This window comes from Muntiacus reevesi, chromosome 19 (assembly GCF_963930625.1).
Source record: "Muntiacus reevesi chromosome 19, mMunRee1.1, whole genome shotgun sequence".
In the NCBI taxonomy this organism is placed as follows: domain Eukaryota; kingdom Metazoa; phylum Chordata; class Mammalia; order Artiodactyla; family Cervidae; genus Muntiacus; species Muntiacus reevesi.
In genome coordinates this window covers 24,367,594-24,944,309 of record NC_089267.1, presented here as the reverse complement: position 1 = coordinate 24,944,309, position 576,716 = coordinate 24,367,594, and the positions used below count along the sequence as shown (strand labels likewise).

Below are 576,716 nucleotides of genomic sequence, written 5' to 3'. Positions count from 1 at the left end.
ACAAAGGAACAAAGGTTACTAGTAGAACATAAACTGCAAAAAATAGTTCCAGCACTTGTGCTTGAATTTTCTCAGTGGTTTGTATATGTTTGTCCATATATACATGCATAAAATATACAGTCACAAACATGTCAGTGAAACCTCATATGATGATTTTATAGTGACATGCATGTTTAATGTATGAGAAAAATATTTACCAATGTATCATCCTTTGATTCTTAAAATATAAATACTACACATGCCAGAAATTATTCTAATGTGACTATCAACATGAGGTTTCACTGTACATTCACGCTGTGATGAGATTCCACCCTTCTAAGACATGTATATGGATAGAGATTTAAATGCACAGAGAACAAAACCCTCATATTCCTGCTTTACGTTGCAGCCAAGTTACCATCTAATCACTACGATCATCACCACCAAAATTTTCAAAACCAGTTGTTGACTACTAAACAGGAATCAGTGAACAGGGAGCACAGTAGTGTGATTCTATCTGGAGAAACATCTAAGGTGTACAGCTGTATCCTCCTCAAAATCCGGTGAAGAATGCTATTTTTCTAGGCTGAGCTTTTGTTATAAACCTAATATTCAGAAGGCAAGAGTTACAATCCTGATGTGTCTTTCTTTCTTTTGCATTTGTTAATTATGAATGTATTTTTAACAGAGTGATTTTTTTGACTTACTAGTGTAATTTGCATTTTAAAAATAAATGGAAAAACCACCAAGTTTCTGGGCCATCCCTGAAAGTCCATGTTCCTTCTCAAAGTGTATCTGATGATGTCACAGACAGGGAAACCCTATTGCAGTGACATGGAGGCAGGGCTGATGTTCCACACCGTGCGGCAGTAAGAAGGGATTGCCAGGTCTTGGCACCATTTCAGCTCAGTCACAGGTAACATGCAAACCTTTTATCTCCTGACACTAAGGGTTCTTTTACAAGCCCTTCTGGAACAGACTTGCTGTTATTTGGAGAGCTTTTTTTTTGTCCCTCCTCTATTTGGAATTTAGAGTTAGCATCCAGCTAACAGCTGGATTAGAGAGCACTATATTTAAAAACCCTTACCTTAACATAGGTAGGGTTTTTCATTTTTGCATGTCAAATTATTTAAAATAAAATAAAGTACCCATTTCCTGCCCCTCTGATGGTGAAGATTTGATGACAATTTTAATGCACATGTTGAAACAGGACGGGCAAGGTGAGAAGACTAACCCCTAGCACTCTGACAGCAGAGTCCAGTTTCAGCTGGAGGTTTACCACACGGACTCGAGGGGCTGAGTGCTTGGGCTGCCCCAGGCTGCTGGGGTTATATCCTTCCTCTCACAGCGCACAGACACACAGCAGCCCCCAGAGGCCGAAATGCCAGAGCTGATTGAAAACAAGGAAGGCTTTGAGGCAGCATTCCAAGAAGCTGAAGATCAGCTTGTAGTACTTCGCTTCTGGGCCACATGGTGAGAGCCTTGTAAATGATCAAGCCTGCTCTCACTTATGTTCGCTATGTGGAAGCATGCTGATGCGTGTTCATTGAAGTAAGGTGGATGATTGTTAGGATGTTGCTTCCCACCGTGACGGCACATGCACACCAGACCTCGGTTGCATAAAAAGAGTTAATAGATTAAGTTAATAGACCAACCCTAAGTAAAGATCACATATGTACATATGATGTAAAGAGAAGATTCGATAGTCTAGAGTTTTCCATTAAATAAGATGTGCATTTGGTAAATAACAGGGGGTACCAAGATCTTCTTCGTCTGGTAGCTACTATAAAGCATAATCTCTGAAATAGTGAAGCAAAAATCCAGCATTCCACTGTACCATAACAAGTGGACAATCTGAACTCATGTAAAAACCTTTTAAATGGACCACATTGTAGGACAAACCTTGGAGATACATAAACGCAGGCATTATAAAAACAGTTAAACTAAGGTTAAGAGACTATTTGAGATTACCATTTATTCTGCAAATGCAAATATGCCGCCATTCCACCACAAATTCCAGTTGGTGCACTCTGGTCAAAACAGAATAAACTACACCCAGACAATGAGGATTTGTCAAGTGACTTCAGACTGTGTAAACCACAATGAACGCTGATAAGGAAGACTTTCTAAGGTAATATAAGATCAGAACATGCTTCTGAATTATTGCATATTAAATTCAGTATAGTTTCATGTTAAATATGCCTTTATATTTTGTATACTGAAGAAAATGCACAACCTAAAAGTTGAGAATTATGTTTTACTTGGCAGACAGCTGAGACTGTCAGCCTGGAAGACAGCCTCTCAGACAGCTCTGAGAGACTGCTCCCAAGAGGTAATGGAAGAGCCAGGGGATTTAGGAGTTTTGGGACAACAATCAGGTAATCAGAACATCAAAAGATTACTACAAAAGAAAACCAGACATCTCAAGTTAATAAATTTAGTATTTTCTACATATGGGAAGATGGAAGGGTCTGAGTTCTTTGTAATAGTTCCTTTGATATGCACCCCAGCTATCTAGGGCCATTATCCGACTTTTCTCCACCCTGAATTCCCCTCCAGGTGCAGTCAGGGGCAGCTGGTTTGATGGCCGTAGCATCCCTTGTTTACCGATATGGCAGGCAACGCTTTTCATCGGCATGTTAGAGTTCTCTTAAATATCAATAACATGAACCCATATGTTAACATGTATGTATGATATGCTCTTATATATAGTCAACCAATTACATTCAGTTTCAGGATTAGAAGTTTTTCAACTTCTTTTATAATACATTAATGAGTAGCTAATATTAGAGAGATTAAGATTACTCAAACTTTCATTTTTGAATACTTCCTATGGTTGTCAAGATAAATCTTCCTTCAGACATTTTATAAATCTTGGATAAAATTATGGCACCTAATGCTTGTATTCAGGAAGCTTTGATATCAAAATCCTTATATTATAAAAATGAAGCCCAAATTATTCTCCTCACATGTCAGTCTTTGCTTAGGACCCATGATCAATGCCCTTTTCATTGTATTACATCCACCTTTCACACACTCCCAAGAAAGGGAAGGTCAGAATTTGTGATTGATATGTTATGTCCAATTTAAAACATGCTAGTGTCTTGAAACAATCACTTTTACTAGATGTGACAGCAAAATCTCCAAGACATGTATATACTCTATTCCTTTTAATTCAATGAAAGCTCGAACTGCAGAATACATTCACGGGTCTCATTAACCACTGAAATCTACACAAATATCACAACCTGTGGTTGCCAATGACCACAAAGAAAACAAAAGTGAGTTCCTCTTGAAAAGGATAAAGATAGATCTTTGTACAGTACCCCCCCCCAAAAAAAGATTGTTCTTCAAAAATTCTTAAACATTATGCAGTTTAGAAGCAAATAAATGAGTTTAAAATTTTGATGGGTATTAAAAGCTGATTTCTCTAAGATAATTCAGAGAGGAAAAATCCTTGTATAAGACACATGTTGGTGTTCTGACATTTAAACCATTATTAAAATCAATGTAAGTCATTTCTACAATGAGAGCACAGAATTGAAGTAGCCTAATAATAAAACGGGTATATTTTTTAACCTCTCATTTTACCCTCACATGAATTTAAGCTATAACAGCAATGAGAGAAAACAACTCCCAAAAAAGATTGCAAATTGATGCTGTCACCCAAAGGATGATGGATTGATTCAATTAATCAGTAAGTCTTTTCTAAGAGTCCTTCAGGGAGTTATTTACCAGAGGCATACCCTGTTTGTTCCCCTTCCACGTGCCTGTCATTTTTCTTCATTATTCTTCTAGTTTTACTCATTATATCCTTTGGGGATATGTGGATCTCCATGTGCAGAGGGGTTTTGCACACAGCTGTCTAGACATAAATCTTTTCAGCTTCACAGTGGAGGCCACCAGAACAGGTGAACCTCTTGTCACTATAACGTCAGGCTGACCAAGACTCTCAGGATGAAGTCAAACAAATGGACACTGAGTTATGACTGGTAAGTCAATGGGGAAATGTCAGACTGAGTTAAAACTATAAAAAATTTTCCATTGCTAAGGATTTAACAACATCGTGCTCCACACACCACAGAACTAGCCTTCCCATCTTCAAAAGCAGGTAGGAGAGAAGAGCCAGATGGCTGAGAGGCTGAGGCTGAGGCTGAGGCTAATAATTCATGGAAAAATAAAGCACACTCATTAAGTATGCTGTTTTGAGTGCTGAAAGACAAATATTTTTAAACATGAAGCATTTCTACTCCTAATGGACAAAAACTTCTATCAGTTCAAGCTGTAAAGAATAAGAACATAAGCAGAAGATGTCTGGAAGAGAGCATGAGTGCTAAACCTTGCGATCAGGGTTGACTGCATGGTTTGTGGGGCTCAGCGCAAAATGAGTCTGTGTGGCCTCCTTTACAAAGAACAGGAAAAAAGTGTTGTCAAAAGGGGCTTTTCCTTAAAATACTTTACTACTTACAAAACATTACTATTACCCATAAGGGTAGTAGTAACATAAATAACAATATAAAAATTATAAAACATAATATTTTTATATTATAATTTTAAATACAATAAATGTAGTAATCTATTAAGTGGGATATTTTGACTGATCCTAAGATGTGGGTCTTATGATCAAAATCACTGCAGATGGTGACTGTAGCCATGAAATTAAAAGACGCTTGCTCCTTGGAAGAAAAGCTATGACCAACCTAGACAGCATATTAAAAAGCAGAGATATTACTTTGCCAACAAAGGCCCATCTAGTCAAAGCTATGGCTTTTCCAGTAGTCATGTATGGATGTGAGAGTTGGACTACAAAGAAAACTGAGTGCCAAAGAATTGATGCTTTTGAACTGTGGTGTTGGAGAAGACTCTTGAGAGTCCCTTGGACTGCAAGGAGATCCAACCAGTCAATCCTCAAGGAAATCAGTCCTGAATATTCATTGGAAGGACTGATGCTGAAGCTGAAACTCCAATACTTTGGCCACCTGATGCAAAGAACTGACTCACTGGAAAAGACCCTGATGCTGGGAAAGATTGCAGGCGGGAAGAGAAGGGAACGACAGAGGATGAGATGGTTGGATGGCATCACTGACTCAATGGACATGAGTTTGAGCAAGCTCTAGGAGTTGTTGATGGACAGGGAAGCCTGGCATGCTGCAGTCCATGGGGTCGCAAAGAGTCAGACATGACTGAGTAACTGAACTAAACTGAAGATGTGAGTCACTTTTCCACAATTTATTAAGTCATTAAAATCTATATTCTTAGCCAATTCATTTTCAATCAATATAAATGAATATGAAAATTTGCAAATTTGCATCAATGGCTTTTTTATAATTTTTAAGTTTGAGAAGAATCTTTCTGATATAACTATGACTGGAGCTGTGAAGGATATTTTATAAGCAGTGACAACATTGGATACATTTCTGATAAATTATTTTGAAATACAAATTTTAGTCATTTGAGCGTATGGTTCACAGAACAATTTTTCTTAAAAGATTTAACTCTTCATAAATATGTTTCATGTAATCTGAATTGAATTTTAATAAAAAATGAACCATGGCATTTTAATATTTTCTGATATTTCCTATAACTTGAAGAGGTTATTTAAGAAACTGAAAATGGCTTTATGATTTCTATATAATTGAAAACACCTATTCACGTATTTGGGTCTTCCCTGGTTGCTCAGATGGTAAAAAATCTGCCTGCAATAGGTTAGATCCCTGGGTTGGGAAGATCCCCTGGAGAAGAGAACAGAAACCCACTCCAATTGCCTGGAAAATTCCATGGACAGAGGAGTCTGGCAGGCTACTGTCCATGGGGTCACAAAGAGTTGGACACAACACAGCAACTTTCACTTCACTTTTCATTCACGAATTTCACTGTTCAGCCTTCAACAACTAGAAAGACAATAAAAAAAAACTGTCTTCCTAGTTAGTAATCTGCTCATCTGAGGTTCATAGGAAAAGAGCCCCTTTATATCTACTGCTAACTACATTTAATTTCTAAGGTAAGCCTGCAGATATTTGTTTACAATGCTGCAGCAGTTTTCACAACCAGAGACTCTAAACTCCGAATAATTTGAATAACTCTCTGACATTCTTTTTTGCAATATTGTACACTTTTACCTTGTAATAATTTATTGACAAAAGTTTTAACTGCCGGAGAACCAGCAATTCCTGTCCCAGTGTAAACCACAGTTAAGTATTTGTGCGGGAGCTGCAGGGACCAGCTCTCCTGGTGAATGAATAGGCCAGCTGGCCCCCCAGGTCCCAGGGTTGCCTGGGGCCTCTGCTTTCCCCAGGCACACAGCAGTCATTTCTTCTGCTGCTGACACTGTCACCACTGCCAATCTGGCCCCAGGTCCCTTCTCAATCACCCACTCAGTCCAGGGGCTCCCTGAATTGCCCTGGGGACTGGCCAGGCCAATTGTTCCGTCTGCTGCACTCGCTGCCCAGGGGCCTGAGTCAGAGCCTTCAGGTACTGCTGTGAGATCACAAACAATGGAGGGGCTGTCCCCCCAGGGCATCTCCCCTGCTCACCACCTGCTCTCAAATAATCTAGTATGAATTTCCTGAAGAGGACAGTAGAGCACTAAGCCAGGCAACAGATTCCTCTGAGCAAGGGGATCATGTGTGATAAACACCCCCATGCCCATAAAGCTGGCCCTGCTCGCTAGAGAAGCCAAGAGCAAAAATTCTTCTGCCTCTACCGCCTTCAAATTTACCCCCATTTTGTTACTGGAACAGACAGAATTAGGATATATTTCATTTATTATGAAAAATACTCCTGGGATTTTTTTATCTAAATGAAAAAAAAAAAAAAAGATGTTTCAAAAAAGAATTAAAACAATAAATTGATATGAAGCCTTGGATACTGAGGCTGGTATTTTTCAAAACTTCTAGTGAATTGGATCAAATACTGGTTATATGTATGATTAGTCAGGTTTTTATTGCACTTCTATTAGAGAAAGATTTTGAATGGATAACTAAAATCCATTACGGTGTAGGGACACTAACATTTCATGACTGTAAGTCAATCTAGTAACAACTTGAATAAATTTCAGCGCCAACAAGGGTTATTTCTCAATCCCTGCCACTAAAATTCTAAGGTACTAATTGTTGAGGTTGGTCATAGTACATATCTAATACTTTTGGGCGGCGGGGAGGTGCAGATGAAAGCAAGGACTTGGGTTACAACAGAGTTCAGGCTGTTGACTAAAATATATAGTCACAACCTGAAAGTAGAGAGTGATTTTATTTAGTGGGAATGTTTAGGACTCCGAGCCTAGGAGACAGCATCTCAGTAGCTCTGAGAAGAAACTGCTGCAAGGAGGCAGGAGCAGAGGAGTCAGGCCATATACAACTTTGCAACAAAGGGAGCAGGCTGTCTGAACAGCAAAGATCAGGTGTCAAGTTAAGGAATTAAGCATTCTTTGCATGGGAAGATGCAAGCCTCTGGGCCCACTGAATTCATTCCTTTCATATGCACCTCAGCTGTCTGGGACCAAATCCTGTTTCCTTGTTCACCTTAAGGAGTGCCAGATGGCTGCTTCCTGCAACCCCCCAGCTCCTCAGCAATCACCAGGGAGGGTGGCAGCAGCTGTTGGATCACAGTTTGGGGAGCCCTCATTCACATCTGGAGGCCAGAAATCGCTGATGGCTGTGACATTTCTTGTTTATTGATATGGCAGGAGATATTTTCATTTTACAACGTCATTCCCAGCATCAAGGAATAGAAGCCAGCTGACTGGGTGGGACTGGGCCTAAATCTTTTCTCCACCAAAAACTGGTTATGCTGCTTTGAGAAAGACCCAACCCACAAGACACTGCCTAAAATGGGATTATGTGTCTTGTAGGAGAGAATAAGGCAAGTGTGGATGCGTGTCACCACACTAGAACTGGGCTCAGGCTCATTTCCTCTTGGTGACATGAGTGCCTACCTGAGAAGTGTTGGGATCGATAAGCGGTGTTGAATCCCTGCCAGGTTAAGGAAAGAGATGACTGGGTTCAATTAAGCTAAGTTCACAATGTGCTGAGCTTTAGAGGAGTGATGTTTAAACCCACACAAACAGCCAAGCTCTGCAGCTCATAACGTGCTGACAGTCTGGTACCCATGGAGCACTCTGATGGCAGGAGGCAGCATGCCCTGTACTTTGTAAGCTAGAGAGACATGGTCCTAAGAGGTTTCTAGTGGTCAGCTATGCCATAACCTCCTGCTACTTCTCAGCTCTCTTGATCCACATTCAGTCTGATCTAATTACTAAAGAGGTCTTGGCCTCCAACTAATAAAATAATATTTAAAAAAAAAAAAAAAAAAAATAAAGAGGTCTAATAGAGAACAGGCTTGTGATTTCCAAGGTCGGGTGGGGTGGGGAAGGGAGGGACTGGGGAGACTGGGCCAGCAGGTGCAAACCATGAAGTGTAATGGATAAACAACAAGGTCCCACTGTCCAGCACAAGGAACAACACTCAGGATCCTGTGATAGACAATGGAAGAGAATATGAATATATATCCATATAACCAAATCCACCCGATGTAAGCAGAAACCAAACAGCACTGTAGATCAACTATACACCAATAAAATAAATTTTTAAAAGTTATTAAAAGGGGTCTAAGGACAAGACCCTCCATTTCAGTCGCCCACTGCCGAGAGCAGGGACTAGCCTCCTGAACTTCGGGCAGAGCCATGGGTAGATCTGCCCATCTTGGCTCTGCAAAGTACTTTCTTCCTGAGGCTGAGGAAGCTGGACGGCAGCTCAGAGAGGGATTAAGTCGGGAGTCCTTGGTTATCAGTTCAGGTCTGGGGAGCCACTCAGCCCTCCAAACCCCCAAAAGGGGCAAGTGAGGTGGCACCTGGGAGACAATGCCTGGTGCTCAGGGGTGCTGGAACGAAAGCTGTTAGCACCTGTTTCAGGGCAGGGACCCAGCCTGGGCAAGGCCCATAGCTCAGTGTAGGGTCTCAAGTTCATCCATTTACACCCACCCACCATGTTTCCCTTGACCTGACTTTTCTAACAGGGTTAGGCTGGCCCACTTCTCATGGAAGGCTGAGATGACAGCCCCAGTCCCTCAAAGTTTCCCATTTTTCAACTCACTAGCTCAACCGAGGCCCTGCCCAGGGCTCTCAGCCAGCACCGGTTTTCATGGTGCTGTCAGGAGCCAGGGGGCAGGGAGGGAGGGAGCTTTCAACACCCTGCTTCACTATTCTCTTTGAGGTTGGGCTATAAGGCCCTAGCCAACTCCTCCTGTCCTGTTCTCCCGGATAAACTAGCCAAGCTTCGCCTCAGCACCCTGGACCAAGGATGTGCAGTTCCTAGTCCTCTTCTGAGGATGAAGCAAAGGCCTAGAGACAAAGAAGGTTCTCGGTACAAAGAGGCAGCCAGAAGGTGCCAGTGGAGAAGCACCAAGGAGGCTTTTAGTGGTTGCCACTTCTTTATGCTTTAGCTAGAGAAAGAAAGAAAGGCAGGCAGAAGCATCTTCAAGACAGAAAGAGCCAAACTTGCAAGTTTGAAAAATGAATGCTGAGCAACCCCACCACCACACCTGTCAAGGAGCAGCCAGAACCCCAGGGCAGCCTCTAGAAGAGTGAAGCAACCCTCCTCTTTATAGCCTGCTTTCTTCCAGCCCTCCCAGTTCATAGGAACTCCAGCACCAGTGCCTGCAACACCTCACCTGCCTCACCCCCATCAGCCTCTCTGGGGTTAGGCTTGGGGGGCTGAGGAGAGATAGCTGGGGTCTTCAGGGGTGGAGTCTGTGAACATGGCCACGTAGGGTAGAGGCAAGAAGCTTGGAAACTGCACTCTGAGGCTCAGCAGCTTCCTCTGAACAAGAAAACCACTCATAGGAGATCTTCCCAGCCTTGGCAACAGCCATTTGGGAAGGATCCTTCTAGGAGAGGAACAAGGGTTCTGGTGGGTAAGAGATTGGCCCTGCTGCCTGGGACTGTCTCTGTTTTAGCACTGAGAGTTCTCCGTCCTGGAAGACCCCTCAGACCTGGGCAAACCAGAGGCTGGTCATCCAAGCACGGGAAGATGTGGCCACTTTCTTCCCAACCCCAATGCCCAGGATTTAAGGAGAAACTCCACAGTGAACGGGTGCCTAGACTGGCCCCCCCACAACTGGCAGGGGTTGGACTGGGAGCTGTAAGGAAGCATTTCGCTTTAATTAATTGCTTCTGAGTTTTTCCAAACCACTCAGATCATGAGTGGTTTAAACTAAGATCATGGCACCCAGTCCCATCGCTTCACGGCAAATAGCAAAACAATGAAAATAGTGACAGACTTTATTTTCTTGGGCTCCAAAATCACTGCAGATGGTAACTGCAGCCATGAAGTTAAAAGATGCTTGCTCCTTTGAATAAAAGCTATAACCAACCTAGACAGCATATCAAAAAGCAGAAATATTACTTGGACAGCAAAGTAATCTAGTCAAACCTATGCTTTTTCCAGTAGTCATGTATGGATGTGAGAGTTGGATAGTAAAGAAAGCTGAGCACTGATGAGTTAATGCTTTTGAGCTGTGGTGTTGGAGAAGACTCTTGAGAGTCCCTTGGACTGCAAGGAGATCAAACCAGTCAATCCTCAAGGAAATCAGTCCTGAATATTCACTGGAAAGACTGATGCTGAAGCTGAAGCTCCAATATTTTGGCCACCTGATGAGAAGAACTGACTCACTGGAAAAGACACTGATGCTGGGAAAGACTGAAGGTAGGAGGAGAAGGGGATGGTAGAGGATGAGATGATTGGATGGCATCACCAACTCGATGGACATGAGTTTGAGCAAGCTCCACGAGTTGGTGATGGACAGGGAGGCCTGGCATGTTCCAGTCCATGGGATTACAGAAAGTCAGACACAACTGAGCAACTGAACTGAACTGAAACCACTCAGATTTATAAATTACATTAGACATCTCTCAGCTCTGCCTAAGGACAGGAAGCTTTCTCTGTTTCTCACAATTCAAATTGTTTTAAAGTTTGGTAGAAAGGCTGAGAGCTTTGTGAGATTGGTTCAACAGGTATAAATTGTGAACGAACTTACCAACTGTGTCTCAGGAGGTATTTTAAAGAAGTGTGATTATTCCCTATTTGACGCATTCAGTGTCAAGTGTTCAGTGTTAGGGTTCAGTTCACATGAAAGATGATAGGAATTTCCAAAGGTGAAGACCCTACAAACGGAATGTAAATGGTTATGTCAGGAGAGTGTATGTCCTCGGTTCTGTCTCGTCGCAACAAAGATTTGGAGTGACGGACATTAAACCCCTCAGCGTGTCACAGCTCTCGGGTTTCAGACAGACCGTGTTATAGGTCTTGGACAAATCAGTGTTACAGCTCCGTGTTACAGCTCTATTTTATTTAGAAAATAGCAGGAAAATTCATCCTCGATGCATGAGGGCATGTCGACCCAAAGAGGCGAAGAGAAGAGCGCCCCAGCGTGCGGGAGAGACAGAGACCCCTGGCCCTTTGGCTCCTCCTTTTACATGTTTTTTTTTTTTCCTCCCCCGGGTCTGCCCTGTGTAAATTGGGCTAGACAGGAGTGTTGTTTGTTCTACCTAAGGTCCTCACTCCGGTCCTCAGACCTTCCTTTGTTCTATTTTCGCCGGCTTTTCCCTTCCTTATCTTTTAGCCACCACCATTCTGGACTCCTGTTTCCTATTCTAACTACTTAACAGTTAAGACACAGGAATTTGGAATTTTAACTCTGCAATAGCTGTAGGTTTCTTTATTTCATTTGTCCTTAGGATTGGGAAATCCAGTGAGTTCAATGAATTAAATAGCTTTTGTTTTCACTGCTAGCTTTGGTGTTAAAGCAAAGTATCTTGAAAATAATTCACTTGTGAAGTTTTACTTTAATTGATATGCACATATTAAAAATCACTGATTATGTTGTTTATGGGTAGTTTAGATAAAAATATTTCAGTGTAGTTTAAGGTGTTGAATACCTTTAGTCCAGGGGTCCCCAACCTCTGGGGCACAGATTGGTACCTCCTGTCTGATTGTTGTTGCTGTTCCGGCATTCAGTTGTGTCTGACAGTTTGCAGCCCCATGAACTGCACCCACACCAGGCTTCCTTGTCCATCACTATATCCCTGAGTCAGTGATGCCATCTGACCATCTCATCCTCTTTTGGCCCCTTCTCCTCCCACCTTGAATCTTTCCCAGCATCATGGTCTTTTCCAAAGAGTCAGCTCTTCATATCAGGTGGCCAAAGTATTGAAGTTTCAGCTTCAGCATCAGTCCTTCCAATGAATATTCAGGGTTGATTTCCTTTAGCATTGACTGGTTTGATCTCCTTACTGGCCAAGGGAATCTCAAAAGTCTTCTCCAGCACCACAGTTTGAAAGTGTCAATTCTTTGGCACTCAGCCTTCTTTATAGTCTGACTCTCACATCCATATATGACTATTGGAAAAACCATAGCTTTGACTATCAGACTGTTGTTGGCAAAAGATGTCTCTGCTTTTTAATATGCTGTCTAGGTTTGCCATACCTTTTCTTCCAAGGAGCAAGTGTCTTTTGATTTCATGGCTGTAGTCACAGTCTGCACTGATTTTGGAGTCCAAGAAAATGAAATCTGAGACTGTTTACACATTTACCCCATCTATCTGCCATGAAGTGATAAGATCAGATGTCATGATCTTAGTTTTCTGAATGTTGAGCTTTAAGCCAACTTTTTCACTCTCCTCTTTCACCTTCATCAAGAGGCTCTTTAGTTCCTCTTCACTTTCTGCCATTAAAGTGGTATCATATGCATATCTGAGGTTGTTGATATTTCTCCCAGAAATCTTGATTCCAGCTTGTGATTCATTTAGCCTGGCATTTCACATGATGTACTCTGCTCAGAAGTTAAATACACAGGGTGACAATATACAGACTTGACGTACTCCTTTCCCAATTGGAAACAATCCAATGTTGCATGGTCAGTTCCAGCTGTTGCTTCTTGACCTGCACACACGTTTCTCAGAAGGCAGGTAAGGTGGTCTGGTATTCCCACCACTTTAAGAATATTCCACAGTTTATTGTGATCCACACAGTCAAAGGCTTTAGCACAGTCAACAAAACAGAAGTAGATGTTTCTCTGGAATTCCCTTGCTTTTTCTATGATCCAGTGGATGTTGGCAATTTGATCTCTGGTTCCTCTGCCTTTTCTAAATGCAGCTTGTACATCTGAAAGTTCTCAGTTCACATATTGCAGAGGCCTAACCTTGAAGGATTTTGAGCGTAATCTTGCTGGCATGTGAAATGAGTGCAATTGTACAATAATTTGAACATCCTTTGTCATTACCTTTCATTGGGACTGGAATGAAAACTGACCTTTTCCAGTCCTATGGACACTGCTGAGTTTCCCAAATTTGTTGGTATAATGAGTGCAGCACTTTCGCAGCATCACATTTTAGGATTTGAAATAGCTCAGCTGGAATTCCATCACCTCCACTAGCTTTGTTTGTAGTGGTGCTTCCTAAGGTCTACTTGGCTTCACACTCCACAATGTCTGGCTCTAGGTGAGTGACCACATCATCATGGTTAACTCAGTCATTAAGAGCCTTTTTGTACAGTTCTGTTTATTCTTGCTACCTCTTCTTAATCTCTTTTGCTTCTGTTAGGTCCTTGCTGTTTCTGTCCTTTCTTGTGCCTTTCTTTGTATGAAATGCTTCCTTGGTATCTACAATTTTCTTAAAGAGATCTCTAGTCTTTCCCATTCTATTGTTTTCCTGTATTTCTTTGCATTAGTCACTTAAGAAGGCTTTCTTACCTCTCTTTGCTATTCTCTGGAACTCTGCACTCAGTTGGGTATATTTTTCCCTTTCTCCTCTGCCTTTCACTTCTTTTCTCAGCTATTTGTAAGGCCTCCTTAGACAACCACTTGGCCTGTCTTCTTGCATTTCTTTTTCTTTCTGTATGATTAGCAGCGGCATTAGATTAGAAATAAAGTGCACACTAAATATACTGTTCTTGAATCATCCCCAAACCATCTGCCTCCTCTCATTCTGTGGGAAATTGTCTTCCACAAAACTGGTCTGTGGTTGGGGACTGCTGCTTTAGTCTATATCCTGCGGGGCCTTCAGTTAACTTTGAAATAACTTAAATATGAATCTGTATCTAGAGAAGACTACCAAGTATTTTAAATACCTTCCCCTGCTTCTAGAACATTAGAAGTAATTTCTCTTTGGCACAATGAGCAATGGCCAAGTCATTTTCAATTACAACCTTGAAAACTGCACAGATGCCATCACCCTTGGGAGGACAGGATGTAGGGACCGGGCAGCCCGTCAGCCCAGCAACTTCCCCTGTATCCTGTACTGAGAGCCCCTTGTGGGGCTGGGTTCCCCCTCTGGCGCTCTGCCTTCACGGATGTCTCAAATCCCTGAAGAGATGAAAGGTTTGACTGGTTCTGCATTTTGGGTATCAGTGCATTTGCCCCCAGAGTGAAATTTTCACCCTATTTTTGGAATGCTTGAGGACAGTGTAGGGGACTCTCTGAACTTACATATAGAGAGAATATGTGACAATTTGGTGCTTGATTGCTAATGATGCTTGTATGTTTATCAGAATAGGCTGTAAGCCTCCTCTTGGTTGTGATGCACTCTCTGGTTACAGGGTTGTGGAGGGAGTTTATACTTTCCACCTGCCTCTATTGCCTGACAGACTGCTGTTGTTCAGTCGCTCAGTTATGTCCAACTCTTTGTGACCCCATGGACTGCAGCACGCCAGGCTTCCCTGCCCTTCACCATCTCCCGGGGCTTGCTCAAACTCATGTCCATTGAGTTGGTAATGCCATCCAACTATCTCATCCTCTGTCATCCCCTTCTCCTCCTGTCTTCAATCTTTTCCAGCATCAGGGTCTTCTCTAATGAGTCGGCTCTTCATATCAGGTGGCCAAAGTATTGGACTTTCAGCTTCAGCATCAGTCCTTCCAATGAATATTCAGAGTTGATTAATTTCTTTTAGGACTGATTGGTTTGATCTCCTTTCAGTCCAAGAGACTCTCAAGAGTCTTCTCCAACACCACAGTTCAAAAGCATCAACACTTCGGCACTTAGCCTTCTCCATGGTCCAACTCTCACATCAATACAAGGCTACTAGAAAAACCATAGCTTTGACTAGATGGACCTTTGTTGGCATAGTAATGTGTCTGCTTTTTACCATGCTGTCTAGGTTGGTCATAACTTTTCTTCAAAGGAGCAAGCATCTTTTAATTTCATGGCTGCAGTTACCAATTGCAGTGATTCTGAAGCCCAAGAAAATAAAGTCTGTCAAGGTTTCCATTGTCTCCCCATCTATTTGCCATGAAGTGATGGGACCAGACGCCAAGATCTTCATTTTCTGAATGTTGAGTTTTAAGCCAGCTTTTTCACTCTTCCCTTTCACTTTCATCAAGAGGCTCTTTAGTTCCTCTTCACTTTCTGCCATAAGGGTGGTGTCATCTGCATATCTGAGGTTATTGATATTTCTTCCAGCAATCTTGATTCCAACTTGTGCTTCATCCAGCCTGGCATTTCTGCATAGAACCTAAATAAGCAAGGTGATATTATATAACCTTGATGTACTCCTTTCCCAATTTGGAAAGAGTCTGTTGTTCCATATCCAGTTCTAACTGTTGCTTCTTGACCTGCATACAGGATTCTCAGGAGGCAGGTAAGGTGGTCTGGTTTTCCGATCTCTTGAAGAATTTTCCACAGTTCATTGTCCACACAGTTAAAGGTTTCAGCTTAGTCAATCCAGTAGAAGTAGATGTTTTTTCTGGAATTCTCTTGCTTCTTCAATGATCCAACAAATGTTGGCAATTTGATCTCTGGTTCCTCTGCCTTTTCTAAATGCAGTTTGTACATCTGAAAGCTCTCAGTTCATGTACCGTTGAAGCCTTGCTTAGAGAATTTGAGGCATTACTTTGCTAGCGTGTGAGATGAGTGCAATTGTGCGGTCATTTGAACATCCTTTGGCATTACCTTTCTTTGGGATTAGAATAAAAACTGACCTTTTCCAGTCCTGTGGCCACTGCTGAGTTTTCCAAATTTCCTGGCATATTGAGTGCAGTACTTTCACAGCATCATATTTTAGGATTTGAAATAGCTCAGCTAGAATTCCATCACCTCCACTAGCTTTGTTCGTAGTAATGCTTCCTAAGGCCCACTTGACTTCACACTGTAGGATGTCTGGCTCTAGGTGAGTGATCACACCATTGTGGTTATCTGGGTCATCAAGACATCTTTTGTATAGTTCTTCTGTGTATTCTTGCCACCTCTTCTTAATATCTTCTGTTTCTGTTGGGTCCATATTGTTTCTGTCCTTTACTGTGTCTATCTTTGCATGAAATGTTCCCTTGGTATCTCTAATTTTCTTAAAGAGATCTCTAATCTTTCCCATTCTATTGTTTTCCTCTATTTCTTTGCATTGATCATTTAGGAAGGATTTCTAATCTCTCCTTGCTATTCTTTGGACCTCTACATTTAGATGGATATATCTTTGCCTTTCTCCTTTGCCTTTCACTTCTCTTCTTTTCTCTGCTATTTGTGAGGTCTTGTCAGACAACCATTTGGCCTTTTCACATTTCTTTTTCTTAGGGGTGGTTTTTTATCATTGCCTCCTGTACAACTTTACAAACCTCTATCTATAGTTCTTCAGGCACTCTATCTATCAGATCTAATCCCTTGAATCTGTTTGTTACTTCCACTGTATAATCATAAGGGACTTGATTTAGGTTGTATCTAAATGGCTTAGTGGTTTTCCATACTTTCTTCTACTTAAGTCTAAATTTTGCAATCAGGAGTTCATGATCTGAGCCACAGTCAATTCCTGGTCTTGTTTTTGCTGACTGTATAGAGCTTCTCTGTCTTTGGCTGCAAAGAATATAATCAATCTGATTTCGGTGTTGACCATCTGGTGATGTCCATGTGTAGAGTCTTCTCTTGTGCTGCTGGAAGAGGGTGTCCGCTATGACCAGTGCGTTCTCTTGGCAAAACTCTGTTAGCCTTTGCCTGCTTCATTCTGTACTCCAAGGCCAAACTGGCCTGTTAGTACGCCAGGTATCTCTTGACTTCCTACTTTTGCATTCCAGTCCCCTATGATGAAAAGGGCATCTTTTTTTGGTCTTAGTTCTAGAGAATGTCAATGTTCACACTTGCCATCTCTATTATTCTTTTTAATGCCTGAGTAATACCCCATTGTGTACATGTACCACATCGTCTTTATCCATGCATCTGTTGATGGACATTTAGTTTGTTTCCATGTCTTGACTATTGTAAAAAGTGCTGCAATGAACCTCCGGATACATGTATCTTTTTGAATTATAGTTTTCTCCAGATATAAGAATGGGATTACTGAATCATATGGTACCTCTACTTTTAGTTTTTTAAGAAATCTCCAGACTGGTCTCCATAGTGGCTGTACCAATTTACTTTCCCACCAACAGTGTTGGAAGATTCGCTTTTCTCCAAATCCTCTCTAGCATTTATTGTTAGGCTTTCTGGTGATAGCCATTCCAGTAAGAGGTAACACGTCATTGTAGTTTTGATTTGCATTTCTCTAATACTTAGAGATGTTGAGCATCTTTTCTTGTGTTTTTTTGCCATCTGTGTGTATTCTTTGGAGAAATGTCTACTTAGATCTTCTTCTCATTTTTTGATTGGGTTTTTATTATATTGATCTGCATGAGCTATCTATTTTAGAGATTAATCTCTTGAGATTAATCTCTAGAGATTAATACATCCATTGCAAGTATTTTCTCTGATTCTGTGGGTTGTCTTTTCATTTGTTTATGGTTTCCTTTGTCATCAAAAGCATTTAAGCTTAATTAGGTCACATTTATTTATATTATACCAGGAGATGAATCAAAAAAGATATTGCTGCTATTTATGTCTAAGTGTTCTGCCTATGTCTTCCTCTAAGAATTTTATATTATCTGGTCTTACCTTGAGGTCTTTAATCCATGTTGTGTTTATTTTTGTGTGTGGTATTAGAGAACATTCTAATTTCATTCTTTTATATGTAGCTGTCCAGTTTTCCCAGCACCACTTACTGAAGACTGTGCTTTCTCCAGTGTATATTCTTGCCTCCTTTGTTATATATTAATTTACCATAAATTTGTGGGTTTATTTCTGAGCTTTCCATCCTGTTCCATTAATCTGTCTTTCTGTTTTTTGTGTTACTACTATACTGTTTTGATTACTGTAGCTTTATAATATAGTCTGAAGTCAAGAAGCCTGATTCCTCCATGCCCATTTTTCTTTGTCAAGATTGCTTTGGCCATTTGAGGTCTTTTGTGTTTCCATAAAGATTCTTTTTTCCTAGATCTGCAAAAATTGCCTTTGGTAATTCAATAGGGATTGCACTGAATCCCAAGACTGCCTTGGGCAGTACAGATATTTTGATAAAATTGAGTCTTCCAATCCAAGACCATGGTATATCTTTCCGTTTGTTTGTGTCACCTTTGATTTTTTTCATCAGTGCCTTACAATTTTCAGATTACAGGTCTTTTAGCTCCTTATTGTTGTACACTCACTAAGTTACAACACTCTTTACAACCCCATGGAGTGCAACACACCAGGCTTCCCTGTTCTTCACTATCTCCTGGAGTTTTCTCAAACTCAAGTCCATTGAGTTGATGATGCCATACAACCATATCATTCTCTGTTGCCCTCTTCTCATCCTGCACTCAATACTTCCCAGCATCAGGGTCTTTTCCAATAAGTCTACCTAACTACTCCTTAGGTAGATTTATTCCTAGGTATTTTATTATTTTCAATGCAATGACAAATAAGATTGTCTCCTTAATTTCTCTTTCTGATCTCTTGCTGTTAGTGTATAGAAATGCAATGGACTTCTGTGTATTACTTTTGTATCCTACAACTTTACCAAATTTATCGATGAGCTCTAGTGACTTTCTGGTAATATCTTAGAATTTTCTATGTAGAGTATCATGTCATCTGCAAGAGTGACAGTTTTACTTCTTCTTTTCCAATTTGGATTCCTTTTATTTCTTTTTCTCTTCTGATTGCTGTGGCCAGGACCTCCAAAACAATGTTGAATAAAAATGGTCAGAGTAGACATTCTTGTCTTGTTCCTGATCCTAGAGTAAAGGCTTTCAGCTTTTTACCACTGAGTATGATGTTAGCTGTGGGTTTGTCACACATGGTCGTTATTCTGTTGAGGTATATTCCCTCTATGCCCACTTTCAGGACAATTTTTTTTATCATAAATGGATGCTGGATATTGTTAAAAGTTCTTTCTGCATCTATTGAGATGATCACATGGTTTTTATTTTTCCTTTTCTTGATGTGGTGTATCACACTGATTGATTTGCAGACATTGAAATATCTTTGCATCCCTTGGAAATATCCTACTTGATCATGGTATGTGATCTTTTGAATGTATTGTTGGATTCAGTTTGCTACTATTTTGTTGAAGATTTTTGCATCTCTGCTCATCAGTGATATTGGTTTGTAATTTTCTTTGTGATATCTTTGGTTTTGGTATCAGGGTGGTGGTGGCCTCATAGAATAAGCTTGGGAGTTCTTCCTCAGCAATTTTTTGGAAGGACAAGTGTTAACTCATCTCTAAATGTTTGATAGAATTCGCCTGTGAAGCTATCTGGTACTGAACTTTTATTTGTTGGGAAGCTTTTTAATCACAGTTTCAATTCCAGTACTTGTGATTGATTTTTTCATATTTCCTATTTCCTCCCAGTCAATCTTGGGAAATTGTACCTTTCTAAGAATTTGTCCATTTCTTCCAGGTTGTCCATTTTATTGGCATATAGTTATTTGTAATAGTCTCTTGTGAGCCTTTGTATTGCTGTGGTGTCAACTGTAACTTCTGCTTTTTCATTTCTAATTTTATTGATTTGAGTCTTCTTTTTCTTGATGAGTCTGACTAAAGGTTTGTCAATTTTGTTTATCTTTTGAGAGAACCAGCTTTTAGTTTTATTGATCCTTGCCACTATTTTCTTCTTCTGTTTCATTTATTTCTGCTCTGATCTTTATGATTTTTTTTTTCTTTTCTACTAACTTTAGGTTTTTTTATTCTTCTTTCTCTAGTTGCTTTAGGTATAAGGTTAGGTTGTTTATTTGAGATGTTTCCTGAAGTAAGATTATATTGCTGTAAAATTCCCTCTTAGAAGTGCTTTTGCTGCATCCCATGGGTTTTGGATCATCATGTTTTTGCTTTCAGTGGTCTCTAGGTACTTTTTTTTTGTTTCCTCTTTCATCTCTTCAGTGATCCACTGGCTGTTTAGCATATTGCTTAGCCTCCATGTGTTTATGTTGCTGGGTTTTGTTGCTTTTTTTTTCAGTTTTTTCTTGTACTTGACTTCTAATCTCACAGTACTGTTAGTACAAAAGATGCTTCATGTGATTTCAATTGTCTTAAATTTATCAAGCCATGCTTTGCAGCCCAGCATGTGATCCTGGAGAACGTTCCATGTGCACTTGAAAAGAATGTGTATTCTGCTGCTTTCAGATGGAACATTCTACAAGTATCAATTAAGTCCATCTGATTTGATGTGTCATTTATGGCCTATGTTTCCTAATTGATTTCTGTCTCTGGCTGATCTATCCATTGATATAGATAGGGTGTCTTTATAACAGAGAAGTCTCCATTATTATTGTGTTAACTGTCTTTCTCCTTTTATGGCTATTAGCATTTGACTTATATATTGAGGTGCTCTTATGTTGGATGCATTATATATTTACAACTGTTCTATCTTCTTCCTGGATTGATCCCTTGATCATTATGTAGTGTCCCTCTCTGTCTCTTGTAAAAGTCTTTATTTTAAAGTCTATTTTGCCTGATATGAGTATTGCTACTCCAGGTTTCTTTTGAATTCCATCTGCATGGAACACCTTTTTCCATCCCATAACTTTCAGTCTGCATGTGTCCCCAGATCTGAAGTAGGTCTGCTGTGTACAGCATATACATAGGTCTTGATTTTGTATTCGTTCAGCCAATATATGTCTTTTGTATGAAGCATTTAATCTGTTTGTATTTTAAGGTAATTATAGATGTGTATGTTCTTATTTCCATTTTGTGAACTGTTCTGGATTTGCTTTTGTCTGTCTTTTTCCTTCCCTTCCTCTTTTGTTCCATTCTCTGGTGATTTGATGGCTATTTTTAGTGTTGTATTTGTATTCCTTTTCCTTGTATTTGATTATCTATTGTAGATTTTCAGTTTTGACATAGCAGTCACAGACATACACACACACACACATACACACACAACTGTTTTAACTGCTGGCCTCTTAATTTCAAATATCCTGCATTTGTACTCTCCTCTTCTCATGATTGCTAGTTTTTATATCATATTTGTTTGTGGATGATTTCCTAACCTTAACTGTATGTTTGTCTTTACTGCTGAGCTTTCCAATTCATTATTTTCTTGTTTCTAGTTGTTGCCTCTTCTTTTCCACCTAGAGAAGTCCCTTTAGCATTTGTTTAATGCTGAATTTGGAATTTGGTGTGTTGAGTTCTCTTAACTTTTGCTTGTCTGTAAAACTTTTTGATCTATCCATCAAATCTGAGAGTCTTGCTGCGTAGAGTATTTTTGGTTGTAGGTTTTCCCCGTCATCACTTTAAATATAGCATGCCATGCCCTTCTGGCCTGCAGAATTTCTGCTGAAAAACCAGCTGATAACCTTTCCTTTCTCTGTTACTTGCTGCTTTTAATATTTTCCCTCATTGTCTTTACTTCTTGTCAATTTGGTTAATATGTGTCTCAGCATGTTAAGACACATATGTTGAGTTTAACCTGTACATGACTGTGCTTCCTGAGCTTGGGTCACTAGTTCCTTTTAATTTCAGATATTATCTCTTTGCATATTTTCTTCAAGCATATAATACATTTAAAATAAGATAGATTTCTTGCTAAAATACTTTAGAAAGGGAAAATATACCTAATTATAATGCATCATGAAACAAGACACTGTGTCAAAAGAGACAATTGAGATGATATATTTTATGTAATTGAGAGATACTATATTTTCTTCTCTCACAGTTCTCTACATGGGCATATATCAAAGCATTAGAATAGCAAAGTTACCTCTCTATAATTATTATAAACAGTCTGAAATGGAAGATAATATTAAGGATAATATTAATAATAATAATACAGTAATACAGTATTATTATACAGTAATAATAAGAAGAATACAGTATTCTATATGGCCAGTGAAATTTGACAAATTCAAATTTCAAACCCAGAATCTGTCAACAGAGCCCACAGTTCTAATAAAGTTTCTAGACCACAGAAGTAAATAGCTTGCTATGTTCCTCTATGACATCAAAGAAAACATGTCTCTCTGACTATAGTAGATTCTTACTCATTCACTCACCAAATTTGCAGTTCTGTCCCTAATCAAGGAATTCACTTCTTTCCACCCACCCCTCCTCCCGAAGCACATTTCACTGAATGCTAAATAAAACAGGATTTCCTGATAATAAAGGCCATCAGGCAGAGGATGAACTTCAAGGGAAAATCCTGAAATTAGCCTTCCCTAAAGGTCACCAGGGCTTCCAAGTGATCTATCACTGCCACAGGACGTATCTCATCAACATTCTCTCTCTCTCTCTGTAAGGTAGGAGGAAAATCACAGTGAGAAAAAAAAAAAAAAAAACCACAGTAAATCTTGGTAAACATGGTCCATTCTTCAGGAAAATAAGACACTTGTAATACATTATGTTTACAAATTCCCTTCTCTGTAAGTCCCACTTGAGTTGTGCTTGACATTTAAAATTGTACCTGACAGAGAAGTGCTGAGCTAGAGTGAAATGGATGCAGATGGACAGTGAACCAGGACTTCAGTATTTGTTGCCACTGTTAATCATTCTTACAGGCAGGACTTGATACCACTACAAAAATGTCACCTTTTCCTATAGAGCTATTTACGTTAGAAGGCTAGGAAAAAACTGAAACAGTCCCATACAGTTTTCCACCATCCATGCCAAGCACAGCAGTATTCCTTCATCCTTAGTCTCATCGAATGACTACTGGCAACTTATCCTTCTGAAATAGTGTACATTTACAACTAAAAGTCAGGGAAGTTCCTTAAACTTACCTATTGGTTTATCTTTTCCTATATTTTGTCTATAAAAGTCAACAACATTTTATGTGTATTATTGATTGGTAGTGAGTGGTCACAAGTTTTCTTCAGTCTTGCTTCGGTTGACAATTTCTATTTGTATTAAAGAAGATGGAAACACGTACAACAATTGATATGACCTCTAAGCTTTAATTCTACATGTATATCACAGCATTAGTTTCCTATTGCTGCTGTCACAAATTATCATGACTTAGCGACTTAAAGCAATATAAACTTATTAAGATACTAAGATACCATTCTGGAGATCAGAAGTACAAAATGGGTTTCATTGGGCTAACATCAAGGTGTCAGAAGGATTTTGTTTCTTCTGGAGTTTCAAGAGAAAAATCTATTCCTTTGCTTCTTCCAGCTTCTGGAGATTTCCTGTGTTCCTTGGCCTAGGTCCTTCCAAGTCAGAAGTATGCCATCCTTAAATCTCTTTCTGATTCTATGACCTCTAATGTCATCTGTACCCCTCCCAGCCCTGATACTGACCCTCCTGCCTCCCTCTTACAAAGATTATGATATTATGATATTTCAGGATAATCTTCCTATCTCATAAATCATTAAATTAATCACAACTACAAAAGGGACTCTGGTCCCATGGCATCTGATCGCATCACTTCATGGCAAACAGATGGGGAAACAATGGAAACAGTGAGAGACTATTTTCTTGGCCTCCAAAATCACTGCAGATGATGACTGCAGCCATGAAATCAAAAGACACTTGGTCCTTGGAAGACAATCTATGACCAACCTAGACAGCATATTAAAAAGCAGAGATATTACTGTGCCAACAGAAGTCCATCTAGTCAAACCTATGGTTTTACCAATAGTCAGGTATGGATGTGAAATTTGGACTATAAAGAAAGTTGAGTATCAAAGAATTGACGCTTTTGAACTATGGTGTTAGAGAAGACTCTTGAGAGTCCCTTGGACAGCAGAGAGATCAAACCAGTCAATCCTCAAGGAAATCAGGCCTGAATATTCGTTGGAAGGACTGATGCTGAAGCTGAAGCTCCAATACTTTGGCCACCTGATGCAAAGAACTGACTCACTGGGAAAGACCCTGATGCTGGGAAAGATTGAAGATGGGAGGAGAAGGGGATGACAGAGGATGAGATGGTTGGATGGCATCACTGACTCAATGGACAAGAGTTTGAGCAAGCTCTGGGAGTTGGTGATGGAAAGGGAAGCCTGGCGTGCTGCAGTCTACGGGGTCACAAAGAGTCAGACACGACTGAGCAACCAAACTGAGCTGAACAAAAGGGACTACAAAAATCCCTTTGTTACTTTAGGCAACATGTACATACAGCACGCACAGGTTTGAGGGGTTAAAGCATAGCCATCTTTGAAGGGTCATTATTATACCAACCATAATCACCTCTACCAAGGTACTAACCTACACACACTGGTGTAAAAGCCAGCATTCTTAATTGCTGATACATAATATCACATAGGATGCTAAAAATCTTTAAATCACAGATTAAATCTTTAAATTCAACGTTACTAAAATCAGCATTTAATTCTTTGCTTTCTAGCAGTAAGAGAATCCTGGGATTCTAACGTGGGACAGAATCTTAAAGATGAACTAGTCACCTCTTTCTTTGAACACAGAAATTTGCTGGGTCTTAGGCTGAAGGGGTCCAAGTGGAAGTCCTAGTGAGACTCTCAGGCTACCACTATTTCCATTGCATCATATTGTTGCTAATAATTTGGAAAATCCAACCATTTTTAATAAATCACTTCTAAAGAAAGAGTGTGACTGCAAAAAAGAAAAGAAAAAGAAAATGTCTAGAATGGATTAGCTGCTATCTCCTTGTGAAATTTTTACAGGTGTTTTCTATAATATTATATAACTTATCTACTTGGATTCACATCAGTTTAGGAAAATATGGAATGTGACACTGAACTTTTCCACAAAGCCATAATATAATTTTTAAGCATTCATTAAAGTAACATACACATATATTATAAACACTCAGAAATGTATGACAAATAAAACCATCCTCTCCATTCGTTCACCCTCTATTCTCTTCCCATGGGAAAACCCTATTCATCCTTCCACATGTGTCCTTCCAGAAAACAACACTGGCACATAGAAGAGTTTATGTATACAAAGCTCTTCGAGTGACCTTTAAAAATGTATAGAAATGAAAAAAAAAAAATGTATAGAAATGAAACTTTGTACATACTGCATTTTGCTTTTGTTCACTTACTATGTTCTCTATGCCTACCTCATTTTTTTTAACAGGTACAGTTTATTCCATTAGATGGAGCATAGTGATTTGTCTAACTACATCCCTATTGGTCAACATTAAATGAATTCAGGGTGTTATTGCTTTTGTTGTTCATGAATTAAGAGTTTTTTTAATTTTAGTATTTTATTTGTTTCAGAATAGGCAATATATGCACTTGAAAAAGTGAAAAATCACTCAGTCATCTCTGACTCTTTGAGACCCCACGGACTGGACCCCACCAGGCTCCTCTGTCCATGGGATTCTCTAGGCAAGAATACTGGGGTCGGTTGCCATGCCCTCCTCCAGGGTATCTTCCCAACCCAGGGATCAAATCCAGGTCTCCTGCATTGCAGGCAGATTCTTTACAGTCTAAGCCACCACGGAAGCCCAAGAATACTGGACTGGGTAACCTACCCCTTTCTCCAGGAGTTCTTCCCAACCCAGGAATCAAATCAGGGACTCCAGCATTGCAGGTGGATTCTTTACCAGCTGAGCTACCAAGGCTGGTTCACTACAAAAACAATCCCTCTCAACTCGTATTTTCTAACACCATGCTTGCCTTTTTTGAAGGCAGCCATAGTTATACATGCCATAAGAGCAGCTTGCTTTTTCACACTTAATAAAACTCCTCAAATGCCTTTTCTATAGCAGCACTCACAGTCTTCAGTGAAATCTTCCATATTCTACCCATTATCAGTAGCTCTAGGAAGAACTGAGGCCTTAAAGAAAGGACATTTTGGTGGGAATTTTTGGTTTTGCTTATTTCCAAAGTAAAAGAAAGGTACTAGAATTCAAAATTCAAGAATTCAGATCTTAGTAAGACACCGAAGAGTTATTAATAAAAATCAAAGTGATCTACCTCCTATGTCACCCATTCAAGGACCTAACAACACTCCCTACAGAGAACCTTCCTTGTGTCTATTCTCAGTACACTTTCCAGCAATTTAAGCATATTGACAATTACTTTGTCCTCAGTGAAGACAGAATAGCTTCCTTATCACTCCCCAAATGGTGATAAATATGTCTTTAAAAAAACATCTCTGCCATATGGGTTTCCATTTGTTTCTTAATATTTCAAAATAGCCCCAACCTTTGATATAACAAATTGGAAAGAGAAACATTTACACCTAGAAATGAAGCAAAGAGTATCACATGTGGGTACTTTCTAGGATGGGGCACACCAAAGATGAAGAGTGTTCCTGACAGAGGCAGTATGTGGACAAGGTGTGGTCAGCAAGGGACGGAAAACCTGCTCCGTCTTTATCAAAAAGAAGAAACTGATAACCAAGGATCTCCGGAGAGTACCTATGTATGCAAATTGCAGTAACGATTCCAAAAAGGATTTAATAATATCTTTTTCTCTAATTTTGGAAAATGCTTAAAGGTGCAAATCTTATAGACAAGTTTTGCAATACATCACTATTCTTTTGTAAATTTCTCAGTGCATCAAGAATTGCCCACCTTTCACAAATAATGCTTGCTAGAGTATTTTCACATTATCCACCATACATTTCACTTATAAACGTTCATCCATGTGCAGTTGTACAGATCGCAAATTTTCCAACTGGCGTTATCAATGACTTTGAACCTATCCTCTTTCCCAGCTGTATAAATCAACTCATATGTATTGAGGATTTACTATGTACCATAAATCTGAGGGAATACAAAGGAACTTTAAGACTGAGAGATGCCTTAGTGAACATAAAGAATTAATAATCCATGGTAAATATGCAGTGAGTGACATAGATATGAATGCTGATCAGAACCATTTATGGCTAAAAATAAATAGTCCAAATTTCAGTGATTTGTGTCTTTTGCACGTTCCTGTGATTTCACTATGCAAATAAGAGTAAATGGTCTTAGTGAGGAAAAAATACCCCTGACGAAGATAGGCACTTACATTATGAAAAAACTTAACAAACTGCTCATACTCTGGTGCCATTAAGTAATACAAAGAACAAAGCAGTCAAATTTAGAAAATGTAAAATTCATTTTGCTCTCATTTTTTTCTATCCCATCTTGTATCTTTCCTCTGAGACTACAGGAGGGGGGCAGGAGGAGGAAAGGGGGCATAGACCAATATAAGTTGAACTAATTATGCAAATTATTTTATCTTTTTGTATTGTCTTACTTTCAAAATAGTTGAAGAATCAGAAACCCCTACCCTGGTTCTAGCTGGATCATGCAAAAGGACACAAGCATGTGTTAAGTAGTCATAGAAGATTTTGACCAAAAGGGGGCTGAAAAGTCAAAATTTGTTTTTAAATTGTCTATTTCAAGTAGTAGAAAAAAATACATTTGCGTTCATGTTAGACACACTTGAAAGATAAGACTCTGAGAAGTTAAGTTGAGTGCTCCTCAAATAGTAAAAGCAGTAACTTCCATTTTGGTGCTACTGCAATGAGACCTGGGTGGGAACTAGTAGATCTAAAATTATGACTGGATCTTGAATAAATTGCACAGCTAAGTGCAATTTTCTTCTCTTTTCAATTATTTCAGACACCTCACCTCTAACAGTTTCTGAGATTCTTCCTAAGCACCGCAGGCCCAAGTCTACCCTCCCAGAGCCGGTCAGAGTCCAGATGCCAAATATCTGATGCTTCGCCCATCACACAGCCCAAGCTCAAATCCCCATTCCGTGAGCACATCCCTGAACCTGCCCAGTGTGTGCTTTGGAAGCTGCAAGTCTATCATAAGCAAGTTTTCATATACGTTTATACACTTTTTTTCCATTTATTTTTATTAGTTGGAGGCTAATTACAATATTGTAGTGGTTTTTGCCATACATTGACATGAATCAGCCATGGATTTACATGTATTCCCCATCCCGATCCCCGCTCCCACCTCCCTCCCCATCCCACCCCTCTGCGTCTTCCCAGTGCACCAGCCCTGAGCACTTGTCTCATGCATCCAACCTGGGCTGGTGATCTGTTTCACCCTTGATAACATACATGTTTCGATGCTGTTCTCTCGAAAAAAATGGGCCAAAGAACTAAACAGACATTTCTCCAAAGAAGACATACAGATGGCTAACAAACACATGAAAAGATGCTCAACATCACTCATTATCAGAGAAATGCAAATCAAAACCACAATGAGCTTATACACTTTTTTAAAGCTGCTCCTCACTCTCTTGGTATATCTAAGTCATGATTCTCAAATGCTGGTGTCATAAGCATCACCTGAGGTTGGAGAGCAGCTGCAGCAGTCTCTTCACCCACCTTTTTGCCTCTGGACTCTCAGGGGGCAGCAACTGCCTAATCAGGTGCTCAGCTGACCACCATGGTCTCCAGGTCAGGCCAGCAGTTTGCAGGTGGCTGCGCCAAGGTGCCAGAGCGCACAGCCCGGATGGCAGAGCTGCAGCTGCAGCACCATGCCAGCTCCTGTACGTGGGTCCCAGCAGGAATATAGGTCAGGCCTGCTGTTCACAAACAGCAGCATCAAGCTTGTGCCACGCTCTGTGCCCCAGAGTGAACGACGCACGGAGGGTTTCCAGGGCCTGAAGGAGGAAGGGGCACTGGACTTCACCTTTGAGAAGCCCCCTTAGGGGCTGGAATCTCTGTGTCACTGGCCCTGCTGCGTGTTCTGTACTGGGAGTGAGAGGTGGCCAAAGGGAACCACACGCAGAAGAAAGATGAAAGGGAGACAGATGCTGTAACTGTGAAGATTTAGACCAACCAGCCAAGAGTGCAAACGGCCACCCCAGGTCCAGACACGCTGCATCTGCTAGAGCATCCGCTACACGTGGCTTCCTGTCCACTGAAAGTCCCCAGCTCACCGGGAAAGCCAGACTCCAGGGAGGTCGATGAGACCCAGGGCCCTGCCCTGCTTCAGAGATGGAGAATTGAGCCCCAGTGTGGGGACTAGACTTTTGCCATCAGGAGAGTTCCCAAGTGCAGGCATCAATCTGCAGAGTGGGAAAGTGGGGACAGGGTGGGTAGGGGCAGCTGGTACTGCTGTGCACCTCAGGCCGGTCCTCACCGTTGGCCCCTCGTCCCCGTGCATTGAGGCGGTGGTGAGGAAAGGAACTCCATCCGTGCTCTGCTCACATGCTCAGGAGGGCTCTGGAAGAAATTCCCTCTGGGACCTGCACGCTTTATCCAAATCTCTGACCCCAGAATCTCTAGCTTTTGAAAGTGGCCGGAGTAGAGAAGGTGTTTTCCTTTTAAAGAGGAGTATGTAGTAATAACATTTGCCATGCCAGAATGAAAAGATAAGGCATGAGATCAGGTTGATGGGTTCAACCCACCGGTCACTGTATTTCGTAGGATGGAATCTCTCCCAGTTAAGATCAGATTTTTTCCACGTTGTCTCCACTCCTGAAATAGGGTGCCAGGAACTGTCCCAAGAAATGTGTTGTGATGACAGGCAAAAGGGCTGCTCAGAGGAACAGCTGCCCACTCCCACCCACACAGCCTTCTGAGCCAATATACTCGTTACATATTTGCTCCCTTAGAAAACCACACCTTGGGTCCTGCTGTCTCAGGATGCCAACTGGGCGAGTTGTGTGCAGGTGGTGTATCTTGAGTATTTTAACTTTTGCCTTAATATAAATATCCGGGCTTTGTGTTTTCATCTAAGGCGCTCATTCCCACCCGGCAGCCTCAGGGATAAGAAGGCAGTGGCCCTGGGTCTGCTCAGCGGGACCCTCTGCTGCTCTCACCACAGAGAACAACTTTTTGGCATATACAGCCTGTTGAACCACCTCATTTTTGCCAAGCAGAGCTGGCTTTTCTGCAATGGTGTCCTCTTTTTTTTTCTTTATTTAATTGATGTATTTATTTTTGGCCATGCTGGGTTTTTGTTGTTGTGTGGACTTTTCTCTAGTTGCTTCGAGTAGTGGGGGCTACTCTCTAGTTGCAGTGTGCGGGCTTCTCGTTACAGCAGCTTCTATTATTCCGGAGGACAGGCTCTAGGCGCCTGGGGCTCTGTGGTGCGCCCCCAACTCTAGAGCCCAGGCTCCACAGCTGCGGTGCACAGGCTGGGCCACTCCATGCAGCGTGGGATCTCCCCATATCAAGGACAGAACCACCTGAGCAGGCGGATTCTTTACCACAAAGCCCCCAGGGAAGCCCCTCAAGTGCCCTCTTTAAATCTCTCCACCTTCAATGTTTCAGGGGAGGCGAGGTTTTAACTCGGTTGCCCCGACTTGATCTTCTACTCTTGGAAGAATGGAAATTGGTCTGAACAGGAAAAGGTAGGGCAGAGAGGCTAGGAGAAGCCGAGGCAGGTGAAAGGCACCGAGAAAAAGCAGAGAACGGATGCCAGTTGCCTATGTGATAAAGGTCTCCTGTTCCAGGGCCTCCCATCTCAGGACACAGCCCTCACTCTGCATACCAGATCCATCCTTCACTGGATGCAGCCAGGCCTACTGTGCACAATAGGGAGTGTGAGTGTGAGTGTGTGTGTGTTTATTTTAATGTGAGCTGGGAAGGGCAGATGCTAAGAATTATACCTTTGTACCCATTCTGTGCTACCCAGGGATGGATATACAAAGTAAGGACTAAAATCCTTAACCTTTAAAAATTCTAGGCTTTTTCTCCTTGGCTTCCAGAAAGACCACAGCAACGGCTTCTTTGTGATGACAGTAACCAGTGTCCTGCTCTGCAACAACACTGATTAACTGTTGTGGGAATTCAAAAAAAAAGAACCTCCCCTACACACTGAGATGACCGCAGACCTACCTCACTGTGCCGAAACCAGCGAATGCCATGGAGGGCTCTGGCATTCTTGTCTCCCCCAAATGCCACCCCCACTGCCAGTTAATGCATTTGTCAGGGCCTTGTAGGACCGACACCACCTTTAAGGCAGAAAGCAAAGAATTAAAGAACCTCTTGATGAAAGTGAAACAGGAGAGTGAAAAAGTTGGCTTAAACCTCAATATTCAGAAAATTAAGATCATGGCATTCAGTCCCATCACTTCATGGCAAACAGATGGGGAAACAATGGAAACAGGAGCAGATTTTATTTGGGGGGGAGGTGCTCTAAAATCACTGCAGATGGTGACCACAGCCATGAAATTAAAAGACACTTGCTCCTTGGAAGAAAAGCTATGACCAACCTAGACAGCATATTAAAAAGCAGAGATATTACTTTGCCAACAAAGGTCCATCCAGTCAAACCTATGGTTTTTTCAGTAGTCATGTATGGATGTGAGAGTTGGACTATAAAGAAAGCTGAGTGCCAAAGAATTGAGGCTTTTGAACTGCAGTGTTGGAGAAGATTCTTGAGAGTCCCTTGGACTGCAAGGAGTTCCAACTAGTTCATCCTAAATGAGATCAGTCCTGAATATTCACTGGAAGGACTGATGCTGAAGCTGAAACTCCAATACTATGGCCACCTGATGCAAAGAACTGACTCATTGAAAAAGACATTTATGCTGGGAAAGATTGAAGACGGGAGGAGAAGGGGATGACAGAGGATGAGATGGTTGGATGGCATCATCGACTCAATGGACAAGAGTTTGAGCAAGCTCCACAAGTTGGTGATGGACAGGGAAGCCCAGCATGCTGCAGTCCATGGGGTGGCAAAGAGTTGGACAAGAGTGACTGAACTGAACTGAACGGTAGGACTTCAAAAGTCTCTGATTCGGTGACTATTGGTTGGCCTACTTAGTGCGGAACTAAAATGTATGGGTCTTTCTCCACTGTTTGCAAATTTCTATGAAGTCGCTCCTACTACCCAATGGGGTGTATATGCACCAAGAGAAAACTAACCTTTCAAAAACTGAAAAAGTGATAACTCCAAAGCTAAAATTTTAGTAGTTCTCTTATTCCCAACTCATTTTTTAAAAGAAAAGCTTTGCATTCTCCTATATGGTCATCTGACTACCTAACTACCAACAAGATTCATATCAGAGGTCAGCAAAACTTTCTTGTTAAAGGATCAGATGGTAAAGATTTTAGACTCTGTTCACTATAACAGTCTGTCAAAACAACTCAAATGTGCTTTTGTGACTTGAAAACAACCACAGACATGATAAAAATGAATCAGCTGTGTTTCAGTAAAACATTATTTACAAAAGTAGGCAGCTGACTGGAGTTAGCCCATGGGCTATAGTTTGCTGCCTTCTGATATAGACTAAATATATGCTTGAAGAGGTGTCTGTGGTCTTGTAATGTTGCCGATATCAAGATAGAGCCATGACTTCTTGTAAACGTAGAATACCCTCCTTTATTTTCTCCAAGATTCTGGTTGTTGCATATTTTATTTTAAATACAAGCATACACCTAAGACCAAAATATCCAGAGTTCAAATAAATAGGCATAGAAAAACATTATGCTGTGACCCTCAGATCAAACAATGTTCACACCTTCATTATTTTACACATATTTGGGGGATACCTATGATATAAATTACTATGCTAAGTATTACACAGGATGCATATGGGTAAGATTTAGACTCTTTCATTAGAAAGTTAAGAACCCAACAGGGAAAAATAACACATTCATAAGTATATGTAATATAAGATATACAAAGTAACATGTCACAAAAGAAATAAAAATACATTTCTCTAGATGATGGAGAAATTATTCTTGATTGACTTGAGGAAATGTAGAGTTTTGAGAGACAGATCAAAGCCCTTTTCATGAAGGAAATATGATATATGTACCAGGTCTTATGGTCCTAGGCAAGTAGAAATTAGAAAGACAATATTGAGAGAAAGGACATAAAAACAAAGAAAACAACATAAACAAAAGTCCAATAGTGAAAAAAAAAGCAGAGACTGTATGGGCTAAAAATGAATAATTTGTGCAATCTGAAGCTTATACCGTTTTTGAACCCCATTTAAGAAAAAAATACAACATTACATACAAAAATGAATAACATGTTTGTAATGAGAAGTCACAACAAACGAGATATATATAAAGCAGACAAATACTACAAATATCACAAGATCCAGACTCTATGGAACACTTGAATTACGTTACCACCTAACACACCTCTCCCTGGTGACTGGCTATCCTCATCAATCCTGTCTCCACAGGACAAAGAAGATAACTCGGGCTTTCCTCCAGCGTACTTGATCTTACTGTGTTTTCTTGCAATAGTATGTAAAAGTTTCTTTCAGCTTCACAAGCTATCTACTAATAATGGGTAAAATTTTAGGACAGCTGTCAAATTTAGGAAACTCTTTATGTGATATTTTGGGTCATTTCAAAGCTCTCTGTGCAGTGACTAATTGGAAATATTCCTTGAACTGATGATAAATCTATCATAAGTCACTGATGTCCTCATGTAGTGGCAATAACTAGTTTTATGTTATTTTTGCTGGAGGAAGTTTTACATGTCAAGAATTTAAATCTTTTATCAATGTGCTCATATGTCATGCTACATCATCAATCAGATTATTAAACAGTTCAAGAACCTATTCACTGGGGACTTTGCTGGTGGTCCAGTGGCTAAGACTCTGCACTCCCAATACAGGGGGTCCCAGTTCAATTCCTGGTCGGGGAACTAGATCCCACATGCCAAAATATAGAGTTCACATGCCACCACAATGAAGTTCAAAGATACCAACTGCCACAATTAAGATCTAGTGCAGCCAAACAAATAAAAAGGACCTATCCATTAAGTTCATTTGCAAAGTAGTTCTTTCCCTTAGTGAATTTAGAGAGCAAACACATATGGTGAAAAAGCCTTCAGAAAGGTAATATCTGTTGTCCACTGAACACTGAATAGCTTTAATTACAAATTTTGTATTTCTCCAGTTTGGTGATTTTATTACCTCTTTCAACAATCAACTGCACTAGTAGCACTTCAGTTGTTTTAAATGTTTAAAAAATTTAAACAAAGTATGTACCAACTTACAAGGTCATAAAATTAATACTACATCTGCTTGATGAATAAAAAAATTTATCATGATATATTTTTAGTGCCATCTAGTGTTTAAAGGGCTTCATAGAGTAAAGTGAAAGTTGCTCAACTCTTTGCGAGCATGGATTTATACAGTCCATGGAATTCTCCAGGCCAGAATACTGGAGTGGGTAGCCTTTCCCTTCTCCAGGGGATCTTCCCAACCCAGGGATCAAACCCAGGTCTCCTGCATTGCAGGCGGATTCTTTACCAGCTGAGCTACGAGGAAAGCCCTCACAGAGTAAATATTTATTTATTTATCATAGAGTAAATAAACATGCAAACAATTTAGTTTTTAAAATTGTGTCAACATATATTCTTTGGTTGTATAACCCAGTCATTCCATCTAAGATTTTATATTAAATCTGACAATAAAAGAATTGTAAGATTATGTGAGTTTACAGAAATTAACTGTCATGAAATAAAAGGAATTAAGTCATCCCTTCACTAATTTTATAGGAGATGTCAGTCAAGACATCAGCTATGTAAGACAAATAGACAGGCAAGAAAAGAAAACCTCTTCAATAAATGGTGTTGGAAGATCTGGACAGCTACATGTAAAAAAAAAATGAAATTAGAACGTTCCCTAACACCATACACAAAAATAAACTCAAATGGATTAAAGACCTAAATGTAAGGCCAGAAGCTATAAAACTCCTAGAGAAAAACATAGGAAAACACTCTTTGACATAAATTACAGCAAAGGCCTCTTTGACCCACCTCCTAGAGTAATGGAAATAAAAACAAAAGGGACCTAATTAAAATTAAAAGCTTTCACACAGCAAAGGAAACTATTAATGAGGTTAAAAGCCAATCCTCAGAATAGGAGTTGCAAGCAAAGCAACTGACAAAAGATTAAACTCCAAAATATATAAGCGACTCATGCAGCTCAATATCAGAAAAACAAACAACCCAATCAAAAAATGGGCAGAAGATCTAAACAGACATTTCTCCAAAGACATACAGATGGCTAACAAACACACAAAAAGACGCTCTACATCACTAATTATTAGAGAAATGCAAATCAAAACTACAATGAGGTACCACTTCACACCAGTCAGAATGGCCATTGCCAAAAAATCTACAAACAATAAATGTTGGAGAGGATGTGGAGAAAAGGGAACCCTCTAGCATATGTTGGCAAGAGTGCAAATCGATACAACCACTATGGAAAATAACATGGAGATTTCTTTAAAAACTAGGAATAAAACTATGACCCAGCATTCCCATTACTGGGCATATACCCTGATAAAACCATAATTCAAAAAGACACTTATACCAAAATGTTCATTGCAGTACTATTCACAATTGCCAGGATATGGAAGCACCCTACACATCCATCGACAGATGAATGGACAGATGTTGTACAAATGTACAATGGAATATTACTCAACTGTTAAAAGAAAGGCAATTGAGTCAGTGAACTGAGGTGGATGAACCTAGATCATGTTATATAGAGTGAAGTAAGTCAGAAAGAGAAAAACAAATACCCTATATTAACACATATAGGGTGTGTTAGAATCTAGAAAAATGGTACTGATGAACCTATCTGCAGGGAAGGAATGAACCCAAAGGTAGAGGACAGTCTTGTGCACACAGGAGAGGAAGGAGGGTGGGACACATCCAGAGAGTAGCACTAACAGATACACACTACCGTGTGTAAACTAGCTAGCTAGTGAGAAGCAGCTCTGTAGCACTGGGAGTTTAACCAGGTGCTCTTGTGATGACCAAGAGAAGTGAGACGGAGAAGGCAATGGCAGCCCACTCCAGTACTCTTGCCTGGGAACTCCCAAGGACGGAGGAGCCTGGTGGGCTGCAGTCCATGGGGTCGCGAGGAGTCAGACACGACTGAGCGACTTCACTTTCACTTTTCACTTTCATGCATTGAAGAAGGAAATGGCAACCCACTCCAGTGTTCTTGCCTAGAGAATCCCAGGGACGGAGGAGCCTGGTGGGCTGCCGTCTATGGGGTCGCACAGAGTCGGACACGACTGACGTGACTTAGCAGCAGCAGCAGCAGAGAGGTCAGACGGGGGAAGGTGGGAGGAAGTCTCAAGAGGGAGGGGATTTATGTATCAGTTCAGTTCAGTTCAGTCACTCAGTCATATCCGACTCTGCGACTCCATGAATCGCAGTACGCCAGGCCTCCCTGTCCATCACCAACTCCCGGGATATATGTATACTTAGGGCTAAATTCGCATTTTTGTGAAGCAGAAACCAACATAACATTGTAAAGCAATTATCCTCCAATTTAAACACACACACACACACCCACCCACCCACACACACACACACACAAAAAGGGACTCGTTTTCAGTGAAATGCCCAGATAAAATGTTTCATACAGTCTTAGGTCGAGAAGGATATGTTTGAATCAAACCAAGTTGAACTTAAACTGTTATGTGTTATTTCTTTAAATAAAAATATATATATATGATTAACTTTATAGCTCTATTAAAAGTTTTATAAAAGGTTTTACTTAGCCACCTGCTGCTGTCCCCGCCGACTCCGCACCATTCCTTGTGATGGACGAAAGCCGTGTTCAAGGTTGAGAGCCCGCTGCGGTCTACAGCCGGACGCCAAGGACTTACAATAAGTACTGGATCACATTTGTCAACCGCGAAGCCAGGTCCACGTGCTTCACCCTGCAGGCCGCCCCGCAGGTGCCGCAGCTCGGGGTCCTGCTCGGCTGGGACAGGAACAACCGCTCCAGGCTGAGCCCTGCCATGCTGGACTGCACCTGTCCTGGGCCACCGCCGCAAGGAGGCCAGCTACAACCACTGGCTGACGCCCGCGGCCCTCGTTAGCCTGAGTCTGGACAACGAGGGCCAGGAGCTATTCGTGACCTTCGGCTCACTGCCCCTGGTGGTGCTCGACGACCGCCTGTTCTCCGACTCGAGCATGATCATCTCTGAACCTGCAGGAGGTGTCACAGCACTCACAGGCTCTGCAGGAGCCACTGTGGCCGCTCTTGGAGACTCAGAGCTCTCTCGGCTCTGTCTGTATCCCCCGGGTTCCTCGCAGCTAACTAACCAGAGCGCGCACGCCGACGACGTCCTCCCGGGCACGCGCGCGCACGCAGCAGCCGGAGGAGACGTCCTCACGGCGTGGACCGCGAACCCTGAGCGCTTCTGCAAAGTGCTCCTGGGTCTCAGTGACACCGCTGAGAGCCTGCTGCACGCCGTCCAGCTGGGCCTGGAAGTGTTGCCCTCCACGCTCTCCAGCCTCTTGAAGGGCTGCGCTTGCCTTGGTGGGTACCCACGGACCACACCGCTGCCTGGAGCCCTGGAGCTCACGTGGCAGCGCCGTGTTTCTGTGGGTGGAGACGACTATCAGTCGGGCCAGACCAAGGTCAGGTTTGTGCTCGCGGACTTCCTTATTGTCTCTGGCCTCAAGACCTTGTCCCTCGTGAGCTACAGCCACCTGGCAACAATGACGGGCAGAACCCGTCGGCGCCAACACAGTTCCGCTCCAAGGAGGTGTCCAAGAGCAGCATGGTTTACGATGTGCTGGTGCCCGGCGACGCTGCTCTCTACTTGCAGGGCGAGGAGCCGGATCGCTGCGTGGTCATCAAGCACGTGCTACACGTGGGCGACAGCAAGCGTGTCCTGGATGAGTACACAGCAGAGCGGATGCTGGGCGGTACCAATAGGCTGGAACTGCACAACACGTTCGAGGACTCGCTCCTGGCCAGCCCCTCACGCCGGACCCAGAGCCGCTGCCAAAGCATGCTGGCACGTGATCTCCTGCACAGATGTCAACCCAGAGCTACAGAGCTTCAAACCAGTGCTGTCGCTGCTCGGCTTGGCTTCCTCTTGCAAGCACAGCTTGGGCGATGGCGCAGCCCGGTGGCCAACCCACTCTTCCGCCAGCACCAACTGCATTGAGAGAACCCTCAGAGTCTGCGTGGGGCTCCCACTGCAGAACCACGTGCTTCTGGAGCGCGAGATGAAACGCCTTGTCCTCGAGCGAGTTGGTCTTGTAGCCACTGCCTGCCCTGTGCCTTGCAAGAAAAGAGCAGCGCCCACCTCCCCCAATGGCTTTACTGGTGACACCAATGGGCACTCCAAGCTGAGGCACCCCAGATGCCCACCGCCTAAGCCCATGACCTCACAGCTACCCCGTAACTGCTCCTATCCCCAGTGCTCCTCAGGAGCCCCGAAGAATAAAGTTAGTGCCGTCCCAGGGACAGAGGAGCCTGGCAGGGTTACAGTCCATGGGGTCATAAAGAGTCGGGCATGATTGAACTGACTTAGCACCTATTATCAAAAAAAAAAAAAAAGTAATAAAAAGTTTTACTTAGTAAATCAGTAGGTTTATGATAACCAAAACCAAATGTTTAAGTTATTTAATCAAAACACAACTTGCTTGATATTCAGTATTTTATCCATAACAAATAATGCCAGGTTAACAAAACAGAAATTTATTTAAGCTATGTTGTGATGTGTGTGTGAAACATAAAACTAAAAAAGAAATTTCTGCAGTCACCACGAGAAACAGCAAGGGATACCGGTAACAAATTTGTTCTTTCTCTTTTTTTTTACTATTAATTCATTGACTATCTAAAACAGCTGAATTAAAAAAATAAAACAGCTGAGTTTACATGCTATTAAATTCATCTTGCTCTTAGAGTCAGAGGATAAGACTGAGACAGTGAAAACAAGTTACAGATTTTGAAAAGTGATACATACTACAGATACCACAAGATCCAGAAAATATCATTATCATTTTACCCTCAGCTAAAAAAAAAAAATCAGAGTAGGAAACTGCACTCCCTTAGGCTCACACCAGCCTTTGTAAGGATGCAGCAATGCCGCGAAACATGGATTCTCCCTGGACTGAAGTTAGTGCTTTTAAGTTGAAGTCATGCTCCCACTTGGGTCCTAGGAGACACAGGTAACCCACGTCTCAATTTGCTTGTGTTTGCAGAGGCAGTCACTCCCAGAATGCTCAATCGAGGCCAAGCCTGCAACAGGCCAGGAGCCACTCTACCATGTATGATAAGAGTATGTCTTTACAGTCCCCCAGGAAGTTATGGAAACAAAGGATAAGTTACTGCAAGAAGTTAACAATCCACAGTGTGACATATTGAACGCCAGTCAATCCAAAGGGAGGAAAAAGAAATGTGGTAAAAGGCAAGAGTGTCTGGCTGGAAATTCCCTTTTTTGACACTGACTCTTGGAGAGCACCAGTAGCAGTAGGTGTGTGTGGGTGTATGTGCAAATCTGTGTGTATTAACTGCCAAGCAGCACAGATAAGCCACTTTGACTGGGAGCCCAATAGAGTACATTTTGCTGTGAATTCCTCTCTGATCCAAAAGCATATATATGTTTTCTCTCCTGTGAGAGGCTCTCAGCTAACTTGCTATACCTTCCAGGTACTCAAAAAAATATATTCTGAATGATTTTTCCCTTTACAAATTTCTAGTGCAAAGGAGAAATTTTTTTGATGGGTAGAGAGGAAGCAATGTTTACCTCGTTGGTTTCTGCTTAATCCAGGTGCTATTAAATTCTACCTACTGATTAGAGTTTCAATGTGAAAAGAGCTCCCCCAAAATATTTCTTAAATTATTTATCCTTAACCCTAATAGCAATGTGTATTCTGGTTTTAGTGAGTGGTTGAATCAGGTCTGGCAATTCTAACCTACAGTCAATTAGAGTGCTAGATCTCAAACTGACTATAGAAGCACAAACAAGAAAAAATATCACAAATTCAATCTGCTGTTGTGTTTTGCCCATAAGTCATCATTTTCTCCTCTAATTAGCTCATTTAAAATTGTTTCAAATGTGATACAGTGCATTGTAAAACCAAAAGTTTTCATTAAAATATCTTAAAACCACATGCTATTTTAAAATTTTTTCCAAAAATAAGTTACATATTGTATTTTTTTACTTGTAAGAATTACTTTTTATTTAACCCATCTATTCTATCTTCTTTTTCATGTAGAACTTCTCAAGCAGAAGAAAACACTTTTTTAAAGAATCATCTAAAAAGCGTCAATCATAACTACTTTCATTAATTCTTCCCAATATATCACAATTTTCTTTGGGCGGAAATTCTTCCTAGTAAACACATATTCTGTTTTTGAGTATTTATGATATATTCTGGAGAAGGAAATGGCAGCCCACTCCAGTATTCTTGCCTGGAGAATCCCGTGGACGGAGGAGCCTGGTGGACTGCTGTCCATGGGGTCACACAGAGTCAGACACGACTGAAGCGACTTAGCATGCATGCATGCATTGGAGAAGGAAATGGCAGCCCACTCCAGTGTTCTTGCCTGGAGAATCCCGTGGACGGAGGAGCCTGGTGGACTGCTGTCCATGGGGCCGCACAGAGTCAGACACGACTGAAGCGACTTAGCATGCATGCATGCATTGGAGAAGAAAATGGCAACCCACTCAAGTGTTCTTGCCTGGAGAATCCCAGGGACGGAGGAGCCTCATTGGCTGGCGTCTATGGGGTCGCACAGAGTCGGACCACGACTGAAGCGAGTTAGCAGCATGATATATTCTCAAGATCATACAGGTGCTAATTGTCACTTCTAGGGCAATCACAGGGCTTCCCAGGTGGCACGAGTGGTAAAGAACCCACCTGCCAATGCAGGAGACATAAGAGACACAGGTTCAATCCCTGGGTTAGGAAGATGCCTAGAGAAGGAATTGGCAACCCACTCCAGTATTCTTGACTGGGGAAATCTCATAGACAGGAGCCTGACAGACTGCAGCTCATGGGGTCACAAGAAGTCAGACACGACTGAAGTGACAGCACAGCACGAGGCAATCACATTACAATACCTGAATGTATCAAATCAACGTGTTAAAGTGGTTCATTTTAAATGTCCAGTGGAAAGGAAAATTGTGAGTTGTTTAGTGTTTGGATTTTTACCAGTTTACAAAATGGTTACACCAATATATTCAACACATTAGAAAGGATTATCTCAAGCCTTCCTAGGTGGCTCAGAATCTGTGGTAAAGAATCTGCCTGCTAATGGAGGGGACACAGGAGATGCGGGTTTGATCCCTGGGTCAGGAAGATCCCCTAGAGAAGGGAATGACAACCTACTCCAGTATTCTTGCCTGGAAAATCCCATGGACAGAGGAACCTGGCGGGCTACAGTCCATAGGGTCGCAAAGAGTCGGACATGACTGAGTGACACAACATGCACATGCTTTAAATTTACACAGTGTTATATGCAAATATATTGCAATTTGAAAAGATACCTGAGATCACTTTCTAAAGTCCTATACTCAAAGAAATTCAATCTTAGTTCATCATTGCCTTTCATACATGTGCAAAATAAGCTTTAAGATACCTTGTGAAGCTTTTCTCTATTTGGTAAATAGTTTTTCTTTTTTCCAGGTCTTCACCGTAAGCTCTCTAAGACAACGTATTTTATTTACTTAAATATTCATTCATTTGTTCATTTATTTAACATAGAAATCCTTTCTTGGTTCCAGAAAAGCTTAAAAGCTTATCCCTCCAATTACAGATTCAAGGGATAATTTTCAGGATAAAGCACAAAGGAAATCAAAGGTAAGAAAACATTTAAAAATTAAATAAATGAGTGGCATTATAAGAGGAAGAACAAGTGCTTTCAAATATAAGAGTGAATGCTATTGTCCAATTCACCATAAGTTGGTTTCATCATTTAAAGTTCTAAGATCCCTACAATGGTGAAAATCATTAACTGATATACTGGAGCTTAAAGGTGACTGCACCACACAATCTTAACGTTCTCCTGCCCACGGTACTTCAGAGCCTCTTGAGGAGGCTGTCATTGGGTAGTGCCTCGATAGGACACACCCAGTACTGCCTGGAGAGCCGAGGAATGTGATCAACAGGGCCTCTTTGCTTGAGAGATCAAGAAGCATCATGCGGGGGAAGGTCGCTCTGGAGGAACAGACAAGGCATGCACGCTGTAATCAAGCACCGTGAGTCACATCAGAGGGGCAGGGAGCGTGCTCTCCCCACTCAGGTGAGGCAACAGGTGATGTGACTGGAAAGGACACTTCATGGACCAGGTGAGCGACAGGAGTACAAGAGTCTGGAAAATGAACCAAACCAGCTCATATGGGCTGGTGAATGGAAACCGCATTGCTACAGGAAACCGCATTGCAGGAGAGAGCGTATTTTATAGGCTTCGCCTTTAAACTTACCCCAAACCTGATTGCTCTCCGTTCCTCTGCCTCCATCTCCCTGGTCTAAGCCACTGTTTTCTCTTTCTGGATCACTGCAATAACCTCCTACCCGACTTCCTGCTCCCACTCTTAAACCCTTCTTGATTGTTTTCACACTGCAGCCAGACAGATCTATTTAAAATATAATTAAGGTCATGCCACTCTTCTACCTAAAATTATCGACAGCTTCCTATTACATTTAGAATAAAGCCAACCTTCCTTACGTTGACGTAAGCAGCCCTCCATGCGCTTACGTTCCTGGATACATAAGCAACCTCATCTACCACTTTCTCTCCAGTCAAACTGGCCACCCTGCTCTTAAATATATCAGGATGTATAAATAAACCTCACTCAGGCTTTTACAGTTGCCTTACCCTTTGCCTCAACCATTCTTCTCACTGATGCCTGCTTGCTGGAACTCCACTTGAATTGACTCATCAGATAGTTAGTGTATCTGACTGAGGAACTGAGGAAACAATAGGATGAAGCTCTTACTGTGGAATCATGACTGAACACTTGAAAGTCTGAATTCTGTTCAGATGGATCTATACAGCAGCTCAGCTGGTCTCAGGTAATCATTTCCCTGCCATCCCCACCAGCAGGCCACCATTATAGATCACCTTATACCTTATTAATGTCTTCTTTTTAATGTCTGATATGACTGCCACCTATCACTGTCTTCTACCATACATGCCTCATCTTTGTCCTTCGTAGCACTTACAGTTATAATTTATACAGTCAGCTCTCCTAATCTGTAAGTTCTACATCCAAGGATCCAACCAATGTGGATCAAAAATGTTTGAAAAATATTAAAGCTCCAAAGAGAAAAACTTGAATTTGTAGCATGCTGGCAATTATTTATATAGCATTTACATTCTATTGTGTATTCTAAGTAATCTAGAGATGATTTAAAATATCCAAGAAGATGTGCACAGGTTATATGCAAATACTGTATCATCTTATGGGCTTCACTGGTGGCTTGGATGGTAAAGAATCGCCCCACAATGCAGGAGACCTGGGTTTGATCCTTGGGTCGAGAAGATGCCCTGGAAGAGGGCATGGCAACCCACTCCAGTATTCTTGCCTGGAGAATCCCCATGGACAGAGGAGCCTGGCGGGCTATAGTCCATGGGGTCACAAAGAGTTGGACATGACTGAACGGCTAAGTACAACAATACCATCTTATATAAGGGGCTTGAGCATCTGAGGATACAGGTATTTGGGGTAGGGGATGTTGGAATCAATACCCTGCAGATGCCAAGGGATGGCTGTACTTATCTGTCTGTGGGTTGTCTATCTGTGATGGAACTTACATCACTGAAATGTAGGTTCTATGTGCACAGAAACTTTGATTTCTTCCCAGCAGCACCACCACTTGTGCTTAGAACAGTAATTGGTACTTAGGGTGCTCAATATATATTTATTGGTTAAAGGGATGACTAAATGAGAAGCTCTTGATATGACAGAGCAATTTCAGGAAGGCTAGAGTTTCCAGTTCGTAAACGGAGACTGAACCGTGGGAAAATCTATTTGATATAGTCTGATGAAATACTTTGAGTTCCTGGCACTGCGAACTGACATTTGAATTTGAATGTTTAAAAGTATCTCAAAGCAAAAATCTACACTTGATCTTCCTCCAGGGCTAGTGTTTCCTGTCTCATTAAATAGTACCACTCCTCTCTCCAGGCATGCAGGTTCTCTGTGGTCCTCTTTGCTTCCATTAGAATGCTCTTCCTCTTCATCCTGTCTCACACCCACTCCTTAGCTCACTTAATTTCTACTCATTTCTCAGATCTGTGATAGGTTATCTTTTACAGAAACGTGAATACTTCCTGTCCGCTGTAACCTTCCCCAGAACCTTGCCTCTCTCTGTGAAGAGGCAGAGCCGCTTTCCCCTTCCTTTGAATCTGGGCTGGCCTTTGTGGCTGCCTTGAGAACAGAATGGAGGACAAGCAACACCACGCTGCATCTTCTGACTGGCTCTGTCCCTCTCACCATGCCTGGACTGGGAACCCACCCACTCACTGTTAGTGGGGAAGTCCTGGCTGTATGGGGAGACCTGGGTGGGTGCTCTGGTCAGAAGTCCCTGCCTACAGGCAGCCAAGTGATGAGCACTCAGCAGACTCTGATTCCGATCTTAGAGTCCACCTCCCCACGCTCCTCCAACACACACACAGGGCCTTTGGATCATCCATTGGAGCCCCCAGACACCATGGAGCAGAAGCAATAGAATACATTTGCTATGTCCTGACCACATTCATCACCTGCACACAGACCTTATGACAAAAATAAATGCTTGTTTCATGCCACCAAATTGGGCCAGTTTTTTACTAACTCAAAGAGATCTCATTCAAAGTTCCAACCCATAGGACACCACCTCTAACTGGGGCAGTACCTTCTTTCAGAACTCGACATCCCTCTGTCTCAAAGTAAAGTTTTATGTTTATTTTTGTGATTATCTGACTCTAAATTCTTAAGTATGGTAAGTCTATCTTGCTCGCTGATTTCCATCTTTTAACTTGATTCCCTAAGTCAAATACAATCAGAAAGCATACTGTTGAATTGCTATTATTTTAATGTGAGTGCCAAGTCCAGATGACCAATGCTCTAGATCTATGACTTTCTTTGGGTGAAAGTCTACCATTCATTAACCATTTCTCTTAATTACCATATTTGCAGTATTCTTTTATCTCACTAAGTGACTCCATGTAAAATTTTAAAATACTACTTAACATGTTAATATATACTTTTATTAGTTAATCTCTGGATATTAATATTTTAATGCCTTCAATTACCTGATAGAGATTAAATTATTTAATGATCTCTTATTTCTTATTCATATCCCAAGTTTTGTTTCTGTAATTGCTCTGATTTTGTTAGAAAATACAGGATCTGATTATACATATTCCAGGCATTATGAGCATTCATCTCGGGGTTTCCTGATAACCTCTTTTAAGATATGATAGCAAGAACATGGACATCAGAGGCAAAAATTCCTAGGTTTAAATGCTTTTTGAGCCATTCAGCAGTTGTGCGATCTTGGGAAAGAAACTTACAGCAATTTTATTGCCTTGTGAAAGAGGGCAGATTGATTATCCTTGCCAGTATAGTATTCCTTTATATGCCCCCTCATCCCTTGGCATGAGAACTGCTAAGTGACCAGGTGGCATTTTATAGCTGCAGGTTCAATGGATCACTTCCTGTATCCTTTGTAGCGACCCCCCCCTCCCCGCCTCCCTCCATCCCCCAGGAACCAGGATCTCCATCCAGCCTAGCAGAGCCTACAGGAATGAGAACCATGAGGTCTGTAAGTGAGTCACTGGAAGTGGTCGCGAGAGCATCACTTGGCAAGTCAGGAAAACAAAAAGAAAAAGTTTTTCTTAGCTTATCTTGACCTGCAAGAGTCCTAAAATTCTTATTTTGAATTGCCAATGAAAAGTCACGTTAGTGACTATAACTATAAAGATAGTGAAAGTGTTAGTCGCTAACACTATAAAGTGTTATACTTTACACTATAAAGTTTTTCACTATAAAGATAGTGTTGTATCCAACACTATAAAGATAGTTGTATCCAACTCTTTGTGACCCCATGGACTGTAGCTCGCCAGGCTCCTCTGTCCATGGGATTCTACAGGCAAGAAGAGTGGAGTGGATAGCCATGCCCTCCTCCAGGGGAGCTTCCCCACCCAGGGATCGAACCTGCTTCTCTTACGTATCCTGTATTGACAGGTGGATTCTTTACCACTAGCACACCTAGGAAGCCCAGAAATCTACCTACTACATTGTTAAAAGCCTTGCTGAATGCTTAACATACATTATGATATCTAATTATACTAAAATAATATAACCAGAGGACAGATACTATTATCGCTTACAACAACAACAATTTTGTTGTTTCCAGATTCGCCAACAATGGCTATCAGGGTTCTTTAAAATATCTATAACAGTATATTTTTAAGTTATGAAAAATAAATTCTTTAAAGGACATATCTGTTGCACAAGCAAAGGATGAATATAACTGAGGTTATTTTGAATTCTTTTAAAGGAAATCTCAACTTGTCTTCTCTCTATGCTTATTTCTACAATGTGGCCAAAAATCCTAATGCCGAATCAGTGCTTGTGGAATTTCCATGGCAACACATCAGGGTACCTTCAGCGTAAGGCTGTCTTCACTTAATAGCATCATAAACAATTCACCTGATTATGGGCTATTAAGAGGCTAGACACAAGCATATGAGAGTGGAAAAAAGAAAGGGAAGCTTCTTTAATGTTCTTTGGAATACATTTTGGCAATCCCTAATAAGCCAAGATAAGAAAGAAGATGCTGTAAAATGCTAAATTATTCTTCCAGTTGGATTTTGCAAACCTTCAAGAGCATCCCAGCTCACTGACTTTGCAGAAGTTCTTTTGCAAAATCCAGGGTGGTTTTTCTCTGTACAAAGTAGGTTTTGAATTATTTTTCTTTCCTACTCCCTCATTATCCACCAAAATTTTTTTTTTCTCCCCACATTAAACACAAAGTGTTTCTCACACAAAAGTGAGAAAGTTTATGACACACTTGTATTATGTATATGTTATTTTAAGCCGAAAGAGAGAAAAATAGAGTATATAATTGGGAATTTTATGTCAGGGACAGAGCCCAGAAAGGGAATAGCTTTTTAAAATCATCATTCACAATTTTTCTTTAAGTCCACCTAAACACATGCCTCCTGAGAGGCACCCTAGCAACTGCCAGAGTAGATTGACTTCACCTCTGCACTGAGACTTTCCAAGTAGACCCCTCACTGAAGTGTGTCTCGGCTGTCAGTCGATGTTGAAATTTCTGTCTATATTCTCATTTTTTAAATTTCTAGGAGGAAAAAAAAGCACTCCTGGGAGAAGAAATGTGTTAAGTCACATTAAAGTTAATGAGTTTTATCAAACATGGTATTTTACTGTCTAGCTGTTTAGATCACCCACCCTCAACTATCTTTAAGCAAAGGGGGGTAAAACCACTTCCCTTTGTATATGCCTGCAAGCTGACTTTTTGTCCCCCACAGGCCTCCTTGCTGTGCATTTCACATTTTGATTGCAACTTACTCCCCACCCTCCAGCTCTACCCCAGTGTTCATACAGTATGTTTCACCCATGGACAGCTTTCCGGAGGATAAATTTCAAGGATCTGGTTTAACTGACATTTGAAAGTTTTCATCCAAAGCATTCTCTCTTCTCTGACAATGACACAATTTTACCAGGAACTCATTAGCAAAATGATCATTCAACAAGGTTAACACTTTGATCTGATAGAGTACCACAGAAAGGGCAGAATATTAAATAAAGATAATACAGCCTTTCAGTATCACAAGAACCTTTTGATATGACTGAGTTAAGCACTGTATGGCGATCAGTTGACAAAGCAACCGGAGACTGCAGTTAAGAAGGCTGTTAGCATTCATGAGTGGTTCTATCAGCAAGATCTCTGTTTCCTTTTGAAAATGAAAATATATTTTACATGGAGAGTTTAATCGCAGTTATGACTTAGCCTATAAAGCCTGCAAGATAAGCAATAAATCACATTACCTCAAGAGGCAAGGGAGAGTCAAAAAGGCTCCGAAGAAATTCTGAAGGTGTGTCAGATACAACCTTGGCACTTCTAGAAGGGTCTGGGCTTAGGGTTAGGCAGAGTTTTCTCCCAGTCCTCACCGGGCAGCTCGCAAACTGATCACCTTGGGCAAGTTGCTTAACTTGTCTGGGCCTTGGTTTGTACTTGGTATAAGTACAAAACATAGATCGTTAGAAGGACATGTAACACATTGTCCAAATTAGGATATTTTGGTGGCTCAGGTGGTAAAGAATCTCCTGCAATGCAGGAGACCAGAGTTCAATACCCGGGCCAGGAAGATGCCCTGGAGAAGGGAATGGCAACCCACTCCAGTATTCTTGTCTGGAGAATTCCATGGATAGAGGAGCCTGGTGGGCTACAGTCCATGGGGTGGCAAAGAGTTGGACACGACTAAGTCACACACACACACACACACACACACACACACACACACCCCAAATTAGGATATTTTGAAGAGTGAAAGAAGGTGCTATTAATAATTATCCCAGGACAGCGGAAGTAAACCAGGACAATCTGGCAAGCCAGGACATATCTTATAATTAAAAATCAATGCCTCACATCACAGGTGTGTTGAGACAATTAATAAAAACAAAATATATAAAACACTTATGTGTAGCCAGTACTAGGTAAAAATCACTGTCCTTCTATCCTGTCTCTTTTTTTCCCTTTCTCTCTACAGGATAAGAAAAACACAGTTTTTGTGTGTTTGTTAAAATAAAGAATAAGAAAAAATAATAATAAAGAATAAGAAGAATGCAATTTGTTCTCACTTGCTCTTATTCATTACTCATTACTTCATGTTATCACTACATAATGAACAGATTATCTGACATCTGACAATATTTATAGGTCAGTCTGTCCACTAAAATACTGTAAATTAAAATGGATTTAAATTATTTTAACAGTATGTACTTTACAATCCACAAATCAAGTCATGCTTGTTAAATGAGCAATTGAATGAATAAATCACAAACTTTTCTGTGCTGTACATTACTTTTTTCCTGCCTCTCTGCCTTTTATTATGTATTAATGAAGATAGCAGAGTGTTAGTTGCTCAGTCGTGTCTGACTCTTTATGACCCCATGGGTTGTAGTGGGCTCCTCTGTCCATGGAATTCTCTGGGCAAGAATACTGGATTCAGTAGCCATTCCGTTCTCCAGGGGATCTTCCGAACGCAGGGATCGAACCCAAGTCTCTCTCATTGCAGGCAGATTCTTTACCATCTGAGCCACCAGTGAAGCCCATTAATGAAGAGAGAACAGGACTTAAGTCAAGAAGGTGTCAGATGTCTGGCTTTATCAGTCATGTAATCTTGGGAAAATCACTTAAGCTTTTTGTGCCTCAATTTCCTTCTTGTCAAAACAGCAACTATTGATCTCTTTGAGACGATGGCTCGAAAATACCTAGGACTTCACTTTACATATAACAACTGCTTCATTACATCTGTTTTCTCCCTTATTTCTTCCTCTTCCCATATGGTGTTCCCATTTGACCCCTGAGATTCAAAGCATCTTGGCTCCCAGAAGTAAGCCTCTTAGAGGTCCCTTGGGCATACAGATCGTTTCTGATCATCGTACACTATATTTAAGGTCAACTGGTCAATCACCAACTATCAGAAGTGGTGATTTACTATCACAGTTCAGAAATTTAAATATAAGAATATAGAAATGTTGATACAAATCTCTGAATCCTTTGATAAAATTCAGAATTTTTTATACTTGTCAGTAACCAGAAGAGGGCGTACAGAGATTGGAATACAAACTTCAGCCTTAGAGCTAAAGCTATCAAAATTTCAATATGGAAATATTTAAATATCAATATTTTAAATATACAATATCAAATTTTCAATATGAAACTTTCGACATGAAATAGCACATTTTTAACATGCAAATGCAGAACCCAAAATACATAAATTATATAATAAATCCAGAAAAATATCAAAAACTCTGCCTTCACCCAAAGATTTAAATATTGAATGACTTATTTTTTCAAATGCAATATAAACTCTAATTTATTAACATGAAATGCTTTCTTTCGATGCATGTTTATAAAACAGCATGTTCACTCATATTTAAAAAACAAATGCTTAAAAGATTTCAGTATATTATGATATGTCATTTTTGATGTTTAAAAACGTTTGAGAATTGTGGATAAGGGGATCATTTTCCCCTCTGTTTCATCCTTCTGCTAGTTTCACTTCTCCTGGTTGCTAAAGTTTAGGGGCACTTTCCTGAGGCTTTATAAATGCCCAGGTTCCTTGATTCTTAGCAAAATGAGTCTTTTATCCATTTATGATAAAGTCAGACTGCCTCTTACTTTTCCTAGTAGCTGTATGTACCTATCTATCCATCTATCATATAATTTAATCGGTCAGACCTTGTAACCTATATATTGATAATTTATCACAAATCAGCTAAAAACTATGAATAATTATTTTATGACATTTTATGACAATAATTATTTTATGACATTTCCAGCACAGTCATACACATACATAACAGCAGGAGTAGAAGATTGTGTCATGACCTGCTTCAATCTGTTAAACAAGCAGAAGTATCAAAGTTAATCTCCATTCAATCAGTCTTATGGCTTAATCATGTTCCTACAAGACAGTAAAAATAGGGACTTAGGATATTTGAAAATGATTCTGCAGCTATGTATCTGTGACTCTCGAAACAGAAATTTTCTTATCTCAATTCTAAAATGAAAAGAATATTGCTATCCTACATGGCTCTTCTGCACACAAAGTGAGATAATACATGTGAAATATGAAATAAAATATGTGAAAGTTCTTCACCAGTGCCTGTAACACAGCAACTCAATATAAATGGCTGTTTTATTTTCTAATTTTACAACAACTTCATCATTAAAGTCTTATATACACATACATATAGAAAACTCTATTAATCAGATTTCCATGTCAAAGCTTTCTCATATGTAGAATCAATAGTTGACAGCATTATGATAGTACCGAGGCAATGATAAATTCTAGTAAAACCTAACATTGTTTGAGCAGTTTATCAGGCACTGTATATCACAAGCTGGACTTAATTTAATTATCAGAATTTTTTGAGACAAAGACCTCCTTCTGTCATCTTTGAACCCAGGAAGGTGTGAAAAGTCTACTTTGACTCAAAACCACACAACTAGTGATCACAGAGCAGATATGTTTGACCACAAAAGCCAGAATTCTTAACCATTGCCCTTTACTGCTCAAATATGTTCCAAAGCAGAAAGTTTGCTTAAACATTTTTTGCAGTAGAATTCCAACTCTTAATACATTTTAACAAATTGGTAAATGAATTGACTTTACATATGTGCCAACTCTGTTAATTTGAGTAATATCTAAGCATCGCAATTTTTTTTTTTTAAGATTAGTCGAATTACTGCAGTGGGGTTTCCCTGGTGGTTCAGTGGTAGAGAATCTGTCCGCCAATGCAGGAGATGTGGGTTCCATCCCTGGGCTGGGAAGATCCCCTGGAGAAGGGAATGGCAACCCACTCCAGTATTCTTGCCTAGAAAATCCCATGGACAGAAGAGCCTGGTGGGTTACAGTTCATGAGATCACAAAAGAGTCAGACATGACTTAGCAACAAAAACAAGTATCATAATTTCCAATTCTATTATTTCAGACAGGTTTCTATATTATCATTACAATTTTGTCCTAGAAAATAGAAAATCTGGTAAATAGTAAACTAATAGTGAAGTTATAAGTTTATCAACACTGACATGGTATATTAATGTATAAATAAGTGAGGACATCTCCTTCATTCATTACTGGTTAAAATTCAGTAGAATTTTTGCAAAAATAACCCATTTTGTTTCAGCAAAACTGAAAAGGAAAATAAACTGAGCAGTGAATGCTTCCTTACCATCAACCATCATGAACTCTAGTAATGTGCTCTATCGAGAATAAGTTAGTAGCTACCCAAAAGAAACTAACTTATTTCATCTATTCTCTAAAAATAATTTCTTTCTAAGATCTACTTGTCAGGATAAAATACTCACTTGTTGCAGTGTAATCAAGAGCTTTTCTGTGACTAAACCATTATGCCACAGTTTATCATATGATCTTATAGGAATTTGGACAAAAAAACTTTTAACTCTTAATATTGGTCTTCATCTACTCCACACTAAATTCAAGCTAGGCAGATTCTTTACCACTGATCCACCAGGGAAGCCTGCTAGAGGTTTATTCATTTTATTTTTATTTGTCTGTTTGTTTGTTTTGAACAAGCAACTTTTTGTTTCACTAATTTTTTCTATCGTTTTCGTATTTTCAATTTATTTATGCTCTGTATTATCTTACTTCTGCTGCTGCTTTGGATTTAATTTGGTCTTCTTTGTCTAGTTTCTTGATGTAGAAACTTAAATTACCAATTTGAAGACTTTCTTCATTTCTCATGCAAGCATTTAATGCTATAAATTCCCTTCTCAGAACTTCTTTCATGACATTTCATACAGCATTTTGATATGCTGTATTTTCATTGTCATTCTGTTCTTTTCGTTGTTGTTTCTGTCGAGACTTCCTCTTTGATCCATGAACTTTTTTTTTTTTTTGATCCATGACCTTTTAAAAGTGTGTTGTTTAATTTCTGTTTGAAGGTATTTCTATTGTCTTTCTGTTTTTGATCTCTAGTTTGATTTCATTATGGTCAGAAAATATACTCTATATGATTTCAGTTTGGTGTTTTATACCCCAAGATATAGTCTGTCTTAGCTACTTTTCCACGGAGGCTTGATTTTAAAAAATATATACTCTGCTATTGCTGAGTTAAATGCTCTATATATGTCAATTAGATTTGCTGGTTTGATTATATTGTTCAGCTATCTATTAACAAATTTTGGATTTGTCTACTTTTCAGTCTTTTTTTGTTTCAAGATTTTTTTTCTTCATATGTATTGTTTGGTATGTACACAATTCAATTTATTATGTCTTCCTGGTGAATTTATCCTTTTATCATTACATAATGTCCCTCATTTTCTCTAGCAATTTTTATTGTTCTGAAATACACTTTATCAGATATGAATAGAACCACTCTTTTTAAATAACCACTCTTTTGGAATATTGGTGTGGAATTTATCTATCTTTTTACTTTCAAACTACCCATGGCATTGAATTTGAAGTGTGTTTCTTATATAGTACATAGTTGGTTTGTTCATAAACATTTTTATGTCCATTTCATTAGAATAAAATCTCTATACATTGTAGGCAATATTCATTAATACCTCACAGCTGGTTTGCATACCTATTTGTTTCACATGTGGCACTTTTTTCCATCTATAGAACTATATAGAATAAGAATATTTTTGTCACATCCTCCAGGCCACAGATAGATTTTTCTGGCCCTATTTTCACATTAATATCTTAAACCTCTCTTCAATGCTTCTAGCTTTTTATCGATAGCTTAAATTCAGCTCTCTGTGCACTTATGTTTGCTTCTCCACCTCATTCTGGTCCCAGTCCCCTAGAGGGACTAGTCCCCTAAAGGACCCCAAGAGGACCTAGATCAAGTTGGAAAATTACCACGGGTTTTTGTGTATTAGCCCCCAATCGATGGTTTCAAGTTCACCTTTGTTTTAAGAAATATTGTTGTTTTATTCAAATTTCTCTATGTTTTGGATCAGACAAATTTTCTTCAGCTCTATGCAGTTCCCTAAAATGAATGAGTCTGAGAGCTGATCCTCACCAGCGTCCTGCCTGGGTTTCATTCATTCATTCACTGCTTTCATTCTCTCTATTTTATGTTATTGTTTAAACAGCAGTTATTTATAATGCTTATTACATGCCAGGCACTAGTCTAATCATAGCTTAACTCATACCTCAGAATAACTTTGTAAAGCATGTATTTTTACTATCCCCATGTTATAGCCAGGGAAACTGAGGCACATAGAGTTGCTATAACTTGCTCTAAAGTCATGAACTAGTAAAGAGTAGAGGCAAGATTTTAATCCAAGCCATCTAGCTCTCGATTGGGCTTCCCTGGTGGCTCAGATGGTTAAGAATCTGCCTGCAATGCAGGTGACCCAAGTTTGATCCCTGGGTCAGGACGATCCCCTGGAGGAGGGCAGGGCAACCCACTCCAGCATTCTTGCCTGGAGAATCCCATGGACAGAGGAGCCTGGTGGGTTATAGTCCATGGGGTCACAAAGAGTCCAACAGGACTGAGTGACGGCCTTCCTCTTCATCTAACTCTAGATTCTGTCCTTTTTTCTTTTTTAGCTTATAAACAACAGAAATTTATTTCTCACAGTTTTGGGACCTGGAAGTCCTAGATGAGGGTACCACTATGGTAGAGGGGGCTTCCCTGATGACTCAGATGGTAACCACTGTGCTACCATTCATACTATCTCTTGAGTTAGTTTTCTAAAATATAGATCTAATTACAGAAAATTAAATCAAATTCCTCCCTTACCATACAAGTTTGTTCACATCTGTCTTCAACAAGTTTTTCTCACTTTTTCGACCACCTCTCTCCAAATTCCACTTTGATGGAATCATCATTGAAGATTCTGGTCATTCTGAACTTCTATTTCATGAATATTCACTGCCTAAAATGATGCCCTTTTCTTTGCCTGATACATTTATGCCCATTCTGCAAGTCTGAAATAAAATTCCATTCTGTAGGAAGTCTTCCTGGTGTATCCTAGGATGAAGTCAATCACTATATTCCTGAGCACTTTATTCATTTATTATTATCACAGGTTTGCATTATGATTCATTTATTTAGGTGCTGGGACTGTTTCTACTTGAGAGCAAAGTCAATGTATTATTCATTTGCAGTGTTTCTGTCATTTACACCCCATATAAATGCATGCGTGCTAAGTCACTTCAGTCGTGTCCAACTCTTTGCGACCCCATGGACTATAGCCTGCCAAGCTCCATCTGTCCATGGGATTCTCCAGGCAAGAATACTGGAGTGGGTTTGCCATGCCCTGATCCAGGGGATCTTCCTGACCCAGGGATCGAACCCTCATTTGATTATTAAAATCAAATACAAAAAACAAACAAACAAAAAAATCAAATACAATACTAAAAATTGGCAGCTTTGGCCAGAGTACTTACAATGTACAGAAATTTTCAGTGTTTTTATATGGGTTCTCTTAAAATTACTAACTCTTCAAAAGGTAAATATCTCCATTTTCTACATGAGAAAACTGAGGGTCAGTAAAAGACACACCACAACTAAGCTTGAGAGTCAAAATAAATATACAGTTGGGACACATTATTAATGTCCACGTAAAAGAGTTCAGTGATAAGGAACTTTCTGGAATGCTCTAAGCATCCTTTTTTTAGCAAAAAGTAATGAAAAAGCTATTAATCATCTAGAAAGAATACTGAAACTGTCTTTAAAACTATGCCTTTGAAATTTAATAATTCAATTCAACAACAATAATAATAGAACACCATGTAGGTAGAAAGAATTGGAGCTGAAGGAAACGCCAAATAAAAAATGATGATGTAGGTGCAAAGTTCATGTTTTCTGAACCTTGAGAACAGCATACAAGAATATTTACTAAGGAATAGTGGTATATCTCTGACATTAGGACTGAGGACCTAAAGCCAGTTGTTTTACCAGAATCAGTAACTGTTACGAAAATGGCTTGAGAGCAGAGACCTTATCTTAACCCCTCTATTGCAGACAATATACATTGATGTTAATAAAACAGAGGAAAAATGCAATCACTGAGTTTGCCCAGTCTTCTTTTTTCTTCCCAGAATAACATCAAAAACTCCTCTTGAAAGTCTGCAATGTATTCATCTGTTTATTCATTCATTCATGCTTTCCTTTGATAAATATATAATAAATTTTATTATTATTTAGGCCCTACTTCAGGCCAGGCATTGTTCCATGTGCCAGAGACACAGGGAAAATGGAAAACAGCATCCTTGCTTACGCAACAGGCCCATGTTCTCTTCCTTAAAGTGGAAATTCTCTCCTGTAGGGGAAGTTCATCAAATTAGGTCTTCAATTTCTCCTGCTTGTGCTTTTGCTTAATGAGAATCCTTAATGATCAAAGAATGCAACAAAATTCCCAAAGGATCAAATATCATTTAGGTTGAGAATCAATTAGGTTGATAATCAACCAGTCAATAGAGCAAAGAAGAAAAATGGCTCTTAAAGCTGTGAACTCTGTGATATAATCTTAAATTGTCATGCTCACACTTTCTAAAGTGACAAAAAAAAAAAAAAAACAGCAAATTTGGGGAAACGGCTATAGGAAGAGAAAATCTCATCAGGAAAGTGCAAAGTCTGCCTTCTTTACAAAGAAAGGGAATTTGGGAGTGTGTGCCATTTGATTACCCGATATCGACCACAGAAAAATACGTGTAATATAAAAGGTGTGGTTTTGTCTCTGAATTGCGATAATAGTGCTTCCTTCCAAACAAAATGTGCTTATAGCAAGTGATTTAACTTGCTAATTCTTCATTCCCAGGTGGTAACAAATGGCCCCCATCCCTCCCGGGATAGAATATGTTACACAGAGAATGCAAACGGCTGAAAGTTACAGGAGGATCCATGTGCTGCCAGATGACCATTTATAGAACTGAGTCACCATGTGTCCCTAGCAATGCTGGGGAGTTTCCCTATTTATAACATGGGGTTCACAGAACTTGTCAGGAAGAATGTGTGAACTCTCAAGTAAAATTTAGTGCCTGGCACCCAGTGCTCAGAGTTATCACATTATTACCCAAATTGGAATTGGCTTTGTGACAGATTTCAAATACTAGAACCCCGCAAAACAACTGCAACAAGTCTGTACATTCCTAGCAAACCTGACAGCACGTTCAAAATAGTGGTGCATCTGGTTTTCCCGCAGGCGGCAGCTGCAGGCGCTCAAGCTGCTGTGGAATCTGGAGTGACAGCCCCTCCTGGCTGGCAGCGTCGCCGTCACTCAGGAGAGAGATCACAGAGCCGGGAGCTCTCGGCCTTTGACGCACATCTCACAGACGTCAGCGGGAGACCTGATGGCCTGTCAGGAGGGAGATTAGAAACCTGCAGAGCTGGAATGCCTTCTGCTGCCCTCCGACGCTCAGCCACCCCTGCTGAGACTGGACAGGTCTAGAAATGAGGGGAAGTTGCATCTGAAACCTCTGCCTTCCTAGCTTTTCAACACCAAGAGACAAGCAAAACCAGAAATGTGAACTTTGGTGCTGACATCTATGGTTCAAAAAAAAAAAAAAAGTGAGACTGTATTTGTTTATTTATTTTATTTGTTTATTTATTTTATTTGTTTATTTATTTTATTTTATTTATTTATTTTTTAACACCAAAAGTATTTTGTATTGGGGTGTATCGGATTAACAGTGTTGTGATGGTTTCAGGCGAACAGTGAAGAGGCTCAGTCATACATACACATGTGACCATTCTTGTATTTTCAATGGCTCCAGGGGTGGGGCAGGAGAAGTTTAAGAAAACATAAGCAGACTACATTTTTTTCCTTCATTTTTCTGCGACTTTTTTTCTACAACAGGATTTCCTGATCACATCATGAGGAACTATGTAAATACACCTCCTTTGACTTTACTGGTAAGAATCATTTCCTGTCAGGTTCTTTCAAAGAAGAAAAAAAGACCAGACCCCCCCCTCCCAGCCTCAAACAGCCAGAAATAGAAAGGTAGAAATTGTCATATGAAATTGGATCAGGAGAATTTTTTAAGAGAAACGAGCATTATTGTATAATTTGTTCTTGGTTGCTTTTGTTTTGATGTGTGTTGTTTTGTATCATCCTTTTGGTCAAACACACAACTTACAGTGTGATACACAGGTATTTCCATCTTACAAGCTTTGTTCAAAATAAACTTCACTCCTGAAAAGATTTAGGGTTTATATCAAGCCCAGGATGATTTATTGTGAAAAACACTTTCTCTCTCCATTCTCATTCCCACCTTGTTTTTGTTCATAGTCAAAGTAGGAAATCTTCAGTTGGCGCAGATGTGGGCGTTTAGTGTAAGACAGAAAAATGTTCCCAATTGTTTTTCCACATAATAACAGAAAAAAATAAATAAATAAACTCATGGAACCAAATGGATCATTTGCCTTCTTGTCTACATGATTCTCTCTCTCTCTCTCCCTCTATCTTGAACTTGCAACATTTAATACTTCCACATTAGTACCATCCAGTCCTTTAAGCAGTAGCCTGAAGGTCTCATCCATTTCTGCCTACTTGAGGTGTTGCTGGTATTTACATAGCTCAAAAATTCCTTACAATTGTTGAGTTGTTCCCTCCCTCCCCTGCTTTCTCCTACCCTTTTTCTCTCTCAATATATCTAGGGAGTCCTACTGTTAAATGAAACACTCATTGGGAAAAGTAGTGGTGACCAGTGGTTACCAGTTTGGAGATATGGGTGGAGGGAGGAGCTAGATCAGGGCAGGAGATAAAGAAGCACAAGCTACAACATAGAAAACAAATAATGTACAAGAATATATTGAGCAAGAATAAAGCCATTATTTTATAGTAACTTTAAGTGGACTATAACTTATAAAAATTATATTACATATTATGTGTTCAGTCAGTAAGTCATGTCCAACTCTTTGTGATCCCATGGACTGCAACATGCCAGGCTTCCCCTGTCCTTCATTATCTCCCAGAGTTTGCTCAAACTCATGTCCATTGAATTGGTGATGCCATCCAACTATCTCATCCTCTTTCATCCCCTTCTCCTCATGCCCTCAGGAAAAAGACCTTTTTTAATGAATTAGTACTTCGAATTAGGTGGCCAAAGTATTGGAGCTTCAACTTCAGCATCAGTCCTTCCAATGAATATTCAGGATTGATTTCTTTTAGGAATGACTGGTTAGATCTCCTTGCAGTCCAAGGGACTCTCAAGAGTCTTCTCTATCACCACAGTTCAAAAGCATCAATTATAACATTTTAAATCAGCTACACCGTAATAAAAAGAAGAAATATACTTTTCTCAAATGTTTTTATGTGGGAACTACCTGTAAAGTGTAGCTTCATCTATGTGTAAGTTTCCATTATTACTCCAAAGTCTGCTGCTATCAAGTCCAAAATCTTCCTTTCCTTCTGTGACAAAACAGCCTCTTTAAGATTAGAGAAACACAAAATCTACACTAGGAGTAAGGCATAAGGTTTGACCCAGAAAATAATTTTCTGACTTGGGAACATAGTCAGGAAAGCACGTTTGAAAACTCTTTTCTTTCTCTTCTTTTCTGGTCAATGGTGAACTTTTAAAGCATCGCATACTCCTAGGGCAAATTAGATTCACTTCAACAAAATTTGATAGTGGGTTAAAAAAAAAAAAAAAAAAGCATATGGAACCTGGTTATAACTGGAAGGGGAATAGAGGGCAAAGCCTGGCATGCAGCCTTAGGATTGTGAGGAAAATTAGTAGTAGGGCCACAATAGATGGAGCTGATAGTCCCAAACAATCATCTTATTTCAGTTACTTCATTATCAATGAATGAAATGAAAGAGCAGCGTCGCCTTCACATGACACACACCAGAGCTTAAATGAGTTCGTGGGCTTCCCAGGTGACACTAGTAGTAAAGAACCCACCTGACAATGTGGAGGCATAAGAGACACGGGTTTCATCCAGGGCTCAAGAAGGTCTCCTGGAGGAGGAAATGGCAGCCCCCTGCAGTATTTTCGCCTGGAGAATCCCAAGGACAGAGGAGCCTGGGAGCCTGGCAGGCTGCAGTCCATGGGGTTGCAAAGAGTCAGGTGCAACTGAAACTACAAGATCCTTAGGCTCAAGAGGTATGCTCTGGAAACAAAACTGTGTTCTACAGGTCTTAGTTGTTCTTACTGTTAATATATGCCTCTGCCTTTTAAACACTGGCTTCCAGAATAATGTCCCCTCTGCTACCACCCCAAAAATCAGTGTGCACACCCTTTTTTGCAATGAAAAGTCCTAATTCTAGAATTCTGTATGTGGTTCATCACGCCCTTGGGTTAAGACACTTTCTTGCACTCATACTCAAGCACTATAAGATGGGTGTTCAGTGATAGATGTCTAAGTCTATTCGTTTTCATTCTAATCTCAAAGTTTTTCCTACCTGTGTTTCTCTGTGTCATTCCTTTTCCCTAAGATCTCCCTACTGGCCTTTAAAACTGTTCCTCTTCTTTACTGTTACCTTTACTGACTGTTTATTACACATTCCTTTTGGCATGACTTTTCCTTCCTTTTACTGAGCTGAGTACCCTCCAAACAAGGATTACTGGTTTCACTTTTTTTTTTTTCCTTCTTCCTTCCTTGAGAAAGCCCATCTGCTTCAGGTCTGCAACCATAGTTTTTTTTTCATCAATGATTTACCCACTGACCCCTGGCCCCATCAAGTCCCACATTTCTTCCTGTTTTCTGATGGTGACACCTTCTGCCTACCCTCTCAGTTGAAAATAATAAACACTAAAGTCTCCATTTCCTCCCAAGGGTTGTCCAGTCTCACAGACAGGACCCTTCTCAATTGCACTAACTCTGTCAAATCATCTCTCCATTCTCTTCTGTCTCCTAGAAGCCTTTTTTTCCCCTCTATCACACTTAACCAGTTGCCAGATTCTACTGTTGTTTCCTCTGCATTATCTTGGAGAGATCTGCTCCTTCCTCTCAGTACAGCAGACAGATACCTGAATTAGGGTTTCTAGTCTTTGACTAAATTGGCTCTCATTTTCCTACATGCCACAGGTTCTCAAAGTTCTGTTTGTTTTTTTAATTGGTTAGTATCACCATTTCTACTCACTTTTTCTTTACATTTTCTTCCAGCCTTGCTTTCACTTTGCACTCAATTCTGTTTCATTTGTATTTGGTTTGGAGACCTTCCTCCAAGACAGTCTGCAAGCATTTTCTATCTCCTTCACACTCCTTTCCTTTACAACCCAGTTGAGAGAATTTCCAACCCTTTATAACTAACTTGACTTATAGTCTGAAGATGGATCAGTGTCTGCACTTCCAGGACTATGACTGACCTGGCTCAGCATCATCCTAGAAACCTGAAATATGGCTAGGGCATCTGAGGACTTGAATTTTCCATTTTACTTTTAATTTAAAAAACACATGTGTCTAGTGACTACTGTAATGAACAACACAGTCTAATTCTAGGACCTCAGCTATCGAATAATGCTATGAGAGTTCAAACTGTTAAACACAATAAGTTTTCCCAAGGACCTGAGAAAATACTTCAAACATGGAAATAGTTTTAGGAAATAACAGCAAACATCAAATTCAAAATTAATAAATGTTCAAATATTGCAAAACATATGGTGTCAGTTTTTTAAAAATCTTATTTAAAGAATCAAAGAAAATTGCATTATATTTCCACATAATTTGTTTATTTTTCCTCTTCACAAGAATTCCAAGTATACATAATAATTGCCAAGAAATCAAATCATAGCCAATTGCAAATTAAGTGAGTTTCTCATGGTCAAATTCTATGATAAACAAAACTGTAAAACCTCTAAAAATACTTTTAAAATTTTTCTTGCTGCGTCAGATCTTAATTGCAACATGCCAGATCTTTGTTGTGCACAGGCTCTCTAGTTGGGGTACACGGACTTTGTTGCTCTGGGGCATGTGGTATCTCAGTTCCCTGACCTGGGATTGAACCTGTATCCCCTACACTACAAGGCAGATTCTTAACCACTGGACCAACAGGGAAGTACCTAAAGACCTCTAAAAATTTTAAAGAAAAAATTAATATTTAATGTGTAGTCTCTGTTTGGTATGATGTGAGATAGGGCCTCTACAAGTGTGTCTTATGTTCAGAAGTAACCTACCAACCTACCTGACTACAAGTAGGTTCCAAACCATGCACCCAGGCTCTTCTATCCCTTTATTCAGGCCCATCCTTAACATTCACAGGACAAAGCAGAGCTTAATGGAATCTCTTGCCACATGCCCACCTTCCTCCCCATTCTACTTCATCCTGCACCAAGATCTCATGCTCTGATGGACAGCCAAGTACAGCCTCCTTGCTTCCAGAAATCATCCCAGGAATGTTCACAGCTGTGGCCAGGGATTGAGCCTGCATCTCGTGTCTCCTCCACTGGCAGGTAGGCTCCTTACCGCTAGTACCACCAGAGATATGGCTAAAGAGCCTTGACTTTAAAGTGAAGTCCTTTCAAGCATGGGCTCTGGATAGTACTGTTCTTACTTTTCCACACTCCCATCATAGACTTCAAAACTTCCTAAAATATTTTATTGTTTGTATTTTATCTATTAAAAAATAAAATAAAAAATAAAAAAAATATTTATCGCTACCACTGGACTCTCTTCTCCTAGGTAGCACAGTAATAAAGAATTCGCCTAGCAGTGCAGGAAACGCAGAAGACTCGGGTTCGATCCCTGACTCAGGAAGTTCCCCCAGAGGAGGAACCCACTCCAGTATTCTTGCCTGGAGAATTCCAGACAAAGGAACCTTGTGGGATATAGTCCATGGGGTCACAAAGAGTCGGACACGACTAGAACACAGCACACCAGTGGACTAATAGCAGATTTTTCCTGCTATGATACCTAGAATAAGAAGAATTCCAATAATAAAATAGCTTCTGGCTTATAGCAGATACTAAATAAATATTTGTTGAAAAAAATGATTATTTCCACAACAATTTCCTGTAAAAGGATGGCATTTACATTAGAAAACACATGGTCTTTGAAACTGGATAAACTTAAATCGAATTCCCTCTCATCCAATTATTAGCCATGACCTTGGTTGGTGGGGATAAAACTACAATCTAGTTTAATGATATTTCCTTCATTTCCTTCGGATTTCTTGCTTTTTAAATTTTTCCTGCTTTCGCATGCTCTCTGTGTAAAACTGTGGTTTCCTACCTGTTAGTGGGTTGCCAAACCAACTTAGCATTGTAGTTCCCAAGTGTTAACTGTGGAACCCTGGCAGAGGAGGGGTCCCAAGATATTTTCAGGAGATTCACAAGGTCAGCACCACTTTTCTGATGAAATAGATGGTGATATTAACAAGTACAATTTTCAGATATTATATAATGAAATGTATAAACCATCTGGAAAATCTTTATAACTCGGTGAACCAGTATTTTCCAAATGACTAATGCATGACATTCCAAAATCAAGCATGGGTAAAAGATCCATTTAAAGTGCAAGACAAGCCAGTGGATTTAAATTAAAATGTGCTAAAAGTTCATTGACACAGTTTCAGATTTCGTGATGCAAGCGACCTTTAAGAAACTATTAATACCTATCATTGAATTTTGGTGTAGTAACAAAACATACACATGATTACTTTTAAAAGGCTGTTAAAACACTCCTCCCTTTTCTACCTACATATCTGTATAAGGCCACACTTTTGAACTTCGAGGATCCAATTATATACATATTTTTCAATAGTGAAGACAATACTACTACATGGTCCATGGATGACTGAATCCATGGATGCAGGAGAACTGCAGATAAGGAGGGCTGACTATAAGCTAAGTGCAGATTAACCTCTGCGTTGTCCAAGGGCCACCTGTAATTTGATTTAAACAACACATCTCAACCAGTTGAACACAGAAACAGATATGAAAATCTAGCTGTCTTATACATTAAAGGGATTTTCAAAAACATAAGACAATGTCTCTTTTCACTAATTTTTGCATGTTTCCTTAAGAATATTTTTCATTAAAAATAAACTATGTCGGCCTATATTAGGCTTATTATTGTCATTTTAGATCAAGTAAATATTTTTTAGTTATCCATTTTAATTTACAGTATAGCAAATCAATAGATGTAGCCATGTAAACAAAAGCTTTTTAGGATGCTGTTAATGTTTAAGAGTGTAAAGAGTTCCTGAGACCAAAGTGTTTGAGAACCGTTGATTTAATGGATTGTGACCAGTATTTTTTTAAATGAAATAGAATATAAAAGAATGCTATTTTTATATTATTAAAATTATTTTTTACATTAATTTTAAGTTTTTCATTACATGGATAAGCATAGTTTATTAAAACCTCATTTCAGTTATGTTGATGTGTATATATGCATACTAGATCACAAGATGAAATTTATTTTTTACTGTTGCAATCAAAATGTTTGGGGGAAAAAATGTACTAGGTCATCTTCTCCTTAAGAGCAGGAACTGTGCTTTTTTGTATTTCTAGGCCAAGCTGCTTAGCACAATGTCTGACACGTATACTGACTCAATAAATATAGAATGGATTCTCTATTTCTTTCCATTTCCACACCTTATGTATCAGCAAATCCTGTTGGCTCTACCTTGAAACTCTGCTCAGTATCTGACCACTTACGCCAAATTCATGCCACTCTCTTGTTTCTGCCCTGCATTATTGCAATGTACTGTTTATCCTTGATTCAGCTTTTTTGCCAATAGCCTATTTTTCATACAGACGCTAGAATGATCCTGTTGCCTGTCTCTGGTGTCAACCCTTATTATTCCTCTCCTTTGCTCTCTCCCCTCAAGCTACCCTGGCCTCCTCCTTGTTCTTAGAACATGCTGGCCTCTCACTAACAGATTTCATCATCATAAATTCTCCATTTGCATCTCCAAGGACAATCAATTAGCACCCCTCCACAGTCGCCTTTTGCCACCTGCTTCCCTACATCACATTTTCCACATCTTTGGATGAATTTCTCCACTCTCCCCTTGAATTGCCTACATTGCCAATTGCACTCATCTTCTTAGTGCTGTGTAAAAATGGTAATGGCCATGCATTACCTTAACTAAATGCTAATGAGAACTTGGAAGAAAGCAGCTGAGAAATTAGCAGCACTTGCATCTAGCTATTGCCCATAAATCAGATGTGAACATAAACCAAAGGGGAACTTGACTGAGGTAATGTGAAATTCAGTAATAACCAAATAGTGTTTTCTGGAATAAAAAGTAAAATTCTTTAAATGAACCAAATCTAAATTAGACAATTGGAAATTTAGAAAACAGAAATATAAATAGATATTTTAAAGAAGTAATTTCAGTAAACTAATCCACGTCTTAAGAGAAAGCTATGAGTTTATCTATGAAGCGGTATTGGAGAAAGACACGTGACTAGGGTCACAGAGGTGCTGACTCTCTACCTTTTCCTGAATATCAAACAAATTCTTAAAGTTCTTGTTTTAAAAATGATGTGCGTCTTGCAGTCCATGGGATCGCAAAGAGTCGGACACGACTGAGCAACTGAAATGAACTGAACTGAACTGAAAAGTTTAGACGTTCAATTGTTTGAGCAACTAGGCTTTTAGAAATTTTCTATTTCACTATGCTTCTATGTTTTCTGAACATACACAGAACCTCCTGTCAAATGGAGGTAATAAATTATTTTTTTCTAGAAGTAATATAAGACCATACACTCAATTTCTTAGTAATTCTAATCCCTTTCTTGAAAAAGGCTTGCCTTGATAGCTCAGTTGGTAAAGAATCCGCCTGCAATGCAGGAGACCTGGGTTTGATCCCTGGGTTGGGAAGATCCCCTGGAGAAGGGAAAGGCTACGCACTCCAATATTCTGGCCTGGAGAATTCCATGGGCTGCATAGTCCATGGGGTTACAAAGAGTCGTACACGACTGAGTGACTTTCACTCACTTTTCTTGGAAAAATTACAGGAAACAGTAGACTTAGTAGTTATTTCTCAGATAGCAGCAAATAAACTTTTTTTCTATACATGACTAACTCTTGCTCCTACTCCAGCTCCAAAATGATTGTAAACCTCATCTGATTTTTGCAACATTTCTTTCACAAAGTGCTTTGTGAATTCACAAAGTAATTGTACTTTGTGAATATTCTTAAGGGCTTTAAGGGACAGAAAACAAAGCTGGAAGAAACTTTTATCACGTGTTTGATAAAGGAAAAGACCAAAAACAGAAAGTGGGGGGCAAAAAGAAAAACAATGAATATTCAGACAAATATAATGTTTAAAAGTGCATTATTTAAGATGGCTAAGGATAAAAAGAAACCAAATTCACAATTAGAAAGAAAACCAATTGGCAGCTTTTTTAGACCAGTCCACACTGGAGTCTGACACTCACTGATGTCATCCCAAGCCTGAGACCTAGTCCTACATACTTTGCAAGTTTATTGTTTCAGCTCACTCTGGGATGTTCCTAATCTGCTTTTTTCCCAACTCCAATGCCCGGGATGACCCATGCTCTTAATCAAGACAGGATGTGGGACTGTGGCCAGCATAAATCTATTCTGGTAGAACAGAGATATTGAGTTCAGGGATTAAGAATGTCCAGCATTGTAGCATTATTGCCTTAACTAATTTTTTTAGTGAAAGAAGTGAACCAAAACGATAGCACATAGAAGATGAATGGAAAATATATACTAGAAAAAAATAAGACTACATCAATATTAATGAGTAATAAACAGGTAGTTAATTATTTCTCTATTCATTCTATTACTTATTCAACGATCATCTATTACATGCCTCCTGCTACTGTGAGAAACGCATAGAAGGAATAATATTCTTTTCCTTAAAGATTTTACAGTCTACCATCTGATTGTACCTGCAAACCTCAAGTTACAAAAGCTAATAAGTTTAATAAGTTACTAATAAGCATAAATAATTATGAACAAGTTTACTATTTAATACCTCTTAAATCTTTCAAATACTGCAGTGAACATGTAAGACTAATGTCTTATCAGAACTTTCCAGACACAGAAGTCAGCAAATGGGTGAACAAAATTCATGAATAAGGGGGATAAAAGGATAAGATTAGAGCACAAGAATTTTACAGTTTGGGGGTTGTGAAATCATAGCTGGTCTATGAATTTGGGTTGCTGCATTTTTAGAATAAAAGAATCAGAAGCAACAGGAATAGAATGTAGAAACAACAGAAACAGCGAATTCCGTAGAGCCATCTAAAAGTACAATCTCATCTAAAAGCATGATCTCGTTTAATCTTACAGGAGCTCTATGGTGGCTTCCCTGCAATTAAGCTCAATTTGCAGCAGAGCGAAGTGAGCAGTTGAGTGCCCTTGGTCATGCAACGGCTGAGTAGGCGGCTGGGGATCAAAGACTCTAACATCCTCTCCCATCATAAAATGTACTGCTCCTAGGCTTCTTTGAGCCCTGTCCTAATCCTGTTTTCCTAATGGCTGTTTTGTTTACTGAATTTGTCAGTGCTTTGTTTTCCCGGCTAATATGATTTGCACCACAAGAAGCACACAGCCTATAAACCTGGCTTCTGTCAGAGCCATAATGCCAGTGGACCCACAGCATCAGAGAGCAGCTGTGTTATCTCCCCAAGTCACGAAATCCCCCCAGGTCTCAGCATCCTTGTCTGTAAAACTCAGGGGTTAGATTAGATTATCTTTGAGCTCAAGGGTTCTGTTGTTGATTTTCCATTCTGGGAAAAAATTATAAAAGTCACAGATGCTTCCAGAATATAATTGATTAAATCTCACTAGATCACTTTTATTCAAGAACAAGCTCCAGAAAGATGCTAATAAACATAAAAAGAAGAAGAAAAAAAAATTCTCTTTGTTTCTTATCATCTAAAAGTACTATCTGCGTTTAGACAGCTAGAAAAAGAAAACATGCAAGTCTGAACAGCAGAAATTAGAATTTGTGGTAAAATATAGATAACATAAAATTTAAATTTTGACCATTTTAATGTGTACAGTCCTGTGGCATTCATTACATTCACATTCTTGTGCAATCACCGTCACCACCCATTTTCTTCCCCAACTGAAGCTCTTTAAACATTAACTCCACATTCCTCTTTTCCCCAGGCCCTGGCAGCGATCATTCTACTTTCTGTCTCTATGAATCTGACTACCCTAGGAACTTCATTGAAGTGAACCATACAGCACTTGTCTTTTGGTTATTGGCTTTATCATGTATAATGTTTTCAATGTTCATTCATGTTATGAGATGAGTCACATTTTCCTTCCATTTTAAGACTGAATAATATTCTATTGTATGTAGGTACCACATTTTGTTTATCCATCCATTTGTTGATGAACACAGTTGCTTCCAACTTTGCGCTGTTGTGAATAATGCTGTACTGAATAGGAGTGTACTCAGTTTGAGACCTTGCTTTTATTTCTTTGAGGTATAAACCCAGAAGTGGAATATCTGGATCGTATGGTGATTCTATGATTAATTTCTTAAGGAAATGTCAGTAGTTGCACCAATTTATATTCCCACTAGCAACACACGAAGATTCTAATTACTCCGTATCCTCCCCAAAACTTGTCATTTTTCTGTTTTTTTTTTTTTTTCAAAATAGCTATCCTAATGGATGTGAAGTGGTATCTCATCGTGGTTTTGATTTGCATGTCCCTAATGACTAGTAATGTTGAGCATCTTTGCATGCGCTTGTTGGCTGTTTGTATATCTCCTTTGAAGGAATATTTATTCAAATCCTTTGCCCATTTTTAAAATCAGATTGATTGGGTTTTTTGTTGTTGTTGTTGAGTTATTAGAGTTCTTTATATATACTCTAGTATCAATCCCTTATCAGTTATAGGATTTGCAAATCTTTTCTCCTACTCTGTAGGCTGTCTTTGTACTCTGTTGCTATGGTCCTTTGACCCACAAAAATTCTTAATTTTAATGAGATCCAATGTATCTTTTTTCTTTGATTTCCTAGGCTTTTAATGTCATGTTCAAGAAATCATTGCAAATTCAATGTCATGAAGGTTTTCTGAAACCGCTAGGTGTGATTTCCAGGGTTCCGAAGAGCTCTGGTACCACAGTCCTTTATGTCTCAGAAAGGAATTCAGCAAGAGGCAAAATGATAGATAAGTGATTTATTACAATAGGACAGTTACAAGGTTCACAGGCTGGCAGACAAACGTTGCACTGCCCTGAGTGCTCAGTGGGATACATTTTTTTATAATCAAAGGAAGAGCGGGGAGGGGAAGGAGACCTCCTTCGTCTTTCTTGAGTAGACATTATGCTTCCATCATGAGTTCCTCCCCTAGGTTGGACAGGGGAGTTTTCTTGTTCCTATATGGTCAGGCCAGCATTGTCATAGCACTTTGGAAAAATTATTTTTCCAAATAAATGATCTCAGTACAATGAAAAAACTGAACTGAAACTTCTGAGCACTTGAATTTAACACTTTCTAGGATCATATAAATATTCTATTAATATGTGTTCATGCTCGGTTGCTCAGTTGGGTTCATCTCTTTGTGACCCCATGGACTATAGCCCACCAGGCTCCTCTGTCCACAGGATTTTTCCAGCAAGAATATTGGAGTGGGTTGCCATTTCCTCTCCCAGGGAATCTTCCTGACCCAGGGATTGAACCTGAGTCTCCTGTATATCCTGCACTGTAGGCGGATTCTTTATCGCTGAACCTCTGGGGAAGCCTTCCGTACAATAAGCATCTTTCATTTTGAAAAAGTCACCTTTCCACAAATGATTGTTTTTTGTATGAACAGAGCATGTCTTGAGGTCATTAACTTGATGATACCACTGGGCAGGTTATAGGCCTTATTCTCTACTATTGTTTTATTGTTTGAGGGACATTGTGCAAAGAGCATATCTTATGGGTCAAAGAGTATGTTTTGGGGTTCATTAACTCACTGAGCTCACTGGAAGGATATAGGTCTCATGCCACCATTGTTTCATTGTTTTGGGGCATGTCTCATGTTTCTGTTTTATGGTTTTGTCGCTAAGCAAGTTAGCTTGATTTTTATTGTTAGGCAAGCCAATCTGGCTTTGATGCTAAGTGATTTGTGCTGCTTTATGAATTAAGCAAGCCCACATTGTTTCAGAATTTTCCCTTTACTTTCTTGAGTGATTATTAATCTTACTGTGGTCTCCCAAAGCCCCTTAAAGTTCCTCTTTATCTCCAGTTCCCTAGTGAGGTTTCTAAGCTAACTATTTGATTATCCTACTCTATCCCTATCATTTGTCTTCTAAGAAACTTGTGATTGTAGCCGTTATGTTTATGTCTTTGATCTATGTTAATTTTTGTATATGGTATAATGTGGCTCAGAAGGTAAAGAATCTACATAAAATGCAGGAGACACGTGTTCAATCCCTGGGTCAAGAAGATTCTCCTGGAAGAGGGCGTGCCAACTTACCTGGAGAATCCCACAGACAGAGGAGCCTGGTGGGCTATAGTTCATAGGGTCGAAAAGAGTCGGACATAACTGAAGCAACTGAGTATGCACATAAGGTAAAAATACAACTTCATCTTTTTGCATGTGTATATTCAATTTTCCTAATATCATTTGTTGAAAAGGTTAACCTTTCTCCATTAAGTAATCTTGGCACTTTTGTATATAGCCCTTTGACTCGGGCATTTCTTTCTAGGCTCTTTATTCTATTTATTGATCTATATGTCTGTCTTTATGCCACTACCACACTGCTTTGATTTCTGTGCCTTTGTAATAAATTTTGAAATCAGGAAGTATGACACCTCTAACTTGTTTCTTTTTTAGAAGACTATTTTGGCTATTTTGGGAAAAACTAATTTTTAATGAGGAAGTAACGTCACTTAAAAGTAAGATTAAAATAATGATTTTTATCATACACATACCATAAAATATTCTATTCATGAATGAATGGGAACTTGTTCTCAAGGAGCTAGTTTTCTGCTGGAAGAATGTCTTCTAAATAAGATACAAAGTAGAAATTCAGTGAAACAAACTAATAGCTAAGAAATGAGGGAAAATTGAAAGAAATGAGAAACTATTTCTGGTGAAGATTAAAGAAGACTTCCTTGAGGAAGTACAATTTGAACTAGTTCTAAAAAAATAGGAAACCAAGATGAAGCAAGGCATTTTTGTTGATTAATTGGTTCTTCTACTGCTGTTTCTACCTTGCTTCTACAGGCAACAAAGGGTGTTTTCAACTTGTTTTTACATTACTTTAAAAGCTGTGATTAAAAAGTAAACACACATAACTGCTTAGATAATATCCTATATATTGTCTCCTCATATTCTTTCCCAATTTTGAGGAAAAATTGCATGAGTTTTTTCAAATGCTTTCTAAATTAATGATTTTTAAAAAAAGCTTATTTAAAAAGTCTGTCATAACACATCATCAAAGAAAATCTATAGATGGCACATAAACTCCAAATCATATGTTATCAGGGAAATGCGAATTTAAACAAAAAAATTCAACTATACATCTATTAGAATGGCCCACATCTCAAATTGTGGCAAGGATATGAAACAGCAGAAACTCTCATTCATTGCCAATAGGAATGCAAACTAGTACTGCCATTTTGGAAGACAGTTTGATGGTTTTTAAAAATCTCATATTCTTTCCATATGACTCAGCAATCATGTTCCTTGGTATTTACCCAAAGGAGGTAAAACCTCTGTCTACACAAAAAACTACACGTGGATGTTTGTAGAAATTTTATTCATAATTACCAAAACTTGGAAGCAATCAAGATGTCCTTCAGTAGGTGAATAGATAAATAATTTGTAGTATAGCCAGACAATGGAATATAATTCAGCACTAAAAAGAAATAAATCTGAGAAGCTAATCTGAAAAAACTGCATAGTTGGAATCATATAACACTCTGGAAAAGGCAAACCTATGGAGACAGTAAAAAGATCAGTGTTTGCCAGGTATTGAGGGAGTGGGGGAAATGAATAGATCAAGCACAGAGAATTTTCAGAGTAGTGAAAATACTCTGCATGATATCATAATGATAGGCACATGTTATTACATTTTATCCAAACCTGTACAATATACAGGACCAAGAGTGAACCCTAATGTAAACTCTGGACTTTGGGTGGTTATGATGTACCAATGTCGGTTCATCAGTTGTAAAAAATGTACCTCTCTGGTAGGAAATATTTATCACTGGGGAGGCTACGCATATGTGGGAGTATATGTAGGTAGACGGGAAATCTCTGTACTTTCCACACAATTTTGCTGTGAACTTAAAACTATACACACAAAATAAAGTCTTTTAATGCCTATTTTAAGTTTTTGTTTAAGATGACAAAACCTTTCTGAACATAGTGGTGATGGTTATATAACATTATGAGTATACTTAATGCCACTGTATTGTACATTTAAAGATGGTTAAAATGTTAAAATTTATGTTATGTATATTTATCACTAATTTTTAAATCCTGTTTATTGTCTCAAATACAAAATTTTGCTAAATGGAAGCGTCCTACAAATGCACAGAATAAAAAATACTACATGCAATTGAAGACCTGTGGGAAATATGAAGGATATGATAGCAGACCTAGAAATATTGGAAATTGCTGCTTGTACAAGTGACTTTATGTTCTAGGGCAGTAAACTGATAATGTGTCATTCAAAGAAGCAGAAGGGCTTCCAGGAAATTCAGGGAAGGTTACTAGATTTTAATTTAAATGATATGTTTAAAATCAATTAAAGAAAAAGATAATTATCTAATTCCTCAGGATAAATCCCAGGGGATACATACCCAGACTGGAAAGTCACATCGGTGAAACAATTTTTGACGTGAAAATAAAGAGATAGAACCTGTGCTTAGTTAAGATTTTGTTCTCCAAGAACCCAGAGAACTAGAAGAGAGGACGCAGTTCAGGCCTGGGGATCACCAGAAAGGACCCCAGAGACTTTTGGCCGTCTCTTAACCGTGAATGAATTCTCCCTCCCTTGTGACTTCTCTCAAAGATGAGTCACGAGTCCAGTCTTCAGCTCTCCCTGTCCTAAAAGTCCTCAAACAAACATTCTCAGTCCAAAAGAAAGGATCATTTTGTATTTATAATGATGACCACGGACCGGGGAAGAACAGGGCTGTAAGGCTCTCAGTTCAACCATAGTAGGCGTCCAGTATTTGCAAGCGCCAGGGCCAGGAGGGGAGGAGGGCAAATATTACAATGGGTCAAAAAAGAAAGGTGGATCATGACGGCTATATTCACTAATCTGATTGAGGGGATGGTTTCAATGATATATACATACGTCAGTTTCATCAAATTGTTCTACTTAAGTATGTGAGGTTTAATGTATGCCAAAAATTCTTCAATGAACCTCTAAAAATAAATGTAAATAAAATGAAAGCATTTCAATGAAATATTTTTTTAAAAGAAGTTGCTCTTTCAGATTCCTTCCCACTGAAGTAAAGATTAGCTTGATTAGGCTTGATTGGGCTTGACTAGATTAGGAGCACGCTTACACATTTACCAAGTATCAACTAAGACCCACTTTGTGTAGCGAAGAAAATGAATAGGACCATGTCTTTGAAGAGCTTTTAGCATAAAAAAACTTGACACACTTGGTCATTGCAAAACAGTTCAATAAGTATTAGAGTTGCAGTGTTTTCATTCACTGGGTAACCACAGATGAAGCAACTTCCATAAACCCATTCTAGGATTTGGAAGGGTATAAATGAGTAACATGCTTTATGCCACTGTGGAACCCCAGAAGGGAAGTGCAATGAGGTGAGAGAAAGTGAGCAAATATGTGTATAACACTCAGCATTACTGAGCCCGTTCCATATTTCAGTCTCTGTCTAAAGCACTAGGCTTCTGTGAGCTCTCTGAATCCTCATCAAATTTCTTTGAAACAGGAATCAACATTTTCATTTTAAAATGGAGGACTCTTAAGGCAAGAGGTTAAGTAATTCACCCATCTAGTTACATCATTTTCAGTAGAAGTATTTCTGTCAGATAAATAAAATCCTTTTTTGTTGTTGCTTAAAAAAATAGCATCCACATGACAGAGAAAGTTTATGTACAGAAAGAGATCCCTGTGGACATACTACAAATATGATTTCCTCTGGGCGACCAGAGTAAAAGAGAAAAAGAAATGATTGATTTTTATCCTGCATTTGGTAGATATAGTTTGAATATTTTGATTACAGCGGCCGTGCATTATTTTGCAGCAAAAACAAAGGCATTTTCTAGGGTCACGCAGCAAGAATCATTCAAACTCTTGAGTCTTCTTACTGCAAATGTTATACTCTTAAGCATCATATTGCTTTCTGTCCCAACTCCAGTATAACATATGTAGAAGACAAGTCTTTGCCCCCTTTTAGGTCTCAACCCCCTTTTAAGTAATTCATCAGAAAACATTCTTGAGCCCCTGTTGAACATAATGAAATCCTGTTTACTGAAAGAAATGTGGGAAGTGCTAGTGGTATTAAAACATGCTCCAGCACTCCTCCCGAGCCTTCTGAGAATGATGCTAGCAGTCCCTCAGGAGCTGTGGGTTGCATGGGAAGATCTTGCCTCCTGACTAGACTCACTGGGGAAATTGAGCTCTGACTGCACTCAAGCAGAAGATCTACATTGTTCTTTGCTTTGTAGTTTGCTTTTGGATTTATTTCCTTGATAGTTGGAAGCAGCTTATCTATACAACTCTCCAAGATTTATTTACCACTGTTTCAGTAATAAAAGAGACCGAGAAGAAAAGGAAACAAATACAGCAAGTCTACATTTGCAGAATTCGTTTTCTCTGCAAGGAAACAGAAGGCTCTTTCTGTAGTCTCCTCCGTCTAACCTGGGTTAGAATTGTCTTCCCTTATAAAACAAAATACTGGAAAGAAAATATAAACAATGCACAAATAATTAAAGAGAACAGTAAATACATCAATATAAAATTTGGAAAGCCCATTTGACGGTTCCAGCCATAAAGTCATTCTCTTTCTATATTTAGTTATCAGAACAGGGATTTTCATTGCATACACATAAAAAAGACTTCTGAACAGAAAAGGTCAAACTGGAAGTGTCAGGGAATTAAGATATGACTTTAAAACACCAGTAATAATAGTCTTTAAATGGTAAACTTTGTAATGCATGAATGAGCTTGGAAGTAAGAGTATTGTAGTCTAACTTCCCTTGAGTGTCCTTGCTCTGCTTAAGTAAAAGCAAGCAGCACCAGATCCATTTTCTTTTTCCCATGAGTTCGCCTTCTCTAATTAAGGGAGATAGTAATGGCACTTAGATTTCATCTGATCTGACTTTAGGTAATTATGGTTCATTGCAGCAATTACAAGTTACATTTATAATGAACAATAAAGGGAGAAAACCTTTCAAATTCAGTTTATTAAGCTTTGGAAACCTTCAACAGAATGGTCAAGATATATTTACTGGACCATCAAATATTCAGTGAGAATGTCAAATTAAGTCTAAGAAATTTATGCCAAAGGCTCTCTTTATACTGTAACTCTAAACCCATTTTCTCTACAATCCTCCCCTAATTTAGCCCAGAATAGTCCTGCCATTCTAATGCTTCCTCAGCATTGTATATAGTTCACAATATTAGTTTGAATTGTCCATAAAATATGGCTCTTTTAAATAATTTCATGGGATTTCTTTTCTGTGTGAAGAGTCATGTATATGTACATTCTATGAAGGCAGAAATCACCATCTCTATTTCTTGTGTTTCTTTTTGTAGTTTCCATGCAAAGCCTTCTCTTGTCCACAAGTCTCAGTTAAATTCCTTCTCTATGAGGCCTCTCCATCATCTCAAGATGCAGCTGGGACCCTAGTTCATTTCAGAAGTTTTTCCTGTTTTTGAGTTCATTCTAAAACTCGATCCTTCCTTCTATGCAACCCCACAACATTTCCAGTGTCTACCACTTACTTCCCTCCTATAGCATAATGTCTCACATTTTTAAGAACTGTTAGTTCCTTAGAAACAAATAAACAAACAAAAAAAATTGGCCCATCTGCCTGCCACATATTATCAAAATTCACCCATGCAGCCAAAGAGTATTTATCAACTTCACTTTAAAAAATGACTACACAGAACAATAGCTCTTACAAGTTCAATCTTCTAAACATTGTCACTTCTTGAAGAATTAATGTACATCTTCAAATCTTCTATCTATAGATGGAAGACTGATTGCTCATGGGATGATTTTTTGCTAAGTTTTCTCTAAATCCTGATATTTTAAACAAATTTTTGAGTCATACTTGTTAACTCCAAGTGAGGCACACATGAATAGAAATTCATTTGAATTTTTTCTCCTATTATTTTTTCAGATGCTGTTTATAACTGATGTGGTAAATTTTAAAACTTTTTGACTAAAGTTTTTGTTCAATATTTAATATTTAGATCATTGTGCTATCATGAGAAAGTATAATTTAATAAGTTCTGCCTCTGATATAGGTTCTTTTGCTAAGAAATTCTATTTTTAAAGTTATGTAACCTTTAAGGAATAGTGTTTTAGGCCCTATTTTTTGGGGGGGAGGGGGGGAATCTGGTTAGATTTTAGAACTTGAAAATAAGATAAATTATTATATTTTATACCCTCACATGCCAAGAACTCACCAAAGTCTTCTCTTGGTATAAAGGCTTTCACCACTTTTCAAAGATGTTAAATTAATACTTAAGATACAGTCTTACTATGGCAGCTGGCTATAGAGCTTAAACTGTAAACTCCCAAATAATAAAGCAAAACAGTGGGCTTGTAATTGTGCTGACCTTTAAATCTTTGCAACATGCCTCCCTTTTGAGAGAAATCACTTAAAAACCAAATTAATCTCTTTGATACGTCTACAGAGTACTTTCTTGGATAAGGCCCAATATTGATTGGAGTGAAACCAAAGTCTATTCTGTAAGGAGGAAGAGTCATCAAGAGGTCCTGAAGTCTCCTTTAGAAATACAATGCTTAGTTCAGGACAGTCCCCCATGTCAGTGATGCTCCTGGCCCTGCTAAGGGCTGCTATCAGCCCTTACTGTTAAAGCAGCCCATGGCCAATCATGCTTTTATTATGTTTGGTCACCCTCCAGACACAGTTTCCAATGTTCTATGTTTACTCTCAACTACATATATTCCTTTACATGTTTTGGCACCTGTAGACACAATCCCAGAAACTCAATACATGAAACACAGCCTTCATACATGTTTAATTTTTGACTCATGTAGGCTCTAAAGCAAGTTAATAGTGTGAAGGATTTTACAAACGGATCAGGTAAAACTGCTTTCTTTCCAGTTCCAAGTAAAGTTTCCCATTCTATTCCTGTCTGAAAGGGAAAATCCGTAGCAATAAATCAAGTTAGCCATTGTCCTTGTCCCTTAGGTCTTTCTTAGTCTTTGAAATTAGTGTTTTAAACACTAAGTATTTCAGTTTGGAAAGAGCTGGATCGTTCTGGTTCAAGATAGCAGTCTGGAAAGAACCAGAACTCACCACCTTGCAGAGAAACACTGAATCAACAGCTATAAATAGAACAATTTCCTATGGGAAAAAAAAGCTACAAACTGGCAGAGCCACACCTTCACATTGGGCAAACGAGGGAAGCCACAAAAAGCAGCCGCTGTCAGGACCACCGCTACATCGTGGGGCTACATAAGCCAGCAGGGCTTATGTTCACGGGTCCTAAGGGGCTGCACCCAATGAAGAAAGTGATCTTAAACAGTTACCACCCCTAGTGCACTAGAGATGATTGTAGATTAGGAGAGAGATTAAGGAGCTCAGTCTTCCTGCGGAAGACGTCTATTAGCTTATTATCATAACTGCAGCCCGAGGGGCAGGCTTCTAATTAAACACATATCTAAGGACTGACTGTAAAGCTTTTCTGAGACCTGGGAGGATGGGCACTCTCTTAACACTCATCCTCGGCCACACTCTAGAGCACCAGTCTCTCTCATTTGCCTCACTTCATTTCATCATATAGGCATCTTCTCATCTCTCATTACTGCCAGAAGAGTGAGTATAGTACAGTGGAATATTCTGAGAGAGAGAACCACATTCACACAACTGATATTACAATAGATTGTTACATTTGTCCTGTTTTATTTTTAGTTATAGTCATTAATTCTTACAGTGCTTAAATGTATAAATTAAACTTTATCATTGGTATGTATTAAGGGAAAAATGGGCCTCCCTTGTGGCTCAGCTGGTAAAGAATCTTCCTGCAGTGTGGGAGACCTGGGTTCGATCCCTGGATTGGGAAGACTCCCTGGAGAAGGGAAAGGCTACCCACTCCAGTATTCTGGCCTGGAGAATCCCATGGACTGTATAGTCCATGGGGTCGCAAAGAGTCGGACACGACTGAGCGACTTTCACTCACTCCATGGCAAGGGAAAAACATAGTATATCCCGGGTTCAGTACAATCTGCAGTTCCAGGCGTCCACTGAGGGTCGTAGAATGTATGCTCTGTGGATAAGGGAGGACTACTGAACTCTATCAAGCAAAACTATCAATCAGAGTTGAAGGAGAGGTTTAAAGTTTTCCAGACAAGTGAAAACTAAAGCAGTTCAGCACCAGTAAATTGATCTAGCAAGAAGTGGTACAGGAAATTGTTTTAAGTTGAAAAGGAAAGCTGTTAATTAGTAACAAGAAAGCATATGAAAGTCTAAGTCTCACTGGTAAAGGTAAATATATAGTAAAACAGTAGTAGGTTAATTACTTATAAAGCTAGGCTGAAGGTGGTTAAAAGACAAAAGCAGTAAAAATAGCTGTCCGCATGTGCGCTAAGTTGTGTCCAACTCTTTGCAACCCCATGGACTGTAGTCAACCAGGCTCCTCTGTCCATGGGATTTTCCAGGCAAGAATACTAAAGTGGGTTGCCATTTCCTACTCCAGGGGATCTTCCCAAACCAGGAATGCAACCCGTGTCTCCTTCGTTGCAGACGGATTCTTTACCACTGAGCCACCAGGGAAACACAAATGACAGGAAAAATGGACCAGACGGAAAAGTAGCTTAATTTGTAATATTAAAGGAGCAGAAAAAAAACTGTGTGAGTTGTTATCGAACAGCTCCTAAAGAGCGACGAGGACTTCTTATTCCATTAAATTCCAACAGTACAGTGATCGTGGTGATGCTTTGAAACTGCAGTTGTGGTATGAGTCCAATAGGACTCAACTGATAAGCAAATTATGTTAAAGAATGCATGCACACACATGGCTTTAATAAATGGTGCATTCTTTAAACCTTTTCATTGCTTGTTTAATTTGTCTCTAAGCAGCAAAATTATAACCAAAATTACACGGCAGTTTTGCTCACCCTTCTGTTACTCATCTTTCAACCTAAAGTCCTTCAGTTTCAGGATTACAAGCAATTATTTCAAAAGAAGCTATTTCTCCAATCACCATCATTTTACTTACAGTTGAGCTAGTAGTGTTAAGAATCACTCCTTATGGGCCTGACTCCAGTCCTACACAGAGGGTCATTCAGTTGAATGGTATGCTCACCCATCCCTTGTTTCATCCCCAGCACTGCCCATGAATCAAGGTCCCCAGGAAGAGTCATTAGTCGTCCTAGACTCTCACATGCATTTTGCTGGACACGCTGATGCACACTCCATTCTGGAAAACATTCCAGCTTCTGCAAAACAGCGTCTTATCTAACATTTACATAATCTACCTACACATGCCTTTAAATCCACTGGCTTATATAGTTCCACTTAAACGCCACAGAATTGAGATCTTTTAAATAAAGTGTGTCTGAAGTAAATGCTGTAGCAATAAAATAAACAGGTCACACACGTGACGGCCACCATGCTATCATGAAGAGCAATGAAGGCGGGCATTCCTGGCAGAGCTGAGGAATAGCCAAGCTCACAACGGCGTTTCTTTTGAAAATGTGTGGGCTGCTTCTTGCTCTGCACTCTAACTACCCTGCAGAAGGTCAGGATTTAATTTGCCAGCCTTCCATTTCAGGGTAATTTGAAGCGTGCTTCTTCTGCTCCTCCCCTCCCCCAGCGTGATGAAATGAAGTCCATAGAGCATATTTCCACGAGAAAGAGACATCTGTAGTTGTGCCATTACACAGGCGTCACCTCAGCATTCCTTTCTACCTACCAAAACCTTTTCGAAAAAGGGATTCATTTAATCTCCTTTTTTTAATGTGACCCAATGTGTTTTCACAAATGGGAGGTTTTCTCAAATGTGGCATTCATAACAGTCTGCGTGGGTTTGTGGGGCGTGAGTAAATCAAAGAGGGAACCTCACCGTTTTGACAGTCTGATTTAACTGGACCATTTTAAATCACTGTGAGCAGCAAAAGCAAATACAGAGAAGCCGACCAAGGAATTTTTAAGCAGGTCCAATTGAACCGCATGTTTATTCACACAGACAACCTCAATCACCTGAAAAACTCTGAATTTAATAATATTTCATGCTTTTAGGGATTTCATTGGCCATGTGAAAGACAAAAATTATACTGTGCCTCACAAAAAGAAATATTTGTGGTTAGCACAGATATGCCTGCATGGGGTCTAGCTCCATCACTCCCAACCTTAATCACCATATCATCTATCCAAAAATCCCTGAGAGTATGTTTGGGCCACGACTAGATTCAGTCATTTGATTAACTCCATAGGAAGCTCGATTCACTGAAGTTCATTTGAGTCAGTCTACACTACTGATTTTCTATTTAAGCATCAAAAGGCAAATGAGTCGATTGTGTTTTGTGTAGAATAATTAGCTTGTAATCTGTGCATTTTGGCTTCCCTAGTGGCTCAGATGGTAAAGAATCTGCCTGCGATGCAGGAGACCCAGGTTCGATCCCTGAGTCAGGAAGATCTCCTGGACAAGGGAATGGCTGCCCACTCCAATATTCTTGCCTGGAGATGCAAGATGCCTGGAGACTCTTCATGGGGTCGTGAAGAGTCAGACATGACTGAGTGACTTTCACAGCCACATTCAATCTGTGCATTTAAGTAGAAGGCTGACTTGGAGGAACTAGCTTTGATCAGGCTTATTCAACCAAAACAGATTCAATTTCCTCCCTAGTCCTATAATCTGGTGATGTCGTTAGTTGATACTTCAGTCTTGTGTTGCCAGGACTTAGTCTTCTGAAGATGTATTCCAGAATACCTGAGGATCCCAAAGGAATAACCCAGCAAATGTGCTTACTCCAAAAATCGGTTAGTAATTTCCCAACTGCTCCAGAGAAACACAAACATTTTGTCACATTTTGTAGCCATCTCTTAAGACTTAATGGTTCATGTAAAGAGAGGAATTGGTTACCAAGTAATCAAAGAGACTCTGTACTGTCAATAGAAAGAGTTAGAAGGACATCTATAACCAATATGACATGTGATGAGAAAACACAGATCTATTTTCTCCCAATTCCACAAAAACACCAAAAGGAAAAAACCTTGTTGAGAAAAAGTAAGTACAGGTACAAAGAGAGAAGAATCTATGTGATAGAAAGAAAAGAAAAAATCCACTTCAGGAATCTTTAATATATAATGAGAATGTCTCTAATGTTTTAGCAACTAGATTCAATGAGGCAGGAAGCCCAGGCACGAGGAGATATTAAAACATTGTCCATGTCTAAGAATTCATAATTTTATATTCAGATATTGTACTGTAACAGATTTCATAATAGCATGAATAATTCTCGCATCAAGTTAGCAAATATTTTTAAAAGCTTACTGTGTTGGGTTCGATAAAGGACTGAAATAGTATGGACCTAATAGAAGCAGAAGATATTAAGAAGAGGTGGCAAGAACACACAGAAGAACTGTACAAAAAAAGATCTTCATGATCCAGATAATCACAATGGTGTGATCACTGACCTAGAGTCAGACATCCTGGAATGTGAAGTCAAGTGGGCCTTAGAAAGCATCACTATGAACAAAGCTAGTGGATGTGATGGAATTCCAGTTGAGCTATTTCAAATCCTGAAAGATGATGCTATGAAAGTGCTGCACTCAATATGCCAGCAAATTTGGAAAACTCAGCAGTGGCCACAGAACTGGAAAAGGTCAGTTTTCATTCCAATCCCTAAGAAAGACAATCCCAAAGAATGCTCAAACTACCGCACAATTGCGCTCATCTCACACGCTAGTAAAGTAATGCTCAAAATTCTGCAAGCCAGGATTCAGCAAAACGTGAACCGAGAACTTCCAGATGTTCAAGCTGGTTTTGAAAAGGTCGAGGACCCAGAGATCAAATTGCCAATATCCACTGGATCATCGAAAAAGCAAGAGAGTTCCAGAAAAACATCTATTTCTGCTTTATTGACTATGCCAAAGCCTTCGACTGTGTGGATCACAATAAACTGTGGAAAATTCTAAAAGAGATGGGAATACCAGACCACCTGACCTGCCTCTTGAGAAACCTGTATGCAGGTCAGGAAACAACAGTTAGGACTGGACACGGAACAACAGACTGGTTCCAAATAGTAAAAGGAGTACGTCAAGGTTGTATATTGTCACCCTGCTTATTTAACTTATATGCAGGGTACATCATGAGAAACTCTGGGCTGGAAAAAGCACAGCTGGAATCAGGATTGCCGGGAGAAATATCAATAACCTCAGATATGCAGATGACACCACCCTTATGGCAGAAAGTGAAGAAGAACTAAAGAGCTTCTTGATGAAAGTGAAAGAGGAGAGTGAAAAAGTTGGCTTAAAGCTCAACATTCAGAAAACTAAGATCATGGCATCTGGTCCCATCAGCTCATGGGAAATAGATGGGGAAACAGTGGAAACAGTGTCAGACTTTATTTTTGGGGGCTCTGAAATCACTGCAGATGGTGATTGCAGCCATGAAATTAAAAGACACTTACTCCTTAGAAGGAAAGTTATGACCAACCTAGATAGCATATTAAAAAGCAGACACATTACTTTGCCAACAAAGGTCCGTCTAATCATGGCTATGGTTTTTCCAGTGGTCATGTATGGATGTGAGAGTTGGACTGTGAAGAAAGCTGAGTACTGAAAAATTGATGCTTTTGAACTGTGGTGTTGGAGAAGACTCTTGAGAGTCCCTTGGACTGCAAGGAGATCCAACCAGTCCATCCTGAAGGAGATCAGTCCTGGATGTTCATTGGAAGGACTGATACTGAAGCTGAAACTCTAATACTTTGGCCACCTGATGCGAAGAGTTGACTCATTGGAAAAGACCCTGATGCTGGGAGGGATTGGGGGCAGGAGGAGAAGGGGACGACAGAGGATGAGATGGTTGGATGGCATCACCGACTCGATGGGCATGGGTTTGAGTAAACTGCGGGAGTTGGTGATGCACAGGGAGGCCTGGCGTGCTGCGATTCATGGGGTCGCAAAGAGTCGGACACGACTGAGCGACTGAACTGAACTGAACTGAACTGTGTTTTCAGCTTTATCTTAGAGCATGTAATATTTTTTCTTCATGGTCTATGTAAGTTTCTCTTGGTGATTCTATTTCCTGAGAGTCACGCTGCCTATGTCCTGCTTTAGCTCTATCACTTTGTATATACAAGAGTGATTATGTCACTTACCTGCCTTGAAACTCCCTTTCTCTCATCGTTTCAGGTCAGAATTCAAAGCCAAAAAGACCGAAGTTTGAAGGCTGTCCCAAATATTTAATACTCACGTGACTTAAAGTTTTTGATGTCTGCAAACTTTGACTTCCCTACCTGCAAATGATGACAACAATATTTTTCTAGTAAGGTTACTAGTAAGATAAAATGAGAAAACTAATGTAAACCACTTGGAAGGCATGAATGACAATAAATGCAAAAGAAACCCTACTATTCTTACACAAACAGAAACATATTATGTTCTTATAAAGTGTCTATTTCTGTCTTTATGGAGGTTATATTCTCACGCGAGAAATAGGCAATAGATAACTTAATTCTAGATAGTGATAAGAGCTGAGTAGGGTATAAAACAGGGTAAAGATAATCAGAGTTGTGAGGGAGGTTGTTTTAGATAGTAGGGAAGTCTTCTGCAAGCTTGACATCTGTCAAGAGATCTAAATGGTGTGAAGTCAGCCATGCTGTTATCTGGGTACAAGAAAGGCAACAGGAAGAGAAGGAAAAAGGCCCAGAGGAGGAAATGACTTTGGGGGAAAAGAGCCAAGGTATCCATCATGGAGGAGCGGGAGAGAAGGGTTATCTTAGAGGGGGCAGGCTGATTTTTGTTTACTTACCTTAGAAAAGCCAATGAACGGTCATGAGCAAAAGCAAGACTTCATCAGATTTGTTTTTAAAAATCAGTCCAGTAACTTCCTTAAACTATTCAATTACCAAGAATAACAACACTTTTCTGTTTTCTTTGTATCCTTCCTGTGCCTTTATGAGCCTTTTTCCCAAGCACCTATTTTACTTCCTTTCAAAAGACTCCTGTTTCTGTTTCAAAACAACTTCGAGAGAAAATAGACTCATATTTTGGATGGGGAAATAGTGGTAGCTCAGTATGTCTTGGGAAGAAATGGTATTTTTTTGCAATCGAATATGCTATATTAACATTTTAAAATGAAACTGCTATTTTAGTTATCCTAATAAAGTGTTTAGTGTGTTTCTTTGTTCAAATACTCATATGAATGTATTGATTAGGATGTTATTGGAAACTAATTACTATAATCGTAGCCATGAAAAATATGTTCTCTCATCAAAATGTTGCAAACTTATAACTCTTATAGCTGTTTTTTTTTAATTATTAAAGATTTTTTTTTATGCATAACTTTTTATTAGCTACTCTACTTAGCATTAGATCAGGGGCCAAGAAATCAGTTCAAGCATTCAACCATACCAGATGTGTGAAAGCAAGTGAAGCTTACCACTTACTACCTGGATTTCCTCATTTTCAAAACGAAGATGCTAGATAGACAAGTTGCAAACATTCAACTTAGCATATGCAACATGTCATTTATTATCTAATCTTTTCATTCAGTCTGACATTTCAATGAGTCCCTTAACTTAATTTTTTTGACTTTTTATATAAGATCTTCTTTCTTAGGTAACACCTGACTAGTTCCATGTAGAGTAAAAATGAATTTTTAATATTAATGTTATTTGTTTAATGATTTTTGTGACATTCCCCATAAATTAACCTTTCTTGATTTTTCTATGTGACAATATGTTGCTTTTAAGTTCTCAATGGAAAATTATACTTTGAACAAGACCATGGGAACTGAGGTAATGGTATTTTATGAATATTAACTAAACAAACTTCTCCTGAACCTAAAATTTTCTTTATACTCCAACCTAGTGTTCCTTATATCAAACTGCAAAATAGCTTATATTTTTAAAAGTTGAAACTTACTTTAACTCCTCATATTGTAAGCACATATTGAACATCCAAATCATGTCTTGAAAACTTGAGCTTGGAAAATTCTTCCTGCTGAATTTCTTCTGGAAATCTGGCCTTAATTTGCATTGAATTTCAATGACTTCCTTAAGCAAACACCTGGAGGGCCTCCAGTCTAATGGAAATGTGGGTCCACAGACACAATTCTGCAAAAACAGTGAGCTCCTTGGCAGTTTTAGAAAGGTTGAAAGCTGGCCATCATTCAGACCTCAAGCTGTTCACACTGTTTTTTTCCAGACAGTCAATGCAAACAAAGTACACTACGGCCCTTGCTTGAGCAAGAGGATTAAAGCTCAGACGCTGCTGGTATTTTCGCAGAGGAGCAGTTTCATTGTCTCAAGATGAGTCATACCTTGACTGAAGATGCTCCCAAACCTGTGGGTTTGGATGCTTGCCAAGTCTCCCAGCCCCAAAATGGCACTCACTCCAGAGTCACTCCAATGGTCTAGATTTTAGACTGTAACTAGAACGGGGGAGAGGAGCATAACCCAAACATTGCTATGTTTCTCTGCCACTACCCTAGAAGCCTAGTCTCACCCCTTTGTTGATTTCCCCTCTACCTCTTTTATAAACTACAACAGTTGGAGTTAGGCCAAAGAAAAGCAACCATTGGTAGTAGGTTTAGAAAAATGAGAATTAAAAAGGCAACTGTTCAACAGCAAAAGAAAAGAGGAAATGAAACAAAGTTCACTACATGCCTGGAAAATATTAAATGATGCAGAACAATAGAAAATTTAGATAGAGTATGAAAGCATAAATCAGGAGAAAAGGAAATGGATGCATAAGCAGACAAGATTCTAGCAGGGTGTCTCTCAACCATACATGGTGTTACTGGGAACTTCCAAGTGCTTTCCAAAGCACTGTGAAATTTTTTACAATGTGGAAAATCATTTCTATTAAAAGTGAAACTACATAATATTACAATGTGAACACTTAGATAAATAAGTTTGACAAAATGAAATCAAGCTGGCTCTAAAGAAGAAAGCATATCATAATATCCAACTGGTTTTAAGGAAAAATCACATATTTACAAGGATGGTCATGAAATATGCTTTGTGAGTATATGACAGAGCTTAGAGCAGTAATTTTTCTCAAAGGCATATTTCAGGAAGCTATCAAAGACGTAATGTAGTTCTATCCATGCCTTTTCTAAAGCCTGTAGGATCTTGTTACATACAGGATACTTTAATGTAAAGTTTGCTGATTTGTTTTGAGAATTTTAACTGTTCCAAATTTTCAACAAGTTTGTATTCAAAAGGGTGTCTCAAATACAAAAACTTTGTGACCCAATGACCAACAAGAGGCTATTTTGAGGTGAAGGAGATGAATATCACCCTTAGCCAGTTCCTGACACTTTCCCCAGCACACCAGGCCACCAAGTCCCTACCAGAACTGATTACATGTGCTGGAGAAAAAAAATTGTTTGAGAAAAATCTTAACTAAAAGTTACTCCTAACATTTAAATTAATCTGACTGCAATTACCTGGTCAGTTTTAAAGATATCATTGGATTACTTTAAAAGAAATGTAAATGATATGTTGACAGTATGTCCTGACAGCTCTCCATAAGAAATAGAAGTGAGTCCATAAGTTACAATTATTTTATTTTTCAAAGTTAATTTCTTTGGATTTGTATTACATGAGGTATTAACTTCAAATTTATTGAAGTTTAGCTATACCTCATTTGAATATTTGTACTATAATTATCAGTAACTCTTTCTGAATAAAATGAATTTCTTTTAAGAAACAAGTAGATTATATGAAGTCAGGCACTAAAGGAAATTTTATTTCATCTATTCTTATAAGTATAAAGACTTAAAAAAAAGCATGTAATTCTCAAATTTTTCCCCAAAAGATAAATGTAATTACATGGCAAATTTGTGGCATGTCATGTATCCATACAGATTGATCAAATTCGATTGCTTAATTTTATTATCTTCTAAAATATTTTAAAATTATTAATATTGTGAAACTCATATTCTGAATGGAATTTTGTGATATGACCACTCTAAATTAATTTCTTACCAATGCTCAATGCTAAATAAGGTTTCAAGTAAGAAAAAAAGAAATAAAAGAGGGAAATGATAAGCTGTTCTGTTGAGAATTATACATAATCTAATTGGGTAATACAATGACTTAGTCTTAATTTATTCCAACATTCACTTGTATATTAGAATGAACAGCTGTTTAATTTAATAATTTCTGCTATAATTCATTTGCTTCCTGGTTATAGTTTTCATCTGCCCCTTATTTGTCATATAATACTATGAAAATATTTCTTAATTTCAATATAGCATAGAAGACTATTGCCCAAAGTTTCTTTATGAAATAAAAAATTGCTCTTGGTATGCCTATTCTTCTCATGTGATTGCAACTCTCAGTAAATTAGATTTTCAATTTAGATTTCTCCAAAACTTTCCCAAAGAACATAAGACTAAGCAAGTCTCTTCATTCTGATTTTACAATTCGAGTTCTAAAATTATGCTCTCATTTTATTGGACTATTTTAGAGGGGACATAAAGTCAAGACAATGCATCTGTATAAATGTCTTCAATTTCTTTGCTCTCATTGCCAATAATGGTTCCTCTCTTTCATTTACTTTTCTCAGGTCCTTGTTGAAATTCTGGCACTTTTACTATTTCTAATCTCTTGAAGGATAAAGTTATACATGCTGGAGAGTTTTCACAGAGTAAATATAACACATTAAGTGTCATTATTTAGAAAGAGGCCATGAGGTATACAGAGGCAGAAGAATGAAAATACTGTGCTGTAATCCTACTGATTCAAGTTAGTAACAGGAGGTTTTGAAAACTAACTTAACAGACAATGCCTATGAGACCTTTAGAGATTTCGTATGACTCCTGACCTATAAGTGGCTTCTCTCCTGTCTCAGATGGTAAAGAATCCACCCCCCCCCAAAAAAAAAAAAGAATCCACCTGCAATGCTGGAGACCTGGGTTCGATCCCTGGGTTGGGAAGATCCCCGGGCAAAGGGAGGGGCTACTCACTGCAGTATTCTGGCCTGGAGAAATCCATCCTGGCAGGCTACAGTCCATGGGGTCGCAGAGTCAGACACGACTGAGTGACTTTCACTTTCAGTGACTTATAGACTGACATCTGATTTGTTGCACCAATGAAATCATGGGTGCCTACAGGAAATATTTGCTTTTTAAAATATTTTTTAAATTTACTTAGCTATTTATTTTTGGCTGCACTGAGCCTTCATTGCTTCACGGGCTTTTCTCTAGTTGCAGAGAGCGGGGTCTACTCTGTAGTTGCAGCAGGAGGGATTCTCACTATGGCAGCTTCCCTTGTTGCAGAGGACGGGCTCTCGGGTGTGTGGGTTCAGTATTTGTAGTTCCTGGGCTCTAGAGCACAGGCTCAATAATTGTAGTGCACAGGCTTATTCGCTCCACAGTTTGTGGGATCTTCCTAGATCAGGGCTTGAACCTGAGTCTTCTGCATTGGCAGGTGGATTCTTTACTACTGAGACAAGTGGGAAACCTGGAAACAATTGTTGAATAAAATAAAATGTGATTAGCTATCATTACATTGCCAACCAACAGGGCAACTTAATATATTTATAGTAAACAACAGTTTGATATCTTTGAAATACATAAATAGAAAATAGACAAAATGTTATGATAGGAGAACTAAAAATAGTGAAAAAAGATATGTTAAGATGTTCAGTGTTACCAGTAATCAAAGAATTACAAACTACTTAGGGAAGGAAGGTGGGGTTTAGTAAATTAAAAAGGCAGGCAGGTCATTCTCTCAGAGTTTATTCAGTTCAGTTCAGTTCAGTCGCTCAGTCATGTCAGACTCTTTGCGACCCCAAGAATCGCAGCACGCCAGGACTCCCTGTCCATCACCAACTCCCGCAGTTTACTCAAATCCATGCCCATCGAGTCAGTGATGCCATCCAACCATCTCATCCTCTGTTGTCCCCTTCTCCTCCTGCCCCCAATCCCTCCCAGCATCAGGGTCTTTTCCAATGAGTCAACTCTTCGCATGAGGTGGCCAAAGTATTGGAGTTTCAGCTTCAACATCAGTCCTTGCAATGAACACCCAGGACTGATCTCTTTTAGGATGGACAGGTTGGATCTCCTTGCAGTCCAAGGGACTCTCAAGAGTCTTCTCCAACACCACAGTTCAAAGGCATCAATTTTTCAGTACTCAGCTTTCTTCACAGTTCAACTGTCACATCCATACATGACCACTGGGAAAACCATAGCCTTGACCAGACGGACCTTTGTTGGCAAAGTAATGTGTCTGCTTTTTAATACGCTATCTAGGTTGGTCATTAACTTTCCTTCCAAGGAGTAAGCGTCTTTTAATTTCATGGCTGCAATCACCATCTGCAGTGATTTGGGAGCCTAAAAAAATAAAGTCTGACACTGTTTCCACTGTCTCCCCATCTATTTCCCATGAAGTGATGGGACCAGATGCCATGATCTTAGTTTTCTGAATGTTGAGCTTTAAGCCAACTTTTTCACTCTCCTCTTTCACTTTCATCAGGAGGCTTTTTATTTCCTCTTCACTTTCTGCCATAAGGGTGGTGTCGTCTGCATATCAGAGTTTGTGGGCCTAGACAAAAGAAGCATGTATCTCTTTATACTATGTCACATCAGTTGTGGAATTTTTTTTCTTCTTATCCTTATAAGAATTCAAATCAGTTCTTGCCTCAATTCTCCCTTTTGTTTTGACTATGAAGTTTTGGCCTTAAACAATATAACTTACAAGTAAACTTGGAAAATTTTATTCAGCATTTATCATCTCCTTGTGTTTTTGAGGTTTCTTTTTAGCATGTTATGAGTTTTATTAATCTGACAGAAAAAAGGAGAAATATCAAATTTCTCCATGAAAATAATTGAGAAATTAAGAACTTATTAAGGGTTATAGAAATCTGGAAATTAAATTAAAAAAAGATTGTCACTGGGCTCTTTATCTGTTAACAGGCTGATTTTCCCACACATTTATTATTTATTTTGGCATATTCCAACTTTCTTCTCCAAGGAATCACCCAATGTTAGATCTCAATGAGACCTTAGAGGTCACCTTGTCTAACCTCTCTCCACTCAAATATGAGAGCTGAAGATGTAAAAGTTTAAGGATAGGTCTAAATCATCTAACCAGTCCATGATGGATTTGGCACTAGAACTCCAAACTTGACTGGACTGATAAATTAATTGCTTTGAAGAGAGGTACAAAATTTTTTCACTCTAATTGCAAGAATCCAATGCTCCTGGAAAGCTTTCAGTCACTTTCTCAAGGACATTGCAACATACCTTGGGTAACTCTTCAATACACACATCCCTCTTTCCTTCTTAAGGTTAGAGAGGAGCTATGTTACCTGCTATATCTTATCCCCTTCTCTATGCACGTTAAGTATCTTCTTTGTGATCTCTTCAGTATTCCCCAAGGAACCATCAACCCTTGATAGGATATTTATTTATTTTTACTGAAGTATAGTTGATTTACAATGTGTTAGTTTCAGGTGCACAACAAAGAGATTATATATATTATATATAATAAAAATATATATATACTTTTTCACATTCTTTTCCTTTAAAGGTTATTACAAAATATTGAGTATAGTTCCCTGTGCTATACAATGGGTCCTATAGCTTTGACTGACATTTCTCTAGTAATTAACTATGTTGAGCATATTTTCATATGCATTTTGGTCATCAGTATTTCTTCTTTGGAGAAATGCCTATTTAGATCTACTGTTCATTTTTTATTTTATTTTATTTATTTATTATTATTATTTTTTGGAACTCTATGAGCTGTTTGTGTGTTTGGGGGACTAATCCCTTGTCACTTGCATCATTTGCAAATATTTTCTCTCATTCTGTAGATTGTCCCCACTTGGCATTTTAAAATGACTTCAGGAATTATCTAGAGGCAAAAAGAAAGGCAGTAAAAAGTAAGGCTATCAAGAAAGGAAATGAATAAAGCACAGATAAATGGAGAACATCCAGATACAATTACAGTTGGAACCAATAAATCTAAGGCAATAGAAATACACTTGTGTGGATGTTCCTTCTGCAAAAGCAGGTCAGACAACTTAGTCCATTAAATTACAATAATTTATTCAATATTTTGTTTGCTAAGGAACTAAAGAAGGAATTTTTAAGGCCAAATATGTGGCTAAACACTCTCCTTGTTCCAGAACTCTTTGTAATCATGTTTGATCCCACAGCTTTAGTGAAACTATTTCTTCTGGCCAAGTCACTGTTAATTACTCTGTTAAAATTCTAGCTTCCTTTATATACTACCTCCCCACTCTCAACTTTTCTTTTCTAAAAGGTGAGTTTTCCTCTATTTTACTTCTTACTTCTACTTTACCTCCACAGAGTTCCTCTCTAGGATTCTCTGCTCTTTTCCCTCTGCATTCAACTGTTTATGAGAGTTTTGCCCCATGGCTTCATCTGTGTGTTGATAATCCCAATCTGAATGCCCTGTTCCCTACTGCAGAGCACTTCCATATGTCCAGCTAGAGGGCATCTCTCCTTGCGTGGACCACCATCAAATAATCGCCATGCATTCATTACTGAGGGGGCAATACAGGCATACTTCAAGACAACTGAACATTTCCACTTGAGTTCCAGACCACAACAATAAAGCAGTAGCACAATAAAGTGAATCTACTAATTTTTTGATTTCTCAGTACATTTAAAAGTATGTGTATTAGACTATCCTGTAATCTATAATATGCTACGGTGTTATGTCTTTAAAAAAATGTATGTGCCCAAATTTAAAAATACTGTATTGCTAAAAAATTGCTAATCATCATCTCAGTCTTTAGTGAGTCATAATCTTTTTGCTGTGAAAGTAAATATTAATACAATCCAAGAATAATTTCAAGTCAGAGAGGGCAGGAAAAATAGGAGGACTCTTTGTGTTGTTAAAAGCACTATTAATCCAACCCATTAAAGTTTTCTTTCCCTAGAGCCAGAACAGGATACTATTGATAAATAATAAAATGCAATGTGATACAATTAAAAAATTTCTAGGAAATATACATTTGGAGGGCAAAAATGCATATAAAGTCAGTAACAGCATTATGGTGATTGTCCGTATGATTCCTGAAGATGCTCCGTGAAAAAGGCTGTACATCGTGTGACTGCTCAGGATTTGGAGATACGTTATGAGCCTGTGCCATCTGTTTAGTAGATCATTTACTGTCTTCTGGTTCAAGGCTAATTGTAAGATCATTTAGTAATAGCTGGAAGTTTTCTTTTTCTTGAGAGTGGTCAAAGGAGCTGCACAGATGCAATTACTAACATTTGTATTTTTTAAAAAAGAATATATTCCATGCTTTCATGTCTAAATTCCTGTAGATGGCCAAATGCAGCAAGAATACATTTGGTATTGGGCAATGTCTTTTAGGGGCTCTGTGCTTTCTTTTCTAAGGGGACTCTATCTGACCACGTTTCTGCCAGAGCTTATGTTTTCAAGTTTTCTTAATTCCTGGATTAAAGCTAAATTTCTGTACAAGGCAATTAAGCCTAGTGTCTTAGTCCTTTCAGACCATTATAGCAGAATATCATAGATTATAAACAATGGAAATTGTTTCTCACATTTGCAGAGATGGAGACGTCCAAGATCAAGGCACTAGCAGATTCTGTGTCTGGTGAGAGCCTGCTTCCTGGTTGACAGACGACTGCCTTCTGACTACAGAGGTGGTGGAAGGGGCCAGGCAGCTCTCTAGAGTCCCTTTCATGAGGGCACTCATCCCATTCATGAGGGCTCCTGGAGGGACACCTCCTAATCCCACCTCACTAGGAGAACAGATTTCAGCATAGGAATTTGGGGGAGACATAAACAGTGTATAGCACCTTATTTCTACTTTCCCTTTTACAAAGCATTCATTCTGTTTTGACTGGTACATTATTAAGGAGTTTGTTGATAATTTAAAAAACAAAATACCATTAGAATCAACTTCAAGTTTCTGTAGCTTAATGTGGAATTTTCCTCAAGTGCTCAAGTAGGTGCCAGGGATACAAGGAGACTTTCCAAAATGCCTTTAAGTAAACTCAAGAACTTTAAATAAATTGAACTTTTAGTCATTGCCACAATATAACTCCTGGTTATGATTTTTTCTAAATTTTGTTATGAAAAATTTCTGATGTACAGAAAATTTGAAAGACTATTATAGTGAACACTCACATACCCACCACCTGGATTCTACCATTAATATTTACTGTGCTTTTTTTTATCACAAAACTGTAATTTTCAATGTAATGTCTTTGACATATTTTGTTAAATTTACTGCCATGTATTCTATGTTGAGACTATCTTAAATGATTTTTAAAAATCTTTTAAATTTCACTTTCTAATTCCTGCTAATACAGAAAAATACAATAACATTTTTTTATTTTTAGAAAAATACAATAACATTTTATATAGTAACTGTATTCGATGGCATTGCTACCTAAGTTCATTAACTCTAAAACCTTTTTTCACATCTTGTAGAAGTTTCTTTGTAAACAATTGTGTCATGTGTGAGTAAAGGCAAACTGACTTCTTCTATCCCCATAATATCCCTTCTTTTCTTCTTGAACTAGCTAGGACTTCCAATATTGGACAAGGCAATGGCACCCCACTCCAGTACTCTTGCCTGGAAAATCCCACGGACGGAGGAACCTGGTAGGCTGCAGTCCATGGGGTCGCTAAGAGTCGGACACGACTGAGCGACTTCACTTTCACTTTTCACTTTCATGCACTGGAGAAGGAAATGGCAACCCACTCCAGTGTTCTTGCCTGGAGAATCCCAGGGACGGGGGAGCCTGGTGGGCTGCCGTATGGGGTCACACAGAGTCGGACATGACTGAAGTGACTTAGCAGCAGCAAGACTTCCAAAATAATGAGTAGAAATGGTAAAGGTGGATACTCTTGCCTCACAAGGCATATTAAAACTAAAAATGAAAAAGAGCTCAGAATAAAAATTATTTCCCAGAAAGCAGTGTCATATTTTTTGCCTTCAATATTCAAATGCCGCTTAAAGAAATTAAAAAGAAAAATATTGTATACTTAAATCACATAATGCTTCACATTTTTTGATGCTCTTAATTTCATCATTAGTACAAATTTTGTTCTAGCATAACTTCCCTTCCCTTTCCCTACAAGCCTTTACCACTGCTTGTATTACAGAAAGTTTTGCTGGTAAGTATTTCTGTGTTTCTTTTATCTGAAATGTCTGTTTCACCTTTATTCTCAAAGGATCTTTTTTTTCATTGGCTATACAATTCTAGGCTGGCAGTTTTATTGTTGTTATTGTTGTTTTAACACTTTCAGAAGGTCCTTCCAGTACCTCCATAGTTTCAGAAAAGTCAGTGATCATTTAAAGCCATGTTTTTCTGTATGTAAAGTGTCATTTTTCTCTGGTTGCTTGGAAATTTTCCTCTTATAATTGGCTTTCAGCAATTTGACTATGATGAGCAGATGTTCTTATTTACCCTGTTTGAGAAATGTTGAAATATTGAGTACTAAATCAGGGACATTTTTGGATCCAATTTCCTCAAGTATTTTTCATCCTCAAATCTCTCTCTTCTTCTGAGACTTAAGTTACCTATAAATTAGATATTTTTCTATTGTCTCATAGGTACCTGATGCTCTTGCTATTTAAACAATGCTTTCCCTCTTTTTCAGATTAAATAATTGTATTCATTTACCTTCAAGTTTTACTGACTCTTTCCTCTATCATCTCCATTTTGTAATTGTGCCAATTAAATGGATTTTAAAATTTCACATATTGTATTTTTCAGCTAGAATTTTCATTTGGTTCTATTTTATAGTTTCCATACTTTTGCAGAGATTTAAAATTCATTGTGAGAAGATTTTCCTTTACCTCATTGAGCAGAATTATAATGTCCACTTTAAATATCCTTGTCTGCTAATTCCAACATCTGGGTTATTTTATGATTGCTCTTTGTTGATGTTTTGTGTTCTGAAAATGGGTCCCATTTTCCTTGTCATTCAAGTCAAATAATTTTGGATTGTATCCTGGACATTGGAATTGATACAATGTACAATTCTCAGTTCTCTATATTTCTTCAAATTGTTGCTATGTAAAGATATTTGGATTTAGCTATTTATTAATTCCCCTTCATGGATTGAAGGGGCTTGAGTAACTCAATGAACTTTGAGCCATGCAGTGTAGGGCGACCCAAGACAGACGGGTCATAGTGAAGACTTCTGACAAAACGTGGTCCACTGGAGGAGGAAATGGTAAACCACTCCAGTTTTCTTGCCAGGAGAACCCCATGAACAGTATGAAAAGGTAAAGAGATATGACACCTGAAGATGAGCCCCCCAGGTCAGAAGGTGACCGGTATGTTACTGGGGAAGAGTGGAGGGCCATTACTAACAGCTCCAGAAAGAATGAGGTGTCTGGGTCAAAGTGGAAATGATACTCAGCTGTGGATGTGTCTGGTGGTGAAAGTAAATTCCAGTGCAGTAAAGAACAATATTGCATAGGAACCTGGAAGCAGTGACAGATTTTATTTTCGTGGGCTCCAAAATCACTGCAGACAGTGACTGCAGCCATGAAATTAAAAGATGCTTGGTCCTTGGAAGGAACTTCGTCCTTGAAAGGAAAGCTGTGACAAACCTAGACAGCATATTAAAAAGTAGAAACATCACTTTGCTGACAAAAGTCCATATTGTCAAAGCTTTGCTTTTTCCAGTAGTCATATACAGATGTGGGGCTTCCCTCATAGCTCAGTTGGTAAAGAATCCGCCTGTGATGCAGGAAATCCCAGTTCAGTTTCTGGGTTGGGAAGATCTGCTGGAGAGGGGTTAGGCTACCCACTCCAGTATTCTTGGGCTTCCCTTGTGGCTCAGCTGGTAAAGAATCCACCTGCAATGTGGGATACCTGGGTTTGACCCCTGGTTTGGGAAGATCCCCTGGAGAAAGGAAAGGCTACCCACTCCAATATTCTGGCCCAGAGAATTCCATGGACTGTATAGTCCATGGACTCTCAACAAGTCAGACACAACTGAGCGACTTTCACTTTCATGAATGGATGTGATAACGACCATAAAGAATGTTCAGTGCTGAAGAACTGATGCTTTCAAGTTGTGGTGCTAGAGAGGACTCTTGAGAGTCTCTTGGATTGCAAGGAGATAAAAATTAGGCAATCTTAAAGGAAATCAGTCCTGAATATTCATTGGAAGGACTGATGCTGAAGCTGAAGCTCCAATACTTAGACCACCTGATACAAAGAGTCGACTCATTAGAAAAGACCTGATGTTGGGAAAGATGAAAGGCAAAATGAGAAGTGGGTGGCAGAGATTGAGATAGTTAGATAGCATTACTGACTCAAAGGACATGAGTTTGACCAAACTCCAGGTGATAGGGAAGGACAGGAGCCTGGTGTACTGCAGTCCATGGGGTTGCAGAGTCAGACATGACTTAAAGACTGAACAAGAGCAAAAATTAATTAATTGCTTATTGATTTTCTTTAAATAAGGAATTAGCTTGGCTGGATTTAAACTATAAGCATTGTCTCTGGGTACCAGCTTTCATTTCATTTCATCTATTTTATCCTTAGCTGGATGCTTACAGTCTGCCCCACGCATGTGTGTTTCAGGGTCAGCCAGGGATTTTGGCAGAATTAATGTTTAGTGTTCGCAGCTTAGCCTTCTGGCTCTCTCTTTATGAGATTCACCCTCACTTTCTGGTAGCTGATGTTGCCCAAACTGTCTTTCATTCACTCACAGTTCTGAGTTTCATTCAAATTTTGAGTTTTCTATTTTCTGCCATCCTGTGCAGCACAAACCACAGCGGGTCCCAGGGGTCAAGCTATACAAACAGGAGACTTGTCCCGAGCCAATTACTTCTTTAGAGGTAGACTCTTCCAGAATCTGCTGCTTTTACTCACTCTCCAGAGCTTTCAGTAGTTGTTTTTTTGGTCTGTGTATTTGTTTTATTTTTGGTTTTGATTCAGAGTTTATAGCTGTTACATGAAGAAGGATCATTTCCCTAAGAATTTATATGACGTAGAAGCATAACCTGAGTGTCAGTTTTTGAAATTTTAAAATCCTACAGAACTGTTGAGTTTCTAGGAGAAAAGGTCCAGTAATAGTGTCTAAAGGGTCAAAGAAAGTAGGTAAGTATTTCCAAAAGTTATATTTTCTACTGAATTCAATATATTTATTTTCAGCTTTCTAGTTGGTTCAGTGGTCAAGAATCTGCCTGCCAATGCAGGAGATGCAAAAGACATGGACTCAATCCTGGGTCTGGAAGATCCCCTGGGAAAAGAAATGGCAACCAATTTCAGTATTCTTGTCTAGGAAATCCGACAGACAGAAGAGCCTGGTGGGTTAGAGTCCATGGGGTCACGAAAGAGTTGGACAGGTGGTTGAACCTGGAACCTATTATACAGAGTGAAGTAAGTCAGAAAGAGAAAGATAAATATCGTACTCTAATGCATATATACAGAATCTAGAAAAATGGTACTGAAAAATTTATTTACAGGGCAGCAGTGGAGAAATAGACATAGAGAATAGACTTATGGACATGGGGAGAGGGGAGAAGAGGGTGAGATGGAAAGAGTAACATGGAAACTTACATTACCACATGTAAAATAGAGAGATAACGCGAATTTGCTGTGTGGCTCAGGAAACTCAAACAGGGGCTCTGTATCAACCTAGAAGGGTGGGGTGGGGAGGGAGTTGGGAGGGAGTTTCAAAAGGGAGGGGATATATGTATACCTATGTCTGATTCATCTTGAGGTTTGACAGAAAACAACAAAATTCTGTAAAGCAATTATCCTTCAATGAAAAAACAAATTTTTTAAAAAGAAAAAAAAAAAAAAAAAAGAGAGAGAGTCAGACAGGAATTAGCAACAAAACAACAATAAGAGAATCAAAGTCATGATACAATTTCTTTTCGACATTTAATTGTTTTAATTGTTGGTATATTTTTGACTTAGAAGGATGTAATTCTCTACAGTTTAATTGGTGGAGGCATTTCAGACTTACAGTGCTTAGAGATGGAACAGATTCAAGTATCCAGATAAACCCTCTAATTTTGCAGATGAGAAATTGAAGACCAAATGATTATGTGATTTAAACATTAGCGCAAATGGTCATGAGACAAAGTTTCCTGATGTTGTATGTCCAATAAGAGCTATTTGTAGCATACCCTAGGGATTTTATTTCTGTGGTATGTTACTACATATTATTAACTCTATGTACTCTATCCTTCTGCTGGCTATCTTTAGGGATGTATTATTTCCTGAGCTGCTAAGAATCAGAGAGAGTTCTTGAGTAGTTGTTATACATAGGATAATACTGGATACATTAAGAATTAATTTAGATGATGTTTTAAAAAGCATGCCCTAAAGTTCTTGGTACAAAATAAGTGTCAGTGAGTACCTATTCTTCATCTACCTACTTCTCCTCTTTCCTATTATTAATTGCCCATGATTTCAGGAGAAAGCATTTCAATTTAAGGAGAGCAAGGGAAAGCAGCACTCCTGTTTGGAATTTTTATTTCATTCCTGTTCTAAAATAATACAAGTCTTCCATAGACACAGTCTTTCTTCGATCTTCATCTTGTTTATCCCTACTCTTTCATTGCCTTCACAAGACTACAGGTTCAAAGAGACAGTAAGCAGGATGAGGTCAGCAAGGTCTCAGGCTGTGATTAGTGAGAAATGGGTAATTTTTCTCACTCTTTTGTAAGCAAAAGAAATTGAGAGAGAGAGAGAGAGACAGAGCACACTAATTTTTTGGCATTGTTAAAAATAAAGCCAAAGGCTTCTAGCTCTTAACCTGTCTGTAGCTTTGCCTCTGTTTGGTCATCTCTTATTGAACTTTAAAAGACTGATCCAGAGATAAGGAAACTTTGTCTGTAAAGTGACTGTAGACATTGCATACTTTGCGGGCAACTTTTTGTTTCATGGTTCCTTTTATTTATTTATTTATTTTTTTAATAGCTCCTTAAAAATGTAAAAACCATTCTTAGCTGGAAGGCAGTACAAATGAACTGTACTTTGCTGATCTATGTGTATTAGACACTCCTATTGCACAATGTTGAAGAATCAGATGAGATAAGGCACATGAAAATATGTTGTGAACCATGCTATGAAAGTGTCTGACTCTTTGTGACCCCACAGACTGACTATAGCCTACCAGACTCCTCCGTCCATGGGATTTTCCAGGCAAGAATACTGGAGTGGGTTGCCATTTCCTTCTCCAGGAGATCTTTCCGACCCAGGGATTGAACCCAGGTCTCCAGCATTGTAGGCGGACGCTTTACCGTCTGAGTCACCAGGGAAGTTGCTCATAGATATGTGCTAGTATTATTAATGATAATAATTACCTGCTGTCATTTTGAGTGCAGCACAAAGGTCTGAGGGAATTGGACATACGTAAGGGAAGTTTTGATGAAAGAAATGATAAAGGAATATTTCGAGTCTTACCAGTATGAATTTGAGAGGCAACATTACTATCTAGGTATTGCCAGCATAAGATCCTACCACTTACATCACGGGCAAGGCAAGGTAGAGGGAACACCAATGCACACATTGTTTACTTCACAATATTTTTCCAAGTCTAACCTCAGCAAAAATAATCTGGCTGCTTTGGAATTAGACAAAAATGGCATTTAATCAACAGTCATGGTCTTCCCTAGTAGCTCAGCTGGTAAAGAATCCACCTGCAATGCAGGACACCCTGGTTTGATTCCTGGGTTGGGAAGATCTGCTGGAGAAGGGATAGGCTACCCATTCCAGTATCCTTCGGCTTCCCTGGTGGCTTAGCTGGTAAAGTGCGGGAGACCTGGGTTCGACCCCTGGGTTGGGAAGATCCCCTGGCGAAGGGAGTCAGACATGACTGAGTGACTTTCACTTTCAATCAACAGTCATAACCCTCTGTAGCCAGGAAGGCAATACACTTTGATGTTTTCATAATTTGATTTTAACTTAGGTGTTCAGTAAACAATTGAACTAAACTTGAATTTCCAAGCTCAAATGAATATTATATATTAAAAAATGAATGATCATATGCTCTGAGTTTTCACTGCTCCATTTTCATAGACGTGAAAAGCTACTTTATTAATCTTAATATTTTATAGGGGAAGAAAAGAAGGTCTTTCGCTGACTCAAGCCTTGTTGGATTCAAGTGCATTGAGAATTATTTATCACTGATAATATTTAAATTTACCCTAATTTTATTACTTCATATTCCCTATGAATTTAAAAGTATTATTCTTAAAATAATAGCATAAATAGTCTTTAGAGCCCAGGACCTGAGGGGTTTTGCAGATTCATGACTCAGCAGGACAGTTGGAGGTCAACAGATCTTGTCTCCCTCTGCCTACAGAATTTTATCCACAGACGCCATTTTGAGAAGGGCTCGCTCAAGGCTGGACAGTTTCTTAGGTGTGGGAACGCCTGTCTCATAAAGCAATGTTGAGTTGTAGTTTCACAATATCTCTTAGTCATCCCTAAAGCTGGAAGCAAGAAGTTAAGTAACAAATATCATGCATCACAGAACAAGTGGGATAATCATGTTAAACACACTGACTTATTTTTTAACCTAACTATTTGATGTAAAGAGGAAAGTATTGAGTCAGTTGGTGAAGCATAGATGTAATGACTGTTACGTGAAGTTGAATGAGGGGAAAGTGCTAGACTTCCTACCAAAACCCACAGACCGAATTATATCAATAGAATCTGATAATAGTGCTCGCTTCGGCAGCACATATACTAGAATCTGATAATAGAATAACAGCATGCAAATCGGAAGCACAATCTTGAAAATGTATTTTATGAGTCACAACCTACTCACATTTCTCATAGGAATTACTTATTTCTATGACTAACATTAGAACTTTAAAAGGACATTGAGCGTAAAAGAAATGTTTTTGTGAAATGTAAAATGAAAAAAGTAACTAAACCGGGTTGCCACACACACAAAAATATGTATTAAAATCATATTTACCTAAGAGGAAAAAAATCCTTTAGTTTTTTTCCCTCCTTTTATCACCTTTCCCACCATGTTACATCTATTACCATATCCCACAGATTCTATTTCTAATGGTGGTGGTGGTGTTTAGTTGGTCAATCACGTCTGACTCTTTGAGAGCCCATGAACTGTAGCCCACCAGACTCCTCTGCCCATGGGATTTTCCAGGCAAGATTACTGGAGTGGGTTGCCTACCATTTAATGAATGCTTGTTGAACATTTTCTTTGTATCAGGTACAGTTATATTCACTGGGACAGAATAGCAGATAAACAAAATATCCCTGTTCTCATGGATCTTAAATTCTAAGGAAAGTGAAAGTGAAGTCACTTAGTCATGTCTGACTCTTTGTGTCCCCATGGACTGTAGCCCACCAGGCTCCTCCGTCCATGGGATTTTCTAGGCAAGAATACTGGAGTGGGTTGCCATTTCCTTCTCCAGGAAATCTTCCCAACCCAGAGATTGAACCCGGGTCTCCTGTATCGTAGGCAGATGCTTTACTGTCTGAGCCACCAGGGAAGTCTCAATTCTAAGGAGGGGGAAGACAATTAACAAATAAAGAAATAAATTCTATCTCACTTGATGATCACTGAGGACAAACAAACAAAATGTAAAGGGCTGGAGATGATGATGGGGGATGAGGTATATAAAGGTGATATTTTATTGAAGCTGGTTAAGAAAGGCCCCTATGGAAGAGGAACACTTTGAGCAGAGACCAGAAGGAAGTGAAGGGGACCATGGGTATGCCCGGGAGCACTTCTGGAAGAGGGAAAATGGATCAAGGCCCTGGGGTAAGAATATGAGCAAGTGCAAAGGGCCAGTGAGAGTCTGTGTGGTAAGGGAGGGGGAGATGAGGGTCAGGTGTGAGGAAAAGGGAGACCGTATGAAAAGCCTTCAGGAAGGCTTCGGATTTTACTCTGGGATACAAGGAATCATTGGTACCCCTTCCCACTTCACACCACATCGAGTCCCAACATGACAAAGTAGCACAACAATAGACTGTGGTGGCGGTTTAGACGCTAAGCTGTGTCCGACTCTTATGACCCCATGGACTGTAGCCCACCAGATTCTTCTGTCCATGGGATTCTCCAGGCAAGAATACTGAAGTGGGCTGCCGTTTCCTTCTCCAGAGGGTCTTCCTGACCCAGGAATTGAACCCGGGTCTTCTGCATTGCAGGCAGATTCTTTACCGAGTGCGCTATGAGAGTAGATTTCTACCTCATATCTAGCCTTCCACCCTGTCTTCTTCCTCTATTACATATTTACTTTGCTACGGTATCTATTTTTCTTAAATCCAGAACTTAAACTATTAAATATATCCCACTATCAAAAGCAAAACAAAATGCCTGGTCCAATCATTGTGAAGAAAATCAAATCTATATAATCAGAATCTCTGAATGAAACAGACAGCAAAAACAAACTAGATAACATAGTGTGTGTGTGTGTGTGTGTGTGAGTCACTCAGTCATGTCCAACTCTTTGCAACCCCATGGACTATAACCCACCTGGCTCCTCTGTCCATGGGGATTCTTCAGGCAAGAAATACTGGAGCGGGTTGCTGTCCCCTTCTCTAGGGGTCTTCCTGATCCAGGGATGTGACCTGGGCCTTCTGCATTGCAGGCAGATTCTTTACCACTGAGTCAGCAGAGAAGCCCAAGTAACATAGCAGAGCTTAGTAATTATGTATTACAAAAGTGTGGATAGGGTTTAGGTCTTGCATAAGAGATAGCACAGTACCTGGGGATTAGCAGCTGTGGGGAGCCTTACCTCCCGTCCTGAGGTTAACTGTATCCCTCAAACAGATCTGTAAAGTCCTAACCCAGAGTATTTCAGAATGCTATCTTATGATAGATGTGAACGATGCTCCTACAAACCAAGGGATGCCAAGGATTGCTAGCAAACTCAACAAGGGGAGTCTCCCCTACAGATTTCAGAGGGAGCATAGCCCTGCTGACACCTTTATTTCAGACTTCTAGCCACCACAGCTAGGAGACAATACATTTTATTTTTTTTAAGTCTTCCTGTTTGCAGTATTTTGTTAGACCAGCACTGGGAAACTAACATACCTCCCTTTTCCCTGAAGGGAGAAATTCTTAGAACCCAGAGATGATAGCATTTATGGCCTTCAATAGAGGGGCACAGACAGCATAGAGGGGCCTGGCAGATTGAGATCCAGAAAAATAAACACACCAACCCTCTGATCACCTGTCCGTGCCTTCCTTTGGCTGACCTGCTTTGGAAGCAGAAGGTAATTGAAGCCATTGATGTGTGGCCCTGTGAGTCAGCTTCCAGAGGCAAAGAAAAGCAACGAGTGGATCTAAAAGGACAAATAGAACTATCCAGTACAAAGTCCCTAAACAATATTGCATCAATTTAATCTTTCCTGCCTCTTCTCCGGTCCTTTCTCCATATGTCCCATAGAACCAGACACCCAGGGGCCACAAGCTGCCAATCAAGGTACCATGTGTTTGCTCATCTAGTCCCCCGACGGGAATATTTACTATCCTCACCACCTTCCCCATCTGTAAAAATCTAATTTGCCTTCTAGGCTCTCCATGAAACTTTCTATGATCCCCCTAGGCAGAAGTCCCCCCTGAATTGCAACTCCCATATTCCTGAGGTTATGACTCTACACCATCCACGAAAAGCTGTCTGCTATTACAGCTAGGAATCAATCTTCTTATTTAATTGCAAGATTCTTCAGGGCATAAATTGAATTATATTCACCATTTATATGCCCTATAATTTCACAACAATGTGCACAAAATAGGGATTAATGTCTATTGATTAAATTGAAAATAACAGTTTTAATATTGCAATGAATTTAGGGTCATACAGTTAAATCTGCTCATTTTACAGAAGTAAATACTGAAGCCTGTAAATAGACAATTAGTGGCAAAATTAAGACTAGGATACAGATGTTAATTTATCCAGGCTTGTGCGTTTTCTATTGTATAATTATGGAATAAAGCATCATTCTCATAAAGTTTATAATAACGACTCCAAAATTCAATAAAGATAAGAAAAAAAATGTAAGTGAGTTAGGAATTTGTGAATAAAAAGCTTTTTAAGATACTTGCATACTGAGAAATTTCAAAGAGATATTTGAGAAAATATTTTGAGCTTTATTGATTTCACAGTGTTTGAGAAACAGCTTGTGGTATTTAATATCCTCCAAAGGCATCTGGGTGCTCCCATTCCAACTTCGTAGCAAATGTGTTGAGATAAATAGATAAAATTATTTGCCATAATTTAAAAATAAATATAACCGAATGACAAAGTATCAGCTGAGAAAATTTCAGCATCATTTAATCCTTTGCTAGATTATGTCAAGGAAAATGTCATAACCAATTTCAAACAGTTCGTAAATTAGAAGGGTCAGTTACTTATCTATATTATCTGAGAAAATCAACTTTCTTGAGTGATAAGAACAAAATAATGCATTTTGTCCTTTTTTTATATTAAACTTGTCATATTCTTGCATTAGTGGATACCATATCTTCTTAATGACATCTTTCTGCTTGGGAAAATAAAGAAAATGAAAACCCATAAAAGTTTATCAATTTCCATTTTTGCAGTGACATAGTTTAGTAAGTTCTCAAGACCACCCTCAGATCCAATAATTCCCTAGAAGGACTTTCAGAGTTCAGCAAAAATGTCTACTCACAGTGATGGTTTATTACAATGAGCAGACACAAATCCAAATCGGCCGCAGGCAGTAGTACCTAGAGCAAGGTACAGGAGAGACCCAGCAGTTGGCTCCTTCCAGTGCCATGTGCTTAGTTGCTCAGTCGTGTCCGACTCTTTGCGACCCAGTGAACTGTAGCCTACCAGGCTCCTCGGTCCATGGGATTCTTCAGGCAAGAACACTGGAATGGGTTGCCAGTGTGGACAGTTCTTATTTCTCCCAGCAGTGATGTGTGACAACAGGCATGGAATACTGCCAACCACAGAAGCTCATCAAGCCTTGGTGTCCAGGGTTTTTAAGGGAAGTCAGTGATAGAGACACGGCAGACCACACCAGTGACTCAGGTTAGTTCCCTGCCCCTCCAGAGGTCAAGCTGACACCATGTGACCCAAAGACCACCTCCCTCACTGCATCCATGATGTTGTTAGCACAGATTGTGTATGGTTTAAGGTCCTCATACAAACAGAAAGACCCATTTCTGTAGTCAGGCCCTATACTTACCTTCCAGGAGCTGGTAGCAAGGACCAGACCTTTTGTTCAGTTCAGTTTAGTCGCTCAGTCGTGTCCGACTCTTTGCGACCTCATGAATCGCAGCACACCAGGCCTCCCTGTCTATCACCACCTCCCGGAGATTATTCAAATCCATGCCCATCGAGTCGGTGATGCCATCCAACCATCTCATCCTCTGTCCTCCCCTTCTCCTCCTGCCCCCAGTCCCTCCCAGCATCAGGGTCTTTTCCAATGAGTCAACTCTTCGCATCAGGTGGCCAAAGTATTGGAGTTTCAGCTTCAGCATCAGTCCTTCCAATGAACACCCAGGACTGATCTCCTTTAGGATGGACTGGTTGGATCTCCTTGCAGTCCAAGGGACTCTCAAGAGTTTTCTTTAAGGTTAATTCTTTATGACAGAGGTACGTTTAAAATACATTTAAAATATAAAGCTCTAAGGTTAGGCTCCTGATCGTGTTGCTTCTGCTCTATCTATACCTGTGGTTTCCAACCTAAAGGTCCAGACTTCCTCAGAGTATGGCACCCTGGAGTCTCACGTTGCCTTTGTGAGTGTGAACACAGTTGCTTCAGTCGTGTCTGACCGCAGCCCACCAGGCTCCTCTGTCCACGGGATTCTCCAGGCAAGAATACTGGAGTAGCTTGCCATGCCCTCTTCTGGGGAGTCTTCCTGACTCAGGGATCGAACCGAATCTCCTGTGGCTCCTGCACTGCAGGTGAATTCCTTACTGATTAGTCAATGGGGAAGCTCTGCCCTTTAACTGAGGCCAAAAGAAATTTCTAATAGTAACGAGGTCCGAACAACTCAATAGCAGTAGTTTACGTGGTATCCAACAGGTGATTAATTGTGATTCCCTGAAGAGTTTTCAATATACCGAGTTTTAAAAAGAAAAAAATTATTTATTTTTAATAGGAAGATAATTGCTTTACAATATTGTGTTAGTTTCTGCCATATATCAACATGAATCAATTATAGGGGTACACATGTCCCTTCCTTCTTGTGGGAGGGAGATCCAAGAGTTTTAATCAATTAGAAATTGGGAGTTTACTGTTATGCCTCAGGGCCCCTTGGCACACAATTTAAGAACCATAGTTCTGTATAATGATTGTCACTACAGAAGATCATTCCTTCGTCGTTTCTTTCCTTTAAAATGTTTTGTCGAAAACTAATTATGTGCAGAATGCTGAGCACTGGATTTCTGTATATAGCTAAGATATGTTCTTGCTCAGGACAGCTTAAAGTGTATCATAGATGTCAGGAAGTTAAAAATACAGGAATATTTAGGGAACAAATTAGCAAATTGAGTTTGCCAAAGTATGCCACAGGATATAATAGGCTTTCAGGAAATGATTGTTGAATTGAATTGTAACACAAACAGGAGGACTTGCATACTTTAACTTTCACGAGTGTGCAGGCAAATAACTTCTATTAACACCAATTTTATTTCCCTATTCATTAGGATGAAACTGTTTCATTCTTTAAAAAAAAAAAATCTTGTTTTCTGTCTTGTTCATTTTTAAAATGATATAAAATTTTAGAAATCTTCAGAAATGAGGGAAAAAATCATCACCCTTATACAATAACTTCTATTACTTTTGTCCTTATTTTATCACATACATGCCTACCCAGTTGTAATCATAACCATTAGATTCTCCTGTCTTTTTTTATTTAACCCTGTTTTGTAAGCACTTCTCCATGGTTCTAAATAAACCTTCTTTAAATTACCTTTACTTCTTCTGTAATTTGGAAGAGATCTGCTTTTCCTTTTGCTAAGAAAATCTCTGTGCTTTTCAGCAAAGCGTTGGTTGTACAAATGCATCTTTAGCTCTGTTGCACTGATGCCTGATTATGCCTAGGTTTGGACAAAATGATTTCCTTAACTGTGAATTACCCAGCAATGAGGCAGTGGGTACTGAGAACTGTATAAGAAGAGATGTATCTCGCTCTTTGCTTACCAAACCAATGAGGCATTCCGGTCTCAGGGCCAGGGAGGGGCCAGGCTGTAAATTTTTCTGACTCCTGCTATAAATAAAGCCTGTCAGGAGGAGGCTGTGACTTGACACCCTTTTCACAAAGGGAAGCTGGGGAACAGAAAGACAGAGCATCTCTCTCTCTTTATGTCATTCTATGCCTTAGGAAGAGGAGATCAGGGATTTCAGAGAGCCAGGGTTGACATCTTTATGGTAAACCAAAGTCGCCAGAGTAGAGTTGAGTTGCTTTGAGTTGGTGTTAAAACTCCAAGGCGACTTTTTCTGTGAGGGCAGAACTGGCTTCTCTCAGGTCGAGAAGAGTTGATCTTGTACTATGTCCCATCTCAGTTCCAAGAGCTTCCACAGTGTAGGCTGAAAGATGAGGTTTTCTTGGCATGGCATTCATCTGAGAATGAATTTAGGCACTCAAATAGGTGCGCCTGTATTTAGGAAATGAGGAATTACTGTCACAGACTTAAAAGTATTACCTATGTCTGAGGTTATCTCCAAGCATTTTTAGAGTGTTAGGAGCAGGTGATGAAGAAATTTTAAAAAGATGAGGAAGGGAAGCCACAACCTCAGGAACAGAGAACATACAGGCCATGCTAAATTATATATATCCAAAGAGAATTGACAATTAATATTTGATTTTTCCCTTTTAATTTAAAAGAATGTGCTCATTAATTAAAAACAAAATGTTATTTATAATATCTTTAATTTTTAAAAATCTCCTCAGAAATATTAAAGATGTAGACTCTCTCATGGGAGAAGGAAATGGCAACCCACTCCAGTATTCTTGCCTGAAAAATCCTACAGTGAAGCCTAGCAGGCTGTAGTCCAAAGGGTCATAAAGAGTCGGACACGACTGAGTGACTGAACAGAACAGAGAGGCTCTCTCAATACCCTGTTAAAAGGGTTATGAATTGGTGCTAAATTTCTCTGATAATGTGTGCCAAAAGCCTCAAAATTACATCTACTCTTGTTACAACAGCAATTTAATTTCTAGGACCTTATGATATGGTTAGAAATGTACACAAAAATTATACTACATATTCATATATATTAAATTTTATACATTTTCTTAAATTCATTTTTAAAAACTAATTTTTAAAATAAAATGGAATTAGTTCAATAAATTGTGATGCATCTATAAAGTAAAATTCTATATGGTCATCAATTGTGATGATGTATAGATGTCTTGTGTGAAAAATGGTCAGGATATATGATTAAATTTTTAAGAAAAAAAGCAGAAAAAAGAGCATATGCCATTTGATATTTTTTATACACACAAACGTAAACACTAGAATAAAATTTATCAAGGTGTTAAAGTAGTTTATGTGGTTATTTTGGGTAGTGGATAAAAAAGTTCTTCCCCTCCTTCCCTTTTTCTCTCTCTTCCCCTCTCCTTTCATTTTCCCCCCCCCTTTCTCCCTTCTATTCATCTTCTTTTTCCCTGCTCATCTTCCTTGTTATTCTGTTTCCTCTGATTTCCAAGCATTTGGGCTCTACTTTTATAATTTGAAGGAATACACTGTTTTGCTTTATTTTTAACTTTGTCTCATAAAGTCTGCTATTTGGATTTTCCTCAGGGAATTTAGGTAGAAAAACAAAATGTTCCTCTCTGGTATACTAAATACCTCTTTTCCTTAATGATTCCAAGTTCTCTTTCTCTATGGGTGAAGAAGAGAGAAAATTGGAGTATGAGGAACAACATTCCACTGTGCCTTTCAGAAGCAGACCTAGAAAATCATCCCACCGTGTTCATTCCTCTTCAGGAAATGAATTATTTATATATGTATATACTAAGTTGCTTTAGTCGTTTTGGACTCTGTGACCCTATGGACTGTAGCCAGCCCAAATCTCTCTGCCCATGGAATTCTCCAGGCAAGAATAGTGGAGTGGATTGCCATGCCCTCCTCCAGAGAATCTTCCTGATCCAGGGATCAAACCCATGTCTCTTACGTCTCCTGAATTGGCAGGTAGATTCTTTATCACTAGTGCCACCTGGGAAGCCCATATATGCATGTGTGCATGCGAAGTCACTTCAGTTGTGTCCCGCTCTTTGCGACCCTGTGGACTGTATCTCGCCAGGCTTCTCTGTCCATGGGATTCTCCAGGCAAGAATATTGGAGTGGGTTGCTATGCCAACCTCCAGGGGATCTTCCCAACCCATGTCTGTCTCTTACCTCTCCTATGTTGGCAAGCAATTTCCTTACCACTAGCAGCCTCTATAAAGTCCACATATATAATATATATACATACACATATGAAAGTGAAAGTCTCTCAGTCATGTCTGACTCTGTGACCTTATAGACTACACAGTCCATGGAATATAGATGTATATGTATGTATGTGTATATATATATATATATATATACATGTATCAGGTGGTGCTATATATATATATAATATATACATGTATCAGGTAAGGAACTCTCTTGCCAATGCTGGAGACATAAGAAGTGTAGGTTCGATCCCTTCTGGAAGATCCCCTGGAGGAGGGCATGGCAACCCACTCCAGTATTCTTGCCTGGACAATCTCAGGGACAGAGGAGCCTGTTGGGCTATAATCCATAGGGTCGAAAAGAGTCAGACATGACTGACGTGACTTAGCATGTATGCATGTATATATAAAATATATACATACACATATTAGTTGAAGGACTGATAGAAAAACAAGTCAGATACTCGCTGTATAATTATTTAATGGTATTTAAACATTATGTTTTTTCCCACAACAGTTACAAAGAAATTAATTTTCCCTTTATTGTGTAAAATTTAAATGATTCACGGCTTTTCTGACTTTTCATAACATTTTCTAATAAATTAACAAAATTAGCTCTTTAATTATCAAACTATAGCCTGAAAAAAATTTTCCAAGGAAGCAGAAGCAAGTCATGTTTAAAAGCCAGGACAGGAAAGGTGGTTATAGAAAAAAATAATGCTCAGTAATTATCAAAAGCAGTTGACTATGTCAGTACTGTATCCCAATAATCAAGCGCTGGTTTTAGGGAAGGTGCACAGCTCACTGCAAATTACAAAACATTGAAAGTTGAACCTGTTAGTGGCAGAATACTGGTGATAGTGCTCCTATTGTGCTAACAACTGTATATAGCCTGATATGGAGCAGGTGGTCTGAGTCTGAGAATACTAAGTTTGCCTTGGACAAGTGAAATTTTCACAATGGTAACTATATTTTCAACCTATATGTGTGTGTGTATAAATATATATATAAAATATATTTATATATACATATTTATATTTATATAATATATTATATATATATATATTTAATGAATCCTATCAGCACAATCATCATAGCTGCTTCATGTGCTTTATTTCAGGGGAAATTGAGAATAGGATCATCATATTAACTTTGCATTTTAACTCCAAGCTGCTGGTGTCCCATGGGTCCCAGATTGAAGACCAGGGGTGCTGGGCCCAGGTCTGATTCAAGTCTGAGTCTGTCTAGAGGCTGGTATGCAGTGGTTCTATTTTCACAAAACACCAGATGAATCCCATGGGAGGAAGTCATGGTAAGCAGAAGGGCAGCAGAGATGCCAGGCAGCCTTCAAGAATCCCAGCAGTGACTTGATTCAGTGTCAAGGAAAGCCACTTTCAGTGAATCAAATCTGAGGAATAAGGAACAGAATGATGGACAGGGCAGGAACATGTTTCTGGAATACCTATGACAAGTATCTGTAGGAGAGGGGGTCCCAAAGTTATGGGAAGATTGTGAGGGGTTTGATTCCTGTGGACACTGTAGAGATACACTTTTTTTGTATCCGTCACTGTTACTTCAGTCTTACCCTCAGACAACTGTCATCTAGAAAACATGGATTACTCTTATATCCATTTAGAAAGAACAGATAAGTAGTTATCAGATGGCATACAGAAAAGACACATACATGCAGGCTTCTTGTCCTTGCCTTTAAAGCAATAAACACAAGGATCATTTGGAAAAAACAGCAGTTATCAGGAAATCAGTGAGCCATGATGAAAAAAAAAACCCTAAATAACATTTAATCTTTCAAATAAGAATTCTTCATTCCTTTTTAAAACAATATTTATTTTTATTTATTTATGTGTCTGCGCAGGGTCTTAGTTGTGACATGTTGTAACTAGTTCCCCAACCAGGGATCAAACCGAGGGCCCCAGCATTGAGAGCTCAGTCTTAGCCACTGGACCACCAGGGGAGTCCCAAATTCTTCATTCTTGAGTTGAACTGACAAATGAGGTGGCGTTTAGACCGACTGATTAGACTTATACCTTTGTGGTGCTGCTGAACATCAGACACATGTGATAGAGATGTTCTTTGGTGTTACTCTGCTTTCTTAGTCCTGCATGTTTATGTTTGCTCAATTATGGCTGAGTTGCACTAGTTTTGCAAAGAATTAGCTTCTTCCAAACTGTAAAATTTATGAGCATATTATTGTCTGCAGTACTTCATTATCCTTTTAATGACTGCTGCATAAGGAGTGATGTCACCTATCTCATTCTTGATGTTACTGATGGTTGTTTTTCACTTCCTATTTTTATCACTCTTGCCAGAGTTTTGTTGTTGCTGTTGTTTAATGACTAACTCATGTCCAGCTCTTTTGAGACTCTATGGACTATACCCACCAGGCTCCTCTGTCCATGGCATTTCCCAGGCAAGAATACTGGAGCAGGCTGTCTTTCTTCTCCACCCAGGAACTGAACCTGCCTCTCTTGTGTCTCCTGCATTGGCGGGGTGGATTCTTTACCACTGAGCCACCTGGGAAACCCTTAGTCCTGTACCTAATCACTTTTCTATCATTTATATCTGATTTGGAAAATATTTTAGAACAATCCAAAAACAATTTCAAGACAAAAAATTCTACACACTTCATAGCTCCTTTCTATTACATGAATGTGTAAATTGAATTCCCTCTCAAGATGAAAAAAAACAAAGGTTGGCTTCCCAAAAATGTTTTCATTGGCTTTAGGGAACTAAAACGCACCAGTCTGGGTGACTAATACTTCCTGGAAAACAAAGATAGATCAACACATAATTAAGTTCTGGCTCAAATATAATTGTTGTCTTGGAAACAGTTTTGGGGATAAATATGGTTATGCTAATAAAACTTTTCATGATTTCCACCAATGATCCGGTTTATTAATTAGGCCAGACCATCTTATTATCTTAATTAAGGCTACTCGTTTTGGACTATTCAAAGGGTTATAAAAAAGTTCCTACGAGGACATTGAAAAGGAGGAAAAGGGGATAAACGTGAACTTCGTTATTTACCAGCGCTCAAGGTTAAACGTACTTTTTGGCACACGTGTGGGCTTCAAACATCTTTCCTACTTCATTAAGCAGAAAGCAGAGTCCTATATACAACATTTTAAACCAAGAATTCCTAGCGTTGTTTTTCTGAACCCCATCTTCGGAGGATTTCAAATGGGACGAACTCAAGAGAAACAAGCGAAAGCAAAATCCTAAGTAGGCAGGATTTTTCTGGTTCCCGCTTTCAGTAAAGAGAGTTTTGTAGGAAGTTCTCCTCGGAGTGTAGCCCGAGGGGCAGCCTGCGGGCTCCGGAGGGTGTCTGGTGGAGGCCGAGTGTGAACTCCGGGCGCGGGAGCGCATCCCGGTCTGAGATCACACCCACTCGGGGTGTGCGTGAGTGAGCGCGCGGTGGCCGCGCGCGTGTGTACGTGTGGGGAGGTGTGCGCCAAAGGGGTGGGGTGAGGGGCGGCGAGGAGGGCTCTAGGTGAAGCACGAGGCGCGGGAGCGGGAGGTCGCGCGCTCCGGCCTCTCCCCCAGGGGCCGCGGCGGCTGGCTCGCGCTCGGGCTGCCCCTCCCGGTGCGCGCCGCGGCGGCGTCACAGGCCCCTCGACCCTGTGACCACCGCCCTCCGGCCGCCTGGCCCACAGCGGGGAGCGGCGATGGCGCGGGACTGACGGTCTCCTCCCTCCGGACCCTTCTGTCCCGCCCGGGGGCTCCCGGGGGCCGCGGCGCCGCCCCGATCTGCATGTGGGGCGCGCGCGCCGGCGGCCGGAGCGAGCGGCCCTCGGTGCCCCCGAGGCGGTGCCCGGCCGCGCGGGCGGACCGGGAGGAGGAGCAGTAGCAGGCCGGGCCGGGCTCCCCGCGCGCCGCCGCCCGGGAGCACGGGCTCCCTGGAGGGAGCTCGGGGCGTCCCAGACTCGGAGGAGGGACCCGGAAGCAGAAGCGGAGCCCCGAGTCGAGCCGAGCCGCTGCCCCCGCTGCCCGCCGGCGCCGGGTGGGGGTCCCGGCGGCTGGATGGGCAGCGGCGGCTCGGGCCGCGGGCGGCGATGGGCGAGGAGCAGAGCACGGTGAGCGGCGGCGGCGGGCCCCTGGAGGCGCGGACCCCCGCTGGCGGCGCCGCGGGCCCCCCGGAGCCCCCGAGGCCGCCGGGGCACAGCGCCGGGGCGCCCGGGCCGCGCGCCGCCTCCTCCGAGCCGAGCGGCGGCGGCTGCGGAAGCGACTCCGGCTGCGCGGACTCCGGCTGCGCGGACGCCGGAGCCCCGGAACCCGCGGGGAGCCGGGGGGCCCCGAGCTGGAGCAAGAGCCGGGCACCCGGGCAGCCCGCGGGACTGGCCCTCCCCGGGCCCCTCAACGCCCAGGCTTTGCAAAAGCAGCTGGCCGAGGAGGAGGAGGAAACGGGGGAGCGAAAAGAGAGCGGGGATGAACAGCAGGAGGCGCCCCCCGGCGAGGAGCTTGAGCCCCCGACCCGCGTCCGCGTCGGGGCCCCTGACGGACTGGTCTTGGACGTGCTGGGCCCGCGGCGCCCGCCCCCGGCCAAGAGACAAGTGTTCTGCTCCGTGTTCTGCGTGGAGAACGACCTGCCCGAGGTGCCCTCGGCGGAGCGGCTGGCGCTGCCCGCGTCGCCACCTCGGGCGCCGCCGGTGACCAACCCTCCCGGCACCCCCTCCTCCTTCCCCAGCCCCCAGCTGTCGCTGCCAGCGGACCCCTTGTCCCCCGACGGCGGCAGCATCGAGCTGGAGTTCTACCTGGCGCCCGAGCCGTTCTCCGTGCCCAGCCTGCTGGGAGCCCCACCCTACTCCGACCTGGGTGGGGTCGGGGATCCCTACGCGCCCCTTATGGTGCTCATGTGCCGGGTGTGCCTGGAAGACAAGCCCATCAAGCCCCTGCCCTGCTGCAAGAAGGCCGTGTGCGAGGAGTGCCTCAAAGTCTACCTGAGCTCCCAGGTAACCTCAGCCCCTCCGAGCCTCCTCTGTTCCCCATTCAGCTTTCCAAACCCCTGGCCAGGAAATCCCGCTCGCCCGCTCCCTGCTCCCAGGAAGAGCTGATGAGCACCCTTCCCGAGGACCTCTATCAATGTCTTACATCTCGGTTGTTGCCCTTAGAATATTTAAGTGTGTTTGTCTTCGTGGGTTAGCTCGACTGGAATTTAACTCTGGGTGAGCTTTGGGCTTTGATTGGCCGCCATAGAAGGAACAGGGTATGAATGCATTGCCCTCTGCTATTTCTTTTATTAGATTGCGAGCAAGGAGCTTGCTCAAAGAGGAGGGCAGCTGAGCATGCTTCAGAGACCTGGTATTCCAGAAACTGACAAATAGTGGGCAGAAAGGAAATACGTATTGAGTTCGTGGAGAGAAGGGTTGCAATGAGTGATTCCTGACTTTGAAATTTTGCTACTTTCAGATAATCCAGAGAAAAGTGTTATTAATTATGTATTCCTTGCCCCTGGGTCACTTTTCAGTTTCTTTTTCCTCAGTAAAGTTGAAGTACTTTTACTCACTGAAGTTTTAAGCCGGCAGAACGTTTTATTTCTTTAAGAGGGAACAAAACAGAAAAAGCCAAACAAAGCGAGGCAAGGCTAAGAGGCTTGACAAAACAAGCACTGGTGAAACTTTCCTCCTCCGTTGCTTGTTTGAAAGCTTGTTTTTCTTCTTGGAAAGTTGGAAGAGTGCAGTTGACCCGCTCTCCTTCCCTGGTGGTGAATGCGTCCTTCTAGCAGTTTTCAGTCTGTTATGTTTCTGCCAGTGTTTTACACAATCCGGAATGCCCTTTGATCCCATGTCTGATTGTCCTGGGCCTATTCATCTTTCAAAACCCTGGGCTGTTCAGGTGCCAACCTCTCTGTGACGCCTTCCCTCACCCTCCAGGCCATGGCTTATATACTTGCAAACACTCCTGCGTGTCTTGCATGCACTGAAGTTGTTCCACACGTCTGTTTGTCTGCCTAGACAGCGTCTTAGAGCCTCTGTTGTCTGATAGATTCATGTTGGTATCCTTCCTCGTAACAGTGTTTAATAACTTTGGCCGAAGGGAAACTAAACAGGATTTCACACCGAGCAGTTCCTCTGTGTTTTGTGGCTAATCTGTGCTTGTGTCTGGACTGAAAGTGTGTACCCTGCCCAATGGAAAACGCAAAGGGGAATTTAGACAGAATGGAATGTTACACAAGCAGTGACTTGGCCAAGATGGTTGAGATTATCCAAGCGCCTGTGAGAGACTGTGATGTCTCTTTCGGGCTTTATCTGCAAACAGATACTTCAAACGGGGAAAGCCCGCTTCTCACTGTGGCAGTTTCTAGGATGTCACTGTCAGACTGGCAAGCAGATAGCCATGGGCAAAGCCCTGTGGTGGGATTCAGACATTCCCAAGCTATGGGCTCTACTCCAGGGAAGCTCCCTTGTATGTATACAAGATGTATACACGTGAACAATACAAGGTGGCATATGATGAGGTATAAACAGAGTGGCAATATCATGTAGCTCTTAAGCACTGAATATAAATACAGTGTGGGTTTAGAGGTTCAAGGGAGGTAGTCATTAGAAGTTGGGGTACTCTGCTTTGTGCTTTGATTTCCTTAAGCATGTCCCTTTCCTGAAAGCAAAATTTTTTTTACCTCCAAAATCTGATCTGTGTTAATTCTAAGATCCCTTCTACAAAAAGACTGTTTCCACGTCATTTAACTTTTCTGTGTCTTAATTTCCTCGTCAATGAAATGGAATTACAGACCATGCTCTGTAATGACATACCAGTTCTAAAGCAAAACAAAATCAAACTGCAGAGCTGTTTTGTTGCCTCACTCAACCAGATCAAAAGGGCATAAAGAGTGCCCTCTTTCTCATTTCCTAAGGTTTCTTGGTTTTGACAGTAGTAAATCTGTCAAGCTTGAACTTGCAGGCGTCTTAAGCCTTCTTAAACGAAAGTGGTATATTTGAAATAAAAAGTTAATAGTCACTTTTGTCATCATCTTTTGGATTTATGCCAAATACTTAGTGTATTAGTTAATATCATTTAAGAAAATAAAGCAGAGTCCCTATTAAGCATTTTATGCAGTCATTAAAAATGCATACTAAATGTGAGCTGGAATATTGCCTGGTTAAATAATATTCTTCTAAAAGGAGCTGATGAATTCTTTGGAAGAAGGTACAAAGTTGGAAGACAGGAATGCAAATTTTTAGATGATCAGTCTTATTTCCGTTAGTGCCATGGACTGAATTTGTGGCAAAGGCCAGCGGGTAGGTGTACTCATAGGAGATTGGGTGGTGACTTAAATACCTTTGTGCGTGCTCAGTTCATCAGTTGTGTCTGACTCTTTGTGACCTCGTGGACTGTAGCCTCCCAGAGTCCTCTGCCCCTGGATTCTTCAAGCAAGAATACTGGAGTGGGTTGCCATGCCCTCTCCAGGGGATCTTCCCACCCCAAGAATTGAACCCATCTTGCATGTGTTTCCTGCATTGGCAGATGGATTCTTTATCCCTGAGCCACCTGGGAAACCCACACCTCTATGTGCAAGCATGCATGCTCAATCTTTTAAGTCATGTCTGACTCTTTGTAACTCTATGGACCATAGCCCACCAGAGTCCTCTGTCCCTGGGATTCTCCAGGCAAGAATATTGGAATGGGTTGCCATGGCCTCCCCCAGGGGATCTTCTGGACCAAGGGGTTGAACCAGTGTCTCTTATATCTCCTGCATTGGCAGGTGGGTTGTTTACCACTAGCATCACCTGGGAAGCCCAAATTCCTCTATATTGTGGTTTAAAAATAATAGTTTTAGTTTTTCAAAACAGTGACTTGAAAAACTAAAAGTAGTTTTTCTTTAGTGATAAGAATTCTTCTCCAGTTATCACTGTGGCTGGGGACTATGCAGAATCCTTCTTAGTGGAATGACTTTACTGGCCAACAGGTATCATTTGCTGTGGTAAAGGGGTGAACTGGTACATTATAATCCTTGGCAGACATACCTAGGGGTCGATTTAGAGGCCCTAGAGCACCATGACACAGACAGTGGGAGTTTGGTTTGTGTTGCATGAGTACTTAAATCTTTGGTGCATAAACTTCAGAGCTCCATTTCCAATGGCCTGTGTGCACGTAGGCCGTGGCTTAGAGCATGCAGTCCCAGCGATGTCTGCAGTCTCCTTCAGGGCTCTGAGCCATTCTGAGAACTGACCTTCTCAGCTGGTTTGGCCTTCACCCCATTTTCCTAGGAGGAAGGATTGTTACTTTCCTTGTTTCATAGAATGATACCACACTCAGTTCAAAAATTCTCCGCAGGTATCTTTCCTTTATGATTTTGATTGGGGACAGTAAAATCTGGTAGGATATGAAATACTAATATTTAGCATTTTATATAAAGAGAAGAGAGAATTGGGCATGCTAAGGGCTTTCTAGAGGTAACAGCTGTTGTGACTTTCATCACTCTACTTCAAAGTGCTTGTGATGGCCCATGCATATGAATTGGAATGTATACACCTGTCAGATGAGTATTAATAGAGACAAGCAAGGTTTCTTCGGCAGTTTGTGAACAAAGCAGCTGCTAGATGATAATGTCCTGAAATGACTGTCTACTATAGTCATCCTAGAACCGGTGACCTAGGGGTGAAAGATTCTAGATCCTTTTATTAAACTCTGAGTCATCCAGACCTTTATGGGTAAAAGTGTAGCCTGCGTTTTCCCTTTAAACCTGAAAGCAACCTGTATATTTTTAGAAACTGGCCTGTTGAAGATGGAGTTTGCCAGCAGCCGCCTTCACAGGTGAATTTACAGATCCTCTCACGCCAGGTGTGATTTTGGTAGTCTTGAAAATGTGAAGATTAAGAGAGACTGAACTCTTGTTACATCACTCTGCAAATTTAAAAAGCGAGAATTCCGGCATATGTAAACTTCTGGGTACAGTGTGTGTGTGTGTGTGTGTGTGTGTGTGTGTGTGTGTGTGGTGTGTATTTTGGAGCTGTGGTTCTCCTGGGTACAGTGTGTGTGTGTGTGTGTGTGTGTGTGTGTGTGTGTGGTGTGTATTTTGGAGCTGTGGTTCTCCTGGGTACAGTGTGTGTGTGTGTGTGTGTGTGTGTGTGTGTGTGTGTGTGGTGTGTATTTTGGAGCTGTGGTTCTCCTGGGTACAGTGTGTGTGTGTGTGTGTGTGTGTGTGTGGTGTGTATTTTGGAGCTGTGGTTCTCCTGGGTACAGTGTGTGTGTGTGTGTGTGTGTGTGTGTGGTGTGTATTTTGGAGCTGTGGTTCTCCTGGGTACAGTGTGTGTGTGTGTGTGTGTGTGTGTGTGTGGTGTGTATTTTGGAGCTGTGGTTCTCCTGGGTACAGTGTGTGTGTGTGTGTGTGTGTGTGTGTGTGTGTGTGTGTGGTGTGTATTTTGGAGCTGTGGTTCTCCTGGGTACAGTGTGTGTGTGTGTGTGTGTGTGTGTGTGTGTGTGTGTGTGGTGTGTATTTTGGAGCTGTGGTTCTCCTGGGTACAGTGTGTGTGTGTGTGTGTGTGTGTGTGTGTGTGTGTGTGTGGTGTGTATTTTGGAGCTGTGGTTCTCCTGGGTACAGTGTGTGTGTGTGTGTGTGTGTGTGTGTGTGTGTGTGTGTGGTGTGTATTTTGGAGCTGTGGTTCTCCTGGGTACAGTGTGTGTGTGTGTGTGTGTGTGTGTGTGTGTGTGTGTGTGTGTGGTGTGTATTTTGGAGCTGTGGTTCTCCTGGGTACAGTGTGTGTGTGTGTGTGTGTGTGTGTGTGTGTGTGTGTGTGGTGTGTATTTTGGAGCTGTGGTTCTCCTGGGTACAGTGTGTGTGTGTGTGTGTGTGTGTGTGTGTGTGTGTGTGGTGTGTATTTTGGAGCTGTGGTTCTCCTGGGTACAGTGTGTGTGTGTGTGTGTGTGTGTGTGTGTGTGTGTGTGTGTGGTGTGTATTTTGGAGCTGTGGTTCTCCTGGGTACAGTGTGTGTGTGTGTGTGTGTGTGTGTGTGTGTGTGTGGTGTGTATTTTGGAGCTGTGGTTCTCCTGGGTACAGTGTGTGTGTGTGTGTGTGTGTGTGTGTGTGTGTGTGTGTGTGTGGTGTGTATTTTGGAGCTGTGGTTCTCCTGGGTACAGTGTGTGTGTGTGTGTGTGTGTGTGTGTGTGTGTGTGTGTGTGGGGTATGTATTTTGGAGCTGTGGTTCTCCTGGGTACAGTTGTGTGTGTGTGTGTGTGTGTGTGTGTGTGTGTGTGGTGTGTATTTTGGAGCTGTGGTTCTCCTGGGTACAGTGTGTGTGTGTGTGTGTGTGTGTGTGTGTGTGTGTGTGTGGTGTGTATTTTGGAGCTGTGGTTCTCCTGGGTACAGTGTGTGTGTGTGTGTGTGTGTGTGTGTGTGTGTGTGTGTGGTGTGTATTTTGGAGCTGTGGTTCTCCTGGGTACAGTGTGTGTGTGTGTGTGTGTGTGTGTGTGTGTGGTGTGTATTTTGGAGCTGTGGTTAACATTCACTTTCACACCTTCCTGACTCATGCACTTCTTTTCCTCTTCTGACTCTCTAATACTGTCTCTTTTAATAATTTTTTCTTTCCCCTTAATAATGTCTTTCTTTTTCCTCTTACTTTTCAAAATTTGATTTTAAATAGCACTTGAGTCCTGCGGAGGAGTCAGGGCTGGTGCAGACGGTGTCTGGGCGTCTTCCTTCTTGCATCTTCACTGCCTGCGGGTCTCAGATAACTTGACCAGGACTGCTTCCCTCAGGTGTCACCTTTGGAGTGGTGATTTTTTTTTTTCTTCTCCTAGCTCAGCTTTTTATACTTGAAGGCTGTTCCTTACTCCTCATGTGAGAGACAGAAAAAGAACATGAGACTTGAGCTCCCAGCTTTTCCTTAAGCGTTGGTGATGGGGATGTGGACAGATACCTGAGTCATAATTTGTTATAATTAGCATTTTCATTTGTTAATGTACCATTTACACATAGAACAAATATTTATTGGCTACCTGTATGTCAGGGACCTTGAGAGATTTTTTAAATGTGTTAAATGCCCCCAAGGAACTGGCTCAGAGCCTTCTTGGCAGTGTTTCCTCCAAGCTTTATCTGGTGACATAAATAAGCTTTCCTTTAAGTTCTCAGACAAGTGTGGCTCTCCTCTTCTTTTTCCTTTCTGGGAGGATTTTATTAAGCCAGTTCTGGAACACCAGCTAACTTTTTAGTAAACATATTACTATTCCTCCTCTTATGTTTATTTCAAAGTAATAAGAAACATTATTGTAATAAATTATTATTATAATTAAATTTTCTTAACATATTTCTTAGAGCTCTTTGTAATTGTTGTAAATAGAATATTAGTTAATGCTCTGCTTCTTTCAAAATTTTTATTACTTTTGTGCTTTTGCAAAAAAATATTCAAAAGAAAACATTTTGCTGACTGTGTTTGAATCATTCATAAAAATATGGCCAATCTTTAAAGGGTGACACTTTCAAGGAATTCTTTGTTCAACTTCACTTTGTCAGCAGAGTTTTATGTGATAAACTCATTGAACCTTCCCACATCAAGTTCTATTTTAAAAGAAAAATTCAGTGTCTTCAGGACAGTAATTCCTAGAATAACATTCTCTTTCAAAGTGATCACTACTATTTGCCCCATCAGTTTTCAGCAATTACACTTGAGCTTTGAAGTTTCCATAAATAACAACAACCATTAATTGAACACCTATATTTCAAGCATTTTTTATATTTATTGTGTTTTAGTTTCTGTTAATATGTTATTATGTTTCCATTTAGTGTATTTTATTATTTAATTTTAATTCCTTTGTGTATTAAATACTTATTACATACCAGGCACTGTTGTTGGTGTTGGAAACACAGAGAACTGAAACAGATAAAACCTCTTCCTCTATGGAGTTTATTTATTAGGCTGGCGGGAGATTGATAATAAAATAAGTAAATTATTTAGTACACTAGATATTATTTAGTATAATATAGTATACTATAAAGAAAGAAAAACAGGGAAGGGTGATAAGAAATATTGGGAAGGAGATTTTTCTTTATGTATTTGTAGTGTTTTTAGGAATTGTCAGGGAGGTGACTTTTGAGCAGAGATCTTCATGATGGCAGTGAGAGATCAAAACAAGAGGATATCTGAGGAAACAGTAAGTATAAAGTTCCAGAGACAGAAGCCTGCTTGGTGGGGGAGCTCCAGGAATGACAGAAAGATTCATATGGGTGAAGCATGTGGAATGAGGTGGCAAGCACTAAGAAGAAACCAGAAGGAGAAGTGGGAAAAGCTGATGTAAAGAGCTTTAAGGCCATAGAGAACTTGCATTTCCTCCGAAGGAGCTGGAAAGCGGTAAGGTGGTTTTGGGTTAATCAGATGTGACTTTACCTTTAAGAGAGAGAACTCTGACTCTCTGTGGAGAATACATCAAGGGAGTCAAGAGTGGAAGTAAGGGGGACTTCCTTGGCTGTTCAGGGGTTAAGACTTTGTGCTTCCAACGCAGGGGGCACAGGTTCGATTCCTGGTCAGGGACCGAAGATTCCACATGCTGTCTAGCCAAATAAAAGCCATTAAAAAAAAAAAAAAAACTTGGGGGAAAAAAAAGAATGGAAGTGATCAGTTAGAAGAATTTGGCAATAAGCCAGAGAGGAGATGTGCCAGCTCAGACCAGGGTGATTAGAGGTAGATACGGTTTGAACTGGTGGCATTTTGAATGTATTGTGACAATCAAGCTGAATGTGCTGATGACGAGGTGTGGGATAAGAGGAGAAGAGTCCAGACTGACTCAGGTTTTGAGCCCAAGCAATTAGAAGAATGGGTTTGCCATTTAATAAGGTGAGGAATACTGTAGGAGGACTTATTTTAAGGAGAATCAGGAGTTCGTGCGAAGTTCAAAAAGCTTGTTTAGACATTCATGAAAGGTTGGCAGTTGGCGTGTGGCATTCAGCAAAGAGACCTTAATAGGAGATGTAAATTTGAATCTTTCTGATACAGAGAAGATGTTTAAAGCCATGAGACCAGAGGAGGATTGAGTACTCGGTCTGGGCATCTCAGTGCTTGCAGATCCGGACCCTGGGACGTATGAAGGAGTAGGAAGGAGTCTGAAAGAGAGAGAGCAAGAAGGAAACCAAGGTAGTAGAGTGGTTAACGAGAGCCAAACAAAGATGGTGTTTTATAAAGGAAGGAAAAATCATTTTTGTCTAATATTTCTGATAGTTTCAGCAGGATAAGAGTTTACATTGACCATTGGATTTCCCAACAAGGAGATTATTTGTAAGTGTGAGTAGTGCTGTTTTCATTGGCACTGGTGGAGTTGACTTTCTGATTATAATGGGTTCAAGAAAACAGGAACAGCTCAATTTCTGTACTAAAGGTAGTAGAATGTGACATGAGGAAACTCAAGGTTAGCAAGGTTAAAGAACTTGTCCTAAATCACATAGCTCGGAAATGGCAACGGTGGGATTTCGGTTCCGTTTGGCTCTAAAACCCAAGGTCTTTGCATTTATTATCTTATTTATAAGTTAAATATGTTGATTTTACTTTAAAGTTGCTATCTGTATTGTACAAAGTCACAAGGCTTCCAGTCCAAGAAGAAACTTAATTACATGTTTTGAGGAAGTGGAAGTCTCTTGCCCAGATTTAGATCCAGAGAAAGATTTCAACCAAAGTCAGCTGCATCTTCATGTAAGAAAATCAAGAGGAATTGAGTTGAGAAGAGCTATGATTTAACTTACTATTAAGTTTTAATGGCAGCACACTCTCCTGTTTTCTTCCTAAGTCTTGACTGTGCCTCTTGTTTGCATTTGAACTTTTTCTTAAGTTACCATCTCTTAATGTTGGTATCTGCATGGTCATATGTTAAACCCTCCCTCTTCTCACATTGAAGTCCAAAAGAGAAAGGGGCAGCAGAGGATGAGATGATTAGACAGCATCACCGACTCAATGGACACAAATTTTTGCAAACTCCGGGAGATAGGGCAGGACAGAGGAACCTCACCTACTGTAGTCCTTGGGATTGCAAAGAGTCAGACACAACCTAGTGAGTGAACAACTCCTCACATTGTGAATTAGGCCTGGGACTATGTATTTCACTCCCATGGTTTCAGGTAACACCTATATGCTCTTGACTTCTAAATCTTTGCTTCTAGCCCGAATGACTTTTTCTCACCTACAGTACCATATTGCTGACTCTGTCTTTGTCATTTCCACCTGTATGTTCCATTCACAGCCACCTTAAACCTCCCAGAACTAACCTCCCTTTCCTCCTCTTCCTTCCTGCATCCCTAAAGCTTTGCTCTTCCTTTGGGGTTCCATGTTTCTCCATCAGTTATACCCAGGCCATCTTCGAGTTCTTTTCTTCCCTCACCTCCCACATCTCATTAATCACCAGTCACTAATCACTTCAGTCCTACCTCCTAAAATTATTTCTATCATCTTCTCTACTTTTCTCCATTTCCACTGGCACTTCCCTTACTCAGGCCTCTACCATTTCTCTCCTGGATTCCAACCACAGCTTCCTCCTTTGTTCAGGTGTTCCGATCTTGGCAATTTCCAATCTGTTCTTCACACTGCCGCCAAAGTTGTCTTGTAAGATACAAGACTGGTCTTGGCATTTCCCCTTTTTTGTCTTCCAGTCTGCTGCTTGCCTTTAGAATAGACTTTGAACATGGTTTGCATGTGCCTGGGTGAGCTAACTCCTATTTACCACTCTTGTTTCTCATCAACCCCCCTCAACCCCACCCCCATCTGTCCCTATAGATGTATTAAACTTATTTTTGTTCATTGAGTACTCTGTGACTCTCTTAATTATGAACCTTTAGTTTAGTGACGTGATTCTGTGTTAGCGGGATCTACTTTTTTCCCTTAATCCCCATCTCTGCCTCTTTCACACTGATTCATTCTAGTCTCAACTTAGACATTTCTTCCTTTGAGAATTCTTCTTGACCCCCTCTTATCTGGATTAAACATCCTTCCTGTGGTCTTTGACAACCCTTTGACTCACTGTAAGATTCTTCATATTTCACTGTATTTAAATTGCCTGTTTCCTGTTCCATGCTCCCATTAGACTACAAAGCTTGATGCATGTAGAGACCTTTTTCATTTTTTTTTTTCTGATTGATTTCTTAGCTCTTGGCATACTGTCCATGTGAAATGAGTATTTGTATAGTGGATTTATGTAGTTAGATTATAAATAACTAATTCATCAGAAGCTAGTTGTCAACATACAAAGTATTAGGATAGATAGCCAAGATGGTTTTTAACAGGAATATCTCAGCATTTCATTATCTTGCCTAAAATCCTGCAAACCCTTTCCTGTTGCTGTGATGAAAAGATTCTGGTTCATAACACTGCTGATGAGGTTTGGTCCCTGCTGCTCTCCTCAATCTCTTCTCCATCCCTCCAGCTCCAGTACTTTCCAGGCAAGTATCCTTTCCTTTGTTAATTTCTCCTCATCCTTCAGCTCTCAGCCTTCCTTGTTCTCCAGACTGAATCTGTCTCACCGTTTATGCTTTTAGAGTCCTTTTTACCCTGTAGTCATTTTTTTAATCCCCTTTTGTAATTATATGTTTGTGAGATGATTTGATATTTGATTAATTCTCTCTCCCTCCCCATATTATTTGAATTGCTTTTATAACTAGCAGTTAGCCCAGAGCCCAGTGTATAATAGTTACTCAACATATGTTTGTTAAAAGACTGAATGAATGATTGAGAGTAAATTATAGTATGTTCAGGTTGGTAGAAAAATTAAGGTAGATTTTGAACCTAGGATGTTTAGGTTGGTAGAGAAATTAAGATAGATTTTGAACCTGAATTTTTGATATGTTATTCCAGAGTAAATTTACATTTTTAATGCAATGGAGTGCTATGACCTGAGTCTTTATCTTGGCAACCAGTTTATCACTGAGATGCTTCTTTAATTGTGAAACCTATCCTGGTTTCGTGTCTTCTGCTTAACAGATTCCTCCAGAACCTGGGAACTTAGGAACAACCGTTTTATTTTGATCATGGCATGTAGGTCAGGAATTTGGGAAGGGCTCAGCTGGTAGTTCACACTTGGGGCTTCTGCTGTGGTGGTGGTCAGATGTCAGCTCACTTGTTTGGCTGGCAGCTGATGCTGGCTGGTGACAGGATGCTTGGCTGTGGCTGTTCACAGCAGTGCCAGCATGTAGCCTTGGTAAACCGTAGTCTCAGGGCAGTGGGCTTCTTACATGAAGGCTGGCCTCCCCAGGGCCAGAGTCTCAAGAAAGCCAGGTGGAGGCTGTCTTAACTCGGGAAGTCATTCAGCATCACTTGCCCTGGTGGCTCAGACGGTAAAGAATCTGCCTGCAATGCAGGAGACCCAGGTTCTGTCCCTGGGTGGGGAGGATCCCCTGGAGGAGGAAATGACAATCCACTCCATTATTCTTGCCTGGAGAATTCCATGGACAGAGGAGCCTGGTGGGCTACAGTCTATGGGGTCACGAAGAGTTGGACACGACTGAGCAACTAACACTTTCACTTTTTTACTTTCAACAGAAAGACACTTAGACCCACACCTTCATTATTTTGTGAATATGTATAAGAGTTCGGGGCCATATTTTTAAACCACCACACTACTTCAGACAAAAAAATCAGGAATGTTGTAATTTTAGGTAGTAAAGCTTTTGAGCCTGGATTTTAATTTGTTTTTAAAGTTTCATGTCTTATCAGTTATTTAATTACATATTTCCTATTCACATCATTGGGAGAAGGGCTTGGCAACCCACCGCAGTATCCTTGCCTGGAGAATCCCGTGGACAGAGAAGCCTGGTGGGCTACAGTCCATGGGGTTGCAAAGAGTCGGACACGACTGAGCGACTGACACATTCATATCATTATATTGATTAATGTACTTTGGTATTGTGGGAGTCTTGTGCTTTATCTTTGAATAATAATAAAGCTTTAAGCGAAGCTTATATGAAAGTCGTTGCCTTTTATTAATATTTATTTTTAATTATTTATTTGGCTGTGCTGGATCCTAGCTACTGTGCGCTTGGCTTTCTCTGTTTGCAGAGAGTGGGGCTCCTCTCTAGTTGGGGCGCTCAGTCTCCTCATTGTGGGGGCTTCTCTTGTTGCAGAGCACAGGCTCTGGGGCACTCGGGCTTCGGTAGTTGTGGCATGAGGGCTTAGTTGCTCCACGGCGTGTGGCATCCCCCAGGACCAGATCAAACTCCTGTCCCCTGCATTGGCAGGCAAATTCCTACCCACTGTCCACCAGGGAAGTCCAAACATTGTTTCCTTTTAAGCTTAAGTATTTTAGATAATTTCATTGTAACTGAATATTTTGAGATCAGGGTCAGCTTCTAATTATATCTGATTATTAACACCATTTATGTTCATTATTATTAACATAATATTATGTTAATTATCAGTAACTGATTATTAACACCCCTTATTCTACATAATATAATTTCTATCGTATCAAAATTTTAGCTTCACTAGTGATTAAAATATCATTTGAAAAGATTGAATACCTTGCTGGATAAAAAGAATTGATGTAACGGAAAGTTTTTGTGGTGCAGGGATATTCTGTACAGAAATTGTTATTTTTAATGATACCTGAGAATTAACCACTCTAGTTCATGTTTGTTAAATTGACTCGCTGTTGGATTTTTATTGTTTATGATATTCTAGTTTGGCTGATTTTATCATGCAGGTAGTGTCCTCTCACAGAGGTAGCCCTTACATCTGCAGAAGCAAGTATGTTGTGCTCAGAAATGTCCTGGTTGAGGATCTGTGCTCCCTGAAAAGGAGGAGGTGTATTGCTTTCATGGTGTGCCTTTTTTCATTTTCCCCAGCTCAGGTAACTAAATTCTGCACTTATTCATTCATGTGAGTGACTAATCCCTTTTTAAATCTTCCAAAGCTGTTTGCCTCAATGGTATTCTCTACTGTAAGGTTCAGAGGCTAATTATAGGCTACCTAGCAAATTACTTCCCCTTTTGTGGTGTTGATTCTTGCCTTATTTCCTCACTCAATTATTGGCCATACTCAGCGTTCCTGAAGCTCTGAGATGTAAGGACCAGTCAAATCACCAGGGCTTTTCCCTCTGGTTGCTTAACCAGCTTAATTTTAAACAGCAGGTAAAATAAAACAGTTATAGTGTTTCCCTAGCGTTTTGTTTCCTTTGACAATGCCATTTTCCCTAATGTTTAGAGTTTAGTTTATTACTAGTTTATGTCTAATTAGAGCCGTTGAATCAAATCCGAAATGACTTTGCTATGGCTTGATCTTAGTACACCATGTTTGTATGAACATGTGACTTTGGTGGGGAAAGTGAATTTCCTTCATTAGTTCTACAGAGAGTAGGACTTTTTTTTTTTTTTTTTTTTCTGCTTGAGATGTCCATGGTGGGAAATGATTGGTGCAATTCCAAGGGTTCTAATTTAATCCTGCTTAAGAATTGATGCTTTTGAACTGTGGTGTTGGAGAAGATTCTTGAGAGTCCCTTGGACTGCAAGGAGATCCAACCAGTCCATCCTAAAGGAGATCAGTCCTGGGTGTTCATTGGAAGGACTGATGCTGAAGCTGAAACTCCAACACTTTGGCCACCTGCTTCGAAGAGCTGACTCATTTGAAAAGACCCTGATGCTGGGAGGGATTGGGGGCGGGAGGAGAAGGGGATGACAGAGGATGAGATGGTTGGATGGCATCACCTACTCAATGGACATGAGTTTAAATAAACTCCGGGAGTTTGTGATGGACAGGGAGGCCTGGCGTGCTGCGGTTCATGGGGTCGCAAAGAGTCAGACACGACTGAGCAACTGAACTGAACTTAACTGAACCATTAACTTCATGTTTTTTTCCCCCTTATGTTACCATTTTCCTCAGGATTGTTTGTGAAACACTTCGAAAATAACGGGCTCCTGAAAATAAAAGAAATATTCTCTTTGTTCAATGTTCTGGTGCTTTATGCCAGGAGTGTGTGTGTGTGTGTGTGTGTGTGTGTGTAGGTCTCAAGTTTGTGTGCTACAAGAAGATTGTGTGCTCATTTTGATTTATAAAAATCTAAGTATAGTCATTTCCAGGTGAATTCTCATATTTCGGGTTTAGTTTGAGTCAATCTTAGTCCCTGGTGTTTACCTTTTTCCTGCTGTTAGGTTTTAATATGTCTCACTGTGAGTCACTGAGGGCTTTACTCTTAAGATAAAGGGAGAGTTTAGAGGAATGCTTGAAAAGAAAACATGTGAAACAATAGTAAGTCTTTTCCCAAGAGTTTGAGTTTGCTTCTTTTTTTTTTTTTTTCTGAAAAATACTGTTTGTCCAGATATGCTCTTCTCTTTAAAACTCGCTACAGACTTAGAAAACTTGAAAACAGAATTTTCAATCTTGCTTAAAAATCATCCAAATGAATTGCTTTCAGAGAGTTTTGACCCATTGGTTTAAAAAATAGCACTTTATGATTAGCTCCAAGAATAGTTGATTGACGCTATAGTTAGGAAAGATATACCTCACTAACTGAATTTCATCAGCAATCTTTGAATGCTTGGTAGATGAAACATGAAAAGAAGTGTAATGACTTAGTAAACATAGGGAGCGGGGTATTTTTTTTGCCTGTCTGTGTCTCTGTGTGGTGCTTATTCAGTTAACACCATCATTAAAACAGTGTATCAAAATAGACTGAACATAGAGCTTAGAGACCCAGTGTCACTGAATGTCAGAGATTTCTAAAATTACGAATACTGTTTCTAACTCACTGTTTTCACAATTACTAATGATTCTATTAGTGATGATAAGACATTTTGCATCATTAATTAATAAAGTAAAATTGAGACTCAGTTGTTTAAAAAAATCACTGGAACTTTTGGATTCTTTTTACAATCTAGATGGGTTGGCCAAAACCCTGTTGATTTGCTCAGGGTGCGAATAAAGAAAGGTCAAGCGGGCAGTCCTGTCTCGGGCTGGCTAATGACATAACACTGATCTGGGGCCATAAATTACCCTTCACCCCACGTGGTCATGTTGTAAAGTGTCTGCTTCTGATCAGAAGACACGATGGAAGAATTACTATTAATCTCACCACCACTTCTGGAAAAACAAATGGAAACACATATACTGCTAGATATTTAGTGAGCTGCAGAGACTTTTACACAGAGAAATCTTTTCCAGTGCATAAGACTTTCCTTTCTTCTACTGTAGTCACACTGCAGAAGGTCAGTTCTCTAATAACTCAACTGATTGAAGGCAATCAAAAGCGAGGGGAAGCTAGAACTTTCTTATTAAAAACATTCTCTGAGCGCAGAATATTTGTTTAGCAGCCTGCTGATCACTTGAGAAGATGTAGTCTATGATCCATCCTCTTACCAAGTGTAGAAATTCAGAAAGTGAAAAGTAAGGTGTCCAAGCAAAAGGTTAGGGAAAGTTTATAACTACATTGTGTGATGCTGGTTGTTGACTTAAGTGGTTCTAGGAAGAAGCTGTGTTGATGGGAGTAGAAAAAGTTGAAGCTCGGCTAGTTTATACAAAGTACTAGTTGATACTCATGAAACGTAGGAGAAGGGAGTTCGAGGTGGGATGTGTCTTCAAGTGAGATGGAGTGAGCAGGTGAATGTTTACAGGCTCAGTCGCTCGGTTGTGTCTGACTCTGTGATCCTATGAACTGTAGCCCGCCAGGCTTCTCTGTCCATGGAATTCTCCAGGCAAGAGTACTGGAGTAGGTTGCTATTTCCTTCTCCAAAATAAAGTGAAGTCGCTTAGTTGTGTCCGACTCTTTGCGACCCCATGGACTGTAGCCTACCAGGCTCCTCAGTCGATGGAATTTTCCAGGCAAGAATACTGGAGTGGGTTGCCATTTCCTTCTCCAGGGGATCTTCCCCACCCAGGGATCGAACCTGGGTCTCCCGCATTGCAGACAGATGCTTTTACTGGCTGAGCCACAAGGGAAGTCTCAAAATAAAGAGGAAGGGTGAAAGTGACCGTGGCTAGAGAGAGGGGCTTAGAAGGGCAGTAGGGCAAATAGGAGTGGAGAGGTGCAGCTGGATGGTGAGCAGGAGTCCGGGGCACGGAGGTCTCGGTGCCAGGCAGAGCACACGGTGTGTGCGCTGAGCAGACCCCCAGGGGTGCTCTGTCTCAGGGCAGGGGCAGCGGGAGCCCACGGGTCATGGCTCATGAGCGAGATGAGATCGCAGAGAGCTCTGAGGCCCCTCTGTGGAATGGGTACTTTCTCCTGTGATACGAAGTCATCGGAAAGTTGAGTGACGCTGTCAAATGATAGTTAGTGCTTCAAAAAGAGCCTGGCTTCCCTGTGGAGAATAAACTGTATTTGAGGGTGGGGTGTGGCAGAAGAGAACCAGGGCAATGGATTAGGCGGCTGCTGCAGCAGTCCAGGGCAGAGATGAGCGGTCTGGGTTACTGTGGAAATGGTTCCATCTCTTGTCCCATCACTCACCTGGCCTTTGGTTTTCAAAGGTGTAGGGAGTTCTTCGCCTTTGGTCCAGCAGAATGTCCTGCCAGTCTTTGTAGCCTTTGATGTTCAGAGGTCCATGTTGTATTGGGTTGACCAAAAAGTTCATTTGGGTGGTTTTCCCCTAAGATCTTATAGGAAAACTCCAATGACCTTTTTGGCCAACCCAGTATAACTGCAGCTGCCATCTTTATCTTTTCAAGCCACGTGTGATTAAGTGCTGTTCAGCTTGATCCCCTCTCATGTCTTGCCTGCCTGAATGTGTTTTTTGTTTAATTATTTGGTCCAGAGACACCATGGAGAAAAATCACTGGCAGAAAAATATGAATTTGGAAACCTCATTACTGATTGTCAGAATTGGTTTATTAAAGAAGTTGAGCTTTCCTCTGCTACCAAAGTGAAAGTGAAGTCGCTCGGTCATGTCCAACTCTGTGCAACTCCATGGACTGTGGCCTACCAAGATCCTCAGTCCATGGGATTTTCCAGGCAAGAATACTGGAGTGGGTTGCCATTTCCTTCTCCTGGGGATCTTCCCAACCCAGGGATCGAACCCGGGTCTCCTGCATTGGAGGCAGACGCTTTACCATCTGAGCTACCAGGGAAGCCCAAGTCTTTTGCAATTTGCTGTTCTTAGTCTTTGCTCACTTGATACTCAACAGTTTGCCTACATCACTTTTTAAAACAAATAGAAACTCCCACCCTCTCCTTCCCACAAATAACAGAGGTCTTATGGGTCCACCTTCAGTGTTGAGAGGAAGTTAGAATTATTTTGTAATTCTACTTAGTTCTTGTCCTTACGGTTTTGAATTGTTTTGAATGACCGTCCTTTCCTTCAATGAATTCCTATGTAATCACACACGTTCATCTCTTACTCCTAATTCTTGTCTTTGTTACTGTAACAGAGTTCCCTTTAGGTGTCAGTTCCATTGCCTCTACCTTTAACGGCAGAGGCCCTGGGGTCATAACTTCACTGTACAGTGATTGTTTTATTTTGATTGTGGTTGTTCTTTTCTTTGTTTTAATAAGGGCACTTTGATAAAGTAATTACTTAAACAGAGATTTACTTCGCTGATTTTATGCTGAGTAACTGAGTTTCCCCTCCCTTCTGTATGAACCTTCATTTGTTTATTTCAGAGTTCTAAAGTGTTTCTTCTCATTACATTCTATTATTCATCATGGAACCAGTATTGTTTCAGTTGGAGGCAATAAAATATTGATGTGGTTTTTAAATTATTTTTGAGAAAGCCTCAAGTACTTATCTTTAAAATAGATTTGTCCCGTGTGTGGGTTGTATACATTTTAGAAGATTATAAACCATATGCATTGGTATCATGACAGATTTTTTAGTTATCTTGCTGTATAACAATTAGCCCTGGGTGAAAGTTTACTCAATTTAAAATATTTTCAACTAGATAGTGTGAACAATTACAGGTATCAGGTAGCATCTTGGAGTACTTTAATGTTTATAAAACAATTTGAGAAAAATTTAAGTAGTTAGAAACGTTGGACTTTATATTTTATGTTTAGAACATCCATTAAGTGTCTAATACCCAATTTCTATTTGTTGTGAGGAATTTAGCTCTTTTTTTCTCTAGATTAATCTTCTTGTCAAGAAGAACTCATTTCAAGGTGGATTCATTGTTTTTCCTCTATAAATATGAATGAGTTTTAATTTTGGATCTCAGCACTTTAACGTTTTTCCTTAGAAGTACCTATTTTATTGAAAAATGAAAGCTAGTTCATAAAGTGATACATGATAAACTTTAATATTTATCTCACTTTATAGATACTTCTATAGCAAAAATGTGGTTGATACCTCAAAAATTCCATAGTCAAAACCCTATCCCCAACCACACGCTCAAAAAATTCCTGCATTGCATTTTGTATATATTGATTACACAGTATCTCGTTATATATTTCACGTAATAGTTTCTAACCATTGCCATCTTGTAGACTTAATAATCTATTAATATTTACATAAGATGTTATGGTAGATTCTGCTTGAAAAACAAATTAAAAATTATTTTACCTACTTACCTATTCTCTCAAGGCTTTAAAAATTTCAATATGACATGTAAACACATGTTTACCAAGTCGTCTTGGGTAGACCATTGATAAAGTTGTAAAGAAAACAATATCAAAAGTTGATGACATTATAGTATGTGAAAGTTATTTACTTAGTTTCTGATGAGCAGAATGAAAATGGGTTTGTATTACTCAAATGTTTTCTTTGAATAAGATTTAAGAACTGTGAAGGGAAGTCATTCATCCTTCCTTGGCTTGCAGGTTTATTGTCTGGTGAGGAAAGGGAAGAAACATATAACTGTCAGAGTGGAAGGACCATTTTAGAAAGACTTTGTTTCGAAGGAAAAGACAAGCTTTCTATATAATATCTGTTCATCATCACTTCAGCATCCCCTGTTTCCAAATAGAGTGTCCTAAGTTGGTAGACTTGATAGTTCATGGATTATCTTCAGAAGGGTTATAAGTGCCATTCATTAAAATGAAAAGGAAGAAGTTCCTTAAGCTTATAAGGATGCATCAAAAACTTAAAGTAAATATCAACTTAGCAGTGAGACCTTAGAAGCATTTTCACTAAATTAGAAAAATGCACTGATTCTTGCTGTCACTGTTACTGTTTAGCTTTACTGTATAGGTCCTAACAGGTGTAATATGAAACAGACAAATATATAATCTGAAAAAAATAATGTTATTGTCTAAAAATGATCATTATTTTTAGACAATAAGATTACCTACATAAAATGTCCAGGAGAATCTGGAGATAAAATGTTAGAACCAATGAGAGTATTATTTTTGCTGGATATAGGAGTAGACCATGGAAGTCTTGGTGTACTATTTACCAGCCAGAACCAGTGAGAAAAAGAAATTATCTTCAAATAGATACCTAGAAGTAAATCTGAAGACATGCATGATCTTGACAGAGAAAATTATTAATCCTTGAGGGAAATAAAAGAACAAGTGAATTAAGACGGAGATATGTCCCACTGAATGGAAAGATAGAATGTCATAAAGATGTCAGTTTTCCTGAATTAATCTATAAATTTAATGCATATCAAGAGATTTATTTAGTATGTGTAGAAGAATAAATGTCCAAGATGAACAAAGAAAATTTTGAATAAGTAAGAAGGGCACATTTGACCCAGTAAATAGCAAGGTGTATTTTAAAGAAAAGTTGATTAAGACAGTGGGGTGTTTTTATAGATATAGTCAAACCCATGAAACAGAAAAAAGAGTTTAGAATGAAACCTAGTTGTATACGGCGACTTGGGACATAATGAGATTGCCCTATGAGTCAATGAGGACAGAATAGATATTTTAGTAAATGTGCAAGGATGATTGGCTTTCCACCTAAAAATTAAGTAAGATTCTTTTTCTCAACACATGAAGAAATGAAGTCTGATATGTTAAAGCTCTACATGTGTAAATAAAATTTAAAGTCTATTTTAGTAGAATAGATTTACAGATGTCTCTATAACCTTATACGGAAAGATTTTTCAGGCAGCATCTGAAAAACACAACTCTAAATGAAAATTGCTGTTTGATTCCATCTATATGAAGAATCTCTGAGGGAGGAAAATGTTACTCTAAATTAGGGTAAAGGTCAGTTCACACCCTGGGAAAATTATTTTCTAAAATACAGAACTCAAGAATTATTATCCATTCTATATCCATTATGTAGAAAAACTCTTACAAATCAATTTAAAAAAGACTAATTACTCATTGGAAAAATACAAAATTTAATGACATAAGTGGCCAATAAATGTATACAAAAATTCATTTTCATCATTAGGATACATTATGATTCATACTAATGGGGAAAGCACAGATTAGCAACAACAAAACAAGGTAACATTTGGGTCTTAAAAGTGGCAAGATCAAAAAATCTGATGGAAACCAAGTGCTGGTTAGTATGTGGGGTAATGGGATGTTTGTGTTCATCCCAAAAGCTGATTCATTTCAGTTGCGTCTGACTCTTTGTGATGCCATGGACTGGAGCCCGCCAGGCTCCTCTGTCCATGGGATTCTCCAGGCAAGAACACTGGAATCGGCTGCCATTTCCTTCTCCAGGGGATCTTCCCAATCCAGGGATTGAATCCACATCTCCTGCATTGACCGGTGGGTTCTTTACCACTAGTACCACCTGGAAATTTAGACACTACTTGTTCCCATAAGACTCTTGTCTCTACATCGCGAATTGATTGCTTCCAATTGAAGGTTAGGTGGAAGCTCCTCAGTGCACAGTTAAATTGATTTTTAACAACATTTTTATTAAAATATGCTCCACATATCATACAATTTAAAGTATATAATGAAATGTTATTTAGTATATTCACCGAGTGGTAAAGCCATTACCAGTCTAATTTTAAAACGTTTTATTTAGTTCTCTGTTAAAGAAATCCCATACCCATTAGCAGTCACTTCTTGCCCCCTCCAAATCCTTCCCAGGCCTGAGAAACCATTGATAAAAAACTTTCTCTCTGTACAGATTTGCATATTCTGGATATTTCATGTAAATGGAATTCTGTAATATGTGGTGTTTTGTGACTGACAGATGAATTTTGAAATACAAAATTTCTATTGCACTGCAATCAGGATCCACAAAATGCTGATAGTTTGAGCTTAGAAAGAATGTCAGCTGAAGAATTGTGTGGAAATGGACATTTTGCTTCTAGTTTTAATTTTTAGCAATATAAGACTATAGAGCAGCTTGACATGACTTGTTATTCCAATGGTAATTGTCAAAATGATTTTACTGTAGAGTAACTCTTGAATACAGGTACTGTGGTTAAGTGTGATTTTAGGTTGAATTCATTAGTAAACGCTAAGCTTTGTCCAACTCTTTGCGACCCCATGTACTGTAGCCCACCAGCCTCCTCTGTCCATGGGATTTCCCAGGCAAGCGTACTGGAGTGAGTTGACATTTCCTCCTCCAGGGGATCTTCCCCACCCAGGGATCGAAACTGGGTCTCCTGCATTGCAGGCAAATTCTTTACCTCTGACACACCAGGGAAGCACTTAGTAAACATCAGGTTTTCAGCAAAATCTAATTTCCGATGGTGGTTGAAGGTGGTTCTTGTCATTCAAAAAAAAAAAAAAAAAAATTCAGCCCTAATCAGAGCTAAAAAAAATTGCAATTAAATTTTACCACTGTTAGTGTGGTAACATCACACTACTGTGTGGTAAGTCAGGATATTCAGCTTCTTTATCTGACAAAATGCACAGAGCTAACCATAGTTAACTTCATGAAAGCAAATTAATTCCACCGTTAACACTGCTGGTTAATAACATAATGCTGTTGTTGTTTAATCACTAAGTCATATCTGACTCTTTGCGACCCCATGAACTACAGCACACCAGGCTTCCCTGTCCTTCACTATCTCCCTGAGTTTGCTCAAACTCATGTCCATTGAGTCAGTGATGCCATCCAACAATCTCATCCTCTGTCTCCCCCTTCTCTTGCCTTCAGTCTTTCCCAGCATCAGGGTCTTTTCCAGTGAGTCGGCTGTTGGCATCAAGTGGCTAAAGTATTTGAGCTTCAGTTTGAGCATCAGCCCTTCCCAATGAATATTCAGGACTGATTTCCGTTTTTTCACAAAGTACCTGCTAATGAATAAAACAGTGAGTAATCCTAGCCTTTAAATGCATTAAATTTTCACTAGCTTTGTAAATTTGACAAACTCAACCTTTTTTTATTTATGTTTATTTTGGGGACAAATCCATTGTATTACATATTAGCAGATTCCACTTCAGATGTTACTGAATTTATGTTTTCTCAACTTCTTTAAAAATATCCTTGCCTATGGTTTGTTTCATGCAGATTGTTCATACAAGGCTAATTTTCCTATCACTTCAAAGAGCATTGACTCCTCTGAAAACAATAAGTTGTATCTGTATACCTATTGGCATGTAAGGAGATAAGGAAAATGACAAATCATTTGGTTTTGTTTTTATTTTTTATTTTATTTTTTTGATTTTTAATACTTGTTTTTTTTTAAATCATTTGTTTTTAAATCGACTGTTAACATTGCATCCCGTTTCTTGAACTCTTGTGAATAGTGTTCTTACCAAAAGGCTTAGTTTTAAATGAGTTTATTTTCTCTAGAAACATATCTTTGACAGCTACCACATAATGTAATTTGTTTAATATGCAGTTGGTAAGCAGCTTTCTTTGCTTGTCTAACAAATATACCATTTGCCCACTTAACTTTGGTGGCAACCTCATTTTATTTTTATATTTTTTGAGGAAATTCTTCTGTAATAGGATATTCTGTTTAGAATTTTCTGATTTTTCTGAAGCTTTCATATGAGTTGGAGAAATTGTGATGAGTGCATAGGCTGGGGTAATGTTGACATATAGTGTATTCTTTTAGCATAGCTATGGTGTTGCTACATAACAAACAAAATGTGTTGCCATCTAATTCAGTAACAAAATAATCAACTCTATGCCTTCCGTTCCAAGTCCAATTAGTCTCCTTTTGCATTGATAATAAGAAAATAAAATGCATAGTATAGTGATACACGTGGCACTTGAAATATTGTCAAGTTATAACCCTATCATTGTGATCCATGGAGTTCTGTGCAACAGTGGGGAATCAATAAAATGTCACATATAATCTCTTACCACAACAACTCAACTCAGTCATTGTTGAGCAAAAGCAGTCATACACAGTGAGGATATGCTGAGTATGGCTAGATTCCAATAAAACTTTATTTGTGGACACTGAAATTTGAATTTGGCGTAATTTTCTTATATCATAAAATATTATTTTTCTTTTGATTTTTCTTTTCAACTATTTAGATATGTAGACATCACTGTTTGCTCATGGGCTATAAAAATAGCCAACAGTAAAAAAAAAAAAAAAGAAAGAAAGAAAAAAAGTAGTCAACAGGCCAGATCTGGCCCATGTATCAAATAGTTCTTTGAACTCTGTCCTACATCATTGATTTTTCCCTTTATTGAATCTTTCTCATCAGCATTCTCTATTATTGTTCTTTTCTTTAAAAACAACAACAGCAAAAAATAAATAAATAGAAAAGCCCTCATATGGCTTGCATTTTCCTTTGTAGCTAGTATTCCTTTCCTCCACTCTCCTTACAGTCAATTCTTTGCAAAAGTTGTCTATACTCCTCATCTCGTATTTCCTTTCTTTTCATTTTTTCTTGAACACACTTCAGTCAAGCTTTCCCTCTACCTCTCCACTGTAACTGCGCTTGTAAAGGTCACCATTGACCTTGATATTGCTTAATCTAATGGCCATTTTTTCGCTCTAACGTTACTTAATTTCCTAACGATATTTGACGTAATCGATCATTCCCTCCCTTTTGAAACATTTTCTTCACTTTACTTGAAGGACCCCAGTCTCTTGATTTTTTTTTTCCCCTTCTACTCTGGATATTTCTTTTATAATGCTTTCTTAATTCTTTCTCATCTGCAGTTAGTAGAAGCAGGAGACACAGTGGGTCTGCGAGGGGGGAGTCAGTCACAAAGAGCTCTGTCTGTAATCAAGGGCAGGGGACTTGAGCCTTTATCCTGCAGGCAGTGAATGTCATTTAAGCAACAGTGTTCTACATTTTAGAAAACGAATTACTCTGCTTGGCCTATAAAGAGTTGCAGAAGGGTAGGGGAGCCTGATGGGGGAGGAAGAAAAAGGGAGGCTAGAAGAAATGATAATTTTTAAGTGTTACCTAGAAAACAATTATGTAAGGAATATGTGTGTGTTATAAATATGTATATGCATCTTTTTATTATGAAAAAATTCATACATAAAATATGGACAGAGTCATGTAGTCCCCATGTGCCCATCACCCAACTTCAATAGTTAGTGACTCGTTACCAATCTTTTTCTCTCTCCATTCCCACTAACTTCCCCTCCTTTTGTTATTTTGAAACAAATTCCAGACATAATTTCATCTTCAGATATCTCAGTATGTATCTCTATAAAGACTTTCTTTTAAGCATAACCAGAATATATTATTATACCTAAACAATGAACAATACTTTCTTAATATCACCATGTATCTAGTCCATGTTCAAATTTCCATTTGTCTCGAAATTGCCATAATTCACAAGCTTGTAAGTGAAATAACCAAGATTGCCCAGGCTTCTGGCCCCAAATTTCCCTCAGTTCCAATTGCTGCTTCCAATTTGGAGAAAGACTTCGTTACTAGCATGGCTTTAATAGGTACCAGAAATTTCTACAATCTACTTTTAAATTGTTTTGCAGCTAATGTATCCTGAGCTGCCTGGTGTTTTCATCAGTGTTCGCGATGCTATGGTAGGCAGTTGTGTGGCATTACATTTCTAATTACACTTTCAGCTTTTTAAGAATAAGAATTATACTTGAGAGTTTATACCTGTACTTGACTGTGAATTTTATAGCTCTGTGACTGACTGTTGGCAGCCTCAGGGATTTAGAGCTCACCGCCTGAAAGAAGTAGCATTGAGATAGTCAAGGATACAGTATGAGAATTTCTGATGGTCTAGGGGTGTAAAATGTCATTTGTAAATCCAGGCTGCTAGCGTTATGCAAAACTATTATATTAAGTACTCAGATATTACCTAAGGAAAACTCAATTTCCATTAAGAAATAATTGAAACAAGATTACTGCTAATTCTGAAGTGTATTTAGAACCTTGAGTAGGACGATGTTTGTGACTCGTTATTTGTACATTTATTTTCTTGACACAATTCTTTAAGTTAATGTGGTTTTATTGCCTTGTGGTACCCATCCAAAACATTCTGCACTCTTTCCTTGAGAGATACTAATTCTTGGATTTTATTGAATAGTTTATCAATATAGTTTCACCACAAATACATTTGAAAAAATTCACCTAAACAGTATTGCTTATTTTTGCCTAATTCACCTTTATATAAATGCAAACATTTATATAGTATTTTATGCTATGGTTTTTAAATTCAAAGTTAAATTCCTGAGGTTCATCCACATTGAAGTGTGTGACAGCAATTTGCTTGCTCTCATTGCTGTTTTGTAGTTCATTGTATGAATAAATCCCGGTTTACTCAGACACTTTACTATTGATAAACATCTGAACTGTTTTTGGTGTTGTGGTTTACTGTTTCTGTTACAGACAATACACTCATACAGGAATTTCTGCAGAGTTTATGTCCAGGAAAGGTATTGATGCTGCTTCATACGAATGGGCATCTTTATTTATATTTTATTTTTTTGAATTTTTCTGATTAGCTTTATTTGTGAAATGCAGTAATACAGTTCTTTTTTTTTTTTTTTCATACATTGATATGAATCAGCCATGGATTTACATGTGTTCCCCATCCTGAACCCCCCTCCCACCTCCCTCCCCATCCCATCCCTCTGGGTCATCCTAGTGCACCAGCCCTGAGCACTTGTCTCATGCATCAAATCTGGACTGGCGATCTGTTTCACAATTGATAATGTACAGGTTTCAATGCTATTCTCTCAGATCATCCCACCCTCGCCTTCTGCCGCAGAGTTCAAAAGTCTGTTCTATACATCTGTGTCTCTTTTTCTGTCTTGCATATAGGGTTATCGTTACCATCTTTCTAAATGAATGGATGGTAACTTGACTTGCTTGACTTGCTATTGCCAGATTGCCAAGGTCGTTGTGACAGTTTTTACTTACTCTCACAACTGATGAAGGTTCTTGTTGCTTCATAACCTCAACAGCACTTTGTAGCATCATACTTTAAGTTTTCAACCAATCTCATGGGTATGAAAAAAAAAAAAACTTCATAGTTTAATGTGTGCGTGACACTGAACTTTTTTTTTAACTTTATGGTTCATGTTTTCTTTGAGGTGCCTTTTTACATTTAGCACATTTTTCTTTGTCTCTTGGGTTACTTGTCTCTTCCTTATTGATTCATAGGAGTTCTATTTTTTTTTTTCCCCCAGTGGGTTTTGTCATACATTGATATGAATCAGCCATAGAGTTACACTTATTCCCCATCCCGATCCCCCCTCCCACCTCCCTCTCCACCCAACTCCTCTGGGTCTTCCCAGTGCACCGGGCCCGAGCACTTGACTCATGCATCCCACCTAGGCTGGTGATCTGTTTCACCCTAGATAATATACATGCTGTTCTTTCGAAAAGGAGTTCTATTTTTATACTCAGAGTACCAATCCTTTGTTAGTTATGTGTATGACCAATATCTTTCCCCAGTTCATCCATGGCTTTCCTTTTGTTATTTTTATTATTTTTTTTAATGAAGAATTTTAAAATTTTCTTTAATCTATTGCAATCTGATTTCTGTCCCCACCATTGTACTGATACTGCTCTGTTGAAAGTAAGCTCTGTTGTCAAGGGTAGATCCAGGTTTTTGGAATCTAAAGCTTATGGGTGTACTCTTCAAGACAAAGAACCATTAAGTTGTGAATACAAAATTAGATGCAAAAGAAAATGTTAGGAGAATCAGAACACATATACAGTACTATGTATAAAATAGATAACTAATGAGAACCTACTGTATGGCACCAGAAAAAAAAAAAAGAAGTTATAATCTGTTTGTAAGGACGTATATATGCATGCATGCTCAGTTGTGTCCGACTCCTTGGGCTGTAGTCCCCAAGGCTCCTCTGTCCATGGGATTATCCAGCAAGAATACTGGAGTAAGTTTCCATTTCCTTCTTCAGGGGATTTTCCTGACCCAGGGATCAAACCTAGGTCTCCTGAGGCTTTTGCATCATCAGTTAGATTCTTTACCGCTGAGCCACCTAGGGAGCCCCAGGGCATATATTAAGTTAAGCTTAAAAAATGCATTCCAGTATACAGTGAGTGAGTGAGTTCATTCAATTGTGTCCAACTCTTTGCGACCCCATGGACTGTAGCCCACCAGGCTCCTCTGTCCATGGGATTCTCCAGGCAAGAATACTGGAGTGGGTTGCCATTTCCTTCTCCACCAGTATACAGTCAGTTCAGTTCAGTCGCTCAGTCGTGTCTGACTCTTTGCGACCCCATGAATCGCAACACGCCAGGCCTCCCTGTCCATCACCAACTCCCGGAGTTTACTCAAACTCATGCCCATCGAATTGGTGATGCCATCCAGCCATTTATCCTCTGTCGTCCCCTTCTCCTCCTGCCCCCAATCCCTCCCAGCAGCAGGGTCTTTTCCAATGAGTCAACTCTTCGCATGAGGTGGCCAAAGTATTGGAGTTTCAGCTTCAACATCAGTCCTTCCAATGAACACCCAGGACTGATCTCCTTCAGGATCGACTGGTTGGATCTCCTTGCAGTCCAAGGGACTCTCAAGAGTCTTCTCCAACACCATAGTTCAAAAGCATCAATTCTTCGGTGCTCAGCCTTCTTCACAGTCCAGCTCTCACATCCATACATGACCACTGGAAAAACCATAGCCTTGACCAGATGGACCTTTGTTGGCAAAGTAATGTGTCTGCTTTTTAATATGCTGTCTAGGTTGGTCATAACTTTCCTTCCAAGGAGCAAGCGTCTTTTAATTTCATGGCTGCAATCACCATCTGCAGTGATTTTGGAGCCCCCAAAAATGAAGTCTGACATTGTTTCCACTGTTTCCCCATCCCCATTTCCCATGAAGTGATGGGACCGGATGCCATGATCTTAGTTTTCTGAATGTTGAGCTTTAAGCCAACTTTTTCACTCTCCTCTTTCACTTCCATCAAGAGGCTTTTTAGTTCCTCTTCACTTTCTGCCACAAGGGTGGTGTCATCTGCGTATCTGAAGTTATTGATATTTCTCCCGGCAGTCTTGATTCCAGCTTGTGCTTCTTCCAGTCCAGCATTTCTCATGATGTACTCTGCATATAAGTTAAATAAGCAGGGTGACAATATACAGCCTTGACATACTCCTTTTCCTATTTGGAACCAGTCTGTTGTTCCATGTCCAGTATTCAGTAGGTGCCAACAAATACTGTTTGATTCCACTGACGTGAGGAACCTAGAATAGTCAAATTCATAGTCAGAACGTACATTGGTAGGTGCCAGCGGTTATGGGGTAGAAGTGTGAGGAGGGAGAGTGGGGAGTTTGTATTTAGTGGGGACAGAGCTTCAGTTAAGAGGTGAGAACTCAGGAGAAGGATGGGGTGGGAGAGTTGCTCAACAGTGTGACTATACTTAGTAAGACTGAACTGTACAGTTAAATATGGTGAAAATACTTTGTTTTATATTCTGTGACTTTTACTACAGTAAAAATGTTAAAAAAGCAAATTTCAGATTTAAAAAGTTGAAAAATATGACAAAAGTCACACAGCTTTAAGATATAATATGGTTTTAACTGCTTCATACATCTGTCATATGCCTGTAGTATTGGTAGTTAGGATGCATGAAACATGCCTGTCCTCACACAGACTTGGTCTCGGTACTCCTACAAGTTTGTGTCCTATAGACACAGGTATGCTGATAAATTCTTCATCATAGTTCTGTAAAAAAAGAAGAAAAGATCTGATGTGTCTTAATTGTTAAACTGATTGGAGAGAAACTCTGTTTTGATCTAGGCATAGCACATAAGATCCCTGCTTCAAAGCTTTGTGTTCGGTAATGAGGAGTTTGCGGCAGATAAAGATCTGCTTCCCGGTATTTCAAACCTCTTTTCTCCTGCACACCCTGCGTATTTCTTGCCCTGAGCTCCGTAGGACACCGCAGTGTGTGATACAGTGCTGGTATCTCCAGGGAGTCATTACAGGAGGGAGTGAGACATTCCTACCCTGGGGCCCAACCGGTTAGTTAACTGTACTCATGAGTGGCTGCAAATCACGTAGGCATAGTCCCCAGGCTCAGACGTTTTGTGTCCAATCTCCTTGGGCAGATCTAAAAAATGTTCACTCATGGCTGCAGTAACAACAGGTCAGAGTAGAAGGGGACAAGAGTATTAACCAGTTGCAGGCAAAAGATCTTATTTCTGCAGAAACATGATCCCACGAGTACATTCCTAGGACCTTAAAGGGAGCCACTGCACATGAGAGACCCTGACACTGGTTTCAGAGTAATGCTCTATCTTCTGTCTGCAGCCCTGAACACTGTTTTCTTTCCTTTCTCTTCATCCTTGTCTGTATTGCCGTCCCGCCCCCACCCCTGCATCCCATGGCGTCTCTTGACCCTGTCTTCTCACTTACTGTATTTCTCCATGATCTGCCTTCAGACTTTCATTTTCCACCTTGTTCGTACTCCTTTGACCTCAATGTTTCTGTCCCTTCAGCTGCTCTTACGCAGGGGTGACTCCAGAAGTTCTGTGTTTAGCCCTGATCTCTTTTTGCAGGCTCCGGAGTCCCTTTTCTGATTGTGAGCTGAGGACATCTCCTAAGAGACATTCCTCCTGACACACCTCACATTAACTATGTCCAGAGAGAAAGTTTGTATGTTTTCTCCAGAACATTCACTACTTCACCTTCCAGGGTTCCTTTCTCAGTTACTGCCATCTCTATATTGGTCATCTCTGACAGTTACCTAGTGTTGGTTATACACTTCGTTTCCCTCTTTGCCCCGTTGGTTATCCCACCCTGTGGATGACATCTTATGTGTCACTTACATCTGCCTTTTCCACTCCACTCCTTTCCCCTGTTTCAGACTCTCTAAGAGCTACAGACTGCTGTGCGGTATGGACAAAGGCTAGTGAAGACTAATTTCACTGGAGGTTTCTTAAATGCTAATGTAAACACATAAGCTTACCTAGATCTTCAGTTTGCCCAACATCCCAAAATCCTAGATTCTCGAAATACCATTTTCTGTACACATTATGTTTAGATTGGGTATAACCATTATCAGATTTATAGTAATTATTTGTCAACATAAGATTATAAGCACCTATAAGATTATAAACTTGTAGTTGACAAGGAATCTGTTTTCTCATTTTGGTTAAGAACAATACCTTGCGTATAGTGGACTAAATAAGTCTAATGGGGCTTCCCTGGTAGCTCAGTGATAAAAAATCCATGTGCAAATGCAGAAACTGCAGGAGATTTGGGTTCGATCTCTGGGTCGGGAAGATTCCCTGGAGAAGGAAATGGCAACCCACTCTAGTATTCTTGCGTGGAGAATCCCACGGACAGAGAAGCCTGGCGGTCTACAGTTCATGATCAAAAAGAGTCAGACACGACTTTGTGGCTAAACCACCACCAAATACGTATAATACATGTTGAGTTGAGTCCTTCAAGAGTGCTTTTTGCGGCCACTTGTTGTTCTCAGGTATCAATATGTCTCCTTACACCTTTACCCGTGGTCTTGAACCTGCAGCTGACGTATAGTAGAACTTGACATCAAACACGCCTTCATGTTTGAAGGTGACTTAGGTCCTCTGATGAACATACAAGGAGGAACACATGACGGGGAGGGCAGGCAGGGCCTGCCGGCTCCTGTTAGCTCTGGTTCTGAGTCTCCTTGAGTCCTGTGAGCGGTTGGTCTGGGGGTATTTTATTTTAAATCTCCCCTTGTCGAAACGCCGTTCCATTTTTAGCCTGCTGGTGACATCAGTGGCTCACCGCAGGTGCACGGGGACGCTGGCGCTTGGAGCTGGCAGGATCCACCGCTTCCTCAGCTGACGGCCTGCGGAGCTCTTCTCCAGTTCCCCGGGCGGCTCTCTGCCGTGTGAATGCCCCTGGGTGTGTCTCTTCTCTCATCTCTCCCACTTCTCTTAGAGAAACAGCAAGTACAAATGGTCGCTCTCTTTTTTTTTTCCTTCTCCCAAGGTTTAAAATTATAGTGTAAACTCACGAATATGTGTGTGGCATTCCAGCCAGAGCCGAAAGCATAGCTGCAGGCAGGACAGATAACCCAGCTGTGCCACATTGCCTGGTGGTGAAAATGTCAAGCATAAGCCTGGTAGGGCGGCTGGAGGACCAGATGAAATGATAAAGGCTGCTCTGGAAAATGGGCAACAGTATCTCTTAAAATTGAGAAATATTCAGACCGCTTTTAAAAAGGGGGAAAAAAAAGGTCATGGACTCGCTGTTGACTTAACATTAACATATATGCAAACATCCAGTTACATTTTCCACATATTTTGTACTTCTCTCACACAGTCCTACAGCTATAAAATGGAAACAGATTTTAACGTAGGCCCTGACAGTTACACAACCAATAACTTAACTACAAATTTACAAGGTTGGTTTAATATAATAAATTTTTTCCTGAAACTAGATCAGTGTAGATGAATGTTATCCTTATTAGCCTGCCGCTGGTCATGTGATGACCAATTTCTCTGAAGCCTTTCTTCATTCAGCCTACTGAGATACCCTGGTCTATATAATGGAGTCTCACCATTTAATACCTACTTTCTGCGGTAACATCTCTGTTCCTTTTCCTTTAGTCCTTGGCGATTGGTGATACAAAACCTTGCTATGGTCTACCCTGAATTTATTTAAGAATCTAGAAGTTATAGACATATACTTTTTAAGTGGTGTAAGAGGGATAATCACTCAAAAACGAGTTTTCTTTAAAAAAAAAAAAAAAACCAGTATGGTGAGGATCACTGTATATTGAATTCCAGTTTGAGAAACACTAACACATAATGTTATAATATATGAAGTGTTATATCTAACACAGTGTACAAATTCAAGGAGTGACTATTAGAGGTGTCAGACAACAGTTACCATTTGTTTGCTCCCATTTTACATGAATATAAATGCTGTAAAGAAAACTTTTTATTATTTTTTAAAAAATAGCAACTTGATTCTTTCACCGGAAGTATATTCTTTCATGATTTCCTAAGAAAATTTTGGCTCTCATGTTAATCAAATATTCTAGGAAAAACATGATGCATTTCCGATTTGTAACCTTTTGAGAAATAGACATTCTGGAATATATTTTATCTGAATATATTGACTGAAATATGGGGGTAGCTGCATGAATGGAAATAACTTTCTGACCAATCCAGTTTGAGAAAGTTTTCCATATCTAAATTTGAATCATGCTCCAGTAATGGAAGGGTCCTGAATGGACTACTGTGTAAACAGATTTTTAAAACATAGAGTAAACTTAAATCTGAAATTTGAAAGGTAACATACTTTTATTAAGCAATTTTTTGTTCGTTTATTTTTAATGTTAGTGTGTTTCATATGTAAGAAAGTATACTATATAAGAACTATACTTCAGTTACACAGAATTTAAAAATTCCAAAAAGTCACTGGAAATTTTGTCAAAAAGTCTCAAATTTTCACTCATCGACTTACCTTTTACTTATTGATTACTAGAGATTACCTTTTACTTATTGATTTGGCATTTGGCAGAATATTATTTTTTAATTGTCCTTTGATTTCCTTATTGATTAATATGCACTTGTTGCTTATTTATGAGATTTTTCCCACATGGAAAATAAAATAAGGCAATAGTATTCAGAAGCTTAGAGTTCTCTTAGGGAGCACTGAGTCCAATATTTATGTAAAATTTTAAATAAATTTTCCGGTATTCTTACTGTGGTTTTTCTTATTATTGATCTTCGTATGTGTTTATTCTCCTCCTATACTCCCTTTTTGCTACCATCTGTTTTTGGGGGCTCTGTCTTTCAGGTCAGTAATAAGTAGCATTGTGCTTTTAGGCTTGTAGAACTTAATTTTGAGAACTATAGAATGAAGCATCTAGTGAAGGCTGAGCTATGTAGAATCCTATATTACTGTTACCACCCATTACTATCTTATGATAAAGGTGTACTAACACATTTTCAACTAGTAATTAAACATGACCATAGAAATAAACTGAAATAAGTTAGTTTCTTCCTAATTATGAATACACTCTTTTAGTGTTAAAGTGTTAGTGGCTCAGTGGTGTCTGACTCTTTACAAACCCAGGGACTGTAGCCCTCCAGGCTCCTCTGTCCATGGGGATTCTCCAGGCAAGAATACTGAAGTGGGTTGCCATTCCCTTCTCCAGGGGATCTTCCCAACCCAGAGATCGAACCTGGGTCTCCTGCATTGCAGGCAGATTCTTTACCATCTGAGCCACCAAGTGTTAAAACATGAAGTTAAAAATTGAATCACAGTTGTTAAATATAGGGATCATTTGCTTTCAAGTCCAGAATTCAGACACTTGCCTTGGTTTTCTCCTTTAATTTCATGGTTCTGAGTGGAGTATAGGATTTCTTCCTTGTGTGATAGGAGTACATTGTAATGGAATCCTGCATGCATCACTGCATGGATTCTGCATTATTTGCGCTGAGAGAGGAAAACAAAGTGATTATCTTTTAATCCTCCCTGGTGTGATCCAAAGCAATGATAAGTGAAAAAATGCACAACAGGTGAAGAACAAATGTCCAGGCCATCAATTATCCCTGACAGATGAGGGAGTGTTCTGAAGCAGGCCTTCTACAGCTCCTGTTTCCATCTGGGCCGGGCATACTAAAATAACTTATACAGGTATATTTTTAAAATTCTTTTGTATTCTAAATATGAGATAGGATCTTTAGTGACAGAAGTTGTTTTTTTTTTTTATAACCTCCAAACTAAGAGATGGTATACATCGAATTATTTCGGTATTGTTAGAGAGTAAAATACTGAAAAGAATAACAGTCCTCACAGTGGCCTACTTTGATTTTCCCAACTGCAGCATCTTTGTCTAGTCGTGAGCGTCTAAATGAAGTGTCTCTCTGTCTGGTCTGTTGCATCTGAGCACGAGGAAGCCTGCTTGGCTGCTGAGAAATGTAACTGCCACTTTCCAGGCACTGAAACAATGTGCTCGTTTGTGGATTGAGTAAACTGTGACTTTAAGTCTTCTAATCGTCCTCATCACCGGCTTCATGGTTTTGAACTGGCTCCGCTGGCTTAGTTAGAATCACCGTCCTACTTTTGCCTGCATCTCAGTGTCTAAAATGCTCCCCTGGCCACTCCTCAACTCCCTGGGGGAGGTCACTTGCTTCTCTGTGCTTTGTTTTGGCTTCATTTCCTCATTTACTTCCAATCTGGATCCCCTCCCTGACTTGCATCCCGCAAGTTATTATTTCTTTCAACCCTCTTATTATTATTATTATTAATGGTTATCAGCTTAACTCTGACCCTGTAGCTTTCCTGCCGGCAGTCCCTCATCTTCATCTTCTCTACTTCCTGACAGTGTCCATGTGACTTTTATGCTGGCTTATGAAACTTCATATCCCTCACTAGAGTAGAGTCTTCCCTTTGGTGTTATTTTGTAGCTAGGTATTTTGATGTATTTGTCATGGAATCTGTTTGGTTCTGTTATATGTAGTCGGAGGAATCTTGCTGACTCTGTCAGAGGCGGCTACTTGTATAGTCATCGTTCTGGAGTCATGGTGTAAGGCAGTTATATCAGATGAATAAGAGCAACCAGCGTGCCCTGGAGTCTGGAAACCTTTATAGTAGGATAAGGAGAAAGTGAAAAAACACGGTTGTATATTGGAAAGATTGATTTAGTACCAGCATTGGCCAAAGAGTGATTGGTCTACACACACACACACACACACACACACACACACACACATGCATTTTCAGACATGTACAGGTCGCTGAGAATCAGATGTGTGGAGCTGAGGTTTAAAGCCTTGACATGCATTGCTGAGAAGATAATGATTTTAGCTATTAGCATTGGCATTTAGTTTAAGATGCATTGGTTGGAAGGAAACAGAATTCTCATTTTTCATCTTTTCCTCTTGTTTGACTGTTTTTCTGTATTTGTTATCAAACTGTGGCATACATAGTGGTGAGTGGCAATCCAGGATTTATACTTTTAAAATCAAACTAAAATGCATTGTTACATCTGATAGGTTTATTCAAGGTCAGATCAGGAAGAAGCAGAAATGGAGAGACTGCACGTGTCTATAATGACTGATATGAAAAGGGACTAAAGTATTATAGTGGCAAACAGGACTGGCTCTGGAGTCAGGCAGGTATGTATTAATCTCCCTGCACTGCTGCTTGTGGGCTTGTGACCTTAAAAAGGGTATTTAACTTCCCCAGGTCTCCTGGTCCTCATGTTACAATGGAGATACAGTAACTAGCACAAAATGAACACCCAGAGATTAGTAGACAGTGACATCGTCATCATTATCATTATCAAAAGGTAATTGTAGCAAAGGAAAAGCTAAATGTTTATTGTCTGTGGAAATATGAATAACCTCAGATATGCAGATGACACCACCCTTATGGCAGAAAGTGAAGAAGAACTTAAGAGCCTCTTGATGAAAGTGAAAGAGGAGAGTGAGAAAGTTGGCTTAAAACTCAATCACCAGCCCAGGTGGGATGCATGAGACAAGTGCTCGGGCCTGGTGCACTGGGAAGACCCAGAGGAATCGGGTGGAGAGGGAGGTGGGAGGGGAGATCGGGATGGGGAATACGTGTAACTCTATGGCTGATTCATATCAATGTATGACAAAACCCACTGAAATGTTGTGAAGTAATTAGCCTCCAACTTAAAAAAAAAAACAAAAAAAAGCTCAATGTTCAGAAAACTAAGATCATGCCATCCGGTCCCATCACTTCATGGCAGATAGATGGGGAAACAGTGGAAACAGTGGCTGACTTTATTTTTCTGGACTCCAAAATCACTGCAGATGGTGACTGCAGCCATGAAATTAAAAGACGCTTACTCCTTGGAAGGAAAGTTATGACCAACCTAGACAGCATATTAAAAAGCAGAGATAGTACTTTGCCAGCAAAGGTCCTATAAAGAAAGCTGAGCGCCAAAGAATTGATGATTTTGAACTGTGGTGTTAGAGAAGACTCTTGAGAGTCCCTTGGACTGCAAGGAGATCCAACCAGTCCATCCTAAAGGAGATCAGTCTTGGGTGTTCATTGGAGGGACTGATGTTGAAGCTGAAACTCCAGTACTTCGGCCACCTGATGTGAAGAACTGACTCATTTGAAAAGACCCTGATGCTGGGAAAGATTGAAGGCAAGAGAAGAGGATGACAGAGGATGAGATGGTTGAATGGCATCACTGACTCAATGGGCATGAGTTTGGATAAACTCTGGGAGTTGGTGATCGGACAGGGAGGCCTGGCATGCTGCGGTTCATGGGGTCACAAAGAGTCGGACACGACTGAGCCGCTGAACTGAACTTGTTATTGAAGATCTCACACTGTGCCTCTTCATTTATGCTACCCCTTTTAGTGCTCAAAATCCCCTTGTGAGGTAAATGGTTTGGGGTGGGGAAGAAGTTGTGGTTCAGAGAAGTTACAGAAAGACTGTGGTGGAAACTTAGAACTAACTGATCCCAGCATCTATGTTTAATTTTGTTGTCCAGCAACCAAACTATATCAAACTCTGCAAAACTCTGCACTTGAAATGCATGTTTTGAAATTGTGTCTGATCTTTTTTCTTTAATGATGCTGTTTTTTTTTTTTTCTTTAAAATTCAGCAATCAAACAAGGTGGCCTCTCTCAGGTAGTTTTGAAAAAAAAAATCCAGTGGGAAAGTTTCAGAGAAATGTATAAGTAAGATCTAAAACCAAGTATTAAAAGAAACAAGCATAGCACTGATACTATTTTGCTTTTCCCTTAGGGTCCACATCCTATCTTACCCTTGTTACTGAGGTAAGGCCGGGTGTGGATCTCAGAGTAGGAAGCGGTTGGTGCAGGACTGCCTGTCATCCAACAGCAGTGCTAGCCTGCGTCCTGGTCTCTTCCTCTGCCCTCGGTCTCAATTCAGCATCCAGCTAGGATAGTCCTTCTGTGCTGGTGAATCACAGGTAACAGGTATGGGGGTGGACGTTGAGGGAGATAAGCGGGGCAGTCAAGGCCCTAGCCCTCGGGAGAGTAAATACCTGGCAGATTTAAGATAATGAGAATTGATTTTCTTGCCTGGCTAGGAAGTTGTCCCCAAAGGCAGGTACAGAAGTGTTCTGAGCCGTGATAGCTTCCGCTGGAGAAAGAACAAAGCTCTCACCAAGGTTCTGTGAGGGTCTGCATCTTTTTTAATGATCCTCTGTTGTGTTCATTACAAGTCTTTGGTGTGGATGGAAAGGTAAAATTATAAATGCAGAAGAGGACAAAGGCCACACTCATTTTGAAAGGTTATTCTGATTTGTTCCTTTGAAAGTTAGTCTCCTTTTATTTTTTTTTTAAATAAACTTGTATTTTAGGACAGTTGTAGATTTATAGAATCATTACGTAGATAGTACAGTTTCTTTATACTCCATACCCAGTACCCACTGTTAGTAGCACCTTTTATTAGTATAGTGCACTGGTCACATTACCAATATTGATACATCCTTATTTACCAAAGTATGTACTTTATTCAGATTTCCTCAGTTTTTCCCTTATGTCCCCTTTCTCTTCCAGGATGCTATCCAGGTTACCACCTAACACTTAGTCATCATGTCTCCGTAGGCTTCTTTTGTCTGTGAGGGTTTTCAGACTTTCCCTGTTTGCTTTTTAGTAAAACTTTGTTACGATTGTGTGTGTAGTATTGTATTTCAACTTCTGTATACACAACAGTGGTCTCACTACTCTACAGTCACATGTGTATTCAGGTTTTTTCAATAGTTGACAAGAGGAAGAAACATAAAAGTTATTTTCTAAGGGCCTGTATGTAGGATTTATAGCCACAACGGAAAGGATTGATTTTGTAAACTCAGCCTCAAGCGTGGTGCTTCAGGCCATTCAGGGAAGAATCTGAAGCTTTATGACTTTGAAATATCAGCATATTGAGACATCAAAGGCTAAAAAATTCCATGCAACAGTGTTGACTCTGCAACTTAAAGACAGATAGATCTTGCATAACATAAGGGTATAAGGTGAAACTTCTTAAAGATGATGACAAAGCAGAAAGACTTTCTGTTTTGCAGGCAAGATAATGAGAAACTTGATCTTTGCAAGAAAATCTTTGTTGATAAAAGCAGATATCCGGATAGGATTTTCAGTCATCACACGGTATTGCCTATGTTTCCAATAACAGATCTTCAAAGCTTCCTTTGGAAATCTTTTGAAAAGAGTTTTTTCCTTAAATCTGAATCTTTGAAATCTTTAGGAGACATTTAATCTTTCAGAATTTTCAGGATATGGTGGTTGAACTTCATGTATCATGTTAGTATCCTAAAAATATAAATTTATGCCATTCTTTTTGATTGAAGTGTATGAAGTAGAATACTTTCAAGTATAGAGTCCTAGGATAAGGAATTTGAGCATAACTAGCAATTATGGGAAATTATTTATGTAGCAAATTCAGGCTTGATTTATATCATAATTTCCAGAAGTAATATTTAAACTGCAGGTAAAGATTTATGGGGCTTGCCTAGTGGCTCAGTGGTAAAGAACCCACCTGCCAATGCAAGAGATGTGGGTTCAATCCCTGGAAGATTTCCTGAAGAAGGAAATGGCAACCCATTCCAGTATTCCCTGGAGAATCCCACGGACAGAGGAGCCTGGTGGGCTACAGTCCATGTGGTTGCAAAAACATCTGACATGACTTAGCAACTAAGCAACAACACCAACAACAAGGATGCTTTATGCTGTGTCTACAGCCTTGAAAAATCAGTAAGAAATGGTGTCCATTTCTAAGGACTTGGTAATGGGCTGTTGACTCAATAGATACTTTTTGAGGCACTCTGCCAGGCCCAAGAAAGAACTGTCAAAGTCTGCATCGTCTCTGGCAGTTCCTGCAAGGGACCAGAGGTCTGAGTAAAACTTCTCAGGGAGCTCTTGCTTTCTCAGAGAGGGTTTTTGTCCGTAAGGGTGTCATTTAAAGGGTGAATGAAGAATGGAATATAGAAGTAGAGCATCCCTTTTGTTGAAGATGTCAAGTTGTATTTAAGGAAGAGAAAAGAGGCCTGAACATTTTTCTCTAGATTCTAAAATTTACATTATAGCTGTGATGTGGGAGAAATTTTAGTTAGAGGACTTATCTAATACAGGTGATTAGTATTAGTCAGGTCCTAACTACAGGGCTACACGTGGTACTAAGGTGCTTTAGTTGTGTCTGACTCTTTGCAACCCTATAGGCTGTAGCCGGCCAGGCTCCTCTGTCTTGGGATTCTCGAATGCTGGAGTGGGTTGCCATGCCCTCCTCCAGGGGATCTTCCTGACCCAGGAATTAAACCTGACTCTACTGCTGCTCCTGCATTATGGGCAGATTCTCTGATTCTTTACCGCTGAGTCCCCGGGGAAGCCCACAGGGCTACAGAAGAGATAAAATATGTAGCCTCACTTCCCTTGTACAGTCGCTAAAGCAATGCTGTTTTACAATATATGTTATTTTTCTGTATATGTTGCATAGGTATAATTATTGCATAGAAATTGCCATCCATTTTTTCCACTTAGATTTCTTTCATATGAATTACCAATTAGCTCCATAGACTTTATAACTGATTTTAATGAAAGCATGTGATTCCACTAAATGAATTTATAACCACCTCATAGTCTCATCAGTGTATGTTAAAATTATTTTGCAGTTTTTATTACTGCAACTGAATTCCCTGATGAACATTTTTTTTTTTCTCTTCTCATCCACCCTTCCAAGTCAGTTCAAGAAAGAGATGAAGATAGGTACATAGACAAAGAGCACATTTATTTGTGCTGTCGGAGCCCTTGTGATTTCTATAAAATACCTCCTGTCAAGCCCAGTCACAGACATGGCACCTGGACAGTATTTTTTTCACTTTCTTAGAAGCAGAAGTGACTGTCTTTTAAATGATGCTTTGTCTTTCTAGGAAGAGGAAGAAGGAGGCAAGAGAGAGAGAGAAGGAATAATAATATATACCACGGAGAGCTATATACACAGCTCTATACTTATAGTAATTCCTATACATATAGTAATTATGTGTCATGTTGCCATAGGACTTTGGCAGCTGACTGTTGTACTGGCATAATCATTTGAGATAGACTCTTTTTCTTACTCTCTAAAGAATTTGTTTCTTCCCTCCTTCCTTCCTTCTTTCCCTTCCTGCCTCCCTCTCTTTCCTTCCTTTCTCTTCTATTGTATTATTTCTCTGAAAGATATAGACAAATATCAATGCCTTTGTTTTCCTAACTAGTACGCATAAACTCCTGACAAGCTGCATTCTCTCTCTGTGCACATTCTTTGGGAGAAAGTTCTGGAAAAAAACAAAAACAAAAACTGTTTATATCCTTGCAATTTTATTTCCATTTGATCTTACCCATGTTATATTACAGAATTTTAAAAAATGATTTCTTTATTGCTTCAGTTGTCTTAGACTAGTTTCAGTAAATAGTTTTTTTGGTTCATGCTTGTCTTCCTCCACTTCCCATTTGCTGATGCAAAAACAGCTCAGCATTTTTTAAAAACTCAATCTAAGAGTCAAACTGGAGAAGGAAATGGCAACCCACTGCAGTACTCTTGTCTGAAAAATTCCATGGGTGAAGGAGCCTGGTAGGCTACGGTCCATGGGATCACATGGGATCAGACACGGCTGAGCAACTTCACTGACTCACTCAAGAGTCAGACAGGTTTTCAGACTGGCAGGTATGGCTTTCATAGAGAACGGAAGAAATTCGGACAGCAGGTGCCCTCTGGGTATACTGTCTGTCTTCTTTACATCTCATACATTTCACATAATTGAAATGAGCAGCATTTTCTTAAATTATTTTTCTTGGGTATTTTCTCTAAAGGAATGAGGATGGTGTTCAAGTAACAGACCCAAAGCTGCTAGTGTGACTAGAAATTATTTTCTCTTAAGATGGAAATTGCCAGGACATAATGATTTACCATATTTTTGTTGATTTTGTTCTTGGTTTATTCGTGATCAGATATCTTTAACTTTAGTTTCAGCTGAGCTTCCTTGTCGTAGAGCGCTAATGAAGTATAATGTATGAACTGATTTGATATTTAATATTTAATTTAGTATCTGTATTTTTAACTGCCTTCTTAATAAGCAGTTGACAGAGTAGCTCAAGGTAGAATTGCATTTTGCATATTTGAATGCCTGTACCTCTTTCTGTTTTTCCTGACACAAGCTATTTCATGTTGAATCTCTAGGAAATGTTTAAAATTTCTTCAGTTGAGGTTTTTCAATAAAAAGTTGGTTGTATAAAAGATAGTGTACCTTTTCAAATGTAGGAAAAAATGCAACTGCTTTGTTTTAAGTATGTACTGCCTCTTAGACCCAGGTATTTAATACCTTAAGCAATGTATGCAGAAATAGTGCCTTTTTTTTTTTTTGCTTCTTTGCTCCTATCCACCACATGACTTCCCAGGTAAACCAGAGACTTCGGAGTCCACGTCCCTTTAGTAGTCTCCCCTAGCTACTATGTTTGGGTGCAGCAGACAGAGGTCTGAGGAATGACCTAAGGTCTGCCAGCTGCCACGTCCAACCCTCCCTGTTTGGCCATGGAACCTAAAATTCTGCTGTTAGATTTGTGATTTCAGTTCAGATGTATCTCTAGAAAGACTGGGAGTGAAATTCAGTAAAAACCTGGGAATGCTAACCTATTGAACTTTTGACATATCAGACACATTAGCACAGGTTCTTTAGACTTAAATCACTCTAGAAAGCAATAATTGTGAAGGTTTACTGGTGCTAGTGATGAAAAGGAACCAAGAATTCAAGAAATAACATGTAAAAGGTAAAAGGGAAGGAAGCAGAACATATAAGACAATTTTTTCTTATTTTAAAGTTTACCTAGGTTTTGTTTCACAAAAATTTTAATCTCCAGAGACAGTGGACAGCTAAAGTCTAATTAAAAGGGCTCTCACCTTTGATGATACAGGTAATAATAATAAAGCCACTGTTTATTAAGTAACTACTGGGTCAGTTTCTTGATCTGATTATCTTAGCCTTGTTAAAAGTTTTCTTCATGTGATTACTCAAAAATCACTTGGTTAGGTAATGTCTTAAAGCATCTGTCAACATTCATTAGCGTGAATGTATCTTCCATTGAATTAGATCCAAAAGTTTTACATGAGACAACAAGGAAATGTTAGATTCTGGAAAAGTCACTTTTAACTTAAAAATGAGAGCTTAATCGGAACTAGTATTCATGGTATTTTTCCATGTAGTTCTCTATTTGCCATTGCATCTTGTTTTTTCTTTCCTCTTCCTCTTCTGTATCTCCTTCCATCAGCTGTGGTGTTGCAAGAAATTCCTCCTAGTAGGATATTAACTGCCAGCTCTAGTTTTCTGGTGCTGTGTTTTCTTGCCTTTTTTCTTTGTCTTCATATGCATTTTAGTGGGAGTTGAAGGGGTCCCATCAGGAGGTGCTGGCCAGATATCAATTTTAAATCAAAAGTCATTTTCCTCTTTCAAAAGGACACTTATTGAACAAATATATATTGAATATGATGAAAGGCCTTGATTAAATAAAAAGATAATCAAAGGTAGTTTGGTGTCTAGTTCTTTGTAAGAGAAAATAGCCTTAAAAAGAAGCAATAAGAAATTTCCAAGGAATAAAATAAATCAGCCTTTCTAGATGTTTCTAAATATTTAAACTATATTGGAATATAGTTTAAATATATGTTATATTTTAAATATATAATACTAAAATAGAAAGCATTACAAAGACCTTTCCTATTAAGCATCACAGATTGGCGAGTATTGAGTAACTCACCTAACAGAATTTGGGAAATTTTTTAAAATTAACATTCATTGATAAATATAAGGTAGCTATAATGAATATAACATTTTAAATGTCTCTCATCATATCTGCATTGTATTTTTATATATTAATTGTACTAATAACCACATATATCCATTGTGTCTAGTGGTTCACAATTGTGTATACTGCTTTTGGGCTTCTATTCAAAATATATTTTGATAATTACTGAAATTTAACACGAGCTTTCCTGATAAAGGTGGATTTATAACTCAAGATTTTATATTTTCTTAGAAAGCATTAGTTTTGTATTTTACAGAAATGCTTTTCTATTTGAAATTTTCCAAGAATTTGTCCAGTGTGTTCCCTTAGTGTTCCTTAGCAAAATGATGGCAACAGGCAGCCTATGGGATTTAAAGTTATATTTTGCTTTTGTAGTGTGCTTGTGTTCTTTATGTTTGAGTAAATTAGAAATAATGATTTAGTTTTGGTTTTGGCTTAATCGGCAAATCTGTGATCATCTTGGAATTTCTTATTCATGTTCATTATATTTTGATGATTATATTCCATGTCCTTTAAAAATACCTATTTCATGCCTCAAATTGAAAGTATCTTTTCAGAGCGTAGAGTAACATATCTTTGTACAATGGATTCATTTGTCATGGTGGTTTTTTATATATAGAATATTGAATGTTTGTTTCCTGAAAGTTAGCATTTCTTAAAAATTATTCTTAAAGACCTGTTGGGGGAAAAAAGTATTTGAAAAACTGGTATTTAATTTTGATTTTTCATTGATGCAGCTTTATTGTATTATTGAGCACCTACTGTGTAGAAGATAGATTAGGGAAATAGTTCTAGGGATATGATAGTTTTTGAAGCTACATTCTACTGAGAAGAAAGATAATAAATACATATCCACAGCAGGACAGTGGTGATAATGGTTATTGCCAGAGGTACAGAACCAAAGTGAGAGGACAGGTAGATATAGGTAGGGTAGGGGTGTCTGTGCGCGCGTGTGTGTGTGAGCGCGCGCGAGCTCAAATGCTGGTTTTGGAAGGCTTCATGGATGATAGGATGGTTCAGAAGAGCCCTGAGTGAAGCAAGGAAATGAGGCATGTGAACACCCAGTGAAGGAGCCTTCCAGGGAGAAAGGTGAGCAGGCACAAAAGTGCTGAGGCCAGAGTATACTTGCACTAAAACCAAAGTCTGTAAGCTTTGACTGTGTTTAATGTCAATTTATTCATCGCACAGTTCTTATTCATCTACCATACCCAATTCATATTAAATACTGTAGTGAAAAAAGAAGTATGTGGATTCTGGAAGAAAGGACGTAACAAGAATACTCCATGTATACTTGCTGTATTTTATTTTATTTTTTATTTTTTTTACTTGCTGTATTTTAATAAGTCAGTGTGTCCTCTCACTGAGTGGCAACTGGAAGGAGCATAATATTTTTCCTCTAGCGGATCAAGGTCCAGATCACCGCTTGGCTATTATTTGCCTACTGGATAATGTTTATAACGTAAATGACATATGAGGGCACCAAGAAGTAAAAGCAGCAATTATTTGTTGCTCTAGGATAGGAAATTAACTTGTGAAATGTTAGTATAAATCCTAGAAATATAATGCCCTCTGAGCTATGTATACAGGTTGTACTAAATCAGTCAGCCCTTTTTACTCATCAGCTTGTTACTCTCTTAAATGGAAACTGTCTCTGGACCAGATTCAGGGCTAACATGTTACACAACTCCAGATGGCGCTGTTTAGGTAGACGGCCAGCCCCAGGTAGTACCATTCATATTGTATTAGCTGGTTTGGGGCAGAATGAATGGCCCTGACCAAGCTAGGTGATCCCAGGCTAGATTAGAATCTCTTCTGTGCTTTTAACAAAATAACGCTGTAGAGTAGATATGAAAAGATTTTGAATAATGATGGTAACCACTAACACTTACTGAGTTAAGACTGCATTCCAAGCTCTCCTATAAATGCCTGGCATGGATTAGCTCACTAAATCCTTGGAAAAACTCTAGGAGGTGTTATAGATGATAAAACTAAGGAACATATAGAAAAATTATAATTGCTATAAAGCTCTACTTTCCTCTAATTAATATTATGATTAAATTATTTTACATAGCTAATGAAAGGACTTCGCTGGGCGGCTCAGCTGGTAAAGAATCCGCCTGCAATGTGGGAGACTTGGGTTCGATCCCTGGGTTGGGAAGATCCCCTGGAGATGTAATTCAATTTCTGATGATGGAAATAGGATATGAATTCTTCTCTATAATTAGCCTCGAGAGATAACTGACTCTTTTAGCCAATTATTGTCAGAAACAGTTCAAAAATCAAACAAGCCAAAACCAAGCTTTTGGTATTGACTAAATGCTTGGTATTCTGATGGACAGTAATAAAGACTTCCATTCTTCCTATGACTCCTTCATTTATCTGGGGTACAATTTTCCGAAGACTCCATTTTTGTAATGAAGGGAAATTACTTTTAATTAAAAATGAATACTATTTCAGGTTAAGGTCATCTCTTGACGTACGTTATAGTATAGTATTAGTGAGAAATTATTAGTCATTTGCTTGATTGAGCAAATCCAATGCTGCTTCCAGCTGAATCATACTGACTCTGCTCATGATATTATTTAGGCCACCTGTGCCCTGAGATGAACTGGCTCTGGAACTGTATGTGTTTATTTTTAGATTGATGAAAAAGTAATTGTGGTTTCTGACCATGAATCTTAAATCATTATAACTAGGCTCAAACACATCTTCATTAAATCAAAATAGGAACCATTACAATTAACTCATTTTTGTCAACAAGAAGTAAGTTTGCTTATTCCTGTAGAGTAAAAATCCCTGCTTCACGATTTGACAAACTCTTGGAAAGCATTTTCTGCCTCCTGCTGGTTGTGAAAACATTTTCCCTGCAGAAAATTGTCGAGATGCTTGAAGAAATGGTAGTCGGTTGGCAGGAGGTCAAGTGAATATGGTGGATGAGGCCACACTTCGTAGCCCAATTTGTCTAACTTTTGAAGTGTTGGTTGTGTGACTTGCAGTCGGGTGGTGTTGTGGAGAATTGGGCCCATTCTGTTGACCAGTGACAGAGGCAGGCATGGCATTTTTTGGTGCATCTGATTGATTTGCTGAGCACACTTCTCAGATGTGATGGTTTTGCCAGTGTTTAGAAAGCAGTAGTGGATCAGATCAGTAGCAGACCACCAAACAGTGACCACGACACTATTTTTTGATGCAAGTTTGGCTTTGGGAAGTTCTTTGGAGCTTTTTCTCAGTCCAACCACTGAGCTGGTCATCACCATCGTATAAAATCCACTTTTCATCTCATGTCACAATCTAATTGAGAAATGGTGGTTGTTGTTGCATAGAATAAAAGAACATAATATTTCAAAACAATGATTTTTTTTTTATTTTCGGTCAGCTCATGAGGCCACCCACTTATCAAAAACCTTTCCAATTTGCTTCAAATGCCAAATGACCGTAGAATAGTCATTGTTGAGTTCTTGGGCAACTACTTCTGTAGTTTTAAGAGGATCAGCTTTGATGATGGCTCTCAATTGGTTGTTGTCAACTTCTGACATCCAGCCACTGTGCTCCTTATCTTCAAGGCTCTCGTCTCCTTTGCAAAACTTCTTGAACCACCACTGCATTGTATGTTCATTAGCAGTTCCTGGGTCAAATGCATTGTTGATGTTTTGAGTTGTCTCCACTGCTTTATGACTCATTTTGAACTTGAATTAAAAAACTGCTTAAATTTGCTTTTTGTCTATACCTTCTGTAGTATAAAATAAACAGCAAGTAATGTCATTAGGAATAAGCATAAAGCGAGAAATGCACATTAAAATGATGTGTAACGTAGATGCATTTATTTAAGTATGTATTCCCATATCAAATGGCAAAGTTCAGCAGTGCAAAACCACATTTCGTTTTACATCAACCTAATATAAATATGGATACTATAAAATTATAAAAATATAGATATGACTTTATGTAATTTTTTGTATTTTCAGTATTTTCACATTATTGTAAAGAAAATAGTAATGTAAAAAGAGACATACTTCCACCAAGACCCAAGAATTTTACTTTTGAAGATACTTATTCACACATAGATTAACATGTATAGGCATTTTTATTGCTATACTATTTCTAATAACTAACTTTGGAAACAACATCAAGTCCACCAAAAACATACTGGATTAATATAACATATTCATATGATAAAGTATTATATAATATTTCAAAGAATAATTTAAATCTTTATATACCAACATAAGTAGGTCTCAAAAAATGTGAGTGAAGAAAGGTACAATAGAGAACAATATATGCTGACTATATAGGCAAATGACATGCTTTTACATAAAGATATAAAGATGACTTGCAGGAAGCCTGCCAGTCTACTGACAGTTGATAAACTGGGAAAAGAAATAGAAAAATGGGGCTAGTTAAAAGTGATTTAAAAAAAGTGATTAAAAAGTATTTATACTATTTAATTTCTTTAAGTAGTTACATAAATCATACATGCACACATAAATGAAAGTCTAAGCAAATATAACACCTTAATAGTTATTACTAAATGATAGGAATATTTTACTTTCATTATTCTTTATACTTTTCTAGATTCTAAAAAACTTACCATGAAAGAAAGAAGAGAAAAAAATCAGAAGGTTTCAGGGAATGTGGTATCAAGAAAGGGATGTTTTTGTTTCTGTGTTTTAGATGTGAAGTATTGGTATTAAAGATGTGTTTTCAAACAGGCATGGCTCATTAATAGGTTATCAGTGCATTATTTTCATGGAATCTGTGTAGAAAGGAGTTAGCATAGCAGACTTGAGCCCACTCTCCTTAGAAAGTTCTACTTGCAAGCTGGACCACTGGTTGGGGACTTGAGTGGGAAACATTTTCCTACACTGATGGAAAACTTTCCCCCAAACGGTAAGAGTGGGTCACTGCCCCTCAATTGTTTGTACACAGAATACAGTTTATCCTGAAAAGCTACCCTTCTCCCCAGAGTCTGGAATTTGGGTGTGTGCTGGGCAGAGGGAGCTAACATGAGCCATCCCCCCTGGACCCTTGGGCCGTGGTCCCTAATGGACGGTGATTCTTCACACGCCTTATCTGTTGCTGGAGGGATTGCATACTCTCTATATGACTCCACTGGGAGAGAACTCTTGGAAACTTGCGCCTGCTTTCCTCTGGATTTCACCCTGTGTGCCTTTTCCCTTTGCTCATTTTTCCTTTTGCTGAAATATCTTAGCTGTGAATACAACTGAAAAGAAAAAATATATGGCCATATGAAAGCATCTTTCAAAAATATTTCTGGTGATTCTGCCTTTCATGGTATTCAGTGTTTATATGAAGAGTCACACAAATTTTCTTAGAATTTCATGTAGGAAGGAAAAAAAGTTTCTCTCTCAGTGAGTTGGTATGCTTTTCTTTATTGGTCACTATCAGGCATTCACTCCATCACTTGTCACATTTGTCTTTGCACTGGGAAACAGAGTTAAATTTGGGGATTAATGGGAGTTGTCCTTAGCAAGATTTTTGAGTCAACAATAGCAACTCTTTGATGAACAGGCAGGGGTTGTTTTCCCTTTATTTTATCTGTCTGTCTTATCACAAGCTATAAATTAAGTATAGAAAATATGTACATGGAGGCATAAAATGATAAAAATAGCCTACACAGAATAAAAAGGTTTCTGGGTAGGTAACGTTTTAGGGAGTATATGCATTTCTCTCCACTTGATATTAGGATCAGGTATTTCATAGGCCTTTAAGCTCAAGTGTATGTAATCCTATGATTAAAATAGGGATAGATTCTTTACTTAGTTATATAGATTTAAGTGCCATTGACTTTAGGGGAAGTTATTACTAAATTTCAGCTGAGTGGATATTTTTACAGTGTGGGCACCAACCAAGTTAATCTTTCTGTTCAAATTGTATCCAGTAGTTATTTTGGCAAAAGGAAACCATTATAAATAGATTAATACATTCAATGGTGAAAGATTTAGGTAAAACTTAGTGAATTGCAAAGCCAGTGATACAGAGAAGTATTTATTCACTTAAAAAAAAGAGGTTACCACATATTTCTTTTAATCAGATTTTCTGATGTTGCACTCAACTTGCTAGTAGTGCACAGCAGAATTAGACTTTGTGTAAGTATAAACACTAGTCATTTCTAATGCTGACTATTCAAGATTTGTGATAGAGCAACTTGTAAGTATTAAAAGCTTTATGTTCTTTATAGAATCATGGTAAGAGGGCTCCCTTCTTTGGCATTAGCATCAATTAATGAAGTACAGAACCAGAAAGTGCTACCACAATATATCTGTATTTTTTTTACAGTATTTTAAATAACTTCTTAGTTAAGCCTTTCATTTTATGTTTGAGGAAAGTTTATAATTAGTTTTATTTTCATAAGATCAAGTGACTTGCTGGAAATGCAGGGGTCACTGGTATTGTATAAAAAATTAGAATTATTTACCCTTTTTTTCCAAAGCTTGGTCTAATTCATACCTCATTTTGATACAACAGAATGAGCTCATTGTATTATTTCAAGGACACATCTCCTTGAGTACAGGAATTTTCATTGAAAACATAACATCTTGTTTGTTTTATTTGAAAGCATTCCAAACATATTAGCATTCACCAAACTTGGGTTTCAACTCAGGAGGACAATGAGAATGAGGGATAAGACAACCATGGACCAGAAATTCAGACCCATTTTTAGCAGGAGAAAGTGGATGGAGACATAACTGACTTGGAACTTGTTGAACCTTTTGATGGTTAAAAAAAAGGAAAAAGGTGAGTCTGCACCAGCTAATCTCAGAAAGTCTTTAGAATAGAAAGCCTCAGGATATTTTTGAGATGGTGGTGCGTTGTGGGGCTGAAGGTCGTAGGTCATAGGAGTAGCTGAGAATATAAGAGTAGGAATCCCACCCGCACCCCCCCCCCCCCACCTTTCTGAACCTTGCACAGAGAGGTGATTACCCGTCTGCCAGAGTGATCAGAGGTCTAACAGCGGTGCTGCCGACCCGGTGTGATAGGATAGAGGCGCTGCACTGAGAGCAGAGATCTGTAGACATGTCCAGATAAAGGGCATCAAATCCCCCACGCCTAGTTTGGCCACATGTTCCGGCTCTGGCTGTTGGACATACCCTTCCAGGCATAAAGCCAGAGAGTTTTCCTCTAAAGAAAGGACGTAGCTCCAGGGAAGATACCTAAGCCTACAGGTACATGATGATTTTCCAGCAGAAAGGCAGCTTGCCACCTGCTGTAATCAGTGAGGCCAGCTCACGGATGTCCCCATCAGCTTCTTCCTCTCCCACTCTGACATGTGGATGGCATGACTCCTCCATGGAGATGTTCTTCAATGAAACAGGGGAAAATGAAGCAAGAGAGTGGATAACATAGACTCCAGGAAGCTATAGTTCCAACATAAGGGGAAAGTAGCAGGCATAGCAAGAGTCCATATTGGAGCAGTACAAAGGGTTTCAGAAAGTATGCTCTGAGAAAGAAGAAATGGAACTTGATAAAGTGGCTCATCTGATGATCTGCAAAAGAATCTTCAAGGGAAGTTTGTAAGAGTGGAGAGTTTTCAGAAACTATTTAGCAATAGGGATATAAAAAGCTTAAAAATATAAATAAAGATGATAAGCCCTAGAAATGGAATAGTTATGTGAAAAATGAAATGACATTGTAATAAAATATTAGGGTCAGTTGTAAATGGCATCACATATAGTCACATATTTTAAAATGAATTTTTAATTAACAAAAACTTGTGTTATAACTTACAGAAAGGATGGAAATAAGTAAAATGATGAGAAAAGTAGGAGAGTTCTGAATTCTAATCTTTGAATATTAAGAGCATAAACATATTTTCTAGGAACAAAAAAGTAAATACGAAAGAAAGACTTATGTTAAAAACTGTATGCCTCCCAGGCATAAGGATTAGAGTTGGATTTCTGTTTTTATTTACTTTGCAGGAATTGTTTGTTTTTTTTTTTAAAAAAAACACACAAGTATAATGTGATGTAAAAAGAGTGGGCAGACACACACAAGTGACTTACCTAACTCTAATTTTTCAGTTGCATAGACAGTACTGTATTGCTCTCTGACCCTGGGAAAGCTACTTAACTTTTAAGAAGACTTAGTTTCATCATTTGCAAAATGGAGATGATTATAGCAACAAAATAACCTTCTATGAATGTTAGAGAACAAAATGGTGCATACAAAGCATTTGGTAGAGTGCTTGGGTACATATTATTGATGATGGGTTTTATTAATGCTACTTTAGTACAGGTGTATTTGGCTCTCTAATCCATTAAGTTTTTGATAAGCTATGGAAAAGCAGATTGCATCTGAATAACACTTTGGCTTTACTTAATTAAGCTTACTTAAATTAACCTTTAAAGCCAGAATTGATTGTGTCTGGATATTTAATCAATTTCCAGTTAAGGTCATGGCACTAATAATGTTCTTTACTTCTAAGGCCAGTTAGAGTTACTTATGAGAACTCTTGAAGTCTTCAATTTTGAAGTAAAAAATTAGCTTATATATTCTATTTTAAAATGAGCTGCTAGCATGTATGTGCTTAGTTGCATCTGACTCTTTGTGGCCCCATGGACTGTACCCTGCCAGGCTCCTCTGTCCATAATATTTTCCAAGCAAAAATACTGGAGTCAATTGTCATTTCCTACACCAAGGGATCTTCCCTACCCAGGGATTGAACCCACGTCTCTTGCATCTCCTGCATTGGCAGGTGGATTCTTTACCAATGCCTTACCTGAGAAACCTATGAGGGGAAAAAAAATTTTATACACACACACAGAGTCCAGTTCAGTCACTCAGTCATGTCCAACTCTTTGTGACCCATCGACTGCAGCACACCAGGCTTCTTTCTCTGTCCATCACCAACTCCTGGAGCTTACTCAAACTCATGTCCATTGAGTTGGTGATGTAATCCAACCATCTCATCCTCTGCCATCCCCTTCTCCTCCTGCCTTCAGTCTTTCCCAACATCAGTGTCTTTTCCAGTGAGTCAGCTAATGGAGTTTCAGCTTCAGCATCAGTCCTTCCAATGATTATTCAGGACTGATTTCCTTTAGAATTGACTGGTTGGATCTCCTTGCAGTCCAAGGGACTTTCAAGAATCTTCTCCAACACCACAGTTCAAAAGCATCAGTTCTTTGGCACTCAGCTTTCTTTGTAGTCCAGCTCTCACATCCGTACATGACCACTGGAAAAGCCATAGCTTTGACTAGATGAACCTTTGTTGGCAAAGTAATGTCTCTGCTTTATAATATGCTGTCTAGGTTGGTCATAGCTTTTCTTCCAAGGAGCAAGTGTCTTTTAATGTCATGGCTGCAGTCACCATCTGTGACATCATATGCCATGTGTATGTATACACACACACACATAAATATTTTATATACGGAGACGTGTGCTTGCTCAGTCGTTCAGTAGTATCTGCCTCTTTGCGTCCCCATGGATTGTAGCCTGCCAGGCTCCTCTGTCCATGAGATTTTCCAGGCAAGAATACTGGAGTGGGTTGCCATTTCCTATTCCAGAGAATTTTCCCACTCCAAGGATTGAACCCACATCTCTTGCTGTCTCCTGCTTTGGTAGGCAGGTTCTTTACCACTGATGCCATCTGGGAAGCCCCCTTAGCATGTATCTCCTTCTATTGCTAAATGTTAAAAATATTGTAAGGTGGATTTTCATGATTTCCCTTGTCTCTTGTATAATAACTGTTCCTTCTTGTCATGTGCACGACACATTGTTAGTGCTCATTTGATGATTAAGAATAAGTGCAAATAATGACAAAAACTTGATTTAGCTAATTTTGAAAATGTTTTTCTTACTGTGCTGTGTCTTTGGTGATACAAGGCTCCAGATGTTGATAGCTTTTTAAATACTTGCGTAAGTAAACTGATCTTTGAAATCTGCCCCTGAATACCTCTTAGAGGTGTACTAAAGAAAGCCATCAGAGCCTTTAGTACTAGTGCATGTATTTTCTGGGTTATTTTGCCACCACTATTCTGCCTTATATTGTTTAGTTAACTTTTTATGTGGGAATGTTCTATCTCCCCAACTAGACTGAAAATACTTTAGGGAAAATAAAAAAAAAAATGTGAACATGTGAATATATCTGCCTATTTTTGCAAACAGATACATAAGAAGGATACAGGAGACACAGTGAACTGGTTACCTGCAGAGCTGGGTGGGAATGGGGTGGAAGGTGGCAGAGTAGGAGCATGCCTTTCCGTGGAGCTTTGGCTTGTGAACCATGTTAATGTTTACTTATCAAAAATAAAATTAAATTTAAAAGAATGTTTTTTTTAAAAAGCAAGCTTGAAGATAGAATATGAACAGAAGCAAACGGGATAACTATCAAATAGCATAAAGACACAGAAGAAATAATTAATCCACTCAGTGCTCTGAGTGTGTGGTTAGTAGCATATATTATGAGTAGAAAGAATTTCACATAAATCCTGATCTTTCTGTAGTGGTTTGTTGTTGCTAGTTTGTTGATATTGTAATTGTGCATGTTAAGTCGCTTCAGTTGTATCTCTTTGCGACCCTATGGACTGTAGCCCGCCAGACTCCTCTGTCCATGGGATTCTGTAGGCAAGAATACTGGAGTGGGTTGATACTGTAATTAGGAAATTCTTATTTATGTATTGGAAGATAAAGCACGTAAGTAAATATTATATCAGTGTTCTAACCAGAAAAGAGTTACAAGGATGGAATGAGAGAAAGTGAGAAAGACCCCTTGTAGCATTGGGTTAGAAGTGGAGACGTCGGTATGAAATGCTGATTTAAAATAAAGAAAAATTCAATAATATATATTTTAAGATATATTAAGTATATAATATATAAATATATAAAATTATATTTATATATTTAACAACTGATGGCTGAAAGAGTCTGGAGACAGTGATACCTTAGGAGAAATGAGAGTATCTGAAGCTTGGATCTTGATCTCAAAATAAACATTTCCCACTAAAAGAACAGGGTTCTGTGGAGAGTTATCTCATTCCAGCTCTAAAACAAGGAATTATTCAAGACTAATTGTTCAAGACTTCTCAAAAGGACACTGACTTAAAGAGGTCCCCAGTGGCCAAATTTGAAGCTATTTGAATGATGGTAATCCCCTGGTGGTTCAGATGCTAAAGAATCCGCCTGCAGTGCTTGAGACCTGGGTCTGATCCCTGTGTTGGGGAGATTCCCTGGAGGAGGGCATGGCAGCCCACTCCAGTATTCTTGCCTGCAGAATCCCCATGTACAGAGGAGCCTGGCGGGCTACAGTCCATGGGGTTGCAAAGAGTTGGATACCACTTGAGTGTCTAAGCACAGCACATTGGATTATAACACAATGGATTAAAAAAATCTATAATTTATAAATCTATAGGTCTATAATATTATTTTTTAACTAATGTGAAAAAAATGCTTTTTAAGAAAAGTGCCAGCTAATAAGTGTAGGAGGAATCATAGAAAAATCACCATTTTGCAGTACCCAAGACAATATTGATTCAGTACAATCAATGGATGGTAAAACTATTGAGTAAACTGCTTGAGGAGGAATAAAATATAGTCTCATGGTCAGGTACCGATCAGAGGATTGATTAATTACAAGGGGGAAAAGTACTTTTAAAATAAGAAAGCTGGCACAGGCATCACCATAACCAAGTGATTAAACATGTCACCACCAATAATGGTGTAAGCTGAAAGTCCGTGGTCCTCACCTGACACCATGGGAAGGACACATCACCCACAATGTTTAAGTCACATTTGCCTATGGATTGTGAGACGTTCTACAAAACAATTGGCCTGAATTTCTCAACATGTTAATAACAAATTGTCTTGTTTTTAAAAACGGGGAGATTAAAACAGAAATAGAGATGACAACAAAATGGACTGTGTAATCTTCGCCTGGATCCTGAGTGACTTTTTTAAAATCACATTTGGGGGACAATTAGGGAAATATGAATATAGAATGTGTGTTGGGTAGGAATATTTTATCTGTGCTGTTTCCCTATGAAATGATTATATTTTGATCAAGTAAAAATAATGTCCCTATTCTCTTAGGTGGTTAAGCAAAAAAAAAGATGAAAAGTGTAAGAGGCGTGTGTGTGTGTGTGAGAGAGAGAGAGAAAGAGAGGAAGCAAAAGAGAGAGAGACTTGAAATGTTTCATACTTGAAAGCTGGAAAGAAACCGTTCGAAGGACAGATGATGCCATGCATTCTTTTTTTAACAAGTGCTTTAGCAAACTCTTCACCAGTACAGATTGAGTGAAGATTTTGATTTTGCAAGAGAAATGGTGTGGATTGGAGGCAGTTAGCATGTTTCCTAAAATGTGGGATAGATGTTAGTTAAATGTTTTGGAAAATACGTGATCAAAGAATATTGAGATACTAAAATGAAAATCTGTCTAGGTTGCTGACTCAGCTGGACACCTGTCTCTCTTTCCCTTTGAGAATTGCCTGTCACCATTGCTTTATTGAGAAAATGAGTAATCCTTAGCTAAAATAATATATATTAATAGTATGGTTCCATTTTGCACAAGAAATTGAAGCTTGCCTGCTAGTTCAGTCAGCTTTGTGAAGAACCAGCAAACCTGGGTAAGCCCCAGATGTGCTGTGAGGGTGTTCCACCTGCCTGGGAAGCCAAGGGCTGTTCCCTCTTGATGCTGTTCTTCACAAGCAACGCTGCTGTGTATTCCCCATGCCAGACTTCTCACCCTCAGCAGGACTTTCGACAGAGCTGTTTATCGTGATGATAAACAACTACCAGCGCAATTATACCAGAGACACCCTCTGGCTTGGAGTCAGACATCTGCCAAGGCTTCAGTTATTCTGTCTCAGTTTATTTCAACAAACACATGCAAAATGCTTACTGTATGCAATGCAGGGTCCTGGTGCTCCCTAGGCTACCAAGATAAATAAAATGTGGTATGTGCCTAAGGGAAGTATATAATCCAGGGAGAGAGGGCTTGAGACAGTTACATCAATATCTATTGTTAAAATGCAGAGGATGAGGAGTGGATTTAGGGGACAGCCAACAATATCCTAAGAGCATTTAGTGTTCAGAGTCCTCTTGTCTTTTAGGACTGTCGTGCAGGTCTTTCTCAAAATGGAGGCTTAAAGCCCAGGCATCCAGATGGTTTGGGATATTTACAGAACCATGATTCATGGATATGAGATCTGGTTGTGTGTGTGTGTGTGTTTTTAATTGCCCTGCTTTCCGATGTTAATTATTGCAGCTACGCTGCCAAGCAAACATCTGTTCAGAGTTGCATTCTGGATACAGGCTTGTTGCTTTGGCCCCTCTTGGTGGAAACTATTCTTATTTCACATGGAGTATTACATAATCTCCGTGAATGCTGAGTAGTATGTACAGATCATCAAACTACTACAGGTCAGCACCTGGCCAGAAGATTCACAGGAAAGGAGAAAACAACACATAAATAGGCAGATGTGTATCTTAAAACTTATAATTAATGAAAAAAAATGCTTCAACCACAAACACAGAAAGAAAAATATTGCCATTTTTGCTTATCACATTAAAGGCGAAAGTATCAGAGGTCTTCAAGCACTATTTTACTCTGCAAGCTTGTTTTTTTTTTTTTGACTATGGTACTCATTAAAGCATGTTGTGGAAAAATGGTTACTATCGTGGATTGTAAATAAAACAGTTTTTGGACAGCAGTTTGGCAATATGTGTCAAAGAATCATAGTCATCATGTTCTTTGACCCAATAATTCCAGTCTGGGAATCTCTCCTAAGGAAATACTTTGAAGAAGCTTCAGGCATAAAGTTATTCACCACCACAGTACTTACAATAGTGTAAAATTGGAAACAGCCTCCACAGGTTAACTGTGGGTTTTCTACTTTCTGAAATATTATGCAGCATTTCGAAATGATGATAGTAACTGGTAATAACACGGAAAATGGTCCTGTTGTGTTATGTGGAAAGGCAACATACCAAATTGAATTTAGAGTGCATGTAGAATTTTAAAAACTACAGAAATTAGATGGTGTATTTGAAATGAACCGTTCTCAACTAGTAGATGTTGTTTTTTAAGTAAATCCAACAACAGGGAATAATGGCAGAAGCAAGGAGATAATGAAACAATGCAGTTTTTCTGGTAGCAGAACTGAAAACAAGTCACCTAAAGGAGGGCTTACCAGGCGGCATGGTGATAAAGAACCCACCCACCAATGTAGGAGACGGCGGAGATGCAGATTCGATCCCTGGGTTGCATCCCTGGAGAAGAAAATGGCAACCCACTCCAGTGTTCTTGCCTGGAAAACTCCATGGGCAAAGGAGCCTGGCGGGCTACAGTTCATAGGGTTGCAAAGAATTGAACATGATTGCGTGACTGAACACAGAATAAATATGGATTCTTTACCAGCTGAGCCACAAGGGAAGCCCAAGAACACTGAAGTGGGTAGCCTACCCTTTCTCCAGTGGATCTTCCCCACCCAGGAATCGAACTGGGGTCTCCTGCATTGCAGGTGGATTCTTTACCAACTGAGCTATGAGGGAAGCCCTACAGTGCATTCTGCTGGTGCTGCTGCTAAGTTGCTTCAGTCGTGTCCGACTCTGTGCGACCCCATAGACGGCAGCCCACCAGGCTCCGCCGTCCCTGGGATTCTCCAGGCAAGAACACTGGACTGGGTTGCCATTTCCTTCTCCAGTGCATGAAAGTGAAAAGTGAAAGTGAAGCCACTCAGTCGTGTCTGACTCTTCGCGACCCCATGGACTGCAGCCTACTAGGCTCCTCCATCCATGGGATTTTCCAGGCAAGAGTACTGGACTGGGTTGCCATTGCCTTCTCCAACAGTGCATTTAGAAGGTTGTATATGAAAACGTTAATATCGTTCACATTTGGATAAGACAAAACCTAATTTCCCCCCTTTTTCTGTTTTCCACATTTCCTCTATAAAGGAGACAAATGCTTCTCCACAGTCCAGGCCCCAGTATGGTTGATGTCTCTTTTCCAATTGGTTCGAGAAAGTGAGGAATGAACCAGACTCATTTGGTTTAGAGAGAAAAAGTATGTTTCTGTTCTGTCTCAAAATGATGAGATTATTCAACAATTAGATAAAACTTGTGTGTGTGTTAGTCTGGAGCCCGCCAGGCTTTTCTCTATGTGGGATTCTCCAGGCAAGTGTACTGGAGTGGGTTGCCATTCCCTTCTCCAGAGGATCTTCCCGACCCAGGGACTGAACCCAGATCTCCCGCATTGGAGGCAGATTCTTTACCATCTGAGCCACCAGGGAAGCTCAGATGAAACTTACTTAGTTCCATTTTATGTAGTAAGGATACAGTCAAATTTTGGTCAGCAAGTAAGTTTTGGCAACTGGAGCTTTAAAGCACAAACAAGAGCCAAAAACCAAAATACTCACTGCCCTTTAATCAAAGTAGCCTAGGATCACTTTAGAGAAGTTGGACTAGGAAGGATGGGCTGACCAACAGAGAGGCCCCGAAGTGTTTCCTTCCCTACGTCCCAGCCCTTTTCTTTCCAGTAACATGTTGGGTACAATAGCTGAGCCTGTGACCTGTCAAGGATGTGTCTGTTCCCCTTAAGGAAGGCTGTGCTTTCAGCCCATGAGTTCTCTGCCCTGATAGTTACAACCAATCTCTTGTATCTTCTTAGAACTACTGATGAAGGCTAATCTGACTGTCAACCCCCTCCCTCACTCCCAGAGTCCCTTAGAATGATCTAGAACTGGACATTAATTATTCTGCCTCCAAGGCTATGTTATGCACTAGACAGAACAAACAAAATCACCTTTCCTCCCCTATAATTGAGGCTGCACCCACGCTCTGTATTATCATCTCTATCTTTGTTCCCTCCTTGATCCTTAGCTTTCTGTGGTTGGAGATCCATTACCTGAACACTACCTAGAAAACCAACACTAGCTATATTAACCTCTTTTTGAATTTCAGCAACTACTCATGAAGCACCTACCCTGTGCTAGGTAGTGAGTGAGGTATGTGACATGTAAGAGTAAATGCATTATTCCTACCCTCAAAAAAATTCATAGGATAATGGAAAATACCAAGCTATCACTCTAGGACAGATAAAATGACAGGAATGAGAACAAGCTGTTACAGATTTGACATCTAAGCTAAGACTTGCAGAATTTAGGCACGACACATGTGTAAGAGTCATGTCCCAAGTGGAAGGAACAGCAGGTTCTAGAGGCAAATCAGTGTAAGACAGACAGAGCCTGTGATGGGACAATGGCAACAGAAGATCCAGAAAAATCATCAAATCATTAATTGAATCTTTATTTCACATCCTGGGGTTTTTTTCACTTCATCCTAGGCACAAAGGTATTATTGAAGTTTTAATTAGTGGAGTGTCATGAATGTGGAGTGGAGTGTCATGGATGTGGAGTGGAGTGTCATGAATGTTGAGTGGAGTGTCATGGAATGTCATTAGTGGAGTGTATTTTAGAAAGGGTACTCCAGAGCCAGTGCAAACTTGGTGGCAGTAGAGATCCAAAGACATAAATGGAATTTTGTTGATTGATTGGTTGGGGGAGAGATGAGGCAAAGAAAAGTCAGAAGAGAGAATACTTTGTTTTCTGGTTTCTGCCTCACTCACTTGATAAGCAGATGAAGGACAGTGGTCTGTTAGGGAGAGATGCATGGGGAGGTGATTAGTTTGGTTTTAGGCTGGGTTTGAGATGTATGACTGGAGACATCAAGTAGGGGGTTGCCTGTGGGTATCAGAAGCTCAGTAGAGAGATCTGGACTGGAGGTTTACATGGGAAAGCCTTCGTCATATGTATGGAGTTGAAACAGTGAGGGTGGAGGAACAACACTCAGAGAACCATCTGTAATAAATGGAGCCTTGGAAACTCAGGAAGTTTTAAGAGACAGAAATAGGACGAATTCACAAAAGGGACAGAAGTACCAAGAACCTGAGAACATGATGTCCTAGGGGTCAATAAAGAAGCAGAGGTCAGCAAGGTCATTGCTGCAGAGGAGGTGAGTAAATAAATAATCCTTATTCACAAGGGCAGTTAGGAACGAGAAGGTCACTGGTAATTTTGTTTGTAGAGAGTGACCTAAAGGGGAGGAGTGAGCCAGATAATAGTGAGTTTTTAAATGTGGACAAGGAGACAAAAACATTAGACAATCTTTCAGTTAGCTTGGTTGAAAATGATGGGAGACTGAGGTGTAGAGACTGATGCATATAGGGTCCGAAGTTTTTATTTCGTTTTGCTTTTATGATGGGAGAAACTTGAACGTGCGCGTATGCATGATTGTCTCAAGTTCCCAGAGAGAGGAGAGATCCCTGACAAGGCAGGCAGAAATACTGATCTTGGGATGCTCAGGAGGTCCTTCTTTCTACCAAAGAGGAAGGAAGGTTAGAAGAGCACTGATGGGGAACTGGAAGTTGACGGGTTTCTCATCTGACCACATGAGATTTTACTGTGTCATGCGGGAGTGAGGTTATGGGTTGGGGGTGGGTCAGTTGCAGAGGGAAATTTGGAGTGAGGCCTTGAGGAGGAGGTGGACGTTGGAAATGGTTCATAGGTAAGGAAGGCGTGACCTCGAGGGACCCCGAGAAGGGCTGCTGCTTCAACCCAGTGATGACAACCCAGACGCACATGGGCACCATCTGCTTGTCTCCAGGACTGTGTGAGGGGGGAGATGAGGGTTACGTCTAACCCTTATGCTCGTCCAAGTATCATGTTTAGAAAGGCATGCACTGCATCTGATTAAGCATTTAAGAATTCTCAGTGGGCAGTAGCAGCATGGCGTTGTTATTCTGAGTGACTGATTCTGCCAAGTCTGGATCAGCATCAGCGAGGCTTAATGACAATGTGTACAGGCTCTGACAGTGATTAGCTTTGGATTAAAGCCTCAATAAAAGTTAGCTGCTGCTATCATCATCACCATCTTTCAGTTCACTGTGACAATACCAGAAGTTTCTGGAAGGTTTGCAATGTAAGGCTTTACTGTAGAGCGTGAACTCGCCATCATTGCTGCACTTTCCCACGTTGGAAAGAATGACAGAAGGCCTTGGGCAGTCCCGTGTGGAGAGGACAAGACTAAAACAAATACTAAAAAACTTTCTCAAGATGAAAAAAAAATAGTCAAAGTTCAATGTTTATCCACTGAGTCTTTTTCGTCAGTAGGTTTCCTTGTGCAGCCCCTGAACTTGTCTAGGAATTTCATTGTATCCCTGGGTGACCTTTTACTTCATAGAACAGAGTGGGATTGGGGTGGGTGCAAGTGGGAAATGATGATAGTTGCCCAAATCTATCTCCTTTGCTGGATGAAAAACTTTAAATACCAAAAAAAAAAAAAAAAAAAAAAAAAACCATATTCATAGTACGGTAGCCTTGTTTTCACAAACAGAGAGTAATAATAAAGTAATAGTAAAAGATAATCTCAGGACCCCAGGCTAAGATCCCTTGATATATATACAATCCGTGTAGTTCCTAGAGGATTTAATTTCTAGAATATGTATAATGGCAAAATTTATTGCTATTCAATATAAAAATGAGGTAAGAACATATAATAAAACTGAAAATAATACTAATACAGATGTGTTAGTATATATATATATGTATATAAAGGGCTTCCCTCATGGCTCAGCTGGTAAAGAATCCGTTTGCTATGCAGGAGACCCCGGTTCAATTCCTGGGTTGGGAAGATCTGGAGAAGGGATAGGCTACCCACTCCAGTATTCATGGGCTTCCCTTGTGGCTCAGCTGGTAAAGAATCCACCTGCAATATGGGAGACCTGGGTTTGATCCTTGGGTTGATCCCTGGAGAAGGGAATGGCTACCCACTTCAGTATTCTGGCCTGGAGAATTCCATGGACTGTGTAGTCGGTGGGGTCACAAAGAGTCAGACACGACTCAGCAACTTTCACTTTCACTTGAGTATATATAAAGTGTACATGGTATGTGTAAATGCTTTCTAAAATGTTTAAATTGTATTATTATTCTGCCTTTGCACTTTTTCCTATGTTTGGCTTACAAAAGAGAGGTAAGGGTTTTAGAAAACAACTTATCTTTCCTTTTTACTTATGCTTATTTTCTCTGTAAAAATGCGGTGATGTGTTCTATTCTTTCCATATAGCTCACAATCTTTTGATGTGGTCTCTATTTTTACCATCTTTCACTATAAACATTATCTGAGCTAATTTTCTTAAGTGAATGTTATTTCAATCAAAACCCTCTCATTTGAGCTGTCTCAGTGCTAATGCATGAGCAATATTGACCTTGTTGGCTGGCAGCAAAGTCAAGAGGTTTTTATCCTTGTGTTAGAGTCTCCTAAGGAAGTAAAGAAGCTCAGTTGAAGCAGGGTGGGATTTTATAAGATACACTTGAAGTAAATCAAGACATTCAACACTGGGTATTCCAGGTATTCCAACCCTTTTTCAGTCTAACCACAAAACTTTTCAGTGAGAGGTTATAGTATATTCATTCACCAGGCTAGTTTTTGTGGATATGTCTCTAGCCAATCACATTTTTATTTTTTTATTTTTTTTAAATTTTATTTTATTTTAAATTTTTCAGTGGGTTTTGTCATACATTGATATGAATCAGCCATAGAGTTACACATATTCCCCATCCCGGTCTCCCATCCCAATCACATTTTAAAAAAGAGATTTCTATACTCCTAGGATAAGATTTTCCCCTATTTTGAAGGTATTAAAACTCAAACATCAGAAGAGACTTTTTTAAATACATTTTTTTTTTTTCTCTTTTCATATTCTTAGACACTTTAACTTTGTTCCTGAGAGATATAAAGGAAAATTTGGTCACTCTACACTTAGCAGTATTTTATATCTGAAAATGATGAATAGAAACCAGGAAAGGAATTATATTTTTCTTTATTGAATCTAAAAACTCCAGGTAGTGAACAGACTATTCCTAGAACTGAGTGAATGGTGCACAAAGATACTTTGTTTTGGCATGAAAAAGCTCTGTTGAAATTGCTCCTTTTAAGTTAAAAAACGATGTTAACTTGGTTTAACGTCTAGGAAGGCATTGATGTTTGCCAATATTGAAAGCCCAAAACCTGTAGGGGGGAGAAAAAACCCAGACATTAAAATGACTGTGAATAAAGCTACAGAACATGTATTTTTAAAGTTTCTCAAACTTGGACTTCTTCCAGGTTTACAAGTAGTATCATAAGGAGTGATTTTTGTTGTTCTATTTGTTATACAATTTTCAGGAGGAAAGGTTTCTAGATATTTTAAAAAACTATTTTGACATGAACTCCATGAAAGGAATGTTGCTTTCTGTGAACTAGCTGTGATGACGTCAGCACCGCGTGGGATAAGATTCCCACAGGGTTTAGTTGACCGAGGAAATGTCTGCTTTCTCCACTGCACACGGCAGAGTGTAAGGACAGAGCCCAGAATTCAGTGCAGTGGTAGAGGCTATAAAGTTAGATTGCCAAATGTGTACAGAAACAAAAATAGTGTTCATAATTCAGTTTTGATAAGTAAAATCCTGTACCCATAATTCTGAGTACTCTTGTCTTGTTTTCAGGACCAATGCAGTTTCAGTTTACTGGTGTTGCCGTCCATTCTTTAACTATCACCAACTAGAGTACAGAAAACACATATGCAAAAATAAAAAAACTACGGAATAATAAAAAATGTAACAAATATACTACAACATTAAATAAGAAAAAAATAATTCCACTGCCTGAAAAATCCATTTTTAGCAATTCTTTCTTCTTCCCTCTAAGTTTATAGATATTTTTCACATATGCTTTTACATTTTTATAAGATATAAATTCAATGTTTATTCTGTTTTCTTATCTAACATTGTAAGATATGTATATCATTATTTTTCAATTTAAGAAATAAGGCGTAGTCAAAACTACTCATTGTGATCCTTTCCATTCTTCATGATTTAACTAAAATGCCTTCCTTTCCATGAGCAGTCAAAACCATTTTGCTTTTATGCTTCTCTGCCTGAACCATGGTTATTTATGCCCATGTTGTCTCCCCTAATAAACTGAGAATTACTTGGAGGTAGTTTGTTCAGCTTTAAATTCCCCCCAATAGCTAGTAGACTGCCTTGTTCATGGTAGGCACAGAATAAATACTTGAGTATTGAATTAGTCTATAGAATCATTTACAATAAAGTGACTTAAAATGAAGTTGAGGTGAGAAGAGCAGAGCCATAGGAGGAAAATCACAAAAGAGGGAGGAAGTGATAGTATTAATTTCTGATGAGGTAGAGGGAGAATTTAAATGTAAAAACATTAAATACAGAGAACAAGATATGTCATAAGTCTGTATGTACCACACAACATTGCAGTCAAATATAAAACCTAGAAGTGCAAAGGTAATTTTGAAAAAAAATATAGTAAGCAATTTCAATATTCCTCTTTTAGAATCAGATTGAGATAAATAATGAGCCCATAGAGAAGTGGGCTTAAACCATCAAAGCTGTGGTTTAATAGAAATCTATATAGAATCTTACTTTTCTTGATTAAATATTTTAATGTCCAAAACACATTTTAAAAGATTATGTAATTGGCTAGAAAAACATTAATATTTCAAATTTAAGATTTTATAGTTTACTTTTATTTAAATCTCAGACAATAAAATAGTTTACTTTTTTCATAATCAAATAGAGTTGAAAATAAATTTAGAAAAAAGTTACTGAAAAAACTACATAGAAATTAAAAACACACTGAAAGAGGGAGTAAAAACAGATTATAAACTGCCTAGAAAATAATGGAGAGAACATTTCATACCAGAATTTTTGGAATGCAGCAAAAACTCTGTTCATTACTAAAGAGTAAAAGCAGAAAACAAAGTGATCAGAAGAAGCTAGGAAAAGAATATAAGAAAATGAAACAAAAGCCGGAGGAGCATAATACTAAATGTAAAAATCAAAGGAAAGGAAAACTAAAAGGGGGAAAAGAAGCAATATAAAGGACAAGAAAGCCCAAAGCTAATAAGGTTAAGAAACAAAATAAAGTGTTATTTTGAGAGCCGAATTTAGGGACCAGAGTAAAAGTAATGAAAATGAGAAAGAGACAAGATGAGAAAAGAGAGAAAAACCACAGAGAGAATATTATTTCTCGACAAGAATATTCTCAATAAGAGAATACTCAGTTGCAGCAAAGGTAAGAATCTAGGAAACAGATAGATTTCCTAGCTTTCTTCCTGCACACTCCTAGGTAAACCTATTTTCCGAGAGAGAATGAAAGTTACTTTTGTGTGTGCAGAAAGAAAACTGGGGAGCTACTGCATTGCCTTTCTGAGCTGACGTCTGTTTCGCAGTAATTTTCCTTGAACGTCTGTGTGTATGCTCAGTCATGTCTGACTCTGCATCTGCATGGACTGTAGCCCGCCAGGCTTCTCTGTCCACGGGATTTCCCAGGTGAGAAGACTGGAGTGGGTTGCCATTTCCTTCTCCAGGAGATCTTCATGACCCAGGGATCAAATCCGTATTTCTTGTGTCCCCTGCATTGGCAAGCAGATTCTTTAGCATCTGCACCACCTAGAAAACCTTTCCTTGAACCTTTTACCTTAAATATGCCCTTGATTGAGTTAGTGGCTCTAGTTGGGCACTAATATGCATAAATCCTCAAAGTCACCTGTATTTGCAAAATTTTACTTTCTTATTTCACTTTGCAGACTTGTTAAACGAATTTGTAGAAGGGCAAAATAGTTTTCCATAACTAAACCACCAGCTTTTGGTTTTGTTTGCCTTTGACATTTTTAGGATATTTAAGCATATTTTGAAAGTCAGGGAAGAGATACCAATGAAGAGGAGGGGAAAGAAGTTATAAAAGGTCTTTTGTGACCTCTGTAAGTTCTTTTTTAAAGTTTAAAGTTGTTTCTGAAATTTTTACTTGCTCTTTTTAATTGAAATTAAACCTCAGAGTAAAACAAAATTTAAGCCTTCCTTCTCCCACTCAAGTGATACTGATAATCTTTGGTACTGGATTGACTGGATTTACTAAGTCACTTCAGTCGTGTCTGACTCTTTGCGACGCTATGGACTGTAGCCCACCAGTCTCCTCTCTCCATGGGGATTCTTCAGACAAGAATACTAAGGTTACCATGCCTTCCTCCAAGGGATCTTCCCAATCTAAGGTTCAAACTTGTGTCTTTTACGTCTACCTTCATTGGCAGGCAGGTTCTTTATCACTGGCGCCACCTGGGAAGCCCAAAACATTAACTCATAGAGTCCTCTAAACAACCAAATTCTATTGGTAAATTCCAGTTTTTACAGATGCTGGGTAAGGGAAACATTTAGCAACTAGTAAAGGACCAGAGGGCTTCTCAGGTGGCACAGTGGTAAAGAACCCTCCTGCAGTTATTCAGTCTGGAAGAAATGGGGGATTTTATATCTTTACTTCTTACTATTTTATTTTCAGTTTTCTTTTTCTCTTCTTGCTTTGGCTAGCTCTAGTCAATGTTTAGTAATGGTGGCAATGCATATTCACTTCATTTCCAGTCTTAAGAAAAAACTTTCAATATTTCATCATGGAGTATTGTGTTTATCATGGGTTTTCTTATAAATACTCTTTATTAGATTAAGGAAGTTTTCATTCTTCTTAGTTTGCTAAGATTTTAGCATAACGGAATGTTGAATTTATCAAATAACCTTTCCTCTTTCTACTGAGAAAATCATATGATGTTTCTCCTTTATTTTATTAACGTGTGAGTTAATGGCAATGGGTTTTTGAATGTTGTCATTCTTGCATTCTTGGAATAAACCCACTTTGATTATATTATCTTTTTCATGCATTATCTGGATTGATTTGTTAATGTTTTGTTTAGAATTTTTGTATCTGTGTTTACAAAGAGATCAGTCAGTAGTTTTTCTTGGTTGCAATATCCTTATCAGATTTTGGTATCATGAGTATGCCGGCCTCATAAAACAACCTGAGTAGTGATCCCTCCCCCTCTTTTTATCATTATTCACTAAGCGTAGTTGGGTAGTGTCAGTGTTATTTCATCCTTAAGTTCTTAGTAGAATTTACCACCTGGAGCTGAAGTTTTCTGTGTGGAAATTTTTTTTCTCTGTTGCTTTTTAAGTTACTTTCTTTGCATTTGGTACTTGGCGCTTTTACCTAATGTGTCTAAGTGTGATTGTTATCAAAGGCATCTAGCACAATGATCTGTAATATCTGCTGAGCAAACAGAAGAGCATATTTATCAGGAAAGCAGCCATCTTCCTCTCATTAATGATAAAATTACGGCGAAATCCATGAACCTAAAAAGGAATCTGCCTTTATGGTGTTCCACAAAGTAATTAATGCACAGAAAGTGAAAGTGGAAGTCGCTCAGTCGTGTCTGACTCTGCGAACCCATGGACTGTAGAATTCTCCAGGCCAGCATACTGGAGTGGGTAGCCTTTCCCTTCTCCAGAGGATCTTCCCAACCCAGGGATCGAATCCGGGTCTCCCACATTGCAGGTGGATTCTTTACCAGCTGAGCCACCAGAGAAGCCCAATGCACAGAACGTGCTTGTAACAATGCCTGGCATAGACGAGGTGCTGCATACATTTCATGACTGTTGTTATTGCTTTCGTTGTTGTATTCTCTTCTCCGCTGCCATATTAATGTGCTTCTTTTTAATGATAGAGGGAATCTGAAATCCCTTGGTCTTAAGTGAACAAAAAACTGTATAAAGCATACTGTATACTATCATGACCAACCAAAACCAAAATCAAAACATGTAAACCATGCATTTGATAAACTAAGCCTCGAAGTCCAAGGTTTATATTTTCTCTGTCTTTTTCTTTGAAAGAGTTAATTAATTAATCGGTCACTTTTCCAGTTATCTCCCTCACCTGTGTCACTGAATTACTTTTGAGTTCTCCCAAGCGGCAAATTAGCCATCTAGCTTGAACATTAAGTGGGTAACTCTGTCTCTTACTAACGCCCTTGGAGACTGTTGTAGAATTAAATAATTTTGTCTTCAAGAATGGACATGCTTTTGTTCAGATTTGGAGAACATATTTTTCAGTGATATAAATAGTAGTATTAGCATTGAACACAACAGAAATTTAGGCCTTTGTTTTAATTATAATATACTAAGTACAAAAAATCCTGTAAATAGAAGTTAGATGACATTACTGAAACTAAGTTGATATTAAAGAATTATTGTCATTTTAAAAAATAGTTGGTATAGTGGTTATATATTTTTTAAAGATTTCTTATTTTCTTTAGACTCATACTGAAATATTTATGAGTAAAATGACTTGATGTCTGGTATTTGGAGTAAATAATATGGGAGGACTGTAGTAGGTCAGGGCAGATGAAAAATAAAATTGACCAAGCTGAAGCATGGGTACTTAAGGGTGAAGGGTTCATAATACCAATCTGAAGACTTGTGAATATGTATATGTGTTCCTAATAATTTTTAAATGTTGGGATAGAATATTAAGTGAATTAATACCACTAAATTCCAAATTGCTAGAAGAGGCTATCAACACAAATTTAATTACTGTATTCTCAAGTTCCATGAGGGCAGGATTCATGGTTTAAGCTACTTTGTATCCTGGACTCTTATATCTTTTACCTGTAGTATTATAGGAATTTAATATATGTTTTGTGGATGAATTAATGATCTTTACTAAATTTTCAGTGAGTCATTTCCAGCAAGTATCACATATCCATGTAAACTATGTTTTATTAGAAATTCTCAGGGAGTATTAATAGCACCCACCAATCATCAGGTTATTTCAAGCCAAAAACCTGGAATTCTTGACTCCTGCCTTTACTTCATCCTCCAAATCTGGTTCCTCGCCACACCCCAATTGTTCCGTTTCTGAAATGCATGTCATATCTGGCTACCTCTTGCTCCCTAGTTCAGCCACCTGTCCTCCGCTGCCTGGATTAATGCCGTAGTCAAGTCCCACTGGGAGAAAGAAACAGGTACCGTCCAGAGACCTACTGTCCCCCGCTCTGGTCTCGTGTATCCTCTGGGAAGAGCCAGGATGGTTTCTTTGTAAAGTGTAAGTCAGGGTCTGCCCCTCCTCCTCAGAAAACCAGTCAGGGATTCACGGTAGCTGAGAGGAGGATGCTCGCTCCCCGCCACAGCCGGCAGGGCCTGCGTTTCTGGCGCACGTGGTTCGTGTCAGTTGCTCAGCTCTGTTCCCTGCTCACGGCGCCGCGGCACTTTCTGCCCTGGAGCCATGGGCCTTGTTTTCTTAGCCATTCAGTCCCTCCTGCAAGTTCTCCGCATGACCGGCCCTTTCGTTCTTAGCCGTCACCTCTTCGGAGGTATCTTCTTTGATGTGTAGTTCCTTCATAGGCAGACGGATTCCAGTCTACCTGATTCATTTACTTGTTTATCATGTTTCCTCCAGTAGAGGCCCTGTGTCTCTTTCTCTCTTTGTCTTCTCATTTCCCCAGAGTCCATCATAACAAGCCAAACCTGTAGAAACCACTATTAGTTGATATCTAAGATGTGATCAGTTGTAGGATGCAGTATTATATTATGTGTCTCTAAGAAAATTAAAATGATACTAATTAAATTATGGCACAGCGTTAAATACTATCAATTGTAAGATAGTCTTGACTTTTGAAATGTTAAAATGTTGAAAAAATGCATCTTTGATGAATTATGTACCTTGTTGAATAAATAAATGAACATACTTTGCTCAAGTATGATTATTATTTTTTAGTGATCTTTTGAGGAAATAATTCTGAAAAAATAGACATGTACAGGCCAGAGAATGCCTGGGTCATGAGTTGTGTTTTATTATGAAAAAGGGGATGTTAGTATGAAGAAGTATGAATAATGCTTGTATGAGTAATTGTTCCAACTGCCAGTTATTAGCTTACCAGCAATAATTGTTCCAAGCTGCCAATTATTATCTTACCAGCAATAATTCAAATTTTATAGGCCCCGAGTGGGCCAGGAAACTTGAATTCTTAACAGACACTTTGAGAGACTCATGCAATCTGGAAGTAGATTCAGGCCCTGTGTTGTAAAAGGAGGGAAGACAAAATAGGAGGTTGGGATTAACATATACATACTACTGTATATAAAATAAATAATCAACAAGGACCTACTGTATAGCACAGTAAATTCTACTCAATTCTCTATAATAACCTACATGGGAAAATATTCTGGAAAAGAATAGATATATGTATATGTATAACTAAATTATTTTGCTCTACACCTGAAACTACACTGTAAATCACTGTAAATCAACTATTCTTGCATGCATGCTCAGTTGTGTCTCTTTGTGACTCCATGGACTGTAGCCCACCAGGCTCCTCTCTCCATGAAATTTTCCAGGCAGAAATACTGGAGTGGGTTGCCATTTCCTACTCTAGGGGACCTTCCCAACTCAGGATCAAACCCGCATCTCTTGCATCTCCTGCATTAGCAGGCAGATTCTTTACCACTGTGCCACCTGGGAAAGCCATATCAACTATATGCCAATATAAAATAAAAATTAAAATGAAAGAAAAACATAAAAGCTAATAAAAAGGGAAGAATACCAAAAAAAGGAGGGAAGGCAGAAAAGATGGGGACAGGCATTGGAGAGTTGGTAGTGGGAGGGTAGTGGGACATTATCATATTGCTTCTGTTTAATAAAATATGAGATCATTTGACTCAGTGTAGCAGGGTAGAGATTTTGGGGCTTTCAGAGAGAAGAGAAGGTATGAAGTAGGCAAAATGCAGAGGGTGCTAAGCAAAAGGAACCTGTTCTTTGGGAATGGAATAGACTTGCAGGCAGATATTTGAGAAGTATGAAGAAGACAAGGCTTTGTTTGGACATCAGATGGTAGGTGTCCCAGTGTGATATGAATACCTCCTACTGACAGAGGAACAAGATGACCCACTCCCTTGAGCTGCTTGGATTGTCTGGTCCTGTACTACATTCCATTTCTTTAAGACCTGACTACCTGGGTGGCTGTGAAATTACTACTTCCATTGTTAATATTTATTTGCTTAAATAAATTTAGCGGCAAGGGGGGGTTGTTAAACATTGAGATGGGAGTAAAATATTCCCTCTCTTACTCCAGCAAGTATGCAGCTCCCCAATAAGCAGGAGTCACTTGAGATGTACCAAGTGAACTTTTCTGTGTGGGATGACAAGAGATGGTCTTTTCACATGCAGAAAACCAAAGTTTTCAATTTTCATAGGTGTCTACTTCAGACTCCTAAGGCGGCTCCATACCTCCATCCCTCTTGTTCGGATCCCAGTTTATCTGCACAGCCTCTGACTTCAGCTATAACTGAAAATAATTTAATATAAAACATAATTTGGGTTGTAATAACTAACAAGTATATTAATAAGATCTGATTGTAACTATAAGCAGACTCATCAAAAAAGTAGAAAAAATTGCTTTAGGCTAATACTTGAAAAGCATCTCTGGACCATCTTTGTACAATAGTAGCATAAGATGATATGGAAACTTACATTTCAACAGGTCAGTACTAATAAGGTGGCTTATCCAAAGTTAGATTTTTTTCATTATCAATCTGGCTTATGTTCTTTACTGATATTAAATATGTCGTTGCCAGGCATCCTATAGAGTGTAGTTTCTTACCTACCTTTCCTCGAGATAAACAGCAAAGTTCAAAGTTACTATGAACTTAGGGTCTTTGTTAATGGCTCATTATAGATGCTTTCTTTCCCCAGATCAGGTGACTTTTTCGCATTCCTCTCTCCATCTTAATAGTGGGCTTTTCTCACTAAGGTCAATGAGTTTCATCTTCTCAAAATGTCAAGTTCACCAAGCGAGAAAGAAATGGTTTGGGGTTGTTTTCCATTTAGGGCTTTCCCTGCCTCCCTTTGCTACCCTAAGATGGGCAAAACGAGACTATGATGCCAGCAATGTAAAGGGTTTTTGTTACTATTTATGGGAAACACGCCTAAGTCATCCTTAAAAAGTAGTTTTATTTTTTTCAATCCTTTGAAACTTAATTGTGTCCACACTTTGTACTTGAATCTTATACTGTAATTTTTAATGCTAGCCATTTTTTGAGTTCTCTACCAAATAAATAGTAAGTGTATCACTCCAGTACATTCCCTCTCCCGTCTCCTAATCTAACTCTGTAGTTCTTTGAAGGAGTTCATTTTATAAATTACTTCAGAAACAGCCAGATCTCAGAGGGAATTTTTTACAGTGTTATGATTGGTTTAATTTTCTTACTTGTTCGTATAATTCTCATGACATGCGAACAGTTATATGTTCTTTACCTGGGAAAGTCAGGGGAAAGGGTTTTTTCTTTTTAGCAATAATTTTTAGACTACTGGATGTTGTATATATAGGTAAAATCCTATTTTTTTTTTTTTTTTGGTCTTCTTAAAGTTATATGTGCCCTAAGTCTAGTGCTGAGTAAGGCTATGGTAAGAAAAATTTGAGCTTTCCTGGTGGCTCAGATGATGAAGAATTTGCCTGCGATGCAGGAGACCTGGGTTTGATCCCTGGGTCTGGAATCAATATCCCTGGAGAAGGAAATGGCAACCCACTCCAGGATTCTTGCCTGGGAAATCCTGTGGACAGAGCAGCCTGGCAGGAACTTTGTAGTAAGGTTGAAAAATCTGAAACACTTTTTCATCCAAGCTGTTCTTTTATTTGGCTCATTGTCTGAATGCTGCCTCATCCTGCAGGTTGCAGAGCATTGAATGATAATTTGCTTCCCAGGTGAACCTGTGATGTAGGCCCATTCCAGTTCTCATATTTGATAATCATTATATTTAATGATAGAGAATGCTTAAATACCCTATCAGTCATTTTGGAAACATTATATAGTAATTATTTGGTATCACCTTACATAGGTACCAAAGTGATTATCATTTATTATGTTACGGAATCATGAAAAGTGACAGATAATCCTTTGCTATAATTATGAAATAAGCATTACCATATGAAAAAAGAAGAGAACTGTAATAACCAGTGCCTTTTTTTTTTTTCTCTCCCATTTGTTCTTTCACACAGGTGCAGCTTGGCCAAGTGGAAATCAAATGCCCTATCACTGAGTGCTTTGAATTCTTGGAAGAAACAATGGTTGTCTATAACCTGACACATGAAGACTCCATCAAATACAAGTACTTCTTGGAACTTGGCCGTATTGATGCCAGCACCAAGCCATGTCCGCAGTGCAAGCACTTTACAACCTTCAAGAAAAAAGGACATATTCCCACCCCTTCCAGATCAGAAAGCAAATACAAAGTAAGCATGTTCCCCAGAGCTGTGGGTTAGATGTCACGTAATGAGAGCAGCCTAGTTAGGCCAACTTGTGGTAGGCATTAAGTGGGCTTCCTTCCCCTCTCGGAGTCCAAGGTGAGTATACAGCGGCTGTAATTCTGAAACTGTGTGGTTTGGGGATGCTGCTAATAGGAGAGTACTCTTGAGGATTTAATTAAAGTTCTCCTTTGGCTTTACCCTGTTTAAAATCCACTCATAGCCAAATAAAAAGACTAATTTTTAAAGTAATTATCACTGCTGTTACTAAATATTAAATAAATGTGTGTTAGTTGCTCAGTTGTGTCCGACTCTTTGCGACTCCATGGACTGTAGCCTACCAGGCTCCTCTATCCATGGAATTTTTCAGGCAAGAATACTGGGGTGCGTTGCCATTCCCTTCTCCAGGGGATCTTCCAGACCCAGGGATCAAACCCAGATCTCCCATGTTGCAGGCAGATGCTTTACCATCTGATATTTTTTTTCAGTGGACCCAATGTGAATCTATCTGTAATAAGTAAAATAGTGTAATATGCTGTTTATTCATTTATTCAGCAAATACAAAAAGTCAGTATATGCTGGGCAGTGTGCTAAGTTTGGGGGATTCAGTGGCAAATGTGACATAGTCCTTGCTCAACAGATGTCTAATGAAGGTGAGAGAGTCCTATGTTCTAAAATGATGGTGCAATGTGAGAAGTCATAAGGGGGAAAGGCAGGGGTGGGATGCGCTGGGAGATTGGGATTAGCATATATACACTACTGATACTATATATCAAATAGGTGACTGATGCATACCTACTGTGTAGCACAGGGAAGTTTATTCAGTGCTCTATGATGACGTAAATGGGAAGGAAATCCAAAAAAGGAGGGGATGTATGTCTATGTACAGCCGATTCCCTTTGCTAGATGATAGAAACTAACGCAACTCTCCTCCAATGAAAACTTAAAAAAAATATGAGTAGTCATCAAACAAAAATGGGAAGCCCAGTAGACTTGTGCTCTGAGAACACTGACAGAGGAAGGGGTCTGGCGTGTCAGGAAAGGCTTCCTGGAGAAGATGCAGTTCTCCAGGCGGATAAACAGGGGAAGGCATTTCAGAGCAAGGGAGGAGTAAGTGCCAGGCCCAGAGGCTGGGGCAGGCATGCTGAAAGGAAGTGCTTGGTACAAAGCTACTGGAAAGAGAATAACTTTCAGAACAGGCAGCAGGTCAGGCATTTAAGAGCAGATCATGATGAGTCTTTCACCTGTGCTCAGGCTTGAATTTAAGTCTGCTGGCGTTACAGAAAGATCGTTCTGGCAGCATAAGGAAGATGTCAGAAGAAGGCAAGACTGGAGGCAGGGAAACACGGCAACAACAGCGGGAGCAAACCCTTGCTTCACTGCCCGACTGTGCATCAGAATCTCCTGGGGAGCTTTCAGTCACACCAGTTGCTCAGTCCCTAAACCCTCCCTAACAACTATCTTCCACATTTTTGAACCTTACCAAGTGTTTCTAATAGGCAGCAGAACTGGGAACCTTGGCAATAAATGAAGCAGAAATAAATAGAAACTCAATGTTGTTGATCAGGAAGCAGTTAAAAGTCTTGGTAGTAGGTGAGAGATGAAAATCTCCAAGTGAAACTTTTTTATTTTTTTATATTTATTTTATTAAGCAACTCAAACATAAAGCTAGTACAGATTTGGGGGGTGGTTATGATTGTTTTACTATTATAGAAGAGATGATCTATAACAGAAGGGGTAAATAATCCCCCTGTTCTGTACTCTACAGAGTTCTAGGAATAATTCAAATAATTTCTGAAGCAGTGATTTTTTACTACTTAGTACAGTGTTTTATACGGAGAAGGAAATGGCAACCCACTCCAGAATTCTTTCCTGGGAAATCCCACGGATAGAAGAGGCTGGGGGGGCTACAGTCCATGAGGTCTCAAGAGTCTGACACGACTTAGTGACTAAACCACCACCACCCGCAGTGTTCACACGGCATTTTCATCATTAAACTTCCAAGTTCTCACATTAGCATTAACTACCTCATTTACATGCCCATACCTGCCTGGATCTTATGAGTAAAGGGAGCACAGACATGGTTACTCTAGCAAAGGAACTGTGACATTCATGATTACAGTATGGCACCCTAAATGAGATTAATAGTGTCATTCTTCGGGATTAACCAATGGTTATTTGTTAGGTTGACTGTATTTTTTAAAATTCAGATTTCCCAATAACAGAATCCAAATTGGTATAGCTTGTCATAATTTTAAGAGTAGTGAATTCAAGTACTTGAATGCAATAAATTGTGTCATAAGGCAACAGAAACAGAGAAAAGTTTACTGCTAGTATCTAACATGTTTGAGCAATGTAAAATCTCTTCATAATATTCCTTAGAGTCTATATTGTGTTTTGTATATATTGATGAAACCCTTAGAATTTATATTTCAATATTCTTTCTGAGTCAAGTCATATTAATAATATCCTGATCCAAGATGTCATTCTTTGAGGATTTATTGTGGTTTCTGCTGTCAGTTCAGAGGCACTTAACATCCAAGGTTAAAATTGCTTCAAAATGTTATAGCTGTTTTATACCAGGAAATACTTTTAGTGGATTCCCAGGTGGCTTAGTGGTAAAGTATCTGCCTGCCATTGCAGGAGACAGATTTGGTCCCTGGGTTGGGAAGATTGCTTGGAGTAGGAAATGGCAACCCACTCCAGCATTCTTGCGTGGAAAGTTCCATGGATAGAGGAGCCTGGCGGGCTATAGTCTGTGGGGTCACAAAGAGTCAGAGACGATTGAGTATGCACGCATATTCTTTTAGTATATCACACATGTTATATCATATTTGAATATTCCATTTAAATAGATTTTGTAAGTTTTTTGTACTCTGCAGATGGAAAAAGGATAAACAGACTATATCAACAAGCGGGAACAAGAACTCTTAAGGGCCAGCTTATCTTTCCAGACCCTCACTCAGCATCTTTTGGCAAAAGTTCAGTAAATAGAGCTTTTCATTATGTTCTGAAATCCACAAAATTCTTATTATATGAAATAGAACAAGCACATTCCTGAATTGAGAAACTTACATTGAGACAACCTTGCCTGTGGACAAATCCAGTCTTTCTCATTCCTAACATTTGTCTTCTCACTCCTGAAACTCATGAGGCCAAGAAGTTTTACCATTCCATTTCTATGAGATTGATTTCCCTTGCCATTTAGAAATCTAATTTCTGACCTAAACAGTTTCTGTAATTCATTAATGCGGCTCCAAATGCATGTTAATACAGAGAACTAGTTAGCTTGGAGAAAATAAAAGCGACTGGGCTATAACAGTACTCAGATGATGCCTGGAGACAGGTACATCACCGGCACCTGAAGGTTTTCTCCATAGCAATTATCATCTGGGATTTTATGGTGTATTTGTGTGATTATTTGCTTAAAGTCTCTCGCACTGGTCTCTAGGAGACCATGTCCAGGCTTGCTTACTGCTGATAACCTGTGTCAAGCACTCTGTCTGAGTATTCTCTCAAAATACATTTCATGAGGGAACTAATCAATGGGCCAGTGCGTAAATAATAATGTGTACTGTAATAAATGTGGGTGGAAAATGCTGATCTCATAGGAGAAGAAAGGGTAGGAGAGGTTGGGAAAGCTTCATTAAAGGGCAAATGCATTAAGCTAAACCTTGAAATGTTGAATTTGCTATGCTGGAAAAGGTGGGTCAGAGCACAGGCTTCAAACCAGATTTAAATTCTCAGCCTGCCGTATGCTAGCTCTGTAACCTTAAGTACAGCTTCTGCACCTTTTACTGGTGGTAGAAATAATACCTGTCATAAGAGTGTAATAAGGATTACATAAGATCACACATATAAAGTGCATACCACCATGTCTGATATATCCTAAGTGCTCAACACATGCTAGAAATTAGTATGCTTATTATCATTATTAGGAAAAGTCAGCAGAATGAACAACCCTGGGTTATTAGGAGGGGATGGAGGAGTCAAAAGGAATAGAGGTGGAGTAAAAGATTGGGTGACTGATGGATGGTCAGAGTAAAAGGGGGATGAAACAGACTTTAAGTTCATTGAGTTTAAAGAACCTTTGGAGCATCAAAGAGATGTCCAGGAGGCTTGGATCTAATGCTAGGAGTGATCTGATGGAAAACATTAATATGTGGGAAGAGGAGGAGGTCACTCAATTCACAGAAATGAAAACTGTATGTTTGGGAGGTAGGAAAAGGTAGTTTCTCATGGGAAAGAGTAGAGGATTGCAAATAATTTAAATATACTTATTTTACTGCTAGGAGTTTTACTGAGGTATGGACAATTCTGGCTTTCCTTCTTATTTCCAAGTGTAGACCAGGAAATGATCCCCCTTTTCACATTATTTGGAGTAAGTTGAAGAACATGCATAAATCAACAAGGGAACATGTTGGAAATAATCCTTTCTATGGTTTCCTTGAGGAAAAACTCAGAATCATCCCCTCTTCCCACAAACATTAAGCTGAACCTTGATAATTCACAGAATGGTGCTCTGACTCATCATAAGGTGAAAAAAACCCATAAAACATCCTGGGGGAAAAAAAAAAACACGTCCTGGGGAAACTCCCTCTGTGTTACCTTATGTCTCATGTATTACTTTCCCTCTTGTAACCGTAAATCTTCCGGTTAGAAGTCATAGTTTATAAAACTGCACAAATGCATTATGTCTTCACATGAAAGAGAACTTTTCTAAGGTCTTTAAGAATGTAATCAAGCCAACGGGCTTGTTGTTCCTAACTGGTGGACTTTAAAGTATGCTTAAGTGAAAGGCTGGAATTCTGGAACTACCAACTCACTTTCTTCCTGTGTCTGTATTCAGTCTCCAATGATCTGCCCTATACTCCAGAAAGATGCCTCTTTGTCAACTTTTGGACTGCTTCTCCACGCTTCCTTAGCATCTCAGTTTCTGTCTGGGTTCAGCCAAGGGTTGGCATTGGCAGGGAAGGGGAGAGTGGAAAGAGAGCATAGTGCACGCATTATTCTGTCCGTGGGATTTCCCAGGCAAGAATACTGGGAGTAGGGTTGCCATTTCCTTCTCCAGGGGATCTTTCCAACCCAAGGATCGAACCTGAATCTCCTGTATTGCAGACAAGTCTCCTGCACTGGAGGTGGATTCTTTACCAACTGAGTCACCAGGGAACGCCCATTCCCTCCTGCTTCAGTGCAAAGCTCTAGCAGTAGCTGTGTCCCTCCATGACTGTGGCTTCCCTCTAGATGGTCCTCCCCCACGCTGCCCCCCCTCCGCCCATGTTTCTAATGCTCACTTGGCTCTAGAAAATTCTTCCCTTGTCTCTTTGGTCCTAGGAGTAGCATTGACTTCCCACTACTTCTGCTTCTAGGGACCTGCCAGTCCTTTGTTCAAATCCACCTGCACCTCTTCACTCATATTTTCATTTATATATACATAGAGTAAAAAGTCAATAAAATGTGCTTAAGCTCCCTTCTAGTAAAGACAATTTTATATTTTTTTCCCGTCTATAAAAGTGTTTAAAGCTTTGCCATGGAAGTGTGGTTAGCGGGCTGCTCTGCTCCTCAGCTTTCCCTCGACACCGTCACTTTAAGTTGACAGTATTTACAAATCGAGAGTCAGATTGTGCATCTGCCTGGCAAGATCCGTTTAGCTCATGACACACACTGAATTCTCTTGGCAGTCATGCATGGTGAATGTCAGGAGCTGAGAGAAAACAAGTGTCGTTTCTTAAAGGATTGTTGCTAACATAGCTTTGTGAGGGAGATAAAGATGGCATTCTTGATTCTGGTTTGAAGAAGCCATTTGTGGGGAGGGATCAGTTAGGAGGTTGGGATTAACATAGACACACCGAGTGAGTCAAGTCGCTTAGTCGCGTCCGACTCTTTGCGACCCCGTGGACTGTAACCTCTCAGGCTTCTCCGACCGTGGGACTTTCCAGGCAAGAATACTGGAGTGGGTTGCCTTTTCCTTCTCCAGGGGATCTTCCTGACCCAGGGATGGAACCCGGGTCTACTGCATTGTAAGCAGACACTTTACCATCTGAGCCACCAGGGAAGCTGGTATAGACACACTACTATATATAAAGTAGATAATCATCAAGGATCTACTGTATAGCATAGGGAACTCTACTTAATATTCTGTCATAACCTAAATGGTAAAAGAATCTGAAAAAGAATGTGTGTGTGCTTAGTCACTTCAGTCGTGTCCGAGTCTTTGCAGCCCAGCGGACATTAGCCCCCAAGGCTCCTCTGTCCATGGGATTCTCCAGGTGTGAACACTGGAGTGGGTTGCCGTGCCCTCCTCCAGGGGATCTTCCCGACCCAGGGATCAAACCCGTCTCTCCTATGTCTCCTACGTTGGCAGGCGGGTTCTTTACCACTAGCACCACCTAGGAAACCCCTTAAGAAGATCAGATGTATACGTATAACTGTATCACTTTGGCATACACCTCAAATTAATACCATATTGTAAGTCAACTAAACAAAATTTTTTAAAACAGGAAAGCCATCTTAAACAGAGAGTGTTACATGTGTGTCCACTGAAAAAAATGTTTCATGCTCAATTACAATGCAAGGCCTAATAGTTTTATTAGAATGCATTTGTACCTCTAGTTTCTAATGAGGTGCTTTGCTGAAATTGTTCTTTGTTTCCTTTCTTGACACATAAATTAGCCATAACATTTTACAGAGCCTTTCCTTGTGCATGAAACTTCTAACAACAAAAGCCAAATATTGAAATTCATTTGAAATTTTAGCCTATATCTGACCTTAAAAAAGAAAAAAAAACTACCATAGTTGTAATATTAGAGGTTCATAGTTCCCGTGAATTGACCTGCCATAGGATTGAGAACTGTTTGTTTTTTTCACTTTGTCATATCACCCCTTGGATCTTTAGCACAAGAGGCAAGTGAAGAATCATTTCTTTTTGATGACCTGCTGAATAGTGGGTAAAAGTAAGCCAAGTCTGGTGTTCATTGTAAAATGTTCTGTAAGATGTTAGTACTGTGCGTGTCTCACCTACTTTATTCTGTATTCCGACCTTGCCATATTTACCCATTCAGAACTCTAAGGCAGTGGTCCCAAACCTTTTTGGCACCAGGGACAGGTTTCGTGGAAGACAATTTTTTCCATGGACCAGGGGGAGGTGGATGGTGTGGGGATCTACATTTATGTGCATTACATTTATGTGCAGCTCCACCTCAAGTCATCAGGATTTAGATCCCAGAGGCTGGGGACCTTTGCTTTAAGGAAACTCCATGCATTAGTGTATATGTGTGAAAGTGTAAAAGTGTCAGTCGCTCAGTCATGTCTGACTCTTTATGACCCCATGGACTGTAGCCCGCGAGTCTCTTCTGTCCATGGAATTCTCCAGGCAAGAATACTGGAGTGGGTCGCCATTCCCGCCTCCACAGGATCTTCCAGATCCAGGGATCGAACCCAGTTCACCTGCAAAGCAGGTAGTTCTTTACCGTCTGATCCACCCTGTGCAGCTCCACCTCAGATCATCAGACATTAGATCCCAGAGACTGGGGGCCTTTGCTGTAACGGGATCCCATGCACTAGTCTACATGTGCATAAATTCTCTCTGCAGAATGCCTGCCAAGTGACCATTCACACACTGAAGGCTTCCATTGTCAGGGAACCTGCTACTTATAGAATCATTCCCTTCAAATCAATCCCATTTGAAAGATTCATTGTTACCCTCAGGCTGAGGTCTCTTTCTCCTGCTTTACCTGTTGGTCACAGAGAATACTCCCGTTTTCTCATGTACACTCTGTACTTAGATGGCCCTCTGGTATCTCTGTGAGAGGTTAGTCATTTGTGTTGTCTTCCGAATAGGGCGTCCTTCTGAAAACTGGATGATGTCATCCTGCAGTGGCTAGGGAGTTTGGGTTTATACAGATCGGAGCAGAATCTTCCAGGACTTCATATTCATATATGAAGAGGTGGGTCCTCATAGACTCAGATACTCCACTGGGTCTTGCTTTCTAGGTTTAGAGGAAGAGTCTGTAAATGCTTAAAGATGTTTCCAGGCAAGATGGATTAGTATAGAACAGTGATTCTCTAAAGGAAGGAGGAAGGACTCTTTAAAGGACAGAATCCCTATTCCCAAGTTCTGATATACTGTCCTAGAAAAGCTTGCCTCTCAGTTAAAAACAGAAGTTAGTATTGAAGTGAATGTGTGTACATGCATGCTAAGTCACTTCAGTTGTGTCCGATTCTTTGCAACCCTAGGGCCATAGCCCATCAGGCTCCTCTGTCTGTGGGATTTTTCCAGGCAAGGATACTGGAGTGAGTTGCTATACCCTCCTCCAGGGGATCTTCCCAACCCAGGGATTGAACCTGAGTCTGTTATGTCTGCCTGCATTGGTAGGCAGATTCTTTACCATTAGCTCCACCTATTGTGCAATAAATTTGTGTGTTGCTTATGTAAAAGGAGCCTGAAAACCAATAAGAGGAAGATGGGTGAGGTGATTTATATGAATAATCACTATCTCCATTTAAGTTATCTTGTCATGTGTTATTCTGCATTTTTTCCCTTATTTGGTCCCCAACCTTTAGGAAAGTTCCCCTTTCATTTTCCAGTTTAGTTTAAGCTATACTGTGAGAAATTAATGGAAGGGTCACTTGGCCATGTTTGGACCATGTTCAAGGAGCAGTGCCTCATGGAGCTATGTATTATTGGCACTGCAGTCAGGGTGAGGATCCCAAGCAGCAGGTAAAATCTTAGGGATTAAAAATCAAAACAAGAAGTCAAGTCATCATTCCATGTAGAGACCCTTCCCCCGCTGCACGCCTGCTGTAAGATTTGATCTTAACAGGGAGCAAATTGTGCTTCCTTGAAAGCATTTAAAGCCATGCGTTGCAGACTTCTTTTCTCCTCTCTGTAATACTCAGCACCTCCTCACAATCTCCTCCTCTTCAAGAAAACCACTTTAAGTTGTTACGGAACTTTTTCACCAGTGGTAAAGAACACGCCTGCAAATACAGGAGACTCAAGAGTTGTGGATTCAATCCCTGGCTTGGGGAGATCCCCTGGAGGAGGGCATGGCAACCCTCTCCAGTATTCTTGTTTGAAGAATCCCATGGACAGAGGAGCCTGGCAGGCTATGGTCCATGGGGCCGCAAGGAGTCGGACACTACTGAAGTGATGTTTATAATTATGAGATGTCTCAATTACTTACACATATATTGATTAGTTTCTTTCGGACGCACTGGTCTGACAGCCATAAGTTGTATATGGTTCATATGAGAAGTTTCTGGACCACAGTGTGCTTTGAAAAACACATGAGGAGTATAGCAACTTTAATGTAAAGCTGATTGGACTCTGTTTATTGGGCACATTGGCGTGATTCAGGGTTGAGCCAGATGAAGTGATACCTCTTTTCAGGTTCCACTATTTCCCCAGTGCACTGTGTTCGCTCAGGCCTCGATGGCAGCTCCGCTTGGACTCGCTGCCTGCACTGTGATCCCATAACTTGTCCCACTGACACCTCACTTGTCTTTCAAGGCCTTATTCTTTCTGACTTCTACCTTTTGACCCTTCCTTGAGGCAATTTTCCCATGGCTTGCACTTGTCCAGGCTTCCACTCCAGTAGTTATCACATCATTTTATAGCTCTTCAGGTTGATATTTTTCTGCATTCATTAATTTTTTTGAGGACAGTGTTTCCATCTTTCCGATGTGTCTAAAATCAGTGCACTCAGTATCTGTTATTTGAAGGTGCTCAGTAAGTAAGTATTTGTTGAATGGAAAATGAATTGATGAGTGTTTCATTATTGAGTATTTGTCTTAATCTGAAGTTCTGTTAACAATGAAGCAAATTCTTCTTGGAAACCCAAGTTAATTCATATTGGCCATGCTACATTTATACATGGATGTTGTCTAATATTTTGAGTTTGATAAGTAAGGATTTTGTGATTTACTTAAAATAATTATGTATTTAGGACTGTGTAGTATTTCATTAAGAAAAAACTTTTCTAGGATGCTCTTTGGTTTTGAATTTTGTATTTATTTTGTGGGTTATTTCTTTATTGGCATGATGAACTGTTAAGAGAAAATACCATTTGCTTAGGGCAGGTGGGTTGGTTTAATTTGTCCTCAGAGTGTCATTGTAGCCCAGGATTCTAGAAAAGCTAAGGAAAGTCAAAAGTAAAAAAATGTAATATAAGGTTCTTTTGTTTTTCATGGATTATGGAACGAGTTAATGAAGATTCCTGTCTCTGATAACTTGATTTTTAAAATTCTTGTAGCCTTGCCTGTTGTAGAAGAGTTACACGTTAATCATGATGTTTTGTAAAATGTCATGTGGATATAATATTTATTAAACTTCATCCGGTAATCTAAGACAGTAATAATACCATCTCAGCCACTGGTTGTAAATTAGACATATTGGTTTTTCTTGGAATTCATGTGATGTTAGCTATTGTGCAATACTTGCTTTGTGCAAAATCATTCTTTTTACAAAGAACTTACTTACGTACCTACCATGTGCCAAAAGTTCTATGTTACTTAACTCAGGAAATACAGAATGAATGAGAAGCCAGCCTTTGCCCTCTGTGACCTTGTAGCCTGTTAGGGAGATTAGACAGCTACATGTCTAATGTAAATTCTACAAGATACCGAAACTGGTTGGGAGAAATAGGGAAGACATCCTGAAGCAAGTAGCATTTGATCCAATAAAGGTTTCAATAGATGGTGTTCACTGGACTTTTTCCAGTTACGAGAAGCAGAGCTGTGATCTCTCTTAAGCTCCATCACGTAATGTATTTTAGTATAAAGCTGCAGGGAAATAGGAAGGACAAGAAGCTGCACCCACCCCTGCGGGCCTCATGGAGAACTGGACCCTAGCTCTGGGAGCATGAGAGCCCCTCAGTTGTGTTATTAGAAGTGAATGTCTGTTGTTCCTTCTCTGTGACCTGCACTGTGGTCACTCAGGTTTTCTCTGTCTTTGCCTATATAGCAAGGGTAGAGTGCTTGTGTATGTATCCCTGTTTTCGCTCCTCGAGAAAAAAAAAATCCGGCTTGGCTAACCTCTGTTCACCAGGGAGCGTGCTCTGCACAAAGCTCCTGCCAGCTGCCTCGTAGGTTGCTTGCCGGCCAGCAGATCCCTGCTTTTAGCTTAGGGACTCATTCCTGGTGTGATCAGGTGTGGCCACTGCGATGGGGTCACGTCCTATAGAGCTGTGCGCCTCAAACTGTAACGAGGGGGCCTTGTGAAGCCACAGGCCGTGGTTTAGGAGGTCTGGGGTGGGACATGGATTTTTGTCCGCCACAAGCTCCCAGGTGATGATGCACTACCCTTTGAGTAGCGTGGATCCAGCACGACAACCTGTGTGTGAATATAATTACTCAGAAGGCAGGCACTCCATGTGGGACGTCTGTGATTATGGGATGGCATTTCATATGGAGGAAGATGCAGTGTTAATGTCTACAGGTGTTTCGTATGAGTCCAACTTTGAGTATGGTTAAGGTTGGCGTGAATAAGTCATCATCAAACGAAAAAGTCAGTCTTTAAACAATTTAGGTGCAGTCTTTGAATAACAAGGTGGTTGGGATTGCCTGTTAGTCCTTGTATTATTTTAATCCGAAGTAAGTGAAGTGAAAGTCACTTCGTGTCTGACTCTTTGTGACCCCGTGGACTCTGGTCCATGGAATTCTCCAGGCCAGAATACTGGAGTGGGTAGCCTTTCCCTTCCCTAGGGGATCTTCCCAACCCAGGGATCGAATTGGGGTCTCCTGCATTGCAGGCAGATTCTTTACCAACTGAGCTATGAGGGAATCCAAAGTAAGGCAATAGTTATTTTCATGTTTTCAGTGAGGGACAGTAAGCAGGCGAATCTGAATTTAAGTCACTTATCTTCACTTGAGAACTTGGTGCAAAACTCCCTTCACAGTTTGCTGCCAAGCCTGTGTTGTTGGTGAGGACTGGCGGTAGGATCTGCAGTGAAACTTAGTTGTTTATTACGTGATGCTGGAAGCCAGAATCCTGGGATGGACACGAAATACCTGATTCCTTATCATTCTGGTACCTTAGGAGAACCATACATTTCTTATTGTCTTCATTAGAGATCTGTAGATAAGATAGTTCAGCATCAGTCACAAAGATCCTTGAGCCATTATAGTGTCTGACATCCTTTGAGTTAATCCTGGTTTCAAGGCACATGTTACAGTAATTCTTTGGCTATTCATTTCATAAATATAATCTAAGACTGGCATTAAAAACCAACAAGGTTTTTTATTTTTAATTTAGCCATGGTAGAGTTCAGTAATTTAGAATTGTGTATAATGTCTAATAGAAGAGAACTAAATTAAATATTCAAGCCCTCTTTCATAGTGGCAGAAGCAAGAGGTAAAGTGAGTCTTTTTTACTTCCCCATTTCATTCATTATATTAAAAAATTATATTCATATAGGCCCCATATGATGTTTACATGTGTTCTTCATTGTTTTCAGTGATCATTGTACATTGTTTTGTTACCTGGAGTTTACCTACTTAGACTCATTCTTCTTACTTTAAGAATAAATTAATTTAATTTTAATGATCAGAAAAGGCAAAAATGGTTATTTTAAATGACTAAAAATTATCTCTTTAAAAACCACAAGAGGTTTCCTAATTTATCTGCGTAAAATCTTGAAAGGGATTTTCAAAATTAACCTTATATTTTTAGTGTTATAGAATTCTAATTTACTGATTAGATTAATCACATGACTTTCTTTAATTTTGACATTTTAATTTTCAATCATCAAAGCAAGAATGCTGTTTAGTATGAGGAAGTGTTTTAACACAATGAAAGGAATGCTGGCCTTGGAGTCATAGTTTTACTTGCTGTGTTTCTCTGGGCAAGTTATTTAATCTCTGTGAGCATTAGTCTCCTCATCTGTAAACTTACAATGTTCATACTGACTTTGGAGCATTAGTTTGTTGATAAAAATAAATAATGCATGTAATGCAACAGAATAAACATTATCATATAACAGCATTTTAATAAATATACATGAAGATTTTTAAAAATTGATGACAAAATGCTGTTTTCTTTTGCCATGAAGTTAAAAGCAAAAGTATTTTTATTACTATATTTGCACAGGAAGAACATTATCTATTCTTGACATAGGTGAATACAGCAGTGCTTAGAGTTATAACAAAAGAGTTGACTGTAATTGACATCCAGTTACCCTATAGATTGGAACCACTGTTTTCAAAAAAAGAAAGTAGTGACATGGTGTACAGTTCACCAAAAGACTTGCTAACTCATCTTCAAAGTATAGTCAGTAAGTTCACTGATGCCCAGTGAAGTAAGAAGCAGGAGAACAGAGGAGAATAGTCAGTTATCATTGTTTATAGTGAGACATTTTATTAATCCCTTTAATCAAACAGAGATAGAAAAGTCAAGGTCTGCCCGTATGTTTCTAGAGTAAGGACCAGAAATATGGTTTGAGAGTGGGATACTCCATTGTTATTCAAAACACAGGAAGTCAGATAAAATGTCTTTCTTGTCAAGAGGAAGACAGATATTTTTAAAACATACACATGCATTCTATACACCTCTGCATAGTGACCATACAAAGACATCTTCTGATAGTTTCCTAGGTACAGGCCACAAGACCACCATACATATAGTTTTCTAGTAAGATCCTTTGTATTATTTTTATAATTAATCTCCCTTATATGAATAGCAAACCAGGGATATCCACTATCATAGCAAATGCTGGTGTAGTGGTTCATTTGCTGGTGTGTTTTTTATTTGATGAAACAGCTTGGCAGGGGGGGAGCTTTGATTTTATAAAAGTGAGTGAAGCCAAGAGCAGTGTAAATGCCTGGGAAACTGGTTCAAGGGCCAGGCAAGTTCAAGGGTGGTAGCCTGAGGGGGATTCTGGGCATTTTGACCTTCAGATTTTACGTCTGTGCTTCAGTCTGAGGGCTTTTCTTAAGGCCAAATTGATTTCCAAAACATCCCAAGTGTTTAATTCTACTGAGGTCTACAGACAGCCAGATCACCCAGGCCAAAGCCGTTCTTTCCTCCTTTAATATAAGAATAGTCATATCTTACTGTAGTTTTGGTTTTATCCAGGGGCCGGGGGGGGGGGGCGTATTTTAAATTTGGACCAATTACAGCCTTTCAGCTAATTTCTTCAAGCATCACCATTCTTATCTTCTTAGACACTTGAAATATATCCACTAGTACTTAACGTTACTTTTCCTTACACAGATCCAGTGCCCCACTTGCCAATTCGTCTGGTGTTTTAAGTGCCACTCTCCTTGGCATGAAGGTGTTAACTGCAAGGAGTACAAGAAAGGAGACAAACTGCTGCGCCACTGGGCCAGCGAGATTGAGCGCGGGCAGAGGAATGCCCAGAAGTGTCCGAAGTGCAAGGTGAGGACCGCCTTGGGCGAGGGGGTCACTGAGCGACCCTGTCTGCGGTCGAGGGGATTCTACGTGTGACTTTCCTAATGCAGGCCTGGGGGAAAAGAACACTTGCCGTTTCATTTTAGAAGAGTAATTATATAGCTAAAATGAAGATTTTATGTAGAAATAGTGTATATTTTTATTCACATTATATTTCAGAATTTAAGGAGTCTACATGTAAACTATGGGTCTTAAACTTCAAAATGCTTATTTCCCATTTAAAAATGGAAATTTTAAAAAAATGGAAATCTTTATATAGGAAAAAACTCATATGAAAAGTAGATAAAGTAGTATTTCTCATTTACATTAGCAAACTATACTATAATCACTTCTCAGTTAGGTAGGCTCTGAATCCTTGTAAGTCTTTGTTTGTTTGTTCGTTTCTCTCTGCCATTGCTTATCATTTTAGGATTATATTAAACTGGCCATTTCCTTTTTTAGTAAATCTGGTGAGGGAGAAGCTAAAAGCTTCAGGTCTTTATGGATCCCACATTTCAATTTTCTCTTGATAATCATGCAAATAACCAAGAGTTAGCAGGCATTTGAGCAGAGACCTAGATGTTGAAAGTCAACCATGCAGCCAGCCAGGGAAAGGAATTTCTCCTATAGAGAAATCAGCACATAAATCCAGCCAGGAAACTTTGGATTTGAGGCCTACCGGGTAGGGATCTGTTGAGATTTTTGTCTTTCTAAAGCTCACTGCAGAAAATTATATGTGTATATGTATACTCCACCATGTGTGGTTTTCATTTCTTGCCAAATTTGTTTTTGAAAATCATGTCTAAACTGGGCCAAATTTTCTTTCAAGAATAATTTTGTCATTTCTTTCAGGAGAACTTAGCACCAAGGTAAAGGAAATTTGAATTATCAGAAAAATTTTAAAAATCAACCATGTGATTAACCAATTAACCATGTAATTAACCAGTTAACCAACTTGAAGTAGCATAAGTATATTCTGAAGCGTATAGATGAAAAATATATATATGCACAGATTGACTACACCTACGTCACATACTAGTTTATACGTATATTAATAGTAAAGCATTGCCTAAAATAACATGTTGTGTTCTTAGCAACTGGAAGAAGATTTTGAAATAGTTTGGATGGCCTGGTCCTATTAAAAGTGATATCTATGTTTGTCTGAGTTAAAAAGCTTCTGTTGTTTGTCTGTAGAAGGCAAATCCATCTACAGTTACCCCTTTGGTTTTAAGACTGTTTCAGATGGCTGCGTCAATTGCTCTGTACACTTATTTTTCACCCATTGAAGGACAATGGCAGAATGAGGCCTTTCCCCCTTCCTCCTGCCTTTTCAGTTTATTCAGAGCTGCTGCTCCGTTTCAGACTAAATAGAGGCCAGTGGGAATTCAGGAGGCTTGTTTAAGCCATTCTACTTGACACTTTGTTCATAATACTTTATATTTCTCTGAAAAGCTGTGAAACCATTGCCAGTTGGACTGGCTGGCAGAATGTGTTCTCAATGAAGAATGCTGCAACATTTCATGTCAGGGATATCCTGAATGAGTTGAGGTGGTACTTAAAGACATATGCTTGTTACTGTAATGCTTCAGTCCAACATTAAATGGACTCTGATTTATTGAAAGAAAAAGCGCCCAGCTGTAAGGAATTTACTGAATGACCTGATGGTTCCCCACAGTTTTAACAAATATAAACGGTTAAGAGAAAGCATACATGCTGGTTTTCTTTTGAAATAATAGCTAAAAAGCTGAGGTTTTAAAAGGAATTATGTTTTGATTAAATGAAGGGAAAGGGGCCAAAGAACCATGGAATGAGTTTACATTCATTCCATGTGTAGCAGAGAACCCACTCTCTGGTGAGATTCAGGTTCCATGAAATTTGTGTCAGGTTACATCATATTTTATGACTTGTTTTGAATACAGATAGTTTTAGGGTTTTTTAAAGCATGTGACTTTAAAACTTTGTATTTTCTTAATTCTGATTTTGTTGTTGTTCTTGGGCCATAAAATTTTATTTTTGCCCATGAAACCTCTCTCAGAGTAGAAATCCACAGGGAGATATTACTCAGTGAATTAATACATTTTTTTATGGGCCAAAGCTTTATTTTCCTAAATAGTCTTTTAAGATTTATAAATGAAAAAGGAAGATGCTAGGAGCTTATGAAAAAAATTTTCATATAGTGCTTCCAGGTGAACAAAACAATTATCATATATTTTCATATGAAGATGTTTTTATTAATGATAATCAAATGTGTTTAAAATTTTGTTGGGACCAAAGTATATTTATGTACCCTGCATGGGTATATTAGATTGATCCATAATTTTAATAATTATTTTGATTTTTAAGTGATTTTTTTCATAAAGGTCATGTAACATACGATAGAAATTTGGAAAATAGAGAAAGAGAATTCACCACTCTAGTACACTCACTATTAACATATCAGTGTCTCTTTGATCTTTCCCCTATTTAAGTAACTTTAAAAAAAATCATAATATGGGGATAATTTGATATCCCTTGTTTTTTCCATTTAACTTTTCAAACCATTCTTATGTTACTAAGTAGTTTTATAGCATGTATTAAGTGAAAGTGTTAGTTGCTCAGTCAGGTCCGACTCTTTGCAACTCATGGGCTGTAGACTGCCAGGCTCCTCTATCCATGGAATTCTCCAGGCAAGAATACTGAAGTGAGTTCCCATTCCCTTCTCCAAGGGATCTTCCCAACCTAGGGATTGAACCCAGGTCTTCTGCATTGCAGGCAGATTGTTTACCCTCTGAGCCACCAGGGAAGCCCAACATTTATGTAATATTTGCTTAAATATTTGCTTAAATATCCTCCACCTATTAGATACCAAAGCTGGTTTTGTTTGGGTTTGGGATTTTTAAAAAATATATCCCTATATTATAATTTGTTAAGGAGATTCATCTGAAATATATATATTTCCATATTTTGTACCTTTTCTGAAGATAGAATCACTAGGTTAAAGGATATCAATATATTGAATATTTGGTACATATTGCCAATTTGTTTTCTAAAAAGATTGAAACAATTTATCATCAGAAAAGGTTGAAAAGCTATTGCTGTGTTATCATTTCTTATTATTTAGCATTTCAAGTATTTTTAAATGTTTATTTAATACTTTAAAAATATTTTGTTCTTATATTTTGAATTGAGTATATTTTTAAAAATATGTACTTTAAAAGATAACTGGACACATTTTCAGTCCCTTTTACCCAATACTTTGGGGCAAGCCAGTTTAAAGCCAGCAGGAAGTTAAAGTAAAGAAACAGTAATATTAAAAACGCATATATAAAGTAAGTATTATCTCTTCAAAAATATTCCTTAAATATTGTAATATGCTAATATTATTTAAAATGGGTGATAAATTCATGCATGTCTATTACACCATTATCTTTAATTTTTAAATGCTGGAGATAGTTCATGATTAAAAATAAATAAAACCTAACAAGGGAACAGAAGAACTCTAACATCAGATTTCTGGAGCTGCTTACACATCTGTATTTGCCCCTGCAATCTCTAAGGATGTGACTGTTGCATTTTCTTCCTCACATTAAAGTTAAACTTTTCTCAGAATACTTGGTTTACTAAAGCAAACTTTGGGTACTATTTCTCAAAATGGTTAGCTTTTTTTAAATTGGAAAATTTAAACATCCCTGCTGCAAATTACCTTCTTTCTTAATGTCAGATAAGAGAAATATTTATGTAAACATTTATATAATGTGGCACAAATACAGTCATAGCCAACAAGATGACAGGCAGCTGACCACTTGAATTTTTCTCTTTCATAAATAACCACGTATTTCTATTTAGGACATTTTACAAAGCATTGAATAGAGAGAATTAATTAGGAAGTTATACACTTCATAGGCTAATATATAAGTAATGTGATTTATGAATTAAGGGTAATTAAGTCATTTATTTTATTTCAGTTCAGTGCAGTTCAGTTGCTCAGTCGTGTCCGACTCTTTGTCACCCCGTGGACTTCAGCACACTAGGCTTCCCTGTTCATCACCAACTCCCAGAGTCCACCCAAACTCATGTCCATTGAGTCAGTGATGCCATCCAGCCATCTCATCCTCTGTCGACCCCTTCTCCTCCTGCCTTCAATCTTTCCCAGCGTCAGGGTCTTTTCAAATGAGTCAGCTCTTCACATCAGGTGGCCAAAGTATTGGAGTTTCAGCTTCAACATCAGTCCTTCCAATGAACACCCAGGACTGATCTCCTTCAGGATGGACTGGTTGGATCTCCTTGCAGTCCAAGGGACTCTCAAGAGTCTTGTCCAATACCTCAGTTTAAAACCATCAATTCTTCGGCACTCAGCTTTCTTTATAGTCCAACTCTCACATCCATACATGACCACTGGAAAAACCATAGCTTTGAGGAGATGGACCTTTGTTGGCAAAGTAATGTGTCTGCTTTTTAATATGCTATCTAGGTTGGTCATTACTTTCCTTCCAAGGAGTAAGCGTCTTTTAATTTCATGGCTGCAGTCACCATCTGCAGTGATTTGGGAGCCCCCAAAAATAAAGTCTGACACTGTTTCCACTGTTTCCCCATCTGTTTACCAAGAAGTGATGGGACCGGATGCCTTGATCTTAGTTTTTTGAATGTTGAGTTTTAAGCCAACTTTTTCACTCTCTTTTACTTTCATCAAGAGGCTCTTTAGTTCTTCTTCACTTTCTCCCATAAGGGTGGTGTCATCTGCATATCTGAGGTTATTGATATTTCTCCTGACAATCTTGATTCCAGCTTGTGCTTCATCCAGCCTGGCATTTCTGCCTAGAAGCTAAATAAGCAAGGTGACATTATTCAACCTTGATGTACTCCTTTCCTGATTTGGAACCAGTCTGCTCCATGTCCAGTTCTAACTGTTGCTTCCTGACCTGCATACAGGTTTCGCAGGAGGCAGGTGAGGTGGTCTGGTATTCCTATCGCTTTAAGAATTTTCCACAGTTTATTGTGATCCACGCTGTCAAAGGCTTTGGCATAGTCAATAAAGCAGAAGTAGATGTTTTTCTGGAACTCTCTTGCTTTTTCAATGATCCAATGGATGTTGGCAATTTGATCTCTGGTTCCTCTTGCCTTTGCTAAAACCAACTTGAACATCTGGAAGTTCACAGTTCACATATTGCTGAAGCCTTACTTGGAGAATTTTGAGCGTTACTTTACTAGTGTGTGAGATGAGTGCAACTGTGTGGTAGTTTGAGCATTCTTTGGGATTGCCTTTCTTAGGGATTGGAATGAAAACTGACCTTTTCCAGTCCTGTGGCCACTGCTGAGTTTTCCAAATTTGCTGGCATATTGAATGCAGCACTTTCACAGCATTATCTTTTAAGATTTGAAATAGATCAACTGGAATTCCGTCACCTCTACTAGCTTTGTTCATACTGATGCTTCCTAAGACCCACTTGACTTCACATTCCAGGATGTCTGGCTCTAGGTGAGTGATCACACCATCATGATTATCTGGGTCAAGAAGATCTTTTTTGTACAGTTCTTCTGTGTATTCTTGCCACCTCTTCTTAATATCTTCTGTTTCTGTTAGGTCCATACCATTTCTGTCCTTTATTGAGCCCGTCTTTTCATGAAATGTTCCCTTGGTACCTCTAATTTTCCTGAAGAGATCTCTAGTCTTTCCCATTCTATTATTTTCCTCTGTTTCTTTGCACTGATCACTGAGGAAGGCTTTCTTATCTCTCCTTGTTCTTTGGAACTCTGCATTCAGATGGGTATATCTTTCCTTTTCTCCTTTGGTTTTCGCTTCTCTTCTTTTCACGGCTATTTGTAAGACCTCCTCAGAGAGCCATTTTGCCTTTTTGCATTTCTTATTCTTGGGGGTGGTCTTGCTCCCTGGCTCCTGTACAATGTCACACACCTCCATCAATAGTTCATCAGGCTCTCTGTCTATCATATCCAGTCCCTTAAATCTATTTCTCACTTTCATTGTATAATCATAAGGGATTTGATTTAGGTCATACCTGAATCGTCAGTGGTTTTCCCCACTGTCTTCAATTTAAGTCTGACTTTGGCAATAAGGAGTTCATCATCTGAGCCACAGTCAGCTCCTAGTCTTGTTTTTGCTGACTGCATAGAGCTTCTCCATATTTGGCTGCAAAGAATATAATCAATCTGATTTCGGTGTTGACCATCTGGTGATGTCCATGTGTAGTCTTCTCTTGTTTTGTTATTTCAAGGTCAACATAGTTCCTATTTGTAGGAGGCAGGACAGTTCTCTTTTTTTTTTAAAGAAATGCCAAGACATGAACAGGGAGTGCTGAGTTCTAATATGACATCTTATTTGTACAGCACTCTGTCTTTGTGGTGTTAGCACAGCAATAATAATAGCAATATTATCTACATGTACTGCTATTAATTACATATTACTCTTCATTGCCGTTATACAGTTTTATTAGTTATCTCATCAAACCCTCAAATGTGATACTAAGATGCTAAGTTCCAGTGTGCCATCCAGATCTTAATTATTAAATGCTTTTTGATGAAGCGAAGATGTTTCACAGGAGGAGAAGGGGTCGGTAGAGGAAGAGATGTTGGATGGCATCATCAACTCAGTGAACATGAGTTTGAGCAAACTCCAGGAGATAGTGAAGGGCAGGGAAGCCTGACGTGCTGCAGTTCATGGGGTCTCAAAGAATTGAATGCGGCTTAGTGACTGAACAACAGCAACAGTAATAATAAAATAATAGGTCCAATAGTGTGTTAGTTACATTTATTTCTCATTTAAATCCCTAAGGAAAGTTGTGAGAAAGATACAAAGACAGTTTCAGAGAGCCTAAGTAACTGGGCCAAAAGGCAGGCAGAGAAAAGTGAATTATATTCATCCATAATTTATTATGAATTTGAAATTAAAGGAATTTACTTGTCAAGATATTTCCCTTCAGATATTTTTATTCTCTCAAATCCTATAAAAGGCTGCTCTGGGGAAAAAATGTATTGATTCATGGAAATGATTAATTTCCTCCTGTTCATATCAAATTAGCACACATCTCTGTCTATGGGTTCTTATATCTGAGCTACAGCTGTGTAGCCTATGGTTACTAAGGAAAGAATTTAGAATATTAATGTTGGATTTTTTAGAGAATCCTGCAGATCTCTGGCACTTCACATGCCACTGCAAAAGTATGTTCAGGGGCTGGTGATTGCTTTTAGATAGTGCCTGTTATAGAGGATAAAATAGCTTTTCCTTGACCACTAATCATCCACTTTAACTCTCCAGATTGCTTAACATCACTAACTTTGATGCAGTAGTTATCACTGCTACTGTTTTCCTGAAGTGCCAAAATCTCGACATTAGTTGTGAGAAGAACCTGATTGTTTGGTGGCAGATATTTTCTAGGATATAAACTGTATTGCATCCATGACCCATTTTTTATGACTAATAACTTTGATGTTGATTAGCTGCCCGAGATTAAATGTATAATGTTAGTACATGCAGCATTTCATTAAAAATCAATATATTGTCCTAATTTTAATATGTGATGGTTTAGTTGCTAAGTTGTGTCTGACTCTTGTGACTCCATGGAGTATAGCCTGCCAGGCTCCTCTGTCCATGGGATCCTCCAGGCAAGAATACTGGAGTGGGTTGCCATTTCCTTCTCCAGGAGATCTTCCTGACCCAGGAATCAAAGCCGGGTCTCCTGAATTGCAGACAGGTTCTTTCCTAACTGAGCTATGAGGGAAGCCCCATTTTTAAAAAATATAGAATAACAAATAAATATATATAAACAAAATAATGTAGAATAACAAATATATTCACCTGTTGTTATTCTTATAGAATAGTATAATAGAATAACAATAGTGAATATTTCAACATGTAAATGTTCAGGTACCATGGCATTAAAAGACAAGAAGAAGCAATCAGATTTTTGAACCCATTTAAAATGGGTTCACAAGTTTGAATTTAAGAAACCATGGAGGGAAACTTAAATATTATCAATATCTATCCTATTATTTGAAGACAAAATAGTATATTTATATGTGTGTATTATGCTTGTAAATGTATGCATATATACATATGAATACATGTGATTATATTGCTAGAAAATTTAGGATACATTAAAACCACACATACATCTTTGAAACATATATAAAATGGAGTTAGAGTCTAAATCAATCAGTCTTTCTCAGTTTATGCTGTAGTTACATAGTAATTAGAAAATTATCTATTAAAATCATACAAACAATATTTTGTGTTTATATGTAAGATGAAGTTAGGTTCCATGTTCATATATTTATAAACAGACTCTCTTATAGTCTAGTGTATTAGAAAATAATATGGATGGAACCTAATACTCTTCTGAGCAAGATGTCTGAAACATTAAGGAACAACCCAAAATGCCAGCATCAGCCACCTTTGTGACAACCAAACATCCCCTTACCAAAGAAATTCTGAAACATCTCCAAAGGGCTGAGAGTCCATGTGGAGACCCTCTGATAGAGATGAGGGCTTCTGAGAGGATTTCTAGTGAGCTGTGTAGACATGGAAGAGTGGAGTAAAAATCTGCCCGTTTTTCTGTGTGGGTACCAATGGGGCCAGTTTTTCTAAAGGATATAAAGCTTTCTATGATGGTTCATTTCCTTTCCTTTTCATTTCATTTCAAGCTTTAAAAATTGCTTTTTATTTCTGCAGTAAACTCAACTTAGATTCCAGACAGGGTACACGTTTTGCTGGTAGCAGCAGTCTGTAGGCAAATCAACAGTTTAGAGAGGTATGAGAAAAGATCTACATCCAAATGCATAAGCAGCGTCTTCACTTGCTTGCCTTAATGGACTTCTCCAGCATAGTTCCCTCTGCTCTCCCCAAGATGGACCTTCTCATAGTTTCTCCATCTCCGTGAATGGCAACGCCAACCTTCTAGCTGCTCAAGTCAAGAATCTGACCTCATTCCCTCACACCCCACATACCATCAGTCATAAACTTCTGTAGATTGTACCATCGAAATACATTCAGAATTTGACTGTATCTCAGCACCCCCACTGTCACTAATCTGGTTCAGGACATCAACATCTTTTTCTCTCGAAGACTTTGGCCACAGCCTCCTGATGGTTTCTTACTCTTCACAGTGTTCTTAACCCAGCAGCCAGAATTAGACTGTTTAAGCATAAGGAGGATTACATACTCCCTGCTCAAAATCCTGCATGTCTCGCATCTCACACAGAGCAAACGCTAGTCCTTAGAGTGGCTATTTGACACGTCACACTCTGCTCATACTTCCGCCCCGTTATCCCTCTGACCTCATTTTCCACTTCCTTCGCCCTGCCTTGCCCTTCTTGCTATGCTTCAGAAGCACCAGGCGTGTTCCCTTCTCAGGGTCTCCATGCCTCCTCTTCCTTTTGTCTGAAATATGCATTCCCCAGGTAGCTGCAGGCCAGCTCTCTCCCTTCATGTCTTTGAACAAAATTCAGCTTTTCAGTAAGCACTGTCTCCTACCTCATGCCCTTTATCGGCTTTGTTTTTTTTCTCCGTAGCACCATATTGCTATCACTATTTAAAACAGTGGATATATTTTGCATCGTGAGAGCAGGGCTTTTGGTCTGCTTTGATCCTTGAGATACTGTGAACATTTAAAAGCAGTGTTGGGCATGGCCCAGGACTAAATGGACAGCTGATGAATGAATGAATGCCATTTTACTTTACTCCTTATATGCACTTTTAGTGAGACTCCATCATTGTGCTCTGTACAGCATGGTCATTTTTCTCATGAAACCTACATAAAGGAACACACAGAGGTTACACGGAAGATGACAGAACACGTTGCACTTCAGTAGGGCTTTGTGTAGCGTATTACAGATGAGTTCATGGTAAAGGGGATATCTCCATTCATCATGGGGAGACCAGGGAGAGCTATGTTATTGAGAATTTCTGGGTGGATTTTGACATCATGAAAGGTATCCAGGGGTGAGAGTGTAACACTTAAAGCAGAGGACACACAGTCAGGAAATGAGTGTTGTGTAGTGGAGCCACAAGCATTTTGTGGTTACTTTAGAGTAAGGTTCACAGAAGGAAGTGGTGAAAGGTGGGGTAACAGATACAAACAGAAGCCTGGGCCTTGCATGCAATGTTAAGAAATTTGGATTTCATCCTCCAGACTGAAAAGTTGTAAACAAGGGAATGGTGTAGTATCCAATTTATATCAGTATTTTAGGTTGGTTGCTGCTGATCATGTGAAGGTAGTTGTAGACATCTGGAAGGAAATGCTGATTGTATGAGCTAAAGTAAGGGTCAAAGGCTGGAGAAGAGGAGAAGGGCTCGATAAATATCCTGGGACTGAAACTGTCTGATCTTGATAGATAGCTGGAAGTGAGAAGAATATAATAACTAGATATTTAGCTTGTGTATCTAGATGGATGGTGATGATACCATAAAAAGTGAAAGTGTTAGCTTCTCAGTCATGTCTGACTCAGCAACCCCATAGGCTGTAGGCTGCCAGGCTCCTCTGTCCATGGGATTTTCCAGGCAAGAATACTGAAGTGGGTTGCCATTCCCTTCTCCAGAGGATCTTCCTGACCAAGAGATTGAGCTTGGGTCTCCTGTATCACAGGCAAATTCTTTATCATCTGGACCATAGTACCCAGATACCGTAAACTGAGATAAAGTAATGGAGATAGAGTTACTTTTGTTGTTGTTGGCTAGGGAACCTTGTAGTGATTATGAGCTTGGTTTTGCTTATTTGACTTTGAGATGACTGTAAGGCATACAGGTGTATATGATCCCCAAATAATTGCTATATGACTCTGCAGCTCAGAAGCGAGGTCTGCAGTAGTAATTTAAAAATGAAATCCAGTGAAGGGAAGTGGAGGCCATTTGAGTATGGAAGAGACTACGCAAAAAGTGTATGCAAAGTGGTGATTCATGGATGGAATTATGAGATAAGTGAAGAAATAGGAACCTAAGAGAGATAGGAACACCTGGGAAAAAAAGGTGGCATTGAAGCAAGAGTATATCAAAGGTCAGAGAGACTACACCAACTGATTAAATGACACTGAGAAATATAGTACTATAAGAATTAAAAATGTATTCATTGGATTTGGCAGTTAGAGGGCATGGATAATACTCACTTGTTCTTTTAATAACTAATGCATATTGAGAACATGCTGTGTGACAAGATCTGTGCAACTCCCTTTAATAAAATAACAAATGATGTATGTGATATGGACCCTTTCAGATCTTATCAACTGGGAGAGTAGAGAGTTTGAGCAGAGAGATGCATATAACTAAGAGGTTTAGAGACTGAGAAATACTGTGACAGGTCTAATATAGGTTGCTTCTCATTTTATGGATGGTGTTGTTCAGTCGCTCAGTTGTGTCCAACTCTTTGCACCTCCATGGATTGCAGCATGCCAAGCTTCCCTGTCCTTCACTATCTCCTGAAGTTTATTCAAATTCATGTCCATTGAGGCGGTGATGCTATCTAATCATCTCACTTCATGTACCATTTCATGGATACAGTGCCCTGAATATACTGTTCTGGGAATGGTCTCCCTACCTCTGAGTCTTCTTAACTGGTGACCTTAACTTGTTCTTCATTTCTCAAATCAACTGACACTTCCAACTGACACTTCCTTAGACAAGGCTCTTCTGACACTTAGACCAGATCAGGCTCCTTTTGTTAAGTACTCTCTTCATGCCTTATCCTTATCCTTCATAGCATTTATCATAGCTTATGAGTAGCTGTTTATTTGTACAACTTACCATGTCTATCAACTGGACCATAAAGAAGGCAGAGTGCCAAAGAATCGATGCCCTGGAACTAATACTGGAGAAGACTCCTGAGAGTCCCTTGGACAGCACGGAGATCAAATCAGTCAATCCTAAAGGAAATCCACCCTTAATATTCATTGGAAAGATGGATGCTGAAGCTGAGACTCCAGTATTTTGGTCACCTGATGTGAACAGCTGACTCATTGAAAAAGTCCCTGATGCTGGGAAACATTGAGGGCAGAAGGAGAAGAGGGCTTCAGAGGATGAGATGGCTGGATGGCATCATTCATGCAATGAACATGAACTTGGGCAAACTTTAGGAGATAGTGAGGGACAGGAAGGCCTGGCGTGCTGCAATCCATGGGGTCGAAAAGAGCTGGGCATGACTGGGTGACCGAACAGCAACAGCAACAACGTCAATACGTTAGACTAAAAGCTCCTTAAGGGCAGGAGCCATGTCGGCTTTTTTCAGTGAGCAAATAAATATTTATTGAATTAATGAGTGAATAACTATTTCCTGGAGAAACCCAGTGGATCTGGATGTTTCGGTAACATGGGATTGCAGTCAACTGGGGAAGAATTAAGAAGTGAGTAAGAAAAGCAGTGAGAATGGACTATTCTTTTAAGAAGCTTAGTTAAAATGGAAGGGTGAGGGTAATCATTGGCTAGAAGGTCATGTGGAATTAAAGGAAGGATTTATTAGGATGGGGAGACTTGTGAACTATATTAGCAGGCTAAGTGGTACCCAGCCACAGAAGGGAAGGCGTAAAGATGAATGAGAAGGAGGGGAAAACAGACATCTGGAAATTTCTGAGGACATGGGTTATGGAGTCAAGGGAAGTATGGTCAAGAAGAAGGAAGAAATTTAGGGGCTAATTTGTAGTACAGTTCTACTCTGAGGAATAAGAATTGGACAGTCTTCTCACTCTTCTTCAAAGAACGTGTCTTCATAAATCAATCATAAGACTGAATTATGTATGAAATTCCCTATAAGAAAGAAAACCAGTACATTCAGTTCAGTTGCTCAGTCATGTCTGACGCTTTGCGACCCCATGAGCTGCAGCACGCCAGGCCTCCCTATCCATCACCAACTTCCGGAGTTTACTCAAACCCGTGTCCATTGAGTCAGTGATGCCATCCAGCCATCTCATCCTCTGTCATCCCCTTCTCCTCCCTCCTTCAATCTTTCCCAGCATCAGGGTCTTTTCCAGTGAGTCAGCTCTTCGCATCAGGTGGCCAAAGTACGTTACATTAGAGGACAATTGAAGTTAGAGTATGGCTTTAAAAAACTAACATAGCAGGAGACACCAAATGAGTTTGAAATCAACATCTTATTTATTTTTTACAGAACAGTTTACCAAAATAGAGGCAACCACAGTTGACACTACAGGATTCGTGCTGCTTATCTATCCTTTCTCTGTCTTTCTATTCCAGTTTTTGATAGTTGCTATTTTAGTTCTTTTGATTATCTTTCACCTTTAGATATGGTATAGAAACTTCTGTCCAGTGTCTAATAGTTTTAGGCATATATGAGGGTCTAGTCCTCCTACAATTCTTGCCACTTCTCTGTTTCCCATTTTCTGTAAGCTGTAACTTTGTTTTTGTATTGTCAAATTTAATAACCTCCACATTCTATTCTAATGTTTACTACTTTTTTCCTAAAGAACGATTCTAGTATTTGAAAACCAGTTGAGTGTTTATGTATCAAGAACATATAATTATGGAACAAGGATTACATTTTCCTGTCTGTGGAATCACAGCTTCTAGGAAACATGCCCCTTGCATCTTTGTGAACTCTGTTACTCGATTATGCTATAGTTTGTTATGCCTCATATTTGAACCTTACATGCCCTTTATTTTGTTTTGTTTTTCCTGAAAGTCCTTATTGTTTCTCTTCCTTCCTTATTGGGAATAGAAATACCCACTTTATTTATCATGTTATTTAATATTTAGTTCCTCATAAATTTTATTGCTTCTTGTATATTCCATTGTTATTTTTTCAAGACATTCTTGAAACTGGCTGACTTCCTGTTCTAAATCGGACTGATTGCTTTGGAACCTATTCGCTGAGATTTCTTACACCTTCTTTGTATGTGGTAACATTGTCCTTCTGGACTTGCACATTCACTTAATGAAGTGCTTCCTTAAGTCATGGCCCCAGAAAAGGCACAGAGTTTTAGCATCTCTAGAATTGTTTCATTTTTGCCCTTATTATTGTTTATTTCACAATTGGGCAACTAATTCTAGGTACATGTTTTTAATCAGGTCTTTGAAGGCTTTGCATATATGTTTGGTTTTTAAAAATCCCTGTGTTGGGGCGTCCTTGGTGTCTCAGTGTTAAGAGAATCTGCCTGCCAACTCAGGAGACGTGGGTTCCACCCCTGATCCAGGAAGATCCCACGTGACAGCTAAGCCCATGTGCACACTACTGAGCCTGCGCTCTGGAGCCCGGGAGCTGGGCGCTGAGCCCACGTGCTGCCCTGGAGCCCACCCCCTTCTGCACAGGAGAAGCCGCTGCAGTGAGGAGCCCGCACACCGCACCTGGAGCCCCCACGCACCACAGCTGAAAAAACCCGCACCCAGTGAAGACCCAGCACGGCCAAAAATAAAACTATTAAAAAAAAATCGCTGTGTTGGGGAGAATCAGTATAGTGAGATAAGTAAGGAACTAAGAGTTAGTCATCTGATCCTCAAAACCTTCTCTCAGAATTATTGTTTCTAATTCATCCCTCCCAATAGCAAAGCCATTGAGGCAAATGCATACATTAAAATAACTTTATACATAGACTAAATCTTACTGGGAACAGTAATAGATAACAGTTAATTTAGTTATCATTTTCCACTTAAAGGGTAAAATAAATATTCCATTCTTGGTGAAAGTGGAGATAAATACTTGTGGGCAGATGTGTACTGATTTTGTTATAAAATGGGTTGGATATTTAGCAGTACATTGTTATTTTTCCACCTTAAAATTAAGTAGAATCTGTATGAAAATAAACAGCTGAATTCTAGTTCAATAGTTTGTGGGCATTTTGTTAAACTAAATGTAAACAGCTTGAAGACGGGGGTACATACATTGGTTAATGTCTTATTGCAGGTGTTCATATGTCCTGTAAAGAATGTCACAGGCTCAGAGGTGGTCCATGTTGTCTTTTCGATCTACCGCTACTATGTGGGCCTAGTATCAAACTCATATTAAAGAAATATCTGTCATATCCTGAACATTATATCTTATGACTTGTAAATATAGAGATATATAAGCAACATGTAGTGTTTAAATATTCAGCTCCTTATGTACCTGCCATCTTTATTTGGTGTAGATGGAGAGAAGAAACCCTGTCTGTGATAACAAATCAAATGATGTTTGTGGCTTATGGGTAGTGAGTTTAACCTAGTAGATTAGAAATATCTCATCTGTCTTACTCTGTCTTCATCTCTTAATTAAATACAGAATTTTGATGCTGAATTACACTTGGGCAATTAGTTTGTATTTTAGCAGAGATAAACTGATGAATGTTTTGAAGCTATAATAAAAATATTTGTAAAGCTTCACTGAGAAATAAAATGGACTTTACATAAATGTAATTTACACCTACTTCTAAAAGCTTTGATGTTTTGAAAAGAGTGGCCACCTGGTGTGTAGAGCTGACTCATTTGAAAAGACCCTGATGCTGGGAAAGATTGAGGGCAGGAGGAGAAGGGGACGACAGAGGATGAGATGGTTGGATGGCATCACCGACTCGATGGACATGGGTTTGGGTGAACTCCGGGAGTTGGTGATGGACAGGGAGGCCTGGAGTGCTGCGGTGTATGGGGTCGCAAAGAGTCGGACACGACTGAGCGACTGAACTGAACTGAACTGAACTGACCTTTAAAAATATATTCAGGGAACTCATTTAGCACATGAAATTTATCATCCTCTGGGTGTTAGAAGTTCAAAATTATAACTTGCATATTAGCAAATGTGAAAAGTCATGTCTCTTGTTACAAGTTAACTTGCATTATGTCAGTTCATTTCTCTTTTAGCCTGAAGTTATAAAATATTCATATATAATCAAGATATATTTGCAGTAGTATTAAAGGATTCACTATGTACCTGACAGAAGTTCTGAAACCATTTTTCATGTTTAAGTCATTGCTCTTATGTATGTAAAACATCCAGATTACTCTATAGAACCATATTACCCTGCAACATATAGGGTTCCTATAGAGTATTATCAGAGCTTAGAATTTTATCACTTCTTGTGTAGACATATTATTGAACTAACAGTACTTTAGTAGCCTGCTATGTTTGAGTGTTGTTTTTGAAATAAGGAAAGACTTAAAATAGGCTAGAAATTACAGTGTTTCGGTATTTAAGTGAATAATGAGTATACCACATAAAGATTTTAGAACACAATAAAAAGTATTACAAACAGATGTAAAACAACAGTGAAAATTAAATACGAAATTTTGAGGTAAATGAACTGTCAGCGACAAGTTTAACTTATTAGAATAAGTTTCCTGTCAGAAAAAGTTTGAATATTATTTTAAAGGAAGAATGTGGGTTAGTCCAGAGAGCAACTAAACCAAGTAGAAAGACTCAGACAGCCTCGTGTAGGAGGCCGACATGATGACACTGTCAGCAAAGGATATGATTGACCCTCTGGTTTTATCTTTTAAGTTTATGATAAGAGGGTGCTTACCTTCCTGGGCTTCCTTGGTGGCTCAGAGGGTTAAAGCATCTGCCTGCAATGTGGGAGACCTGGGTTCAATTCCTGGGTTGTAAAGAATCCCCTGGAGAAGGCATGGCACCCACTCTAGTTTTCTTGCCTGGAGAAGTCCATGGACAGAGGAGCCTGGCGGGCTACAGTCCATAGGGTCACAAAGAGTCAGACACAACTGAGGAACTAACACTTTCACTTTCATGTTAGCATAATAACGAAATAGACAGGAATCAAAATCCTCTCTCCATTCATTCAAGCAGAGTACTTTTCTGAGCTCTGGTTATGAATAAACATGCCAGTCTTATGGTTGGTCATGAGGGTAAAGATGCTATGTATGTACAAAGTTTGGTGTATAATAGACTCTAAGCAAATATTAGTCCTTCTCCCTTTTTAGGTCACATACAACACTATGATATGTGACTAGGAAATCTGTTAAGATTTATTATCTCCATATCAAGATCAAATACAATATACAGTCCAAAGGTTGAGGATATGAAGAAGTAACCTTTATTTTGGATGCTTGGCAGTTGTCTCTGAACATGTTTTCTCCTAATGCTCAGGTGGTTTAAAGGATGAGAAATAATTCAAAGGTTAAGTAGGGCCTTGGCCTACATCGTTCCTAAATGCCATCTGCTCTGCTAAGTGGATGCAGTCACAGCAGTTGTTCGTCAGGATTATTCATAGAAACAGGCACTACGGGGCCACCAGGGGAGAAGTTATCGGGAAGCTGCAGAGCTTGAGCTGCAGAGAGCCTCACCTGCATGGGCCCCTTTGTAGGCATCCAATTTGTAATTTGCACGCTTCTCCTTTAAGTGTGTGTGTGCTCAGTCATCTACAACTCTTGGCAACTTCATGGACTGTAGCCCTCCAGTCTCCTCTGTCCATGGCATTTTTCCAGGCAAGAATACTGGAGTGGGTTGCCATTTCCTTCTCCTAGAGATCCTCCTGACCCAGGGATCAAACCTGTGCCTCCTGCATTGACAGGCGAACTCTTTACCACTGCACCCGCTGAGCCCCTCTAATTAGATAACCTTCAGGCTCCACAAAACCTGGGTCCACTCTCAAGGGACTGTCAGGTAAAAGGGGAAAAAAATCAATACAATTGAAAAAGATGAGGTGGCCAATAGCAGGAAAAGCAAGTTTGGCTTCTATTGACCAAATAATGATCGGTAGTTACCTTTGACCACTGATGCCCAGATGCCCTTGACCATAGCTAGTCCTTGCCTGCCCAGGAAGGTACTGTCTAGTCTAGCATCAGTCTAAGAATCATCCATATGAAGAAGTGATAAAGGAGATCACCTGGCAATCAGGGAATGTCAGTTACACTGCCCAGGTATTTGATTCCTCACAGTTTTAGGTGAGTGAAGGGGGAGGGATAAATGGAACCAATATCGTACTGATCTGACTCAGTATGTGCCCCCAAATGGGTTAGTCCCTGTATGGATATTATCACATTTTTATATTCTCATGTAAGTAATATCATCTAAATTGTAGCCTGGGAGGTAAGACGTAACCTCAGTATTTACCTGTAACTTGACAGCAGCAACTTCTGTATTTTCCTGTTAACTTGACAACGACAACAGTTGTACACGTAGCGTTGTATACAGTCCTGTCCAGGCACTGGCAACTAAAATTAGAGCTGGGAACTAAAATGGCATTGCAAATACACTTATACCTACTGGGGCTTTCCTGGTGACTCAGCTGGTAAAGAATCCGCCTGACTGGGTTCAGTCCCTGGGTTGGGAAGATCTCCTGGAGAAGGGAAAGTCTCCCCACTCCAGTATTCTGACCTGGAAAATTCCATGGACTGTATAGTCCATGGGGTTGCAAAGAGTCAGACATAACTGAGCGACTTTCACTTTCACTTTACACCTATTGTCATTCCCTTACACAAAGAGAAATTTTTGTCCCTTAAAAAATTTTATGTAATCCTCTCTTTTAAAGAATCCTCTTTGTCTCTTCTTATTTCGCAGGCCACCTCATTTTTGCTTATCATAGCATCAACAAAATATACCTTCACAGCATTTTCAATTGCTTCCTAATCATTGAGTGAGATGTATGTTTAGAAAGATAAGTGAATTTTCTTCGGGGTGTGTTTGTTTATATTAGTCCAAATAAGCCAACAGCTTCAGCATCTGAAATGTTGTTGAGCTTTACATATCTAAAGGGTTTGATATAAAGATGGCCTTAAAGAATGTGATTATAAGCAAACTCACAGCTTCAGGAATGCTATCTAAGGCTTTTATTTTGGTGAAATTTGTATCTTTTGTTCCATAGATACTTTATTAAAAATTTAATAACCTTGTTCTTCTTTCCCTCTTTCTCTATTGCAGATCCACATCCAGAGAACTGAAGGGTGTGACCATATGACCTGTTCACAGTGTAACACTAATTTTTGTTATCGATGTGGGGAGAGATACCGCCAGCTCCGTTTCTTTGGAGACCACACCTCAAACCTCAGTATATTTGGATGCAAATATCGCTACCTCCCAGAGAGACCTCACCTAAGGAGATTAGTGCGAGGGTCAGTCTGTGGTGAGTGTCCGACATTATTTATAGGATTCTTCCTCAGGAAGTATGCAGTGATGATGATAGAGCTTAGAAATGTAATCCAGCAGCTATGATAAATCTCAGCACCTGCCATGTATTCTAGTAGAGCCTCTAGCTGAAAATAGGAGGAAGACATTTTTCTTCTTTTGTGTTTAAAATTAAAAAAACTGAAGTTTGTTAGCAGGACACTACCTATATGAGCAAGTGGATTTTGTTTGAAAAACGAGTAATTGAATATACCGCAGAAATGTGAAGTCATTAGTCTTCTGAAACCCTATTGTAAGTGATTTGGTAAAAGGGGACACTATCGCATTTATTTTTGTAGTGACGACACCTCGCAATGGGTCTTAACACAACCTCTGTTTATTCACAGAAGACATAACAGTACAATTTTTAAAATCCCTGTGTTTCAGAGTCTTGTTATAGAGTTCCACTGTACCTATATAGTTGATAAGTCGTATATATTTTCTATTTGTATGTATTTTCTATTGTATTAGAAGTTAAATATCAATATTAATAGCTAACAGTTAATGAAATGAGCATCAAATGCCTTCATTGCATACAAACCCAAGTTTAAATATCCATAGTTTTGATCCCTGGATCGGGAAGATCCCCTGGAGAAGGAAATGGCAACCCACTCCAGTATTCTTGCCTGGAGAATCCCATGGACAGAGGAATCTGGTGGGTTACAGTCCATAGGGTCACAAAGAGAGAGTCGGACATGACTGAAGTAGCTTAGCATGCTTGCATGAGATGCTTTTATGGATTGACTTTTTACTGCTTTCTTCATCCTCAACAACACATGCAAACATAAACACAGATTCCTGCATGCAGTGTTCTTCTGGCCTAATAGTTCTTCTAATGGTCCCTCCTCCTTTGGAATATACCTACCATGAGATTTCCTTTCTTTTTCATAACCCAGAACTCCATTATTTCTTCCTCTGGCAGTCTTTCTTACATACGCAATACTTTTAAACATCATCCACATTTCTCCCTTTCTCCTTACCTCATGAAACTCTCTTATATCTCTTTTCAACCCTCCATCACTTCATTAGGGTTGTAAAACCACTCACCTTGCTAGAATCATGGCAGGCTACTCAGAACAGTTGGTGGTAATGATATACTCCTGACAGCTAAACAATAGAACATATATTTTAAACTTAATTTTATCATGTGGAAACCAGTACTGTCATTTTCTAAAATCTTACATGATCTCTGTAAAACACTCTTCCTGAGCTTTATTTAGTTAAACGCAATGTTCCATAACCAATAGCATTGAATATAGACAAGATTAGTTTTAATGATTTTTAATGCTTTTTGGTTTATTTGCATATAATAGTATATGTTACAATTATATAACCAATATATGCTTACTAGTTTAGTAGGCTTTGGAGAGATAACTAGGGAATCTAACCACTATTTATAACAATACTACCATGAGAAAGCTAATTGCAAATTAAGTTTTTGAGCTATAACCTATTTGTAAGTCTATATATACAGAGAACAACCTGAAAACCAACGCCTGAACCTGCATTGCTGGTTCTTTTCTTTCCTACTTGAGTGCCATTTTGTTGCAGGATGTTTCCTTCCATTTTATTTTTAATAATCTTTGATTAGACTGTGCTTTTTTTTTTCATTTTTCTGTTTAGTCATTCTTAAATAAAGTTATTTCCCACCCTATTTGTCCAATAATATTTGGACACCTTCTCTTTAGGTCCTCTCACTGTTTGCCTTGATGCCTCAGAATCCTCTTCCCAGATCATAAAATACAGTCAAGTTATTTAACAGCTTGTAGATTGGACAGGCCATAAAAACATTGTCAGCAGGGAGATAGTTTCTTTGCACTGTCTTCATTTTAAAATTTTACCGATTTCTGTAAATGGTTTCCTTTTGGGGCCCATTTTCTTGTGTGTTTGTGTACATGTATGTCAGGATGTACCTAACAAAGCAGGGAGCAGCTGGCCTTATAAGTTCTCCCTCCTACACATATTTTTCCACCTTCAGAACAGCTGTCAGACCATCTCAAACTGATGTCGGACCATCACAAGTATGGCAGGAAAATGTGGACTTTTCTCCTATGGACAAACAGGGAAGAATACAGTAATCCATGTTACCCGTTACATTTTACAAAGTGGAATAAAATGATTTTATAAGCAGTGTTTTTAAATAAAAGAGCAGTTCAGTTTCAAGCATCTCATACCTACAAAAGGCAGGACTTTTAAAAGTGAAAAGATTTTTCACTTTTATTGGAAATAAAAGTGACAGAAAAATGCTTAGTTCTCATATTATTCCATACAAATATTCAAAGTATTAAAGCATACATTGGTGAAGAAAATACAGGTGTTTAATAGATTTCTTGTTGACAAGTAGCTTATATACAAAAGTAGCTTATGCAAAAGAAATGGAGGCCCCCAAAAAGTAAATATCAATTTTTTAAAAAAAATCAAAGAAGTCTGGAACCAGAATTGAAGAAATAGAGATAGCTAATAAACATGTTTTAAAAGATTCAGCATTATTAGTAGTCAGAGAAATGTAAATTAAAATAAAATGAGGTTTCTTTGGATTATTGATTAGCAAATATTTTGTCAAGTTAATACTCTGCGCTGAATTTCCATACTCTATTGAATGAATTGGAAATTTTGTGCAGTTGTTTTACAAATAAATTTGATGGTAACTTCATGGACATTTTAGAATATGATAAATCTAGGCTGACAATGGTGTACTTGCAAGTATAATTTAAAATAGCAGAAAAGGGAACAAAAAGTAAGTACTAAAATATTTAAATAAGATAGGATATATGGATATGATAGAATGTTGTTTCAGCTATTAAGAATAGTATTTTAAAAGAATTATTATTGATCTAGGAATAACAGAATCTGAGCTTAACTGTCCTCAAGACAGTTTTAAAAGTAGACTTAAACATGTATCAAATATTGATTGCATGATTGTAATAAGTTTATTGCTTCCCAGAGAAAAAGAGAGCACATATCTGGTTCCTTGAGTTCTGTGATGTTTGGAAGTAGCAGTGCTGTTACTTTGCAGTCATGTTTTATGAAAATATATCTTTCTTATGAAAATTGATAATTACTTAAAAAAGAAATATGAATGAGCACACTGAGCTACATGTACAGGAGAAAACAGATTCACTTGAAATATGCAAGTCAATATATTCTAAACTCAAGCGTAACTTTATGAGTGCACAAAATAGAATTGTTCAGTGGGATTTAGTATTGCTTGATAAATTATATCATAGGTGAAAAATGTAAGTAAACCTCATGGTTAGACATTTTGTCAACTGAATGGCAATTTTTTCAAAATTAGATATTAAAAAATAAATTTCCTAAAAGAAATATTTTCTGTCTATATATTTTCTGTGGTTCCAGAGACCCTTTCTTAAGAATAAAAAATGTTAATATTTTTCTGACAAATTTCCAACAAACGGCAGCATTATGTTTCTGTTTTCTAATGTAGTTGGTTAATCCAAATTACCATCCTTATTTATAGAATGGCATTGCTGCTTGATTCTTCAACAGCAACGTGATTCTACTGCAAAGTCCCTCCATCCCTTCCTCTTCTCTTGTTGTGTTTGGGTTCTGTGGCTGTTGCTACATGCTCTGAGATCAAGACGCCCATGTAATGGTAAAGATGACAATGTAAAGGTGTTAACTGTTAGCCTCTATTTTTGTGCTAGTGCCTTGTAACACCAGTAGAATCCCAGTGTGAACTGTGTGCTGTAACTAGAGTTTATTGTAATCACTGCTCAGTTATTCATTCAGAAGAAAAAGTGCTGGTTGATGCCACTGGCATCCTTACCAGTGTTTAGCCTTCTTATAGGCACTTCCTTTTTAAGTTTGCTAAAATGATTTATTTGAATACCCTTCAGTATATTGTGTGTCTACTGGTAATTTTCTCTAACAACAGTATTGAAACATCCCATTTGTCATTCAGTATATTAGATGTTCCTATTGCTAGTTTTCTTTGGACCCAGGAAATATATAAATCACGTTTTCAGATGTGGGTTTGGGCAGAACCCCTTGTAGCCCCTGCTAGCTCTCCATTTTGTGAGCTAATTAGATTTTCTTTGGCCAGCTCAGGATGTGTCACACCCTTTTTAGTCTTTCAGAATATTAAAAAAAAAAAAATAAGATGGAAGAGATCTAAAGGAAAAGCACAAAGCTGAATGGTTCTGGTGGAGTAAAGTGAGTCAGTAGCTTTAGAATTTTCTTGGTTGTATAAGGTAAGTAATTTATGAGATGGATGACTCATGTGCCCAGGATTTGAATGAAGTTACTAAATTTACGTATTTGTTCTACACCTGATACATTTCCAGAGAAATATTGCCTTAATTATAATGACTCCTTAAAAATGCACACTGTGATATTTAAAAGCGTTGCTGAATTTGTATCTTGGTTTTAGTTTAAGACTCTCTAAATGGTTTGCCTTTTGTTTTCCAGCTGGAAAATTGTTCGTTGCACCTCTTATTCTGGTCTTGGGATTAGCACTAGGGGCCATAGCAGTTGTCATCGGTAAGAGACACTTAACGTATTTGAGAGAAGAATTCTCTGGGTGCCATAGAGAGAACACGAATGTAAATGTCATAGTGAGTCAGTTATTAAGTTGGGGAGATACCTGTCCCATGCTTGCTCTAGATAAGCCATCAGCAGATGATTTATAGATTGAGAGGAGCGTGTTTCATATAGGATGCATTTGTGTGGCACTTCTTCAGTCCATGAATACTCTCATTCATATTTCTTATAAAGCATTATTAACCCTCTTTTAATACAAAAGTTAGTGTAACTAGTATTTTACCAAAAGCTTCCAGTGGACAAGAACCCAGATTTTCCAATTCTGAGTTCAGTTTAGAGCATCAAAGGAAAGAGGCTCTGGTACAGTTTGGTTAGTTCTAATGAAAGGATTCCCTGGGTCAAAAAGATACGTTTGATGTGTGTAGGAACACATGCCCAACATAAAATTGAGCACTGACAAATAGAAAATGTATCAGTGATTATAAATATAGTTTCATTCATACAGGTGTATTAAAATACACATTTCAAGCAGTGATTCTGAGACTCTGGAGTGCTTTATAAGAACCATGAAGGCTGGTTAAAACACAAGTTAGCGGGTCCTTGCCCTAGTTGCTGCTTCACTAGAGAGACGGGACCCATGGATTTCTAGTTCTAAAAGGTTAGGTGACCCTGTGCTGATGGTCCACGGACCACACTTTGACAACCCTTGCTTTAGAGACTTTAAAAGAAAACATGATCGCTAAAGGCTGCTTGGATAATTGTTCCACGTAGTAGATAGGATTTCTCTTTTTTTCCTACATAAAATGATTTTATATGTAAAGTTCCGTTTAGCAAGTAGTTCGTATGTGCAGGATAGATAGAATTATAAAGTAACTGACATTTATAAGTTCTTACAATGAGTGAGGCTTTATGAAGTAGATGCTATTTCTGCATTTTACAGTTGAGGAAATTAAAGCTAGTCACTAGGACCTCACAAATGGTAGAATTGGGAATCAAAGCTGACATTTGCGCCACCCCCCATCTTCTTGAGTAACATGTTATATGGCCTGAAACCAAAGCATGAATATCAGTATGAGAGATATGATCAGAGTTAATAAAGAAGACTTAAACTTGTTTTGGTATTTTGATTAAAAAAATTTATATCAAAACTGGTGTCACAGACTCTGTTAAAAGGTGAGGAGAGAGTTTAAAAAACAAACAAAAAGAATAAAGAAGAGAATCTTGAAAAACTAAGTTTGTTTCATAGCATAGATATCTTCCCTCTTTTCATGTATTGCTAAATGATGATTATTAATAAATAGCTTGCAAAATGAACATTTGAAAATAGAAACATTACAAATCTATAGTACTAAAAGCCTGTCCTTTTAATTAACTTTAATCTTTTTCTTTGTTTTTTAATCCCCAGGTTTATTTGTATTTCCTATCTATTGCCTTTGTAAAAAACAGAGAAAACGATCACGGACAGGAATGCACTGGTAAATGCAGATGATGTCGTCTCACAGCGCAGGTCTGGGTAAGAACCGCATAGGATGATACACGCGTCCGAGGGCTGCACCTTGCAACCGTCTAGAGGAACCTTCTGCCTCCTCTTCCCCCGTGTTCTCTGCAGGCCACAATGCCTCTAGCTCCAGTGCGTTCCCGACATGGTATCCTGTCTTTTCCGTATACAGATTGCTGCTTTTACGAAACGGTCACTTTCATAGACTATAAACATCTATATCATAACTCTTCATGGTTCTTGGAAGACAGCACTTCAGTTAGAACCAGTTATCCTCAGAACTGTCTGAGCATGTGTCTCCTGAGCATAGCTTAGACTGTCTCTGTCCCTGACTGTCCCTCCAGGCCTTCTGAGACTTGGGGTGGATGACTCAAGTGCCCCCTGCACCAATGAGCAAGGCCACCTTTCAGAAGATGGAGGCTCACCACATGCACCTCTTTTCATTCGTGGCCCAAGCGTATAATTCCTTCCTCCTTCAGATGCTCTAATTGTTCAAAATCTCAATGCCCAAAAAGGAACTAATGAAACTAAATGAGAAGAATCGTAGTTACCGGAGTGTATACTGTAGGGGTGTGAATGTGTGTGTATATACATATCTATATTAAACCTAGGTCCAATACCTTGTTCTTGTCGAGTTCCATGCCTCTACACTATTTTTCCATATTTTTGTAGACATATTTAAAGACGATCGTTCCTTTGTGGGCATAATTTGGTAACATACTGAATTAAAGTCAACGTAGACAACAGGCTATTTTGATGTTGAACCTTTCTATTTCTTGCTGTTTCTCTGTGTGTCTCAGATGCACACAAGGAAATTTGTGCAGTGTCACCTCAAGGATTATCAAACTTTATAAACTGACAAAACTGATAGGTTGCTTCTAGGAAATTCTCGAGACCTAAACATTCAGTCTTCTTAGCAGATTTCTTACATGTTGGCATACTTGCTTCACTCTATAGTTAATTTAAGTGAGTTTGCTGTAGAGAGAACTGCTGAGGCCTTTGAACATATCCCCATTCTGCTAATTGTTTAACCAACTTGTGATGATAGTAATTATGCTTTAGATTAAGCATATAGTATTATTTAAAACCCCACCCTCTCACCTCTCCTTTCTCTCTCTATTTGTCTCCAAGTTTTCATAAAAACAGATACTGTCTTTGAAGGATTTTTCTTATATTTACTGCTTCAATGCATAATAATGTGTTGGTCTCTTCTTATGGAGGGGTGACTTGAAACAAAACTTTTTATGTTCACAGGTTTATCTGAAACATAAACTGCTTTTAGAGGAGGAAGCAAAAAATGAAAAAAAAATTTTTTTTTCAGGATGTTTTACCAAACTGAGAAGTCTTTAAAAGTAAGAAAAGGACAAATAACTGAATTGTGTTTTATTTTGTTTTCATTATGAGTATTCATCATTAAAGACCCCTAAGAAGCCTAAAGTTTCCATTTGTCTCCAAATCCTTAACATTAGTTATTGGTATTGATGTAGCATTTACTTGTCAGCTTCCTTTTCTTAATTGAAATAGATTATGTGATAAAACATGCATTAACATGGATAGTTTGTCTTGTTGGGCTTCAGAGTATAACATTTATCATTTTTATTTGATCTAAAAAGTACATGATTGTGAAGTTTATGTGCACAGATAACAAGCCAGCCCTTCCATTCTCTCTGAGTAACACTCAGAAAAATTTTACTGCTGGGCTAGTCTATTTCCAGTTAGAGGAGGCTGTGTCCTTTTATGGTCCTAGAATAGCATATTTCAAAAGCATAACATGATACAAGAAGTCATGCTGTAGCTTCACAAATTCATCCGTGCCTCTACACTGTTTTTTCATTCATGCAACTATCTACCAATCCAACAACTATTTATTGAGTGCCTAGTATACATCCTTTAGTATGAAAACTGAGAGAATGGAAAGTTCTAGCCCTAAATCCACATAATTTTGTCAGAAAAGTGCTTAATTTTTGTAAATTAGTCTTTCCCTTCCTGGACTTAGGTGTTAGTTTAATGATGTGTGTATGTGATGAATTCCAAATCTAGTGGATGTGTCTATGTATGATATGTGTATGTATATATATTTAGATATATACATAGCTGCATATGAATACATATATACCAACTAGCTAAATAATATACTCTCTGGTCCTGGATAATCTATTTCCTTAGGTTATTGTATCTGTGTGTCTATTGTCTTTGGCCTACTCAGGGATTTTTTATTCCTTTCTTTGAATAACTTATCTTTTGGAGATATTTTTATATGATTTGGAAATGTTCCAGTTTTCCACTTACAGAGTAGTGTCTGTTATCAGTGAAGGCTATCTCATCAACACTTGTGATAGAGTGCACAGCATTGCACAGGATTTTCATTTTTATATTTTGTAGACTTTTTAAAATTAATGTGTGCATTTTTCACTTTCAGAGTTGCTATATATCAGGCCTTTCCCTGCTAGTGACTTATAGTAGGTATTTGCGAATTTTTTTGCTAAGTGTCATTAAGATCTTAAAAAGGTAGGAGAAAGATAAAAGAGATTATTTATATGTTAGTGCCAACATTGAGGGTAAAACAACCTTACCTTTTGGAGGAAATTTTAGAAATGACTTTAGAAAAAGAAGTATGTGTATAAGATGAATATCTTTTTATCCAAGGCTTATCATTTTAATATGTTTTCATTATAAATGTAATATATGCTCCTTTAAAAAAAATCAACTATAAGGAATTATAAAATACAAATTCCTCTGCTTTTCCCCACCCCTTATTTTCTAGGGGTAACCACTGTTAATGGTTTGGTTTAGGTCTTTCCAGATACTATCTAAAAATATACAAATAAGTAAATATGTATGTGTGTGTGTATCTGTGTATGTATTAGTTTTGTACAAATAGAATAATACTCACTGTCCTGTGACTATTTTTCATTTTACTATGTGTTGGTAGACATATTTCCATAAGTGTTTAAATAGAGTTACCTCATTCTTTTGTAAATTACTACATATTCCATTGAGGGGCATACATTAATTTAATCAGCCCCCTATTAAGTGGACATCAAGATTGTTTTCACTTCTCTGTTACAAAACATTGGTGAAGACCCTTTACATGTATTTTTGTCACTGTGTGAACATTTTCATAAGTTTTTAAATTTGGTTTTTATATTTGTAATAAAATTTTAATGCACTTTCAATGAATGCAGATCATAGAGATAGTATATTTAAGACCATTTTCTTGGAGAAAAAGTTGTGTAAAAGTGCACCATTTTTAAAGAAAAGCATATTTTGCAGGATAATTTGTCCTCATGCTTGATCAGCCCAATAAATATCTTGCCAACACAAAAGAAAATTCATCTTATTCCAATAAAAATAAAATACAATGAGATGTCTATAATATAATGAGAGAAAGATACATTGATGTTTGGATTGCCTAGTTTCAAAACTTGAGGAATTTAAGTGAAATGGCTAAAGTGATCATGTTTGTCACATTTTTAAAAACACTATCCATGTTCATGCATGTTGTTCCACAGAGGAGCTTAATTATGCCATTGTGAAAAGTAGGAAGCAATATGTTGGTAATTATGAATGACCACATTATCCACAGAAAAATAATGTTGCGTGTACATAAAGTTGATGGTTCGTTGGGGTGCTTATAAACAGAACAGCATGACATTTATTTTACAACGATTCCCAGCATTTCCTTAAGGACTTCTGTATGTGGAGTCAAGAAGAAAAGAGGAATCAAACCTTTTGGCACAAACAGCATTCTCTTGCCACCACCCTGATTTTCTGATAGGTGCTATTGTTTCATAAAGGTAGAGCAGACTGGAAAACAATCAAAGATAATTAAACACTGGTCAGGTTACAACCTGATATCTTTAATTGTGCTGTCCTTTCTGTGATATCGGATTCATTAGTGCCTATCAGGAAATTCCCTGTCTTGTGTCACCCATCATCTCTTGAGTCCCAAGGCCACAGGTGAGTCCTTATCTTTTGATCCTATCACCCAAATAGATGGCCCAAGGCTCCCCACAAGACCTTCAAACAGTTTTCCAGCCCTGAAACAACCCAACCTCATTTTCTCCACTTCTGTGACTCTAACCAGCTCCTCTACAGTAGAAAAGAGGAGGAAAGGAGTGGGTTAAAAACTCACTTAGAAACCTGCAAAGCAGTTTCATTACTCCTGGACTTTTGTCAAATTACAGTACATCTGCCAACACATTGATCTAGTTTCTCCCTTATTAAACAATGCAGTTGTTTTTAACACTACAATTTTATAAGCTGTATTGAATTCATGATTATAAAGGTTAGTGGCCTAGGTAATATTAATTGGTATACTTCATTAAGTACCAAGATAAAAATTCATACCAAATGCCATTTTATATTTGAATTTTTTATGCAAGCTGCACATATGCCTTAATGTCAGTCTTCCCATTGGATTGTGTGCTTAACCTTTCGTATTTGTGGCCAAGATCTGTCTCAACTCTTGAAAGTAATCTTTCCTGTGGTCAGCTTTATTGTTTTGTGTTAATGCCTATTATAAATATAGCCTTAAGGCCCAATAATGCACTTTAAAAGGCTTGTGTCATTTTAAGTAATCTGACAGAGTTGAAGAAACTGATCACAATGTTTTGATGGAGATAGAATAACAGTGTTAGCAAATAGATGTCACTTCTTTAAATCTGGCAGGCACGCAGGGAGAAGGGTGGAATCAGAAGCGGAAAATTTAAAACAAGTAAAACACACCTGAAAAAGATACAGCCAAGTTTCCGAAACATATAGTAATTCTAAAAATTGGTATTAGGAACTTGAACTTAGCAAGCAATTAATACATGTTACCTAATAACTTCATTGGAATATTTGTTTAAAATGTTAAGTTAGTTTCCACTACAAGTTTTAGCTGCATTTTTTATTTTTCATGAAATCTATAAAAGAAATTCCACCAACTAGTACCATAGTAAATAAAAACTACTGTTAATAGCCGTGTAAGCATATTTTGTTGTTCAAATCATTGTATTTTAATTATGACATCTTCCTCTGGAAAATAAGTTGCAAATCCCATTTTAATATGAATATCCATAATTATTGTTTTAATAATTATGAAATAATTATAAATTTGGTCTGAATGAAATCAGAGTCCAAATTTGGGGAGTATTCAAGATTGTGAAATGCTGCCTTTCCAATGCAAACCTTTAAAAGAGAAAGACACTTCTTTGTAAATCATAGAGGGGCTTCGCTGGTGGCTAAGATGGTAAACAATCCACCTGCAATGCAGGAGACCTGGGTTCGATCCCTGGGCTGGGAAGATCCCCCGAAGGAGGGCATGGTTACCCACTCCAGTATTCTTGCCTGGAGAATCTCCATGGACAGAGGAGCCTGTAGGCTACAGTCCCTGGGGGTCACAAAGAGTCGGACAGGACTAAGGGACTGGGCACTGCACAGAGGGTGAAACTATACTCATTTCACAGCCAACTGTCGTGTGGGGCTTCTACTGTCCATCGCTGTTCTGGGGCTGGAACTTTAGTCACTTAATCAAAATCCAAGAAGCGGAGTCTCAGTAGTGTGAGACTTGCAGTTGTCTCTTTGGATCATTAGCTGAAGCCTTCAAATATCACACACTTTACATTTCCTCATTAAAAAAAAATGTATTAGTCACTCAATCATGTCTGACCCTTTGCAACCCTATGGACTATATAGCCTCATGCATAGTGCCCATTTTAGCAGCATGTAACTTTCCATGTTAGAAACTATGTTCTTTTTTGGCTAAAGAAGTGACTGTTTTGAGACTATCAATATGGCCTTAAAAGGCAATGAATTTTAAAAAAACATAAAAGATTGCTACTACCTTTTTTGGCCACTTCCTTTTAGTTTACAAAAGAAATTTCATTAGGTGTATTTAACTCTGCTTTGCTTAGATTATACAACCTTTTTATTTTTTTTATTTTTTTTATTTTTCAGTGGGTTTTGTCATACATTGATATGAATCAGCCATAGAGTTACACGTATTCCCATCCCGATCCCCCCTCCCACCTCCCTCTCCACCCGATTCCTCTGGGTCCTCCCAGTGCACCAGGCCCGAGCACTTGACTCATGCATCCCACCTGGGCTAGTGATCTGTTTCACCCTAGATAATATACATGCTGTTCTTTCGAAACATCCCACCCTCACCTTCTCCCACAGAGTTCAAAAGTCTGTTCTGTACTTCTGCGTCTCTTATTAGCATAGAAAATATTTTTTGTTTTTTCAGGACTATCCCACATTTTTGTCACTCTGATCCATCATACTACTTTTTCCCCTGCTTGTAAAGTGATACTCACATTCTTGAACATCAAGTTTCTGTTTTCTTTCTAGATTTCCTAGTTATCTTGCTTTTTCCCTCTGCAATCCCCTTACTGTCTTGACCGAATGTGGGATAAATTCTGTCTGACCATTAGCTTTTTTGACTCGAATGAAATTCAGACTGAAAGGACCCCACAATTTGGCCGTGGTAGTAAATATAATATATACATACCTTGGCCTCTTTTATCTGTAAGTTGAAACATACCAGGACAACTTGGAACACTGTCCCTATTCTTGATACAAGTTGGAACACCCTGCCCTGCCCTCTTGTTACTCAGCCCTTAAGTCCTGTTGAATTCTTTGTGACCCCATGGACGGCAGCACACCAGGCCCAGCCCTCTGATAAGAAGTAAAATGAAGTAAAATGAATGAGATGTCAGTTGAGTCAGAAAGCCTAGAAATACTCTAAAATGTAGCTTTCAAAATTGCTTCAGGACTATTGTAAGGTCAATATTGTGTTTGCGTCTTGGCTGGACAGAAAGCACGTGTGGACATTCATTCAGTGTGACCCCCAAGTCATTCTTGATTCCTCCAGAATAGCCAGATGTGTGCCTGGGGGGTCTTTGTTTCAACAAAAATCCCACAGCTTGGTCTTAAGGCTGGATTTATAATGTTGTTGCATTTGTATGTAAGACTTGACCATGGATCCTTACTCTGTGAACATTATTAGACTTTTTCATAATCTACAGTGGATAGCATTGAATATAACTCATATTAGCCCTTTTCTAGAGAAACCATGCAAAGTTCGCAAATGTTCAGCATTTTCATTGATATGATAACCCATACTCAAGGTATATTTAGTATAGGTTTATTATATAATATGGAAGAACTTAAGGGAGAGTCAAACTTGGGTGTTAAATGCCCCCCAAATTGCTGAGATAACGTTACTTCAGATTTTTCCTTGTAGCTGGCCCACTACTTTGGTTATCAGTTCCCTGTAAAGTTAGGTGTTCACCTCATGCTCCCACTGGAGAAATAGTGTGAATAATTCAGTCAAGTTCTTAAAAATAATATTTTTCACTATATATTATTTCTTCTGTGTCCAAATATACCTTTATTCTTTCAAGTAAACACTAAATATATGATAGAGGTATCTGAAATTTTCAGTTTATACAAAATTAGCATGCTTTGTGTTCCTTTATAAAGAAAATTCTAGGTAAAGTGTGATTTTTATCAGCTGATTACAAACCCTTTCTTTAAGATGTATTATTTTAAATTCTATATGACAAGAGCTTAATTTTGTTATTTGATCATATTCATCATAATTAAAGTCTTTAGATGGTCTTGAAAAAAGTAAACCTACCTTGTATTTTGTATGAAACTTAGAACACTAATTGGTATATTGGCATATATATATATATATATACACACACCTTAACAAGGACAATCTGTTACAGGTTTTTAATGTAAAAATTAATTGGCAATCTTGTTTATTATGAAAGAAATTATTAGCCTAATAAGTAATAAGTATCATAAAAATAATTTTGTGTGGAAAGAACACAAAAACAGTGGCATAAAAATGTTGTTATGTTAACACATTATTTATTAAGAAGCCACGACAGTTAGTTGTTTTGTTTCTATCGCAAACAAAATTATTAGATGTCTTCGTGAAACAAATTTATTTATATGTATATGTATATGTTGCAAAATTGTGGGCCTATTCTCTTTTTCAAAAAGAATTTAAAATACTAAAAAGAAAACATTTTGAGTCTTTAACCTGCCATTATTGTATATTTAGAAATTGCAGTTCTAGAGAATAAATTTTACTTCCTTTGAATTACCAGAATATAGTCCATTTAAATTACCTTCTCACAAACAATAGCAAATGAGAAGAATGTCTTAATTTTAAGATGAGTGTCTCACTAGTAGGTCACACCAGGTCTTGTCCATAGCCTCCTCACATGCTTTTCATTCTCTGTAACATTAATAATGTCATACTCCTTTTCATAGTAACATATGAGCCTGGTTGAAAAGAGATTTTCTTTGCTTTTTCAATGACCTCGGCAAATATTTATGTAATTTTACTTTTTATCCCTTTCTACATTTCATTGGTCATTTCATATTAACTTTGGTATTCATAAAACTATGTGGAGGAAGTCATTTTGAATATATTTTAAGAAAGAGGCATGTAGAAATAAAATAGAAAATATTAATACTCTTTTGTATAAATTGTTAAAAGAAGATTGGAAAGGAAACAAATTCTGTTGTGATGAAAATGTTGAAAAATTGGGAGCGCTTAAGACTTTAATTTCTTACATTTTTAGAGTGACGGCTTCTTATCTCCAAGTGGTTATTTCATGCTGTTGGTCCCATGAATTGTGCTTTTAGCATAATATATAATTCTTCCCCCCACTGTTCTAGTGTTTATACATTAATTACTTTTAAGAAAAGAAGAAATTAGTGAATTAAGGTTGGGGAAACTGGGTTTATTACCATTTTCCAATAGCACTAATGTATAGTCCCTTTAACCTTCATATGGTGCTTTGTGTGATGAGAGTATGAAACATTTATCTATGTTATTAGTGCCTTATTTTTTTCACTTGACTTTGTTTCTTATCTGAAGAGCCATATATTTTTGTGAGTGTTTCTTTGTCCTTCTATTTAAAGTGCTGATGAGACACTTTAGGAATATATATATGTAGGCTGCATTCGCCACCTTCATTCACTGTATTTTCTCCAGAACAGCAGGTTAGCCAATGTATTTTTCTTAGATTCATCATCATTGTTAAGCTAAAGTATTTTAAAAAAGGATCTTAAACACCATAAACTGAAGCCATTACAACTGAAATGTGTTTTTAAGCCACCAAAAAGAATGCTGATTATTAAAGTTTAAAACAAGAATTGGAATGGCTATAAGTCTTTATAGCTCCAATTAGGACAAAATTACTTTACAAAGCATTAAAAATAAAAGTAATTATATGGTACTTCAGGAATTTGACCAGTTCATTACCACTTGTCTTTGATAATATTTTGTCTGTAATTCCACAGAGATGCCGAAGAATGATGGTGTTTGCTATTTAAATGGAGTTACTCATTCACAGTGGGCTTTATCAACAGTGAGACATTTGGGCAATATATTATCCTGCTCTTCTTGGTCTTTGCCTTTTGTGTTAGTTTTATACAAAAAGCTGGTGTTGTTGTATTCTTTATGTACCATAGTATATAATTCAACTTTTCCTGATGAATGTATAATGAATAATGAAAATAAATCATGTGTTTAGAAAAGACAAAGACACAGGTTGTATATGCAAATATGTGTAAATATTTGACAAAGAAAAAAGAGGAGAAGAATCTTCCTGCCAACAGATATGTCCTGCTGGATGGGACATGGAAATTAACAGATTTTTTTTTCTTTAAGCAGTGAAATTTAAAAATCTATTACCTCAAGAATTTTCAGTGGATATGTATCAATGTAATGATCCTTCATAAATACATTCTCACTTGCTGCTGGCAGTAAAAGCAACCCATGTGTCAGATCACACAAATTTTAGGGTCAAGCCTTTCAAAAGATGGACACCTTCTAAGACTTTGGAGTCCACAATTTTGAGCTTTTACTAATGTCCCTATGGCTCTGTATTGTGGTTGGGCTTCTACATTTATCTTTTGTTGTTTTTGGTTGATTGTTTTAGAATGGAAGGGTAATCTTAACCTTGAGACCAGGTCTCATGGAGGGGTGTAACAACATTCACTCTACTTGGATGCAGACTATAAAGGGAACCAGCTACTTTGTCACTGTATGAACTGTTGTGTGGATTCCTGTGGAGCGCTGTTTACTTGCATGATGTGTGCAGGACATCATGCACCGTCATCTAGCAATGCCTAATAAAAGTTTTTAAAAGAGAAGACTCTTGGTTTTTTTCCCAGTAGATTTGGAATTTAAAGACATCAAAAGGTAAAATTGGTCAGTGCCGAAATTACACGTATATAAATAAATCTGGAAAGTTACTGAAGTCATTTCTGCACCAGATTCTTAAGAGTGGAAAAGCGGGAATGCACAGAAATTCATGGGTGTGCATTTTGGAAGGCGGGTCGTGTGGTGTTGCTGTGGCAGAGTTTGAGGAAAGCATGCAGGACAGTGACGATCGACCATTCTGCGTGGAGACACAAATACTGTGAAGGTAACAGTTTGGCTTAGGGTAGTGACTGCTCTTCAGACAGAAGGGGCTGGCATGGAGTGGGAAAAGTAGAAACCACTAGCCATTAAAGCTAAATACATATGCCTTCCTTATAATGCCTTCCTATACCTGTCATTAGGGAAACAAGGGCATTTGTTGGCCAAAGGACATGTATAAGCATTCACATCAACAGGAAAGTGGACAAGTATACTGGGGTATATTTACATATATTTATACAATGAAATATTCCAGGACAATATGAAAAATAATATTTAAAAAAGTTACAGAGCAATGTGTGGGCTTCCTTGGTGGCTCAGTGGTGAAGAGTTCACCTGCCAATGCAGGAGACCCAGGTTAGATCCCTGGGTCAGGAAGATGCCCTGGAGAAGAAAACGACAACATACTCCAGTATTCTTGCCTGGGAAATCCTATGAACAGAGGCGCCTGGCGGGCTTCAGTCTGTGGGGTTGCAAAAGGGCTGGACATAACTTAGCAACTCAACAACAGAGCAATGCCCAAAAATCTGGTTGACTCTCACAGATGTTGAACAAATGAAGCAGATGCAACAAGGTTATACGGATGCAACACAGTATGAACTAATCTGATGAAACTAATCAATGGTGATAAAAGATACACCACTGGTTACTTTGGGGGGCACACTTATTGACTAGAAAGGGACGATAGAAAATAGGGTATCACTTCATCTGGGTGTTAGACAAGGTCCTGGCCAGAGGACGGATAGGGTGCGGGGGGCCCCGATGCTGCTTGCCGCCTCCCTGCAGGGCCCGCATCCGCTGTTGCCCACCCTGTGGACAAGGGTTCCAGGAGAAGTGGGTCTCCTCCACGAGGGGAGGGACAGCAAGGCTGTGACGTCTGCATCAGCAACACCTCCCAAGGCCGTCTCTTCCTGCGTGGGTAAAGGAAGCTGTCCTGTTTGCTTGTCCTTTAATTGAGGAGGTGGATTTTTAAGTTCAATCAATCTAATGTTATGGCGAGGCTAGAAGATAGCTATCCGCAGAGTCCTGGTTGCATCTCATATTCACCAGATCACCCCTTCTAAATCTGGCTGACGAATTCTCTACATCGCAATTAAACGGTATCCAAAAGAAAAGAAATGGAGAATGACATGAAAAGGAGAAGGGAAATGGAAGAGGAAAGAAAAGGACATTTGAGAAGCTCGAATAGGAAAAAGGAGCCAGGAGTTACCTGGAAGAGCCTGGATCCAGGTGGAGATGAAGTGAAGTCAGGACAGTTGCAAACCCCGTCTGATTTCAGAAGCAAAGGCATTTTTTCGTGACATTAGAGTGTCCTGGTTCCCCCCAAACATTAGACTTAACCACTGTTAAATTATTTGTTAGCATTGCGTGTGTCTTAAGTCACGTCAGTCATGTACTTAGCCCTCTAGGCTCCTCTGCCCATGGGATTCTCCAGGCAAGAATACTGGAGTGGGTTGCCATGTCCTCCTCCAGGGCATATCCCCAAGGCAGGGATTGAACCCATGTCACTTATGTCTCCTGCATTAGTAGGCAGGCTCTTTACCACTAGCGCCAGCCAGAAAGCTCACTGACTGAGTCTAAATAACTTGTCCCATCATAAAGCCTGTCAGGGACAGAGCTGAGATCTGAACCCAGGCTGAGGAAGACCCTTGAGTCACAGCACTAGATTGCTTCCTCATCTCCTCTTATTAACCAGGGAATCAGGCAAGCTACCTTATCCATTTTTTAACATCTGCAATTTTTTACAAAGAAAGTGAAAGATGCTCAGGCATGTCTGACTCTTTGTGACCCCATGGGCTATACAGTCCATGGGATTCTCCAGGCCAGAATACTGGAGTGGGTAGCTTTTCCCTTCTCCACGCGGATCTTCCCAACCCAGGTCTCCCACATCGCAGGTGGATTTTTTTACTAGCTGAGCCACAAGTGAAGGCCAAGAATACTGGAGTGGGTAGCTTTTCCCTTCTCCACGGGGATCTTCCCAACCCAGGTCTCCCACATGGCAGGTGGATTTTTTACTAGCTGAGCCACAAGTGAAGGCCAAGAATACTGGAGTGGGTAGCCTATCCCTTCAGCGGATCTTCCTGACCCAGGAATCAACCCGGGGTCTCCTGCATTGCACCAACTGAGCTACCAGGGACAAAGGAACATTGGGAAATAGGGAATAATAACTCATACAGAGCTGAGGCTCCGATCACATGAGACCATGTGTCTGCAAGCATACGGAATAATGCCAATGACGTTCTCTTTATTTATTTGTTGAAAACCTATTCAAAATTTTTTATTCAGTTAATTATTTTTTTAGTAAACATATATTGAGCTCCTCTGTAAAAAGATACATGATGTATATGCATTTCAGAGAAGGCCAGGCCTCAAAACTGGTCTAATGGAGAGAGTGCTAGGCAAAGATTTAAGGTATACAGCATCAGAATTTGACTTACATATCAATACATCATGAAAGGATTAACACAATAAAGGTTAGTGAACGCCCGTCATCTCATATAGATAGAAACTTTTTAAAAATAGAAAAAACAATTTTTCTTTGTGATGAGAACTTTAAGATTTACTTCCTTAAAAACTTTCATATGTCACATGAGCAGTGTTAATTATATTTACCCTATTGTGCGTTACATCCTTAGTATTTACTTATTGCTAAAAGTTCGTGCCTTTTGATTGACTTCATCCAATCTTCGTTCCCCCTACTCCCTGCCTCTGGTAACCACAGATCTGATCTGTTTTTCTGTGAGTTTATTTTTGAAGTATAATTGGCCTAGAACACTGTTAGCTCCTGTTACACAACATAGTAATTTGATTTTTCTATACATTTCAAAGTGATCACCACAATAAGTCTAGTTACCATATGTTAACATACAAAGATATTACATAGGTATTGACTATATACCTCACACTAGTTATTTCATACCTGTGACTCATTAATTTTGCAACCGAAAGTTTGTGGAGAAGTATAAACTTCCAGATGACTTGCATTCTTAAGCAAGAAACTTATATCACATGAATAAAATGCTCTGGGGGTACTGAAAGAGTGACTTGAACCCAAAGCCCTGGCTTCTGCTGCCTGCCCTTGTGTAGTATGGCCTTGGAACAGGTGTTTGGTCTTTCTGTAGACAATTTCCCTTCCTTGAATATGGTAGAACCAGACTTCTCATGTATTATGTGAAGAGTAATATGTAATAAAGTCAAACTACAGCATTAAAAATCATTCATAATTATATACAGTTAAATTTTGCTTTAACAACTGCACAATGGGAATAAATACAATGGGGATAATGTTCATACAGGAGGTTCAAATTAGTATTCAATGAATGGCAACTCCTTTCTGCTTCCCTCACAAAAAACACACTTGACCCAGAGAATGTTCTTAATAATCGCTGGGTTGTAACATGCGAGTTCAGTTGCTCAGTGCGAATAATACCAATAGTATTAAGAAAAGAATTAGAAGTATCCGACTCTTTGTGACCCTATGAACTGTAGCCCAACAGGCTCATGGTGACCCCAAATTAATAGACTTCTCATCCTGGTTATTAATTCAACGTTGAATTAACATAGTGGCTTGCCAAATTAGAGTTTTGGTTTACCTAGTTAGACATGATTGCACACATTAAGACTTTTGAAATTTGTTTCTCTTAGCTGATCTACTATTTAAATTAGGTATAGGAAGTACCCGCACGAGGACAGCCCGAGAAATCACCCAGGCATTCCATGAGGGAGGCTGGGGGACTCCCCCCGCACACACAGCCAGCCGCACAGAAGCCCTTTCAACATCCAGAAATAGATCTCCCATTGAGCCTCTGTTTATCTCCTCTGACCATAAAAAGCAGCTGGCTCGGCAGGAAAGACTGGCGGCTGCAATTAACTCCAGGAGACCGTAAGCCCAGTCCCAAGCAACATGAATAAAGGCTGCTCAAAGAACTTTTGGAGTCATGTTGCTAGCTCATTGCTAGGACCATTCGGTCATCTGAGGAGGAAATCTGTGAGCCAAACACCAGACACGTCGCTGCAACATTTCCTGTAACCACCAGAGGCACTCAGAATCATCGCTTTATTCTGGGAGATGCTTCAGAATGATGATCAAATATCTAGAAAATGATTAAATGATGATGGCATTTTGTTAAGTGAAAAACATCAAATTAAAAAACATAAAAGAATGCTTGATCCCATTGTTTTCCTCTTCCATGACATTGTATTCAAACTTTTGCTCAATATTAGACTAACAGGGGCGTCCCACATAGCTCAGTCAGTAAAGAATCTGCCTGCAATGCACAAGACCCAGGTTCGATTCCCTGGTTGGGAAGATCCCCTGGAGAAGGAAATGGCAATCCACTCCAGTATTCTTGCCTGGAGAATCCCATGGACAGAGGAGCCTGGCAGGCTACAGTCCATGGGGTCGAAAGAGACACGACTTAGCGACTAAAAGAAAGAGAAACTAATAGTAGTCGCAAAGAAAAAGCTGAATCAGAATTTTTAAAGCCACTGGAGGCAATAAGAGGTCTGTATTAGAACACTTAACAGTTCATTGCTAAACAATTACCAGGTCATTAGGAAACAACGTCAGACACCTCTCATATTTTTGCTAAGAGCCCTTAAGAGCAGTATTTTTGTTGCTATTTTCTATACAAATGAATTAATAAAGGCCTGGAAAATTGCAGTAATTTAATTCACTAGGCATGTGTCCAGGAGCAGAAACAGGAAGTATCAAGTGCAACCAAATGGCCATCTGAAACTCATTTCAAATTTCTATTAACTTGGTATGATTAATATTCTTGTGCTCATGCTCACTCGTGACTGACTCTTTGAAGCCCCATGGACTGTGGCTCCCCAGGCTCCTCTGTCCATGGGATTCTCCAGGCAAGAATACTGGAGGAGGTTGCCATTTCCTCCTCCAGGGGATCTTCCCAACCCAGGGATCAAACCCATGTCTCTTGCATCTCCTGCACTGCAGGCAGTTTCTTTACCACCAGTGCCACCCGGGAAGCCTGTTAAATAAGCCAAAAAAGGCCCCAAGTCTTTACCCCCAAAACTTCTCTGGGGCCCAACAAATGCTTTTAAAGCTACAGGTAGGCATTTTGTATTATAAAAGTCTAGCTCTTAGCTTTTATTGCATCTAAAATTTTTTTATAAAACTAGAATAAATATTTCAAGGGTACAGTTTCTACTATGTTGTAAACCCTCTATAGGTGATGGATCCCTGCTGAGTACAATGAAAATAAAAACCAGTTACCAGAAAAGGTAAGAATAAGCAAAACCAAGCAGGTTGTGGTGGGAAATCACATATGGAGAAGCAGCACCCTTGGTGGGAGGGTCTCGATTGTTTTCCTTGAATGTTTTGCTCCAAAGGAATGATTGTAGAGGACACAACTGCAAAAATTTCAGTTGAACCCTCTGCCATCTTTACCTGCCTTCAGAACTAAGAAAGAAGCAGAGCAGGAGGGGGATTGTGGAGGGGAGAGAGTGGAGAAGGAGAAATGAATGAAAAGAGGAAATCTCAGCAGAGAAACAGAATCTATTTTTATTTTTATTTTTTTTCAGAATCTATTTTTAAAAGAACCAAATAAAACTCTTAGACTCGAAAAATGCAACATATGGAAAAATTCACTGATTGAGTTCAGAACTATAACAGATAGCAGAGTGAAGCGTCAGTAAACTTGAGGACGGATCAATAAAAAATATTGTATCTGAAGAACAAAGAATTTTTTAAAATGAATAGAATCTTAAGAATCTGTGAAAGTGAAAGTCGCTTAGTCGTGTCTGACTCTTTGTGACCCTCATGGACTGTAGCCTGCCAGGCTTCTCTGTCCATGGGATTCTCCAGGCCAGAATACTAGAGTGGGTAGCCATTCCCTTCTCCAGGGGATTTTCCCAATCCAGGGATAGAATCCAGATTTCCAGAATTGCAGGTGGATTCTTTACCATCTGAGTCACCAGGGAAGCCCTGTGTAGGATATCAAAAGTTCTCACATATGTAAACTTAGACTCCTAGACAGAGAGAAGAAAGACATTGGAGGATAGATTACAATTGGACACAAATCTTTTTGGAAAATAGTCATTAATTTGATTGTGGCAATGATTTATACACCTGTGGAAACTCATTCAACTGTACACTTTAAATATAAAAGTTTAATGTCCATCCTATATCAATGAGACAGTTTAAATAATTTTAAATTATATGCACATGCACAAAAGAAAAATAAGTGTTCTTACACCCAAATAAGATTTTTTGTTTTTTTAATATTTTTTTCATATTTCCTAAATTCTCATTATATACATGTCTTTTGTGTTTTGTTCAAGTTCTATGTTTTAAAATCGGGAAAAATTAAAATTATTTGTTTCTAAACAAGCAAATTTACTTTGCCAACATACTAGTCGAGCTATGGTTTTTCCAGTAGTCATGTATAGATGTGAGAGTTGGACTATAAAGAAAACAGAGCGCTGAAGAATTGATGGTTTTGAACTGTGGTGTTGGAGAAGATTCTTGAGAGTCCCTTGGACTGCAAGGAGATCCAACCAGTCCATCCTAAAGGAGATCAGTCCTGAATATTCATTGGAAGGACTGATGTTGAAGCTGAAACTCCAATACTTTAGCCACCTAATACGAAGAACTGACTCACTTGAAAAGACCCTGATGCTGGGAAAGACTGAAGGCAGGAGGAGAAGGGGACAACAGAGGATGAGATGGTTGAATAGCATCATCGACTCAATGGACAAGAGTTTGAGTAAGCTCTGGGAGTTGGTGATGGACAGGGAAGCCTGGCGTGCTGCAGTCCATGGGGTTGCAGAGAGTCAGACACGACTGAGCGACTGAACTGAACTGAAATAAGCAACTTAGTTTAAATATAGTATTACTTATCTGGTTTTGTATTTGGGTACTTTCCATTAAAGTTTTAGAGAAAATTTAAGTATTATATTTGTCTTATCTATTGGATATGTTGTGTGTTTAGAGTGTTTCTTGTTTTATTTTATTTGAAATAGCATGCCTCCTATTAAGTTTTGATTTATGGCTATCTGAAAGACAAGGAAAACACAGAAATGCATAAATCAAAAATAGCTGTCTTAGCATACTTAAATGGTTCAAACCTAAGCCAAAAAGAGTATATTCCAATCAATCAGAGTGTATATGGATTAAAATTACCTTCTGAGTTCATTATTAACTTTTTAAAGTTTTATTAATGAAAATCAGAAGAAGCACCATGTTTTGTTATTATGACAATTGTTTCCATAACCATTTTAAACACTGCATAAGAATTTTGTCTGTTATTAAGCATATTTCTTCTAGTATGTGACTATAAGAACTCATTTGTGAATGTGGGCAGAAGAACTAGTTTATTAAATAAATGTTTCTTTGTCTCTGATAGTTTACTGATATATATAAATGTTAAATAGAAGAAGCCCAAGGCAATTGATTTTATAAACCATTGTATTGCCAGTATTTTCTCCTTTTATAAGGCCACTTGGGTTTCATCACATAACTTTTTTTTTAATTAGAAGTTACAAATTAAGAGCCAAATGGTTTTAATTTGCAGTTAAACTAAAAAGAAAGCAAATTAAGTGTTTTGTAGGCGAAAATTTAACTAATAACCTATTCGGTGTTGCTGACAGTGATTACATTTCATACCTCATTATCATCATATAGCCTTAGTAGTAGGCCTAGAGTCTCAGGCTGTGCCCTCCAAAACAGCCGAGTCCAAGATTAGATCTTGCTTGTAGGTAATAGTTTATTCTGGCATGTGAATCTGAGAAACAAAAGCAAGCTGCTGGGAGAATGAAACAGGAAAGGAGAGTGGATTTATCTAAGGCTGCATTATCAAGGCACTGTTGCCTCTGCGGGCACCTCGCCTCAATCAATCCTCGAGGTCCCTCTGAAGAGCTAGGTAGAATGTTTCTCAAATTGTCCACCCTAAAAACAGAAGAGATGTTTATCCACCTGCTCTGATTCTCATTAGTTGAGGTCTGCTCCGTGGAATTAAAACTCCCTCATACTTCCATGTACGTGAATCTCAAGGGCTCAGCAGTCTCCGCAGAGCATCCAATGAAGCAGAAGCCGAGAACTGCCAAGATGGAAATCTGAGGAAGGAGCTGTCAGATTGCCCTTGCCAGCAGCTGACTGCCTCTGTGCAGCTGAAGACGAAGGATGGGCTGAGACGCGAGAGCATAGGGGTAACAGTGCGGCGTTCTAGGGATAAACATACCAGCAAAGAGGAGAACCAAGACGGTGTGTTAGGCTAATCCCATTAGCCTCTGATACACAACACACACACACACACGCACGCGCGCGTGTGCACGTCCTGACATTGGCATCCATCGAATTTTGAGAATCAATTACATTCTTCTCTTCCAGACTCTACATTCAGTAATATCAAGTTAGTAGTTTCAAATCAGCAAAGATGTGAGTGTCTTGCATGACAGAAATTGGCAGGCTTTACACATCAGAGGATTTCTGTTTGTTTCTTTAGTGGGAGTGGGGCAGAGAGCTGCTTGGCCAGCATGCCACCACTATCTGTGTGTATGTGTATGTGTGTGCTTGCATATACATAGACACACATGACAGAGGGTTAACTTACTCATAAATTGTAAGTTAAACAATTTTGGTAAAATAATAAAAATAAATTTAAAGATAGTACTATTTTGATTTCAAAATAGAAACTATCATGGGAGACTTTGTATGAAGGAATAAACTTGAAAGCATCAGTAAAATGTTAATGCACCACCTACCTAAACACAGATTAAGTGGGGAAGAGAAGAAAAGAGCCTAGCTGAGATAGTAGCCATATGACAACCTGTTACGGCCTTGACTGGTGTACACATGAAATTTCTCAGACATTCAAGGACCGCACACATAGTCCAAGTAGCCTTCCAATTCTTTCAAAGTTCCTGATTTAAAAAAAAAAAAAAAACCATGTTTTAACATTCATACAGTCATTTGGGGCCTAAATTCAAATTACTGAATTCATTGTATTGCTTATAACTTCTTGCAGTTTGAAAGATCTTACTTATAACTTCAGATGCACAAGTTTCAACCAACTTAGAGGACAATCTGGTTACCAAAGGTAGCAAAGCTTATCACAGAAAAGTATTAGTTCAAAGGGCCAGAACATACAAAAGGAGAAAACGTCTGCAAAAGCCAGCGCTTCAGTTCTACGGTTATCTTTTCTGTCAGGAGCCAAACGTAAATTCTATTTACATTTATCCCAGGCTACTTACTGGTAAATATCCTGACGTAGGACTATTACTGCATCTAAAATTTCACAATTTAAATTTCTTTCATGATGTTTCCACTTTAGAATAAACTTGAAATAGAAGCTTCCTGTGGGAAACACACTGTTGAGTGTCCAGCATTTCAGCTGCTGGTGAAATGCTGTGAGCAGCATAAGTGTTAGCTGAACCAAGATGTGGTTATTAAAGTCATAATAATGAAAGTGATTACCCTGGAATTTCTCTTTCCCTCTCTCACTCCTTTATGATAGATAACTCTCTTGGTCCTGAAGGCCTTTCCAAAATGACCCAGAGTCATGTAGCTAACAATGACTTTAGGTTAGTTAAATTAAATTATTCTTACCTTGTTCCATGTTACTTCATTGTATCATCAAATGAATTTAGTATCAAAGGTGAATTTACTTAAGTTGCTCGTTCCCTTGCTTTATTTTTCTGATAAACATAAGAACACTGTAGTAAGTGTCCAACGCTTGTATCAGCTTTTTTACAGCTTACATGATGATTGCTTTTAACAATTTAACCTAATACCACACGGCTATAGGAGAGGTGAAATGAAAATGCTAGATGCTATGTATTTAATGGACATGAAGAGAAAGATGCATTGTGAAATGCTTGAGAAACCTTTGACTTCATGAAATCAGAGGCTTTAGTTTCAGACAGACTTACTTCACCAAGAATTGCCTAACCATATAATATTGGGCAAATTAATTAATCTCTTTAAGCCTCAGTTTCTTCATCTATAAACATGGAATGCAATATAACCTAACTCTCAGAGCTCTTGAAAATTATAACTAAGATGATCTATATCAAAGCATCAGTACAATGCATGGAACAATGTTAAATTCAAAAGATCAAATCAAAATAAAACGTTAATTTCAGAAATAATCTCATCTATAAAACGGAGATAATAGCACATTTCAAGGGATATCGTGAGGAATAAAATAGTTTACACATGTAAATTACCTAGAAAAAATGCTGAAAATAAAGTAGATAATTAAGAAAGGATAGCTGTTATCATCATTGGATTTATTGCCACTGAACCAAGTTCTTTTACATACTTTTGTTTTATAGAGCTTATAATTTGGAGCCCTCTGGTGTTCATATCGGGCACTGCAATTTTGAATCGGTAGCGTTAACGCTTAGATCGGTATTTCTTCAAACTATTATTTACATATGATTTTGTCAATCCAAAAGACCTATTACTTATTTAATATTTTAATTTAACTTGACTTATTTCTTAAGGGAAAATCAATATATTTCCTAAGCCAGTTTTCTATTATTATGATAAATATTAAATCAGTATGTTTTTAACATCTCTTAAATACATAACTATTAACATAGAACATTGTAATTTGGGTACCAACCAGAATTATACCTCATCCAACACTTGAGAAACCTCATTTTATATCAACAGATTTCATTATATGCATGGTTAGGAGAGCTTTCAAGTTTTAAGCAACTTTTTTTAAAAAAATGAATCTTAAAGAATTATGAGACGTTAGTTTGATGGACAAGAGGACAAAGGATTTTTCTGAACAGAGATTAAAGTACACGTAAATGCAGAGGGCTGTGGAAACAGCTGCTTCATGGCTGAAACTGCCAGCGGCTGGACCTGAGGGCCCCAGGAGAGGTGAGCGTGGCCACATCAGGGTCGGCCTCCTGTGTCCTGGGGAGAATGGACTCCTTTCCTGTAGAGTCATTATTTTCCCAAGAATTGAGTTCCATGAGATTTTAGTAAATACTTCTCACCATCTCTCAAAAAAATATGCGTGCGTGTGTGTGTGTGCGCAAGCACACACGTGTGTGTGGTGTCAAGTTTGCAAAAAGCTGAGTTAAACCAAATTACACAATATTTTTTTATTGCAGAGGTTGTCACAAGCACTGTAAAGCTTAAAGGGGAAATTAAAACAGTAATACGCAGATTTCGTAATGGTGTTTGATCTTTGGAGTGGTTTAGTTTTTGAAACGTCTTGTGGGAAAAGTAAGAAATGCCCTGGGATTATGAAGAGTTCTTTTTTGCAAAGACAGTAATAACATGATTAGATTTGTATTTCAGAAAAATCATCGGTAACAGTATGGTGGCTAACTTGAGAGAAAAAAAAAAGGAAGAGGCTGCCAAATGTGTTAGATTATGCCTGAATCACCCATTTGCTATGCTTAGTTGCTCAGTCATGTCTGACTCTTTGAGACCCCATGGACTGTAGCCCGCCAGGCTCCTCTGTCCATGGATTCTCCAGACAAGAATACTGGAGTGGGTTGCCATGCCCTCCTCCAGATCTTCCCAATGCAGGGATTGAACCCAGGTCTCCCACATTGCAGGTGGGTTCTGTACAGTCTGAGCCACCAGGGAAGCCCTGAATCACCCACAGTACATGTAGAAACATAACACAATCACTACACATGTCATGGATTTTAAACTATAATAGTGAAAAATAATTTTAGGGTAGTACAAATTTGAAAGCAGTAATTTATGCCTGAAAAGAAAAAGAGACTAATTAAATAAAGTAATGGAGCTTATTGGAGGGAATGACAACCCCTAAGAGATAAAAAGAAAGGACAGAAGAGACTTCTTAGAATGTCAGAAAAATATTCCATGCCAAGAAATTAGAATAACAGTAAATATATCTGAGTTATAGAAAATAATCATGATGATAGAATAAAAAGTATGCTAGATGCTAAACAGTAACAAATTATAAAAAATTATTTATTTTTTGTTTGAATAATTATTTTGTGTACTTTAAAGTTTTCTTGCTGCTTTTGTTGAAAATGACAGATGGAGGTGGAATACTTTAGCTTATGAAATAGAAATCAATTGTGGCTCTTGCTATCATTATGAGTTATCAAAACCAGATTGTGTGTGAGTCTATGTATATTAGTGAATGGTAGTGTTTTGGCAAAAGTGAGTTGGAGATAGAAAGAGGTGGAATGAAAAAAAAAAAAATCTCGTAAGGTAGAAAGCAAAACTCCTTGAATATTTAAGAGGAATACAAAGGGAGGAAAATCTTTTCCAGAGGATATTGAATTATTCAAGCAGGTTGATGGATCCTGTTTGCTCTCAAACTGATTTTATTAGCCAGCATTTAGAACAGTTGCTCTACTCATTTGACAGTTATGGGGAATAATTACTCATTTTCCTTATCGAACTGGTTTGAAATGCCACATTGTGTGAGAGTTCCTGTAGCTTGTCAGATTGTGTTAATTTTGTTCATTTTTCTAGTGAATGTTTTAAACTGTTGACCCAGCTCATGAATACAGCAGCCCTTTTCTTTCTCTTCTGAAAAAGACAGGTGATTGGGTAACAGACACCATTGGATACACAGAAAATGAAGCATCCTGATAAAGAGCTAAGTCAATATTTTTAAGAGAAAGTCAACATCATTTTTTCTTCTTTTCAAATTCTTCCATTGATATTATGTGACATTTCTTTCAGGTGAATTTAATCAATTAAATTTTGTTTTTAATTTATATGTTCACTGAATAGTCCCTAAAATTATTACAGGATGAACTGTGGTTGTGACTTTTTTTTAACTGTTCCAAGGAACAGAGGGAAAGAAAATTAGAAACTAGGAGGCCGTCTGGAGTCCATGTTAAGAACATAAGTTGAGGAATTTAATCTAGGTTCATAGTCCAGCTCCACAGTTATTAGCTGTCTGACCTAAGCCAGTTAAACAATCCAAGACTCAGTTTCTTTGTCTGAAAGATGGATGAAGATAATACCTCTCTCCAAAGAGATTTTATGCATATGTGAAAGATTATTTTATTGTTGTGGAACAGTCTAAAATTACATTGTTAGTATTAATTTATACTATTACTTTGAGTTTTATTTTTCAAATTGAAAATTAGACAAGAGCCTGATAGTATGAACCATTTGGTACTCTGGATTGTCCTTGGGTTCAACTAATTATCCAACCTTATCTATAACTAATTCCCAGAATTAATCCCCCATTTCAATGTGGCTGGTCTTGTTGACCAAGCTTCCTAACTCCCATTTTCTCTCGAGATTCCAGCTGGATCATCCCTTCAAGGTGGCATTCTGTGCTTACTCATCCCAAACAAAACATCAAGCACAGGATCCTAATTCTCTTTTAAGGTATGCATGCACATGCACACACACACACACACACACACGCATATGTGTATATATATATATATATATATATATATATGATCATAAATTAGTGATATTAACCATTTGTAAGAATGTGTTTGCTTTTTAACAACTGCCATTTAAGTTATCTGGAAAATTGCCTTGTGGGAGAATGTCAATCATCAAGAGTTAGCAATAATTTTTGGCAAAGAGATGTATTGACGTGGTGAAGAATCTGCCTGCCAATGCAGGAGATATAAGAGATGGGGATTTGATCTCTGGGTTGGGAAGATCCCCTGGAAAAGGGAATAGCAACCCACTCAAGTATTTTTGCCTGGAGAATCCCATGGACAGAGGAGCCTGGAGGGCTACAGTCCATGGGGTTGAAAAGAGTCAGACACAACTAAAGTGACTTCGCACACAGCACAGCACAGAACACTCCAAGTGGTTGCCTGTCCACTCTGCCCATTTATAAGCTCATCCTAGATCAACAGGATAATACTTATATGTGAAGTCATTGCTTCATCAAAGATTAGAAAATAAGGAAAACTAGGAATGAGAAAACCTGGCATTAGTAAATTTATTTTTGGCAACTAAAAACCTCACATCTCTAATTCTCATAATATTATAGATCAGAGATCCTAATACCATCCCACAATAAAAAAAAATAAATATCCTTAAGCTATTAAAAATGTTAAATACACTTTTTAAATGAAGAGAAGGGGCTAAAAAATAGTAGGGGAGATATAAGGACAGGAGTGAATTACGAGAAGATGTCTGGGGAAGTAAGCTACCTCGGAAGCATATGCAGATTCTTATTTCCATTCAGAGAGAAATTTAAAAAAAAAAAAAAAAAAAAGGTCTTCTAACTACAAAAGCTGGGCAGCCAAATGGAAGAACAGTCTTCAAAAAGTTTAGACTCAACAAAAAATACAAGGAACCTAGGAATAAATGTAACAAAGTTCAAAGATATGAAAAAGTTTAATGAAAAGGTCAGTTTTCATTCCAATCCCAAAGAAAGGCAATGCCAAAGAATGTTGAGGCACAATTGCACTCATCTCACACGCTAGCAAAGTAATGCTCAAAATTCTCCTTCAACAGTAAGTGAACCATCAACTTCCAGAAGTTCAAGCTGGATTTAGAAAAGTACCAGACATCAAAATACCAACATCCTTTGGATCATTGAAAAAGCACTAGAGTCCCAGAAAAACATCTACTTCTGCTTTATTGACTATGTCAAAGCCTTTGAATGTGTGGATCACAATAAACTATGGAAAATTCTTAAAGAGACAGGAATACTAGACCACTTCACCTGCCTCCTGAGAAACCTGTATGCAGGTCAGGAAGCAACAGTTAGGACTGGACATGGAACAACAGACTTGTTCCAAATAGGGAAAGGAATACGTCAAGGCTGTATATTGTCACCCTGCTTATTTAACTTATAGGCAGAGTACATCATGAGAAACACTGGGCTGGAGGAAGCACAAGCTGGAATTAAGATTGCTGGGAGAAATATCAATAACCTCAGATAAGCAGATGACACCACCCTTATGGCAGAAAGTGAAGAAGAACTAAAGAGCCTCTTGATGAAAGTGAAAGAGGAGAGTGAAAAAGTTGGCTAAAAGCTCAACATTCAGAAAACTAAGATCATGGCATCTGGTCCTATCACTTCATGGCAAATAGATGGGGAAACAGTGGAAACAGTGGCTGACTTTATTTTCTTGGGCTCCAAAATCACTGCAGATGGTGACTGCAGCCATGAAATTAAAAGATGCTTGCTCCTTGGAAGAAAAGCCATGACCAACCTAGACAGCATATTAAAAAGCAGAGACATTACTTTGCCAACAAAAGTCCATCTGGGCAAAGCTATGATTTTTCCAGTAGTCATGCACGAATGTGAGTTGGACTATAAAGAAAATTGAGTGCTGAAGAATTGATGCTTTTGAACTGTGGTGTTGGAGAAGACTCTTGAGAGTCCTTTGGACTGCAAGGAGATCCAACCAGTCCATCCTAAAGGAGATCAGTCCTGAATATTCATTGGAAGGACTGATGCTGAAGCTGAAACTCCAATACTTTGGCTACCTGATGCGAAGAACTGACTCATTGGAAAAGACTCTGATGCTGGGAAAGATTGAAGGCAGGAGGAGAAGGGGATGACAGAGGATGAGATGGTTGGATGGCATCACCAACTTGATGGACATGAGTTTGAGCAAGCTCCAGGAGTTGGTGATGGACAGGGAAGCCTTACATGCTGCAGTCCATGGGTTGCAAAGAGCTGGACATGACTGAGTGACTGAACTGAAAGCTTAATTGAAAGATATTGAAAGACATAAATGAATGGAGTTGGTTATTATGGTCATGAATGGGAGATTCAAATTTCTTTAAATTTATCTGTAGGTTCTATGATATTTTGATCAAAATTCTAGTATCAGTTTTTATAGAATTTGTCTTGCTAATTCTAAAATGTATGTGAAAAAATAAAGAGCTATGTATGGCCAAGACACATTTGAAGAAGTACAAGCTAGAATTTGTTCCTGAGCAGATTTGCAATTTAGTATAAAATACTGTTAATTAAGATTCTACAGTATTGTCCTAAGGATAGATACGTTGATCAATGGGATGGAATAGATATTACAGAAATTAAACGACATACATATGGTTTAGTTTTAATAAAACCACTTCACAGATTTTCACAGTAGATTTTTTAAAGGTTTGAAATGAACTTAGAACAAATCTGTATATACGAACAACAAAAGAAATTTTAAAGTTTTTTTTTAACATAAAATGTGTTCATTTGAATTTTGTGAGTGTAAAATGTAAATACTTCCTAAAAGTTAATTATGACTTAATATTACATGGGATATATTTGACTTGTGAATTTTTCCTGTACTATTTGCTTCATCAATTTATCATAGGAAAGTTCCCTGGAGAAACAGATTTCTCTTCATTCATGAAGAAAACTTACTATGAAAAAACAAAAAGTCAGAGACAGCTCATGAAAATGTTTTTTCCTGAACAATTTTCATATATATTCATTTTCATTGAAATTGTTAAATACTGCTATATTAAATTAATAGAATATTTGAACAATTGAAGTTTATAGTACTTATAAGAATTTTTCAACTCCAAAATAGTTCTTAATGCTAATTAATTTGGGATTTATTTTTTCTTCTTCCACAAATATGTTGGCACTACACAGTATATATAAAATAAATTGTTTTCTTCTATGTTATAGTTTGCAAAACCACAAATTAATTCTACTCACTCATTCACATCCCTAGCAGAGCTGATTTGATTGAGTCTTAACTAAGACAAGCCTACCTACCAGGCCGGGTCCTTGAATTTGACATAAACCAGTGTAACAGAGGGGTCTTCCCTGTGGCTCAAGCGGTAAAGAATCTGCCTGCAGTGCAAGAGATTCAGGAGGTACTGGTTCGATCCCTGGGCCAGGAAGATCCCCTGGAGGAGGAAATGGCAACACAATAACAGTATTCTTGGAAAATCCCATGGACACAGGAGCCTGGTGGACTACAGTCCATAGACTCACAAAGAGTCAGACATGACTGAGCACACACACATCTCCAGTGTAACAAAGGTTACGCTGACATGTTCTTATTGACCTACTGCAGTTTTCATGATCAATTTGTATTGTCTATAACATTTACTTAAGACCCAGTCTGGATGATTTCAGGGTGCCAAAGTCACTTTGAAGTTTAGAAAACAGCGATCACGGTCATGAAACAATCCTTTGCCATTTTGCGGTGTTATCTGTGATTTATCCTATAGCCATGGACAACAGGTGTAGACTGTCATTAAGATTTGCTCTATGACTCAGGAAACTCAAACAGGGGCTCTGTATCAACCTAGAAGGGTGGGATGGGAAGGGAGATGGGAGGGCGCTTCAAAAGGGAGGGGACATATGTATACCTATGGCTGATTCATGTTGAGTTTCGACAGAAAACAACAAAATTCTGTAAAGCAATTATCCTTCAATTAAAAAAAAATTTTTTTTAAAGTTATCATCCAGATTTCCGCTAAACCAAATAAATGAGCCTCCTGGCTCCAGTAAAACTATCCCTCAGGACCTTATCAATAATCTCTGTGACATTCTACTTAACCTTTCTCTAATTTTTCAATGTCATTTACAAACAATGAAGCCAGAAGTGTACATTGTGTTCGAAAAAGCACGGCCCCTACCTGCCTTTTTGCATTTGTTTTACAAGAATGGTGTGGTCATATCCATTTATCTAGAGGTCAAAGCCTGACAAAGACAGCCACTAGACCACAAGAGCCATCTCACCAGCAACAAGCCTTTGTTGGTGCCTTTTGTAATGAAATTGCACTTTTCAATAAACAAATCGGAAATCCTCTAAGGAATGGGGGAAAAACACAAATAATGAGAGAACTGACTGTATAGTAGAGACCTTGTCTTTTCATCCCGTCCTTTTGTGCCTGTTTTGGAGCTTCCGTGTTTTTGTCACCCTGGCCATGTCCTGTGCTGGCCTAGCTCTAGTTGACTACACACTCCCTTTCTCTCTTTCCTGAGTGCTACTGAAAGAGTTGAGCATTTTTGGAAACCCAACAAACACTAAACCGAAAGACATACCCAACAAGGACCTGCTGTGTGATACATGGAACTCTGCTCTGTGTTATGAGGCAGCCTGGATGGGGTGTGAGTCCGGAGGAGAACGGATTCATGTATACATAAGGCCAAGTCCCTTCGATGTTCACCTGAAACTGTCACAGCTTTGTTAACTGACTACACTCCAATACAAAATAAAATGTTTTAAAAACAAAACACTAAGAAGAGAAAAAAAAACTACCCCCAAAAGCCAAAAAACAACAGCCTGGAAATAGCAGACTTTGGCAAACTGCAGGTTTTTAAATCTAAGAAAACCAAATGAAAGAAAGTGAAAGTGTGTCCAACTCTTTGTGACCCCATGGACTATACAGTCCATGGAATTCTCTAGGCCAGAATACTAGAGTGGGTAGCCATTCCCTTCTCCAGGAGATCTTCCCAACTCAGGGATCGAACCTAGATCTCCCACATTGCTGGCGGATTCTTTTATCAACTGAGCTATCAGGGAAGCCCGAAGCTACCTCTCAAATGACGGGTGCAGGACAAGGTTTCTTTCTTGCCAGAGTCTCAGATTCTTTGTGGCTGATGGTCACGTTCCAACCTGAAGGTCCATATAAGTGATGTCTTCCCCATCCTCTGTGTTATCCAACTCCCAAGAAAAGAGGTTGGGCTAAGAATGCTGTCACTGGAAGGTCAAGTGTGTACCTGGGCAGAACTGATATGGACCCGTTCAACCTCAAAAAAGAGAATGGACTTCTAGCACTTTCCTCATGCAGATGTACAGAGAAAAGCCACAGGGATCATTCTGCCTTCTCTCGCCCTCTCTCCTTAGGAGCAAGGTAAAGCCCCTCTTAGTCCTTTTTTGGACCACAGTGTCTGTTCAGGCTGCAGATAAAGAATGATTGATGACAAGGGAAGAAGACAACAGGAAGGCTCCAGAGCAGCTGTGTGTGGAAATGAAGGGCAAGAACCCCTCCTTGCTAGGCCCAGAGGCCCTCCCTATACTGTGTGTGCTAAGTCGATTTAGTCGTGTCCGACCCTTTGCAACCCTATGGACTGTAGCCTACCAGGCTCCTCTATGCATGGGATTCTCCAGGCAAGAATACTGGAGTGGGTTGCCATGCCCTCCTCCAGGGGATCCTCCCAACCCAGGGCTCAAACCCACGTCTCTTCTGTCTCCTGCACCGGCAGGCGGGTCCTTAATCACTAGCGCCACCTGGGAAGCCTCCTTGTACTGTGGGGGCCTCCTTACCCACCCAGGGTAAGCATCTCTATTCATATGATTCTATTCATAATGACTTCAAGAAATAAAGTCATGGCTCTTACCTGGGGGCGGCTTGGCCTGCCAGAAGACATTTGGCAACATGGAGACATTTTTGATTGCCCAAACCGAACAGTTGCTACTGGTGTTTAGTGAACAAAGGTCAGGGAAGTTCCTATCCATCCTATAGCACAAGAAAGAATTAGCAAGTGAAAAATGGCAACAGGCCCTTCCCTGGCAGTCCAGTGGTTAAGACTCCATCTTCCATTGCGGGGGAGCTGCAGGATCTATCCCTGGCCAAGGAGCTAAGATCCTACATGCCTCATGGCCAAAAAACCAAAACATAAAACAGAAGCAATATGTAAACAAATTCAGTTAAAGACTTTAAAAATGGCAACAGTGTTGAGGTTAAGAAAACCTTAGAAAATTAATACATTTTATTTTATTTTATTTTTATTTATTTTTATTAGTTGGAGGCTAATTACTTTACAATATTAAAGTGGGTTTTGTCATACATTGACAAGAATCAGCCATGGATTTACATGTATTCCCCATCCCAATCCCCCCTCCCACCTCCCTCTCTACCCGATCCCTCTGGGTCTTCCCAGTGCACCAGGCCTGAGCACTTGTCTCATGCATCCAACCTGGGCTGGTGATCTGTTTCACTGTAGATAATATACATATTTTGATGCTGTTCTCTCGAAACATCCCACCCTTGCCTTCTCCCACACAGTCCAAAAGTCTGTTCTGTACATCTGTGTCTCTTTTTCTGTTTTGCATATAGTGTTATCATTACCATCTTTCTAAATTCCATATATATGTGTTAGTATGCTGTAATGTTATTTATCTTTCTGGCTTACTTCACTCTGTATAATGGGCTCCAGTTTCATCCATCTCATTAGAACTGATTCAAATGAATTCTTTTTAATGGCTGAGTAATATTCCATGCTGTATATGTACCACTGTTTCCTTATCCATTCATCTGCTGATGGGCATCTAGGGTGCTTCCATGTCCTGGCTATTATAAACAGTGCTGCAATGAACATTGGGGTGCAAGTGTCTCTTTCAGATCTGGTTTCCTCGGTGTGTATGCCCAGAAGTGGTATTGCTGGGTCACATGGCAGTTCTATTTCCAGTTTTTTAAGGAATCTCCACACTGTTCTCCATAGCGGTTGTACTAGTTTGCATTCCCACCAACAGTGTAAGAGGGTTCCCTTTTCTCCACACCCTCTCCAGCATTTATTGCTTGTAGACTTTTGGATAGCAGCCATCCTGACTGGCGTGTAATGGTACCTCATTGTGGTTTTGATTTGCATTTCTCTGATAATGAGTGATGTGGAGCATCTTTTCATGTGTTTGTTAGCCATCTGTATGTCTTCTTTGGAGAAATGTCTGTTTAGTTCTTTGGCCCATTTTTTGATTGGGTCATTTATTTTTCTGGAATTGAGCTGCAGGAGTTGCTTGTATATTTTCGAGATTAATCCTTTGTCTGTTGCTTCATTTGCTATTATTTTCTCCCAATCTGAGGGCTGTCTTTTCACCTTGCTTATAGTTTCCTTTGTTGTGCAAAAGCTTTTAAGTTTCATTAGGTCCCATTTGTTTATTTTTTATTTTATTTCCAATATTCTGGGAGGTGGGTCATAGAGGATCCTGCTGTGATTTATGTCGGAGAGTGTTTTGCCTATGTTCTCCTCTAGGAGTTTTATAGTTTCTGGTCTTACATTTAGATCTTTAAGCCATTTTGAGTTTATTTTTGTGTATGGTATTAGAAAGTGTTCTAGTTTCATTCTTTTACAAGTGGTTGACCAATTTTCCCAGCACCACTTGTTAAAGAGGTTGTCTTTTTTCCTTTGTATATCCTTGCCTCCTTTGTCAAAGATAAGGTGTCCATAGGTTTGTGGATTTATCTCTGGGCTTTCTATTCTGTTCCATTGATCTATAGTTCTGTGTTTGTGCCAGTACCATACTGTCTTGATGACGGTGTCTTGTAGTATAGTCTGAAGTCAGGCAGATTGATTCCTCCAGTTCCATTCTTCTTTCTCAAGATTACTTTGGCTATTTGACGTTTTTTTGTATTTCCATACAAATTGTGAAATTATTTGTTCTAGTTCTGTGAAAAATACCATTGGTAGCTTAATAGGGATTGCATTGAATCTATAGATTGCTTTGGGTAGTATAGCCATTTTGACAATGTTAATTCTTCCAATCCATGAACACGGTATGTTTCTCCATCTGTTTGTGTCCTCTTTGATTTCTTTCATCAGTGTTTTATAGTTTTCTATGTATAGGTCTTTTGTTTCTTTAGGTAGATATACTCCTAAGTATTTTATTCTTTTTGTTGCAATGGTGAATGGTATTGTTTCCTTAATTTCTCTTTCTGTTTTCTCATTGTTAGTGTATATGAATGCAAGGGATTTCTGTGTGTTAATTTTATATCCTGCAACTTTACACTATTCATTGATTAGCTCTAGTAATTTTCTGGTAGAGTTTTTAGGGTTTTCTATGTAGAGGATCATATCATCTGCAAACAGCAAGAGTTTCACTTCTTCTTTTCCTATCTGGATTCCTTTAACTTCTTTTTCTGCTCTGATTGCTGTGGCCAAAACTTCCAAAACTATGTTGAATAGTAGTGGTGACAGTGGGCACCCTTGTCTTGTTCCTGATTTTAGGGGAAATGCTTTCAATTTTTCACCATTGAGGGTGATGCTTGCTGTGGGTTTGTCATATATAGCTTTTATTATGTTGAGGTATGTTCCTTCTATTCCTGCTTTCTGGAGAGTTTTAATCATAAATGAGTGTTGAATTTTGTCAAAGGCTTTCTCTGTATCTATTGAGATAATCATATGGTTTTTATCTTTCAATTTGTTAATGTGGTGTATTACATTGATTGATTTGCAGATATTAAAGAATCCTTGCATTCCTGGGATAAAGCCCACTTGGTCATGGTGTATGATTTTTTTAATATGTTGTTGGATTCTGTTTGCTAGAATTTTGTTAAGGATTTTTGCATCTATGTTCATCAGTGATATTGGCCTGTAGTTTTCTTTTTTTGTGGCATCTTTGTCTGGTTTTGGAATTAGGGTGATGGTAGCCTCATAGAATGAGTTTGGAAGTTTATCTTCTTCTTCAATTTTCTGGAAGAGTTTGAGTAAGATAGGTGTTAGCCCTTCTCTAAATTTTTGGTAGAATTCAGCTGTGAAGCCATTTGGTCCTGGGCTTTTGTTTGCTGGAAGATTTCTGATTACGTTTCGATTTCCTTGCTTGTGATGGGTCTGTTAAGATCTTCTATTTCTTCCTGGTTCAGTTTTGGAACATTATACTTTTCTAAGAATTTGTCCATTTCTTCCAAGTTGTCCATTTTTTGGCATAGAGCTGCTGGTAGTAGTCTCTTATGATCCTTTGTATTTCAGTGTTGTCTGTTCTGATCTCTCCATTTTCATTTCTAATTTTGTTAATTTGGTTCCTCTCCATTTGTTTCTTAATGAATCTTGCTAATGGTTTGTCAATTTTGTTTATTTTTTCAAAAAACCAGCTTTTAGCTTTGTTGATTTTTGCTATGGTTTCTTTAGTTTCTTTTGCACTTATTTCTGCCCTAATTTTTAAGATTTCTTTCCTTCTACTAACCCTGGGGTTCTTCATTTCTTCCTTCTCTAGTTGCTTTAGGTGGAGGGTTAGGTTATTTATTTGACTTTTTTCTTGTTTCTTGAGGTAAGCTTGTAATGCTATGAACCTTCCCCGTAGCACTGTTTTTACAGTGTCCCATAGGTTTTGGGTTGTTGTGTTTTCATTTTCATTCATTTCTATGCATATTTTGATTTTTTTAAAATTTCTTCTATGATTTGTTGGTTATTCAGAAGCATATTATTTAGCCTCCGTATGTTTGAATTTGTAACAATTTTTTTCCTGTAATTGAGATCTAATCTTACTGTACTGTGGTCAGAAATGATGACTGGAATGATTTCAATTTTTTTGAATTTTCCAAGACTAGATTTATGGCCCAGGATGTGATCTATTCTGGAGAAGGTTCCATGTGCACTTGAGAAAAAGGTGAAGTTGATTGTTTTGGGGTGAAATGTCCTATACATATCAATTAGGTCTAGCTGGTCCATTGTGTCATTTAAAGTTTGTGTTTCCTTGTTAATTTTCTGTTTAGTTGATCTATCCATAGTTGTGTGTGGGGTATTAAAGTTTCCCACTATTATTGTCTTACTATTAATTTCCTCTTTCATACTCGTTAGCATTTGCCTTACATATTGCGGTGCTCCTATGTTAGGTGCATATATATTTATAATTGTTATATCTTCTTCTTGGATTGATCCTTTGAGCATTATGTAGTGTCCTTCTTTGTCTCTTTTCACATCCTTTATTTGAAAGTCTATTTTATCTGATATGAGTATTGCGACTCCTGCTTTCTTTTGGTCTCTGTTTGTGTGAAATATTTTTTTCCAGCCCTTCACTTTTAGTCTGTATGTGTCTCTTGTTTTGAGGTGGGTCTCTTGTAGACAGCATATATAGGGGTCTTGTTTTTGTATCCATTCAGCCAGTCTTTGTCTTTTGGTTGGGGCATTCAACCCATTTACATTTAAGGTAATTAATGATAGGTATGGTCCCGTTGCCATTTACTTTGTTGTTTTGGGTTCACGTTTATACAACCTTTCTGTGTTTCCTGTCTAGAGAAGATCCTTTAGCATTTGTTGAAGAGCTGGTTTGGTGGTGCTGAATTCTCTCAGCTTTTGCTTGTCTGTAAAGCTTTTGAATTCTCCTTCATATCTGAATGAGATCCTTGCTGGGTACAGTAATCTAGGTTGTAGGTTATTCTCTTTCATTACTTTAAGTATGTCCTGCCATTCCCTTCTGGCCTGGAGGGTTTCTATTGATAGAGCAGCTGTTATCCTTATGGGAATCCCTTTGTGTGTTATTTGTTGTTTCTCCCTTGCTGCTTTTAATATTTGTTCTTTGTGTTTGATCTTTGTTAATTTGATTAATATGTGTCTTGGTGTGTTTCGCCTTGGGTTTATCCTGTTTGGGACTCTCTGGGCTTCTTGGACTTGGGTGGCTATTTCCTTCCCCATTTTAGAGAAGTTTTCAGCTATTGTCTCCTCGAGTATTTTCTCATGGCCTTTCTTTTTGTCTTCTTCTTCTGGGACTCCTATGATTCGAATGTTGGGGCATTTCACATTGTCCCAGAGGTCCCTGAGGTTGTCCTCATTTCTTTTGATTCTTTTTTCTTTTTTCCTCTCTGCTTCATTTATTTCCACCATTTTATCTTCTACCTCACTTATCCTATCTTCTGTCTCTGTTATTCTACTCTTGGTTCCCTCCAGAGTGTTTTTGATCTCATTTATTGCATTATTCATTTTTAATTGACTCTTTTTTATTTCTTCTAGGTCCTTGTTAAACATTTCTTGCATCTTCTCAATCTTTGTCTCCAGGCTATTTATCTGTAACTCCATTTTGTTTTCAAGATTTTGGATCATTTTTATTATCATTATTCTAAATTCTTTTTCAGGTAGATTCCCTATCTCTTCCTCTTTTGTTTGACTTGGTGGGCATTTTTCATGTTCCTTTACCTGTTGGGTATTTCTCTGCCTTTTCATCTTGTTTAGATTGCTGTGTCTGGAGTGGGCTTTCTGTATTCTGGAGGTCTGTGGTTCCTTTTTATTGTGGAGGTTTCACCCAGTGGGTGGGGTTGGATGATTGGCTTGTCAAGGTTTCCTCGTTAGGGAAGCTTGCGTTGGTGTTCTGGTGCGTGGAACTGGATTTCTTCTCTCTGGAGTGCAATGGAGTGCCCAGTAGTGAGTTTTGAGATGGGTCTATGTATTAGGTGTGACTTTGGGCAGCCTGTATGTTGACGCTCAGGGCTATGTTCCTGCGTTGCTGGAGAATTTGCATGGTATGTCTTGGTCTGGAACTTATTGGCTCTTGGGTGGTGGTTGGTTTCAGTGTAGGTATGGAGGCTTTTGGATGGTCTCATTATTTAATGTTCCGTGTAGTCAGGAGTTTTCTGGTGTTCTTAGGTTTTGAGCTTAAGTCTCCTGCCTCTGGATTTCAGTTTTATTCTTCCAGTAGTTTCAAGACTTCTCCAACTATACAGCACTGATAATAAAACTTCTAGGTTAATGGTGAAAAGATTCTCCACCGTGAGGGACACCCAGAGAGGTTCACAGAGTTACGTGAAGAAGAGGAGAGGGAGGAGGGAGATAGAGATGAGCAGGAGGAGAAAAAGGGGGCCTCAAGAGGAGAGAGACAGATCTACGCAGTTGTCTGTTCCCAAAGTGTTCTCTGTAGCCCAGACACCCACAAAGATTCACAGAATTGGATTGGGACGAGAAGGGGAAAGGAGGAAATAGAGGTGTTCTGAGGTAGAAAACGGAGAATCAAAAGTGGGAGAGAGTAATCAACATACTCCTGAGTAAAAACAGAACTGAATATTGGATTCTTAAATGTCCAAAATTTATATCACATACTGAAAAACAAAGATTAAAAATCTAGAGTAGAGGTTAGACTCTTAAAAATACAATATTAAAAACAAAACCAAAAATTTTAGAAATATATATGAAGTTTGGTTTAAAAATAGGACTCCTCTCTTTTTTTTTTTTTGCAAGGTTATAGTGAAATGAAAATGAAAATTAAGGAGTAGTAGAGGAGTAATAGAGGACTTTAAAAGAAAATAAGAGAAAAAAAGAAAAGAAAAAAAAAAACAAGAAAAAAATTTTTTCCTAATTAAAAAAATCGTAAAAATATATGAAAATGAAAGTTAAGGAGTAATGGGGGAGTAATAGGGAATTTTAAAAGAAAATAAAAGAGAAATAATAAAAAAGAAAAAAGAAAAAAATTTTTTTTAATTAAAAAAAAAGGTAAAAATATATCTAGGAATTTCTCTGGAGCTGTTGCGGTCAGTGTGGGTTCGGCTCAGTTTCAGATAGCTCCTCATTCCAGCTTACACTTCTCGATATCTACAGGCCCCTTCCGGTGTAGTCGGTGTTACCTACAGGGATTTTAATCTGTTGCACCCGTCCCTTCTGAAGCGGTTCCCTTTGTTTATTTGGCTTCTGTTTGCCGGTCTCTTCAGGGCCTAATTTCCGCCCTGACACAGGCGGGCAGAGGTGGTCTTTTGTTCAGGTTCACTAGTTCCGTCGTGCTGCGGGGAAGGGGGGTGCTGTTTTCCCCGTCTCCGCTGCTCAGGCTCCCGGCTGCTCTATATGGAGCGGGCCCTGCGCTGCGTGCGGTTCCAGTTCTCGGGTGTTCCACAAAAGCGCGGACTCGATTGCGCCTGCGTTTTGTGCCTTCCCTGCCCGAGCAGCTCAGGCAGCCAGGTGCTTGACGGGTGCGCTCTCCCCGGGTGCCGTGCGCCTTCTCCCCTCCATGGTCCCAGCCTCAGTTTCCGCCCGCGAGTCAGGTGCATGCGCCTTGTGTCTATTCTTCGGAGCTGGCCCCTAGCCGCGACCCTCCCAGCGGATGTCGACCATCCAGAGTCTCAGGAAGTCTTTGGTTAGAAACTGGAGGCCTGTTTGCAGTGCGGTAGGGGTGCCGTCTCTGGGGCCGAGTTTGCCCCTTTCCCCTCCCCACTGCCTCCTGCCTCCTGTGGGGATGGGCTTGTCCGCAGCCAGCTCTTCTCTGGACTTGCTCAGACCCTTTGTTCTGCGAATGGCCAGCAGTGTGTTCGGGCCGGTTAATTTTCTCTCTCTCTCTCTTGCTATCCCACAGTTTAAGTTGATAACTCACAAAAGCTCCCTCCGATTGTCCTCAGGGCACTCAGGCCCGGTCCTTACCCTAAGCAATGCGGCCCACTCCTCTCCGTTCCGCCCCCACTTGGCTGGTGGTGGATGCGGGCGTCTGGGGTACTTTTCTGCTGGGAGTTGCTTTTAGGCACGGAATCTGTGAGTTTTATTTATTTTTCCTCCCAGTTAGGTTGCCCTTTGAGATTCGAAAACTTCCCCCGGACCCACCAGTGCGAGGGTTTCCTGGTGTTTGGAAACTTCCTCTATTAAGACTCCCTTCCCGGGATGGGTCTCCATCCCTAGCTCTTTTGTCTCTCTTTTTATCTTTTATATTTTGTCCTACCTTCTTTTGAAGACAATGGGCTGCTTTTCTGGGCGCCTGATGTCCTCAGCTAGCGATCAGAAGTTGTTTTGTGAAGTTTGCTCTGCGTTCAGTTATTCTTTTGATGAATTTGTAGGAGAGAAAGTGGTCTCCCCATCCTATTCCTCCGCCATCGTGGCTCCTCCAATTAATATATTTTAAATGTATTTTAGAGATTGCTAATTTAAAATGATTCTACATTTTAAAGCTTTAAAGTCTAAAGGAGTAAGTTTTAGTATTTGTGTATACTAATCCTCAGGGTACAATTAAATAATATGCCTCTTTTCAATGGGAAAAAAGCACCTTTATCCTCTAAATTCTCTGAACATCTATGCATAATTTATGACCCAGAGACTACATTTAGAAATTTTGGAGAAACTTAGAAAAAGCAAAATCTGCACACTAGGTTTTTGTAAAGGATTTTATATAGTATGATCAACTTATTGAGGAGTTTTTGAGGGATAAACATATCTCATATGGGCTATAAGGGAATTCATTGATATTTTCCTACACCACTTGGAAGGATGGGAAATTCAAGGTGATACTCATTCTATCCTAACATTTCTCAAAACTATTCGGATATCAGAGTTCCCCATGGGATTGTCAGGGCCAAGTCTTCTTTGCTCTGCTGGGAGGAGGGAAGGACAGGGTAAGATGCACAGATAGACCTATGTCTAAGCTCTCCTTCATACTTCTCTTCCGTCCCCAACTCCCCTGGAAGGAGGGACAGAAAATCCTTGCTTTGTCTGCTCACATTTCTTTTTCATTATATTCTGTTTACCCAGGTGGTGACTTTTTAATCTGACAGCTCAAATTTTCGTATCCTTTAAGTATTTAAATTTTAGTTTCAACCACAAGCTTTAGCATCAGATAGACTTAGGTTGAAATTGTGACTTTACCATATTTTAGGTATCTGTGCTTGATTTTACCCTCTAGGAACAATGATAATTATTAGTAATAATTATAGTGAATATATGTCCATGTGTGTGTGTGTGTGTGTGTACATATTAATATATTCATCTTCAGATACTGTGGACAGTTTCTAAAACAGTCATTCTCAGTCTTGGAAGCATGTCAATATTACCTAGAAAGCTTTCAGTATTACCCAGAGAGCTTTCAAATCTAAACGTCTGCAGAGTGGGAGCCAGGTGGTCAGAAATGTTTAAAAGCCCCTTCCCTGTGTTGTGAGGGCGCACCGGTGGGCTGGGAAACACTGCTCTGGTCCCAGAGGATGGGAGGGAAGAACACATTAATTAATGCTGCAGAGAACATCCTGCCACAAAATGCCACAAATACGGAAACTCAGGCTCGGAGGGGCACAGAAGCTTGCCTCCAGTTACACGTGCGTGTGCGCTTGGTCACTTCAGTTACATGTGCGTGTGCGCTTGGTCACTTCAGTCGTGTCAGGCTCTTCGTGACCCCATGGACTGAGCCCGCCAGGCTCCTCTGTCCATGGGGTTCTCCAGACAAGAATACTGGAGTGGGTTGTCCTGCCCTCCTCCACGGGATCTTCCTGGCCCAAGGACTGAACCCGCATCTCCTGCATCTCCTGCGTTGCAGGTGGATTCTTTCCCACTGAGCCACTGAGGAAGCCCCCTCCAGTTACATAGCTAGTACTTTTCATCAAAAGTGCTTTCAACAAAAGGCATCAAAAGCATGTTCTAAATGACCCAATCAAAAAATGGGCCAAACAACTAAACAGACATTTCTCTAAAGACATACAGATGGCTAACAAACACTTGAAAAGATGCTCAACATCATTCATTATCAGAGAAATGCAAATCAAAACCACAGTGAGGTACCATCTCAACGCTGCTCAGAATGGCTGCTATCAAAAAGTCTACAAACAATAAATGCTGGAGAGGGTGTGGAGAAAAGGGAACCCTCTTACACTGTTGGTGGGAATGCAAACTAGTACAACCACTATGGAGAACAGTGTGGCGATTCCTTAAAAAACTGAAAATAGAATTGACATATGACCCAGCAATCCCCCTGCTGGGCATACATACCCAGGAAACCAGAGTTGAAAGAGACACGTGCACCCCAATGTTCATCGCAGCACTGTTTATAATAGGTAGAACATGGAAGCAACCTAGATGCCCATCAGCAGACGAATGGATAAGAAAGTTGTGGTACATATACACAATGGAATATTACTCAGCCATTAAAAAGAATGTGTTTGAATCAGTTCTAGTGAGGTGGATGAAACTGGAGCCTATTATACAGAGTGAAGTAAGTTAGAAAGACAGTCACCAATACAGTATATTAATGCATATATATGGAATTTAGAAAGATGGTAAAGTGAACTCGCTCAGTCGTGTCCAACTCTTATCGACCCCATGGACTATAGCCTACCAGGCTCCTCAGTCCATGGAATTTTCCAGGCAAGAGTACTGGAGTGGGTTGCCATTTTCCTTCTCCAGGGGATCTTCCCTACTCAGGGCTTTACCCTCCCGTAACAATGACCCTATAGGCGAGACAGCAAAAGAGACACAGATGTAAAGAATAGACTTTTGGACTCTATGGGAGAAGGCAAGGGTGGGATGATTTGATAGAATAGCATTGAAGCATATATATTACCATATGTGAAATAGATCACCAGTCCAAGTTCGATGCATGAAACAGGGCACTCAAAGCCGGTGCTCTGGGACAACCCAGAGGGATGGGATGGGGAGGGAGGTGGGAGGGGGTTTCGGGATGGGGAAAACATGTACACCCGTGGCTGGTTCATGTCAGTGTATGGCAAAAATCACTACAGTATTGTAAAGTAATTAGCCTCCAATTAAAATAAATCAATTACTTTTTTTTTAAAAAGCATCTTCTTCAGTGTGTTAGTAAGGATCACGGTCAGAGTGGCATAATTTATCTGCCCTTTCCTATTTGTGCCTCAAATTTCTCTGCTCTGCCCATCTCCAAAGGTCTCCCTCAGCCGGGTCCGAGTGTGCTCTGGCGAGTTTTAAGTGATCCAGGAACTTATTTAGGCAAGACTGTTAGTATACCATCCCTTTGTACATGTAAGATTCCCATCTCCACCTCTGAAGAAAGATCAATTGTGGAGGAGTGAACAGGTTTTCATTAACCAAATACACACCCATTGTTTTCCAGGTGGATTATCTACAGAGACAAAGAACACAGTGGTGAAGATGGCTGTTTCCTTAGCTTTAAAGACGTGAAGAAAATTCACCGTCCTAAGTGCCAAGCAAAAGGAGGACGTAAACACAATCTCCCTTGACTAAGCCATTAACCTGGTTAATTCCTCCATCCTTCAAGACTCAGCAGAGGCAAGCATCCTCAAAGAAACCTTCCTTTGTCTTCTCCATCTGAGTTAGGAGAGCTCCCTTATTTGCCCAGGTGCATACTTGGCTTAACTCTGGCACGGGACCTATTATACTGCACTGCTTTATAGAGCATCTGCCTTCTCATGAGTTCATGAACTCCCTGGGTAAAAAGGATCATGCCTCTTCCTGTATCTTTAGTATCTAGCACAGTCCTTGGCACATAGAAGATCTTCAGTAGCTGTTTCTGAATCACTATCAATATTTTCTTATTATGAACAGTGATTGAAGACGTCAAGAGGGCAGACTTTAACATTTTGTAAATCAGAAAAATGAGTCAGAGCTTATAAGAAGTTTAGATGACTCAAGGTGGGAAGTCATTATCTATTTTTAGCTCCTTTTAACTGCTAGAAGTTAACTCTAACCTGTTGTTTAATCTCCAGGGTAGAGAGGACCAGAACAATGAAATAGGCTCTAAAAAGTTATTTAATCACCGATTCTGATTCATCCTTTGGCGCATCCTTGTTAGCTATCACCAAAAACCATTTAAAAGCCATGCTTGGTGTTCTATAGAGGAATTTTAATGGCAATGATTACAAATCAGGGACCTCTTCAATATAACAAGAAACACTGATGTGTTTACACATGTACCAGGCAATTATGAGTGTTCCTCTTTCAAGCAAAAATATGTCTCTCTTAATGTTTATTAGACTATATTCTGAGAGTAACTATAGAAACTACTAGTTAATTATTTACTCAATAAATCATTTTATAGCTATGAATCTGTATAAAGCTCTTTGGCAGGCAATGAGAGGCTCAATATACAGACCCACATTGGCATTGCAGGAGACCTGGGTTCAATCCCTGGGTCAGGAAGATTCCCTGGAGAAGGAAATGGCAACCCACTTGCCTAGAAAATTCAACTGACAGAGGAGCCTGGTGGGCTACAGTCCACAGAGTCACAAAGAGTCAGACATGAATGAGTGACTAACACTTTCACACTTTTAATATGAGACCCGCGCTGGACCCTGACAGACTTTCCCATCTAAGAGAGGACAAAACAACAACTGAGCAATACAGCAAATCATTCAGGACGAAATGTAAGTCAACACTACATTGTATTTTGCAGATGAAGGTGGTATAGATGGGAGGAAGAGATACCGCGACAGCTAAAGATCTGAGGAGGTGCAGGAGCTGATATTTCTTAGTCCCTGCCATGCTTTCTGGTCATATTGCCAGGTCAGGTCAGGCTAGGAACAGAAATGTAAATTTCTAGTCTTTTGTCTCAAAAATGTGACTGCTTCATCAACCTACAGGTACAGCCCATGGGCTTCAGATTAGAAAAATTGATGCTTTTTATTGGCAGATTCTGTATCTGTGAATTTGCCTCCCTATGAAAATGTGTGATACCAGAATCAATAGAGTGCTTTCATGGTCCCTCCTGGACAAGGGCAGAGACCTGAAAAAGTTAGGGGGACTGGTATATACCTCCTAGCAAAGGAATCAAAAGCCTAACCGCCACCTTCTTGTTTCAGTTCTCAGATGGTACACAAGTGCCCTTCTCACAGACTACAATGAAGGCTACTAGGAAGGCTAGTTCTACTATTTAAAAAGGCCTCCATGCCTAGTTGGTGGTATAGTGGTGAACATAGCTGCCTTCCAAGCAGTAGACCTGGGTTCAATCTCCAGCCAATGCAGCAGACTGATTTTGGGGGCTTCCCAGGTGGTGCTAGTGGTAAAGAACCCTCCTGCCAATGCTGGAGACTAAAAGACATGGGTTGGAAAGATCAATCCCTGGGTTCAGTCCCTGGGTTGGAAAGATCCCCTGGAGAAGGGCATGGCAGTCCACTCCAGTATTCTTGCCTGGAGAATCCCATGGACAGAGGAGCCTGGTGAGCTAAGGTCTTAGCTGTGGGCTAAGGTCCTAGCTAAGGGCTAGGGTCGCAGAGTCTGACACAGCTGAAGGGACTTAGCACTCATGCATGCATGCACCAAGCTTCGTGCTAAAGAGCTGTGGGGTATCCTAAATGCCTGAAGGCTGTCTGTGCCTTAGGGAGAAATGCAGATATTGAATAAGCTTCAGAAGGTCTATGCAATTCTGCTAAGTTAAATAAGCTTAATGGTGCTGTGGACTGGGGGAGTTCAATATTAGTGAGTGAACAGTATGTAGTAAATAAGGTATTTTTAAACAGAAACACACAGCAGACAAAGTTATATACTAACAAGTTGACAAAAAAGTATTGAGTCCAGAGGGTCAGAGGAGCCTACCACTGTATTTCCACCAGAAGCAAGGATCCCTTATTGTAAAGCCACTTTCCTTTTTCTCTTCAGAGTATTGTCCCCCTGTGCTGCAAGCCCATGGATCTAGCCACTGGCCAGCAATGGCATTCATAAGAAACTGTCCCATAAATACACACATACCCTTTCATCTCCAGTATTCTGACAGCATAATTGATACCTTTTCTTTGATTTAAACGTACACATAATTTTACCCCACATGCTCCGTTGGCATAGATTCCAGAGCCACCGAACCACTAGAGTGTATAAGGGCCGCTATTTAATGATTTATCAATATTCAGGTCTGTGAACCGGCAGACCCAAAAGAAAAATGCTTTTATGTTTGTGGATTATTTCAATGAACTATAGAAAGTGAGTATCAAAAAATGTATTTCCAAAAAAAAAAAAAAAATTGAAGGCACCTCGGACCTCGAGCCTGCTTCAGACATCCCCGGGCGGAGCACGCGCCCTGAGCCCGGAGCGCGCGCCCCCGGCCCGATGCCCGAATCGGCCGGCAGGTGGCGCCCAGCGGTGGGCTGCACCCCCGCGCGGTCTGGGCCAGGTAGACTGGAAGGGGCGGGGGTAACCGGGAGCGGGCAGCGGAGGCCGCCCGGCGTCCCCCACCCGCTCCACGCCGCGCTCGCTACACGCGTGCGGGGAGAGGACGCGGCCAGCCGCCTTCCGAGCTCCGGCGCCGCCGCTGCTTCTCCGCCAGGCGCCGGGCGTCCCCGCCACTCTCAGTCCGAAGTCGGCCACCATGGAGGCGCAGGCTCGAGGTGAGTGGTCGCCGATCGCCCCGAGGGTCAGGCCCTGGGGCTTCCAAAGGCCCTTTCCCCGCAGCACCTAACTTTGCTCCCCGGCCGAGCGGATGGGTGACCTCAGCCCATGTGTCCACCACTCTACTCCTCCCCGCGCCTGCGGGACAATTCCTGCTCCCCCAAACTCAGGATGTGCTGTGGGCTGGGGACCAGTGGAGAGGACCCTCGACAGGAAACGCGCCCCGGGATTGCTCGACTTCTTTCCCGGCCAGTCGCGATCGCGCTTCCCACACCTCGCGGGCGCCCGCGGGACCTGTTGGGCAGGGTCCGGAGAACCCCTTTCGTCCCCTTCTCCCCGCGGGGAGTAGGGAGGGGACGCGACGACTCCGGCGGTACCCGGTGGGTTCGCGTCCTGCACCCCCCGAATCCCGGGCTGAGCGCAGCGCGCGCCGAGGGGCTGGCTCCGCGGAGACCCCGGGTCTCCCGGACACGCGAGGGGCTTGCGGCGCGGAGACCTGCCTTCTGAGGCCCCGGAGTGCGTTACCCGCCGGCTGATCTTCGCAGCTTGACGCGAGGGTCCCGGTTTCCTTCGGTCGGGGGGCGACCTCTGTCTCCGTTGGCGTGCGGGGCCTTCGAGCTCCGCGGGTCGCTGGCTCCAGGAGCCCGAGAGGTCTTCACCGAGGGCAGCCTGGTGTCTTGAGGTCGCCTGCAGAGAAGGGTTAGGGAATCCCGATGGAATCGTGCCAGAATGGAAGTAAATGGTATGTGTAAAGAAGCAGAGATGGACGAATGTGGAGCAGGAGATTGGTGGGAAGTCTCCGACTCTGTAGAATCTCTCTGGGGAGCAATGCCGAGAAGGAATGGATGCAGAGTTCAGCCTTTTTCAGGCTTTAGAACAATCATCGCCACCTTTCTTCCACGGGAAATTCTATGTAGGCTTTTAAATCAAATAGGAGCCCCGTTTAAAAAATTTAAAAAAGGAAGAAGAGATTCATGACCCTATGTGCTCCCCTTTTAGGGGCTAAAGTGCCCTACATGAGAGCGACTTGGCAGACGCTGGGTCTGGAGTCACCCAACAGGTTTGGCTGCCAGGCTTACAATGGTCTGAACAGTACGAACCATCCTCATTCTTTCCATCAGCCAAGATCTTGTCCATAAAGCTGCTGCTTCCAGTATTTTTCCTCCACTCTCTATCTAAATGGGAAAGGAGAATTCAACCAAGGGTGGGGCATTTTTGTATGTGTGCTCAGCCGTGTTGGACCCTTTGCAACCCCATGAACTGTATGTAGCCCACCAGGCTCCACTGTCCATGGAATTTTCCAGGCAGGATACTGGAGTGGGTTGCCATGCCCTCTTCCAGGGGAAATTTCTCAACTCAGGGATCGAACCTTCAAATCTTGTGTCTCTTGTACTAGCTGGCAGATTCTTTACGCCTGTGCCTCCTGGGAAGCCCCTGGGGAGCTTCTTAGTCTAATTCAAAAGTTGAGACCAGGTCAGAGGCCTTCACTCCTAAACTGAAGCAGGTAGGAACAGCTGGAGCTTTCCAACCTGCTTTGCCAATGAGAATTATTTGCAGTTTTAAATACAGGCCCTGGCCCATTCCAGATCCAGCAAACTGGAATCTCTGGGGCCTGAACCTGGGTTTATTTGAAAGCTTCCCAAGTGAATCTGTTATTCAGTGAGGTTGGAGAGAAAAACTACAGCAGGTAGGAAACATGGACTGGACCCACCAGTGTTATCCGTTTGCTTTACTTGTGAGATTTACTTAACAAACACTCCAGTACTTTCCTCTGCCAAGCACTGTGCTAGGCGGAACAAACATGGCCTGGATCCCTGCTTTGTGACATTTATAGTGGAGGAAGAGACAGGCATTAATTTGAGAGTTATTTGATAACTAAATGGAAAAATTGCAACCATCTAACTGATAAGAAGAGGACCACAGTGTAGTGAGAGCCTGAAGGAAGCTGCCAGCCTAGTCAAGTAGTGAAGTGAAGTCGCTCAGTTGTGTCCAGCTCTCTGCAACCCCATGGACTGTAGCCTACCAGGCTCCTCCGTCCATGGCTTTTCCCAGGCAGGAATCCTGGAGTGGGTTGCCAGTGAGGGCCTGAAGAAAGCTCTCAGCCTAGCAGGTGACAGTCAAACCAGCAGAATCTGCTCACTGCGTCCCTGTTTCTGCTTTGTGCTTTACATGGGTTGACTCACTGCTTCATAGCAGTTCCATGGGCTAGGTAGTGTGGTCCTTCCCATTCTCCAGAAAGGAAACAAGCCAGACATGTAAATCCCTTGTGACAAGTATATAATATTGCAGAGTGGATGCTGTGAAGGCCCACTCCCCACGCAAAGCCTACCACTTTCAGAAGAGAACTAAAACTTAAGTCCCTGCCTGCTCTTCCTCTCTTTGCCCCCCCCCGCCCCGCCTCTTCTCCCCTTCATATGAAGCCCTCCTAGGGAGACTGGATTAGGGTAAAGGTCAGCCAGGGGGATAAAAGTAAATAGAGTTAAGAAATACTTGGGAAGAAAAAAATGGTAACTTGGATTGGCTGTGAAGGATGGCGGTGTCAAGGATGACTTTCAACTTAATAGTTTTACAATCAGGTGGATGATATTTGCCCTTAAATTCTCATCTTCCCAGTACATTTTCAGACTTTTTTTTTTGGTCAGTTAAGAAGCAGACATATTCTTTAAGAATGAAACGTTTGGCAAAATGTTTATGGTTTATATTAAAGAGATCTTCTTTCCATTTGGTACATTTCTCTGGCTAAATAATTGCCTCTTCGATTCTAAGGGAGTCCTATAGTTTCCTAAACGCAAGCTTCTATCCTCAGCACTGTTTGTTTTAGAATTATCTAGAGTGGGGATGGCTTATCTTTCTGCCCCTTGATCTAGAGAAAAGCAAACATGAATGAGGTTAAGTGGTCAGTGCTATTGAGATGTCCTCAGGGATTTTCTAGTACCTCTTCCTGGAGGAGGGCATGGCAACCCACTCCAGTATTCTTGCCTGGTGAAGCCCTTGGACAGAGGAGCCTGGGGGTTCCAGTCCATGGGGTTGCAAAGAGTCGGACAGGACTGAAGTGACTCAGCATGCACTTTATAGTACAGATGCTATGGACTTCATTTGCACACAAATCTCCATAAATGCAGTAGTGGGTCTTAGAAGTAAAATGCTGCTGTTAGTTTCTTTGACTTTGTAGAAGAACAGATTACTTCCAACAAAACAGGAAGACATTCTGGGAAGTTGGCAGAAGGAAAAACATGGAAGTGGGACTAGGAACAATTCCATGAGGCGAAGCTGGAGAACTGTGTGCAGTGAGAGGCCCACAAGAGGCTAGTGTTGCCAGTTGTTTTCCTGGTACTAGAGAATTTTGCTTTAATAAAATTGATGTATTAGAGAGAGAATTTATTTTGGAATGTAGCACTTTCCTGAAGCATATGGCAGTCCTTTAAAGAAGGTTCCTGATCTTTTCATATTTCATTATGAAATGAAATATTTCATATTTCATTATCTTTTCACTTTCATATTTCATTACTCTAGAAATTAACTTTTTGTTTTTCCCAATGTCTTGAATGTTAAAAGGAAAAAATTTCACTTAATACTTGCATGTATTCAGAATAATAATTGTATTAGTGTCCTATGATTGCTGTAACAAATTACTACAAATATAATGGCTTAAAACAACAGAAATGTATTCTCTCACAGTTCTGGAGGTTTGAAGTCCAAAATTACCGTCGCTGGACCAGAATTAGGGTGTCAGCAAGGCTTCGATCTTTCTGGATGCTCTCAGAAATACTTTTTCCTCGCCTCCTCCAGCCACTGGCCACATCTCTTCAGTCTCTGCCCTTGTGGTCCCGTCGCCTTCTCTTATATCAGATCTCCCTCTGTCACTCTTATAAGAATATTTGTGATATTTCATTTAGAGCTCACCTGGAGAGTCTAAGATAACCTTCCCATCCCAAGATTCTTTTCCCATTAAAGGTAATATTTACTGGCCCCAGGGACCAGGATCTGATATCTTTGGGGGCCAATATTCAGCCAATTACCATAACTATTTTTTATATTCAGACATTCTATTCAGGAGAATTCTCAGAAGTCCATGAATGACTTCAAGTAATATATGTCAGATTAAGCCTGTTTGCAGATTCCATTAAAGTGAAATGTCATGTTTATCTTACGTTCCTCTTTGCTCACAGGGCATTTGTTTGGACTCATCTTGTTCCAGGAAGAAGTCAGGGCACTTTATACAGACAAATGAAACACAGGAAGATAATGCAAGTTAGATGAAAGAAAACAAACAGATAAGAGCAGAAAATACAGCAAAGAATGAGCTCTAGAAAAAATGAATACAGTTATATCCTTTTTATTAATATTCCATGCAAACAAATTCTTGCTTTGTAAGCAAAGCATATTATTGTTTTTTGACAAAACAGTAAAATAATCTCTTCTATCTCAAAGAGCAAGAGGTTAACTTAAGTCTCTTATATTGTAGGGATCAGATTACCCAAAGAAAAAGAAATCTATTTCCCACATTTCAGGCTATACAATCATAAACCTCAAACTATGGAAGCTAGGTATTATACCTTTTGACTTAAGACTTTGATTTATGACTATGATTATGACTTTGATTTATGACTTTAAAAAATATTATAAAGAGTATTCTTACTGTCTTCAAAGCTACTTTCTACTGTTTTACGTTCCCTCTAAATAAAAATTTTAAAGTAGGTAGGGATGTGTATATAAGATAAAGTCAATCATTTGTAACAAATCATATAGTGTTAGGCTTCCTTGATGGCTCAGTGGTAAAGAATCCACCTACCAGTGTAGGAGACACAGGTTTGATCCCTGGACTGGAAAGATAACCTGGAGAAGGAGATGGCAACCCACTCCGTATTCTTGCCTGGGAAATCCCATGGACAGAGGAGCCTGGCAGACTACTGGTCCATCGGGTCACAAAAGAATCAGACACAGCTTGGTGATTCAACAGCGGCATGTACTGTTGTTGCGATTAAATTTTTTATAAAATGGAGTCACACAAATCATAGATATTATGTTGTTGTCATTGTTGTTCAGTTGCTAAGCTGTGTCCAACTCTTTGTGACCGCATGGACTGCATGCAGCACGCCAGGTTCCTCTGTCCTCCACTATCTCTAGGAGTTGGCTCAAATTTATGTCCATTGAGATAGTGATGCTATCTAACCATCTCATCCTCTGCCACCTCCCTCTCCTTTTGCCTTCAGTCTTTTCTAGCATGAGGGTCTTTTCCAAGGAATCGACTCTTTCGTATCAGGTGACCAAAGTATTGGAGCTTCACCTTCAGCATCAGTCCTTCCAATGAATATTCAGGATTGATTTCCTTTAGGATTGACTGATTTGATCTCCTTGCAGTCCAAGGGACTCTCAAGAGTTCTTGCCAGTACTACAGTTCAAAAGCATCAACTCTTTAGTGCTCAGCCTTCTTTATGGTCTAGCTTTATGGTTTTTATGGTCTAACTCTCATATCCATACATGACTGCTGAGAAAACCATAGCTTTGACTATATGGACTTTTGTCAGCAACGTGCTTCTTAACATGCTGTCTAGGTTTGTCATAGCTTTCCTTCCAAGGAGCAAACTTATTTTAATTTCATGGCTGCAGTCATTGTCTGCAGTGATTTTGGAGTCCAAGAAAATAAAATCTGTCACTGTTTCCACTTTTTCCCCATCTATTTGCCGTGAAGTGTTGGGACTGGAAACCATGATGTTGGTGTCTTTAATGCTGAATTTAAAGTCAGCTTTTTCACTGTCTTCTTTCACCCTCATCAAGAGGCTCTTTATTTCCTGTTCACTTTCTACCATTAGAGTTGGTATCATCTGCACATCTGGACATTTCTCACGGCAGTCTTGATTCCAGCTTGTGATTCATCTAGCTCAGCATACTAGAAGCTATTTTGAATTGCATTCCCTAATATATGCTTTATTTTCTTAATACTTTTTGACAGGCAGAATTTGAGAAGTTGCTTCAAAACACTTAGAAGTAAATGAGTCCATTTTTCTGGTCAATCATAAGATTTGGTACTTGGTATTAATATGTTGTCTCATGTATTCTTCACAATACAACCTCTGAACTAAATCTGCATTTTTATACTATGGAACTGAGACTGAGCAGTCTCGCTTACTTCCTCTAATTTACCACCAGTGTGTGTGTTGAGTGGCTCAGTCATGTCCAACTCTTTGCAATATCATGGACCATAGCCTGCCATGCTCCTCTGGGCATGAGATTTCCCAGGCAAGAATACTGGAATGGGTTGCCATTTCCTTCTCCAGGGGATCTTCCCCAGCCAGGGATCAAACTCTTGTCTACTACATTACAAGCAGATTCTTTATCCTCTGAGCCACCATCGAAGCCTAGGGAAATAAGTAAATAATAAATAAGTACTTTGGCAACTATCCTTTAAAATGTGTAAATCATCTATACTTAAAAACTGGCAATTGGAGAAAAGAGGGTGGCAGCCCCAGTTACCAGTCTGGTGTTGCTCTCCACATATGTGAATGTTCGTCATTACTGCGGTTCTGGAATGTCCCCAGCAACACTGTGAAGCCACCTCCTAAACTGAGTCAGGATGCAGTTAAGAAGACATGAAGGATGACCCTAAACTGTGGATTTTCAAGCCTGTCATTCTATTTGTCATTGAATGTTTGTGCAATGAAGTGTAATTTCTTTAAAATCTATGCATTAAATTAAGAATCATTATTAATGCACCAGAGAAGGCAGCAGAACATTTTAATGAATTTGAGTTGGCTAAAAGAAAGCTTTGGGTCCTCAAGGAAAGATGAATTTTAAATAGTTTCTCACAGTGTGAGTCGTTTATAAATGTTGCATTTTGATGCAGAGCATGTGAAAGTCCCAGAATAAAACCATAAATCTCCAAGAATACCCCTTTATCGCCAACCTATTACTTCTTCCTCAGAAGACAAAAATCCGATGCTTGGCTATTTGTGCTGTAGCCAAATGATGTACCACGTACCAAAAACGTGTGTATATATATGTTGCATCTCTAGAGTTATATCTAGTTATTTGCACCTTACACAAATTACATTTTCTCTGACGTATATCTAAAACGCAGAATCCACCAAGCCCTTGGAAACTGCAAAATGCAATTTTCTTATAATTAGACACTTCTTTTGTCAATCAATAGCAAGAGCAGCTTGTCAAGGATCCTGGAAACAGAACTGATTCATTCAGAAGAAAATGATAACTACGGGGACAATGAGAGGGGAGTCTCTTCAGATTTCTCGATTTCAGAGTCTCTGGCTGTTGGATATTTATTTGTTTGTTTTCCTCTGATTTCTGCCCCCTGTATGTGGATGAACTGAGAGTGGTGATAATGAGAACAGTAAATAATCTATAAATATTGCCAACATTTGGAATTCCAGAATTCAAGTGGATTCATTTCTACGTGAAGACATCATGGAAAGATGGTTCCCTTACTCAAGAGTCGAGACAAGTCAGGAGGAAATTGAAGTCTTTGATCCTCATTATTCCTCTTTTGATACCCCAGGATCCATCTTCTTGCTTTCTGCAAAGTTTATTTCAAATGATGGAAAGGTTCTTATGAGCACTCACCCATTTCTCCTATTTTACAAATTCCATGAAGGACATTACTGACAAGGAAAATGTCTGTTTATTGTGGACTTACTGTGTGCCAGACCTGGTTCCAATTGTTTATGAGATGTTCCGCCAGGTTCCCAGAGCCCCCCTCAATGACTCTAGACCTGAAAGAAGGAAGCTTTTCTGAGGATTAGGGCTTGCATTTGTCACTGTGACCATTGAGAGAATGTACAGAGGTAAGAACACACACGCAGAGCTTTTTGGAAGTATGATCTTGCTATTTTGGGAGGGGGTGTCCACCAGCCAGAAAGCAGCTGGTTGCTCCATGGCAGTGCTCCACGCATGTGCCTTATGGAGTCTCTTGCATGCAGGAGAAGGGCTGAGCAGAGACCTTGGCCTCTCCTTTCCAAAAATGATTTTGGCATCTGAGAGAGAAAGGCCCTTGTACTTACAAACAGAAAATCTGATACATTTGAAAAGCAAATCTTGTATTGGAAGAAAAAAGTGGGTTGAGTACCAGTAAAAAAACAGAGGGAAAACACACATCTAAAAGTCGATTCATATATACACTTGAAAAGAATTGGAATCACAGTATTACCTACCCCCCAGTGACTTAAATTCTTTTTTTTACATTTAAAAATATATTTTACTTTTGAATTGGAGGATAATTATTTTACAGTGTTGTGCTGGTTTCTGCCGTATGACTATGCAAATAAGTCATAATCACGTATATATCCCCTCCTCTGTGACCCTGCCTCCCCCCTCCCATCCCACTCGACTTAAATTCTTTGATTAGGTATGTTATGGGGTTGCTGACTTCCTTCATTAAGAGAATTGGGCAAATAATAGTGGTATTATCACTAACATTTTTTTTATTCTGTCTGCTTTTATTTAGTTAAAAAAATGTTAATTTATTTATTTTTAATTGGAGGATAATTGCTTTACAATGTTGTGTTGGTTTCTGCCATACATCAAGAGGAGTCAGCCATAGATACATATGGTCCCTCCCTCTGGGTTGGGGACACAAGGAGCTACATGAGCACCTCCCTCCCACCGCCCACCCCAGCCCACCTCTCTCAGTTGTCACAGAGCACAGGGTTGAGTTCCCTGCATGATACAGCAAATTTCCACTGGCTATCTTTTTTACATATGGTAATGTATATATTCCAAGGCTACTCTCTCAATTCATTCCACCCTCTCCTTCCCCTGCTGTGTCCAATAATCTGTTCTCTATGTCTGTGTCTCTACTGCTGCCCTACAGATAGGTTCATCTGTATCATTTTTCTAGATTCTATATATATGCATTAATATATGATATTTGTTTTTCTGACTTACTTCACTCTGTATCACAGGATCTAGGTTCATCCACCTCACTGGAACTGACTCACATTTGTTCCTTTTTATGGCTGAGAAATATTGCATTGTATATATATATATGTTCCATATATAAAAGTTCCATAACTTTTTTATCCATTCATCTGTCGATGGACATCTAGGTTATTCTATGTCCTGGTTATTGTAAATAATACTGCAATGAACCTTGGGGTGCATGTGTCTTTTAGAATTGTGGTTTTCCCAAGGTTTATACCCAGTAGTGGGGTTTCTGGGTCATACGGTAGTTTTATTCCTAATATTTTTTTAAAGAAATCTCCATACTGTTCTCCATAATGAGTGTATCAATTTACATTCCCACCAACAGTGCAGGATGTGGAGAAAAGGGAGCGACCTCCACATCCTCTCCAGCATTTATTGTTTGTAGCTTTTTTTGATCTTGGCCATTCTGACTGTTTGTAGTTTTGGTTTTAGTTCTGATTTTTGTAGTTCTGTAGTTCTGATTTTCATTTCTCTAATAATAAGCAATGTTGAGCATTTTTTTCCAGTGTTTATTAGCCATCTATATGTCTTCTTTGGAGAAATATCTCTTTAGGTCTTCCGCCAATTGTTTGATTTTCTTGTTTGTTTTTCTGATATTGAGCTGCATGAACTGTTTTATTTTGCAGATTAATCCTTTGTCAGTTGTTTCGTTTGCAGTTGCTTTCTCCCATTCTGAGGGTTGTCTTTTCACTTTGTTTATGGTTTCCTTTGCTGTGCAAAAGCTTTTAAGTTTAATTAGGTCTCATTTGTATTTTTTTTTTTTTTCATTTATTTCCGTTACTGTAGGAGGTGGGTCATAGAGGATCTTGCTGTGATTTATGTAAAAGAGTGTTGTGCCTATGTTTTCCTGTAAGAGTTTTATAGTTTCTGGTCTTACATTTAGGTCTTTAATCCACTTTATCTTTGTGTATGGTGTTAGAAAGTGTTCTAATTTCATTCTGTTACACATAGCTGTCCAGTTTTCCCAGCACTACTTATTGAAGAGATCGTGTTTTCTTCACAGTATATTCTTGCCTCTTTTGTCAAAGATGAGGTGCCCATAGGTGTGCATGGGTGTATCTCTGGGCTTTCTATCTTGCTACATTGGTCTATATTTCTGTTTTTGTGCCAGTACCATACTGTCTTGATGACCTACCAGCATCACTTGGCTCAGTTACTCAGTCCCTCCTCCCTGGATCGCTTTGTTCTCCTGGTATCCAAAGAATAGCCAAGAGAGATAAGAAAGCCCTCCTCAGCGATCAATGCAAAGAAATAGAGGAAAACAACAGAATGGGAAAGACTAGAGATCTTTTCAAGAAAATTAGAGATACCAAAGGAACATTTCATTCAAAGATGGGATTGATAAAGGACAGAAATGGTATGGACCTAACAGAAGCAGAAGATATTAAGAAGAGGTGGCAAGAATACACAGAAGAACTGTACAAAAAATATCTTCACGACCCAGATAATCACAATGGTGTGATCATTCACCTAGAGCCAGACATCCTGGAATGTGAAGTCAAGTGGGACCTAGAAAGCATCACTCTGAACAAAGCTAGTAAATGTGATGGAATTCCAGTTGAGCTATTTCAAATCCTGAAAGATGATGCTGTGAAAGTGCTGCACTCAATATGCCAGCAAATTTGGAAAACTCAGCAGTGGCCACAGGATTGGAAAAGGTCAGTTTTCATTCCAATCCCTAAGAAAGGCAATCCCAAAGAATGCTCAAACTACCACACAGTTGCACTCATCTCACACGCTAGTAAAGTAATGCTCAAAATTCTCCAAGCCAGGCTTCAGCAATAGGTGAACTGTGAACTTCCAGATGTTCAAGCTGGTTTTAGAAAAGGCAGAGGAACCAGAGATCAAATTGCCAACATCTGCTGGATCATTGAGAAAGCAAGAGAGTTCCAGAAAAACATCTATTTCTGCTTTATTGACTATGCCAAAGCCTTTGACTGTGTGGATCACAACGAACTGTGGAAAATTCTGAAAGAGATGGGAATACCAGATGGGAATACCAGACCACCTGACCTGCCTCTTGAGAAACCTGTATGCAGGTCAGGAAGCAACAGTTAGAACTGAACATGGACCAACAGACTGATTCCCAATAGGAAAAGGAGTATGTCAAGGCTGTATATTGTCACCCTGCTTATTTAACTTATATGCAGAGTACATCATGAGAAATGCTGGGCTGGAGGAAGCACAAGCTGGAATCAAGATTGCCGGGAGAAATATCAATGACCTCAGATATGCAGATGACACCACACTTATGGCAGAAAATGAAGAGGAACTAAAAAGCCTCTTGATAAAAGTGAAAGAAGAGAGTGAAAAAGTTGACTTAAAGCTTAACATTGAGAAAACTAAGATCATGGCATCTGGTTCCTTCACTTCATGGGAATTAGATGGGGAGATAGTGGAAACAGTGTCAGACTTTAATTTTTTGGGCTCCAAAATCACTGCAGATGGTGATTGCAGCCATGAAATTAAAAGACGCTTGCTCCTTGGAAGGAACGTTATGACCAACCTAGACAGCATATTAAAAAGCAGAGACATTACTTTGCCAACAAAGTAATGTTGTCAAAGTAATCTGGTCAAGGCTATGGTTTTTCCAGTGGTCATGTATGGATGTGAGAATTGGACTGTGAAGAAAGCTGAGTGCTGAAAAATTGATGCTTTTGAAGTGTGGTGTTGGAGAAGACTCTTGAGAGTCCCTTGGACTGCAAGGAGATCCAACCAGTCCATCCTAAAGGAGATCAGTCCTGGGTGTTCATTGGAAGGACTGATGCTGAAGCTGAAACTCCAGTACTTGGGCCACCTCATGCGAAGAGTTGACTCATTGGAAAAGACCCTGATGCTGGGAGGGATTGGGGGCAGGAGGAGAAGGGTTCCACAGAGGATGAGATGGATGGATGGCATCATCAACTCAATGGACATGAGTTTGAGTAAACTCCGGGAGTTGGTGATGGACAGGGAGGCCTGGCGTGCTGCGATTCATGGGGTCGCAAAGAGTCGGACACAACTGAGTGACTGAACTGAAGGGCTTTTCCCCCACTCCTTCACAAGCCCTGCCTCAGTCTCCTTTCTTTATCTGCACTCATTCTCATGGTGAGCTTTTCATACTTTTAAATTATATCCATAAACTAACAACTCCCACATCTGTTTCCTAGCCTGGACCTGGCCCCTCACCTTCAGCCTGTTTACTTGCTGTCTCTACATGAATGTCTAATAAGCATCTTAAACTTAATGTGTCTGACACTGAATTTCTGATCTTCTTTCTTGGAAATAACCCTAGAATCCCAGTATCTCCCAAGGTTATCCCCAGCTTAGCTAACACCACCATTTCAAACACAGTAGCCCCAAACCTAACCCTTGGAAAGCTTTTGTTTTGGGGCCCCCCCACCCCATCATATCCCATTTCCAGTCTGTCACGCTAGCTCTACTTTTAAAATATGAAAATGTGTGTGTTAGTCGCTCAGTCATTCCCAGCTCTTTGCAACCCCCTGCACTGTAGCCCACCAGGTTCCTCTGTCCATGGGATTTCCCAGGCAAAAATACTGGAGTGGGTTGCCATTTCCTTTTCCAGGTGGGGGGGGGGTGGTCTTCCCAACCTAGGGATCGAACCCAGGTCTCCTGCGTTGCAGGCAGAACCTTTACCATCTGAGCTACCAGAGAATCCCCCTTTCAAAATATACCTAGAGTCAAATGACTTGCACCCTCCCTGCACCTCCCAGATGGTGATCTGGGCCACCATCATCTCTCACTGACTCTCTGCTGGAGTTTCCTAGCTGGTCTCCCTGATTTGGCCCTGGCCTGTCTTCAGGTTGTTCCCCCACATAGTGCCGAGAGTGACCCTCTCAAAACATGTGGCGTCAGGCCACTCGTCCCTCCAGGACTCGGCAGTCAGCTCTCCTTTCGCTCAGGATAAAGGGCGGGGTCCTTGCTGTGGCCACGAGGCTGCTCCATGATCAATCCCCCTTCTTCCTCATTTCCTGCCTGACCTCATCTCCTAATGGACTCCCTCAAGTTCCCCTGGCTGCCTCCTCACAGCCTTTCAACTCACTGAGCCTTCTGCCTCAGAAACGCTCCCTCGGCTGCCTCCCCGGCTCGTGTCCTCATCCTCGTTTCCAGTCGGGGTCACCCTTCGTCCTGGCAGCCGGGCCCTGTTGTGAGGAGACAGTTCTCCGTTGGTCTCTCGAGTTTCTGCATGGCTGATCTTGTGAGCAGAGGCATTCACAGCTAATTCTCCCTGGACTGTCTTTTCTGGGAGGTTTTGCATAGCAGGCAGCCTTGGAAGACAGAGACCGCCTCCCTTAGGGGTAGGTAGGTTTACCGTCCGAGATAATAAATTAGATCAGGACTCCAGCGAGACCCGACGTCTGCGGATCTGTATAAGATCAGAGCATCCTAATCTCGGTGTTGCTCTCGGAAACTCATCCCGCTGTGTAATCAGACAACACCTGGCCCTCCGCGTGTCACCCTGCCGGAATTAGGGCTCAGGGAACTGGTGCAGTGATGTTACCATGGCTACTGCTATCACTGTGAGTAATAAATTCTCTCTGTTCTGTGACCCAGGAGTCGGGTGTTTTCTGCCAGCATCTCTGAAGCTGGCAGGCTAATTTGTCTGTTCGCCAAGTGGGGCAAAATCCAACCCTTCACAATTCTTGACACCCGTCCTGAGCCATTAACTTCAGACAGCCCTGTTTTAGCCTTCATCTATCTGAACCTTGTCCACAGTAAGCAGTCTGTAGGCCCACCTAGAACCCGTGTCTCTTCTTCTAGGCTGTCCTCTGGGCTCCAGAACGCTCTGTGTAAACAGCCCTCAGTGGGCTGCCAGGCTTGCGTGTCCCTTCGCGGGTGGACCCTGCTGCCAGCATGAACAGTCTTCATCCTGAGCTATGACAGAGCTGACTGTTCTTAGAGGTGGCAGTGGTGTACGGGCAATGTACTGCTTGTCAAAGTGTGATCCCTTGACCAGCCTCATTAACTTCAGCTGGGAACTTGTTAGAAATGCGTATCCTTAAAGCCCCACTCTGGGCTTCCAAGGTGGTGCTAGTGGTAAAGAACCTGCCTGCCAATGTAGAGACATAACAGATGAGAGTTCAGTCCCTGGGTTGGCAAGATCCCCTGGAGGAGGGCGTAGCAATCCACTCCAGTGTTCTTGCCTGGAGAATCCAATGGATGGAGGATCTTGGTGGTCTACAGTCCATGTGGTCACAAAGAGTTGGAAACGACCGAAGCTACTTAGCATGCATGCACGCAGCCCCATTCTAGACCTACTGAAACAGAGACTTTGGAGACGAGCCATCTCTGTCTCCAGTGCCCTTCCAATGATTCCGATGCACACTCTGCTTGAAACTTCTGATATAAACTCACCAGGCTAGGCTTCTGCATGCACGTGTATGGGAGCTCCTACTTGTGCTCATGGTGGACAGACCCCAGGGGTGACCCCAGTGAGGAATGATTTCTGGTTTGCTTACCCCTGTGTGATCCCTCCACCTGGATCTCAGGTCTATTTGCTCACCTCTTACTGGAGAGATTGGGTCAAATATCCTTTGAGCTCCTGACTAGCTTGTTCTTGAAAGGCTCATTCAAATTCTTTATCACATGTTGCTTTTTAAAAATAAAAGTATGTGTACATGTACGTACAGGACGTCCAGGTGGCTCTAGCAATAAAGAACCCGCCTGTCAATGCAGAAGACATAAGAAACTCAGGTTTGGTCCCTGGTTCGGGAAAACCCCTGGAGGAGAGCATGCCAACCCAGTCCAGTACTCTTGCCTGGAGAATCCCATGGATAGAGGAGCCTGGCAGGCTGCAGTCCATAGGATTGCAAAGATTTGAGCATGATTGAAGTGACTTAACATTCGTGTGTGTGTGTGTGTGTATAAAGCCTCTCTTCCTATATATACACAAAGCTATAAAGCAGCAATGATGGAACTATGCTTGTTTCCATTTCTATGTGGAAAGCTGCTGCTGCTAAGTCGCTTCAGTCGTGTCTGACTCTGTGCGACCCCATAGACGGCAGCCCACCAGGCTCCCCCATCCCTGGGATTCTCTAGGCAAGAACACTGGAGTGGGTTGACATTTCCTTCTCCAATGCATGACAGTGAAAAGGGAAAGTGACGTTGCTCAGTTGTATCCAACTCCTAGTGACCCCATGAACCACAGCCTACCAGGCTCCTCCGTCCATGGGATTTTCCAGGCAAGAGTACTGGAGTGGGGTGCCATTGCCTTCTCTGAAGGCAGCCTATTTGCAGCCAAATTAGATATTTTCTTTTCCTAACGTAACTCCTAAAATTTAAGTCTGGATGCTGGTCCTTCGCATTTAGAGAATGACTGTACACCCACATAAGCTGTTTCTCCAGGCTGAGGATATAAGTGCGTCATGTGGGGAGAAGTCAGGAAGAAATAGAAGAAAAAAAGAAAGAGGTTCTGGCATATAAAGGGACTCCAGCCTAGTGGTGGGAGCACAGATGTTGTCTCATAAAATTGAATTCATGAACTGAATTGAGTTCAGTTACTTTTTGGATGTGTGACTTTTAACTTAAATCTCAGTTTTCTCATCTGAAAAATGGTGAGAGTGGTGGGTTTGGTGATGACTGAGACAATGCCCATGAGGCGCTTAGGACAGTGCTTGGATACTATTCCAGTAATGAAAAGGAAAGGTGAGATTTATTTATTAAACCAAAGTCCTTTCTTATGAGCTTACCACCCTATTTTTGTCATAGCAGTTAGGTGTCAAGCTACTATCTTTAATACATTCTTTTATCAGAAAATTCTTTGGATTTTGTATACCACCTACCATGCGATTAAAAATAGCTCTCTGGAGCTAAGGAAAGATGAGTAGGTTGAAGATAGAAATAAATATATAAGTTGCTGGAATTTGGACATCTGGCCCGCATGCAGAGTTCTTTTCTGGAGTGTAAAATTTACCTAGTAAAGCACACTGCAATTTTGCTAACAAGAGGGTATTTTAAATGATTGCTCCTTTGGTCCTTCTTGGATCAAAACTTAGAGATAGGCAGACATACAAAGCCATGTTCATCATTTGGACACGTTTTGAGGTTGTGAGTGCTCAGTTGCTTAGTTGTGTCCCACTCTTTGTGACCCCAGAGACCCGCCAGGCTCCTCTGTTCATGGGATCTCCCAGGCAAGAATACTGGAGTGGGTTGCCATTCCCACTCCAGGGGATCTTCCTGACCCAGGGATTAAACCAGCGTCTCTTGCGTCTCCTACATTGGCAGGTGGATTCTTTACCACTAGCGCCGCTTGAGAAGCCATTTTGAGGATGAATGAGTTAAATTCTTTGCTTCCATTTCCACTGCTTCTCTCATAACAATTTCATAGATCATCGGAGGCGGGGGAGTGCTGGCAGTGCTTGTCTTTTCAGATGGCAGGCCTTATTTCTGGTCTTTTGTGGTTTGGATGTTGATTATTACAGTGCAGCCTTGCTGAAGCAACGCGGAGACCATGGAGCAAGGTGTGTGTTCTGGGCGCCAGGCCTCCGAAGATCCTGGTGTCTGTTGCTTAGCAGCACGCTTGAGATTTCCACGTTTTCTGAAAAGCTCCTAATGACAAATGTAGGTTTCTGCTCTTGCTATTCAGAGGTTTCAAAAAATAAGGCACAAATGAAAACTACACACACATATATGTGTGTGTGTGTGTGTGTGTGTGTGTGTGTGCTGTGCTGTGTGAAGTCACTTCAGTCTTGTCCGACTCTTTGCGACCCTATGGATTATAGCCCGCTAGGCTCCTCCATGGGATTCTCCAGGCAAGAATACAGAAGTGGGTTGCCATGCCTCCTCCAGGGAGTCTTATATGTACATGCATATATATTTTATATATATACCCATCCCAATCTATTTCCTTTATTCTGCCTTCTTTTTCTTCATAGCACTATGGCATTTTGTATTATGCATAATTGTTTTCCTCCATTTCCCCCCAACTATTATTTAAACTCCTTGAAGGCAAGGAACTTTGTCTTCTTTATTTTCATATCCCCAGTGTCTGGAACAATGACTGGTCCATGGAAAACACTCTGTAAATACTTGTGGAGGAAACAAAAATGAAGGAGTGACTAGTACTGAGTAGATAACATCTTATCTAACCCCAGCAGGGTGTAATAGGAGATGAACATCTCAGTTTTTATAAGAAATGGCTAGTTTTTAAAAACAATTTTATTGTAACTTCTCATCAAATCTTTGTAAATTAAAGAAGCGCTGGTAAGAGTGATGGGCTTCCCTGGGGGCTCAGCAGTAAAGAATCTGCCAGTAATGCAGGAGATGTATGCAGGAGGGTTCAATCCCTGAGTCAGAAAGATCCCCTGGAAGAGGACATGGCAACCCACCCTTAGTGTTCTTGCCTAGAGAATCCATGGACAGAGGAGCCTGGCGGGCTACAGTCCATAGATTTGCATAGAGTCAGACACGACTGAAGCAACTTAGCACACACACGTACTCAGAGTGATAGTAAGAATTCTCAGTATTCTTTCATTGTCATGATTATCTCCAACATAAGTACCGAAGATGATATTAAGCTTAGGAGTTGAGGGATGTCAATATAATAATAGAAGCTGGGGTAGAACTACATTGCTCCTCTTAAGAAAAGGAGAGTGAGAAGGCTCTGGAGAAGGTGAGGGGGAGATACAGGCAGTAGGGAAGGAAGGACCCACAAGAGTGAACCTTGGAGAGAGAAAAGGAAATACAGCAGGAGAGAAGAAGAGATGCCTGGAGGCTGAGGAGAGAAACTGAGGACAAGAGATGCTTCTAATGGCGCTATCCCAGGAAATGCTATCAATCACCTCCTAGTTTTCCCTGCGATATCTTGATTCAATGAAGAATTTCTTTTTTAAAATAGAGTTTTTTAGCCATCTTTGGCCCATTTTTTGATTGGGTCGTTTATTTTTCTGGAATTGAGCTTCAGGAGTTGCTTGTATATTTTTGAGATTAATCCTTTGTCTGTTTCCACATTTGTTATTATTTTCTCCCAATCTGAGGGCTGTCTTTTCACCTTACTTATAGTTTCCTTTGTTGTGCAAAAGCTTTTAATTTTCATTAGGTCCCATTTGTTTATTTTTGCTTTTATTTCCAATATTCTGGGAGGTGGGTCATAGAAGATCTTGCTGTGATTTATGTCGGAGAGTGTTTTGCCTATGTTCTCCTCTAGGAGTTTTATAGTTTCTGGTCTTACATTTAGATCTTTAATCCATTTTGAGTTTATTTTTGTGTATGGTGTTAGAAAGTGTTCTAGTTTCATTCTTTTACAAGTGGTTGACCAGTTTTCCCAGCACCACTTGTTAAAGAGATTGTCTTTTTTCCATTGTATATCCTTGCCTCCTTTGTCAAAGATGAGGTGTCCATAGGTTCGTGGATTTATCTCTGGGCTTTCTATTCTATTCCATTGATCTATATTTCTGTCTTTGTGCCAGTACCATACTGTCTTGATGACTGTGGCTTTGTAGTAGAGTCTGAAGTCAGGCAGGTTGATTCCTCCAGTTCCATTCTTCTTTCTCAAGATTACTTTGGCTATTCGAGGTTTTTTGTATTTCCATACAAATTGTGAAATTATTTGTTCTAGTTCTGTGAAAAATACCGTTGGTAACTTGATAGGGATTGCATTGAATCTATAGATTGCTTTGGGTAGAATAGCCATTTTGATAATATTGATTCTTCCAATCCATGAGCACGGTATGTTTCTCCATCTGTTTGTGTCCTCTTTGATTTCTTTCATCAGTGTTTTATAGTTTTCTATGTATAGGTCTTTTGTTTCTTTAGGTAGATATACTCCTAAGTATTTTATTCTTTTTGTTGCAATGGTGAATGGTATTGTTTCCTTAATTCCTCTTTCTGTTTTTTCATTGTTAGTGTATAGGAATGCAAGGGATTTCTGTGTGTTAATTTTATATCCTGCAACTTTACTATATTCATTGATTAGCTCTAGTAATTTTCTGGAAGAGTCTTTAGGGTTTTCTATGTAGAGGATCATGTCATCTGCAAACAGCGAGAGTTTCACTTCTTCTTTTCCTATCTGGATTCCTTTTATGTCTTTTTCTGCTCTGATTGCTGTGGCCAAAACTTCCAACACACACATGAAAAGATGCTCAACATCACTTATCATCAGAGAAATGCAAATCAAAACCACAATGAGGTACCATTACACGCCAGTCAGGATGGCTGCTATCCAAAAGTCTACAAGCAATAAATGCTGGAGAGGGTGTGGAGAAAAGGGAACCCTCTTACACTGTTGGTGGGAATGCAAACTAGTACAGCCACTATGGAAAACAGTGTGGAGATTTCTTAAAAAACTGGAAATAGAACTGCCATATGACCCAGCAATACCACTTCTGGGCATACACACTGAGGAATCCAGATCTGAAAGAGACACGTGCACCCCAATGTTCATTGCAGCACTGTTTATAATAGCCAGGACATGGAAGCAACCCAGATGCCCATCAGCAGATGAATGGATAAGGAAGCTGTGGTACATATACACCATGGAATATTACTCAGCCGTTAAAAAGAATTCATTTGAATCAGTTCTAATGAGATGGATGAAACTGGAGCCCATTATACAGAGTGAAGTAAGCCAGAAAGATAAAGAACATTACAGTATACTAACACATATATACGGAATTTAGATAGATGGTGGCGATAACCCTATATGCAAAACAGAAAAAGTGACACAGAAGTACAGAACAGACTTTTGAACTCTGGGGGAGAACGTGAGGGTGGGATGTTTTGAAAGAACAGCATGTATATTATCTATGGTGAAACGGACCACCAGCCCAGGTGGGATACATGAGTCAGGTGCTCGGGCCTGGTGCACTGGGAGGACCCTGAGGAGTCGGGTGGAGAGGGAGGTGGGAGGGGGGATCGGGATGGGGAATACGTGTAACTGTATGGCTTATTCATGTCAATGTATGACAAAACCCACTGAAATGTTGTAAAGTGATTGGCCTCCAACTAATAAAATAATATTTAAAAAAATAAAAATAAAAAAATAAAATAGAGTTTTGTTGGTAAGACAGCTCAAAAGAAAAGAGGTCACTGGACAGCTGATATTTATTTGACAAGCAAAGAAATAGATACTAGGTTGCTCCCAGTCTCCATTAAGCCACTATTGAACAAATACGTCATAGACTTCAGGATGAGCTGTGCAGATGAACCGTGTCCCCTGAGCCCAGGTTTTCCTGGCTGTCCTGGTGCAGAGTCCAGCAATGCAGAGGAGGGACCAGAAAGAGAGGCTGTAACCCCCTCTCCTGAGGATGCTTTACCCAAGCAGCTGATTTTCATTGCAGTGGAAAACCCTGAATCAGCAATACTTGATCATGCTGTTTTACCTGGACAAATGAAAGTCTCATTCATAGAAATAAAAGCTACCAGAATTTGGTAGCATTTTCTCCTGCAATGTGCAGGTGGCCTGCTCTGCTTGCTGTTTGTAGAGATTTATGAGAAGATATGTCCTTATTCTTACATCCACCTTTCTGCCTGTTGCAAGAAGTTACTGAATTAAACTTGAAAAGCACTTATTTCCTTCCCTGAATGAGCCACCTCTCCCAGGTCTTTGCTGATGGCCTGTGAGGGTTTGAAATATTGATGCATATGCATCCATTTTTCTCCCAACTTCACTGACCTTTCATTGGAGAGTATTTTTAGCTTTGTTGAGAATTTAGGGCAAATTCTGATTTCTGAGGGCTCTCTTACAGAAATATCAGACTATGTGGGTATTCTTTCAGTTTCATAAAACTCAAGATGTATTCTGTAAAATGAGTATTTGACTCAGGATTAGCCTTTATACTAATGAAGTTGTACACTATGAAGTAAATTTAAAATAAGCTCCCTAGGAATTACTATGTAATGTAAAAGCATATTTTTTTGGTAAAATCTAATCATAATACAAATAGATGTAATCATTCTGATAAATGTTTGTTGAGGCCCTATGTAAATACTACTATTGTGCTGTTAAAATGTATCTGACTTCCTAGCGGATACAGTAAATGCTGCTAACACATTAGCTTTTTGAACTGTGAGCTGTATTTATCCACACACCAGTGAAGAGCTCTCTTGACTGTACTGGATGGCACGCTCACCCCTGGACATTTTTCTGTCTCTCCATTTCCCAAGCCCACTTTCTAGTTTCCCATGTTTTGTCCACCTGGAATCCTGGTTCCTCTCATGTCGACTTGACAGATCCCATCCAACTGCTAATGAGCTTCTGGTTTTCTCTCTGGAGTTAATCCCACTCTTTTGCCAACTTCCATGGCATTTTGCATCTGTTGTGTCCTTAAGGAACAGCATCATCACTGAGAGTTGGGAGAAGTTAATCAGTGATCATATAGTCTCCTCATTTTGTAGATGAAAACACTCCAAGATCTGGGGTGGGTAGTTGAGTCCGGCTGGTTTCTTTTAGGTGGGGACACTGGAACCAAACGTGGGTTTCCTTCCGGCCTCCCGGCCCTGTGATCCTGTCATGTGTGTGTGGCCTTCTCCCTTCTGAATCACGTTGTGATTTGTTCTTGTGCCCTGTTGAAAAGACTATTTGGAAGTGTTTTATTTTTTTTTTCATTTAACAGTTAACATTTTATTCATTGCAATCAGATTCAGAAAATTTACATTCTTAAGTTCAGCTTGCAAATCTTATCCTATTTATAAAATGAGAAAATGCTAATAATTACTGTTAAAGGAACTTTGAATACTATGGTATTAAAATAGTATGATATTAACCAATATATACATTTAGCTGATATAGTCAATTTCATGTTTGAGTACTTCAGTTTTTCCAGTTGACTATCCTGCCCAATTACATAAATCTTGTAAATCTAGAAATTAAATATATAAATATAGTAAATCTAAAATTCTCTTAAATGTCCTGATATTACTTACAAATTTAGTAAGATTTCTACTTTAAAATCACATTTAAATCAATGACCTAATTAAGTGCTTAAAATTGTAATTATAAACCTGATAGTCTCTCAAAAGATGAAACTCAACCATAATAGGATATTACAAATATTCAGATGCCTTCCCACAAGTTCGCCAGTTCTGTGGTCTTACTCATTTCTTCATGCGGTAATTACCTAAAATATCTATGTGTCAATGCATTGTTCTAAACTCCAGAAAAACACAATCAAACAAAAAGAAAATTTCTGCCTTCAGGAAATTTCTTCCCCCTATTTGAGGGAAGAAAGTGAAAATCACTCAGTCATGTCCAACTCTTTGCGACCTCATGGACTTATACAGTTTATGGAATTCTCTAGGTCACAATACTGGAGTGGGTAGCCTTTTCCTTCTCCAGGGGATCTTCCCAGCCCAGGGATCGAATCCATGTCTCCCACACTGCAGGCGGATTCTTTACCAGCTGAGTCACAAGGGAAGCCCATTTGAGGGAAGAGGCAAATAGTGAACATGGGCTACTTCCTGGACTATACCCTGCCAGGCTCCTCTGTCCATGGAATTATCTAGGCAAGAATACTAAAGTGGGTTGCGAGTCTCTTCTCCAGGGCCTCTTCTATACCCAGGGATTGAACCCAGGTCTCCTGCATTGCAGGCAGATTTTTTTTACTGCTGCACCACCCGGGAAGTCCATATAAATAGTAAACAACATAAAATTAATTAAAGACATAGTATACTAGATATATTGGTCAATGTTAAAGAAAACAGTCAACAGTTGAAGGGGGTGGGTGGAGTGATGTTCATAGACGCTTCTGCATCTTTGTGGGGTTGTACTCTGCACAGAGACTTTATCTGTTAACTGAGCTTACTTTCCAGGAGACAGAGTTGGCTTGCTGAGTACGTGTGAAGTTGCACAAGGACAAGAGATTTAGGTTGGGACATTGCCTACATTCTCACTGGTGACCCTGGTGAATACTCTGAACTACTGCATCCACAGTTCTGGGAGTTCTAGAAGGAAATCTGCAGCCCCCACTTGATTGGATTTTGCATTTCTTTGCCTCTTACAAAATATGAACATTCTTTCCACTCAACTGTAAAGGCCTCTGCTGTATCTCTGAAATCCTTCATATTCTTTGAACCACTCAGTCTTAACAGACACACCTGACTGCATTCTTGGCATCCTTCATGGTTCTCTCCTTCGTTTGGACACAACTTCCCCAGTCACTTTCCTGTTCAACTTTAGCTCTCCTGGCAACAGAGAACTTCAAGAAGAAGAACTCTGTGCTTCGTTGCATGACTCTGTTTATCATCGTGTGCTGTGGGACACGGTGGATTACCCAAGAAAGCTCTCAGGACATGTTGCTTAAAGCAGTAAGCAACCAGTACGCTCCCTGGTGGTCTGTGATTAGGATTCAGAGCTCTCACTGCCGCAGCCCAGGTTTTCTTCCTGGTCAGGGAAGCCTTTCTTCTTCCTCTCCACCTGCCACCTACCAACCTCCTCAGTGCAGCTGTACCACTCCTTGGGCTTCCCTGGTTGCTCAGATGGTAAAGAATTTGCCTACAAATTCTACAGGTTCGATCCCTGGGTTGGGAAGATCCCCTGGAGAAGGAAATGGCAACCCATTTCAATATTCTTGCCTGGAGAATCCCATGGACAGAGGAGCCTGGTGGGCTACAGTCCATGGAGTCACAAAGAGTCCGACACTATTGAGCGATTAGCACAACAGCAACATTTCGTGTTGCTCAAAGAAAGACAGGGTCATCCCACTCAGCCTCCTGGTTAACGTCAGCTGCTCAGAGGCTGGACTCCCTCAAAAGTGAATGTTGTTGTCTCCTGTCTCCAAGTTGGACCTGTCTCCTGTCTCCAAGTTGGACCTGTCTCCAAGTCAGGTCCAACCCTTTGTGACCCCATGGACTGCACCACACCAGGCCTGCCTGTCTCTTACCATCTCCCGGAGTTTGCCTGAGTTCATGTCCATTGAATCCGTGACACCATCCAGAGGATACACCTCATCCTATGTCACCCTCTTCTTCTTTTGTCCTTTTGTCCTTTTGTTCAATCTTTCCCAGCATCAGGATCTTTTCCAGTGAGTCGGCTCTTTGCATCAGGTGGCCGAAGTACTGGAGCTTCAGCTTTAGCATCAGTCCTTCCAATGAGTATTTAGGGCTAATTTCCTTTTAGGGTTGACTGGTTTTATGTCCTTGCTGTCCAAGGAACTCTCAAGAGTCTTCTCCAGCACCACGGTTCAAAAGCTTTCAATTCTTTGGCTCTCTGCCTTTTTTATGGTTCAACTCTCACATCTATGTATGACTTACTGGAAAGACCATAGCCTTGACTATACGAACTTCTGTCGGCAAAGTGACATCTTTGCTTTTTAATTCCCTATCTAGGTTTGTCATAGTTTTCCTTCCAAGAAGCAATCATCTTCTAATTTCATGGCTAAAGTCACCATCTGCAGTGATTTTACAGCCCAAGAAGAGGAAATCTGTCACTGCTTCCACCTTTTCCCCTCTTGTTTGCCATAAAGTGATGGAACTGGATGCCATGATCTTATTTTTTTAATATTGAGTTTTAAGCCTGCTTTTTCACTCTTCTCTTTCACCCTCATCAGGAGGCTCTTTAGTTCCTCTTTGCTTTCTGCCATGACAGTGCTATCATCTGCATATCTGAGGTTATTGATATATCTCCTCGCAGTCTGGATTCCAGCTTGTAACTCATCCAGTCTGGCATTTCACATGATGTGCTCTGCATATAAGTTAAATAAGCAGGGTGACGATATGCAACCTTGTCGTACTCAGGTGTGAATAGGAATTATAATAATCCCCACATGCCTCTAAGCCCTTTGTTAGCTAAGAACCACTATTGGAATACTGATTTCCATAGTATTAGTGGTTGAATGTTTATTTTATAAATTCCTTAAAACATTTCACAGGCAGATCATCTTATCCCCTTTCTATTTGGGCTTTAGGGTAATGTGGATTGTACTATTGTTTTGTTCTACCATGCTGATAATTTCATTGTGTCTGGTATATATTTAAGGCATAAGTTTTTTCCACAGGATAGCTTCAGTGTAGCAGAATGATTTTTCATTTCTCTTCATTCGGTGGTACTGTTTTTTTTTTTTTTCCTAGTCCTTCAATGTACTTACTCTGAATGCCAGTGACCTTTTTATGGACAGAAATACTAAGAAGGCAGCTCTTATTTGAAGTGAGTCTTTTCTGCTCTTGTGCATGATAATGTTATTTGAACATTCTAAGAAAAATTCAAAAAAATAGTTTTTAAGAGGGTTGTGTTGCCCTGGGGAGTAGCATCTTAGATGCAATTGGGTTAAGGGAGAGAGTTTGCAAGCCATGTCGACAAGGAAAGTCACTTTCTACCTTGAGTCTGAATGCACCTGAATCCATCACCAGGCAGAACTCTGATACCATCTTGACACTACCATCTCATTATCTCTTGTCCATAGTTCTGGTTATTGCTGTTCTTCTGTCAGCGCTCTATCATGGGAATGATTGTTCCACTCAGACTGTTTGGGGATCATCAGATATGTCAGTTTCCCTATGTCTTCTCATAGCTTCTATACAAGCTCTATTTTATTTTTGTGTAATTATTATCTCATCATATATGATGTTGTAAGTCAATTCAACTCTGTTATGGAGTGAAGGTGGAAGACAAGGAAGAAAGGAAAAGAAAGGCAGGCTTGTATTTGTTACGATTTCAAGGACAGATGTTTGAAATTGAACCTTTTCCCGGGGTTCCCTACCACCTGCTATGATTAATTGGACAGTTAGTGCCTAGCATGGTTTATAACTTTTTAAAATTAAGCAAAATTTCACTTTAACATTGAGGTTCCTTAAAGTGTTAACAAACTGGAATTTGCAAATTAAATTCAATACATAATTTTAAAATAAATAAATTCAGCATATCTATGTGTGTGTATTCAGCTTTTCTTTATCAGAGGATATAAAGGTGAGTGTGAATTACCCCATTCTGTAAAACTCAACTTATAATTGAAAACATGAGTGGGATTCTTTAACATCTATATAAAACACTGTTTCCCTGTTTTTCTAATGATACATTCAGGTATCAAAAATGTTTTCTATTTACTTGCTCAAAGTTCCTTTAAATAAAGAAATAGAATCATACCAGCTCCCAGCTCTGGTGGCCCACAGAATGGCAGCCAAATGCCTTGCTATTACCATAACCCTTTATACTTGCTGAATGCTATTCAATACATCTAATTGTGAGTGTTCACAGTATTTTCAGGGGGTGTGAAGGAGGCTGGCATTGCTCTTGTGCAGATTACAAAGCGAGAAACAGAAGAGGGGGAAAATAATGGCTTAGAGTAGTCTTAGAAGTTGGGTTCAAGTCTACAGCTTGCTTTTCTGTTTAAGATCCAGAAAGGTGAAAATTCTGATGGCAGTGAATATGATGTCATATTATTAATAAATTATTAATTTATATACTTCAAATCAATTTGTAGCAATGAGGTAGCAAACCTGTTAATATGTGATCTAAATGATTAGTATAAGTAACAATGCCAAGACCAAACTTCAGGAAGACTAAAAGGCTGTAATATAAGATACCTCTTCAGGAGGATTTAGGAACAACCCAGGGAACTACGTACAGATCTAAGAGACTAAGAAACATTATCGGCCGTAGTATAAAAAGAACTAAGGCTGCTAGGAGTTTAGTGATACTGTCAAGGTGACCAGCTATTTTACCTGATTATGTACATGCTATTTTCTAGAGAAAAAAGAGAGAGAGATGAAATCAAACCAAGATTTAACCAGAATCATGGAATTTAAATATCAGACTAAGAATAGCTATAGAATTTGGGTGTTTTCCACTAGCACTGAGGATAGAACTAGACAGAGGCATATGTTACTTTATGATAACATTTATTAAATGATAAACATTTCCTGAACATCTTCTGTATGCTGGGCAGTGTATTGTTGTTCAGCCGCTCAGTCATTTCTGACTCTTTGCCACCCCATGGACTGCAGCACACCAGGCTTCCCTGTCCTTCACCATCTCCCAGAGTTTGCTCAAACTCATCTCCGTTGAGTCAATGATACCATCCAACCATGTCATTCTCTGTTGCCCCCTTCTCCTCCTGCCTTCAATCTTTCCCAGCATCAGGGTCTTTTCCAGTGAGTCAGTTCTTCACATCAGGTGGCTAAAGTATTGGAGTTTCAGCTTCAGCATCAGTCCTTCCAATGAATATTCAGTGTTGATTTCTTTTAGGATTGACTGGTTTGATCTCCTTGCTGTCCAAGGGACTCTCAAGAGTCTCCTCCAGCACTTGAGAAGTGTTCAGAAGCATCCGTTCTTCAGTGCTCCGCTTCTTTATGGTCCGACTCTCACATCCATACATGACTACTGGAAAGACCACAGCCTTGACCATACAGACCTTTGTTGACAAAGTGATGTCTGTGCTTTTTAATGCACTGTTTAGATTCTGGTGATACAGTGATGACCCAGAAGGGATACTAAAATGTGTCAGCATAGATAATTGTGGGATTCAGGATTGATTTGTTTCCCTTGGCATGGTATGAGCCAAAGGTCTCTGGACAATTTCTCTTTTTTCAGGTTTCAAGGGAGAGCTTTCAAAGGAGAGTGAGTTGGTGTTGGATGGTGCAGGGTCTGAGGAGTCTCGGGCCTTAGGGAGATTCTGGGGCAGTTGGCTTTTGTTTGGAAAGTGGAGTTCGAGTGCTCTTCCCCTGGTGGCTCTGTCCTACATCACCCCTTAACGCTAGTTCTCGTGAGCCAGGCTGCCTCTAGGATGTTTCTGGCTTTAGGAAGGCACGACCATGCTCCCTAGCAGCTGAACTTTCTAAGAATCAGTTAAGCATATAATGACAGAGTCCCTGAGAAGGCAGAAAGGCCTAGATCCTGAGTCAATGCCCGGGGGCATTTTATTAAGCCAGTACTCCTAACTGCATGTCACTTGTGGGACATTGTACAGATCAGTTTAAACAGCAGCTGTGCCTTCTCTGAGGCAGAGGTGCGAAGCCCGTGGGGGTGCAGGGAAAGTATGTAAACCTGCACAAACGCACAGCACCGCATTGTTTTTGACCATGCAGAGGCACAAGCTGCCTTTTTGGGGGTTCGTGAGCCGAAGTCGTGATCAAAGTGGTGTAGGAGTTGCATTTTTAGAACGTGAGGTGAAAGCAGTGGCTGCCTCTGTATAGACAGTCAGGAGAGGTTGCTGAGGGGGCGGTTTTGAGAGTTGGTTGAAGGTAGAAAGGGAGGGAACCTGCCATTTAGATGGATGATGACTTTTCAGGCGCTGGGTACAGCTTCTTTTTTTTTTTCTTTTAAAAAATTTACTCTTTAATTGGAGGAAAATTGCTTTACAGTGTTGTGTTGGTTTCTGCCATTAAATAAAAGAAAGTGTTAGTTGCTCAGTCGTGTCTGACTCTTTTCAACCCCATGGATTGTAGCCCACCGGGCTCCTCTGTCCATGGGATTCTCCAGGCAAGAATACTGGAGTGGGTTGCCATTCCCTTCTCCAGGGGATCTTCCCAAACCAGGGATCGAACTCCGGTCTCCTGCATTGCAGGCAGATTCTTTACTGTCTGAGCCACTATAGGGAAGCCCTACGACAACATTCAGCCATAATTATACATACATCACCTCTCTTTTTTGCCTCCCTCCCATCCCCCCATCCCACCCCTCTCGGTCATCACAGAGTGCCAGAGTGGGCTCCCTATGTTATATGGCAGCTTCTCACCAGCTATCTATTTTACATGCAGTAGACACAATAGGAGAAGGAGAAAGTAGGACGGATGGAGAAAGTAGCCTCGACATATACACACTACCGTGATTGCGGGTACAGCTTCTTAAAGGAGCCTTTGCTTTTGGAGGACATGGGTAGAAGAAGATAGTAAATGAACTTGGCTGAGAACAGCTGAGTGAGCTGGGATGTTACGAGCACTGGCTTGATCATTAGACATCATCTTCCCTACCGTTTCCTCACCTTGAGACGCTCAGCGTGGCTCAGTGAGTGTTGCCATCTAAGATCCCATCTCATGTTCTCCAAAACATAGCTATGAGGTAGGTGACAGCATCTTCATTTTGCAGATTAATTAAAGGAGGCCTTGGGTTTCCCTGATAGCTCAGTTGGTAAATAATCCACCTGCAATGCAGGAGACCCTGGTTCGATTCCTGGGTCGGGAAGATCCCCTGGAGAAGGGATAGGCTACCCACTCCAGTATTCTTGGACTTCCCTTGTGGCTCAGTTGATAAAGAATCTGCCTGCAATGTGGGAGACCTGGGTCCAATCCCTGAGTTGGGAAGGTCCCCTAGAGAAGGAAATGGCTACCCATTCCAGTATTCTGGCCTGGAGAATTCCATGGGCTGCCTAGTTCATGGCGTCGCAGAGTCAGACACAGCTGAGCAACTTTCACTTTCACTTTGAGAATTTAAGTAATTTGTGCACCAAGTACTCACAAATTACTGTGTGTGTTTGTATACCACATTGTAACACACACACACACACACACACACACACACACACACACACGGTGGGGATTAAGAATGCAATGAATGGTATTTTGAGTACTTCATGAAACTCTGAGGACAGACAAAGAGACAAATTCCCATTCTTTGAGGAATTTCCAGCAGAACCAGTCCTTATACAGTAAACAAAAATGAAAAGAAAATAGGAATGAAAAGCAAAATTGAACATGTATGTGTAAAATTGAAGCATCTAGAAGGTTCAGGGTGGCCAGCCCGGGTCACAATTATAAAGGAGGACTTCTTGGAAGAGTAAGCTTGAAGCAAGGCTTTGTAGTTAGGATTGACAGGACAAAAGTGTTGGATTGCTTCTCGGCCTTTGGACTAAGATCACGTGTAGATTATAAGTATTGGAAAGAAGCTTAGATGGATGAAGTGAGCCTAGTGAAGGGCTTTGAAGTGACACAGGTTGATGCTGTTGGTGTTTGTATGACCCCACTGGAAGGTCTTAAGGGAAGTATGTTTAAAAAAAAACATATACACATGACAGTATGCACACTACAATATGCAAAATAAATAATCAACAAGATGCGAACTGCTCCAGTCTTTTTGGAAAACAACTGGGCAACATCTATTAAAATTTAAATTCTTCTCTTGAAATTTTTTGGAACCAAAACTACCCTACATAATGGTACCTGCATGAAGATATCCATTGCAGCACTTCTTATAGTGGGCACCTCCCCAGCCAGAAAAAAATGAAGTAAATAAGTGTCCATCAAAGAGGCAGTGTTTGAATACATAGAGTATTTGCTTATCATGAACTATTCACCAGTCCCTTAACGCAATTAGTTATGGATATACCATTTAGCATGTATATTCATTATGAATTGTTAAGTAAGAATAGCAAGAGACACAAAAGTACATAACTATGAAGCTATTTTTGTCAAACAGTGGCAAAAGGTGCATGTGTACATGTAATTATATATTTATATATGTGTACACACATATACACACATGCATTGCCAGCAAATAAACAAAGTCTTATGTTATTTTAAATCCAGAAACTGTCAGATGCACTTTTGTTTTTATACCTCCTCATCTGCCAAGGTCTTTTATGGCATTAAAACATGAAGGGTTTTAGCTGGGGTTTGGAGGGAGGAGTAAGGGGAACATTTCATCTTTAAGAATAATGATAGAAGTCTTGTTTTGGAAGTTTCTGTTGAGAAGGTGGCCAGGATTTAAGGCATTGCCTGTTGAATAAGATATCCCATAGTTATCCAAGCATATTGTACATCCCGCTAAAGCCTTCACAGCTGATAGGTTTCGGAACGAGTTACCATAGCTGAGAAAACTAATGACTCCAGTGGAAACTACAGTGCCTGTCTCCCCTGTCGACTTGGTACCTGAGTGGAAAGGCACATTTTTATCCTTCGGTGGATCTTCTTCTTGTAGTAAGTGTTGATTCTTCCTCCTACCGCTGTGTTCTAGGTATAGATAAAAGGGCCTCACTCATCCTGGCTAACCCCTACCCTTACCTTGTTGGAAAGAGGGCCTTATACAGTGAGAGTGTGTGGAAATTTAGATCTCGTATTAAACAAAGTAAAGCATCCTTCTTAGATGTGTTTTTCAAACTTTTCAAACCTTGATACAAAATAACCAATACATCTTATGTTACATTCTGTTACATTGGTGTGTATATGTATATGGTATATGCATATATATAGAATAATGGCTAAAACTGAAGCAAAATTTCATGAAAAATGACTTGCCCTAACTCTGTGTATTCCTAGTAATTTCTGCTCTATTCTCATCTACTTTTTATTTCATTAAAAAAAAAAACATGCTGGTCACAGACTCTCAAGTTGACTTACGGATCCACTAAATGGGGTGGTGACTTGCAGTTTAAAAAAAAAACAAAAACAAAAACACATCAGAAAACACCTGTCAAGCTGGATGCCTGGCATTCTCTGGTCAGAAGATTCCCACTAGGCTGGTAAGGCAGTTACTCAGTGAGGTCCAATCCAGACCTAGATGTTCTTTGCTTTGTTGAGTACATTCCAGTAAGACCAGCTTATGTGGAAGACATTCAGGGAGCAGGTTCCTTAAGATATTGGGTTGGCCCAAAAGTTCATTCAAGGTTTTCCATTATATCGTATGGAAAAACCTGAGCAAACTTTTGGGTCAACCCAATAGTTTTCCGTCTTAAGGAAAGCATTGTGTGATACTTTTAGTGAATTAGCTTAAAATGGGAGCAGGTACTTTTTTCCTGCTGTGGTAGATGCCTTAGGTAATAATTTTTCTCCAGCAGTTGGATTTGGCATAAGAAGACTGATCATCCTGATATAAATAGAAGGCATCTCAGTTGATTTTACCTCTGCCCTAAGCATTCTTTTTTACTTAGGCTTTAAAATTATATGCTTAAATAGAAAGAAAAAAGTTCCATACCATACTTAACAACAATTAAGTATATTTTTATAGTAATTATCCCAGTTGGGCAAACTGCTAAATTAATTCTTTGTAGGACCAGTAGAGATCAGTTGTGCACCTTATTTCAAATGCAGGATTTGTGTGGGTCATAATCATAGAGGTGGCTGATGTAGGCATTGAAAGTGGAAGTGTTTAAAAAATCTGACTCCTACTTGGACTGCAAAGGAAAATGACATGTATTATATCTAACTGGATTTGGGAGCAACAAATTTCAAAAAGAAGGCAGAAAATGGACTCTGCCTACGGCGTCCTAGGATACCTAATTTAAGATGTGTATAACAAACATTTTTAGGTATTCATTAGGAAAGAAAGCCTTTATATCCTGCCATCAGCTTAATTTTTTTAATCTAACATGTTTTTCATAGTCATTAACACTGATGCCTTTGATTTTGCAGGTGTTGTCAAAAGACAGTTAATCACATGAGGAAAGAGCAGAGTTGGAATTGGCAACCTCTCTCTTCATAGTACTTTTCCATAAGACTTCTTTCAACAACCTCATTGTTCTTCCCTTTTTACTCTGAAGTAGATCTAATATTGTAGGAACTTGATTTTGTTTCCTTATTGCATGAGTGTTTGAAATAAATGCAGCCTTAAGAAGAATATAAAGTAAAAGCCCTAGCAGTAATACTTAGTTAATGAAACACTTAATAAAAAGGGTATTCTAAGACAGTGAAAGTCAAATCATAGGTCTTCCTAAAATATCCCCTTCCATCTGCCCTCCCTTCCTAGAATTCTCTATCAACACTGAAGTTTTGGAGTTTAGGATGGAAAGGAAGTGTGGCTAGAGCTTTCTGCTCTTAGGTTGTTTGCCACATCTTTAAATAAAGACAGCCTCAAAAGCCAGAGTAGAAATAGCTTCTATAATCTATACTGGTCATAATTTGAACTGTTCCTGCTGGCTGTGACTTTGTAACTGGCAAGAATCACTATGCCTTTCTTGGTTTTTGTAGGACTGTCAAAAACTAAGACACCAAACTTGTGACTGGTCCCAAGTGAAACAGGCTGTTGTCCGTGGTGCCTGTTTTCACAATAAGTCCTAGGTCCTTCTCTCCAAAAACAGTACTGATGTAGGTGGCATTTGGGAGTCACTGCAAAACCCAGATTGACAATAGGAAATCAATGAAGCGGAATGCCATCAACATTACATCAGCCTGCTTTGGAGTTTTTACAGTGTACCCAACATAATCTCTTTTGCTAGACCAAGGAAACAATATGGAGTCATCCATTACTGCTGTCTCTGCTCTACTGACTGATGACAGTGATTTGTATTTTCTCGTATGATGTTCCATGGAATCTTAACTGGATTCTGAATTCATTTGTCTTCCAAACGATAGCTTTGTTTTTTCTAAGATTGAATTCATGGTGACCTTGGGGTTTTGTTTTGTTCTTGATGTCTGCTTGGTTATTTTGTTCAAATTACATTTTCTCCATTCCTTTATTCTCCATAGTGTTCCTAACCCTATTTCCTAGTGGATGATTTTGCAGGAGAACAGGCTGTCCTTTGACACTTGGATCTCACCCATTGTCCACTTGCTTGATGTGTTTCGTGAGCACAGGCATTTCTAAATGGAGAGACTCAATGTCCTCTTTCAGTTCCATCAAAATTGGATTTAATGAGTTTCCCTTTAATTTCAAAGGGAAATGGAGGAAGGATAATGATGTGTTCAAAACTGGGTGCATATTATTTCTTCTAAGTGAAACAGCATAGAGGAACCTACCCCCTATCAAATATAACTGGTGCAGCACTGCAATGCCCAAGAACAGCGGTGTTTTTCATTTGGCTGGCTATTCTCACATGTAGTTTGTCAAAAATAGAGAAACAGGGTGCAGATATTTGAAGCATTAATATAAAGTCAAGCATACTCTGAGCCTGTCTGTCTCCCTAATATCTGAAGAGAGAGGGAATTCTGAGTGAAGGACAGAAATGGACAACTGTGGGAGATCACAGTCCTCACCGGCCTCCAGATACTTGATTTTTCTTTCTCCTCCTTCTGCGCACTGGACACCAGCATACCTTGTCATTATGCACTTTTACTGTTTTTGAACAAAAAGTCAAGAAAAAAGAACCAATATTCACATGGTATAATAACATGGAATTTGCTATTCTAAAGGACAATATGGAATCGTAAAAGGTTTGAACAGGATTATGAACCAAGAACCTGAAATAGTGACTACACAGCCACCAGACTTTGCTAGTCATGCTGTTGCAGAAGCCTGTCCCCTCCTCATTACTCCCTCGGGGCCTCTGTTGCAGGAGAATTGTTGGGGTGGGGGGTGGTTAAGGATGGTTTTACTCCAAGCGGAAATTGTTGTTCTGCTGATGAAACTGGCTGGCACTCAGGACACCAGGCATTTAGCTCTTGGCATATGACTGTCACCCAGCCATACTGACACCTGCCTTTAATGCCAAGGGTTTCAGAACCAGCATCATGAAGTTCTTTGGGGTTAATTCATAGCAATAATACTTTTGAGAAAAGGGGGAAATCCTCATTTTCCTTATCTGGAAGTGCCTCAGAAGGATCGCCAAATGTACCTGCTGGTAACTTGACACATAATCTGCTAAGGAAGAAATGGACATGCAGACCTTGTCCCTTTAATGGGAAAAACACCTGCTATGACATCACCGGGGTAGCGTTACTAGCCCCTCGTGGAAAAGCAGAGGGGGATGGATGTGTTTTCTTTTCATGCAGCAGTACCTCACAGTGAGTCTTCCTGCTGCCCACCTTCAATTCTAAGGAAATCAGTTCAGTTCAGTCGTTCAGTCGTGTCCGACTCTTTGCACCCCCATGGACTGCAGCACGCCTGGCCTCCCTGTCCACCACCAACTTCCAGAGCTTGCTCAAACCCACCTCTATCCAGTCGGTGATGCCATCCAACCATCTCATCGTCTGTCGTCCCCTTCTCCTCCTGACTTCAATCTTTCCCAGCATCAGGGTCTTTTCTAATGAGTCAATTCTTCACATCAGGTGGCCAAAGTATTGGAGTTTCAGCTTCAGCATCAGCCCTTCCAATGAATATTCAGGACTTATTTCCTTTAAGCGTCAGTTTTTCTCCCCTTTGTTAATTTACCAGCTAGAGCTAAACCCATTTTTCTGAGAGTTATTAAGAACTCAGAGAGAAAAGAGAATATCAGTCATGGTTCCGAACACCAACCACGCACTTTGCAGTGGGGGTCTGCTTTGGTGGCTGGCCTGAGCCTGCACTGACCTCTGTGGGGCTTGGCTCCCCTGTTCTCCACACTGGACATGCACACGTACCTTACTGATAAAGTCAGGCCCACGCGTGACCACTCCAGTGAGAGCTGGTTCTGTCACAGGTGTCCCGCCTGATTTCTTGAGAGATTTTATTAGCATCCAAGTCCTCCATTGTTGTTCAGTCGCTCAGTCACGTCCGACTCTTTGTGACCCCACGGACTGCAGCACGCCAGGCTTCCCTGTCCACTATATCCTGTCCTCCGTGGCAAGCATTTAATCCCAAGGGCACTGATGGTGCAGTGTAGCTCTGCCTAGCTGGTGGTTTGTAATAATCAATGCTGACATCTATTCATTATCCTTCTGTGTTAGACATTATACCCAAGAGTTTACATAATTTAATCTTACTTAATCTTCTGGACAATTTTTTGAGGAAGTTACTATTATTTTCTCTATATTATAGACGAGGAAAGGGACGCCTAGAGAAGCTAAGTGAGATAGCCAGGACTGCTCAGCTCTTAAATGTGTTGCCAGGACTAGATTCAGGTCCATCTTATTCTGAAGGAGATATTCTAAAGTTACACCGTGATTCTCAGTAGAGGGCTAAGACCTGTCCTCAGTGGGGTGGGGCAGAAGGACCTAGGGGGTTTTTTCCAAGCTGTTTGTGTTTCTGTTCCCCCTTGGCTGGTTCCTCCCCCATCCTGCCCTCCTTCTTCCTTTCCTGGTGCCTCTCTTCCTGGGTAGACAGGCTGGGGGAGTGCCTATCCTCACTACTGCCTTTCACTGCCACAATGAGTCACTGTTCTGACTGTGTCACAGCTCTTAGGGGGACCATGAAGGTAAATTGCTGAGAACCAGTGGGCTGAGGAAGGCTGACAAATCCCCAAGCAATTTTTCTGTGACTTCCTGTGTGAGGCATTCTCTCTGCGATGGCATAGCTTCAGAGGCACGCACAGTGGCGGGGTGCTAAGGCAAGCTGGAAACAGCCTCTATGGATATGAGAAATGTATGCTTAAAAAATAGGAAACTTGTCTATAAAATGTACGTGTGTGTGTAACTCTTTGAGACCCCATGGTCTGTAGCCCACCAGACTCCTCTGTGTCCATGGAATTTTCCAGGCAAGAATACTGGAATGGGTTGCCATCTCCTACTCCAGAGGATTTTCCTGACCCAGGGATCCAACCCATGTCTCCTGTGTTGGCAGGCGATTCTTTACCACTGTCCCTGGGCATGTACACATACATATGCAAAGCACATATTCATGAAAAATATATATGTAAATGAGAAATATATATATGCATAGGTATTTTATATACAAATCTATATATCTAGGAGTAGATATTGATGTAAAAGTGTTGGACTCTAGGTACGTATTTCCTCCCTCCCAGTTCCAGCATCAACCTTAGTAAAGATGCAAAGCTGTTCTGCGTTCATTACACAGCAGTTCTCCTTTGAGACTCGGGAGACTGAGTTGGTGAGTTGATGAGGATGAAGGCATGCCCAGGCCTTCAAGGAGCTCACATCATAAAGGACTTTTGTTTTTCTTGAGGGTAATGTTGACAGTTCAATTTATAGATCGGTGCTCTTAGAGCATCATGATTCAGGCAGTCAGAAAATTCTGTGGAAAAGTTTTCTGAAAAGTAAAAAAATTAAAAAAACGAATACAGGGCCCCATGCCATTTAATCCATAAGAGCTGACTAGGACTGCCTTTGGAGTTCCAGCGTATTTACTCAATTACACAATTAATATTGAGTGTGATTTTTTTGGTTTTCATTGGCATCATGTAGCTTGCAATCGGTTAGAAGTGGGCAGTTCACAGCAGGGAAAGCTGGAAGAAGCAGGAATAGATCTGGAAGCTCAGTATTTCTGAGTTTTCTGTTTCAGGATGAAAGGGCCATTGACGGCTCAGCAGCCCCTGAGGTCATCCCTGAGTACATCATAGCATCAGGAAAGTCGTGTTTTCTTCTCTAAGCACGTCTCCTATCCTGTCTTCCCTCTGCTCAAAAGCCTGTCCTTCTCTTTTTCCATCTCCTGCCTCCAGTCTCCTATCCATCTCTTTTCCCATTCAGGGTCCTCTAGGATCCAGACCAAACGTTCTTTTTGGTACATTTCTTATCCCTTCCCCTAAAACCTAACTTCAGATGGTCAAGCAACTCTTCATTCTTGTTCTAAACCTGAACGTTTTTGGTTCTTATACTTTGCCAGTGCTCTTCGTATAAGATCTCCCTCCCCATTACTGCCTGTCAAGATCCTCCTATTTTGTGAGACCAAAATTAAACAACATTATTCTGAGAAGACCTGGAGGATTCGTTTTTGGAATTAAACATTTCCTATTTCATGCCAATAGTACACTGTTTAAACACTTGGCTAAAATGTTTATTGCATTCTTTCTTAATTTATATTTAGCTCTGCACACTGAGGCACTCTACTCTGTTCTTTGAGGGTAAGAAGCATATCATGCATTTTTTGTGTCTCTTTAATGAGAGAAAGATTTTGTAGAAAATGAGTATTTTAAAAACATGAAGTAAACTTTAGATCTATGAGAAGTGCACTGATGTGACATTCCCTGGTAATACTGGGCAAGTCAGCATTGTCATTTGAGTTGCTTTAATCAGTACTTGTGGGTTTTGGTGCTTTGATGTTCCAAGCAGGTTTTAACCTTAGGGCTTTTGAGCTAGCTCTTGCCTGTCCCTAGAAATGTCTTTCCTTTTGGAGTTTTCAATTTCAGCTCCTTCTTGGGGCCAGCACAACGGCCCATTAGAAAGGCTTCTTTGGACTTCTCAGACCACTGCTGGTCCCGTTCTGAGATGGAAACCCTTTTTGACTTCTCAGACCACTGCTGGTCCTGTTCTGAGATGGAAACCCTTTTTGACTTCTCAGACCACTGTTGGTCCTGTTCTGAGATGGAAACCCTTCTTCCAGGCGCTCTCTTGCCCTGTTGTATCATAGCACAACCACAATCTTGTGAGTTGTTGCTTATCTGCTCAAGTGTTTCTTAAATTTCTTGAGAGCAAAGGCTTTGTCTGCTCTGATAATCATTATATTTCTAGAAACTAGACCAGGGCCAATCTCACTGTGGCACCGCTTATGTCATATTATGTCCTTTAAAATCAGTTGTTCTCAGTCTTGACTGCCCATCAGTGTCACCTGTGGGACTTAAAAAAACACAAATATACAAGGTTGACCTCAGAGATTCCAATTCAATTGACCTGGAGTGATGCCTTAAATTTAGCTCTAAAGGTATGAATCATCAAAGGCTCAGGAAAACAAGAAAAGATAAGTTTGGCATAGCTTCCAAAGTTGTGGTTGTTTTTTCTAAGACTTCCTATATTTTATGTTAAGACCTCATCTCATATCCTTAATCCTTGTGACTATCACAGAGAGATAATAAGAAGATCAAACATGAACTTGCATCAGAAACATCTGGGGCAGTTCCAAAGTGTTAATTACCATTTCAGTAACGTAAGAGCTTAATTATAGTTTGAATGTTGAAACAAGTTTGGGTATGTTGCCCTGCAAATACAGGAAATGTAAATAAATATCATCTGGGCTTCTGTCTCATTACCAGACTGACAATAGCCAAATGGTTTTTAAGAGACATACTACATGTTAAATTGTTATTTTTTCTCATAGCTTATATAAGACACATGACATTGATTAATGAACTTGACGTAAATATTTATTTTATCCGTAATATGTACTTTGGTGTTTACCAGATTCCATTAAAATTGTACAACAAATTTCAGTGGAAATAGAGCTTTCCTTTTCCTCATGTTTGTGTATGTGACATCAGGCTTTATTCTTAGACCCTCCACCTACATCATCACCATGGTATCTAAACAGATTTATGAGTCTGACACACTGTCTGTGTTTTACACGTGAGGCACAGAGGTGAGAGCAAAGAGGAGTCCTGCTTGAAGCCACTTTCCCAGAGAGCAGCAGACTCAGCCTTAGAATTAGAATTCCTTAGAACTTAGAACTCCTGCCCCTTAGTAGCAAAGGTGTAGTTATATTCCTAAATCTTTTGGCACAAAAATGAAAAAATAACAACCGTAAAACTGTTCCTTGGAGACACTTGGCCAAACCCGTGCTTTTAATCAGAATAGTCATGTGGTGACTCTCCCACTAAGGAGCTCCGGAAAAGAGTCTCCCAACTTTTTCTAGACTTTGAGGAACTACATTTAATTTATAATCTGAAAACATTTCTGAACACAAGACTCATAATCTTGCTTACTGAGATGTCATTTCATCTTTCTTGTTGTTTGCTGAAAAAAGAGCCGCGGCTCTTTTCAACATGCCTCCTTATATGAACAGTCTTTCATATAGAGAAAGAGATGTCCCTTTCCCAGATTACAGTTTCTTTTTATGTGTTATCACTCTGACTGTCTAAACCCTTGAATCTTTTAACTTTTTCATCTTGGTTGGTCTGTTCTCTTCATAATCTCTACTTGAATAGTTCTCAACAACACATATCTGCCCTTTGATCCAGTTCTGTACTGAGTGGTATGAATCAAGTTTGCATGCTTGGAAATGCAGGAGATGTAACTTTGCTTATTTTTCTGATTCTCGTTTTCATATCTCTTTTGAGTTATTTTTCTAACAATGAGAATTTTGGGGAAATGTTTGTCTTCCAAGTCAGGAATCACTTCCCTCTTTCTCCCCGCCAGGCCCTAAAGTAAAGACTTTTTTGAGTCTTAAGTGTATGACTCAGAACTCTAAGAGGCAGAATGCGAGCCATGTGCTAAGTCACTTTAGTTGTGTCTGACTTTTCTTGCAACCCCATGGCCTGGCTCCTCTGTCCATGGGATTCTCCAGGCAAGAACACTGGAGTAGGTTGCCATTTCCTTCTCTAGGGGATCTTCCCGACCCAGGGATCTAACCCCTGTTTCTTAATATTTCCTGTATTGACAGGTGGGTTCTTTACCACTAGAGGCAGAACAGTTGGAAGAATTTTTTTAAAGCAAAGTCTATTTTCTCCTCAAAGTAAAATATAACGTTCTAATCATGTGTGCAAACTTGTTATTTCTGAAATAACATATAATTTAATATTTTCTTAAAGTTAGCCTATACTTCAGAAACAAGAGTTTCTTTCCAATGACTACTCTCATTTGAGCTCTACCCCAAACGATCATTAAAAACTTGGCCAAGTTGCTTTTCATTTCATCTTAGTGCTAAGGATTCAGGTGGGTGGCAGGAACTAGGTAAACAATCGTGTCTGTAATTGGTGACGTGGAAGAGTCCAAAGAGAACTGAATGAAGCCCACTAACCTTCGGAGGTGAGAGGCTACACCATCCAGTTTTCAAAGAAGCATTTGAGTGTCCTTTACCTGAGACAGTGGAGTCACTAATGTCTCCATAAAAAAAGGAAATAAGAGAGAAGGGAGGGGATGTTATGGGCTTCCCAGGTGGAGCTAGTGGTAAAGCACCTGCCTACCATGCAGGAGAGGTAAGAACCTATGTAGGAGACGTAAGAGACGCAGGTTCAATCCCTGGGTCAGGAAGATCCCCTGAGGAGGGCATGGCAACGCACTCCAGTATTCTTGCCTGGAGAATCCAATGGACAGAGGAGCCTGGCAGGCTACAGTCCATGGGGTTGCACAGAATCGGACACGACTGAAATGACTTAGCACCCACGCATGCAGAAAAAGCAGGGGAACACGGCTCGACCATTTTCTCTCTGTGAACACCAGTTCTCTCATCTATGAGTTAGGAGTGGTGATACTTAACCGTGTGAACTAATGAGCATCAAACCTGCTGACCTAGTGCCTGACACAGTGAGAACATGTCAGCTCCCTCCTGGCAGCCCTAATAGCAGACATGGGGCTGTCTCCATGCTTCCAGGAGAACTTCTTCAGTGGTTCCCAGCTGGGTGTGTCTCTGCCCTGCAGAGGACACTGGGCAATGTCTGGAGGCGGTAGTCCCGACTAGGGGAAGGGTCCTACTGATATCTATCTGGCAGAGACCCTATAAACTCCAGAGCCTCCTACAGTGTGCAGAACAGTCTTCCATAATAAAGAATCCTCTGACCCCAAATGTCAAATTGTGCTTTGGTTGAGACACCCATCCAACTGAAAAATCATCGCAAGAAAGAACAAGTTTGGTTCATTTTCCTTCATCCTTAGGAAAAAGAACTTGTAAATATACTAACATCATGTTAGTATAACATTACTGACCTCTTCTGGCACTGAAGGAGACAAAGAGCCTCTAGAATCTAGACACTGCTGTGAAACTGAATCTGATTCTGGTGAAAGAAAACTTTTTCTTTAAATGGAAGAGTGTTTTTATTTGTTTATTTGAATTTAAACAAGCAATCTTGCCTACTCAGCTGATTATGGATTGAAGGATCTAAGGCTGGATTTTATTGATTTTCATTTTTATCAAAAATACAGCCTAAAAAATGTTTTGCTAGATTTGTATGATTCACTGAATAATTACTGATGTTTGCATGACAGATAAAACCAAGAAAAAGTCAAGTGTTAAATTCTTTATTTAGACATTTATTTCAATTCAAATGAGACTCTGAAGGAAAAAGACATCAAATTTAGCTTGCCTTAATATACAAGGAAAATGTGCTAGAATTGAGTACATCTATCATGAAATATCAGATGTCAAGGAAGAATTTTAAATGACTTCCTGCAAAGAATGCTTTGGAATCACAGGGCAGTTAGCTTGACTTTTGTGTTTCCACATTGTTGCACCGCTGGATGAGGTCTCCTTAGTGGATAATTACCACCTGACTGCCGCGTTGGGTTGCCTGGGACACATCGCCATGGTTTAGGGCTTCTGTGCGTGTGTGCTAAGTCGCTTCAGTCGTGTCTGACTCTTTGTGACAGTGTGAACTGTAGCCCACCAGGCTCCTCTGTCCATGGAATTCAACAGGCGAGAATACTGCAATGGGTTGCCATGCCCCCCTCCAGGGCATTTTCCCAACACAGGAATGGAACCTGAGGCTCCTGCGTTGCAGGCAGATTCTTTACTGCTGAGCCACTGGGGATGCCTTTAGAGTTGCTAGCATGTGTTAAACTTCAGAGGTGCATCTTTCTAAAAGAATGTACATTTTAAAGCCAGTGATGATTATTTAAACCCTTCTTTCAGTCATTTTACTTGAAGACTTTGGTTTTGTGGTTTTGTTTGCCACCACCTGGAGAAGAATTTTAAAAAAGGACTAGGAGCCTTCCTGTTTCCATGTTTGTGTGTGTGTGTTAGTTGCTCAGTTGTATCAACACTTTGCGACCCCATGGACTGTAGCCTGCCAGGTTCCTTGATTCATGGGATTCTCCAGGCAAGAATACTGGAGTGGATTACCATTTCCTTTTCGAGGGGATCGTCCCAACCCAGAGATCAAACCCGGGTTTCCTGCATTGCAGGCAGATTCTTTACTGTCTGAATCATCAGGGAAGCCCATTTCCATGTTTAGTATGCCATAAACTCACTTAATAAATTCTTAAGATAATTTCATCTTTTAAAAAATAGTTCTAGACTTAGTCATTTCTTAAAAATGTGTTGAAAATTGATTACATGTGAACAGAATTGTACTCACTACAAACTAATTTAAATACATATTTTCTTCAAAAATTTTGCATTCAAAATATAGGAAATGCTTTCACAAAATAGAGGCAAATGATATACACAGTTTCTCATCAGTTCAACATGACCTGATTTTTAAATGTAGTCATTGGTCCCCAGAATGAGCAAAGGCTTGTATGTCTGAGAGTGTGGGGACAGCAGACCAGCTTCTGGTAACTTCTGACTGCAGTGGGTCTGTGAGCGCTGTCTGAGATCCAAGGAAGATGATGACACTGGGGCTTTGCGTTCTCCCTGTCCCTCCCCTGCTGATCTCGAAAGGCACTGTCTTCTCAGTTCAGTCATGTCCGACTCTTTGTGACCCCATGGACTGCAGCACACCAGGCTTCCCTGTCCATCACCAACTCCCAGAGCTTGCTCAAACTCATGTCCATCAAGTCAATGAAGCCACCCAACCGTCTCATCCTCTGTCGTCCCCTTCTCCTCCTGTCTTCAATCTTTCCCAGCTTCAGGGTCTTTTCCAATGAGTCCGTTCTTCACATCAGTGGCCAAAGTATTGGAGTTTCAGCTTCAACATCAGTCCTTCCAATGGACACCCAGGACTGATCTCCTTTAGGATGGACTGGTTTGATCTCCTTGCAGTCCAAGGGACTCTCAAGAGTCTTCTCCAACACCACAGTTCAAAAGCATCAGTTCTTTGGCTCTTCCCTGTAGCTCAAACGGTAAAGAGTCTGCCTGCGATGCAGGAGACCAGGGTTCGATCCCTGGCTCGGGAAGATCCTCTGGGGAAAGGAATTGCAATCCACTCCAGTATTCTTGCCTGGAGAATTCCACGGACAGAGAAGCCTGGGGGCTATAGTTCATGGGGTCACAAAGAGTCAGACATGACTGAGTGACTCACAGACACACACAGCTTTCTTTATAGTTCAATCCATACATGACCACGAAAAACCGTAACTTTGACTGGATGGACCTTTGTTGGCAAAGTAATGTCTCTGCTTTTTAATATGCTGTCTAGGTTGGACATAGCCTTTCTTCCAAGAAGCAAGCATCTTTTAATTTCATGGCTGTAGTCACCACTGCAATGATTTTGGATCCCCCCAAAATAAAGTCTCTTACTGTTTTCATTGTTTCCCTATCTATTTGCCATGAAGTAATGGGACCAGATGCCATGATCTTAGTTTTTTGAATGTTGAGTTTTACACCAACTTTTTCACTCTCCTCTTTCACTTTCATTAAGAGGCTCTTTAGTTCTGTCTTTGCTTTCTGCCATAAGGGTGGTGTCATCTGCATATCTAAGGTTATTGATATTTCTCCCAGAAATCTTGATTCCAGCTTCTGCTTCATCCAGCCTGGCATTTTGCATGATGTACTCTGCATATAAGTTAAATAAGCTGGCTGACAGTATTTAGCCTTAATGTACTCCTTTCCCAATTTTGAAGCAGTCTGTTGTTCCATGTCTGGTTCTAATTCTTCCTTCTTGGTTTGCATGTAGATTTCTCAGGAGGTAGTTCAGATGGTCTGGTATTCCCATCTCTTTCAGAATTTTCCACAGTTTGTTGTGATCCACATAGTCAAAGGCTTTGGCATAGTCAATAAAGCAGAAGTAGATGTTTTCTGGAACTCTCTTGCTTTCTCTATGATCCAACAGATGTTGGCAATTTGATCTCTGGTTCTTCTGCTTTTTCTAAATGTAGCTTGAACATCTGGAAGTTGATGGTTCACTTACTATTGAAGCCTGGCTTGGAGAATTTTGAGCATTACTTTGCTAGCGTGTGAAATGAGTGTAATTGTTGAGTAGTTTGAACATTCTTTGACATTGCCTTTCTTTAGGATTGGAATGAAAACTAACGTTTTCCAGTCCTGTGGCCAACGCTGAGTTTTCTAAATTTGCTGGCATACTGAGTGCAGCACTTTAACAGCATCGTTTTGTAGGATTTGAGATAGCTTAGCTGGAATTCCATCACCTCCACTAGCTTTGTTTGTAGTGATGCTTCCTAAGGCCCACTTGACTTCACATTCCAGGATGTCTGACTCTAGGTAAGTGATCACACCATTGTGGTTATCTGGGTCATTAAGATCTTTTTTGTTTAGTTCTTCTGAGTATTCTTGCCACCTCTTCTTAATATCTAATTTAATTCAGATGACCATTACATCTACTACTGTGGGCAAGAATCCCTTAGAAGAAATGGAATAGCCTTCATAGTCACAAAAGAGTCCAAAATGCAGTACATGGGTGCAATCTCAAAAGCAACAGAATGCTCTCTATTTGTTTCCAAGGCAAACCATTCAATATCACAGTAATACAAGTCTATACCCCAACCAATAATGCTGAAGATGAATGGTTCTATGAAGATCTACAAGACCGTCTAGAACTAACACCCAAAAAAGATGTCCTTTTCATCATAGGGGACTGGAATGGAAAAACAGGAAGTCAGGAGATACCTGGAGTAACAGGCAAATTTGGTCTTGGAGTACAAAATGAAGCAGGGCAAAGGCTAACAGAATTTTGCCAAGAGGATGCACTGGTCATAGCAAACACTCTCTTCCAACAACACAAGAGAAAACTCAACACGTGGACATCACCAGATGGTCAATACCGAAGTCAGATTGATTCTATTCTTTGCAGCCAAAGATGGTGAAGCTTTATACAGTCAGCAAAAGCAAGACCAGGAGCTGACTGTGGCTCAGATCATGAAGTCCTTATTGCCAAAGTCAGACTTAAATTGAAGAAAGTAGGAAAAATCACTAGACCATTCAGGTATGACCTAAATCAAATCCCTTACAAATTATACAGTGAAAGTGACAAATAGATTCAAGGGATTAGATCTGATAGACAGAGTGCCTGAAGAAGTATGGACAGAGGTTTGTGACATTGTACAGGAGGCAGTGATCAAGACCATTCCCAAAAAAGAAATGCAAAAAGAAAAATGGTTGTCTGAGGAGACCTTACAAATAGCTGAGAAAAGAAGAGAAGCTAAAGGCAAAGGAGAAAAGGAAAGATATACCCCTTTGTATGCAGAGTTCCAAAGAATAGCAAGGAAAGATAAGAAAGCCTTCCTCAGTGATCAATGCAAAGAAATAGGGGAAAACAATAGACTAGGAAAGACTAGAGATCTCTTCAGAAAATTAGAAATACCAAGGGAACTGTCTCCATAGGCACCTTCTAAAATCCAAACCCTTGGGACTTCCCTTGCGGTCCAATTTTAAGACCCCACGTTCCCAGTACAAGGGGCACATGTTCGATTCCTGGTCGGGATTCCGAATCCCACAGGGTGTGGCCAATATGTAAGTAAATAAATGAATGTTTGAAAAATAATAATAAAGTAAAATAAAATCCGGGCCCCTTTCGCCCAGGTCCATTTTGCTCAGCTTGTGTAAGCTTTTCTTGTGCATGGTCCTCTAAATTTGAAACAAAAATCACCATTCACGATTCAGAAGTGTGCATTGTTTCCCACTGGTACCAAAGCCGTAGACGGAAATGAGTTATTTAATGGTTATACCTATACTGTCCTTGTGGAGATAACTTTGACACACTTGAAAAGACCCCTCTATTCTTTTTACTCCTATGTATTTAAAAGTCTATCTTCCCCCCCAAAATAGGCTATGATTTTGGAATGCAATTTGTAAGAATTGGCAACTCTCTTGCTCAGAAGGACTCCTTGATTCAGCAAGTTTTCTTGTCTTCTATTTTCTTGGGGATTTTTGACCAGAGGTTCCAATCATTCTCCTATTATATGCTACAACTGTGCTAAGTGCTGGAGATTCAGACATAATGAAGACAGAGTCTGTATTCTCGAAGAGTTCTTAGGTAAGGACTAACAAACCGGAAGTCAGTGTGGTGAGTGCTGGAGCAGAACCCATCAGAACAGATAAGACTCATATATGAGGAAGCAGTTAATTCAGGGAAAAGCCTCACAGTGTGGGCGCCATTTGACCCAGGCTTCCCAGGTGGCTCAGACAGTAAAGTATCTGCCTGCAATGTGGGAGACCCAAGTTCAATCCCTGGGTCAGGAAGATCCCCTGGAGAAGGGAATGGCAACCCACTCCAGTATCCTTGCCTGGAGAATCCCGTGAACAGAGGAGCCTGTTGGGCTACTTGCCGTCCATGGGATTGCAAAGAGTCGGACATGATTTAGCTACAGACACTTTCATTTTCTGAGGTTGAAGGACTTCCCAAGTGATGCTTGTGGTAAAGAACCCACCTGCCACTGCAGGAGACATAAGAAACATGGATTCAATCCCTAGGTTGGGAAGATCCCCTGGAGGAGGGCGTGGCAACCCACTCCAGTTTTCTTGCTCAGAGAATCCCATGGACAGAGGAGCCTGGAGCGTTACTGTCCATAGGATCGCAAAGAGTTGGACATCACTGAAGCGACTTAGCTGGAGGCAGGCTGAGGATGAAGCAGTGTTGAACACATGAAGATGGCAGGGAAGGGTTTGACTTCCCAAAGAGTAGTGTGAGTGGAGGATTGGGAGCTGAGATTGCCCAGTGCTCTGAGAATGGCTGATGAGCTGACACAGGTGGAGAGCAGGCTTCCTGATGAAGACTCCTGAAGGGCTCAGTGTAGAGGGACTCTATCCAGTCTTGATGCTCTGCAAAGATGGTTATATTTTATTCTGTGTCTAGTAAAGAGCCATCAAAGGCTCTACAGTGATGTTATAGACCAGCTTATCCTTAGATGAGCTAGGTATGATGTAGGGGCCCCAAGGAACCCAACTAGAAAGATCTGGACTTTTTTTCTTAATATATATCTATTTTAGAAAATTTGAAGAATACAGAAAAGAGGAAATAAATGAAAAAGTCACCTATAAATCCACTTTCCAGTAATACTCATTTTAAAGATTTTTGTGGATTTCCTCCATATAGTCTTTTCCTATGCATAGAAAATATACGTATTTTACATAAAATTTGTTTTAAAATTTCAAACTACAGTTTTATATGTTTTAAAATTAGCATGATATTTTGAGCCTTTAATGTTATCATTAATTGTTTTTCTGGAAAATGATGTTTTACAATGCAAAATGTTTGTTTTTAACGGACTCATCATAAAGTGTGAAAATAATCCTCCATTTTTTTGACATTTAACATTTCACTTTTCATTGTTAGTTTTCAATATCTGTCTTTAAAAGAGTTTGCTGAACATACCAGTTAGTATTGTTAAAAATAACACATTAGTGATATTGTACAATTTTTCATTGATTCCACGGAAATAAGATAATAAATAAATGTTTCTTCTGAATAGAAGTGACGCATTTGCTTTGATGGTAGTGAGAATAATTTGAGTTAGACATTAGAAAGGACTTTCTTACCCCAACAATGGGAGACATTTGTACCTATGGGACTCCTGAACCTATAGTCTTCTTTTCTGGATATCTGAAAAGATAAATAGCCAGGACTTAAGTACTTATCTTTCTTACCTGAATTGACTAGGATAGGTAGTATCTTGTATATATATTTATGCTTTTGTTATCCTTTTAAATTTTCCTTATTCATAATTTTGAAATTATAAAATGCAAATTTTGAGAAAATTTAACAGTTACATACTATGTTAGTCCATTCAGGCTACCATAACAAAAAATGTCAACAGAAATATATTTATCTCACTTCTGGAGGCTAGAAAGTCCAAGATCAAGGTGTCAGCAGATTCTGTGTCTGGTGGGAATCCACTTCCTGGTTCATAGATGGCCATCTTTTTGCCATGTCTTCACATGGTGGAAGGGGGACAGAACTCTCAGGGGTCTCTTTTATAAAGGCACTAATCCCATTCATGAGGCCTCCACCCTCATTACCTAGAAGTGTTAGTCACTGAGTCATGTCCAACTCTTTGTGACTCCATAGACTGTAGCCCGCCAGGCTCCTCTGTCCAGGCAACAATACTGGCATGGGTTGTCATTTCCTTCTCCAGGGGATCTTCCCAAACTAGGAATTGAACCTGGGTCTCCTGCACTGCAGGCAGATTCATTACCATCTCAGCCACCAGGGAAGCCCTCATGACCTAATCCCTTCCCAAAGACCCCACCTCCTAATGTCATCACATTGGAGATTATGATTTCAACGTGTGAATTTGGGGGGACCATGAACATACAGTCAATTGCATATACTTATTGTAACCAGCCAGGTAATACAGAGGTATGTAGAACAGTTAATCTTTTACCTGTCCAATCTCACCCTTTTGCAATAAATAGCATTAATGATTTGGTGTGTAATTTTTCTCACCTTTCTCAGAACACTTACAAACACACAGACATTCATGTTCACATATAAAAGGTATTTCTGTTGAGCAGAGTACTGTGTGCTGGATATTTATCCCAAGGGAGCAAAACACCATGCACCAACGCCAGGAGAGAACTTTAAACACTCCGGTCCATTGTATCTTGATATTGGAGTTGCCAAGGAAAATACAGCAACGTAGTCAAGCACTCGATGGAGCAGTGCTTTGCTCACATAGAAAGAGAGAAAGATCAGCTTCATTAGTGTGCCTAGGTCCCTCAGGACTAGCAAGTCCCCTCCCTCACCCAGGTTGACAAGGGCAATGGATCTTAACTCCTCTCCTTTCTACCCCCATCAGCAATGGAGAGGAATGATCTCAACCCCACCCCTGTGGAGTCTGAAATACTGGAAGCTGGGGTGTGCTTGGAGGCCACTGCCACATGCTTAAGCAGAGCAAAAAAGCACCCACTAAGCCTGAGATAAGGAAAGAGATTCCCTTACGAGGTGATAAACCCCACAGAGGCCATGTGGGCCCTTTATCTCTCGGTATGAAATATCCCAGGCCCAAGGCCCTTTCTTATTCTGCCAGATGGAGGTCTGAAGACCTCATTCTTGAAACTACCTTTCCCAGCAATTTTTATTCTTCTTCCCAAATGTGTCATAGGCAAACATGACTCGGCAATTTGCTTTAACACATTTAACAACGTACAATGCCTTCCTCCCGGTCCATGCATGTCGATCCAATTCATTATTTTTAGTAACTGAAAAATGGTACTCTGTGTGTGTGTTCTGTGCTTATCTCTGACATTTCTGTACTAATGAGCATCCAGGTTTTTTTAGTTTTCTACCGCTGCCAACAGTGCTGCTGTAAATATTTAATACCTGTTTTCTTAAGTCTTCTTTTCTTCTGTAAGATTGATTCACGGAAGTGGGAGGGCAGGGTCAGAGGGGCTCTCAATCAGCTGTCACAGTCCGGAAGTGAGTGACGTGGCGGAAGACCTGTTTCTCTACAACCATGGGAGCACACGCTATGCTCCCATGTTCACATTTTTGCTAATCTCTTAGATGAAAAATCATATGACTTTTCAATTTTAATTTGCATTTTCCTTCTTACCAGTAAGATTATATATTCATATTTTATTTAGCCATTGCATTTTCTTGTATTTAACTTGCCTTAAAAGGCACAAACTTGCCTTTGTGCATGCTAAATCACTTTAGCCAACTCTTTGCGACCCTGTGGACTGTAGCCTCCCAGGCTACTCTGTCCATGGGATTCTCCATACTGGAGCAGGTTGCCATTCTCTCCTCCAGGAGATCTTCCCGATTCAGGGAATCGAATCCCCATCGCCTCTGTCTCCTGCATTAGCAGGGGGGTTCTTTACCACTAGTGCCACTTGGGAAGTCCTAAACTTTCCTAATTCTTGCATATTTTATTTCTGCTAAAGATTTCATGATTCAGAAACACATCTTTCTAGCTCCGTTAGCATTTATTTTCCTTCTCAGACTTCAGGAGAACAAGAGATTTTTCTCCCGGACATTGTCAATAGCAGCTATTTGAAATGCTAAAGTTTTAATAAGCGAAACTGGATAAATGTGAATATTATTGAACTGATCATTTAACATAAAGGGAAGACTGCCTATACCTCTGACCGATGTTTTTTAAATGATCAGGCCTTGGAGTCAGACTGTGGTACCTGTAGCTGATGGTTTAAGAAGAAAGAGGGGAGAGGAAGGGAGAACAAGAGAAGGGATTTCTTTTTTAAAAAATGAGTGTTAATTTTTATTGATGAGTTCGGATCCAAGATAGTCTATTACCCTGGGCTTTTCTTGTAATAGAAGTGAGACCATCTCACTTCTTGCTCAAGGCAAAAATCTGAGGCTGGGTGTTAAATTTGGAGGATTTATCTTTTGTCAGTTTTGATTTCTTTTTCCAAATTTCATGACAGGCAAAGTTGAATATGTATGTATGGGGCTGGGAGTTGTGAAATGAGGATGGGGATGCAAAAGAAAAGGATGATTTAAAGGTTGAGGTGGTCTACCTATTTTGGGTTTGTCTTTACACACTCCTGCAATAGTTTTATTTTTCTGCATCAGTATAGGAGTTTAATTAGAGAAGGAATTTCCTAGAGTCTGTCCCTCAGGAAGATTAGCTATTTTTTGTTTTTCCACAACTATTTGTTTGTTTTTCAGCCACAAATTTGTGGCTGCTGTGTTTTTAATGACTGTTTTTTGGGTTGCTTTGGTCTCAGTTGCAGATTTATCCACCATGCATCTATTTTGTGTGTGTTGAATTGTGCCTTTTAAGACTAGCAAATGATGGGTTGAAATGGGAAACATATTCTAAGTGCCTTAATCTTATACTTGAAACATAGGCCATTGGAGAGCCAAGAAGATTCACAATAAATATTTTACATCTTTTCATTGAAAATTGACTTCATGTTTTTCTCTGTGGTTTGGAGTGTGTTCACTTGAAATGCTTGTAAGCAACAGAAGCCATTGGTGTGAATAGGGCCATGTGACCTCAGGTGAGAAATAAAAGCTCAGGTCTGCATGGCTCACTCTTTGCTTGTGATGCATGGTGGTCCCACGGGAGCGACGTTCAGAAACAGCACCTGGCAGAGCACGTCTACCACATCAACTGTAAGGAACTTAAGCTTCTCTGTTGCTGGCTTTCATTTCAGAAAACCTAACTAACATTTTATGCCTGTTCCCTTGACTCACTTTTAAACATTTTTTTTAAAAAAAAAATCTTTTTTCTACAGTATTCACAGTTATCTTTTATCAATATGCTCTAAACAACATAAATTAACACTGATATTGGAAAGCATAATACAACCATGTCCTGGGTGACAGGAGGAGAACCTTTCTACCACAAATGTTGCTGTTGTTTAGTCGCTCAGTAACGTCCGACTCTTTGCAACCCCAAAGTTGCAGCATGTCAGGCTTCCCTGTCCATCACTATCTCCGGGAGTCTGCTCAGACTCATGTCCATTGAGTTGATGATGCCATCCACCATGTAATCCTCTGTTGTCCCCTTCCCCTCCTGCCTTCAACCTTTCCCAGCATCACGGTCTTTTTCAGTGACTTGGCTCTTCTCATCTGGTGGCCAAAGTCGTGAGTATATGTCTATTTTTAATTTGTGGGGATGTTGGGTACGATCCTGCTGTAGGTGTTTTCTGTTACCAAATGGAGTTAACTTTCTTGGGTCACCCATCATGTCTTAAGGATTCTAATTCCTCTTAATCTTTCTCTTTTTACTTACTTCTATCTTTTTCAAGGAAGTAGAAACTTAGAATTGTCTTATCTGGAATTATAGAGGTATAAACTCAGGCTGAATATTGATAGAATGAAAGCTAGCCTCTGGTTTAATGTAGGTCTTTAAGGGACTAGATGCAGTAACAGAAATGGAGTGCTGGTACCAGGGTAGCTGATATATTGATGTGTGTTGATTGTTATTTCTCTGCCATGTTACTTACCACTTTTGTCAATGGCCATTACACTGGTTGTAAGTTTTGGTCATCTTGTCAACACCACAGAAATACAGGTGTTCCCCTGACTGAACATCAGATTTAATGTATAGGCATTTGAGTAGCACATATGTAAGGTCATGATAGCTAATTAAATTATTCCACAGATATTTATGGAGTACCAAGTATTGGGTGAATAAAGTGAAGGCACTCAGTCATATCCGGCTCTTTGCGACCCCATGGACTGTAGCCCACCAGGCTCCTCCATCCATGGGATTCTCCAGGCAAGAATACTGAAGTACCTCATAATCTAACAGAGGAGAAAGACAGTGGATCATACAGTTAAAATACGGCATAAGTGCTAAACATGTTGATGTCATCAAACTCTCCGTATCCTTCCCAATGCTTACCAAATAATCCTTTGCTGTTCATTTGGTTTCTCAAATAGATATTGTTCTGAGAAAGTCAAAAGCATAGACTTTCCCGTTAGAAATTTGATGAACTTGACAAACAGTCTCCCAGAAAATCTGTTAGTAAAAGCTATCATCTAAGAGGCTGATTACCACAGTGTGAAAGAGTGACATAAAATATCTGGACCTAAGAAAAACCTCAGATAACAGCCTGGCATCTGACATCACTCAAATATGCAGCTAACCCGGTGATCCAGCCTGAATGGTCAGCTAGTCTTTCACACGTTACTTGATGCGATGACATTTCCTATATTTAGCTCAGTAAAATGATGCCACGAAGCAAGCCACTCACATGGGCCTGGGCAGTGGCACTCCAGCCATAGGGTGGACAAGCCCTCTCCATCCCCAAACGCCCATAGTTTTCAGTGCCTTCAGGAGCACCCTGAAGGTGTGGGTTGGCTGGGAGCCCAGGGAAGCCTTGGGTAAATGGGGCCAGTTCACGCTATCTAGGATTCTTATCCTGGGAGGTGAGTAAGAGTCCTGGTCAGACCTTAGTCACAGAAATGATCATTTAGGTTTAAGTGCATCCTGGATTGATCTGAACTCCTTGAAGATAGACTGCCCTTCTGGGCAGGGCCAGAAGGGTGCCTTATACTGGGTGCCATATACTTTCTGCTAACTTTAGTTTTCTGTTGAATTTTGGTGACCTCATCAATACCCAATGCAAAGGTATGTTTTCTTGTACAGTCAGAAGACAGTCACCTTGTACATATGCATGAGTGACAAATGGAAGGAAATGTTTCCATACATACATTGATCTGTATCTGTAGTAGCATGTCACTTCTATCTCTAGCCACAGTGAAATTTTGATCAGTCATAAATTTTTCTTTAGAGATGAATATATTTTAACCAGCATCTAACTCTGTGGGTTATCACCTAAGTAGCATATTTTTTAAAAAAGCAGAAAGATGGAGTATAAGAATTTAGTTTAGTCTTTTACAATCTCAGAAGCATCTTTAGATAAAATGCTTAGTAAAAAGCATAAAGTCTTCCTTTAGTTAGCTGATTAGTAACTCTCAGGCTAAGCATTACAGAGATGACTTGTTTTAGTTACATTATTAAATGACACCAAAGCTTTAGAAAACAATGCTATTAATAGTGGTGATTCATGTGTTATTCATATTTTAAGAAGGACACGAAACTTTTGCAGGGCAGTGTCTGAAATGTTTTCTTCATAAACTTGTTTAACAATAACTAAAGTAATATACAGTATTGTGTGTTTTACTACAATTTATAATGCAAATTATAGTGTAGCTTATACTCTATATATGCTATTTAGTAGCAATAGGTAGAGTAGTATATATCATAATATGCAGAGAAAGCAAAAAAGGCAACATTTGAGATTAATTTAAGGCACACAACATGTTATCTTATTTTCCTAGTGTCGTTGGCAACTTGGTAGGATTCTTAGAAGAGAAACTGAAGAGGAAGTGAAGAGAGAATTTGGAGAAAGATGGGGTGGTACGAAAACATAGGAATGACTAGAATATGACTGAGGGACATAGCATGTGACAGTCTGTTGGGTTTTCAAGTCTTGGTGAGAAAATCTTAGGCAAGCTAGTTGGAATCATTACTTGTAGACAGCTGTAGATGGTTTTGAATGCTAGTATTAGAATTTTCAAATTTCGTCTAGAAACAAATCTCATCCACTTAATGTTTTTTAAACTAGTTTTGACATGATGAGAGTATTGTGTTCAAAATATTAATTTGAGTGTTGTGTAGGTTGGTGGAGAAAGCCACTGAAAGCAAGGAGATAAGATTCAGCTGAGATTTAAATACTTTTGAGTGCGTAGTGATAAAAGCCTAAATCACAGTAAGCAGCAGGCACAGCAACAATATTGGGTTGTAGCAGTGAAAATTCAAAAGGATAGACAAATATGACAGATAATGAAGAAATATGCAAAGGGCATCAAGAAGGCTTGATAGGATGTAGAAAACAAGCTTATGGTTATCAAAGGGGAAAGGGGGTGGGGAATGGATAAAACAGGAGTTGGGGGCTAGCAGATACAAACTACTATTTATAAAATAGACAGACAACAAGGTCCTACTATATAGCACAAGGAGCTCAATGTTCCATAATAAACCTTAATGGGAAAGAATATGAAAAATCTATAAATATATATGTGTAACTGAATCACATTGCCATATACCAGGAACTAATACAACATTGTAAATCAACTGTATTTCAGTTAAAAAGAAGATTTGATAGCTTGGATTTCTATTCTAGGGTATTGGTTCAATAAGCATTAGTTGAGCAACTCCTATACAAGAGGGTTTTGGAGATGAAAACCCACCCTGGACTTTTTCCAGTGTTCAGTTGTGGTGAGACTGCATATATTAAAGCTACAGACTGTCATAGGTGACAGTCGGGGTTTCTGTTTCACCCCTGCTCTCAAAGACTGGAGATAGGTTATCCCTGTCCTGACACAATCAGTTATAAAATCTTTTGGCATGTCCTGCCTTAGGGTTCAAGCCTTGATTTTAGGATGTGGCTGTGCAGAGGTCTCACTATATTGCTGTTAGCATTTGAGGCCTCTGCCAAAACTACAAGGCGGTGCATAAGAAACAATATTTTGGTTTCTTTGTGGAAGATTTAGTGAATGTGCAGAAAGGATTCTAATAAATAAATTTGTTTTATAGCTTTAATTTCTACCCTTCTCAAATTAATATGTATTAGGGGCTTTGTACACTTAAAGATAATCATAAATCCAACAGTAATGAGATTAGCTCGGTTGTTTTTCCCTTAGGGAATAAGTGGAGACACTTTGAAGTTTTATGTTAAAAGAATGCCTAAAGCTATTTTTACCAACATCCTAAAGAAAATGTGATTAAATAATAAATATTGCAGTCTTAAATTTATTATTTAAAACATGGTTAATTTTCATTTAAGCTATTTTATTGAATTCTTTTTTTAAGTTCTAGGATAGCTGTGTATTCTTTTTGAAAATATACACTATTCTTTGTTAGGTTAAATTTATTTGTTAATTTCTGAATATGGTGCACATACACATACATGCAAGATTATTTTGCTTTTTAAAAGAAGTTCTGTAACTTTTCTGTATTTGTCAGCAATTCAGGATATGATCACTCAACTGAAATCACAGTTCATAGTCATTTTATCTCATAGCTGTCTGTACTGTTTCAATCATATACATGAAGTCACAACCTAATCCATTGACTCTCGAGAGTCCCTTGGACAACAAAGAGATCAGACCAGTCAATCCTAAAGGAAGTCAACCCTGAATATTCATTGGAAGGACCGATGCTGAAATTGAAGCTCCAACACTTTGGCCACATGATGTGAAGAGCTGACTCATTGGAAAAGACCTTGGAAGATGCTGGGAAAAATTGAGGGCAAGAGGAGAAGGGGATGACAGAGGATGAGATGGTTGGATGGCATCACTGACTCAATGGACATGAGTTTGAGGAAACTCAGGAAGATAGTGATGGACAGGGAAACCTGGCATGCTACAGTTCATGGGGTCACAAAGATTGAACATGACCTAGCAACTGAACAACAGCAATCCACTGGGGCACTTGACAAGGATATGTTAAAAGTATGTTGATGCCAGTGGCTGATTTTATTAGAGGGGAGATATTTTAATCCAGAGCTCACTTTTGATTTGTGTTTGCCAACATTTTGTTTACTATTCTTCAAATAGTTGTGAGATATAGAAGGGTATAGGTGTAGGAGTCAGACTAGCCTAAATTAGAGCCCAATGACTTGTGACTGAGCCAGACTCCAAACCCAGGTCCTATGAGTAAGAGTCCCCATTAGCAAAGGCTGAGACGAGCCCACAATGACTTCTCAGTTGGATCTGGTTCAGTTTGTTGTCATTCAGTCCTATATGTAGGACTGACCCATCTGAGTCATTACCGGCCAGTGGTAGGTATAGTGAAAGCAGGCAGACGCTAGCATTGGATGAGTATTTAAAGACCTACCTGCTTCCTCAGGATGTCACTTGGCCAATGCAGAAGCACGATTCCTGCAGTAGAGTCAGATCTGTGGATATTTGTTACTTTTATTAAAACGAATCTATATATCTTAAGAGTTGCATGTACTAAATGAAAGGAAATCAGTACCAAATATTCATTAGAAGGACTGGTGCTGAAGCTCCAATACTTTGACCATCTGATGTGCCAATGAGACCTGACTCATTGGAGAAGACCCTGATGCTGGGAAAGATTGAAGGCAGGAGGAGAAGGGGACGACAGAGGATGAGATGGTTGGATGGCATCACCGACTTGATGGACATGAATTTGAGCAAGCTCTGGGAGATGGTAAAGAACATGGAAGCCTGGTGTGCTGCAGTCCATGGGGTTGCAAAGAACTGGACATGACTGAGTGACTGAACAGCAACGGCAACTAAATGAAAGTAAAATGCCATATTTGCGTGCAAAGTACTCCACAGCAGGACCACAAGATTTGTTCACGCTACAAACTGGTGTACATACATGTGCTCCATTTTGTTTTTTAAACCTAGCCCTGATCTATACCTGTATCCCTACCACCCTTGGGCTTTGGATAGTGTGGAAGAAAAAGCGGTTCAGTCCATTCCAGTACAATCATTTTTAAAGCCCCTTTAAGTAATACTCAATTCCTCAGTAAAATCACCCTCAAGCTCAGAATTCTCCTTTTTCAGCTGCCCTTTCCCTTGTCCCAGCTAAGGGCGTGGCTAGTATATGGAAGCAGGAAGGGCCCATGCAGTGCCTTGTATTCTGCTCTGGCTCTTTGAGCAGCTGGGACCATGAAGTCTTCTGCTGCTGCTGTTTTCTGCAGATATTGCTTGTCATCTTGTCTTCCTCACCCGAGTTTGGGCCCAGTAGCCCTTCCAGGCTGATTCAGCCTCCCTTTGGCACTCGCTGGCGTCAGATCTCTCTACCTCCTCCATCCAGACCTCTGGCCAGAGCCGGGACCCTCCACTCCCGCTGCAGGACCCCAAACCCTAGCCAAGGTGGCAGGTTTCTCCCTAAGTATGAGGGGTGTTCTGGATCCCATGCATGGTTACCTGACAGCAGAAGAGTGAATTAGGAAACTAAACACCAGGTGTCAATCTGCCCCACCACTTGGCACCGGCCCAGTTTACAGAGATGTGGCTGAATATATTCCAGGTTGGTATGGGAAAACCTGAAAGATATTTTTTTTTCTAGACACCTCACCCCAAAATAAAAGGAGAGTGGGGGCAGTCTTCCTGTATCAGTCAGGGACCAGGAAAGAACTTGATGGATGGCATGCTCAAAAAAGGTGCTTGATTCAAGAGGATTTAATGAAGGAACTATTAGAAAGATAGGAAGGATTGAGGGAAATCAACAGGGGATGTTGAAGTTCCCCAGAATGAGAGCAGCAGGAAATCAATACAGTCCCTAAGCTGGAGGAGAGGTCAGGGTTCTAGGAACTAGACGGGAGCTGAGCTGTGGAGGAAAACTGCCTGACAAGAGCTGTGGTCTTTGGTGGTGAAAAGCCGATTCAGCATTTTGATATGTTGAGCCGACTCATTGGAAAAGACCCTGATGCTGGGAAAGATTGAGGGCAGCAGGAGAAGGGGATGACAGAGGATGAGATGGCTGGATGGCATCACCGACTCAATGGACATGAATTTGAACACCGTCTGGGAGACGGTGAAGGACAGGGAAGCCTGGTGTGCTGCAGTCCATGGGGTCATACAGAGTCGGACACGACTGAGCGACTAAACAACAAATACTCCATTTAAAGTTATTATAAAAATATTGGCCGTGCTTTACAATATATCCTTGATTCTTATTTGTTTCATATAGTAGTTTGTCTCTCTTAATCCTCTACCCCTATATTTCCCCTTGCTGATCCTTCTTCCTACTGGTAACTAATAGTTTGTTCTTTATATCTGTGAGGCTGTTTCTGTTTTATTTGTTTGTTTTATTTTTTTAGATTCCACATAGAAATGATAACCAACAGTTATTCGTCTTTCTCTGTCTGACTTATTTCACTAAGCATAATACCCTCTAGGTCCATCCACGTTGTTGCAATGTCTTCTTTGTCCTTTCATCTGTTGATGGACACTTAGACTCATCCATATCTTGGTTATTATAAATAATTATGCTTTGAATATTGGGGTACATATATCTTTTCAAATCAGTGCTTTTGTTTTCTTTGGGTAAACACACGTAAGTGAAATTGATGAATCATACAGTAAGTTCTGTTTTTGGTTTTTTGAAGAACCTCCATACTGGCTTTCCATATTGGCTGCACCAATTTACATTCCCACTAACAGTGCACAAAGATTCCCTTTTCTCCTCATCAGCATTTGTTATTTGTGGTCTTTTTGACAATAGCCATTTTGACAGGTGTGAGGTGATACCTCATTCTTAATCTTATCCCTCCTTTCTGTCATGATTTTCCCTGTTTTGTGTATCTTAAGAAATCCTTTCTTAGTTCAGTTCAGTTCAGTCACTCAGTCGTGTCTGACTCTTTGTGACCCCATGAATCGCAGCATGCCAGGCCTCCCTGTCCATCACCGACTCCCGGAGTTTACTCAAACTCATGTCCATCGAAAATATGAAGTCCTCTGTTGTGTTCTAAAATATCTATAATTAAATATTGGTGAATGGTGTGAAGGTGTCCCATTTTATTTTTTTAATATGGGTAACAAGTTGTTCCAGTAGAATTTATTGTATGACCTCCCTTTATCCAGCAATGTATAAATGCCAGCACTGTCGAAATTCATGTCCTAAATAAAGCTTCCCTATATGTGTGTGCCTGCGTCCTACACACCCAGAGAACAATGCACGTGTGTTCACCAGATGCTGACGAACTCCATAGGGAACCTCTTTAGTTTTTTGCTAATAAGGCATTCTTCTCACATGACAAGTCAGAAGTCCCTCGACAATCTGTGGCACAAGGGTGTCACCAATAACCCAGGCACTTCCCACATCCCTTACCAAAAGTCTGTGTGGTCATGATGTTTCCTCACTGCTGCAGCTGTTCTAGGCTCCATACATGTATATTTCCATTACCAAAGTGGAAAAGAGTTTTATTTAATACCTCTTATCTCAAGGTTTGTTTGTAGTGATGCTTCCTATGGAGGTGATGAAATTCCAGTTGAGCTATTTCAAATCCTGAAAGATGATGCTGTTAAAGTGCTGCACTCAATATGCCAGCAAATTTGGAAAACTCAGCAGTGGCCACAGGACTAGAAAAGATCAGTTTTCATTCCATTCCCAAAGAAAAGCAATGCCAAAGAATGTTCAAACAACTGCACAATTGCACTCATCTCACACGCTAGCAAAGTAATGCTCAAGATTCTCTGAGCCAGGCTTCAACAGTACATGAACTGTGAATGTCCAGATGTTCAAACTGGATTTAGAAAAGGCAGAGGAACCAGAGATCAAATTGCCAACATCCGTCGGATCATTGAAAAAGCATGAGAGTTCCAGCAAAACATCTACTTCTCCTTTATTGACTACTCCAAAGTCTTTGACTGTGTGAATCACAATAAACTGTGCAAAATCTGAAAGAGATGGAAATACCAGACCACCTTACCTGCCTCCTGAGAAATCTGTATGCAGATCAAGAAGCAACAGTTAGAACAAGACATGGAACAACAGACTGGTTCCAAATTGGGAAAGGAGTACGTCAAGGCTATATTGTCACTCTCCTTATTTAACTTATATGCAGAGTACATCCTGTGAAATACCAAGCTGGATAAAGCACAAGCTGGAATCAAGATTGCTAGGAGAAATATCAATAACCTCAGATATGCAGATGACACCACCCTTATGGCAGAAAGTGAAGAAGAACTAAAGAGCCTACGAATGAAATTGAAAGAGGAGAGTGAAAAGTTGGCTTAAAACTCAACATTCAGAAAACTAAGATTATGGCATCCTGTCCCATCACTTCATGGCAAATAGATGGGGAAACAATGAAAACAGTGAGAGACTTAATTTTTTTGGGCTCCAAAATCATTGCAGAGAGTGACTACAGTCGTGAAATTAAAAGATGCATGCTCCTTGGAAGAAAAGCTATGACCAACTTAGACAGCATATTAAAAAGCAGAGACATTACTTTGCCAACAAAGGTCCATCTAGTCAATGGTTTTCCCAGTAGTCATGTATGGATGTGAGAGTTGGACTATAAAGAAAGCTGAGCACTGAAGAATTGATGTTTTTGAACTGTGGTGTTGGAGAAGACTCTTGAGAGTCCCTTGAACTGCAAGGAGATCCAACCAGTCCATCCTAAAGGAGATCAGTCCTGGGTGTTCATTGGAAGGACTGATGTTGAAGTTGAAACTCCAGTACTTTGGCCACCTGATGCAAAGAACTGACTCACTGGAAAAGACCCTGATGCTGGGAAAGATTGAAGGTAGAAGGAGAAGGTGATGACAGAAGGTGAGATGGTTGGATGGCATCTCCGACTCGATAGACATGAGTTTGAGTAAGCTCCGGGAGTTGGTGATGGACAGGGGAGCCTGGCGTGCTGAAGTCCATAGAGTCGCAAAGAGTTAGACATGACTGAGGACTGAACTGAACTGATCTCAAGGTTTTTTTGGACCACTTCAGGATGTCGTGAATTCTCGGCGGAGGCTTTATTGGTCTGTCCATTCTGTGCTGAGGGTCAAGGCAGGTGATCTGCCTTTCTCTCCTGTGGGGAGAAAGGGTATTTATTTCCAGTTCACCTTACTCTCAGAGTGTAGCCCTGTGGGGAGGTAGATTTATGGAGGGGTCTCTTCATAAAATCCTCTCCCTGAATAGTCCTGGGCTTTGCCCTCAGTCCTCTGCATCCCATGGGACAGTGAAAACCGAGGCTGGGATTCATCTCGGTGGCAAACGTAGAACTAATAAAAACTTGTTTACATCTATAGCTTCCCACTTTCACTTAACTTTGGGGGGATTCTTAGTATTCGTCACTTTCTTGGCAACTCATTACACATTTAGAATGATTTTCTTCTGGAATTTTTAGTAGTTTTTCAGAGAGAGAGTCAATCAGAGTATCTAGTCCTTCAGACTGTGGAACTAGAATTTGGCTAAATCCATTCTTTAAATGACAGTATATTTTACCAACCTTGCCTAAAGGTTTGCTGGAGACCGAACCACTGCAAGGAAGAGATGAAGATGCAATAGCCAGTGCTGACTCCCCTAGCATGCTCTCCGAGGAAGAAAAAGAAGAGTTAAAGGCAGAACTAGTTCAGGTATGTATGCTTAGTGATCTTCTTGTTGCTATGCATATCTCTGGATTCTCAGAATTCTTGTTAGTCTGATGTTGGGTTGGCCAAAAAGTTTGTTTGAGTTTTTCCTTAAGGTCTTATGAAATGGAGGTCCATTTATATGGACGAATATATTGGAACATTTATATGGTCCAATAAAAGGTCCATATTATAGTTATGTTGTCTTTCATTTAATAAAATTGAATAGGTGATGAATTGTAAGGTGATTCATTTTTCTATGGTATTTTTTAATGCTAATGATCCATTACCCATTGATGACCATAGGAAAACAAATGGTCATGATGCTCAAGCAACAATAAATAGTTGTAAACATGCACCTCATATTTAGTATCACAATGCTTAAACCTGATGGAATTCCTTCAAGACCTCAGTTTAGGTGCCAGCTACCTTTTAAGAGCAGTTATTGTTTTTGGTCAGCAGCTTAGCTCAACTACTTGGAAATGATTTATTTTTATAATGACAAGTCAGTCATGGAAGCAACTGACTTTATTAAATTGATGTACTCTTTTTCAGAAGAATAAAGCTCTGGGGGTGGAGAGGGAACTGTGATGACTTTAGGCTTCGTTAGATCTTGTGTAGTTGCTCCGAGCATCTGGTCCCAATTTCGGGGAGGCTGCCTGGCTTGTCGTGACGACAACTCTTAGTTCAAGCCATTTGTCTGTAGCACCCACTAGCCCCTCAACACTTTGCTAAGGAGCGTTTACATTGTAGGAGGAAAGCGCAGAAGAAGGGGAGCTTTTTAAGTAGAAGCAGCAATAGGGCAAAAGGGAAGGGGCCAGGATTCCTCCCCATTTTGAATCTCTGGCTCAGAGGACAGAAAGTCCCTGGTCCAGAGGGAAGCAGGGCTCCGCCTTCCTGCTTGGGCCTCTTCTCCTGCTTTAAATGAAGCTTCACCTTACCCTCACCCCACTTCATTCATCCCAGACTCTCCAAGCTCTAAGGTTCTGATGGTGAGTGTTCATGATAGCTCTTAATAATACTGAAGACATTTCAGGTGCTTTCACAAGACACACCCTAAAATAACTTCATGCTCAAATAAAAGAGCAGCTTGTTCTTCTAGTGCAGCAAAGATTATTTAGTATGGATAGTGCCTCAGATCGAATGACCTACTTCTTTAGCTGGGTCTGTCTGTGGCCACTGATCCAGAACCACCTTGTTGACTTCAGATTGGCCACACCTGTCAGAGTTCATGGACCAGTCAGCCTTGACAGAGAACGTCCTAGCTCCACATTTTCTTAAGGCCTGGAATCCTGGATCATGACTTGTTTGTGTCAGTTTTGCTGTCAAAGAGTTCTATTCTACAGACTGGTGTTAGCTAACTGACTCTAAGCTAAAATTTAACTCCTTCACTGCTACCGTCCAAGTTTGAGTTCATACACAACCTCTGTAACAGACCAAGTTTTATAAAATGACTTGATTTTTCGTTCGGCAATTACTGGTAGATAGATAGGTAGATAGATAGATGGATAGATATACACATCTATGCTTTTGTGTGCCTGCATTCTGTATTTTCTAAACTTTCAACAATGATTGTGTATTCCTTTGATAATCGAGACACAGTAAGCCTTGGTTCTCAATGGTTGCCCCCATGAATATAAAAAACCAGTGTTTTCACACATTTTTGTCTCATTTGACCACATTAACGATCTTCCAGTGCGTCTCACTCCTAAGACTTTTTGAGCCTGACTTCTGAAGGTAACATCAGACTCCCTGTTACTTGTTCATGTTATCAGGATTGATGTTTTCATCCCTTAGGATGCATTAGCCTCCATGCCTCCTATCTCTCATTTCTGGATTCCTCTGGGATGAAGAAGCACTGCACCTTGCTCGAAGCGGCAGTGTGACTTCTGGGGACACTGGGCACAGCTCTTTGCCTCATGCGCATCAAAAAGCAAAGGCAGTTATCTGCTATTTTTCCTTTTCACATTCCCACTTCTTCTCCCTCCACCTCAGGCCACCAATGCTTTATGCTCACTCTTTTCTTAAACCCGCTTTCTCTGCCCTTATACAGTACCTGCTCTTCACACACACATGCACAGATTAGGTTCTTTCAGACCACACGTGCATTCAGAGGACCTCGGATGCTAGGGTTTAATTGTATCAAGGACATCTCAGTGGTCCCACGGCTGGCCCTATGAAGAACTGAGACGTCTTGTAAATAGCTCAGCTTATCTACCTCATTCTCCACAGATATTCTTCCAGGACCCCTGCTCACAAGCAGCTCCTCTCTGTTTGAGGGAAGATCCCACTGGGTCTGTTAGCCACGTGGGTGGACCCCTCACAGATCAGCCTGTTACATTGCTTTCGAGTCAGACAATCAGTTGTGGCCATGATCCGAGGCAAGAGCTTTTGTGTAGGAGGACGTCTTATGTCTGACTGCTTTGCTTAAAGGGGTTGCAGGGTGTGCCGGGCACCCAGTCTCTTGTTCTGTACACTCCTCCCTCAGATTCTCCTACTGTCTGCTAGCTGTGCTGGATCCACCCTGCTCCGTTCCCCCCGCACCCTAGTCTGCTTTTACCTTACGCTATTTTGTAGTCCATATTCCCAGGAGGACGCCTTGAGACTTCAGGGTGAATCTGTAAGTGCATTCACTCACACAACCAGCATATTGTTCTGTTTACCAAGTGCTGGCTGCAGGAAGACCTGCCCTTGAGAAGAGAGTTGTAAGCAAACAGCGTCCAAGAGGCTACTATGCCTTAGACGGAAGTCTGAGTTTTAAAAGAGGACTCTGTTCAGTCCTGAGTTTGTTATTGTGGTCATGCAATATGCGTGTTTTTACAAGTTCCTTCAGCGTTCCTCTGCTGCTGCTAAGGTGCTTCGTCCTTCTGGGGAAGCTAAGGCTATTTTGGGGTGAGGCTCTGATTTCATCCGGCAACTAGCACTGTGCCTGGCAGCCCCCCGCTAACTAACTCGCCTGCACTCTGGCCTCCATCTCGGAGCCCGCCTGCATCCACTCGGCCCTCATTCTGCATGACAATGAGGTGAGCATCTGGAGGATAAGATCCATGCCCTCATTAAAGCAGCTGGTGTACATGTGTTTGCTGATTCATGTCAATGTATGGCAAAAACCACTACAATATTGTAAAGTAATTAGCCTCCAATTAAAATAAATTAATTAATTAAAGGAAAAAAAAAGCAGCTGGTGTAAATGTTGAGCCTTTCTGGCCAGGCTTGTTTGCAAAGGCTTTGGCCAGTGTCAACATCTGGAGCCTCCTCTGGGGCTGGCGGACCTGCCCCAGCCACCACTGCTGCCCCAGCTGAGGAGAAGAAAGTAGGAGCAAAGACAGTAGAATCTGAAGAGTCTGATGATGATGTGGGCTCTGGTCTTTTTTCACTAAACCTCTTAGTAACACATTCAATAAAAAGCCGAGCTCTAAAAAAAGAAAAAAGTTCCTTCAGTGCAACACCAACATCACTTCTGACCTGATGCAGAGGTTTGTGTATACACGGACGGTGCGCAATTAAGATTTCTAATGAACTTGACTCATAGCACCAACAAATATGTGTATTTGTAAATTCCAAAAGTAGAATATGGGTTTTTTTTTTTAAACAAATTGTGTCCATATATAAAGAAATGCTATTTGTTTTAAGTATTTGCTCTCATTAATCCTCTTACCAGCTGCTCCTAACATCTTTTCTGAGGTCTTTACACATCTATTCTGTGGGATTTTTTTTCCCAACTCTCTTTTTAAATAAACTTGCTCATTAGTTCTGTACTACTGACATCCCACTCCCACTTTCATTTCGCTAAGCTGCATTTGATGCTCAGTATTCTATAATGTGGCTTGGTTCTTGAAAAGGATGAAGTGTTGGCATTATCACTGTAAATTTATGATTATATAATAATCAAGTACTGCCAATGTCTCCTAGATAAAATGACTCAAGAAAAATAGGCATTAATAGGAGTAGGAAAATTACCGGACAGCATTACTAAGTAGACAAGCCTCTTTTGGCTGTTCCATCTTGGCGTGTGGTTTCCCAAGGAAAGCACACAGTGCCCTTAAACCACCTGTCTCAGGCTGACAAGTGAGTGTCCTGGGCTCTTCCTTCCTCTCCCAGTTTTTTTCCTTCAAGACTTTCTTTCTTTCTGGACTGAACTGGTGAGCAACTAAAGCCTTCATAACCAATAGTGTCTTATTGTAGCACCCCTCTGTGTTAATCGGGGTTCTCCAGAGAAGGAGAACCAATAGGATGTATATAGAAAGAGATTTATTCTAAGGAATCAGCTAATATGATTCTGGGGGCTGGCAGCTCCCAAGATCTACAGTCAGCAAGCTGGACACCCAGGGGAGTCAATGGTGTGGTTCAGTCTAAAGGTCTGGGAAGAGCTGATGTTTTAGTTTGAAGCTGAAGGCAAGAAAAAACAAAAAAGCCAAACAACAACAAGACAAAACAACGTCCCAGATCAAAAACAGTCAGGCAGATAGAATTCCCTTTTACTCAAGGAAGGGTCAGGCGTTTTATTTAAGTCATCAACTGATTGGGTGAGGCCCACCGACTTTGGGAGAACAATCTGCTTTACTCAGTCTATCAGTTTAAATGTTAATTGCATGCATGATCACCCTCAAAGACACAGCCAGAATAATGTTTGACCAAATGTCTTGGTAACCCATGGCCTGTCATACTCTCCCTGGTATTATCTGCATTTTAATTTTAATTCTTCCTTACTCTTGGCCAGGGCAGGAGAAGAAGCATGACTCAAAGAAGAATGAACAAGAGACCAAAGGCTCTTACTCCTAAATATCATACTGATAATTAATAGTTTAGAAAGCTATTTCTTTCTCTGTATTTGCGACATATTTCAGGTAATATAGCAGAATAAATAGAAAAGTAAATCTTCAGTCTTCTAACATAAATTTTATTTTGAAGCTAGCTCATTAGTTCATTTGTATTTTTGCATTTTATTGTAATAAATTGATATAAAATTAGCTATTTTAAATTGAATCATTCAATGGCATTTAGTGCTCTTACAATGTTGTATAACACCACTTCTGTCCAGTTCCAGAACATTTTCATCATCTCAGAAAGGAATCCCTTACCTGCTAAGCAGTTGCTTCCCATTTACCCTTCTCTTCTGTAGCCATGAGCCAGCATTCTGTCTCTGGATTCAGCTATTCTGGGTATTTCATATAAATGGAATCATATAATATGTGACCTTCTGTGTCTGATTCCTTTCATTTAGCCAAATGTTTTTGAGGTTCATGTGTATTGTAGCTTATATCAGTACTTCATCTATTTTTGTGACTAAATAATATTCCATTTTATGTATATACTACAATTTATTTATCCATTCATCCTTTGATGAATATTTGGGTTGTTTTCATCTTTTGGCTATTGTGAATAGTTCTGTTATGAACATGTATATACATATATTTGTTTGATTACCTGTTCTCAATTCTTTGGGGAATATAGTAGAAATAGGAATGCTGGGTCATCTGGTAATTCCACCTTTAACTTTTTGAGAAACTGCTGGGCTATTTTCCATAGTGTCTGAACCATTTTTATTTCCACCAGCAATGTACAAGGGTTTCAATTTCTCCACATCCTCTCCAACGCTTAAATTCCTATTCATTCATATTTAAGTAACCAAGTTTAAATATCTAATTTTGTACATAAATATTTATCCTACAAGGAGATCTCCTGGGGGGGTCAAGAAACCAAAGAACCAGACTATTAGTTTCTAATGAAGGCATGATTAATTTAAAACTAATGGGGAAAGGATATCTTAAATACTTTAATTAATGATTTACCTGCACTCCAGCTCATTCCAAAATGAATTTGATATGGCTTACAGGGATACTTACAATGTAGAATTTCTATACTGCCTGCATCAGAGTATCTGGGGGTGCTTGTTAAATAATATATATAGACAGGCCTCACCAAATTTGAGACAGCAGAATCTCAGGGCCTTAAAAGGGGCCTCCTTCTGAAATCTGCATTTTAAATATGCTCTCTGAGTGACATTTATATAAACTGAAATTGAGAACCACTGATGTAACTAGGTCAAAAATTCTCATTAGTCCAATAAGGGATTGAATCTCACCAGGATCATCATTTAAAGTACTTGTGATTAAAGGACTTTCTGCTGTGTCAGGACTCTGCTCTGCAGAAAGAGATGAGATTGACCATTCTCAGTCTTGCATGGTAATGCAATTTAAGAATTATCTTTTTATTTTACCTTTTGGGATTTTCTTAATAGCTATTTTGGCATATATTATATTTAGATCACTGATATATAAATGAAAGCATTAAGAAGTGTGTCTTAGATTTTTTTGAAATAGTGAGACTTACATTTTAGTACCTGACATTAGTCTGCATAGAGTAACAGAATTCATGTTTCCATCATTAGAAGTCTTTTCTCTACAAATACCTTTTAACATATGCTTCAATTTTTAAATGATTAGATGTGGGATTTAATATTTCCTTAGGATGATGTTTGATGAATTGGTCACTTCAATATTTCTATCACTTTTTTGGGATCATGGATTTCATTAGAAATCTTATGAATCCTTTACCTATTCTTCCCAACTCCCCAAAACTAATGAATATCCTACCATCCCCCATAATTTTGAATAAATTTCTGAGGTTCTATGGATAAAAGGATGAGAATACCAAGATGTTTAAACCTCTCTCTTCTTCTCTACATCTTTAATTTTTCTCTGCAAGTTAAAACATTTCTCATTACTCTTGTTACACATTGGAAAAAGCAGTAATACCTAATACATATCTACAAAACTAGATTCCCAGTCATTTCAGTCACTCAAACATATTATTTATTCAAAAGAAAGAAGAAAAAAATCTTTCTATACTGAATAAAAAGCTGACCTGAAGTCCAAGTATTTTCTATAGTAAGAGAGCTAGAGATGACCTTGAGAAATCTTAAGCAACAGACTAAATGCAGGTGAGCACATTGACTAAGATGAAAATATGGAATGTAACATAAGAGCAAAAGGATAGAAGGATCTGATTTTAAAATGATAGTGTGTTCTCATTTAATGGAGAGACTAAAAACACAGTCCCCCTTAGTCGCCCCTGAATATACTCCTTTTGGAGTAATGAGTATATATCTGCGTACTGAAGACACTTGCTTGTCAAGAAGAGACAGCATGGAGACTTCTCTGGTGGTCCAGACTCTGTGCTTCCAACACAAGGGGTATGAGTTTGATCTGTGGTTGGAGAACTAAGATCCCATATGGGACTTGGCAGGGCCAAAAAAAAAAAAAGAATAAAACATAAGATGCTACTAATTATAGCATGTTAGGGAAGGTGGAATTCATTTTAGAAAGACTTCAGAAAGATTTCCATGAACATACAAAAACATTTCACAACTGTAAAAAAATGGATAATGTTAGATTACTAGGACATTTTGCTGATAAGATACTGTTCTTTTCTACTAGAATATTTCAGGTAGTTGATTCAGTATTTCTGCCTGTTTTGTTTGAGTGATTTTTTGTGAGTACAAAGGTTTACAACACTATTTTTGCAAAAGTAGATGTCATTGTTGAGATGTTTTTCCAGCAGCTATATCTCTGGTGACCCAGGGAACACATTTGCAAGATGATTGACAGGGTTAGTGATGCTGTTTGTGGTCAGGAGTAGAGTGACACTTGGAATGTAAATGAGACTTAGCTGCTCCGTTTTTTTAAAAAAAGTAAGTATTAAAGTGCCAGCTTGGCAAAACCACAATGTATGCTGAGGTGTGGATGGCAAAAAAAATAACACTGACTAATGGCACTTGAAAAGAAGTTATTAGGTATAGACTACAAAATCAATTTCATGTTCAGAAATTATATCTTTGTATAATTTTAGAAAAACATTTGGATGATTGAAAACCAAAAACTCCTAGTAGATTACACATGGTTTTTATTGCCTTTGTATTTTGCTATATGAGTGAATTTTTTACAAGGAGTAGTGTTTACATTTAGAATCATTCAAACTAAAAAATAAACTTTCATTGAAAATATTAGACTTCTCTACAGGATGTGTTTGCTAAGGCCACACATGCACACAGCCCCATGCAAGGTCTTAGCAAACACGAGGGTGCCCAGGGTGCTTTGGATCACTGAGAGCTTCCGCCCTTGTATGTTTCACCTGGTCTGACATTTTCCCCCATCATTTTCCTTCCTGCTTGTAGCTGGAAGACGAAATTACAACCTTACGACAAGTTTTATCAGCAAAAGAAAGGCATCTTGTGGAGATAAAACAAAAACTCGGCATGAACCTGATGAATGAATTAAAACAGAACTTTAGCAGAAGCTGGCATGACGTGCAGACAACTACTGCGTAAGTGTATTTTTTTTCTTAAAAAGAAATCACTCAGCCTGCTGTCTTGCCTCTTCTATATTTTTTTTTCCTTCAAGGCTTATTTTGTACTGGTGTCCAGGGAAAATATTTTCTCTAGAAGTAAAATATATAGAAATATGGATGGTCTTTAATATGTTGCATGATACAGGCTCTACAAAGTAGCTTCATGAAATAAAACTTTGTTCACCAAAGCTCTGTTTTCACTCAGACTACTTTTATGGAGTTGTACAGTTTTAAATTCTTTTTCTTTAATATATATATGTATTTTAACATTTGTTAAATATATACTTTAGGCTTATATTTTTCCATAAAATTCTAAATCCTTTGAATACTTGGCACTCACTACATATTTTGAATTTCTATCAAAAATGATTGACAGTTTTAAAAACTTGTTAACCATTAACGTAAAGAGAAAAACTGTATATTTCATATTTTGGGGATGTACTTTTTATCCCTGTTACTCTATAGAATGTGTATGTATATATTGGCCTCTGCCTCCAGTTCCTGGCACAAAGCTCCCAAAATTCATATAATTTCTTAAGTGATAAGAGCACTAGGAGCATCTTTTGTTCTCATGTTTCCACTTTGACCCTGGTTCCTGACATAGAGTTCCTAAATCCCTTGGGATTTCCAGGGTGACAGCCGTATCCTTGGTTCTGATGAGGTGACTCTTGTTGAACTCCTGGAGGAGAGCCGGTCACCAGAAAGACCCAGCCGTGATTAGAAGCTGTCGGTCCCATGCCCCCATTCTCTATGGAGGGAAAAGGACCTGGAAATGGTCTATCATGCCTATGATGAAACTCCATAAAAATCTCAAAAATACGGCATTTGGAGAGCTTTGGGGTTGCTGAACCTGTGGAAGTGCCAGGCAGGTGGTGTCCCAGGAGAGAGCATGAAAAGCATGTGTTCCCATGGGAACATGGGGATGGGTTCCCATCCCCGCATGCCTCTTTCATCGGGCTGTTCATCTGTATCTTTTATCATATAATTTTTATAATAAATCGGTATAACCTAGCAACTAATCTGTTTTCTTCAGTTCTGTGAGCCACACTCTAGCAAATTAACTGGGGAGGAGGTTGTGGGAACCTCTGATTTAGAGCCCCTTGGACTTCCCTGCTGGCTCAGACCACCTACCTGCCATGTGGAAGAACCCAGATTCAACTCCTGGGTCGGGAAGATCCCCTGGAGAAGGGCATGGCAACCCAGTCCAGTACTCTTGCCTGGAAGAATTCCATGAACAGAGGAGCCTGGCGGGCTATAGTCCGTGGGGTCGCAAAGAGTGGGACATGACTGAGTGAGCAACACTTTGGTAGGAGCACTGGTGATAATCTGGACTTGTGATTCACATCTCAAGTGGGGTGAGTGGGGAGCAGTCTTGTGGGACCTAGCCCTTAACCTGTGGGACCTGATGTGATCTCCAGGTAGCGTCAGAATTAAATTGTAGGAGACTCAGCTGGTGTTGAGGAACCACTTGATGTGAGAAACCCCTCCACACAAACACATCTGGTGTCAGAAATGTCATGAGTGTGCTGGTAAGTGTGAGTACAGGAGAAACACTGGAGAGGCACGTTTTTCTTTCTCAGACCAGCAGAAATGTTTTCAGCTTTGCTGTTATCTTCTTGTCTGATATTAGGCAAGGTATAGAATAACTTTGAGTATTCTACAGTCCTGCTCTTATGGGGTTACTTTTTAAAATTACACAAAATAATTAACTATTGTGGTACTTTTCTAATGATTGAAAATATCTTGGTTGCCAGGTGGTCTTGTGCCAAAGGGAAGAAGGTGCCCACATCATAATGTGATGTTTCTTCCTTTTGTGTGTTGGGGAGTGGGGCCTGATGGAGAAACCATAGAGGCTTCCTATCTTTGACCCCAGATTCCACCATCAAGAAATTTTTGACCTTGTGTTATGCATTTTCTTCCCTCTTATGACCTTTTGGAACTTAAAGATATTGCATTCCTAGTATCTGAGTGGGAAACAGTTTTTCTCTTTGCTGATACTTTTCTCTCAAGCATAGAGGGGCTTCCATGAAATGAGATCATATGAGTACCTGTCATAGGTAGTGAGGATTCAATGAGTGCAGAGCAGCATCTGACATTTTGTATGCATGTTTGCTGTTCTAGGAAGCAGGTCTGGTGGGGAGATCTAAGAATTCTGTTTTGGCTTCACAGACTTAGAGAAGGAACCATGGTTGCCAGGGAAGAGGGGAAGAATGGGGAGCAGGGATTGCTAGGGAGTTTGGGATGGATAGGTCCACTGCTATATTTTAAATGGATAACCAACAAGGATCTGCTGTATAGCACGTGGAATTCTGTTCAGTGTTATGTGGCAGCCTGGATGGGAGGGAGTCTGGGGGAGAATGGATACATGTATACAGCTAAATCCCTTTATTGTTCACCTGAAACCATCACAACATTGTTAATCGACTGTGCCCCAATACAAGGGCTTCCCTGGTGGCTCAGCCGGTAAAGAATCTGCCGGAAGTGCAGGAAACCGCCTGCAATGCAGGAGACCTGGGTTCAGTCCCTGGGTCAGGAAGATCCCCTGGAGAAGGGAATGGCAACCCACTCCAGTATTCTTGCCTGGAAAATCCCATGGACAGAGGTGCCTGCTGGGCAGTAGTCCATAGGGTTGCAAAGAGTCAGACACGCCTTGGCAACCAAGACAAAATAAAATGTTGAAAAAAATTCTGTCTGAGCTGTATTTAGTCTGTGATGCCCAACAGACCAACAAGTTGCCCCAAGTGGCAATTCAGAGGAAAAGTCAGGGCTAGAGATGGACATGAGAGTTATCTACATATTGATGCAGTGAAAGCTACAGGACTAGAATAGATTTCCTCAGAGATTAGTTAATAAATACAGATGATTATGGTCTCACTAACCTTTAGGAATGATGTGAACTATCCTTTGTCAAGAAGAATAAATCTCTTTTTTTAAGAGGGAGGCCTGAGTCTATCAGCAACATAATTTCAGATCATTCTCTCCCACCCTTTTTTCTTGACTGCTGAGGGAAGGGAAAAGTCCTATGTTGGGACAGGGGATAGGGTGTGATCATAGAATCTATTTTTCCCCTGAATATTTTTAATGGTGAAATAAATTATTGTTTATTAAATAATTTGCATCCATTAAAATGCTACTTTTCAAAAAAAAATTAGTTACATGGAAAAATGCTAGCTAACATAATATTCAGTGAAAACCCATCTCACTTATAAAATATATATATGTAGAAAAAAGACTGAAAGGAAACCAGTATGTTAACTGGGATTAACTGTGGGTGATGGATATGTGTGTGAGATTCATTATTTTTTCCATTCACCCATCTTTTCTTTTTTTCTGTCTCCTGAATATTTAAATTTCTGCTATTAATGTACATCATACTGACTTTAGAACAATATCTATGCATCATGTGGTGAAAATTTTGATGTGAGGGAGTGATGAACTGGAGTAGGGTTAGCTTGGATAGAATTAGATTTCAAAGCATTAAAAAGAATTTTAGCTGTCAAGGCACTACAGGTATTCCAGAGGCAATATTTTGCATACTGATTAAACAGTCATGACCTATTTAGTTTGATTTATAATGAAAAGAAAACCTCTGATATGTTAATGAAAGATTTTGCATATTTTAGTTTGTGGTAGGATTCAAACTGGAATGAAACCAGATGAATAGGAATAACTACACAGCAGGTTAAAATTATCTCCTTTACAGAAAGATAACCATACAGTATTAGGTCAAGAGGTCATCTGTGTCCCAGGGCTTGTTGTTGCTGTTGTTTTTGGGGTGCCTTGGTTTCAGAGACTCTAAGAACACACACAAAAAGTCCACCTACCCTCTTCTTTTCTCTTCTCTGAAGCTTTATGTTTTTTAGGCTTTAAGGAGGCACAGAGGAGGTGGGTGGCCTTGGGGTGAAGAGGTGGGGAGACCATTGGAGGTGAAATTGAATCTCTTCTGGAGATAGAAAGAAAAGTAATTTGAAAACCTGATGTCATGGTGGGTTATTCAAACTGAAGTGCTTCATTTTAGTGAATGTTTGGCCTTTGCTAACTCGTAAAATTGCCCCAACAATAAACCCCTCTGAGTTGTATCATAGACCAAATGGTGGTCTACAAAGGGGAGAAGGTCATGGAATGGAATTTCAACTATTCCATCTTTTTGGAAGTTTAATAAATTCACCCTATATACAAAGGAGTAAAACTCCTAACATTCAGCTTTTTAAAAAATGCACGGTGCTTGAAAATTGAAGCTTGGTATATGATTTATTTACTCTTTGATTTTGTGCTTCTAAGACTGCCAGCCCATTGTGGTCAGTAAAGATTATTATATCTTTTTACGAGGAATTGTTGTGGCACCATTAGGTTCAGAAGTGCCAGTGAAGATTAAAGACATAATTTTAAAAGGCCACATGGCCCATCTCTCTCAAGGTTGTTCATTCTTTGTACTGGCCTCATCATACAAGGCAGAATGTAGGTTCTACTTTTCTAGATTCAAGTGGTAAATCTGCGATTTGGTGTTGTGTTTAGGGAACCTTTGGAAGAGAAGAAGCCTAAATAGTTTTGTGTCTTTGGTGAAGTGCTGCATATGCAATTGTTAAAGTACTGGTCTCTTTTAAATCCCATAATAGAAAATAGATTTGGGCTATAAAACATCTTCTTGTAAAAAGACTGTTGAATTTAAAATTTTTTCTTCTACCTGCATGTAGAAAAATGCTTTAAGTCAGAACACTTTAGAGGATGACATGCTTTCTCCTTTTGATTGTTAACACTGATTTTCAAATCACTAGGACATGAAGAGAGGAAGAGCCCTTTGTTGGTATGCTGACCAAACAGCTCACCTGTTCTATGGTTAAAGGTTACCCATTCCTTAAAATGTACACACACACACACACACACACACACACACACACACACACACACAAACACAGAGATACAATGGAATATTACTCAACCATGAGAAAAGGAAATCCTGTTGTTGCAATAATATGGATGGACCTTGAGGGCACTATGCTAAGTGAAGTCAGAGAAGGATAGAATCTGCATGGTGTCACTTATATGTGGAATCTAAAAAAAAGTCAGACTCTTGGAAACAGAGAATGCAAGAGTGGTTTCTGGAGGTGGTGGGTATGGGTGAAATAGGGAGAGGTTGCTAAGAGTACAAACTTTCAGTTGTAAGTTGAATAAGGTTTGAGGAGCTAATGTGTAATGACTGTGGTTGAAAACACTATTGTATAAATGAAATTTGCTAAGAGAATAGAACCTAATGTTCTCATCAATATATACATGTGCGTGCATGCTTAGTTGCTTAATCTTGTCCTACTCTTTGTGACCCCATGGACTGCAGCCTGCCAGGCTCCTCTGTCCATGGTATTTTCTAGGCAAGAATACTAGTGTGGGTTGCCATTTCCTTCTCCAGAGGATCTTCCCTACCCAGGGATAGAACCTGCATCTCTTGCGTCTCCTGCATTGCAGGCAGAGTCTTTACCTTCTGAACCACCAAGGAAGCCCGTATTCCCCCAAAGCGGGTGTTTACTGGAGGTGCTTTAGAGCACGCAAGGACAAATTTCCCTCGTTCATTTTAAGGTCGCCATGGCTCTTCTCTAGAAGGGGAAAGTTCACACTGCAAAGTCCTGACTTTGCACCTTGTATCTGAAGTCAGGGAATCCAACTGGACTCTTATTTCCTCCCTTTGGCCTCTTGGGGCTCTTGCTCTGGTTGATTTTAGGTACTGGAGATACAGTGATGATGAACAAGATGTGGTCCCCACCCTCAGGAAGTTCAGATAAGTCACAGAGAGGGATTCAAAAACCCTAATTGCAGCACAAAGGAACAATGTTTGGAAAGAACTGTGCAGAGGGGGTTACGGGAACCCTGAGGAGAGGCACACAACACAGACCTCTTAGAGCAAATACTCTCGAGTTTTCCACCTCCCAGGGCACAACTGACAGCAACCTGAGGATATCTTAACATTTTGACTTTTATTTAAGGAAAATGTTTTAGTCTCCTGCTCTGTCAATTATGTAACTCAGCAATGGTGTAATTCACATTTAGCTTAAAATAAGAGATGCTAGTAATCTAAAATGCTAAATACTGCTTCCTTTTAAATTAGAAGGTTGTCAGGTTAATCGGAAGGTTAGCATTGTTTTTCATTATTTGAATATTACTGAACATATTTTTATGTGGTAGAGTTGAAAAACAGGTTTAAGTGTTAGTAGTATAAACTGCCAGAGAAGGCAATGGCACCCCACTCCAGTACTCTTGCCTGAAAACTCCCATGGACGGAGGAGCCGGGTAGGCTGCAGTCCATGGGGTCGCGAAGAGTCGGACATGACTGAGCGACTTCACTTTCACTTTTCACTTTTATGCATCGGAGAAGGAAATGGCAACCCATTTCAGTGTTCTTGCCTGGAGAATCCCAGGGATGGGGTTGCACAGAGCCGGACACGACTGAAGTGACTTAGCAGTAGCAGCAGTAGCAGTATAAACTGTGTGGGCTTCCCAGGTGGCGTAGTGGTAAAGAATCCAATCCACCTGCCAGTGCAGGAGACACAAGAGACGTGGGTTCGATCCCTGGGCCAGGAAGATCCCCCTGGAGAAGGAAATGGCAACCCATTGCCATATTCTTGCCTGGAGAAGCCCGTGGACAGAGGAACCTGGCAGGCTGCAGTCCTTAGGGTCGCCAGAGTTGGACGTGACTGAGCACAGCACGAACTATATACAGAATTTTGTGGCACGGTGAAGGGCGTAAAATGCAACTATGCTGACTTCCTTGGGGGTTATCAGTGGCCTGACAGAAGGACCCTTTCTCAAGATGCAGGCTCCTAGCATCTGGATGTGGATGTATCTTACTTATTCAGTTTTAAGATCAAGCCCAATTAGGATGCACCATGAGGTACAGGGTCTGTGCAGTGCGTAACTCCAGAGGGGCCCTTCTCTTAGGGTGTAATGTATAATGTGTGTCTTTCCCTATTCCCTAGGAAATGTCTGTTTAGTAATGAATGTTTGGTTTGATTTTATCATCTAGATAACACATGATCTTTACACTTCCTAAAAACACAGGCATTGTGTAAATAAATAACATATGGTGCTGATAACATTATAGACTTGTTTCTTCCTGCTAACAAAAAAGAATAATAGAATACCATATTACTAAGGTGATTTCAGTCTCAAGGAAAACCAACAAGGGTGTTTTAAAGCATTTGCTTAGAGTCTGATAGTATATTTAGGGCTGGATGACTTGTGGGAGGTGGAAGGGGTGGAGGGATAAGGGAAGTTCCCACATAATGGATTTCATAGGACATAGTCTTCTTGGAGATGCCATATGCATGAAAGTGTTCCAGGCTAAGGGAGCTTTGGGGAACTTACTTGGGAACAGCATATATTGGAATATGATGGTATGCACATTATAATAATTGTTTTTCAGTTGCAATCCCATGGATTGCAGCACACCAAGGTTCCCTGTCCTTCGCTATCTCCCGGAGTTTGCTCAAACTCATGTCCATTGAATCAGAGATGCCATCCAACCATCTCATTTATAATAATTTTTAAAAAATCATTTCAAATTTTTTGGTTCAGTTGAGATATAGTTATATTAAATATAATACACGTGCATGTGTGCTGAGTTGCTTCAGTTATGGCCAACTCTTTTGTGACCCTAAGAACTGTAGCCCACCAGGCTCCTCTGTCCATGGCATTCTCCAGGCAAGAATACTGGAGTGGGTTGCCACACTCTCCTTCAGGGGATCTTCCTGACCCAGGGATCGAACCCACGTCTCTTATGTCTCCTGCATTGGCAGGCAGGTTCTTTACCACTGGCGTCACCTGGGAAATCCAATATAATACATACAGCTCTGTGTAAGTCTAAGCAGTGCAGTATAGTGACTTGACTTACATATTCCCTGAGGTTAGGAGCTTTTGTTTTCTGCTTTATTAATTAACGCTTAGAAATTTCCCAGGCCAGTGGACACACCACTGCCTTTCCTGCCACCATGCTCAAAACTTGAAGCCAATCTTTTGTCTTGTTCCATTTGTCACTAGTCACTTATTGTCAAGTCTGTCCATTCTCTCTCTATAATCCATCACACCGCTCTGTTCTTACTGCCTTGACTCCCAGTTCAGAGCCACAGAGGAGCTTCTTCTTCAATCACTGATTCCTTCATCTAGTATTTATTCAGTTTCACCTTTTTCCTGCAACCAGATCCTAGGGACACAAAGATGAATGGATTTCTTGCCCTCGGGGAGTCAGCCTTGTGGGGACATAGGCTTAGGAACAGATCATTGCAGTACTGTATTCCTAAAACTGTTTTGAAAAATGTCACTGTGTTAAAGATTGTGCACCTTTCTTATTCCAACCTCTCTCCATATTACAAAATAAGTACTAGTTCTATTTTGCCTTTTTATGGTTCCTTTTACCCACATAAATAGTAAAAGCTTCATTTCTCTTTGAAATATGCATTCTCTAATCTCTGTTAGCTTTGATGGCTAGAGCTTTTATTGTCTTTTTCATAGAGTTAACACATCTCTTTAAGAATAATTTTCTACTATTGGAGCAGTTCCATTATTTGTGATTAAAGATCTGCACATTCAGATCTAGGCTTACAAATGTGTATTTTTACTGAATTCAGATTGCATGGTCTGACTTTCCTGCTGATGAGCAGCCACCAATCCATCCTCCCCAACAAACAGAAGCAATTGCTTCTGTGGATCATCTTCCTAAATCTGTTTTGGAAAGGGAGTTTTCAAAAGTTCCCTGGTGGCTCAGATGGTTAAGAATCTGCCTGCAATGTGGGAGACCTGGGTTTGATCCCTGGGTTGGGAAGATCCCCTGGAGGAGGGCATGGCAACCCACCCCAATATTCTTGCTGGAGAATCCCCATGGACAGAGGAGCCTGGCGGGCTACAGCCCATGGGGTCCCAAAGAGTCAGCCACGACTGAGCGACTAAGTACACAGGAGAGGAGGACTATGAATGTATTATGGGCGGTCTTGATATATAAGCTGTTCTTATTTTTCTGTTTTATTTCTAGCTACAAGAAAACACATGAAACCCTGAGTCATGCAGGGCAAAAGGCAACTGCAGCTTTCAGCAACGTTGGGACGGCCATCAGCAAGAAGTTTGGAGACATGAGGTACCGTGGGAAAGAACCATGCAGAGGAGGCTAGGCCTTGGGCTTTCAGAGACAAGGAGGGGCATTATCCATGACTAGTCTTCCTAAGGCATTCTTTTCTTTAGTTGGATTAAAATTTTATGTGGCTGATAGTATTGGTGACTGAGATACATTTTTATATTGGGACATTTTCTACCTAAAGGTCAGCTTAGTGAATCTGATCCCAGAGATGCCCTTTCTACTATTTAGTACAAAGAGAAGACAGAGGGTACCTTTAATCACCAGTAATAAGGAGAGATTCCAAAAGAATGCAGCACACACTGAATTTGAATCACTGTAACTTAAACTAAGTTAAAATATGCTTTCAGTGAATATGCTCTGATAAACTATTCTTGGTTACATTTTTGTACACATACAGCTGGTATATATATTTTTCCTATGCTAAATATATAGATATTTATTCTTTTATTGTAAAAAGGTACCATGGATATATGCACCTGGTAATATTCTTTCTTTACTTTGGCGATATATTGTGAATATGTTAATAAATGTTTATTACATCTTCATTTTCGGTGGATGTATTATCTTCCAGTGCATAGCTGTACCAAAATTTTTAAAACAGTTCCTTTGCACATTTTGGTTATTTTCAGTATTTGTTATATAAAATTAGGGTGCATATCAAGATTTTGAACTGAGAACAATGTCGTATTGACCATTTTTATTTTTTATATTATATTCTAGAAAGTTATCTTACATACAGTTGCTGCTCTCATATTTTTTTTTTGCTTATTTAAATACCTATCATAGTTTATTTTGAATTTGGCTGATATGCTTAGGAGATTTTTCTTTATAGATCAGTGTCATTTTTGTCTCTAAAAATCAAGTTCAATTTTTCAAAGCTTCTCAAGTACATTTTATATTTCTTCTTTTTAAAAACTATGTGCATATTATTTGACTGGATTCTTAAATTATTGCTTTCTGTATTACCCTGCAGCTTTGATGCCTAGAGGCAAATATTTATATCTTTGTGTTTAAGTTATTTTTTACTTCAAAAATTAATGGATTGTGCCCAACATTCATGCATCAGCTTAAGAACTTGGCATTCATGAGGCTAGAATTAAGTAAGTACATATGCATGAATCTGAGCACATTGCTTTATCTTCATTTTTGTTAATAAAGCAATAACAAAAAGCAATTAAAATTCTTCAGAGGCAGCGTGTGATGAACTGGTAAGCATTTTGGATTATTAATTAACCCTAACTTTATTAGAATAAAATTTGCAGTCATTTCAATGGCAGGAAAGCATTTATCTAAACTAAATAATTCCTTAAAACAGGAAAGACCTTATCACCAGTTATATCCTAGAAAATATGTTTTGTCATGTTTATAGAATTTGTTTTCCACATACTTAGCTGAAACAATGATCACAGTGGCATAATACTCCCAATAGGAACAGTGTTTCTCCAACTGTAGGAGACTTTACAGACACCCCTGGAGCTTGTTAAATGCACATTCCTAGATTCCACCTCTCTCTCTTGAGATTGAACCTCAGTAGGTCTTGGATGGCATCTAGGAATCTATTTGAAATAAGCTCCCAGGCGATCTGACTTCAACTGGTCAGGTGTTGAGGAAGCCAAGTGTAACTCAGCTTACCTGTACCTGGGTATTCTCAGTTATAAATGTAGGTAAGAGTAACAACGTCATCAGGTTATTATGCCAGTAGCAGAAGACAGCATGCCATGTATTAAACATTCAATAAATGCTAGTTTTTACCTTTACTAAGGAACTATCTCAGTTACAAGGTGGCCCTCCAGGGCAGAAATTAGGAAGAGTCCCTGAACAGGAGTGCACTGTATTTCATGAGTTATAAAGAATGAAGACTGTGTTTCTCACATATAGCATGTTGACACACTCATGTTCCTGCATAAACTGGGCATAATATCAAGGTGTGTTGACTGCCTCTCCTGCCGTTTCAATGTGGCTTTGTTTTAGCATAACGGATAATCTGTTTCCCAGGAGTTCCAAACTTTTCATTAATTACTGCTCTGTGTAGAGGACACAACACTTCCATTATAAACTGTCTAAAAATATTGGGAAATGTAGTCTTTATTACTAGAGATTCAACTATGATCCTGTAATATTTTGTAGACCTATATTTTCCAATCTATATTTTTCTCAAGCTAAATATCTTACATCTATATATAAATGAGGATAAGTCCCTGTGAAAACAAGTTTTACAAAGGATTATTACTTTTGATTACACTAGAACAAATAATATACATAAAAGTCATATTTGAAAATTACTTAAGTTTAATACAGTAACGATTCTTAAATGAGAACAATTAGTGGGTTTTCAATTTGGGGTTCAAATTAATTTGCCAGTTTATAAAATGATAGTGGGGACATTTAAAAATTTTATCTCAGGCATTTTACTTTGCACCCCTGCAGTTTGAAAGTATTAATATATTATTTTTTATTTTGTTGGTTACATCATAATATCTTTTTGTGAATTCTGGGAACACATTTCTGAATTTGTTCAAAAAAATTGCCAGAAAAATTTTGATACCTCAGGAGAAACACAGGACATCTCAAATTTTCTTTAAAATCACTATAAGTTAATACTCACAGATTTCCAAAACTTAGAATTTGGACCTTTTAATAACTGAGTGAAAAGCACTATGTTAAGATTTAATTTAGATGTTTTATAAAAATAAATATTTCCTGAGCTGAAGTCCTTCTTTTATCCTGATGACCCCTAAGTGAAGGCCCCTCATCCCAGTCACAGAATTCTGCCTCCTTCTCCATCTACTGGATAACATGGCTAATAGCTACCTAACCAGATGGTTTTCTCTGAGGTTAACATGAAGTCACATTTATGAAAGGGCTCTGTGAAGAAATGCAAGCTATTTGCATTTTTAAAATAATAATCATTTTTATAATAATAAAATCATTTTATTTATAAAATCATTTTTATAATAATGTTGGCATCTTCTTGGCATTTCTGGGTGAATTCGCTCAAACAGCGTGTAATCTAGTGGAGAGGAAATCTTTGGACAAGGCATGTAACTTTAATAGAGAATCCAGCTATAGCCATGAGAAAAACGGTGAGAAGCACAGCATATAAGAGTTGGTAAAGCAATTGTGAAGACATTAAAAAGCCAGTGCACTCAAAAAGAGTAAGGAATGGGATCCCTTATCTTTTCCCTGGGGCTCTTGAAAGGGGACAGCGGGCAGTGTGGTCCTTTCTCTGCATCCTGATGCGCTAACCTTGCTCCTGCTTTTCTTCCGGTGCTGCTCTGGCTGCAGGTCTCATTCCATCGGGTAAGCGCTGCCCCGGGGCCCAACTGGCTCCCTCCCTCGAAGCTCCCTTCCTCCCCAGAGCACCATGGTGGGCGTGCCTCGGCCCCAAAGCTCTTTTCCTGAGAGTGTTCATGACCCCAGAGTTACAGAGTATAGGGCACCTAATGTGTTTGCATCTATTTCAGCACTTGTTTATCTCATTTCTGAATCATTTATTAATGCATCACTTTCACTTGCTGAGTCATCCTCAGGGATCTCTTTCTGCATCATGCCCGTCTACGTGGCAGAGGTCCTTAGAAGAAAAGGAAAGTGAAAATTGTGCACTGCAGATGTATATGAAACTGGCAGAAAGTAAAGTCGAGAAACAGAATTATTTCCTCTAGACTGTCATGTTTTTCTGAACTTCTTATAACTGTTATTTAGGCAGACGGTTCACCTTCAACTTTCTGTACCCTCTGAAGTTGAAGTGGAGAGAACAAATGTTAACACGTGTGCAGTTGTCAGCCCCAGGTCCCTGAATTAAGCCTCCTTTGGGGTGGGATTTTATTACATAAATTTAAAAAATTTTCTTTTCCTAAGAAAACTACCTATATTTAAGAGATGAATGCTTGATAATGTTCATGAATTTCTTTTAGTAATTCTCTTTTTTAAATGTAATTTATGAAGAAATATTTTGCCTATGATTTCTAAATGGAGTGTCTGTAAATATCCGCTGTATTTCTTTTTTTTTCCCCATTTATTTTTATTAGTTGGAGGCTAATTACTTTACAATATTGTAGTGGTTTTTGCCATACATTGACATGAATCAGCCATGGATTTACATGTATTCCCCATCCCGATCCCCCCTCCCACCTCCCTTCTGCTGCATTTCTTTGTCCTTTTCTTTCTGAGTTCTAGTAAAGTTCTAGTAAATTTACTAACCCTAACCTCAGTGGATATTGTTGGGGAAGGTGAGGGTGGATTTGATCCCTTACCTGTTAGCTTGGGAGAGGAGCAGGCAGGGACTGTGCTGGAAAGTGGATGAGGGAATGCTTGCCTAGGAAAATGAACCCTATTTGCTTTCTCCCTCCACACACCCTGATTTCTAAGTGGACCTCACATAGAAATAACAGTCAGTCAGTCAGAGGGACAATGAATCAGTCACTGTAGGATTAATAAGGTGAGACAGCTGATGCTCTTAGAAGTCTCAGAAAAGTTGATCCTTGTACCAGTTGTCCTAGGATGGAGGCGGAAACCCTTGCTCCCACGTTGGACTATGTGAAGTGTGTTTACTTGGCGTGTTTTCCTTGATTGACTCATGTTAACTCTGCGTAGTCTGATGAGCTTCACGTGGGATGATGAGCTGTTAGCTGCCTGGCTCTGCCTGCTGGGCCCTGCCCCTTGCCCCTGTCTGTCTTCCTGAAACAAGAGGAGGGAGCTGGACCAGGAGTCATGTCCCCCGAGTCATGTACATGGGCTGCTGAGCTGACTTGGGGGGAACCACTCTCCTCAGATTTCCTGGTTTACAGGGAAAGTATTGGGTTGGCCAAAAATTTGTTTGGGATTTTCCATATGATCAGAAAACCTGACCAAACATTTTGGCTAACCCAATAAAATAATATGCAGCCACGGACCATCTGCTCTTCCTTTATTCCTTTGGAAATGATTGTGGCCCATCCTACCCAACAAAAACAAATACCATCTTGGTGGGGAGGGCAGGTAATACTTCAGATAGTTGAAACTGCTGTTTTAAAACTGAATGAGAAGTTTCTCATATACTTATATTGTACTATCTTCTTTTTTCTGTTTTTGTTTCCCCTTTAATCTGCTTTTGCCCTGAAGCTACTCGATTCGCCATTCCATAAGTATGCCTGCGATGAGGTAATGTGTGTAAATGAGTTTACATAATCTCAATGCAGAATGTGCATGAAGTGTTACTTTTATTGTGGATTTTTTTCCTTTTTTATATGAGGGGAAGCGCCATGACCTATTATTTTCTCTTTTCTGATGGCCCTCAGGAAAAGAAGGCTGACAATGCTATAGAAGAACTGTAGTTGTGGAGGGCTCGGGCTATTGACTGGACACACTAGTTTAAATCCAGCAGTTCCTGATTTGTATGACCTAGGAAAACTTAACAAATCTACTTCAATCTCCATTCTCTTGCCCGTATACTAGGAGAAATGAGAATCTATCTACTTCAAATGGCTGTTGTGAGATGTATGGTCTGCATAAAGCACTCAGCACGGGGCCTGGAACATTTCAAGCACACCTGTAAAGGGGGAAATCATTTTATTGTCACAGCATTAAATGAAAAAAATAGGAGACAAAGAGGGCTACAGTTCTAGAAAGGGTAACATTAGGATTAAAGGATATATTAAAGTAAAGAGTCTGTTGAACAATAAAAATGCCATTAAGCTTACTGGTCAGCTGAAAACTCCAGAGAAAGGTGTTCCTCTGGCTTCCAGTTGGTGTGATGCAGTGATACAATCAGATAAAATCAAAATGTTAGATTGGGAGTCAGAGGATGCAGGTTGGAGCCCAGTTCTGCTAGGAGTAAACTTGGCAGCTTTGGAAGATCATTTCGGTGATAGCAGTTTCATCACTGCTTAAAAATAAAGGGCTAGAACCAGACTTCAGGCTCCTCCCAAGGTGCTTCCAGGAACCCTCCGGCTGCTCTGGGGAGGAGCTCAGTGGGAGGACATCTAGCCCCTGGAGCCCTCCCTCACTTCATTCAGAACTGTGTCTCTTCTTTCCTGCTTTATATTACATATTGTGGTGTGATTACACTCTAGAAGGAGCTCAGTTACTCTAAATAGTTCGAGCACTTTGAAGCCAAATTCTTTCTAGGGTTATTTGCAGTTTCTCCCTGTTCTCCAAGTATGCACTCAAGTGTAATCAGATTAGAGGAATGTCTATTTTATTATACCTGCTGATGTCTCTTCTACACTGGGGGCTATGTTGTGACTTTGCAAGTTGGACCAGAGCATTTGACTTCCCTAATGTGGGGAAAAATAGAGAGCATAGATGGCTTAGTTTATATTTGGATGACTTGCTCCCCTAGCATAAAAACATTGACCAGTGCGCCCTGCAGCCCTGAGCTTCCTTACTTGTTACATTTTGTCTGAGTGTCCAAAGAAGGCTTGAAAAAAATTAGTATGGCTTTCCTCTGGGAGCCAGAAATAATCAAATGACTTATGGGTCAAATGTGTTTCTTATGAGCTTGCCTGAAATTAACTTTTTTTAAAAAAAAGGATTTTAGTCAACTAACGTACACTATGAACCATTAGGATGAACTAAGTGTCTGCCCACTGTGGTCCTATACAACTGATGGGTAACAGGTAGTCATGTGACCAAACTTGGCCAAATAAAATGTGCATTGGAAGTAAGGTGCTAATAAAATACTTCTGAATCATTCTCATGCAGTTTCACTAATGTTTCATCATGAGACAGGTACTGTGGAGGAGTGCTCATAGGAATTTGACTCATATTTGAGTCATATAAAAGATGTGTTTGGCCCCTCGGGGCTCAACATTGTTAATTCACGCAACCTGGATGCAAATGCATTTCTGACCATCCAAAGTATCAGCCCTGACAGACAAACTCTAACAAATTCATTGAAAAACATATTCTGTATGTTAGTTTTCTCTTGATAATATTAGAGCCATGCTACAGCCCACACCACACAATGAAGCCCATGGTTGATAACCATTCTCCCTTACAAAGTTTCCTTAGGTCATTTCTCTTAGTTTATTTCTTCTGCACTCAAGAGAGATTAGAAAGTAGCTCATCAAATATAGTAACATTCGGTTGAATTATTTGACCTGAAAATGATGACAGTTCCAGTTGCCTTAGTTGGACTCAGTTGATATCATTGAACTTGGTTGATATCACTTTTAAGGGTAATGATGTCATTAACCCATAATTTCATGTAGACAAATACAGTATAGGAAACCAAAAAGCACCAAATGAAAAATCTAAATCTTAGAAGTGTAACATGGTATGTAGATTATTTAACACAATGACTGAGTCACAAAATGTCAATAGATTGCAAAGTTCTGTCTAGTAAGAACAAATAAGTATCTTCTTTGAAAGGAAATATAACACATGCAAATAGCACTGTTTTGATCAAGCATTAGACAAGTAATGAGTATTTTTCAACCTAAAATAAAGGAGGCATTGACTTTCAGAAACACTGCTTCCTGGACACTGACAAAATACTTAGTTTTAAAACTTAAAAACTTTAAAGTTTGAAAACATATGAACCTTTTTCCCTCTGTAGCTATTTCTGTCTTGTCTCACATTCACTAAAAATAAATGACTTTTAAAATTCCATGTGGGAAAACTTGAACATGACATTCTTCAGATAGACTTTCCAGTGGTTATAAAATAACTGGGTTTGGAAAAGGTGTATTGTGATAGAAATAATTAATTAGTAAATGAAAAATTAAGCTATCATTTCTTTGACTCACTGGAAATGATTTATGGTTCAACATGGAATTATGCCAGTTGTATTCTTGCCAAATGCGATATTATTTATTCTATAGCTGAGCATCTGACAATTTTACTTAGAAAAATCCCATGGTAGGTTATGGTTTCTGGATCTAACCTAGAAGAAGTGAAATATCTTTTAAAACATGGTTGGTGTAGGTGGCCAACCAGCAACTAGCTCTGGTGCAGAGGTGGTGTTTGCAAACAAGAGTAGAAACCAGACAGCATAGTTGCTAAGACAGCTGGGTCTTTGGAGCTGACCTCTCTTTTTTTATTTTAGGAATTCTCCTACTTTCAAATCATTTGAGGAGAGGGTTGAGACAACTGTCACAAGCCTTAAGGTACAGATGAAGTAAATTTTGTGTCATGGGGTTCATGAATCAGGAAAGCTTAGCTGCTTGATTCTAAAGGCGGGGCCACCAGCATTTGGTGCAGCCAAGAAGGCAGCTTTGCACCAAGTCACTTTTCTTCACATATAAATCTACAAATAAAAACAGTATTGAATATTGTTACTATATATGTACAAAGTTGTTCATATAAACCATTCAGGAGTGAATTGTGCATTCAAGTGAATTTGGGTTTGTATTGATCTCTTTGCTGGTTACAACTCTTAATGCTATTACTCAAGAAGCAGATATGTGATAGATGAATGTGGATAGGACAAACCATATATGAACTCTGAATTTAGAGTGTAAGGGAAATTTCAGTAGCAGCTCAGAGCTCTTCTTATTTGGTGTATCAGTGGAAATAAACCATGGATCAGTAGAAATAAACTTGGCTCCATGGGTTATCCTGCCATCCACCAACTCTCAACTATTTAGATTTGTCTACTCCATTCACATATTGAGCACAGCACAGCATGAAGGCAAAATGAAGCTGAGTCATAAAATGTATTATTTTGTAATGGCGTATTTGTTCCCTGGATATACACTGAAAAGATACCTGTTGTATCAGTTCAGTTCAGTCACTCAGTCGTGTCCGACTCTTTGTGACCTCATGAACCACAGTTCACCAGGCCTCCCTGTCCATCACCAACTCCTGGAGGCCACCCAAACCCATGTCCATTGAGTCAGTGATGCCATCCAACCATCTCATCCTCTGTCGTCCCCTTCTCCTCCTGCCCTCAATCTTTCCCAGCATCAGGGTCTTTTCAAATGAGTCAGCTCTTCGCATCAGGTGGCCGAAATATTGGAGTTTCAGCTTCAACAACAGTCCTTCCAATGAACACCCAGGACCGATCTCCTTTAGGATGGACTGGTTGAATCTCCTTGCAGTCCAAGGCACTCTCAAGAGTCTTCTCCAATACCACAATTCAAAAGTATCAATTCTTCGGCACTCAGCTTTCTTTATAATCCAACTCTCACATCCATACATGACCACTGGAAAAACCATAGCCTTGACCAGATGGACCTTTGTTGACAAAGCAGTGTCTCTGCTTTTTAATGTGCTGTCTAGGTTGGTCATAACTTTCCTTCCAAGGAGTAAGCTTCTTTTAATTTCATAGCTGCAATCACCATCTGCAGGGATTTTGGACCCCAGAAAAATAAAGTCAGCCACTGTTTCCACTATCTCCCATCTATTTGCCATGAAGTGATGGGACCGGATGCCATGATCTTAGTTTTCTGAACGTTGAGCTTTAAGCCAACTTTTTCACTCTCCTCTTTCACTTTCATCAAGAGGTTCTTTAATTCTTCTTCACTCTCTGCCATAAGGGTGGTGTCATCTGCATATCTGAAGTTATTGGTATTTCTCCCGGCAATCTTGATTCCAGCTTGTGCTTCCTCCAGCCCAGCATTTCTCATGATGTACTCTGCATATAAGTTAAATAAGCAGGGTGACAATATACAGCCTTGATGTACTCCTTTTCCTATTTGGAGCCAGTTGGTTGTTCCATGTCCAGTTCTAACTGTTGCTTCCTGACCTGCATATAGGTTTCTCAAGAGGCAGGTCAGGTGGTCTGGTATTCCCATCTCTTTCAGAATTTTCCATAGTTTATTGTGATCCACACAGTCGAAGGCTTTGGCATAGTCAATAAAGCAGAAATAGATGTTTTTCTGGAACTCTCTTGCTTTTTTGATGATCCAGCAGATGTTGGCAATTTGATCTCTGGTTTTTCTGCCTTTTCTAAAACCAGCTTGAACATCTGGAAGTTCATGGTTCACATATTGCTGAAGTCTGGCTTGGAGAATTTTAAGCATTACTTAACTAGTGTGTGAAATGAGTGCAATTGTGCGGTAGTTTGAGCATTCTTTGGCATTGCCTTTCTTTGGGATTGGAATGAAAACTGACCTTTTCCAGTGTGGCCACTGCTGAGTTTTCCAAATTTGCTGGCATATTGAGTGCAGCACTTTCACAGCATCATCTTTTAGGATTTGAAATAGGTCAACTGGAATCCCATCACCTCCACTAGCTTTGTTCATAGTGATGCTTTCTAAAGCCCACTTGACTTCACATTCCAGGATGTCTGGTTCTATTTGAGTGATCACACCATCATGATTATCTGGTCCATGAAGATCTTTTTTGTATAGTTCTTCTGTGTATTCTTGCCACCTCTTTTTAATATCTTCTGCTTCTGTTAGGTCCATACCATTTCTGTCCTTTATTGAGCCCATCTTTGCATGAAATGTTCCCTTGGTATCTCTAATTTTCTTGAAGAGATCTCTAGTCTTGCCCATTCTATTGTTTTCCTCTATTTCTTTGCATTGATTGCTGAGGAAGGCTTTCTTATCTCTCCTTGCTATTCTTTGGAACTCTGCATTCAAATGGGTATATCTTTCCTTTTCTCCTTTGCTTTTCGCTTCCCTTCTTTTCACAGCTATTTGTAAGACCTCCTCAGACAACCATTTTGCTTTTTTGCATTTCTTTTTCTTGGGATGGTCTTGATTACTGTCTCCTGTACAATGTCACGAACCTCTGTCCATAGTTCATCAGGCACTCTATCAGATCTAGTCCCTTAAACCTATTTCTCACTTCCACTGTGCTAAAAAAAAAAATTGATTGAATTTCATGTTTGAGCATAGATAATGTACTGAAGATAAAAGAGCAAACATAGAAGCAGTCTAATCTTAAATGTATAGAACATTTAAAACAGGAAAAATCACTAAGATTTTTTTAAATGTGTTACCTAAACATAACTACATCTTGATGTTATCACTATTTTGTATACAATCCATTTCTGTATTTCCCTATTACTGGGAAAACTAAGAACATGTGTGACCTTTAACTAGCTCAAAAGCAGATATAGGCATGTGCTGATTGCCCAGCTGCTTCTGAATCATGCAGCCCTCACATGTGCGGCCAGGTGATATGAGACTGGAAGTAATTCCTTCCTGGAGGTCCTACATCCTCTTATCGATTTTGAGCTGGAGGGTCTTTCCCTTTAGAGGAGGGTTTTTACATGGTCTTCTCTTTTCCATGTCTGTGGTTAGGTGTTTAAGGCCCAAGAATGAAATTATTACACAGCATTTACCATGCTTTCATTGACTTCACTTAAGAGCAGTTTCTAGTTGTTTAGTTCTACTGCTCTGCTTGTCAACATTATCATTTATTGAGTGTTTAGGAACCAGGAGGAGCCATTATATTGCCCCTATTTGTAGAGAAAACTTTTGATAGGGAGGGACATGCAGTGTCACAGACATTTCTCTTGCCAAAATATCTAGTTTCAAAAGAGAAGATTCAAAAAAACCCTAGGGGTTAATTTCTCAACATTTGGTTCTCAGCCTTAGACAGTCCAAGAAGGATGGATTCTGTTGTTAGCTAAATTCTGACACCAGGAAAGTTGTACTTTTTTAGGTTTCCTTTAGAAGAAGGAGATATGAAGAAGCAAAAGAAGAATAAAGAACAACCTATTTACTTTTGCTTTTAGGAAAATCTGGTAAGCTTACAGCACACATATGATTCAAGTGTTTGATCCACACTGTCAGCCTCTCACTTTTCTCACCTCATCTGGATGGAAGGTATAGAGCGTGCCTCCTCCCTCAGACATGCATAAAACTAACTCACCCAACTGGATGCTAGCCTGTGTCAAGATTACCTGAAAACAGGTCCTATATCTGCATGACTGCCCATAGATTTTACAAGACTCACATCCCACACATCTCCTGGCTCATGGTCAATGCTTAGTTTCCCTTTTTCCTGCCCACACAGACAGTGGAGAATAGCTGATTATCATTCCTGGTGTCAAACCACCGATTACAAATTCCTCATTCCTTTTTTTCTCCAGACTAAACAGTAGATGTTTAACCTTTCTTACATTGTTTATTTTCTGTGTAGTTTACCGTTGTGTTCTGAATCTTTTCCAAAGCTTCTATAACTTTCTTCAGTTATGAACCCTGAGGCTGTTTCCTGCTGAAGGAATGACTCATGAATCACTCACAATGAGTGAAATAACCTGCAGGTCAATATGCTGTGTTTGTATTGACACATAAGAGCTTCAAGCTTGATTTTTCAAACACCACTTAAAGGGAATCATGTTCATATTTGAGTTCTATTAGAAATAATGTTCTGCTGTGAAGTGAGGTCCATTCCTATCATCTTCTCACACAATCTGTCACACCATCTGGCATTTGTACCCAATGGATCATCCAGTGGATCATTCTTATTTTATACCCAATTGTGTAGATAGTTTGATTTTCCAGAAAAACTTGCCAATTCATCAAAACCATATAAAGGTAGTCCTTTCCACCTACATCCTTATACTACACATCAGTGTATTACTTGAAATCTTGGCTGGTGTCACCTATACACTCAATAAGCACAATTTCTATTTCATCTAAAACAAGCAAACAGAAAGCAGACCTAGAATCAGCTCCTACGAAACCATATTTGGAATGTTCTACCATGTCCTAGTGAATCATGAGCAATGACATCCCTTCCAACTGTTCTATTGTTCCATGTCAAGCAGAACATATTTTCAGTGCACCTACTTTTTGATAAGCACATTATATAGCCTAAATTAAAACCTCAAAAAAGGCAAGAAATATTATACTTACTGGTTCTTTGTGTCCTTTCAACTATACATTTTATTATGAGAGATCAGGAAACCCAATTCAGTAATTCAAAGAAATTTTTTTTTGCTAAGAGCAGTTATAATTAGGGAGACATAGTGACAAATTCTTGGATGAAAAACCATTTTGAAGGGAAGAGTTCAGGAGAAGCTTATTGTTCACATCTCTGCTTAAGCACGTGTACGTGCTACGTCACTTCAGTTGTGTCCAACTCTTTGTGGCCCTATGGAGGTGGAGCCCACCAGCTTCCTCTGTCCATGGGATTCTCCAGGCAAGAATACTGGAGTAGGTTTCCATGCCATTCTCCAGGGGATCTTCCCAAACCAGGGATTGAACCCAAGTCTTTCAAGTCTCCTGCATTGGCAGGGGAGTTCTTTACCACTAGCACCATCTGGGAAGCCCACATCCTTGGCTTTAGGCAGTACTTTAGTAGTTAGTGTATGGTCATTAAACTCACATGGTTAGGAAACCCCTTTAGTCCACTCCTTTCTTTGCTAAACTGCTTTATTTCAAAGTGGTTTCCTCCTTCTTTACTTTTCTTTTTTGATTTGAGAAATTGAAAACTAGAAGAGAAGTATACACCAAAGCCCAGAAGAAAACATCAGTAGTTGGTATTCACCTGACTCAATAATACTCTGTGTGACAGAATGCAACTAAAGAGGAAGATGGAAACTATTAATAGAGTCGATTACATTGAATTAGACTTGTCTCTCAGAAGAAATAAGCATAGTGAGAAATTAGGTAGTTGAAGCCAATCCCCTGCTTCTTCCCAGTGTTAAGGTAACAGGGTAGAGGAGGAATCATTGCTCTGTGCCTGAGGTCTGCAAACTGACATGGATGGACTGAATCCAGCAGGTCCCCTATTTTTGAGTGATCTGTACACTAAGAAATGATTTTTACTCTTTTCTTAATGGTAATTATTCTTCAAAGGAAGAATAATATTTTGTGATTTGAATATTAAATTACATGAAATTCACATTTCAGTGTCCATACATACAGCTTTTATGGAACTCAGCCATGCTTATTCACTTATATATTATCTTGGCTGCTTTCTACCATGGCTGATTTGAGTATTTGTGACAGAGGCTATGTGGTTCTCAAGTCTAAAATATTTATAATCTGTCACTTTCCAGAATGAGTTTTCCAATCCCAAGCAGAGTGGAAAAACTCAACTTAGTAACTGAATTTACAGAGGCAGAGGGATTTTAGCGACAGTGGGAGGAAAGTGTGTGTGTGATTTGCAAGAACTGAACTGCTTTCAAAACCTGGTTAAAGTTTTTAAAAAGGGCAAGTCAGGCAATCAGCAGGTACATTCCTCAGTGTAGTCTATGTCCTTGTGAGTGATCATAATAAGTGACAGTGAGGTGTAGATAGAGTTTTGGTTATAGTCACATTATCTATTCTGTACCTTTCTTTTCCTCAAAGTATTTTTCTATATTGTTACTGGTTAAAAGAGGGCCAATGTGACCATTAGTAAGACTTGCATTAAGCCCTTGGGGCCATTAAATATTCTTTTGAAAGACTTTTTGCTAAGAAATTTTTCAAAGTACTTAACCATATTCCTTAATTATAAATTGATTTCTTCCTGACTATATTCTTATTAGCCAATAACAAGTATACAAAAAGAGAGCATCTGAAAGCACCATAACTTCGCATTTTAAGGTATATTCCTCCTATAAAGACCACTGCCTGGAAAGATGTGAGGTGACGAGTGCTAAAGCCACGATTCATCTCTAACTCTCAAAGCAGAGACCAGAGATCATGTTCCCTCCATCCTCTCTGCTTTCCAAGAGACATTTATCAGAACTTCAGATTGCCTTGCCACGTCTCAAAATGAAAAGCTGGCGTCACTTAAAGGAGTTCCCACATTTGCAAAATTGGGGGGATTTATCTCACATTCAATTCCGTTTGGATTAAATTGGTTCTCTGGGTGACTGAGGAGACGGTGCAAATCCACAGATCTGGACATGCCCCTGAAGGGACTGAGAATTTCAGATGTAGAAGGGACAAAGAGAATATTGCTAAAGTTAGACAGATCAAGAGAGTGCTGCACAAATTCAAGTTTCGAGTCCAGTCCCCAAACCCAACTATGAATGACACGCTAGCCCTCTGTGAAAGGTACTTACTTCTCTGCATCCTTTGCATCCCCTTTGCATGCCCGCTCAAGAAAACATTTCTGAACTTCAGAGTATTCCATCTTATTTTTTAAAATTACGAAACTGACAAACTAACTGCACGTGTGCCTCTCTGCCCGTTTCAGACGAAAGTAGGCGGCGCGAACCACGGCGGCGGCAGCTTCGAGGAGGTGCTGAGCTCCACGGCCCACGCCAGCGCGCAGAGCCCGGCCGGCGGCCCCCGGCTGGCCGAGGGGGAGGAGCTGCAGTGCTAGGGCCCCGCCCCGCCCGCGCGCCGCCGGAAGGAAGACCGCAGCCCCGCGGGAAGACACAGGCCTTGACCTTGGCCTTGGCCTTGACCTTGTTCTTCAAATGGCTTCGCCTCACAGTTTAATTAAATGATTTACATTTGAATTCGCGACCATTTTAGAGTTCCTAGATTGTCATCTTTATTTAAAATGTCGACTTCAGCAGGTACACAATTCATGACCCTTGTTTTTGTGTAATTCAACGTGTTTTCCAAACCTGTGGCTGTTAATTATTTGCTTTGATTTTTGCTTGGACTCCTGTAGGAAGTGCATGTCTTTGAAGGCTAAGTGCCCCCTTTCAGTTCTGTCCGCTGGATGGCTGTCTTTCTGACTGGCTCCCGCTGGGAATGAGATGACACTGCGAATATCCTCAAACCGCTTGTGAGCTCCCTCACCTACTTCAATTAATTCCGTATGCTTATTTGAGCAATTAAAATAATTGATTTTAATGATAACTTTGAATCCTTAATTTCTTTACGTTTCAGGGCTGTTGATGACCTTAATAGGTGGTGGTATAATTTTGCAGATACTTTTTAAAAATCAACTTCTATTGTGAATCTGGAGAATATAAGAGAGGACATGTAGGGAATTATAACCTCTGCTACCTTAGGATGCTAAAATAATCTCCAATTCAGAAATTCTCTCTAATCTACTTAGAATAGTGTTTAACTCAGGTTAACTACTGAGTTAAGTAGGCAAGAAATAGATGCAAAAGGAATTGCTAAAAAATGGTAGAAGCAGAGTTCTGTCACTCTTTCTAGTTTGCAAACTGCTCACATAAATTAAAAAAAGCATCATATTAGTACAATCAGATTTCCACAGTAATGTTTACCTTCCACATCACAAACTTTTCTTTTCTTCTCAATGGGAACATACATTTGTTATTGGGTAGCAGGTAGCATTTATTATTAAGTAGTGTCAGGGAAGTGTGTGATTTCCTCGGTTCTGTCTTGTCGCAGCAAAAATTTCAAATGGTGGGCCAGTGTTACAGCTCTGTTACAGGTAAGTTTTATTTGGCAAGCAAAGAAGAGTACACCCTCGAGGCCTGAGGGTGGGCTGACCCAAAAGGAGAGGCCTCAATCTGTCTTGGCTTCCTCCTTTTATTCATTTATCCGAACCTGCCCTATGCAAATTGGGCTAGCCAAGAATGGCATGTTTGTTTCACCTGAATTTCTCACTCCAGTCCACGGATTTTCTTCTGTTCCATTCTTGCGGGCTTTTCTATGTGTTTTAGCTGCCACCATTTGGACTTCTTTTTCCTATTATAACTACCTGACACTAGCATCCCATAGCTACACTTTTAAAATGTATACTGTAGAATGTACAACAGATTTGCCAACTAAAAAACCTCCCAAATTTAAATATATATAATAATATATATAACATATAACTATATATTATGTATAAATAATATATAATCCATATAATATGCATAACAGTACATTCATTGTTCATTTTTTAACTTCATTAGATCAGTTCAGTTCAGTTGCTCAGTCGTGTCTGACTCTTTGCAACCCCGTGAACCACAGCACGCCAGGCGTCCCTCTCGATCACCAACTCCCAGAGTCCACCCAAACCCAAGTCCATTGAGTCGGTGATGCCATCCAACCATGTCATCCTCTGTCGTCCCCTTCTCCTCCTGCCCTCAATCTTTCCCAGCATCAGGGTCTTTTCAAATGAGTCAGCTCTTCACATCAGGTGGACAAAGTATTGGAGTTTCAGCTTCAACATCAGTCCTTCCAATGGACACCCAGGACTGATCTCCTTTAGATAGAAGTGGTATTTGTGACATAGTGAAATAAAGCTAACCTAAAAAAATTCTATTCACATTAATGGAGCAGGACAATCTATATACCTAACTGAAAATCAAACTGGTTTAGGGACACAGAATCTCCGAGGCTTAGATTTTCAGGAGCAACAGGTGTGGGGATGTAAACTTGAACCAGAGTGGATGAATGTGGACAAAGGAGCTCTGCCAGCTGAAGTGTTGGCATTCTCCCTAACTTAGCCTTCCAGTCTGCTGGCTGAAGCCAAACCCCATCTAGCTGGCTTGTGACTGTGTTGCTTGTCCACTGCTGTGGGCATGTCCTTGGTCTGTCTGTCCAATCTACATTGGCCTGGTCACCTCTTATAAACTCACCGCCACCTTCTTGTGGCCACATTCAGCACACTGCATTGTATTAGAAAAAGCAGTTACTTTGCTATAAACAGATATCTTCATTCAGCAACCCATTTCTACAGACAACAGTCTCAACCTTACAATCTGAAAACACAGTATTGAAAATTGGGTAGAAAAATAATCAATAAAATTAGTGTTAATGCTCAAAGCTAAAATAAACTATATCTTAGTTGTTTATTTTAAATCATTCTTCAAAATTCTATTTTGATCAGTTTTATAAAAACTACATTCATATCACCTCTATTAATTGTTAAGTTTTTAAAAAATTATTCTGAGCGAGGAATGGTATGATGGCCATGATGTCTTTTTTCATTCTGCCATGGGATGTGTGATGAATAAACCACATCACTCAAGTAGAATAATTAAAACAGTCGTTGGTTGGTAGGTCTCATTTTCTCACTGCCTAATGACTCTGGAGCTGCCTGTGTCTCCCTGACTTTGACGGGCAAGTGTATCCCAATTTGACCAGCTGCTGAGTTGCCCTATTTTGCTCAGCTGGGCTCAGCTCACATGCAGTAGTTTCAAGTGTTCCACAGTACTGAATAGTATTTGCACACAGTGGACATAACCTTTGGCTAACAAATCAAAACAACTTCAAAACTAGATCAGCACCAAGTATACGAAATGATATTACAATGTGTATGATACCAAAAATACATCTCAATAATCAAAAATTCCAATGTGAATTGTGCTTACAAAATATTGGGGTTTTTTGAAGTAAGCCATTCTGTAATTTAACCATTTATCACTTATTAAATCCTGTTGTTTTGATGGAGAATATTCATAAATTCACACTATACCTTTATCTTAAATTCGTCTCAGCAACTATGACTATTGATAGTCATGGCAGCAAAACAATCTGCATTTTCCCTAATTACACATTTCTTGTAAATCTGCTCTTGAACCATGGAAAACAAAACAACTGTGTGCTTTACTGTGAACACTCCTGATAAGCCAGGCCACTCACAGTAGTCAATGTGAAGAGAACACTGGGGATCTAAGTGACTGTTCTGCCACTATACATTGTTCCAAAATTATGTCAGCCTGAAAGTTGTTGAACTTCACTGTACAGTGGTGCATAAGGTTGTGAACTTTAAGCGCAACCCTCTCCTCTCACTTTTTATCAAGTTGGAGTGTGGGTGGGTGCAATAAAAGAATGTATCTGGGGAGGGTTAATTTTGAATTCATGTTGCTTGTGTGACTTTAACCCTCATCTTGCCACTTTTGGGGCTTTCCTGGTGGCTCAAATGGTAAAGAATCGCCTGCAGTGTGAGAGACCCAGGTTTGATCCCTCGGTCAGGGAAGATCACCTAGAGAAAGGCAAGGCAGCCCACTCCAACATTCTTGCCTGGAGAATTCCATGGGCAGAGGGGCCTGGCAGGCGACCGTCCAGGGTTGCAATGAGTTGGACATGACTGAGCAACTAACACTTTGCCACTTTGTTATTATAGGCATACATAATTACCTGCCTTGGGGAGATACCCTGAGGCTGCCTACCTGTGAAGAAGAGTTAAGGAAGTGAAACTAATACATCCCCTGGCCTGAGGCTTGCCATTCTAAGAAACAATTGCAAGGACTGAATAGTGACTTTTACTTCATTTCCTCACTTCCCCCACCTCTGATCCATAAAAGAACCTGGCAACCAGACCCTGGGAAGATGGGTATTTTGAGGTGTTATCTTGCCATCTTCTTGGTCAGCCAGCTTTGGGAATAAAGTTATCTTCCTTGCCTTAACACCTTGTCTCAGATTTATTGGCCCATCTTTTCACAAACAGAGCAAGCCTGGACTTGGTAACAGGGAGATGGTGATAATGTGACATTGAAAGCAACAGTTTCAAACCTGGTGTTTAAATATATTATTCCAGTAAGCAAGGTTTAGGAGTAAATGTGAATCCTCACGTGGCAGGTAAATGAAAACCTGAGATTGTGACCAGTATTAAGTCTGACCCAGTAAAAACTTCCAAAGTCTTTTGTGGATTTATGAAAATTACAGCAAACATCCCAGTAAAACTCCAGGGTCACAGAACATCTTCCGGTTATAAATATCTGAACTTTTATCTCAGGTTATTTTGTGTGCATGATTTCATTCCAGGAGAAAAAAAAAAACTCCAAAATACTGATATGGTTCTGTTTTCTTGCTAATCGTATCTCCGGCAATAACCAGACTTCATTGACTTTCAACCATTTACTGCTTTTTACATAGTGTGGCTATGATGCAACAGCATTTCCGGGCAGAGCAGCACGGCTCTTTGCAGTGCAGATTCGCTCTACGCACACGTGTCTGTTGTCTCTGAAGAGATCACGGCACCTTGCTTCCGGCAGACTGGGTATCCATGGATACTGCAAAAGGTTTCCAAAGAAACGCTGCCAAGAATTCTCACCATGCCAGCCTTTTCAGGCCTTCTTCAAATGGAAACTGACATCTGAATTAAAGGGACAGGCATCATGCTTCCACCAGACTCCTGAGCTGGCTTGCACGGACAGCCATCCTTTCTTCCCCATTCAGTGGCTGTGCATCATTTAAAGGCAAGGAGGCAAATTACTTATCCTGTGAAAGGGAATTGAGGGGAGGAAGCCAGGTCTGATGTGATCTCTCCATAAGGTCCAATGACCCAGTAATAACTTATTATGTGTTTCTTGTCTGGAGATAAATATAATCAAGGCCTGAAAAATATAAACCAGCCAGGGGAAAAGCAGAGGCCGACAAATAACATTTGAAATTGCATGCCCAGATTTCTATCCCCAGATGACAAAAAGGATTGCAGGGAGGCAACCATGACCAGGTTTTCAAGTCCGTGATCAGGGGCCTAAAGCAGGTCATAGTGAATTAAAGATCGGGCTGTGGAACTTGAATAAAGCAGCATTTCAATTGATGGGAGGATGCATTATAATAATTTGTTTTCCCTAGATCCTTATCACTAAGCCAGCTGAAGAATCTTCTTAAAAGCAATCATAATTAAATTTTCTATTATTCAATGAATCTGGCCTTCAGGGACGTAGGTTATAAACTCAGAATATGATGATTTAGAATCAACAATAAATATTCCAAAGTTTAAGATTTTAAAATTTTATTTAGTTCAAAACACCCCCCGGACCCCCGCCAGCCTAAAAGTCTCCATCCATGACATTTTCGTGACCACATTCTGTAGCTTCTTTTATTATCCAAACTGTATCGCGTTTCTTGCTGGAGTCCAGGAAATTGATAACAAACACATCTGGGAAAATCAACAGACCAACAGTGGCAAAACACAAAACCGAGAGACAGAAAACTGAAATGTTTGCTCCAAGAGGGCAGCAGCGCAGGGGACATCTCAGGAGCGTGGCTCACTGGCGGCGCTGGCTATGTTAGCGTTTCTTTCTGCCTCAAGTTCAGAAACAAGCTGGACTATCTCCGGGTGACTGAATTTCCCTGCAAGGCAAGAAGATGGGGGAAGAAATAATGACAAGAGAATACATCCATTTCTCCAGCTGGATCCTAGGGCTTGCCAGGGGCTCACTTCTGTGATCTGACCCACACTTCACTCCAACACAGATGATACAATCCCAGGTCCTGGAGAGGTGCTGAAGGCAACCACTCAGAACTCACTTTTTGTTACCCCAGATGCAACGGAGAGTAATGATGAGAATTAGGAAAAGAACTGCAGCTCAGGCAGAGCTGGGGAAAACTGCACCAAGCAACCTTTACTGGGAACTCCAGGGAAACTTGGGGAGGTTGGAGCCCTCTCTGGGAACATCTGAGAACAGCCTCTGGCCATTCTGAATCTGCAGTTGTGGGGAACCAAACACCTACATTGGAGAAGGAAATGACAACCCACTCCAGTATTCTTGCCTGGAGAATCCCATGGACAGAGGAGCCTGGCAGGCTACAGTCCACGGGGTCATAATGAACCAGACACGACTGAGAAACACTTTCACTTTCAAGCACCTACATATGAAAAGACTAGCAGGAAGACCAGTGGGTCCAGGCTGTCCCCTTGCTTGCCAAAAGAATGCAAACATTTACCCTGAAACCAGCTGGTCTTTCCTGTCTTCCCGGCCCCTTGGCTTTCCCTGGACTTCTGCCCTGGGCAGTAACCGAGCTCCGAGCTATCTTAGGTGGACAGTGGCTGGCAGGAGCAATGCTAAGCCCACTGTCTGCTCCCTGACGGTCTTCTCTTGCCAGTGCCTGTTGCTGCTTACTGTTCATTCCACAGTGAACTCTATCCCATTTATTCCCTATGCGCCATCTCTTCGCTTAATGTCCCCTTCACTTTCTTGGCCTACCTGACGCCTGGCTGGTCCTGAGGTGCAGCTTTCCCTGTAGCTCCCCCACTGCTGGCTGTTTTCTGTCTCACGCCGCTCTTAGCACCAAGCCGGGGCCTGTTCTCCATGCTCTGTGTTGTTTCCAGGTCACCCTCTGCCTCACTGTGTAAAGGCTGGCCGTCAGAATTAACACCATTCCACCAAAACTGCTCTTACCAAGGACACCGGTCAGTTCCATGCTGCTCAATCTGACAGCTACTCCTGCCCTCTTGAAACTTTCTTTCCTTGGCTTCTGGGACCCCTGATTTTCTCCCATCTTTCCCACCTAGTGTGTGTGTCTTAGTCGCTCAGTTGTGTCCAACTCTTTGGGACCCCATGGACTGTAGCCCACCAGGCTCCTCTGTCCCTGGAATTCTCCAGGCAAGAATACTGGAGTGGGTTGCCATGCCCTCCTGGAGGGGATCTTCCCAACCCAGGGATGGCAATCAGGTCTCCTGCCTTGCAGGCGGATTCTTTACCGACTGAGTCACCAGGGAAGCCCAATCTAGTGGAAAGTCCAAAATCCTCAGGCCCCTCTTACAAACACCCCCATATACAAACCCAGTTGACTCTACCCTCAAAATACATCCAGAATCTGACCTCTTCTTATGTCTTCCACCATAACCGTCCTGCCCAAACCAGGGCAAGCAAAATGGTGAGAAATCACTTCTTATATGGGTTACACATTTTATATTTATTAACTGTTCACTAGTAGTGGTGCAGCAGAGGAGAAAGTGCAGTGAGTTTTAATCTCAAACGCAGCTGTGGGTTCATTACCCACTTTCTAGGTTCACTTTCTTGCTCAGTTAAATGTGGAGCTTAAACTAGGTGATCCTTCCAGCTCCCATATTTTTGGATTCTATCAGTATTCTCATGTTTCATTTTCTATTCTTTTCATTGTGAATGCATCCGAGGATAACAGTGTTAATTAAGATGTAAAGCACAACACAAACCTGATTACGACCTTAGTGGGAAGAAGATGCTATCTGGGAACCCGATCACTGCCTCTAACACGGTTGGCAAGCCTTTTTGTGAGGAGTCAGTAAATATTATGGGCTCTGTGAACCATTTGGCCTTTGTGGCCAACTACTCAACTCTGGTCGTAGCACAAAAGCAGTATAGACAATGCATAAAGACTGGCTGTTTCAATAAAACTTTATTTACACAAACAAGAAGCAGGCCAGTTTGGCCCATGGGTTATAGTTGACCGACTCCTGGTTTACAGTGTTATTCTATTTAACTGAATCAAACATTTTGAGCATCACTTACTTCAAGGACAGAGAAGACAAAGCTGGTCATGGCCCTCAAACAGCTTACCACACAGTGGGGTGAACAGATGGGGATTTGGGAAGAAACCCAACTAGGAACATCATAATGGAGAATGCAAGTCAGACTATGACATCACGGTGGCATGCTCTGGACCACACGCAGGTTGAGCAAAAAGAAGGAACACTTAGTTGTGACAGGAAGCATTGAGAAAGGAAACCAGAGAGTTGAACAGCCTTAGACTGCACAACTGTTTGAGCTCAGATGCTCAGTTGTGTCTGACTCTTTGTGGCCCCATGGACTGCAGCCCGCCAGGCTTCTCTGTTTATGGAATTTTCCAGGCAAGAATACTGAGTGGGTTGCCATTCCCTAACTCCAGGGGATCTTCCCAACCCAGGGATCGAACCTGTGTCTCTTGCATCTCCTGCACTGGCAGGAGGATTCTTTACCACTGCGTCACCCGGGAAGTACAAGAAGTATCAAGATTTTATTTTCAAGGAAAAGGAAAGCCACAAAGCAAAGATGTGATGATACCTAGATCTACAAAGGAGGAAAGCACTCAGATGTGCAGGGTGAACTCCTGAGCCTGGGAGATTAAATTAGGTGGTTATAACAGCCATCCATACAGAAACAATGAGGGCCTTGCCTAGGGCAGAGGTAAGTGAGCTGAAAAGACAGAAGGAAAATCAAATCAACCCCATTATAATGCAAATCAGATCTGGGGGCTTATTTTGGAGCTGGGACTTTCCTGGACTTGATGGGGCCACAAAAGGGTCAGGAGAGGTCACAGCAAGGCCATCTCTAACAGTTCTCTCAGGAGAGATGGAGGTTCAGCTGAGCCTGGGGAACTCCGAGGGAAGAGAGCTGGAGCTCTACTCCAGGGAGCAACAGGAGCAACAGGAGACCCCTGTCAGTGCCCCGGCTCCTCGCTGCAGAGGTTGTGCCGAAATGAAGACAGCCAAGGCTCACTGCCAGGCATTCTTCTCAACACTTCACATATGTCCTCAAACAACCTTATAAAGTAGACTCTATAATCATCTTCAATTTAAAAATGAGGAAGAAAGAAGAAAAGCGCTAAGTCATGTCCAACTCTTGCAATCCCATGAACTATAGCGTGCCAAGCTCCTCTGTCCATGGGATTCTCCCAGCAAGAATACTGGAGTGGGTTGCCATCTCCTTCTCCAGGGGATTTTCCCCACCCAGAAATTGAATCCAGGTCTTCCACATTGCAGGCAGATGCTTTTACTGACTGAGTTACACAGGAAGCCCCAAGAATAAGGAAATGAAGACCCAGAACTAGGTGAAGTAATCTAATGGAGGTTACCTAAGATGAACATGGCAGAACCAGGATTCAAACCCAAGTAGTTTCAGGCCTGTGCTCTGAAGGGCTACAGAGACAATGGTGACTTTGCTGTCTGGAGTTTTCTCTTTTTAAATCTCTATTTCCACCTTACATGACCTTCCATCTATTAAGCAATGACATAAAGTACTTTGATATTCATCATCTCTCTTAAATCTCAAAACCAACCTATAGATTGAGTAGGGTACTATGATTTCCATTTTTCAGGAAGGACACAGAGAGGTCAGGAGACTGCCCAGGAGCACACAGCCAGTATGTGTGACGTGAATCTGGCGCTCAGACTCCAGGGCGGCAAGGCTCTCTTGCGTTAGGTAGCCTCACACCATGAATCCCACCATTTTCTTCTCAGATGCTCCATATCAAAGGGTCAGAGGAGGGTTGGAAAACCATGGACTTCCGTAAGGTAATATTAGTCATTACACTAGGAGCAAGTTAAGCCAAACTGAAATGGTGCTTATTGAAATCAGCGCTGCGTACCTGCCGTGGAGTCGTAGAAGTCCTGCAGTCTCCCAGGCTTGTTCTCCAGGTCTTCATACTCAGAGGCCTGAAGAATCATCTCACATTGGTCCAGCTGCTTCACGAATTTGGCTTCTGCACTAGACTGGGTCTCGTATTCCTAAGTAAAGGGACAATTAAAGCAGCATGATTAGGGCTGCACGTGTGGGTGCTAAGTCGCTTCAGTCGTGTCTGACTCTTTGCGACCCTATGGATGCAGCCCACCAGGCTCCTCTGTTCACGGGGATCCCCAGGCAAGAATACTGGAGTGGGTTGTCATTTCCTCTTCCAGGGGATCTTCCCGACCCAGGGATTGAACCCACATCTCTTACGTCTTCTGCACTGGCAGGCAGGGTTTTTACCACTAGGCCACCTGGTAGGCCCACCTGATACGTTATGCCAGGAAAATCTGGTACCTGAAATCAGTCACAGCTAAAAGCACTTTCTCCACTGGCCACATTTCTCCACTGTATACAAAACTGCCACAGAGACTATTCATACACAATTCCACAGCTTATCCATGTTTCATGTGGGCGCTCACAACTCTATCTAGTCTGATAGATAAATGCCTGCGAAGTCTCATGTGTTCACATGGGCAAGTCCAAACATTTTCCTTCCTGTTTAGTATCTTGTCTTCAAGATCATTATTCTTTAATTCAGATTCTGAGTATTAATTTCAAGTTAATATTTCATCTTGGGGCTTCCCCAATGGCTCAGCAGTAAAGAATCTGCCTGCTACGCAGGAAACATGGAGCTGTGGGTTCGATCCTTGGGTTGGGAAAATCCTCTGCAGGAGGACATGGCAGTCCATGGCAGTATGCTTGCCTGGAGAACCCCATGGATGGGGGAGCCTGCTGGGCTACAGGCCATGGGGCTGCAGAAGAGTCAGACATGACTGAGCAACTAAACAACAACAAATATTTCATTTTATGCTTCTCAAATTAGTTCCCTCTCCGTTTAATGTCAGGTTTCCTTTTCCTTTTGAAGTGAGTTTCTGGCTTGCTCTCTACACTGGGAAGCTCTGTCCTTGTTTTCAGAATAGAGAGGTGCTAATCACATCCCTCCGGGTTATGACTCTTGAGGATACAGCCAGGGTCTGAGAACTCTCTGCCGGGTGTATGTGCACGTGTTGGTGGCAGGGCGGTGGTGAAGGCAGCGGACAGGAAGCAGCTTCTTTACCTATCCTTGTGCCACTGGCCCTCCCTCAGTGGAGACCCAAAACGAGAAGCGACAGGCAGTCTACCTCTTGGAGCACACCTGTCACACAACCCCTGTCCCAGTCACGGCCACAGAGCATTCTTCTAGTAAGACCAAAGTGTTTCCAGCTGACTTCTCTGTCAGGTCCTCATTTGTAATTCCACCCTAGATAATCAATCTGCCGGGCTTTCTCTTGCTAGGGTGATGTGTTGTGAATCACTGATGGTTTTTTGCTTTTTATTAGATGCAGCTCTGGTGGGGGTTTGCAGAGCAACAGAAGGGTAAGGGTTTCAGGCAGGAAAGATAAACAAGTTCTAGGTCTTCAGCATGGAGGACCAAAGGGAAGGGAGGGAGCAAAGGCGAAGAAGGTCAAAGGTTTCCTGTCTCCCTCGGAGAAAGGCCGGCCCTGACCACAGTGCAGACATAAAGTTAATCTGCATGTCACGCCTTCCCACCTTAGTGACTCTCCCTCTGGGACCCAGGACCCTCATATTGCTGCGAATCAAGCTCCCCACCAAAATACTACCCTTGTACTTTGGAGGACAGAACAGGGAGACCTTCTGAAGTGCTTGCACGCTCAGTTCATGTCTGACTCTTTGCAACCCCATAGATGGCAGCCCACCAGGCTCCTCTGTCCATGGGATTCTCCAGGCAAGAATACTGGAGTGGGTTGCCATTTCCTTCTCCAGGGACCTTTTGAAGGAGAATTTTTTAATCCAGCTGGATCTTCAGCTGCAGGCTGGGAAACAATTCAAAGGCAGGTGTGTGTGCCAGGCGTTGGGCACGTGGCAGGGAGCGGCTCCTACTCTGCCTTGGGATTCAAAAGGCTCTTTCTTTAAAGCAAAACTCAGGTGGAAGAGTGGACATCCTTCTGTGATACTTCAAGGAAAAAGTGAAAATGCTTTCTCTTGACTTACTGAAATGTGATTTCACGCTTCTATGGCAAATGATAAATTATAATTAAGGATATTTAATTGCTTTAACTAGACGTGACCCTTTGGGCTGAAAGCTGTTGTTAGTGGTGAACAGCAGTGATTTAATTTACATTTCAGAAATCAACTTAACTGACATTTTCTATGTAACTAGTTCTATTCGAAGTTCCCTGGGTTCAGAATGATCCTATTTTCTGAAATCAAAATCAGACCACAGGGACTGGAGACACAAAGAGCATACTATATATGTCAGGCAATATTCTAACTGCATTGTCCTCATTGTTTGGTAGCTAAGTCATGTCTGACTCTTTGGTAACCCCATGAATGATAGCCCGCCAGACTCCTCTGTTCATGGGATTTCTCAGGCAAGAATACTGGAGTGGGTTGTGAATTCCTTCTCCAGGCTATCTTCCTGACCCAGAGATGGGACCGGTGTCTCCTGCATTGGCAGGTGGATTCTTTACCACTGAGCCACCAGGGAAGCTTTCCAACTGCTTAACATACTAATTAATTTGATTGCCATACGACCCTGTAATACAGGTATACTATTATTAGTGCCATTCTATAGATGAGGAAATTGACATACAGAGAGGTACCGTAAGTTGCCCAAGATCACACAGCTAGTAAACAGAGGAGCCACTAATTCAAACCCTGGAAATCTCATACCAAAGCCAACGTGTTAATACTGAACATGATTTTTAAAATGTGTAATATGAGAGCTGTTCTCTGTTTATAGTGTTCCCACAAAGTTCAAATCTACTTGTAATCTATGAATGTGATCTTATTTGGAAACAGTCTTTGCAGATGTAATCAAATTAAGAAAGAGTCATAGTGGATTAGGACGGATCTTAATCTAATAACCAACATCCTTACAAGAGGGAATTGGGCCCAGATACAGACACAGGGCGGGGGGTGGGGGTGGGGAGGTGGCACAGGCAGCTTCCATCCCTGGGTCGGGAAGATCCTCTGGAGGAGGGCATGGCCACCCACTCCAGTATTCTTGCCTGGAGAATCCCATGGACAGAGGAGCCTGGCGGGTTACAGTCCACAGGGTTGCAAAGAGTCGGACATGACTGAAGCGACTCAGCACGCCTGCACAGACATGGGGTTGGGGGAGGGGGGGAAACAACGTCTGACTATGCAGGTAGAGCCTGGAGAAATGTGTTTAGAGGCAAGGCTGCCAAGGACGAGGCATCACTAAGAAGCCAGGGAGAGGCAAGGAGGGAATCTTCCCCTAGAGCTGTCAGGGAACACAGCCCTGCCCACATCATGATTTGGGCTTCAAGCCTCCAGAACTATGAGGCAGGGCTACCCCAGAGTGAGGAGGGGCTAGGGGCTCAAGCAAGGAAGGCGGGGGAAGAGGTGGTTGGAGGAAGTGAGAAACTGCCCGCGGCAGGGATGTTAGCTTCCCTTCCCACTGGGAGGGGACAACAGGAGCCCGAGGCATGCCCCTTCCCTGGAGCCACCTGCCTCGGCAGTCTCTGCTATCAGCAGCACCAGGGAGGCGCTGAGTCCCGACAGGGCCCACGTTCTGTGCTGGGCTCCTCGGCACCTCTGCCCTTGACCTCAGGCAACCCTAACAACCCTCACGCGTTTCATAGATGGGCAGCAGACTCATGGAGGCGAATGAGCCCACGGTCACTGAGCCAGGAAGCGGTGAGGTGGGAACCCAGCTCTGAACGACCCCAAAGCCCACATTTCTCTCAAGGACCCGAGATGGGTGGGTGGGTGGGTGTGAGGCTGGCAGGGTGGAGGATGAGACCAATGCATTAGGAAATTCAGGGGGCCTGAGTCAGTATTTGTACCAGGCATTATGGTGAGAAGGGAAATGTGGAACGTGGAAGGAAGAAACATTTCTATCAGCCCTGACAGTCACCTACAGCAGCTGGGAGCTGAGAAACACACAACCCAGAAAGCAGGGACATTAGACTCAGCATGCGAGATCATCTAAGGCAACTAAAACACTGACAGGGCACATAAATTCAGTTACAGTAAAAAGCAACTCAGTGTATACACTTACTTCCCAAAGTTCATAGAGCTCCTTCTGGAGATCCTCGGGGAGGAGCTGGGTTAGCTGCTTCATTGCTTCCTGAAAGATCGAACCATTATTTTAATCATGTTCACATTTGTTAGTTAACAACTCATCTACAAATGCCAAATAATGGACTCACACTCTTCCAAATAACTCCCAAAGGGGCAGCGGAATATTGGAGAAGATTCAGGCTAACCAGGAGGGTAGCTGTGTACATTAAATAATGTCTTTATTTATATGTATTTACTCAGGAGCACTTATGTTGTGGCCTGCAGCATACCAGACACAATCAAGGACAAGGAGCAGGGTATGAGATGATTATAGAAAGACCAGAAGTGAGGCCAAAGACTTTAGATCTTGTGCACGAGTCCCAACATGCATGTGCATTTCACTCGTAAGTGCGTGCGTGCTCAGTCGCTTCAGCTGTATTAGACTCTCTGTGACCTGATAGACTGTAGCCCACCAGGCTCCCCTGTCCAGGGGATCCTCTAGTCAAGAATTCTGGAGTGGGATGTCATACCCTCCTCCAGGGGATCTTCCCAACTCAGGGATCCAATCCTCATCTCTTGCGTCTCCTGCATTGCAGGCAGATTCTTTACTGCTGAGCCGCTGGGGAAGCCCTCAACAGTTAAGTACTATAGTTCAAAACAAATCTGACTGTGGGGAGAACAGGAAAGTATCAGTGAATTACGAAGCTCAAATAAACTTTTGGTATACCATTATGTTCATTTTCTGTTGTTAATGTTTTTATTTGCAAAATGTAAAGCACTACACAAGTGGGCAGCCATTGTCACTAACATAAACGAAATTACAAGACAGCATTTTGCTAAGCTCACAGACTCACAGGCTGAGAAGGGATGCTACTGGGTAGTGAGCCAATCATCATCCATGCGCACCAAACCCTCCAGCAGCATCACTGGAACTGGAGTCCTCCCTCCACACACATGACTCGTGGTGGGAACCTAGCACCCCAAGAGGCTGCTCAAACGGACTTTAGGCAGTGTTAGTAGGAAGTACCAATGTCTCATATCAAGCTGAAAATTGTCCCTGTAAGTTCTTCCACTGTGCCTAACCATACCCCTCCTGTCTTCCTCCCTCACAAAAACACAATATCAATCAGGTGGGCGGTAACCCAGCAGTCTAGAATCTCTGTGGCCAGTGACTGGTCCAAGGGATGGGCATGTAACTCTAACCAGCCACTCAGGGACCAGCTGCATGAGGAGATGGAGGGAGAGAAGCCCCAGAGTAGAGTTCAGAGAGCCAAAACGCACAGAAAGGCTGAAACGAGAGAGTGAGAGCACAGAGTGTGTTCAGTACATATTTCTGATCTCCAAAGTCCCAAGAGCCCCTCTTATTCCATCTCCTCCTTCACTTCTCTATTGCTCCAAAATCCTCAAATATGCCATTTTGGGGGCATGAGGTCTGCAACCTGCTCTCAAATGGCTTCCAACTCCTTCACTCTCCTCCTATCATCATCCTCCACCTCTTAATCTGCTCCAGTTCGTTTGGCCAGAGCTTAGGCTCCCTGAGAAGAATACTGTTTTAAGAATCATTTTTGGCAAAGTGGTTATATAAAAGGGGCAAGGTCTTACTAAAATCAAATGGTGAAATGGTAAAAAGCAATTAAAATAAAAATGAGTATTTTATATATAACTGTAACAGGGAGGAAAAAAAAGTTGTAGAGTGCAACCACTTCCAGAGCAAACCATACAGGCCAGTGTCAATGGTCTGCTCTTGTAAGTAGCGCTGTCATCTTGAATGGCTTGAAGCATCATACCACCCTTAGTGGTATGAAATTTTGGGTATTTTGTACTTGCATTCTCCCTTGTTTCTTTTTCATAAATCTCAGCAAAATACTTGAGAAAAAACCCTGCATTTTCAAAATTTAAAAATGTCTCTACAAATAGATCAGTTTTCTCTCCACTGTTATAGAAACATCTGCCCATTGCTTTTGTATGAAAGGAATGAACTGAATAACATATATGTACAGAGACATATCAAAATCTGAACTCTTCAAATACAAACTTAAAAGTCCTGCTCTGACAAGGAATTATTTTATTCCCTTTAAAGTGATACATCCAGCACTGAATATAGTGATTGATGGGTGGTCTGGCCCAGTCAAAACACAATGGAACCAAAGTGTCCATCATGGTAAATGCTCTATAAGTGCAGCCCAAGACTGAGTTGGAAATCACATATGACTTATTAATAAGCTTCCTGTTGACTAAAATCACAATGTTCTTTAAAAAACAAAACACAACAAACAAATACATTTTGCTCTCTTTCTGAAGCCGAGCAATGATTTTTCTGGATCTAAACTCGTTGACACCATTTGTTATTATACGTCAGGATTGCATTTGAGACTCTTGGCTGTTATTCCTTGTCTGGCAGCCTGTGCCACAGAATCCAGTGTTCTTGGCACGAGAATCCAGGGACGGGGGAGCCTGGTGGGCTGCCATCTATGGGGTTGCACAGAGTCAGACACGACTGAAGCGACTTAGCAGCAGCAGCCACAGAATCAGGCCCTCTTTAAATGACCCTCTGAAATCGACTTCACTGAAGTCCAGGACAAAGGTCTGAAGATACCAGACTTTCCTTTCTTGATTGCGAGCCCTGCCACTCCCGCTTCTAAACTGAATTTTGCCTTGTTCACACATAGATTTAGAGTGATAATTTCCCTAGCTTCTTCCTGTTAGCAAAGCATGTCAAGAATTTGCCTGAAATTCTGAGCTGAATGAAGCGTTAAGCGCCCAGAAAGCAGTATTCATCACTCACACATCACTGGTGATGCTGCACAGTGCAAGAGCTAATGACAAACTTTAGACGGAGATGCCGTCTGAGACCCAGCTTGCCATTTACTAGTTGTGGGATCCTGAGCAACATACATCTTTGTCTTTCAGGTTTCTCATCTATAAAATGAGGTAAACAGGGGTTCCTACCTGAAGGGGTTGCTGTGAGGATGACACAGTCACTATACATAAAGTACTTATTAACTGGAACAGGGTAAGGAGTCTATGTTTCACTTTCTCCATCTCGCCATGTCCACTCCCATAATAAATGGTTCTTCCCCTGTTAACCTCTAGTTCTTCAGCAACTTTAACTGTCAGGTATGTATATACATATGTATCATGACTCTGTTCTCTTAGTAACTTTTCCCTTTGCAAAAGAATATAATAACCTGTTATTGCTGTATTCCAGCCTCAAGCTCCATTCCACTAGCTCTTAATGATCCCTACGAGGCATCATTTACCATCTTGGTTTATAACGTAAAGTTTATTTTATCCTGTTTAGGAGGGGAGTCAGCCTACAAGCATTGTTTTTGCCCCTACCCTCTAAATTTTCTCTTCTATACCCTCATTTTCCCTTTTATCTTAGTACCTACTTTCCTCTGAGACAATCAGCCTTCCAGGGTTATCAAATATTTTCCCTCCCTCTTACTTGGGTTTAAAGCCCTCTGGATACAGTGGACTAGCCTCTGGGCAAATGACACTTCCTGGTCCAGTATATGTCTTTCACCTCAAGGAGCCAAGAAACCCTCAGTTAATTATCTTAAGGCATGGTTCAGACATCCAAACCTCATCCCTAAACACCATCTGCATAAGGAGTTGTTCACCGCCCACATCTTTCTCTCTGTTCCCAAATCCTAATGAGCGGAGGAAGAAGCAATGAAGGATCAGCGCTTCCCAAGCCTTTGGTTTCTTGTCCAAGAACTTGTGGTTCTTAAAGATGTTTCCCCGTCCTTTCTGATGATGATATTTATTCTCCTGTGAATCAGACGCGGTGGGCAGCAGCCAGGAGGTTTAATGAGGCTGAGAGGGCTTTTCATCACTGCCCGGATATGGCATCCAGCACTCTCTGGGTGGCAATGCCCCTCCAGGGGGGCGCCACTAGCCAGGACTCAGCCTCCGTCAGGACAGAGGTAGGTTTACTCTGTCGCCAGGCGTTGGAGATCCCTCCTACTGAACTGTTCCTTCTTCAGAAGGTTCTGACTCGTTCCTCGGTGGAGTGAACCTCATACTCCTTGGGTGCCCACAGGGGAAGTGTCACCCTATGGATCTTCAGCCTGTGATTTCTCCTCCACAATGTCTAAATTCCCCTTGCATGAAACTACATACATCCCGAAACATGTTATACAATTGAGGAGTCTTTTCCTCTATGCCATACGTCAACACCCAGCATCCTCTGGTTTGGGGCTAATTCCTTTCTGCAATTCAGTATCTTTTTTTTTTTTTTTTTTATTTGGCTGTTCTCAGTCTTAGTTGCAGCACACAGGAACTTCACTGTGACATGCGGGATCTAGTTCCATGACCAGGGATCAAACCCAGACTCCCTGCTTTGGGAGCGTGGAGTCTTAAATCACTGCACCACCCCAAGAGTCCCTGCAACTCGGAATCCTGAACTAACTGGTTTCTTTTTGTATCAACCAAACAACCCAGGAATTCTTTGCTCACCACAGTCTAGACTCCTACAGAGAAACATTTCCTTAGCTCCTCCCTTTTTAAAAACTGTACTGATCCTCATGTGTTCTGGACCTGTATTTATAGGATGACCACATTCCCTATCTCCCTTGTTTCCATAATTTATGGTGTGTTGGAACTCCTGAATTGAGATTCCCTGTGGATCTTCTTGCCTCAAAAAGGGAAAAAACGCTGTTGGTTACTGAGTTCTGGCCACACCCTTCCCTCAAGAACAGCTATTGAAGGCCACCTTTCCTGTTAAACCATCTTGATGAAGATCTGTTGACTTAAAGACATTTAGGATCAATCCCTCTGGCTTACAAGAAAAGCAGCTTGCAACAATCCCTGAATTGGGAACCATCCACTCAGCTTAAAAAAAAAAAAAAACCTTCCTGAATTTTCCAGTCTCTGCTTCAAATACATCTTCCTCTTTGTCTCTGGGCTCTGGTTTTAAGACTCCAAATCAGCAGACCCTGTTTAATTGATGTCATTTCTTACTAATACAAATTTTAAAAATTGTTAACCACTAAATTAGACTAATTTAAAATTTGTTGTTATTGTTGTTTAGTCAGTAAACTTGTGCCCAACCCTTTTGCAAACCCATGGACTGTAGCCCACTAGGCTTGTCTTACTAAATACTAATTATAATAATGATTATGCCTGGGTTTTATAGAACTTCTCTCTAAAGAGCTTAGCTGGCATGGAGAATGCCTTCAAATTCCAGCTATCTCCATGGTTCGAATGAAAGCCATACCATATATCCTGTGTTCAGATCCCTTTTTCTGCCTCTCTGTGAGAAATGAAACCAACACAGAGTCCTGTCCCTGTGTTAAGGCTTAGAACAAGCAAAAACCAATTCACTGTTTATTCCACAAAATCCTTACTTCTGGAAGGTAAGATTGTAAACCAATCCAAAGTAGAGTAAGCACTAACAGCTTGCTCTTTAAGACCCTTGCTAAGACCATGCCTCACCAGCCCTACCAACCCAAAGCTTCTATGTTTAAACTCTGAGCAATCTCATCTTGTAAGACAGTAGCCGCTCTTCTAAGATCCATCCAAACATCCTCAGGCCCAGGCCCTACAACTCTATAAATACCCTCCCCCTGATCTTCCTTCCCAAGATACTAAGACTCTGTCAAGGAGGTACTCTCTCTTACTGCAATAGGGTTGGTGAACTCAACTGCATTTCAGCAATGGTTATTTCTGGTTTTCCTTTGTTTCGGCAATGGGTTTTTCTTTTGTGGAGTCAACAGTCAACACTGACCTCTTCTCGCCTATGTTTTTCTTCTTTGGGGACGTTATCTGCTGGTGCTATGTCCCCAACGATGCATTCTGCCATATCATGAACCAGGGCTAGGCGTACACATCTGACCAGGCAAGAAATAATCACACAGAATTATACTCACTACAGACTCCTTCTCTATGCTACTTTAAGTTACACAATATAGTTTTTTTCCTCCAGCCTCACAGAGGATTTTAATGCAGTATTTTCTAAAAGTAATTATATTCTGCCAGCCTGCAACAGATCTGAATCAAAACTGCTAGTTAATATTCAGCACAAAAACATGAGAATGCAAGGGAAGTTGTTAGCATGAATTAAAAAAAAAAAGTTGGTCTCTTAAATACCACTTTAAAAGGCTGATAACTTTAGATTAAAAAGCCAGACGAAGGTGATCTGGTTATAGCATTTACTTACCAATATAACATTTAAAAAAAAAATCATTTTCCAAATGTACTAGTTAGACGTCAAAATGAAGCCCTTTATAGAGAAACAGGTAGAGCTGGACAGATCTGAGTTTGAATCCAGCAATTAACATCTATTAGCTGCGTGCCCTTTGCCAAGTCACTTAATTTCCTTAAATGCTAAGTTTTGCAGCCTTCATTTTATTATCTGTAAGAAAGGGGTAATAATACTTCCTAAGTTTGGTATGAAAATTAAATTCACTACTTTATATTCCTGGAACATGTTGCTCATTCAACAAATGACTATGACTGTTAGTGGTAAGGATCAGTGATTAGGATAATCAAGATAACGAAGGCAGCTCATGAGATAAATGCCCCAGAGGGCCAGTCTGCTTTATGTTCCCAGCATCAACAAAGCAGAACAAGAACTCGCAGGTGTCCCTGCCTGCAGCTGCTTTTTCATCTAGCTCAAATTGTAGCCTATGTGTAAGTTCATCTCCATTCGACACCATGTTCATCTTGTACCATGTGCCAAAAATCCCCTTAAGTTCTACCCCATCTACAGAGTAACAGGGCTCCAGAGACTCCCAGATGAACCTCTGCTTCAATCGGATGGATTGACTTATCATTTCCAAAACATACCTTTACTTCCCTATCATCAGAGATTTGGTCTCCATGCCCTTCTCTTTACGTGCTGTGTCTTCTATACCTAATCAACCCTTTAGAGGTCAACTCAGACTCTGCCCCCTCCAGTAAGATCACCCAAGAGCAGGTGATTTCTCCTGTTAAGAGTAGTTTTCTAATATGACTTATTTTGTGCTTTGTATAGAAGCCACTCTGGGCCCATGTACTCCATCTGGGTTTTATTTACTACCTCATACTGTTTGGCTAGAAAACTTTGTCCTGTACTCAAAAAGCATTCTAAACACTTGTTGGTTGACTTAAGGGGACAGGATATCTCTTTCTCAGTTCTTTCCTGCATACACCACTTCAAAGAGTCACTTCACGAAAGACTGCTGCTATTCAGAAAAGGGGCTAAGTAAAATACAAAGTATCTGGATCTGATTTTAGACATAAAACACTTACCTTCAAGGCACTGGAAAACCCTCAAATCACACTTATGTTTTCTTGAGACCAAGGCAGACTCTTTCACTTGCCAAGAGAAAACCCAGAGTGCAGTTTACAACTGCAGCACAAAGTCCCCCTGCCCACATCCTGAATCTGTATGGTTTGCCTCAAATAATTTTTCTTGACTATTAACTAACCTAGAAGAATTGGACACAGGCCTCACATGTGAAGAGTCATGCACTCCCATGGATCAGAGACCCTAACTGACACCAGAGTTCACAGCTTACCGGTCTTTGTTAAGACGTTCATCTTTGGTCACCAGAGCCATAACTGCCATCCTGTACATGTGATCTGATACGCTCTCTGGCTTCTGGACATTTCTGTATACCCAGCCAGTCCGTGGGACTCTCTGATAAAAATGAACAGAAGGAAATTGATAAGAATACATATTTTAACTATCTGCTATGCTCTTTAAGGGAAGTCCAGGAAATAGAGCACTGGGCCACAGTGTCAGTATATATTAAAAAATGTTTAACCAACTGACGGAGAAACATCTGGAATCAAATAAACGAGTGAGGTCAGAGAATGATAAAGAGAGAGGGAAGAATAAGCCACAGATAAACAGCATAGGAGGGCTTTCCTGGTGGCTCAGATGGTAAAGAATCTGTGGGCAATGCAGGAGACTTGGGTTCAATCCCTGGTTGGGAAGATCCCTGGAAAAGGGAATGGCTTCCACTCCAGTATTCTTGCCTGGAGAATTCCATGAACAAAGGAGCCTGGCCAGCTATAGTTCACAGGGTCACAAAGAGTCAGACACAACTGAGTGACTTATACACACACACATACAGCCTGTAAGTCCAACCGTGTTACTGATGTTTGCATGTACAGAACACACACAAGTCCTTTTAAGTGAAAGCACTGAACTTGAACAAGTGACAGACTTCCAAATTCTGAAGCAGAAAGGGTTAAATAAAGCATTTCTAATTCCTTCACACTACCGCCAGTCATACCCTGTGATCCTGAGAGACTGTCTTTTCTCCTTGGGATTTGACATGTCTAAAGTTTATATACATAGTAACAGTGGAACGAAACAATCCGCTCTGAGCTTGCAGAAACTCCGCAAAATCATTATTGGGTATGGCCAGGATAGGGGTGGGGGATGGAAGGAGGATCCCCTCGGATATAACTTCAGTGTGGACTACATAAAATCCTTCCTTAAAAAAACACACACAAAAGATGTTAGGCACTCAAATCCTGCAGGATCAATGGGTTCTGTTCTTCCCATTAGCCCAGTTGTGGGGTCATGAACCTCCTATGTACTCGGGGCGGACTCGAGCCTGGAGATCCACAGATCACCTCGCCGGCTCCCCTTCAGAAACCTCTCGCTAGGCCGCCGGGGCCGGGCCCCTCTGAGCGCCAGGCCGACACTGGGGTCCAGTGCGGCTCGGACTCTGCCCGGCCTGGGGTGGGGCCCAGCAACCCCGCCACTTGCCTCCTCCGTCCGCGATTCTCACGCACAACCGCATCCCTCTGGAACGGCTTCCCTCTGCACGCCCCACGAGGCGCGGAGAACCGAGGAAGCGGGCAGGCCTCAGGCCGGGCGGGGACCGGAAGCCTGGTTGCCCGGCGGCCGGCCCCGGCCTCTCTCCGCGCAGCCGCGACCTCAGACAGCTCTCCCGGCGCCCGCTCACCTTGAGCTGCCCCACCAGCCGCAGGAACTGCAGCAGGTTCCGGGCCCCGCGGCCCGACATGGTCTCAGCCGGTGAGGCCGAAGCCATGCGGCAGCGGATCCCAACAGGTCCTAGCCGGCAGCGGGACCGCCGCTTGAAGCTCCGCCCCCGAAGCTCCTCCCCTGAAGCGCCTTCCCGAAGCTCCGCCCCTGAAGCGCCTCCCCGAAGCTCCGCCCCTGAAGCGCCTCCCCGAAGCTCCGCCCCTGAAGCGCCTCCCCGAAGCTCCGCCCCTGAAGCTCCTCCCTCCCCCTTCTCCTCCTCTGCGTCCTTCTAGGATTTTGTCTCAGATTTTCCTCTGCCCTTCTGTCCAGAGTTCCGCCTTTCTGGCCCCGGTGGCAGCTGTTGAACATTGCACCACCCACGTCAGACACTCTGTACTTGGAGCATCTAGGTATGCGTTACTTGTTTGCTAAACTCTGCTCAGCTGCACTCCCTCAAACTTTTGAAGGGCTTGCAGTTCCTTGGGGATGGAGGGGCAGAGTGAGTGGCGTGGAGGAGGGAGGGTTATGTCATAATGCACCAAAATCTTGCCTCTGGACTAGAGGAAGAGATAGACTCTACCTCCAAGCGAGCAATCTGTAAACATTTTTAACGGGGGGAAATGAGTTGGAAGGGGACATTAATTAGGAGTGACAAGAGCACTGGAAGGATTGGACGCTAGCCATAACTAGAGGACTTGGAGGTGAGGATAAATGGCCAGGGAGTGAGAACAGTCCCGTGATGAAATCACAACCTCCCTGACACCGCAAGTGATAAAGAATCCCCTACCCTGAAAAGTTGTTCAGGGTCTGTTTCAACTGTCTGTCTTAATTCTGTCAACAACCAAGGGTGCCAGGTTTTAGAGGCATTTAGTGTTACTCAGTTGTGTCAGACTGTGTGTGACCCCGTGGACTGTAGCCCGCCAGGTACCTGTGTCCATGGCATTCTCCAGGCAAGAATACTGGAGTGGGTAGCCATTCCCTTCTTCAGAGGATCTTCCCAACCCAGGGATCAAACTCAGGTCTTCTGCTTTGCAGGCAGATTCTTTACCATCTGAGCCATTAGTGATATGCATACTGAAGGACTGGATGAGAGAGGGTAGCATAGAAAATAGACACCATAGGGAGGAAGGAAGTAGACCAATTAGGAGTCTATTGAATTAATTATTTGGGGAGATGATTTTGGCTTAGAATCCAGAATTCTAGTAGTGGAGGTGGTGAGATGTTGAATTTGGGGTGTAATATAAAGATAGGACTAACAGGGTTTGTGACAGATTGGACATGGGGTATGAGAGAAAGAGAGGAATCAAGGATGACTTCACAAATTTTGACCTGACCAACCAAAAGAATGGAGTTGCTATATACTGAGCTGGAGAAAACTGTAAGAGTAGGTTGTGGGAAGGGTAGGAATCAGCAGTTTAGTTTAGGAGATGTTGAGATACCAATCAGAGATCTTAGTAGAGATGTAAATCTAAAAGTCAGGGGAAAGGTAACAATTTTGTGTCAGCAGCATAAGATGGTTTGTAGAACCAAGAAACTGGATGAGACTGTGTGGTGGAAAAGTGTGGATGAAGAAGAAAGGATGTCTGAAGCCTCAGGTCTCAGACAAACCAACATTTAGAGTTTGGGAGACCAGGAAGAAGTAGCCAGTGAAATAGATAGAAGACTAAGAGACAGTTGCGTCCTAAAGACCAAATGAAGAAACTATTTCAAGAAGGAAGGAATGTGATCAACGAAGTCAGCATTATATCAGATACGGACTGAGATTTGACTACAAGATTTAGCAAATTCAGTGTCACTGCTGACCTTGACAAGAGCAGAGTTAGTTGATTGGCATAAGCAGGACCCTACCTGGAAATGGTTCCAGAGAGAACAAGAGTGAATATTGCAACTCTTAAATGAATGGGGCATTTAAGAGGACATTTCTTTTTCTTTTTTTTTCAGAAGATGGGGGTATTATATTAGTATTCTTATTTACTGATGGAGGTGACCTCGTAGAAAGAGAAAAATTGATGATATAAGAAACAAAGGAGAGAAATGCTGGAATGATGGCCTCGAGTAGATAGAAGAGCATACAGTCTAGGGTACAAGACAAAAGATGGATCTCAGGAGCATTCATCCATGATATAGGAGGAAGGGAGAATAAATGGTGACTAATTAATGGCAGTTGTGGTCATGAGAGATTGTGGAGTTGCCTTCTGATTGTTTCTATTTTCTTACTGAAATAGGAAGTGAAGTCTTAATTAGGTTATGTTGTAGTAACATGCAAATGCTGTATCTGAGGAGTTTAACATGGCATTTCTCTCTCAGGCGAAATGCCTGTTGTTGGTCAACTAGGGGATGTTGCTCTAACCTCAGCCAGGGAGCGGGGTGACTCGCTGTTCTTCTCTGTTGCTGAAACTGAAAAAGGGAAGAGTGGCATCCTGCCTCTTAAAGCCTGTCCCTGGGAATTATATCTGACCCTTATTCTATATATCCCTGGCCAAAATAAGTAATGCTACCACGGTAGCTTCAAAGGAAGAGACCTGTGAGATGCAGTCTTACTATCCCAGGAAGAGAGGAGACCAGGAAATCTGTGACTGGAAGAGGAGGCATTGGAGGGTGAAGGAAAGAGAAGATGACATAAAATAGTTGTTTTGGAGAGTAGGATAGCAACAGAATTAAATACAACTGCGCACCGAATGAATGCCAAGGACAGTGGAGCTTGTTTTACGCATGGTTAGGATAGTGGACGAGGAGCTATTCTTTAGGTGCATGTCGCTCAGTTGCTTAGTCATGTCTGTCTCTTTGCAGCCCATACACCATAGCCTGCCAGGCTTCTCTGTCCATGGAGCTCTCCAGGTAAAAATACTGGAGTGGGCTGCCATGCCCTCCTCCAAGGGATCTTCCTGACCCAGGGATCGAACCTGCACCTCCTGTGTCTCCTGCATTGGCAGACAGATTCTTTACCACTGAGCCACCTGGGAAGTCATTCTTAGGTAGGTGGTGCTCAATAAGGAAAGAATCAGATCTTAAAGAGGTCTCTGACCAGAATGGGGCAAAAAGTGATGCCATTGAGAAAGCTGCCTCGATGTACGGCCGTGGAGTCTCCAGGAAGCTCTGGTCTTCAGTTCAGTTCAGTTCAGTCGCTCAGTCGTGTCCGACTCTTTGCAATCCCATGAACCGCAGCACGCCAGGCCTCCCTGTCCATCACCAACTCCCGGAGTCCACCCAAACCCATGCCCATGGAGTTGGTGATGCCATCCCGCCATCTCATCCTCCGTCGTCCCCTTCTCCTCCTGCCCCCAATCCCTCCCAACATCATGGTCTTTTCCAATGAGTCAGCTGTTCGCATCAGGTGGCCGAAGTATTGGAGTTTCAGCTTCAGCATCAGTCCCTCCAGTGAACACCCAGGGCTGATCTCCTTTAGGATGGACTGGTTGGATCTCCTTGCAGTCCAAGGGACTCTCAAGAGTCTTCTGCAACACCACAGTTCAAAAGCATCAATTCTTTGGTGCTCAGCTTTCTGCACAGTCCAATTCTCACACCCATACATGACCACTGGAAAAACCATAGCCTTGACTAGATGGACCTTTATTGGCAAAGTAGTGTCTCTGCTTTTTAATATGCTGTCTAGGTTGGTCATAACTTTCCTTCCAAGGAGTAAGTGTCTTTTAATTTCATGGCTGCACTTACCATCTGCAGTGATTTTGGAGCCCAGAAAAATAAAGTCTGACACTGTTTCCATGGTTTCCCTATCTATTTGCCGTGAGGTGATGGGATCGGATGCCATGATCTTAGTTTTCTAAATGTTGAGCTTTAAGCCAAATTTTTCACTCTTCTCTTTCACTTTCATCAAGGTGTTCTAATTTCAAAAGTTCTCAGTGATTAAGCCTCTGCTAAGTGAGATACTGGAGAAGGCAATGGCAACCCACTCCAGTACTCTCACCTGGAAAATCCCATGGACGGATTAGCCTGGTCGGCTGTAGTCCACAGGGTTGCTAAGAGTCTGACACCACTAAGCGACTTCATGTTCACTTTTCCTTTCATGCATTGGAGAAGGAAATGGCAACCCACTCCAGTGTTCTTGCCTGGAGAATCCCAGGGATGGGGGAGTCTGGTGGGCTGCCGTCTATGGGGTCGCACAGAGTTGGACACGACTGAGGTGACTTAGCAGCAGCAACAAGTAAGATATATTGTTATTCATCTCACCTCATTTTAATTCATCCAGTGTTTCTCCAAGATAATAATTCCACATTTCTGATGAGAAAACCAAGTGGCACAGAAGCTGAAGAGCTGGCCTGAGTTTTCACAACTAATGAACAATGCTTCCAGAACTGAAACTAGGCTTGTCTTCCTCCAAATCTTTCTTTATTGACACCTTGCTGCTTCCCAACCCTCTGGTTTTTAGTACCACATCTTGTTGTGGAAATTAAGATCCTGTGTATAAAATAGATTTGGGGTACTGTTATTTGTGTAAAGCATTGGTCAAGTGAACAGATAGCAATGGATTGATCCAAGAAAATTTGCCCAGAAAATGTTTATAAAAATGTCTTAGGAACAGATGAAAGAATAGAGACTAAAAGCTATGTTCTTTTAAAAAATTTTTTCCTTTAGATACCAAGAGAGAGATAATCCTTCTGCCTGCCCTGTCTTCATTGATTAAAAGGTTTAATAGTTGGCCTATATCAGTGACTCTCAATCTCCAGGTGACTTTGCGCCAGTGGAACATTTGGCAGTGTCTGGAGACATTGTCCAAACCAGACAACCAGACATTGTCACAGAACACGGTGGAGGGTGTGCGTCTAGGAAGCAGAGATCAGGGCTGCTACTAAAACTACAAAGCCCGTGACAACCGCCCACAAAGAATTATCCAGCACAGATGTCTCTTATGCTGCAGTTAAGAAGCTGCAGTGTATAGCTCCAAAATGAAAATGCTTACAATTAAACTCATATTGTCGATGAATTGTAATTGGCAGAAAATGGAAGTATGTTTACATTAACTTGAGTGAGGAAATAAAGTAAATAAGCAAATTTCACGTGTAATCCCTTTTTAAAATAGTGTAGACAGGCTCTGGAGCTTGGCCACAGAGGTCCTGGAAAGGTGAGGGGAATCAGAGGAAGGCTTTGATCATTTACCTAACAAGTTGGGCTTCTTAGGTGGCTCAGTGGGTGAAAAATCTGCCTGCGAGGCAGGAGACACGAGTTCTGTTCCTGGGTCAGGAAGATCCCCTGGAGGAGGGCATGACAACCCACTCCAGGATTCTTGCCTGGAGAATCCCATGGACAGAGGAGCCTGGCGGGCTATGGTCCATAGAGTCGCAAAGAGTCGGACACAACTGAGGCTACTGAGCATGCGCACACACGTAACTAAGTTAAGCTGAGCAGTTAAGCTGAGCAGTTCCGCTCACGGAAGATAAATGTAGGGTAGTAGGTCTGTGGAGTGGAGGAATATTCCCACGGGAGTATTTGCTCAAGGGAAGGAGCTTGGGTTTTGTTCTCTTTTTGCCACTTGCTTGCCTGCGGTGCAGTACTGCAGTGCAACAAAATAAGTTAAGAGTGGGCAGCGGTCTTCCATAAAACCAGCCATTAGGGTCAGAGGTGGAAGGGTCCTCTCTGCTCACATGAGCAGCTGCAGAGCGCCCCCTGCCTGTTGGCTGAGGGTGATGACTGAGACATTGCCGAGAAAGATGGATCCTTCCAGTCGACCTTAAGCTGAGCAAGAACAGTTTGGCTCCATGCTGATTGTTATGAGTAGGTGTGTTAGAGTCACCCCTGGACACATCTGGATTACAGAGTGCGGATTCTGCATGTATAAAGATAGTATTACAGTGTTGTTTTGGTTTGTGTTTTAAACTATTATCTGAATATTAATAAACAATCTCTTATATGAGTTTTCTGGCAAGCTGCCAGGCTTTCTCCATAGATAACCCTCTTCAGTGACTAAAGAGTTTCATAACTGCACAAGGGTCTTCAGCTACTGTATCACTCCATCCTTATCACATGGAACAGATTGGAACTTTTATCCGTGTTGAGTGGCTGAGACTAGTCTGCCCCTGTTCGTCAGTAGGTGTCATCAGGAATAGGGTGGCATTCCAGTGGAATTTCACGGAGGACCTTGATGCCAGCCACTGTTTTGGGAGCTGCCACATGGTGACCTAGGGCTTCCCAGGTGGTTCAGTGGTAACGAATCTGCCTGCAAATGCTGGAGATGCAAGAGATGTGGGTTCAATCCCTGGGTCGAGAAGATCCCCTAGAGGAGGGCATAGCAAACCACTCCAGTATTCTTGCCTAGAGAATCCCATGGACAGAGGAGCCTGGTGGGCTGCTGTCCGTGGGGTCACAAAGAGTTAGACATGACTAAGCAACTGAGCAACTTGCACCTGATCACACTCAGAGACCTATCAGGTATCTTAGACCAGGTGTCAGAGTCCTTCTCCAAACACAGAAAAAGAAATGAAACTGTCATCCATACTCAGCAGTAGCATTTCCATGTTAAATAAAAATAGTTACTCCTATAAAATAGCAGCCAAGTTAAGTAGTATATAGAATAAACCAAAAGAGAACCAGAAAACAATTCTGATAATATGAAGCTTCCAACAGTCTTTTTCTTTTTTTTCACTTCCAATTAAAACAAATGCTGTTGTTCTGGCACATTCCTCACTATTAAAGAGTAAACTTGTATGTTTTGTAACACCTCAGGTATCCCAGAGGCCAAAACTCCAGTAATCTTTTACATCTGGAGTGACATGGAACCCAGAGGATTAAAGGGGCAGGTGATTTTTAAAGTGTGTCTAACAGAAAAAAAAAAAAGAAAACAGCTCCAGAGCATCCAGCATTCATTAAAGCCATCAGACCAATACCTGTTGCATTGGGCCCAAGATGGCCCTGGCACTTAATGGCTTCTTGGTTTGATGTTCAGGAAGAATAGAGATTCTTCAGTGCGTTTTCAGAGTCAGAAAAGGCAAGCCAAACCACACCAACATTCAAGACAGGATGTATAGAGGAAGTCTATGGGAAGAGGGGGAAGAGCAAGAGCAAGAATGGCAAACAACAAAGGTAGTGAGTGGTGAATGTGGTGGTGGAAACAGACATTGGCTCTAGGAAAACAATCAGATATAAGGACAGATACTAAAACTGCAGGGCTTAGCTTCACTAAAAGCTCAGGACAGTCAGGCAATCTTGCAGGAGGAGTGGGGGCTCCTGAGAGGGTAACAGTGGAGTATCTGCCTGCGCTGCAGGAGCCCCAGGAGATTCAATCCCTGCGTTGGGAAGGTCCTCTGGGGGAGGGCCTGGACCCAGGAGGTTCAATCCCTGCGTTGGGAAGGTCCTCTGGGGGAGGGCCTGGCAACCCACTGCAGTATTCTTGCCTGGAGAATCTCATGAACAGAGGTGCCTGGCGGGCTACAGTCCATAGTTTCTCAAAGAGTTGTACATGACTAAAGCAGCTTAGCGTGCATGCACCAGGCAGTGAGTACAAGAAGTATTTAGATGGAAATGACAATGCCTTTCTTTTTTAAAAATTGTTTTTATTTATATATTTTTAATTTTTGGCGCACTGGGTCCTTGTTGCTGAGTGCCAAAGAATTGGTGCTTTTGAACTGTGGTGTTGGAGAGGACTCTTGAGAGTCCATTGGACTGCAAGGAGATCAACCCAGTCAATCCTAAAAGAAATCAGTCCTGAATATTCATTGGAAGGACTGATACTGAAGCTGAAGCTCCAGTACTTTGGCTACCTGATGCGGCCAGCTGACTCATTGGAAAAGACCCTGATGCTGGGACAGATTGAGGGCAGGAGGAGAAGGGGACGACAGAGGACGAGATGGTTGGATGGCATCACTGACTCAATGGACATGAGTTGAGTAAGCTCTGGGAGATGGTGATGGACAGGGAAGCCTGGCGTGCTGCAGTCCTTGGGGTCGCAAAGAGTCAGACACAACTGAGCACTGAGCGACTGAACTGAACTGTCTTTGTTACTGCCCAGTAGAGGGGACCACTCTCGTTTCATGTGTGGGCTTCTCACTCCAGTGGCTTTTCTTGTTGTGGAGCATGAGCTCAGTAGTTTTGGCACATAGACTTAGTTTCCCTGAGACAGGTGGGAATCTTCCCAGATCAAAGATCAAACCTGTGTCCCTTGAATTGGCAGGCAGATTCTTAACCACTGGATCACCAGGGAACTCCTGATAATTCCTTTCTTTAAAAAGCACCTCATTTTGTGCCAGACCCTGCACTAGGAGTTCTACTGTATTATTCAAATTTGTACCGTCCTTCAGAGTATTATTTGTTTTCTGCAGGTGAGAAAACAGACTCAGAGAGATAAAAAAAAAATTTGCCCAAGACTGTACGCATGTTAAATTGCTGTGTCAGAATTGAAACGTGGTAGCACCATCAGTCATGTATTTTCTAGTATCCACACCACCTCCTAGGACTTTCTAGAATGGCATTGTGGGAATCCTGGCAGTCATCAAGTTCTCCTGTGTGAGGAAATCATTTCACATGGAGAGACGCTGTGTCAGAATATGCCATTACTTGGTAAATATTGAATGAATTTCAAGAAGCTGTATTGCCAAGGAATTGTATGTCATAGCTTGGAAGGTGATACGGAGTAGAAATGCTCTTCCAGGCAAAGTGCATCTCAAACTTTCTCTAGGAATAAATCAGGTTCTGCGTGTGTTTTTGGTTCAACTTAATTGAAATGATCATTTTTTAGCTTATGCTTACAAGTTTCCTTTCTGACCTCAGAAGGTGGGAAGTGTTGTTGTTCTGTTGCTAAGTCCTGTCTGACTCTTTGCAACCCCATGGATTGCAGCATGCCAGGCCTCCCTGTCCTTCACTGTCTCCCAGAGTTTGCCCAAGTTCCTACCCACTGAATTGGTGATGTCATCCAACCTTCTCATCCTCTGCCGCCCTCTTCTCCTTTTGTGAGTGTGCTAAGTCACTTCAGTCGTGTCCGACTCTTTGTGACCCCATGGACTGTAGCCCGCCAGGCTCCTCTGTCCATGGGATTCTCCAGGCAAGAATACTGGAGTGGATTGCCATGCTCTTCTCCAGGGGATCTTCCCGACCAGGGATCAAACCTGTGGTTCCTGCATTGCAGGCAGATTCTTTACTGCTGAGCCACCAGGGAAGCCCCATTGAGATGTTTATAGTTTAGTTTAGTCATTCAGTCCTGTCCGACTCTTTGCGACCCCATGGACTACCAGGCTCCTTCGTCCACGGGATTTTCCAGGCAAGAGGATTGGAGTGGGTTGCCATTTCCTTCTCCAGAGGACTTCCCAATCCAGGGATCGAACCCAGGTCTCCCACATTGTAGGCAGATGCTTTACCGTCTGAGCCACCAGGGAAGCCTCATTGAGATGTTTATAGAAGAGCACAACTCAGGAGGGCAAAAAAGTTAACCTAATAAACAAACTTCAGCCTGTTTGGGAGATGTTTTCCAGTTGCTACCAGAAGAGATGCCATTGGTCCAAAAGCCGAGGAATTTTGATAAAGCAAGGGCATTCAGGACTGGGACACACGTGTTCCCCTCTTCTCCCATGCATGGGTGAAGCTGGGTGGCAGAGAGTTGGGAAGGAGATGTATCAAGCTGCCTGGATGATCTTTTCTGTCTCTGAGGCCAGAGCCTGTCTTGGGTCAGAGCCATGGCAGCAGCAACATCTGTTCTGCTCTAACTTTCTGTTTCCTCCTATTCTCTCTTGATCTGAGCTTTTAAACTGCCTTTTAAAAAAGGAGCAGCAATGGGTGTGTATGTGCCTTCAGCTGTTTTCAATTCTCTCCCAGGCCCCCTCTCTGCAAATAAATGACACATTGTAGAAGGTGTTTTACAGCCTGACTTGTTAATCGATTCAGACTGTTCTATAACAAAACCTAACACAGCAATCAATGTTAAAAGACCAAATCACAAAAAATGTGCATTTGATAAACATAGTGTCGTTTATACAAGAAGAAACCTTCTTCTTCTTAAGAAGGATTTCGTGCTTGCTCAGCCATGTCCGACTCTTTGTGACCTTATGGACTGTAGCCCGCCAGGTTCCTCTGTCCATGAGGATTTCCCAGACAAGAATACTGGAGTGGGTTGTTATTTTCTTCTCCAGGGGCTCTTCTCGACCCAGGGATTGAAGCTGTATCTCCTGAGGTTCTTACATTGGCAGGCAGATTCTTTGCCACTGAACTACCCAGGAAGCCCTCTTCTTCCTAAAGTACCTTCTAATTCTAAAATTCTAAAATTTTCTTACTATTGAAGGGTATGTTGCTTTATTCTTGGGCTACTGGAATTTTCCTTTGTTGGTGGAATTAGTTCGTCTTCATAGATTCTACTATGAACAAGTGAATAAATAATACAAAGTTAATAGAATCTGCTCATTTTCTCTTTCCCAGGGATTCAGGACTGAATGTCTATAGAGCAGTGTATAACCCCTTATTAACATCATTGTGTTTAATTACTTTCAGTAACTGCAAGATGCCCTATCATGATAGATAAAACATTTTCTTTCAGCATTCATAATTTTCTGAACTTCATTTGAGAAACTTACAAGAAGTAAGTAATTTTTTCCTTCTTTGCAGATGGAGAAATGATGATCAAGGTCACAGTTTATCCTGCCAATGTCAAGGAGAATCTCATTATCCTTGTTACTTTGTGATTGATTAATATGTTGGCTAGTTGCTGACTTGTTGCCAATGAGTTAATTGATAAGCACAGAGGATCTAGCTATTAACATAGAAGTAACAAGCACACAGTAAAGTGCTACTGAGCAGATCCATGAGCGCTGTCCACAGCCGCACTCAGGATGGGCGCACAAGTGGTACAAGAGGTGCATACCCATCTTCTGAGCAGAGAGAAAAGGGATAAACCGGAGGCCCCTCTGGCGATTATTTCCCCGCAGCTTACCGGGTCGCTGCATGTAATACTGGGAGACGGCCACTAAGCGGCACTATCTCACCAGTGTTCGCGTTCATCAGCGCGATGAGGCCTGCCGGGCGGCGCTCTGGAATACGACATTCATTGTCTTGTGTTTGCTGATTTGGTTTCAGCAAAAGCTTTCAGTTCTCATCACGTTTTTCTGGCTTTTTATATCTCCTTTCTTCTGCTTTTCTCTAGTTCTTGAGAATCTGGGCCAACGATGGGCTTAGAAATGGTGGTCATCATGGTGGTAATAGTCATACTAGACAATTTAAAGAGAAAAGTACAGATCATGACCTTCTACTGAAGGCTTATTATGTGTTAAGGACTTTTCACGTGTTACTTCTAAGACTGCTGGGAACTCTGCACGGAATGAACAAGAAACCAAGGCTCAGAGAATTGATGCAGCTTTCCCAAGGATCCCCAGCAAGCAGGTAATAGAAGCACAACATGAGCCCAGGTTTATGTAACGTCAAGGCATTAATGCCCTTTGAATCGTCCCTGGAACTTGAACATGGGGTGTAGTGAGAAAAATAGGAAGAGGCTAGACGTCGTGAAGTTCATGATCTGAAAGAGGAAATAGAGTAAATGAACTAAATTATTTGCAATATAATTTTTAAAACACAGTGGCTTATTTATAAGTTCATAAAGTTTATAAAGGGTCTAAGATTACTGGGGACACTTACTAGGAACAGAGTGGAGAAGACATCCTGAAATTGACTCTTCTTGAGTTTGTAAGGGATGTAGTTCTGAAGTTGAGAGTAGGGTAGGGAGGGCAGGGGGGAAAAGGCAGATATTCTTGAGTTTATCCCCAAACTTATGGGTCCTCAGGGTCTTACAGGTGGTGCTAGTGGTAAAAAACCCCGCCTGCCAATGCGGGAGACATAAGAGATTTGGACTGGATCCCTAGGTTGGGATGATCCCCTGGAGGGGGGCCCGGCAACCCACTCCAGTATCTTGCCTGGAGAATCCCATGGACGGAGCAGCCTGGCGGGCTACAGTCCGCGGGGTCGCAAAGAGTAGGACCCGACTGAAGTGACTTAGCACAAAACAGTTTTGTGTGATGACACCTTCGTTTGCTGTATGTCCTCTGAGGTGAAGTCTCAGCTAGAGCCACAGTCATAGGGGAGGGAGACCTAAGTAAAATATTTTAAGGGCTAAGAGGACCCAACTCTTCCCAACTGTTTATCACACAGACCCTTATGAACAGAAAGAACCAGCAATCTCACAATACTAACACAAGCTAATGTTAATTTGCTTGGTGCGTTGCATGCATCACTGTACTTTATGTTTTCTTTATTTTTGTTGAAATGTAGTTAATTTAGAATGTTGTATTAGTTTCAGGTGTACAACAAACTGATTCAGCTATATATACATATATTCTTTATCATGTTCTGTCCCATTATGGTTTATTACAAGATATTGAATATAGTTCCCTATGCTATATAATAGGACTTTGTTTATTATTTGTATTGTATACATAGTGTATGTATCTGCTAATCCCAAACTCCTCATTTATCCCTAATTTATCTCTTCCCATCCCCCCACTTCCCTTTGGTAATGATGTTTGTTTTCTATGTCTGAGACTTGCTTTTTTGTAAGTAAGTTCATTTGTGTCATATTTCAGATTCCACATATAAGTGATCTCATGTAATATTTGTCTTTCTCTTTCTGCCTGACTTCACTTAGTATAATAATCTCTAGATCCATCCATATTGCTGCAAATGGCATTATTTCATTCTTTTTTAATGGCTGAGTAGTATTCCATTGGCCTTCCTGGTGACTCGGTGATAAAGAATCCACTTGCCAATGCTAGAGACACAAGAGACTTGGGTTCGACCCCTGGGTTGGGAAGATCCCTTGTAGTGGGAAATGGCAACCCACTCCAGTATTCGTGCCTGGGAAATCCCATGGATCGAGGAGCCTGGTGGGCTGTAGTTCATGGTGTTGCAAGAGAGTCAGACACGACTTAGCGAGTAAACAACAAGTGTTGTGCTAAGCCTCTTCAGTCACGTCTGACTCTCTGTGACCCCATGGACTGCAGCCTGCCAGGTTCCTCTGTCATGGGATTCTCTAGACAAGAATACTGGAGTGGGTTGCCCTGCCCTCCTCCAGAGGATCTGCTAGACCCAGAGATCGAACCTGCCACTCTTACATCTCTTGCATTGTTTTTTACCACTGACACTACCTGGGAAACCCATATTTTTGTGTGTGTAGATAGATAGATAGATAGATAGATATAGATATAGATGGGTACTAAGTCGCTTCAGTCGTGTTTGACTCTTTGTGACCCATTGGACTGCAGCCCACCAAGCTTTTCTGTGCATGGAATCCTCCAGGCAGGAATACTGGAGTGGGTGCCTTCTCCTTCTCCTGGGGATCTTCCTTACCCAGGGATTGAGCCCAGGTCTCTTGCATTGCAGGCAGATTCTTTACCGTCCAAGCCACTAGGAAAGCATATATGTATATGTCCATGGACATTTAGGTTGCTTTCATGTCTTGGCTATTGTAAATAGTGCTGCTAGGGATATTAGGGTTCATGTAACTTTTCAGGGATTGAACCTGGACCTTCAGCAGTGAAAGCACCAAGTCCTAACCACTGGACCATTAGGGAATTCCCTATCTTTTTGAATTAGAATTGTCTCTGGATCTATGCCCAGGAATGGGATTGTGGGATCACATGGTAACTCTATTGTTAGTTTTTTAAAGAACCTTCATATGTTCTCCATAGCGGCTGAACCAATTTACATTCCCACCAACAGTGTATTCTATCTTAACACAGCTCAGTAAAATGTGCACTAAATTGATATTCCCTCAGGATGTCAAGCTTAGGCAGGTTCAGTAACTCACTAGAGGGCACACAGCTAGTAAGCAAGCAGTGTAGCTGGGATTCCATCCAAATTGGCAGATCAAAGAGCCTAACTTTTAACCTTTAAATGTAGGACTTCCACTTCACTGCTACATTGTTGTCATTCAGTCACTCAGTCCTGTACGACTCTTTGAGACTCCAAGGACTGCAGCACTCCAGGCCTCCCTGTCCATCACCTTCTCCCAGAGTTTGTTCAAACTCACGTCCATTGAGTCGGTGATGCCATCCAACCATCTCATCCTCTGTCGTCCCCTTCTCCTCCCGCCTTCAATGTTTCCCAGCATCAGGGTTTTTTCTAATGAGTCAGGTATTCGAATCAGGTGGCTAAAGTATTGGAGCTTCAGCGTCAGCATCAGTCCTTCCAATGAATATTCAGGATTGATTTCTTTGAGGATTGACTGGTTTGATCTCCTTGTAGTCCAAGGGACTCTCAAGAGTCTTTTCCAACACCACAGTTCAGAAGCATCAATTCTTCAGCCTTCTTTATGGTCCAGCTCTCACATCCATAGATGACTACTGGAAAAACCATACCTTTGATTAGATGGACCTTTGTTGGCAAAGTAATATCTCTACTTTTTAATATGCTATCTGGGTTTGTCGTAGCTTTTCTTCCAAGGAGCAAGTGTCTTTTAATTTCATGACTCTAGTCACTGTCCACAGTGATTTTGGAGCCCAAGAAAATAGTCTGTCACTGTTACCACTGTTATTCAGTAGAAAGTCCAAGGTTTCTCAGTCCAAGGCTGAGAAATAAATTAAGAATTACTGTCTTTTAACAGTGAATTCATAGATGGTAAATAATTATTTTAGAGCCCAGAATTGCTCCCACTGAAACAGCCATAAGGTGCAGTCTGAAGTCCAAAAGGTAATGGAAGGCTGTGCAAAGAGAAAATGCTAGTGATCGCTGATCTATTTTTCCGTTTCTCCTCCGACTCTGGCCCACAGAAAAGCTACCTTGGTTTGCTGATGAGAGGTGGCGCTCTTCACCAAAAGATCATCATAGCAAGTCCACCAGCTGGGCATGAGGCTTCCCACTTTATTACTTCTTTTTAACCGGCCACAGTTGTTCAGTATAAATCAAGGTGGGATGAATAGATAATCTCAAAAAGAGATTATCAAGGTACCACATTTCCTGAGATGATAAACTTCATTCAGAATTAAAAGAAGGAGGAGGAGAAGAAAAAGGAAGGAAGAGGAGGGAAAAGCAGGATGGGTAAAAGGGAAGGAAAAGTCTTCAAAAGACTTACAATGTTTCAAGAAATGTTGGAATTCTCTTATGGGCCACATTTAAATTAATTTGGAAATTTGGGCCCCAAATTAGTGTGACAAAGAGATGGGTTTCAAGGTCTTTAGTTCCTCAAGAAGAGGGAATTGGGTTTTTAGGACCTGTCAACCACAGCTCTAGGCTAATAAGCATCAGCATTCAAATGATGCTCTAATGAAGAAAATCATATCCGTGGAGACTTTCAAAGGTACAAGTATTCTTCTTGGTAAAAAAAACCTTTAGTCTTAGGAATAGAAATTAAAAACTTAGGATTTAATAAACTGCGGCTCAAACTTAACACAGAACTCCCAGAAAGCAGGGCACAAGTATTTGGTGCCCTGGTTTAAACTGACAATATTGCGGGCTGCATCTTTCTATATACTTCGAAAGAGGAATCTGTTCATGATCATGAGTAGAAAGTGTTGGAGTTTTTCCTTGGCCTGGAGCTAAATTGGACTGCCACTGTTTTCACTTTGTAAACCGGGTCAGCTTACATAACACTATCTCCAGTTTGTCTGAACTCCTCCAAAGATGAAGCGCTCACTGTCTTTCATAGCCACCTAGGACAGTGCTGCTTCTTAGAGCATTCCTCTTGTATTAAAGTGAAATTTGCTTCCCTGCTTTTTTTTAATTCATCAACAAAATAATACTTCAAAAACAAGTTTTTGAGCACTTGCCACGTGTCCGGCCCTGTTAGGCTTTAGGAATAAAAAGATAAGAGGATTACGTATAGTTCAACTGATTTGGTGGAATTTACAGTCCGGTTTGATACACCTCAAGTTTTTCCATCCTCATCTTCCTAAGAAATAGTCAGACTCTCAGGATAACAGTGGCATTCTGCTGCAGTGACATTAGCATCTCAGCAGAGATGTAACCTAAACAATTCCCTAAGTGTCTCTGCACACCACCACACCCCCGTTGAAGAATCACTGCTGTGACGGTTCTGCATCCCTCCAGAAGTCCAGTCCTATGTCAACAAGGTGGCAGGTCAAATATCTGAAGACAGCTGTCACATATCCTTCTGTCTGTCCCAGGGAATTCTTTAAGCTAAACATGCTACTGAATTCAAAATATGATTATTATCTTTCTGCAGCAAAGATTGGGTTTAAAAAAAAAAAAAGAAGTGGTTGATAGTAGCTGTAAATGCATTCATTCCTGTGGTATGTGAACTGAACCCATCAGGCCAAACCAGTAGCTGAGCGGGAGCAGAGATGATGAGCGTGGAGACCCATGAGCTGCGTGCAGTGCCCGCTGTCATGGCTTTTCTACTGGAACTGACTTAAATGTGTGAAGGACGTGGATTAGAAAACAGGGAGATGGAGGTATCCACTGCCCCGTCTTCTTGTCTTCCTTTGTTCTAAGGCACAAGAGATTATTGCAGGATGGGGGTTAGCAAGGAGGTAGAAGAAAGCTTATTCTGTACTGATTGGCAAAAGCTAAAATTTAAAGAGAGAGGAAGAAGAAGAAAAGACAAGCTAAGATAAAAATCGTTCCAGCTCAAGCAGCTGGTATGTTTATAATGTAAAGAGACAGCGGCATTAAAGGATTAGGCCCCATTGCCTGATTAACATCATTTGATCTTTTGCTATTGAAAAGACCCTGTGTATTTTCAAAGGCAGTGGGCTTCTTAAATAAAACCAGGAGTCTGGGTTAGCAGAAAGCTGTTAGAAAACAACTCATTTTCTGTTTAGTAATCTTTTTTTGTTTTTCCCCTACCAGCTTCCTAGTCTTTAGTTTCTTTCTCTCTGTTACTGGAAGATACATCTAAATCTGAAAATTGGGGCGCAGGGACATGTGATTGGTCAAAAACAAACATAAAAATCACTGTGACCTAAATTGGTCAGATCAGTTTTTCTCCATGAATATCATCAGAGGGGAACTTCTTTTTCTGTTTTGTCCTGAGTTTAGTATTTCATCCTTTTCTCTCCATCTCCAAAAGTCCCTGTACAGTTTCAGTGGGAAAAGATTAACACATAATTACACGATAGTATTTTCAAGATACACTTTCTATCTCATTTTTCTGCTTTCTTCTTTTTTGCAAGTTTCCAGTAGGCTTGATGCCCCTGCTGAATCAGATGGATCATCAGGTAGTCGATGCTTTCCATCAGCCAACTTGGTGAAGCATATTTGTGGGGGGAATAGGAGTGTCCCCGCGTCCACACTGTCATCCCAGGGTGGCCAGGCAATGGGGTGGGGAGGGCCTCTGGTCATTCGGGGGGACCCAGCGGTCGTCATAACTAGTTCAGTCTCTGTGGCCCATTCAGCTCTTGGCATCGCTGCCAAGCCAGCCAACAAAGGAGCATTGTAATCCTGACAGTTTCCCAGCATTGACTGGACAGGCGCAGACCACCAACCAGCTCCTTTCGCTTCTACTGTTCACAAGTGAGACCATGAATAGAAAAAAGTCAGTGGCAAAAATTCCACATCCTGCTGAAGTTGGTGTGTGGACGCTTTTCTCCCAGGACTGGTAATCCTCGTACCTGTTTCCTTGTGCTTTTTGGCCTGTCTTTAAATACAGTTAGCTTGAATGGTAAGACAATCCTCAGCGACCCTACCAAAAAATTAGGTTTGAACTTTGAACAATAAGCATTTTTGCATGCAAGACTTTGAAGAAGAGGAAGTATAATAGAAATAAAAGTTCATGATAAGTTTGAGATAAGAAACAATACTGCCAGCTAATGCAGGGGGCCATGGTGAGTCTTAAGAAGTTGAATTTGGGGGAATAGACTAGGGTTTTCAGAAATAGAATGGAATCATTTGAATTCACTTGTGTTTTTAGGTGTGCACCCAAAAGCCTGCCCTTTCATTAGACCTGGCCAGGGACTTCTACCACTCTTGATTTTAAGAATAGCAATAAATAAAATGTTTAAGAACAAAGTAAATTCAGAGAGATTTATCATGACTTTACCATTGATTGAGGGCTTCTGTGGTGGCTCAGATGGTAAAGAATCCATCTGCAATGCAGGAGACCCAGGTTCTATCACTGGGTTGGGAAGATCCCCTGGAGAAGGGAATGGCTCCCCTCTCCAGTATTCTTGCCTGGGGAATCCCATGGACAGAGGAGCCTGGGGGTTACAGTCCCTGGGGTCGCAAAGAGTCGGACACATTGAGTGATTGACTAACACAAGCCTAAGCTTTGAGTTAGACCCAGGTTGGTAACATGAGCCTTAGACCAAGGCTGGAGGCAGGAGGTAGAGAGACACATGGGGATTTGCTCCAGGTTCCACATTTTGTTCATGTATTTATTAAAATTATTTTTATATTTGTATGGTGATCTTAAGTCAGTGATCTTTTGAAATTTTTTTAAAATTTATTTTGGCCGCATCACATGTGGGATCTTAGATCCCTGCCTGGGATCGAACCTGCACCCCCTGCATTGGGAACAGGGCATCTTCATCACTGGACTGCCAGGGAAGTCCCTGAGTTCTGCATTTTAGAAATCTCTATCTGGCCTCTGGGCATCAAAGAATGTTCAGGTCAAGGGGCAGACTCCCCTGGCACCCGCTCAGCCTTTAGGCCATCATCCAGGTACCAGGGACAATTTCTTGTTCTGCTGCCCAACCTGTTTCCAATCTTCTCAGGCCTCTTTCTTTCCAGGTCTGTTTTCCTGAAAGTACATTGCACCACTGGGGATCACTTGTAGTCTGAAGAAGGGGCTGAGGAAGGCGTTTTTGGGAGATCATGAAGGAAGCTTTACTGTACAGATGGCGCAGAAGAATCGTGAAGACTGAGAATGTTTAGCACAGTGTCTTAGCATGCAGTGGATCCCCTGCAAACGTTATTTCTGATGCAGTTCTCTAGTACCTTATTACATATTTTCTACTTCCAGAGAGAGAAAAATTAAGCGTGAGAATACAAGCTTCTGTGGGGGCGAAGATGGGGGCGCCATTTTAATTTTGGGGGTCGAAAATGGAGTATTCTTTTCAGTAACTTGGCTGTTGTCCTGGCCCAATTCCAAGTGCTCTATATTCAAGCCAATTACATTCCTCCCCCACTGGATAAATTATTCTTCACCTCCCCCATAAAAATCATCATGTTTTACTTGTGAAACAAAATAGCTTCTGTATTCTACCAAACATGCAAAAAATGGTTATATCTCAGTACATAGTGTATTTCTGTGTGTGACTGGTTTGGAGTTGTACTGGAATTTATTAGAGTGAGATGTGAGGGGGGTTCAGGATGGGGAACACATGTAAATCCATGGCTGATTCATGTCAATGTATGGCAAAAACCACTACAATATTGTAAAGTAATTAGCCTCCAACTAATAAAAATAAATGAAAAAAAAATAAAAAACACAGGCTTTGAAGACACACTCTAGACTAATAAATCAGAATCTGTTTAAAAAAACAAACAAAAAATAGAGTGAGATGTGAGTCTTAAGTCCATGATACTTCTGAATAATAACGGATTCCATATTAAATGGAGAAATATCACACAATAGTCTCTTGGTGACTTAAGAGGAGACAAATTGTTGTGTTTAAAAACAACAAATTGTTGTTTTAAAATTTATTGATTATTTATTTTGGGCTTCAGCAGTTGCAGCACATGGGCCCTAGAGCGTGCAAGCCACAGTAGTTGTGGTGGACAGGTTTCGTTGCTCTGCAGCTTATGGGACCTTCCCAGATCAGGGATCAAACCCGTGTCTCCTGCATTGGCAGCAGATTCTTAACCACTGGACTACCAGGGAAGTCCTTCCGACACAAATCTTTGGGTTCAGGCTCAGCAAATGTGAGCTGCTGAGCTTACCTCTAAATCACTGAGTTCCCAAGCAACGTCTTTATTTATTTACCTCATCACTGTGACCCTTTACAATGCCAGCAGCCTGAACATTCATGAAACAGGTTCTCAAGTCTTGTTCTACGTTCACCTCCAGTAACGAAGAGCTGTGATTTTGAGATAAAACTGTTGAAACTGGAAAGAAAAACATTGACAGTTGTTAAGAAGTCACTGTCCTTTTTTTTCTGTCCCTCTCTCTGAGTTTAGCATCACTGAAGTCTAAAATCCCTTTTGGTGATTGACTTAGGGAGGTAGCTTTCATTTCTTGAGATCACAGAGCGTGGCATGGGTAGAAGTGACCAGACAAAAGTGGCAAATTTCCACGAGGAAAGGGCAGCCTAGGTCCCAAGGAGCACAAGTGGCTCCCCTTTGAGGAATATTCCAAGAAATGTCATCCCTAGATCTAAACTGTACTTGGTTTTTAATGATTTCAAGCAAGAGACAGTTCTCACCAAGAGGCTTGCCTGTCCCTGCATTGTTCCTGTTTGGAACGGATCTTGTTATTGTAAATTGTTTGCCCGGCCGCTGTGTTCCTGGCTCAGCGTTCCTTTCCCCTCTGTGCTCGCTTCAGTGGAGAAGGCGGTCAGCAAACTCTGCTGCCCTTATGGACTTATTGAATTATTGTTTCCGTGCAGGCTGACGTCACCCAGGTCTGTGACTTTCCCCTTCTGACTTGGCTTTTTAAACTTTCATTCTGAAATAACTTTTCTCATTCGACACGTCCCCTGCTAAAGTCAAGGAGATAAAAGAAGTAATTACCTGGGTTGTTCAGGCTCAAATAACTGTTTGGGAAAGGAAGGACTTTAATGATTCAATGAAAAATAGTGATTTCATCTAATTGATTTTGAAAAATCATTGCAATTATCTGTCTTTGGTGTGTATCTACAAAAGTATAGTTTTCTTTTTATTTTTTTCACATGTGTTGTTTTATTCATCCTTTCAGTTCAGTTCAGTTCAGTCACTCAGTCATGTCTGACTCTTTGTGACCTCATGGACTGCAGCACGCCAGGACTCCCTGTCCATCACCAACTCCGGGAGTTTACCCAAACTTGTGTCCATTGAGTCAGTGATGCCACCCAACCATCTCATCCTCTGTCATCCCCTTCTCCAGCCTTCAATCTTTCCCAGCATCAGGGTCTTTTCCAATGAGTCAGCTCTTCGCATCAGGTGGCCAAAGTATTGGAGTTTCAGCTTCAACATCAGTCCTTCCAGTGAACACTCAGGACTGATTTCCTTTAGGATGGACTGGTTTGATCTCCTTGCAGTCCAAGGGACTCTCAGGAGTCTTCTCCAACACCACAGTTCAGAAGCATCAATTCTTTGGCTCTCAGTTTTCTTTATAGTCCCAACTCACATCCTTTACAATGTTTTATTTTTTTTATGTTTAAATATTGTTGACTTACTGAACTTTTAATGTTTTTAAAAAGTTATAACTCATAGAGAATGGATTGATGGTTGCCAAAGGTAGAGGGTGGTGAATGAGAGAAACGGAAGAACGGGGTCAAAGGGTAAAAAGAAAAAAATTTAAATATAGATGAGAATAGAAGTGAGTGCCTTAATCTCTTTGCAAGAATTGGTGGTAAGGTTTACATTAGATTATCATCCCACTTACTGTCATTTTGCATACTAGGTAAGCCTTTCTCCAAACTGAACTCAAACTATTGAATAGAATTTTTTACTATAATAAGAATCTAAATGGTATGCTGTGCAGTGGTGTTCAGCCTGATTTTGGAATTATACCTTATTTCTCAAAGTATGTCTCTCCATGGATGATAAACTGTGGACATGGGAGGAAAGTCTCTGTTTCCAGTTTTCTAGCAGCTTGGTGTGCTCTATACATGCTAGGTACTCAGAAGTTTCATGGTTTAGTAAGTTAACAAGGAATTAAGAGTGCTGACTAAACTGATTAATTAATAGTTCAGCTAAATAACCAGTGAGTTGCAGTCTAGTTAAAAGAACACCTGTTAATTTTGTAGTGGCCATCTGAGTAAAACCTGCAGGTTTGACAGATACTAGAATAGTGAAGTCAGAGGCAATATGATCATCATTTGTAACCCTTGTTAAGCGTGTTGAAGTCAGATCTGAGTTTGCAGCATGAAATGGCCATTTACTAGCCATGTGCCTTGGTATGAATTTCTTAATGTTTTCAACATTGTAGGGCTTAAATTTCCTCGTCAGAAAAATGAAAACAATATTATTGCTGTAGTGTATATAAAGTGCTTAGCATAATGCTTGGAATAAAGTCAGTGCTCGGGGAATAGAAACTATTGTTTTTGTTAAGAAACCATTATCATTTTCTGTCCTACCTCATAAGAAGTAAGAGTATCTTATATGTGCGTGCTGCATGCAGAGTCACTCAGTCATTTCCAACTCTTTGAGACCCCATGGACTGTAGCCCACCAGGCTCCTCTGTCCATGGGATTCTCCAGGCAAGAATACTGGAGTGGGTTGCCATGCCCTCCTCCAGGGGGTCTTCCCAACCCAGGGACTGAGCCCTCATCTCTTAAGTCTCCTACATTGGCAGGCGGGTTCTTTACCACTTCCCAGTGCCACCTGGGAAGCCCCATCTTATATGTACACTCCCTTTAAAAAAAAATCTCTCCAAATTAAAAAACCAAAAACAGCAAAAAATAAAACATGAACTTGTGGGGAAACTTGCATGTTGAATTACTCGTCTTTGTTGAAGCCTCCAAGATGGTGCAACAGGGATTTGAAATTTCATTTATGTTTTGTGAGCGTTACTATACTGTGATGTGTTAAAAAGAGGGAGGAATAGCCATCTACTCAGAGCAAGCATCTCTTTCTGGTCCCCATAGTTCTCTCGGTACATTATTCCCATTATTTTGGCTCAAAACTGTGGCTTTGGATGGTTCTTCTCTTTCCGTAATTGTGATCTCTTATCAAGCCCTTCCTTTCTGCTGCCATATCTGCCACCATAAGCAGCATTTCGATCACATCATGATCAGCTTTGACCATGGTGGGTGTGGCTAGAAGCCCCTCTCTCCCCAACCCCTGCCCACGATGGGTCCTCTGATCATCCCCCTGCCCGGGATGGGATTGCAGCAGGAGGACATGCGTTAAGCCTGTTTCAGGAGCTATTCTGAGCCCTCTGCCTCTTGCAGACGTTGCTCTCATGTCTCCGAGCTGCGCTTCTCAGGCTCCCCCCGCTGCACTCACCATGAGAATGGCAGGCCGAGGCGATCTAAGAATCACAGGACACAGGTTCTAGTCCTGCTTCTGCTTACACAGAATTCTCCAAACAATCTGTCCTTTTGGCCTCAAGCAAGAGACGTCAAGACTTAGACAAGCCTTAGAATCAAGACTCTGCACTATTAAAGGACGTGATTTTGCTGGGCCTGGTCCTCTGTACAGTTTCCCTCGGGAACTTCTCAGTGGTGGGCTCTAGGGCGTGCGGGCTTCCGTAGTTGTGGACTCTTCCCAGACCAGGAATCGAACCTGTGTCCTCTGCACTGGCCCGTGGATTCCCATCCGCTGTACCACCACGGAAGCCCCCTTCTTCTGTTGCTTCCTTAGCGCTTATCCAGACCTTTTTCTTTCTTCTGCGCCTGTTGCTCCTGCACATGTTGAATTCTGCCTCCGCAGTGCTTTCTTCTCATTGCAGGGCTTTGTCTTGGCGGGGAGCTTTGATGAAACCCTCCAGCCTCACCACTCTCTCAGATGGCTGTGGGCCCCTCGGGAGGGCTCAGTGGGCCTCTCCTCGACTCAGGGCTGCCAGATGCCCGCCGGCTCCTCTCTGCATCCTTCTGCGCTGAGGATGACCACACACAGATCTTGTAGCTGTGGGTGCTCCTAGTTTGAGGTTTGTGGAGGATACTTTTGTCACTTAGTTCACTGCACATGTTGCTTGTGGTTTGTGGGGTTCTGGTATCATAGTTGCTCTGTCTGTTCTTTATGAGGGGAATTCAGGGATATTTAAATACCATGCCTTCACCACTGCCATCTTCCCGGAATCTTTGTAAGTCATTTACAATCCTTTCTGATGTGATGTAGGCTATAAAACAAGTGAATAAATAAAAAGTTCTCCTTTCTGTTCCTTATAAGCCTCTGTGTTACATGTAAATAATTCATGTATACAGATATAGTCCAGCCAAAAGAGAACTATAGCTATGTTTTAGTTTCCTGGGACACTCCTGGCTTATTAATTAGCTCTTTAAAGTTGGCATTTGGAGTTTTGCACCCCCCCCCCCCATTTCTAGGAGGGCCCACACTGTAGATATTTCAGAAAGTTGAGGCTCTAATCTGATCCCACGGCAGAGAGGCAGGTTTCATTTCTTGTCTATTTCCTTCACCCACATGCTTTCCTCAATGGTGTGTCCCTGTGTCTTCCTCAATGGAAGTGGGGAACGGAGGTTTGGGCTCGTGCTGTGAATATCCTCAGGGGCCAGTTGACAGACTTTAAGAGACCTGATAATATCAGAAGTAAGGTTTCTCTGTGAATTTTCTCTTAACATCAATGTTTTTTTTTCAATAGATGTACCCCAGCTGAGTAACATAGGTTGATATGGGTCTTCTCTGGTGGTTCTTAAGTGAAGAATCCACTTGCTAGTGCCGGAGATGCAGGAGACTTGGCTTCCATCCCTAGGTCCGGAAGATCCCTGCGAGAGAAAATGTCAACCCACTCCAGTGGGTTGGAGAATCCCAGTTCTTGCCTGGAGAATCCCATGGACAGAGGAGCCTGATGGGCTACAGTTCCCAGAGTCACAAGGTGTCGGAACATGACTTAGTGACTAAGCGTGATCACAGATCTACATGTGTGTGTTGGGCAAGAATCAGCCTCCATCTCCCACAGCCTGTTATGCCTGCTCTGAAAAAATGATTATTCTGAAATGCTACAGTAGTCATGTGGTATTCACTCTGAGTCCAGGATTGGGGAATACTTTTCTATTATTCTTTCACATAAAAAATCATTCTCAATAATTTTATTTGTGTATTTTCCTAGTTCTAAATTAGTCTGCAGCTTTTTTTTTTTTCCATTGATTTTTAATTGGTTTCCAACTGACCACATTTCCTGTTTTACATGATCACTCGGAATTTGGAACACTGTCCCCTAAGGCAGGGGAGAAAAGTTTTGGCCTCAAGGTATTGATAACTAGGCTTGTTCCTAGTTCTAAATTAGTCTGCAGCTGTTTTTTTTTCATTGATTTTTAATTGGTTTCCAACTGACCACATTTCCTGTTTTACATGATCACTCGGAATTTGGAACACTGTCCCCTAAGGCAGGGGAGAAAAGTTTTGGCCTCAAGGTATTGATAACTAGGCTTGTACTCAGTCATTCATCCTACTAATGAAATTGTGAAATGATACTGAATGAGAAGTGTTCAGTTTTCTAAATGTAACCATGTACATTTGCAATCTCCACATTGTTCTGTGAAATCCTTTAATAGAACGGCTGTGATATAATTGTTAAGTCTGCCTTTGGAATCTGTATAGATAGCACTGTGATAAACATGTAATTGTTATTGCTCAATACTGTTGAAGGAAGGCGGAGAGGATGGAGGGAGGGAGGAAGGGAGGGGAGAAGAAAGGAAAGGCATGGGTAGTGTGCTCATATATAGATGAGTGCTAGCTTATGATATCCTGGAGTCCTTGCAAAATGGCTTTAAAAAATAATAAAGACCTTAATTTTTATTCCTTTGCGGGAAAACACGAAGTGAAGATACACAATATTTCCCTTAAGCAAACTACTTAAGAACATTTCGTGTTATGCAAGCAAATGAGAAAGCAGCAGATACCCCTCTGCTGTGGGGAGCGGCAGGGAACAGAGAAAACTGGATTTTTTTTTTTTTTTCCAAAAGCAAAGCTCAGGGTTAAATTTGTGGTTTTATGGGTTATTGTTTGCATTTTATTTTTTAATTTATATTCATTTGTGGCTGCTCTAGGTCTTCACTGCCGCACAGGCTTTCTCTGGTTGTGGCAAGAAGGGGCTGTTCTCTGTTGTGATGAGTGGACTTCTCACTGTGGTGACTTCTTTTGTTGGGGAGCACACGTTCCAGGCACACGGGCTCCACTAGTTGTGATGCATGGGCGTTAGCTGCTCTGCAGTATGTGGGTCTTCCCGGACCAGGGATCGAACTCGTGTCCCCAGCATTGGCAGGTGGGTTCTTATCCACTGTACCACCCGGGAAGTCCTGGATTATTGGTTTTGGGTTAAAAGTAAACACTGATGGAAATATTTTATGAGTGCTTTGTTACACCCACATCATTTACTGTTTCCATTTAAAAGTAGATAATGTGGGTATTCTTAAAGATGTATCAATTTTTTTCCCCTTGGGATACTTTTATAGATTCTTTAGCGTTTCTTAAAAAATGTTTTGTAGCTCGTCTGTGAAGCCTAATTAAGCTGAAATTGCTGTGTCACACAGAAGTCTATCTCTGTCCGTAAAAACTAAATAAAAAGATTTTTGTTTTCAATGACTTTTATTAAGATTGTAGAAAGACAGTCAAACTTCATGGTACAGTGGTTTATTATTATGTGGATGTGGCTAAAGAAGAATTTTATCTGATAAATTGATTTCACAATTTAGAAAGTTTGTTTGTTCCCGTCCCCAGCGTGAGTGGCCTGGTAGGGCTCCATCATAAATATATGTGAGTGTGTATTTAGGTTTTTCAAAATGAAGAGTTTAATTGTAACCTTGCAGATTTCCTACTTGCTACTATATCATTTTTTGTTATTGACTTAATCTTTGAGCTTGCTGTACTATTTAGCAAACTAAATGTTCAGCTCTGTGGACTTCTTTGTCAAAGGCAGTGAGTATTTTAGACTATTTTCGGTTCTGTGTGGACTGGTTTCTGGTTTCCAGTGCAAGTTGTACACATCTCCATCACCTCTTCTCCCACACTTGCTGAAAATGTGGCTACTGGTTTCTCTCTTGCCTTTATTGGAGGCAGTGACTAGTTACTCCATTTCTATGTCCCTTATACCTTGGACTATTCCTGGCAGAGAGGAGGCACTCAATAAATATTTATCAAATGAGATATAATTTATACTTTATGGGACATACTAGAACTCTTCTCCAGTTCTGAATAACCTTGCTTCTCATTATTTTATAAAGTATGAAGAGTATTCCCTCTTTCCTGAACCACTGAAAGCACTGAATTATAATTACAGATGGAAGACAGTATTTCATGGCTACATTATTTGATGGTCACATTATTTGGTGGACACATTATTTGATGGTCTTTGTACCAGTTACTCTTTGCAAACTGGCATGCAGTATTTTTCATCAGTATGCATCTTATGTACCGACAAGTCATTGTGATGACATTAGGGAGGTGATAGGGCTAGAAGAATGACTCAACGATGAAACACAGACATTGCTATCGTGGGTATTTATTGAGTAATTAGAGAAAGTCACAAACGGGTGAAATGGTTGCTTTTTTTCTGGCAGAGTTTACCACGATTTAATAATATGTCTAGACTTGGATTATTGTATACTTTGTGGTCATAAAACAGAATGATCAAATTGACATCTTCTGGGTACTTCTTGTTAGGTTTTATCTAGTAGTGTAGCTGGATATATTTTTTCCTTTATGCTCATATCACTGTCATTTTCCTTTTGAAGCTTGACTTTAGACACTCAAGAGTGAGAAATAATGTAAGTGACTGCCTTTAACAAGCACGGTTGCCCATGACTGCGGTGGGTTTGTTGTGTCATATGAACATGTGCTCCCTTAATGTTGAACAATAATCTAGATAGTTTTTTCCTTATTATGAGAATAGAGAAACACAAATTGGATTTTTAATTTTTCTATTAATAAAATGTCAATTATGCCTTACCAGTTCTAAGAATTTTTTTCTTCATAGGAGTAACAAAAAATGTGACATATGCATTTTTACCCCAAAATTCCAGCTTTGGGGATATCTTCTGAAGATATAAAGGTGACTATGATTAAGGAAGTATCCTGGAACATTGCTTGTAGTGGAAACAAACTGCAAATATCCTCACTATCCACTTATAGGGCAATACTTGAATAAAATATGGTGCTTCCGTGCTACAGATCTATTCGTTTATAGATAGAATTTAAAATAAAAATAAAGTCATACTGTATACACTATCCTTCTTTCTTTTTTATTTAAGGTATGCCTTTGGAATCCCTTCAGGTTAATACATATAGCTGTTTATTTTCTTTAGTATAGTTGTGCCATATTTTATTTGTTCATGAGGGTGATATTTGTGGGAGAGAAGAGGATGGAGATTATTATTTTTTCCTTATACATATATTTGACTTATTATAATGAATATATATTACCTTTATTATTAAAATACCTAATAAATTAAAAACATAATAGCAAATGTTTATTCAAAGGGGTTGGCTTAAAGACAAGATGTTTAGGACTATCTCTGAACATGATAAGTATTCCAAATAATTAAACAGTTTGAGGACGTATGTCAGATATGAATACAAAGTAATGAGTATGCTTTCTGTTTTTAGTTTTCACAAATTAAATTCAAAGATGCTTCTAAAAGAACAGTTTCACAGGCTTTTAGATAAACACAGTTGCATTGGAATGACCACATGTTTCCAGGATTAAGGAAAATAATAATTTGAATATTTACATTCTGACATTTTTCAAAAACTCAGTCTCAAAACTTCATGGTCACATTTATCACATATTTGTATATGAGGATGGATGTACAGTGTAGTCTTTGTCTATGAGGACTGAGTGTCAGAAAAAGGAGAACAAACCCAAGCATGGAATATTGACCAATAACACCCGCCACTGAACAGCTAAAATTCATCCTAAATCATGTTATTCTCTTCCATTCTTTATTCTTTTTGTTAATACATCTTTTCACTGTCTTTGTTCTTACTACTTTGGCTGGATAGTCCTGTGATTTTCCACTATTCAAATGTCATTTTGAAAATCATATTTACATATTTTCCCTTGTCAGGCTGCCCTGGCGAGACAAGCATGTTAAGTGTTACAAGGAGATGCTGTTACTAGTACAAAGGATAAAAGGACTTGGTTGGGAACAGTAGCCCAGACATGAGAAAAAAATGTTACATGGTTCCAGAGGCGTTGTAACAAGAGTGGAGGGTACATAGATGATCTCAGGTCAGCAGATTAGTGCAGATAAGAGAAGGAAGCACGTGGACCTGAGTTCCCTCTATGGTTATTAACTGGAAAATACAGAGGCATCCGCAGCGTGGTGTGCTAGAAGCAGAACAGGGCGCGAACGTATCCTGTGACCTGCTTATCTACAGAACACTGGGACCGGGTCCAGCTACTTTGATCCTCTAGAGAAGCAAGACGGCTTCCTCATGTAAAGCTAATTTGGTCGAGTTCATGGGGAGTCCAGAGCTGGGTCCTGAAGCCGGCTGCCCAAGTGACCTCACTGCAGGGCTCACCAGGGCTCGGGTGCCTGCTGTTCTCCCAATCACACATCCTTGATATGGCTTGTAGGGCACTGCTTCTCCCTGCGATGCAATTTTCTCACTCCCAGAACAATTCGAAGGCTAATAATACAAATAACACTAATAATACACCGTGTCCTGATAACTGAGGGTGTTCTCCTGCTTTCTCTGGTTTCAGGATAAAAGCAGGAGTCCTGGTTCAAACAGTACTCATCTGTCCCTCCCAGCAGATGGTACTGTGGTTGGAAATCTTTACAGCATCCCAGCGGAACCATTGTGCCTTTGATGCATCATTATGCCAAGGCCCAGGAACTATGGAACATATTACCTTAAAGGTCTGCCTAACACGGCCTTGGCACTTGCAAAAATGGTCTTCACACTGAGAGTCCCAGAATGTGCCTTACAAAGTAATAAATTACATTTCCAACAGCCGTTATGACCTCAGCGAGAGATTCATATCGCCAGGAGCAACTCCACGTTACTGTCAGTTAATTAGTGTTGGTATTCATTAAAAGTGGGAGTGAGAGCCCGGAAACGATCCATTACTCATTGTGAATGGAGTCATGGGACAGCATAAAAGCTCTCCAAGTAACCACTGAAAGCAGGAACCAGGAATCAATAGAGATCAAGGAACTGGTTACTTGGTTGTAGTTCTTTACAACACGAATGCACACTCACACAAACACACACTCACACAACATACACACAGTCTTACACTGAGCCCTCCCTTGCACATTTGCACGTGCATTTCCATTAGCTCCCATAGTTCAAGCTCTGGGTTGAATTGTGTTCCTTCCCCACCTCCCTAAAAAAAAGACATGTTGAAGAATTAACTCCTAATAAGTGTGAATGGGAACTTATTTGGAAATAGGGTCTTGGCAGATGTAATGAGTTAAGATGAGGTCATATTCAAGTTAGTGGGCTGTAATCCAATATGACTAGTGTCCTAATAATAGAAAACAGAGATTCAATGAGGAAAATGTCATGAAGACGCCGAGACATACAGACCCCGAGGCAGAGACTTAGGACTGCACCAGCCAAGGACTGCCTGGGGCCACAAGAGGCGAGGGAGGCTCCTGCCCTGGAGGAGTTGGAGGGATCACGGCCCTGCCAACACCTTAATTTCAGGCTTCTAGCATCCAGTTTGTGGAGTGTTGTCATGGCAACCCTAGGAAACTGGTATAGTTCATTACTGTGGAGTGGATACCCTCACACACATACCCTCCATGCGCGCCTCCTCTGACACACTCACACTCGTGTTGTCTCACTTAAAATAATTCAAACTTAAACACAATAAACTCACCCTCTCTACTCCAATCAATTCATGTCAGGCTGTTGGCTTTGGAGTACAATGAAAGATGAGTCAGGTTTGCAAGGCGGGCAACTGCTCCTTTGTGCTATAAGGATCATATACCCCTTTCTTTATCATTCTTCAACCCAGAAAACAGTTATGATGTAATTACAATAAAAATTTGCTCCATTACTAACCTAGCTTTGGAATCCCAATAAACTGGCCCATAAAGGAAGTGGTCATCTAAAGGGTTTTTAATGAGGTAATTTGTAACCAATTTGAAATTCGGGCAGAAAAAAACCGTTGTGACTGTTCACGGCAAATTTAAATATGATTTTCCTGTCAATTCATTTTTTTTTCCCTACTAAGCTTAAATAAAAAACTTTCCAAATGAGCATTTATTTTGCTTCTTCAAAATAACATGTACAAATTGCCTTCATACCTACTTACCACTTACATTTATATTTGTGTATAAGTAGCTTATATTTGTGCATTAGCTTCTATGGCAAGTATAACTAATTTAAGATGGTCCTTGACATCCCTGTGCATCGATTATAACCTGTGCTCCCCAATTTATATCTCCTGCCCACCATACTTTTTCTTTGAGCTCCCTACACCTGACTCCAGCTGTCTACTTCCACATCTCCACTTAGATATATTAAAGGCATTCAGATTCAATATATAGAAAATCAAGACTTTGATATTTTTTGTCATTCTAATTCTATTTCATGTTCTCTTTCTCCATAAATGGTGCCACCCTCCACTGAAGTATGCATACAAGTCAAAAACTTGAGCTTCAGGCCTAAGGCCACCATCTTTCCCCACCCTCCATCACTCTACCTTTACGGAATTGAACACCACTAATTCTTTCCCCTCCTAATTGGCTCTGGTGGTGGTGGTTTAGTCAATAAGTCATGTCTGAGTCTTTGGCGACGCCATGGACTTAGCCCGCCAGGCTCCTCTGTCCGTGGTATTTCCCAGGTAAGAATACTGAAGAGGGTTGTCATGTCCTTCTCCAGAGGATTTTCCTGACCCAGGGATCAAAGCCACATCTCCTGCACTGCAGACATATTTCTTACCACTGAGCCACCAGGGAAGCACCAGTTGTCTCTGGAGTCCATCCCAGTTTCTTATTCTCCTCCGGCACTTGTTCCACCACGCTGCCATGATCTTTCCTCTAGATTACTGCAGCGGCACCCTAACGGCAGAAAGAGCCACAGCCACACTGCCCATACCCCAGCCTCTTCTTTACGCTGCAGACAAAGGGATAGTTTTAGAAAACAATCTTAAGAGGGCATCTGCCTGCTTAAACACACAATGGTTTCCAAAGCCTTGACAATAAAGTTGGGAATCCTTATCCTGTCTCAAAGCTCTGCATACCTCTCCCAGTCTAAGTTCACACTGCTCTCCGCTATCCACACACTCTGAACAGGGTCCCTCCTTACGCTGTAATAAAGGTGGGATGCTCTTCCCAACTCCAGGTTTCTACACCTCTCGCTTTTTCTGCATACAAGACTTTTTTTGCCTCTTCTTCTGCATGAATTCTTTCCTTTAATTTCCACTCACCATTCAGGATTCTGCTCAAGCAACACTTTTTTAGGGAAGTCTTTCCTGATGTCACAGATCACCCCCTGAGAGTATGTTTATTGATTCTCTCAGTCACTCAACAGCTATCTAGCATCAGGGCATGCCAGGCACTCTTCTAGGTACATAGACTACCTCACTGGATATGAAGACAAGGCCTCTGCTCACAAGAGCTTATGATATTGCTGGAGAAAGAAATAATACACAGACAAATGAACAAGGAACCACCAGGCAGTGACAAGCTCAATGATAGAAATAGTGAAGCCTTAGACCTCTCTGAGAAGATGACATCTAAACTGAGATCTGAGGGTCAAGAAGGAGACAATGGCATGAAATTCTAAGGGGAGGACATTTCCAGTGGAGGTTCAGGTGGAGAAAGGAAGGCTCTGGAGAAGAATAAGATGGTTGAGTGCAGAAGTAAAGGGGATTAGGTTCTATAGAAGAGATCACCAGTGGCAGGAGTTTGCAGGTCAGCATAAGGTGTTTGAATTTTATTCGAAGTATAATGAGAAGGTACTAAAGTGCTTTAAGCAAATAAGTTATTTTCTCTTATTTACATATTCAAAAGACCACTTTGGGTACTGTACATGTGTGCTAAGTCGCTTCAGTTGTGTCCAACTCTTTGTGACCCTATGGACTGTATGTAGCCTTCCGGGCTCCTCTATCCATGGGGATTCTCCAGGCAAGAATACTGGAGTGGGTTGCCATGTCCTCCTCCAAGGGATCTTCCCGACCCAGGGATCGAACGTTCATGTATTAAGTCTCCTGCATTGGCAGGCAGGTTCTTAACCACCAGTGCCCCCTGGGAAGCCCCTGGCTACTGTATGTGAAGGATTTTAGGTGTACAAGTGTTTAATACGACTGTCAGATGGGGGCTACTGCAGTAGACCAGGTGACTTGGACTGGGAGAGCCGCCATGATGTTGGTGGAAGAGAGACAGAAGATGTCAGTTGGAAATCAAAATAAGAGAAATTGCTGGCAGATTGGATATTGAAGATACAGGGAAAAGAAGACTCAGGAGTGATGTCTTGATAATGCAACTAGGTGAGTGGTGGTAACAATTTCTGAGAAAGAGGATACTAAGTAAGAGCAGGTTTGGAGATGGGGAAAACACGAGCTCTGTTTTAAGCATGTCAAATTTGAGATGTAAGATGGCCAAATAGATTCATCAGGTAAGCTGTGACTTCTAAGAATCTGGAATCCCAGTGACAGGTGATGCCCAGAGTCACAGATTGGAAAACCATCAGCATATCGATATTATTAAAGCCAAAATCCTAGGAAGAACAGCGAAAAGTAACCAAGATTGAGCCTTGGGACATACTGTCTTCCTGATGGAGCTAAGGATAAGGGACCAGGAAAGAATGATAAAAGGAACAGCTAGTAAAGGAGAACAAACAAAGGGTGTATTTTCACAATTTGTTGTTGTGCTTAGTCATGTCTGACTCTTCTCGAGCCGTGGTCCAGGCTTCTGTGTCCATGGAATTTTGCAGGCAAAAATACTGGATTGGGTTGCCATTTCCTCCTCCAGGGGATCTTCCCAACCCAGGGATTGAACCTAGTCTCCTGAATCTCCTGTGTTGGCAGGTGGATTCTTTACCACTGCGCCATCTGCTTGCCAAGAGTAAAAGTGATCCCATAACAACTCTATTTAGGGTGTTCTGTTACTGCGGCAAAAAAAAAAAGAAAAGTCAGCAAAAAAGAAAAACAAAATTCAGCAAAAAGACATCTAAACAACCCTTTCTTCCTATATTTGACAAAACTATGAATCCTGCTCCCACTTTCAAAATTAAGTTTATTTCTCCTACCAGTAGGAGAAAATCACTCCCTTGGAGTAACAAGTCTCATTCTCATTAGGAAATGTGCATAGTCATAGATTTTCCCTGGCTCCCAATCTAAGTTCTAGCTAATTCCTTCCTCTTTTCTTTTTCAAATACCAGTCATGTAAAAGGTGACTTTAAAACATCTAAAAATAACAAATGTATGTCTGAGGATCACGGTCAAATATATCCCCAACAACATGCAGACACGCCACATTTTCAAAGTAGAAGGCAGGATACCCAGTATGTTGTGGATAATTTATACCTTTTCAGTGAATATGTGCTGTGCTATGCTTAGTCGCTCAGTCATGTCTGACTCTTTGTGACCCTGTGGGCTGTGGACCGCCAGGCTCCTCTGGCCACGGGGATTCTCCAGGCAAGAATACTGGAGTGGGTTGTCATGCCTCACTCCAGGGGATCTTCCAGACCAGGGATGAAACCCAGGTCTCCCGCATTGCAGATGGATTTTTTTTTTTTTACCATTTCAGCCACCAGGGAAGCCCTTGCACTGAATATACTTGTGTCAATAGTTTAAAAAGCCAAGAATCGTCGAAAGAAATAAAGTTTGGGAGAACAGGGAGCAAGGGGAAGTAGTTACCAGTTAAATAATTTGTGTTATCAAGGCCTTTGCAACCCTGCTGCGTGTGTCAGGCTCCAACACGCTCACCAAGGGCAGCAGAGGTTTTGCATCAAAACATTCATCAAAACACAAAGTTGCATTCCATTTCCACAGCCCGATATCAAGATTGCCCAGAATCACATCGCTTTGCCATTAGACACCTAATGCAAAGCCATCAAGGTTTTCAGCTTTCCCTGGGGACCCCTTGGGAGGCGTTTTCTGCCGAGAGAGCAACTCAGACCTGATGCCTGTCAGGAATGAACCGTGGGGCAAGCTTCGGGGAGGGCTTCCGTTGTCAAAACAATAATAGCTGTAATTTTCTCTCCCTCTATTTACAGGAAACAAACTCTTCCTTCCTGTTCTCTGCCTGTAGCAGAAAATAGACAAGCCCAGCAGATGTCCAGGGATGGCGGAGGAGTACTGCAGCTTCCTTGGAGAAAGCAGGCGCTCCAGGGAGCCTTGGGGTGGGGGCAGGAAGGCGGTTGCGCTTTGCATCCTAATTCCTAAGGGGCGCAGCACCCTTTCGCTCCCACCGCCTCCCTTTGTCTCTTTCCAGCCCTTTCCTACCCCTGTGAGGCGGGTGAGCTAAATATGGCCAGGGAAATCTCCAGCAGTCACAGTATTTTTATTTATTTTATTTTGGTTGGTTTTTTTTTTTTTTTCAGCCACAGTATTTTTAAACCCTTTGTGGCCGCCTGTTCACAGTCTCCTGTGACTTCGATGAACCAGATCCAGAGAGTTTCTCATGGGAATCCAGGACGCTTTGCCACAACTGCTGGCTTGGCTTGCCTGTGTTTGGGGCCCTTGTTAATGCAGCCCTTGGGGTTTCGTTTCATGTCTTCAAGACTTGGGAAGCAGCAGACCCTGTGGAGACACCGGGTATGTGGTAGGGAGGCTGTCTTCACAGTGTGTTGCAAGGACGGCTGCCTATGAAGACCTGCTGGCTTTGTGGATGAGGGCTAAACTTTGGCATCTTCATGCAAACTTGGGTGCTAGAAAGACATTCAGCTCTCACCACTTCCAAAGGGCCCTTTCATGTGGAAGTTCTTGTTATTGTCATGGTGGTTTGTTTCTTGTGTATTATCCAGCTTTAGTCAAGATATTGTGTAGGGGACTCCCCTGGTGGTCCAGTGGCTAAGACCCCACGCTCCCAATGCAGGAGGCCTAGATTCCATCCCTGGTCAGGGAGCTAGATCCCACATGTCCTATCTAAGAGTTTGCATGGGTCAACTAGGAAAAAAAAAAATCTTGCATACCACAACTAAGGCTCAATGAAGCCAAATAAATAAATATGAAAAAAAAATATCTGTAAATATTTGGCCTATCCCATCCCTTCAGCTTTGCTCTTCCCAGTAACCGGTTATTTATCTTTCTGATGCTCTTGCTGAGGTCCTTTTCTGCACTGAAAAGATGTTTCAAAATGTCCTGGAATAGAAAACATTTCATTTTATTAATACTTGAGAAATATCTTTATTTTCCAGCCATTTCTTTACAATGATTATAATGTATTTGAGGTTAAAATGCAATGAGGGGGACCACTCTTTTGAAATTGCCTTTAAAACAATAATAGAAAAATGAAATGGTCACTGAGTGTTGTTTCTTGCAGGACTACTCTGTGTAGTTAGTTGTCTGAGTTATGCATTATGTAGCTCTAGCTGTCACTGCAGATTTAATTTAATATGATGATTTCCTGGCAGGTGTCAGTGAAGTGTGTTGAAGGAGGGGTATTTTTTTGTTTGTTTGTTTTGTACAAAGGGACTATAAAGAACCAGCATTATCCACTTCTTTTTTTTTCATATTGCACTTTACCTATTATAATCACTACTATTTACCAAGGGCTATCAGACATTAATATAAGTATTATGCTAGTAATCCAGCTCTGAAGGAAAAAAAAAGCCTGAATTGTAGTGCTTGTCAATTTAGTTAATTGCCCCAGTGTAAATATTCCCTCCACAGCCTCGTTCAAGCTGCCAAAGCTCTTGAAACTGAACATGAACTTGAGAAGACATGGTCACAACTGGCTTTCCTGAGCTGGTACATACAAGTCAGAGCCAGGATGCCTCTGGTAGCAAATATTAGCTAGTACTAACTGCTTTAAGTATGCACAATGTTATTAATAGTTCCTCTATCGAGTGACACTGTTATTACATACTTTCATACAAATAAGGAAACTGAGGCCCGGGGAAGTTATGTTCCTTTGCCGAAAGTGATAGAAACAGTAAGCAGTGAGGCTGGGCTTTGAGCCCAGGCAACCTAACACCAGAGTCCACACACTTAACCCCTGTACCATTCTGGGAGTTCAGTAAATGATTTCTGAATGATGAAATATTGATTTCAGGAAGTTTATACTCCTTTAGGTGTTGTATCAATCAGAATTCTACTGGATAAAGAACTAACATATGTGCATATATTAAGAGATTTATTACAGTGAACTGGCTTACCTGATTGCAAGGACTGGCTAGGCAAGTCTGCAGGGCTGGTCATCAAAGAGGACTGACTGGAAACTCTGGGGCAGGAGCTGACACTCTGGTCTATAGGTGGAATGTCTTCCTCAGGGAAACATCAGTTCTGCTTTTAAGGTCTTGCAACTGGTTGAATCATGACCACTTAGATTATCTAGGATAATCTTCCTAGTTGATTTTGATCAACTTTAATCTTACCAACAATCATCCTCACAGCATCATCTATGTGTTGGATTGAGTAACTGGGGACCATAGCTTAGCTAAATTGACACAGAAGGTATTATGAGTTGAATTACATTCCTGTGAAAGTAGTGTTGAAGGCCTCACCTGTGGTTTCTGTGACTGTGACCTTATTTGGAAACATGTCTTCGCAGATGTGACCAAGTTAAGATGAAGTCATACTGGAGTAGTTGGCCTTTAAGTGAACATGACTGGGTGTCCTTATAAGAAGGGGAAGGAAAAGTTGGACGCAGGCAGGCAGGAAGAACGCCTTGTGATAGTGGAGACAGAGCAGTGATGTATCTACAAGCCAAGGAATGTCAAGGATCACTGGAAACCACTAGAAGTTAAGGAAGAAGCAAGGAAGAATCCTTCATTGAAGCCTTCAGCAAAAGCATCGCCTTGCCAACACCTTCATTTTGGAATTCTGATCTCCAGGACTGTGAGACAATGAATTGTTTCCAGCCAGTTTGTGATCTTTTTTTATGGCAGCCCCAGGAAACTAAACAGAGAATCTTAAACATAACACTAAAAGATGTGAGCTCAGTTGCTTCAGTCATATCTGACTCTTTGTGACCCTTGGACTGTAGCCCGCAAGGCTCCTCTGTCCATGGGATTCTCCAGGCATGCGTACTGGAGCGGGTTGCCATGCCCTCCTCCAGGGGATTTTCTCCACCCAGGAATCGAACCAGCATCTCCTGCGGCTCCTGCATTGCAGGTGGATTCTTTACTGCTGAGCCACAGGGGAAACCCACACTAAAGGATAATAAATTCAAATAATGTCTACCTTACCAATGTTTAAAACTTCCTTTCCATTAAAAACAGTAGTACATTTGCCATGATTTTCTTGTGGGCTCCTCAGCAGGCATCTTTGTGGATCCTTTCAAGTTTGACCTGTGTCTATAAACTGATTTGAGTAGCTTCTATTTAATTACATATAGGCAGGAATTTATACACATTCCTATTAAAATAACCAGTTAAAATATTTTGCGTAAGCCAATGCAATTGATACTGTAAAAGCATCTTTAGTAGTGCATTGAAGTAAATATTTATGGATGAATGGGGAATAAATTCATTTATTGCTTTCAGGGCCAGTTATTCATTCTTTGAATTTCTGTTATTGTTAACAATTCTTTTTAAGGCTAAGCAGGATTGGGGGGAATAATTACAATCAGTGTCAGATGTGATGGAAAAAAAAATAGATTTGATTACTTTTTGCCTTATAGCCTATAAACTGTCTTCCTCAACAGAAGAAACAAGAATATTTTCAGCAATCAGAATTACATTAGAATAAATTTTAGAAAAGTCTCACAAAGTAACAGCTTGGAATGTCAACAGTTCTTTTGACAGGTAAATTTGGCATAGCAGTTTGTGGGGTTTTTTTTCCTCATTTCATCCTGTAATTTTATAATCACATCTGTAATGTCATTGCAGCAGGCTAAATGAATTACCAGACTATTTGATGTTATCCAGTTAAAGACGTTTTACCTGCAGAGTTCTGTATGATTGTGGAAAACTAAAATACACTAATTCCAAAGCTCTAGATTCATTCATACACAGATGTTAATTGTAACACTGGAATTCTTTCCTTGTGAATAGCAATTCAACTTCCATTCTATATATTTGATGCCTTGCACTATATATAATGAACTTTACTGAGTACTTGCTGTCCATCATCTCCATTGATTACATATGACCAAAAAAAAAAAAAAAATACAGTGAGGTGAACTAACTTTCCCAGATCACACCGCTAGTAAGTGGTAGATCCCAGGTGGTGCTTGTGGTAAAGAACCTGCCTGTCAATGCAGGAGCCGTAAGAGGCACGGGTTCCATCCCTGAGTTGGGAAGATCCCCCGGAGGAGGGCATGGCAACCCACTCCAGTTTTCTTGCCTGGAGAGTCCTACAGACTGAGGAGCCTGGTGGGCTGTAGTCCATAGGGTCGAAAAGAGTCGGACAAGACTAAAGGGACTTAGCGGGCAGGCAAGCCAGGATTTGATCCTAGGCAGTTTGACTGCAGAGTCTGTTCTTTTAACCTTCTTGGTATATGAATAGCATGTAAATGGCATTCAGCAGAATTGAAAACACGTCATGTGTTCATTTAAAAATAGTTTTCATAACAACAAAAAAAATTAAAATAGTTTTCAGCCATTAGCATTAAACCAGTAACAGCTACAGAGATATTAATTGGTAAGTATGTGGGTTGCAGAAAGTGAAAACAGCTTCACGTACTCTTCAGTATTTCATCTGAACTGAGTGCCCTGTAGCCCTGTAGGTTTAGTCTGGGTGGATGGCAACCCAGGCCCCCTTTCTCCAGCCAAACCTCCTTGGACTCATGACTCATTCACTGTGTCTGGAAGGCAGTTAAGCTGCAGAACTACTGAAGAAATGGCTCCTGTATATACTGAGATACACTGAGGTCACAGACATGATCTGTGTGTATGTTTCTTTGGTTCTGGAGACCAGGTTATCAAGCACGTTGTTTTAGAAAAGGAGAGATAAAAGAAAGCAATGGCAAAAATCTGTAAGTGGCCATTTTTGAGGATGTTAGACACTTAGCTGACTCTCCATATTTGATTCTTTATTATCTTGTTTGCTTCAGAAACATACCACAGCCCAGGGATGATGCTAGAAACACTTGGACATATTTCAAACTGAATTATCGTCATTCCTTTTATTTGAAAACACCATGAGAAAATTGAGCTCCAAAGTGCTCCTCCTGGGTATGCCTTGACAAAGGGCATTCTTGTCTCCCTGCAGCCAAGAGGCCTGTGAGAAAGGGCAAGAAGTGTCTGCTCTATTTTCAGGAGGACTCCACTGCAAGAGTGGGTTTTCTCATGCCTGTCAGTTGACAAGGGAATTCCGTGGGTCAAGCCTATAGTTAAATCAATTGCGTGCCTATATGGGAAAAACTCCAGCTTATCAAACTTTCCAGTGTAAATGCAGGAGTCTGGACTCTTTCACATACTTCAGGTATTTAAATTATTTGAAAATGTATTTTAAGATTACTTCCATTAAATCTTTTGAGCCTGCTAAGAATAAATCAACTGCCTGCTTTTCCAAGATACTAAAAATTAGTTCCCACCCAGACTGCATCTCTACCTGTTGTGCTCCATGCCTTTTAGATCCACGACGCTCCTTCCAAACGTGACTTTTAGCTCCCCTACTTAGAATGAAGGCACTCCCTAGACTACTTCTGGGTCAAGTGATCCTGTGGTGTTGAAATGTCCTGTTTTGTGACCAAAGTTCCATTTGGTCTTAAAATGATCAACTTGCAATTTAAATGTTATTTAAAAGAAGACAACTGCTTGGACTAAATTAACTGACTTTTTAAAAAATAATTTTATTTATTCATGTATTTATTTTTCTCTGTGCTGGTTCTGGTTACTCCGAGGGCTTTTTTCTAGTTGGAGAGAGCAGGCACTATGCTATAGATCCGGTGTGGGCGTGTCTCATTGCGGTGGTTTCGCTTGTTGTGGAGGAGAGCGCTAAGGCAGGCAGGCTCGGAAGTTGCAGCTCCCAGGCTCTAGAGCACAGGCTCAATAGTTGTAGCTCTGCGACTTGTGAGATTATCCCCCATCGGGGATCAAACCGGTGTCTCCTGCATTGGCACGTGGATCCCTATGCACTGAGCCACCAGAGAAGCCTTACTAGTTTATTTAATCCAATTACTCTTTTGAATAACCTAGTGTAAATTTAATCCAGTCACTTACTCCCCTTAAAAATTGACTACTGACTAATCACGTGTCTTGGTTTGATAAACCCTTAATTTATTTTTCTCTACAGGAGCCCATTGTTCTAACTAAATCCACTAATAGATGGGCATCAAACGTGACAGTGAACATCTGCACTTTACCTAACTCTAAACTGCTGTCTGTCCCCGATTTCCTCTCTGCAGGGAGTGAATTAGGCAACCAAAGGCTCCAACTCTCCAGCACTGAGGCGTGCTGACCTTCCTTAAGAGTTTTTATTTTAGGATGTGTGTAGGTTAGGACTGTGCGTGCATGCGCAGTAGCTTCCGTTGTGTCCAGTTCTTTGTGACCCTGTGGACTGTGGCCCGCCAGGCTCCTCTTGCCCATGGGATTCTCCAGGCAAGAATACTGGAGTGGATCGACGTGCTCTCCTCCAGGAGATCTTCCCTACCCAGGATTCGAACCCTCGTCTCTTGTGTCTCCTGCATTGCAGCAGATTCTTTACCCACTGAACCACCTGGGATGCCAGGTTAGGATTAAGTTCTGCTAATACCAGAGAGCCATCTAGAGTGAACTGAACAGTTGAAGGTCCATTATTTTACATTTACTTCCCTGGTGGCTCAGATGCTAAAGCATCTGCCTGCAATGTGGGAGACCCGGGTTCGATCCCTGGGTTGGGAAGATCCCCTGGAGAAGGAACTGGCAACCCACTCCAGTACTCTTGCCTGGAAAATCCCATGGATGGAGGAACCTGGTAGGCTACAGTCCATGGGGTCGCAAAGAGTCGGACACGACTGAGCGACTTCAATTCATTTCACTTCACGTCTTCATTTTATATTTAAGAAGTCCAGCAGTATTTGGTGCGACGCTGGCGTGGTTACCCTATAAATTATATCAGGGGACCAGGCTTGTTTTCTGCTGCTGCTTTGCCTTGCATTTTCAAGATCATGAAAGGGCTGATAAAGCTGCAGTCATTCACGTCATGTTAGAGCGATCAAAAAGGAGAGAAAGGGTGCCCCTTCTTTCTTAAGAACTTTCTGTAAGTAAGTATTGACACTATGGAGATTTCTCCCTCCATCTTATTATACCGCCAGGGCTGGGAAATACAGTTTTTCAGCTGAACACATTCAGGGTTCTGTTACAAATGAAAGAGGGAAAATAGGTATTAGAGGCAATGAACAGTTTCTGCCACAGTTAAACCGTTATGAAGAAAATTTTCTCACTCATTCAAAATTCAGTAAGCCAATATTTATTGATTAAGACACTGACCTAGGCACTGAAGATTCAGGACCAAAATGACACAGTTCCTACCCCCTAGGATACCACAGTCTAATGGAGAAGATACTCCTGTTCATGTTCGCAGGTGATTATGGAGTGGGCACACTTTCTATGAGAACAGCTAGGCTAAGCTCTGCACTCAGGCAAGGGAGAAAGCTTTAAGGAAGCCATGAAAGAAAACTTTTGGACAGGAAGAAGTAATCTCCAGTGATAATATGCTGGGCTGAGGTCACATAAGGCAAAGGCAGAAAAAATTGGCAAGGGGACAAGTAAGGAGCATAAAAGAAAGAGCTTGGAGAGGTGAGGCTGGCCCAGATCACAGAAGGCTTTGTTGGCTGAAGTGGTGGTGGTGGTTTAGTCGCTCAGTCATGTCCTACTCTTGTGACCCCATGGACTGTAGCCTGCCAGGCTCCTCTGTCCATAGGATGTTCCAGGCAAGAATACTGGATTGGGCTGCCATTAGGCTGAAGTAATTGAATTTAATTCTAAGGAAAATGGGGAATGATTTCAACAGTTTAGCAAAAGGGAGATGTTTAAGTTATCTGATTTTGTTTTTAAACAATAAATTTGGCTACTTTGTAAAGAATGGATCAGAGAAGACAAATATGAAAAATGTGGAGAAGCTGATGGAGGTTAAGGTGGTCTGCATACTGGACAATGGGGGCATGAACTAGGGTGATGGCTGTAGATGAGAGGTGGAATCAGTTAGGCTTGCTGGTGAATTTGGCAGGTGTCATCTTTGGTAGCTGTAACTGGATAGATGGCAGGAATATAATTCACCTGTGTGCATATCCTTTGTAAGGATAAAACTGAGGCGTTTGAAGGCAGACACAACCCCTTCGGTGCTCAGCTTGTTGTGTTCGACAGATGTCACCTTTGACAAGGAAGGATGGCCTTTTTCATCCAGGCAGAAGCAACTGTATGTGTATAGTGTTTCAAGAAGATAGTGTTCTATGGTGTCAAATGCTGTTGAAAAGCTGAGTTAGATGAGACCAAAACAGCATCCATGGGTTTTGACACCACAGAGGTGACCGATGACTTTTCTTGAGTGGATTCAGAACACTGGTTTAGGACAAAAGGCAGAGAGATGGAAGTGGAAAAGTGAGTAAGCGAGGAAAGGAGCTACCATGAATGGAACACTCTAGAAAATTTTTTTCTGCAGACCAGAAAAATGGGCTGTAGCTGAAAGAGTATGTAGAGCAAGTTAGGGTGCTTCTTCTAAAAACTGAAGTTACCTGAGTAGTCTTGATGCAATGGGACCTTTCCCACGCCCCTTCTTTGGGAAGCCTGACATGATCATCTGGGCCCAGGTTACACCCATGTTCCGTGTGCTACCGAGTAACTTGGGCATACTTCCTCCTAGGATGTCCCGTGCTGGCCTGAGGATGTCCTGGCGTTTGCAGGCCTCTCACAGCCACCTGGGAGCAGTCGTCCCCTGGGCGTGGACAATGGCTTAGGTCCCCACTTACTTGTCCTGAGCTCACCACATTCATCGGTCATTGGTGTCCACATTTTGAGGGAAATCTCTATATTTAGTTCAAAAGATAAGATGGTAAACAACCTTTTGTTTAGAAGTAGACTCCCCCCTCCCCTCCTTCCCCAATACAAACACACTCAGTCTGATATTGGACTTGCTGTGAAAAAGAAAAACATCCTCTTGGAAATTGTTCTTCAAAATAGAAAACACAGCTCTGGCTAGAAGGTGACAGTGTTGGCACACACACCGTATGACATTCCACTGGAGGCTTTCAGTGAGCTCAGGATGTGGTTATGAGCAGTAAGCCCAGAGACCTGAATGAGTGTGCGTGCTTTTAGCCCCAAGGACATCCAGAGTTTTCACACGTTACTTCTTCGCCGGGTTTGTCCGCTCTGAGAATGGATCCCTGTCCTGACTTTCCATATGTCTGGCGTCTTCTCTTTCTCTATCTCCCAGCAGGAGCAGAAGCAGCATCTTGGCAGGACTGGGCGAAGTTTGCTCGGTGAGATTCAGTCTGCCAGGAAGCGAAGCATCTACACAGTCCTTGGTTTGTTTCTAAGACAACACGTAATAAGGACGCAGGTCAGGTCTGGCTTCTGGCCAGCTGTGCACACTCGTGTCAGAGTATACTAGGGGCCCGGGAGGGACTTCAGAAGGAAGGGCTGCCTGTCAGTTCAGAGGAAATGGTGTCAAACAAGTAAACTGCTCCCGGGCACCCCTCCCCCCCGGGTCAGCCCATCGTGTGGGGTCACCAACCAGCAGCTAATTCTTCTGTCCCCTTGCCATTGATTGGCAAGATGACTGCCAGAAGCAGGTGAGAGAAAATGTGGCCACAGAGGGGGGCTGCGTGCTGACAAGAGGGGGTGAGAGAGCTCCAAGTGCCTCTCCATCCTCAAGGCTTGAATTAAATGACTTCCTTCTCTGGGGCGACAGACAGGTCACGAGGGATAAAATTATCAACTCAGGAAAGAGAAGATGTTTATAGCTTCTGCTACTTTTACAAAAATAGATAAAAGGAAGGATTGTTTTTTCCACCCCTCTGCAGCCTGTAAACTTCCTTAGCACTCTGCATAATTTGCTCCTTCTTCCAGAAATAGGGGAGTCCAGTGGGACGTTGTGTGTTGAGACTGTCGGGTCCATGGTGTGTGACGCTTTCAAGGCAGAACTCTCCGGCTTAGAGAGTGATTTCACTGCAGCATCTCCATCTTTCCCCTTCCTTCTTTCCCTCCTTTTTCTTTTCTTTCTTTCTTTCAACTTTATGACTTGTAATTTGCATACCATAATTCACCTTTTTAAAGTATAATTTACAGAATCGTGCAACCATCACTACGATCCAATTTTAGAACATTTTTATCACCGCCCCCCCCCAACCCAGCACTCTTTCTTTTATCAACCACTCCTCATTCCCAGCTTCAGGCAACCATTAATCTACTTTCTGTCTCATAGAATTTCCTTTGTTGTATGTTTCATGTAAATGGAATCATGCATATATTTTTTCTGGTTCTTTGTGTCTGACATCTTTCGCTTAAGTTACTCTTGAAATTTTATTTATGTTAAAGCTTATGTGAGTACTTGGTTTCTTTTTAATTACTGAATAGTATTCCATTGTATAGACATACCATATTTTGTTTATCCATTCATCACTTAGTTGATATTTGATTAATTTTACTTCTTTACTAATATGAATAGTGCTATTATGCACACTTGGGTACAAGTATTTATGTGGAAGTATGTTTTTATGTTTCCATTTTTCTTGAGTCAATATCTAGAAGTGGAATCACTGGGTCTCACAGTAAATTTGTGTTCAACATTTTAGAAACTGCCAAATTGTTTTCCAAAATATCTGCACAAATATCTGTTTCTGTCAACACTGGATGAGAATTCGTTTCTCCTCATGCTGAACAATGACTGTATAATCTGTCTTGCATTTTAGCCATCCTGGCAGGTATGAAAGGATACTACAGCCTTTCTTGCAAAAGCTGGATTTAGGAAACTGAATCTTTCTCGTTGTCAGGGTATTATCCATGTTCTGCTAGCTTGATGGGAGCCATTCTGAGAATAGGAGACCAAATAAAGTCAGGAGAAAATAATGACTAAGACAACAGGTTTTCCAGGTGGTGTCAGGGGTAAAGAACCCCCCTGCCAATGCAAGAGATCTAAGAGTTGCAGGTTCAGTCTCTGGGTTGGGAAGATCCGCTGGAGAAAGGAAATGACAACCCGCTCCAACATTCTTGCCTGGAAAATCCCATGGACAGAGAAGCCTAGTGGGCTACGGCCCACAGGGTCCCAAAGAGCTGGACATGACTCAAGCAACTTGGCACACAGCACAGAGTTTTAAAAGACAAATATCCTAAAAAGAAGTATTCTTTTTAATGGATCAATAGTAATGAAAAAAATCATCTTATGGTCTAATTCTCCTTAAAATAAGAAGAACTGGCTTGGAATACCTACCTTCTTGTTTGACAGATATGCCAAGATTTAAGCCATGTCTGAAATGTAAAACTTTAACCCTTTGTGGAATCTGATTCTACTTTGGGATAGATGATGTCAGAAATGAGTTCAAGTCTAGGACACCCAGCTAATGTTTAAATACTACCTGATGGTAATGGTATGGGGCACTCCCGCCCCCCAACTTCCCCTGCTAATTCACACACACTGTGGTTTCTGGACCCTTTTTAGAGCCACTTGGGTTTGTAGCATCTTCTGGTTATAATGCTTTTTAAAGAAGGACATCTAGATTTTATCTTATATCAGACTTCATGTAAGGACATTAAGCCAAAAAGAGTATTTCGAGAACTTCACACTTTGGAAATGTTGCTTGACTAGTTCATATGGAAGTATGTGCATTTTTACTTCGCTTGTATTAGATAAAACATAATAGCTGGTTCTGCTTTGGGATTTAAGTAGATGTGTTTCCTTATAGACCATATTATAAACCCTTGTTACTCGCCCTTGGTTAGTTCATTTGGCTTCTACATAGAGCTACTAAGCCCAATATTCCAATGGTAGCTGACCTCAGTACTTCCATGGCTACAGACTACACAAATGCGTGCCCTTGGTCAGAAGTAGGTGTGGCAGGATACATGCCAGGGTCCGCACTGGAAGGAACTTGGGAAACAGATGTGACTGTGCTTCTGAGGCTTTAAAATGTCCTTTATTTTACTCTAAGTAGGTCATTCATAAATGAATACTGTAAAAACACTATTGGGTACTTCATGGGCACTTAATGGATGTTTTCAAGGCTGTGTCAATTAAGCAGGCAACTAATCATTTTGTCCATCTTTCCTAGAGGGTGTCAGAAGAGATAGAAAGAGACAAGATATGTGGACAAATTGCTAGAGATGTGTAATAAATTGCCCAAGACTCATACAAACAGTGTCAAATTTCTTGAGGAAGGAAATTTTTTTTTCCTCCTGAGAAACTGGGAAAGGGTTCACACTAAATGGAATACTTGGCCTAGACTTTGAAGGATGGATGAAGTTTTTTTAAGTTTTTTTTTTTTTTTTTAATGTGGACCATTTTTAGTCTTTATTGAATTTGTTATAATGTTTTAACTGTTTTGTGTTTTTGTTTTTTGACTCCAAGGCATGTGGATCTTAGCTTCTTGACCAGGAATCAAACTCATGCCCCTTGCATTGGAAGGTGAAATCATAACCACTGGACCACCAGGGAAGTCCTGAATGGGCAAAGTTTCAGTAGACAGGTGAGAGGTGTTTTGGATAGGGTACACAGGACAGAGGCAGAAAAAAAAAAAAAAGAGATTTTTTTAGGGAATTTTTGATGAATTATTTTGACCAAAGCAAAGAGTTTTAATAGCAGGAAGGCAAATAATGTTGGTAAATAAAGGTCTTCAACGTCCCATCAAGGAGTTGCACATTTTACAATGGAGAATAGGCAGTTCTTTAATGTCATTGGAATGATGAGTAAATGACAATATGGTTGCAGCGAATGTGCTGGAGAGTTGGAGAGGGAGAGACTGCAGACCCTGGTTACCATCTGAGAGGGGAAGAAATCCACAGCTATGTCTTTGAAAACATCAAGCAAAAGCCCCCTGTGAGAGATGGTGCAAAGGCAGAAGGGAAAGGATTTCATGGCTTCCCTGGTGGCTCAGATGATAAAGCGTCTGCCTGCAATGAGGGAGCCCCAGGTTCGATCCCTGGGTAGGGAAGATCCCCTGGAGAAGGAAATGGCAACCCACTCCAGTCCCCTTGCCTGGAAAATCCCATGGACAGAGGAGCCTGGCGGGCTACAGTCCATGGGGTCACAAAGAATTGGACACGACTGAGCGACTTCACTCACTCACTCACAAGATGTGCCAGGCAGGGTAGAGAGTCATCAAGAGGGTTTCAGATTTGCAAGCCCGGATGAGATGGGAATTGATAAACTGAGTCCAGAAACCAGCGACGGGAGAGAAAAAGACCAAGTTCTGTTTTTGGTGTGTGTCCCATTTTAAAGGCCTGGAAGAGGAAATTTCAGCAGGCCTTTGGAAATGCATTTGCCTAATACAAATTAAGCATCCTCCACCCGCACCCCCACCCCACCCCCTTTCTTTTAAAAGTTAATTAAATTTCCTTCACTCAGGGCCGTTCCCGTCCCGCCCGGGAAAGTGAGGCTGAGTCACGCCGTGAAAAGGTTCTGCCTGGAGGAAACTGCAGATTCCACTTCTGTGGGGGCTAACTGCTTCCTTGCAGTCAGGACAAACGAGGTCACTGGAAACTTCCAAAGACAATGCAGCCGTCTTTGCCAGGTTGGAGGAAGAGGGCCAGCCCCGCGGTGGGTGAAGCGTCCCCCGGCGCGGGCGCTTGGTCGCTTTTTCGCTGCCGCCGCCGACGTGCCTGCCGTTCTCCGGTCCCCCGGGACAGCTCCCGGACTTCCCCTCTCGGGGCAATAAATATAAAAGCTCCCCCCCAGCCCCCCGCACCGCCAGCCAGCTTCATTCAGGCCACCAACAGGCACTCTGGTAGCAGGTGGTGTTAAAAGTCAGCGGACGGCCGTCCACCACGCCGGGCCTCCCGGCTGCGCAGGGTGGGCCGGCTGGGATGCGCGGCGGCGCGCGGGCCGCGGGCGGAGGAGGGGCGCGGGGCGCCGGGGCCAGCTGCCGGCCTCGCCCGCGGGACAATGCGTCTGTCATCCCGTGAAGGATGGCGAGGCGAGGCCTGAAAGGGAGGCGCACGTCTGGCTAGTCTTCTCACCAGGCTGGTTTGTGCGCCTCCCACTGCTCTCGGGCAAAGAGCCAGCAATAGGGGCTTTGGAAGGTTCTTGACCAGGATGTACCCAGTGAAGGAGCCACAGGAAAAAAAAAAAAAAAAAAAGAAAGAAGATCAGCAGAGGCTAGTTTCTGCCCTGTCTTTAGTAAGGCCATGCCTTCAGCCCTCCACGGCTTGGGTGGGTCTCCTGCCTGCCTCCCCCCGCTGCTCACAGCACCCCTCTCGGAAGAGAGGATGGAATGGAGGGCTTGAGGATTGATAAGCCTTCCCTCCGCTATCGGGAAAGCCTGTCCGGGGTCACGCCGGCCGATTATCACTCAGGAATCCTGCTGTGGGCTATTCCTGGCTCCAGCCCCAACCCGCTCTCTAACCTGAGGCAGGCCTGTCGCTCAATTTCCCCTTTTCATCCATACTCAGACGCTTTTCCAGGACATGAGCCAGAAAGGAGGCAGCAATATATCGTTGACTCCCACCACCTGGCCCAAGGCTATATATAGTGTTCCGAGTGATTAATTTTAAGGACCAAAATTCTGGTCATTACTTTCAAATGTGAATATAAGCACACATACTGTACACACATTCGTATGTATTCTGGCATGATTATTTCATAAATACATATGTGTATTTGTAAGCTGTAGCCAGTCCTCCAGGATCTGATCAAGAGAATAAACGACACATATAATTAATCAGAACAATTCATTTAGTGATAGTCTTCAGATTATTTATGCTTTTGAACAAAGTCCCTCTAACCTTATTTTCACTTTTATTTTGTTTAAGCCTCCGCAGTTACACTTCAATTCTCTTGAACACAGGTCAACATCACACATCCTTTGTTACTGGGATGGATGGTGATTAGGTTACCCAGAACAAGCTAACCTTTACCAAGACCACAAAACTGAGTTAAGGACAGAACAGGATCGCCCCCAGAGATTTGGATTTCTAATTCACTATTTATTCATGACCCACAACTAGATTATAATTTTCTAGAAGGCAAGTCTATGCTTTGTGTCTCTACTTCTTCTAACCCTAACCCTGGCATACAATAGATGCTGAATAGCTATTGTTGTGATTTCTCTAAAATACCAGAAAGAAAAGGAGATGGACAGAAAAAAAAATAAGGACCCAGTTAACGTTACAAAGGAAGAAAGAAATTCAATAACTCTATAAAATAAAAATGTGGCCCCAACACACAGATAATAAGTTAAGAAATTTGGTTAAACTGGCACCTGGTGTAATTCTGAGAGACATTTCCATGTCCAGAAAAAAACTCGTGAATACACATGAGCTTAATTTTAAGACAATGGTAGTAGATGATGATTTTGAAAACAAATATCTGGAAAAGAAAATGAACTCTGGGCTTGATTTTGCAGTACAAGTAGGTCACAGATAAAGTTGTCCTATGTCCAGAGTAGTCAGAAATCAAATAGTTGCCAGAAGACACAAAAGAAGGACTGCAACATCATAAATCAGATGAGTGAGCCTCTAGATCATTTTAATCAAGAAAATGCAACTGAAGGAAATGTGTATCAGAGGAAACCAGAAAAGATGCTTTGCCAAAGCTATTTTTGGGGTGGAGAGAGTAAATTTCTGTGGACATGAAGGAAGCGAGTATCTTGGTATGATGTGAGCAGTCACCAAAGAACACACCCCATCTGGAGAGGAAGGGCAGAATCACTATGGAGAACCAGAGGCTGAAGAAGTGCATAAAAGGACGACCACGTTCAAGGTCCCCCACGTGATCACTTGTAGATACCAGGGGGAAAGACGCAAGGAAATATGGTACCAGCACTGCCTTCTCATCAGACGTTTCTTCTGAACAGGGACTCCCCATGTGTAACCTCGCAATTTGGAGAGACTGAACTTATGGGTACATGACTCCTCCCTTTTCTTTTTCTTTTATTTTCACTAGCGTAGGGATGGAATTGAGTGGAGATATGGGCGGGGCTGAAGGAGGAAATTCTTTTCTGTTACAAGTAGGAACTAAAATGATGTGACCGCAAGCCCCCATCCATGTGTCTGCTAGAATGGGGAAAATATGAAGCCTGCAGCCTTTCGAGGAGTTCCGATTTGTTGATTTCAGCTGCGGGGTCCCAGACAGCAGTATCAGTAGTTGTGGACTGCTGAGGGGTCCTGTGCAAAACTACAGAATGTGTAGAATAGATCGTTGTGCCCCTTTCATCTCCTTTTCTGAATCTGTCTCCCATCTCTTGCTCCTACCCTTGTCTCCCAGATACACAGCCTCCTCTGCTGCTCTCAGAAATGTCTTTAGCTCAGCTCACAAGGCCCCCACTGAGTTCATCCATACAAATGAGCTCATTTGAGCCCCACTCTCAAAAGGACTTATTTAAAATGTACACTGTTAAAGCACTCCTATGTTACAAGAAGGTTATTTGCTGCAAGGTCATTCAGGAAGAGATTGTCAGAGCTGAGACTTGAACTCAGGTTCTCAGAAGGGTGTTTCCCATAGGTTAAGTTTGCACGGGAAATTCTCATTCCTACTTTACACGGCTCTAGGCGGCCAAGGCTGCCCGATAATAAAGACAGATCAGCGTCGCTGTGACATCTACTTTCCTCCTTCGCGCAAGATGCTCTCCATCCCTCCAGGGATCCTACCAACACCCATTGGCTTCTTGCTGCAAGATGAGAGTGTGAGAAACTGTGAATTACAGATTGAACACGGAGGACATCTTCAAGTGGAAATGAGGAAGAAAGTTTGGCAGAGGGGGAAAAAGATAATGAAAAGCAGTAGTGCTGTTTCTCTGGAGAGAAAGATTCTTCTTGAGGGTGAGTTTAAAGGCTTTGGAAAGGGGAAGATGGTGAGATGAAAGGCAGGCTTCCTCAGCTCAGAACCTGGAGGAAAGAAGAGAGGAAGGCAGAGCTGATGCGATGTATACATGGATGGTGGTCTCTGGGCTTGGGAGGAAGAAAGATTCCTCATGCAGATCAGCAGCCTTGGTATTGAGCACATCGGAGGCAGCAGATAGTCACTATTTGTGAACACAAACCTTAACTCATTCCCCAGGCCAAAACTAAAGCTGGGAGACGAAATGGGATAAGGCAAAAAGGAATCTATAATATGAGTTAGGGATGAATAATTAAGATGAAACTATAATTGAGGCTAGTGGTGAAAGTTATTGGTATTAAGAGACCAACCAGTGGTGGTGTTATATCTGAGGCTATGAGAGTCAAAGGGAGCAGAAGGGCCATTGAGAAGCACCTGCTGATTTTATGAGGGAAGAAAATGAAAGAGAGAAAGGCTAAGTATCCTTCCAAAGCATAGAGAACTGCTTTAGTAACCAAGAAAGAGCTTTACACCTGAGACTCCTTATTTAAAACCTGAATTTAACAGACTTTTGGACTCTGTGGGAGAAGGCGAGGGTGGGATGTTTCAAGAGAACAGCATCGAAACATGTATATTATCTATGGTGAAACAGATCACCAGCCCAGGCTGGATGCACGAGACAAGTGCTCGGGGCTGGTGCACTGGGAAGACCCAGAGGAATGGGATGGGGAGGCAGGCGGGAGGGGGGATCAGGATGGGGAATACATGTAACTCCATGGCTGATTCATGTCAATGTATGACAAAACCCACTACAATATTGCAAAGTAATTAGCCTCCAACTAATGAAAATAAATGAAAAAAATAAATAAATAAAACCTGAATTTAAACTAAAAGGCCAGCATCTGACACTAGTCCCAAAGTGGAGAGAGCTGTGCTTTTGTTTGTGGCAGACGACGTTGGAGACACAACTGTCACCTACTGTGTGCCACTGGACAAGGTTTGAGCTTCTTGTATTATCTGAAATGTTGGGAGGTTAATAATGACTGTCTCTACTCCATCACAAAGCTGTTGTGAAAACCTGTGAGACAGTGAGTCGAAGGATTATATAAAACATTTGCAAAGGTAAATTATTTTCAGTGTCTTTTAGTATTTGGGCAAAAACCTCACTTATTTAGTGTCAAGTTGCCCTAATTGTCATACAAAATCTGTATCAGAATATGGAGACATTTTAAAAGATATTAAATCTCATGTGATAAAGAAAAGACATGTGGTCTTGGTCTACATGCATTCATGCTTTTAAAAGCAACCTCATGGAAGAAATATTCTGCCTGTCAACCACATGGCAAGTCTTCCTTAGATTGTATTTTACATTTTCTTCCTTTATGTTTCTATGTAAATTATCTAATGTTTATCTATGTTTATAGTTATACACATAAATGTATGTTAGCTTCATGTGACTATGTTTGCAGCATCTTAAGAAATGTACTGTTGTCTAGAATGATCAGGTAAACAGATTTTAAAAGATCCTGGTGGTTTTTCATCCAAGAGAAATAAAAGACTGAGAATAATGATTTCAGAGCTTCCCCTTACAGTGACTTTTAGTTTTTGTTCTACCATTTGAACAAGAGGGAAAGAGACAGTGAAAGAGATGCTTCAACTTTCCCATTCAAAGTCATGATGGGAGAGCTGGCTCTCCTCAAAGAGAAAGGGACAAGATAGCAAAATAACATCAGTGGGTAATAAATAGATGGCAATTGCATCCTAAAGATGGAAAATAACTCTTGCAGCTACTTTGAAGGAAGCTTCTACAAATAAGCTTGAATTCAAAAGAGAACAATGCAGATACATTTTGAAGAATCTTAAGAAGATGCAAATATAGGAAGAATGTATGTAGAGTTGGAAATAACTATTTAAGAGCTAAGAAAGGGGAAAAAAGGTGTTGGTTGTTGGTTTGCTCCATTTTCCAGCAGGAAGGAATGCCTAATGGTTGCAGATAGAATAAAGCACAGATCTTCTGAGTATAGCAGGATGATGTTAAGAGCTTGGAAGAGCAAAATCTGAGGACTACAGAAATGTCTTGAGTCAAATGGGTGAGGGTATCCATTACATGGAAATGTAATGAAATGGTGCTAGTACTATTAATAGAACATCATTCTTAGAGCAGAATAAATGATGAAATTAGAACAGTACTATTAAGAGAAAAGAGAAGACAGCTACTACATAAGAGAAGTCATGTAAACTAGAGAATGGAGAAATGATAAAAGGAAAAGCATCCATCATGGATTATTGTTTGGTTTGATTTGGTGGTATGTTGGCAGGTTTGATGTTTTATGCATTAAAAAAAAAGAACAGTAGCTAGCTAATGACAATGGAGATGAGAGGAAAAGACAATAATAGAACCAAATACAGTTTAAAGATTTAAAATAATTTTTAAAATGGATTTAAATAATATGCAAGAAATTTCTAGAAGACCTGAGAGGAGATTCTTTTTGTAACTCTGTACATTTCTAGGAAAAAAGGGGAGGGAAGTGCCACGTTGTATTAAGTGCAAGCATTTTCCTGGTTTAAACCTATAAGGAAATTCAGATGATGGCAAAGTATGTTTTTTAAATGGCCAGGAGAGAAAGGGAGGATTATCAAAGCAACTAGTAAGTGATGGTTTTAATATCTAATACTTCCCACATGCTAAATGCATCCCTGCTCCAAGGAGTTTTAAAAATATTCAGCTATTTTATATCATATAAAATTGTTGTTTTATCATCTGTGCTTCTGTTTAAATCATTGTGTTTCTGTCAATGTTGATAAGTAAGCTCTCAAATATTAACTTTCTATATCAGGGGGAAAACATCACAGGAAACTCAGAAAGTAGTTTTATAAAACTTTCAAGAAGTTTGTTACATTGTCAAAGGAAATAATAGTCAATTTAAAAAATATTTGTGCTTGATTTTCAGAAAATCCTAGACCAAAATGTCAACGGATACATTCCTCTCAGATTATTTCTCAGATCAATGATTAGATTTAGCTGAGTCTTGTTTTCCTGGAGTAACACAGAAGTTTTTGAAAAGCCTAGGAATATTAAGTCTGCAGGTGTCCCTTCCCTGGGTTCTGGAAATGTGACCAGTCTCTCCGTGTGACAGGATCACACCACAGCTCGTAGCCACTCTGCAATAATCTGCAAGTGATAAAGACTTTTCAAGGCCGACCCCCACACGTACTTGCAGAAAGGTCCCTGTCAGATGCAGCAGGTGCCTGTAACACGTGAGAGTGGATGGCCAGAGCTGACATGTTCTGCAGCTCAGAGAGCCAGTTTAAAGGTGCCGAGGCAGGGTGTTCTGTGTGTGGCCCTGCTGGGCAGTGGTCTTTGAGGGTTCTCCAAGCCGATGGTACTGAGTGAAAAAGAGAACGATTTACCCTTGAAACTGCTCAACAGCTTTAAGAAGAAGAGAAATGCTGAGCATGGACTGTAACCCCATGATGACAACAATTCCTGGGCAAAAAGCAGGCCATTTCAAAAAATACCAGTGAAAGAACTTTGAGACTACTGGGAAACGTTTCAACTTGGAATCAAAAGAAAGTAAAGTTGGCAAGTAACCCTAGGGGTTGGAGGGTTAGCTTTTCTCCCTGAGCTAGATTCTTAAAACCTTATATTAATACGCATGTGATACCTTTGCAATCACTGAACAAATGGAGAAACACTCTCTGAGCAGGAATAAGCATCACTTGTCTTTCCAAATGAAGTTTAAAGTCTGAGACCTTATTTGGATAAAATCATTAAATAAAATCTTAGATAAACCTAGCCCTGAGCCATTTTTATGGATAAATAATATTTCTCACTTCAAATTACCCTTTTGAATTTTAAAGTTGGATATAGAGAGCATTTTAGGAGCAAACTTCAGAAAGGCTAAGTAACATAATCAAGAGACAACTTGAATCCAAATGCTGTCATTCCCAGGAAATTGGGATTTCATAGATGTATTTTCTTAATATTGTTATATATAAAAAAGGTAATATGTGACATTAAATGTTTGATTAAAATGAAATAAATACAATAAATTTAACTTTAAAAATTTTATTTGTATATACACACTTTGCCTACCAGGTGGCCAGTAGTAAAGAATCCGCCTCCCAGGTTTGATCCCTGGCTTGGGAAGATTCCCTGGAGGAGGAAATGACAACCTACTCCAGTATTTTTGCCTGGAAAAATTCCATGGACAGAGGAGCCTGACGGGTACAATCTACGAGATCACAAAAGAGTCGGACACAACTCAACGACTAAAACAACAGTGACAATACATACTTGACATTTTTTAAATGTTTTTGTTTTCTTTTTGGCCACATCATGCAGCATATAGGATCTTAGTTCCCTGACCAGAGATCAAACCCATGTCCCCTGCAATGGAAATGCAGAGTCTTAACCACTGGACTGCTAGGGAAGTCTCACGCTTAACATTTTGAGTCTAAAGAGTTGCTTTTTTTTTTTCTTTTTTAATAAAAAGTATTAGCTTTTTGAGAGAAGTCACTCCATTAATTGGGAGATTTGTTTAATTTTAATCAAGTACAAAACTAAGGGTAGGGAGGGGTTAGGATTTCTTTTTTTGTCCTGTTGCAATTATTTGGCTATTTTTAAGATGCTCTTACCTAAATTAATTCAAATCTCTTATTCATTAATTTTGTTTCTAATAATTTGGAACCTATGTGAAAGTCACAATAACATTTAAAAGTTGATTGTCCATCACCATTAAGGACATTTAAATAGGAAGCTTTAGGAAAGGACAAGTGAGAAAGAAGAGAAAAACCAACAGGCTTCTAGCAACAGCTGTGGCAACAACCTTGGCAGAACCTTGACATAAGAATTATTTTACAGTTAAACTTTGTGACTATTCCTGAACCATATGAATGGATACGTGTATGACTGCAAATGAGCTTAGAATCTAGAGATGAAATCAGTCCCTGTTCTATGTGGTCTACATTTCCATCTCCTCTCCTTCTGCCCCTTGTCAGTATATCAGATTGCTTCCAGTTTAGCTGGACTCCATCCTCAGGATAAGTCACTACTCAAGTTGAGGATAATTCGAAGAGCAACAATAGCTAATATTTATTGAACATTTATTGCATTCTGTGAAGTGAAGTGAAGCGAAAGTCACTCAGTTGTGTCTGACTCTTTGCGACCCCATGGACTATACAGTCCATAGAATTCTCCAGGCCAGAATACTGGAGTGGGTAGCCTTTTCTGACTTATATGAAAATCACCAACTCTAAAAATCCAGGATTAGGAAAGACCAATGATAACTTTTTAATTTTTTTAAAGAAAAAATCCTGTAGTCACACCATCACTCCTGATTTTATATTATTTTAATTCTAATTCAAAACTTCAGTTGGAAGGACTCAATTTTTAGACTAGCAAAGGTTTACCAGTCAGGGAAAAGACATTCAGTTCTTCAATCAAACTCCAACTGCTAATTTGTGTTTGAGATTGCACCCAACAACTAAAAGAAGAGGAGAGTGGGGCTTGTTATTTTATGTTTTTACATTTCTTCCTTCTTTTAAGTATACATTTAATTTGATCATAAAGAATTTTCTTTGGTTTTGAGTTAAATTTAGAATAGAAAAACATTGAGAACATAATCACTACATTGTGGGAAGAGTGGGACCCCTGGCATTCTCTCGGGTGGCTCTTCTTAGCTTTATATTACTGTTAAATCACTTCGTTAAGTGTCTCAATTATTTTGTCAAGTGACACGACTAACAAATAAATGCCAACATGTTTCCATTCAATATTCATGAAATTTAAAGCAAAGAACTACTTTTTAAAAATGGGTTCTTGTTAAAACCATTTGCAGGGTTTTATCTGTATATTTGTATTCTATAATCAACTTGCTAGAAAGTGCAAGTTTTAGACAATATTTTTGTTTCTAAGAAATGGGTGCATACCTTGGTAAAAGGAATTTAGGAGGGGGAAATACTACAGACACACTCTGGTTTCCCTATGTTATAAAGCACTAGATTTCTTTATTGACAATAATAATACTGTTTTGGGGCTGAGAGTTATGCAGGCAACAATCATTTGTTAACCCCCTGCCAGGGCTCATCAGAAGCTGAGCTGGGCAAGGATGTCCACAAGCGACTAGAACAGAGATCATGCCTTCCCTGGGCTCACAGCGCAGGAAACATGAATACATGCAAAAATAGCATAGAATTGTACGGCATTCTGGATAGACATAGGAAAAGGGCACCCTGGGAGAAGTGGATTTCATTCTCACTCACTTGCTTATAGATGCAGATATTGTGCTTTATTTTCAAACTGCCTACTCTTCAGCAGTTTCAGGTTATTACCTCCTACGAGGATCTATAAACCACCCATTTGCTTTCTACTTTCCTTGTAAACTGAATAAGCCTTCAGCTTATTAATATCTTTGCTGACTGTTTTGCCCTCACTCCTTACCACCCAGCCAGAGTTGCAAGAGAAGGATATTTAAAGCTTCTGCTTCTGAAGCATGACACATTCAAATCCCCACAAAAATGGCAGTGTAATCATCAAGATGAAATGAAGAAATGGGCATTCCTATATTTATGCTTTACACTGCCTGGGACCAAACATCACTGCTCATTCCCAGTTCCTCCAAAGGAAGCAAAAAAAAAAAAAAAAAAAAAAGTTGACAACCTTCTCAAATCCCTGGCGGCTCAGATGGTAATGAATCCGCCCCAATGCAGGAGACGAGGGTTTGATCCCTGGGTTGGGAAGATTCCCTTCAGGAAACGGCTGTCCACTCCTTGCCAAGTGTTCTTGCCTGGAGAATCCCATGGACAGAGGAGCCTGGCAGGTTACAGTCCATGGGGTCACAAAGAGTCAGACATGACTAAGTGACTTTCATTTTTCTCCTGTTATATCAGACAAGTAATATATTCACTTGGTTTAAAAATGTAAAAACTATGAAACTTTTCAAAACACTGAAAGATACAAAAGTACATGCCTAGCTTCCTGTTAATATTCTAGGAGATGAGGCTTCTAGAGATACTTGAAACATATAAAAATCAATGTTCTTCTTTGTCCCTTCATTCTTTCCTCCTTTGGCCCCCTCCTTTTCCCTCCTCTCTCTTTTCCGTTTTCTTTTCTTTCCTTGTTTCCTACTGCCTCTCTTATTTGAAACATGTTTAGCAAAATAAAACTATCCTCATTGTTCTTTCCCTTGACTTTTTACTTTCCCATTTAGCAATGTATCTTGAAGATTTTTCCACATCAATGTATACTGAACTTTTCTTTAAAAAAATTTTTTTTTGGCCTTGTCACAGGACACATGAGATCTTAGTTCTCCCATCAGGGACCAAACCCGCATCCCCTACATTGGAAGCACAGAGTTTTAACCCCTGGACCATCAAGGAAGCCTCCCTGAAATTTGCTTGATTTTTTATGAAACAGCTGTATACTATTCCCTGGAATAGATGTGTCAGGATATATTTAAGTTCTAACTTATGAGAAATCTCGAACATGTATCATTTCACTAATGAGCAAGTATACTTCACGAACAAATTTTAAAGGTGGAAATGCTGATTTGAAGGATATATCCAGTTGAAGGAACTATAACAGATATTGCCAAACAAGCAAAGATTGTTTACTTGTTCTGACCATTAAAGAGTGACTTGGGAATCCAGTTAAAATATCAACAATGACAACAGAAGACTGGGTCTTATAGTAATGGGAGTATCTGATTTTCGGTTTTGTCATTGTCAAGTTATTCACATTTTGGTCTCTTTGCAGACATGAGCAAAGGTTATCTGCTGAGTACAAAAGCAGACCAAAATCTGGAGAATACAGAGAGATCTCAAAACAGTGGTTTAATTTTAAAGATATATTATTTGTATATAGAAATTCTGACTGTATTCCACTTCTGTCTTCTCTCATCTTCTCGATCATTTTGGCCACTGATGTTCAAAGCAAATCTGTCTTTAATATAGTTACTAAACTCTGTAGGATTTGGATAATCTTTTTGCGTGCTTTTATAAACTGGAATTAGAGACAGCAACACAATTCAGCCTCTTGCTGTGGAAACCACAGCCTTCTAAAGGGCATCCTGCCTGGACATCACTTCATAGAGAACAAGTTCTGTCCCTTGGGCGCCGTGAAGACTGCCCACACGACTTGTTGCATCATGTGACCTTTGGCAGTAAACTTAAATTTAAACCAGAGACGAAACAGGGCATTTCGCCTTTTAACAATTGAAGTCCCTCCAATTTCTGTGACAGAGCTCTTCCCATTATACTCCCTGCCCTGGTTTATCATCTAAACATTCCTAGTCTGAAAACCCATGTGAAGTGACTCAACTTATCCCCCAAGACCATTCAACATGGGCCAAATGACCCAAAGAGTAACAGATCTTGCCTTAAGTCAGTCAATGGAGGGATGCTAGTCATTTTTATCTTCAAGATTCTACCTCATGTGCAAGGATCATGGGAATCCGCCTGTTCTGATCAATCAGACAAGAGAATCCCCCCATGAAAATGGTTTTGGGCATTTTGTGTTGTGTGCTGAAAACGTTGTCCCGCATTTTTTCATGAGTTGTCATGAGGAAGTGGGGGAACAAGTGAGTTTATGAAGTGAATGGATCATCCTGTCTCTAACATGGCAGTGAACTCAATGACCATTTGAGGAGTGAAATTAACATTTGCATTTTCACTTTCCTTCTCCTGATACACTGCTTTGTTTCTTGACCAGCCTGGGAAGGCCTTTCTCAGGGAGACACCTAATCTGGAAGTAATAAGACAGCAGAATAGCTAGAAAAGCCAAGTTGTATTAAATAATAGAATGATGCTGAACAATGGCACATTGCTTAGCCAATATTTTATGAACCAGATCTTGCAGCAGCTTTGACTCTGAAACCATGAGAGTAAGGATCAAACTAGGCCTTAAGTCCCATGTGTGACTAAGGAGCAGAGGCTCCATTGAATGGTCGAAGGCTTGAGGGCCAAAATAAAGGCTGACGACCATCGTCTCCAGTCAGTGCTGAGTGACCTTTGCAGAGAAAGGAAAGGTGAGTCATGAATATGATCACAGGAACCATTGCAAAACTCACTCAGAAAAACAATGGAAATGAAAATAGTGTAAAAACACAAAAGAAGGGGTGATGGATCTAAGACACTTTAACAGGAGAAAGAATAGAAGGAAGTAGCTATGATTTGATTGGGTGGTGAGACTAATGACAGATAGGTCTTGAAAGTAGCTAAAAGCATTAAAGGGGCCTATTGAGATGAGTCCAAAATAGGAGGGTGGGTTTTTCTTTTTTAAGTTAGCACAGTGCTTTGGCATGCAATTTTTAAAGTTTAAAGGAATAAATGGAACTATATTGGGTCTTACTGTAACCCAGATTTTGGTACCTCATGGGCAGGTGTCTGTTCATGGTACTGAAAACTCCACAGCCTCTGGGAAGCTCCTGCTGTCAGCAGAGCCTCACAACTGGCCAGGTTAAAAGACAGCCAGCAAACTAATGAGGCTGCAGGCCCATAGGAAGACAGATATGCAATAGTTACCCTGGAGGAGAAATATTTTGCCACCCCACACAATGTGGTGGCCCAGCTCTCTCCCTTCTTTTTGGGCAAGCAGAGGGGGAACTGAGTTTTAACTTCTGTTCTTTTTCTCCTGGGGTGTACAAGGGCCCATGCTGTTCAGGCTTACTTCTCATGTAAGAGGGGCTGATTCTGACTCATGAGAAAACTACATATGGTTTTACTTCCAATGACATCTGGAAAGCAAGGGGTCAAATATCGCCTTGTAGAGAGATGTCCTGGTGAACACAGGGAAGAAGCCGGCTCTGTTCTCTTTGGGAGATTAGTAAGAAGTGAAAGAGTCAAGACTGGATGTGGATGGAATTTTAGTGAGGAATTAGAATAATGTTTCTTTTCCTTTACTCCCCTTCTTAAATTACTTCTATGAGGAGAGGTAAGGACAGAGGTAGGGGGAGGAAAGGAGAGCAGAAGGAGCCACTGGAGAGATCACAAGAATTCAAAGAAAATCACAACCTTCCAAAAAGAAATGAGAGTTTTTTCAGCCCTATTTAATACCTGCCCCGTGCCTTGGCACTGAGTTTGAATTAACATTTCATATTTAGAGAATTTAGAAATAATGCATAAATGTTTACAGCATTTTGTTTCTCAAGGCATAATTTTCATTTAATTTCACATAAGCCTTGTCACATTTACACAAAGGAAAATCGAATTGGCAGTAAAGGAAGCATATTATAATAGGAGCACTTTATGGCCAGTTCCTACCCTCCCCAGAATTGGCATTGGGAAATGTGATAGCACAATAGAAAGACAAAGCCAAACACACATTCTCTCCCCCTCCCTAGACATATAACAAGTTCCCTCAAGTCTAATCCCCCCAGCAAGGGATCCCACATTTTTCATTAATATAATACAAAAACATATGGTTAAGAAAAGAAAAAGAACATAAAGAAATGAGTAGAAGAGCTGCAGAATTCAAAGAAAACACATTCCCTAGTTCATACCCACATCTAACTGCCTACGAAATTTCAATGAAAATCAGATGTGATTTTCATCATGTATTCTGCTTAAATAAAACATGAGTGAAATACAAGGAATTCTCTATGTAGTGGTTACAAAATTGTCTTTCCCTGTACTGAGTTATAATTGTATGGGGTTATTGTGAGGATTAGATGGTATTTGTCAACTGTTAAAAAACTATAGAAATTTATATTCCCAAATGTTGAAAATTAATTCTTACTGTTCCAGAGATGAAGATATGGTTGCAAAAGACAAGAAAAGGTGGATTTTTGGCCTAAATGTGTACCAACCTCGAGACATAAATTGGCAGTTATTTTTAAGAGATTAAAAAAAATTCTACCGGCTTTTATTCTTTAAAAATATTTTTTTGATCTTTTTTCTTAACAGAAAATCCCAGAAAAAAAAAAATCCATGCTCATTTCACATATGTCACAATGGAATACAAATGGAAAGAAATAGAGTAGGAAGAAAGACTTTGCCTGTAAGGTCCCAAGTTTCTTAGAAAGCCCTGAAATCAGATGAAAGAGTGAAAGGAGGGAGGGGAGCAAGGAAGGACATGGAGGAGAGAGGAAGGCAGAAACAAAGAGGAAAAGCCAAGGTAAGACCCAACAAGGAAATGAGTCTCAACTTATCACGAGTCACTTGCTCCTCTTCTGCTGAACACACTGCAGCCAACTCCACTGGTTGGTACCTTGTTCTTTAATCTGAGGCTTCGACTCCCTTTCATCTTTCTGAATCTGATCTAGTTCATCCTTAGAAGGTGCTTAAGGGGGCTGAGGACCGCGAAGTCTCACTCTAAAAAAGATTAAGATAAATAACAGGTTGTAGAAGGGTTTTTCTTTCTTTTGACTTCAGGCTTTTGAGAATGTTTCCACATTTATTGCTATTTAAAGCAAAATATAATTCCTTTGCTGGAGTTGAAAGCCAAAGTCATAATATCAGCAGGAAAGAATATCTATAGGTTCACATTCATCTACATGTGATGGCAAGACAAATGGAAGTAATAATGCCAAAAAAAACCCAGTCCTCTTCTTCCAGAATGATTGCTCCTTCAATCAACACACTGATTGAGCACCTTTTATGTACTGTGCATTCATTCTTTCAGGCTCTGGAGATACTGCAGTGGACAAAAGAGAGAAAAATCCTTGCTCTTCAGAAACGAGAGTCTTGGAGGTGGGAGGCTAAGTAGTAAATTGGAAATGCCCTAAATCATCACTTATTTATCAAAGGTTAGTTGTATTAAATACTCTCACATAAACATGTCCAGATTCAGTCAAGAGCAAGATATAAAACTTTTGAGATCTTAAAATTGTGAAATCTTTTAAAAATCCTTAAACATTTGAGACAGCTGGAATATATACAGAACATAGGTTTTAGCAGTTTTAAAACAAAACGAAGATGATTTTGCTTGTAGTCTGAAAAGCAAAATATGTTGTTCAGTCTGGTTTTTTAAAACAATTTTTAATTTTTTTTTCAGTGATCAAAGGCTCAAGTGAAGCATGAGTAAGAAAGAAAAATATTTTTTCAAACTGTTTCACAAGAGAGTGGAGGAATTGGAGGGAACTGTTCTTAAAAATACTTACCCCCAACTTTTCTAGTTTCATTTTTATGTTCCCATAAAGCCTGGCCTGGTGTCTTGCATTTCATGGCTTTTTAGTGAATATATGTTGCACAATTATTTTATGAGTAGTAAAGGCAAGTTCTTGATTTAGAGAGCCTCTCAAATTCATTCTACAAAAAATATTTTGTTGAATCTAAACTGAAAAGTAACCATTTTATCGTACTGTTTATAATTAATTCTAACCTTTTAATCCTTAAGCATCCAAAATTTCCTTTGGGAAATGAGCCATGCTTATAGCTTATTGTTCAAAATCTACTGGAGATAATGACATCGTTTTATTTTATAACCCATTACAAAAAAGATAGTTATTATAACATGCCTTCACTATTTTATAACTCTGGAGATTCTACATTATTAAATTACTTACAACATAACTTGGTCTTATTTAGCATAGCTTCAGAAACGAATGGGTTGGCTTCATCCCTAGGTACAGGACAGAGAGAGAACGCTCTGAAAGGCATGATAAAAGTCCGGGAAGAGCCAAGCCATCGGGTAAACATAGTCTCAAAGAAGCTATGATCAGAGGATTGGGTTTATTTTGCGGTCCAGGAGGTGGAGAGTTAAGGGTCAGCCAGGGTTGATTGCTAGGAGCCAAGTGGAGGCAGTGCCAGGAGGCATAGCCAGGAGATGGAGCAGAAAATCTGTAAGACTAACCCAGGAACCGAAGGCAGGAACATAGAAAGCCAAAGAAGTCAGATGGCTCTTCCTTAGCCTAGCACTGCGTTAAGGACCTTGGTCTATCTAAGAACCTCAATAGCACAGGGAATCCTATTCAATACTCTGTAATGGCCTATATGAGAATAGAATCTAAAAAAGCGTAGATATATGTATATGTGTAACTGGATCACATTGCTATACTGCAGAAACTAACACAACATTGTAAATCAATTATATTCCCTTTGAAAAAAAATTTTTTTTTAATTTTTAAAAATTTATTTATTTATTTTTTTTTATTTTTCAGTGGGTTTTGTCATACATTAATATGAATCAGCCATAGAGTTACACGTATTCCCCATCCCGGTCCCCCATCCCACCTCCCTCTCCACCCGATTCCAAAAAGGACTTTTCCCTGTCCTTCCAGACATCACCTTAAAGACACTGTCCAACACCAGATACTGAAACACTTGGATTTTTTTAAAAATTTATTTATTTATTTTAATTGAAAGATAATTGCTTTACAAAATTGTGTTGGTTTCTGTCAAACATCAACATAAATCAGCCATAGGTATACACACTTGGATTTTAGTTTGGGGAGGAAGTAGAAAAGTAGACATTTTCCCAAAGAATTGCCAGTGGATTCAATGAGATCAGTGATATGCTGGTATTAGTTGCCTGCTGTCATGCGACAATACAATCCCAAACTCAGCAGTTTAAAACAGCACACATTTATCATCTCACAGTTTCTGTGGGCCAGGAACCCAGGAAGAGTTTAGCCGAGTGTCTCTGGCTCTGGAGCTTTCACGAGTTACAATCAAGGACTCGCTGGGCTGACTCAATTAGGAGAGTCATCTCAAGCAGGGGAGCAAGAGGAGAACTGTTTCCAAGGTCACGTTCCTGGCTGTTGGCAGGCCTATGTCCTTGTTGGCTGGAGACTAAAGGTAGTAGGTCCTTGCCAATGAGGCTTTTAATAGGGTAGCTCACAGCATGGCAGCTTGGGGCAGCTCACAGCAAAGCTTCCCTTGGAGCAGTTGGGCTAGAGAGTGAGAGGATGCAAGAGTGAGTGAGTGGGTAAGACGGAAGTGACAGTCTTTCTAACTTAATCTCGGAAGTGGCATCACATTGCATTTGCACTATCCCATGTGTCACAGTGAGTTTTTACTGTGTTCAGCCATACTCAAGCAGAGGGGGTATGCAAAGGCATCAGTGTTAGGAGGAACCCTGGGACCCTTCTTTGGGGCTGCCTAGCACTGCATTCCACAAAGAAATCTGTATTACTGGATATTTTAGAACAGATTAGAAAACACTTGACCATGCTAAGATCAAGGTTTCACCTGCCTGAAACTGATGTTATCTCAAAAGTTCCTTTCACTCTATGATTATATTCTCTGTAATGAAATGGTTTTTTTCCATTTTCTTGGTCAATTCTGTCTAATACATTATGGTAGGTCAATCTCCTGTATTGTCACATGGCCAAAGTCTCTGTGTAGTATAACACAGAGGTTGAGAGACAGACTGCCAAGCTTTGAGTCCCAGATCTTAAGTTACTAGCTACAAAATGTTGTGCCTCAGTTGTATCATCTGAAAAATGGGGATAATAATTTTACCTAGCTCATAGGGATGTCATGAAGATTAAATGAGTTAAGGGCTTAGTACAGACTCATGCTCAAACTACATGGTCAATAAACGTGAGCTAATGAAAGAAAATTGACCTGTCCTCTAACTGTTGACAACTTCAGGAGAAAAGGAAATTAATCTTTTTTTTCATATGATTTCGTATATGTTAGCCACATAGACCCTTTCTTTTTCCTGACTTCCTAAAATGTCCTCATCAGATTAGTCATACCGCTAACATGATGACTCAAAAATTTCAGCACAGTGGCAAGATAATGTATGTGAGGAGACAAGGACTTCAGTCTTCTGTTGTCATATTCTAAGGCTGTATCACCTATTTACAATAGTATTTACATTTAAAAATTATTTCTCAAGTACTAATCTTTTCAATTTCTATAACACTACTGGAATTAAAAAACTTTTTAAAATTCTCTGTCTCAGTTGATTTAGTCTTTGATTTTTCATTTGAAAAAATCATGCTTATGCTAGGAAAAATAGAGAATATTCCCAATAACTCAGTGCATAAAGAATCTACCTGCAATGTAGGACACAGGAGACATGGGTTAAATCCCTGGTCAAGAAGATCCCCTGGATAAAGAAGCAGCAACTTATTCCAGTATTCTTGCCTGGGAAATCCCATGGACAGAGGAGGTTGGCAGGCTACACTCCAAAGTTCTCAAAGAGTCGGACACAACTGAGTGACGAAGCATAGCACAGAGATAAATAGAAAAATAGAGAGCTAAAAAGTAGAACAAAGAAATACACTAATAATTCCAGTATTACTGATATCTTCTTAGTTGATTTTTAGAGTTTTTGATTTTTAATTAAAAAATTATGTTTACTCTAGAAAAATTGTAGTAAGTAAATAAGTAAACAAATTTAAAAAAGAAAAAGGAAAACACATATACATATAATATACTCTATGTGTGCAGAAGGAGGTCTTTGAGAAAACATTCTGCTGAACAGCAGAATATCTATACTGATATCTATACTTTCTATACTTTCTATACTTTCCAAATTCAACTGAATACAGACCCATTTATGCCTCGTTTGGGACTGGAAGTGCCAGCACCCACTAAAAATTACCTTTTCCTTTTAAAAAATTACCTCTTGAATGGAAACCCATGTAATCAGCTAACATGAAATTCTGTCTAGCCTAAATGAAGATACTAATCTTATTCCGACCCATTTTTAAACTTGAGCATAAGAATATATTTTCTAACATTTTCAGTGAAAGATAATTAATGCAACATTCACATTTAGCACTAAAAAATCTCAATCAAATGCTTCTCCATCAAAGAAGGAAATCCAATCTTAACTATTAGAAAAAGAATTCCTATTTCCATTTATCTTCCAACTGCTTTTGTAGTTCATTCCAGGCTGATGATCCGTTGTTTAATTTGGTAAGAAGTCATTCAAAATGAGATCCTTCAGTTGTCTGTGAACTTTAAGTCTTCCTCTCCCTTTCACGTTCTTTAGGTTTAAAAGAAATAAATGCCCTCCTGCTGCTCTGCATTCATCCATTTAAAAAAGCTGTTTATTTAATTTATTTTTGGCTGTGCTGGGTCTTTGCTGATGCACTGGTTTTTCTCTAATTGTGGAGGGCAGGGGCTACGCTCCAGTTGTGGAGCTCTGGCCTCTCCCTGCGGTTGGCTCCTCTTGCTGGGGAGCATGGGGTCTGGGGCGCTCAGGCTTCCGTAGTTGTGGCTGGTGGGTTCAGTAGTTGTGGCTTGCAGGCTCAGAAGTTAAGGTGCATGGGCTTAGTCACCCTATGGCATGTGGAATCTTCCCAGACCAGGCATCAAATCTGTGTCCCCGCCACTGGCATGTGGATCCTTAACCACTGGACCACCAGGGAAATCCTATGCATTTATCTTATTTCACTTAGTATCTCTACTTTCCATGCATGTATCTACTTTGAGAACCTATGCTGTTCCCCAGTTGTTGAATTGATAGTCATGGAATTGTTTACAGTATCACCTTATTATTGCTTTGATGTTTAATGTCCATAGAAAATGTGAAAATGTCTCTTTAATTCTCAAAAATTAGAATTTGTGTGGATTTTTCTATTTTTCTTGGTCAGTCTAATTAATTTATCAATTTTATTAATGACAGCAAAGAAAAAGCTTTAAGTGTCTTTGATTTTCTCTGTTGTCTATCATTTCATTAGTTTCCACTCTTGTGTTTATTCTATCCCTCCTAATGATTGCTTGGGTTTCATTTGTCCTTCTTTTTATAGTTTCTTAAATTTATTTCTTAAATTCTGTAAATTTATATCATTGACTTTTGACCTTTTTTTTTCCCCTTAATGTGAACATTTACAGTTCAAATTGCACTGCAAGCCCTGCTACACCTATATTTTGCACATTTTGATATACTACATATTTTAATTTTTTCATTATAACTCAGTTTCAAATATTTGTCAATTTTCTTTGGGCTTTCCTCTTTCATCTATAGATGATTTAGATCTCTGTTGTTTAATTTCCAAATATTTGATGATTTCCAGGTGTACTTCTTTTACTGACTTCTAGAGTAGAATTGTGTTTGGAGAACATGTTTTGAACTATTCCAATTCTTTGATATTTATTGAGACTTATTTTATGGCCCAGCATCTGATCTATCTTTGCATGTTTTAAGTGCACTTGAAAAGAATACTGTCAAAGATGTAACATTCTACAACATCAAATGGATTCAGTTTGCTGATAGTGTTATTCAAACTTTCTATATCCCTAGTGACTTATGCCAAATTTTCCATATTTGCTGAGAGAGGAATATTGAAATCTTTACCTACAATTGTCTACTTCTTCCTCTGGTCCTATTAAGTTTTTTTTTGTGTATTTTTGAAGTTCTGTTTTTAGATGCATACCCATTTATGATTTCCACTTCCTCCTGATAGATTGACCCTTTTATCATTATGAAATATTCCTTATATCTTTGTCAATACTTTTTTTCCTGAAGTCTACTCTGTCTGCTTTTAATACAGGCAAACTTTTTATGAGTAGTGTTTGACTGATATGTATTTTTCCATCCTTTAATTTTAGCCTATTTATAGCTGTTTTTTTTAATACTTAATGTATTTCTCTTTTAAGCTACTTATAATTGAACCATGGTTTTTAATCAGGCCTGGTGAATTTATTTTTGTTGGAGAGTTTATGTTTGTTTATAAGCCTGCTATCTTATTTGAGCTTTATTTGTTCACATAATCTGCAGGCTTTTCCCTGCTTTTCTGACTTCCTTTTGGATTGAGTAATTTTTAGTACTTCATTTCATCTCCTTTACTAATTTATCTTCATATTTTAAAAATTTTACTTTCTTAGTAAATTTAGGATTTATTACATGAATTTTAATATATTGGACTTTCATCAGAAATATTATAATAATTTATATATAATAAAAAATCTTGATAACACATAATTTCATTTTCTTCCTTCTCATCTTTTGTGCTACTACATATTTCATAAATCCTGTGATTGTTTTTGCTTTAAGGAGTCAACTAGTTTTTTTTTAAAAAACTGTGATATGAAAAAGCATTTTATATTTACCTGTGTATTAACCATATCTGGAGTTCTTCATTTCTTTGTGTAGAATCCCATTTTCATACAGCATTATCTTTCAACCTGAAAATCTTCTTTATATACTTCTTGTAGCCCGGGTCTCCTGGCAGTAAATTCTCTCAGATTTGGCATGTTTGATAATCTCTTTACTTCAACTTAGTTTGAAGTATAATTTATCTGCTTATAGAATTCTAGGTTACAGTCTTTTATTCTTTTAGTAATTAAAAAATAATAGTCTATCTTTTTTTCCATTACATCTAATTAATAAACAACAATCATTCTTATTATCATTCCCTTAAAGGTAATTCATCCTTTCCTCTGTCTGCTGATTATGTGCCTTGGGAAAAAATGGATTCACCTCATTTTTTCTTCTTTTCTCAGGGTTCACTGTCCTGTGCTGTTGTCAAACATTTGAAATAGTTCTTTCATTTTTTCCAGTGGTATAGTTGTTTATGCTTTGGAGTAAATTTAGTAGTAGTCCCAACATCATGGCTAGAAGCAGATGTTAAATAGAGTAGCTTCTAAATGCAAATAAATAATAAGTATGCAATAAACAGTGAGTTTCCTAGCTTGAAAACTTTTTTTTATTTAACACTCAGCAGCTGCTAGTGATTTTGAAGTAGGGTTGTGACTTTACTCAGTAATATAATTTAAAAGTTTTGGCTAAGGGTTGCAGCAAGAATATACTGAAGTGAGAGGAAAAAAAAAAAAAGAAAGGCTAGGTGATCTTGTAAGATGCTGTTTCAATTGTGAAGGAGAGACATAATAAATTCCTATACCAAAATGGAAGCATAGAGAAGGGAGAATAAACTCTCCTTGAAACAGAGATAGATTCTACAGATATAGACAGGGCAGAAATAATCCTAGCTGAAGAAGTTGAGGTTATGGCTTCTAACCAAAAGTAGGTAAATGTGTGGAAAGGAGATTTATTTCTTTTAGAACAGAAGAAAGTAGAGGGGAGAGGAAGACTAAAAGCTCAGGGACAACTGAAAAATCTCGTTTTGAATGACTTCTCACTAAATTAAACCATGGAACATTGTTTAACAATGGCCTAGAATAAAGTAGGAAGTAGACTAGGGATAAAAGGAAAATACGGCTTATTTTTTCAATTTTGTTGTTGTTTGTTTGTTTTTTGGCTGCTTGGCTTGTAGGATCTTAGTTCCCTCACCAAAGACTGAACCTGGGGCCCTTAGCAGTAAAAGTACAGAGTCCTAACCACTGGACCACCAGGGAATTCCCTTTCCAATAATTAAGACTAGAAAGATGTCCTTCTATAATGGTAAAGCAACTGTTGGGATTAAAAAAAAAAAAAGCAAAAGATATACCTTTATATAATCCTTAGAGCATTAAATAGGCAGAAGATCTCGTAGCAACTGGATCAGGAAAACCTTTATCCATAGTTAGATCTTTATCAATAATATGTCGGAGAACGCAATGGCACCCCACTCCAGTACTCTTGCCTGGAGAATCCCATGGACGGAGGAGCCTCGTGGGCTGCAGTCCATGGGGTCGCTAAGAGTCGGACAGGACTGAACGACTTCACTTTCACTTTTCACTTTCATGCACTGGAGAAGGAAATGGCAACCCATTCCAGTGTTCTTGCCTGGAGAATCCCAGAGACGGGGGAGCCTGGTGGGCTGCCGTCTATGGGGTCGCACAGAGTTGGACTCGACTGAAGCGACTTAGCAGCAGCAGCAGCCCAATGTTATGTAGCAACATCTTTCATGACTTCTGGTATCTAAGCAACACAGTATCATGTCATTGCAGCCTGCTTATTTTCCTGCTAAAACATTGGAGTTTGACTTTCATAATTCCGAAATGGTTTCTAAAGAATTTTTACAAACAAGGTAATTGATTAAAGAAGTCAGTGTCTGGATGATAGTGAAAAAGTGGAAGACTGTATTTTCCACATATATCTAGGTAAGAGGTATACTTCCACTAGCTGGTTCCAGTATGCCTAAATTCCTAGTGGTAATGAATTTTAATGAATGAAACCTAAAGCTGAGGCACCCATTACCCGTATCATTCAAGTCCCTTACTTTGTAGATGAGAAAGACATGGTTCCTCTTGGTTCACAGATGTTGAATGATTGACACAATGTCACACAACTTATTAGTGACAGAGGAGGCATCCTATAAAAATCACACCATATATGTTAAGCATCTTGTGCCCAGTATTATGCTAAGTGTTTTAGTGTCACAAGAAACTCTGATGAGAAAACAGCATCATAGAGCTTAAGCAAATCGTCAAGGTAACCAATTTGTAAGTGGCATGACCAGAATTTCATTCAAAGCTTGCCTGTCTCCATAGTCTATGCTCTTATCCAGTACCTCAAAGTCTTTTTTTTTTTTTTTTTAACTCTTTTTGCTCCATTTGTAGTGTGCTTTTTGTCATTTCCATTGGTAAAAATGAAAGCCTGAACTGGTAGTCTTATCAAAACTTGGACTGATAGATCTGTAGAAAAACAAATGGGTAAGACCAATAAAATAGTCCGCACTGTTGTACATTAGCTTCTGACTCTAAGAAATCTAATGCCAGTGGAAAAAAATGTAGGCTTTCCTCCTTGGTGGCCTTGCAACCTTATACTTCCTCTTTCTCAGGCCATTCTGCTTTAAAAAATTATACATCTGGGGTATTCACAGGCTCAATGCTCCAGATCTAAATCTTTTCCCACTCATAAACGGGTTCCCATAAAAACCAGTGTTTTTTCAACTGAGGATTGTGACCCACCATGAAATCAATTCAGTGGGTCATAACTAATGTATTTTTTTTTAACTAAATAAGATAGAGGACATTATGTCCTTTACTGTTTGACCACCGCTGCCCCCACTAATACATTAGGCTTGAAGGGGATTTCATCTGATTCATATTGGGTGGCCGTGGGTAGAGGTACTTTCTTTTAATTTTGATTTTGCTTGAGTTAACATGCATTGCAAATGTACTGAAATCAGCATAAATCCTGACCCAAAAGAGTCCCCTGCAGAGATCCTTAGAAGAAACTAGTTTCCTTATGAGCTATTTATATAATAATTAACTTAGGATGTTCTAGTGGTCTTTCTAACTTTCTCTTTACCAGGGGCCTGGAATCTAGGGGCTTCTCAGGTTAATTACACCCAATTTAATTCTTGCCTCCTCTATGCAAGTCAGAGTTCAAGACTGTGGAGCCAAATAGCATGGGTCTGAGAGGATGAGAATCAGCTGGAGTTCAAGTGTTAGTCCCACTCCCTCCCCAGATGAAAAACCGCATTGAAATATTTGTCCTCTGTGCTTTGTCCCTAAAGCAAACAATATTTAGCTAAGTACGGTGTAAAGGGTTACCATTTGCCACAACTGATAAATAAACTGGTAACCACAATGATGAGGGAGAAGTGGGGTATTTTGTGGTCTTGAGGGGAATTGAAAGTTCTCTTTCAGTGGAGACAGGCTACAAAAGACTAAAATCATCAAAACAAGGAAATCAATCTTTTTCTTAGAACAGAAGCTTTGTTTCCTGCAGTGTTTTTATTTTTGGATGCCTGCTCATTAGCAGGTAGATCAATTTCTAGAATCATTTTTCTGACAAAGAGATTAAGAGTGGGGGTAAAGTTCAATTTTCATTTTTTTCTTTAAAATTTTTAACTTAAAAAATAGTATATTGGGGTCCTAATCAAAACATTAAAAAATTAGATGACTAGATTTTCCTGATCAAAGCAAATTTATTAGAAGCAAAATTCAAAAACAAGATACTAAATAAGTGATGCCATAGATTTTATTGTTGTTCAGTCGCTCAGTTGTGTCTGACTCTTTATGACTCCATGGACTGCAGCACTCCAGGCTTCCCACACCATCCCCCGGAGTTTGCTCAAACTCAATGTCCATCGAGTCAGTGATGCTATCCAACCATCTCATCCTCTGTTGTCCCCTTCTCTTCCTGCCTTCTATCTTTCCCAGTGTCAGAGTCTGTTCCAATAGGTTTGGATAAATTTAACTGTGTACAATGGTTCAAGTTAACTATTACAGAAGAATCTATTTTTTTCTATATTTATATTGCAAAGTTTTATATTTATATAGACGTTTGGTTTTATAGGGATTTGATGAAATTTACTTTGTTTGGAATTAGTAGGGAGTGGCCAAGATGTCTGAGTAGGAAACCCCTGAATTCACCTCCTTTCATGTCTGCCAAGTCGCTTCAGTCATGTCTGACTCTTTGTGACCCTATGGACTGTAGCCCTCCAGACTCCTCTGTCCAAGGGATTCTCCAAGCACAAATACTGGAGCTGGTTGCCAAGCCCTCCTCCAGGGGATCTTCCTGACTCAGGGATCGAACCCACGTCTCTTAGGGCTCTTGCATTGGTAGGTGTATTCTTTATCACTAGTGCCACCTGGGAAGCCCCATCTCCCTTCACAGGCCATCAAAATTACAGCTATTTATAGAGCGACTACCCATGAGCATGACCTGAAGACTCGTAGGAAATATTTCCCACAACTAAAGATACAAAGAAAGAACCACAATGAGATGGGTAGAAGGGGCAGGGACATGGTATAGTCCAGACCTACACACTTGGTGTAGGCAACCCACAAACAGGCTCATCGTGATTGCAACGTTTATCCCCAAGAAGTAAGGGATCAACACCCAGACCTATATATTCTGTTACATTGATCTATCCATTGATCTTAACGCCATATTAAGTTTTTACATAAAGTTCTAATATCTAGTAAAACAAATTCCTTCTTAACTACTCTTTTTATTTTGTTTTAATCTCCAAATGTTCTTGGCTAAGTTTTTCTGTTTAGTTCCATGAAAAATAAGTAGTTTTTAATGTCCCTCAATGACACAAGTTTTGGGGAGAGAGGGTAATTTTTATTAGAATCTATATAAACATGTAAATTAATTTAGAATAATTAACATTTGTCAGATTCCATCTTCCTTAATATATGATACATCTCTATATAGCAAAGCTTTTTTACATCTCAGTAAATATTTATGGTTTTCTTAACATAAGCCTCATATTTCTCGATAAGGTACCACTCAATTAGTTTAGTTAAACTACTGTGATATTATTAATTATTAGATTAACTTGGGTTTTTTCAAAAGCAAATCTTGTAATCTACAAATTATGCTGTATTCATTCAAAGGCAGTTAGACACGAGACCCATGAAAAGTACTGGGGCCAAGTTTTCAGAAGAATCCGAGAGATTGGGATTTTCTTCATGAATTGTGTCTGATGCTTGATCCACAGGGCCTGGGCCCTTTGGGGCATATGTCTGACCTGTAATGCTAGCCAGTTTTCACATGGTTTACAATACTATTGGAATGATCCAGAGTTTTATGCATCCCACTGATCACTTGTGAATATAAGTACAGACTCTTTCCTGCTTTTAACAGGTCACCTAAATATCACTCTATTTCCAGTGACTAAAGTTTTTTCCCATGAAATAAGCAACACTTTTTCTCTTTAGGATTGTCCTATCTCTAATAACAAGCCATCCAACTGAAACATATGCTATCAGTTCCCATTTTCCCCCATATTATTCTCTGAAATACGAGAGAAAAAAAAATTAAATGAGGAGTGAGAAAATTAAAACTCTCCCCATACACCATTTTTGGAATGTATTATTTTTATAAACAACGAAAGCAATTTTCCCACCCTAACTATGAGATTTCAATAAGCCAACTTCTTTCCCATTCATTTTTCAAAGTCTTTATGGGGCAGACTGTGTTGTGTCATAGACCAGAGACATTCTGGAGCCAGACACCAGTTTGGCATTCATAGTCTTCAGCTGTCAACTTGTCCCTGCTCCCGTTCTGGTCTGGGTGTTTCAGCTTCTCCCCCTTACTGGAGAGCAAGCTTGGGTGAAGCATCAGTCCTAAATAGCAGTTCTAAACCCAGTCATGGGAGACGTGGGATGAGTGGCTAGGGTTGACTCTCACTATAGTTTTCTCTTGCCCAGCTCAAGACCTGAACCACCTAGACAGTAAATCTCATTTCACCATGTGCACATTCCACGTAAGTCCACACACACAAATATTCCCAGGTACATGTGAAGTTTCACATTTCCTAACTTGATAAAATACTTATAAAATAATTGGAGAAACTTGTTTAAAAAAACAAAAATAATCAGATAAACAGTCTTGCTAAAGCTGTTGGAATTTCAGAGAAATAAATCACTCTTTTATCACTATTCCCTCAAAGAATTGATATTAAAAAAAATATATTATAGTTTTACTGTTTCAACCATACCAATGGGAAGGTCTCATGGAAAAGAGATGTAATTGGTGTTGATAGTAAAATTAGTAAGTCATGTGTTTGCCACATTAACCTTCATGCATTTTGGGGAAAATAAAGGAAGAACTTTGTGTGATGTAACCAATTATTGTATGACCTCAAATACAGTTCAGGTTATGTGTCTAAAACAGAATATCCTTGTTCAGTAGAAATTTGAAATAACACAATTTACCTGGGAAGTGGCTATATTGCACGCCCTATCAATATTGTGCTAAAGATCTTTCACAACACGAGAATGGGCCATAACAGAGGCTGAAGAGATGGTTATTCATGAAATTTGTCCCAATAGTCTCTTAAAGTTCTCACCTGCTCTCAGTCACCTCTTTTTCAGATACCAGACACTGGAATTCTCATCATTAGTATATGTTGTTTGCACTAAGACATTATCTCCAGACTCTCAAAAATCACAGAATCAAGATGTCAAAAGGTTTTGTCAAGAACTGTGAAGGGTCTCAGATTTTACCCTACTTTCATGCTAGTAGGCAAACCAGTCAGTTTCTTGGATTCAGGCAGAAGACAGGAGAGTCTTGAGTCATAGACAAGCAAAAAGTTTATTACTCACATGCATAGCAGCAGTCAAAGTATCAGCATTTTCTCTGGTTCCTTGAGCCCCAATTCCCACTCTCTTCTCCTCTCCACCTCATAACTGACCCTGGTATTTCCCCTCATGGCCCTGCAAGGTCTGCTGAATTTTTCCCTGGGGAAATGTGAGTATCATAAACTTCCATAACTTCAAGCCCCTTCTCTTTGATTTCTGTATTACATCACCATACCTTAATTAACATTAAACTATGATTAAAACATAATCAGTAACTCTGCTCCAAAGGATGCAAACACATGAGAGATTCATGAAGAGTTGTCTCCCAACAGTACTCTCTTAAAGGGCTTTGATTCAAACACCACCGAAGCCCAAATTCTCTAAAGAGGAAATCTTCCTCTTACAAAGTGACTCAATCTATCTTTTAAACATTTTTCTTTAAAAATTCTCATATAACCTGTGACTCTTAATCTACCTCATTGATACTTTGGATCCAAAGAGAATGTATATATCTGGAAGCCTTCATAATATATAAGCATATGTGAGTGTTCAGTTGCTTCAGCTATGGCAGACTCTTTGCTGCACCATGGACTAGAGTCCACCAGGCTCTTCTGTCCATGACATTCTCCATGCAAGAATACTGGAGTGGGTTGCCATGCCCTCCTCCAGGGGATCTTCCCAATCCAGGGGTCAAACTCATGTCTCCTTTGTCTCCTGTCTTGGCAGATGAATTCTTTACCACTGGGCCACCTGGGAAGCCCCATAAAACAATTATACTCCAATTAAAATTAAAAAAAAATAAAGAGGTTAAATAAAGAAGTTAGCATGCCATGACTTGTTCCTACTAAATCCAGAGTGGCACCAAGTGGCCACTACTTTATTTTTCCATCTAAGAGCTCATTATTTTATATTATAGTTATATTATTAACTATATTATATTATGTATAAAATAATTATATTATATAAAATGTTATATAAAGTTTGTGTATGTATCTCTCTGTTTTTAGTAAACTTAGAACAGATTAGATCACTTCCTTGAATTATTTAGCCACTACATTGGAAACTGAGTTTTTATCATCATCATCATCAACACGCATTTAGTAAATACTGTATGTTGCTCTGATCTATGATTTGTCTTGAAGGAATGATATAAAGAAAAAATTGCTGTTAGAAAAAGAAATTCCAGGAAGCATTCCAACACTGGTGACAACTGGACCGACTAGTATCAGCAGAAAGAAAAGCATCAGTAAGGAGAGCATGCCAAAGTGGGGAGAAGTATTTAAGTGAGAAAGACCACACTGTATTGAATACTTCTAATGCAAATCAAAGCTATCCTTTAAGAATTACATTTTTGTAATTATTTTTCTGATCATGTTACTCTCTCTGCAGAAAACTCCCTACTATCACTTGTGTCCTTATGATTGGTTGTTTTATCATTTATCATGTAGATGTCCTGTCCAGTTCATAATCTTGGGAGGCAGGGACTGTATCTAATTTGTTAATTTTGACCCTCTGCAGCTCTAAGATTAAACTGGCTCATCCTACGTATTTAGTGATAATTTTGGAACTGAAAATTTCAATTTGAGGGGATTATAAAGCAGAGACTTTTAAAACTGAAAGGAGTCTTGGAAACTGATACCTAGAAAAATTGAATGACTTGCCTACAAGTTCATAAATCTCTATGCATTCATTCATAAAAATGCTTCTCCCTAACCTCATTGCTAGGATTATGTTTCTTGGATATCCAAAATTGCTCTAAAATCTCTGCTTACAAGGCAGTAAAGCCTATTTTGATTGTTTGGCTTGGTGGAACTAGTTTACATATTAAGAAAGGTACACTTTGATCCCAGAGTCTGATAATTCCTTCCAAGACCATGTGTAGGTTTTTACATAGACACAGACATAAACAAATTCATCCCAGAGAGCTGTTGGGAGTGTTTCTCAGATATTGGTATATATTTAGGAGATGATGGTATATCTTTAGAAGGGTCTCTTTCCTAATTCTTTTTATTAGCAATTGGGATAGTGCCAAGAATCACAAACTGAAAGTCAGCATTTCATTAAAATGACCCAAAGAGCAAATCAAATTTTTCTGTAGCCCCAGGAAGAACTATCTGTGGTGCATTTATAAACAGAGTTAACCAGAAGGCAGAGCTTCTTTGATGACTGCACTGGTCTAAGCTCTCTAATATGACTCATGGAAATAATCAGCATTTGTGGCCATGGCTTCATCAGCTGGACTCAAAAAGTCCCAAAGATTATATATGTCAAATAGACCATACTCTTTCCCTGGTGATCAAGACCCAAGGCCTTCTGCATGTACACCTCAACTTGACTACTTTAAAAATCATTCTTTATAAATCATTGGGATGTTTTTATTAGTTTATATTTTACTAGAAATTGAGGGAAAAGGAACACCATAACATCTATCCTTTGTCCATATCCCATTAGAAATTCTGGAAGTACACTATTAGGGACCCTAAGGTACATTCTTTCTTCATGTTTACTATACTGATTTTTAATTTGTAAGGGGTACATGACACAGAGACTATACTTTTCCAGTCATTTTGTAATAGGATATAATATAGAGAAAAACATTCAAAACAACCAGTCCAATTCTGTGACTTTTCTCTCTTGAAAGTCCCTGGAGAGCCTCTTTCTGGACCTTTTCCTATTGGTAAACCTAATATTTGCCATCTATCTTTCCAAGAGCTATGCAAACAAGAAGGTTTTTAAAAATATATTTAGAGCTCTTTGGAGAAAATGATGTGCACAAGTATGTCATTTTGGAATTGACTTTTTTTTTTTCCTTTCAGGAGGAAGAGAGAAGCCAGGCAGTTCTGAGTATTCGAGAAAACAAGTGGGGCAAGGGGAGTGGCTGACATAGGAAGGGAAAGGAGACATATTCCATGGACAGAAGTTCCTCTCCTTCTGGGCCACATGGACCCTAGAACACCTGGACCTCAGGCAGGTTGGAGCGGGTAAGGTGTCACTGAGCTAGAGTGGCTCATTGCCTTTCACTGCTCTGAGGCCAGCATCTCCATGTGGTGTCCAAAAGCTGCTTTTGGCCACTGCCTCTGGAAGTCTTGCTGCTTCAATGACCAGACCATTCTCTAGGTCAGCCCAGACGGAAAGGGAAAAACTGAACCCACTTTTATTTTTATTACCATAGAACTTCTGTTTTCTTCACAGATTTTGAAAAAGAACCAACTAGATATTACTTAAATATAAGAAAACACTCAATACTATGGATGTGCCATATGCTCAGTCATGTCCAACTCTTTGCCACCCCATGGACTGCACAGCCTACCAGGCTTCTCTGTCCATGGAATTTTCCAGGCCAGAATACTGGAGTGGGTTGCCATTCCCTTATTCCAAGGGATCTTTCTGATCCAGGGATTGAAACTGCATTTCCTACATTGCATGACAAAGCATGAATTTTCCTCAACTCATCATCCTGAAACTAAGCAGGTTCTACGCATGATATGCAGAGTCAGTAATAATAGCCACACAGAGAGGCAATCTCTACTAACTAATAAATCCTACATCCTACACCAATCCTGTCCTTGCACTGTTAATATGTCCTTGGCAATTTTTAATTCAATTATTAAATTCAAGTATAAATAATCACCAACTCTAATTATCATTAAATATTACTCATAGCTAGCCACTGTATGATATTTTGTTAATAAATTCCTTTCATTTTGCGAATCTAATTTGAACCTCACAAAATCCCTCCAAAATGTATTATTTTAATTCATATATATTAGTTAGTATGGGCTGCCATAACAAAATACCAGTCTGGGTGGCTTAAACAATAGACATTTATATTGTCACAGTTATGGAGACTAGATGTCAAGGGGCCAGCAGGGCTGGTTCCTGGTGAGAACTCTCCTCCTGGCTTGCAGGTCGTTGCCTTCTCACTGGGTTCTCTCAAGGCCTTTGCTCCATATGCATGGGGAGAAAGACATGTATCACTGTCTCCTTCTTCTTCTAAGGACACCAGTCCTCTCAGATGAGGGATCCAACTGTATGACCTTGACCTTAATTGCCTCCTTAAACACCCTGTTTCCAAATACAGTCATATTGGGGATTAGGGCTTCCACATATTAATTTGGGGTGAGAGATAAGTCCATGACACCTGATTTCTCAGGTAAGACAACTGATGGAAAACTAAAACTAGAAGAACTAAAGTGTCAGAGCCAGTGCTTGCTTCCAAAGCTCTGACTCGCTAGTCTTTGCTCTTGCTGCAATTCACTCATGATTAAAATAATAATAATTTAATGTATGTTTGTAAAGAGCCCCTGGCTTTTCAGAAACTTGAAAGATGATCTGTAAAAAACTAAAACAATAAAAGCTTGAGATTTGAAAAAAATTACATTTAATAAAATTATTCCATAGTATATTATATATTACTTTTTAATAATAATGATTATTATTCCTTATACTATATTGCAATGCAGTAGAGGTAATGTCACCCTGCTCTGAACCTTGATAGTTTCACACCCCAGCAAGTATGCCTGCAGACCACAGATGCATGAATGAGCCTGTTGAGACCAGATGAACCATCCAGCTGAATCCATCCCAAATTGCCAATCTACAGAATTGTGAGCTAAAAACTCGTTGTTATTCAAGCCCCTGAGGCTTGAGGTTGTTTGCTTTTGCAGTAACTGATAACTGATGCCTTGATTAATAAAAGAGAGTTAAAAGTACAAGAAGTCAATGGCTGCCTTACTATTTTGAATCTCCTTTCTTTTCTAGGTTTAACACTCAGGCACTTGGTAAATATTTATTTTCATTATTCTTAGAAGGAATACTCTTGAGACTGAAAAGGTAGAGAGATTAGTCAGTAATATTTATTCAAAACCAGAAATCATAGAACTACCCAAGGGAGAAGGAAAGAAAATACTTTCAATATGAAGTTCAGTTCAGTTCAGTTGCTCAGTTGTGTCCGACTCCTTGCAACCCCATAAATGGCAACACATCAGGCCTCCCTGTCCATCACCAGCTCCTGGAGTTTACCCAAACCCATGTCCATTGAGTCAGAGATGCCATCTAACCATCTCATCCTCTGTCGTCCCCTTCTCCTCCTGCCCTCAATCTTTCCCAGAATCAGGGTCTTTTCAAATGAGTCAGCTCTTCACATCAGGTGGCCAAAGTATTGGAGTTTCAGCTTCAACATCAATCCTTCCAATGAATACCCAGGACTGATCTCTTTAGGATGGACTGGTTGGATCTCCTTGCCGTCCAAGGGACTCACAAGAGTCTTCTCCAACACCACAGTTCAAAAGCATCAATTCTTCAGGGCTCAGCTTTCTTCACAGTCCAACTCTCACATCCATATATGACCACTGGAAAAATCATAGCCTTGACTAGATGGAGCTTTGTTGTAATGTCTGCTTTTTAATATGCTGTCTAGGCTGGTCATAACTTTCCTTCCAAGGAGTAAGCATCTTTTAATTTCATGGTTGCAATCACCATCTGCAGTGATTTTGGAGCCCCCCAAAATAAAGTCAGCCACTGTTTCCACTGTTTCCCCATCTATTTGCCATGAAGTGATGGGACTGGATGCCATGATCTTAGTTTTCTGAATGTTGAGTTTTAAGCCAACTTTTTCACTATCCTCTTTCACTTTCATCAAGAGGCTTTTTAGTTCCTCTTCACTTTCTGCCATAAGGGTGGTGTCATCTGCATATCTGAGGTTATTGATATTTCTCCTGGCAATCTTGATTCCAACTTGTGCTTCCTCCAGCCCAGTGTTTCTCGTGATGTACTCTGCATATAAGTTAAATAAGCAGGGTGACAATATACAGCCTTGACGTACTCCTTTTCCTATTTAGAATCAGTCTGTTGTTCCATGTCCAGTTCTAGCTGTTGCTTCCTGACCTGCATACAGGTTTCTCAAGAGGCAGGTCAGGTGGTCTGGTATTCCCATCTCTTTCAGAATTTTCCACAGTTTGTTGTGATCCACATAGTCAAAGGCTTTGGCATAGTCAATAAAGCAGAAATAGATGTTTTTCTGGAACTCTCTTGCTATTTCAATGATCCAGCAGATGTTGGCAATATGATCTCTGGGTCCTCTGCCTTTTCTAAACCCAGCTTGAACATCTGGAATTTCACGGTTCATGTATTGCTGAAGCCTGGCTTGGAGAATTTTGAGCATTACTTTACTAGTGTGTGAGATGAATGAAACTGTGCAGTAGTTTGAGCATTCTTTGGCATTGCCTTTCTTTGGGATTGGAATGAAAACTGACCTTTTCAAGTCCTGTGGCCACTGCTGAGTTTTCCAAATTTGCTGGCATATTGAGTGCAGCACTTTCACAGTATCATCTTTTAGGATTTGAAATAGCTCAACTGGAATTCCATCACCCACTAGCTTTGTTCATACTGATGCTTCCTAAGGCCTGCTTGACTTCACATTTCAGGATGTCTGGCTCTAGGTGAGTGATCACACCAATGTGATTATCTGGGTCGTGAAGATCTTTTCTGTACAGTTCTTCTGTGTATTCTTGCCACCTCTTCTTAATATCTTCTGCTTCTGTTAGGTCCATACCATTTCTGTCCTTTATTGAGCTCATCTTTGCATGAAATGTTCCCTTGGTATCTCTGATTTTCCTGAAGAGATCTCCAGTCTTTCCCATTCTATTGTTTTTCTCTATTTCATTGCATTGATCACTGAGGAAGGCTTTCTCATCTCTCCTTACTATTCTTTGGAACTCTGCATTCAAATGGGTATATTGATATGAAGGTTGACCTCTAAATTCTCAAGAGCCTGTAGGAGTATGTAAACCAACTCTGAAACACACATATGAATAGATGGGTACAGAGGAATAGATATATAACTATGTAAACAGAATTAGAGGCTATGGAGTGATGTTCATGAGATTGACGGTGGGAAGAGGCAGTGTGATTAGAGTGACTATACAAATGTATTTTCTGACCAAAGTGAGCTTCTGAATGGACCCTGGTGTGCCCACATTTATGTCTCCTCTACCTCTTCACCCTCATTGCAATCATATTCACTTGCCTTTTTGGACTGAAACAATCCAAGTATTTTTACCAAGCAAGCAGGGAGAATTCTCCCATGAGCAAAAAGATACTAGGGTGCAATTCAGGTTTTTCTAAGCATCTGTATTGAACTGTGCCTTCTGCCCAGTTGCCTTGTTCTACATCTAAGCAAAGGAGATTAAGCCTGAGTTTGTGTTCCTGGCTGCCAAGGAAATCATTCTCCTGTGTAACCTTTTTATGAACCATCATATCTTTCTATGTTGGAGGATATTCTGGGCAAATATGGCATTCTGGAGAGGAGATTACTACTGATTACAGGCACTGCATTTTGACTTTGTCATATGGGGAAAAAACAAAAAACAAGAAGAGTACAGTAATTAGGTTTAGGCTAAGATCGTAAGGTTGTATCCTGAAGGAGTTGATGAATGCCCTTTGGGGAAGTGGTTGCTTTCTGAAGAAATCCGTGTAAGATCTGTCAGGTGATTTTAATCCACACCGTTGGCCTCTCCAGGTTGGAGGTGGTTGTCACTGGCATCTCAGAACCCCGAGTTAAAGTCTTTGCGGGAAGAGTGTGCTAGCTGGGAAATGGTTTTTGCGGCAGTGCACTGACTTGTGTGGTAAAGAAGTACATACAAGTAGTTGGCACTGTAACATTTCCAACCTGAATCTAGGGTTTTGTGAACTTGCCCTAGGAAGAAGTTAGACTTCTGGGAATTTTACCATTTTTAATCTTCCCACATATTTGTGATAAAATATAACATACAGACATCTCAAGAAGTCAATCTTAACATCTTACAGTGTGGCAATTAGAACAATTACTCTAAACTTTTTTTTTGGAGCCCATTCTGTATTTATTTATTTATAAATGAAGTACAGTTGGCTTACAATGTAGTCTTCATTTCTGGTCTTCAGCAAAGTGATTTATATATATATATGTATATATTTTGCATATTCTTTTCCATTATGGTTCATTATAGGATATTAAATATGGTTCCCTGTGCTATACGGTAGGAATCTGTTGTTTATCTATTTTTATCTAGAGTGGTTAGTATCTGCTAACCCCAAACTCCTAATTTATAAACTTTCTTTTAAACACAACGTATGATGCTGTATTCTGGAGCAAACTTTAGAGATGCTCATAAACCAGAATTTCCTCCAGGATATAATTTATTTTCTCTTCTCTCAATGCTCCCTTCATATTGAATTGCCTTATACATTTTTTTTTTTTTTTTGGATGTGAAGTTGTTTGTTGTTTGCCACTAAGGCCTTCCCATAATCTTTTCATCTATTCCCATCCTGGTCTACTTCCTTGGGTTTCCTGCCTCTCCTCCTACTTTATTTATAAAAGAGCTTGTTTATTTTTTTTTTTTTCCAGAACAACTTTTGATCAAAGTTGCATTATTGATACTTTGGACAACTCCAAAACTTTGGGTTATGAAACTAGTCCATAGATAAGTCTATGGTCTGTGATTGACCAAACGTATTGCATAAACACCGATTAGACATCTTACTTTTTAAAATGGATCAAAATGAAATATAAAGAAATAAAAATACTTTTTACCTGTAAGAGTGGTTTACCTCTTTAAAAACAAAGCAGGAGAGTTGTTTTTTTTAAAAACTTTAGTTTGCTGGAAGGAATTGTTAGAGGTCCTCTATTCTTTTTCAATTAAGATTTGCTTTTGATATCACTAAATAAGAGTAGTTTTATCATTTCTTCATTTGTTTTTTGTTAATAATTTTATTTAGCAAAAAGAAAAAAAAATTGGGAGGTATATATTCTGTGATAGACATGCTACTAGGACTGGGCCTATTAAGAGGAAAACATTATACCCACACATGAGGTGATCATTTAATTAGAGAAGATGGACTTGGGTACCTGAAGTCCTTAAATGAGGTAGGGAAAATGAGAAGATAATACAGATCTGAAGGAGAATAAAACAAGCAATGTTAACAATATTGAGTCTGAAGGTGCCCACGGAGGGTCCAGTAGGCAACTGGGTATGTGGGTCTGGAGAAATTCTAACTGATGGATATTGCAGTCATTGCCACAGAGGTTATTGAATCCATGAAGACAGGAAAACCAGAGAAGACCATGAGGAGTTAAAACAAGGCTTAGGAGAGATAGTAATTAAAAACCCAGCTAAACAGTGTTATTATTCTGATGATCCTGGTTACCTACCCATAATTACCAGGGCTCTACTAGTGTAATAATTCTCTTCTTCAAACTTGATGAAGAAAAAAATACAAATTCATAAGCTCATCATTTGAAAAGTCCAGAGTGGATGACCTTAAAACTTGACTGGATTGAAGTACAATATCACCATAGTCAGGACCTCTTTGCATCTTTCAGATCTGTTATTCTCTCACTGGTTTCTTTTCTTCTAAGAAATAAAATGAATAAAAAACAGCCACTGTACAAATGAACTTATCTACAAAACAGAAATAGAGTTATAGATGTAGAAAACAAACATGGTTATTGGGGGTAAGGTGGGGAGAGAGATAAATTGGGAGATTGAGATTGTCACATACTTACTACTATATATAAAATAGCAAACTAGTAAGGACCTATTGTATAACACAGGGAACTCTACACAATACTCCATAATAGCCTATATGGGAAAAAAATCTAAAAAAGGTGTGTATATATGTATATGTATGACTGATTCACTTTGCTATATGGCTGAAACTAACACAACATTGTAGATCAACTATACACCAATAAAAATTTTAAATAAAAAGAATAGCCCCTAGACATAAGAGAGGAGGATGACTGACAAGACACAGAGAAAGTGATGAGTACCCCACAAAAAGTACCTGTAAAGTATTAGGGAGTGCAGCCAGGTCAGGTACATGAAGACCTAAAATGAAGACCCAGGTCTTCTTGGCTCCTGAATTTTCTGTTCAGAAAAACTGAACTATAATTCAATAAAGGAGTGATATGTTTCATCCGTTCAATTACTTTGAGTGCTTACTATTGCTAGACTTTCCTGAGTACCAGGTTATACTCTGGAAATAAATGAAGACATTCAAATGAGAACAGAGGCCATTTGCTAGTTTGCTATAGCAAGGGAGTTGGCAACCATCACTTACATTTTTGTTATTATTGTTGTTGTTGAGTCACTAAGTAAGTCCAACTTTGCGACCTCATGGACAGTAGACCACCAAGCTCCTGTCCTCCACTATCTCCTGGCGTTTGCTCAAATTCACATCCATTGAGTTGGTGATGCTACTGCCTTCTTTTCCTTTTGCCTTCAGCTTTTCCCAGCATCATGGTCTTTTTCAATGAATTGACTCTTCACATCAGGTGGCCAAAGCATTGGAGCTTCAGCTTCAGCAACAGATCTTCCAATGAATATTCAGGATTGATTCCTTTAGGACTGACTGGCTTGATCTTGCGGTCCAAGGAACTCTCAAGAGTCTTCTCCAGCCCACAATCGAAAAGCATCAATTCTTTGGCATTCTGCCTTCTTTATGATCCAGCTCTCACATCTGCACATTCCTACTAGAAAAACCATAGCTTTGATTATGTGAACTTTTGTCGGCAAAGTGATGTCTCTGCTTTTCAATATGTTGTCGAGGTTTGTCATAGCTTTCCTTCCAAGAAATTGTAGTTTGACTTCTAGAACTGGTTGCTACAGAGGTTCAGGGCCAGTGTTATACTGTCATATGTGGTCTGGTCAGTGTTCATTTATATATTCATTCACGTTGGTGGAGAACCAGAGAAGCCATGCCTGTTTCATGGAGCTTACAGGCTTTTAAAGAAAGATGAATAATGCTTTAATCAGGCCATAGACCATGCTTCCTGGGTATTGAAGCAAGTCCCTAATAGTGGACATGACCTATTTTGGGGAGTCAAGGAGTTTACCTGAGCAAATGATGTCAAGCTGGTCCCACAGGTGAAGTGGAAAAAGCACTTCAGAAGTGTCAACATGTCATTACTTATAGCATTTGTGAGGTTTATCAAACATCTGTTAATAGTAGACTATATTCTCACAATTCTCCTCTGTCTCTGATTGAAATTAAAGGAGCCAAGGCTTTATGCTATTTTTGTCCCTCACACCATAGCAACAAAATCAGAAGGACTCTCATCAGTGAGGGCCTATTGGGTCTTAAAACAGAGCCTCCGAATGAGCAGCATTAAACATGAAAATAGTATCCTGACCCTCCTTGGACTAAATGTTGTTAATCAAGTTTAAATTTAGCTCCCATGAAGTCTCAAAAGAAAAGGCTGAGAGAGGAAAAACTTCAGAGGCCTCGGAGGCAAGGAAAACAAGTGTCAAGTCTATGCCAGCGACCTGTAAAAACAAACGGTCCTGATGAGAAGGCGCGCCCTCCAGAAGACTCATTAGCAATCAGACGCAGCAGCCTCGGGGCTATCTCTGGGTTGGGATCAGGGTGGGACCAGGCCAGAGCCACCGCGAAGCCTGGGACTCAGGGTTCTGCCTGCTGCCAGGCTCCTGAGAAGTGCCCTAGAGGGGCTTAGATGGGAGAAGGAGGGGCAGGAAGCCAGGAAACATGACAGGCATTGTGAAGAAAAGCAAAGCTGCGGTCCTTACTTCCCCCACTGATAACCAGTAATGAGAGATGCAGAGAGGCTGCTATAGAGACTAAAGAATTTAGTTCCAGAGCCAGGGCTTCCTAGCTGCCTTTTTGCTCCATCAGAAAGCTGTTCCCACTCTTTAGAAGTTGAAGGACCTCTTAAAATCAACTATTTTTGTGGCCTTTTACATAAGAGGATGCATTTTATTTCTGCAGTAAATTAAATTTTTTAAAGGCTACCTTGAATTTGGTAAACACTTTAAATGAACTTGTATTTTTTTCCCCCTCAACAACAGCTGCATAGGTGAGAAAACAGAGGGTGTAGTTTATACAGCCCTCCCCCATGTGCCTGCCAATGCAGGAGATGCAAGAGACACGGGTTCAATCCCTGGGTGGGGAAGATACCCTGGAGAAAGAAATGGCAACCCACTCTAGTATTCTTGCCTGGAAAACTCTTATGGACAGAGGAGCCTGGCAGGCTACAGTCCATGGGGTTGCAAAGAGTCGGACATGACTGAACACGCCCCAATCCCTCCCCCATCTCTACAAGCTCCCAGAAGAGAAACTGAACCGCACAATGGAAAGGGAAAGAGTGAAAGGGTGGAAACTTGCATTTATTGAGTACTGACTGCATACCGTACTTGGGTAAGAAATGTATTATTCATTATCCTTCTTTTGTATAATCCCTGCTGGTGCTCAAATATGTCCAACTCTTTGTGATTCTATGGATTGTAGCTTGCCAGGCTCCTCTGTCCATGGGATTTTTCCAATAAGAATACCAGAGTGGGTTGCCATTTCCTCTTCCAGGGAATCTTCTTGAACCAGGGATCGAACTAGTGTCTCCTGCGTCGCGGGTGGACTCTGTACCGTTAAGCCACAAGGGAAGCCCAGGAAACAACTAACTTGGAGAAATTATGATACCTGCCTCAGGTCCGACTATTGGTAAGTGAGAGAGCAAAGACTGAATATCACAGCACACACCTGTTCCTGCTTGTTTAATTAAGCAAGGAGTCCATTAGACAGGAGGTTCTTAGGCCTTAGCAGCCTATGTAAGCAGACAAAACCTAAACCTGTAAATGCCTCAAGATTAACACCTGTCAGCGCTTCTAAACACTTCCGCTTTGGTGCTGTCTGATTTGAATTGATTTTTGCTCAGATAAACTCTGAAAGTTTTTAATATGTCTCAGTTTATATCTCACTTTATTTTTTAAATTGGACTTCTCTGGTGGCACAGTTGATGAAAAATCCACCTACAGTGCAGGAAACCTGGGTTCGATCCCTGGGTTGGGAAGATCCCCTGGAGGAGGAAATGGCAACCCACTCCAGTATTCTTGCCTGGGAAATCCCATGGACAGAGGAGCCTGGCGGGCTACAATCCATGGGTCACAAAGAGTCGGACAGGACTGAGCGGCTAAGCACAGACACACACGCTCAAATCTGTGCAACCTCTTTGAGGGTACATTAGGAGCCCGCTGACTCTCCCTCATGTGCATTCGAGAAGGAGTCTTGCACCTGGTGGAACTTAATGTCCTAGATGCTATTGGTGGGATGCAACAGTGATGAAGGACTGAAAAAGGATGGGGCTTCCTGGATATAGAAGGTTTAGGATAGCTATGTGAACAGTAGATTGTAGGAACTTTAACTTACATGGCACGTTAAATGTTAAAACTATAAAGAGTTTAAAATATAATTCATAACCCCTCGAAGACATCTTCTATAGAGAAAAGAATGAGAAATTAACATCTGGGCCACCATCCCCAAATGGTTTTTCTTTTTTAAATCTGTTTTCTATCAGTATCTGAAGATTATTGAGTCTTTTCATCCAGGACACTAGTTTTCAAATGTGCTCAAATTCCTCAAAACCCTTCAAAGGTCCCCCTAGGAAAGCAATGGCTGATCTGGTAGTCTCATCTCAGCCCTGAGACCCTCCATCCCTGCTTTCACAAAAAGTGCTTCATATTGGTCTGTTTCACAGGTTAAATTGACTTAGGAGATTTTGTTTGAAGAAAGTTGTCTTTGTCTTAAAAAAAAAGTTTAAAAACCACTGTAGTAAATAAATTTAATGCCTGGCTGGTGATAAGCCCTCAAAACATATTTGTTGGCCAAGGGTACTTGAACCACAAATGATTCTTCTGAAAGTCATATTTCATTCTTATTTAAAATAACACGAGATAGTATTAGAAACATTCATATATTTTCACAGAAGATGAACTATGACATTAATCTGGCTCATGTGGGAAGGTTAGGAAAACTGTGCTGCTGTTGGCTGATCCATGAGTGGGGTTAAGGAGATCTTCTGGGGAGTCAAGAGAAGCCTTTGAGCTGTCACTCTACTTACTCACATTTTCAGTTTTGGAGTAAATATGGGGAAGTCCCCCTGGAGAAGGAAATGGCAGCCCACTCCATTATTTTTGTTTGAAAAATCCCATGGACAGAGGCTACAGTCCATGGGGTCACAAAGAGTCGGACAAGACTGAGGGACTAACACTTTCACTACTAAATCTGAAGTGTTTTTTTTTTCCAATTAAATACTAATGATCCTGTGGTCCCTTCCACTCTGAGAGAACAAAGACCTTGTCAGACTTCGGGGAAGTCACCTTTACTGCACACCTATCCTCCTGTTCAAATCTCATACCACACAGCAATGCAGAAGTAGCTTTCTCAGACTTGATAGCTGACTGTGACATAATGGCTAAGATGCCCTCTGGGGGGATTACGGGCTGATGAGCAAAGAATGATGAGATGGGCAGTACTTTTTTCCCCATCCAGGAAGAAATAGCAATAGTGCCATTTATTGAACACATACTAAGAAACAAGCACTCTCTGATTCACTCCTTTGAAGTAGTTACCCTCACCACTTTACAGTGAGAGGCTATGGCTTGCTTTGATATATTCCAGTGGCTCTCCATTCTAATCAGAAAAGAATCTAAACACTTGACCTTGGTTCCAAGGCTCTAGCTAATCTGGTGCATCCTTCTCTCTGACTTGATCTTTCTCTTCTCACTCTCCCTTTTGGTAGCCCTACTTCTGTCTTACTGGTCTTCATCCTGTCACTTGGCTGTCTAAGCTTATTGTGGGGTTCGTAGTCCTATATACAGGGTTTCCTGGGTGGTGCAGTGGTAAAGAATCTGCCTGCAATGCAGGAGACCCAAGTTCAATCCCTGGGTTGAGAAGATCCCTTGGAGAAGGGAATGGCTACCCACTCCAGTATTCTTGCCTGGAAAAGCCAATGAACAGAGAAGCTTGGCAGGCTACAGTCCATGGGGCTGCAACGAGTCAGACATAACTGAGTGACTAATAACATTACACACACATATGTAGAACTTACAGTAATATATATTATATAATATATACTATATATTTGCATATATTTATACAGGCTTCGAGGTGGCACTAGTGGTAAAGAACCTGCCTGCCTGCCAGTGCAGGAGATGTAGGACATGTGGGTTTGATCCCTGGGTTGGGAAGGCCTGGAGGAGGGCTTGGCAACCTACTCCAGTATTCTTGCCTGGAAAATCCCATGGACAGAGGAGCCACAGAGCCGGACATGACTAAAGCGACTTAGCACACATACTATATATATAGCAATATGTGATATATATATGTATAGCATATAGCATGTGTAAGTAACATGTATAGTGATCTGTAGCCCACCAGGCTCCTCTGTCCATGGGATTCTCCAGGCACAAATATTGGAGTGGGTTGCCATTCCTTTCTCCAGGGGGTCTTCCCGACCCAGGGACTGAACCTGGGTCTTCTACATTGCAGGCAGATTCTATGCCATCTGAACCACTGGGGAAATCCACACATATATAGCATATGCTGCTGCTGCTAAATCACTTCAGTCATGTCTGACGGTGTGACCCCATCCTTGGGATTCTCCAGGCAAGAACACTGGAGTAGGTTGCCATTTTTTTCTACAATGCATAAAAGTGAAAAGTGAAAGTGAAGTTGCTCAGTCATGTCCGACTCTTCGCGCCCCCATGGACTGCAGCCTATCAGGCTCCTCCGTCCATGGAATTTTCCAGGCAAGAGTACTGGAGTGGGATGCCACTGCCTTCTCTGATATATAGCATATATATTATATTAAAAACTAATGCACCTGTGGTTCCTTCCACATAGTATGTATGTGTATATATTTGTATATATATGTATATATATATATATATATATATATATATATATATATATATATATATATATATGTTAGTTATTTGATCGGGGCAGACACCTATTTCTCAGAGTGACTCACTTTTGGAGTAGGTACAAGACGATTCTCTCCTGGTTGGGAATCTGAGCCTTTCATCTGTGACTGAGACACAGTCTCCTAGTTTATAACCTTTACTCCCTGCCTTTTACAATCTGAGATAAATATGTTTACCTTTCTTTTCTGAAGATTACCATGAAAACACATCTTCTTAGGACTATGAATCTGGTTAATAAAAGAGTAATTTCAACTCAGAGCCTTTAAAGGCCTGGATGAACTTTTGGAAACATTGTTATTTGAGATTCCTTTATTACCCTTGAGAGGATGTAGGAACCCAATAAGCCAAATAAGAGACTTGAGCTGTTTTTATTCCCTCATAGAGCAAATCAGAAGTCTACAAACTCTGTAAATAATGATTGCATTTAAACCACCTAAATTGAGCACCCTAAAGGCTTGCTTTGATAATTTAATTCTGGGATCCTTTGCCTTAAACTTTCTTAGCTTTGGATGAGTTACCTGATGGAATTTGTTAAAGTTTAGTTTACAAACAATAACTAGGCAAAGCTGTTTTTATCTGTGGGGAATCATGACTACCAGTTGGAATGCTCTGAATAAAAGAACTTTTCTCTATGAAACTCACTGCTTAGACTGCAGTGTTGGAAAATCTTATATCCAAATTCCTGTCAGTTGACCTCAATAACTTTCACTTTCAATGGTCTTGATGCATTGATTTTTGTCTAACTTTGAAACCATGGGGAAAAAAAGAAGTTTCACCTGAAACTTGGCCCAGAGTTCTTTGTGGTTTATAATTCATGCACACACACTTGGGTTGGGTTATTGTTTAGAACAAAAATCAGACAAGGAAACTTTTGCTTATTTCATATTAAAAAAAAAAAAATACAGTCCTGCCCAAAACACTATGTGTTATAGATACCAGAATGCACTTCTGGATATTTGAGTGGATAGGAAGATCTTAGGGCAGAAAATTAGACAGAAATCTTGTATATCTCATCTGAATGTACTAGAGTTATTTCAGTATATTTTTAATATTTTTAGGCTTAAGGGAGTTATGATTATTTTTGGCATTAACAATGGAAAGAAATTCCTCTTGAAGTGTTGAGATAAAATATTTAAGCAGTATTAATTTTCCTAAAGAATAATATAGAAGAAATGAAAAATTGGTGAGAAATGTTCTACAATCTCTAAATTTCTTCAAAAATTTAATCTGTGATTTTCTAAGGATGAATACCATTACAGTAAGAATATTTATATTTCTACCAGTGGTTATAAAATTTTTACTGAGTCATCTCAAAACAAATGATTATCAAAAAATACCATTCAAAGTTATTTGAATAGTTTGAATAAAACTTTATCTTCTAGATACTTAAATATGAAGAACAAAATCAGTCTATTGAGCTGCCTCTTAATTCTGAGAAGAATGTACATGTAGGAGCCTTCCTCTTCTTTCTCCTAAGTAAACCGGTTATGGTTTTGGAAGCATTCTAATTTTCCAATGACAAGAGGTTTTATATTCATTTTATACAAATTAACTGCAGATAAATATAATTAACACTTTCAATCACAGAAAAGTATGGAGAGTGAGGAGCATAAAAGCTTGAAAATGGAAGAAAGAGAGGCAGGTAGAGTTCTGTGTCCACAGAAGTCTGTATAAAGTGTAAGGAATGGAGTAACCTCCACTGAAGTAAAGGAGGGCTCAAGATAACAAGGGTAAAATACTTTCCCATGGATGTATCTTCATAAAAATTGTGAGGGGAAACCATAGAAGATGTTTAAAGAGTTTACTGAATAGTCTTTCTGCGGAATGATGTAGCCTATGGGGATTATCTAATTTTGTAGGATTGTGTGCTTTGTCTCTGTTTGACCAGGTTCCTACAACTCTGTAGAGAGAAGCTAACTTGTACAAAACTGCACATGTTTCTGTTCATAACTATGCAAATGACTCCTGCTTAAGGCAGTGTGAATGGATTTCTCAGAGAGTTAGCTTAGGCTGCCATAACAAAACAGTGTAGAGAGTAGCTTAAACAACAGAAATGATTTTCTCACAGGTCTTAAGACAAGAAGTCTGAGATCAGAATGCCAGTAGGGTTGTATTCTGGTGACCGCTCCCTCCTGGCTTACAGATGGCCACTTTATGATGTCCTCACATGGCTGGGAGAGTGATCACTGGTATCTCTTGTTCTTTTATAAGGACACAAGTTCTACTGGATCAGGGATTTACTCTTAAGGCCTCATTTAACCCTAATCCATCCATGAAGGCTCTACCTCCAAATAGTCACATGAAGGGGTTAGGGATTTAATAAATGAATTTGGGTAGGGGTTGTGAGGCAGATAACGTATTATCTCTGTATGTCAAAGTATCATTTAAACCAGGGGTTCCCAACCTCCGGGATCTAATGCCTGATGATCTGAGGTGCAGCTGATGTAATAATAATAGAAATAAAGTGCACAATAAATATAACGCTCTTGAATCATCCCGAAACTATCTCTTGCCCTCAATCTATGGAAAAATTGTCTTCCATGAAACTGGTTCCTGGTGTCAAAAATGTTGGGAATTGCTGCTTTAAACCATCTGTGATATCTCACTGGTTCCCTCATTGTGAAATTATTCGTCACTCAGTTGTGTCTGATTTTGCAATTCCATGGGCTGTAGTCTGCCAGGCTCCTCTGTCCATGGAACTCTCCAGGCAAGAATACTAGAGTGGGTAACCGTTCTCTTCTCCAGGGGATCTTCCCGACCCAAGGATCAAACCTTGGGTCTCCCAATTGCAGGCAGATTCTTTACTGTTTAAGCCACCTTATTAATTAATTAGTTAAATCTTTGATGTGTGTTTGTTTTATAGTTGCATAAGTCATATATCTCTTTTTAAGATTTACCCTTTAACAAGAGGATCAGACTTTATTCTTAGACAGTATCTCCTAAACTTATTGAAAAGAGTCAGATATTTTAAGACCCTTTTATACCTCAATTTATTGGAATCACTTTCCTTGGTTGAAAAGAACTCAACCTGGCTTTCTTTTTGTAGTTTATGGATCAATTTTTAATTGAAAAGTAGCTGGATTAAGGGCTTACCTGGTGGCTCAGAGATAAAGAATCGGCCTGTAATGCAGGAGACCCGGATTCAATCCCTGGGTAGCAAAGATCCCCTTGACGAAGGGAATGGCACCCTACCTACTCCAGTATTCTTGCCTGGAAAATTCTGTGGACAGAGAAGCCTGATGGGCTACAGTCTATGGGGCCGCAAAGGGCTGGATTAAAAACACTGAGGAGTCGATATCCTTAGGCCTGGTGGATTCCTACAGGTTGTACAATTTGGTTAAAGTTACTCAAACCCTTGGCCTCAATTCCTAGATTGATATACTAAAGGAACTGGGATAAATGTTTTCTAATGTCCCTTTCAGATTTTAGAATGTACTGGCCCCATGATCTGTGCATATAAAGGGTGGGTTGTAGAGACAAAATGTTCCCAGTTGTCTTGAAGAAAAATGTTTTAATAAAATATCCACAGTGCAGTGATGTCTGCCTTCACCGTACCCTGCCAGGTAAGACTGGGTTTCAGAAGATTTTCTTTCTCTTCTTTTCCCCATTCCTTTATACAGCTGCTTCCTGCTCCCTCAAGAAGTCACTACCTCCCTTTGTGTTCAAGTTTCTCCATCTGTGAAATGCAAGGCTGAGTGCCCATCAGCCTCCCAGGGGTATTCCATGTCTGATTCCCTTTCAGAGCTTTCACTATGCTCTGGGCATTATCTACAGGCTAAGCTTGGCATTTCCTTCCTTTCCTTTCTTGATCATAATTTGATCCCAACTTCCTTGGGAGCCTCTTGTCTATACAATTTGTCAGTAGTTCTAATCCTGTTTTAACATAATTTAGATCTATGGTGATGCTAATGATGTCGTTGATAATGAGCTGGGGATTGGCAGAGATCCTTTTTAAAAGTGTGTTCGAATAGTGAAGAAAAGAATTCAAAAACAAACAAAAGAAATGAAACAAACAACAACAAAAACCCCCACAGTGGTAACATAGGAAAAAGTGTCCATCTATATAAATTAATTTACACAAGACAGTGTTGCCAGATAAATTATAGGACATTCAGTTAAATTTGAATTGCAGATAAACAATAAATTTTTAGCATCCCATGCAATGGACATGTGCTTATCCACACTAAAAACCTTTTGTTGTTTATCTGAAATTCAAATTTAACTGAGTGTCCTTTATTTTTATTTCTTAAATACAGCAACCTTAGTGAAGTGAAGTCGCTCAGTCGTGTCTGACTCTTTGCGACCCCATGGATTGTAGCCTACCAGACTCCTCTGTCTGTGGGATTCTCCAGGTCAGAATACTAGAGTAAGATATTAAAACAGGGCTTCTGTCCAGCAATTTCTGACTGAGATAAACTGAGGTTCCAGTGTGAGGCTAGGCTTTTTTCAGTTCTTCAGATATTAAACAGAGAAATATTCTGAAGTTGGCAAGGGGAAGAGGTTGAAACTTCCGCATAGTTATACCTTTAAAAAACATGTGGGGAAACTGTAGATATCATCACTCTGAATTTTAATATCCATGGATATTTGGTCCTAGAAAAAAATAATTGGCAATTCCGTGAGAAGTTGCAGTTTTCATGTGTTTAGTAGAAACAATGCAAGAATTTTCTAATGGCTATAAAAATTATGCTGTTCTGAGGGATTCTGAAGGTAGTATTCATAAACAATGAAAGGTTACAGGTATTTTCAGGACGTCTTTGGTTTTAAAGCAAGAACTCAGTGCCAAGAATACTGCTGCACAATTGTAGGCACTGATTCAGCGGTCACTCTGTCAAGGATTTTGTGATAAGCATGTAACAAAAGGCTTGGATAATCTCCATAGTACACATGCGTACTGCTGCTCCCCATGCTACCTCAGAGCACCATCCGTGACTTCTGTACCCCCTGCAAAAACCTGAACTATGAGGGAGACTCAGTTCATTGACCAGTAGAGAAGCAACTCCTTACTTGCTCTGCAAAAACAAAAAAGAACTTTTCTGTAATGTTTTTTGGCAAATAAGATGATGTGTATGTGTGTGTGCTCACTCATGTCCGACTCTTAGTGACCCCCACGGACAGTAGCCCACCAGGCTCCTCTGTCCTTGGAATTCTGTAGGCAAGAATACTGGAGTGGGTTGTCATTCCTTCTCGAGAGGATCTTCCTCAGCCAGGGGTCAAACCTACATCTTCTGCGTTTCCTGCATTGCAGGCAGATTCTTTATCACTGCACCACCTGGGAAGCCTGAAGTGACCGGGGAAAGATGCAAAAATATTGAGATGTATGACCATCTCTGTCATCCAGCCCAGCACTACTCAAAGTATGGTCAGCTCTCTAGGGTTGATTTGTGAGCTGTCACCATTCCGCACCAGGAAAATTGAAGAAATTTAGAGTAACCATTTAGAAACCTTTATAGTTATTCCACAGATTAAAAACAAATCTGTTGAATTTAATAATGAAAAGTTGGAGCTTGCATGCTATATATCTTTTTTTGTTATTGCTGGCTTCATTTTTCTAGTAATTTGTTTTTTATAACTATTTCATAAAAGTATCAGTTATTAAAACAGTATCATATTGTTAAAGATAAAAGGCTGTCTGTTTGATGTCCTTTAAAACAAATTAATCCTCAGTTCAGTTCAGTTCAGTTCAGTCGCTTAGTCGTGTCTCTTTGCGACCCAATGAATCGCAGCACGCCAGACCTCCTTGTCCATTACCAACTCCCAGAGTTTACCCAAACTCATGCCCATCGAGTTGGTGATGCCATCCAGTCATCTCATCCTCTGTCATCCCCTCCTCCTCCTGCCCTCAATCCCTCCCAGCATCAGAGTCAACTCTTCGCATGAGGTGGCCAAAGTACTGGAGTTTCAACTTCAGCATCAGTCCTTCCAAAGAACACCCAGAACTGATCTCCTTTAGGATGGACTGGTTGGATCTCCTTGCAGTCCAAGGGATGCTAAGAGTCTTCTCGAATACCATAGTTCAAGAGCATCAATTCTTCGGGGCTCAGCTTTCTTCACAGTCCAACTCTCACATCCATACATGACCACTGGAAAAATCATAGCCTTGACCAGACAGACGGACCTTTGTGGGCAAAGTAATGTCTCCGCTTTTTAATATGCTATCTAGGTTGGTCATAACTTTCCTTCCAAGGAGTAAGCGTCTTTTAATATCACGGCTGCAGTCACCATCCGCAGTGATTTTGGAGCCCAAAAAAATAAAGTCTGACACTGTTTCCACTGTTTCCCCATCTATTTGCCAGGAAGTGATGGGACTGGATGCCATGATCTCAGTTTTCTGAATGTTAAGCTTTAAGCCAACTTTTTCACTCTCCTCTTTCACTTTCATCAAGAGGCTTTTTAGTTCCTCTTCACTCTCTGCCATAAGGGTGGTGTCATCTGCATATCTGAGGTTATTGATATTTCTCCTGGCAATCTTGATTCCAGTTTGTGCTTCTTTCAGCTCAGCGCCTACAATGTCTTAAATAAGAATCACTAAATTTATCAATTCAGACTTTCAATAAATAGTAATTGCAAAGCAAATACTTTGCTAGATACTGTGGGTAAAGTGATGAATAAGATAGGCATAGTAGTGGGGTAGTGGGGTTTCTGACCTCACAGAGTACATTTCAAGGAAGAAGATGTAATAAAATTACAATAAAATAGATAGAAAAATACAAAGTGAACTGGGAATGCACTGTAAGAGACCCTGAACTGGTTAAGAATTCTGTGAAACATTCCCAGAGGAAATCACCCAAGCCCTGTTAGGAATGCTAGTTTGAAATTCAGAGAAGAGATTTGAGCCAGAGGTATAAATGTGGAACAGTCCTCTGAAGATTTTAATTTAAGGCTGAGGAATGGATGAAATTGCCTAGGTGGAAGACAGCACATGAAAAAAGGGGAGAACTGAATCTTACAGGTCTAGCAGCTGAAATGAACCTCCAAAGGAAATGGAGGTGAGAAGAATTAAGATCTGTGGAGCCCCTGAAGCTAAACAAAGAGGGTCTGGAGAAACAAGGAATGATAAAGAGCATCCAATAATGCTGAGAGTTCAAACCAGAACTGAAAAATGGGTACGTTCTTCACAGAGGCATGGATTTTGGTGGGAGAGGTTCCTGGGATCTGATAATAGACATGGGATATGTTTCAGAAGTCCAGATGCAGGAAGAGTTAAGAAAAAGAATATAGCGATTATAAGCAACTCTTTCTAGAAGTTTTGCTGGGAAATGAAAGACAGTTTAGGACTATATTTAGAGGGAAATATACATAAAGGAATTTTTATCTTACCTTTAAGATGAAGCAGCAAACATAAACACTGATTGTGGTGAAGTGAAGTGAAAGTTGCTGAGTCGTGTCTGACTCTTTGAAGTGAAAGTTGCTCAGTCGTGTCTGTAGTCCATGGAATTCTCCAGGCCAGAATACTGGTGTGGGTAGCTGTTTCCTTCTCCAGGGGATCTTCCCAACCCAGGGATCAAACCCAGGTCTCCCACACTGCAGGTGGATTCTTTACCAGCTGAGCCACTTGGGAATGTTATCAAAAGCAAGAGCTTAAAGATAATGAAGATTGTAGGGGTTGGTCAATGGCAGTTTCCAGGAAAGCAGGAGGAATCAGAATCCCTGTGTGATTTAACACTCATCCCATCTGTAATAACAAATACCTGCTCTCTAATTGGTTCTCACCTCCTGAGGGCAGGGACCACGTTTGTGTGGTTCATCACCCTCTACTCAGCAGCTGGGCTAGTGCTGGACCATCGAGACACTCAGAAAACAGTGAAGAGAGCCTGACTTCCAGAGACGATGTGTGTCTTTGACTCAAGGGGAGGTACCTCTTTCTGCTAAGAAGACATGAAAGAGAGCTTCGAAAGGGAGAAATGTGAGGGACTTTTCAACCGATACATTTTCTCTGTGAAATGAAAGAATGAAAAAAGAAGGGGGAATTGATAGGGTAGAAGTCAAGTCACAAGGGCTTCCCTTGTGGCTCAGATGGTAAAGAATCTGCCCTCAAATCTGCCCGGAGATCTGGGTTTGATCCCTGAGTTGGGAAGATCCCCTGGAGAAGGAAATGGTTACCCACTCCAGTATTCTTGCCTGGAGAATCCCATGGACAGAGAAGCCTGTAGAAGACTCAGAGTGAATGACCAAGTTTTAACAGTACCATTTGATAGTACAAGTTTGACACTACTGTAACAATATTTACTGAACTGTTGAAGAGTAATAAATGGAAATCTGTGATGACAACACAGCTGAGTTGTGTTGGATATTCATATGTGGTACATACCTCTTGGAGTCACAACTGTCAAGGAAGTCGTGAACGAGAAAAATCTGGTTGACTGTAAAGTATGTAGATTGAGAAGAAGAGATTGGGCTTTGGCACTGGGCAAGTGGTGTGAGCAGAAACTCAATGAATTTGGCCCTTTGGAACTGACAGGAATAGCAGCTCCATTGAGCTGAAGTTCCCCTCAGGTACTAAAATGAAGGAATTAGGGGCAGGAGGAATGGCAATAGAGGATCATGAGCACCCTTGGCCATTTCATAAAGTACCCATGCTGCCTTAATATCACCCAATCTCATGCTAAACTCTTCGTGTTTTAGATTCACACCACCCATCCTTCTTACCTCTTTTCTGCTATCTACTACTCTCCAATCACTCTCATTTATTGAGGACTTTGACTCAGTTTATCCTTCCAGTTCAGGGCCTGAGTTTGCACTGGCGAATTGTGTGCTAGAAGCTAAATCACAATCAGATCTCGCTTCAAGTGCATCTGGGAAATGTCATTGTTTAGTTGTTAAGCCTTTTTAGTACAGGAAGAAACAGTAGAAGGAGATTTGTTGTTGTTTAGTTGCCAAGTTGTGTCTGACTCTTGCAACTCCATGGACTGTAGCCCATTAGGCTCCTCTGACCATGGGATTTTCCCAGGCAAGAATACTGGAGTGGGTTGCCGTTTTCTTTTCCAGGGGATCTTCCCCACTCAGGGATCGAACCTGTGTCTCCTGCGTCTCCTGCAATGGCAGGCGGATTCTTTACCACTGAGCCACCAGGGATGCCCAAAAGGAGACTGGATAGATACCAAGCAAGGAAATATCCACTATTATATTCACCACAGTGGACAGAGAAAGTATGTTAGGATAAAATTATAAGAGGCAGAAAAAAGACTAGGAAAGTTGAAAAAAAAGTCTTCTAATATAAGTGATGAAGTACAACTTGAAGAACTCTATTGGTATAATATTGTAAATATGCAAAAACTGATGAACAGATGGATAAATAGTTGATATCACAGACAAATTAGGTAACGCGACAGCAAGGACCTATTGTATCGCACAGGGAACTTTGCTCAGTGTTATGTGGTAGCCTGGATGGGAAGAGGGTGTGGGGGAGAATGGATACATACGTGTATATGTATGGTATATATATGGCTGAGTCCCTTTGCTATCCACCTGAAACTGTCACAACACTGTTAATTGGCTGTAACCCAATACAAAATTTAAAAAAATTTAAATCAGGTAATGTGATATGGGACAATTTTTATCTTGGATTTCAAATTATGTTAATTGGTTTGTATTATAGTAACAGCAAAATTGATAATGAAATTTAAAAGTTCAGTTGGCAAAAAAAAAGTTCAGTTGGCAAGTCTAAAGGTTTAACAATTAGTATAAACTGGGGAAGTAAGGTGAAGGTGAAAGTCATTGGTGGTGAGATCAAAGAACTAAGAATTTTGCTTTGTTGGCTTCTTGATTGAGTGAAATAATACTAAATCTTACAGTCTAAATTTTACAGTGTATGAGAATTCTATGTTTGGCACCATTTTTCTCCTTCGGTCTTTTATATCATTTGTGATAGCCACTGTGTCTTCTGGATTTTTAACACCAAATTGAAGCAATTAATTTAGTGCAAGGCACTATATGCATGCTAAATACATATTAATATATATATAATAAATGAGACTAATAAAATTAAAAAATGTTTGAAAGTAGTATGAAAAACACAAAAGGGACAAGTGAGTCATCTACTCCAAGTCTCTTAATAGTAGGAAAAAAAACCAGCATTTAAAAAAAGTATAGTTGCTTTACAATATTATGTTAGTTTCAGGCATGCAACACAGTGATTCAGTGTTTTTGTATCGAAAAACACGTTCTCACCTCCTGAGGGCAGGGACCAGGTTTGTGTGGTTCATCATCCTCCACTCAGCACCTGGGCTAGTCCTGGACATTAGAGATGCTCAGAAAATAATGAAGAAAACCTGACTTCCATAGAGGATGTGTGTCTTTGACACATGGAGAGGTACCTCTTCCTCCCTGCTAAGAAGACACGAAGGAAAACTTACCTTACAGGTTATTACAAGGTAATGGCTATAATTCCCTGTGCTATACAGTCTATCCACATTGCTAATCTATTTTATACACAATATCTGTTAATCCCATACCTAGTTTGTCCCTTCCCTCTTCCTTCTTCCCTTTGATAACCACAAGTTTGTTTTCTTGAACTCAGCATTTTTGTAGCTTCCTTCCTCTTTATGACTCCAAACATAAAGTAAATATAGAGATCTAAATACATGGCTAAAGAAGCCCATTAAAACTGACTCAAATGCTTTTGCACCAAAAATAACCGAAATTTTTGACTTTCTGTTATATAGAAACCAGGTCTGTCAGTCCTTTCCTCAAACAAGATCTGTACATCAAGTTGCTGATGTTTGAGTGGTAGCCAGAACTGATTTTGAATTTCATTTTGTTTCCTGTTACAGTTCTTAATTACATCTTGAAACATTAACAACATCAAATGAAGGCTTTCTTGGAGATGTGAAAAATCCCAGACACTCCAGTCTTTAAGAAAAACCTCTCACCTAGTATATCATTTCCCATCCAGTCAGTGAGGCTGGCAATCTTACCCTGACTCAGAATCTCTTCTCCACAAGTGTCCACAGAGGAGACTGCGCTGAGGTTAAGTTTTTAAGCCAAAGGCAAACCGAGTGTATTTGGGAAAAAACCCAAGGAACTTTGCCCGAAGGATAGTTACGCATTCCGCTCCCCTGTTTGCCAACATGATCATGCAGAACCCAGTGAGTTCCCCTAGCGCTAGGAGCAGCCGCAACTTCGCTGTGAGGCCAAGAGTCCCACTGCCCTGCCACACCACCAAACTCCAGGGCACATGGTGGGGGCGTCGCCTGTGTCCTTTCAGGCTGAAAGCTCGATTTGTCTTCGGTTCCAGGGACACCCCAGGGACAGAGAGGCTTTGAACACCACCCACTCTCCTAGGGGTCATCACCTGTTGTCTCGCCAAGGCCAAGGGAGGTCAGCTTCTCAAGGGGAATTTTCAAAAAGGAGACAGGCTCGGTCTGTCCATAAAAGGATCTCTTTGAGGTTGGTGGGAAAAAAAAAAAAGAAAAAAAGCAATGCATTTCGTGTTCCCAGTTAGAGCCTCTGGAACGAGGCCGCCTGAGAACAGGCCTGTGAACGGTTCTTGTTGGAGGGCAGCCAGCAGAGATGGCCCAGACGGTTTTCACAGGACCTCTCACGGCCACCCCTCACCCAGAGCAGCTGAAACTGGAGTCCAGGCGGCCACCTCCCGGCCCCACCTCCCCTCACCCCCACCCTGGGGCTAGGGGGTTGCAGAGCAGCACCCGGCCACCAAAGCAGCTGCTTCTGACAGGATCAAGTCATTCAGGGTCAAGGGCAAGAAACCAGATTTCCACACACAAGCCAGATGAAACGCTGACGTTTGCGGATGCTTATAGGAAGCCTTCACTCTTTGCTGCCCTCCTTTCCTTGCTATGAAAAAGTCATGAAATTCATCCCCCAGTCCCTTTCCCACCATAGGACACCTTAGCTCAATACACCCATGGATGGGGCTTCCCTGGTAGCTCAGATCATAAAGAATCTGTCTGCAATGCTGGAGACCCGAGTTTGATCCCTGGGTCGGGAAGATCCCCTGGAGAAGGGCATGGCAACCCACTCCAGTATTCCTGCCTGGAGAATCCCATGGACAGAGGAAGATGTTGAGCTATAGTGCACAGGATTGCAAAGAGTCAGACACGTGAGACTTCAATCACTAGGAGTCACAGGCAGTGGCCGGCCCCGCACAATTCTCAGGATGGTGTATCTCGCTTTGCCTCCTTTTCTTCCCTCTAGAGACTCGGGGTGCATTCAGGAGAACAGCCCTGTGTGCTGGGGTTGCTCAGTGTGGAAGATCAGGGCCGGGGGGCAGGCATGGGCAGCCCTGGATGCGGCTGAGGAAGGGGCAGAGAGAGGCGGCCGGTCCCACCTGCCTCCTCTGCATGGAGAAGCCAGCACCGAGCAACCAGCACCTGCCCTACAGCTCCCTGGAACCTGAGGACCTCCCCTCCCCTCTCCCCTACTCCACTAAGACAACTGTGAATTTTTTAAAAATTAGGATTTTAGAGAATCTGAGAATTCAGAAGCCAAAGAAAGAGTAAGAAAATGTGAAATCAGAAAGAGCTTTGTGCCAGACTCTCAGGGCCAACTTACCCCTCTTGCTCCCTAAAAGTTAAACTTTTACTCACTGCAGTATTCTTGCCTGGGAAATATGAACAGAGGAGGCTGGCGGGCTGCAGTCTATGGGATCTCAACAAGTCGGACACGACTTCACGACTGAGCATGCACACACCCATCTCTTAGCTGCCGAGGCAGCCATCCAAAGGTGAATCAGCTCATGGTGATACAGAGCGTAGATTTGGGTGCATGGCTTCTAGGGACAAACCGATACAAGAAAATCCAGGAGGACAAGAACTCTGGCAATATCCACTAACACAGCCTTCTGGGGCACCAAGTCTTTATTAGATTTGGTGTGTGTTCTTTTGGAATCTGCACATGTTCTTATTGTTGTTTGTTTAAGCCTGAAGCGGTCTTGTCTCTCTCAGCTCCCTCGCCCATCAGAGGCTGATGGACGCCAGTTACTGTTTAGTTGCTGGTAGGATGCTATTTGAACGAACCACATCTGAGGACCCTGGTGCTGGTAAAGCATCTTTTCAGTTGAATAATGCAAGACAGCACATTTGGGGAGGTGAAAGGCATGCAGTGGTAGTTCAGAAGGAAGACAAAGGGGAAACAGACCGCTGACTCTGGTGGGAACCAGGGTGGTATGTGGCATCCCTCACATGAAGACAAAGATCCCAGCAAATTACCACAATGCCAAACAGAGGGCCGTGACAGACATAATGGAACCACACAGCCCTGCCTTTGTGCAACAATTAAGAGGAAAATCATAGTGTATGCATTGGTTGTTTTCAGACAAGAGAATTAAAAGACTTGGTTGGTTTTTCTTTAAAATGCATTTCAAGAATTCCTCAGGTAAAGAGATGAAGGATGCATACTTCCACAGAGCTGCAGGCACAATCTCAAGCTGCTGAGTTATTTCCTTTGGGGGCTTCATGATTTCCCGTCACACCCTTACTAGTTAATTCCTCCAGCTTCCAGAAGGCCACCTGGAAGTCTCCAAGTTGCTCTTTTAAATTCCAATATTCTTCTCTGAAAACCTATCTTCAGCCCAAGGAACCTCTTCTTGCAGCTCTCTGGAGCTTGTCAATCTTGCTCTGCACTATCGCTAAATGGATGGATCATGGCCCTCCCTCTTTGCTGATTCCCTTTGTCGCATGTCCTTATATGATATTAGTGAAAGAATTGAGTACTTCATGTGCCTCACATAAAGTGAGGTGTTGTGCAAATTCCCTCTTCTGTTGCTTGTGCTATTTTAATGGAAAAATAGGGAAAGAAGGGTAAGGTATACCTGAGTTTTCTGTGCTGCAAAGCTCTCAGATATTTTATAAAAACACGTTGCGGATGCTGAGGCTATTGAATAAATTGCAAAAGTCTTCTGAACTTGTTCTAAGTCCCCTTCCCCTCTTCTTCTCCTGGAGACACCTCAGTTCTGAACTTGGGAGCAGGCTGAAGACAGATCAGGAAGCGTCAGAAGTTACTCAGTCAGACAAAACCCAGAAGATACTTAGGCTCCGCAGTAGGAAATAGTATTCTTTCAAACTTAGAAGTAAAAAGCATGTGAAAGCATTTTATGGAAAAAAAAAAAAAAAAATCTTTTATTATAATCACTTATGAGAAATCACCTTTGGAAAAATCTGGGACATGGCTTTGACAAAGAAGCTCAAAATGTCTACTTTGGGCCTGTAACATTCCCCTGGTAATCCGCAGGAAGGGCAAGAGGCAGGAAGATCCACACTGATGCAGGGCTCTTCTCAGATGCTGGAAGTGAAAAGCTACAGAAGATTTCTCAAAACAAAGCCTTGTGTTGTAAAACTCTGGGGTGGTCTTCCTCAAAACAGTCCCCCAAAGGCCCAAGATGACTTTGGGACATAGTAAAATCTAAAAGAAAGGAAACCAAATAAAATCTGCAGAATCATTACATGGTAGAAAGCCAGTCTAAGGCTGGGAATTTAAGAGCAGTGACCTCCTCGGGCCATCCCTGATTCCATCCTTGGCTCTTGAGAACCCGAGACTTATTCTATGTCACATTCCATTTCTGAGGTGCCTGGCGAGACTTGCTCATTCATTTATATATTCAATTTAGTCAAAAAATGTCTACTTTAGTGCCACTCTTGGAGTGTACTATGCTACACTATGAATTTACAAAGGATAATAATCATAGCTAAGATTTATTGAGTTGCTACTCATCATTGTGATGTTTTAAAGGTATTTCTCACTTATTCCTTACAATGTAGGTAGTATTATTGTTGTTGTTTTTATTGCTATTATTGTTTTCAACTCATGGATGAAGAAATTGAGACAGATTGGCTGACTTGCTCAAGGACACAAATCAATTAAGGGATTTGTCTGGGATACAAATCCATGTGATCTGACCCCAGAGCCCATGCTTTAATCACCATGTAACATTAAACAGGGGCATATAACTGCCCTCAGGAACTTATACTCTAGTGGAGGAGATAAAGCATGTAGATACACTACAAGGCATTGTGCTTATAGGCAAACAGGAGCTTAGAGGTTCAGGCAACTGGGCTTTGAGGGTAAAATCACCAGTGGACAAGGTTACAGTAGGAAACTTGAGAGCAAGAAGGGGTTTGAACTGTTCCTTGACAATAGATAAAATTTTATAACTGTATCATTTTCCTGGGACTTCCCTGGAGGCTCAGTGGTAAAGAATCTGCCTGCCAATGCAGGAGGCACAAGTTTGATCCTGCCTCCTGCCTTCAACACTCCTACCAACTAGGACAGAATGATGTGTAGTAAGCCTGCCTTCCTACCATGGGCTCCAAGGATTAGAGGAGTGCTTGTCAAGTCAATAAATACAGAATTCACGTGATGTACCAGGCATGTAGGTTACAGAACACCCTTGTTGCATGGGCTTCACCTGGATAGATAAAGGAAATGAAAGCAACAGAACAGGTCAAACCCTCAAGCCAGTGTTTTGGGCTTAAGAAGTGAGTGTTCAAAGCAGAAAAAGACCCTGATGGAAAAAAAGAAAGATAAAGACCCAGATGACACTTCCACATGATTCACTATTACTGGAGCCAAGGCGTGGTCCACTGTGGTCTTCCTTGGTGCCTCAGCAGTAAAGAATCTGCTTGCAATGTAGGACATGTGTGCAAGAGACATGGGTTCAATCCCTGGGTTGAGAAGATCCCCTGGAAAAGGAAACGACAACCCACTTCAGTATTCTTGGCTGGGAAATCCCATGGACAGAGAAGCCTGGTAAGCTACAGTTCATGGGGTCACAAAAGAGTCGGACACGACTTAGTGACTAAACAACAATGGTGAAATAAGGACTATAGAAACTGAATGAGTGGCACATGTTATAACCGGAATAATTGTTCTGAAGACAGAGGTGCCGCTCACAGGTTGGGTGAACCATTTCCCAAAATTTGGGTTTTCCCAAAATGACCAAAATTTAAACAGATGAAAAGAAGCATAACAGGTATTTTAAGGAAAAGATGAACATTTATTCCAGTATTTTTCAAGGTGATGTCAATAAGTACAGCATTAAAAAAGAGATAGAAGGAGTTTGTGTTCAAGGGATTAAACATGAAATCAAATTAATATTTTCCCCATAGGATCTCTTAGAAATAACTAAATGATAATGTGTCCAGTAGGGAAGAAATAGTGTGCAATGCTTCTGGACCTTGGGAAGTAATATTACATCAAATGGTTTGTTTCTGTTATATATGAGATATGGTAAATTATTATAATAACTAAAATGTATATCACATGTAACATAAAGTCCACAGGGAAAGTTTGGGCTTCAGGGCTGGTTGATTTAGTGACCCAGTGTTATCCTGTGAGACTCAGGTTCCTCCCATACCCCTACCCTGGTATCCACACCACTGAGTTCAGCCTTCCTGAGACCATGAATTGGCCACCAGCAATAACTGAGACCAATACTTCCCTGTTCATAGTCAGTGGGACGGAGAGGGACTTGAATCTATTGCCCAGAAGGTTCAAGTAAGCCTCATCTGTCTCACTGGTCCAAGCAAGCTTTGATTTGCACATCCTCAAGTTGATCACTGGCAAGGGGATGGATAACCAGAATTGCCTAGGCAATGTGCAATACTCACACTTTGGAAACACTTATTCATTTATTCTTTTTTTTTTTTTATCTTCCATCTCTCCTTCGAAAGTGTATTTACTGAGCACCAGCTGTGGTTCCAGGTTACTAGTCCCTTCCCTTAGGAAGCTCACCATCTGCAAGAGAGGAAGATAATACTGCACTGCCACTAGCGTGCAGAGAGTACTATGGGATCCAGACAAGCGGTCTAATGAGGGCTTCACAAAAGAGGTACCTGCATCATCCTGGAAGAGAGGAGAAAATGGGAGAGTTTGAGTGGAAGTCTTATTTTTGGCAGTCTTGGGGAAAACATCCAATTCAATGAAAGATAAAAAGGATATATTGAGATAGAATACTATGGAGAAGGAATGAAAAGAAAATAATACAGTGTCGAAGAGATCAAAAAGAAAATGCTTCAAGAAAGAAGTGCAGTGTCTAATACAGCAGAAAGGTTACTACATAGGAGTCAGGGACAACTTACGAAATACCCAGCACAATACATTTTAAACCTCTAAACAGATGAGGAGCATAAGGCTCAAGGAACTTCCTCCAGAGCAGTGTTAACTAGTAAGGGACTGTTAGGAACTACATGCTTCAGTTCAGTTCAGTTCAGTCGCTTGGTCGTGTCCGACTCTTTGCGACCCCATGAACCGCAGCACGCCAGGCCTCCCTGTCCATCATCAACTTCCCGAGTTTACCCAAACCCATGTCCAGTGAGTCGGTGATGTCATCCAGCCATCTCATCCTCTGTCGTCCCCTTCTCCTCCCACCCTCAATCCCTCCCAGCATCAGGGTCTTTTCCAATGAGTCAGCTCTTCTCATGAGGTGGCCAAAGTACTGGAGTTTCATCTTCAGCATCAGTCCCTCCAATGAACACCCAGGACTGATCTCCTTTAGGATGGACTGGCTGGATCTCCTTGCAGTCCAGGGGACTCTCAAGAGTCTTCTCCAACTACATGCTTAGGTTCCCTCAAAATTTACCAGTCAATATCTTGAAAGTTCATGTGTTGAAATTGCCTTGGGATGTGATAGTACTCAAAAATGGGGCCCTTGGGAAGTAGTTAATTAATGAAGGTGGACCTCTAGTGACAAGATGAACATCCTTGTAAGAAGAGACATGAGACAATGTTCCTCTCCTCTCTGCTCTCTAACTATGAAGGCTCAGCGTGAAAATGGCCACACGCAGTCCAGTAGGAGAGCCCTCCTCAGAAAAACTGGACCTTGTTGTCACCTTGATCTCAGCCTTTCCAGCCTCCAGAACTTAATTAATTCTTGTTGTTTGATCCACCCAGTCTATGAAATGCTGTGAGAGCAGCCCAATCTGACTAAGACAGGGACCAAACCATGTTTTGAACCTGGGGAAAGCTAGCTTCAAAACACATGCTCTTTTAACAGATTACTCTGTCTTCCAGCAAAAAGAGTGAATGGATTTTGAAAATAAGAAGTTCAAGATCAATAAAGAAGCAGGTGAAAGGGAAGGGAGTGGTGAGGTGGAGAGGCCACCTCTTTCTCTTACGTCTCATCTTCTGAGGGTATTATTTTCATCATAAGATCTCTATCTTCTTGCATTAATCACCTCCCAAAGTGCCTCAGATGGTAAAGAATACACTGCAATGCAGGAGACCTGGGGTTTGATCCCTGGGTCAGGAAGATTCCCTGGAGAAGGGAATGGCAACCTGCTCCAGTATTCTTGCTTGGAGAATCCCATGGACAGAGGAGCCTGGTGGGCCACAGTATATGGGGTTGCAAAGAATCAGACACGACTGAGCATCTAATACACACAAAGACCCCATCTCCGAATATTATCACATCCCAAAGTCATTGCAACATATGGCTTTTTAAGATTGCAACAAGAGAACTTTAGGAGGTCACAGGCGTGCAGTTCTTAACAGTCCCTTACTAGTTTCCCTATTCTAGAGGAAGTTCTTTGAGCCTTAGACCCCTCATGGGCTGAGGAACTAGCTGCATAAAGAGAATGATACATGCTACAATAGCATTAGCTCTATTGCTAGTCCATCCTTCACCACTGCCTTTATTTGGCTTAATTTAATATTTATTTCTATTTATTTATTTATTTGCTGCACTGGGTCTTAGTTGTGGCATGTGAACTCTTAGTTGTGGCATGTGGGTTCTAGTTCCCTGACAGGGATCAAATCCAGACCCTCTGCATTGAGAGCACGGAGTCTTAGCCTCTAGACCACCAGGGAAATCCCTTCACTACTGTTCTTCAAATTTTGTTAGCAGCTGTTTCTGAGGGCCTTTTTAAAATTTTTCCCTTCTGATGTAAATGTCACACTTTTCCTGCAACTCCTCAGCTAATCTAGGCTTACGTGTTGGTGCCTATTTCTTCTTTAACTGCATCCTCTTCAGACAGTCCATTGTGCTCCAACTCTAAGTAACCTCACATTCACACACCTACATATCATGCCTTTTGCTCCTTATTGTTTTATTTTGTGGACTTCTGGAGACAGAGTCAACAATCTAGCAGGAGACATTTAGCCACTGAGCTCAGAATTTGTGGCTTCTAGCCCAGGGGGTTGTAACTCTAGATGCACATTTGAATCAATGAGGAGACTTTAAAAAAATTCACATTCCTGATTCCCACCCCAGACCTCCTGAATGGGAATCTCTGGAGATGGATTCCAGATATTTCTAAACCCTTGCAGCCAGCCTGGCACTTGTCCAGGGTTGGCTATTGGGAGCCATAGCTTTAATTTCTGAGTCATTATTCAATTATTTAGTCTCTGCTGTTTTCTGGGTTTGAGAGCAAAGTATAATCACTCTTGACCATGATATTTTGCTTCTGTATCTTTCTTGCACCTCCCATAACTTGGGGACATTGTGGGAAATTATCCTAGGTTGACCCTACATTTACTGCAATTTTAAAATCATATCATAATTATATCCTATCTGTCTCCTACACTTCCCTTGTCTGCTACCCAAATCTCTTTTCACTTAACTGTTCATATTTTGTCTTAATCCAGAGAGGAGTCATTTAAAACTTAGTCATTTAAAATCAAATGTATCTATGTTTGTGTTTATTCATTTAATCTTTATGATCCTTCTAAGGGCTTCTCTAGTGGCTCAGATAGTAAAGAATCTTCCTGCAATGCAGGAGATCTGAGCTCATTTCCTGGGTCGGGAAGATCCCCTGAAGAAGGGAATGGTTACCCATGCCGGTATTCTTGCCTGGAGAGTTCAATAGATAGAGGATCTTGGTGGGCTATTGTCCATGGGGTCACAAAGAATCAGACACGACTGAGCAACAAACACACATACATCCTTCTTCTATTTCAAATTCACATTCTTGACTCAATTGGTGGTCATGTCCTATTGTTTATCTCTAAATTTATATTTTTTCCTCATCTGAGCTATATACTGTTTCTATCATCTTTCCCAGAATTACTGGCTTGGGGGCCTCCAGGGTGTGGGTGTAAGAGTGAATGCTGGGATGGTAGAAATCTAGTGGTGAGAAAGGAAATCAGAATCATCACATGATCCTGGGGAATGTAGAACTTTTAATTACTTTCTAGTAAGAGTTCTTAAAGTTAAGTTAAAGTGTTAATCACTCAGTCATGTCCAACTCTTTGCAACCCCATGGATTGTAGCCTACCAGGCTCCTCTGTCCATGGGATTTTCCAGGCAGGAATTCTGGAATGGGTAGCCATTCTCTTCTCCAGGGGATCTTTCTGACCCAGGGACTGAACCCAGGTCTCCTGCATTGCAGGCAGATTCTTTACCAGGGAAGCCCCAGTGAGAGTTCTTAGTTCTTGCAAATGATGAATTGTAAGTAAAGACTTGGGTCTATCTTCGCAGGTCTCTGGGCAGGGGAGATGGAGACTGGGGTAGTTTCCTAGGGGCTAAACTGAAGCCTTGGGCGCCTCACTGTGATTGATGCTCCTGGGAAATGGAGTCTGGACTGAATTCTGTGACTTTTGATCCTTTAGGATGAATCAGTGAAACAACAGGGAGTGCTGAGGAAGGGACAAGGGCACTGGCATTGTGAGAGAGGACTGTCCTCTGATAGAAGACAGGAATCCAGGTAAAAGTTTAGATGCCATTCTAGAAAACCCAGACTTCAATTCCCAGTGAGTGTGGTATTGGAGGAGGTTAACATTTGTGTAGCTCTTATGTGTTGAGGGGTATAATGATAGGAAGGGACCAGAGGGAAGACAGTGAACATCCTTCTCAGGAGCAAGATGAGTAGGGGCCAAGGACCTAGGAGGCCTCAAGGACTCCAAGAGTCTTCAGCTTTTCAAGTTATCTCTGATCAGTTCTTAGTGTTTATGAAAGCATTGGTTAATTAGACCTTGTTCAGTTACTCTACCACTAATTCCCAATCAAGTATTTCTCTTTCAATAGTTGTGATCTTTGCCTATTTGAAGTTACAGAAGATCTAACATGAGCCCCTTTGAATATGAAAATCATAGTACACTTGCCTTTTCCATATTTGTATATTTTGCATTATCCCTTTATGGAAACTGTTTGGTGATCACTCCACATGCAACAAATGTCACTTTAGCTTCATTTGCACTTCTAAAATTATTTTTCACTCATCTTGATTTAATGTAATACTAATTTCAATGAACAAGATATGTAATGTCATCCAACCAAAAGGATATTCATAAAGTGATGGTATTTGCTTGATAATGCCAAAAGATTGTCATGTGTGCTAGATCAGAATTTATGTATAAATAAAAATCCTTTAAAATATATTCACAAACTCCTACCTCCAAACTCATGGGACCAGACTCTAGAAATGATTCTTGGTTTTAACATATCCAGTGGTCCAAAGACCAAATAAAATGTGGCTAAGAAATGGAAAAACTAAACATTTTAAATGAAAATATTTCCTATTTCCCTTCTAAGAAAATGCTTTCTTTAATTCATTCAAATAGAACAGGGAATTCCTGTACTCAATAACCACAATGTTCCTAATTTATTAAAGATATTTGTTCTTATGATGGGGAAATACCAGATCCAAGAAATTCAAAACTAACCTATGGTTTATTACAAAAATGAGAACCGCCCCATGAGAAATTCTTCAATGTTGACATAGAATGATGTCCATTTATTTGTTGGACTACAGTAATTTGATGTTTCAGTTCAGTTGCTCAGTCGAGTCCGACTCTTTGCAACCCTATGGATTGCAGCATGCCAGGACCCCCTGTCCGTTACCAACTCCCAGAGTTTACCCAAACTCATGTCCATGGAGTTGGTGATGCCATCCAGCCATCTCATCTTCTGTCATCCCCTTCTCCTCCTGCCCCCAATCCCTCCCAGCATCAGAGTCTTCCAATGAGTCAACTCTTCGCATGAGGTGGCCAAAGCACTGGAGTTTCAGCTTCAGCATCAGTCCTTCCAATGAACACCCAGGACTGATCTCCTTTAGGATGGACTCCTTGCAGTCCAAGGGACTCTCAAGAGTATTCTCCAACACCACAGTTCAAAAGCATCAATTTTCAGCACTCAGCTTTCTTCACACTCCAACTCTCACATCCATACATGACCACTGGGACATATTAACAGCAATGACCATAACACCCCTTATGTATGCATGGTGATTCTCCTTTTTCCTGTAGCGTCCTTCAACACTCTTACTCTCTTCTCTATGTTTCCATGAGATAAGCATCTATGTATTTAACAGCATATGTTCCCCTAGCTTGCTGGTAATTGAGAGCAACAAAAGATGTTTACAGAGAATTTTTCTAGAAAGAAGCTAAAATTCAGTTTCATTAGGTTATTAAGCACACACCCCATGCTCAGCACTAATACAGATGCTGAGGAAACTACAATGGATGAGACAGAGCTCCTGTCCTCAAGTAGTTCACCAAATGGAAGTGCAAATTCTTACACAGTGGTGTGTGAGAAACACTAAAATAGTTTTAAGGTCCTGGTTTTATGAGCTAGTAATGGAAAAGACTGTTCCATGTAACAAGGGCATTAAGAGTATTTGGATAAGTTTCACAGAGGAGAGGATGTCTCCTAGCACCTCAGGCGTGAAAGGAAGGTCATCTAGTAACAAGGGCCACCAGGGACCCAATCTCATAGAACCAAAAAATTAAGAAAGGAAAAAGCAGGAGACAGACTACAGGTTGTTAATTTTTATTTTGTCAAGAGTGAATATTAAGCAAATAATCAGGCAGTTGGCTAGTATCTCTTGCTTTCCTTATCTGTGGCTACATATCAAACTACCCCAAAACCTAACGGCTCACAACAATAGCGCTCTATTACTTCTCACCATGTTGGAGGTTGCCTGAGAACACATGCCTCACGTGGTTTCAGCTGGGATGGCTGAAAAGGCAGCCTGACTCATGTGTCAGCCTGGCAATTAGCTGGGGCAGTCAAACCTGGCATTGCTTCTCTTCCACGAGGACCTCTCCCTCTGGCTACTTGGGCTTCCTCACTAGATGGTAGCTAGTTTCTGAGAGGAAGCATTCTATGAAATGAGAGTAAAAGCTACAGGTCTCTTAAATCCAAGTCTCAGAAGTTAAACAGCATCACTTCTGCTGTGTTCCATTACTGAATATGGGCCATAGGACCAGACCAATTCAAGGGTAGGGAAGATAGATTCCATCTCTTGGTGGAAGAATGAAAAAGTCACACTGAAAAAGTTATGTGGAATGGGCAATGTGGCCACGTTTGGAAACACTATTTACTACTCCTCATTTTATAAAAACATAAGACATTTTGACACTGATAGAAGGACATAGTCTCAGACTGAAGGATGACCATTTAAATCAAATAAATCTAGTTTAATAAAAAGCCTACTGTATTGTTTATAATTTTCTCTATTCGCTAAACACCAGGGGTAACTTTATCAGAAACAACACTGGTTCAAAGACTAGCCAAGGTTTGGAGAACAACTTTCTACACCAGTAGCTTTCATACCTGGAGAAGGCAATGGCACCCCACTCCAGTACTCTTGCCTGGAAAATCCCATGGACGGAGGAGCCTGGTAGGCTGCAGTCCTTTAGGTCGCTAAGAGTTGGACACGACTGAACGACTTCACTTTCACTTTTCACTTTCATGCGCTGGAGAAGGCAATGGCAACCCACTCCAGTGTTCTTGCCTGGAGAATCCCAGGGACGGGGGAGCCTGGTGGGCTGCCGTCTATAGGGTCGCACAGAGTCGGACACGACTGAAGTGACTTAGCAGCAGATTTCATACCTACTTAATAACTCTCTAGAAATACATTTTCACAACCTAGTGCATTTCACACTCACATACATCAGACAAGAGTCTCACAAAGGTGATACTTCAAATAATTTCTCTTCTACTTTTTGTATTTCATTTAAAAAATTATACTGTTAATATCCTGCTGAAATAATTCCAGCATCATACCCATGATTTAGAAAAAACTCTTCCCTCCACATTCTTACTCGTTTGAATACCTTGAATAATAGCAATAAGACTGTCTTTCAAGACAGTCCTTATTAGAAAAAACAGATCTTTTGGTTAGAAAATCATTCCTTTAATTTAGGGGAAACTTGTTTCCTTAAGGTTTTTGCACATTCTCCTTTGGGCTCAAGTTTAATCCTTCTTCCACCCAGGAGACCTGCCAGTATTTGTGGACAGCTGTCATAGGTCTCAAAGCAACTTGTCCTTGAGTCAGTTGATTCCTTCTTATCTTATCTTTGGAGAACAGCATCCTCAGTTCCACAGGGAAGTGGGTAAGAGAGTGAGCCCTACAGTCAGCCTGCCTAGATTCAAATCTTGGCTTCATATTTTTTATTTTAATTTTTTGCTGTGCTGGATCTTCATTGCTACTCATGAGTTTTTCTCTAGTTGCAGCGAGTTGGGGCTACTCTCTAGCAATGCTCAGACTCCTCATTGTGGTGGCTCTTCTTGTGGATCACAGGTTCTAGAGTGCACGGGCTTCAGTGGTTGTGGCACACAGACTTAGTTGCCTTGTGGTGTGTGGAATCTTCCCAGACCAGGGATTGAACTGGTGTCCCCTGCATTACAAGGCAGCTTCTTAGCCACTGGACCACCAGGGAAGTCCCTTGGATTCATATTTTATTCGTTGTCTGGCTTTGTGTCAGTCACTCAATTTTCTAGAGCCTTTATCTCCTCATGACTTACTTAGTGATGAGGAAGTTTAAATTAAAATATGTAAGTAAAATGCTTAGCATGGTACTTGGCATGTATCAAATGTTCAGAAGTTATTAGATATTATCTTTTATAGTTACCACTCCTTAGTTTGTCTATATTCCATTCAAGATGAGAAATTTAAAATAGAACATTATATACTGTGCATTTACATTATATATCACATGTCTATATAAAATATATTTGAAATATATAATGGATATATAGCACTCAATGCTTCCAGCATCATGTGTTAAGTGCAGTATGAAAAAAGAACATCCTTTTCCTGAATAAGCATACTGTGCTTCAGTTAGAGTGGATTAAAGTGATATAACTTTTATAGTAACCACTTATTTTTTACTCAAATTGCACTGACTGGTGTCTATAATCCATTAATTGCTTTTCACACATGTTTCCACTAAGACAAGTCTCCACTCTCCTTTTTGGTCATTTGTCTTTTGGAGCCCTATTCAATTTTATCTTTTTAGAGTAAGACTACTACTAAAATCTGTTAAATAATATTGTATTCTCATCCTACTGTTCACTGAGTTACAAAATTTTAGTATCCCTGTCATCAGTGGAGTCTATGGGGCTGTCCTCTATATTTCCATTGAAGACATGGATAACTGTTAAGAGGAATAGAATCCTTTCAGCTTTGCCACAACATGGCACCAGAAACACCAATCGAGGCACCAAATGGTCAGTCAGGTTTCTTTATATCCAATATTTTGACCAGTTGCTGTCATCTAAATGGCTTGGTGACCAAACCATACTATCTCTTTTTCTCTCATTTATAGACTTGTCTATAAAATAATGAAATGATCTTGTCTATGGAACTTTTAGAGCTCAGTTACACTACATCTTTCACATTTCCCTGTAATAACATTCTGGTAATAACCCCATTAACAAAAGAAATAGAAGCATCTGTGTTATGGTTAGATAATGTGATTCTGTCATCTCCTGGCTCAAGACTTTGGGCAAAGTCCAATAGAGCTTTCCTTTTTCAATGACTATTCATTGATCACCTAACATGAATCCAAATGCCAGTTTGACACTTCCACTTGTATGTCTAAGAGACATCTAAATATTCATATTTCTTTTTTTAATGACAAACTTTTTTTTCATTTATTTTTATTAGTTGGAGGCTAATTACTTTACAATATTGTAGTGGTTTTTGTCATACATTGACTTGAATTAGCCATGGATTTACATGTATTCCCCATCCCGATCCCCCCTCCCACTTCCCTCTCTACCCACTCCCCCTGGGTCTTCCAAGTGCACCAGGCCCGAGCGCTTGTCTCATGCATCCAACCTGGCTGGTGATCTGTTTCACCATAGATAATATACATGTTTCGATGCTGTTCTCTTGAAACATCCCACCCTCGCCTTCTCCCACAGAGTCCAAAAGTCTGTTCTGTACATCTGTGTCTCTTTTTCTGTTTTGCATATAGGGTTATCGTTACCATCTTTCCAAATTCCATATATATGTGTTAGTATACTGTAATGTTCTTTATCTTTCTGGCTTACTTCACTCTGTATAATGGGCTCTAGTTTCATCCATCTCATTAGAACTGATTCAAATGAATTCTTTTTAATGGCTGAGTAATATTCCATGGTGTATATGTACCACAGCTTCCTTATCCATTCGTCTGCTGATGGGCATCTAGGTTGCTTCCATGTCCTGGCTATTATAAACAGTGCTGTCATGAATACTGGGGTGCATTTGTCTCTTTCAGACCTGGTTTTCCTCGGTGTGTATGCCCAGGAGTGGGATTGCTGGGTCATATGGCAGTTCTATTTCCAGTTTTGTAACAAATCTCCACACTGTTCTCCATAGTGGCTGTACTAGTTTGCATTCCCACCAACAGTGTAAGAGGGTTCCCTTTTCTCCACACCCTCTCCAGCATTTATTGCTTGTAGACTTTTGGATAGCAGCCATCCTGACTGGCATGTAATGGTACCTCATTGTGGTTTTGATTTGCATTTCTCTGATAATGAGTGATGTTGAACATTTTTTCATGTGTTTGTTAGCCATCTGTATGTCTTCTTGGGAGAAATGTCTGTTTAGTTCTTTGGCCCATTTTTTGATTGGGTCATTTATTTTTCTGGAGTTGAGCTTCAGGAGTTGCTTGTATATTTTTGAGATTAATCTTTTGTCTGTTGCTTCATTTGCTATTTTTTTCTCCCAATCTGAGGGCTGTCTTTTCACCTTGCTTATAGTTTCCTTTGTTGTGCAAAAGCTTTTAAGTTTCATTAGGTCCCATTTGTTTATTTGTGCTTTTGTTTCTAATACTCTGGGTTGTGGGTCATAGAGGATCCTGCTGTGATTTATGTCGGAGAGTGTTTTGCCTATGTTCTCCTCTAGGAGTTTTATAGTTTCTGGTCTTACATTTAGATCTTTAATCCATTTTGAGTTTATTTTTGTGTATGGTGTTAGAACGTGTTCTAGTTTCATTCTTTTACAAGTGGTTGACCAGTGTTCCCAGCACCACTTGTTGAAGAGGTTGTCTTTTTTCCATTGTATATCCTTGCCTCCTTTGTCAAAGATAAGGTGTCCATAGGTTCGTGGATTCATCTCTGGGCTTTCTATTCTGTTCCATTGATCTATATTTCTGTCTTTGTGCCAGTACCATACTGTCTTGATGACTGTGGCTTTGTAGTAGAGTCTGAAGTCAGGCAGGTTGATTCCTCCAGTTCCATTCTTCTTTCTCAAGATTACTTTGGCTATTTGAGGTTTTTTGTATTTCCATACAAATTGTGAAATTATTTGTTCTAGTTCTGTGAAAAATACCGTTGGTAGCTTGATAGGGATTGCGTTGAATCTATAGATTGCTTTGGGTAGTATAGCCATTTTGACAATATTGATTCTTCCAATCCATGAACATGGTATATTTCTCCATCTGTTTGTGTCCTCTTTGATTTCTTTCATCAGTGTTTATAGTTTGTATAGTTATAGTATATATATATATATATATATATATATATATATATATATATATATATCAGTTTTTATAGTTATAGTATAGGTTTTTTGTTTCTTTAGGTACATATACTCCTAAGTATTTTATTCTTTTTGTTGCAGTGGTGAATGGTATTGTTTCCTTAATTTCTCTTTCTGTTTTCTCATTGTTAGTGTATAGGAATACAAAGGATTTTTGCGTGTTAATTTTGTATCCTTCAACTTTACTATATTCGTTGATTAGCTCTAGTAATTTTCTGGTAGAGTCTTTAGGGTTTTCTATGTAGAGGATCATGTCATCTGCAAACAGAGAGAGTTTCACTTCTTTTCCTATCTGGATTCCTTTTACTTATTTTTCTGCTCTGATTGCTGTGGCCAAAACTTCCAAAACTATGTTGAATAGTAGTGGTGAGAGTGGGCACCCTTGTCTTGTTCCTGATTTTAGGGGAAATGCTTTCAATTTTTCACCTCAATATTCATATTTCTGTACTAGGTTAATTCAAGAAGGAGAAGAAAGAGTTAGAAGAGAATAAGAAGAAACCCAAAACATCAGCAGCTTAACACAAAAGAATTTTTTGGCTGGTTCAAGTAATTGTTTAATCCACATGTTCCTGGGTTGTTGGGGTGCTTTCTTCCATGTGGTGATTCAAGGAACCAAGACAATTACTGCTTGTGGCTCATTGTTTCCTAGGACCTCAATGTCCTCTGCATCCCTCTGTGGAAATGGACACAGGGCATGGAGGAGGCACACCGACTCCATAAAGGCCACGACCAATGAGAGATACAGTCATTTCTACTTACACCATGTTGGGAAGACTAGTCATACGGCACAGGGGATTGTGAAAGGGGCATTCTGGTTGGACAACTGCTTTCCTAATACAATTTCCTATAGATGGAAGGCAGATTTTATGGACAGCAAGCTACCTCTGCCACAGTGTAAAATCAGACTTTTTACTGTGCCTCTCAGACCTATTCTTTCTTTCTTGTTTCCATTCTCAGTAAATGGTACCTCTGTTTCACCCAGGTGCTCTGGCCAAGCCTCTTGGAATAATTCTGACCTTCTCACTCTGCAGATCAAATCTATCATGAAATCCTGCTGACCACACTGTTGTGACATATCTAGAATTTGAGCATCTTTTCACTCTTTCTGCTGTTAAACTCCCACTCTGAACCAATATTGATACATTACTATTAACCAAGCTCTGTGCTTTAGTTGTATTTCATTAATTTTCCCCTAGTGTCATTTTTCTGTTCGAGAATCCCACCCAACATACCATATTACCTTTATTCACTTTGCTTCTTTAAGTTTCCCTGGACTGTGACAGCTTCTCAGACTTGCCTTGTTTCTGATGACCTTGACAGTCTGAGGAGTACTGGTTACAGATTTTGTAGAATATCCCTCAGTTGGGATTTGTCAAGTGTTCAAGTGCTTAGACTGGGGTTATTGATTTGGGAGAAAAACCAGAGAGGTAAGATGTCATTCTCAACAAATCATATGAAGGACTCATGCCATCAATATAACATGGATGATGTTAACTTTGTTAACCTGGCTAAGATGGTGTCTACCAGGTTTTTCTTTTCTGTAAACTTTAGAAGCAAGTTACTAAGTAAAGCCTAGATTTAAAGAACGGGGTGTTACACTCCATCTCCTTGAGGGAAGAATATCTGTACAAGTTATTTGGAGTTAGTCTGTATAAATTTGTCTCCCCCCTCAGTTTATTTATTTATTCAATCATGTATTTAGACTATGTGCTGGTGGATAGTTCTTATATATTTTGCCTTATATTCCCATGCTACTTTATTTATTTTGATCCATAAGTCACATCATCTTTGGTCTTTGAATTCTCTTTCAGTAAACTCGTATGTCCCTGTGACACACCCATGTCATTTTGTTTAAGCACTTCCTCACTTTCTGGTACAACAAGATGATTGAAGTTATTTTGCACATGCCCTAACCAAGCCTTGCATGTGCTTAATCACTCAGTTGTATCTAACTCTTTGAGATCCCATGGACTGTAGCCCACCAGTCTCCTCTGTCCATGGAATTTTCCAGGCAAGAATACTGGAGTGGGTTGCCATTTCCTTCTCCAGGGGATCTTCCCAACCCAGGGATCGAACCTGGGTCTCCTGCATTGCAGGCAGATTCTTTACCCATCTGAGTCACCAGGGAAGCCTTAGGATCTATCATTTCTCCAAAGATCACTGATTCATTTTATTGGAAAAAAGTATTAGAAACCAAGATCCGGGTGGTGGTTTTACTGGCTGATATTGGGATATAACTGCTTGTAGTCTTTCTTAGCAGACAGATTTGGGAAATAAATATATGTATACTAACCATGTAAATACACATTTCTATAATTATTTCTGTATGAATCTCTCAGTATCTATTAAGCTAATTGTGAATTCATAATCATGTCTTCCACTTTAATTCAGTACCTCATGGTTCATTCTGGCCTTGAATGTGATATTTTTAAAGCTTAAACTATTACAATTTTGTTGGACTGAACAATGAGAGAAAAATTGGAGGCTAGTTAGAGGCTTCCTTAGTCAAAGAGACTTTGTAGTATTAATATTATTTTGAACAATCTCTGGAGATACCATGAAGGGAGTTGATGCAAAAGCAGAATGACTCAGTGACTGCATCTAACATGGCAGTAGCAGACCAATGCCCACTGTATGCATTGACATTAAACAAAGATCTGTGATAGATTCAACATTATACACCCCATCTTCTCTCACATTTAATTATTGAACAAATATCTGTTGACAGCCTGCTAAGGCGTAGGCATAGAACTGTGCTCTGGCTATGCAGTGGTGAACAAAACAGACATGCTCTTTGCCCTTGGGGTACTAAACCATAAATGAGGACAGAGAGAGACAATAAACAAATACATGTTTAAGTATATGGTTGCAAACCATGCTGTGGGCTATGAAGGGAGAGAATATGAGTGAGATTAAAGGAAAAACCTAATTTGGACTTGCAATCTGGTTTCATGTTCTTTGTTTTCCCTGAGAACAGGAGGAGAGGCTTCAATTTTAACAAAAAATGTTTTAGATTTAGGCATTTCTAAGGATAAAGGATGCTAAATGTTGAAGTGCTTCACTAAAGAGGAGTAGGGTCCTTCTACTCTGCCCTTTTGAGAAAGGCTAACTGGAAGAGATGTTCCTTCATTAATCCTTTTACTACAAGTCATTTCCAGTTCTGCATTTCCAGGATGGGGGAGAGGCCTAGATGGCATACTGGTGCCTGGTTTCTTCATGTGGTTTGTCTCAAGAAAAGTAAAAAACAAGCTCTTTATCCCCAGCATTTACAGGAATCTCGAAATGGGTTACATAAAAGGAGCGATTTATTTACATGTAGCAACACAGGAATAGAAATGGCAGTCCTATTTGCCGACAGGAAAACTTTGCCTAATGTCACTTATTACAAACAAAATGTCTTTGTAAACTCCCCAACGCACTTATTAAATATACATCTCTGTGTTTTGAGAAAGGCTGGGAAGTGGTTTGTCAATTACAACCCAGAGTTAACAGAGTTTACCCCCGCTTCTTCAGTTCCAGTTTGCAGATTCCCACTGCTTTGCCGGGACCCCTGTGGACCATCCTGACCACATCTTTGCCTTCCTGATACTTATCTTTCCAACCCAGCAATTATCAACCAAATCGTTACTACCACCATTGTGGCCAGAACCTCCTGACCTTAAGGGCTTGCCAGGACTCAGCATTAAACAACCTCTGGTTCCTCTTACCCCACTGCTGACAGCTGTGTCCCCCGCGTCAGGACCATACAAACCACATTCTGAAGAATGTACTCTCCCAGGCTTCCTGCAGCCTGTACTTCATAGTTTATTTAATGTATCCTGTCCTATTTAATGTAGGGCCCTTTCCTTTTCCTCCTTGCCTTATATCAAACTCGTAATTTTGTACCCACTTTGCCTTTCCAAAGCACCGTTCTCTACACTTTTGTTTTAAAACACTATATTTACTTAGGGGAGAAAAAAAAATATGGGAGGCCCAGAAAAAGAATAGAAAGTTCCAAATAGGGCCCTGGCTTCCCAGGTGGCTCAGTGGTAAAGAATCCACTTACCAATGCAGGAGACACAGGAGACTTGTGTTTGATCCTTGGCTTGCGAAGATCCCTTGAAGGAGGGCGTGACAATCCAGTCCCAGTATTCTTGCCTGGAAAATCCCATGGGCAGAGGAGCCTAGAGGACTACAATCTATAGGACCGTGAAGAGTTGGACACGACTGAGCATGCACTGGCAAGAGGCGCATCAGTTCAGTTCAGTTCAGTTCAGTCGCTCAGTCATGCGACCCCATGAATCACAGCACAAAATGTCCGTCTGGTCAAGGCTATGGTTTTTCCAGTGGTCATGTATGGATGTGAGAGTTGGACTGTGAAGAAAGCTAAGTGCTGAAAATTGATGCTTTTGAACTGTGTTGTTCAAGACTCTTGAGAGTTCTTTGGACTGCAAGGAGATCCAACCAGTCCATCCTAAAGGAGATAAGTCCTGGGTGTTCCTTGGAAGGACTGATGGTGAAGCTGAAGCTCCAGTACTTTGGCCACCTCATGTGAGGAGTTGACTCATTGGAAAAGACTCTGATGCTGGGAGGGATTGGGGGCAGGAGGAGAAGGGGATGACAGAGGATGAGATGGCTGGATGGCATCACCAACTCAATGGTCACGGGTTTGGGTAGACTCCAGGAGTTGGTGATGGACAGGGAGGCCTGGCATACATATACACAAATCACTTGATTTATTTTAAAAAAGCCTGTTATAGGTTGAATTGTGTCCCCTCAAAATATATGTTAAAGTCCTAGCTTCTGGTATCTCAGAGTGTGACCTGATTTTTGAAAGGGGAGTTATAGATGTAATTAATTATGATCAAGTCTTATAGTGGCTCAGACAGTAAAGAATCTGCCTGCAATGCAGGAGACCTGGGTTCAATCCCTGGATCAAGAAGACCCCTTGGAGAAGGGAATGGCAACCCACTCCAGTATTCTTGCCTGGAGAACCCCATGGACAGAGAAGCCTGTTGGGCTAGAGTCCACGGGTTAACAAAGAGTCAGACATGGCTGAGTGACTAACACTTTCATTTTCAAGTCTTAGAATAGTAGAAAAGTGAAAGTGAAGTCACTCAGTCGTGTCCGACTCTTTGCGACCCCATGGACTGTAGCCTACCAGGATCCTCAGTCCATGGGATTTTCCATGCAAGAGTACAGGAGTGGGTTGCCATTTCCTTCTCCAGAAGATCTTCCCCACCCAGGGATCGAATCTGGATCTCCTACATTGTAGGTAGACGCTTTACTGTCTGAGCTACCAGGGAAAGTAGTAGGGTGGGCCCTTAATCCAGTATTACTGGTGTCCTTTTAAGAAGAGGGACATCTGAGCACAGACTTGATGGGAGAAAATCATATGATAAGGAGGCAGAGACTGAAGCGCTGCAGTTGTGTGCTGAAATGTCAAAGACTGCCAGCAAACCACCTCAGGCTAGAAAGAGGGAGGGAAGAGGGAACCTGGTCCTGCTGATAACTTGATTTTGGACTGGTAGCCTCCAGAACTGAGAAACATCAAATTTCCGATGTGATAAGACACACAGTTTTGGCATTTTGTGAGGGCAGCCTTAGGAAATACATACAATGCCACTACAATGAAGTATGAGTAACAAACTTTCAACAAATGGTGTTGGGCAAATTGAATATTCATATTTAAGTATATATATATATATATCTTAGTATCATTTTTAAGAGGATAAAAATTTTACTAAAAGAAGGATAAAAATATATCGATGTTTTATGAATGAATATATTCCAAAGCCAATAAATATACGAAAATTGCTTAACATCATTTATTGTTAGAAAAATACAAACTAAGCTAGAATGAGATTCTACTATGTATCCTCGAGATTGGCTAAAATTCAAAATAAACCTGAGAATAGCATGCATGGGTGAATAAGGAAGAGAGGGTTTTCAAACTTTCATACACTGCTCTTATTATTGTAATTGGTGCGTCCACTTTGGATGGTGATTAAGTTGTCTACTGTGTGTTTGTGTGTGTGTTAGTTGCTCAGTTGTGTCCGACTCTTTGCAACCCCATGGACTGTAGCCCATCAGACTCCTCCGTCCATGAAATTCTCCAGGTGCAGCTACTGGAGTGGGTTGCCATTCGCTTCTCCAAGGGGTTTTCCCAACCCAAGGATTAAACTCGAGTCTCCCACACTGCAGGCAGATTCTTTACCATCTGAGCCACAAGGGAAGTTGTCCACTAGAGCAGAGCAAATACATATCCATTGATCCACAGATTCCTTTCCTCTTGCAACAGAATAGCAGAATGTGTCCGAGAGAGAGAGAGAGAGAGAGAGAGAGAGAGAGAGAGAGAGAGAGAGAGAGAGAGAGAGAGAAAGAGAGAGAGAGAGAGGGAGAGAGAGAGAGAGAGCGAGCTGGCAAACAGAAGTCACAATCCTTTGTAACCTAGTCATGGAAGTGACTTCCCATCACTTGTGCTGTGCCTATTTATTAGAACCTAGTCATTTGTATGAACTCACACAGAAGGAGGGGGACAGGGTGGGTGGGAATTATACAAAGGCATGAGTACTAGGAGATACAACCATTGGAAGCCATTTTAGAAGTCTGCCGGCCACAGCCTGCTAGGAGCTGTGGCAAACAGCAACAAAATATATACAAATATGTATGCCGCTACACTTCCCTGTGCATTTCCAAGTACACAGGATAAGGTCAGAACTCTGTGTTAAATGGAAAAGTCTCTTCCTGTTTCACTTGGGTTGCGTAGACGGTGTGATTGTGACTTTTCACTGGCCACTGGTCTTCTCCCAAGATAAATTAAATTAAATTTTATAGAGAAAAAAGTCCCCACAAAGAGAAAGGGCAGAATACTTTGTTATAATAAATCTTGAAGAGACTCTGCCCCAGGAACAACTGTTCTTAGTTATCCCACCACCCACTTGAAAAGCAACTGGCATTAGGGCTAAGGAAGAACAGTGTTGTCTGGCCTGCTGCAGGAAGCCTCATTTTACTGGAATGCAAGAATTATAGCAAAATAAGGAAGAAGAGAAAGAAAATGGGAAAATGGCCTCGACAACTGCTTTTAATGGAAATGGCATGATGGCCCCTCATCCTCCTCTTCATGGTTTTAAGTCAGTGATCCCCAGAGAACATATCTGAGGCTGCAAATGAAAAGATTTCAGTTGAGAAAGTCTGTGTGCAAGTTCTCTCTTCTTTGATGCCCCAGTGAGAGGGAATGTTTCCATTGTGTGTGGGTTTTTGATATGTTGCTTTGAAAAGAATACTAAATCCTTCCATGAAAAGGTTGAATATTGCACTCTTTGCTGAGTAAAGAGAGCTGTTGTTTTTGGGTAAGGCTGAAATCCTGCTCAAAGTTGCCCTTGTTCGTGATCTGCTAGTTTCCCAAGAGGGGACATCAATGTACCCTTTCTTTTATTTATTTATTGTTTTCTTTTCGTGGAGCATACGGCCATTCTATTCCTTTTCATTTTAAATTGAAGCATGTGTGTGCATGCTATGTCACTTCAACTGTGTCCACCTCTGCGATGCTATGGACTGTAGCCCTGCCAGATTCCTCTGTCTGTGGGATTCTCCAGGCAAGAACACAGGAGTGAGTTGCTGTGCCCTCCTCCAGGGGATCTTCCTGACCCAGGGATCTAACCCATGTCTCTTATGTCTCCTGCATTTGCAGGCAGGTTCGTTACCACTAGAGCTACTTGGGAAGCCCCAAATGGAAGTGCACTTGATTTACAATGCTGTGTTAATCTCATTTATCTCACCCTCTATCATCAATGACAATAGAAATCTCAAACTGAAAAAGGGGGAAATTATGAAAATGCTGCTAACATTTTTTTAAGATTGAGTAAGAATATGAGGTTGTGACATGTCCTCTCATAAGACTAGAGGTATGATACACTGAAACTGCAGATGTTAGAGGCTGAAGGCTGCAAAGACCATTCCTTGTCAAATTCTCACACTCCAAGGGGGAAAAAAAATCCAGTGGAAAGTATGGAACTATGTTAACACAGAGAAATCCAGTTAACTGGACCTTTAAAGTAAGTGGATTTTTTTGGTGCTCAGCATAGCTAGGAAAATAATAAGAAAGCAAATGAGAGCTAGAGTTTGTTTAAATAGCGCACTGCATAACAAACCTCAGGAAAAAGATGCTGTGGTTTTGTGCATCTCAAAGTTAGCTGAAAATCAGAATTATCCTGCAAGCTGTTTCCAACTTAGATTTCTAAAGCCTCAACCAAATCTACTGAATCAGAATCTCTAGGGGTTAAGTGTGAGCATCTTTATTTTGAAAAAGAAAAGAAAGTCATTCAGATGAAAGGAGCTTGGACCAATTTTTTTTTTTTTTTTTTGCCAGCAGGATAAATGCAGCATCATATAGTTATATTTACCCGTACAAAGCAAACAGACACTTCCAGATTATGGTGATAACCTGGGTTCTGAAAACTTCCACCTGAGAGAGCTCCAGTAACTGAGGTGAAGTAGAAAATTTTAATTGTGCAAATAATTGCTTAAATCCTCCATTAATTTTGTGTGGGCAACCTCTGGGGGAAATAGGGACCCCACATTACTAACCTTTCGCTGGTAATTTCTTTTACAAATATTTCTATGCCACTTAATTATACTGTTATATTAAAAGCTCCCTGTTTTCTACTTTTTATAGAGTATATGTTATTATTTGAACTGTCTATTGTAAAGAACAATTAAACCTTACCCAATTATACTTTCAATATCTTTGTCATTGGGGGCTTCTCTGGTGGCTCAGTGGTAAAGACTCTGCCTGCAATTCAGGGAATTCAGGTTAGGTCCTTGGATCAGGAAGATCCCCTGGAGGAGAAAATGGCAACCCACTCCAGTATTCTTGCCTGGGAAATCCTATGGACAGAGGAGCCTAGTGGGCTACAGTCCATGGGTCACAAAGAGTCGGACACGACTGAGCAACTAAACCACCACCACCTTTGTCATCTCTCAACCTGCCATTTTCCAAATGAAACTAATCTCTCTCAGTTGTTCTGGGGTGATGATGGGCAGCTGGAATCAGAGGAAATAACTTCCCCAGAAACACTGACTTTTCAGCCTTTAGACTTCAATCTCCAGTTCTCACAATAATAATACTTTGCTGTCCTCAGGCTTGTGTCTGCAGGGCTGGGCTGGAGGACACTTACTCTCAAATTTTCACTCTCTCAGGGACTGGAGAGCTACGGGGAGAACCTCCCAGAAGGTCCTCCGTAACACTCATCAGAAGGATTGTCCTTCCACCTAACCTAGACAACAACTGTATAAAGGAAAGCCTGGACCCATCAAATGATGCTTTTTCTTAAGAAACGTACACAAATTGTTTAAAGATAAAACATCAGTGTTGCACCTGTTGATAAAGAAGCTTCCTCACTCTGAAAAGGGAAAATCATGCTAGCAGAATGTATCCTTCAATCATTCTGAATAACATTGTGTTCTGAATTATGGTTAATTCAGAGTGATTTCACACATCAGCCATGGATGTAAAAGATGCAGCCACAGCAAGCACACATTACAAATTCCAAATCAGTTTCTCTTGAATTCAGCAGCTGCCCCAAACTCAAACATTACTGGTTAATTTGGTGCAGTTGTTCACCTATGAGAAGCAAAGAGAGTGTAGGTAATGAGCTCCATTCCACCATTGCATTTAGGGTCCGTGTACTTGGTGTGATGGGAAAAGACCAAAACTTTGAGAGTTTCTCAGATGCATTTGAGCTCCTCACTTGCCCCGTTCTTGCTGTGTGACCAGGTGAAGTAACTTTATTTTGCTAAGCTTAATTTTTCTTGTTTGTGAAATGGGGAAAATACACCCAACTGATTTTCAGTGTTGTTGTGAGGATACGGTTAGAAAATGAATGTGAAAAAGCCATATAAGCTGTTGGGGCTTAAAAAAGTGTATGAAGTTGTAACTGACCACCTGTTTGGTCTCCAAACCATGCTATTCTATACTTAATGTTGATTAACACATTGTTTCATGAGGTCCACATACTTTTCGTGATTCCCTTAAATTTTTCATGGATTGAGGGGTAGAGTGGGGACCCAGAGATATGGAAGTAAAAAATCATCCACCGTTTCTCTACATATTTCTTATTTTATACTATGTCCTCATTATGAATCTGACCTTGATTGATTATATCCATTCAACAAATACTAAACTTATACTGTATACCAGGTGCTGCCCTGATTTATGGGAAGGGTCAGTTTATATATACGTAGTTGGTGGGAGTGTAAATTGGTACAACCATTGTGGAGAATAGTATGGAGGTTCCTTAAAAAACTAAAAGTAGAACTACTGTATGATCCAGCAGTCCCACTCCTGGACACACATCTGGAGAAAACTAATTCAAAAAGATACATGCCACCCGGTGTTCATAGCAGCACTATATACAATAGGCAAGACATGGAAGCAACCTAAGTGCCCTCTGACAGATGAATGGCTAAAGATAGGTACATATATAAATGCAATATTACTCAGCCATAATAAAGAATGAAATAATGCCACTCATAGCAATATGGATAGACCAAGAGATTATTAGTGTGACATTATTATTTCACGCTGTGTGAAATAAGTGAAATAAGTCAGATAGAGAAAGATAAATACCATATGATATTGCTTATATGTAGAAATAAGTCAGATAGAGAAAGATAAATACCATATGATATTGCTTATATGTAGAATCTAAAAAAAAATGATACAAATGAACTTACTTACAAAACAGAAGTAGAGCCACAGATATAGAAAACAAACAGCTATCAGGGAGGAGAAGAGGAAAGGGTTAAACTGGAAGTTTGGGATTGATATATACACACTACCATATATAAAATAGATAACAAATAAGAACCTACTGTGTAACACAGATAACTCTACTCAATAATCTATAATTACTATATGAGAAAAGAGTACTCTAATAAAGAGTAGGTATATATACACACACATATATATAACTGATTTACTGTGCTGTATAGAAGAAACTTCCCAGGTGTCTCAGAGGGTAAAGTGTCTGCCTGCAGTGTGGGAGACCCGGCTTCAATCCCTGGGTCGGGAAGATCCCCTGGAGAAGGAAATGGCAACCCATTCCAGCACTCTTGCCTGGAAAACTCCATGGACCGAGGAGACTGGCAGGCTACAGTCCATGGTGTCACAAAGAGTCGGACATGACTGAGCGACTTTACTTTCATAGCAGAAACTAACACAATGTTGTAAATCAACTCTACTCTAATAAAAATTTAAGATATATATATAATATATATGTATGAGTTGTAGTAAATGGTGATAAATGCAATAAAAAAATAGTGTCTAGTGTTATTTCACACAGAGCAATTAGAACTGGATATGGAACAACAGACTGGTTGAAAAATAGGAAAAGGAGTACGTCAAGGCTGTATATTGTCACCCTGCTTATTTAACTTATATGCAGAGTACATCATGAGAAACGCTGGGCTGGAGGAAGCACAAGCTGGAATCAAGATTGCCAGGAGAAATATCAATAGCCTCAGATATGCAGATGACACCACCCTTATGGCAGAAAGTGAAGACGAACTAAAGGGCCTCTTGATGAAAGTGAAAGAGGAGAGTGAAAAAGTTGGCTTAAAGCTCAACATTCAGAAAACTAAGATCATGGCATCTGGTCCCATCACTTCATGGCAAATAGATGGGGAAACAGTGGAAACAGTGGCTGACTTTATTTTTCTGGGCTCCAAAATCACTGCAGATGGTGACTGCAGCCATGAAATTAAAAGATGCTTACTCCTTGGAAGGAAAGTTATGACCAACATAGACAGCATATCAAAAAGCAGAGACATTCTTTTGCCAACAAAGGTCTGTCTAGTCAAGGCTGTGGTTTTTCCAGTGGTCATGTATGGATGTGAGAGTTGGACTGTGAAGAAAGCTGAGGGCCGAAGAACTGATGTTTTTGAACTGTTGTGTTGGAGAAGACTCTTGAGAGTCCCTTGGACTGCAAGAAGATCCAACCAGTCCATCCTAAAGGAGATCAGTCCTGGGTGTTCATTGGAAGGACTGATGCTGAAGCTGAAACTCCAATACTTTGGCCACCTGATGCGAAGAGCTGACTCATTTGAAAAGACCCTGATGCTGGGAAAGATTGAGGGCAGGAGGAGAAGGGGCCGACAGAGGATGAGATGGTTGGATGGCATCAGCAACTCAATGGACATGGGTTTGGGTGGACTCTGGGAGTTGGTGATGGACAGAGAGGCCTAGTGTGCTGCAGTTCATGGGGTTGCAGAGTTGGACTGAACTGAGCGACTGAACTGAACTGAATTATAGAAAAGTCCTCTCTGATAATGTGGTATTTGAACAGACTACAGAAGAAATATGCTTGTGAAACAACCACAAAGCTATCAACTAGAAGAGTATTTAAAGTAGAGGGAAGCTTAAATGCCTAAGGCAGAGGTGTGCTGTGATGTTAGAGGAATAGCATGGATGCCTGAGGCTGGAGCACAGTCAACAAGTAGGAGGCAAGGTTGGAAAAGTAACTGGGGCCAAATTATGTAGCTTTGTAAGGACTTTGATTTTTTTCTCTGATGAGAATATTCACGAGAGGATTTTGAACAGAGGAGTGGGTATGATTTGACTAACTTGCATTAAAAAAAATCTGGTTGCTGTGTGGAGAATGTTAGGAAAACTGGAAGGGTAATTAGGAGCTATTGAAGTAATCTAGGCAAGAAATGATAGTGACTTACAGAGGGGTGTCAGTGGAGGGGTTGATGAGAAGGTGTCAGACTCGGGATGTCTTTTGAAGAATTGAAAGGGTTTGCTGACAGTTGTTATGCATGTGAGAGAAAGAGAGGAGTCAGGGATCTTTAGCCTGAGAACTGAAAGTTTGACTCTACTAATTATACTGAGGTGGGAAGTCTGTGAGCATATCTATGAGGGGAGGGAAACCAAGAATTCCAGTCTGGACATGGTAATGGTGAGATGCATATCTCTACCTGTATCAGGTTGGGTAGGCAGGTGGGTACGTAAGTACAGAGTTCAGAAGGGAGGTCTGGGTTGGATACAGGAATGTGGGGTCTTCAGCATTTGGACACCTTTAAAGCCATAGGAGTTAAAAACCTAAGGGGAGTGAGTCTAGAGAGAGAAGAGAAGATGTCCAATTTTCCATTTCTAGTTCTAGGATTCTATTCATTTTTAATCAGGAACCTCCAGGGCACCTTTACCATGTTCTTGGAGATCCTTCATCTGGTATAAGACTTGCACCACATTGGCACAACCCAAGTTCCCTTCCTTGCTTGACGAAGCCCCAAATGATTATCTCAATCTTACTGTACACTGCACCTTTGCTTGTCTTATTTTTTCCACTATGACTGGCCATCCATGTGTCTGCCCAGTTCAGATCTTATGTCCATGAATGAGGGAGTGATTCTAATTGTTCCGCGACCAAATCTCTTACTCCTTCTTAACAACCAATGTATTCACTTGGACTGCAGAGTAGATCACATGGCACTCATCCTAGTCCTCTTCTGAACTGCTTTTTGTCCTAAGGAAGCTGGAAAAATAAAAAACACAAAACAAAACATTAACCCCTGACTCCTCAGCTAGAGTGTCTACCTATGATCTAGATCCCTCAAGTCACTATCTGGGCTCCCATGAGACTTGGAAAGCAGAGGTCTTCATGATGAGGCAACTGCTGTACTCAGGGAGGAATATCATTCTCCTGAGGTAGCTGTGAAGCATCCCTGAGGGTCATGTAGGTGCTGAGTGAAAGACAGCAAGGGCCGCACCAGTCATGTTTCACTAAACAGTTTTGTGGTAAAGTTGGACAACTCTTTTGGCAGTGTAGTAGCTAACTTTGCTTCCTTGGCCTTTCTAGAAATTCCATATGCAACCTAATACTCTTTAAGAAACTCTTTCTACTTGAAGTAGGTTGAATGAATTCTGCTTTCTGCAATTAGACATCTTAACCAATAAAACATCTTTTAGTTATTACCAACTCACTTTGCTGGGTAACATGTTTACTGTATTTTTTTCTCTGCTAGATTGTTTAGACAGGAGATAACTATGTCACATTCCTCTTGTGTAGCGTACAGCACTCAATGTTACTGCGAGATGCCCAGGATGCCACAGCAAGCTCACAAGAGGGCTGCAAGATGTTTTAACATGGTGACATGTCCATTTTGGTCACTGAGTAACCTACTACTACTAAGTTGTTTGGATATTTCTACTTAATAAGTGGAACTGCTTCTTTCACATCATAAAAGTTACCAAGACACTAAGGGAACCATGAACCAAGACAGCTTGATAATCTCTGCACTAGGTACTGAATAGAAATAAATGCTGTATCTCAGCTCTGCTTGGAGAAGACTCAAGGAGGCCAGTTCTCAGTTGAGGAACAAAGGGAAATCTGGGCCATTTGGGAACCACTCAAAGCAGGGAGGATGGAAAAATAGGACTTACATGGATAGCATCTCAAACAGAGTTCTTTAACTTTGGTCAAAACTCATGAGAAACACTGGAATTCCTACAGGAGGCAAAAAACCCCTCTGCTTATCTCTGCATCACTGAAGTTATTATGGAAGCTCTCCTGGAGTCCTTAGCTTGCTCTTAACCGTCAGTGCTGCTGCATTGTATTATTCTATTGGCTTAAATGAATTCCACAGGTTCATAAAGTTATTACAAACTTAGACAGCATATTAAAAGGTAGAGTTATCACTTGGCCAACAAAGGTCCATATAGTCAAAACTATGGTTTCTTCAATAGTCATGTACAGATATGAGAGTTGGACCATAAAGAAGGCTGAGTGCTGAAGAATTGATGTTTTCGAACCATGGTGCTGGAGAAGACTCTTGGACAGTGAGGTGATCAAATCAGTCAATCCTAAAAGAAATCAGTCCTGAATATTCATTGGAAGGACTGATGCTGATGCTGAAGCTCCAATACCTTGGTCACCTGATGCGAAGAACTGACTCATTAGAAAAGACCCTGATGATAGGAAAGATTGAAGGCAGAGCAGAAGGGGACGACAGAGGATGAGATGGTTGGATGGCATCACTGACTCAATGAACATGAGTTTGAGCAAAGTTTGGAAGACAGTGAAGGACAGGGAAGCCTGGTGTGCTGCGGTCCATGGGGATGCAGAGTTGGACACAAATTCACATCTGAACAACAGTAACAACCAGCCCAGAAAGGAGGTCAAACATAGGCAGACAGCCTAGCTGAGACAATGATGGAGAAGACAGACTGTATTTTAATTGCTGGCATGTCAGCTCATATCTTTTGCCAAATGATATTTATACAGCTGAGAGGAGTATGTTAGTTTCATGTTCCTTCTGAACAGGAGTCGGAGCCATTCTCAAGAGAAGGGTCTTAAATGGAATGCATATGTTTTACAATATCCAAAATGAGCTTCTCATCCTCAGATCCTTAAGCCCCTAAATACCACAACTTTGGCTAAGCTGGCAGCCTCCTTTCTGGCCAGCGCTCTGATTAGAATCTAAACTTAAGATGATTATACTCCAGAATCAGAACTGAACCGTGTTGGGGTTTTGTAGTGTGTGAATTCAATTCATTATGGTTACTGGAGTTTAGGATTCATGTGAGGAGACATTTTATCAGACAGTTTTCAACTCTGCCAGATTTTCCTGAGAGCTCAGAAACTGTGGCCCAAAGCTGGGATCTCAGTCACTGAGAGCAGCAGTTAGGTGGCTGAAGGCAACCCATGAAGTCCACTAGTATTGGCCTAATGGAAATATGAGTCAGCGTTCTCTGGGAAGCAGTAGCCAGGCCTGTGGGCCAAGGAACATATAGGCTGAGAAGGTAAGACACTGACAAGCAACTTCCATTTTATGGAAAGGAAAGAAAGTTATAAGCAAGTTCGTCTACTCTTCAGGGGCCCCCAAAGATAAAAATGTAGCAACTCTCAAAGTGATTATTACAGAGCATGATCTCTCTCTCTCTCTTTCTGTTTCTCTCTCTATCTTACTGTCTCTTGTTCTTGCTCTTCATCTTTGCATTTTTTCCAGTATTTAACATTAATGTCCATTTAAAACTGAGAGTCCATGTCCCATAAGCTGCCAGGTCTGCTCTCTCCATGGAATTTTTCAGGCAAGAAGACTGGAGTGGGTTGCCCTTTCCTTCTCCAGAGGATCTTCCCGGCCCAGGGATCAAATCCAAGTTTCTTATCCTGCATTGGCAGGTGGATTCTTTACCACTGCGCCACCTGGGAAGCTCCAGACTGAGAGTAGTGCCTGGGAATAGAGCTATAGAGCAGAGAGGACAATAGGGGACACTGGAAACAGATTTTTAGTTAGTTGGAAAGACTATGTGTAATCTTAGGGTCACTCCATCTTCAACTTTCACAGAGCTTTGTAGAGTCATGATGGCCAAGAATACTGTAGAAGATAGTAAAGAAAATGCTGGAGCATTTTTTTCCCCTTGAGAACCAAATTAAGGAGCCCGGAGGGCTGCAATTCACAGAATCACAGAGGGAGACACAACTGAGTGAGCATGCAGACACTTAGAGAAATGTTTTGCTTCTATGTATGCTTGTCATGTGTGCCCATGAACAGCTTGAAAAAGCAAAAAGATAGGACACTGAAAGATGAACTCCCCAGGTCAGTAAGCGCCCAATATGCTACAGGAGATCAGTGGAGAAATAACTTCAGAAAGAATGAAGAGATGGAGCCAAAGCAAAAACAACACCCAGTTGTGGATGTGACTGGCGATGAAAGTAAACTCTGATGCTGTAAACAGCAATATTGCATAGGAACCTGAAACGTTAAGTCCACGAATCAAGGCAAATTGGAAGTAGTCAAACAGGAGATGTCAAGAGTGTATGTCAACATTTTAGGAATCAGTGAACTAAAATGGACTGGAATGGGTGAATTTAACTCAGATGACCATTATATCTACTACTGTGGGCAGGAATTCCTTAGAAGAAATGGAGTAGCCAACATAGTCAACAAAAGAGTCTGAAATGCAGTACTTGGATGCAATCTCAAAAACGACAGAATGACCTCTGTTCGTTTCCAAGGCAACCCATTTAACATCACAGTAATCCAAGTCTACACCCAGACCAGTAATGCTGAAGAAGCTGAAATTGAACGGTTCTATGAAGACCTACAAGACCATCTAGAACTAACACCCAAAAATGATGTTCTTTTCATTATAGGGGACTGGAATGCAAAAGCAGGAAGTCAAGAGATACTGGAGTAAGAGGCAAATTTGGCCTTGGAGTACAAAATGAAACAGGTCAAAGGCTAACAGAGTTTGCCAAGAGAATGCACTGGTCATAGCAAACACCCTCTTCCAATGACACAAGAAAAAGACTACACATGGACATCATCAGATGGTCAATGCCAAAATCAGACTGATTATATCCTTTGCAGTCAAAGATGGAGAAGCTCTATACAGGCAGCAAAAACAAGACTGGGAGCTGACTGTGCCTCAGATCATAACTCCTTATTGCCAAATTCAGGCTTAAATTGAAGAAAGTAGGAGAAACCCCTAGACCATTCAGGTAAGACCTACACCAAATCCCTATGATTATATAGTGAAAGTGACAAATAGATTTAAGGCATTATATCTGATAAACAGAGTGCCTGAAGAACTAAGGACAGAGGTTCATGACATTGTACAAGAGGCAGGGATCAAGACCATCCCCAAGAAAAAGAAATGCAAAAAGGCAAAATGGTTGTCTGAGGAGGCCTTACAAATAGCTGAGAAAAAAAGAGAAACTAAAGGCAAAGGAGAAAAGGAAAGATATACCCATTTGAATGCAGAATTCCAAAGAATAGCAAGGAAAGATAAGAAAGCCTTCCTCAGTGATCAATGAAAAGAAATAGAGAAAAACAATAGAATAGGAAAGACTAGAGATCTTTTCAAAAAAATTAGATACCAGGGAACATTTCATGCAAAGGTGGACTCAGTAAAGGACAGAAATGGTATGGGTCTAACAGAAGCAGAAGGTATTAAGAAGAGATGGCAAGAATACACAGAAGAACTATACAAAAAGGTTCTTCATGACCCAAATAACCATGATGGTGTGATCACTCACCTAGAGCCAGGCATTCTGGAATGTGAAGTCAAGTGGGCCTTAGGAAGGATCAAACGAAGCTAGCGGAGGTGACGGAATTCCAGTTGAGTTATCTCAAATCCTACAAGATGATGCTGTGAAAGTGCTGTACTCAATATGCCAGCAAATTTGGAAAACTCAGTGGAGGCTACAGGACTGGAAAAGGTTAGCTTTTATTCTAGTCCCAAAGAAAGGCAATGCCAAAAATGCTCAAACTACCACACAATTGCACTCATCTCACATGCTAGCAAAGTAATGCTCAAAATTCTCCAAGCCAGGCTTCAACAGTATGTGAACTGTGAACTTTCAGATGTTCAGCTGGATTTAGAAAAGGCAGAGGAACCAGAGATCAATTTGTCAACATCTGTTGGATCATCAAAAAAGCAAGAGAGTTCCAGAAAAACATCTACTTCTGCTTTATTGACTATGCCATAGCCTTTGATTTTGTGGATCACAACAAACTGTGGAAAATTCTGAAAGAGAAGGGAATACCAGACTACCTGACCTGCCTCCTGAGAAATCTGTATGCAGGTCAAGAAGCAACAGTTAGAACTGGACATGGAACAACAGACTGGTTCCAAATTGGGAAAGGAGTACATCAAGGCTGTATATTGTCACCCTGATTATTTAACTTACATGCAGAGTACATCATGAGAAATGCTGGGCTGGAAGAAGCACAAGCTGGAATCAAGATTGCTGGGAGAAATATCAATAACCTCAGGCATGCAGATGACACCATCCTTATGGCAGAAAGCGAAGAAGAACTAAAGAGCCTCTTGATGAAAGAAGAGAGTGAAAAAGTTAGCTTAAAACTCAACATTCAGAAAACTGAGATCATGGCATTTGGTCCCATCGCTTCATGGCATTTAGATGGGGAAACAATGGAAACTTTGAGAGACTTTCTTTTTTTGGGCTCCAAAATCACTGTAGGTATTGACTGCAGCTATGAATTTAAAAGGTGCTTACTCCTTGGAAGAAAAGCTATGACCAACCTAGACATTATTAAAAAGCAGAGACATTACCTTAACAACAAAGGTCCGTCTAGTCAAAGCTATGGTTTTTCCAGTAGTCTCATACGGATGTGAGAGTTGGATTATAAAGAAAGCTGAGCACTGAAGAATTGATGCTTTTCAACTGTGGTGTTGGAGAAGACTCTTGAGAGTCTCTTGGACTGCAAGGAGATCAAACCAGTCAATCCTAAGGGGAATCAGTCCTGAATATTTATTGGAAGGACTGATACTGAAGCTAAAACTCCAGTACTTTGGTCACCTGATGTGAAGAAGTAGCTCATTGTAAAAGACCAAGATGCTGGGAAAGATTGAAGGCAGGAGGTAAATGGGACGACATAGGATGAAATGGATGGCATCACCAGCTCAGTGGATGTGAGTTTAAGCAAGCTAGGAGTTGGTGATGGACAGGGAAGTTTGGCGTGCTGCAGTCCATGGGGTCACAGACACAATTGAGCGACTGAAGTGAACTGAACTGAACTGATGCTTTTCTGTGAGAGAGAAAAAACACTGGTGTCTCCTTATAATCTATTTATCAGCTCTTTCTCAGCTAAGAATGTGACTAGGATAGAATCTCAAAGAAAAACTGAACCCAAACAAGTGAATATTTACTTAGCAGTCTTTCTGCCAAAACAGATACAATATTTGTATTGGTGATATTTGTTGCTTCACCCATGAGAAAGTTTCTCTTTACCTTGAAACACTGGAAGCAGCCTGACGTAACAGATTCTCACAGTGAGTGAAGTAAGTTAGACAGAGAAAGACAAATGTAATATTGCTTATATGTGGAACCTAAAAGAAGACTACAAATGAACTTAATTGTAAAACTGAAATGGAGTAACAGATGAAGAAAACAAACTTATGGTTACAAAGGGGCTAAAAGGGGAAGGGATAAACTGGAAGACTGACAGAAACATGTTACTATATATAAAATGAAAACTAATAAGGACTTACCGTAAAGCACAGGGAATTCTACTCAATAGTATATAATGGTCTATATGGGAGAAGGATCTAAAACAGAGTGGATTTGTGTATATATATATATATATATATATATATATATATATATATATATATTTGCATAACAGATTCACTTTTCTGTCCACCTGAAATTAACACAACACTGTAAATCAATTTTAATGCAATTAAAAACTTTTTTTAAAATCAACAATGGACATATCCCCTGCCCAAGACCTTTGAAAGGTCAGTGATGTCACTAACTTAAATAATTTTGCACTTATTATGATTTGAGGTCTTCTGGTCAGGCCTTCATTTTCTCTCCTACACAGTCACATATTTGTTAAAGCAGGTTGTCTGAAGGTGGAGAGAATTCTAGAGGAGATATCACTAGACAGGTGGCCCATCTGGTTCTGTCATTCATCAGGGTGTGCCTGTGGACAGCTCATTCAGCTCTTGGGCAGCATCAATCAGTTCAGTTCAGTTTAGTTCAGTCGCTCAGTCGTGCCTGACTATTTGCGACACCATGGACTGTAGCATGCCAGGCCTCCCTGTCCATCGCCAACTCCCAGAGTTTACTCAAACTGATGTCCATTGAGTCAGAGATGCCATCCAACCATCTCATCTTCTGCTGCCCCCTTATCCTCCTGTCCTCAATCTTTCTCAGCATCAGGGTCTTTTCCAATGAGTTGGCTCTTCCCATCAGGTGGTCAAAGTAGTGGAGCTTCTGCATCAGTCCTTCTAATGAATATCCAGGATTGATTTCCTTTAGGATGGACTGGTCGGATCTCCTTGCAGTTCAAGGGACTCTCAAGAGTTTTCTCCAACACCACAATAGGCAGCATCAACAGGACACAGCAGAAAGAAAATATTTTCTATGATTTTTTTCCAACTTGAGCAACTTTTGATTTTAAGAATTTAAGAATGCTCTCTGTTAGCCCTTGTGCCTCTTTCCATCTATCCTCCCACCTTTGGCATTGTTTTCTCAATGCTGAGCCACACATTAGGTTCTGTTTATTCTCATTTATAAGCCGAGCCAACGTGCCCTGAGCATGTACATCGTTGTGACCATGGTCACCATCATGGTGATCAGAGTTAACTTTTAAGATCTACTCTATAGCCACTACAAGAGTAGATCTTAAAAGTTTTTACCTCAAGAAAAGAATGTGTAACAATGTGAGGCGATAATGTAATATATTAACTAAATTTATTGTGGTATCATTTTGCTATTTATATATACATTGATGTTCCTTCCACTTCAGCTCAGAGAGTCTGTTCACCCCATTCCCACCCAGCCTGGCCTCTACAGGAACATCTCCCTTGCAGTTTTTGTCTTAGGTTCATATCATTTTGTGGCTACATTCACTAATGTTCTTTTTTTTATTTATTTTTTTTTAACTACAGATTTAAAAATAGGCATTTCAAAAAAATAGGCGTTTCACTTCAAGGAAATCTTAAAAAAAAACATCCCAGGGCCATTTGCATTTGGAATGCCTGATTCTTATTGCTGACACTGTTGTGCTGAAGTAGTCTCCTCCTTAACTAATGGTAATGCATATATATCAATCCTAATGTCCCAATTTGTCCCACTCTTCCCTTCCCTCTCTGTGTCCCCAAGTCTGTTCTTTACCTCTGCATCTCTATTACTGCCCTGGAAATAGGTTCATCTGTATCATTTTTCTAGATTCAACATGTATGCATTACATGTTGAACATATGCCATGTTTGTTTTTCTTTCTTACTTCAATCTGTGTGACAGACTCTAGGTAGATCCACATCTCTACAAATGACCCAATTTCATCCCATTTTATATGTACACCACATCTCTTTATCCATTCATCTTTTGTTGGACATTTAGGTGGTTTCCATGTCCTGGCTAGACTTTCTAGGAGAGCAAAAACAAGGAGCCATCTAAGGAAAGCTGCCTAAGATTACAAATTGTAATCAGGAAATATCTCTTCCCACTGCCTTTTTATTACCACGCACAGACCATAATCAACTTCCAAAATCTCCTGCTGAACACCATGTTCTGAATGTCAGACAAAAGAAAAATCATTCTTCTTCTATTCCTGAAAATAATTGAGAAAGTGAAAGGAGCAGAAGGTTTGGAGTTAAAGGGTATTAGTTCAGTTTTGGACTTACTAAAAGTAAAAAGCCACTAAATCTGTAACTTTCCCTCTTGCACTCTGACATGTAAGATAAGCTCTCTTTCTTAACACACATACACACACACACAATCTTTCTTCAATCTTTCCCAGCATCAGGGTCTTTTCCAATGAGTCAGTTCTTCACACCAGGTGGCCAAAGTATTTGAGTTTTAGCTTCAGCATCAGTTCTTCCAATGATAGTCAAGATTGATTTCCTTTAGGATCTCCTTGCTGTCCAAGGGACTCTCAAGAGTCATCTCCAGCACCACAATTCAAAAGTGTCTACTCTTTGATGCTCAACCTTCTTTATGGCCCAATCTTCACATCCGTACATGACTAATGGAAAAACCATAGCTTTGTCTATACAGAACTTTGTCGGCAAAGTGATAAACTTTGTTTTTTAATAATGCTTCTAGGTTTGTCATAGCCTTCCTTCTAAGAAGCAAGTGTCTTCTAATTTCATGGCTGCAGTCACCATCTGCAGTGATTTTGGAGTCCAAGAAGAGAAAATCTGTCACTGTTTCTACTTTTCCCCCATCTATTTGCCATGGAATGATGGGACCAAATGCCAAGATCTTTGTTTTTTGAATGATGAGTTTTAAACCAGCTTTTCACTCTCCTCTTTCACCTCATCAAGAGGCTCTTTAGTTCCTCTTTGCTTTCTGCCATTAAAGTGAAATCATCTCCATATCTGAGGTTGTTATCTCTTCCAGCAATTGATTCTAGCTTGTAACTCATCCAGCCTGGGATTTTGCATGATGTACACTGCATATAAGTTAAATAAACAGAATGACAGTATGTAGCCTTGATGTACTGCTTTCCAAATATTGAACCAGTCCATTTTCCCATGTAATGTTCAAACTGTTGCTTCTTGACCTGCATACAGGTTTCTCAGGAGACAGGTATGATGGTCTGGTATTCCCATTTCTTTAAGAATTTTTCAGTTTTTTGTGCTCCACACAGTCAAAGGCTTTTGCATGATCAATGAAATAGAAGCAGATGTTTTTCAGGAATTCCCTTGCTTTCTCTATGTATGATTCAACAAATGTTGGCAATTTGATCTCTGGTTCCTCTGCCTTTTCTAAACCCAGCTTGTACATCTGGAAACCCTTCCTTACCAACATGGAAATGCTGGTGAACTCCTCAGGCATCTTACAGACCTTTTCCCAGAACTCCCTATAAAGAGCCAAAACAAACAAGCCCCCTAACACTCACGTATGGCAAAGGCCCTGCAGCCTTGCACCAGTGTTTCTGCTCTGATATATTCCTCATGTGCACTTCAATACTGTTGTCTGGAGAGTGAATTCCAAGCCCATCTCTTATCTTTATCTAGTGAAACAGTGTCATCATTCCTGCTTTTACAAGAATTCTGAGACAGTGTGTGGGTGAACTTGGCCTGGAAGAGGAGAGGGGGATTCCGAGCAGAAGGGCCTCCATTCTGAATGTCACTATGGACCTTGATGTGCAAGGCAGAAGCCATCAAACCTGCCACTTCCAGCTTCAACAATCCCCTTCTCACTCAAGTGAGATCTGAGGAGACGCTGGGGGCTGAGGAAGCAGGGAAAAGTTCTCTCACCCTTATTCCACCCAGCTCATGTGAGTTGAAAGAGAATGGATGGGTAATTCAGACCAAGCACTAGGAAAAAAGAGTTTGCTGAGTAAATTACAGATGGAGTCAAGATTATAGGAAGGAAGAAAGTGCTTTTGAGGCATTCTTTTAAAAAGCAAGTTAAAATACTAATATTAGCTAAAAGTTTTTGAATACTTATTTGCTGGAAACATACATGCTAAATGCTTTATTTATATTATCTCACCAAATGCTCAGTATTGGTCTGGGAGAAGACATACACAGTCTGAAACATGAAGGACTTGTCCAGGAACATAAAGTTTTACATGGCAAATTAAGATTCAAATGTGGGTCTTTCTGTGCTTAATATAATATATGGCTTCCTGACTGTGATGATAATATCATAGGTCTCCTTGAACAAGTATTGTTACTACTTGTAACAATAAGTAAATGATTCATATCATTATACATTCTTGAAAGTGATAAAACAACTGTTTTCATTTTTAAATGAATGTAATCTGGCATTTTCACCACTTCAGTCTATTCTATTTAATTATTTAGAATTTGTATGACTCTACCACAAAACTCACATGTGCTAGCCAAAACCCAGAAAGAAAAATAAATGAATTCCATACAAGCAGTCCAAAATTAGTATTATCTTGTTTTTATTTAAATTGTATCCCATTGGTTCCAAGAGCCAAATAGAATTTAACTGCCCAAATACATACAATGAAGCTCAAAACATTTCAGCAGGAAGCAAAGTAGAGAAGGTTCCTGCTCCCTTAGCTTAAAGTCTAAAATTCAACATGGTCACACAACAATATGAAGAACATAACCACGCACCCCATGGTACAAGAGAAAGTGCACGAGATCATCAACACAACAGCAAGCACACAGGGGATCACTAATTTTAACATCTCCTCTGAGATTTTGATTGCCAGAAAGAGAGAGAAATTTATCACTCAGATCAGAGAGGAGCTAAGTAGAAATGAAAGCGAGGAATGAACTTTTCCCAATAGAGAGATCTTCTGGATAAAGCCTGGGAATGACTTAGATGAAAGAGTGGAGTCTGTTTGGTCAAACAAGATGGAATAAATGCTGAGGAGATAACTTTGGGCAAAGTGACGGGAGCATGAAGGAAGGGAAGAGATTCATTACAGACCCTAGGGATAAGATAAAGAGCTGTATAAAAGGGCCTGAGCAGCCTGGCCTACATAGAGGGAACAAAGATTTCAAAGGGTAAGGTGACCTGGTGCAGGTGGTGAAGGCACTGTTTCTCTGCATCACTGGGATCACCAGGGTCCGAGGTGGAGGAACGTGGGCCAGTGAGAAGGAAGTGGCCGTGGTCAAGTTTGGAAGCTGATTATTCTGAAGAAAATAAGTCCCTTTATCCACATAATGCCACTTCTTTAGATGGAAAGGACAGAATTCAAGTCTACAGTAAGACTGCATTCTCATTTCTTTCAGGCTTTCAGGCAGCGTAGAGTAGGAAAAACATAGGGGGCTGGCATGGCAGTGTGGTTAGGGTGGAAGGAAGGCTGGATTATGAAAGGGTGATGGTTAGTGGGGAAAACTTGTGTAAAATACGCAGTCCTTGTCCATGGGGGTTGGTTCCAGGACACTGAAGTGAAAAGTGAAAGTGTTAGCTGCTCAGTCGTGTCTGACTCTTTGCGACCCCACAGACTATAGCCCACCAGGCTCCACAGCCCATGGAATTCTCTAGGCAAGAATATTGGATTGGGTAGCCATGCCCTTCTCCAGGGGATCTTCCCAACCCAGAAATCAAAGTCAGGTCCCTTGCATTGTAGGTGGATTCTTTACCATCTCAGCCATGAAGGAAGCCCTCCAGGACTTAGGGGAGATCAAAATTCCTACATGATCAAATCCCATGGTCAGCCCCCTGCATCCATAAATTCAATCAAATGCCCATCACATATTACGTTTGTAATCCCTGGTTGGTTGAATGCTCAGATGCGGTCCTGAAGACACAGAGTACCAGCTGTATATTTTGATGAAAATTCACTTACAGGTGGAGCCATGCAGTTCAAACTCACATTGTTTAAGGATTGATCATACTCACGACTAGATTCTAGTCTCCTCACTGCTGTTGCTGTTCAGTCACTCAGTCATGTCTGATTCTGAGACCCCATGAACTGAAGCACGCCAGGCTTCCCTTTCCTTCACTATGTCCTGGAGCTTGCTCAAACTCATGCCCATTGAGTCAATGATGCCATCCAACCATCTCAGCCTCTGTCGATCCCTTCTCCTGGCCTCTGTCTTTCCCAGCATCAAGGTCTTTTCCAGTGAGTCAGTTCTTCACATCAGGTATCCAAAGGACTTGAGTTTCAGCTTCAGCACCAGTCCTTCCAATGAATATTCAAGGTTGATTTAGGATTGGCTGGTTTGATCTCCTTGCAGTCCAAGGAACTCTCAAGAATCTTCTCCAACATCACAGTTCGAAAGTATCAATTCTTCGGTGCTCAACCTTCTTTATGTTTCAACTCTCACATCCATACACAACTACTGGAAAAACCACACCTTTGACTATGGAAAACCATACTCTGCCACTTTATTGCAAAGTGACGTCTCTGCTTTTTAATATGCTGTCTAGGTTTGTCATAGCTTTTCTTCCAAGGAGAAAGCATCTTTTAATTTCATGGCTGCAGTCACCGTCCACAGTGATTTTGGTCTGTCACTGAAACAGTCTTCTCACTGTAAAATTCTATGTCCATCTTGACAAATGAAAGACAACTTTATCCCCAAAGCATTGTTATTCACAAACTGTATTTCTTTATTCTGTGTCTTCACAAAAGGTCATGGAGTCAGTCTGCACCACATTTGCTCTTGTTTCCGTATTTCATGGTAGAGTTTTAATGCCATTTGCAGTGACTAGGAGATGAGGATGTGTGGCTAGACACACCTCATTTTAAATTCCAACCCTGCTACTAGTTAAGTTAGGATGTGATGTTGGAAAGCCACTTAATGTCTCCAAGTCTCAATGTCTTCACATATAATAATGATAATATCTACTCACAAGGTTGTTTTCAGATTAACTAAATGCAGCTGCCACAGTGCACTAGCACAGCCAAGAGGAGTTACCCCACATCCAAGGTAAGAGAAACCCAAGTAAGATGATAGGTGCTGAGAGAGGGCATCAGAGGGCAGACAGACTGAAACCACAATCACAGACAACTAGCCAGTCTGATTACACAGACCACAGCCTTGTCTAACTCAATGAAACTAAGCCATGCCGTGTGGGGCCACCCAAGATGGTAGAGAGGTCTGACAGAATGTGGTCCACTGGAGAAGGCAATGGCAAACCACTTCAGTATTCTTGCCTTGAGAACCCCATGAACAGTATGAGAAGGCAAAATGATAGGACACGGAAAGATGAACTCCCCAGGTCCGTAGGTGCCCAATATGCTACTGGTAATCAGTGGAGATATAACTTCAGAAAGAATGAAGGGATGGAGCCAAAGCAAAAACAAAAACAACACCCAGTTGTGGATGGGACTGGTGATAGAAGCAAGATTCGATGCTGTAAAGAGCAATACTGCAGAGGAACCTAGAATGTTAGGTCCATGAATCAAGGCAAATTGGAAGTGGTGAAACAGGAGATGGCAAGAGTGAACATCGACATTCTAGGAATCAGTGAACTAAGATGGACTGGAATGGGTGGATTTAACTCAGATGACCATTATACCTACTACTGTGGGCAGGAATCCCTTAGAAGAAATGGAGTAGCCATCATAGTCAACAAAAGAGTCTGAAATGCAGTACTTGGATGCAATCTAAAAAAGGACAGAATGATCTTTGTTTGTTTCCAAGGCAAACTGTTAAATATCACGGCAATCCAAGTCTATGCCCCGACCAGTAGTACTGAAGAAGCAGAAGTTGAATGGTTCTATGAAGACCTACAAGACCTGCTAGAACTAACACCCCAAAAAGATGTCCTTTTCATTATAGGGGACTGGAATGCAAAAGTAGGAAGTCAAGAAATACCTGGAGTAACAGGAAAATTTGACCTTGGAGTACAGAATGAAGCAGGGCAAAAGCTAACAGAGTTCTGCCAAGAGAACGCACTGGTCATAGCAAACACCTCTTCCAAAAACACAAGAGAAGACTCTGCACATGGACATCACCAGATGGTCAACACCGAAATCAGATTGATTATATCCATTGCAGCCAAAGATGGAGAAACTCTATACAGTCAGCAAAAACAAGATTGGGAGCAACTGTGGCTCAGATCATGAACTCCTTATTGCCAGATTCAGATTGAAATTGAAGAAAGTGGGTAAAACCACTAGACCATTCAGGTATGACCTAAATCAAATCCCTTATGACTATACACTGGAAGTCAGTAATAGATTTAAGGGACTAGAACTGATAGACAGAATGCCTGATGAACTATGGACATGCTTCATAGTTCATGACATTGTACAGGAGAGAGGGATCAAAACCATCCCCATGGGAAAGAAATGCAAAAAAGAAAAATGGTTGTCTGAGGAGGCCTTACAAATAACTGTGAAAAGAAGAGAAGTGAAAAGCAAAGGAGAAAAGGAAAGATATACCCATTTGAATGCAGAGTTCCAAAGAATAGCAAGGAGAGATAAGAAAGCCTCTCTCAGCGATCAATGCAAAGAAATAGAGGAAAACAATAGAATGGGAAAGACTAGAGACCTCTTCAAGAAAATTAGAGATACCAAGGGAACATTTCAAGCAAAGATGGGCTCAATAAAGGACAGAAATGGCATGGACCTAACAGAAGCAGAAGATATTAAGAAGAGGTGGCAAGAATACACAGAACTGTACAAAAAAGATCTTCACAAGCCAGATAATCATGAAGGTGTGATCACTCACACTCACCTAGAGCCAGACATCCTGGAATGTGAAGTCAGGTGGGCCTTAAGAAGCATCTCTATGAACAAAGTTAGCGGAGGTGATGAAATTCCAGTTGAGCTATTTCAAATTCTAATAGATGATGCTGTAAAAGTGCTGCACTCAATATGCCAGCAAATTTGGAAAACTCAGCAGTGGCCACAGGACTGGAAAAGGTCAGTTTTCATTCCATTCCTAAGGAAAGGTAATGCCACAGAATACTCAAACTACCACACAATTGCACTCATCTCACACACTAATAAAGTAATGCTCAAAATTCTCCAAGTCAGGCTTCAGCAATATGTGAACCGTGAACTTCCAGATGTTCAAGCTGGTTTTAGAAAAGGCAGAGGAATCAGAGATCAAATTGCCAATATCCACTGGATCATCGAAAAAGCAAGAGAGTTCCAGAAAAACATCTATTTCTGCTTTATTGACTATGCCAAAGCCTTTGATTGTGTGGATCACAATACACTGTGGAAAATTCTGAAAGAGATGGGAATACCAGACCACCTGACCTGCTTCTTGAGAAACCTGTATGCAGGTCAGGAAGCAACAGTTAGGACTGGATATGGAACAACAGACTGGCTCCAAATAGGAAAAGGAGTACATCAAGGCTGTATATTGTCACCCTGCTTATTTAACTTATAGGCAGAGTACATCATGAGAAACACTGGGCTGGAGGAAGCACAAGCTGGAATCAAGATTGCTGGGAGAAATATCAATAGCCTCAGATATGCAGATGACACCACCCTTACGGCAGAAAGTGAAGAAGAACTAAAGAGCCTCTTGATGAAAGTGAAAGAGGAGAGTGAAAAAGTTGGCTAGAAGCTCAACATTCAGAAAACTAAGATCATGGCATCTGGTCCCATAATTTCATGGCAAATAGATGGGGAAACAGTGGAAACAATGGCTGACTTTATTTTGCTGGGCTCCAAAATCACTGTGAATGGTGACTGCAGCCATGAAATTAAAAGACGGTTGCTCCTTTTAAGGAAAGTTATGACCAACATAGACAGCATATTAAAAAGCAGAGACATTCTTTTGCCAACAAAGGTCTGTCTAGTCAAGGCTATGGTTTTTCCTGTAATCATGTATGGATGTGAGAGTTGGACTATGAAGAAAGCTGAGCCCCGAAGAACTGATGCTTTTGAACTATGGTGTTGGAGAAGACTCTTGAGAGTCCCTTGGACTGCAAGGAGATCCAACCAGTCCATCCTAAAGGAGATCAGTCCTGGGTGATCATTGGAAGGACTGATGTTGAAGCTGAAACTCCAATACAGTGACCACCTGATGCGAAGAGCTGACTCATTTGAAAAGACCCTGATGCTGGGAAAGATTGAGGGCAGGAGGAGAAGCGGTCGACAGAAGATGAGATGATTGGATGGCATCACCACCACAATGGACATGGGTTTTGGTGGACTCTGGGGGTTGATGATGGACAGGGAGGCCTGGCGTGCTGCAGTTCATGGGGTCGCAAAGAGTCGGACATGACTGAGTGACTGAACTGAACTGAAATGCATATAATGCATTTAACAGAATGCTGGCAAATAGTGACTGTTCAAAAAGCACACACACACACAGAATATTAAACATTACAGTTACTTTTCTGTATGCTTTCTCTCCAGATAAATTTCAAGTGTCTCCATTTGAAGACGAGTTCAAAATTTGTGCAACTTCAGATACCAGGGAAAAATATCAAGCTCTGTCTTCCACAAACAGTGAGGGGTGGAGAAATTGAAAATACTGTGCCTGGGATTATGATTGCAGACCTCAACAATACCCAGGCAGAAGGAGGATAATTCTGTTCACCTTTCATACAACATCAAACACCCAGCTACAGTTTTGATTGAATGGATTGTTGGCTTCTGAAAGGAGACATTTATAAACTGCCTTGGATTAATATGTTTATAGGAATTAGGTCTCTTGTGAAACTCACAGAGGCGTGGTGTTTGATATTTAGTTATTCGTCACTGATGATCTTTCCTTCCTATACTTCACTATGAAAGTATTAGTCACGCAGTGACCTCTGACTCTTTGCAACCCTTGGATTGTAGCCTGCCAGGCTCCTCTGTCCGTGGAAATTCCCCAGGCAAGAATATTGGAATGGGTAGTTGTCCCCTTATCCAGGAGATCTTCCCCACCCAGGGATCGAACCCAGTCTCTCTCATTATAGACAGATTCTTACTGTCTGAGCCACTAGTTTAGACATAATTTTTTTTTTTAATTGGATATCTGTGCAGCAGGTGGGATTTAGTTCCCCAACCAGGGATTCAATCCAAATCCCTGAGTTGCAGGCAGTTTCTTAACCACTGAACCGCCAAGGAAGTCTCACTTTAGCCATGGTCTATTTGATCACCTAGGTGCATGACCTGCTAATATATTCAAGGATTTTCATCTCAATACACTCAGTTTTTAATGACATTGTCCTTTTTGAATATACAGCATTGGAATCTCACTCCTGGCTCATAATGAATTCCTCTCTGTGTCCTGTTTAGGACTCTATTAAATCTTTGTGCGCCTCACTACAATGGTTTGCTTCAGTATCCCTCCACCATCGAATACATTAAAGCCAAAACAAAACGCTGTCATACACGGAAGAGTTCATAAAATCCAGACTGTGAAAGGCCATCAGCAATCTGTCCAAGTCACATCCTGGACTTTTTGTTTTACAGACTTTCCCAGAAAATTGACTCAGTGTTAATAGAACAACTGTACATAAAACTCAGAAAAGAAGGGGTCAGTTTGTCTATGGGAGACCAGGCCCTAGAGGGCTGCCCACACCTCTGGGAAGTACTGAGTTTGCTAAATCTGCTATTGTCAGCTAATAACACAGATAGAAATCATAAGACTCTAAAATATGCATATTCAGACCTTTGGGGTCACTTATAAATAGGCCTATAAAGGTATTCTTTTGCTTTTTTCTGTGAACAGCAAATGCAAAGGCACCAGAAAGCAGTTATTTGCAAACACATAACATTTTTTTCAAGCCATGCATTTTTTAAAGACTAGAATGATAGAATTTGAAGGTCTATGTAAGAGTAGCTATCCTCATTTGCCCTGCTTTAAAAAAAAAAAAAAAGGATTGCTTTTGTATTGCGTGCTATCAATTGCATTTTTGAAATAAAATGATATGTCTTTAGAACTAAAAGGTTCTTAATAAAGGTAATTGATGCTCTGATAATTTTAAACATTCTGATTCAAATCCCAAAACAAGTGAGAGGTAGACTGAGGATTCAGATCCTGTTCTCCCATTTCTAAACATGTATTTATACTCTGCCAAGCAACCCAAATCCAAATCGCAGAAGAATTAGCGTTTCCCCCATGCTCTGGCCTCTTAGACACCCCAAGCCTGGATAAAGCTCCCCCTTTGTCCTTCTTTTAAGCGTTTCTTACCTTTACTCTGATCACCTCATGTTCTAAGGTAATCAGATGGAATTTGAGCACTTTCACACGTGTCATTAGTACAGCTAAAAACATGGTTTCTTACACAACTGCAGTATAAAAACACAGCTATCCTGAAGGCAAAAATACTAAAATCTGTCTTGTCATGATCTCCGTAAGTACCCCTCTTCAAGAAAGGCCCAAGTCAGAAACAAGAGATGAGCAGGGTGTGTAAGGGAAAACCTTGCAGCTTGATGGGTAGAGGGTACCATGGGAGAGGACATCTGGCAGCACAGAGAGCTTCTGTAACAGGTGACATTGATCTAGAGGATGAGTGAGAATCGGGCTGGGCTGGGGGAAGCACGGTGTCACAATACCCAGATTTTATTTTTACTCCACCGCTGATGTTCAAGCTGGTTTTAGAAAAGGCAGAGGAACCAGAGATCAAATTGCCAACATCCACTGGATCATCGAAAAAGCAAGAGAGTTCCAGAAAAACATCTATTTCTGCTTTATTGACTATGCCAAAGCCTTTGACTATGTGGATCACAATAATCTCTGGAAAGTTCTGAAAGAGATGGGAATACCAGACCACCTGACCTGCCTCTTGAGAAACCTGTGTGCAGGTCAGGAAGTAACAGTTAGGACTGGACATGGAACAACATACTGGTTCCAAATAGGAAAAGGAGTACGTCAAGGCTGTATATTGTCACCCTGCTTATTTAACTTATAGGCAGAGTACATCATGAGAAACGCTGGGCTGGAGGAAGCACAAGCTAGAATCAAGATTGCTGGGAGAAACATCAATAACCTCGGATATGCAGATGCCACAATCCTTATGGCAGAAAGTGAAGAAGAACTAAAGAGCCTCTTGATGAAAGTGAAAGGGGAGAGTGAAAAAGTTGGCTTAAAGCTCAACATTCAGGAAACTAAGATCATGGCATCTGGTTCCATCACTGGCAAATAGATGGGGAAACAGTGGCTGACTTTATTTTTGGGGGGGGCTCCAAAATCACTGTGGATGGTGATTGCAGCCATGAAATTAAAAGATGCTTACTCCTTGGAAGGAAAGTTATGACCAACCTAGACAGCATATTAAAAAGCACTTTGTCAACAAAGATCCATCTAGTCAAGGCTATGGTTTTTCCAGTGGTCATGTATGAACGTGAGAGTTGGACTGTGAAGAAAGCTGAGCGCCGAAGAATTGATGCTTTTGAACTGTGGTGTTGGAGAAGACTCTTGAGAGTCCTTTGGACTGCAAGAAGATCCAACCAGTTCATCCTAAAGGAGATCAGTCCTGGGTGTTCAATGGAAGGACCGACATTGAAGCTGAAACTCCAATATTTTGGCCACCTGATGGGGTGAGCTGACTCATTTGAAAAGACCCTGATACTGGGAAAGATTGAAGATGGGAGGAGAAGGGGACAACCGAGGATGAGTGGTTGGATGGCATCACCGACTCAATGGACATGGGTTTGGATGGACTCTGGGAGTTGGTGATGGACGGGGAGGCCTGGCGTGCTGTGGTTCATGGGGTCGCAAAGAGTCGGACACGATTGAGCGACTGAACTGACTGAACTACCTATAAGCCCTTGGCAAGTTACACAGTCCCCTGAGCATCAAATGTCCTTATCTGCAAATGGAAGTATCAACAGTAACTACTCAAAAAGTGTTGCAAGGTTCAAATGAACACAGGTGTGTAGCATTCTTAGGAAAGCATGAGGCACATAGTAGATACTCCATAAATGTTATCTATGATGTTGTTGATGTATGTTCAAAGAATCATAGGTAAAAATTACATGGTGTATTCCTAAACATTCCAGGAAAAGCAAATAGTTCAAACTGGTGGGAGCACAGAGGATAAATGTAATCAGAATGATCTGTGCTCACTTCTTCCAACTGTGGAGTTTGCCAGAAATTGTACATCATATCAACTACATAATATAACTGTTTGTGCGTGCTAAGTCGCTTCAGTCATGTCCAACTCTTTGCGACCCTATGGACCAGAACCCACCAGGCTCCTCTGTCCAGTGGATTCTCCAGGCAAGAATACTGGAGTGGGCTGCCATGCTCTCCTCCAGGGGATCTTCTGGGATCTTCTGGGACCCAGGGATTGAGCCTGTGTCTCCTGTGTCTCCTGCAATGGTAGGCGGGTTCTTTACATTAGTGTCACCTGGGAAGCTCCACAATATAACAGAATACCCATTAAATCCTGTTTGTTCTTCAAAGGGTTGATGGTGGGTTTATGGCAGCATCCATTAGAGGGTGTTTATGAATTAGGGTAGCCAGGCTTACTGTAGGTAAAAAGATTTAAGAGCTAAAAGGAAGATATAGTGGATCCCAGGGAATGATAGGAATGGGCAACCAGGACTGGGTTTAAGATAAGTGGCCCATCCCTTGGAGTAGTCCAGTAGTAGGTCTATGAGCCCCAGAGTTCCAGGAGCACTGGCCCACAAACCTGCCTGAAGGGCACCATTTAAATGATCTGTAGTTGACGGAGTCAGAAAGCTAACTGCTGAAGTGATAGAAATAAACTAATTTGCAAAACAGTAACAGGCTTACAGCCTTAGAGAATGACTTTATGGTTGGTGTGGTGGGGAGGGGGAGAGGAAGGGATAGTTCAGGAGTTTCAGATCGACATGTACACCCTGCTATATTGAAATTGGATAACCAACAAGGACCTACTGTATAGTACAAGGGACTCTGCTGGATGTTACGTGGCAGCCTGGATGGGAGGAAAATTCGCAGGAGAATGTATACATGTGTGTGTATGACTGAGTCCCTTTGCTAGTCACCTGAAACTATCTCAACATTGTTAATCAGCCATACTCCAATGCAAAATATAAAGTTAAAAAAAAAGAATCCTGTTTTGGTTGTGTGCAGTCTGAGATGCCCAGTTGACAAACAACTTTATATATTGAGGGGGGCAACTATCACAACATTGCTACTCAGCTATGCTGTGCATTCAGTCGTGTCCGACTCTTGCGACCCCCTGGACTATAGCCTGCCGGGCTCCTCTGTCCTTGGAATTTTCCAGGCAAGAATATTGGAGTGGGTTGCCATTTCCTTATCCAATACAAAATAAAAAGGTTTTAAAAATGGAGCTAATACATAGTATGAGAAGCCTGAAAAAGAAAGAAAAAACTAACTGCAGCTTTTGGCCTGGGGATGACCCTCCTGGATGGACTGCCCACCAGGTGAATGAAATTTTTAGTCTTGCCTCTGTCTCAGGTCAGGGGGCCATCCCATGAGTGGGACCTTTGGTCCAGAGGAGCTCCAAGTCCAGGAATGCCAATGAAGGGGTTGATATGGCACTGATGGCCAAGAGTGTTAGTTTATTAACAAGAGCTGGTTTTGCTTCTAACAGTCTGTGTGCTCAGTCACTCAGTTGCATCTGACCCTGTGACCCCTGGACTGCAGTCTGCCAGGCTCCTCAGTCCATGGGGTTTCCCAGGCAAGAATATTGGAGAGGCTTGCCATTCTCTTCACCAGGGTATCTTCCCCACCAAGGGATCAAACCCACATCTCCTGCTTGGCAGATGGATTCTTTCCAATGAACCACCTGGGAAGCCTTGCTTCTAACAGAGAAACAAGTAATCTATAAATGAAGGTCAAATGACTTTTTCCAGGTGTCATGGCAAACCTCAAGGCACAATTCGGCTGAGAAGACAAACATTTTATCTTCAAAGATCTCAGAGGCACACAGATTGACCTTTGGCAAGAGAGAAAGACAAGTCCAAATTGCTCAGAGATGCATCTTCTCCTTTAAAATCAGCAAGATTCCTAAATTCTGAAAAGCTCTCTGCTGTAAACTGACTGTTGTGTCTCCCCAGTATTCATATGCCGATACCTAATCCTCACTGTGATGGTGTTCCGAGGTTGGTCCTTTGGGAGGCGATTAGCTGCAAAGGTGAAACTCTCATGAATGGGATTAGTGTCCTTATAAAAGAGACCCCAGAGTGCTCTCTTACCCTCTTTCTGCCATGTGAGGATAGTGAGAAGAGGGCCATCTGTGACACAGAGAGCAGCCTCTCATCAGACACCAAATCTGCTGTTTTCTTGATCTTGGACCTCTCAGCCTCTAGAACTGTGAGAAATAAACATTTGTTGTTCAAGCCACCCAGACTATCAAGTTTTGTTACAGCAGCCCAAACTGATGAAAACACTCTGTGTGTTAGAAACATCAGAACAGAATGTGACTGGATACTCTTGCATCCTTTCTGAAAGCCCTGGACCGCTCAGAAATCTGTGGATAGCAGGCAGAGCATTTCCACTGAGACCCTCCATTCCAGGCAGGCGGGGATTCAGAAACAGCCTTCTCTCTTCGGCTTTCCTTCCATAACTCTTATAATGTTGTCTGGGAATGCTAGTGGTAAAGAACCCTCCTGCCAAGGCAGGAGACACAGAGATGTGGGTTCAATCCCTGGGTCGGGAAGACAGCCTAAAGGAAGGCATGGCAACTCACTCTAGTATCCTTGCCTGGAGAATCCCATGGACAGAGAAGCCTGGAGGGCTACAGTCATAGGGTCGCAAAGAGCTGGACATGACTGAAGTGTCTTAGCAGGCAAGGGAACTTCCCAAGAGCTTATGTTCGATTCCTGGTTGGGGAACTAAGATCCCACATCCCATATGGTGGAGCAAAAAACAAAAAAAAAGATAGTCTGGACTTCCAATCTTGCTTTATCTTAAATTTAAAACAGACTTCCCACCTCTGCCTGTCCCTGTAGAAGAATTTTATTCTTACTGGCCTGCAGGTATTCTATTGAGCTGTTTTCATTTAACCAGCAGGATGTGTTCACAGAGTGATCCAGTGCATTATTTAAAAGCCTTTATTAATCGTCCCATGGTGCCATAAAATGACAGGAATTTGGTTTCCCAAAGCAAATACTGCAAACCAAGAACCTTAATGTAGACGTGGATTTAAATGATAATAGCCAAGTGGCAAGTCCTTGGTGCATTTAGAGGATCACAAGAGGATAAAAAGAGCTTCTGGTGCCTCTCTAATTGTTTTTAAATTTTTATTTATGGTCATATTAAGCAGTTCTCAGAAGGTTCGAGTCACTTAAATTATGATGATTCTTTCTGAAGGCTTTTACCTGTAAGGAAACTGGGAATTAGTCCCTTTTCTGAGGAGACACAGGTGCCTGGGTTTCTCTTAACAGACAGTTGTTCTTTCAAACTTGCTGAATGCAGAAGTTATTAGTGGTCCAAAACTTTCAGAATTTCCTGATGAACTTAATAAACTCAAATTGCCAGGCCCCCATCCTAGGATTTCTGATTCAGTAGGTCCGAGGCACGCCTGGAAACCTATGTTTTGAACATGTTCCCAGGTGATAACTGATGCTGATGCTGAAGTCTTGAGAGCCACACTTTGAGAACAACCGGTATAGAACACACGTGTTCGTGTGTGCTAAGTCACTTCAGTTGTGTCTGACTCTTTGCGACCCTATGGACAGTAGCCCACCAGGTTCCTCTGTCCATGGGAATGCTCCAGGCAAGAATACTGGAGTGGGTTGCCATTTCCTCCTCCAGGGGATCTCCCGGACCCAGGGATCGAACCTGTATCTCCTGTGGCTCCTGCATTGCAGGTGGATTCTCTACCGCTGAGCCAGAGGGGAAGCCTGCGGTATAGAACATACTTTGAGCTAAATGCATCAGGCTGTCATTGTTGGATAGGATTTCAGAGGATGCGATCCTCCAACAAGCACCCCAGGACCTCTGTTTTCTTTATCCAGTAATAAGTGAGCACTCCTATCCCCGCACTATGATCTTCTAATTGCCTACAGATTAGATACTGCTTATGGTTAAAAAAAAAAAAAAAAAAAAAGATATCCAGTGTCTGTTCCCATCATTACTGTGGAGAAACATTTAATACATACATAGAGCTGAGCCAAGTAATTGCATGATGATGTGAATCCAGCAACATTTTCCCTTAGGAAAATTAGAAAATAATTACATTTCATTTTCAAGCAAGTCCAGTGATTTTTTTTTTTTGGTCCAATAAATTCACACTTCAATATATTCCATTTTTGAATAAGTAAGGAATAACATATATAAAGGGGATTCCCAGGTGGTACAGTGGTATAGAATTCACCTGCCAAAGCGGGAGATGCAACACTCAGATTCGACCCTTGGGTCAGGAAGATCCCCTTTAAGTAGGAAATGGCAACCTGTTCCAGTGTCCTTGCCTGGAAAGTTCCATGGACAGAGGAGCCAGGCGGGCTACAGTTCATGGGGTCACAAAGAGTCGGACACGACTGAGTGAGCACATAGGCACAACCATATATAATGCCATCAATGATGTTGCAATAAATGTTTCCTTTATGCCTAAACTCTGACAAACTTTGACATCACTTGATTTCACCCCAACTTATTTTTGCTTATCAATAGATTATGATTCTCCCTGAAAGAATTTTTATTGAGCTTGAGCATTTCTAATATATACCTAAGGGTGTTCTCTCTGGGCAATTTCTGTTACATTTGCTCATTCTCCATCTTAGATAATTCACTTAATTTTCTACGCTGTTTGTACTGCAAGTTATTAATTTTTTAGCCTTTTATTTTGAAATCACTTCAAACATACAAGAAAGTTGCAAGAATGATACAAAGAACATCCATGTAACCCACGCTCAGATTGGTCAGTTATTCACATTTTATCTCTCTCTCTTGCTCTCTGTCTGTATACACATATGTCACAGATAAGTAAAATATGTACATATATATCTAATATCATGTTAATTATTCTATATAATATACATACTTGAACCATTCAAGAGTAAGTAGACATAATGTCCCGTTACTTCTCAAGATATGAATGTCTATTTCTTGAAAATAAGGAAATTCTCTCACATAAGCACAGAGCATCAAAAAATCAACATTAATAGATTACCACCATCACATTCACACACTCGGTTCTAATTATACTAACTATTATATAATATCCTTTATAAATTGAGGATCCAATTTATACTAGTTGTATTTAGTTTCCATGTCTCTTTAGTTACTTTAACTTGGAAAAATTCTTTCAGTCTTTCTTGGTACTTTATGAGTTTGTATTTTATGTATTTTTAAGAGTACAGTATTATTTCCTGCAGTGGTCTTCAGCCTGAAGATTTTGATTTTTCCTCATGGTTAGATTCAGGGTATGCTTCATGACAGAATATCACAGCAGTAATGCTAATATTCTTCCTGGAGTGTCATAGGAGGAAGCACATGATGTCAATTTGTCCCAGTATGGGTACTGCAGAACTTTACCACTTGATTATGATGATACCTGCCAGTATTTTGAGGCTGTTTATTAATAAGTGATTAACAAGTATTTGAATAAGATATATGTTAACACTACAAATATCCTGATGCTCATCAAACTATCACCAAGTAGTTTTGGGATTCAGCAATGATTTTTGCCCTCAATTGATTATTATAATTGTACTTGCCAAGTGGTAATTTCCTAATTCCATCATTAGGAATACTTTTACTTTAAAGTAGAGCTTTTCTTCTGGTCTTTTTATCTACCTGTCATCTATCTATCTACAGAGATTTTAATAGGCAGATGTATGACAAAACCCACTGAAAAATAAAAAAGAAAAAAAAAGAAAAAAAATATATACCTTACTTAATGATTTATAATCCATTATTTTTATTACTTATTTTGAGACTTAAATTATCCCAGATTTGGCAAGTGGGAGTCAATCAAACTGGCTTTCGTATTACCATTTTAGCACCTTCTTACTATCTAGCTCAGTAAGATATACTAGATTCACCTTGAATTTTATTTCCCAAGGCCCTGGAATTAGCCATTTCTCTAAGGAGTCCTGCTTCTCCTTAGTGAACCAAGATATGGATTCTAGGTGTGCCCCTGTGTGTATTCTAGGTGTGCTCATGTAGTGTGTGTGTTTGTGTGTTTGTGTGTGTGTTATGTATTGAATGTTTGTGTGCCCCCAAACTCTTAAGTTAAACCCTAGATCCCATTGTAGCAGTATTTGGAGATGCAGCCTAGAATAATTAAGGTTAATAATTAAGGTTATAATTAATTAATAATTAAGGTTATATTTAAGGTAATAATTAAGGTTAAATGAAGTTGTAAGGGTGGGGCCCTTATCCAATAGGATTAGTGTCCTTATAAAAAGATCTCTCTTTTTCTCAGTGTGCATGCACTAAGGAAAGGCCATATGAGTACATATGGGAAACACAGCTGTCTGCAAGCCAAGAAGGAAACTGTCACCAGAATCTGACTATAATGGCTCCCTGATCTTGGACTTCCAGCCTCCAGAACTTGGAGAGAATGTTTCTGTTGCTCAAGCCACTCAGTTTGTGGTATTTTGCTATGGTAACCCAAGCAGATAAATACAACTGATATCTGTGTCTATGTCTTTATCAATGTCTATTTACATCCATACCTAATCTGTATCTACTTCTACTTATATCAAAGGAAACAACTCACGTGTTTCCATCAGTACTGCAGATTCCAATCCAGAATTTTTTCTGGCCTTCTCTTTTTTCATATTTGTAACTTTAATCTCCAATGGTGAAACCTGGCCTTTACTATCCTCCATATATTTAATTACTTGTTCACCCCTCTGTGTTTAACCAGTCCCCCAATCACATGAGCTAAGTCCTAAGTGCTGGCTCTTCTAACCACAACTAGAAGGGTTACTTTCTTGTCCCTGAACTAACCAACAATGTTAGCTGAATCCTCAGCCCCAGAAGGAAACTTCACTAAAGGTTTAAAAGTTTAAACAGAATTTGGCTAGCTACACATCTTAAAAATTATTTTCTAATCTTCCCAATTTTAATCTAATTATAAATTTCAGTAGTCATGCTTTTTGTCTAATGTGAGATAACTCACCATTATATTTTTCATTACGAAGAAGATCAGTTTGAGGAGATGGCAGTGGTGATGAGATATATATTGGAAATATTTTTAATCTCATAAAATATGTTCATTTAATAATTTTGTTCTGACATTGAACATCAATTTAAAAATTAAGTGAAAACTAAAATTAGCTTAAATATATTAAGATAAGGAATACCCATGGTCAGAAGAAATGATAAGTGGTGAAAGAAATAGTGGATCAAATGATGAAAAAGTAACAATGCTTTCTTTCAAGCAGTTACCAAAACTTTCTTCCCATGCACAGAAAAATTATGCCGTCTTGTTAACAGTGGAACAATTGTGAGATCTGATAAAAATCTCATTCTGAACAAGCAGCATATTAGGTCAACAAGGCTGTAAAAAACCCATTTAACACACCACAGTGATATAATTAGTTTTTTCTATGTATCTGAGAGTATATGGTAATAAAATCATGTAAATTTAAATCCCATGTGCAGTCCTAATTGTCAGTTTGTTCATCTCCAAGGTTTTCTATGTCATATATGTAATTAGTGCCATTGTACATACTGTCATATTTAGGTTTGATCCCAAGACCTAAAATGCTTAACATGAATAGACACTTTGCCATTCAGCTTGACATTCTAACCACACATCAGTTTCTTTTTTAATATTTTCTCCATATTGATCAAGTCACTTAATCAACCTCCATAAATACTTTTTAAAAATCCTTCTTCATCTCAGAAAACCAAGATATTTTTCAAAGCATGTAATCTGAAGATGTGTGTGTATCATGGCTCCATTTACTTAATTAAAATTCATGGGTTTTATGGAAAATAAGAATTAGAAAATCAATCTAAAGCTATGATAAGCCCTTTAGCTTACAGTCTAATTGAAAAATAAGAAATAGATACAAAGGAAAAAATGATCTGTGTAACGGAGTATCAGGCTGGTGAACTGAAGTCTTATCGCCGTTGAGAGAAGTGTGACGTGGGGTAGTTTGGATTTCAAGTGACTGGGATATGAGGAAGATTGAGGCTTGAAAAGAGAGAGACAGCTGAGGCCAAAGAACCATCAGAGCAGAGGCTTTTGTTAGGGAGTCTAGGGAAGTAAGAGTAAAAATTTATGAAATTGAAAACCCATTTCACAGATTTACGGAACCATGTGCTGTTGACATATGATTAACATCAAACAGGAAAGGGTATTCCCTGGCAGTCCAGTGGTTAGGACTTGGCAGGTTCCCTTCATTGTCTTTCATCCCTGGTTGGGAAGCTCAGCTCTCGCAAGCCACACGGCGTGGCTTCCTTTATCTTTCTTCTTAGTTGATAAGCCCCTCCCTTTATCTTTCTTCTTAGTTGAGAGCTTCATTATATTCCTAACTTGTATTATTTTAGCATCAATCCTTCCACTCAAAAGATGTGAAACTCTTTGAGGAAAGGGAATGTCATCTACTTTTTTGAATAATAATAATAGCAGTAAATATCAATTATTTCTAAACAATGGATCCAGTAAGCTTTGTAGTCTTTGCTCATTGAATCCTAACAACTCTTTGAGACAGATATTCTATCAGGCTGACTTTATAGATGTGGAATCTGAGCCTGATTAAGGTTAATTTGCATAAAATCACAAGGTTGGTAATGAGCAGAATATATGTTCAACTCCAGGTCTGTTTTTCTCCAAAGCCTTTGTTCTATCCACCCAACTCAGCTGCCTCTGACGGTAGACACTGAAAATTTTCTGTATTCCCTACCAGTCAGAGAGTGGCGTCCACTGATTTTTTTTTTTTAGGTCCTTACTATGCTCAGAAAGACTTGATAAGTGAAAAAGCATGGGTATTTTTTGTTGTTGAAATCAATGAGGTACTACAAGATATACTACATTTGTCAAAAAGAACCTATGGAAGTCTTTATTTTTGTAAGTCAGCTGCAAACATATTGAATCAGAGAATTTTCACAAATGTTCAGCATTCATTTTATTGTTTCTTCTTGATGATTTTGTCCTTTATGAGCAAATACTCACTTGGAATGCTTCTATTCATCTATAAATCCTAAGGGGAAATGTTGGACATCTTTAATAATCACATAACTTCTCTTGAGGTTTTGAATGGTCACCAGTCAGGGGCAAAGGGGCCAGGGTTAGGGTCTTGGGGACCACGCGAAGAGTAGAAAACCTTGCAAAGATGCCTGACTTTACCACTATGTTACTTTCTAATCTGAATTGTCACCCAAATGTTAGCAAACACTGAACTTGACAGAAGGGATGACACCAGAGCTGTGTGGGGAGGAGAGAAAGCCATTTGCAAACGCACAATTGTTTGGCTGGAAGAACACCAACTGAGAAGTTAATGATGTCCACACGTATTTAACTGAATGCAGGGAATTTAATCCTGAGACATCTTGAGTTGAAGCTCACTCTCCTGTTTCCTGTTGGATTTGGCAGTACCCTTTTTTGTTACTGAGATGTGCCTTGGGAAAGGGGGTTCTTAGAAGAAAAGGGCACCTCTTTTCTCACATCCAGGAGCTGCCATTAGCAAGACAGAGGCCAGACCCACAGTTCCAAAAGCCTTTCTCACAGTTACTGATGCTTCTTCCTAAGGAGGCTTTTCCCTTTTTTTCCCCTTTCCTTTCTATTTTTTCCTTTTTTTATTTTTGACATTTGCTTTAGATATGCTTACACTGTGTAGCGGCATGACAACCCCAGTCATGCATTAAAATCACTCTTCAGCCCTGTTGGACTTTTTAATCACATGAATTTATTTTCAAAAAATCACTCCAGGGTCCAGAAATTTTAATTTAATTGGTCTGAAATGGGGTATCTTTAAGCTCTCCAATTGGTCCCAATCTGCAGTGTAATGTGATTCTCAGTCCAGGGCTTGCAGGAGGCCACAGGAGCCACTTTGACTATTTCAAACAGCTTAAGGTCAGTCATATATTTCACCCAGGATAAACTTCTTTGGGGTTAACACTGAGACTCTTTGCTCTTAAAAGAAAAACCAAAGTTAGTTGCTCAGTCATGTCTGACTCTGAGAGCCCATGAGCTGTAGGCCAGCAGGCTCCTCCATCCATGGGATTCTCCAAGCAAGAATACTGGAGTGGGTTACCATTTTCTGCTCCAGCACATCTTCTTTACACAGGGATTGAACCTGGGTTCCCTGCATTTCAGGCAGGTTCTTTATTGTCTCAGCCATCAGGGGCTGGAGCTAAATCAATGCCTTATGGTAACAGCTTATCACTTGCTAATGAAAAACTCCAATGAGCAAAGTTTCTAAATAAAATAAAAATGAGAAATTAATTAATTATTAATTTATAACTACCATTTTAAATAGATAAAATCTTCAAGAACTTAATTGATCATGGGAGAAAATAAAAGACAATTTCAGGTGAAAAAGTTGGAGAGCCATCTGATAAGGTTATCTTTTAAGTTGGTATTAAAACTAGCCTTCAAACACACAGCAACAAATTAACGGAAGGCATACCAGTAAGGCGGTGGGTGCTAGGGGAAGCCAGAGTGGGGGTTTTACATTTGTCCTGGATAATGTACACTCAGAGATGCAAAGGGTGACCTGAGTGATTTTGTCCCTGAATTCACTTGCCTTCTCTTGCTTTAGGCAGTAACACAGCATCTCCCCATCACCCCATCTTGAGTCTATCAATCCCATTAGGACCAGACCCTTCAAGACCTGTCTGAGAAAAATCACAGAGGGAAGTACTAGAGATTATTTCTATTGTCTGCCAAGTTGGTCTCTTGCTATCATCCGGAAATGTTTAACATAAGTGAATCTTTAATTAACTTCAAAAAGTGCCTGTGCCTGGTGTCAGGTATGTAAACATGGCAGGACAAAAGTCACTAATGTTTGGCAAGGGGAGTTTTCAAAACATCAATTAGAAAGAGTTGGTATGCCTGATGAACACCCACCTTGACGGTAGAAAAGAAATTAGTGCAAATCATGAGCATCCTTCTTACTCACCAAGCATTTGTTCATGATTATACACCAAGGAAGTGAAACCAAGCACAGTTTGTTTTTTTCTTTTGCTATATTTTATCTATTCATATATTCAAAGGATGTTTACAGGGACTATGCTATGTGCCAAACACCGCTCTAGGCACTAGAAATAGAGAAGTGAGCAAAATAACTAAAAACTTCTTATCCTCCTGAAGCTTAGGTTCTAAAAGAACTGTAGAGCTTGGAAATTACTGCTAGGCAAGAGAAGTGTATGACAAAGCAATTGTTACTTGAAATTGAATTAAAACATTTGTAATTCAGACTTCCCAAAATATTTTCTTACTTGAATATAGAACACTGAGGTATTCCTTTCAACTCTTAAGAGTATTTTTAATTCACAGTTTCCCATTCTCTGAACTGATTAAGTCAAAACCTAACTAAAAGAGGAAAACATAAATTTATGTGTTGTATTCTCCATCCTCAAGAGTTTACAATTCAGCATTTGCTAGCCAGGAGCTTGGGTCATTCCAGTGGAGGATATTTCCTAAGAGAAGATAAGCAAGACAATGCCTGGTGTTTATGGCTTTAGGGAGAAAAGTTATGGACATAGAGAAAGAAAAGCAACCTTAGGAAACCTGAAAACGAGTTTGGAGACCAGTAAAGTACTTTGGAGTGCATTGACATTCAAATCAGATACTTCCATGTAATAAATATTTGCTGAATATTTCGCTGGGCAGCTAGATTCCATAGATAAGTTGAAATTGTGTCTCTTAAGACGTTAGTACTTTGTATGTACAATTGTACTGTATAGGATACATTTCAGCTCTCATTTCCAGTTGGTAATCCCTTGAAAAAACTGGTATAATGTGTCCATGACTGAGTGTAAAGTTATCTTGGGTAGAGCTTCTGTGAGAGTATTGAAGCAAATGCTAATTGTGCCACTTTCTTGGCTTGGGTGTTTTTCAAGGAACAGTTAGAAAGCCTTTAAGGCAGAGAAAGTGGTTGAGAGTCACAAAGTATTCTAGCAGCTGAAACCCTACTCTCGAGATAAGAGATACCTCGCCTAAAATACAGTGAAAAGCAGCCTTGAGACAAAGAATTAACGTGAAGAGGTGCAACGAACACGTCTTCTGAAAGCCCCACACCATTGCCACATTGTTCTGAGTATTTATAAAAAGTTTTCCAGCAGTACAGACTTTGCAAGGGAAACTGTTCACTTATAATGGGGTTTCTGTGAAGAATTATTAAGGAATGAACAATGCGTTTTCTTAAGCCTCCTCCATTTAAAATTTTATGTTAAAATGAAAGGAAGTAGATATATTTTGATACTTTAAGAACTGATAATTAAAAAATAAAAAATTTTAGTCATATAATAATGTCATAACAATAATACATATAATAATAAGTCATAATAACATACGTCATATAGTAATAAAGGCATACAAATTGGTTAAAAAAAAAGAGGGAGAGAGAAAGAAATAGTTTTTTTTAAGTGTTTACCCACAGAAACGTCAGACAAATGTAGCAATAAATTTTACCTGGATACTTTAAAACTACCTCATCTCACTGTTCACAAGTCAGTTCAACAAATATATAAGCTAAGCGTCCTGAAGAATAATAAATACGTAAGCTATGATCCCTTTCCTGGAAAAAAACAAAAGTGATGTTCATCGTGGTAAAGCATGGAAGAAAGGATTTCCAGAGAAAATACAGGACATTAAATATTGTATGGTCCATACTAAAAACTTTTTGTTGTTTAGCTGAGATTCAACTATAACTGGACATTATGCATTTTTATTTGCTAAATCTGGTAACCCTAAAAGGGTACATCCAAATTCAAAAGAAAATCAGTAGAACCTTAAATTTGTTTAACATTTGAAGAAAATGCTCAAGTAGACTCTCCCCAAGGTGCTATGGACTTGTGTCCCCGTCCCCACATCCACACATTGAAGCTCTAACTCCCGATGTGACTGTATTTGAATGTAAGACTTTGGGGAAATAATTAAGGTTAAATGAGGTCCTAAGGGTGGGGTGCTAATCTGATTGAATTGGCGGCCTTATCAGAGAAGGAAGAGAGGGAAATCTCTTTCTTCAAGCACACTGCTGAGGAAGAGCCACTTGAACACTGAATAAGGGGACCGCCCACAAGCCAGAAAGAACTCACTCACTGTAACCCAGCCACGCTGGCACCCTGATCTCAAACTTCTAGCCTCCAGACTGTGAGAAAACAAATTTCTGTTGTTTAAGCCACCCAGTCTATGGTATTTTGTTATGACAGCCGACCTCACTAACACACTAGACCTATTGCACTTCCTCTCTGAAATAGTCATCACACTTGCAATTACAAAAACACCAGGATTTTCTCTCCTGGCAGATCAAAATCTCCATGATGACAGGACTTCCCTGGCGGTCCAGTGGTCAAGACCTCGCCTTCCAATGCAGGGGGTGTGGGTTCAGTTCCTGGTTGGGGAGCTAAGATCCCATATGCCTTTCTGGCCAAAAAAACAAAGCATGAAACAGAAGCAATATTGCAACAAATTCAATAAGGACTTTAAAAATGGTACACATTAAAAAAAAAAAAATCTTTAAAAAAACCCTCAAAGCTTCGTTATGGCAGAAAAGGCAGAAAGGGGCCTAACTTGTCTTCTGCTGTATGTTTCGCTGATTGCCCAGTGCCTTTGACCTGGAATAAGAGCTAAGTGGATATATGATGATGACTACTGAATGAATTAAGTGACTAGAAAGGTAGACCAAAAACTGTTGGCTATGGTGTTTTTTACTATAGTGTTATTCATAACAACAATGAGATGTTGCTGCTGCTGCTGCTAAGTCGCTTCAGTTGTGTCTGACTCTTCGCGACCCTATAAACGGCAGCCCACCAGGCTCCCCCATCCCTGGGATTCTCCAGGCAAGAACACTGAGGATAATCTAAATATCCAAAAACTGAGAAAAGTTTCTGTAAATTAATTAAATTAATAATAGTGCAATCACATGACAATATATCATGTATTCAGTGAACTCCCTGATGGTCCAGTGTTTGGGCTCGATGCTTCTACTGTAGAGGTCATGGGTTTGATCCCTGGTTGGGGAACTGTGATCCCGAATGCTGCATGATACAGCAAAAATAAATAAATAAAAGGGTCTCACAGATATTATTTTTAATGGCATGATAAAAGTCACACACAATTATGTTAAATAAAAATAGGATATTTGTGTATATGCATTGTTGTTGTGTGCTGTGGTCAGTTGTGTCTATTTGTGACCCGCATGGACTACAACCTGCCAAGCTCCTCTGTCCATGGAATTTTCCAGGCAAGAATCCTGGAGCAGCTTGCCATTTCCTACTCCAGGGGATCTTCCAGACCCAGGGATCAAACCTGCGTCTCTTGTGTCTCCAAGATTAGCAAGCAGATTCCTCACCATTGTGCCACCTGGGAAGCGCCATGTACATGCATACATACGAACAAAGAAGGGAATGTTTGGAAGTGAGCATAGTTGCTAAGAGTGGCTGCCTTCAGGTAGCAGGATTTGATTATTGTTCCATTTGTTTTTCTTTATTTTTCAAATTTGCTACAAGGATCATAGATGCTTTTTAATCAGAAAGAAAAGCAGCAGTCACTTGACACAATTGTATGGATTGGAAAGATAATCTTTGCAAAATTTTGATAGCAAGGAAAACAAAGCTAAGTTGGCCAAAGTCATTATGAGTGTAGTGCTCAGAAAAAAAAATTCACACTCCACTGGGAAGACAGTGTTAATTGAGAAACATCACTGGGGACCCATTAGTACAGGGAGGGCCACCTACTGCCCACCTGACAAGTACTCCTTGCCAAGCGATTTGAGGCTTGTGTTTAGGCGATGTGCTTTTCTGTAGCAATACATGTTTGAACAGAAAACTTGTAGTAACAGAACTTCAAGTGTGCTGATTCTTTTAACACTTTTATTTAAATTTTTTTTTCTTTCTGGCTGTACCACACAGCATGCCTAACTTCCCCAACCAGGGATCAAACCCATGCCCACAAAGCAATTTCTTTGTCTGAAGTTCCTAGTTTCCCAAAATCTTTTTGTCAGTATCCCACATAAACATTAGGGCCGACTTTGTCCTTGGCTTTACCTGGGTGACTATATCACTACCCCTTCACTCTTCCACCAAGCATTTCGCTTCCATTTATTTCAAAGGAATAATTTATTGATTTTATGACTTGAGGAGGACTTGTCCAAGGATTAAACCCCAACCCTACAACTTAGAGAGTTTTCAATTTTACTTTCAGAATGTTGATACTTTTGAGAGACTTGGAGAGAATCAAAAGATATGAAAACTACTGATGAACTTTTATCACATCAAAAATGCTATTTAGAAGACACTGCTTAAAGTGTAGTCGTGGCCAAGTGGTTAAGGCGATGGACTAGAAGACACTGCTTGACAAGAGTCCTGGAGTTGTATTTGCACTTCCTGGAATGAAGGATTCATAAATATGAAAACAAAATATACATTCTGCAATGAAAATAGCTTTCACCTTAGTCTTATAGGTAGTTTGTTTTATTTTTTGTTTTGGGAGTTGTTGTTTTCTAGTCACTTGACTATCTTTCAGCCCCCAAAAGATAAAGTGCTACACACATACATTATATTCCTACCTTGTTCATTATTTTTATTGTTTTACTATTATTGGTGAGAGTTCAAAGCAACAAATATTTCTTGAATACCTACTAACTGAAAGGCATTGGCCTAGATATGGGGGGTATAAGGATAAATGGAGATGAACCTCTCCATCTGATCTGGAAATATCTTTGCCCTAGCGAGGGATAGTCATGTACACAGATCATACCACTACATTAAGGACTAAATAAATAAAGCCATATAGTAGGGACCTGGGGCAGAAAGGAAAGGCTTTGTCATGGATGACACTGTTTTGTTTTGTCAAGATTCCCTTTCTCAGCCTAGTAGAGAAAGAGCTATTGTTATTGTTCAGTCGCTCATATCATGTCTGATTCTTTGCGACCCCATGGGACTGCAGCACACCAGGCTTCCCTGTCCTTCACCATCTCCCGGAGCTTGCTCAAACTCATCTCCACTGAGTCGGTGATGCCATCCAACCATCTCATCCTCTGTCATCCCCTTCTCCTCCTGCCTTCAGTTTTTCCCACCATCAGGGTCTTTTCCAATGAGTCAGTTCTTCACAGCAGGTGGCCAAGGTATTGGAGCTTCAGCTTCAGCATCAGTCCTTCCAATGAATATTCAGGACTAATTTCCTTTAGGATTGACTGGTTGGATATCCTTGCAGTCCGAGGGACTCTCAAGAGTCTTCTCCAACACTACAGTTCAAAAGTATCAATTTTTCGGTGCTCAGCCTTCTTTATGGTCCCATTCTCACATCCATACATGACCACTGGAAAAACCATAGCCTTGACTATACGGACTTTTGCCGACAAAGTAATATCTCTGCATCCTGAAATTTCCAAGATAATACATGAAAACCAGTATCACATCCCAGAGGGAAAGGCAGAGATTGGTATTACCCTCAAAGACTTAGAGTCTGAATGAATCCTGGTTTCCATCAGCTTCATTAAGTTCACCAGTCACGAAATGACTGTGGACACAGTGACTCAGCCTGTTGATGGCGGTCAACTTAACATCACCCCACTGACTAACCAGGTCTTGGAAAATATGTTCCTGGATGGAGAGAATTCATGTGAGAAACAAGTGGCATAAGGAAGAGAGTGTCACAGACGCTGTTGGTACCCTGCTGAGATGCCCTTTTTCTAGGCCAGTGCACTCACCCTACAGCTACTGTGAGTTTGTCTGCTAAAGGCTCCTCTCTTACCTGGAAGATTGTCTTTCACCAAATGGGAATTATCTCTCCTGAAAGGTAATATAACCCCACCTCAGCCCAGCCCAGCCCTCCACGAGGAGCAACTTGTAGTGAACAATTGATTGACGTGGTGTACCCAAGAACAAGCTAGCCGGAGTACATCGTGCAATGCTCCAGAGCTCCAGATGCAATCAGACTGAAAGAGTTCCCCTGAGATTACATTCTTATTTAGCTCCTTCCTGCTTCCCTCTCTTTCTTCTGAGAAGAATCCCTCAATCAATCATATATACCAAAATTCCTGTCTCAGGCTCTTCGACTAGGGAACATAACCCAAGATAGAACCTTATCTAGTTTTGGTGTCCAGCAACTTTTCAGAGGAGACAGTGGCTGATATAAGACTTGACATATTAAAAAGTAAAATAGAAATCAGAAACGGACATTAGTTAACATCTTGATTTTGACATTCTTGTGCTTAAGCTACTTCCACTGAGAAAGACACTTTTCAGTGATGATAAAGTTCCAATTGGTATTTGTTATGGTAATCTGGAATTTATTTTTCAGTGAACTGCAATAAAACTCATTTTGTAGAGTCATCTCTCAACATGAAGAGGAAAATGATTCCTTCTTTTTGTCTTTTTTTCTGTCTCCTTCTTTCTTTCAGAGCTCACCCTCTGGGTCGTATCTGAATCTCACTCAGTTTTGTCTGGAAAGATGAGAGCAGGATATCCTTCTGAGCAGAGAAGTGAGGAAACTGGTGTCTTTCTGAGGGGAGGGTGATAGGGGTAGATTTTCCAAGTATAGGCAACATGTGGGTGTTCTGTCTGTAGAAAATTTAAAACAGTGACAAAAATCAACTAAAAGTTAGTGTGCTTTCTATTATTATCACATGAAGACAATCCTAAAAATTGGTAGCCTTAATGTTCACTCCACTCCCAACTCCCATTTGTCACTGAAGAGAATTCCAATATCTCCTTGGGGAAATCTCTGGGTAACCAGTCCTTCTACTAATTTTGGGATCCGGGCAGCTTCCAGCACCACTTTAGGAGTGGTTGGAAGCAGGGATTTAGAATGATTTGTCCTAAAAGAACCTAAAAGAACAAAAATCAAACACTTTCTACAAGTCAGGCTTCTGTGGGGTCTGAGAAAAGGGATGATCCTAACCTGCGCTGGCAAAGATTTAAAGTCCCTGATTTTGGCAGGGAAAGTCAAGAGATCAGCTGATGATTCCTAGAGATTTGGAGGTAGTAAGTAACTTGCTTTTATTTTGTCAGTAAAAATTTTTGAAAAAGATAATTAAGGGACTTTCCCAGAGGCCCTGGGTTAAGATTCCTTGCTTCCATGGCACGGAGTGTGGGTTCAATGCCTGACTGGGGAATTAAGATCCCACACGCTGCACCCTGCATGCCACAAGGTGTGGCGAAATCAAGTTCATTGACAGAGGAATGGATGAAGAAAATGTGATACATTTACACAATGGAATCGCACTCAGTCATTAAAAAGAATGGAATAATGCCATTTGCAGCAACATGGATGGGCCTAGAGATTGTCATATTGAGTGACGTAAGACAGAGAAGGAGAAATAGCGCATGGCATCCCTTATATATGGAATCTAAAAAGAAATGATGCAAATGAACTTGCAAAACAGAGACTTAGCGAACTTAATTGTTGCCTGTACGTACTGCCATATTTAAAATGGATAACCAGCAAGGACCTACCGTATAGCACATACAACTCGCTCAGTGTTATATGGCAGTCTGGATGGGAGGGGAATCTGAGGGAGCATCGATACATGTATATGTAGGGCTGAGCTCTTTTGCCATTCACCTGAAACTATCACAACACTGTTAATTGGTTATACCCCAATACAAAACAAAAAGTCAAAAAAGTAAAAAGATAAGATTCTAAACAACTACAGACTATTCCTATTCAGCAAGTCTATGAGTTTTAAAACTTTGCAACTTATTTGCAAAGCTTTAAAAATGTGTGAAATAAACATTATCCCATCTGCATTAGTCATCAGAATGGGATAGAAAATGAAGAATGAACAAATGCAGTACTTTGTAAACCTTGAATTTTATTATGATCTAATTTGGCACAGTACTATTGTTGATCAAGAGACATTGAAATAATATAGATTATATTTTATGTTTTGGGTAAATTTTTCATACATGAACCTTCTTCAGAAGCCTAGGAGTAAGAACAAAAGGATATTAAAAAGCTGCTTGGCAAAACTTAGTATTTTTTTTTATTGAAGTATAGCTGATTTACAACATTGATTCAGATCATAGCATAAGTGGTTCAGTATTTTTACAGATTATACTCCATTAAATATTAATACAAGATAATGACTGTAATTCCTTGTGCTATACAATATATCCTTGTTCCTTATCTACCTTATACCTAGTACTTTGTATCTCTTATTTCTATACCCCTAGCTTTCCCTTCCTCCCTTCTCTCTCACCTTTAGTAAATACCAGTTTGTTTTCCATATCTATGAGTCTGTTTCTGTTTTGCGTATATATTTATATATATTATTTTTTAAATTCCACATGTAAGTGATATCATACAGTATTTGTCTTTCTCTGACTTTTCTCACTAAACATATTCTATAGCTCCATCCACATTGCTGCAATGGCAGAATTTCATTCTTTTTTATAACTGAGTAATATTCAATTGCTTATTATCATCTTCTTTATCTGTTCATCTATTGACAGACACTTAGATTGCTTCCATATCATGGCTATTATAAACAGTGCTTCTATGAACATTGGAGGTGTATGTAACTTTTCAAATTAATGTTTTCAGTTTTTCTGGATATACAGCCAGAAATGGAATTGATGGATCATACAATAGTTCTAGTTTTTAAGGAATCTCCATAAGCTTCCATAGTGTTTTCCATAGTGGCTGCACCAGTTTACATTCCCACCAACAATGCAGGAGGGTTCCCTTCTCTCCGTGTCCTTATCATCATTTGTTATGTGTAGACCTTTTTTGGCACTGCTTGAGTAGGTTTTTATTATGGAGCATAATGCCCTGGAAATCCATCAAGGTGTTGGTGTATGAATAGTGTTTTGTTTTGTTTTTTAGTGAGTGACTAGTATTCTGTTGTGAGGCTATCTTATCCCTTTCTGGTTGCTATAACAACAGCCCATAGATTAGAGTTTTATAAACAACAAAACTCTGTTTCTCGTAGGAACTCTCAGTTTCTGGGCCCTCACTTTCGCCCAGGCCTTAATGAAGATACACTCAGTGAGCTTCTTGTTGCCGCAGAAGAACAGCATTGCTGTTCGTTACTCTCCATCATCCTTAAGGTTATGGATGAAACAGAACCCAGAAGCAGATCAAAATGTAAGGCTCTAGTACAGAAACAAAGGCAATTCATCGCCCCAGGCTACAAGGGAAGAGACAAATTTTAGGCAGGGATCTGAAACTAGAGATCTGAGACATAGATAAAGAGGTAATCTAGAGGGCAATGAAGAGGCTAGATTAATGAAGTGAGAATCAGATACTGGTAGGTCAGGGAACAGATTGGGACTAGTTTTAGAAGGGTCAAGTTCCTTTCCAGAGACTTTCTGGAGACAGATATTATGGGATAGAAATAGTTGGGGCAAAAGTTGCTTTCTTCAGAGAACCCAGATGCTAATTTCTTCTCACAGGATCTCCCAGAAAGAGTTTTCCTTTCTTAGTACAAGACTTGGAAAAACTTTCCTCAAATGATGTTCAAAATTGGGTTTTGTTTTCATATACTTTGTACCAAAATTTATCTAAACTCTTCAAACTTCATCTCAATGCCACGCTTATCTTTAGGGCATAAGAAGACACCAACCATTATGACTTACATGTATTTATTTTCACTACCAACATATATAAAACAGATACAATTTTTCAAAGAGTAAGTTTTCAGTCCAAATATGATTTTGGAAAAGGGAATATGGACACAGAGGTGTGAAAGAGACATACTAGGCCAAGATGAAAACTAATAGTCTTATTTCAGTGTGCTTGTTACCAAGTCATAATAAGAAAAATAACAATAGTTTTGAGGATCAACAGTGGTTTTTTTTTTCCCCAAAATGGTGCTAGGGTATGGTATAAGGAGTTAGACTAGGAGTTGTATGAAACCATGTAGAAATTCTTGTTCTGTCATTTACTAGTTCCATTACCTGGTGAAAATGACACATAGCTCTCAGCTTCAACAAAATGAAAGCAATCATAATACCTATCTTGTAAAGTTCATTACTGGGATGAGATGAGATATAGTGCATGTAAGTTGCTTAGCATGATGTCTTCATAAACTTGGCACATGCTACATGTTACCTTTCTTTTTTTCCATCTGACCTGTGATACCATCACTTACGTTGAGCCTTCTCCACCCATTTTGCTGTCCTTCATCCGTGCTGCTGGCAAGGTGACCTCTTCTCTTCTTCTGGACCCCCTATTCTTTTGTAACAAAAGTTACTACAATCACCATGTGTTTTGTGACTGGGCATTGCTTCTATTAATTAAAATAACATGTTTACACAGAATGCTTAGTAAAATTATGGATCAGGTTCATCACTAGCTTTTCTTTCTTAATTTTATTTATTTTTTGCCGCACACTACAGCACGCGGGATCTTAGTTCCCCAACCGCGGGATGGAATTCATGCCCCTGCATTGGGAGCACGGAGTCTTAACCACTGGACCGCCACTAGCTTTTCAACGCTCGCAGTTTCCCTATTTGTCCACTAGGTTTGCCACTGAACAGTTGATTCAAATTTACTTTATTGGACTCAGCGTTCATGTTTATTTTACAGTGTTTATCTTTATTCCCAATTATTCTAACCCACAGAAAGAAAGCAAGGGCCTTAATAAAATGGAGCATGAAGTTTCAATTTTCACATGAGTCACATTCGTGAATAGTACTTCTTTTGTCTTGGGCTCAGCGCATGCTGCAAATCAGAAAAGGATGGGAAGAGCTGCGAGCATGTAAGCAGCTGGAGCAGAGTGTTAAGCTGATAGTATGGAAGAATTTGAAGCTTTTTTTTTTTTTTTTTTTTTTTTTGAGGTCTGTGTAGAGAATAAAACTAGGAAGAATCATTTTACACCCATGGGAAGGATTTACTGGTTTATAAATATGATAAACCTTTGTTAATGCTGGTGCTTTGAACCTGCTGAGCGCCTTTCAGCAGTGGATTCCAAAGCACTTCACTGACAGTAAACCCCAGGACCCTCGGGATGGAGGTATTATTTCCATTTCATTGTCGGGGAAATAGATGCAAGGAGTGCCTTTCTGGAGAGCACAGAATAAGTCCCAATCAGGCTTACATCTCAAGGACTCAAACCAAAGCTAACCTCTAGTCTACCCTTGTCCCCACACAAGCATTTTGTAAAAGGAAAACAATGATTTTGAATGGATACGAGTGAAGCATAAAGATAGATCCCTTTCCACCTGTTTTAACAAGTTTTTGAAGTTTTGCCTGCTTTTACGTTGGCAGGATTTTCAGATGATTAGCTCTGAGTGTCTTTTGTTTAAAGCATCTTGTGTAGGGGATGAGCAAGATCGGATGATCAAGGATCTTTTCACTGCTTAGTTACTGGTTCATGTTCTGTCTAGTTGGGTGGTGATCCACAGGGACAGAGGTAAATATAGTGACCATCTTAACCTTGTGTTCAGGTGGAGAAAGTGGTTTCAAAATGAAAAAATTACAGAATTAAGGGCAAGTTGTTCATATTTTACGCCGGAGAATTCTGTGAATGCCTAGGAACACTGGCAGAAAAGTACAGCAGGGAATAATTTTAGAAACAGAAAATCATGTTCCTTTCAGTAAAACAAACAAAAAATGTAGGGCAAGAACACTGGAAGAAGGGGCAAGAGAGAAAGGCAGAGGTAGAGAAATGAAAAGTTGAATCAGCAAGGCTGATGCCACCAATGCTAATTGGTAAACAGATTTCAGCAGAGGTTTGTAATCCTCTGGACCAGAAGGGCTAAAGGGAATAGACAGCCAGGTGACAGCGAGCTGCTGGGAAAGCAACTTTATCACACCAATTTCTAGAGAAGAAGATAAAATACATTTCCAGTTTCTAAATGGGAATTTGCATCTATTTAATTGTCTAGTATAAGAGTGAAGTGAAGATATTGGGCTCCGAAATCACTGCAGACGGTGACTGCAGCCAAGAAACTAAAAGATGCTTGCTCCTTGGAAGAAAAACTATGACCAACCTAGATAGTGTATTAAAAGCAGAGATATCACTTTGCCAACAAAGGTCCATATAGTCATGTGAGAGTTGGACCATAATGAAGACTGAACACCAAAGAACTGATGCTTTCAAATTGTGGTGCTGGAGAAGAGTCTTGAGAGTCCCTTTGACAGCAAAGAGATCACACCAGTCAATCCTAAAGGAAATCAGTCTTGAATATTCATTGGAAGGACTGATGCTGAAGCTGAAACTCCAATCCTTTGGCCACCTGATGTGAAGAGCTGACTCATTGGAAAAGACCCTGATGCTGGGAAAGATTGAAGGCAGGAGGAGAAGGTGACAACAGAGAATGAGATAGTCAGATGGCATCATTGACTCAATGGACATGAATTTGAGCAAACTCCGGGAGACAGTGAAGGACAGGGAAGCCTAGCGTGCTGCAGTCCATGGGGTCACAAAAAGTTGGACATGACTGAGCAATGGAACAACAACAAAGAGTGAAGTAAGTCCGAAAGAAAAAAACAAATATCGTCTATTAATGCATATATATGGAATTTAGAAAAATGGTACTGATGAAGCTATCTGCAGGGCAGGAATATAGATGTAAACGTAAAGAACAGACTTGTGGGCACAGTGGGGGAAGGAGAGGATGGGACAAATTAAGAGAGTGGCATGACGATATACATTACTATGTGTAAAATAGCTGGTGGAAAGTTGCTCTATAACACAGGGAACTCAGCTCGGTGCTCTATGATGACCTAGACAGCTGGGATTTGGAGGGTGGGGGTGAGGGGTGAGGCTCAAGAGGGAAGAGATATATGTATACATAGATCTGATTTACACTGTACAGCAAAACCAACATAACATTGTAAAGCAATTTTGTTCCAATTAAAAGTAAAAGCTATAAAAAATTGTCTAGTATAGGTGCAATAGATCAAAAAAGCAACTGTAAATCATCATTCACATAAAAGCAACATTTAAACTATCAAGACTATAAACATGGAGTAATAAATAAACATCATTACTCACGCCATGCACACTGCATTAATAAAAGCTCCTCTACTACTCCCACCCTACCCAGCCCTCAAATGCACAAAAACCTTTTGAGACGACTCCTAGCCTGGATCCAATCTTCATCATCTAAGGGAAGCATCAGTTTCACATGCTGACAGGTCACTCCCTATTTCTTCTTTCCTCCCTTTCAGTTTGTAAAATCTGGGAACAGGAAGTGATATTTACTCCTTGGTGTTGAGAACAATGACAGACACTGAGGATATACTCCACTCTAAATACTGACCCAGCAAAGGAAATATTCCCATAGGAACTCTTACAAAGCTGGTGCTTTCGTTTTTGAAGGTCTAGATGATTTTCTTGTAATTTTTTAGAAAATTAAGAATGAATTGGCATTTGGGTTAAAGGAGAAATGAGTCCCATAGAACAAGAAGAGTCCATGTGACCCTTGTCCAGATATATGCAGGATTTTGAGTCTGGCAGAAGTGGCTGAGTCAGTGAGTCAGTGAAAGTCGCTCAGTCATGTCTGACTCTTTGTGACCCCATGGACTGTAGCCCTTCAGGCTCCTCTGTCCATGGCGATTCTCCAGGCAAGAATACTAGAGTGGGTTGCCATTTCCTCCTCCAGGGGAATCTTCCCAACCCAGGGATCCAACAGAGGCCTTCCACACTGCAGGCAGATCCTTTACCATCTGAGTCACCAAGGAAGACCAGGAGAAGGTGGAAGTGGGTAGGGGGAGGTGATTTAATAATGTTTTCACTCAAGGGACCTTGTGCATAAAATGAGTAAAACATGATTTCTCAGTCACAATTCTATAGGCTATCCAGTTGTGATGTAAAACATTTGTGCTGGCATTACCATACAACCTACATGTTTAGGGTTAAAGTTTCCTTCTCATTCAGAAGAAAAGGAAAATAGCAATGTCTTAAACAGAGCTTCTGTAGCAGTTTAACTGCTCTCTTCCCCATGACCTTCCTTTTGGAAAAAGTCATATAGAGTCATGGTTACTATCCTTGTTTAATAGTATTTTAAATGACCCAGCATAGAAGCAGATGAAACATTATCTTATTGGTGCACTTCTTTTATATAATTAATTTGTAATATTGAGTTACTACAAAATCAATCATTGAGCACAACTAGTATTTTGATTTAGAAAATAATTTGAAATCAGTCTCACCATTTCATTTTTCACTGTATTTTGCTTAAGTTGCAGAATATTGAGAAAAATTTTAATCCAACCATTCAAGTCATTACAAACGATACAATTCTTACACAACTCTCCTTGCAATGTTAACATACTCTTCAAAAAAGTGAGCAGCATTTCATTTTAAAAACTGAATTAACATTAATATATAATAACTATTTGTCCTTTCTCATAAATACAAAAGTCAGAAGAAAAGCACCCAACAGCTTTACAGTAAGAATCCCAATTTTTACTGAACAAAATAACCAGTCATGAATTTTTGCACAATTGTGCAGTTATCCTGGGAACAGAGCTTGTGCTGAGCAGATTCCCAGGCCTGACCTGGAATTCAGTCGAGCCTGATGTTCATATAACCCCGTCATGTACTTTTACATGAGTACACTTGAGCAGGCCTGAATTTTAAAGGAACATTTAAGCACCATTACTTGTTAATAGATGGCACATTTAGGAGAAGGAAAAGTATTTTCAGAGAAGGCAGAAGAAATTGTATCTTGAATCTACACAAAAATGAGTTAATCTGAGGACATCAGTGATGTCAAAAGTGTTAAATGTAGTATACAGCATATCGAACACACATGCCATTTCTATTGATTTTTCAAATAGTAAATATATATAAGTCTAGAATAAAATTGAAATCAAACATTTGCAGCTCCTCAAAACACACTGCAGAACCCCCCTGGTAACTGGCATAATGCCTGGCACAGACCCAGCAGTCAATACTTGTTGACTGGATAATGGATTCTAGTTTGAAAATTCACCGGTATAATGTAGCAAAGGCTTCTCAAAACTCCGTTGGCCTCTCAAGGGGAGGCGGAATAGAAAACTAAGTCATTCCAAAGTTATCTGTCTTCAGTACTTAACCACCTCTGAAATTTTTTTTTCATGGCTATTTTATGATGGAAGCTTTTAGAAGTGTAACTGTAGGTCTGTAAAAGAGGTATTGTCCCACTATCATAGCTCAAAAATCAAAGCAAAATAATGCTTACTAAGGTCTATTAATGAGTAAAGTGAGGGATTAAGATCCAAAACCTGGACCACAGGACCCCCAAACCCATGCTTCCCCTTCTGCATCTCTTTGTCTTTGGCACTCTCCACCTCTCATGCTATCTCCTACCTTCCCCACGATGTGAAAACATTACACATCATTTAAAACCTGTTTGGATTTGGGAGTTAGAAAAAGCCATCATATCTAGAACTTGCTGTTGATCCCATATTAAAAAAATTAAAATAATTATATACACTAATATATAGCATATAATAAAAATATAAATATATAGCATATTTTGTCTATACATCATGTATATGGAATAAGTTCATTAAGACTTGGTATAAAGTCTATTTCTCATTTTCTCAGAGTGTTTCACAGTGAGAGGCCTTTCCTATTCAGAAATGAACATTATGTTTTTCCCTCTAAATTTTTGTTTAAAGAAAGTTGCCTGAATGTCTTCTTCCTTTAGAAAATGGAGGGCATGCTAAGCAAACAAACATAGAGTATTAAAATTGCCTTCCTGATGATTTTCCTAAACCTCTGAAAAATCATCTCTGTTGCATAAATAGGATGCAAACAACAGTCAAGGATCAGGGTTTCTCAGTACACAAAGTAGGCTTTGTCCAGCGAATGTTTTCTTTGGGCTTTTTCTCCTCGACAGAGTGGTAACAAAAGTATAGCTTTCCGACTTTGTCCCGGAGATGAGGGTTTGAAGTCTATTGAGGGCAACTGTGTGCCTTATCTAAGCCTCTCATGGTGGGTCACTTAGGAGGGAAGGCCCCGCTTCATTGACCCCTGGACAGGAAAGAGGGGCGACCGTGGGGACAGGGAGCAGTTCTCTGCTTAAAGGGATCTGGCAGCTTTGCATAAAGGAAGATGTTTATCCCTGTTTATGGCATATCCCTTCTGCCTTTACAATTCCCATGGTTGATGTTACTTTTTATAGCACGTCTGACTGTCTGGGAAGGAGCCACATTATTCCACCCTTAGAAAGCAAAAGGGAAAGATGAGAAACCTTAGTCATGCTGTCTGCAGAAGTGTTTCTGGCTTTCAGAGTGTACAGAACAGATGAACTCTGTGTGTGTGTGTGTTCACTCAAGCACATATATACAGTATGTGTGATGTAGAAATTTTTCAAATGGAAAAATTGTAAGAATCAAAAGCTTTTTATTTATAAACTGCCCAGTTTCTCTGATCTATTGAGTACATTGCTAAATGAATATTGATTATTAACAATCAATTGATTCAAAATTATATTTTAATGTCACTTTTTGTGATCTAATTAATGAGTAGGACCCCATCATCTTTGAGTTTTAAAAATACCTATAAAAAACACTAAAATTCCTGTGATCTACTTTTACTTTTATCATTGAGTTTGTGATTTTAGTAAGAAAAGAAAGAAACTTCCAAGCAGAGTTTAATTTTAAAAAGGATGCAGGGTATCTATTAGAAAGATTTTCTTAATCATGTGGATTAATCCTGACTTTCAACTCCAGATAAGAAATAGGATATCCCATAAGGAGGATTTGCAGCATGCAGGGAATATTTTGCCAACCAAGAAAGGCTCCCAGGGTCTAAGTTATTAAAGTTAAATTTATTGGTGATTATGTCTATTTCCTGTATAAAATGAAAATTCAAAACAAACACTCAAAAAAGTCAAGAGAAGTCAACTAAATGGCATGGTCTTTATAAATGTAAAAGAAGTGGCTATTTTCAAAGGATCTCTTAGCTTGGTGTATTGAATAAAATGAATGTGAGAGCTTAAGGTTAACCCCTGACAAATGCTGACACAGTTGTAGACACACACGTGCGCACGCACACACACACACACACACACACACACACACACACACACACACACGCTGTTCACCAGAAATAATAGACAAACTGCTGGGAGATACACAGCTTTAATCCCATCAAGGGCTCTTGTGACATTATAAACCAAGTAACTAGAGTTTGAGTAGTTGAGGCTGTCCCTAGACCTTCTGGATGGGATTAATTCCATGTAATTCTCTACAGCCCTTTCTAATTGGTTAAGATGTGTGAGACAACATGCATCATGGAATACTTAGCCACCTGTGTCTCACAGGCCATTTCAGTGAGAAAAAAACTCTCTTAAAAAGAGAAGTCAGCAATTGGCTCTACCTTACAGGAATATGTTACTTAACCTTCTTCTGGACACTATGACAAAACAAAACAGTGAGCATCAATGCTGCTACATCGGCAATCCCATCTCTGACCAAAAGGGCAATTAAAGTGTAATAAACAAGGGTATGGTGTGGTCAGGCATCTCTCTTTCTCTGTACATGGAGTTTTAAGTTTTGGTAAAAGTAAATGTCAAGCCTTGTGCAAGTAGACACATTGGTTTCTTAAAAAACTTTTCTTCACAGAGTTAAGCTGTCACAAAATAACCTACACCAGATGGAAAATTTAAGCCAAATCTGTACCTGCTATCCACCCAAACACTCATGCTGTTGAAGTTAGAAAGTAAATTATTGGTGTGACAAGAAGATAAGACAATCGGCTAGTTTTTAAAATTTTTTTCCACTTTTCAATTTGTTTGTCACAGTCTTATATAAACACAACTTGAACCCATAAGTCATTACAAGAGCAAAACTCAAACAAAACGATACTCCATATTACTCAGTGCACATACTACCCACCTGATGCTTAGTTCCTGTTCAAACCAAATCCATCTGAGTGAGCACTGGACACTGACAATCTGTCTCCAACCTCACATTTCTTTGGAGCACTAGAGACGTCAGTGCAATCCTGGCAGCTTAGAGGACAGACTCATGGAGGTCTATGTCTCTGGGGAATCTAAGTTAATTTATCTGGGTGCTTGGTTTTTTGTTTGTTTGCTTTTAATATGATGATTGGAAAAGGCTTGGGAGAAAAGGTGATTTTCTTGGTAAATAGGATTGAAGATAACTACTCCCCCTCAAAAAAAAAAATTGTTGGAGAGCATAAGAGCTCAGATGCAGGGCAATAAAGCCAGTTTATTTTTTACAGTTAACTATAAGAGAGCCATGTTACTCACAAAAATTAAGTCTTCTGAATGTATTTAAGAGCAGTGCTGTTTTCAAACATGTTCTTATAGGCATATCCATTTGAATTATCTAATGTCCTTATTAAAAATGATCCCCACCCCTGAAGCCTTTTCCACCCTCATCCTTCTTGTCTGATTGGCTCCAAGTACAAACCTAGACAGCATATCAAAAAGCAAAGACATCACTTTGCCAACAAAGGTCTGTAGAGTCAAAGCTATGGTCTTTCCAATAGTCATGTACAGATGTGAGAGCTGGACAATAAATAAGACAGAGCACAGAAGAACTGATGCTTTCGAACTGTGGTGCTGGAGAAGACTCCCGAGAGTCCTTTGGGAAAGCAAGTAGATCAAACCAGTTAATCCTAAAGGAAATCAACCCTGAATATGCTTTGGAAGGACTAATGTTGAAGCTGAAGCTCTAATACTTTGGCCATCTGATGTGAACAGCTGACTCATTGGAAAAGACCCTGATGCTGGGAAGGATTGAAGACAGAGGGAAAAGAGGAAGACAGAGGATGAGATGGTTGGATGGCTTCACCGATTCACTGGACCTGAACTTGGGCAAACTCAGGGAGATGGTGAGGGACAGAGAAACCTGACATGTTGCTGCCCATGGGGTCGCAAAGAGTCAGACACAACCTGGTGACTGAAAAACAACAAAATCCTTGGAGCCCTTCTTCTCTGTTATGTGCTGGGTTTTCCCTGAAACTCAGAACTGCTTTAAGATGGGGACTGTACTGCCCTGATATCTCCAGAACTTAGCAGAGCCTAGCAAACATTCATGTTGAATGAATGAACTCTGATCTTAAGAAAGTGGAATTTTGTCTGATATCACAACAAATTGAAGTAGTGAATAACAGGTGTTCACCTGTCTGGTGGGTCTCAGAACAGTTTATTGTTCAATAGCCAGCACCCCTGAGCCAGTATTCATGCCCTAATTGTAGACTTGGGGGGTGAGGGGGGGGAACTGTTGTGTATCAGACATAACATGCTAGGAATGATGATGGGTATCTCATTGAACCCTCACAATACCACTAGCTCACTCGGAGGAAAAAATTGCTGCTCATTAGAGAGCCACTGTAGAAGCTCAAAAAGGTTACTTTACTGACCTGATTTATCAGACTTAAGAAGGAGCTAAAGAAAGATGACCTACACCTAAGGGGTCTTCTGTCCCCTGCTGCAACTGGGGGTCAAATAGATTTTACCCATGTCTGAAATACCTGATTTACCATGGACCTGCCCCATAAAATTAAGAAAAATTCCCAGACAGGGAAATTGGTTCAGTAGCACATCTCCTAGGTTTTCCATAGGTCAGGCAGGCTATTCAAAAGTAGCCCTTTCCAAAGCAGTACTCTTAGAGCATGTGGGATGAGACCCCCTCCTTCCCCTGGCCCTCATTAGTCCCACCAACTGGCCGCTGGGCTCAAGTCAAGACACCAGTGGTTCACGGGGTCACTCCAGAGTTCCTGCATTCCAACAGACAGCTCCTCAAGCCTGAGCAGAGCCTCGATCCCTCACATAGGCCGGCATTCAGGGTCTATGGTCTTTCACTCTGCAAAGGGACAAAGCGACCATTAGCTCAGTCCCAGATCATTTCCCAGGCTTCCCAGCTAGCTCAGACAGTAAAGAATCTGCCAGCAATGAAGGAGACCCAGGTTCAAGCCCTGGGGTGGGATGATTTCTTGGAGAAAGGAATGGCTACCCATTCCAGTATTCTTGCCTTACTTAATATCTCAAATGCAGACACGTTTTCAGGTCTTTCAGACGTACAAGCTTCCAAGAACCCTCCTTTTCCAAGAATGAAAGAGCAGCACTGTTTATAATAGCCAGGACATGGAGGCAACCTAGATGCCCATCAGCAGACGAATGGATAAGGAAGCTGTGGTACATATACACAATGGAATATTACTCAGCCATTAAAAAGAATTCATTTGAATCAGTTCTAATGAGATGGATGAAACTGGAGCCCATTATACAGAGTGAAGTAAGCCAGAAAGATAAAGACCATTACAGCATACTAACACATATATATGGAATTTAGAAAGATGGTAATGATAACCCTATATGCAAAACAGAAAAAGAGACACAGATGTACAGAACAGACTTTTGGACTCTGTGGGAGAAGGTGAGGGTGGGATGTTTCGAGAGAACAGCATCGAAACATGTATATTATCTAGGGTGAAACATATCACCAGTCCAGGTTGGATGCATGAGACAAGTGCTCGGGCCTGGTGCACTGGGAAGACCCAGAGGGATTGGGTAGAGAGGGAGGTGGGAGGGGGGATCTGGATGGGGATTACATGTAAATCCATGGCTGATTCATGTCAATGTATGACAAAACCCACTACAATATTGTAAAGTAATTAGCCTCCAACTAATAAAAATAAATGAAAAAAGAAAAAAGAAAAACCATATTAAAAAAAAAGAAAGAAAAGAAAAAGCAGGCTTAAAACTCAACATTCAAAAAACTGAGATCATGGTATCCAGTTCCATTACTCCATGACAAACAGATGGGGGAAAGTGAATTTTACTTTCTTGGGCTCCAAAATCACTGCAGACGGTGACTGCAGCCATGAAAGTAAAAGACACTTGGTCCTTGGAAGACAAGCTATGACAAACCTAGACAGCATGTTCAAAAGCAGAGACATTACTTTGCCAGAAAAGGTTCATAGACTCAAAGCTATGATTTTTCTAGTAGTCATGTATGGATGTGAGAGTTGGACCATAAAGAAGGCTGAACACCAAAGAACTGATGCTTTCAAATTGTGTCGGAGAAGACTCTTGAGAGTCCCTTGGACGGCAAGGAGATCAAACTGGTCTAAAGGAAATCAACCCTAAATATTTACTGGAAGGACTGATGCTGAAGCTGAAGCTCCAATACTCTGGCCACCTGATGTGAAGAGCTGATTCATTGGAAAAGACCCTGATGCTGGGAAAGATTGAAGGCAGGAGGAGAAGGGAGCAACAGAAGCTGAGATGGTTGGATGGCATCACCAACTCAATGGATACGAGTTTGAGAAAACTCAACTCTGGGAGACACTGAAAAACAGGAGAGCCTGGTGTGCTGCAGTCCATGGGGTCACAGAGAGTCAGACACAAGTTAGAGACTGAACAACAGCAAGTACAGAACAAAATTAAATCTCTTCAGAATAGGTTTCCTTCTCTTTCTCTAGTTTAAAACTCCTTCTTTGATACATTTGATGTAGTTGAACAATTCATTTATTCTTGACATTTGCTATTTCAGAGGTCCCGATACATATATACATGGTTAAGATCTCCCAGGGGCCAAAAAATGAATACCACCCAACGCCCGCCCCCTCCCGCCAAAGCAGCCCAAGAAAGTGCTTTCAAATACATATCATCTCCTTCAAAAGAGGTCTTCCAGGTACGATCACATTTAAATATCTTTACAAAGAAAGAAGGAAAGAATAGAGAAAGTTCTGATATTCTTTTTAAAGTTACATTTCCCTTATTATTTTACTAAAATAAAAGTATTTTTAAGGGAACTCTCTGTGATCCAATGGTTAGGACTTGGTGGTTTCACTACTGGGGACCTGATGAATTAATGTTGATTTCCCTTAGTTTCCCTTAGTTGGGGAACTAAAATCCCACAAGCTATGTGGTGAGGCCAAATAAATAATTTATGTATTTTAAAAGACTACTACTAGTTATAAGAAGAGTCATTCTCAACCTTAATTGATATTAGCAATAGTTCTTGAACTATGTCCAAATTTTTCTTTAAAAATTATGATTAAAAAATTTTTTTTAGCCCTCAGGAAGTGAGTACAGCTATGGTTCAACTTTCTCATTTTGGGGAGCTGTATACCAAGACATGAGTCTCATTCAACTTACTAATTTTTCCACGCACATGTTTTTTTGAACTTTTCCAACTATATTTACATAGGTTTGGGAAAGCACAGGCAATTTCAGGGCAGGGAGAGAAATACCAAGTTTCATAGTGTTTCAACAGGGGATTTCATCTGCCAAAGAAAACTCTGACATTTGTGAGTTGTTTACTGATGGGTTGTTGGCTCTGAAGCAGGCAACAAAGATGTGATCCTCCTTTACACCTCAAAGGAAAAACCTATTTTAGATTTAATGAGGAACTGATTTATAGGAAGACCTTCTTTATCCCTAACAATTCAACACCCTTTTTAAAATTTCACAGTCTCCTTCCAAAACCACCTTCAGTGCCATAGAAGAATTCTAAACCACAACATTTTCCTAATCCAGGATTACTCACCAAAATCAGGGCCTATGAAGATATTTTGGGTAAATTTTGTTTGCCTCCATCCTAAAAGAAGGCTATACTGAGTGTTTTGTTTGGAGGAGCAGCAAATCATGCTCAGAGATTGAGTTGTCTTTGCCAGTATTTTATTTAACACCGGTTCACTGTGAAAGTGTTAAGTCGCTCAGTCAAGTCTGCCTCTTTTCGACCCCCTGGGCTGTAGCCCGCCAGGTTCCTTTGTCCATGGGATTCTCTAGGCAGGAATACTGGAGTGGATTGCCATTCCCTTCTCCAGGGGATCTTCCCCACCCAGGGATCAAACCAAGGTCTCCTGCATTGCAGGAGGATTCTTGACTGTCTGAGCCTCCAGCGAAGCCCCAGGCTCACTCTGGGGATTATCAAAATTTCACAAGACAATAGGATAATGTCTCCCAATAAGCCAATAAAGAAATAACATACACCAAACTAATGATAGATTAATTACACCTGTGGTCCCCATCCTTTTTGTCACCAGGGACTGGTTTCATGGAAGACAATTTTTCTACAGATCGGTGTGTGTGGTGGGGGGTGGTTTCAGGATGATTCAAGCACATTACGTTTATTGTGCACTTTATTTCTATTATTATTACATCAGCCTCACTTCAATCATCAGGCATTAGATACCAGAGGTTGGGCACCCCTGAAATTATGCTATTGTTCCATGCAAGGGGAGATGAAGGAATAAAGTCCAAATTTAGCTTGAGGTGTACCTTTAGATGAGTTAAATGAAAGTCCCTTTTTGCTAGAGCAAGTTGCTAGGGAACTGGGATATTTTGTCGGCTAGATGAACTTCTTGGGGCCACTGTGTGGCTTTTGCCACTACCAGTCAAAGAGAAGATTTTACCAAGGCAGAAGCCAATGCCCCAAGGTCTTACTAGAGCTGTTTAGATCAGCAAAGTGTGGCCTTGCCCAGACCGAACATCTTCAGATGGTCCTTATAAACTCTGGGTATTTCTAAACCAGACCCCTAGCCAGAGCTGCTTCTTCATGTTCTTATTGATAAGCCCCCAGTAGCATCCTCAGGCGCTGGGCTACCAAGTGCTTATCAGCAACCACAGGCATGGATGATGACATCCGGACACACAACTTCACTTTTCTATCAAAAGAATAACTTCATTCTGAAAACACATCTACCCTTACAAACAGTTTCACTTTTGTCACAAACAAGCGGATTTGAAATCATTTCAAACCACACACAACACTGCACTGCGAAGGACTGGCCACCAAGGAACAAAAAGGTCGTGTGATGGTTTTCCGGTCAAACAAACAGCATGGGCTTCCCCTTAGCTGTCTGCTTACCTCCCAAAGGGAGGTGTATGTATCCACCACTAGCGAACTGGGTTCCCTGGAGGCTCAGACAGTAAAGAATCTGCCTGCAATGCAGGAGACACAGGTTTGGTCCCTGGATCGGGAAGATCTCCTGGAAAAGGGAATGGCTACCACTCCAGTACTCTTGTCTGGAGAATCCCATGGACAGAGGAGCCTGGAGAGCTACAGTCCATTGTGTCTCAAAGAGTCGGACACGACTGAAGTGACTTAGCACTCACGCACAGAGGTTGCAAGGAGTGAGAGAGAAAGTGTTAGTCACTTAGTTGTGTCCAATTTTTTGAAACCCTATGGATTGTAGCCCTCCAGGCTTCTCTATCCACGGGGTTCTCCAGGCAGGAATACTGGAGTGGATTGCAGTGCCCTCCTCCAGGGGATCTTTCCAACCCAGGGGTTGAACTTGTGTCTCTTATGTCTCCTGCTCTGGCAGGTGGGCTCTTTACCCCTGGCGCTACCTGGGAAGCCCTGCAACCACTACAGGATGAACCAAATCCCCTTTTCCTAGAATGCTTTTCCCTCACTTCAGTCATGTTCCTGCCCTCTCAGTTATCAGAGTGGCCTTGCCCTGACCACCCTACACAGACTAAACCACCACCGCTATCTCTGTATCTGATATCTTAACCTGGTGCTCTTCTTCCTTATAAAGCATCACTTGCCACTTATGTTTTTTGGTTCCTTTTCTCCAATTAGAATGTTATTTCCTTGGGGGCAAGATTTTGCATTTTGCATTCAATGTGATATCCCCCAAGGCCTAGAACAATGTCAGAACATTATTCAATTATAAATTTAAGAGAATTTTTGATTTTATCCTAATTTTGCATTACAAATTAA

At 40.2% G+C, this 576,716-nt stretch overlaps 3 protein-coding genes, 1 non-coding gene and 1 pseudogene across 10 annotated transcripts; 3 read left to right on the top strand and 2 right to left on the bottom strand.

Moving 5' to 3' along the window:
- The first annotated feature begins 37,034 nt into the window (after positions 1–37,034).
- LOC136150696 (inositol-3-phosphate synthase 1 pseudogene) lies at positions 37,035–38,233 on the top strand (annotated as a pseudogene).
- Positions 38,234–112,744: 74,511 nt separating this feature from the next.
- Positions 112,745–268,158, top strand: RNF217 (ring finger protein 217). 3 transcript variants are annotated; one of them, XM_065911791.1, is made up of 7 exons: positions 112,745–114,068; positions 186,834–187,067; positions 201,289–201,453; positions 220,239–220,440; positions 224,910–224,981; positions 226,387–226,494; positions 267,251–268,158. In XM_065911791.1, exons 1-6 carry the CDS (start codon positions 113,172–113,174, stop codon positions 226,458–226,460), a joined length of 1,644 nt encoding a protein of 547 aa, XP_065767863.1. In that variant the 5' UTR covers positions 112,745–113,171; the 3' UTR covers positions 226,461–226,494; positions 267,251–268,158. The 3 variants fall into 3 exon arrangements, with proteins under 3 accessions (XP_065767863.1, XP_065767862.1, XP_065767861.1); XM_065911790.1 differs by lacking the exon at positions 267,251–268,158 and adding an exon at positions 226,652–236,643; XM_065911789.1 differs by lacking the exon at positions 267,251–268,158 and having other exon boundaries at positions 113,016–114,068; positions 226,387–236,643.
- On the bottom strand, positions 131,001–131,072 carry TRNAW-CCA (transfer RNA tryptophan (anticodon CCA)). The gene has a single exon. It is a non-coding gene; the product is annotated as a tRNA-Trp (tRNA).
- A 41-nt stretch (positions 268,159–268,199) lies between the features above and the next one.
- TPD52L1 (TPD52 like 1) lies at positions 268,200–365,309 on the top strand. 5 transcript variants are annotated; one of them, XM_065911792.1, is made up of 8 exons: positions 268,200–268,520; positions 332,140–332,255; positions 340,426–340,574; positions 349,612–349,713; positions 352,999–353,013; positions 354,814–354,852; positions 357,740–357,800; positions 364,726–365,309. In XM_065911792.1, exons 1-8 carry the CDS (start codon positions 268,430–268,432, stop codon positions 364,852–364,854), a joined length of 702 nt encoding a protein of 233 aa, XP_065767864.1. In that variant the 5' UTR covers positions 268,200–268,429; the 3' UTR covers positions 364,855–365,309. The 5 variants fall into 5 exon arrangements, with proteins under 5 accessions (XP_065767864.1, XP_065767865.1, XP_065767866.1 ...); XM_065911795.1 differs by lacking the exon at positions 268,200–268,520 and adding an exon at positions 270,266–270,473; XM_065911793.1 differs by lacking the exon at positions 352,999–353,013.
- A 4,808-nt stretch (positions 365,310–370,117) lies between these two features.
- HDDC2 (HD domain containing 2) lies at positions 370,118–387,684 on the bottom strand. The gene is made up of 6 exons (XM_065911688.1): positions 387,529–387,684; positions 386,125–386,246; positions 384,351–384,453; positions 378,618–378,686; positions 374,451–374,589; positions 370,118–370,475 (listed from the first exon to the last, which is right to left on the bottom strand). The coding sequence occupies exons 1-6, from the start codon at positions 387,613–387,615 to the stop codon at positions 370,378–370,380; spliced, it is 618 nt and encodes a 205-aa protein (XP_065767760.1). The 5' UTR covers positions 387,616–387,684; the 3' UTR covers positions 370,118–370,377.
- Positions 387,685–576,716: the final 189,032 nt, after the last annotated feature.

What these genes read in the sequence shown, in the direction of transcription:
- RNF217 (XM_065911791.1), top strand. Translation starts at nt 113,172, where the DNA reads ATGGGCGAGGAGCAGAGCACGGTGAGCGGCGGCGGCGGGCCCCTGGAG. An exon ending in AGTGCGAGGGTCAGTCTGTG is followed by an intron (nt 220,441 to 224,909) that starts GTGAGTGTCCGA and finishes TTTGTTTTCCAG; the next exon opens with CTGGAAAATTGTTCGTTGCA. An exon ending in GGCCATAGCAGTTGTCATCG is followed by an intron (nt 224,982 to 226,386) that starts GTAAGAGACACT and finishes TTTAATCCCCAG; the next exon opens with GTTTATTTGTATTTCCTATC.
- TPD52L1 (XM_065911792.1), top strand. Translation starts at nt 268,430, where the DNA reads ATGAGACCCGCGCTGGACCCTGACAGACTTTCCCATCTAAGAGAGGAC. An exon ending in TAAAGGCAGAACTAGTTCAG is followed by an intron (nt 332,256 to 340,425) that starts GTATGTATGCTT and finishes TCCTGCTTGTAG; the next exon opens with CTGGAAGACGAAATTACAAC. An exon ending in CAACTGTCACAAGCCTTAAG is followed by an intron (nt 357,801 to 364,725) that starts GTACAGATGAAG and finishes TGCCCGTTTCAG; the next exon opens with ACGAAAGTAGGCGGCGCGAA.
- HDDC2 (XM_065911688.1), bottom strand. Translation starts at nt 387,615, where the DNA reads ATGGCTTCGGCCTCACCGGCTGAGACCATGTCGGGCCGCGGGGCCCGG. An exon ending in GGCTGGTGGGGCAGCTCAAG is followed by an intron (nt 386,247 to 387,528) that starts GTGAGCGGGCGC and finishes CATTTTTATCAG; the next exon opens with AGAGTCCCACGGACTGGCTG. An exon ending in GAACGTCTTAACAAAGACCG is followed by an intron (nt 384,454 to 386,124) that starts GTAAGCTGTGAA and finishes TTGCCTGGTCAG; the next exon opens with ATGTGTACGCCTAGCCCTGG.